General features: G+C 42.9%; 2 protein-coding genes across 12 annotated transcripts; one reads left to right on the top strand and one right to left on the bottom strand.

Moving 5' to 3' along the window:
- Nucleotides 1-2,702: 2,702 nt before the first annotated feature.
- Nucleotides 2,703-313,790, bottom strand: LOC129828755 (neurexin-1a-like). 11 transcript variants are annotated; one of them, XM_055889939.1, is made up of 20 exons: nucleotides 313,548-313,789; nucleotides 309,982-311,371; nucleotides 271,437-271,454; nucleotides 270,031-270,060; nucleotides 268,048-268,098; nucleotides 94,542-94,843; nucleotides 92,766-92,789; nucleotides 91,413-91,574; nucleotides 74,867-75,133; nucleotides 74,553-74,727; nucleotides 59,775-59,905; nucleotides 59,351-59,603; nucleotides 34,252-34,455; nucleotides 29,669-29,695; nucleotides 17,155-17,277; nucleotides 16,558-16,701; nucleotides 16,107-16,344; nucleotides 15,772-15,962; nucleotides 14,919-15,092; nucleotides 2,703-6,228 (listed from the first exon to the last, which is right to left on the bottom strand). In XM_055889939.1, the coding sequence occupies exons 2-20, from the start codon at nucleotides 310,694-310,696 to the stop codon at nucleotides 5,993-5,995; spliced, it is 3,465 nt and encodes a 1,154-aa protein (XP_055745914.1). In that variant the 5' UTR covers nucleotides 310,697-311,371; nucleotides 313,548-313,789; the 3' UTR covers nucleotides 2,703-5,992. The 11 variants fall into 11 exon arrangements, with proteins under 11 accessions (XP_055745914.1, XP_055745919.1, XP_055745913.1 ...); XM_055889944.1 differs by lacking the exon at nucleotides 268,048-268,098 and adding an exon at nucleotides 268,662-268,673 and having other exon boundaries at nucleotides 313,597-313,789; XM_055889938.1 differs by having other exon boundaries at nucleotides 313,597-313,789.
- An 88,320-nt stretch (nucleotides 313,791-402,110) lies between these two features.
- LOC129828460 (octapeptide-repeat protein T2-like) lies at nucleotides 402,111-408,789 on the top strand. Its single transcript, XM_055889495.1, has 2 exons — nucleotides 402,111-402,145; nucleotides 408,396-408,789. Exons 1-2 carry the CDS (start codon nucleotides 402,111-402,113, stop codon nucleotides 408,787-408,789), a joined length of 429 nt encoding a protein of 142 aa, XP_055745470.1.
- The last annotated feature ends 80,907 nt before the right edge of the window (nucleotides 408,790-489,696 follow it).

The raw sequence follows: 489,696 nt of genomic DNA, 5'->3' as shown, positions 1-489,696 counted from the left end.
GGATCTGTGTCTTTCGATTCGTGTATGCTGTGTATTTTTACGAAATGTTTGATGATTAGTAGTTAGGTAAACACGTTGCTCATTGTACATTATTCTAGTCCATTTGTGATGGTGGGTGCAATTGTAAACTATGCCATATACCTGAAATATGCACTTTTTTCTAACAAAACCTATCCCATACCATAAATATGTTATCAGACTGTCATCTAATGAGTTTTTTTGTTGGTTAGGGGCTATAAATATCTTAGTTTAGCCGAATTGGTGATGGCTACTGGTGTTGGTGGACAAATAAAAGATGGTGGATTATGCTAATGTGTTTTTAGGTAATAGATGTACATCTTTACATATTGTGTCTTCCCTGTAAAACATTTTAAAAATCGGAAATGTTGACTGGATTCATAAGATCTGTGTCTTTCATTAGCTGTATTGGACTTTAATGTGTGAAAGTTAAATATTTAAAAAAAAAATTTTTTTTGAATTTCGCGGCACTGGTTTTTCAGTGGGGGGGGGGGGGGTGCCGCTAGCGCCACGCTGATCCTAGACAGGTTAACATAGAGATTCTGGGGACATCAGAAAGTGGGGGGAAATGAACTATATTCTGGTAATCCGACCAACTGAACATATGCGGTGGTACTTAAGGTATATTATGTCAGTTCGGTTGCCCTCTGACACATTCTCATCAATGATAGAATGACATAAACTCTACTGTGGAAAGTCTAAACGTCAGAGGTATTGGATTCACATGGAATTGTTGTTTAATTCAAATGTTTGAATATGACATTATTTGTGAAGAGGTGAAATGTAATTTTAGCTTCCAAATGAGAGATCTGGGTTTTCATAAGTTTTCCTCTGTTCACAGTGGCCCGCCCCTGTGAAGAGGCATGGGTTATAAACTTTTCAGACACACCCCTCTCTCTCCACTATAAAAGCCATTGACAAGAATATAACTTTCTGTTCCGGGTACGCTAGGATGACGATCCGGTGTCAGAATGGTTCAGATAATAACTACAGAACTAAGCCAACAGCAGAATGGACTTTGGTTGTGAATGGTATGAACTTTGAACTCGTATTCACTACAGAAGGGATACCTCCTAGCCGGTGAGTTAGCAACAGCTGCTACAAACGTAGGTTAGGAAGGACAGTCAGAGTATCCCGTCTACTAAACACAACGTTACTCCAACGTATCCAGTGACTACCAGAGACATTCTTCAAAGGACGGAGGACTCGGGTTGGCGATACGGTCTTCCATCTACCACCAACCTACTGAAGCGCAGCTCAGAGTAAATATTTATTGCATTTTCCTTTTTCAAATGGGCGGTCATTTAGAATGCATAAGATACTGTATTTACGATAACACAGCTTTGCCTATGTTCCAGTCTCCCGCTCTTTCACTAAAACCCAGCCCCCCCCCCCTTTCCTTTGTGTAACAAGCTGTCATGTCTATTCCGCCTGCTAGGGACGTTTTCTTTATGACGGCACTTTGTAATCAAGTTGTGATTTAATTGTGTATGTGTGTTTCTGTGTGATTAGTTAGGTATTTAGTAAATAAATAATTAAACCCAATTTTGTATTGCTGATTCAACTTGTTAGCCAGGATTCTTGCAGATAATCAAGGATTTACAACTTTCAGATGAGACTGAATAAACTGACGATTAAGGTGACTGCTATGGATGTAAACTATTACTAAATCTTTAAGAGTTTATTCGAAAGATAACAGCTCTATAAATATTATTTTGTGGTGTCCCTCTCTAGTTAATTAATATTTACATGATTAGTTCAATCAGGTAATATTAATTACGGAGAAATTATTTTATAGAATAGCATGTCATAGCAATTAATCTGGCATAGTCAAAGACACGACACACACACACACACACACACACACACACACACACACACACACACACACACACACACACACACACACACACACACACACACACACACACACACACACACACACACACACACACGCACACACGCACACACACAGTGCTAAGGATAAAGAGGAATAGATGAATGAGGGGAGAGAAAGGGAGAGGGAAAGGAGAAAGAAATAGGGAGAGGGAGATGGAGAGGGTGAGAGAATGTGTTATAAAAGACTGAAATCGAGAGAGCAAGAGAACCAGAGGGCGAAAACAGGAGAGATGTACATTTTGTGTAAATTTGAATGACTGTCTGGGGTATAAATGTTTCACATCTCTTCTGACATGAGTATCCTTCTCGTGTGTTATCATGGTGGTCAGTGGAAGAGTGGAGGAGCGAAGGAGAGGGGCGCGCCAGCGCTGAAATCTATTAACGCTCTCTTCCCTGATAACAAAAGAGAGAAGCTTCTTATCTGGTTGGCAGCTGCATGGCAGGGAATATATTACCATCTATGCTGCCCTGCTCCTCCCTCATTTTTGTGTCATCTACAGTACAGCCCTAGCTCCATCCACAGAGTGTCCCCCCCACTCCTTCCCTCACTATTGTGTTGTCTTCCTCCCTCCATTCTCTCTCTCTCTCTCTCTCTCTCTCTCTCTCTCTCTCTCTCTCTCTCTCTCTCTCTCTCTCTCTCTCTCTCTCTCTCTCTCTCTCTCTCTCTCTCTCTCTCTCTCTCTCTCTCTCTCTCTCTCTCTCTCTCTCTCTCTCTCTCTCTCTCTCTCTCTCTCTCTCTCTCTCTCTCTCTCTCTCTCTCTCACTCACTCACTCACTCACTCACTCACTCACTCACTCACTCACTCACTAAAGTGCTGTTCAGCAGTTTCCTCCATTCTCCCATTACAGCGTAAACAACCACAGAGGAAATAATAACCACTGCACACTCTCCCCTTGTCCCTCGTGCATATTTTGCATAAGACAGCAGGCTATTTGGTAGAATTATTGCAAGCATTCCCACATTCTCCCAGTATTGCCGTCCCCTTCTCTCTAGGGCTTATCATTAATAAGACAGCATCCCCCCTTTCTCCTCATTCTCTAGTGATGCATTCCAAATATCACCCCATTCCCTATATAGTGCACTAGTTTTGAGAAACCCTGATGAAAAGTAGTGCACTAGGAAATAGGGTGCCATTTGAGATGCAGTAACAGTCTTTATTATGAGTAAGCACCTTCCCAAATGTCCATTCAGTCACGCCTCATAATACATGTTATGTTCTTTTGACATGTTGTGTAATGCCACATCAAATCTACTGGTGGGAGAAATGAAAGAGTGAAACAATCCAAAGCAGCAATGAGCTGCGTCCAGGCCACCAGGCCTCTATTGATTTGAGGTAAATTCCCGCTGAGTCCTCCAGGCCTCTATTGCTGTCAGGTAAATTCCTGCTGTGTCTTCCAGGCCTATATTGCTGTCAGGTAAATTCCTGCTTTGTCCAGGCCTATATTGCTGTCAGTTCAATTCCTGCTGTGTTTTCCAGGCCTCTATTGCTGTCAGGTAAAGTGCTGCACACAGTGGATAATAGCATTTTCCTTTTGTATTGCCAGAGTCCACAGTAATATAATAATTGCCAATGAGTTGTCAAACGCAGCATGTACAAGTATAGGACAGAAGTGTTCTCATTTATAGTGTCAGAGTCCACATGGAAAATAATAACTTCTAATGAAAACAGAGGGTGACAGTACTGGAGAAGAAAATGGTTTCCAATGTTCCAAATGGACTTGTTCATTGTTGCCACCATGACGATGACAACACTTACCTTTAGTCAACTCTTCTGGCACAATGGCTACTCAGTCAAGATACAATATATATGTAATTCAACGTATGGAACTCAATGTATGGAACTTGATGTATGCAACGTGGAATTTATAGCAAGCTTTTAGCGAAGGCAGACTTGAAGTGTGTTTTGCGTGGGTGTACAACAAAAGATGTCACAAAGGACAAAATACATTCCTATATAGGTTGCAGTATACATTACAGTATGCATGTAAGTACATATGCAGGATCTTCATTTAAAATATGTAGTGTTATAACATTTAAAAAGGCTTTCAACTTAGAAATTTCAGACTTGATTTTCCCTTATAAAAAATTTACCAACCCCTACAAACATGTCCATTAATTATAATCCACATAATAATGCACATTTCCTGATGCTGAATTATTATTTACCTGCTGTAGCAAACTGGCTCAAATTAAGATCCTACACCTGTATGGCTAAGATCCACCTCTCTTGGAGGGAGGCACAAATGTGTACAATATGTCACCAAGGACAGGAATAAGTTGAGGTAGTTCATTGAGTGTCTGTATCAATGACTCAATGGGGACAGACACGATTATGTAATGAAGTACATAGAAAGCAGCTAACATGTGTTCCAAATATCTGGTTCCGATGGGTGTGTTTTACTGTTAGTAATGACAGTTCTGTAACACTAAACATGTCTGCCAAATGACCATATGATTATACATGGACGTGTGTGTATACATACAGTACCTGGCAAAACTTAGGACACACCTACTCATTCAAGGGTTTTTCTATATTTTTACTATTTCCTACATTGTAAATGAATAACGAAGACATCAAACTATGAATGTAGTAACCAAAAAAGTGTGAAACAACACATCAAAATATATTTTATATTTGAGATTCTTCAAAGTAGCCACCCTTTGCCTTGATGACAGTGTTGTACAGTCTTGGCATTCTCTCAATCAGCTTCACCTGGAATGCTTTCCCAACAGTCTTGAAGGAGTTTCCACATATGCTGAGCATTTGTTGGCTGCTTTTTCTTCACTCTGCGGTCCAAGTCATCCCAAACCATCTCAATTGGTTTGAGGTCAAGTGATTGTGGAGGCCAGGTCATCTGATGCAGCAGTCCATCACTCTCCTTCTTGGTCAAATATCCCTTACACAGCCTGGAGGTGTGTTTTGGGTCATTGTCCTGTTGAAAAACAAATGATAGCCCCACCAAGCGCAAGATGGGATGGCATATCACCGCAGAGTGCTGTGGTAGCCATGCTGGTTAGGTGAGCCTTGAATTCTAAATAAATCACTGACAGTGTCACCAGCAAAGCACCCACACCGTCACACCTCTTCCTTCATACTTCATTGTGGGAACCACACATGCGGAGAGCATCTGTTCACCTACTCTGTGTTTCACAGATTTCCACTGTTCTAATGTCCATTGCTTGTGTTTCTTGGCCCAACCAAGTCTCTTCTTATTCTTAGTGTCCTTTAGTAGTTGTTTCTTTGCAGCAATTCGACCAAGAAGGCCTGATTCACGCAGTCTCCTCTGAACAGTTGATGTTGAGATGTGTTTGTTTCTTGAACTTTGTGAAGCATTTATTTGGGCTGCAATTCTGATGCTGGTAACTCTAATGAACTTAACCTCTGCAGCAGAGGTAACTCTGGGTCTTCCTTTTATGTGGCGGTCCTCATGAGAGCCAGTTTCATCATAGCGCTTGATGATTTTTGCGACGGCACTTGAAGAAACGTTGAAAATGTTCATGACATTTTCCGTATTGACTGACCTTCATGTCTTAAAGTAATGATGGACTGTTGTTTCTCTTTGCTTATTTGAGTTGTTCTTGTCATAATATGGACTTCGTCTTTTACCAAATAGGCCTATCTTCTGTATACCACCACTACCTTGTCACAACACAACTGATTGGCTCAAACCCATTAAGAATTCCAGAAATTCCAGAAATTAACGTTTAACAAGGCACACCTGTTAATTGAAATGCATTCCAGGTGACTACTTCATGAAGCTGGTTGAGAGAATGCAAAGAGTGTGCACAGCTGTCATCAAGGCAAAGGGTGGCTACTTTGAATAAAATATATTTTGATTTGTTTAACACTTTTTTAGTTACTACATGATTCTATATGTGTTATTTCATATAGAAAATAGTACATATAAAGAAAAACTCTGGAATGAGTAGGCATGTCCAAACTTTTGACTGGTACTGTACATAGGGGTAGATGTGTGTGCAATACAGATAGCTATACATTAGAAGCGTGTGTATAGGTGTGCAGTCACTTTGGATACAAGTGTCTGCTAAATGGACATATGATTATACTATTTATTAAGTAGATTGGGGTAAGGGTGTGTGTCGAAGAGTGTGTGAGCACATAGACAGGGGGGTACAGCTGTGTGTACAGTACACACAAACAGGGGGTAAGAATGTGATGTGTGTCTTACCGTCGTTGCAGAGTGGCCCTCCGAAAGAAGTCATGCTACAATCACAGCTGAACCCCTCCCACTGCTGCAGACACACACCCTGGTTTGCACACGAGTCCTCCTGGCACGTTGTACTGGGGCCTGGGCACAGGGAGGGAGGGGGAGTGGGAGGGGGGAGAGGGAAGTAAGGAAGGGGAGGGAGGGAGGGATTACTTAAAATATGTGATCAGATTTGACCAAATGTATGTGTATATATGTGATGAGAGAACTAAACACGTAAATACGATTAAAATCAAAATCCAACTTCATTATTGTAATCCATTTACCCACATATAGTATGAAACACATTTTACATACTGACAAATGACATACTGAGACAAACATACGTCTCTCTCTGTCCCTCTATCCCCCCTTCTCTCTCACTCTCTCTCGCTCCCTCACAAACTAACACTTTACACACGGAAAAACACACACACACACACACACACACACACACAGGAAGACAAACACATGTACTTATACAGAGACACGGAAAACACTCATTGAACAGTCAACCAGTGAGTTTTTTAAGACAGGTTTAAATAATATTTATGTTGCATTTACAGAGATTGTCTGTTGTTTTAGTGAGTTTTAAGGTATTCTTGCTTATTTATCCACATAGTTATTATGTTCTTACAACATCACCACTGTTTTTAGGAAAGAACCAACATTATTATGAAAGAAAGGGAAACCATAGCAACACATTTGATTGTTTCTTGAGTCAAAAAGAAAGAGCACCGCAGGTGAAATGTAGAAAAAGGAAGTAGCCGGTGTATCCTATCAGAAAAAGAGACAGAGGAACCATTCAGAGGTTTCGATCACTTCGTGAGGGATTACATATATGTTTCCGTTCATGCATTTTTATACAAGGCAAGAGAAATCTAACACAGAGAGTAATCTAAAATCAGAACTAAAGGCTCACGGAATTGGTCAGCTGCTGGATTAAGTTCTGGATCCATGCATGTTAATAGATGCTAAAACAAGGAGCGGCACCGGAACGAGGAGTTCCACCCTCTCCTTTGCAAGTTACGGGCTGAATGTTCCCTCCCCTTTCGAAATTGAGAAAGATGCTAACACCTGCGACATTGTGATTTCTCCAAATAACCAGTGATGAAAAAACCTTATACTGCTGCTTGTTAGCCTACACATCTCATTCCTTCCCGACAGATTCTACTGTACCAGTTATGGTTCAGTAGATCTGTCCACGAGAGAGTACACATAGGGTAGATAAAGTGGTAAGTAAAACAGGATCTGAGACAATCTGGGATCGGTCTCTTGTGGAGGGTCTAAAAACTTCAGTCGTCTTTAGTAATGCAAAAGAAAAGGTAAAGATCATCATCAGCAGCTATTAGCATTGAACAACAATGTCTCAGACACCGTTCTTAACCTCTGTCTGTCAATACTGTAGGTCTGTCTGTCTGTCTGTCTTTACCTCTGTCTGTCAATACTGTAGGTCTGTCTGTCTGTCTTTACCTGTCTGTCAATACTGTAGGTCTGTCTGTCTGTCTTTACCTCTGTCTGTCAATACTGTAGGTCTGTCTGTCTGTCTTTACCTCTGTCTGTCAATACTGTAGGTCTGTCTGTCTGTCTGTCTGTCTTTACCTCTGTCTGTCAATACTGTAGGTCTGTCTGTCTGTCTTTACCTCTGTCTGTCAATACTGTAGGTATGTCTGTCTGTCTTTACCTCTGTCTGTCAATACTGTAGGTCTGTCTGTCTGTCTTTACCTCTGTCTGTCAATACTGTAGGTCTGTCTGTCTGTCTTTACCTCTGTCTGTCAATACTGTAGGTCTGTCTGTCTGTCTTTACCTCTGTCTGTCAATACTGTAGGTCTGTCTGTCTGTCTGTCTTTACCTCTGTCTGTCAATACTGTAGGTCTGTCTGTCTCTCTTTACCTCTGTCTGTCAATACTGTAGGTCTGTCTGTCTGTCTTTACCTCTGTCTGTCAATACTGTAGGTCTGTATGTCTGTCTCTCTTTACCTCTGTCTGTATGTCCGTCCGTCCATCCGTCTTTCTATATGTCTGTACCACTGTCTGTATGCCTGTCTGTCTGTCTGTCTGTCTGTCTGTCTGTCTGTCTGTCTGTCTGTCTGTGTATACGTCTGTCTGTCTATACCTCTGTCTGCCTGTTTGTCTGTCTGCCTGTATGTCCGTCTGTTTGTCTATATGTATGTTTGCCTATATGTCTGTTTGTCTATATGGCTGTATGTCTGTCTATATGTCTGTACCACTGTCTGTATGTCTGACTGTTTGTCTATATGTCTGTTTGTCTATATGTCTGTTTGTCTGTTTGTCTATATGTCTGTTTGTCTATATGTCTGTTTGTCTATATGTCTGTTTGTCTATATGTCTGTATGTCTGTTTGTCTATATGTCTGTTTGTCTATATGTCTGTTTGTCTATATGTCTGTTTGTCTGTATGTCTGTTTGTCTATATGTCTATATGTCTGTATGTATGTGTGTCTATATGTCTGTTTGTCTATATGTATGTTTGTCTATATGTCTGTTTGTCTATATGTCTATATGTCTATATGTCTGTATGTCTGTGTGTCTATATGTATGTTTGCCTATATGTCATCTATCTGCCAGGCTGTCAGCCAGTCTGCTATGTAGTTTGTCAACCAGTCAGTCAGGCAGTCTGCCATGTCATCTGTCTGCCAGGCTGTTAGTTAGTCTGTTTTGTAGTCTGTCAGCCAGTCAGTCAGCCCCTCTGTAGGCTGTGTTAATGGGAGTGTTAATGCCAGTGGAATGACACAGGGTTAGTATGGATGTTAAACAGAGTTATGTAACATGGTTCAGTTTGTTATGCTGAGATTATGAATGAGATTATCTTGGACAATGATACATGTTGTTACAATGGTGAATTACAAATTATATATGACTATTAGTTAATTTACTACTACATATTTCAGTTCTCAAAAGTGTGAAGTTTATAACCGTTTACTTTGTCCCATAATGCTATTGTATAGTAGGCCGACAGTATGTTATTGCACATTTTTTGTCACTTTTATTAGTTTTAGTGGTTGTGGAAGTAGTGACTAGTTTTAATGATTAGTGTTCAGTTTAATTATGGTTATTTATTAATTGATTTATTCACTAAAAAATGGTTATTCTTATGAATCATACTTTGTGAATTAACACTTATGTACATGTCTTCATCCTACTGACCCATATACAACATCAATAAATACTGAATTAAACAAATATAGCATTGAAATAATAGTATTTACACTGATAAGAAAAGTACAATTTGACACAAACAACGGTTGCTATCTTACAAACATGAGGTAGCTACAGTAAGACCCCATCTATTTTGATTCAAAATTGCACAATCATATACATATTTGGTGCAATTCCATGCATACAGTGGGCAACATGTATATGTTGTTAGGAAGACTATGAGCCATGCAATAAAATAATGGTATATAAAATGTATACCATATGTGACCAAATAGACATGAGTGAGGTGAATACAATAAACTATAGTGAGTAGAACATACGTGACTGTGAGACGATAACAAGAGACCCATAGGCTGTCATACAAGATGGTGGTGGGGGTCCACTTCCAAATCGTCCCCTAGACCCTACGCTTTATGCACTTGTGGAAATCCGAGAGCATTTCATTGTTATAGGAAACTTGGTGAAACGTCCACCTAGCCTATCAGAGGGCAAGGTGGAGCTATTTATATGTTGCTTACATTTGTCAAATCCTCTCAGAGGTATAGGATCTAGGGGTCGGTTTAGGATTGGACAGGTGAGTGAGCCTTGTATTCCCTATGGGCCTGAAGCCCATTCCTTATGACATGGGAGTGATGTAACACCCTGAGTTGAGTTGGAGGGGTGAGGATGTGAAGAGAGATGGAAGTGGTGGTTGTGGAGGGGTGAGGATGTGAAGAGAGGTGAAAGTGGTGCTTGTGGAGGGGTGAGGATGTGAGGATGTGAAGAGAGGTGGGAGTGGTGCTTGTGGAGGGGTGAGGATGTGAAGACAGATGGAAGTGGTGCTTGTGGAGGGGTGAGGATGTGAGGATGTGAAGAGAGGTGGAAGTGGTGCTTGTGGAGGGGTGAGGATGTGAAGAGAGATGGAAGTGGTGCTTGTGGAGGGGTGAGGATGTGAAGAGAGATGGAAGTGGTGCTTGTGGAGGGGTGAGGATGTGAAGAGAGGTGGAAGTGGTGGTTGTGGAGGGGTGAGGATGTGAAGAGAGGTGGAGGTGGTGGTTCTGGAGGGGTGAGGATGTGAAGAGAGGTGAAGGTGGTGGTTCTGGAGGGGTGAGGATGTGAAGAGAGGTGGAAGTGGTGGTTGTGGAGGGGTGAGGATGTGAAGAGAGGTGGAAGTGGTGCTTGTGGAGGGGTGAGGATGTGAAGAGAGGTGGAAGTGGTGGTTCTGGAGGGGCGAGGATGTGAAGAGAGGTGGAAGTGGTGGTTGTGGAGGGGTGAGGATGTGAAGAGAGGTGGAGGTGGTGGTTCTGGAGGGGTGAGGATGTGAAGAGAGGTGGAAGTGGTGCTTGTGGAGGGTTGGGGGGTGTGAGGTGTTTGTAGACAGTTGGGGGGTGTGAGGGGTTTGTGAACGGTTGGGGCGGTCTGTATCAAACAAACAGAAGCTATCTACCTTGCAAGTCAGCTTTCATCAATGAAACTTGATCAAGTCAGCGAAACAATAAGGAAAGGAAAAGGCAGAATACACCAGATGTTAGTAAAGCACTGAAATGTTGTCAGAGATTCTGTATGAACAGAGAGAAACACATAGAGACAGGAGACGACAGAGAGACAAAGTAACAAACAAGTCAAGTAAGTCCTGTAGGGTGAAGCAGAAAGGAGAGAATGTGCTGAATGATTTAGCGAAACACTTTGGTCGAGAAATAGCCTTGAATGATTCAGAAATGTAAAAGAGAGGAGAATAAAAGCAAGATAATGTCTGGTCATTACAAGTGGAGACTTTTTAATGGTTCTTTGAGGTGAAGGAAGTGTACTTTTAGTAGACATACAATCACATGTTCGGTAATGTGTTATTGCTGTGGGTAATGTGTTATTGCTGTGGGTAATGTATTATTGCTATGGGTAATGTATTATTGCTATTGGTAATGTATTATTGCTATGTGATTGGATTGCTGTATATAGAAGTACCATGTATGTAGAATGTATATGTAAAGTGTGATATGTAAATTGTATGTATATGTAGCAAAAAAGCTGTAAAAACAAAACATATATGTGTGTGCTCCGAAGGGAGGTAGGGCTGGGGGAGGTTTAATATTAAAATAAAATACACAAAATAATAATACAAAAACTGTAAACATACTGTCCTTGTTTTATTTGTTTCTTTGCTTACCTATTGTTCACCTAACACATTTTTTGCACTATTGGTTAGAGCCTGTAAGTAAGCATTTCACTGTAAGGTCTACACCTGTTGTATTTGGCGCACGTGACAAATAAACTTTGATTTGATTTAGTCACTCAGTCACTCAGACCTACTCAGAGTTGTTCCACTATGTGTCTATTCCTATTGTGTATCTTCATTTGGAAGCTTGAATAACTGTATTATCCTGTACTCTGCTGCAGACAAGTATACCTGTTGGGTCTAATCCAGAATGCTGATTGGTTAAAACTGCATTCCAGCCAGTGTCTAGTCCACAAGTCACCACCGGCTAAATCTATAATGTTAAAATGCCTATTTACTCTGTTCCATCTGACTGTGCAATCCACTGTCTCATCAGCCCAGCCAGGCAATTTATAAACTTGATCTCCACTATAAAAAGAATCTAGACATTTTCTCACATTTCTTTTAGACAAGCATTTAATTTACAACAGCGGGAGATTTGTATAAACCTTGTTGTTTGTCTCTCCAACATTTGCAACATTGTTTCAATATTCTAATTTGATTTCCAGATGTCCCATAGTAATGAACGTGTCGGGAGTCGGGATGACAGACAGGAAGGCAGCATTTCTCTGCCTGTTGAAATCATGAATCAGCATAATTTTTATGGATATATGCAAAGAACTAGCATTAGAAAACAGGTCAAATGGAACGAAGTGCAGCTAGTTTGCAGTCTTTCCAGCTTCAGTTTGAAGTGAGTGTGTTAGCTGTGTTGTTGGCTAGATCCTCTGAACAAGCGTCCTGATGAGAGAACACATTTTCTACACCAGGCGAAATTGCGCATCCATAGCTCATTGCTATGGATGTATCCAAATAAATGTCACTAGAAAACAGATTAAACAAATGCAGCTACTTTGCTGTTATTCTGGCTGCACTGTTTGACGTGACTGTAAGTTAGTTAGCTGTAATTGGTTAGCTAGCAAGCAAGGGATAAGAACGTTGCCAGCCAGTATGGCAATGGAACATTTAGAACGAACAACTGGGTCGCGTCCATAGGCAAGGAACAAAAAGACTGAACAACTGGGTCGCGTCTCTGGCAACCGAACCAATAGAACGAACGACTAGCCGGCTTGGGAAGCAACCTTGGATTTGTGTCGGGACAATATCTTGTGGCAGGATGAAATAGTATAAATAAATTAATCAACATAACGTTTTGAATGAAAATATGTAAATCACTGCTTGAATATGTTCGTAACCCGGTTTGCCAACAACACCCGTTTCAATATAACCTCCGAACACCGGCTTCTCGGGTATTATCACTTAAGTATTATCCTGTACTCTGCTGCAAAATATTATAACTGTATTATCCTGTAATCTGCTGCAGAATATTATAACTGTATTATCCTGTAATCTGCTACAGAATATTATAACTGTTTTATCCTGTAATCTGCTACAGAATATTATAACTGTATTATCCTGTAATCTGCTACAGAATATTATAACTGTAGTATCCTGTAATCTGCTGCAGAATATTATAACTGTATTATCCTGTAATCTGCTACAGAATATTATAACTGTTTTATCCTGTAATCTACTACAGAATATTATAACTGTATTATCCTGTAATCTGCTACAGAATATTATAACTGTATTATCCTGTAATCTGCTACAGAATATTATAACTGTATTATCCTGTAATCTACTACAGAATATTATAACTGTATTATCCTGTAATCTGCTGCAGAATATTATAACTGTATTATCCTGTAATCTGCTACAGAATATTATAACTGTATTATCCTGTAATCTGCTACAGAATATTATAACTGTATTATCCTGTAATCTGCTACAGAATATTATAACTGTATTATCCTGTACTCTGCTGCAGAATATTATAACTGTATAATCCTTTATTATTATTATTATCTGCTGCAGAATATTATAACTGTACTATCCTGTATTATTATTATTATCTGCTGCAGTTCTGTGGAACAGTTTACTAAACTACCCGAGTTTACTGGGTACCAAAAAATTACGATGACGTTAAAACAGGGAGAAAAAAAATCTGTGTCATGGCATTGTCCTTACATACATAGAAAAATAGAACAGGGAAAGAGTGGAGGAGGATGATATTTTGAAATGTGAAATGAAAACCGAAGTGAGAAGGACGTTGACAAATACATCAAATATTGACTTTGTAAGTGGTGCAAACACAATGCTAACGCTGTGTCCCAAATGGCACCCTATTCCATATATAGTGTAATACATTTTACTAGAGCCTTATGGGGCCTGATCAAAAGTAGTGTACTACACAGGGGTTAGGGAGTTATTTGGAATGCAGTCGAAGGTCAAATTATATTCATTTATGCAACAAAATTCTCATCCATAATTCAAGAGGATTGCTTCTGGCAAACACTCAGACTAAGCATGCAAGGAACACAGTGTGTGTGTGTGTGTGTGTGTGTGTGTGTGTGTGTGTGTGTGTGTGTGTGTGTGTGTGTGTGTGTGTGTGCGTGTGCGTGTGCGTGTGCGTGTGCGTGTGCGTGTGTGTGTGGGGAGCAGGGCAGAGCAGAGCAGTGCAGTAGAATGGGATAACACTAACAATACAAATGTTGTTAGCGACAGTAATCTGATTATCCTGTAGCCAAAAGAATCCGAACTGACGAGGGTAGAGGGCTGGCAGCTTTTGAAGTATTCTAACATCCTACCAACATACTTGATGGATATTAACATGGTAAATGATGTGCCAAAGGGTGTTGATATTGTTGCTTCGGGGTGTGTTTGACACACCGTGTTTGTGTCTCTGTGTGTGTGTGTGGTGTGTGTGGCGGGGGGGGGGGGGGCAGACACCTGGACTGTGGACAAACAGGGAAAAGTGTTCACATCATTGAGAAGTAAATGAAAGGTCTGTTAATGAGTTAGGAGAGAGGCTGATGGGAAAGAGCATGAAGCCGTGAAGAAAGGCCAGAAGTAACAGCATCAGCGAAAGTGTGTTTCTGGTATGTGGAAAGAAAATGGTTCTTTCATAGGCACTTCAATTGAGAACGTTTGTTGATAGTATGACCATCGGTAGATTATCTACATCCAAATAATGTGTGACCAAAATGTATTCCTCTTTGGAAGGCTGGAGGATTTAGATGTTATCGTCTACGTTTCCTCAATTTGTAACCAGCAAAGATGCCTTGCAGAAGTCATCTTAGAGCAGAGATCACCGATGTCAAATCAAATTGGAAAAAAGCATCAAGTTGTTTGCTGTATATTAAAACCATGTGTGTTCCAGGGCACAGAAAATAAAAATAACTGAGAAGAAAACATTCACAATGTCACAGTAACAACAACTCCGATGTGATCAGAAACTTTGATTTGACTATGATTTGATTTGACTATTATCAAATCACTTATTGTTATCACTTAATTTCTACCCGGAACAGAAAGAAGAGGACGGCCCACCCTAGTGTGTGTGTGTGTGTGTGTATGTGTGTTTACCTTCACAGCCTCTCTCTATCTGACCCACACATGCAAGGGCATCCGACATCAGGTCCGGGAGGCGTCCGTTCAGGTCCACCGATGCTAGGCAACCCTGGAAGCCCTCCTTGGCGTGCACCAGCTTGGGAAGCTCCTTGTATGTCTCTTTGGCCACGCCACCAATATACAGGTCACCTGTGAAGGACAGGGTAGGAAAAAGATGAAGGATAGTGGCCTGTCAAGGAACCCAATCTCCAAGCAAGCAGCGGATAGGCAACAGTGGTGCTCTCTCATTGAAGCCTTATATTTTTCATAGGAATGAAGAGGATTAAGTAAGTATGAGGGGAATACGAATGGACAGGAATGGTTAATATATCACTGATGAGGTGATAACTGGTGTCTATAATACAACCAGCATTACTTCTACTAATCAGAATGACAAAGGTAAAGAACAGAAATATTGATCCGTTGCTGTTCAATAAAACACAGTAGACTCGTTTGGAATCACTGACCCCTGGTGGAGAGTAATAGCTACTGATATAATCTGTATACACTGTACAGTCACAGTGTTTCTAGTCTAGAACTGACAATATGCCTTAAGTGTGCATCTGTTCCCGGATATAAAAAATATATATATATAGTGATGGGCCTTGTGATACAGTAATTCCATTGATAGGATACCCCACAGTTCAATGTAACATTGATTTTACTCTCCTCTGATCTTCTTTGAAAGACATCCACTAGCGCTGTCAAACAGCAGACCAGTAACAGTCAACTGGCTCCTCTGAGACACTGTACCCCAACGCAATAACAATAGTGCCACCCTCCGTCAGAGTATGTTGAGAGCATAAACCCCCAGCCCCAGGCAGCCTACCCTTCAGGTCCAGGTTCTTGGCTCCCATGGTGGTCTGGGTGGTGATTTTGGTGTCGATCTTGACGGTGTGGAGGTTGTTAGTGTCTCGTGAGATCATGACGTTGTGCCAGTGGTTATCATTCAGGGGCTTGTTGGAGTTGCCCTTGATCAGGTGAGCTCCGTTCCCCAGGTCTGATACGTAGTGCAGGTAGCTGGGAAAAGGCATTCACATGAATAATGATGCAGACACACACTCGCGCACACCTGCGTAGACACGCACACACACTCCAAACACACACAACCCGCCCAATCCTTCAATATGAATGACTAAACTACAGTATGTCTTGACAACCTACCCCTTGACCAGCTCAACCACGATGAAGTCGTTTCCGTCCCCGCTGTTGAACAGTATGAGTCCATCTGACGAGGTGGTCTTGAACTGGAAGAACAGGTGCATAGAGTAGTAGGCCTGGAGAGTGGTCAGAGCCAAATAGCTCGACCGTGACTTGAACGTGACCGGGTCAGCAATGATGTTCTTGAAGCCGATCATGGCGTTGAGCTCGCAGTAGTCAATGTCACCGTTCTTACACAGGTCTATAGGAAAAATAGAATAGATCCTGTAAGTATATATTTTTTGTCTCACACACAACTCTGGGGTTAAGAGCACAACATTAGTAGTATTAATGATCCGACACAAGAAAACCTCCAGTAGCCAGTTCAGTCCCACTTTTTCCAACACCCAGCCCAGGACTTGGACCGTTGACCTTCCAGTTACTGGTCCACCTCCCTAACCTCTGGGCTACCTACCTATGTAGGCCATGCCGTTGAAGGAGAGGCTCTGGAGGTGGCCTATGAAGTTGGAAGGCACCATGGACATGAATCGTTTCTCCGTCACGATACCCGTCTCAATGTTGTGAAACTCCAACTGGGTGTGGTCACCTGCCATTTGACCTTTTGATTAACAGAAGGGAGGGTGAGAGGGGGGGGAGACATGGGTGGAGGGAGGTCATTCATGTCTTCAGCAAGACACATGCCACTCTCACCTCCTAATGGTCTGGAGTCACACTTGTCACTAGTAGAAAGGTACGTGAAACACAATGGGTTTATACACACAGGGCTGGCTTCCCAACACAGATTAAGACTAATCCTGTACTACAAAGCATGCTCAATGGAGAACATTCATTGAAATATCTTTCTAGTCCAAGACTAGTTTTAATCTTTGTCTGGGAAACTAGCCCCAAAATGATCGATTGCATATCAGACATTATGGACTAGATCCAACTTTGTCTGATCTAGTCCATTGTCAAACTGTGTGTCTTACCTACAAGAGGCCCAAGGACTGTCCTGAAAAGTATCACACTCATATAAAACATAGACATTGAATTAGAGAGAGGGAGGTTGTACCTTCTACAGGTTGAAGACCATCTACGGTGAGTTTCAAACTCTTTCCCCTCCTGAACACACGCACCGTGTGCCACTCGTTATCATTCAGGTTCTGACCAGCAAATATGGTCTCTGGACCCTTGCCTGTAGGACAGCCCAAACACTGGTTAACACACACACACCTCGAGATGGGGAGAAGAGACAGCAGAGTTAGTGCAGTGACAGGGTGTGTTTTGAAGGAGAGGGTGGGGGGTAGAGAGAGAGAGGACGGAGTAAAATAATACTAATAAAACAGAACATATTTAATGACCCACACAACACCACCTCAGGTTGTTTCTCACATCATTAGGTGTATCAACACCTCATCTACCTACATGTTGCTTATAGAAATATAATCGCAGAAATCACAGAACACTGTTTGGAATTGGATACCCATTTTAGTCATTGTTTTTCTATGAGTGTGCTATTAATAACAATGTCACTAGGTGGCAGTAAAGCTCCACCCCAATGCTGGCATGGCTTGGCAAGGCATAAGGGTAAGACACAGAGAAACAAACTCCATCTTGATTAGTTAACGGTAAATGGCATTTCAAACCTTATTCTGCTGTGTCTGACCTCAATAAAATGAATTGTAAATAATGATGTTGAGTAAAAAATAATAGTGATCACGAAAAACACCTCACTCAATCAGATGAATTGTAAATAATGATGTAGAGAAACAACAAAAAAATCATAACCATGAAGTAAACATTATTCAAGGTGCTAGTTTGAGCCCTGTAACTGAGGCAGGGAGGGAAGTGTATTGTCAAAGAATGGAAGCTAGGACCCGGACAGTCTGCTGCCAGGAGGAAATAAGGACTGTGATTTTTTTGAAGAGGGATTTACTAATGTCATAGCTGCCTTATTGGCTAACTGTGAAAAAAAAAGAAAACCGCCCAATGGTGTTACCAGAAAGAACCTTCCAGGTGATTCTCTAAAGAGGGACATCTAACTGAGTACATGACGTTATGGCTGATGGCGAGGCAACTGTGCCTTGAAAAACAAGTGATGTGTTAAAACAACTGGTGTTGCCAGCAAGCCTACCAGAGTTTTGGCATCCCATTCAATGCCTAAGTCTGATATGTTTACAACATAGTGACTAACTCACTATATAACTTTTTTAGTAATAATATTTTTTTTTAACTAACACTTGTGTCTTGTCTTTTCCTACTAGCACTGACTTTATTGATAGCTACTTTTTTGAGGAACAATGTACTTACTATGACTGTGATATGTGGTTGTCCCACCTAGCTATCTGAAGATGAATGCACTAACTGTAAGTCGCTCTGGATAAGTGTTTGCTAAATTAATAAAATGTAAATGTATGTAATGCTCATTTTTAAATATTGAGAGCTTCTGGTGAGTAGGACCTCCAATGTAGTTAGGGATATAGGGATATATATTGTTTTATATTTAAATATGTAGTTTGGACCAAGTGAAGACACTGCATTGCATTCCCACTTCATGAATTATGAATTAAAAACCATTAAGGATGAAAGACAGTTCCCGTAGTAGAATATGTCCTACTGAGGGCTGAGGAGAACAAAGCCTTATCTCCCCTAACACATCATCAGGAACCCAGTGAGGACACTGGACTACATCTTATGGCAAGTCAGGACATGTTACCAGATAATGGATGTGAAGAGAAAGGAAAATGTCTTTGTGACTATGTCTCATTTCCTTCATTTGAGAGTTTCAGAGAATATACACTAAATATATACACACACGAACACACACACACACACATATACACACACACTCACATGCACACACACACATGCACACACACACACACACACACACACACACACACACACACACACACACACACACACACACACACACACACACACACACACACACACACACACACACACACACACACACACACACACACACACACACACACACACACACACACACACACACACTCAGCATGTTCAAAGTCAGAGCTGGAATCACAGTCAGTGTATTTTAAATGATCTCCTTCCATCTGGCACAATATGAAACTCTCCTCTCCTCAACAGAAGACAATAAGATTGAATCAAACAGAAGACAATACGCTTGTACAGGATCAGAATCAGAGGCTGGAGTAGATCCAGTTGGAACACCGATCATTCAGTTTTCTCATAAAGCCACACTGTTTCAGATTCAGAAACATTTTAGTGTCTCAACATTGGGCAATTTGATGGTATGAGATATCTTACATGACCTTCGACCCAAGACTTTTACAGTGTGTCAACACACAAGGAACATCTATCCACCTGAAACGTCTCCCCCCCTCTTTTTCCTAAATGTTTTCTCTCCTCTTCCAATTGTCTTGGCCACAAGGACAGAGGAATGGAAGGCAAAGCTCAATCCATCCTTTCAAGTGCCCGAACTCCATCCCTCCATCCCATTATTTCATATATCGCTCCCTCTCCCCCTCTCCCTCACTCCTAATCCCATTCTCCAGGAGCCTGGTTTCCATCCTCCCCGGCCCTGGTGGGGTGTTTAGTGCTTACAAAGCAAAACGGCGCCTCTGAGATTGAGTATAATATCCTAGTGCTCCGGCTGCCTGTGATTTGCATACACATTGAGGCGTTCAGGCTTTGAAGATTGCAGAGAAAGAGGAAAGGAAATAAATAGCCGTAAAAGGGTTGACTGGGAGGAACCTGGTCCCCATTAGGGTTGTGCTGAATGGCGGGAACCCGGTAACCAAGATTTACTGGGATTTACCGCCCAAAACCACTCGCTTTTTCCCTGGATAAATAACTGCGAGAAACCGGTAAATTCGAAAAAATTATTTATATGAACAGAATGAACAGCATGGTGTAAAATGGAACTGTTTAATTATATGCAATGTCTAAATCTGGCTTCTCTACGGCCTCTGCCTGATGAACCAACTCTCAGAGTGGGGACAGACAGCCCATCTCAGTATGGAGCACAGTTCACAGTGCATGTAGACCTTTCATCTCATCATGGTAATGTTTTTTTCTTCTGACAGGTAGGCCTACATTTGCTGCGGCATAGCCTTTGATAAAGTAATATAAAGACCAAATGTGTATCTAATTTACCCATCTTCTTCTGGCTTTCGGGAGTCACCTTATTTTTTTATTGTAAAGATTCATGTATTTTTTATTGCAGCTGTACAGTGTTAAAACAGCCTACCACTCAGATATCATTGCTTTAAATCGTTGTTCGCAGTCTTTCTCTCTCTGCATAAACTCCCATTCTTATTGCATCCAAAATAGATAACCCTGTTCTAGATTGATATATAGCCCTTTATAGGCCTAGCCTACCTCTTTCAGGTAATACATTCAATGCTGTATTTACCTTATGCCTTATATTTAGCTAATTAAAGATGGGTTATGCATAATAAGCTTCTAACTTGTAGCCTCTGTCTCTTGCGCAATACCCACACACCTGTGCTCTGCTGGCCTCTCCTTAAAAAGGCTCCTTAGCTCTTGGAGTCCCATGCAGGAACAACTAGACACGATTAGCTTGCTGGACATAATTTTATTTGCATTTCTTATACCAGTAGACTATTCGAAGAGGGACGCAAGCTCTTTTTTGTTGAACGTTAAATACAGCAGCCAATAGAACTCACGGGTAGTTTGAAAGAAGGGCGAGCTCACGATGGTGTAAGGCTATAGCAGTTATTTATTCAGACCCATAATCATTAAATCTTCATGAAGAGAAGTGAAAGCTTTCTGCATCTAATTGTAGTCCTATATCATTCAAGAATGTCATTAGAACGATGAAAGTAAGGACAAGGAAACTGTTGAACGGGTGGAAGGAATGAAGCAACAATAGAGGGAGGAAGAGTTAGTAATAACACCAGGGGAAGTATTATGAAAGGTAGGCTATACAGTGTATGAGTCAGCCTACCAGTTATACAAAGAGGCCCTATTATATTTCAAAAATAAAATGTTCTAGCCTATACCGGTAACTTTGTAGGCAGCATGTGCTGCACCAGAATCGCAAGTTCTCATCTGCTGTATCATGGTTTGAACGATATGTGTAATTCCTGTCAATATAATACAGTTAAGTACAGTGGAGGCTGCTGAGGGGGGAACAGCTCATAATAATTGCTGGAAGGGAGTATAATGGATGGAATGGTATCAAACCAATGAAAACCATGTTACTCCATTCCAGCCATTATTATGAGCCGTTCTCCCCTCAGCAGCCTCCACTGATACAGTACAATGCAGTACAGTAATACAGTTCACAATCAAAAAGATTAGCCTACTGGAGCTAGTTACATTTATTTACCCAAGAGAGCATATAGCTATCTACATCTATGGGCTTTTATGTTTTTCTGTCGCGTGTAATGTGCAGTAGCCTATATCATGTATTTGGATAACGACACAATCATTTGGGCTTTTTTAGGCATGGGCTCATTCAATTTTGCTCATTCAAAAGCTCTAATCAAATCCAGACATATTTATATGATTTATAATGCTTTTGAATGACACATACGGTTTTGGAGGGAAATACCAGGTTACCTGGGAGAAAAGTGATTTATTCTCGGGATGTAACATTTTTTAAATACCGGGACAGTATACCGGGACAGTATTCTACCCTTACCCAGGAACCAAACAAAAAAAGCCAATCCGTGTGTGTGTGTGTGTCTGTGTGTGTGTGTATTTTTAGCTTGTCGTCAGTCAGCGCATGTTAACAGTGTTTAAGTTGAAGTGGCAGCGGTTTCTTCGGGCAGAGCTGAGGATGCCCGAGGGAAGGGAGCCGAAGACCCCTAATTGACAGTGATGTGTTTTTTGAGTCTGTGCTGTGTGTGTTTTTTCTTTGAGTCTGTTCTGAACATGTCATTCTTCCACAAAGCTGAACCAAGATGCCGAAAACTGACAACACTAATTAACGCAATAAATAATTAAGTGGTTTAAAAAATAATAAGGAGTGAAAAAATAATGACCTGGGAAAAAATGGAAAAACAATTCTTGGAAGTGGAACGGTTACTCTATCCAAGTAGAAGATGGTAAGTGTATGTAGCTAGAACAGAGTTTTAAAGCTGCATTGGTGTTTGGTGCTTTTCTTTTCAGGAATGTAAATTAAACATTTTCCTCAGAACCAATTAGGCTAGGTCTGAGTCGAAGCAAGGAGCCTCTTTCTCTCCTTCACTTTTTTCTTTACTTTATTCTTGAGGATGAACATCTACTTCCATTCGTGCATTCCCAAACGTTGGCATCACACAGTCATGTCTCACATCATTTCTGAATAATGTGTGCCAAACACAGGCACGCATGGCTTATTTCTGAAGTCAACGTGCCAGTCAACAGTGGTAGTGCCAAACGAGCTTCAGTGACTCTTGCTATTCAGGTGGAGATCATTTGCTCTAAGTGCCTCAGGCTGCGTTTACACAGGCAGCACAATTATGATATTTTGCAAATGATTGGTAAAATAATTTATCTGATTGTTGAAAAGACAAATACTTGGGCAAAAGATCAGAATTGGACTGCCTGTGTAAACACAGACTAGAGTTTTAAATCAAACTATGTTTACTTATAAAGCAGCAAACAGTCTCTTATCACATAACCATACAACGCTTCTGTTGTAGCTACACAAAACAAACACTGTGAAATATGTGTGCATCAATGAGAGAGAGAGAGAGAGAGAGAGAGAGAGAGAGAGAGAGAGAGAGAGAGAGAGAGAGAGAGAGAGAGAGAGAGAGAGAGAGAGAGAGAGAGAGAGAGAGGAGAGAGAGAGAGAGAGAGAGAGAGAGAGAGGAGAGAGAGAGAGAGAGAGAGAGAGAGAGAGAGAGAGAGAGAGAGAGAGAGAGAGAGAGAGAGAAAACAATAACTTTAAAGTGGCAATCAGCAGCTGAAACAATAACAAAACACCCCCGCCCCTGTTTTGGTAAAAAGCTGAGGGATGGGGCTGGCGAAATGTAACCACTCTCCAATTCATAGACTCATGGACACAGCTATGGATGCAAAGACTGACCATCCACGATTCTAGATTATAGTTTTAGCCATGTTTTGAAGTGTGTTTGTTTGTTTACATTTACTTTGTTAACAAACATTGGAGTAAAACAAGTTCATACTTTGGGTTCTGATGGGGTACGACAGTTGAACTAAGCTCATGAGTCATGTACAAGTTATATTTTTCAATCAATGGATCAATGGATACATATCATTCATTTATAAGACCAAAAACGGATGTAATAACTGCTGATTGCCGCTTTAAATGGTACAAAAAAATGATTTACTAAAGAATATATCTCCACTACCCAATTGATTTTCTGCTTATGTGTATGTATGTAAAATAAATCTTAGATTAGCTACCTACACAGAGACATGGCACTAGATCCTAGTGCTGTATTTGAAATAAAGACAATAAATGTACAGATTTGTTTAGTGATGGGAATGTATTGGTATGTACAAGAATACATATGTGTGGAAGGCACTACAGGTGTGTTTGATGTTTAATGTTTGCAGAGATTATACTGTAGTTGTGATTCCACATATTAGCATTGTGCTTAAGGACAGAAAGTGTATGGAATGTTGGAATGTTTACGATCAATTTGCATACACAATGTACACAATGGATGCAGAATTCTTAGTTGCATTAAATGCTATTTAGCATAGAGATAGGTCTTAAAAATCACCATTGGAATTGACGGGTATTGTTATAGAATAGCCTAACTGTTGTTGCAAACCATTTATAATGTGAATTATTTTTGATACCCCTATACACCCCTATGCAGGAATGTTTACCTATGCAGGAATGTTTACTAACTTCCTATGACACCAGCCTCCAGATATAAATTCATATGTACCCTATCAAATATTGCATCCATTCGTGTGACTCAACCGTACCCCCAGCCAGACTAAGAGGACTGGAGGCAGAATGGAAGAAGACAATCTGGATGGAGGAGACAGAGTTTACTATGTCATGTTGTTGGGAGTGTGTTTCTCCATAACAGCGGAGGAGAGTCAGTGTGATGGAAGTGAAGGTAAACCCTAGAGATGTAGTGTGTATGTAGCATGCAGTACGGAACACAGGAAAGGACGGCTCATCTTTTCTGACTCTTGAGGACTCTTCTTCCATCATTAATTCATCAATGTCCCTGAATTATAAATACAAGGACAAGGACAAGTTTCCTCCTAAAATATTGCAATGTAGCCTCTGTAGCTCCATACTCATATACTCCCCTTCTCTCTCTCTTTGTCTGTTCCTCCCTCCCTCTTTCCTATTCTCTCCATCACTATCTCTTTCCCTACCCTATCCATTTCTCAATCCCTCCCTCCCTCTCACCTCGCTCCCTTCCGCTACATCCCTTATTCCTTCCTTCCTTCCCTCCCTCCCTCCTTCCCTCCTGGCAGTCCTACTCGCTCCATCCCTTTCTCTCTGCTCTGTAAGGCAGGTTAATGAGAATAATAAAATCACACTCTGTATTTCCTCTTCACTTTGAAAAGCCTCATCAATTTACCAGGCGCCAAAATAGACTGAGGGAAGAAAGAATGAAAAGAAGAGAATGTCGAATGGAGAGAAAGGTGAAAATAAAATACAAGAAGAGAATGACAAACGGAGAGAAAGGTGAAAATAAAATACAAGAAGAGAATGACGAACGGAGAGAAAGGCCAAAAAAATAAAAAATAAATGGAAAACAAGAGAACGGGGAAAATCATCCGTGGCTAAAATACCTCTGTTTCCAAGCATGCGTTTTATATCAGTCTGTTTGAATTTAGGAGCGTCATCAAGGCTGGTAATTAGAGACAACAGAGTGTGAAAAATCACTGTTGACTGCCATGTTGGGGGCTCCTCATTAATACCAACCCCTCCCTCCCTCTCCTTCCTCTAGTCCTCCATGCATCCTCTGCCTTCTCCCTCCCTCTCCTTCCTCTATCCCTCCATGCATCCTCTGCCTTCTCCCTCCCTCTCCTTCCTCTGTCCCTCCATGCATCCTCTGCCTTCTCCCTCCCTCTCCTTCCTCTATCCCTCCATGCATCCTCTGTCTTCTCCCTCCCTCTCCTTCCTCTATCCCTCCATGCATCCTCTGTCTTCTCCCTCCCTCTCCTTCCTCTATCCCTCCATGCATCCTCTGCCTTCTCCCTCCCTCTCCTTCCTCTAGTCCTCCATGCATCCTCTGCCTTCTCCCTCCCTCTCCTTCCTCTATCCATCCATGCATCCTCTGCCATCTCCCTCACTCTCCTTCCTCTAGTCCTCCATGCATCCTCTGCCTTCTCCCTCCCTCTTCTTCCTCTATCCATCCATGCATCCTCTGCCTTCTCCATCCCTCTCCTTCCTCAATCCCTCCATGCATCCTCTGCCTTCTCCCTCCTTCTCCTTCCTCTAGTCCTCCATGCATCCTCTTCCTTCCCCCTCCCTCTCCTTCCTCTAGTCCTCCATGCATCCTCTGCCTTCCGCCTCCCTCTCCTTCCTCTAGTCCTCCATGCATCCTCTTCCTTCCCCCTCCCTCTCCTTCCTCTATCCCTCCATGCATCCTCTGCCTTCCACCTCCTTCTCCTTCCTCTATCCCTCCATGCATCCTCTGCCTTCTCCCTCCCTCTCCTTCCTCTATCCCTCCATGCATCCTCTGCCTTCTCCCTCCCTCTCCTTCCTCTAGTCCTCCATGCATCCTCTGCCTTCCGCCTCCCTCTCCTTCCTCTATCCCTCCATGCATCCTCTGCCTTCTCCCTCCCTCTCCTTCCTCTATCCCTCCATGCATCCTCTGCCTTCTCCCTCCCTCTCCTTCCTCTATCCCTCCATGCATCCTCTGCCTTCTCCCTCCCTCTCCTTCCTCTAGTCCTCCATGCATCCTCTGCCTTCCACCTCCTTCTCCTTCCTCTATCCCTCCATGCATCCTCTGCCTTCTCCCTCCCTCTCCTTCCTCTATCCCTCCATGCATCCTCTGCCTTCTCCCTCCCTCTCCTTCATCTATCCCTCCATGCATCCTCTGCCTTCTCCCTCCTTCTCCTTCCTCTATCCCTCCATGCATCCTCTGCCTTCTCCCTCCCTCTCCTTCCTCTAGTCCTCCATGCATCCTCTGCCTTCCGCCTCCCTCTCCTTCCTCTATCCCTCCATGCATCCTCTGCCTTCCACCTCCCTCTCCATCCTCTAGTCCTCCATGCATCATCTGCCTTCCCCCTCCCTCTCCTTCCTCTATCCCTCCATGCATCCTCTGCCTTCTCCCTCCCTCTCCTTCCTCTAGTCCTCCATGCATCATCTGCCTTCTCCCTCCCTCTCCTTCCTCTATCCCTCCATGCATCCTCTGCCTTCTCCCTCCCTCTCCTTCCTCTAGTCCTCCATGCATCCTCTGCCTTCTCCCTCCCTCTCCTTCCTCAATCCCTCCATGCATCCTCTGCCTTCTCCCTCCTTCTCCTTCCTCTAGTCCTCCATGCATCCTCTGCCTTCTCCCTCCCTCTCCTTCCTCTAGTCCTCCATGCATCCTCTGCCTTCTCCCTCCCTCTTCTTCCTCTAGTCCTCCATGCATCCTCTGCCTTCCACCTCCCTCTCCTTCCTCTAGTCCTCCATGCATCCTCTGCCTTCTCCCTCCCTCTCTTTCCTCTAGTCCTCCATGCATCCTCTGCCTTCTCCCTCCCTCTCCTTCCTCTATCCCTCCATGCATCCTCTGCCTTCACCCTCCCTCTTCTTCCTCTATCCCTCCATGCATCCTCTGCCTTCTCCCTCCCTCTCCTTCCTCTAGTCCTCCATGCATCCTCTGCCTTCTCCCTCCCTCTCCTTCCTCTATCCCTCCATGCATCCTCTGCCTTCCACCTCCCTCTCCTTCCTCTAGTCCTCCATGCATCCTCTGCCTTCTCCCTCCCTCTCCTTCCTCTAGTCCTCCATGCATCCTCTGCCTTCTCCCTCCTTCTCCTTCCTCTAGTCCTCCATGCATCCTCTGCCTTCTCCCTCCCTCTCCTTCCTCTATCCCTCCATGCATCCTCTGCCTTCCCCCTCCCTCTCCTTCCTCTAGTCCTCCATGCATCCTCTGCCTTCTCCCTCCCTCTCCTTCCTCTATCCCTCCATGCATCCTCTGCCTTCTCCCTCCCTCTTCTTCCTCTATCCCTCCATGCATCCCCTGCCTTCTCCCTCCCTCTCCTTCCTCTAGTCCTCCATGCATCCTCTGCCTTCTCCCTCCCTATCCTTCCTCTATCCCTCCATGCATCCTCTGCCTTCTCCCTCCCTCTTCTTCCTCTAGTCCTCCATGCATCCTCTGCCTTCTCCCTCCCTCTCCTTCCTCTATCCCTCCATGCATCCTCTGCCTTCCACCTCCCTCTCCTTCCTCTAGTCCTCCATGCATCCTCTGCCTTCTCCCTCCCTCTCCTTCCTCTATCCCTCCATGCATCCTCTGCCTTCCCCCTCCCTCTTCTTCCTCTAGTCCTCCATGCATCCTCTGCCTTTTCCCTCCCTCTCCTTCCTCTATCCCTCCATGCATCCTCTGCCTTCTCCCTCCCTCTCCTTCCTCTATCCCTCCATGCATCATCTGCCTTCTCCCTCCCTCTCCTTCCTCTACCCCTCCATGCATCCTCTGTCTTCCCCCTCCCTCTCCTTCCTCTGTCCCTCCATGCATCCTCTGCCTTCTCCCTCCCTCTTCTTCCTCTATCCCTCCATGCATCCTCTGCCTTCCACCTCCCTCTCCTTCCTCTAGTCCTCCATGCATCCTCTGCCTTCTCCCTCCCTCTCCTTCCTCTATCCCTCCATGCATCCTCTGCCTTCCCCCTCCCTCTTCTTCCTCTAGTCCTCCATGCATCCTCTTCCTTCTCCCTCCCTCTCCTTCCTCTACCCCTCTATGCATCCTCTGCCTTCCCCCTCCCTCTCCTTCCTCTAGTCCTCCATGCATCCTCTGCCTTCTCCCTCCCTCTCCTTCCTCTATCCCTCCATGCATCCTCTGCCTTCTCCCTCCCTCTCCTTCCTCTAGTCCTCCATGCATCCTCTGCCTTCTCCCTCCCTCTCCTTCCTCAATCCCTCCATGCATCCTCTGCCTTCTCCCTCCCTCTCCTTCCTCTAGTCCTCCATGCATCCTCTGCCTTCTCCCTCCCTCTCCTTCCTCTATCCCTCCATGCATCCTCTGCCTTCCACCTCCCTCTCCTTCCTCTAGTCCTCCATGCATCCTCTGCCTTCTCCCTCCCTCTCCTTCCTCTATCCCTCCATGCATCCTCTGCCTTCCGCCTCCCTCTCCTTCCTCTAGTCCTCCATGCATCCTCTTCCTTCTCCCTCCCTCTCCTTCCTCTATCCCTCCATGCATCCTCTGCCTTCCACCTCCCTCTCCTTCCTCTAGTCCTCCATGCATCCTCTGCCTTCTCCCTCCCTCTCCTTCCTCTATCCCTCCAAGCATCCTCTGCCTTCCCCCTCCCTCTTCTTCCTCTAGTCCTCCATGCATCCTCTTCCTTCTCCCTCCCTCTCCTTCCTCTACCCCTCCATGCATCCTCTGCCTTTTCCCTCCCTCTCCTTCCTCTATCCCTCCATGCATCCTCTGCCTTCTCCCTCCCTCTCCTTCCTCTATCCCTCCATGCATCCTCTGCCTTCCCCCTCCCTGTCCTTCCTCTAGTCCTCCATGCATCCTCTGCCTTCCCCCTCCCTCTCCTTCCTCTAGTCCTCCGTGCATCCTCTGCCTTCTCCCTCCCTCTCCTTCCTCAATCCCTCCATGCATCCTCTGCCTTCTCCCTCCTTCTCCTTCCTCTAGTCCTCCATGCATCCTCTGCCTTCTCCCTCCCTCTCCTTCCTCTAGTCCTCCATGCATCCTCTGCCTTCTCCCTCCCTCTCCTTCCTCTAGTCCTCCATGCATCCTCTGCCTTCTCCCTCCCTCTCCTTCCTCTATCCCTCCATGCATCCTCTGCCTTCTCCCTCCCTCTCCTTCCTCTAGTCCTCCATGCATCCTCTGCCTTCCCCCTCCCTCTTCTTCCTCTATCCCTCCATGCATCCCCTGCCTTCTCCCTCCCCTTCTCCAGCAGTCAGTATTCTGAAGGGCAGCAGATGCAGATTCACACTGCCTGACTGAGGCCCAGAACATACTATAATGCACAATCCAATATCTCACAATCCATTATCTCTGTATGCGATGCACTGGTCATTACTGGTCTATATCATACATAAAATGTATATCCAAGGTATAGGAAATTGATTGGAATCATAATGGTAATGTGATTTTTTTTGAATTCTGATTTTTTTACCATTAGCTGTTGGGGGAAGAAGAAGAAATATTGCACATCTTTGTCAAACTGGTCTGAAATCATAATGTAAAACATATGACATCTATATAGCTTGTACCTAAATAGTCTACTTTCTGGCACACACATTTAGATCACATACATGCAGGTCACACTTTAAACAAACAACAAAATGTAAGGCTTAATAAAACCTTCATAAACCCTTTTTAAGTTAAATTAAGGTTAAATAAAATGTAAAAAATAAAAAAGGCCTATATAGGTGTAGTTTGTGTAAAGAGGGATCTACATTCATGTATAAACAACATTGTGAATACAGATACAAGAGTAACAGTAAAATAGTATTAACAAAGGAGGTAGAGTATTAAATATGAGCAGTCTTTACTTACTGGTAGTACAGTTAATCTTGATACAGTCTAGATGGGGGAGAACAGATGAGATGTCAAATCCTTCACTGTGACAGCTGCAGACAATATTAAAACATCCCACCCCTCTGGGGACGACACACGGACCCACGGACCACACCATGATGCTCTCTACCACGGCCCTCTCCTCCTCCACACCTGGCTCAGGTAAAAGTTGCTGGGGTGTGGTAGGAAGACCATGGCAACTACTACTTTACAGTGCCAATCAAATGAGTTAGTTATATAGTTGTTTATGTCAGTAAAGGGCTTTTCACAGTGCTATATTGTGTGTGCTGAACCAGAAGGCCTTGACTGACCCACCTATATCACTCAATCAAAGTTTGAATATATAGTTTTAATGATTTGTAGATTAAAAATGTATTTCTACAGAAAAGTAACAAAACATTATTAACCTTTTAATTAAAAATGTCCTGGTAAAAGTCCCAAATAAAATGGTCTCCTTGACAGAGGAGTTGGTTATATTTTTACCTACGAGATCTGCAACAAGAGAGCATCGGAACATGGTCATGGTCGAGCTGGGCCACTTGGTAGCGATGATGGGTGGTCTAACATCTTAGATGTAGGATAGGACATTCAAAGACACCATGCCTCAATTTGACCACTGTCCAGTAGCCTTTCTTAATTAACCAATTCAAAGGATTCATACTGAATGTCAGGCATGATGCCATTGGTGACAGAGGCTTTTCTCACAGAACACCTTCACCGCTACTAGAAAGCTATTACTTGTAATGATTTCAAATTTTACCAACTACTACTACTACAACTACTACTACTACTATTATTATTATTATTATTATGTTGACCTACAACAACTACTACTACTACTACTACTACTACTACTACTACTACTATTATTATTATTATGTTGACCTACAACAAATACTATTATTATTATTATTATTATTATTATTATTATTATTATTATTATTATGTGGACCTACAGAAACTACTACACCTACTACTACTACTATTATTATTATTATATGGACCTACAACAGCAACTACTACTACTACTACTACAACTACTACTACTACTACTACTACTACTACTATTATTATTAATATTATGTGGACCTACAACTACTACTAATACTACTACTACTACTACTACTACTATTATTATTATTATTATTATTATTATTATTATTATTATTATTATTATGTGGACCTACAGCAACTACAACTACTAATACTACTACTACTACTACTACTACTATTATTATTATTATTATTATTATGTGGACCTACAGCAACTACAACTACTAATACTACTACTACTACTACTACTATTATTATTATTATTATTATTATTATGTGGACCTACAGCAACTACTAATACTACTACTACTACTACTACTACTACTACTATTATTAATAGTATGTGGACCTACAACAACTACTACTACTATTATTATTATTATAATTATGATTATTATGTGGACCTACAACTACTACTACTACTACTACTACTACTACTACTACTACTACTACTACTACTACTACTACTACTATTATTATTAATATTATGTGGACCTACAACTACTACTAATACTACTACTATTATTATTATTATTATTATTATTATTATTATTATTATTATTATTATTATTATTATTATTATTATTATTATTATGTGGACCTACAGCAACTACTAATACTACTACTATTATTATTATTATTATTATTGTATTTATTATTATTATTATTATTATTACCATTATATTATTATTATTATTATTATTATTATTATTAGTATTATTATTATTATTATGTGGACCTACAGCAACTACTACTACTACTACTACTACTATTATTAATAGTATGTGGACCTACAACAACTACTACTACTATTATTATTATTATAATTATGATTATTATGTGGACCTACAACTACTACTACTACTACTATTATTATTATAATTATGATTATTATGTGGACCTACAACTACTACTACTACTACTACTACTACTACTACTACTACTACTACTACTACTACTACTACTACTATTATTAATAGTATGTGGACCTACAACAACTACTACTACTATTATTATTATTATAATTATGATTATTATGTGGACCTACAACTTCTACTACTACTACTACTACTACTACTACTACTACTACTAGAACTACTACATGGACCTACAACTAATACTTGTACTAGCTACTACTACTAGTATACTAATACTGCTACTATTTCTAAACAACTACATATTGTTGCTGCTATCCAGCCTCTCTCTTTCTCTGACTATATACAGTGAGTCGGTGTTGTGCTGTGAGAAGAGAGAGCTGACCGGATCCAGACCCAGACATTCTACCCATGTGGCCCTGCCAGTCGTGTGTCGTCAACCACAGCAGAAAAGTGGTCGCAAACAGCCAAAGACCAACGCCAGCCAGCCCGCACAGGAAATGCTCTGCTTTTCAATGAAAGGGGGAAGTGAGGGAGGAGAGGGGAGAGAAAGAAGACAGAGGGAGGAGGGAGACCTAGCGATCTAAGGGCAAGTGAAACCAAGCAAAGAAAGTATTAAAATATGTCCAAAAGAAATCAAAAAAGAAAATGTAAACAAAAACATCTTGGCTGTCATCATCAGATCAGATTTCAGAAGACATCTATGGTAACCGAGGCAATGTGGGTTGTCAGCCCTGTAACCGTGGTGATGTGGGTTGTCAGCCCCCTGTCAGTGTGAGGCGCTGTCGCCCTGGGTGTCACGGCAAAAGGCTTCCCTGTGGTCGACAGACAGACAGAAAGTTCTGCCAATCCCATGCCCTCTCCTTTGCATGCACCGCTAAACGCCTCTGTTTAGAGAGCCCATTTATGTTTAACCGGCGGAAAGGAGAAAAAGATGGCTATCATTTCCCACAGCCATGCCCAGGTTGGGAGATATCTAACATTTCCAGAGGCGGATTCTCTCCGTTGCTCCATGAGAAGAGCAAATAGACACACACACACACACACGCACACACACACACACACTATCTATAGCACGCTGAGAACTGGGCACAGAGACAAAAGGCAAAGAGTATTATACAGCAATAAATATTAATATCAGAAGTTATATCTGTCGATTGTTTGTTTTTGCACTTTCATCACTCTATGAGCTACGCTCAGCCTCACATAAACAGCCGACTGGAGCCTTGTCCTAGGCAGGTAGCCCAGCTTGTGAAGAGCGTTGGGCCAGTAACCAAAACGTCACTGGTTCGTATCCCCAAGCTGACTAGGGTGAAACTACTGCCGATGTGCCCTTGAGCAATGCACTTAACCGTTATTGCTCATGCAAGTCGCTCTGGATAAGACTGTCTGCTGAATGACTAGAATGTAAATGAGCTCTGGGGAAGGTTCAACAGTCTGACATTGTTCTCTTCTTTAACTATTTTTATGACCCTGTCTTTTTTACCGATTGTTGTGCACTTTTTATTTGTATTCATCTACTTATTGTCTATTGATTAGCATTCTATTAATTAGCTTTGGCACTGTCCACATGACAAATACACTTTGATTTGATTTGTCAGTGATGTTTATAAGACTACTGAGACAGTAGAGGGACCATAGAGACATGTAATACAATAGAGTGGGTGATGTCAAAGACCTGTGTAGCTCTAGAATGTGCTGATAATGGCAGCCATTTTGGTCAGGTCTATTTATTTATATGGGAAGGACACTACTAGATATTAGACACCACCCTTACCACTGTTACAGAGCACAGACCTCAGACCTGTGAGTGTAGAATGCTGAGGGCTTTTCTCCACCAGGAGCTAAAAACTCTAAGTAAAGTAAGTATAGTCAGAGGGGACCTCAACGGGGCAGAGAAGGTACCAGTAATTAGGTTCCATATAAAACAGTGGCCAGAGCCAGCCAATATGGATAATAACAGGTATGGGGCTGACAGTATATTTGGCTTTTGGTGCTAATGGGAAGTATGGCTTATATTTGGCTAATGGTCTTGGCTATAGCAACGCCAAGGTCATAGGTTAAATTCCCACCAGGATCGCATAGACATACTAACAATGTATGCTCTCACTGCACAGTCACTTGGGGGTAGGGGTGGGGGTGGGGTAGGGTAGGGTGGGGTAGAGGTGGGGTAGGACAGAGAGCATTCCCTGCTGGGCAAAAACGACAGCGTGCTCATTTGGCAGTGAGCGGAGAGCCGCAGACTCTGGCCACTGAAGGGTTCTATACCATCCCCTTCTATTCAACATAATATACAGCATATCATATATATCATCAGCATATCCATAGCTAAGATGATAGAGAGTGAGTGTAACATAGATGTAAGATAGAGAAAATGTTTGTCTGTTTTCAGGATGACGAGGTTGCTAAATGTTATATCAAGTTTGTGAGTCATGAACCTATGTGAGTCATGAACCTATGTGAGTCAGGAACCTATGTGAGTCATGAACCTATGTGAGTCATGAACCTATCTGAGTCATGAACCTATGTGAGTCATCTTCAGCTATGTGTCTGTTGTGGTCATATCGTAGGCTATGTGCACCATGTGAGTTTTGTTGTGACTGTGTGGCGTGCGGCTACACCGTGTGGCGTTACCTAGGTTGACCGTCAGGCGGACGCGGCCGGTCTCCAGCTCCAGGCGCAACGTGTCGGCACTGTCACGTGACGTTGTGGCCATCAGCACGCCATATGCCCGTTGAGAACGGAACCGTAGCGACACGTCTTCCGCTTCTGTGTGCATCACCACCGGCAACTGGATCTTCATGAACTTACTGCCGTCATAACTCAGGATGGTCGCATCTGGGAGGAGGAACGGAGAGGGGGAAGAGATGGCAGGACAGCAAGGGGAGGTGAGGAGAGAGGGGGATGGGAAATGGAGGAGAGTAAAGGGGAGGAGAGAGGGTGATGGGGAGGAGAGCGGGGGAGAGGAGAGAGGGGGATGGGAAATGGAGGAGAGTAGGGGGGAGGAGAGGAGAGAGGGTGATGGGGAGGAGAGCGGGGGGAGAGGAAAGAGGGAGATGGGAAGGAGGGGAGAGTAGGGGGAGGAGAGCAGGGGGAGGAGAGGAGAGAGGGATGTAGATGAGAGCAAGGGGAAGAGGAGAGAAGGAGAAGAAAGAGGGAGGAGAGTAGTGGGAGAGGAGAGAGAGCGAGAAGAGTGATACATAAATATATTGTTGAGATATGAACATTTGCTATGTTATAAAATCAAAGTAAAGTAAGTCAGCTATCAATTCTACTTGAAAATAAACAGACTATTAACACAACATGGGTTATGTTTGTTGCTGCTTATACCAAGGGCCTTGGATCAAGAGCTCTCAGGCACAGTCCCAGATTCCCACCAACCAGTATATATTCATGTGTTTCGAAGTCCATGCTCATCCACCACATGTATTTGAAGGTGACAAGACCTTGACAATACATAAACAGTCTCAAAACCTCAAAGGCTCTTCAGACTGAAGAGATCCTCCTGGACCCATTTGGAGACACGGTTAGACAGCCTTACAGGATTTTGCAGTCAGAGCAAAACCACCACACCACCACTCTAATGGTCAATCAACCTTGAGACAAAAATGAAGATGGGGTATAAAGACAGGGAAATGACTATGTGTTGGGCTCAAGGATTTCAAATGAATTCAAATAGTATTTGAACACAGGCAGCTGTTTCCTCTACACACTAAAAACAAATGGTTCTATATAGTGCCAAATAAGGGTTATTTGACTTGTAACCACAGCAGAACCCTTTTTGAGGCTATACAGTATGGAACCTTTTTTTGAAGGTTCTATATTGACCCATGCTCATAAGGTTCTAAATGGAACCTGTATAGTGGTATAAATAACAGATTACTAAGGTTCTATAATGAACCATAAAAAAAAGCTATATTTAGCACCCAAAAAGCAGTCTGCTATGGTTACAACCCTTTTTGGAGCTATATTGAAGGATTTTTTGATGGTTCTTCATAAAACCTTTGTGGAGAATGGTTCTATAAAGAACATAGCCACGGGAAGTATTTTTTTTAACAAAAATTAATAGGAAAATAAATGATTTACAAATATATATAATAATAATAATATCACAAAAATAGTGCACTGGGCCTTTTACTAGTATTAGCGGACAGATATATAGACGTCTTTAGCACGGGCCCCAAAAAGCTTCAGCATCTCTACCTTGGCAAAAAAAAGTTATATAGTTAAGAACCATATCTTGCAGGATTCAATAGCTGGAATTGTAAGAGTTGTTGCCCTGTCCCTTTCTCTGCCATTGTCATTCGAATGCAATCCAGAAACAACAAAACCCAGTCCTCAATAATTTACATCAAAAGGTGCAAAGATATGGACAAAGACACTATACAAATTAAATATTTGTTTTGCTCAAATAACATGAAAACAACCACTTTTTGTGCAGTATTCATTTAACATCCTTACACACCACTTAATGTAAATGCGCATTACTGTACTGTACCTAGGCACCATGAAGAAAAACAATGCACAATACAGTAATTGAGAACATTGAGACATCAAGTGGTTTGTGATGATGTGTTGTGAGGATGTGGCTCAGTTGGTAGAGCATTGTTCTTGCAATGCTAAGGTTGTGGGTTTGATTCCCACAGGGGAGAAGTATATACCTGTATGCACTCACTGCTGTAAGTTGCTGTGGATAAGAGCGTCTACTTAAATGGAAAAGGAATGAATCGACCGTTTCAGTTTTCACATAGAAATAAGTTGCATTTGCAAAGTATTTCAAGAAACTGGAAAACAAATATCAAGCAAGTATTTTTATATTCCACAAGTATTATCAGATAAACTGTTTTGTACAGGTAATTATCAGACTCAAGTTACAAATGCTGGTAAACACTCCAATACATTTAGTTAAAAAAATATCCCGAAAGTAGTCCACCGGGCCTTTACTAGTCCAGTATTAGAGGACCGATATAGAGGTCTTCAGAGCAGGCAATTTGATTTATTCTGAATCAAGTGTGCTAGCTCTGGAACGACTGGGGGTCCATCATGAGAGAACTGAGAACTTCTGGCTTAGTCAACCGTTCTCAAGGCCATACGTGAGTCTTCCACAAGACACCATCAATGGCTATAGTCAAATATAACACGTAATAGCGTCACACAACAGATTAGATCAACTGGAACGACACTATCAGTCATGGTTGCACAAAAAGAACTGTACAAAAACCACACCCCAACATATTTGAATGAGCCGCTGCCCCTACATTTGAATAATTAATAGAGAAGAAAGAACCCTTTTTTGAATTGCAAAGAACCATTGAAGGGCTCAAAGGGTTAAATGGGTTTGTATGGTTCCACATAGTACCATCAACCTTCCCAATGAAACCCTTGAGGAACTCTCCTTGTTTAGTGTACAACGATGCTGGGCAGATTGTTTAACACTGAGGGAAGAGGGTGTAACAGCATTCCCAGTAACCAAACAAACTAGAACCCAATAACAAAACCATTAGTGCCTCAGAAAGACAGAGAGGGAGAGGTAAGGGATGAGAGGAGATAATAGGATGCCAATGTTACACACACACACACACAAACACACCACAGGTTCGTCGTCAAACACACCTCATGTCACATCCATCCCCCATGGGATGACTCCGCCGCTCCGACACAATCCCTCACCCAAATCCAATTTCTCCCTCCTCTCCTCCCCCTCGCCACCTCCCATCCTGGGGTACGCTTCAGGTGACAGGGACAGTGTGACAAATGAGGGCTCGCCGCTAAACTGTCTGTCTCCCGCCTGGCTGCTAAAGCAAAGTGTGTGTGTGTCTATGTGTGCGTGTGTGCATGGTGCATGCGTGCTTAATTTGTAGAACCGTGGTTCCGTGGGTAACGTTTGATAACTGGCCCAAAAGGCCCCCAAAAATTGTCAAAGACTCCAGTCACCCAAGTCATAGACTGTTCTCTCTGCTACAGCACGGCAAGCGGTACCGGAGCGCCAAGTCTTGGTCCAAGAGGCTCCTTTACAGCTTCTACCCCAAAACTGCTGAACAATTAATCAAATAGCCACCCAAACTATTTACATTGACACTCGCCCCCCTTTGTTTTTACACTGCTGCCACTCGCAGTTTATTAGCTATGCGTAAGTAAGTAAGCTCTTCACCTGTTGCATTCGGCGCATGTGACAAATAAAATCAGATTTGATTTGATTTAAAAAATATAATACGCCTACCTTCTGAACGGTTGGAGCTATTAGCGACTATAACCCATCCCTGAAAGATAAGACTCTCAGGAACACGTACGTGTTTCCATCTACAACACACCCAAGCTGAGCAGGACTAGTTAGAAGGGAGAGTGATGCATTTGCACAGAATCACTCTGGGAAATGAATTGATTCTCACAAAAGATCATACAAAGAGATTGTCATCATCCCTGATGTTTTTCTGGACCCTCTAATCCCTTTCTGATGCATTTAAATGACTCAAAAGAATATACTGCATTCACATTTGGTATTAGCCTACCTGATTTGAGATAATGGAAATAATGCCCGATTCATCAAATTATGTTTTACACATTTGTTTCTGATACCCCCAAGTCCTAAAATAGAAAATGACATAGCCTACTATTTACATGGACCATCAAGCTATCTTAAATATCATGAATGAATCAATTTGACTTTGTGACCTCAGAAATATTAGTAACAACCTCTGACATAGAGGGTATAAATGGGATAAAGATTGGGTATTATTACTGCTAGAAATGACCCATTACAACATGAACGCTGTTTGGATGGGCTAGTAAGTAAAATTAGGCAGTGTGTGGAAGTCTGCAAGGGCATATCATGCAGGTTTACTTTCCAATGGGATTGTTTATTATACTTAAATCGCAAATCTGATATTCTCTCCTTTTCGCACCACTTTACTAAATTGTCCTGATTCCCCTTTCTTGAAGTTAGACGCTATCTCTCACCTCAGCCAAAAAGATAGTCCTTTATCCTCTTCACCATGGTAACGATCTATCTCGCATTCACTTTGAGTCACTCCAGGAAGGTACAGAGAGAGAGAGAGATAAATAAAGAGGGGCGAGAGAAAGAGAAGGGAGAGAGAAGAGAGAGCGAGGCAGAAGGGAGAGAGAAGACAGAGAGAAAACGAGAGAGAGATAGAAAGAGGGGAGAGAGAAAGAGAAGAAAGAGAGAGAGATAATGAGAGAGAGAGAGCAAGAGGGGAGAAAGAACGATAAGGGAGAGAGAGAGGGAAAGAAGGGATAGAGAGGAGAGAGAGAGAGAGAGAGAGAGAGAGCAGAAGTTTCTGCAGTCACTCATCTCTGTCTGCTCACATCTCCTCTCTATCAGATATCTCTCTACATGGTACATGGTACCAGGTACAGGCCCTAACCATGTTTAAGTCAACATCCGTTTTCCTTCCTCACTCACACTTTTTTCCCTCATATGTCCTATTGTATTAGCTGTCCATATGACCTGTGAAATTGCCATGGCATTGCATTTATATTCATACATCTGTGGTACATTCTATTGAACTAGACCTGAATGAATATATCCTACTGTACATGTGACCATAATGACCACAGGTATTCTACTTTTCCTCTCTGTCTACGGCAAGCCACAGACAACAATCCAAATGATTAATGTGATGTTTACTTGTGTCGAGAATGCCTATGAGTTCTTTCACAATTACAGAGAATTGTAGAGTTACACAATGGTGCTCTGTATTCTAATACTGGGCCGTTGTCAGCCCTAGCTAGATAAAAACAAGTAATCACAATCTGAGTGAAATCAAAATCTGAATAAATTCATAAACATTGCATCTCATCCAGGGATTCGTCCCAAATGGCACCTTATTCCTTATACAGTGCACCATTGTTGATAGGTGCTGGTCAAAAGTAGTACACTAAATAGGGTGCCATTTGGGACACGGCATAGGACTCTGTCGTCTCTGTTGAGATGCGTATAACAGGCTGTCAGGCAGCTAGCAGCGTAAATAAGAAATTCTGAGAACGATGTGGAAATATGAAATCTGACATGTGAGAGCATCATTATCAAATGCAAAGTGGGCACCTGTCAAACATCCATTGTTGGAGCAGCACTCACTTCATTTTTAATGGCACACAACCATGTGTAATATCAAAATAAAGCAGGGGGATTGAAGCTGAAACGGAGCAAGTAGCGACCAACTCACTGTCTGCTTTAAGACAAGCAGAACCTGTTAAGGGGAGGAGAGGAAGAGGTGTGGAGGACAATATGGTAAGCATCTTTTCTCCCCGTTTTGTAAGTGTGTGTGTGTGTGTGTGTGTGTGTGTGTGTGTGTGTGTGTGTGTGTGTGTGTGTGTGTGTGTGTGTGTGTGTGTGTGTGTGTGTGTGTGTGTGTGTCACCTCACGCTCTCTTGATTTTCAGACGAAAACAAGGAGGACGCAACAACATCTAGCTAGGGGACAGACTGCTTTAGAGAAACAAATTAGTCAGTAATCTTAACAGGGGGGACATGGTTGAGGTACCTCTCCACCCTCTCCTCTCTCTCTTCCCTCTCTCTCATTTTCTCACCCTCTCTCCCTGCCACCCCCCCCCCCCCCATCTCTCTCCCTTCCTCCCTTGAGTGGAGGTTTGCAAGAGGGTGAGCCAAGTTGTCACCCGCATGTCAAAGCCACACCTATAGCACCACCAGGCCTGATCCACCCAATCCAATTCAACTATCGCCAAATTACAGTCGCCAAGGGGCTTTGGAGAAATGTATGTTCAACATTCATAACAAACAGCAAGAATTGGACCACAGGCATCATTCATTATTCAGCCTGCTTATGTCTCCAGTCTTTCTCCAGACCCCTGTCTCTGAATAGCTTATGTCTCCAGTCTTTCTCCAGACCCCTGTCTCTGAATATCTTATGTCTCCAGTCTTTCTCCAGACCCCTGTCTCTGAATATCTTATATCTCCAGTCTTTCTCCAGACCCCTGTCTCTGAATATCTTATGTCTCCAGCAGTAGCGGTGCATGGGTAAAATCACTGGGGAAGCCAAGCCCCCCCCCCCCCCCCCCCGCTACCGTGATATATATAGGCCTAAAGGAGACAATAAGGAGACACAGTGGCAGAATAAATTCAACCACACCTGTTTTATCACAAAACCGGTTAGCAACCTCTGTCCAGTGAAGTCCACAAAGCTGACATACAGCATGGTCAAGCAAGTTAATGTTTCTGACATTTTCAGACCACTAAACAACTATTGATTTAGAACCACACAGAGTTACCACAAGTCACAAAGAAAACAGGAGCTGGCCTCCCGGGTGGCGCAGTGGTCTAGAGCACTGCATCGCAGTGCTAGCTGCGCCACCAGAGTCTCTGGGACCGGGAGGTCCGTGGGGCGACGCACAATTGGCTCAGCGTCGTCCGGGTTAGGGAGGGTTTGGCCGGTAGGGATATCCTTGTCTCATCCGCTCCAGCGACTCCTGTGGCGGGCCGGGCGCAGTGCGCGCTAACCGAGGGGGGCGGGTGCACGGTGTTTCCTCCGACACATTGGTGTGGCTGGCTTGGAGGCGCGCTGTGTTAAGAAGCAGTGCGGCTTGGTTGGGTTGTGCTTCGGAGGACGCATGGCTTTCGACCTTCGTCTCTCCCGAGCCCGTACGGGAGTTGTAGCGATGAGACAAGATAGTAATTACTAGCGATTGGATACCACGAAAATTGCGGAGAAAAGGGGATAAAATGTATTTTAAAAATAAATAAAACAGGAGCTGCCTCCACTATTCCAGCACCATTTCAACTTCAACATTTCAACATCATCAAATCACCTCGGCTTAGTCTAATACAGTGACAACAAAAAGATAACAAAAACAATTTAGTCCAATCAACTTAAGCTAAATATGATTTGACTGTCCATGGTTTCTGTGTACGTCTGAGTGTGTGTGTCTGTGCGCGTTCGTGCAAGTAGAAAAACATGTTGAATCACCCTACTTGCAGAGAAACGCCAATTCCATCCTCCTCTCCTTCATGTCCTAGGTTACCTGGCTAAAATGCTTGCTCAATAGCCTAACTTCCATTCATGGGCAACGTTAGCTAGTTAACATTAGCCTTCTACATCTAGCTACATATTGAACTTCCATCCTCTCAGGCCAGGGGCACAACAATGTATTAATTAATGGTTGGATCAGAATTATCGTTATAATCATTGGCCAGTACGGAGAATTAAGTAAAAGCTCAAGTCCATATCCATATCTCTATCCGTAGCTAATTTAGGAAAGGGCCAATTTGAATTAGCTGGCTAGCTAGCCACCAGAGGACAACAACACAAGGAGATGAAACAATTCAAATTGTTCTGTCAATGACGTATGCTCTCAATGGGATTTGATAGGAGAGACGCCAAATCCAAGCTGGTTTCCCTTTACATTTTTTTTTTGGTGCGCCAGGACCATTCACAGTTTAGCTCGCTCAGTTTAGCTCAACTCTGATTGGTAATTATTTTATACATTTTTTTGTCAAGGGAGTCCAGATGCTTGCTGGCTTCCCTTGCTTTCAATGCTACGGGCGACAACAATTTCATACTGGTTTGGACCAGACAACATCAGATGGATGGCCAACACGCAGAGACACAGAGGGGGGCTGTTTGGCTCGCTCGGATTCTCCTGTGAGATACATTCAGCCTCTTATGAATTGAAGGAAAATTATGAAACACAGACGAAAAATTAATACATGTTATTTATTTATTTTAAATTGGGGGAGGGGGGTCAATTGTTTTAGGAAGCATGGCTTCCTTTGGCATCCATGAATACATGCCACTGGTCTCCATTCTCCAGTGTTTCTCCAGACCCCTGTCCTGTCTCTGGATGTCTTATGTCTCCATTCTCCAGTGTTTTTCCAGACCCCTGTCCTGTCTCTGAATGTCTTATGTCTCCATTCTCCAGTGGTTCTCCAGACCCCTGTCCTGTCTCTGAATGTCTTATGTCTCCATTCTCCAGTGGTTCTCCAGACCCCTGTCTCTGAATGTCTTATGTCTCCATTCTCCAGTGTTTCTCCAGATCCCTGTCTCTGAATATATTATGTCTCCATTCTCCAGTGTTTCTCCAGACCCCTGTCTCTGAATGTCTTATGTCTCCATTCTCCAGTGTTTCTCCAGACCCCTGTCTCGGAGTGTCTTATGTCTCCATTCTCCAGTGTTTCTCCAGACCCCTGTCTCTGAATATCTTATGTCTCCATTCTCCAGTGTTTCTCCAGACCCCTGTCTCTGAATATCTTGTCTCCATTCTCCAGTGCTTCTCCAGACCACTCAGTCTGAATATCTTAGTGTACACTACTGAGGAAGGAGGAAGTAGACAGACTGGCTGGTACATTTAGAGAAGATAGAAACAACTTGCCAACTTGGTGGAAAGATTGACAGAGAGAGGAGGAGAGAGAGAGGGGGGGAGAGATAGAGATATGCTGGTTCATTGGATTTTTTAAATCTATCATTATCAACAGATTGATGGAAACATGGAGAGACATGGAGAATATTGCCAGTTCCAAGGCCAGAGAGGTGGCTATTATCCTGTGCCAAAATCTAATGTGGCCCTCCCCCTGCCTGGAGCTGAGTCTGTAAAACAGCTTTATCTGAGCCCTGCTGCCTGTAGAAGACCACTGTCAGGATATGGCACTGTCAAGTCCACTCACTGTAGAGGAGACTACAATACACTGTCCAATCAACCACACACACAGACACACACACACCTTTAAGGAAAATGTTTTAATGAAGCAGACATCAATTTTATCATTCCCGGCCTGTACGCATCCCAAATGTCCTCCTGAACACATCCTAAATGTACTCCTGAACACATCCTAAATGTCCTCCTGAATGCATCCTAAATGTACTCCTGAACACATCCTAAATGTCCTCCTGAACACATCCCAAATGTCCTCCTGAACACATCCTAAATGTACTCCTGAATGCATCCCAAATGTCCTCCTGAACACATCCTAAATGTACTCCTGAACACATCCTAAATGTCCTCCTGAACACATCCCAAATGTCCTCCTGAATACATCCTAAATGTACTCCTGAACACATCCTAAATGTCCTTCTGAATGCATCCCAAATGGCCTCCTGAACACATCCTACATTTACTCCTGAACACATCCTAAATGTACTCCTGAACTCTTCCTTAATGTTCTCCTGAACACATCCCAAATGTCCTCCTGAACACATCCTAAATGTCCTCCTGAACTCTTCCTTAATGTTCTCCTGAACACATCCTAAATGTCCTCATGAACAATTTCTAAATGTCCTACTGAACACATCCTAAATGTACTCCTGAACACATCCTAAATGTCCTCCTGAATGCATCCTTAATGGCCTCCGGAAAACATCCTAAATGTCCCCCTGAACACATCATACATGTCCTCCTGAACATATCCCAAATGTCCCCCTGAACACATCCCAAATGTCCTCCTGAACACATCCTAAATGTCCTCCTGAACTCTTCCTTAATGTTCTCCTGAACACATCCTAAATGTCCTCATGAACAATTTCTAAATGTCCTACTGAACACATCCTAAATGTACTCCTGAACACATCCTAAATGTCCTCCTGAATGCATCCTTAATGGCCTCCGGAAAACATCCTAAATGTCCCCCTGAACACATCATACATGTCCTCCTGAACATATCCCAAATGTCCCCCTGAACACATCCTAAATGTCCTCCTGAACACATCATAAATGTCCTCCTGAACTAATCCTTAATGTTCTCCTGAACACATCCTAAATGTCCTCATGAACAATTTCTAAATGTCCTACTGAACACATCCTAAATTTACTCCTGAACAGACCCTAAATGTCCTCCTGAATGCATCCTTAATGGCCTCCGGAAAACATCCTAAATGTCCCCCTGAACACATCATACATGTCCTCCTGAACACATCCTAAATGACCTCCTGAACACATCCCAAATGTCCTCCTGAACGCAAGATAAATGTCCACTGAATACATCCTAAATGTCCTCCTGAACATATCCCAAATGTCCCCCTGAACAAATCCTAAATGCCCTCCTGAATGCATCCTAAATGCCCTCCTGAACACATCCTAATGCCCTCCTGAACACATCCTAAATGTCCCACTTAACACATCATACATGTCCTCCTGAATGCATCCTAAATGTTCTCATGAACACATCCTAAATGTCCTCCTGATTGCATCCTAAATGTCCTCCTGAACACATACTTAATATCCTCCTGAACACATCCTAAATGTCCACCTGAACACATCCTAAATGTCCTCCTGAATGCACCCGAAATGTCCTCCTGAATGGATCCAAAATGGCCCCCTGAACATATCCTAAATGTCTTCCTGAACACATCCTAAATGCCCTCCTGAACACATCCTAAATTTCCTCCTGAACACATCCTAAATGTCCACCTGAAAAAATACTAAATGTCCTCCTGAATGCACCCGAAATGTCCTCCTGAATGCATCCGAAATGTCCTCCTGAACACATCCTAAATGCCCTCCTGAACACATCCTAAATGTCCACCTGAACACATCCTAAATGCCCCCCTGAACACATTCTAAATGTCCTCCTGAACACATTCTAAATGTCCTCCTGAACACATCATAAATGCCCTCCTGAACACATCCTAAATGTCCTCCTGAACACATCCTAAATGTCCTCCTGAACGCATACTAAATGTCCCCCTGAACACATCCTAAATGTCCTCCTGAACACATCATAAATGTCCTCCTGAACTAATCCTTAATGTTCTCCTGAACACATCCTAAATGTCCTCATGAACAATTTCTAAATGTCCTACTGAACACATCCTAAATTTACTCCTGAACAGACCCTAAATGTCCTCCTGAATGCATCCTTAATGGCCTCCGGAAAACATCCTAAATGTCCCCCTGAACACATCATACATGTCCTCCTGAACACATCCTAAATGACCTCCTGAACACATCCCAAATGTCCTCCTGAACGCAAGATAAATGTCCACTGAATACATCCTAAATGTCCTCCTGAACATATCCCAAATGTCCCCCTGAACAAATCCTAAATGCCCTCCTGAATGCATCCTAAATGCCCTCCTGAACACATCCTAATGCCCTCCTGAACACATCCTAAATGTCCCACTTAACACATCATACATGTCCTCCTGAATGCATCCTAAATGTTCTCATGAACACATCCTAAATGTCCTCCTGATTGCATCCTAAATGTCCTCCTGAACACATACTTAATATCCTCCTGAACACATCCTAAATGTCCACCTGAACACATCCTAAATGTCCTCCTGAATGCACCCGAAATGTCCTCCTGAATGGATCCAAAATGGCCCCCTGAACATATCCTAAATGTCTTCCTGAACACATCCTAAATGCCCTCCTGAACACATCCTAAATTTCCTCCTGAACACATCCTAAATGTCCACCTGAAAAAATACTAAATGTCCTCCTGAATGCACCCGAAATGTCCTCCTGAATGCATCCGAAATGTCCTCCTGAACACATCCTAAATGCCCTCCTGAACACATCCTAAATGTCCACCTGAACACATCCTAAATGCCCCCCTGAACACATTCTAAATGTCCTCCTGAACACATTCTAAATGTCCTCCTGAACACATCATAAATGCCCTCCTGAACACATCCTAAATGTCCTCCTGAACACATCCTAAATGTCCTCCTGAACGCATACTAAATGTCCTCCTGAACACATCCTAAATGTCCTCCTGAACACACCCTAAATGTCCTCCTGAACTCATCCTTAATGTTCTCCTGAACACATCCTAAATGTCCTCATGAACAATTTCTAAATGTCCTACTGAACACATCCTAAATGTACTCCTGAACACATCCTTAATGTCCTCCGGAACACATCCTAAATGTCCTCCTGAAAACATCCTAAATGTCCTCCTGGATGCATTATGAATGTCCTCCTGAATGCATCCTAAATGTCCTCCTGAACTCATCCTAAATGTCCTCCTGAACACATCCTAAATGTCCTCCTGAATGCATCCTAAATGTCCTCCTGAATGCATCCTAAATGTCCTCCTGAAAACATCCTAAATGTCCTCCTGAATGCATCATAAATGTCCTCCTGAAAACATCATAAATGTCCTCCTGAACTCATCCTAAATGTCCTCCTGAACACATCCTAAATGTCCTCCTGAATGCATCCTAAATGTCCTCCTGAACACATCCTAAATGTCCTCCTGAATGCATCCTAAATGTCCTCCTGAATGCATCCTAAATGTACTCCTGAAAACATCCTAAATGTCCTCCTGAATGAATCCTAAATGTCCTCCTGAATGCATCCTAAATGTACTCCTGAAAACATCCTAAATGTCCTCCTGAATGCATCCTAAATGCCCTCCCCCTCATTGCTTCTCTCTCTAAACCATCCAGTTTCAGTTGGTAATTAGATATTGTCTTAAATATTGTTGTAGCGGAGAGAGAGCGGAGGGTGGAGGTGGGTGCCCAGATGGTAGGGAAGGGGCAGACTGTGTCTGTGTGCATTTGTGTGTTTGTGTGTGTCTGTATGTGTACCCATATGGTAGGCAAGGTGCAGTGCAGTACAGGCACATCTCATGGTGAATGACAGACTGGGTGGTGAATGCAGTGTGTGTGTCTTCTGCTATTCAAAGCTGGTCTCGTTGCGGCATCGCTCTTTGCTCGTTTTCCTTCCTCTTCTTCTCCCTCCTTTTCCTCTGCCTCTTTTCCCTTGTGTGTGTGTGTGTGTGTGTGTGTGTGTGTGTGTGTGTGTGTGTGTGTGTGTGTGTGTGTGTGTGTGTGTGTGTGTGTGTGCATCGCTCCTCCTCCCACACCATATGCAGTAGCTGTATTTAGCCACCGGGTGGTATGGTACACCATGCATGGAGATGTGAAGGCTAATTCTTCTGACAGCTCTTTCTGCCTGCTAGCTGCACACTGAAACACACACACACAGACACACATACAGACACATATACAGACACATATACCCACGTACGCACAGACATACATCATATGAGGTTGGTGGGACGGGCTCATAGTAATGGCTGGAACGGAATTGATGGAATTGTATCAAACTCAAACATTTCTTTAACTGCCTTTAGAAAGTAAAGAATCCCTTGTAAAACAGTCTATGTGGCATCGATATGAGTCAGAAACAGTTATTCTAAAACACCAGTCTCAACGTTAACAGTGAAGAGGCGACTCTGCGACTCTGCCCATCTTAATCTTTTCTTTTTATTGGCCAGTCTGAGATATGGCTTTTTCAGCATCCCGGAGTCGCCTCTTCACTGTTGACGTTGAGACTGGTGTTTTGCAGATGAAGCTGCCAGTTGAGGACTTGTGAGGCGCCTGTTTCTCAAACTAGACACTAATGTAAATGTCCTCTTGCTCAGTTGTGCACCGGGGCCTCCCACTCCTCATTCTATTCTGGTTAGAGCCAGTTTGCGCTTGTCTGTGAAGGGAGTAGTATACATCGTTGTACGAGATCTTCAGTTTCTTGGCAATTTCTCACATGGAATAGCCTTCATTTCTCAGAACAGGAATAGACTGACGAGTTTTAGAAGAAAGGTCTTTGTTTCTGGCCATTTTGAGTCAGTAGTCGAGCCTACAAATGCTGATGCTCCAGATACTCAACTAGTCAAAAGAAGGACAGTTGTATTGCTTCTTTAATCAGAACAACAGTTTTCAGCTGTGCTAACACAATTGCAGAAGGGTTTTCTCATAATCAATTATCCATTTAAAATTATAAACTTGGAGTAGCTAACACAACGTGCCATTGGAACACAGGAGTGATTGTTGATTGTAATGGGTCTCTGTACGTCTACTGTATGTAGATATGCCATAAAAAAATCTGCCATTTCCAGCTACAATAGTAATTTACAACATTAACAATGTCTACACTTTAACGTTTGTTCTCCTCCTCGTCTGAGGAGGAGCATGGATCGGACCAAAACGCAGCGAGGTATGAAGACATAATGATTTTAATAATAATAACGAAGACGAAAATACACTTGAACAAACTACAAAACAATAAACGACGTCAACAGACCTGGACATGAGAACTTACATAACACGAAGAACGCACGAACAGGAAAAAACTAAACAAACGAAACAGTCCCGTGTGGTACATACACAGACACGGAAGACAATCACCCACAAACAAACGGTGTGAACAGCCTACCTTAATATGGTTCTCAATCAGAGGAAACGTCAAACACCTGCCCCTGATTGAGAACCATATAAGGCTAATTAACCAATGAACCTAAACAAGAAACAAATAACATAGACTGCCCACCCAGCTCACGTCCTGACCAACTAAACAAAGATAAACAAAGGAAAAACAGGTCAGGAACGTGACAACACTATATTTCTGATCAATTTTATGTTATTTTAATGGACAAAAATGTGCTTTAAAAAAAAAATCAAGGACATTTCTAAGGGACCCCAAACTTTTGAACGATAGTGTATATATATTTATATTTTATTTATTTCATTATTATTTTTATGTACATAAGGAAAAATTATGTAAAAACTGAAATATAAAACCTTAACTGCCTTGATCAAGGCACACTTTTTCGGAGATAATTGATTGCTGATGTGCCTCCTGGCATTTGTGCTGTACACAGGTGTTGCTCCTCATGCCTGATTGCATTCACACACGTTGTGCCATCGTGCCATTGTGTGTATTTGTATGCTCTGATAAAGGTCTGGCGACCGTAGGATCAGCCTAATTAAATTAAAAATGGTGCACTGATCCTGAAGGTGCAGAAATTCCTTTTCATTTCAGTGTTACTCCTTATCTCCTGCACATCAGCAACGATCGGGTGTACAACAGATCCTTTCAAAATTCCATGTGTTTGATGCCATTAGTATGAGCTGTCCTCCCCTCAGCAGCCTCCTGTGTCACACACACACAAACACAGGCTCCAGTCTACAATCTGGAGACATCAAAACAGCTGGCAGTGTGCCAGGTTGGATCCTCCGTTCTGTCTGTCTGCACCACGGCTCCTACTCTCTAGCTAGACAGCTCTAACCGCCGACGCCAGTCACACACATGGCATAACACCAGAGATGGAGAGGGGGGAGGGGGAGAGCAGGAGGGAGAGAGGAAAAAAGGGTGTGAAGAGAGGGCAACAGAAAGAGAAGAAGGGGCCATATGAAGAGAGAAAAAGCTGAGGTGAAACACCAGACCAAATATATTTATAACTAACCCAAGATAGATCATCTGTGTCATTTTCAATGGGAGCAAAATAAGCATAGTGGGCAGAACATGCAAGGAGGTGGGCAGAGCCAAGCAACGAGCTAGCGAGATTCTATTTGCGCGTCCTAGCATGTATTTGCATATTTCCGTTAGGGAACAACTTCTCTGTGAAGTGTGCTTGAGCAATACCTAAATTCACCCTTACACTCCTTCTAAACAACACAGCATTTAGAGACTTTGGCAAAGGGTCTACAACATGTGTAACAGATGTAGTTTTGGGGGCAGAAAACTGTATTGAGATCGGATTTTCTTCAATGAGAAAATCATCAGAATGTCGGCCCAGTTCCAGAATGTCGGCCCAGTTCCAGAATGTCGGCCCAGTTCCAGAATGTCCGTCCAGTTCCAGAATGTCGGCCCAGTTCCAGAATGTCGGCCCAGTTCCAGAATGTCGGCCCAGTTCCAGAATGTCCGTCCAGTTCCAGAATGTCGGCCCAGTTCCAGAATGTCGGCCCAGTTCCAGAACGTCCGTCCAGTTCCAGAACGTCCGTCCAGTTCCAGAACGTCCGTCCAGTTCCAGAATGTCGGCCCAGTTCCAGAATGTCGGCCCAGTTCCAGAACGTCCGTCCAGTTCCAGAATGTCGGCCCAGTTCCAGAATGTCGGCCCAGTTCCAGAACGTCGGCCCAGTTCCAGAACGTCCGTCCAGTTCCAGAATGTCGGCCCAGTTCCAGAATGTCCGTCCAGTTCCAGAATGTCGGTCCAGTTCCAGAATGTCGTCCCAGTTCCAGAACGTCCATCCAGTTCCAGAATGTCCGTCCAGTTCCAGAATGTCCGTCCAGTTCCAGAATGTCGGCCCAGTTCCAGAATGTCGGCCCAGTTCCAGAATGTCCGTCCAGTTCCAGAATGGCGGCCCAGTTCCAGAATGTCGTCCCAGTTCCAGAACGTCCGTCCAGTTCCAGAATGTCGGCCCAGTTCCAGAACGTCCGTCCAGTTCCAGAATGTCGGCCCAGTTCCAGAATGTCGTCCCAGTTCCAGAATGTCGGCCCAGTTCCAGAATGTCGGCCCAGTTCCAGAATGTCGGCCCAGTTCCAGAATGTCGTCCCAGTTCCAGAACGTCCGTCCAGTTCCAGAATGTCGGCCCAGTTCCAGAATGTCGGTCCAGTTCCAGAATGTCGGTCCAGTTCCATCTCGCTGCATCTTCTCCCACTGCCAGCCACTGGGCTTTCTCTACTCATCATATTTTGTGGGGAGTGAAAATGCCAACCGGATGCTTCAGATTTACACATCCGGTGAAACATCTGGCTACTTGTTCTATCTGTGACCAGACTGAAGTGTAATCAGGGTTCAACATACACTGTAATGGAAAACTGTAATTTATATGGACACTTTAGGTATTATCAACAGTAAAAAAAAAATCAAAAATGTTTAATTGCAGCATACTGTAAATGATGGTGCTTTGTGGGAACATTACTGTATTGCGAATGGTACTGTAATTCCACCCCACAGAATACAGTACCGTACCATATCTTTAGAGCGCCAAAAACCTTTTGACCACTAGTGTGTGCATGGTATTGTTGTTATAGCATATTTTGAGGCATGCCTTGTAGACGGCTATATTTGGTGCACCCGTGAATCAGAATGCTGTACTAATTTAACTGTTAGATGCTTATAGAGCCCATTCAATTGAAACTGTATAGGGGACAGATTGGAGGGGCAGCAAGTATTGAACCTTAAATGGTTGCGCATTTTGCTATGTCCTTTTGGTTGTTGCCCTGTAGTCACTGCCAGTTTGGAAGCCTTTGTTAAAGCCTCTAGAAGTGCAAGTGATATCTAACACCAAATATTAATTCATATGCTCTAATGTGTAAACCTAGCAGTAAACCTGCTTGCACAAATCGCTTGTAATTACTGTAAAATACTGTGAAATACAAGCCCCACCCCTCAATGAATTTCATTCATTCAATAATTTAGATTACAGTAGCATTTACTTTTTTACAGTATAATAAAGTCCAATGTACAGTATTGTACTTTGTGTCATTAAATGGTATTTGCTTTGATACCGTATTTATATTACAGTAGCTGTACTGTAATATGAAAAACATAATTGTACTTGACACCGAGCTGCCTGTAAGCTACTGTTAAATTCACAGTAACCCCTTTACAGTGTACAGGTTTTCCATTAAGTCAATACAAAAGAGTACATATGAATACATATGAATCCAAGTGGGCTCACCTCTTTATCTTCATAACGTGGAAATGACTTGCATCCCTTATGCCCATATTCTCTTTCCCTTAATTCAATTCAATTTAAGGGCTTTATTGGCATGGGAAACATATGTTAACATTGCCAAAGCAAGTGTAGTAGATAATAAACAAAAGTGAAATAAACAATAAAAATGAAGAGTAAACATTACACTGACAGAAGTTACAAAAGAATAAAGACATTTCAAATGTAATATTATGTATATATACAGTGTTGTAACGATGTGCAAATGGTTAAAGTACAAAAGAGGAAATTAATTAACATAAATACGTGTTGTATTTACAATGGTGTTTGTTCTTCACTGGTTGCCCTTTTCTTGTGCAAACAGGTCACAAATCTTGCTGCTGTGATGGCACACTGTGGTTTTTCACGAAGTAGATATGGGAGTTTATCAAAATTGGGTATGTTTTTTTTAATTCTTTGTGGATCTGTGTAATCTGAGGGAAATATGTGTCTCTAATATGGTTATACATTTGGCAGGAGGTTAGGAAGTGCAGCTCCGTTTCCACCTCACTTTGTGGGCAGTGTGCACATAGCCTGTCTTCTCTTGAGAGCCAGGTCTGCCTATGGGGGCCTTTCTCAATAGCAAGACTATGCTCACTGAGTCTGTATATAGTCACATCTTTCCTTAAGTTTGGGTCAGTCACAGTGGTCAGGTATTCTGCCACTGTGTACTCTCTGTTTAGGGTCAGTCACAGTGGTCAGGTATTCTGCCACTGTGTACTCTCTGTTTAGGGTCAGTCACAGTGGTCAGGTATTCTGCCACTGTGTACTCTCTGTTTAGGGTCAGTCACAGTGGTCAGGTATTCTGCCAATGTGTACTCTCTGTTTAGGGTCAGTCACAGTGGTCAGGTATTCTGCCCCTGTCTACTCTCTGTTTAGGCCCAAATAGCATTCTAGCTTGCTCTTCCAATGTGTCAAGAAATTATATTTTGGTTTTCTCTTGATTTGTTTGGATCTAATTATGTTGCTGTCCTGGCTCATCTCCTTCTCTCTCCCTGCCTCCCTCCATTCCTCATTCCCAGTACTACCATTGACTAACCTCTCTCTACCTCTCTTTCTCTCTCCCTGCCTCCCTCCATTCCTCATTCCCAGTACTACCATTGACTAACCTCTCTCTACCTCTCTTTCTCTCTCCCTGCCTCCCTCCATTCCTCATTCCCAGTACTACCATTGACTAACCTCTCTCTACCTCTCTTTCTCTCTCCCTCCCTCACGTCCTACTGTGTGCCCTCCTTCTCTGTCAGCTCAGTAGCAGGGATGGGAAACATTAGACCCGTAGAGTGAGAGGCAAGGGGAGGAAATCATCAGACTGGGTACGTTCACAGCTCTCTCCTCTATGCTGTCTCCTCCCCTCTCTCTTCTCTCACTCCCTCCCTCCTTCCCCCTCACTCTCTCTGTTCTCTCTCTCTCACTTTCTCTTTTTGTTCTCCTATAACCACCACTGTCGCCAAAAAAGCTCCTGAATTATACATTTCTTAATATTTGTAATATTTCCTAATACTCCTACTGTCATTCACACTACCCTATTCACTGAAACTGAGAGAGAGAGTGAATGTCCTCTGCCTCTGAAGCCCACAGAGAACAGTGTGTGCATACCGTGTTACAGCTATGCCTGTTCCAACATGGATGTATACACCCGTGCTATTTGGTGACTATTTAGTAAAACAGTGCGTACGGATGTTATGTGGTAATAGTGGTGAACTATGCTGAAACAGTAACAGGCTGTGTAGGGCCTTACAGAATACATTTACAATACATACACATTCATGATGGTGCTATTTTCTTTACGATTCCATCTGCGTTTATTGCCCATTTCGTGGGTTTTCTTGTGAGATAATCCTAAACTGTTCAGCTATTTATGCAGTAGGGATGAGCAATTGCAGAATTGAGTGAAAAGAAGTGAAGTTGAACATCTGTTATTTGTCATTACATAACAAATATGTTGCTGTGTTTCAGATGAAACACCTGCATGTGTTTGAGGTGAAGGAAACAAATGGACAGAGTAAAATCACAAACTAAACTAAGTGACACTTGCTTCATAAAATACACATTTTCATCAGTTCCACCATGACTTCAGTAGCATTTATAAGATTCCCTATGAAAGATCCAAGATACTGTCTTAAAGGGATACTTTGGGATTTTGGCAACAAGGCCCTTTATCTACTTCCCCAGAGTCAGATGAACTCACTGATAGCATTTTATGTCTCTGTGTCCAGTATGAAGGAAGCTAGAGGTAGTTTTCCGAGGCAATGCTAACTAGCGTTAGCGCAATGACTGGAAGTCTATGGGTATCTACTAGCATGCCAGTACAAGGACACTACTGATGTAAAGTGTCTCTGTAAACAGACAGTCAAATTTGCTCCAGTGAACTGAGGAGGATGTTGATAGTCACAGCTTGTAGCTAATCAGCCTACTGCCAATCAGAGGGGTCAGGAGGTCAATGCTGGGCCGAAACAGGAAACACAGACGGATACACGCGCAGACACACACACACACACACACACACACACACACACACACACACACACACACATACACACATACACACACACACACACACACAGAGAGCCTCGGAGCAGTCAGAGTGCTGACTGGCCAAAACCAGGACAGTCACAGTGAGTGACCGACCATGCTGAACTCTGCTTACGCTTGACCACTTTAGCGTACAGTACAGTAGGCACTAATAGGTTACATCACAGCAACCTGAATCCATACTACCCAACTCATCTACAAATACAACATACAAATGGGACCTGTACAGTACAGTAGCTCATAAAACAAACTTACTTCTACAAAATCTACAAATATCTCACTTCTTCTTACATCTACAAATACAACAGGAAAAGTGGGACGGACTCCAACAAACTGGCTCCCAAAGAGAAAAGGACAATTTAACAGCCTTCCAAATCCCAGACTTTAAGTAGTGAAGGAGATTGGATATTTTTTAATGTTGTAGACAACTGGAGAATTAAAATGATGCATGATGCATCACGGAAGATGGAGGGAAAATATTATATCTGCTGTGTTTCTCAGGAGAAGTCGGGACGCAGATAGCACGGCAACACAATTATAATAAACAGAAACTGTATATGTGTGTGTGTGTGTGTGTGTGTGTGTGTGTGTGTGTGTGTGTGTGTGTGTGTGTGTGTGTGTGTGTGTGTGTGTGTGTGTCATAAACAGCAGCATTGGTCGATAAGGCATCCAGGCCAGTTTGGCATTAGAGCAACGCCTCCCCGTAAAAACAAGATGCAGCCGAGTGGGACAAGAGACAGCAGTATCTAATTACATGGTGACAGAATGAAACATACACACGCGTTCAGTCACGCATGCTTACAAACGCACGCACTTCACAAATGCATACAATATTTTGCAGACTAAATACATATTGGGTTCCAATGAAAAAGCAAGGTTATAATTTTGTCTTAATCGATGTTTAACTCGGTTGAAATGCCAAGTGATTGGAAATGAATTGCCAATATGAAATATGGTTATCTTAATTTTTATGACACAGAACACCAACACACAGTGCACTACAAATCTTTACGATAATTACATATACAGTACCAGTCAAAAGTTTGGATACACCTACTCATTCAAGGGTTTTTCTTTATTTTTACTATTTTCTACATTGTAGAATATTTATGAAGATATCAAAACGATGAAATAACACATATGGAATCATGTAGTAACCAAATCAACTTATATTTTAGATTCCTCAAAGTAGCCACCCTTTGCCTTGATGATAGCTTTGCACAGTCTTGGCATTTTCTCAACCAGCTTCACCTGGAATGCTTTTCCAACAGTCTTGAAGGAGTTCCTACATATGAGGAGCACTTGTTGGCTGCTTTTCCTTCACTCTGTGGTCCAACTCATCCCTAACCATCTCAATTGGGTTGAGGTCGGGTGATTGTGGAGGCCAGGTCATCTGATGCAGCACTCCATTACTCTCCTTCTTGGTCAAATAGCCCTTGCACAGCCTGGAGGTGTGTTGGGTCATTGTCCTGTTGAAAAACAAATGATAGTCCCACTAAGCGCAAACCAGATGAGATCGCTGCAGAATGCTGTGGTAGCCATGCTGGTTAGGTGTGCCTTGAATTCTAAATAAATCACTGAGTGTCACCAGCAAAGCACCCCCACACCATCACACCTCCTCCTCCATGCTTCACAGTGGGAACCACACATGCAGAGATCATCCGTTCACCTACACTGCGTCTCACAAAGACACGGCAGTTGGAACCAAAAATCGCAAATTTGGACTCATCAGACCAAAGGACAGATTTCCACAGGTCTAATGTCCATTGCTCGTGTTTCTTGGCCCGAAAAAGTCTCTTCTTATTATTGGTGTCTTTGCAGCAATTCGACAATGAAGGCCTGATTCACGCAGTCTACTCTGAACAGTTGATGTTGAGATGTGTCTGTTATTGAACTGTGTGAAGCATTTATTTGGGCTGCAATTTCTGAGGCTGGTAACTCTAATGAACTTATCCTCTGCAGCAGAGGTAACTCTGGGTCTTTCTTTCCTGTGGCAGTCCTCATGAGAGCCAATTTCATCATAGCGCTTGATGGTTTTTGCGACTGAACTTGAAAAACTTTCAACGTTTTTGAAATTTTCCGGATTGACTGATCTTCATGTCTTAAAGTAATGATGGACTGTCATTTCTCTTTGCTTATTTGAGCTGTTCTTGACATAATATGGACCAAATAGAGCTATCTTCTGTATACTACCCCTACCTCACAACACAACTGATTGGCTCAAAAGTATTAAAAAGGAAATACATTCCACAAATTAACTTTTAACAAGGCACACTTGTTAATTGAAATGCATTCCAGGTGACTACCTTATGAAGCTGGTTGAGAGAATGCCAAGAGTGTGCGAAGCTGTCATCAAGGCAAAGGGTGGCTACTTTGAAGAATCTCTAATATAAATTATATCTTGATTTGTTTAACACTTTTTTGGTTACTACAGTACATGATTCCATATGTGTTATTTCATAGTTTTGATGTCTTCACTATTATTCAACAATGTAGAAAATAGTAAAAATAAAGAAAAACCCTTGAATGAGTAGGTGTGTCCAAACTTTTGACTGGTAGTGTATGTCTTATTCACAGCAAAGGGGAATCCTTGGAGACTCTCAAACTCTCATTTTCTCTCTCTCCCTCTACCTACTAATAGTTCCCCTCCTCTCTATACCTCAGATAGGAGGGAGGAAGAGGAGGGAGAGAGATGATATTCCACTCGGAGTCCGGTCATGAGTGAGTGGTTTAATGAGCCAAATGGTTAGCAGGAGAAGACAGCCATTTTACAGTGCAGTTTAGGAGGCCTATACTTTCACTCACAGGAGGCTGCTGAGGGGAGGACGGCTCATAATAATGTCTGGAATGGAATAAATGGAATAGTATTAACCACATGGATACCACGTGTTTGGTGAATCTCAAACCATTCCACTGATTCTGTTCCAGCCATTACTATGAGCCCGTCCTCCCCAAATAAGGTGCCACCAACCTCCTTTGCCATCACTGTAGCTATGCCCCTCATTCCCCCATTCTCTCTCTCTCTCTCGCTCTCTGGCTCTCGCTCTATGTCTCTCGCTCTCTCTTTCCTCCACCTATTTTTCTTTCTTTCTTTTTTTTTTTCTTTCTTTCTTTCTTTCTTTCTTTCTTTCTTTCTTTCTTTCTTTCTTTCTGTGATGATGTGAACATATCCTCTCTTAAGCTTGATCATTTCCCCCTGGTTGTGCTAAATGTGTATTTTATGTGTTTATTTGTGTTTATGGCCCTATTTTCTACAACCATTTCATTTTAACCAGTTAATTGCCTTTCATTGAATGTGTGTGAGCAACATTTGAATGTCAGCACAGGTTGGCTAATTGCTAATTGTAGGCTCCTCCAAACTAATTGACCTAGTGAGCTACATGTGTTTAATGTTGGTGGGCGAGTGCCAGAGGCAGATAGAGATAAGGACAGACCAGTGAAGATGTTTATTTTATTCTTGGTCTTAGTCTTTTCATCCTTGTTTTTACTATTTTAACGTTGCCATGTTTTGTATTCATCTATTTATTGAAAATATATCTTCATATTTTTGAAGAAACTATTCCAGACTGTTAGTGAAAACCTTTTCATGTGAAGGGCATCAGTCAGCTGTTCTCTCTCTCTTCATCCTCATCCCCAACATATATATTTAGTATTCATATTCTGTTCTTAGCTTTCTTGGAGTTGGTAACTTATGCCCTGCTATTAAATAGTCTAACTGACAGGCTCCTCCTTCAGTACCATGCAGCCCAAAGTGTCCACTATACACACACAGGCACACAACGAAGCAGGGAGGTAGTGTCTCCTCTCTCTCCTTTGACAAAGCATCCCAAATCTGCAACGTGTGTAATGAACGGCTTAAAGCTCTTCTTTTTTAATGCACCCTTTGATGTCAATTATATTCACATTTCATTCTGATGCCCTCCTCCCCTCAATTCTCCTTTATTCACCACCACTAAGTCCCACACCTGCTTCTTTTTTCCTCCACAGGACAGTGCACAGCGGGGTAAAGTAAGGATAGTGAGAGAAGGGATCTACGTTCATAACCTGAATGTAAACTGACGTCCCGAGAGAAGTGTTCACACAACCACCAAACAACTTGGAGTCCAGCAGAATATAGAAATAAACACAGCCAGCAAACTAGTCAGCACTACAATACAGAGACCTTTCAACAAACTAGTCAGCACTACAATACAGAGACCTTTCAACAAACTAGTCAGCACTACAATACAGAGACCTTTCAACAAACTAGTCAGCACTACAATACAGAGACCTTTCAACAAACTAGTCAGCACTACAATACAGAGACCTTTCAACAAACTAGTCAGCACTACAATACAGAGACCTTTCAACAAACTAGTCAGCACTACAATACAGAGACCTTTCAACAAACTAGTCAGCACTACAATACAGAGACCTTTCAACAAACTAGTCAGCACTACAATACAGAGACCTTTCAACAAACTAGTCAGCACTACAATACAGAGACCTTTCAACAAACTAGTCAGTACTACAATACAGAGACCTTTCAACAAACTAGTCAGCACTACAATACAGAGACCTTTCAACAAACAAGACTTTATTTTTACACAAACATTGTCAGAACTGTGTAAACAATCTTGATCTTGATCTCAATCCCAACCTCCAGCAACTAACCAATCAACCAATCAATTTAAACACGGGATGTGTCTAACGTCTATCACAGGAGTCACAAAACTCTTTACCAATAGCCATTTATCAAAACCAGAAACAGATGAAATACAGAGCAAAACTGTTTAAAACCTGATGTCTTACCCCTCTCACAGGAGCGTCCCAGGTATCCCGTCCCTGAGCAGTCACAGACGTAACGGTTCCATCCCTCCCGGCAGACACCGTTATTCTGACAGGGGTTTGACAGGCACTGCTTGGGCGGCTCTTTAGAGCAGGATGGTTTGACTCCGGCAGCCTTCTGAACCTCGGCCATGCGGCGGACATCTTTACTCTGGCCATCGATGAACAGGTCCCGGATGCAGCCCACGTAGCCATAGTTCAGGAGAGCCGTCCACACCTGAAGAAGTGGATTAAACATTGGTTAATAAAATGACTAACAGAAATTAAAGTTCACAGACTTTTGCGTGATAATGTAACAGAAATGTATTGTTTGATCTTTCAGGAACTCAACCTAAACGGTTATATACGCCCCTTTACAATACTGAAATCCAATCCTATCGTAACGTACTTCTGTGGGGAAGACCAGGCCTAGTTTATTCTCTGGTAGTCCTCCCAGGTACAGGTTATCGTCCAGGTCCAGGATCTCACTCTCTCCTGGGGCCGTGTAGGCCTGGCGCTGGGTGTTGATGGAGATGGTACCTGGGTGGAGACGGGGAGAGAGTTGGTGTAAGAATTTTGGGAGGAGGAAGTGTTGGGGGATGGATTCAATTCCATTTCAATTCAGTTGATTCGTCATTATGGACAAGATGGATCCTGAATGTAACACACACATCAATCAATAAACAACTGTTAATATACTGTATGTTAATCACATATCAACAGAACGGAATGAAACTCCTACTACAGCTGCAAAAACACCAATAAAAACTAGATTCATGAATAAATGGTTCAATACAGATGGAGCAAGAAGTTTAATTACTGGGTTGGGATATTCTTCTTCTGGAATGAATGTTAAACATACCTGGCTTCAAATACTACTCAAAATATTTCAAATACTTTCGCTCTAGCCGGGTTTGCACTTTTTCGACTCTCCTATTAATTGCATTAAGCCAAGCGAACTCAATCAAGCCCAGATAAAGCATGTTTTATAGTATTTGAACCCAGTTCTGTGTCAGTCATATAGATGACTGCAAGCCGAGGCCAATTAGTCATCTGTGATCCCATAGAAGTAACTCTCCATTCTATTCTCCTTGTACTTCCCCCCATTGTAAATCTCCTTTATCTATACAGCAGCGGTCATAAAAGAATAACAGAGGGGGTAAAGAAAAGAGAGAAAAATGGGCGCCCCCTCACACCCTCTATCATTTTCAGAGCCGAACCAAACAACAAACAACAAACCCCATCTTGGCCATCTTTTCAGAGTGATTAACGAACTGAAGCTGGATTCTCTCGCTCCTCTCTCTCTCTCTCTCTCTCTCTCGCCCTCTCTCTCACTCTCATCCTCTTTCTCGCTCTCTCTCTCTCTCGCTCTCTCTCCATCTCCCTTTTGCATTATCCCCTTTCCTTCTCTCTGTTTCTCTCTCCCTCTCTTTCTCTCTCCTGTGTTCCCATCTGTCTCTCTCTCTCCAACACATAAACTTGGCGGAGAGAGTTAGTGAATTTCCCTCTCCTTGATTTATCACTCTCATTCAGCTTTAATTCTGGATGTGGAGCGCGGTAAACAACGGCGGACATGACTGGACTGTAAGGGAGGGAGGGAGAGGGGGGAGGGAGGGTGGGGTGGGGGGTGTGGAGGGAGGAGGGAGGGTTGGGGCAAAGAGAAAGCGAAAGTAGAGAGAATTGTGATGGAGAGGTAAGGATATTTGTCTTCTCATTGTAGTAATTCACTTTTTGATTGACAGATGCACGCTGTGGTAGATATCAACCAGCTAAGTTTTATGAGCTCAATGCCTTAGGGAAAACCACTGGACCGTTACGTGTGTGTGTGTGTGTGTGTGTGTGTGTGTGTGTGTGTGTGTGTGTGTGTGTGTGTGTGTGTGTGTGTGTGTGTGTGTGTGTGTGTGTGTGTGTGTGTGTGTGTGTGTGTGTGTGTGTGTGTGTGTGTGCGTACATGTGTGTGTATGTGCACGTGTGTACGTGCGTAACAGCATAGTGTTGATTTGTTCCTAATAGCCAGATTGTTTTGCTACTGAAACATGTCCCAAACCACACATGGATTTTCACTGGGGCTGGCCGGAGTTTTGGGGAAACAACACACCAGAATAGGGACTTATATTTCCTGAATGAACAAAAGGAAATAAGCAATGACAATCCAAAACAGTCTCTCATAGAGCTTTGGAGCTATCATCCATTTCCCCGCTGAGTCACTGTGCTGTTCCGACACCAATGTTAGCCAGCCCCACTGGCTGGGAGAAATATGTCCATTCCTATATTAGCTAGTAAGCTTAGCATCCATTTAATCCCTGATTTGTAATATGCTACAGTATGTCTCTCGGCTTTAGCCAAAGTGAGCAAGCTCCAGTCACAGCACCAGCTAAATTACCTAGGTATTACTTAGCATGCATTTGACCAGAATTGCTACAGACTGGTCCAATTTCTATTGCCAAGTTAAGCCAGCCTCAGCCCCACTATTAACTAGCATCAATTTACCTGAGTTGCTATGTTCTTTGCTACACAGACTGGTTCTCCTGTAGGTCTGCATCCAATGTGAGCCAGCCCCTGCCCCCAAGACCCTAGCAACTATTGCTTAAAAATAACCATCCAAAACAGTCACTCTATTATCTAGCTAGCATTTCTGGTGTGTTCTATATGCTACACCCTAAGCCCCAGCTAGCTACCCTCTCCATTACCTAGTGTCCATTTGCCAAGGTGACAGCTAAGGAGGCTGGTCTGCACAGTGATTAACCTCCACCCCCTAACACCTTCCAGCTCCTTCCACAGGCTCCCAACCCCAGGCATCTGTTTCCACAACATCCCCTCTGGCCGACCACACACACACACACACACAAACAAAAGGATGCTGGTCTGCACAGTGATTAACCTATTCCCTCTAACACCTTCCAGCTCCTTCCACATGGTCCCAACCTGGGCATCTGTTCCTAGAACCTCCCCTTTGACCGACCAAACACACACACACACACACACACACACACACACACACACACACACACACACACACACACACACACACACACACACACACACACACACACACACACACACCACCCCATCTCCCTCCCTCTAGCCACAGCTGGTGTGCTGCTACCTGCGACCGAGCTTCCAAGCCTCAGGCACTTGGCAGGGCCACCCGTCATGCAGCCAGACCTCCTCCCTTCATGTTAGGGGTAACGAGACCACTAACCACTACATCACACTCATTAACTGGGAAAGGGGAAGTTCATACTCTGGCACTCATGGATAACCCTGTGTGTGTGTGTGTGTGTGTGTGTGTGTGTGTGTGTGTGTGTGTGTGTGTGTGTGTGTGTGTGTGTGTGTGTGTGTGTGTGTGTGTGTGTGTGTGTGTGTGTGTTTGGTTTTACTACCCTTGAGGGGACCATAAGTCCTCACAAGGATAGTAAAACAAGGACATTTCGGACAAGACGTGACATTTCACCAGGGTTTAGGGTTAGGTTTAGGGTTAGGTTTAGGGTTAGGGGTTTAGGGGTTTAGGGTTTAGGGTTAGGGGTTAGGGGTTGGGGGTTTAGGGTTAGGTTTAGGGTTAGGGGTTTAGGGTTAGGGGTTTAGGGAAAAAAATATTTTGCATGGGAATCAATTGTTTGGTCCCCACAAGGATAGTAAAACAAACGTGCATGTGTGGTGGACTGTACATTTATGTTTTATATGATTTAGCAGACATTCTTATCCAAAGCCACTTACAGGAGGATTGGGGTTAAGTGCCTTGCTCAAGGACACATACAGATTTTTCAACTAGTCAGTTTGGGGATTCAAACCAGTGAGCTTTTGGTTACAGGCCCAACACTCTTATCCGCTAGGCTACCTGCTGCCCCGTCCCAACTTACCCTAACCCATCTGGACAAGAGGAATACCTGTAAAAATGCTGTTCATCAACTACAGCTCAGCATTTAACACCCTCCAAACTCATCATTAAGCTCGAGACCCTGGGTCTCGACCCCGCCCTGTGCAACTGGGTCCTGGACTTTCTGACGGGACGCCCCCAGGAGGTGAGGGTAGGAAACAACTTCTCCACCCCGCTGATCCTCAACACTGGGGCCCCACAAGTGGCAGCGCCTCTTCAACCTCAGGAGTCTGAAGAAATTTGGCTTGTTACCAAAACACTCACAAACTTTTACAGATGCACAATCGAGAGCATCCTGTCGGGCTATATCACAGCCTGTTATGGCAAGTGCTCCCGTAAGGCTCTCAAAAGGATAGTGAGGTCTGCACAACGCATCACCGGGAGCAAACTACCTGTCCTCCAGGACACCTGTCACGCCCTGACCATAGAGAGCCTGTTATTCTCTATGTTGGTTAGGTCGGGGTGTAACTAGGGTGGGTCATCTAGGTAATTATATATCTATGTTGGCCTGGTATGATTCCCAATCAGAGGCAGCTGTTTATCGTTGTCTCTGATTGGGGATCATATTTAGGCAACCATTTCCCCTTTGTGCTTTGTGGGATCTTGTCTAGGTATAGTTGCCTGTGAGCACTACTCTGAGCTTCACGTTTCGTTTGTTCGCTTTATTGTTTTTGTTATTTGAGTTTTCTCTCCCTAATAAAAAGGATGGAAACATACCACACTGCATTTTGGTCCACTCCTTATGACGATCGTGACAACACCTACACCACCCGATGTCACAGGAAGGCCAAAAAGATCATCAAGAACAACAACCACCCGAGCCACTGCCTGTTCACCCTGCTATCATCCAGAAGGTGAGGTCAGAACAGGTGCATCAAAGCTGGGACTGAGAGACTGAAAAACAGCTTCTATCTCAAGGCCATCAGACTGTTAAACAGCCATCACTAACATTGAGTGGCTGCTGCCAACATACTGACTCAAATCTCTAGCCACTTTAATAATAAAAAATTGGATGTAATAAATGTATCACTAGTCACTTTAAACAATGCCACTTTATATAATGTTTACATACCGTACATTACTCATCGCATATGTATATACTGTACTCTATACCATCTACTGCATCTTGCCTATGCCGTTCGGCCATCGCTCATTCATATATTTTTTTGTACATATTCTTATTCATTCCTTTGTTGTTGTGAAATTGTTAGATTACTTGTTAGATATTACTACATGGTCGGAACTAGAAGCACAAGCATTTCGCTACACTCACATTAACATCTGCTAACCATGTGTATGTGACCAATAACATTTGATTTGATTTGACAGTGTGGCTTGAGGGAAGTAAATTAACGTGTTCCAAATGGCACCATTTGCCAATAGGGTTCTGGTCAAAAGTAGTTCACTATGTATGAAATAGGGTGCCAATATGGAGCCAGTATCGGGATTCTCTACACAGCAGCATGTTGTCATTATCATTTTGTTCGTAGTTTTAAGAAATGATATTTGCTACATATCATCTTTCTCTCTGAGACAATATTTCTACCTCCGCCCTCTAGGTTCTTCTTTTGTCTTATCTGTCATCATCTTCTCCTCCCTCATTCTTTTTCTCTTTATGCAGCCATTATGTTCTTTATCTATCCTCCTATTCCTGCTCCGTCTCCTCCTCCCCTCATCTCTCTGCCTTTTACTAAGACGTTTGCCTCCCTCCATCCCTTTTCGCTATAAATAATTCCCAAGCAGTAGCTATAGGTAAATCTAACAGTGTTATCCTATTCATGTCATCGGCGTGTAGATATTACTAGCCACCGAAGGGGACTGTATAGTGCCATGTTGCCTTGTGACTTAAACATAGCTTGACTTTGTTTACACACTTACTTACAGAAATGTGACAGGTGACAACAGGAAAGGGAGCACCACTCAGAGAAGACGTCTGAAAGATGCTGACATCTCCCCTCTAATCTTCCACTTACATCCATTTAGTCAGACAAACTCGCAGTACACAGTAGACAACACACAATTCAGCGTTGTGCCCCCGTCAGATGGGCCTCTTTAAAAGTGGCGTATAATAAATTATACTTACAGATAGATCTACAGTTAGATATACAGTCACTCCATATGTATTCTAGTCGAGGCTCATCCGACATAACTACTGCTGTACTCACCTTTCCTCGTCATACTGTCTGTACACCCCTTGACTTTTTCCACGTGTTGTGTTACAAGGAGGGATTAAATTGATTTAATTGTCATTTTTTTTCTCAACGATCTACACAAAATACTCTAATGTCAAAGTGGAAGAAAAATCATAAAGTTTGTAAAAAATAAAACAAATATATCTTGATTATATAATGTAAGTATTTAACCCCCTGAGTCAATACATGTTAGAATATGTTTTGGCATGGATTACAGTTGTGAGTCTTTCTGGGTAAGTCTCTAAGAGCTTTGTCCACCTGGATTGGACAAAATTTGCACATTATTCTTTAAAAAAATCTTAAATCTCTGTCAAGTTGATTGTTGATCATTGCTAGACCGACATTTTCAAGTCTTGCCATAGATTTTCAAGCCAATTTAAGTCAAAACTGTAACTAGGCCACTGAGGAAGCTTCAATGTCATCTTACTAAGCAAATCCAGTGCAGATTTGGCCTTGTGTTTTAGGGTTATTGTCCTGCTAAAAGGTAAAATAATCTCCCAGTGTCTGATGGAAAGCAGACTGAACCAGGTTTTCCTCTAGGATTTTGCCTGTGGCTCCAATCCGTTTCTTTTTTATCCTGAAAAACTCCTCAGTCCTTAACGATTACAATCATACCCATAACATAATGCAGCCACCACTATGCTTGAAAATATGGAGAGTGGTACTCATTAATATGCTGCTTTGAATTTGCCTCAAGGTTATTGTCCTGCTGAAAGGTGAATTTGTCTCCCAGGGTCTGCTGGAAAGCAGACTGAACCAGGTTTTCCTCTAGGATTTTGCAATACCAAGCGGTGATGCAGCCAGTCAAGATGCTCTTAACGGTGAATCTGTAGAACTTTTTGAGAATCTCAAGGCCCATGACAAATCTTTTCAGCCTCCTGAGAGGAAGAAGCATTGTCATGCCCTCTTCACGATGGTGTTGATGTGTGTGGACCATGGTAGATGCTTAGTGATGTGGGCACCAAGGAACTTGAAGCACTCGACCTGTTCCACAACAGCCCCGTCGATGTGGATGGGGGCATGCTAGGCCTTCCATTTCCTGTAGTCCACGATCAGCTCCTTTGTCTTGCTGACGTTGAGGGAGAAGTTGTTGTCCTGGCACCACACTGCCAGCTCTTTGACATTCTCCTTTTAGGCTGTCCCATTGTATTCAGTGATCAGGCCTTCCACCATCATGTTGTCTGCAAACTTAATGATGGTGTTGGAGTCATGCGCTGCCACACAGTCATGGGTGAACAGAGAGTACAGGAGGGGACTACGCACGCATTTGGCATCCCAGTCTGTTAAGTCATGGCATCCCACAGTCTGTAGACAGATGCTACGATACTAGTTATGATACGATTGTCTGTTCACAAGAGATTAAAACATTTCTGATATTCTTGCTTGAATGGCAAACAATTGTACTGGTCGCCTACACATATTTTGCAGATGTTATCGCGGGTGTAGTGAAATGCTTATGTTCCTAGCTACACCAGTGAAGTAATACCTAACAATACAAAACTATACATGCAAATCCCAAAAATGTATAAGAAATATAGAAATATTAGAACGAGCAATGTCAGATTCTGGAATAGAAATACAGTGTAAGAAAACTGTCAATCATAATTCAGATGCATGTTTGGTCATGTTATTCATGGGACATTTTACCGCCCTATTCTCTTTTAGATTTTTTCCCAGCCGGGGTTACCGTCAGATGACTCCCCTGAAGTTTGTGTGTCGTAGAGCAGAGCAACCAACACCTTGTAGCTCTAACGGATCGGTCTGGACAGTCAGTTTATTGAGAAGATCTCTTTGAAATGAGGACGTCAGCGAGTTCAGACGACTCCCGTAAAGCTTGGAGATGTCGTAGAGCCAAAACGTGTTGTTAGTGAGAGTGTCATTTTAGGAGTTTGTAGCTCACACGGCTCGGGTTTTACAAACATTTTTGTGACGATTTTCTTGCCAGGTGTAACGGCTTTCTTCCTGACCAAAACGCAGCGCGGCTAGTGTTCAACATGTTTAATAAAGAATAATAACGTGAAACTACAAGCTACAAAACAATAAATGTGAAAACCGAAAACAGTCCTATCTGGTGCAGAACACAAAGACAGAAAACAATCACCCACAAACCAACAGTGCAAACAGCCGACCTTAATATGGTTCCCAATCAGAGACAATGCAAAACACCTGCCTCTGATTTTTTTTTTTTTTTTTTTTTTATTATTTTACCGTTATTTTACCAGGTAAGTTGACTGAGAACACGTTCTCATTTGCAGCAACGACCTGGGGAGTAGTTACAGGGGAGAGGAGGGGGATGAATGAGCCAATTGTAAACTGGGGATTATTAGGTGACCATGATGGTTTGAGGGCCAGATTGGGAATTTAGCCAGGACACCGGGGTTAACACCCCTACTCTTACGATAAGTGCCATGGGATCTTTAATGACCTCAGAGAGTCAGGACACCCGTTGATTGAGAACCATATTAGGCCAAACAACAAACCCAACATAGAAACACAAAACATAGACTACACCCACCCAGCTCACATCCTGACCAACTAAACAAAGACCAAACAAAGGAAATAAGGTCAGGAACGTGACACCCGGATCCTCTCCGTAGAAAAAGGCCGCTTTTGCAAGCCTCATGTTATGGAGTAGGCACAAACTTTATATCGGCAAAAGGAGGGGATTGAGCTGCAGCTAGTACAAGAAACATCAAGTCTCTAGCATAAACACACAGGGAGCTATTCAATATTCAAAATGACATCACCGTGTGACGTGTGTTAATTGACTCTAGGGTTTTTTACAGGGATAGTACACTCAAAAACGATATTTTAGTATGTTGTTCATTAGTCTACTGTTGACACAATCCCGTAAATAGTTTTCAAGAGCATTTACAGTAAAGAACAAAAATGGCTTTTTCTCGTCTCTCAAGTATTAGACTGTCAGGATCCATTTACGGACTCACACTGCTTCCAAATCCCCTTCCTCTCTCCCTTTCTCCCTAAGGAAGAGGATGGAAGGAATGAGGTAACACTTTCCGTGTGTGTGTGTGATTTGTGAGGAAGAGCATGGAAGGAATAAGGTTGCACTTTCCTTGAACTGTGTGTCATATAACAGTGTCTTAATAGGTGATAAACATGACGATAACAAAAATAATTTGTTACAGCTTAATGATGACTCACTCTCTCCTGGGAGTCTGTGTTTACTGGTGAATGTATTTACAGGTAGTATTATTTCAGATTATTATTTTTCTTTTTACACTTTCATTTGTTACGGAACTGTCAGGACGCACCTTTCAAGAAAAGTGTCACCAAAAGAGAGGCTGCATTCCAAATGGACTTCTGGGCCCTGGTTTAAAAGTAGTGCACTATATAGGGAAAAGAGTGGCCTTTTGGGACGCAGGCGAAGTTATCCTGAGGCTTTCAGATGGATCTCTCTGCATTTCCATACAGGATTTACCCCAGTGTTTTACCCAAAGGCTCAGGCTTTTCTATTTCCATCTACACGGCCGGCACCAATGTCTCACTGGGCCATGGATCCAGTGGACCTGCTCCAATATACCACGGCTAAAGGCTGTATCCAGGCACTCCGCGTTGTGCCGTGCATAAGAACAGCTCTTAGCCGTGGTATATTGGCCATATACCACACCCCCTTTACAGTCGAAAAGCAGCAAAAGTGCAGTAATAACATCATCCATAATTCACCGTTCTCATCATCCCTCTATGGCTATGGAGTGAAGCATGCACTGGCAATGGATGATGGAGCTACAGCTTTTCTGCTTCATCATAACAGTGTCATAATTGTCAGGATCAAAAGAAAGTCTGTGCAGTGAAGTCATCATTAATCCACCATTGTCGCCATCTCTCTGTAACACAAAACTCTAACTGAAGTAGCACCATGGCGACTGATCAAGGCGGAAGCCTTTATGGGCTGGCTGGGCTGCTTTTGTTGCACTGTTGTTGGTGAGAGACACGTTTCTGCGGTGTGTGAGTGTGTGCGTATTAATAAAACATGGGAACAGCCAGATGAAAATCCCAGCACGGTGCCATATGCAGCGTCGTGACTCACTCACTCTTGGGACCAACTGTGCTTTGTTGGATGGTGCCCTGTGGATTAATTTATTATTAAATTCTTCAAACATTACTTTCATTTGATTAATTATTGAAAGGTAGGGTCATTGCCAAATAAAGGGCTCTGGGGCGGGAGGGGGAAAAACTCTGCACTTTGACAACAGGCAGGGCTTGATAACTTGGCCCTAGATCTGTGTATGCCATCTTGTGACAATGGCCATAGGTGATGGAAAGACCGGGGAAGAAAGATCTGGGATCAGGCTTCGTGTTAAAGTGTTCGGCATGTTTTTTTATTTAACCAGGCAAGCCAGTTCAGAACAAATTCTAATTTACAATGACGACCTCCCCCGGCCAAACCTGGGCCAATTGTGCGCCACCCTATGGGACTCCCAATCACGGCCGGATGTGATGAGGTCTGGATTTGAACCAGGTACTGCAGCGATGCCTTACACTGAGATGCAGTGTCTTAGACCACTGCGCCACTCAGGAGCCCACATACCTTTAACTCTGTTCTAAGGACTGTACGATGTCTGTCTGAGTGTGTCTGAACGGGAAAAAGGTAGACAATAAGGAAGCGTGACTAGCATAGCAATAACATGAGACTGGCATCCAACTGGCATCCTTGTATCCACTTGATCAAGTCGCCGTCACAAACAGGAATAGTGGGGATATGTCTCTTGATATGTTTTAACTCTGAAGTTTTTTACTTTCTTCTCTAGCAGTGAAAAAAACATTTCCCAGTTTCTAGCCTCCAGGTTTGCTTGCTGTGTACAACAGAGGATGGTAATCAACACTCCTGTGGTAACAAACTCTATACTATTTAGTTCGAGAATGAAAAATATATATATATTATTTTTTTAGGCAAGAGTGCATATGAGGCCTAATCTTCAAAGGTTTGGTTTAGGATTAACAAAGCCTGACTTACTCTAATTACAAACACAGTATTACGTATTGCCCTAGCGACTGTGCCTGACTTAATATACACTATGAAAAAACAATTAAGTATGTGGGGTCCGCTTCAAATTACTGGATTTGGCTATTTAAGCCACACAAGTTTGCTGACAGGTGTATAACATTGAGCACACAGCCATTAAATCTCCATAGACAAACACTGGCAGTAGAATGGTCTTACTGAAGAGCTCAGTGTCTTTCAACGTGACACCGTCATAGGATACCACCTTTCCAACAAGTCAGCTCGTCAAAAGTCTGGCCTACTAGAGCTGTCCTGGTCAACTGTAATGCTGTTATTGTGAAGTGGAAAAGTCTAGGAGCAACAACGGCTCAACCAAGAAGTGGTGGGCCACACAAGCTCACAGAAATGGACCTCTGAGTGCTGAAGCACGTAGCACGTAAAAACCGTCTGTCCTCGGTTGCAACACTCACTACCCAGTTCCAAACTGCTTCTGGAAGCAATGTGAGCACAATAACTGTTCGTCAGGAGCTTCATGAAATGGTTTTCCATGGCCGAGCAGCAGCACACAAGGCTAAGATCACCATGCACAATGCCAAGCGTCGGGTGGAGTGGTGTAAAGCTTGCCACCATTGGACTATGGAGCAGTGGAAACGCCTTCTCTGGAGTGATGAATCACGCTTCACCATCTGGCAGTCCGATGGACGAATCTGGGTTTGGTGGATACTGGGAGAACGCTATCTGCCAAATTGCATAATGGTAACTGTAAAGTTGGGTGAAGAAGGAATAATGGTCTGGGGCTGTTTATCATGGTTCAGGCCCCTTAGTTCCAGTGAAGGGAAATCTTAACTCTACAGTATACAATGGCATTCTAGACAATTCTGTCCTTCCAACTTTGTGGCAACAGTTTGGGGAAGGCCCTTTCCTGTTTCAGCATGACAATGCCCCTGTGCACAAAAGTCCATACACAAATGGTTTGTCGAGATCGGTGTGGAAGAACTTAACTGGCCTTCAAAGAGCCCTGACCTCAACCCCATCGAACACCTTTGGGATGAATTGGAACGCCGACTTCGAGCCAGGTATAATCACTCAACATCAATGCCCGACCTCACTAATGCTGTTGTGGCTGAATGGAAGCAAGTCCCCGCAGCAATGTTACAATATCTAGTGGAAAGCCTTCCCAGAGGAACGGAGGCTGTTATAGCAGCAAACAGGGTACCAAGTCCATATGAATTCCCATGACTTTGGAATGAGATGTTCGATGACCAGGTGTCCACATACTTTTGGTCATGTAGTGTACATCCTCCCACATGAAAAATCCTACGCAATATTATGGTATAAATTCGAAAGTATTCACTGTAGTGTTTTTATAGACTAAAGTCTGCAAAAACAATACTGTAGTATTTACTGTAGTATAGTTTAAATAGAAAACTTTACTATACTGTAGTGAGGCTACAAAATGGCCCTGTGGGCCCTGGTTTAAAAGTATGAAAATATTTAGGGAATACGGTACCATTTGTTATTGCGGACTATACTATACTGTAGTATTTACTGTAGTGTTTTTGCTGACATTACTGTAGGATTTACTATGAAGTTGTATTATCTTTGTCATAGAAGTGTAGGCTTTATCCCTGAGATAACCTACTTGAGAAATACTAAAATAGCAAATTCTCCATAACCTGTAGGTAGGTAGGTCTGCGGTCTGAACGGAGAGTTCAGAGCTTCTGCTCTTTTCTATAACCTGTACGGAACACAATAGTCTATACTTGGTATGCATGTTTCTCACTTATGGGTGTATATGCAAATTAAATAAAGTAGTATTTAAGTAACAAAATAGTGTTTTTGTGGACATTACTGTAGTATTTACTAAGGTGTGTTTTTTCCGGATAATACCGTACTATTTAGTATAATTTTCTACAGTATACTACAACATTCTATAGAAAGTACTACACATGATCGAGGGATATTATAGTGTGTTGTATAGTATTCTACAGTATACTACAGTTTACTCAATAATTCTATAGTAAATACAGTATATTTAAAGTGAACTGTAGTGTTTTTTAATGTGGCACACACAATAAAATATGCATTAGGTACTTGCATGTGTGAAGACCGTGCAATGTGTGCAACTACATGTAAATACATTAAAGTACTTAATGTATGTGTTGTACACTTCACAAGGCTCACATCCTGCACACAACTCAGCATGGCAACACAGTTAAAAACGTATATTTTTAGATACCATGTAGCGTTTAAAAGAATACATTTAGTTGCAAAATGCCTTTTCTTTTTTTACTTTCACATTATCTATGAAATGCTAGGAAGTTTAAGGAGGTTTACATTTGAAAAAAACATAACTTTTCAATGTATGCTTATACTGTATGTGAAAGCTGCAATTCAGTATCTACATGGAAAACACATTCCCTAGCCACAGCTATTTTGAGAGTAGACTTCCACACCATAAGAGTAACCCTAGCCTCCCCTTCTCCTCCCCTATCTCCTCTCCTCTTTTCTCTCCTCTCCTCTCTCCTCTCCAATCTCCTCCTGAGTTTCCCAGCTAACACTGTCCAGACTTCAGATTTGAGGAGGGATTGTAGAAAAAACTTGATTTTGAAATTAGTGCTGAGCTCAGCGTAACACTGTGCAGTAACTGTCTCAGTCCAGAGAGAGAGAGACAGAGAGACAGAGAGAGAGACAGAGACAGACAGAGACAAAGAGAAAGAGAGAGAGACATAGAAAGAGAGACAGAGAGAAACAAAGAGAAAGAGAGAAAGAAAGAGAGCCAGAGAGAGGGAGAGCGAGAGAAAGAAAGAAACAGAAAGAGAAACAGAGAAGGAGAGACAGAGGGAGATAGAAAGGGATAGAGATGGAGAGAGAGAAATTAAGGAAGGAAGGAAAATAAATGGACAGAGTTTACGAGAGAGAGAGACAGAGAGAGAGAGACAGGGAGGGGAGGAGAGAGAGACAGAGAGAGACCTGTTCTCTCCCGTTTCCATGGAAACTCGGGCAGAGCGGAGAAGAAGGAAAAAGGAGGAAAAAAGAGAAGTGAGGCTTTGGAGAGTCACTGACAACAAGGAAAATTAATGTGTATGGAGGGAGGGAGGGAGGGAGGAAGGAAGGAAGGAAGGAAGGAAAGAAGGAAGGAAGGAAGGAAGGATGAAAGATACAGCTAAATAGAGGGATAATAGGGTAGCAAATCTAATTGTGATAACATGATACATCCAGTGGGTTTAGTCGCATGTCTCGACACAGTGCAACACTGTTGGTCTACCATGTCACAGGAGGAGTCAAATGATTGCTGTTGCTTTTGGTTCACACAACATAATTATTATGTGCCTGAAATGTTCGACAAAAAATGTTCTGCTAAAAGGTTTCTAAATTTCTCCTCCTTTCTCCTCCTCACCTCTACCCCCCCCCCCCCCCCCACACACACATACACACTTCTACCCTACTCCCTTCCTCTCCTCTCTGTGCTAGAGTAGTCAGTAACATGAACAAGGCCACAGCTGTGATGGTTCTGTAGTGAACTCTGACCTCCTACTCAATAGTGCATGCGTGTATGGATACGTGTGTGTGTGTGTAGCTGTATGGCTCTGTTCTGTGTGGCTTCATGGAGTATTGAAACAGTTAATGTAATTCCCACTAGTGGAGAAGGAGCAGTAAACATGGTTGGGGGGCGTATGTAATTTGCACCGTGACATTGCCAGGGCCTTGGCTGTGAACACACGCTAACAAATTGCTGCTTAGATAAGCAAATCAACAGGGATCAGAAAATGGTTTCACTGGGGGCTCGGAGGGGCTGTGTGTGTGTGTGTGTAACACTGGATGCTCTGAGAGGCACTGAGGACACAGTGGGAGAGAAGACAGAGAGGGATTGCCTTACTGGCATGATAATATGGTGACTGTTTGAGGTAATGTAGCTTAATTTATTCATCACTATTACAATGTCATCCATATTTGGAAGTCCCTCAGTTGACAGACGAAACTCGCTCAGCAGTCAGACGAAATGCTTTACGTTGTCAGACAGAAATCCTACTATGTCTACACGCAGTGGAAGAGAGGGCAGGAAACCTTTCGAGGATTAAAGACTCAAATCATGGCACCATGGCCTCCTCCAAAATCTGTCACACCAATAACAGCAAAATGAAATGTTATTACCTGATCGTCCATCCCGTTGGAAGTCTACGTGGTACCACTCCCCATCGTTGACCTTCTTGTTGACGGCCCTGGTCTTGGTGGTCCCTGACCCCATGTCCAGCAGTAGATACAAGTGGCCATCCAGCATCTCGATGGCAAAGAAGTCCACCTTCAGTGTCAGGGGGCTCTTGGAATCCTTGAATTAAATCCCATCATTCTTTATTTAAAGTGCATTTAAAATCACAACACACTTTACAGTCAAACATTTTCAAAAACAATCAGGAGGCAATAAAAGAGACAATAAAAGAGATAAAATAACATAATAGGGAAGTCACCTTGGGAGCCTGTTTGGGCTTTCCGTGGCTGAAGAGGAGAAGCCCGTTAGGCTCTGTGGTACGGAAGTCGAAGGAGATGGAGCCCGTCTTCTTGGCGTTCCACTTGTTGAGCGTGATGAAGGACCCAGGGGTCTCAAAGGTGATGGGGTCAAGGGTCGCCACGTTCTCGCATTTAAAAGCCACAATGCCGTGAACCTTCATTTTGGCATCACCTTGTTTGGCCATCCTGGAGAGCTCGAGTCTCACGTCGTTGTTTTTATAGACCACCTAGGTTGGTGCAGGGAGGAAAGTTAAACCATACAGTACAGGAAAGAGGAGGGAAAGAGGAGGAAAGTTAAATCATACAGTACAGGAAAGAGGAGGGAAAGAGGAGGAAGGGGAGGGAAGGTTAAATCCATACAGTACAGGAAAGAGAAGGGAAAGAGGAGGAAGGGGAGGAAAGTTAAATCATACAGTACAGGAAAGAGGAGGGAAAGAGGAGGAAGGGGAGGGAAGGTTAAATCCATACAGTACAGGAAAGAGGAGGGAAAGAGGAGGAAGGGGAGGAAAGTTAAATCATACAGTACAGGAAAGAGGAGGGAAAGAGGAGGAAGGGGAGGAAAGTTAAATCCATACAGTACAGGAAAGAGAAGGGAAAGAGGAGGAAGGGGAGGGAAGGTTAAATCCATACAGTACAGGAAAGAGGAGGGAAAGAGGAGGAAGGGGAGGGAAGGTTAAATCCATACAGTACAGGAAAGAGGAGGGAAAGAGGAGGAAGGGGAGGGAAGGTTAAATCCATACAGTACAGGAAAGAGGAGGGAAAGAGGAGGAAGGGGAGGAAAGTTAAATCATACAGTACAGGAAAGAGGAGGGAAAGAGGAGGAAGGGGAGGAAAGTTAAATCCATACAGTACAGGAAAGAGAAGGGAAAGAGGAGGAAGGGGAGGAAAGTTAAATCATACAGTACAGGAAAGAGAAGGGAAAGAGGAGGAAGGGGAGGAAAGTTAAATCCATACAGTACAGGAAAGAGAAGGGAAAGGGGAGGAAGGGGAGGAAAGTTAAATCCATACAGTACAGGAAAGAGGAGGGAAAGGGGAGGGAAGGTTAAATCCATACAGTACAGGAAAGAGGAGGGAAAGAGGAGGAAGGGGAGGAAAGTTAAATCCATACAGTACAGGAAAGAGGGAGGAAAGGGGAGGAAAGTTAAATCCGTACAGTACAGGAAAGAGGAGGGAAAGGGGAGGAAGGGGAGGAAAGTTAAATCCATACAGTACAGGAAAGAGGGAGGAAAGGGGAGGAAAGTTAAATCCGTACAGTACAGGAAAGAGGAGGGAAAGGGGAGGAAAGGTGAGGGAAGGTTAAATCTATACAGTACAGGAAATGGGAGGAAAGGGGAGGGAAGGTTAAATCCATACAGCACAGGAAAGGGGAGGGAAGGTTAAATCCATACAGTACAGGAAAGGGGAGGGAAGGTTAAATCCATACAGTACAGGAAAGAGGGTGCCATTTCGGACACAAGCAATGTTTGGAAGTGTATGACCGGAAATTGACACTTTTCTGTGAATAATGCACTACTTGCCAAAGGTAATGCACTTTAAAGTGTGCCATTTTGTATGCACCCCCTGTTTGGGAGTGTGTGTGTGTGTCAGAATTCTGTTTGCAGAACTCAAACCACCCCCTTAGCCAAGACATCACCTCAGTCTATCTACAAACACATAGCCTATTACTGTAGCTATACAATTAGCCGCTACACATTTACTCACATTAACTCACCACTGGGATAGAAAAATATAATTAAATACTCACAGAAGGAGACATTTTTGAAGTCTAAAGCAAATTTCCTGCTATTCTACACATTTTGCCATGACTTATGCCATGATAATATGATATCTGAGTGAACGTGATTATCAAAATCAATGGTGGCCACCTGGAAGTCAGGGCCCCTGTGGAAAAAATGACAGAGGTTTGGACCTCAGTGTCCTCATATGTAGTTACGGCCCTGGTAGGTAGGGATGTAGGTAGGTAGGGAGGTGTGTAGAGGTAGGGAGGTAAGTGTGTGGAGGTAGGTAGGTAGATAGGGAGGTGTGTGGAGGTAGGTAGGTAGGTAGGGAGGTGTGTAGAGGTAGGGAGGTAAGTGTGTGGAGGTAGGTAGGTAGATAGGGAGGTGTGTGGAGGTAGGTAGGTAGGGAGGTGGGAGGGAGGATGGGTGGGTGGTTGGGTGGGTATCTTGTGTGGAGGGAGGGAGGGAGGGAGGTGACTAAGTGTGTGTGAAGTGAGAGATGAGAGTAATGAGAGCTAACAGCTGTACACGATGCAGGTGTTGCAGTAAAAACGCTGATTAAGGCCTCAGCAGGAAACCTGATTAAAATATACCCTGCTGATGATGGATGTGCCTCTCACTACCAATCCACAAACATCTAAATTCATCAGGCTCCCACCCACACACGCATATGCGCACACGCATACACACACACACACACACACACACACACACACACATGCCATGCATTATCAGACTACACACTGACCTCAGAGACACAATGCACTCCACAGGAGCTGACAGCAGAGCTACAGAGTCTATGTCCCAAAATGCCACCTATTTCCTATGTAGTGCACTAATTTTAACAAGGGCCCATAGAGCTCTGGTCAAAAGTAATGCACTACATAGGGAATAGGGTATGATTTGGGACGTAAATCAGAACAACAGAGAGACAGCAGCTAGCCTAAAGCTGAATCAGCACTACTTTATTAAATACCAGGCTATAATGCCATTAAGAAGGAAATATCCACTTAACACTGATGACAAGCATCATCGTACAGTACCGTACTGCCCTGAATAAAATGTACCAATTGAACAATTGTCTCTACATGATAAGTTGTATGACGCTGTGTGTAGGTATCTGATAATATGTGCCAAGTTTTGTGGATACTGTCGATAAGAAAGTGGATAAGAAAGTTAGGCATGTTTTTTATGGGTACTGGTCAAAAGTAGTGCACTTTGTAGGAAACAGTGTGCCATTTGGGACACATAATAGTGTAGATGGCTCTCCTGATTGGACAGACTGCATTATCCACACATTATCTTTAAGCACCTTAGAGTCGATTAGGTTTTAGTGAGTATACACCGTTAGAAACGGGGAGAGCTGCCAAGACATGTTAGAAGAAGTGGTCATTATAACTGTGTTAATGACTTAATCTATAAGGGTTTCTGTAAATATACAGTACCTGTCAAAAGTTGACACACCTACACATTCCAGGGTATTTCTTCATTTTTACTATTTTCTACATTGTAGAATAATAGTGAAGACATCAACACTATGAAATAACAAATATGGAATCATGTAGTAACCAAACAAGTGTTAAACAAATCAAAATATATTTAATATTTGAGATTCTTCAAAGTAGCCACCCTTTGCCTTCATGTGGTAGTCACCTGGAATGCTTTACTATTGTAAAGGCAGTCAATGTTGTTCTCCTCCTCAAACGAGGAGGAGCATGGATAGGACCAAGATGCGGATTGAGGGAAATAAGCCATCTTTTAATGAAAACAGCAAAACAATACACTACAAAACTACAAAACAACAAATGAGACTAACCTTCAACTGTCCTGTGAGGACACAGGAACAAACACCCACAAAACACCAGTGAAACCCTGGCTGCCTTTGTATGACTCTCAATTAGAGACAAACAATACACACCTGTCTCTAATTGAGAATCATACCAGGCCGAACACAAAACCCCACATAGAAATACAAACATAGACAAACCCACCCAACTCACGCCCTGACCAACTAAAATGAATACAAAACAAAGGAAAACAGGTCAGGAACGTGACAGAACCCCCCCCTTAAGGTGCGAACTCCGGGCGCACCAGCAGAAAGTCTAGGGGAGGGTCTGGGTGGGCGTCTGTCCACGGTGGCGGCTCTGGCGCTGGTCGTGGTCCCCACCCCACCATAATCAATCCCCGCTTCTTTATCCCCCTCCCAATGACCACCCTCCCACTAACCCCACCTAAATGAAGGGGCAGCACCGGGATAAGGGGCAGCACCGGGATAAGGGGCAGCACCGGGACAAGGGGCAGCACCGGGACAAGGGGCAGCACCGGGACAAGGGGCAGCACCGGGACAAGGGGCAGCACCGGGACAAGGGGCAGCACCGGGACAAGGGGCAGCACCGGGACAAGGGGCAGCACCGGGACAAGGGGCAGCACCGGGACAAGGGGCAGCACCGGGACAAGGGGCAGCACCGGGACAAGGGGCAGCACCGGGACAAGGGGCAGCACCGGGATAAGGGGCAGCACCGGGACAAGGGGCAGCACCGGGATAAGGGGCGGCAGGTCCTGGCTGAGGGACTCCGGCAGGTCCTGGCTGAGGGACTCCGGCAGGTCCTGGCTGAGGGACTCCGGCAGGTCCTGGCTGAGGGACTCCGGCAGGTCCTGGCTGAGGGACTCCGGCAGGTCCTGGCTGAGGGACTCCGGCAGGTCCTGGCTGAGGGACTCCGGCAGGTCCTGGCTGAGGGACTCCGGCAGGTCCTGGCTGAGGGACTCCGGCAGGTCCGGGCTGAGGGACTCCAGCAGGTCCGGGCTGAGTGGCAGCTCCGGACTGTAGGGCAGCTCCGGACTGTAGGGCAGCTCCGGACTGTAGGGCAGCTCCGGACTGTAGGGCAGCTCCGGACTGTCGGGCGTCTCTGGCAGCTCCTGACTGGCGGGCGTCTCTGGCAGCTCCTGACTGGCGGGCGTCTCTGGCAGCTCCTGACTGGCGGACGTCTCTGGCAGCTCCTGACTGGCGGGCGTCTCTGGCAGCTCCTGACTGGCGGGCGTCTCTGGCAGCTCCTGACTGGCGGGCGTCTCTGGCAGCTCCTGACTGGCGGGCGTCTCTGGCAGCTCCTGACTGGCGGACGTCTCTGGCGGCTCCTGACTGGCGGGCGTCTCTGGCGGCTCCTGACTGGCGGGCGTCTCTGGCGGCTCCTGACTGGCGGGCGTCTCTGGCGGCTCCTGACTGACGGACGGCTCTAGCGGCTCCTGACTGACGGACGGCTCTACTGGCTCGGGACAGACGGGCGGCTCTACTGGCTCGTGGCAGACGGGCGGCTCTAATGGCTCGTGGCAGACGGGCGGCTCTAATGGCTCGTGGCAGACGGACGACTCAGATGGCGCTGGGCAGACGGACGGCTCAGACGGCGCTGGGCAGACGGACGGCTCAGACGGCGCTGGGCAGACGGACGGCTCAGACGGCGCTGGGCAGACGGATGGCTCAGACGGCGCTGGGCAGACGGATGGCTCAGACGGCGCTGGGCAGACAGATGGCTCAGACGGCGCTGGGCAGACAGATGGCTCAGACGGCGCTGGGCAGACAGATGGCTCAGACGGCGCTGGGCAGACAGATGGCTCAGACGGCGCTGGGCAGACAGATGGCTCAGACGGCGCTGGGCAGACAGATGGCTCAGACGGCGCTGGGCAGACAGATGGCTCAGACGGCGCTGGGCAGACAGATGGCTCAGACGGCGCTGGGCAGACAGATGGCTCAGACGGCGCTGGGCAGACAGATGGCTCAGACGGCGCTGGGCAGACAGATGGCTCAGACGGCGCTGGGCAGACAGATGGCTCAGACGGCGCTGGGCAGACAGATGGCTCAGACGGCGCTGGGCAGACAGATGGCTCAGACGGCGCTGGGCAGACAGATGGCTCAGACGGCGCTGGGCAGACAGATGGCTCAGACGGCGCTGGGCAGACAGATGGCTCAGACGGCGCTGGGCAGACAGATGGCTCAGACGGAGCTGGGCAGACGGGCCGTTCAGGCACCGCTGGGCAGACGGCAGACTCTGGCCGGCTGAGACGCACTATAGGCCTGGTGCGTGGTACCGGAACTGGAGGCACCGGGCCGTGGGCACGCACCTCAGAGCGAGTGCGGGGAACAGGAACTGGGCACACTGGACTCTCGTGGCGCACTCCAGGCCTGGTGCGTGGTACCGGAACTGGAGGCACCGGGCTGGAGACCCGCACCATAGGGAGAGTGCGTGGAAGAGGAACAGGGCTCTGGAGATGCACTGGAAGCCTGGTGCGTGGTGTAGGCACTGGTGGTACTGAGCTGGGGTGGGAAGGTGGCGCCGGATATACCGGACCGTGAAGGAGGACACGTGCTCTTGAGCACCGAGCCTCCCCAACCCTACCAGGTTGAATGGTCCCCGTAGCCCTGCCAGTGCGGCGAGGTGGAATAGCCCGCACTGGGCTATGCAGGCGAACCGGGGACACCACCTGTAAGGCTGGTGCCATGTACGCCGGCCCGAGGAGACGTACTGGAGACCAGATACGTTGGGCCGGCTTCATGGCACTCGGCTCGATGCCCAACCTAGCCCTCCCAGTGCGGCAAGGTGGAATAGCCCGCACTGGGCTAAGCACGCGTACTGGGGACACCGTGCGCTTTACCGCATAACACGGTGTCTGACCAGTACGACGCCCTCTTACTCCACGGCAAGCCCGGGGAGTTGGCTCAGGTATCCAACCCGGCTTCACCACACTCCCCTTTAGCCCCACCCCAAGAAATTTTTGGGTGAGCCTCTCAGGCTTCCAGCCGCTCTGCCTTGCTTTTGCCTCATAAAACCTCCTCTCCGCCTTTGCTGCCTCCAGCTCCGCTTTGGGGCGGCGACACTCCTCTGGTTCTGCCCAGGGTCCTTCTCCGTCCAGAATCTCCTCCCAAGTCCATTCCTCTTTTCCCCATTGCTGTAGTTCCTTCTCTCTCTCCTCAATCCGCTTGGTCCTGTTGTGGTGGGTGTTTCTGTAAAGGCAGTCAATGTTGTTCTCCTCCTCAAACGAGGAGGAGCATGGATAGGACCAAGATGCGGATTGAGGGAAATAAGCCATCTTTTAATGAAAACAGCAAAACAATACAAAACTACAAAACAACAAATGAGACTAACCTTCAACTGTCCTGTGAGGACACAGGAACAAACACCCACAAAACACCAGTGAAACCCTGGCTGCCTTTGTATGACTCTCAATTAGAGACAAACAATACACACCTGTCTCTAATTGAGAATCATACCAGGCCGAACACAAAACCCCACATAGAAATACAAACATAGACAAACCCACCCAACTCACGCCCTGACCAACTAAAATGAATACAAAACAAAGGAAAACAGGTCAGGAACGTGACAACTATTAACAGGTGTGCCTTGTTACAAGTTAATGTGTGTAATTTCTTTCCTTCTTACTGTAATATGTTTGAGCCAATCAGTTGTGTTGTGACAAGGTAGGTGTGGTATACAGAAGATAGACCTATTTGGTAAAATACCAAGTCCATATTATGGCTCGAACAGCTCCAAAAAAGCAAAATAATAAACACTATACTAGATTACACTACACTCAACTTAAACAAAGGGGTACAGTATACAGACATCTATCTGAATTGTCTGGATACCTTTTATATTTCTCACCTTCATGTCATCTTAAATCATTGTATCTCTTTCAAGAATCAAAAACAGTTTGAAGAGTGGGGCAGTGACATGAGGCAATATACACAGAACTGGATACAGATCATCTTATCCTTTCTAAGAAACGGTATCAATAAAAGCTTGATAAAAGGGCATTGAAAAATCTGTAACAGCGCCAGGTGCAATTTTCAAGCTGTGTTTAAAAATACGCCATGAAAATACACTCTTAGAAAAAAAGGTGCTAAGTAGAACCATTATAGGGTACTTCGGTTTGTCCCTATAGGGGAACCCTTTTTGGCTCTACCTAGAACCCTCTATGTAGGGTTCTTCATAGAACCCCGTGTATATGGTTTGACCTAGAACCCTCTATGACGGGTTCTACCAAGAACCATTTTATAATCTAAAGGTTCTTCCTAGAACCCCTCTATGTAGGGTTCTTCATAGAACCCCCTGTATATGGTTTGACCTAGAACACTCTATTAAGGGATCTAACAATAACCATTTTATCATCTAAACATTCTTCCTAGAACACACTATGAACGGTTCCACCAGCCTTACTAACCTTTAAAATGTAATTATTTGTGACAATACGCCCCATCAAATTAAGTATTTGGCTATTTCAGCCATGCAATCTCCATAGACAAACATTTGCAGTAGAATGGCCTTATTGAAGAGTTCAGTGACTTTCAACGTGGCACCGTCATAGGATTCCAATTTTACAAGTGGAAGTTGGCCAAATTTCTTCCCTGCTAGAGCTGTCCCTTTGTGTAGCATTAAATGTACACACAAAAACACACTTTAAAACATTATATTCTGAAATCACCCTGCAATAGATGATGCTTGGAAACATGATACAGTATATGGTTCGACTGTACAGTATGTAGAACCCTTCTTGCCTTCCAAAGGATTGTCAAAGAATCCTTTCTTCCAAAAAACTGTTCTTAGGAAGCTATAGAACCCTATCCCACTACAAAGAACCCTTTCAGAACTCTTTTTTTCTAAGAGTGTAGATGAAACCTATTTGGAAGGAAACAAAACCGATTTCACAATAATCTCTTCGCAGGAGTGTTAGAGAGGGTGGGAGGGGGGAGGGAGAGCGGGAGGGTGGGAGGTGGATGATATCTCTATAGAGGAGCTGAAGGGGTGAGAGAGAGAGAGAAAATAAAGGAGAATGGTACTGCACTAATTTGTCATCAGACTGGGGCCATGACATCTAGGCTATTACAGCACTGGTGTTTTGTCATCACAACAGAATAGTACAGCAGCAGCTAGAACTGGGACCTGCAGACATATTCTGAAACATGGCACATGAGATGGAGAGTGTGAATGTGTGACTGGTTGGTTGTGTGACTGTGTGTGTGCGCACTATGCCCAGGCACATGTCATCAATCAGAGTTGCTAAGGCAACTTGCTACTGCTTGATCACTGCTCATATGTCATATGTCATCATCCTGCAACCATTGCCTACAGATCAAGGCTCATATGTCATCTTCCTGCGACCATTGCCTACAGAACAGAGGTCATATGTCATCCTGGGACCACTGCCAACAGAACAGAGCTCACATGTCATCATCCTGGGACCACTGCCAACAGAACAGAGCTCACATGTCATCATCCTGGGACCAGTGCAAACAGAACAGAGCTCACATGTCATCATCCTGGGACCAGTGCAAACAGAACAGAGCTCACATGTCATCATCCTGGGACCAGTGCAAACAGAACAGAGCTCACATGTCATCATCCTGGGACCAGTGCAAACAGAAAAGAGCTCACATGTCATCATCCTGGGACCACTGCCTACAGAACAGAGCTCACATGTCATCATCCTGGGACCAGTGCCTACAGAACAGAGGTCATATGTCATCCTGGGACCACTGCCTACAGAACAGAGCTCACATGTCATCATCCTGGGACCAGTGCAAACAGAACAGAGCTCACATGTCATCATCCTGGGACCAGTGCCTACAGAACAGAGGTCATATGTCATCCTGGGACCACTGCCAACAGAACAGAGCTCACATGTCATCATCCTGGGACCAGTGCAAACAGAACAGAGCTCACATGTCATCATCCTCGGACCAGTGCCAACAGAACAGAGCGTACATGTCATCATCCTGGGACCACTGTCTACAGCATAGGGCTCATATTTCATGAACCTCAGACAACTGCTAACACACAGAGCAGAGCCAGGCTGAATTGACCTGAGTAGAGGCTTATGTTTACATGTTATCCAACAAACAAATCAAGATGCTGCAAAGAGGTTGTCACTCTGCTCAAAGGTCACAACATGGTACTATTGCCTACAGTAGGGCTATAACAAGACCTACCCACATGAAAAAGTACTATAGTGTATGCTATGCTAGGAATACTATAGTATTCACTGTAGTGTTTTTGTGGATTTGCGGAACGTAGTATTTGCTGTAGTGTACTGTAGTATTTACAGTTTACTATAGTATAAATGGGTCTTTCTATAAACTAGGGTAACAGTGAGTATGTCCAACGCTGGACAACTTGTTACAGCTGTTGATAAGTCATTGATAATAATCTGCAAATGTTTTTTATGTCATTGCATTAAGATATAAGGGGAAATCATAGCTATATTCAATAAAATTCACAAGTTGATTTAAAACCTATGTACCCTTTATCATGGTTGGTGTCTTGACGGATTTGTCCAAAATCTTGTGACATAAAACATAACATTTCTGTCCTTGCATTTATGGCAGTCTAAGTTGTCGTTTTATCATATATTAAACATGAATTAGTTAAATTAGACATTGAACTTGTAAACCCTGTAAGAATCCTGGATCTAGCTGTAGGACTGTTTTTTGTATAGAGATCTCAGAAAGAAATGCAGTGTAACATTTCTTGTATTCCTTATGTTACGGGGTGCAAACAATTTACATGGGCACACACAAATACAAAATGATGTACAGCATGCGAATGCAAAATTGAATGCTTCTAACCGAAAGAGTCCCCTTACCTTGATACTTAATACCTAAATCGAAACTGTCATTAACGTGGTTCTTCAATAACTTTGCATAATACTTGTTGGATGCGCATTTGCTGTCCAGCTGATTAGTTACGCCGTGATATTTTCACACATCATCATCCAGGAAGGAATTTTCTGAAGGACAGTCAAGTGGCGGACAGCATTTGTGATAGCACACGCAATACAACAACGGCCCAAGTGCTAGGAAAAAGGTGTTCGCGAGGAATGTCCAGAATATTTTGGTGTCTTATTCGTTATGCCGGCGAAGCGAGTTGTGCCTGGATGTTGGATCTAATATCCTTAGCGAATTGAATCGTTAGATTTAAAAGAGAAAGCATCAAGGTAATGAATTCATGTTTCATATGTTGTCGTGGACACAGTCAACTGTTCACAAGTGTATAGGACAGAAGCAACACCTAACGCTATTCCTATTAATTATTCTGGATATAATGACAAATAATGACATAGCCTAGTGGGCTTATTCACACTATGATCTGGTAATGATATAACATGACTAATACATTTTGTTTACCATGTTACACCTGCCATTTTAATGAACACAAGGGGCTTGAAGTAGCCTTCTTGGATTTGGAGCTCAGAAATGCAAGTACTGGAATAGGCCTACCTTGAAAATCAGACATTTCCTCAATTTGATGCTTGAAAGGTCCTTGTAATTATTGTAACCAATGTATAAGTTCTCCTGCTCCCTTATACTTATCTGTGATTTAGTTTTTGTGAGAAACGTGGCCACCTTCAATTGTTTCCCGCTGATTCAATTGAAGGGTGTTGTGCTACTCTGTTGAAGTATAACCATGTGTGGTTATTATGAGGACAACAACATCTAATGCTGCCTTCAACTTGGCTTTCCATACAAATCCTTCCATTAAAAAAGGAACCTGGTGCTTGGTCACTTTCTCATTATAAAAACAGTGATGGTGAGATTCAAATAGTGAGATTAATGCTGCTGCTATTCCTGGCTTTATTATGTGTGCCTGCGTCAGCCACATAGGCTACAGAAAAATCTCCATGCATCCAATTTATTTGTCAGACAATATTCTCACATATTTTAGAATGTAATAATAATTATAATATCAATGCATTGGCACTGCCCAAGAAATCATTATTGTTGTAGTGGTAATGGCCTACTTTTTGGACACTTTTTGCATGCTTTTGGTGGGAAGGGTTCTATATTAGGCCCTACATCTACAATTATATAAACTATACAATTGTATAACATTGATGTCCTTGAAAATTACAATTAAGTGCTTGAAAAAGTCCCTGAAAGTCCATGAATTTGACTTGTCAATATCTATATGAACCCTGATTAAAGGATGTATAATCCTAGTCCTATGTTGTTGTATAGCTGGAGTTATGAGACAATTTGCATATATTCACTTTTATTCCTCTAAGTACACAGGCAGAACTGCATGAAAATCCTTTTTATTTCTGTTTCAAATCATTTTGATATGTTGATCCCAATGTCACACATTGGTGCCATTATTTATAGAAATACCCAAATACTGTAGAAAAAAAGAGTAGTATATACTATAGTAATTACTGTAGTATGCTGTAGTATTTACTGCAGTTTTTTTGTGGACTGTAGTATTTACTGTAGTATTTACTGTAGTGTTTTTTCACATTGTAGTATGGTATACAGCAGCATTTACTGTAGTGTTTTTGGGGACATTACTGTAATATTTACAAGCATATATATATATATATATATATATATATATATATATATATATATATATATTTTTTTTTTTTTTTTACATAGAAGTGGGGAGATTTCTCCTTGAAGAAATCTACTGAAGAAATACAAAAACAGCTCATTTTCCATACCATGTAGGTCGGTAGGTAGGTAGGACTGGTTTCTGAACAGAGTCAAGAGGTTCTGCTTTCTCTATAACTTGCAGAGAATGGGCATGGGCAAGGTATATGCAAATTAAATACTGCAGTATTTACTATAGCTTACAAATGTCGTGTTTTTGCGGACTGTAGTGTTTTTGCTGACATTTCTGTAGTATTTACTACAGTGTTTTTTGTGTGGATAACGCTGTAGTATTTACTATAATATTCTACAGTACACTACAAAATGATATAGTAAGTACTACCCATTATGGGGCGGCAAGTAGCCTAGTGGTTAGAGCGTGGTACTAGTAACCAAGATCGAATCCCGAGCTGACAAGGTAAAAATCTGTCGTTCTGCCCCTGAACAACGCAGTTAACCCACTGTTCCTATGCTATTATAGTTAAATAAATAAATGATCAAGGGATACTACAGAGCATAGTATCCTACAAGCTGTAGTATTTTTTTAACACCATAGAAATATAATCTGTGCGTCTCCAGAATTAGAAATAGAGTTGTACTTCCATTGTCACTGTGCTCACAGCTGATACCACCTGGCACACATGGGACTATACTACATACTATACTATAATAAGGCCTGTTAGTTATGTTCAACTCCAGACTTTGTATGTGCCAGTTTAACTTAAACTAAACTGGCACATACACTGTACATAGATACAGGCCTGGTATAAGGCCTGGTAACAAGGAGGACTGAAGAATTAGGATGTGAGTTGATGTAACCCCACATCAATACACTTCTTTCATTTCTGCCAGACATATGTTATAAATACACACACAGTGCTTTCTGCCAGCGCCCCATTAGATGGCTTTAGGAAGAAAGGACTGGGATAAATGGGGACCCTCTCTGACTCTCTTCCACTGGGACACTTCATAGCAACTACAGGCCTTATTCATCATTGCCAACTGCCAACCCACTCCAGCCTTGATCGCAGCGCCAGAAATCCACAGAAGGTAGGATTTCTGTGGACATTTTGGCATGGAGGTGTATGAGAGTTGAATTTGGTAAACCAACAAAGTCATTGCTAATGAACTAGGTGAAGATGATTTGATCTAATAGAGGTTCCATGATGATTAGTTTATGGACGCAAGTGGCATTTCGGCAACTTTTCATAGAGATTGATAGACGACTCCTAATGTATATAACTATTTTAGCATAGAGGGCAGCTACCGCTCAGCCCAGTCAAAGCTCTTCTCTATCCCAGCACTCCAATTCCCTGAACAAGTCAGGACAGAGGAGTCCCTGCCCATATTCCGAAAATGTTTGAAACTCTACCTTTTTGAAGAGTATCTTAAACAACTCTCACAACGCTCCCGACGCGCCCCATTCCATTGTTAGAGCTGTCACTTGACTCTCTTGTCAATATAATAGACAATCTTGAGGGATGGCACCACAACATTGCTGATAAATGCCTTGATCTAACCCCAGAAAACCCCAAAAGACAGGAGGATTTCTGTGCCCCCATCTGGCGTGCTGGACTGACAGGACTAGGTGTGCAGTTAAAATCGCACCCTTTTACCTATTCCCTTCTCTCGTCAAAAGTAATGCATTATATAGGGAATAGAGTGCCATTTGGGAAACAGCCTATCAGACTGGAAGGAGGGTACCACCGACACAGGCCTAGATGGCTCTCTTTGTCTTCTCAGTAGCTCTATTGCTGCGTCCCAAATGGCACCATATTCCCTATATCGTGTCTTACTTTTGATCAGAACCCTATGGGAATAGGGTACCATTTGGGATGCGCCTCCATGTATCACCTCAGAGGCACTCCTCTAACGAAGACATGCATGCCCCTTAACGAGCTCTAGCTCCTAACGAGCTCCTAGCGCTAACGAGGTAGTGACGGAGCGTGGACATGTGGTCTACACCCTGACTGCTTATTAAGACTGTCGCCTCAGAACTTATCTGTTAGGTTCTGTGAGGACGAGATGCTCGGTTGGAGGTGAAGAGAGAAGTAGGTAAGAAATGTAGGGGGAGCAGAAGGGGAGAAATGTAGGACACCACACAAGGAACAGGAGGAGAGAGAGAGAGAGAGAGAGGAGAGGAGAGAGAGAGAGAGAGGAGAGAGAGAGAGAGAGAGAGGAGAGAGGGAGAGAGAGAGAGAGAGGAGAGAGAGAGAGAGAGAGAGAGAGAGGAGAGAGAGAGAGAGGAGAGAGAGGAGAGAGAGAGAGAGAGAGAGGAGAGAGAAGAGAGAGAGAGAGAGAGAGAGAGAGAGGAGAGAGAGAGAGAGAGAGAGAGAGAGAGAGAGAGAGAGAGAGAGAGAGAGAGAGAGAGAGAGAGAGAGAGAGAGAGAGTGAGAGGAGTGGGAGAGAGAGAGAGAGAGAGAGAGAGAGAGAAGAAGGAGAGAGAGAGAGAGAGAGAGAGAATACTTTTTTTGAAATTATAAGATACATGAAGGGAACCTTTTATTGCACTTCTTGGAAGATTTACTTGGTGTCTGCTGATGTTACAATGCATTTTTTGGGTCAGCATCCCCATTAAGTACCCACTGTAATATTTTGCAGAACATAACAGAATGGGAACATGGAAACACCTCCCTTTACCAGCGTGTTCCAGCATGTAGGACTACTGAATACCTTCTATTTGCTCTATATAATATATATATCATATAATATTATTGCGAAGCATCTTTTGAAACTACAGAGAACAATTGGATCTTGAATAGTCTGATCCTGATATGACAGGAACGTCTTTCTCAGCGTCTCTCTCTTTTGATTGTAGTGCATAAGTACAGTATACCATTTGTGTTCAGCAAAAGATTTTGTATCCAATTTAAAACCCCTGCTTTAGGTTCTGCAAACAGAATTGTCTTGGCAGGAGACCCCCCTCTGAGGTATGACAGTGAGGTGTACGGAATGTTGGAACGGATTGGGAACTGATTTAGACCTCTGACTTAGAACTTAATGGTTCCGCAAACAGAAGTCTCCTAGCCTCCTAAACTCTTAGCAGGATATTTCCTCTCCACCCCCTGAGGTATGTCAGTAAAGGCTATGGAGTGTTGAGTGCTGGGCTTTGTCCCAAATGGCACTCAATTCCATTTATAGTACACTCTGGTCATGAACTATTTAGGAAATAGGGTGCCATTTTGGGACGCATCCCTGGAACTGGTCATGGAAATTCACCTGGCAGAGCTGCATGAAACCTGGGGAGACTCCCACACAGAGGAGAAGGGGCTCTGGTGGGGTACAGTGGGGTGTGTGTTCGTGTGTGTGTGTGTGGGGGGGGTCAGGATTAGGAGAACGAGTGTTTGTTTAAAGGGTCACTCCAGGATTTTGGCAATAAGGCCCGTTATCTACTTCCCTAGAGTCAGATGAACTTCTGGATACCATTTGTACAGTATGTCTTTGTGTTCAGTGTTGGAGGTAGTTTTGCGAGCCAATGCTAATTAGAGTTAGCGCAGTGACTGAAAGTCTATGAGTATCTACTAGCATGCAACAGTCCCTTAGAGATGATTAAAATAAAGAAAAGTGTGTCTGGAAGAGCAAGGGCCTGTTCAGTACTCCTTGCGTGTACCCAGTGATGTACTGTACACCCCACACTCCCTTCCCTGAGAATAGTGCACAGTGTTTGATGTGATGCCCACTCCCTAACCTGAGAGTATTGCACAGCGTTTGATGTGATGCCCACTCCCTAACCTGAGAATAGTGCACAGTGTTTGATGTGATGCCCACTCCCTAACCTGAGAGTATTGCACAGTGTTTGATGTGATGCCCACTCCCTAACCTGAGAGTATTGCACAGTGTTTGATGTGATGCCCACTCCCTAACCTGAGAGTATTGCACAGTGTTTGATATGATGCCCACTCCCTAACCTGAGAATAAGCACAGTGTTTGATATGATGCCCACTCCCTAACCTGAGAGTATTGCACAGTGTTTGATATGATGCCCACTCCCTAACCTGAGAGTATTGCACAGTGTTTGATATGATGCCCACTCCCTAACCTGAGAATAAGCACAGTGTTTGATATGATGCCCACTCCCTAACCTGAGAGTATTGCACAGTGTTTGATATGATGCCCACTCCCTACCCTGAGAATAGTGCACAGCGTTTGATATGATGCCCACTCCCTAACCTGAGAGTATTGCACAGTGTTTGATATGATGCCCACTCCCTAACCTGAGAGTATTGCACAGTGTTTGATATGATGCCCACTCCCTAACCTGAGAATAAGCACAGTGTTTGATATGATGCCCACTCCCTAACCTGAGAGTAGTGCACAGTGTTTGATATGATGCCCACTCCTCTACCCTGAGAGTAAGCACAGCGTGTTGGTGTTTACCTCTTTCAGACAACCCATAAAGTTGTTGCTAACAGGTGATCCAGGCAGGTCAGCCGTGCTAGGACTCCCGCCAACATAGAAAAAGTCGTCGGAGCCTAGCATGGTGTAGTCTTCTTGAGTATACCCTGTGGTGGTCAGTATCCCATCCACGGATATAGTTACCTAGACAACAAAGCACAGGGAAAGGACACGCTATTCTCAGATAGCCTATCAGAGCTCTCAGTCCAGCGGCTTTCTGCCTCTGATATATAGTCTCTGAGTCTGTGATAGTATTGTTTTTCCTCTATAGATTTTTGGTAAAGATTATAGAAACCCATTTTCATGTCTGTTTTTTATTTTTTTCTTGTTTTTTTGTTTATTTTGTCCAGTTTAGGATTAGTAGTTTGAGATGTAGACTGCTAGCCCCCCAAGGAATTGATAAAGCTAGTTAGCTAGGAAGTTAGTTAGTTGCCCCAGACTAAGTGTGTTAGTAAGTTAGCCCCTACTGCAACTCAAAAGGAATTTCAGCAGACACAAAAATGGTGTTAGTAGAATGTTATCTAGGTTAGTTTCGCTAGGGTTACATATTAGTAAAAGTTAATAAGCAGTTTGTTTTCTAATAAAAAGAAAATAAAAGAACAGCGTGCGAGTGGGTTAGATATAGAAAGCAGCAAGCGAGTAGAAGCCACAACCACAGGTTTAGCGTTTAGCGTAATACACAAAAATTAGTTTTTTTCAGAAAGACAAAAGTAAGGTGTTTTTGTCTTTTCCTTTTGCATGTGAGCACACAAAAAGAAATGTTCCCCAAGATAGTGTTAGTTAATAGGTTAAGGAAAAATTGTTTTGGTCCGACACTTTGCGCTTGTGTCGGATGTATGCAGAAGCACAGGATTGGTGGATCGTGCAAAAAAAATTAAAAGCACCAATGACAACGACAGCTGGACTAGACGAGTGGTCGGGAAGTGTGAGCATGTGCAGCGTACAGCGCAGCATTCAGAATGCATGCCATGCAGAGTGAATGGGAAATAGAACACTGGCTGAGCCAATGAGCATCAGGCCAGCCAGGCAGGAGTCAGACATGGGTCCTCCTTTGTTAACCACTGCTTGATGCAAAAGGCTCGAAACGATGCTCCTAAAAACGTGATTGGACAGGAGACAGGAAGTAAAAATAACAGGAAGTGGTGAAAACCAACCAACGGATGAAAATATAGTAAAAATAAAAAGGTCAAAACGTAAGCAGAAAGAGTACCAACCGCAGTTCCCCTTTTTTTGTTAATGACGTCTACAGTAAGAAAAGATAGAAAAGAAACACACGGCAAACCCAAACTAAGAAACAATTAGAATGATATCTACCGAACAATGTAGTTTGTTTACCATAGCGTGTCCAATGCCTGAGTGCTTTGTGGAAAAGGGGGGAGAAAGGAAATTAAAAACTGTGAACAGAATAACGATAGTTACTCAAAAAAGAGATGATGGTTAACTACCAAAAGTTAGTACATTACTGAGTTTGTTGTTGTTGTTGTTAATAAACATTAAAAAAAGAGATTGGTTAGTAGTATGACACATTCCATGAATGACATGTTAGTTGTTGTTTTTCAAAGCATGTTAGTAACATAGAGTAAAAAAGGGCAAAATAAGTAATTTTTACAAGATAAAAAGCAGACTAAGAAAGACTAGCGAAAATGCCTCCACAAGTGGAAGTGAGCTAGCCAGCGTTGGATCGATTGGTGACTCCCTAGACCGGACTCGTAGACCGGACTGCCTGGGTAGGCATCAACAACCCCAACCCCCACCCCTCTGACACGGTATGATTGACAGACATCAAATGGTTCATAAGAGAGAATGCCTAAAGCGCATCAGTTGACCCTCTTTAACGAAAGTCTTTCAGATCTTTGGGTTCATTTGATACATTCTTTCATTATTAGGACCAGTTTAGGACCATGTTCATGATTTTCAAGACCCGTTACAGACCAAGATTCCGACCGATCCCATCCGTTGGGACGTCGGTGGTCAGGAACTCATCTTACATTACTTTACCTCCATTATGGTCTTATTGATGGACTTTAGGATCACTTTACTGTAATGAAACAAAGCAAAGACCCTGACACAGAATGAGAACGAGAATGGAGATTGGATTCCCCCATTGAGCATGCACTTTCATTATGCATTCTTAATGTTTTCACAAATAAATAACATTTTAACATTACTGAAATCATCTTAATATTTATATATATATTTTTTTTTTACTTTTTGTCAGTGTGGCGTTTCAAAACAAACAATCCACTACTATCTGAGCAGGAACACATCTAGAGAGAGCTAGTGTGTTGGTAGAATGCCGTACGAGAGATCCTCAATAAAACCAGTATATTCAACACTTCCAACTATATGTCATAAAGCAAACTGTGTTGCGTGTAAACTGTGTTGCTTTTATTTTTCTTAATTTAGCGTTTTCTCAATTTTTGGGGGGTGTAACAGTTGAGCATGTGTTGAGCAGCCAAAGACCCAGAGGTCAACAACAAAAAGGCTGATCCTCTAAAAGTAAATATATTATGTTCATTGTGGTCACAACTACAGTATAGAGGAATGGATGACTCAGATATCAGCAACTCTGAACAAAGTGGTACATCCCTGGGGCAAAGCTTCCTGCCATCCAGGACCTCTATACCAGGCGGTGTCAGAGGAAGTCCCTAAAAAAATTGTCAAAGACTCCAGCCACTGTAGTCAGAGACTGTTCACTCTGCTACAGCACGGCAAGCGGTACCGGAGCACCAAGTCTAGGACCAAGAGGCTTCTAAACAGCTTCTACCCTCAAGCCATAAGACTCCTGAACATCTAGTCACATGGCTACCCAGACTATTTGCATTGCCCCCATGTTTTTCATATGGTCTTTCCTCTATTGATGCCTCTGATATTCCATTATCATTATTTTTATTTGAAAAACTATCACTGGTCTAGATATGTCCCTGCTCAAATGCAGCACCGCATTCTTCATGTCTTACTACAGATCAAATCATTATTACGATCAATCGAAATACTTATTACAAAATGGGTCAAATTTATTTGATTGTAATAATCAAATTCAATCAAATTGGGCTCATCTAAATTTGTTTACTACTAATTCTCCATCGCAGTCACCCATTTTACTGTTACCTGACGTAGATTCCTTGTAACTTTGACATCATGCCAATCATTGTCATTGAATTTCCCATTGACAGGCTCCACCAGAGCTTCAAAGGCCCCAGACCCCAAATTAATGACCAGCGATACAGCTCCGTTTTTCAGGGCCAGGTTGACGTAGTCTGCAGACTTCCCCGTGTGAAGCATCAGACCGTTCCTCTGTAACGTCTTGAAGGACAGGGTGATCTCGTCGCTGCTGCTCTGGATCGGGTTCAAGGACAGGTCGTAGCAGAAGAACTCGGATCCCTTGAAGGTCGCCACGTAGTCTTCCTTTCCTATAAGAGGACACAAAGATAAAGAAGGATTAAGTTTTACATAGAGGAAGGGAGGGAAGAAGAGCAACTCCTACATTCCATATTGCTCGGCCTGCTTAGCTGTCCACCTAGCTGTTCAGAAGGTATAGGAAGATTTCAAAAAGGTTAGGTTATAACAGTTCACATTCAGTTTGGACTCGACTTGGGGTGATAAGATGGGATGATATGGACATTTACAAAGACTGCTCTCCTAAGGACTGGTTGTCCTGTACAGTACTTAACTGTGTACTTATATTCGATCCTCCAATGGGCTGCATTACTGAAAACCATGAAAAACCTTGTGACCTGGTACCCATGGTGCCCCAAAAATCAACATGAAGCCTTGTCTCAAAGCCTTACCTGTATCTCAGGTAGTGAGGACAAGGTAGTGTGGACAAGAAAGTGTACCAAGTTCAAGTTCACTGCGCATTTGGATTTTTTATGAATTTGCTGGAATTGTTTTACGTTCCTCAAACTCAAACATGATTAAACCAATCTGAAGGCAAGGATTATGTTACCAGAACCAATGGTTTGGTTTATGCTTCACACGTTGAAGAGGAAACCCTTCTAATGGTACATCATAGTACAATACAATATTCTCCAATGACACATCATAGTACAATACAATATTCTCCAATGATACATCATAGTACAATATAATATTCTCCAATGATACATCATTGTACAATACAAATATGCTCCAATGATACATCATAGTACAATACAAATATGTACCATTGCTGCTCAAATGTAAAACCTGAAAACCCCATAATTCCATTGGTAAAAAAGCCTTAATTGTTTACATTATCTGGCTCTACTGTGTTTGTGAATGGAAATTTAAGTAATTGTATAATGGAGGAGTATGTTTTCAGGGTATTACATTGTATTTATCCAGTCTTCTCTCTATTCATTAGCCTGAGTACAATTACACTTACTACAGAATGAGATGGGAGAGGGAGGGAGAGAGAAAGAGAGACAGAGACAGAGAGAAAATAGAGAGGGGGGTAGAAGAGACAGAGAGAGATATTTCTGTTCTTTGTCGGATTCACCAAAGCTCCATAAAATCAGTCCAATTAATTTAGCTGCTACTCATTTTCAAGCCAATAAACCCATTTGAAAGCTGGCGGTTCACGGTTATGTTTTAGCCATTTAGCCATTAACATTACATTCTCAGAGACAAGAGATGAACTAAAAGAAGCCCCCATCCTTAGTGGACCCAAGGAAGAACCTTAGTTGTTGCCAAGGTGTCAGCTAATGGGGATCCAAATAAAGTATAGTGCTCAACTCTTTGAAGGGGCAGTATTTGGGATAGCAAGCGTCAGGCAGGAGAGGGACAATGGTAGGTCAACCAATAAACAAGCTGTTTAAGAAGTGATCTGGGACCAGATAACAAGCTATTAAAATAACCATCCGACAATAAACCAACCACAACACAAATGAACCACAGTATTTATATACATATTACACACATAAACTATATATACATAAGTATGTGGACACCCCTTTCAAATTATTGGATTCTATTACTTCAGCCACACCCGTTGTTAACAGATGTATAAAATCGAGCACACAGCCATGCAATCTCCATAGACAAACATTGACAGAAGAATGGCCTTACAGAAGAGCTTAGTGACTTTCAATGTGGCACCGTCATAGGATTCCACCATTCCAACAAGTCAGTTTGTAAAATTTCTTCCCTGCTAGAGCTGCCCCGGTCAACTGTAAGTGCTGTAATTGTGAAGTGGAAACGTCTAGGAACAACAAAGGCTCAGCAACAAAGTGGTAGGCCACACTAGTTCACAGAACGGGACTGCCAAGTGCTGAAGCACATATCGCATAAAAATCTTCTGTCCTCGGTTGCAACACTCACTACCGAGTTCCAAACTGCCTCTGGAAGCAACATCAGCAGAAGAACTCTTCGTCTGGAGCTTCATGAAATGGGTTTCCATGGCCGAGCAGTCGCACATAAGCCTAACATCACCATGCGCAATGCCAAGTGTTGGCTGGTGTGTAATGTAATGAAATGTAAAGCTCGGACTCCGGAGTAGTAGAAATGTGTTCTGTGGAGTGATTACGCTTCACCATTTGGCAGTCTGAAGGACAAATCTGGGTTTTGCAGATGCCAGGAGAACTCTACCCGAATGCATAGCGCCTACTGTAAAGTTTGGTGGAGGAGGAATAATGGTCTGGAGCTGGTTTTCATGGTTCGGGCTAGGCCCCTTAGATCCAGGGAGGGAAATCTTAACGACACAGCATACAATGACAATCTAGATAATTCTGTGCTTCCAAGTTTGTAGCAACAGTTTGGGGAAGGCCAATTTCTGTTTCAGGATGAAAATGCCCCCATGCACAAGATGAGGCCCATACAGAAGTGTTTTGTCAAGATCCGTGTTGAAGAACATGACTGGCCTGCACAGAGCCCTGACTTCAACCCCACTGAAGACCTTTGGGATGAATTGGAACGCCGACTGCGAGCCAGGTCTAATCGGCCTAATGTCTAATCAGTGCCGATCTCACTAATGCTCTTGTGGCTGAATGGAAACAAGTCCCCGCAGCAATGTTCCAACATCTAGTGGAAAGTCTTCCCAGAAGAGTGGACGCTGTTATAGCAGCAAAGGGGGGACCAACTCAATATTGATGTCCATGATTTTGGAATGAGACGTTTGACAAGCAGGTGTCCACATACTTTTGGTCATGTAGTGTATTTTACACAGGTGCCCGCACACAAATACATAGGCTACAGACAGACAGACACACTCACCCGCACACCCGCTCACCTGCCCGCACATAAAGTGTCTCTCCGGAGCAATTTGTCAGGTTTTCAATCCCTCTTTAAAGGTACTATATTACTATATTATACGGCACCTCTGAGAACACTGCAAGTGGCCGTAATTCAGCCTGACTGGATCACCTCTCCTCTGCTCTCTCTTTAAGCCTCTCTCTACCCCTGAGCCTCCATCCTCCATCAGTATGAGTGAGTGACAGTAGTCCTCCCCACACTCACCCACCTGCATAGACACGCACGCACGCACGCACGCACGCACGCACGCACGCACGCACGCACACACACACACACGCACACACACACACACACACACACACACACACACACACACACACACACACACACACACACACACACACACACACACACACACATCCTTCTCCCCCTGTCAGTCCTGGACAACTTATCAGCCCCATCACTCCATGACCATTCATCTCCCCCCTCTCTCGCTCTCTCCTCATGCATTCCTCCCTCTGCTGCCTTTGGCTCAGACCTAACGATCAATACTGCTAAGCAGTGTGCTGTGATCTGAAGCACTGTGACTGTGACTGTGACTGTGACTGTGACTGCGTGCGTGTGCGAACACGTAATGTGAGGCCTACGTGTTCAGAGTGAGGTACAGTACAGCAAGGAGACCAGTTGAGGTCAAGCATTTGAAGGCACGCGAGTGCATGTGTTAAACAACATTCCTTACCCTGTGTGACATTACATTGTTGCTGCAGATCGGTTTGTGGAAATAAAGCTTCTTTCTTACAATCCTACTTCATTCTTCACAATAGAATGACATTGGAGTTAAGATGGTTGACCCGGAGAAGATCTTTCAACAGTTGAGTTCAAGGGAGTCATTTCTCTGAAACACACCCATTGTCATTTAGGCACCTCTGCATCTACAGTCACACAGCAAACTCCTCTGGAACCGGTTATTTCGGCATTTACAGTACCTGTACAATACCCTGTGGTGCCCTCTGATCACTGTCACAGTCACACACCAATTAACGTTTCTATTGACTGCTGACTTCCTCCACCCCTCCATCCATACTTTACCTACCTACCCTTACATCCATACTTTACCTACCCACCCCTCCATCCATACTTTACCTACCTACCCTTACATCCATACTTTACCTACCCACCCCTCCATCCATACTTTACCTACCCACCCCTCTGTCCATACTTTACCTACCCACCCCTCCGTCCATACTTTACCTACCCACCCCTCCGTCCATACTTTACCTACCCACCCCTCCATCCATACTTTACCTACCCACCCCGCCATCCATACTTTACCTACCCACCCCTCCATCCTTACTCAACCAACCCCCCCCCTCCATCCATACTTTACCTACCCCCCCTCCATCCATACTTTACCTACCCACCCCTCCATCCATACTTTACCTACCCACCCCTCCATCCATACTTTACCTACCCACCCCTCCATCCATACTTTACCTACCCACCCCTCCGTCCATAATTTACCTACCCACCCCTCCGTCCATAATTTACCTACCCACCCCTCCATCCATACTTTACCTACCCACCCCTCCATCCATACTTTACCTACCCACCCCCCCATCCATACTTTACCTACACACCCATCCATTCATCCTTTACCTACCCACCCCTCTGTCCATACTTTACCTACCCACCCCCCCATCCATACTTTACCTACCCACCCCTCCATCCTTACTTTACCTACCCACCCCTCTGTCCATACTTAACCTACCCAACCCTCCATCCATACTTAACCTACCCACCCCTCCATCCATACTTAACCTACCCACCCCTCCATCCATACTTTACCTACCCACCCCTCCATCCTTACTTTACCTACCCACCCCTCTGTCCATACTTAACCTACCCACCCCTCCATCCATACTTAACCTACCCACCCCTCCATCCATACTTAACCTACCCACCCCTCCATCCATACTTAACCTACCCACCCCTCCATCCATACTTTACTTACCCACCCCTCCATCCATACTTTACCTACCCACCCCCCCATCCATACTTTACCTACCCACCCCTCCATCCATACTTTACTTACCCACCCCTCCATCCATACTTTACCTACCCACCCCCCCATCCATACTTTACCTACACACCCATCCATTCATCCTTTACCTACCCACCCCTCTGTCCATACTTTACCTACCCACTCCTCCATACATACTTTACCTACCCACCCCTCTGTCCATACTTTACCTACCCACCCCCCAATCCATACTTTACCTACCCACCCCTCTGTCCATACTTTACCTACCCACTCCTCCATACATACTTTACCTACCCACCCCTCTGTCCATACTTTACCTACCCACCCCCCAATCCATACTTTACCTACCCACCCCTCCATCCATACTTTACCTACCCACCCCTCCATCCATACTTTACCTACCCACCCCTCCATCCAAACTTTACCTACCCCCCCTCCATCCATACTTTACCTACCCACCCCTCCATCCATACTCAACCTACCCCCCCCTCCATCCATACTTTACCTACCCACCCCTCCATCCAAACTTTACCTACCCCCCCTCCATCCATACTTTACCTACCCACCCCTCCATCCAAACTTTACCTACCCCCCCCTCCATCCATACTTTACCTACCCACCCCTCCATCCATACTCAACCTACCCCCCCCTCCATCCATACTTTACCTACCCACCCCTCCATCACCTACCCACCCCTCCATCCATACTTTACCTACCCACCCCTCCATCCATACATTACCTACCCACCCCTCCATCCACACATTACCTACCCACCCCTCCATCCATACTTTACCTACCCACCCCTCCATCCATACTTTACCTACCCACCCCTCCATCCATACTTTACCTACCCACCCCTCCATCCATACTTTACCTACCCACCCCTCCATCCAAACTTTACCTACCCCCCCCTCCATCCATACTTTACCTACCCACCCCTCCATCCATACTCAACCTACCCCCCCCTCCATCCATACTTTACCTACCCACCCCTCCAGCACCTACCCACCCCTCCATCCATACTTTACTTACCCACCCCTCCACCCATACTTTACCTACCCACCCCTCCATCCATACTTTACTTACCCACCCCTCTGTCCATACTTTACCTACCCACCCCTCCATCCATACTTTACCTACCCACCCCTCCATCCATACTTTACCTACCCACCCCTCCATCCATACTTTACCTACCCACCCCTCCATCCATACTTTACCTACCCACCCCTCCATCCATACTTTACCTACCCACCCCTCCATCCATACTTTACCTACCCACCCCTCCATCCATACTTTACCTACCCACCCCTCCATCCATACTTTACCTACCCACCCCTCTGTCCATACTTTACCTACCCACCCCCCCATCCATACTCAACCTACCCACCTCTCCATCCAAACTTTACTTACCCACCCCTCCATCCATACTTAACCTACCCACCCCTCCATCCATACTTTACCTACCCACCCCTCCATCCATACTCAACCTACCCCCCCTCCATCCATACTTTACCTACCCACCCCTCCATCACCTACCCACCCCTCCATCCATACTTTACCTACCCACCCCTCCATCCATACATTACCTACCCACCCCTCCATCCACACATTACCTACCCACCCCTCCATCCATACTTTACCTACCCACCCCTCCATCCATACTTTACCTACCCACCCCTCCATCCTTACTCAACCTACCACCCCCTCCATCCATACTTTACCTACCCACCCCTCCATCACCTACCCACCCCTCCATCCATACTTTACCTACCCACCCCTCCATCCATACATTACCTACCCACCCCTCCATCCACACATTACCTACCCACCCCTCCATCCATACTTTACCTACCCACCCCTCCATCCATACTTTACCTACCCACCCCTCCATCCTTACTCAACCTACCACCCCCTCCATCCATACTTTACCTACCCACCCCTCCATCCATACTTTACCTACCCACCCCGCCATCCATACTTTACCTACCCACCCCTCCATCCTTACTCAACCAACCCCCCCCTCCATCCATACTTTACCTACCCACCCCTCCATCCTTACTTTACCTACCCCCCCTCCATCCATACTTTACCTACCCCCCCTCCATCCATACTTTACCTACCCACCCCTCCATCACCTACCCACCCCTCCATCCATACTTTACCTACCCACCCCTCCATCCATACATTACCTACCCACCCCTCCATCCACACATTACCTACCCACCCCTCCATCCATACTTTACCTACCCACCCCTCCATCCATACTTTACCTACCCACCCCTCCATCCATACTTTACCTACCCACCCCTCCATCCATACTTTACCTACCCACCCCTCCATCCAAACTTTACCTACCCACCCCTCCATCCATACTTTACCTACCCACCCCTCCATCCATACTCAACCTACCCCCCCCTCCATCCATACTTTACCTACCCACCCCTCCATCACCTACCCACCCCTCCATCCATACTTTACTTACCCACCCCTCCACCCATACTTTACCTACCCACCCCTCCATCCATACTTTACTTACCCACCCCTCTGTCCATACTTTACCTACCCACCCCTCCATCCATACTTTACCTACCCACCCCTCCATCCATACTTTACCTACCCACCCCTCCATCCATACTTTACCTACCCACCCCTCCATCCATACTTTACCTACCCACCCCTCCATCCATACTTTACTTACCCACCCCTCCATCCATACTTTACCTACCCACCCCCCCATCCATACTTTACCTACCCACCCCCCCATCCATACTTTACTTACCCACCCCTCCATCCATACTTTACCTACCCACCCCTCCATCCATACTTTACCTACCCACCCCTCCATCCATACTTTACCTACCCACCCCTCCATCCATACTTTACCTACCCACCCCTCCATCCATACTTTACCTACCCACCCCTCCATCCATACTTTACCTACCCACCCCTCTGTCCATACTTTACCTACCCACCCCCCCATCCATACTCAACCTACCCACCTCTCCATCCAAACTTTACTTACCCACCCCTCCATCCATACTTAACCTACCCACCCCTCCATCCATACTTTACCTACCCACCCCTCCATCCATACTCAACCTACCCCCCCCTCCATCCATACTTTACCTACCCACCCCTCCATCACCTACCCACCCCTCCATCCATACTTTACCTACCCACCCCTCCATCCATACATTACCTACCCACCCCTCCATCCACACATTACCTACCCACCCCTCCATCCATACTTTACCTACCCACCCCTCCATCCATACTTTACCTACCCACCCCTCCATCCTTACTCAACCTACCACCCCCTCCATCCATACTTTACCTACCCACCCCTCCATCACCTACCCACCCCTCCATCCATACTTTACCTACCCACCCCTCCATCCATACATTACCTACCCACCCCTCCATCCACACATTACCTACCCACCCCTCCATCCATACTTTACCTACCCACCCCTCCATCCATACTTTACCTACCCACCCCTCCATCCTTACTCAACCTACCACCCCCTCCATCCATAGTTTACCTACCCACCCCTCCATCACCTACCCACCCCTCCATCCATACTTTACCTACCCACCCCTCCATCCATACATTACCTACCCACCCCTCCATCCATACTTTACCTACCCACCCCTCCATCCATACTTTACCTACCCACCCCGCCATCCATACTTTACCTACCCACCCCTCCATCCATACTTTACCTACCCACCCCTCCATCCATACTTTACCTACCCACCCCTCCATCCATACTTTACCTACCCACCCCTCCATCCTTACTTTACCTACCCACCCCTCCATCCTTACTCAACCTACCACCCCCTCCATCCATACTTTACCTACCCACCCCTCCATCACCTACCCACCCCTCTGTCCATACTTTACCTACCCACCCCTCCATCCATACTTTACTTACCCACCCCTCCATCCATACTTTACCTACCCACCCCTCCATCCTTACTCAACCTACCCCCCCCCCTCCATCCTTACTCAACCTACCCACCCCTCCATCCTTACTTTACCTACCCATCCCCCCATCCATACTTTACCTACCCACCCCTCCATCCATACTTTACCTACCCACCCCTCCATCCATACTTTACCTACCCACCCCTCCATCCATACTTTACCTACCCACCCCTCCATCCATACTTTACCTACCCACCCCTCCATCCATACTTTACCTACCCACCCCTCCATCAATACTTTACCTACCCACCCCTCCATCCATACTTTACCTACCCACCCCCCCATCCATACTTTACCTACCCACCCCTCCATCCATACTTTACCTACCCACCCCTCCATCCTTACTTTACCTACCCACCCCCCCATCCATACTTTACCTACCCACCCCTCCATCCATACTTTACCTACCCACCCCTCCATCCATACTTTACTTACCCACCCCTCTGTCCATACTTTACCTACCCACCCCTCCATCCATACTTTACCTACCCACCCCTCCATCCATACTTTACTTACCCACCCCTCCATCCATACCTTACCTACCCACCCCTCCATCCATACTTTACCTACCCACCCATCTGTCCATAATTTACCTACCCCCCCCCTCCATCCATACTTTACCTACCCACCCCCCCATCCATACTTTACCTACCCACCCCTCCATCCATACTTTACCTCCCCACCCCTCCATCCATACTTTACCTACCCACCCCTCCATCCATACTTTACCTACCCACCCCTCCATCCATACTTTACCTACCCACCCCCCCCATCCATACTTTACCTACCCACCCCTCCATCCATACTTTACCTCCCCACCCCTCCATCCATACTTTACCTACCCACCCCCCCATCCATACTTTACCTACACACCCATCCATTCATCCTTTACCTACCCACCCCTCTGTCCATACTTTACCTACCCACTCCTCCATACATACTTTACCTACCCACCCCTCTGTCCATACTTTACCTACCCACCCCCCCATCCATACTCAACCTACGCACCTCTCCATCCAAACTTTACTTACCCACCCCTCCATCCATACTTAACCTACCCACCCCTCCATCCATACTTTACCTACCCACCCCTCCATCCATACTCAACCTACCCCCCCCTCCATCCATACTTTACCTACCCACCCCTCCATCACCTACCCACCCCTCCATCCATACTTTACCTACCCACCCCTCCATCCATACTTTACTTACCCACCCCTCCATCCATACTTTACCTACCCACCCATCTGTCCATAATTTACCTACCCCCCCTCCATCCATACTTTACCTACCCACCCCTCCATCACCTACCCACCCCTCCATCCATACTTTACCTACCCACCCCTCCATCCATACTTTACCTACCCACCCCTCCGTCCATACTTTACCTACCCACCCCCCCATCCATACTTTACTTACCCACCCCTCTGTCCATACTTTACCTACCCACCCCTCCATCCATACTTTACCTACCCACCCCTCCATCCATACTTTACTTACCCACCCCTCTGTCCATACTTTACCTACCCACCCCTCCATCCATACTTTACCTACCCACCCCTCCATCCATACTTTACTTACCCACCCCTCCATCCATACTTTACCTACCCACCCCTCCATACATACTTTACTTACCCACCCCTCTGTCCATACTTTACCTACCCACCCCTCCATCCTTACTCAACCTACCACCCCCTCCATCCATACTTTACCTACCCACCCCTCCATCACCTACCCACCCCTCCATCCATACTTTACCTACCCACCCCTCCATCCATACATTACCTACCCACCCCTCCATCCACACATTACCTACCCACCCCTCCATCCATACTTTACCTACCCACCCCTCCATCCTTACTTTACCTACCCACCCCTCCATCCATACTTTACCTACCCACCCCTCCATCCTTACATTACCTACCCACCCCTCCATCCATACTTTACCTACCCACCCCACCATCCATACATTACCTACCCACCCCTCCATCCACACATTACCTACCCACCCCTCCATCCACACATTACCTACCCACCCCTCCATCCATACTTTACCTACCCACCCCTCCATCCATACTTTACTTACCCACCCCTCTGTCCACACTTTACCTACCCACCCCTCCATCCATACTTTACCTACCCACCCCTCCATCCATACTTTACTTACCCACCCCTCTGTCCATACTTTACCTACCCACCCCTCCATCCATACTTTACCTACCCACCCCTCCATCCATACTTTACTTACCCACCCCTCCATCCATACTTTACCTACCCACCCCTCCATCCATACTTTACTTACCCACCCCTCTGTCCATACTTTACCTACCCACCCCCCCATCCATACTCAACCTACCCACCTCTCCATCCAAACTTTACTTACCCACCCCTCCATCCATACTTAACCTACCCACCCCTCCATCCATACTTTACCTACCCACCCCTCCATCCATACTCAACCTACCCCCCCCTCCATCCATACTTTACCTACCCACCCCTCCATCACCTACCCACCCCTCCATCCATACTTTACCTACCCACCCCTCCATCCATACATTACCTACCCACCCCTCCATCCACACATTACCTACCCACCCCTCCATCCATACTTTACCTACCCACCCCTCCATCCATACTTTACCTACCCACCCCTCCATCCTTACTCAACCTACCACCCCCTCCATCCATACTTTACCTACCCACCCCTCCATCACCTACCCACCCCTCCATCCATACTTTACCTACCCACCCCTCCATCCACACATTACCTACCCACCCCTCCATCCACACATTACCTACCCACCCCTCCATCCATACTTTACCTACCCACCCCTCCATCCTTACTTTACCTACCCACCCCTCCATCCTTACTTTACTTACCCACCCCCCCATCCATACTTTACCTACCCACCCCTCTGTCCATACTTTACCTACCCACCCCTCCATCCATACTTTACCTACCCACCCCTCCATCCATACTTTACCTACCCACCCCTCCATCCTTACTTTACTTACCCACCCCTCCATCCATACTTTACTTACCCACCCCTCCATCCATACTTTACTTACCCACCCCTCTGTCCATACTTTACCTACCCACCCCTCCATCCTTACTTTACTTACCCACCCCTCCATCCATACTTTACCTACCCACCCCTCCATCCATACTTTACCTACCCACCCCTCCATCCATACTTTACCTACCCACCCCTCCATCCATACTTTACCTACCCACCCCTCCATCCATACTTTACCTACCCACCCCTCCATCCTTACTTTACTTACCCACCCCTCCATCCATACCTTACCTACCCACCCCTCCATCCATACTTTACTTACCCACCCCTCCATCACCTACCCACCCCTCCATCCATACTTTACCTACCCACCCCTCCATCACCTACCCACCCCTCCATCCATACTTTACCTACCCACCCCTCCATCCATACTTTACTTACCCACCCCTCCATCCATACTTTACCTACCCACCCCTCCATCCATACTTTACTTACCCACCCCTCCATCCATACTTTACCTACCCACCCCTCCATCCATACTTTACCTACCCACCCCTCCATCCATACTTTACTTACCCACCCCTCCATCCATACTTTACTTACCCACCCCCCCATCCATACTTTACCTACCCACCCCCCCATCCATACTTTACCTACCCACCCCTCCATCCATACTTTACTTACCCACCCCTCCATCCATACTTTACCTACCCACCCCTCCATCCATACTTTACTTACCCACCCCTCCATCCATACTTTACTTACCCACCCCACCATCCATACTTTACCTACCCACCCCTCCATCCATACTTTACTTACCCACCCCTCCATCCATACTTTACTTACCCACCCCTCCATCCATACTTTACCTACCCACCCCTATGCCCATACTTTACTTACCCACCCCTCCGTCCATACTTTACCTACCCACCCCTCCATCCATACTTTACCTACCCACCCCTCCATCCATACTTTACCTACCCACCCCTCCATCCATACTTTACTTACCCACCCCTCCATCCATACTTTACCTACCTACCCCTCCATCCATACTTTACCTACCCACCCCTCCATCCTTACTTTACTTACCCACCCCCCCATCCATACTTTACCTACCCACCCCTCCATCCATACTTTACCTACCCACCCCTCCATCCTTACTCAACCTACCCCCCCCCTCCATCCTTACTCAACCTACCCACCCCTCCATCCTTACTTTACCTACCCACCCCCCATCCATACTTTACCTACCCACCCCTCCATCCATACTTTACCTACCTACCCCTCCATCCATACTTTACCTACCCACCCCTCCATCCTTACTTTACTTACCCACCCCCCCATCCATACTTTACCTACCCACCCCTCCATCCATACTTTACTTACCCACCCCCCCATCCATACTTTACCTACCCACCCCTCCATCCATACTTTACTTACCCACCCCTCCATCCATACTTTACTTACCCACCCCTCCATCCATACTTTACCTACCCACCCCTCCATCCATTCTTTACCTACCCACCCCTCCATCCATACTTTACTTACCCACCCCTCCATCAGTACTTTACTTACCCACCCCCCCATCCATACTTTACCTACCCACCCCCCCATCCATACTTTACCTACCCACCCCTCCATCCATACTTTACTTACCCACCCCTCCATCCATACTTTACTTACCCACCCCCCCATCCATACTTTACCTACCCACCCCTCCATCCATACTTTACCTACCCACCCCTCCATCCATACTTTACTTACCCACCCCTCCATCCATACTTTACTTACCCACCCCTCCATCCATACTTTACCTACCCACCCCTATGCCCATACTTTACTTACCCACCCCTCTGTCCATACTTTACCTACCCACCCCTCCATCCATACTTTACCTACCCACCCCTTCATCCATACTTTACCTACCCACCCCTCCATCCATACTTTACTTACCCACCCCTCCATCCATACTTTACCTACCCACCCCTCCATCCATACTTTACTTACCCACCCATCCATCCATACCTTACCTACCCACCCCTCCAGCCATACTTTACTTACCCACCCCTCCATCACCTACCCACCCCTCCATCCATACTTTACCTACCCACCCCTCCATCACCTACCCACCCCTCCATCCATACTTTACCTACCCACCCCTCCATCCATACTTTACCTACCCACCCCTCCATCCATACTTTACTTACCCACCCCTCCATCCATACTTTACCTACCCACCCCTCCATCCATACTTTACTTACCCACCCCTCTGTCCATACTTTACCTACCCACCCCTCCATCCATACTTTACTTACCCACCCCTCCATCCATACTTTACTTACCCACCCCCCCATCCATACTTTACCTACCCACCCCTCCATCCATACTTTACTTACCCACCCCTCCATCCATACTTTACCTACCCACCCCTCCATCCATACTTTACTTACCCACCCCTCCATCCATACTTTACTTACCCACCCCCCCATCCATACTTTACCTACCCACCCCCCCATCCATACTTTACCTACCCACCCCTCCATCCATACTTTACTTACCCACCCCTCCATCCATACTTTACTTACCCACCCCTCCATCCATACTTTACTTACCCACCCCTCCATCCATACTTTACTTACCCACCCCCCCATCCATACTTTACCTACCCACCCCTCCATCCATACTTTACTTACCCACCCCTCCATCCATACTTTACTTACCCACCCCTCCATCCATACTTTACCTACCCACCCCTATGCCCATACTTTACTTACCCACCCCTCTGTCCATACTTTACCTACCCACCCCTCCATCCATACTTTACCTACCCACCCCTCCATCCATACTTTACTTACCCACCCCTCCATCCATACTTTACCTACCTACCCCTCCATCCATACTTTACCTACCCACCCCTCCATCCTTACTTTACTTACCCACCCCCCCATCCATACTTTACCTACCCACCCCTCCATCCATACTTTACCTACCCACCCCTCCATCCATACTTTACCTACCCACCCCTCCATCCTTACTCAACCTACCCCCCCCCCTCCATCCTTACTCAACCTACCCACCCCTCCATCCTTACTTTACCTACCCACCCCCCCATCCATACTTTACCTACCCACCCCTCCATCCATACTTTACCTACCTACCCCTCCATCCATACTTTACCTACCCACCCCTCCATCCTTACTTTACTTACCCACCCCCCCCATCCAAACTTTACCTACCCACCCCTCCATCCATACTTTACCTACCCACCCCTCCATCCTTACTCAACCTACCCCCCCCCTCCATCCTTACTCAACCTACCCACCCCTCCATCCTTAATTTACCTGCCCACCCCCCCATCCATACTTTACCTACCCACCCCTCCATCCATACTTTACCTACACACTCCTCCATCCATACTTGACTTACCCACCCCTCCATCCATACTTTACCTACCCACCCCTCCATCCATACTTTACCTACCCACCCCGCCATCCATACTTTACCTACCCACCCCGCCATCCATACTTTACCTACCCACCCCTCCATCCTTACTCAACCAACCCCCCCCTCCATCCATACTGTACCTACCCACCCCTCCATCCTTACTTTACCTACCCCCCTCCATCCTTACTCAACCTACCCCCCCCCCTCCATCCTTACTCAACCTACCCACCCCTCCATCCTTACTTTACCTACCCACCCCCCCATCCATACTTTACCTACCCACCCCTCCATCCATACTTTACCTACCTACCCCTCCATCCATACTTTACCTACCCACCCCTCCATCCTTACTTTACTTACCCACCCCCCCCATCCAAACTTTACCTACCCACCCCTCCATCCATACTTTACCTACCCACCCCTCCATCCTTACTCAACCTACCCCCCCCCTCCATCCTTACTCAACCTACCCACCCCTCCATCCTTAATTTACCTGCCCACCCCCCCATCCATACTTTACCTACCCACCCCTCCATCCATACTTTACCTACACACTCCTCCATCCATACTTGACTTACCCACCCCTCCATCCATACTTTACCTACCCACCCCTCCATCCATACTTTACCTACCCACCCCGCCATCCATACTTTACCTACCCACCCCGCCATCCATACTTTACCTACCCACCCCTCCATCCTTACTCAACCAACCCCCCCCTCCATCCATACTGTACCTACCCACCCCTCCATCCTTACTTTACCTACCCCCCTCCATCCATACTTTACCTACCCCCCCTCCATCCATACTTTACCTACCCACCCCTCCATCCATACTTTACCTACCCACCCCTCCATCCATACTTTACCTACCCACCCCTCCATCCATACTTTACCTACCCACCCCTCCATCCATACTTTACCTACCCACCCCTCCATCCATACTTTACCTACCCACCCCTCCATCCATACTTTACCTACCCACCCCTCCATCCATACTTTACCTACCCACCCCTCCATCCATACTTTACCTACCCACCCCTCCATCCATACTTTACCTACCCACCCCTCCATCCATACTTTACCTACCCACCCCTATGCGCATACTTTACCTACCTACCCCTCCATCCTTACTTTACCTACCCACCCCTCCATCCATACTTTACCTACCCACCCCTATGCCCATACTTTACCTACCCACCCCTCCATCCTTACTTTACCTACCCACCCCTCCATCCTTACTTTACCTACCCACCCCCCCATCCATACTTTACCTACCCATCCCTCCATCCATACTTTACCTACCCACCCCTCCATCCATTCTTTACCTTCCCACCCCCCATCCATACTTTATCTACCTACCCACCCATCCATACTTTACCCACCCACCCTCCAACCATACTTTACCTACCCACCCCTCCAACCATACCATACCTACCCACCCCCTCATCCATACTTTACCCACCCACCCACCCTCCATCCATACTTTACCTACCCACCCTTCCATCCATGATCACCTACCCATCCCTCCATCCATACTCAACCTACCCATTCTTCCATCGCTCCTTCCTCCACTGTCCATTCCTCCATCCCTTCACCTCTTCACCCCTCTACCTCTCCACCTCTCCACCCTCCCTCCTCTCCACCCTTCCACCTCTCCACCCCTCCACCCTCCCTCCTCTCCACCCTTCCTCCTCTCCACCTCTCCCTGAGTCATGTAGCTGAATTGGTCCAGGGAGTGTAAGAGTCAGCCTAGTCAGCTTACTCACCCCATCTTCCTTGAGAATCAAAGGTAAAAGTACAAGATATAAACAGACTGATACGTACGGTCCAAAAGGAAAGGTTCAAAATAACAACACACAGGTAGAAGGCTTCAAAAAGGTTATGTTATTGTTTTGAGTTAGTTGACTCAACATCTTATTCTACAGGATTATTTTATTTCACTATCTTGTTCAGTTCAATGAGCTACAAGGCTTCTCTCTCTCTCTCTCTACCCCTTCTCCCTCCTCCCTCCATCTCTCTCCCTCTCTCCTCCTCCCTCTCTTTCTCTTTATCTCTCTCTCCCTCTCCTTATCTCAATTTCCCTCTGCCTCCTCTCCCTGTCCCCCTCGTCTCTCTACCCCACCGTGCCCCTCCCCCTCTCCCTCCATTGCCCCTTCTCTCTCCCATCATCCTAATGATATCAATCCTTACTAATCTCATAACCCTGACACCTAGTGACCCACAAGCACACATTAATTCAATCACAACTGTCGCCTCTGACACCCAATGTGATGTCTACGTGTTCCGAGTGAAATAGAGTGAGTACAGCAGTCGAGGTCAAGCATTTGTAAAACACCCACATGCCACCGTCACCCTCTCCTTAGGTACTTTACGTTCATTGCCATGAGAATCTCTGAGATGTGACTAGGGATTGTGTCTCAAATGGCACCCTATTCCCTATATACAGTAGTGTACTACTTTTGACCAGGGCTCCCTAAATAGTTTGTCTGAAAGGTGACCCTATTCCTTATATAGTGCACTACTTTTGATCAGGACCCATGGTAAAAAATTGTCCACTACATAGGGAATAGGGTATAATTTCAGACAGACTAGCGTTTTATCATATTGATAAAGGCTAATCACTATCTAATAACCCGTATCATTGTAGGTAGCAGTCACTATTCTCATTATGAACGCTTGGTTGGATTAGATCTGAGCCCTGTCGTACGGTACGGAGCATAGCACATATATAGATTGGGCCGTGCTTGTAAAATGACCTGCTCTTCAGGTTCTATTAGGGGTACGAGAAGTGTAATAGGCTTGGTAGTGTAGTAAAGGAGCAGGACAATGCAAAATGGGCCAGCATTCAGTCACTCTGCTGATCAATTGAAAATCTACTGGGAAAGAAGAAATCTGTGAAAATCTACTGGGAAAGAAGAAATCTGTGAAAATCTACTGGGAAAGAAGAAATCTGTGAAAATCTACTGGGAAAGAAGACATCTGTGAAAATCTGTACAAGTCGCCCTTTAGTGAACGTGAAAGTTGGTAAGTGGCTGAAAATATCAAAATGGTCAAAACAAAACAGCAAGGAGAAGCCGTACTCAAACCTTTACACCACACACATATACAACAGACACACATATACAACACACACACATATACAACAGACACACATATACAACACACACACATATACAACAGACACACATATACACACACATACACAAACACACACATATACAACAGACACACATATACACACACATACACAAACACACACATATACAACAGACACACATATACACACACATACACAAACACACACACGCACACACACACATGCACACACACACACACACACACAAACACACACTCACTCATACACACAGCCATGCACATGCATATGCACACAGGCAATTTACCCTCTCTACCCCTCAGTTGGAGTAATATTCAATCATTCTGCTCCTTATTAATGTCTTAGAGACCCTTCTTAGAGAGCTGAAGCAGTACAGTGAATCTTCGTCACAGTATGTGTCTCTGTCTCTGCAGACTGGCACGGGAGGGAGTGTGTGTGTGTGTATGTGCGTGTCTGTATGTGTGTGCGGAGGAGGAAGATGGGATGGGGTACTTCTAAAGTCCTTCTTCTCAGTGAGACAACTCCCACTGTCTCTTATTTTTTTGTTTTGGGCTAAACTCACTGTGTATCTCTCTGTGTGGGGCTAAACTCACTGTGTATCTCTCTGTGTGGGGCTAAACTCACTGTGCATCTGTCTGTGTGATGCTAAACTCACTGTGTGTCTGTCTGTGTGGGGCTAAACTCACCGTGTATCTGTCTGTGTGGGGCTAAACTCACTGTGTATCTGTCTGTGTGGGGCTAAACTCACCGTGTATCTGTCTGTGTGGGGCTAAACTCAATGTTTGCCAAGCTAGAACAGCATGAGGTCTGACAGTACTCAGCAGGTAGTGACACATTAAGACCGCTCACATGCTCTACCATGTCAAGGTGATGCTGGATAGAAGACAGTCACTGAGAGGCATGGGGAGAGTTCTACCCATTTATTTATTTTACAGCTCTTCCACTTCAACCCTTCCTTCTCTCTCCCATCTCTCTCTCTTTCTGTTTCAATCTCTCTCTCTTTCTGTTTCAATCTCTCTCTTTCTGTTTCAATCTCTCTCTCTTTCTGTTTCAATCTCTCCCACTTTCTGTTTCAATCTCTCCCACTTTCTGTTTCAATCTCTCTCTCTTTCTGTTTCAATCTCTCTCTCTTTCTGTTTCAATCTCTCCCACTTTCTGTTTCAATCTCTCCCACTTTCTGTTTCAATCTCTCTCTCTTTCTGTTTCAATCTCTCTCTCTTGCTGTTTCAAACTCTCTCTCTCTCTCTCTCTCTCATTGCAGGACATAAACAATCAAGTCCCTTTTGAAAGGCTGTGATATATATGGGTAGTTAATTAAAACGTGTTAATTGTGCAGTTTGATAACAGCTTGTCATTCCTTCAAGGTCACGTCTGTGTTTATTCACATAACACTTTCATATACATTTAGAATAATCCTCAGGGAACATGGTTGAAGACTAGTTTTTCGCAGCATTACTAATTGTGTGTGTGTGAATAGACTATAAGTTGTCTCTCTCTGATCTCTCCTGCCAGTGGGCCTTGAGTGGCACCAATAGGCAGACAGCTGTAGGAGTGAGCCTGTTACATCCTCAGTCTAAACAGAGCTCTCTCTCATCCTGTCATGTTACAGAGCAGATCAGTGTCTTTGTCCGGGATATTTATTTAGGGACATTTGACCACTGTTCTCCATCATATAAAGTCTAGATATCAGTAATGTATACAGAAGTTGTTTGTTCCAAAACAAATATCCAAAGAATGTGAAAAGCAATTCATAGGATGTTGATAGAAAACAACAATTAGTCCCTTCCTGCATGGAGAGCTCTTTGATGCTCAGGTCATAATGTGATCAAATACGCTTCAAAAGGATGCTAGTGCTTCAGAGGAACTTCTCTCTGTCATAATGTAAGAGGCTTAGGCTGGCTTTACGACACTAACGTCCCTATCGTTTTAATAGGCTGTCAATCAGAGGAAGAACGAGAGAGAGAGGGAGCGAGAGAGAGCGAGGGTGAACTGCAAATGTCAGTCTAACACACACACACACACACACACTCACATTCAATCACTCGCTTACTCACTCAGTTCAGCCTGCTTCTTTGTAAAAAACTCAAACATCTCTCCTAAGAATTCATTCATAGCTTTAATAGCCAAATACTGCTCCAATGCAACCTTTAAAATCTGATGAAGCTGCGAGAGCTACTTTAAAATGCGTGGGCCTCTTTCTAGCAGCTAAACTCAGTGTGAACCCAGACAGAGTCAGTCTGGCACAAAGAGCTCTATCTGGGGGTCCATGCTTCTTACACAGGCAGGAAGAGCGAAGGAGGCAGGAGGAGGAAAATAAGGGAAGGGATTTGAAAAGGTACCATTAAAGTGTGACTTAAGGGAGAGGAGATATATGGAGCAGAGGAGAAATGTCTAACAGAGGAAGAGGAGGAGAGAGAGGGAGAGAGAGAGAGAGGGGGGGGGAGAATGTACTACAGGACAAAATACAAACCCTCCAACCCAAAAAGACCTGTGGTGTTGATGGTATCCTCAATGAAATGATAAAATATACAGACAACAAATTTAAATTGGCTATACTCTTTAACATCACCCTTAGCTCTGGCATCTTCCCCAATTTTTGCAAACAAGGACTGATCACCCCAATCCACAAAAGAGGAGACAAATTTGACCCCAATAGCTACCGTGGGCTACAAATCAACAGCAACCTTGGGAAAATAATCTGCATTATCATTAACAGTGTACTGAGCAAATGTCAAATTGGCTTTTTACCAAATTACCGTACGACAGACCACGTATTCACCCTGCATACCCTAATTGACAAACAAACAAACCAAAACAAAGGCTCAATTTGACTCAATTTGGCATGAGGGTATGCAATACAAATTGATGGAAAGTGGTGTTGATGGAAAAACATACAACATTGATGGAAAAACATACAACATTATAAAATTCATGTACACAAACAACAAGTGTGCAGTTAAAATTGGCAAAAAACAAACACATTTCTTTCCACAGGGCCGTGGCGTGAGACAGGGTTGCAGCTTAAGCCCCACCCTCTTCAACATATACAGTATATTAATGAATTGGTGAGGGCACTAGAACAGTCTGCAGCACCTGGCCTCACCCTACTAGAAGCTGAAGTCAAATGTCTACTGTTTCTTGATGATCTCGTGATTCTGTCCCCAACTAAAAAGGGCCTACAGCAGCTCCTAGATCTTCTGCACAGATTCTGTCAGACCTGGGCCCTGACAGTAAATTTCAGTAAGACAAAAATAATTTTACATTTTTTTACATTTACATTTTAGTCATTTAGCAGACGCTCTTATCCAGAGCGACTTACAGTAGAGTGCATACATTTTTTTACATTTTATATACTGAGACAAGGATATCCCTACCGGCCAAACCCTCCCTAACCCGGACGACGCTATGCCAATTGTGCGTCGCCCCACGGACCTCCCGGTTGCGGCCGGCTGTGACAGAGCCTGGGCGTGAACCCAGAGACTCTGGTGGCGCAGCTAGCACTGCGATCCAGTACCCTAGACCACTGCGCCGCCCGGGAGGCCGGTGGCGCAACAATAATGGTGTTCCAATAAAGGTCCAGTCGCCAGGACCACAAATACAAATTCCATCTAGACACCGTTGCCCTGAGCAAACAAAACACTTTACATACCTATTCATACTTAAACATCTGCACCACAGGTAACTTCCACAAAGCTGTGAATGAGCTGAGAGACAAGGCAAGAAGGGCCTTCTATGCCATCAAAAGGAACATCAAATTCGACATACCAATTAGGATCTGGCTAAAAATACTTGAATCAGTTATTCAACCCATTGCCCCATATGGTTGTGAGGTCTGGGGTCTGCTCACCAACCAATAATTCACAAAATGGGACAAACACCAAATTGACACTGCATGCAGAATTCTGCAAAAACATCCTCTGTGTACAACGTAAAACACCAAATAATGCATTCAGAGCAGAATTAGGCCGATACCTGCTAATTATCAAAATCCAGAAAAGAGCGGTTAAATTTTACAACCACCTAAAAGGAAGCGATTCCCAAACCTTCCATATCAAAGCCATCACTCGCAGAGAGGTGAACCTGGAGAAGAGTCCTCTAAAGCAAGCTGGTCATGGGGCTCTGTTCGCAAACACAAACAGACCCCACAAAGCCCCAGGACAACAGCACAATTAAACCCAAACAAATCATGAGAAAACAAAAAGATAATTACTTGACACATTGGATAGAATTAACAGAATAACTGAGCAAACTAGAATGATATTTGGCCTTAAACAGAGAGTACACAGTGGCAGAATACCTGACCACTGTGACTGACCCAAACTTAAGGAAAGCTTTGACTACAGTATGTAAAGACTCAGTGAGCATAGCCTTGCTATTGAGAAAGGCCACCATAGCCAGACCTGGCTCTCAAGTTAAGACAGGCTATGTGCACACTGCCCACAAAATGAGGTGGAAACTGACCTGCTCTTACTAACCTCTTGACTAATGTATGACCATATTAGAGACACATATTTCTCTCAGATTACACAGATCCACAAAGAATTCTATCAAAATTGGGCTTGTTTTAAACTCCCATATCTACTGGGTGAAATACGACAGTGTGCCATCACAGCAGCAATATTTGTGACCTGTTGCCAGAAGAAAAGGTCAACCAATGAAGAACAAACACCATTGTAAATACAACCACAACCAAATATTTATGTTTATGTCACGCCCTGGCCTTAGTATTCTTTGTTTTCTTTATTATTTTAGTTAGGTCAGGGTGTGACATGGGGAATGTTTATGTTTTGTTAGTTTTGGGTGTTTATATGGTAAAGGGGTTATGGGGTGTAGTATATGGGTTTGTGTTGAGTGTAGATGTCTAGCGTTGTCTATGTATGTTTAGTTGTCTAGGAGAGTCTATGGTTGCCTGAATGAGTTCCCAATTAGAGACAGCTGATTTCGGTTGTCTCTGATTGGGAGCCTTATTTAGGGTAGCCATAGGCTCTCATTGGTTGTGAGTAATTGTCTATGTAGAACGTTTGTAGCCTGTATGTATGTGCACAACGTTTGTAGCTTCACGGTCGTTTTGTTATTTTGTTAAAGTGTTTCGTGTTTATTGTTTGTCATCTTTTAAAATAAAAGAAGATGGCTTATTTTCCAACTGCTGCATTTTGGTCCGTCAATCCGCCACACGATCGTGACAGAATTACTCACCATAGGACCAAGCGGCATGGAAGGCGGCAACAGGACCTACCTACACAGGATTTCTGGAGATGGGAGGACGAATTGGAAGGAAAGGGACCTTGGGCTCAACCTGGAGAATATCGCCTCCCTCGTGAAGAGCTGGAGGCAGCGAAAGCCGAGAGGAGGCGATATGAGGAGGCAGCAAGGAAGCAAGGCTGGAGACCCGTGAGTAATACCCAAAAATTTCTTGGGGAGGGGCTCATGGGGAATGTGGCGAGTCCAGATGGGAGAACTGCGTCAACTTCCCGTGCTTCCTGTGCTTCCTCTAAGAGGGAACCTGAGCCAGTCGGGCTGAGATTGGAGGGGAGCAATGGGAATGATGCAGAGACGGTTAAGGATTTATTGGGGAGGTTGGAAGAGAGTGAAATGAGGGAGCTGCTGTGTTGGTGCGTGAGGCACAAGATCCACCCGACAGAGCGTGTGCGGGATGTGAGGTTACCTGAGTCAGCTCTACATGCTCGTCCTGATGTGCGTGCTAACCATCTGGAAAGGACAGTCCCACGAACCAGGCCTCCTGTACGCCTCCCTAGTCCTGCTCCCCGCATTAGCCCTGAGATGCGTGTTCCCAGTCCGGTACCACCAGTTCCGGCCCCACGCACTAGGCCTAATGTGCGTCCCCAGGGTCCAGTATGCCCTGTTCCTGCTCCCCGCACTAGCCCTGAGATGCGTGTCCCCAGCCCGGTGCCACCAGTTCCGGCACCACGCACTAGGCCTAATGTGCGCTCCCAGGGTCCAGTATGCCCTGTTCCTTCTCCCCGCACTAGCCCTGAGATGCGTGTCCCCAGCCCGGTGCCACCAGTCCCGGCACCACGCACCAGGCCTACAGTGCGCCTCAGCCGGCAGGAGTCTGCCGTCTGCACAGCAATGACTGAACTGCTCGTCTCCCCAGCGCCATCTGAGCCATCCGTCTCCCCAGCGCCATCTGAGCCATCCGTCTCCCCAGCGCCATCTGAGCCATCCGTCTGCCATGAGCCTGCAAAGCCGCCCGTCTGCCATGAGCCTGCAAAGCCGCCCGTCTGCTATGAGCCCACTGAGCCGTCCGCCAGACAGGAGCCGCTAGAGCCGTCCGCCAGACAGGAGCCGCTAGAGCCGCCAGCCAGACAGGAGCCGCTAGAGCCGCCAGCCAGACAGGAGCCGCTAGAGCCGTCAACCAGACAGGATCTGCCAGAGCCGCCAACCAGACAGGATCTGCCAGAGCCGCCAACCAGACAGGAGCAGCCAGATCAGTCAGCCAGCCATGAGCAGCCAGATCCGTCAGCCAGCCATGAGCAGCCAGATCCGTCAGCTAGCCATGAGCAGCCAGATCCGTCAGCTAGCCATGAGCAGCCAGATCCGTCAGCTAGCCATGAGCAGCCAGATCCGTCAGCTAGCCATGAGCAGCCAGATCCGTCAGCTAGCCATGAGCAGCCAGATCCGTCAGCTAGCCATGAGCAGCCAGATCCGTCAGCTAGCCATGAGCAGCCAGATCCGTCAGCTAGCCATGAGCAGCCAGATCCGTCAGCTAGCCATGAGCAGCCAGATCCGTCAGCTAGCCATGAGCAGCCAGATCCGTCAGCTAGCCATGAGCAGCCAGATCCGTCAGCTAGCCATGAGCAGCCAGATCCGTCAGCTAGCCATGAGCAGCCAGATCCGTCAGCTAGCCATGAGCAGCCAGATCCGTCAGCTAGCCATGAGCAGCCAGATCCGTCAGCCAGCCATGAGCAGCCAGATCCGTCAGCCAGCCATGAGCAGCCAGATCAGTCAGCCAGCCATGAGCAGCCAGATCAGTCAGCCAGCCATGAGCAGCCAGATCAGTCAGCCAGCCATGAGCAGCCAGATCAGTCAGCCAGCCATGAGCAGCCAGATCAGTCAGCCAGCCATGAGCAGCCAGATCTGTCTGCCAGCCATGGGCCGTCCCTCAGTCCGGAGCTGCAGTCCCTCAGTCCGGAGCTGCAGTCCCTCAGTCCGGAGCTGCCGTTCCTCAGTCCGGAGCTGCCATTCCTCAGTCCGGAGCTGCCATTCCTCAGTCCGGAGCTGCCATTCCTCAGTCCGGAGCTGCCATTCCTCAGTCCGGAGCTGCCCCTTACCCTGGTGCTGCCCCTTACCCTGGTGCTGCCCCTTACCCTGGTGCTGCCCCTTACCCTGGTGCTGCCCCTTACCCTGGTGCTGCCCCTGACCCTGGTACTGCCCCTGACCCTGGTACTGCCCCTGACCCTGGTACTGCCCCTTACCCTGGTACTGGCCCTTACCCTGGTACTGGCCCTTACCCTGGTACTGGCCCTTAGTCCGGAGCTGTCCCTTAATGCAATGGGATTAATGTGGAGAGGGGTCATTTTGAAGAAGCTAAGGAGGTGGTTAGGGACTGTGGTGAAGTGGGGACCACGACCAGAGCCGGAGCCGCCACCGTGGAGGGAAGCCCACCCAGACCCTCCCCTAGACTGTGTATGGTGCGCCCGGAGTTCGCGCCTCAAGGGGGGGGTTATGTCACGCCCTGGCCTTAGTATTCTTTGTTTTCTTTATTATTTTAGTTAGGTCAGGGTGTGACATGGGTAATGTTTATGTTTTGTTGGTTTTGGGTGTTTATTTGGTAAAGGGGTTATGGGGTGTAGTATATGGGTTTGTGTTGAGTGTAGATGTCTAGCGTTGTCTATGTATGTTTAGTTGTCTAGGAGAGTCTATGGTTGCCTGAATGAGTTCCCAATTAGAGACAGCTGATTTCGGTTGTCTCTGATTGGGAGCCTTATTTAGGGTAGCCATAGGCTCTCATTGGTTGTGAGTAATTGTCTATGTAGAACGTTTGTAGCCTGTATGTATGTGCACAACGTTTGTAGCTTCACGGTCGTTTTGTTATTTTGTTAAAGTGTTTCGTGTTTATTGTTTGTCATCTTTTAAAATAAAAGAAGATGGCTTATTTTCCAACTGCTGCATTTTGGTCCGTCAATCCGCCACACGATCGTGACAGATTAATTATTTTCCCTTTTCCCTTTCACTATTTGCACATTGTTACAACACTGTATATATATATATATATATATATATATATAATATGACATTTTATTCCTTTGGAACTTCTGTGAGTGTAATGTTTACTGTTAAATTTGTATTGTTTATTTAACTTTTGTTTATTATCTACTTCACTTGCTTTGGCAATGTTAACATATGTTTCCCATGCCAATTAAGCCCTTTAATTGAATTGAGAGAGAGAGAGAGGGATAGAAGTATGGAGGAGATAGGTGATGCCTGACGGGGACGGGGGGATGGGGGGCTGTTTTGCAGGGAGGAAGCAGTAAGTACATAGAGGAGTCTGTCTATCTGTCTCGAATAGAGAGAGAAGTGTCTTGTCATAGGATGAAGACACACATTATATTTTCTGTCATAATAGTACACTGTTAAAATGGAAAGACTCAAAACCCCTTGATTGTGTAGTAAAACCATAGTAGTGCACCTAAGTAGTGCACCTAACCTGAAATTGGTGTTTGGAGGGTGTTTGAAGGTAAAGCCAATATAAGTGTTATGATACACACAAAGTGTTTTAAAACAGAGCAGATGTACTCAAACACCCAAAATGTGTTTTCAATCTGAATATTAGTGTTTTTAAGAGCGTGTTGTGAAAACACTTTTTGGGGGTTCAGTGCATGTAAAAGACAGCATAAAAAAACTGAGTCTCTCATACATGGTTAAAGAAAATGCAAATGGTTCATAGCCTAAATATTGAATGATGACAAGGGCCTATGGATACTATTTTTGTGGAATTGTGATGTTTTGTGATGTTGTGAAGTTTTTCAATACTCCAGCAAAGTTCAGGTTTCAGGTCCTTCACATTGGTGGCAGCTCAATTGCCACTAGTTTCGGTTTTACGAAGCACTTCATTTTAACACTGTAATAATGTTTGAGATCCCTAGTCGTATTAGGCACCGCTTAGTGTTTTTCTCAATATTTGTACTTGTACTCGTTAGACACTCATTACATTTATGTAGTTCTGTCGTTGAGCTGTTCTTATCTATTAATGTTCTGTATTATGTCATGTTTCATGTTCTGTGTGGACCCCAGGAAGAGTAGCTGTGGCTTTCGAAACAGCTAATGGGGATCATAATAAAATACCAAATTAAAGAGACAATATTGAGATCTGTTTATTATGACAAATGTTGATGTGAAATTAGAATTCCTTTCAAAGATAAGTGTTGTTACGTTACAGTAGTGTCTTCCCCACAGAATTTATACCTGAAATAATGGATTATAAATTAAGGTAAATAATTGTTTCTATGAAATGTACTGAATGCACAGTTAACTGAAACGGTGTCAGAAATAATGGATTTTAATGAAGGTGTATAAGTTATTCACTAACTTAATTGTTTTATATCAACTGTAATACATGTGCTACAGTGCAGAGTAAATATAAATGCTAAATTAATCTATTTTACAATTCAAACCACATCTAAGAAACGAGTGGATTTAATTGTTGATATGAGTTCGTAATAAATGTCCTACGTTGTTAATATGTTCAAAATAGATGTGATTTACTGATTAGGTGTGCTGTTCTGGTGTGAATACTGGTGAATAAACTGATGAATAAAAAACAATGCATAGTTACAATTTTCAAATAAACCATTGCAAAATCCAAATGATCAGTTCAAGAGAAAACTAGTGCCATAGCTAGCAAAGCCAAAGGAAAAGCCCAATCCATCTTCCTGGCAGTTTTGGCTGGCTATCTGATCTCTCACTAATCTAGTACACACCCACTCTAACAAAGACGTGGCCAGTCAGTGTAAAGTCAGCAGCAGGATCCCACACAGTCTGTGGTCTCTCTGTAATTGGTCTACCCTCATCCAGGTGGCAAGGCAACCCTTCTCTGAAACCTCCCAGGAGCCCACAGTAACAACACAGACAATTGGAGAGGGATTGAAATGCCTTTTTCAAAAGGGACCAGGGTTCACACACATAGGCAAACGCACAAGGATATACTGTACATAGGTTTACACACATACATACACACACAAACACACACACACACACACACACACACACACACACACACACACACACACACACACACACACACACACACACACACACACACACATGCGCACAGAAAAATTCATTTTCTTGGATGCCCCCTTGATTCAAGGGGAGGACACAGCAATTATAATGAATTCAGGTGACATGGTTTACAAGATACTAACCCTTCTACCTTGAACCAAATATGTACAGTATATGCCAATAAAAAAATACCATCCAATCAACAATTTTTTTCAAGACGTAGAGTAATCAATCTCTGAATAAACATATAGTGCCATTTAAGCCAAGTCTTGGATGGAGGGAAGTGAGGAACACAAGGAAGAACAATCCACAGGAGGTACAATCCACAAATAACCATTGTCTTCCAAAAAGGGTTTTTCAGATCAAAATGGTTCTTGGTAGAACCCTATCCCTCCACAAAGAACCCTTTTGGAACATTTTTTTTAAAGAGTGTAATTAAGATGAAATATATGCCAGAGATAAAAAAAAAAGGAGTAATTTATAACTGGGAAGCCAGAGCTATTAAACTAGGTCTCTGTCCCAAGCATCCCTATTTCCTATGGAGCCCATAGGGCCCTGGTCAGACGTAGTGCACTATAAAGGGAATAGGGAGCCATTTAGGATGCAGCCAGGTCTTGTTGCGCGGGCGCTGCACCATTGCCCATGCAACTAGAACATTCCTTGTATAGAGAGCTTAACCAATAACCCCACAAAAGGAGCGACCTGAGGATTTGATGGTCCTGGCCCGAGACAGGACAGTCAATCTTCAGTCGATCCTGGGGAACCTCGCACCCATCAAACACAGGGAGGGGGAGAGAGTTACAGGTGCATCTGTCAAGACCGAGAGACAAAAAACAGCTTCTATTACCAGAAGCAGCCATCGCTAGCAGTCTACCAGGTGATACACACTCACAAAACACAAATACACACACACACACACACACACACACGAACACACCATCACACACACTCACACATTCACACACAGCCAAAGATATAGAAAAAGTCAACCACCGTGAACTTCTCGACACAGCTCATTCTAATATTTCTACTAATCTACATTGCATTTTAATTACACTGTTTATGCACACCACATATTATTTATTTATATACTGGATTCTTGACATAGCTCACTCTAATATACCATTCTTAGTATATCTTCCGTAAATTAATCCTGTGTACATTCGTATAGACTGCATTTGAAATACTCTATAGATTGCTTTTGGATTACTGTTACAGTTCTGTTTGGGTTGGTAATTAGATTCGTTCCAATATTTCTTAATTTTGTATTTATTATTATTTGTATTATTATTATTTGTGTACTTGATTGACAATTTACTGCATTGTTAGGAGTTAGTAACATAAGCATTTCGCTGCACCCACTATAACATCTGCTAAACTGTGTATGCGACCTATAAACTTCGATTTTATTTATGTTGATTTTGAGAGGGAAGGAAGAGGGAGGGAAGGATAGAGAGGAGGAGGGAGAGGAGGGCAGAGAGGGATGGAGGAAGAGGCAGAACCTCACTTCGATCAAACACAGGGAGAAAGTGGAGAAGGGGAGGGAGAGGAGGGCAGAGAGGCATGGGGGAAGAGGCAGAACCTCACTTCGATCAAACACAGGGAGAAAGTGGAGAAGGGGAGGGAGAGGAGGGCAGAGAGGGATGGAGGAAGAGGCAGAACCTCACTTCGATCAAACACAGGGAGAAAGTGGAGAAGGGGAGGGAGAGGAGGGCAGAGAGGCATGGGGGAAGAGGCAGAACCTCACTTCGATCAAACACAGGGAGAAAGTGGAGAAGGGGAGGGAGAGGAGGGCAGAGAGGGATGGAGGAAGAGGCAGAACCTCACTTCGATCAAACACAGGGAGAAAGTGGAGAAGGGGAGGGAGAGGAGGGCAGAGAGGCATGGGGGAAGAGGCAGAACCTCACTTCGATCAAACACAGGGAGAAAGTGGAGAAGGGGAGGGAGAGGAGGGCAGAGAGGGATGGAGGAAGAGGCAGAACCTCACTTCGATCAAACACAGGGAGAAAGTGGAGAAGGGGAGGGAGAGGAGGGCAGAGAGGCATGGGGGAAGAGGCAGAACCTCACTTCGATCAAACACAGGGAGAAAGTGGAGAAGGGGAGGGAGAGGAGGGCAGAGAGGCATGGGGGAAGGAGGGCAGCAAGATCACTCAAGGGTGACTTCCAAATTAGATGTCTATCCATTTCCTGAGGATGACGGAAAATGCCTTCAAAACTGGCCACTAGGGGCAACAGTGAGCGCTATCGAAACAGAACGATACTGAGCAGGAGGTTTCAACCCAGGGTGTCAAAAACACTTAGGAATTTGACGTTTGAAGAAATATGGATAAACATCTAATTCTGCCGTGAGACTGTAAGAGCTTGTTGAGGAAGGAGAGAAGAGGGAGGCAGAGACTTGCTTACTGCTCAGGCTGAAGCAGAAAAACAACAACTCAACAAGGTACTGAGCTAAATCTAACAGGACACTTCTCCTCTAGGTAAGGCAAGCTCCCCCAGGAAATATACACACACAGACACACACAGACACACACAGACACACACACACACACACACACACACACACACAGACACAGACACACACACACACACACACACACACACACGCACACGCACACGCACACGCACACGCACACGCACACGCACACACGTGTCCGCAAACTTTTCTCCAACTACAGCATTATCATTTGCTTTCATTCCTCAACAGAATCACAACAGCATTATTGTGAGGTGGGACTGCACTGATCTGAATACCAGGATGCTGCTCCAGACAATGTATATATTATCTACACTTGTCCCAGATCTGTTTGTGGTCATGCCAAACTTGCACACATTATCTAGGTGGGAGTTTGGCTGTTCCTTAAACATCCTGTGGATATGTCCCACACAGTGGCAAGATTCCCTATACAGTGCCTTGAGAAAGCATACCCCTTCACTTGATTCACATTTTGTTGTTACAGCCTAAATTCAAAATGGATAACATATTTTTTCATACATCTACACATAATACCAAGTGAAAACATGTTTTTAGATTTTTGAATTAAATGTATTAAAAATGAAATACAGAAATATCTAATTTACATAAGTATTCACACCCCTAAGTCAATAACCGTTAGAATCACCGTTGGCAGCAATTACAGCTGTGATTCTTTCTCGGTCAGTCTCTAAGAGCTGTGCACACCTGGATTGCAAAATATTTGCACATTATTAGATTTAAAATTCTTCAAGCTTTGTCAAGATGGTAGTTGATCATTGCTAGACAGACATTTTCAAGTCTTGCCATAGACATTAAAGCCGATTTAAGTCAAAACTGTAACTAGGCCACTCAGGAATATTCAATGTCATCTTGGTAAGCAACTGTGGCATATTTTAGGCCTTGTGTTTTAGGTTATTGTCCTGCTGAACGGTGAATTAATCTCCCATTGTCTGATTGGAGAGCCGACTGAACCAGGTTTTCCTCTAGGATTTTGCTTAGATCCATTACGTTTATTTTTTATCCTGAAAAACTCCCCAGTCCTTAATAATGATTATTAGCATGCCTGTGCTTAACTCCATTCCATGTATTTTTCATCATGAAATACTCAGCCACCACTATGCTTGAAATATATGGAGAGTGGTACTCAGTAATGTGTTGTATCGGATTTGCCCCAAACATAACACTTTGTTTTCAGGACAAAAAGTGAATTGCTTTGCCACATTCGCTGTACTAAACTTCCGGCGCCGACAGAGATGGACGCCTCGCTTTGCGTTCCTAGGAAACTATGCAGTATTTTTTTTTTTTACGTGTTATTTCTTACATTGGTACCTCAGGTAATCTTAGGTTTTATTACATACAGTCGGGAGGAACTATTGGATATAAGAGCAACGTCAACTCACCATCATTACGACCAGGAATACAACTTTCCCGAAGCGGATCCTCTGTTTTGCCAACCACCCAGGACAATGGATTGGATCCCAGCCGGTGAACCAAAACAACAACGTCGTAAAAGGGGCAGACGAAGCGGTCTTCTGGTCAGGCTTCGGAGACGGGCACATCGCGCTCCACTCCCTAGCATACTACTCGCCAATGTCCAGTCTCTTGACAACAAGGTTGATGAAATCCGAGCAAGGGTAGCATTCCAGAGAGACATAAGAGACTGTAACGTTCTTTGCTTCACGGAAACATGGCTCACTCGAGACATGCTATCAGAGTCGGTACAGCCAGCTGGTTTCTTCAAGCATCGCGCCGAAAGAAACAAGCATCTTTCTGGTAAGAAGAAGGGCAGGGGGGTATGCCTTATGATTAACGAGATGTGGTGTGATCATACAGGAACTCAAATCCTTCTGTTCACCTGACTTAGAATTCCTCACAATCAAATGTCGACCGCATTATCTACCAAGAGAATTCTCTTCGATTTTAATCACAGCCGTATATATTCCCCCCCAAGCAGACACATCGATGGCCCTGAATGAACTTCATTTGACTCTATGTACACTGGAAACCACATATCCTGAGGCTGCATTCATTGTAGCAGGGGATTTTAACAAGGCCAATCTGCAAACAAGACTCCCTAAATTCTATCAGCATATCGATTGTGCAACCAGGGCTGGTGAAAACCCTGGATCATTGTTATTCTAACTTCCACGACGCATATAAGGCCCTCCCCCCCCTCCCTTCGGGAAAAACTACATTTTGTTGCCTCCAGCCTATAGACAGAAACTAAAACAGGAAGCTGCCGTGCTCAGGTCTGTTCAACGCTGGTCCGACCAATCTGATTCCACGCTCAAGATTGCTTCGATCACGTGGACTAGGATATGTTCCGCATTGCGTCAAACAACAACATTGACGAATACGCTGATTCGGTGAGCGAGTTTATTAGCAAGTGCATCGGCAATGTCGTACCCACAGCAACTATTAAAACATTCCCAAACCAGAAACCGTGGATTGATGGCAGCATTTGCGCGAAACTGAATTCGCGAACCACTGCTTTTAATCAGGGCAAAGTGACTGGAAACATGACCGAATACAAACAGTGTAGCTATTCCCTCAGCAAGGCAATCAAACAAGCTAAGCGTCAGTATAGAGACAAGGTAGAGTCGCAATTCAACAAATAGAAAACCAGCCCCGTCGCGGACCAGGATGTCTTGTTCCCAGACTGACTAAACAACTGTTTTGCCCGCATTGAGGACAATACAGTGCCACTGACACGGCCCGCTACCAAAACCTGCGGGCTCTCCTTCACTGCAGCCGACGTGAGTAAAACATTTAAACGTGTTAACCCTCGCAAGGCTGCAGGCCCAGACGGCATCCCCAGCCGCATCCTCAGAGCATGCGCAGACCAGCTGGCTGGTGTGTTTACGGACATATTCAATCATGCCTTATCCCAGTCTGCTGTCCCAACATGCTTCAAGAGGGCCACAATTGTTCCTGTTCCCAAGAAAGCTAAGGTAACTGAGCTAAATGACTTCCGCCCCGTAGTACTCACTTCCGTCATCATGAATTGCTTTAAGAGACTAGTCAAGGACCATATCACCTCCACCCTACCTGACGCCCTAGGCCCACTCCAATTTGCTTACCGACCCAATAGGTGCACAGACAACGCAATCGCAACCACACTGCACCCTGCCCTAACCCATCTGGACAAGAGGAATATCTATGTGAGAATGCTGTTCATCGACTACAGCTCAGCATTTAACACCATAGTACCCTCCAAACTCGTCATCAAGCTCGAGACCCTGGGTCTCGACTAGAGGTCGACCGATTATGATTTTTCAACGCCGATACCGATGCCGATTATTGGATTCCCAAAAAAAGAGGATACCGATTAATCGGCCAATTTTTTAAATGTATTTGTAATAATGACAATTACAACAATACTGAATGAACACTTATTTTAACTTAACTTCACTAGGGTAGGGGGCAGCATTCGGAATTTTGGATGAAATGCATGCCCAAATTAAATTGCCTGTTTCTCGGGCCCAGAAGATATGGTATGCATATAACTGGTAGATTTGGATAGAAAACACTCTACAGTTTCAAAAACTGTTAACATAGTGTCTGTGAGTATAACAGAACTGATTTGGCAGGCGAAAACCTGAGAAAAATCCATTCAGGAAGTAGGTTTTTTTTGTTGGTTTTGTAGTTTTCTATCCAATGCCATTACAGTACCCATTGATTTAGGACTCAAATTGCAGTTTCTATGCCTTCCACTAGATGCCAACAGTCTTTAGAAATTGTTTCAGGCTTGTATTCTGAAAAATTAGGAAGTAAGAGCAGTCGGAATGAGTGGACCCTAAAGTGTCACAGAGCTTTTTCATGCGTGAGACCGAGAGAGTGCCTTTCTTGTTTACCTTTTAAATTGACAACGTTATTGTCCGGTTGAAATATTATCGATTATTTAGGATAAAAACAACCTGGGGATTGAATATAAACATCGTTTGATATGTTTCTATGAACTTAACGGATATAATTTGGATTTTTTTGTCTTCCTGTTTTGACTGCGTTTGAGCCTGTGGATTACTGAAGAAAACGCGCGAACAAAACAGAGGTTTTTGGATATAAAGAAACTTTATTGAACAAAAGGAACATTTATTGAGAAAATGAATGTCTGCTGAGTGCAACCATATGAAGATCATCAAAGGTAAGGGATTAATTTTATCTCTATTTCTGACTTGTGTAACTGTTCTACTTGGCTGGTTACTGTTTGTAATGATTTGTCTATTAGTCAAATAATAGTAAGGAATGCTTTCGCCGTAAAGCATTTTTTAAATCTGACACCGGGGTTGGATTCACAAGAAGTTAATCTTTCAACCTATGTAAAATATGTTTTGTTTTCTGAATTTTTATAATGATTATTTCTGTATTTGAATTTGGCGCCCAACAGTTTCACTGGCTGTTGAAGAGGTGGGACGCTACCGTCTCACGTGGCCAAGAGAGTTAATATAATTAATCAATAAAATCAATTTAGCCTCAAATAAATAATGAAACATGTTCAATTTGGTTAAAATAATGCAAAAACAAAGTGTTGGAGAAGAAAGTAAAAGTGCAATATGTGCCATGTAAAAAAGCTAACGTTTGTTTAAGTTCCTTGCTCAGAACATGAGAACATATGAAAGCTGGTGGTTCCTTTTAACATGAGTCTTCAATATTCCCAGGTAAGAAGTTTTAGGTTGTAGTTATTATAGGAATTATTGGACTATTTCTCTCTATACCATTTGTATTTCATATACCTTTGACTATTGGATGATCCTATAGAAGCTTTAGTATTGCCAGTGTAACAGTATAGCTTCCGTCCCTCTCCTCGCCCCTACCTGGGCTCGAACCAGGAACACATCGACAACAGCCACCCTCGAAGCACCGTTACCCATCGCTCCACAAAAGCCGCGGCCCTTGCAGAGCAAGGGGAACAACTACTCCAAGTCTCAGAGCGAGTGACGTCACCGATTGAAACGCTATTAGCGCACACCCCACTAACTAGCTAGCCATTTCACATCGGTTACACCAGCACGAAAGTGCTGTTTGAATGAATGCGTACGAGCCTGCTGCTGCCTACCATCGTTCAGTCAGACTGCTCTATCAAATATCAAATCATAGACTTAATTATAACATACAAAAATATGAGCCTTTGGTCATTAATATGGTTGAATCCGGAAACTATCATTTCGAAAACAAAACGTTTATTATTTCAGTGAAATACGGAACCGTTCCGTATTTTATCTAACAGGTGGCATCCATAAGTCTAAATATTCCTGTTACATTGCACAACCTTCAATGTTATGTCATAATTACGTAAAATTCTGGCAAATTAGTTTGCAACGAGCCAGGTGGCCCAAACTGTTGCATATACCCTGACTCTGCGTACAATGAACGCAGGAGAAGTGACACAATTTCACCTGATTAATATTGCCTGCTAACCTGGATTTCTTTTAGCTAAATATGCAGGTTTAAAAATATATACTTCTGTGTATTGATTTTAAGAAAGGCATTGATGTTTATGGTTAGGTACACGTTTCAGCAACGACAGTCCTTTTTCGCGAATGTGCACCACATCAATCATATGCAACGCAGGACACGCTAGATAAACTAGTAATATCATCAACCATGTGTAGTTAACTAGTGATTATGATTGATTGATTGTTTTTTATAAGATAAAAACAGGCAGGCTCCTCGTAACAGGCAGGCTCCTCGTGGAGTGCAATGTAAGGCAGGTGGTTAGAGCGTTGGACTAGTTAACCGTAAGGTTGCAAGATTGAATCCCCGAGCTGACAAGTAAAAAATCTGTCGTTCTGCCCCTGAACAAGGCAGTTAACCCACCGTTCCTAGGCCGTCATTGAAAATAAGAATGTGTTCTTAACTGACTTGCCTAGTTAAATAAAGGTGTAAAAAAAAAGAAAAACGGTCAAAACGGTGTCCAAAAATACCGATTTACGATTGTTATGAAAACTTTAAATCGGCCCTAATTAATCGGCCATTCCGATTAATCGGTCGACCTCTAGTCTCGACCTCTAGTCTCGACCTCGCCCTGTCTAACTGGGTACTGGACTTCCTGACGGGCCGCCCCCAGGTGGTGAGTGTAGGTAACAACATCTCCACTCCGCTGATCCTCAACACTGGGGCCCCACAAGGGTGCCTTCTGAGCCCTCTCCTGTACTCCCTGTTCACCCACGACTGCGTGGCCATGCACGCCTCCAACTCAATCATCAAGTTTGCAGACGACACTACAGTGGTAGGCTTGATTACCAACAACGACGAGACGGCCTACAGGGAGGAGGTGAGGGCCCTCGGAGTTTGGTGTCAGGAAAATAATCTCACACTCAACGTTAACAAACAAAGGAGATGATCGTGGACTTCAGGAAACAGCAGAGTACCCCCCTATCCACATCAACGGGACAGTAGTGGAGAGGGTAGTACGTTTTAAGTTCCTCGGCGTACACATCACGGACAAACTGAATTGGTCCACACACAGACAGTGTGGTGAAGAAGGCGCAGCAGCGCCTCTTCAACCTCAAGAGGCTGAAGAAATTCGGCTTGTCACCACTATACCATCTACTGCATCTTGCCATCTTGATGTAATACATGTATCACTAGCCACTTTAAACAATGCCACTTTTATATGTTTACATACACTACATTACTCATCTCATATGTATATACTGTACTCGATACCATCTACTGCATCTTGCCTATGCCGTTCTGTACCATCACTATTCTTCATTCCTTTACACTTGTGTGTATAAGGTAGTTGTTGTGAAATTGTTAGGTTAGATTACTCGTTGGTTATTACGTTATTGGTTATCAATTAGGTTTATATTGTGGAGTAATTCCAGTGTTGTTGATCCAACACATTTTCTCCTATCACCACCATTAAAACCTTTTCTCAATAGGGGGTGCTGTTGGGACTTTGTAATATTTACGTTCCCAAATTAAACTGCCTCGTACTCAATTCTTGCTCGTACAATATGCATAGTATTATTACTATTGGATAGAAAACACTCTCTAGTTTCTAAAACCGTTTGAATTATTTCTCTGAGTGAAACAGAACTCATTCTGCAGCACATTTCCTGTCAGGAAGTGAGATTTATGAAATCGAGGTCCCTGTTCTGAGGTCAGTTTATAAGTCCCCATGTAAGCTATGGGGCTACATGCACTGCATACACCTTCCTCTAGATGTCAGTAAGCGGTGAGAATTTGAATGGACTGGATTGCGCAATCTGGGCCACTATAAAGGCTCATGGAACGGAATTACCGTTCTTTTCAACGGGGCATCTGGCGCAAGGGGGACATCACAATGGCGTCCTGCAAAAGCTTTTGTTTTAGCAGTTCTATTTCTCCGGTCATGTTTTTATTCGTTATAGGTGTTAAAGACATCATAAGGTAGTTAATATAAACCGACTTATAGCAGTTTACATCAGTTTATTGCGATTTTCTGGGATTTCTTTGTGACGCGCTTTCACGAGTTGAACACCTCTCCAGTGGTTGGCTATCGTTAGCTGCTATTTCTACAGGAGAAGAGGACATCTTTCAACCAAAAGACGATTGTTCTGGAGAAAGGACACCTTGCCCAAGATTCTGATGGAAGCTCGGTGTCACGCCCTGGCCTTATTATTCTTTGTTTTCTTTATTATTTTAGTTAGGTCAGGGTGTGACATGGGGAATGTTTATGTTTTGTTGGTTTTGGGTGTTTATTTGGTAAAGGGGTTATGGGGTGTAGTAGATGGTTTTGTGTTGAGTGTATATGTCTAGAGTTGTCTATGTTGGTTAGTTATCTAGGAGAGTCTATGGTTACCTGAATGAGTTCCCAATTAGAGACAGCTGATTTCGGTTGTCTCTGATTGGGAGCCTTATTTAGGGTAGCCATAGGCTCTCATTGATTGTGGGTAATTGTCTATGTAAGAACGTTAGTAGCCTGTATGTTTGTGCACAACGTTTGTAGCTTCACGGTCGTTTTGTTGTTTTGTTGTTTTGTTAAAGTGTTTTTGTGTCGTGTTCATCTTCGTGTTATAATAAAAGAAGATGGCTTATTTTCCAAAAGCTGCATTTTGGTCCGTTAATCCGCCACACGATCGTGACAGAATTACCCACCATAGGACCAAGCAGCATGACCAGCGGCAACAGGAGCAATACAAGGATTTATGGACATGGGAGGAAATTTTAGACCGGGAGGTACCAGGAGAATATAACCGCCCCAAAGCTGAGCTGGAGGCAGCGAAAGCAGAGAGGCGGCGATATGAGGAGCTAGCTCGGAGGCAGGAAAAGGAACCTACAAAGGATCTGGGTTACACTACGTGGGAGGAGATCGACAGGTGGGCGATCAACCCAGGGAGAGTGCCGGAGCCCGCCTGGGATTCTCTGGCGCAGTGCGAGGAGGGATACCGGCGAATGGAGGCAGCACGACGAAGCGGTAGGAAGCCTGTGGGAAAACCCAAAAAATTTCTTTGGGGGGGGCTTAAAGGGAGAGTGGCGAAGTCAGGTAGGAAACCTGCGCCTACTCAGTGTAATTACCGTGGAGAGCGAGAGTACGGGCAGACACCGTGTTACGCAGTAGAGCGCACGGTGTCTCCTGTACGTGTGCATAGCCCGGTGCGGGTTATTCCACCTCCCCGCACTGGCAGGGCTAGATTGAGTATTGAGCCGGATGTCATGAAGCCGGCCCTACATATCTGGCCACCAGTGCGTCTCCTCGGGCCGGTTTACATGGCACCAGCCTTACGCATGGTGTCCCCGGTTCGCCTACATAGCCCGGTGCGGGTTATTCCACCTCCCCGCACTGGTCGGGCAACGGGGAGCATTCAACCAGGTAAGGTTGGTCAGGCTCAATGCTCAAGGGAGCCAATACGCCTGCACGGTCCGGTATTTCTGGCGCCACCTCCCCGCCCCAGTTCAGTGCCACCAGTGCCTACACCACGTAACAGGCTTCCAGTGTGTCTCCAGAGCCCTGTTCCTCCTCCACGCACTCGTCCTATGGTGCGTGTCTCCAGCCCGGTATCACCAATTCCGGCACCACGCACTAAGCCTCTTGTGCGTCTCCAGAGTCCTGTGCATCCTGTTGCTGCTCCCCGCATTAGCCCTGAGATGCGTGTCCCCAGTCCGGTACCACCAGTTCCGGCCCCACGTACTAGGCCTAATGTGCGTCCCCAGGGTCCAGTATGCCCTGTTCCTGCTCCCCGCACTAGCCCTGAGATGCGTGTCCCCAGCCCGGTGCCACCAGTCCCGGCACCACGCACCAGGCCTACAGTGCGCCTCAGCCGGCAGGAGTCTGCCGTCTGCACAGCAATGACTGAACTGCCCGTCTCCCCAGCGCCATCTGAGCCATCCGTCTCCCCAGCGCCATCTGAGCCATCCGTCTCCCCAGCGCCATCTGAGCCATCCGTCTGCAATGAGCCTGCAAAGCCGCCCGTCTGCCATGAGCCTGCAAAGCCGCCCGTCTGCCATGAGCCCACTGAGCCGTCCGCCAGACAGGAGCCGCTAGAGCCGCCAGCCAGACAGGAGCCGCTAGAGCCGTCCGTCAGACAGGATCTGCCAGAGCCGCCAACCAGACAGGATCTGCCAGAGCCGCCAACCAGACAGGATCTGCCAGAGCCGCCAACCAGACAGGAGCAGCCAGATCAGTCAGCCAGCCATGAGCAGCCAGATCCGTCAGCTAGCCATGAGCAGCCAGATCCGTCAGCTAGCCATGAGCAGCCAGATCCGTCAGCTAGCCATGAGCAGCCAGATCCGTCAGCCAGCCATGGGCCATCCCTCAGTCCGGAGCTGCAGTCCTTCAGTCCGGAGCTGCAGTCCCTCAGTCCGGAGCTGCCATTCTTCAGTCCGGAGCTGCCCCTTACCCTGGTGCTGCCCCTTACCCTGGTGCTGCCCCTTACCCTGGTACTGCCCCTTACCCTGGTACTGCCCCTGATCCTGGTACTGCCCCTTACCCTGGTACTGGACCTTAGTCCGGAGCTGTCCCTTAGTCCGGAACTGCCCCTTAATACAATGGGGTTAATGTGGAGGGGGGTCGTTTGGAGGAGGCCTAGGAGGTGGTTAGGTACTGTGGTGACGTGGGGACTACGACCAGAGCCGGAGCCGCCACCGTGGAGGGGAGCCCACCCAGACCCTCCCCTAGACTGTGTATGGTGCGCCCGGAGTTCGCGCCTCAAGGGGGGGGTTATGTCACGCCCTGGCCTTATTATTCTTTGTTTTCTTTATTATTTTAGTTAGGTCAGGGTGTGACATGGGGAATGTTTATGTTTTGTTGGTTTTGGGTGTTTATTTGGTAAAGGGGTTATGGGGTGTAGTAGATGGTTTTGTGTTGAGTGTATATGTCTAGAGTTGTCTATGTTGGTTAGTTATCTAGGAGAGTCTATGGTTACCTGAATGAGTTCCCAATTAGAGACAGCTGATTTCGGTTGTCTCTGATTGGGAGCCTTATTTAGGGTAGCCATAGCCGTAGCCATAGTAGCCTGTATGTTTGTGCACAACGTTTGTAGCTTCACGGTCGTTTTGTTGTTTTGTTGTTTTGTTAAAGTGTTTTTGTGTCGTGTTCATCTTCGTGTTATAATAAAAGAAGATGGCTTATTTTCCAAAAGCTACATTTTGGTCCGTTAATCCGCCACACGATCGTGACACTCGGCAAATAGTAAGCAATCTTTATGTTGTTAATTCGTATTTATGTTGACAAATGTCAAATAATAATTCCGCCATGAATTTCGGTGCGGTCTCGCTTTAGCGCACGCTGTATTGCGCAGTAACGTTAATTTTAAAAATCTAACACAGCGGTTGCATTAAGAACTAATGTATCTTTCATTTGCTGTCCAACCTGTATTTTTTTAGTCAAGTTTATGAATAGTTTTCGATTAGATTAGGTGCCTCTCCAAGATGGCGCCGGACAGATTGCTTGAAGTTTTAGCCACTAATCACATTGTATAACCACGATTTGTGCCGCTAAATATGCACATTTTCGAACAAACTCTATATGCATTGTGTAATATGATGTTATAGGACTGTCATCTGAAGAATTCTGAGAAGGTTAGTGAAAAAATTTATATATTTTGGTGGTTTATACGTTATCGCTATTTTTGGCTTGAATCAATGATGTTATGATGTTGGCTATTGTGGTAAGCAAATATAACGCTATATTGTGTTTTCGCTGTAAAACACTTAGAAAATCTGAAATATTGGCTGGATTCACAAGATCTGTGGATTTCATTTGCTGTACGCTGTGTATTTTTGAGAAATGTTTTATGATGAGTAATTAGGTAATACACAATGGTCTCTGTAGTTATCCTAGTTGCTTTGGTGAGAGTTGTGATGGTGGCTGCAATGGTAAACTATGATTTATACCTGAAATATGCACATTTTTCTAACAAAACATATGCTATACAATACATATGTTATCAGACTGTCATCTGAGGAAGTTGTTTCTTGGTTAGTAGCTATTTATATCTTTATTTGGTCAAAATTGTGATAGCTACCTATGCAGGAAAAAAATGGTGGACAAAAAAAGTTGTGTCTTTTGCTATCGTGGTTAGCTACTAGATTTACATATTGTGTCTTCCCTGTGAAACATTTTAAAATCAGAAATGATGGCTGGATTCACAATATGTGTATCTTTCATCTGGTGTCTTGGACTTGTGATTTATTGATATTTAGATGCTACTATTTACTTGTGACGCTATGCTAGGCTATGCTAGTCAGCTTTTTTACTGGTGGGGGTGCTCCCGGACCCGGGATTGGGAGGAAGTAGAAGTTAAACTCTGTTTTAAAGTCACCATTGTCCTCATGGTGAAATCCCTGAGCAGTTTCTTTCCTCTCCTGCAACTGAGTTAACAAGGACGCATGTGGCTTTGTAGATACAGGGTGTATTGATACACCATCCAAAGTTTAATTAATAACTTCACCATGTTCAAAGGGACATTTAATGTCTGGAAACCTCCCTAGTATTTGTGGTTAAATCTGTGTTTGAAATTCACTGCTCGACTAAGGGACCTTACAGATAATTGTATGTGTGGGGTAGAGAGATGAGGTAATCATTCAAAAAACATTTAAACACTATTATTGCACACAGTCCATGCAACTTATTATGTAACTTGTTAAGCACAACTTTACTGAACATTTTTAGGCTTGCTATAATAAATGGTTTGATTACTTATTGACTTATTGACTTACTTATTGGAAATCAATAAAAAAAAGAAAAAAAAGAATCATAATTCCACTTTGACATTATGGGGTATGTGTGTAGGCCAGTGACACAAAATCTACATTTAATGCATTTTAAATTCAGAATGTAACACCACAATTTTTTAAAAAGTCAAGGGGTGTGAATAGGGAGAAACATACGGGGAAACAGACTTTTTCCATATTGGCGGCTGGCACCATCAGACTACAGTGAACATTTCATCCCATGTAGGATCTGCACCTATTTTGCACAGTTCTGGGACAATATTGTGGAAACTGTCATCTTACTGAGGAATATACTGTATGTCTTTTCCTTTTCCACTCCTCAGCCTGGTCTTCGTGCCATCTCTGATTCACTGGCCAGGGCTACCCCCCCCCAGCAGGTCCGTCCCCAATCTCCTGTCGGTCTTCAAACAGGCACAGAAACGGCCGGACGTCCACGGCCACTCACCTTCCTCTAGCCATCGTCATTGATGGTGAGGCACAGCTCGGTTCCTGGAGCTAAAATCCTGTGCTACCCGGGGGATATCACAGGATTCCTTCAGTCTGTCCTACATCAGCAGCCAAGGGCTGCTGCTGTCGTATTGCATGTGAGATAAAATTATATCAAAAAGGGTAAATCAGAGATGATGAAACAGGATTTTATTGAGCTGATCAACACCCTGAAAGGCTCTGAAAGTAGTCAATTATCTCTGGTCCCGTGGCATCGCTAGGTCGTGGCAGCGAATGGTTCAGCAGGCTCTTAGCACTTCATATCTGGCTTAAAGACTACTACCACTCTATTGGCAAAACTTTTTTGGGACAATTGCGACACTTTTTGGAAACAGAGATGATGGACTCCACTCAAACCATCTAGGAGCCTGGACCCTCTCTTTACATTTCAAGGCCGCGTTAAGATATTTACTCAGAGACAGTTTAAGAACCACTCAGGTAATACATCTCATCCTTTCTAAGCGTTATCGTCGCACTGTTTTCTATACTGCCAGGGGTGTTGTCAGTTGTAATCTTGTGCTCATTAATTTGAACTCCACTCTTAGCTCTGCTATTGTTAGCACAAAATAGAAGACCATTGTGGTCTGCTCACCCAGTGCTATTAGTTGAAATGTGAAATGTTAATATTAAGTAGAGGGCTTGGGCTGACATACGATAGCAACCAACTCAGTTTCTAAAATTCCATCATTGGTTACTCTGAGAGTTCATCATATTCACTTTGGCTGATTCCAATTTCTACTCTTTCATCTATTACTAACAGAGATAGACCACATGGGGCAGTTATATGCAATCTTATAGCCATACCAACTATATCAACCATCAGACAGGGCCTGCAACCATCTATCGAATGTAAGTTGTTTGAGTCGGAGACTCCATGTGACTTTACAAATCGTAAAGTACTTGGGTTGATGTATCTGAACATTAGGAGCTTACTTCCTAAACTGGATTACATCAATATCTGGGCAATGCAGATTAATCTGGACATTCTGGTATTGACTGAAACTTGGATCTCTGAGGACATTCTGGACTCTGATATTAATATTGAGGATTATAATGTGATTAGAGCTGATAGACAGGGTAGAGGTGATGTATCTAACTGTCATAGGGGTCTACCGTTCTCCTTCGGCAAACTTTTGTGCACTCGAGGAGTTAACTAGTTTGTTGTCTTCGTTTACTAAATCAGAAGTTATTATCCTGGGTGACCTAAATTATGATTGGGAAATGCAAGCTTCAGACAATCTAAATGACATGTGTAATGATCTAAACCTAGCCCAGTTGGTGACTAAGCCTACACGGCCCAACCCTAAATATCCTTCAAAGTCAACTCTGATTGGTCTTATTTTAATGAATACACCAGAGAAATATGTTTCTACTTGTGTCTTCATCCAAGATATTAGTGACAATTACCCAGCTGTTTGTGTTAGAGATGTGACAATACAAAAATGTAAGCAATGTGTCATCACAAAGAAAAACTTTAAAAACTTCAGGGAATAGGCTTTTCACATGATCTTTATTTTAATGACCTTGATTTTATTTAAGCAATCCCTGAACCTGACTTAGCTTTCAGCCTTTCTGCAGATGTCTTCAATACTATTGTGGATAATCATGCTCACTTCAAAAATGTAAGGGTTAAAGGTAGGTTGAATGCCTGGTACACTCCAGAATTATCAGAAGTCATTCATAACATTTTATTGGTCACATACACAGGGCAAGGAACACAGGCTTAGACCCAAACTGGCAAGTTTTTAAGCAACTGAGGAATCCTTGTGTAAGACAAATCAGAAAGGCTAAATCTGATTATTATGGAACCGCTCTTTCGGATTGTAATAGAAACCTGGCTAAATTCTGGAAAACTGTCAAATCCCTGGAGGGTTTTACCTCCTCTCTGCCACAACAAAATAATTCAAATATCGGCCTCATTACAGAAAAAAATGCCATCATTGATGCATTTAATCACCACTGTATCTCTTTGAAATAACTAAGCCTATTCACAATGATATTGGGCTGGATGCTGATAGGGGAAATTTTCTGAATGATCAGAGAAATTATAGACAAAGCTTTTCTACTAGGCTATTCACAGAAAAATAAGTCCTGGATGCTTTGCTAGCAGTAGACAACAAGAAATCCACAGGGACTGATCCCAGTCTGCTTAAGTGTGCAGCGCCCATCATTGTTGGCTCAATAACCCACATCTTTATTTAACATTGTTATCAGGAAATGTTCCAAAATGTTGGAAATCAGCTCTTTTCCTGCCATTTCATAAGGACAGGGATAGTAGTGATCTTAATAACTATAGTCCCATTTCAAGGATTCCTTGTCTAGTTAATAATCTTGAATCCTTGGTAAATGTACAACTTTGCTCTTTTTTATCTGAGAAATGCATTTAGAATGTAAACCAATTAGGGTTTAGGCCTGGACATAGCAGTATTACATCAACCACTTTAGTTGTTAATGATCTTGTCAATGCTTTAGACACTACAATGAAATGTGCTGCTTTGTTTGTGAACCTGTCAAAAGCTTTTGATACTGTTGATCATGCTATTTAATTGAATACATTTTTCTTGATAGGCATGAGCTCTGATGCCTGTTCATGGTTTTATGACTATCTTAGTGACAGAACTCAGGCCATCGTAATTGATGGTACTAGGACCTGTTACTAGGACTGATATTAGTACCTGTTCTTTTCACAATTTACATAAATGCTGTTGCTTAATCTGGTAAATTGTTTAATTTCATCTGCAGTACCAGTCACAAGTTTGGGCACACCTACTCATTCAAGGGAACTCTTTCAAGACTGTTGAAAAAGCATTCCAGGTGAAGCTTTTTGAGAGAACGCCAAGTGTGCAAAGCAGTCATCAAGGCAAAGGGTGGCTAATTTGAAGAATCTCAAATATAAAATATATTTAGATTTGTTTAACACTTGTTTTGTTTACTACATGATTCCATATGTGCTATTTCATAGTGTTGATGTCTTCACTATTATTCTACAATGTAGAAAATAGTAAAAATAAAGAAAAACCCTGGAATGAGTAGGTGTGTCCAAACTTTTGACTGGTACTGTATATGTGGAGGATACTAGCATGCGCGCAATTGCCCCGAATGATGACCTGGCTGTGACAAGGCTACAGTCCGATTTAGCAGTTGTGCAGTAAGCCCTTACTGATGTAAAACTCTTATTTAATACGGGAAAAACGAAATACATGTTGTTTTCAAGTTCTCGTAAGATTGTCTCAGATGGATTATATATTTACTCATCGGATGTTTCTATAATCAAACGAGTCCGTGTATACAAATACCTTTGTATTTGGATTGACAATGATTTATCATGACTGAGCTTGTTAAGAAACTCATTATGGCCAAACAGTTCTATTTTTGTTTCATCAGACCAAAAAACATTTCTCCAAAAAGTACGATCTTTGTCCCCATGTGCAGTTGCAAACCGTAGTCTGGCTTTTTTTATGGCAGTTTTGGAGCAGTGGCTTCTTCCTTGCTGAGCGGCCTTTCAGGTTATGTCAATATAGTACTCGTTTTACTGTGGATATAGATACTTTTGTGCCTGTTCCCTCCAGCATCTTCACAAGGTCCTTTGCTGTTGTTCTGGGATTGATTTGCACTTTTCGCACCAAAGTACATTCATCTCTAGGAGACAGAACGCGTCTCCTTCCTGAGCGGTGTGACGGCTACGTGGTCCCATGGTGTTTATACTTGCATACTATTGTTTGTACAGATGAACGTGGTACCTTCAGGCGTTTGGAAATTGCTCCCAAGGATGAGGTCTTAGCTGATTTACTTCCTATAAGTGTTTTACATTTTACACTACCTTGTCATAGTATCTTCCACAAGGTAGCACAAACATTGGGAGAAAATCCTCAAAGCAATTTCTGAAATCACAGAATCACATTTTGATTTTAACATGATGTCAAGCAAAGAGGCACTGAGCTTGAAGTTAGGCCATGAAATACATCCACAGGTACACCTCCAATTGACTTTCGGGAATTTTCCAAGCTGTTTAAAGGCATAGTCAACTTAGTGTATGTAAACTTCTGACCCACTGGAATTGTGATACAGTGAATTATAAGTGAAATAATCTGTCTGTAAACAATTGTTGGAAAAATGACTAGTGTCATGCACGAAGTAGATAGTCCTAACCACAAAGTAGATGTCCTAACCGACTTGCCAAAACTATAGTTTGTTAACAAGAAATTTGTGGAGTGTTTGAAAAACGAGTTTTAATGATTCCAACCTAAGTGTATGTAAACTTCCAACTTCAACTGTAGGTGGATGTAAGAGAAGAACAAAGTTGTCTGTCTTCTAAAGGAGGATGGCTGAAGCTCACTTCTCCATCCCATGCACAGCAAACATGTAACAGATACTACCGACATTGCTAATCCTCATCTACATTTATCATTATTCCCCAATCAGCACTGAGCTACAAACGGCTAACACTGAGCATTTAGTCAACAATGTGACCCGATCGTTTGCTCCCAGAGTCCTGACAAGGAGTCAAGCGTTCCTTTGAGCATGGTGAGTTCTGGATCACAAGGGATTAGTCAACAATCGAAACCTTGAATCAATACATTTCATACCATAGCAGGCTATTAAAAAACAACAGGCCTAATCAACGATCTGGTGGATGGTGTCTTGGTTCCTAATGCTAAAATTAATGTATGACTTGTCTGGTACTGAGAGGGATGAAGACTCACTTATACGTTAGCGTCTTTGTAAATCTGCTTCGCCACCCTGCTTCATCAACGATTCAACCAATGTCAGAGAGAGCGAGAGCAAGAGAGAGCGAGAGAAAGAGAGAATGCTGTCCCAGGATAGTGTTGAGTGGAGAGGAGAGGAGGGAGGACGGGGAAGACAAGCAACCCAGACAGAAATCATCCTGAGACACACTCCTCAGTGTAATTAGCTACACGTTATCTGTCTGTGAAGTATTTCTCTGCGGTGAGGACATGCTTCAGCGCCTCTCAACTGACTTCACTCTGTGTCTGGGTGACTCGGCCATGTTAATACACTAGACTACAGTACGGGGGAGGAGTATCTACCAAATGTCAGGCCTTCCTGCTTTGTCTTTACACTCTCTTTCTCTCTCAAACACACACACATATGTACGCTCTTGCACACACGCAATCACGCACACACACACTGTGCCCCAGTAATTATAAAGCAGATCCAGCAGCCCAGATCCTCCCACTGTGTTGGAGATGAGAGGTAGCTTATGTGTGTGTGTGTGTGTGTGCGTGCGTGCGTGCGTGCGTGCGTGCGTTTGAGAGGTTCCTTTATGTACAGCCCGGCAACCTTGTCAAGGTCACTGCCCAAAGTGATAAGCTTGTTAAAATGCCAATGGGTCTGGATTTATTGGTATGACCCGCTGTCAGATATGAGGGTTAGATGCTATCATAAATATTACAAGACACCTGTTCTGCCAGAGCGATACAGAGTGATAGATGGTCAATGACCTTGTTATTACACTGTATGATATCACCACCACCATCGCATGACAATGTGCAAACACATTGCCGAACACTCCCTGTCTGTGTTGTGACAATGTTGAGTCATATCTGAGAAATTGAGGAATTCGAGGAGGAGGAGGAAAGAGAGAAAGGAGAGAGTATAGAGAGGAGGAGGGAGAAGATATAGAGAGGTGGAGGTGGAGGAGGACTACATATTTTCAAAAGGAGGAACCGCGCAAATGTTCTATATGCTTTACACAGCCTTGAGGACAAGAGGCAAGAGGGTTGATTTTAAAAACCTACTCAACCTACCCGTCACTCATTTCCTCCCTAATTCACAGTGACCTCTGAAACATTACAAACTATCCACGGCTACTCCGACATGCACTCAACTACTCTCAGACAGACAACCACAATGTCTGAGTCCCAAATGGCACCCCATTTCCAATTTAGTGCACCTCCTTTGACCAGGGCCCGAGGGCTGTTGTCAAGAGTACTGTATTGTGTACCAAATACAGTAGGGTGCCATTTGGTGGGGGGAGTTCCCTGTTTTGTATGTTATTTTGTCATTAATACGTGTCACATATCAGTTTGCTTTGCTTTGCTTTCTGTGGTGGTGAGGCAGCCAGTCGGAAAATATGGAGCGTGGGGGTTGGAAATGTTCTCTAGTTGTGTCGGGATTGGGTCAATGTTCTGTCACTCATGGGGACACTACGTCACCATCAAATCTAGAGCTCGAAATTTCAACCCCCTTGGGTGCTGCCATAGAGTTACATTAAAATTACGTCAAATCACATTATATCTACAGTAGCTTTGACTGGACTGATCATGTCAACATCATACTTTCAAAATCTGAGCTAGCAAGCTAGCAGTCATCATCATGAATCAAGTCGACAATCTCAAAATCAAATCAAATCAAACTGTATTTGTCACATGAGCCCGAATACAACAGGTGTAGACCTTACAGTGAAAAGAGAACTTGTTCTCAACTAGCCTACCTGGTTAAATAAAGGTGAAATAAATAAAAATGCTTACTTACAAGCCCTTACTTACAAACCAACAACGCAGTTTTAAGAAAAATATGTGTTAAGAAAGTACTGGCAAATACTTTTTAATCCTTGTCATATGAAGAGAAATAATGAAGAGAAATCATAGATAAAACATATCGGTGCTCATCGGCCATTGGATATAAATATTACACTACCGGGCATGATGACTCCTTGCTGTCCCCAGTCCACCTGGCCTTGCTGCTATTCCAGTTTCAGCTGTTCTGCCTGCGGTTATGGAACCCCTACCTGTCCCAGACCTGCTGTTTTCAACTCTTAATGATCGGCTATGAAAAGCCAACTGACATTTATTCCTGATTATTATTTGACCATGCTTGTCATTTATGAACATTTTGAAAATCTTGGCTCTGTCTAATTCTCTCCTTCTCTCTTTCTTTCTCTCTCTCGGAGGACCTGAGCCCTAGGACCATACGTCAGGACTACCGGGCATGATGACTCCTTGCTGTCCCCAGTCCACCTGGCCTTGCTGCTATTCCAGTTTCAACTGTTCTGCCTGCGGTTATGGAACCCCTACCTGTCCCAGACCTGCTGTTTTCAACTCTTAATGATCGGCTATGAAAAGCCAACTGACATTTATTCCTGATTATTATTTGACCATGCTTGTCATTTATGAACATTTTGAACATCTTGGTCATGTTCTGTTATAATCTCCACCCGGCACAGCCAGAAGAGGACTGGCCACCCCTCATAGCCTGGTTCCTCTCTAGGTTTCTTCCTAGGTTTTGGCCTTTCTAGGGAGTTTTTCCAAGCCACCGTGCCTCTACACCTGCATTGCTTGCTGTTTGGGGTTTTAGGCTGGGTTTCTGTACAGCACTTCGAGATATTAGCTGATGTACGAAGGGCTATATAAAATAAACTTGATTTGATTTGATTTGACAACAAGTAGGGAAATCGCAAATTCAACAATGAGTGGTTTGGAAGGAATTAGTGGCTAACTGCAAGCATTGCAAAGCAATCACTAGCCTGCTATTCAGTGGAGTGGCTGTGTGGTCCCAAGTCTGGGTTTAAGGGTCTCTTTAACTTCTTTGATATAGGGGGCAGCATTTTCACTTTTGGTTGAATTGCATGCCCATAGTGAACTGCCTCCTACTCTGTCCCAGATGCTAATATATGCATATCATTATTACTATTGGATAGAAAACACTCTGAAGTTTCTAAAACTGTTTGAATGATGTCTGTGAGTATAACAGAACTCATATGGCAGGCAAAAACCTGAGAAAAAATCCAAACAGGATGTGAAAATTCTGAGAGTGGTCGTTGTTAACTTCTTCAGGCTGCAGGGTGAATATTGAAAAAACTGGAAAATATGTGCACATTTTCAAACGGCCTCTTAAGAAATTTTTGATTTTACAATATGCATATATTTACTAATATTGGATAGATAACAGTCTATAGTTTCTAAAAACGTTTGAATTATTTCTCTAAGTGGAACAGAACTATTTTTACAGCCATTTTCCCAGCCGAATTGAGATTTCCAAAATGCGATGTGTCTCTTTAAGACCTTGTCTATACAAGGTCATGACACTTAGGACCGTAGAAACACGTCATACGCCTTCATCTGGGTGTAATGCGGAAGTGAGAGTTGAAAGGATTCGAATATCTCTTCCATGGACTGAATACCACATCTTCTTGTGAGACCTGCGCAGTTTAATTTTTTTTCCGGGCGCGAGGCAGAATCTGGACTCGGCTCCTGGAATCCGCTCGTTAAAGGTGAATATGACCTCTGCCTACGATATTATTTGATACATGTCACAAAATCATCCTAAAGTATGTTTTTTCAATATACTTTAATTATATTATTGCAATTTATTCTGGACTTCAGATGTCATGCGACGGAAGAATTTTTTGAAGAAAGACAGATTAGCGCCGCACGGCCGTTGTGCTTGCTAACCAAAGAGGGAAATATTTCGTTCTGGAACCCAACTAAAGACTTTACTGGACAATGGACCCCGTTACAACATTCTGATGGAAGATCAACAAAGATAAGGACCCAATTTGGGATGCTTTTTCATATATCTGTCGAACTGTGCTATGCTAGCGCTTGACTAGAATCAATGCTGCCGTATGCTAGCTAATGTTGTAAGCTAATATAACGATATATTGTGTTTTCGCTGTAAAACACTTCAAAAATCGGAAATATTGGCTCTATTCACACGATATTTGTCTTTCATTAGCTATCCACCATATGTTTTTCTGAAATGTTTTATGAGGTGTAATTAGTAGTTGACGTTGGTGTCTGTATTTTCTCTGGCTACTCCCGTCTGATTTCAGACTGTAGCTATGCTGTAGCAATGATGGGAGCAGTAATGTAAAACTGATTTATAGCTAAAATATGCACATTTAATGAACAAAACATAGATTTATTGTGTAACATGTTATAGGACTGTCATCTGAGGTAGTTTTTTCTAGGTTCTTTAGGTTGGTTTTAGGTTATTTAGGTTGGCTTGTGCATGCTACTTGAATCATAATTCATACATCATAATCATAACCATACGTGTCTGTCCACTTTTGTATTTGGTGGTGAGCTAACATAAATATATGTGGTGTTTTCTCTGTAAAACATTTAAAAAATCGGTCATGTTGGCTGGATTGACAAGATGTTTATCTTTCAAATGCTGTATTGGACTTGTTAATGTGTGAAAGTTAAATATTTTAAAAAAAATAGCTTTTGAATTTCGCGCCCTGCACATGAGCTGGATGTTGTCATATTTGTACCGACGTCGGGAGAGCCCGCCTAACAGGTAAAGTCATCGCCTATTCAATTCCCTGTAATATATAGATCTGTTTGCACTTCATACGCCTTCCACTAGATGTCAACAGTCAGTAGAACATGGAATGAAGCTTATGCTGTGTTGTGGGACCGGATGGAAGGGGAATGAGTGAGTGGTCTGGCAGATTGCCAGTTCTTGGTCACGCGCTTTCCTCATGTTGTCGCCTTGCGTTCCATTACTTACACAGACATGAAAGAATGCTTCGGTTGGAAAGTTATTGGATATAAATGATAACAACATCCTGAAGATTGATTCTCTACTAAGTTTGACCAGTTTATTCAACCTGGAATATAACTTTTTGAAATTTTCGTCCAACGTTTGCCTGCATCTGCGCGAGCGTTTGGACACGTGTACTATACATGCTAGCAAAATTAGCTAATTGGACATAAGTAATGGACTTTATCGAACAAAACAACGATTTATTGTGGAACTAGGATTCCTGGCACTGCATTCGGATGAAGATAATCAAAGGTAAGGGAATATTTATGATGTAATTTCGTATTTCTGTTGACTCCAACATGGCGGAGAAATGTTGTTAAATCTGAGCGCCGTCTCAGATTATTGCATGGTGTGCTTTTTACGTAAAGTTTTTTTTTAAATCTGACACAGTGGTTGCATTAAGAACAAGTGTATCTTTAATTATATGTAAAACATGTATCTTTCATCAAAGTTTATGATGAGTATTTCTGTTATTTGACGTGGCTCTCTGTAATTACTCCGGATATTTTGGAGGCATTTCTGAACATGGCGCCAATGTAAACCGAGATTTGTAGATATAAATATGCACATTATCGAACAAAACATAAATGTATTGTGTAACATGATGTCATATGAGTGTTCAAAGGTTAGTGATTAATTTTATCTCTATTTCTGTTTTTTGTTACTACTATCTTTTGCTGGGAAAATGGCTGTGTTTTTCTGTGGCTATGTACTGAGCTAACATAATTGTTTGGTGTGCTTTCCCCGTAAATCCTTTTTGAAATCAGACATGTTGGCTGGATTCACAACATGTGTAGCTTTAATTTGGTGTCTTTCATGTGTGATTTCATGAAAGATTGATTTTTATAGTAATATATTTGAATTTGGCGTGCTACATTTTTTCTGGATTTTGGCCAAGTGGGACGCTACCGTCCCACCTATCCTAGAGCAGTTAACAAGCTTAAAATGATAAACATTCAACATTGGGCATGATGTCAATCCAGCATGATTTCTGCCACACTCAAAACAACTGTTAACTTGGAACTGGGAAATCTGACTTCAGACAACTGGGAACGCTGAAAAAAACTCCAACTGGGAAAATACAACGATCATCCAACTCGGAATTGTAAGTCGGGAACTCGGGCCTACGACCTGAAGATCACTAACGTCCTCATGATTTGACCTTGTTTTTTTCCAGAGTTCCCAGTTTTCTTGAAAGCGCCATAAATCCGGATAATGCCAGACTTTGATGACAAAATTTGCAGACAAAGGAGCGCCACCTTCCTGTTCAAGTGAGCACAGCATAACAAGGCGAGTTCAAAAATGTATTGTATGCTGCTGCATAAATGATGTAATATGCCAAGGAGATAGTTATACTGTAGATAAGAAAGTAATACTAAGTGTATGTTGTGTAGTAAACTGTTAGTGGCCCATGTGCCTCACGCTAAGAATTTGTTCTATTTTCCCCTCTTAATTTTGCCTACTGTTCTGACTTGGTGGTGCACATGTAGCCTATAGCCTGTTTTAACCATCAGCTTAATATTCATTGAATACTGTAGGAGCTTTCATTGTCTGCTTATATGCCCCCTTTATTATTCCTACGGTTCTGACTTGGTGTACAGGGAGAACACTGTAAGAACGGCCTATATTCTGAGTTCTGTCGCTGTACATTTCAAAAGTGCTGAACAAATAGTTATATAGACTACGTCCGTCCTAGCTCGCTCATAAATGTCTTTATCGAAATTACGGATTGCCTCTTATCCGCTTGTCGTCCCCTTATGGCATAGTTTGTACATCTCAATTGTCAGTAGAAACCACATTTGTTTAAGCAAGTCAGCCATATCTGCTATGTTTTTTTTAAAGGCAGTAAATAAGGCTGAATGAACTGTTTTGCTGCCAGACAAGGCTCTGCTGACAGCTAGGTGTAGCAGTGGTAAGGAGTCACTCCATGGTGCTGAAAAGAAAGCTCTGCTGTTGGGACAGCTTTATGTAGTTTGTGGGCACCGTTTGTCACTATTATAGCGCAATTCTTGTACAGTTTAGTGTTGTGTTGTGGCTTTGCTGGCATGCATCCTCCACTGATAATAACTAACCATCTTGACCCACTCTTTCAGAAATATATTGTGTGGCTCAGTCGGTAGAGCATGGCACTTGCAGCGCCAGGGTTGTGGATTTGATTCCCACGGCCGACCAGTATGAAGAAAATATTAAAAGGTATGCACTCACTCTGGATAAAAGCATCTGCTAAATGATGCAAATTCAAAGAGAGCAATTAAATTAATATGCTTTTCACTGAACTGGCAGCCGAATAAAATGGTATTGTGATGATGCACAGTACCAGTACACTGTAATTCATCTCAAATGGCACCCTATTCCCTACAACCGGGCTCCTGGAGAGCTACCGTCCTGTAGGTATTTGCTCCTACACCTGATTCTAATAATTATCTGGTTGATAAGCTGAATTAGGATAGTTACAACTGGGGTTTGAGCAAAAACCCACAGGAGTGTAGCTCTCCAGGAACAGGGTTGGAGAGCCCTGCCCTACACCATATTATAGGCCCTGGTCAAAAGTAGTGCATTTTTATTTCCAGTTATTAAATAAAACAAAAATGACCTCATCAACCTTCTGGATGCAACCGTGATTGGAATATTTTATGGGCCCCAAAAAATTATTAAACAGAATATAATTTGGAGCATCATCATTTAATATGACGGTGTCAAGCCCTGACCTTAGTTCCTTTGTTATGTCTCTATTTTGGTTTGGTCAGGACGTGAGTTGGGGTGTGCATTCTATGTTTTTGTTCTATGTTCTATATTTCTATGTGTTTGGCCGAGTGTGGTTCTCAATCAGAGGCAGTTGTCTATCGTTGTCTCTGATTGAGAACCATACTTAGGTAGCCTCATCCCACCTGTGTTTTGTGGGTAGTTTTCTGTTGTGTGTCTGCACCAGCCAGAACTGTTTCGGTCGTTATCTTTGTTATTTTTGTTATTTCAGTGTTCATTTAATAAATATGGACACGTACCACACTGTACCTTGGTCCTCTCCTTCCAGCAGCCGTTACAGACGGTACTTCCACACTTTTTGTTGTTGTTGTTGTTGCAATCTTTAAGTGTTGATATGAAAAGAAAACTAGGCATAGCCCTTAAATAAATAACACATGATTTCACATGTGAAAAATCACATGATTTCACATTAAATTTCATATGTTAAATCATGTAAAAAAATGTGTAAGAACATGTTATGTCACATATTATCACATTAGCTTCACATAAGATCTTAATCATTTGAAAATGTGTGAAATTTATGTTTTTTCCATAAGGGTGGTTCTGTCATGGTCTGCCTCACAACAGGCATTCAATGGAATTGTATAATAATAACAATGATAATAATTTATTCAACTTATATAGTGCTTTTCAAAGAATCTCAAAGGGCTTCCAAGCACACAAAAAAGTCAACTAATTTAGAAAAACAACGTCACAACATCATGAGATGGACAGTCATTAGAAAGTTCATGGCTTAAATGGTCATATGAGGGAGTTGGTCAAACGGGGAGAGAAAGTCCACAGGCAGGCAGGAAGTGCGGTCTCATAAAGGTGTCTCGCTGTCTCTGTCTTTTCCATAGTAGAACTCAGTCAGATTAAGTTTGAGCTAAGCCACTGCCGTCCATGGATGCCGTAATAGGTACCTGCTCCTTCACTACTACCAAAATAAGCACCCAATTGGATGATGCTATGGCAGTTACGTGGCGCCAGAAAACACACCACATTTCAATAATAATTAAAGAGCAGCCTTGTAATTTTGTCCTCCCTACGATCCTCATCACTGCACACCTCTGCCATCTTGCTTTTGGCTTCTCTCCATCCTCAACCTCCAGCATTGATTGGCATTCGAATCAAAACAGCTAGCCAGCTAATGTTAGCTAGCTAGCCAAACAAACAAACAACTTGCCAGGTTCAGTCTTAACGCTGTGGTCGATTCTGATGATATTAATTAGTTATATAAATTGTTCATTCTTAAAACAAAAAGATTGTATGCAAAAAAAAGCCAAACAAATGAATTAATTACAAAAATATTTACAAAATGTACAGGAGCTCTCTGCTTAAGCTGCTGCTGGGGCACAATGGCAACTGTCATTCATCACGTATGTGATCTATGAGAAAGTTATAATTTTAGTGTCCCTTTAGAATAGTTGCACATTTAAGTGATCATCTAACTGTGTTATCATTTTAATGTCCTTTGAAATAATGTAACAAACGTGGTGTTGAAAATACTATTTACCGCTCCACCTAAGGGAGCTACCATAGGTTTCTTGGAGCCACAATATTTATACATGTAAGAGATGCTGAACAAAACCTGAGAATATCACATCTTATCCCCTTTTAAAATACTCCTGTAGGTTCTGTTTTTTCCTCCCTGTCTCATATGTACCACCGTTTAACATTTACACTGTTGCTCTCTCTCTTCTCTCTCTTCGCTCTCTTCTCTCTCCTCTCTCTCAAACACACTCACACATATACTCACTCTCTCTCTGTCTTTGCTCTTCTTTCTTTCTACACTGCTCCAGAGTTGACAGGGTGGGATAAGATTGCTCATTCACGCCTGCGTAATGTGTGCACTCTCAGGCACTCCTGTGCAAAATAGCTCGTTCAGGTGCAATGAAGTGGACCTGTTTTGCAGCTAGGTCTGCATACCAAATGGCACCCTATTTCATATATAGTACCCTATAGGCCCTGGTTAAAAGTAGTGTATTGTATAGGGAATAGGGTGCCATTTGTAAAAACAGCACATCTCAGTATCAGAAGTAAAAGTACAGCCAGACTGGCCTGCTACTGTTCCTTTTTAAACCTTTTAAACTGTTGACAGTAGTCCCACAACTGATCCAAATGGAATGAAACATTCAAATCACATGCCGTTATTCAAATGACATAAAATGTAAATTAATAATGTTATTATTTAGACATTATAACATTGGGATATGCATAGGCACATAAGGAACTCATACTCTTGCGTAAGCTTTATTAAAGCTACAAAAGTGTTAGCGCTTAATCTTAACATGTGTTGACAATACAACAGAACAGATTAAGCTGAATGACATTTACTCTCCAGGGTGGCCAAAAATAACTATCTGAACGCAGCGCCCCTAATAAGCCACACCTCCAGTCTTCTGATCTGACCCGGTGGATCATAGCTCAATAATCCAGCATCAACATCCCAACTTAAAGAAAACAATGGGTTGTTTGTGACCCAACTGGCTGGTTCAAACCCAATGTGTGTTCTCTCCAATATTTACCCAAATTGGGTTGTTTTTAAACCAGCATTTTAGAGTGCAGGCACGATCAATGAGCCTGTATCAAGTTCTCCTCGTAGGGGAGAGAAAACACCAGCTAAAACAGAATGTTTAATACATGCTGTGAAAAATCCATACTCTTTTAACTGGAGACACTCGAGCTGAAGGGTAGCGTCCCAAATGGCCCTTTTCCCATAGGGCTCTGGTCAAAAGTAGTGCACTATAAATGGAAATAGGTTTATATTTGGGACAGCCGCAGAGAGGGCTGAGGCTTCATAACATCAAAGGCTAAAGACCTGACTAACTTCATGCCTACAACCAGACTGGGGGATGTTAGCTATAATCTCTTGAAGCTTCAAATGTACTGTAGGTGATAGGAAATTCACACTCTCGCTGTTTCCCTCTTAAACTGGTGGTTTCAAGCAAACACCAGCATTCTTGAAAATAGCCTTAGAAAATAGCAAAATGGTTGTGCCAATCCTATGTAAGACTCTGAAAGAACTGACATGTAAATGTTCAATGTGTGTAATGTGTATGTTCTACATGCTTCAATCTATAGCTAGAGGACTCCAGATACTGTATCTCCAGGAGTGTTAAGTCATCTGTTGCTGTCTACTGTAGTACTGTCTTTTTGCTAGCTAGGGGCATCTACATTAAGTGCTGTCTTCCCAGCAGCCTACTTGGTGTGTGATCTGCTGACTGCTCATAACTTGCAGCTGATTGTTCACACATCAACCAGGATTAAGGAGCAGAGCAATATAGGAACTCCGGATGTTTATTCCCCCCGTCATTACATTTTTGGGGTATTTCATGAACTAATACTCACACTTGACTTCCCCCCCTACTAGCACTGACTTCCCCCCCTACTAGCACTGACTTTGTTGATAGCTACTTTATTGAGGAACAATATATTTCCTATGACTGTGATATGTGGTTGTCCCATCTAGCTATTTTAAGATGAATGCACTAACTGTAAGTCGATCTTGATAAGTGCATCTTCTAAGTGACTAAAATGTAAATGTCTGTTTTTATAATTTTACTGTAAGCCAGAGCGCCAAAGACAAATGACCATTATGTTGACAATAAAATGTTCTTATCTTAAATAGTGAATGAAATGGAATCAACACCCAAAGGTTATTATATTACATGTAGGAAGCCTTCCACCTCTCACTCTCCTCAATATAGTTTATGTTGTCTCACAGCCCATATGCTATCAACCCAACCATCTCCTGCCCCACACACACGCCCACACATACATGCCCACACATACACGCCCACAAAAACGCACACCCACACGCACGCCCACGCACACACATGCCCACGCACACACACGTTATATCAGGGACCCCAGCCATAGCTACAGAGGGGGGGTGATCCTCCGTCTACAGAAAAATGCTGACCCTAGGATGGAAAATAACTAACTCTGTCGTTTTACTGTTTCAGAAGTGTTTATGGACTGACTGACGCTAGTGCCAAGGTCCTCTTATAACGGTCAATCCGGCTGTCTCTCTGTTGTCAGCGGCCAATGAATGATGAGTGGGAGTTGGGCGGGGGCTTTTGTGACAGGGAGTCAAGGCTTTGGAGATTGGCTTGATGAAGATCAGATTCTATCAAGAGTAAAAATAGCAAAGAAAAGAGAGGGGAGGAAGAAAGTAAAGAAAAACAAAAAAAGTCCTGCATTTTGTCCCCCTAAAGCCTTCAAAATGGTGAAGAATGCTGCAGTGCATTTTATTCTCTCTCTCTCTCATTCTCTCTCTCTCTTTCTCTTTCCCAGTGACTGTGTTAATCAGAGTGCTGTGAATTGAAGGAGGAAATGTGAAAGTGACTTATCCAACACAGAACGCACAAATGTGTTTGTGTGTGTTTGTTTGTTTGTGTGTGTGTCCGTGTGTGTGTGTGCTCCAATTTTAGAGACTTTCTCTAGGGTCTGAAGTAAGTTTGCTACTTTTTCATTATTTTTGTATCCTCCCCTTAGCAGTGCCATATCAATGCACAATACCTGGCATCAAAGCTTGGCAGAGGAATGGAATGAAGGAGATGTAAGACTTTATGCAAGACTTAGGGCACCAGTCGACAGGAAGTTACAGTATAATTCAGTCAAAATGCAGTACCAGTCAAAAGTTTGGACACACCTACTCATTCAAGGGTTTTCTTTATTTTTACTATTTTCTACATTGTAGAATAATATTGAAGATATAAAAACTATGAAATAACACATATGGAATCATGTAGTAACCAAAAAAGTGTTAAACAAATCAAAATACATTTTATATTTCAGATTCTTCAAAGTAGCCACCCTTTGCCTTGATGACAGCTTTGCACAGCTTCATGAGCTAGTCACCTGGAATGCATTCGATTAACAGGTGTGATTGTTAAAAGTTAATTTGTGGAATTTCTTTCCTTCTTAATGCGTTTGAGCCAATCAGTTGTGTTGTGACAAGGTAGGGGTGGTATACAGAAGATAGCCCTATTTGGTAAAAGACCAAGTCCCTATTATGGTAAGAACAGCTCAAATATGTGACCCACCACCTGGATTCAGTCGTATGTAGCAACATTTGAATTTCAGTCCATCATTAAGGTCAGTCAATCTGGAAAATGTCAAGAACTTAGAAAGTTTCTTCATGTGCAGTCGCAAAAACAATGAAGCGCTCATGTGGACAGCCACAGGGTTACCTCTGCTGCAGAGAATTATTATACCTTTTACAATTTAACTAGGCAAGTCAGTTAAGAATAAATTCTTATTTACAATGACAGCTTAACGGGGAATAGTGGGTTAACTGCCTCATTCAGGGGCAGAACAACAGATTTTTACATTGTCAGCTCAGGTATTTGATCCAGCAACCTTTCAGTTACTGGCCCAACACTCTAACCACTAGGACACCTGCCGCCCCAAAATAAGTTAATCAGAGTTACCAGCCTCAGAAACTGAAGCCCAAATAAATGCTTCACAGAGCTCAAGTAACAGACACATCTCAACATCAACTGTTCAGAGGAGACTGCGTGAATCAGGCCTTCATGGTCAAATTGCTGCAAAGAAACCACTACTAAAGGACGCCAATAAGAAGAAGAGACTTGCTTGGGCCAAGAAACACGAGCAATGAACATTAGACTGTTGGAAATCTGTCCTTTGATCTGATGAGTCCAAATTTGAGATTTTTGGTTCCAACCGCCGTGTCTTTGTGAACGGAGTATGTGAACGGATTATCTCCGCATGTGTGGTTCCCAATATGAAGCATGGAGGAGGAGGTGTGATGGTGTGGGGGTGCTTTGCTGGTTACACTGTCAGTGATTTATTTAGAGTTCAAGGCACACTTAACCAGCATGGCTACCACAGCATTCTGCAGCGATGCGCCATCCCATCTGGTTTCGCTTAGTGGGACAATCATTTGTTTTTCAACAGGATAACGAAACAACACACCTTCAGGCTGTGTAAGGGCTATTTGACCAAGAGAGAGAGTAATAAAGTACTGCTTCAGATGACCTGGCCTCCACTGTCACCCTACCTCAAATCCAACTGAGATGGTTTGGGATGAGTTGGACCGCAGAGTGAAGGAAACACAGCCAACAAGTGCTCAGCATATGTGGGAACTCCTTCAAGAAAAGCATTCCAGGTGAAGCTGGTTGAGAGAATGCCAAGAGTGTGCAAAGCTGTCATCAAGGCAAACGGTGCCTACTTTGAACAATCGCAAATATATTTTGATTTGTTTAACACATTTTTGGTTACTACATGTTTCCATATGTGGAATTTCCTAGTTTTGATGTCTGGTTAATTTTGTCTGGTTAATTTTGGCAGAACCTAGTGCCCTGTACTTCACAGTAAAAACAAACCAAAAAACATACAGTGTATTTGGAATGTATTTATACCCCTTGACTTTTTCCACATTGTTACGTTACAGCCTTATTCTAAAATTGATTAAATCGTTTTTTCCCTTCATCAATCTACACACAATACACAATGATGACAAAGCAAAAACGAGTTTTATTTTTTGTGTGCAAATTTATAACATTTTTAAAACTGAAATATCAAGTATTCAGACCCTTTACTCAGTACTTTGTTGAAGCACCTTTGGCAGCGATTACAGCCTTGAGTCTTATTGTGTATGACGCTACAAGCTTGGCACACCTGTAAATGGGAAGTTTCTCCCATGATTTTCTGCAGATTTTCTCAAGGGGAGCGTCGCTGCACAGCTATTTTCAGGTCTCTCCAGAGATGTTTGATCAGGTTCAAGTCCGGGCTCTTGCTGTGCCACTCAAGGACATTCAGAGACTTGTTCCGAAGCCACTCCTGCATTGTCTTGGCTGTGTGATAGGGGTCGTTGTCCTGTTGGAAGGTGAACCTTCGCCCCAGTCTGAGGTCCTGAGCGCACTGGAGCAGGATTTCATCAAGGATGTCTCTGTACTTTGCTCCGTTCATCTTTCCCTCGATCCTGACTATTCTCCCAGTCGCTGCCCCTGAAAAGCATCCCCGCAGCATGATGCTGTCACCACCATGCTTCACTGTAGGGATGGTGCCAGTTTTCCTCAAGACGTGACGCTTGGCATTCAGGCCAAAGAGTTCAATCTCGTTTTCATTTGACCAGGGATTCTTCAAATCAAATTGTATTTGTCACATGCGCCGAATACAACAGGTGTAGACCTCACAGTGAAATACTTACTTACAAGCCCTTAACCAGAAATGACAATCTTACTTCTCATGGTCTGAGAGTCTTTAGGTGCCTTTTGGCTAACTCCAACCGGGCTGTCATGTGCCTTTTACTGAGGAGTGGCTTCCTTCTGGCCACTCTACAATAAATACCTGATTGGTAGAGGGCTGCAGAGATGGCTGTCCTTCTGGAAGGTTCTCCCAGCTCCACAGAGGAACTCTGGAGCTCTTTCAGAGTGACCATCGGGTTCTTGGTCACCTCCCTGACCAAGGCCCTCCTCCCCCGATTGCTCCCGCAATTGCAGAGTTTTGGTGGTTCCAAACTTCTTCCATTTTAGAATTATGGAGGCCACTGTGTTCTTGGGGACCTTCAATGCTGCAAAAAATATGTTGTACCCTTCCCCAGATCTGTGCCTCGACACAATCATGTCTCTGAGCTCTACGGACAATTCCTTCGACTTCATGGCTTGGTTTTTGCTCTGACATGCACTGTCAACTGTGTGACCTTATAAAGACGGTGTGTTTCTTTCCAAATCATGTCCTATCAACTGAATTTACCACAGGTGGACTCCAAACAAGTTGTAGAAACATCTCAAGGACGATCAATGGAAAGAGGATGCACCTGAGCTCAATTTCGAGTCTCATAGCAAAGGTTATGAATATTTATGTAAATAAAGTATTTCCGTTTTTTGTTTTTTTTATTAAAACAGTTTTTGCTTTGTCATTATGGGGTATTGGGTGTAGATCGATGAGAAAACATAAATAAATAAATAAAAACTTAGAATAAGGCTGTAATTTTACAAAATGTGGAAAAAGTCAATGGGCCTGAATACTTTCCTAATGCACTGTATTACCTCAGGACACTTCAAATTGTGCACACGCTTCTCAGTTACTATCTAAACCCATGACTCTACTAGTGGGACCCTTGAATATAGGTCCCTTGTGAAAGAGACACATTTGTAGGCCATGGTACTCGAACAGCAGTTTGGGTATTTCAACATTAATTAGAAGCACAGTGTTGGCTTTTCTATTCTTTACAGCTACACTCCTGATAGTAGGAATATGGCCTTTAGAGAAAGAGTGAGAGAGAGAGAGGGAGTGATAAAGGGGCAGAGAAAGTATGTAGAGAGGAAGAGAGAGAGAGCGTGAAAAAAGGGGGAGAGAGGAAAAGAGAAAGAGACTGATATTTAATCCCTTTTTATTTAACATCGTTAAACTACACGTCCCCTGCTACACATAAAACAGCATCTCTGAGGTTGCCACACAGCATTCCCATATGCAGGCCTATGATGTAAAGCTTGCATATTTGTATTTCACCAACTAGGTCTTTTAAAGAATATAAAATGAAACAAACACAGCATGAGAGAATTGCCCAATATGAATCACCCCAACTGAGCTGACTGTGTATGGTATGTAAAACAGGAAATGCCCAACAGCAATTCAGTGAAGCAGATCACTGGATCTGCATTTCACTGGGATGAAACCTGATGAAGGTCTATTGATACTGAAATGTTGGTAAAAATAGCAATTCAATCTGTGGAGCACTATACTGGAGTTTCTAAACAACATGGATGGGAGAGACCAATTTATAAATAATTACAGAGGATAAGCCGGAATCCTTGGCCATTCCCACATCCGATTCAGCCTGCCGACTGAGTCAAGAAACCAGCTGACGATGCAAAAAATATAATATAAAATATAATCTACCTGTGCAACTGATTTGGAAAAGTTCTTCTCTAGCACTTTCTTTACATAACTTGACTCTTAGAAAAAAGGGTTCCAAAAGGGTTCTTTGCAGAGGGATAGGGTTCTACCAAGAACCATTTTGATCTGAAAAAACATTTTTGGAAGACAAAGGTTCTTTGTAAGGCAAAGGGTTCTACCTAGAACCTTTAATATCCTAAGAACCGTTTTTGGAAGAAAGGGTTATTTGATGATTCTTTGGAAGGCAAGAATGAGTCTTTGGAAGAGAAGAAGGACTCTTTGGGAGGCAAGAAGGGTTTAACATAGAACTGTATATCATATTTCCCAGCATGCTCTATTGCAGGGTGATTTTCAGAATTGTTTGTTTTAATATGTGTTTTTGCATTGATTGGTTGATATATTGTATGCTGCACAAAGATCAAAAAAAATATACAGCATACTTTTGAACTAAACAAATCTATTAATAGTTGGACATATTTCACCCGTTACTGAGACGGTTGTTTAAGTTTAGATCATTGAGCTAGTATCAGTAACAAATTTTCTTGGACTCTGGTAGTCATTCTGAATGCAGGTTGCGAGTGATAAAAATTCCCAACTCTGGCTGTATTCCAATAGGATTTACACATCACTTCGCAAACCAGCATAATGTGAGGGGGGTTTCCTAACACCACTGTGTTAGGGAATAACTAGGCCCTCAATGAACGGCCTTATGAAACATGTAAACGTATTGTCATAAATAATTTAATTTGAAAGGTTAATACGGCTGATGGAACCTTCTATAGAGAGTTTGAGGAAGAATCTTTAGATGATAAAACGATTATAGTGGAACCCTTCATAGAGGCTTCTAGGAAGAACCATATATAGGGGGTTCTAGGAAGAACCCTTCATAGAGGGTTCTACGTAGAACCATATCCAGGGGGTTCTATGAAGAACCCTACATAGAGGGTTCTAGGTAAAACCATCTGCAAAGGTTCTACCTAGCACCAAAAAGGGTTCCCTATGGGGACAAACCAAGGAACCCTATACGATTCTACTCAACAACGGTACAGCCTACACTTAACACAGTGTAGGATGGACCTTGGCCCACCTAGGGTGTCAAACCTATCCGACCCATCTACCTATCCATCTATCCCGGGCACTCAGGCACTATGCCACCTGCCAAGCCTGGGCATCCCGTCTGTTTCCGCCATATGTCCCAATGTTCTGCCAAATCTCCACGGTCTGTTCCGCCTGCCACCGCAGAGAGAAATGCATTATGGGATAGCTGGGAGCGATGGGAGCTACCTCATTAAGGAGTGTGGAGCGTCACGGTAATGTAGGGAATGAGGGGGCTGCGGGAACTCGCACACACACAAACACTGCCGTGAGCACACACATACACACCGTAGGCACAGGGAACACACACGAACACACAGACACACACAGATATGAGGAACACACACACACCTCACCCCACTGTGTTCAGGGGAAATGGCGTGACTGAGTTTAATTGTGCTATTGCAATTCTGCAATAGCACAATTAAACTCAGTCACGCCATTCCTGTGCTCACAGTGGGGTGATGTGTGTGTTCCTTGTTTCTGTGTGTGTTCCCTGTGCCTACGGTGTGCGTGCGCTCATGGCAGTTTGTGTGACGGCTGTTCCTGTCCTGGGTAAAACATGTGAGCATCTACATACATACATCTCTTTCTCTCTCTCTCATTAACACATTAACACATTTCCAGTGTCAATGCTGCACACATAGTTTATGTGCCACGGTCTGCCCAATGCATCACCGGGGGCACACTGCATGCCCTCCAGGACACCAACAGCACCCAATGTCACAGGAAGGCCAAAAACATCATCAAGGACAACAACCACCCGAGTCACGGCCTGTTCACCCCTCTACCATCCAGAAGACGATGTCAGTACAGGTGCATCAAAGCTGGAACCGAAAGACTGAAAAACAGCTTCTATCTCAAGGCCATCAGACTGTTAAATAGCCATCACTAGCCGGCCTCCACCCAGTACCCTGCCCTGAATTTAGTCACTGTTACTAGCCGGCCTCCACCCAGTACCCTGCCCTGAATTTAGTCACTGTTACTAGCCGGCCTCCACCCAGTACCCTGCCCTGAATTTAGTCACTGTTACTAGCCGGCCTCCACCCAGTACCCTGCCCTGAATTTAGTCACTGTTACTAGCCGACCTCCACCCAGTACCCTGCCCTGAATTTAGTCACTGTCACTAGCCGGCCTCCACCCAGTACCCTGCCCTGAATTTAGTCACTGTTACTAGCCGGCCTCCACCCAGTACCCTGCCCTGAATTTAGTCACTGTTACTAGCCGACCTCCACCCAGTACCCTGCCCTGAATTTAGTCACTGTTACTAGCCGGCCTCCACCCAGTACCCTGCCCTAAATTTAGTCACTGTCACTAGCCGGCCTCCACCCAGTACCCTGCCCTAAATTTAGTCACTGTCACTAGCCGGCCTCCACCCAGTACCCTGCCCTGAATTTAGTCACTGTCACTAGCCGGCTACCACCCGGTTACGCAACCTTGCACCTTAGAGGCTGCTGCCCTATGTGCATAAACATGGAATCACTGCTCACTTTAATAATGCAACACTGGTCACTTTGATAATGTTCACATACCGTGTTACTAATTTCATATGTATATACTGTATTCTACTGTATTCTTGTCAATACCACTCCGACCTTGCTCGTCCTAATACTTATATATTTCTTAATTCCAATCTTTTACTTTTATATGAATCACCCCAACTGATCTGCTAAATATGTATGTGACCAATAAAATTTGATTTGATTTGTTTCAGCCATGCCACCCCTTTAATTTCCTTATCATTGCCCATTCATTGATTTTTTCAAATGACTAAAACTGAAAAACAGAAGAACTATACTATAAATAGAATTGGACAGATCTCACACACCGTGCCAACAAAGAAATAGTGAATCAGGTAACAACACGAAAATAGCATATGGGAATTGCATCAACAGTTGAACAACAAAAACAATACCCTCCTAAACACCTCTAAACATGTAACTGTCGCAATTTATACTTACAAAACCAAGTGAATGACAAGTAGACACACCAAAAAATAACACCACACTGCTATCTGTCAACACTACAGCAGGAGAGCCTTCATAAGCACCGTCATCTTCCCCTTCGGCGAATGGCGAGAGTAAAAACTGCAGGCTGATTGCTGTATAACAGCATATAATGAGTTTGAAAAGACACAGTTGATCTATAGTAAAGCGTAAGTCATACTATACTGCCAACAAGAACCACACAATACTGCCAAAGAGAACCATACTATACAGCCAACAAGAACCATACTGCCAACAAGAACCATACTATACTGCCAACCAGAACTATACTATACTGCCAACAAGAACCACATAAAACTGCCAACCAGAACCATACTATACTGCCAACAAGAACCACACAATAATGTCATCAAGAGCCAAACTATACTGCCATCCAGAACCATACTATACTGCCAACCAGAACTATACTGTACTGCCAACCAGAACTATACTGTACTGCCAACCAGAACTATACTGTACTGCCAACCAGAATCATACTGTACTGCCAACCAGAATCATACTGTAATGCCAACCAGAACCATACTATACTGCCAACCAGAACTATACTGTACTGCCAACCAGAACTATACTGTACTGCCAACCAGAATCATAATGTACTGCCAACCAGAATCATACTGTAATGCCAACCAGAACCATACTATACTGCCAACCAGAACTATACTGTACTGCCAACCAGAATCATACTGTACTGCCAACCAGAACTATACTGTACTGCCAACCAGAATCATACTGTACTGCCAACCAGAACCATACTATACTGCCAACCAGAATCATACTGTACTGCCAACCAGAATCATACTGTAATGCCAACCAGAACCATACTATACTGCCAACCAGAATCATACTGTACTGCCAACCAGAACCATACTATACTGCCAACCAGAATCATACTGTAATGCCAACCAGAACCATACTATACTGCCAACCAGAACCATACTGTACTGCCAACCAGAACCATACTATACTGCCAACCAGAACCATACTATACTGCCAACCAGAACCATACTGTACTGCCAACCAGAACCATACTGTACTGCCAACCAGAACCATACTGTACTGCAAACCAGAGCCATACTGTACTGCCAACCAGAACCATACTATACTGCCAACCAGAACCATACTGTACTGCCAACCAGAACCATACTGTACTGCCAACCAGAACCATACTATACTGCCAACCAGAACCATACTGTACTGCCAACCAGAACTATATTGTACTGCCAACCAGAACCATACTATACAGCCAACCAGAACCATACTACCAACAGGAACCATACTATACTGCCAACCAGAACCATACTGTACTGCAAACCAGAACCATACTGTACTGCCAACCAGAACCATACTATACAGCCAACCAGAACCATACTGCCAACCGGAACCATACTATACTGCCAACCAGAACCATACTGTACTGCAAACCAGAACCATACTGTACTGCCAACCAGAACCATACTATACTGCCAACCAGAATCATACTATACTGCCAACCAGAATCATACTGCCAACCAGAACCATACTGTGCTGACTTTAATATTGTATTTTCACATTGTCCTTTCAAGCAGGTTACAGCAACATTGGTAGATGTGTAACCAGGCCAGCCTGATTTGGTCGCGTTTGGCCTGGCTTGGCCCGGTTCGGCCCTGTATTGTGAATAAGTCATTAGACTGTAAGGATGCAGGATTAAAGGTACGCCTGTAGCATCTTGCCATGTGACAGAGGCGGTGGCAGTCCCCTGCAAACGTGGCCGAAAATGGACAGATGGAGTAGAGCTGCAGGGATGAAACTGGAGAGCTGTGCTGCCCTGCTCTACCGAAGGTTTCCAGCCAGTACAGAAACCACCATCCCCACCCTCTGACATACCGCCTCTCTCTCCTCTCACTGTCTCTGTAGTTTATTGTACCCTTGAGGAAACATTGCAATCCTCAGGGCTAAGAGTTAGGCGATTTTTATAGTATGATGGTTTTAGCTTCCTAGCTTTCCTTGTTCTATTCTTTACACATCATAGAGTTTATCCTCTCTCTCTCTTTTTTCCCACTCTCCCTTCCTCCCTTCCCTTCCTCTCCTCTGTCCCTCTGTCTGCTCAGAGTAAGAGGAGAGTTTAGCCTCCCTTTAATCTGATGTTCACTCAGGCACCCTGGTTCAGTCAACCATCTACCCAGGACCAGCCAGCCAGTCAACCATCCAGCCATCCAACCAGGGCCAGCCAGCCAGTCAGTCAGCCACCCAGAGCAGAGCCAGCCAGCAGGCCAGCCAGCCACCCAGAGCAGAGCCAGCCAGCCATGCATCACACCGGATTAAGCCCCAAATATTGGCACCATCTCAAAGGACCAGAGCCCTAGACTGGTCCTCGAGGCTCTCTCTGCCTTTTCCTGGCTGGGCTGGGGATAGAAGAGGAGCCCTACTGCCTAGGCACTAGGCACTAAACTCTGGCACAATCTCACATCAAAGCCACAGACTATCCCTGGCCTTCCAGGACCTCCAGGCTCACTCTCCCTTTTGCCTTTCCCTGACTGGGCTGATTCAGCTGAGGTACTACTCAGACTAAAAGAGACGTAAAAGAAGTAAAAGAGAAGAGAGAAGTAAAGGAGGAGCAAGAATCATTTGACCCTGAAGGAGGTCAGTGGTTTGAATGAGACTGAATTCAGTCTGTCCAGTCATCCACCCGTCTCATCTTACATTCTGATCTCGCTATCAATCTAGATAACGCCATCACTTTTTCTATTTCTCTCCCTAGCACTCTCAGACCGAATTCACTGTCTGGTAGTTATTGTATTTAGTGCCTGGAGAAAGTAGGAGAGAAGAGGAGAGGAGACAAAAGTGTTTCTGAAAAATCATTCATCTACACTCAATTGACTACAAGAGATGCATGTGACACAATGGCAATGAATCAATAAAGCTAGTTATTCACTGGGCTAAACCGTCAGTAAGCCACTGGCTGCTTTTCCCAAAATAGCACACTATGCCCTACATAGCGCACTACTTTTGACCAGGGCCCATAGGGAATGTATAGGGAATAGGGTGCCATTTGGGATGCAGACAGTTCTCAGAAAGAACTGTTCCCAGGAGAGAAAAGATGTAATGTTTCTGCATTGCAAAGGGAATCACATATCCAAAATGGCATTGAAATGGAATTACCCTACTACTACAAGGGGCTGTTTCACTACCTTACTTAGAAAAAAAGGTGCTATCTAGAACCTAAAAGGGTTCTTCAGGTGTCCCCATAACCCTTTTTGGTTCCAGGTGGAACCCTTTTGGTCTCCAGGTAGAACCCTTTTGAGTTTCATGTAGAACCATTTCCACAGAGCGTTCTACATGAAACCCAAAAGACTCCTACCTGTAACCAAAATGGGTTATACGTGGAGCCAAAAAGGGTTCTCCTACGGGGACAGCAGAAAAAACCTTTTGGAACCTTTTTTTTAAGAGTGTGCAGTGCTAGTTAGTTTGGAGGCATATCTTTTAATAAAATACTTAACTTTATATTCCTATGGCATGTGCTGCATGTGTGTCTGTGTATGTGCGTGCATTCATGTTTGCCTGCGTGTGTGACTGTGTTTGAGAGGCAATGACAAATAGCATGTGGAAATTATTGACAGCTGTCACTAGCTGCCCTTCATGAAACCAAAGGCAAACAGCAGTAGCTGTGATCACAGAAGGGCTACAGCACAGGCACCACCAAGGGCATGAATCATTCCACACACACACACACACACACACACACACACACACACACACACACACACACACACACACACACACACACACACACACACACACACACACACACACACACACACACACACACACACACACACACACACACAGCCACCACCAACAGCCACCAAGAGAAGTAATCCTCTGAGATACCCTGCCCTAATTTAGCCACCATTACACTATGCTTTACCTACACAGCAGCGGAGGTCAGTGGGAGGAGCTATAGGAGGACGGACTCATTGTAATGGCTGGAATGGAATAAATGGGACGGTATCAAAAACATCAAACATACGGAAACCACATGTTTGACTCTGTTCCATTTATTCCATTCCAGCCATTACAGTGAGTCCGTCCTCTTATAGCTCCTCCACCAGCCTCCACTGCTACATAGACCAATGTGTTAAAACAGGCAAAACAAGCCAATCCAAAGGTCTTCATAGGGGCCCAGAGGTACTTAGCTTGAGGAACTGGGACATTTGCCCCCGAGAGAACTCTGATAACACACACACTCTTTTTAGGGGCATTTTTCAGCAGTGACCAAGATTGTCCTTCCTTGGCAACCTCAGGGTGGCAGTCAGTCAGTGGAAGGGAGAGGGGTGAGTGACACCTAACCAATATGTAATGGCTCTTAAAGCCATAAATATGAGCCCTGAGACGACAGCACGGATCTATGGGGCCCATTAGCTTGATTCATTCCACTACAAAAGGAGGGGTTTCTGCAGGGTAAAGTCTGGGAGAGACAGGGGTTGAGAGGAGTTTGTCGGGGGATTGTGGAGTGGTTCCCTCACTGTATGTCCTGCAGATTGGCTGGCCTGAAACCATTTATCAGTGAATAAAAGCCCTAGGTTTTTTATTGTTTATACTGCAAGCTCTACATGTACAATGAGTGTACAAAACATTATGGACATGTTTCATGACATAGACTGGTTAGTGAATCCAGGTGAATCCAGGTGAAAGCTATGATCCCTTTTTGATGTCACTTGTCAAATCCACTTCAATCAGTGTAGATGAAGGGGAGGAGATGGGTTAAAGAAGCATTTTTTAAAGCCTTGAGACAATTGAGACCGCATGTGTGCCATTCAGAGGGAGAATGGGCAAGACAAAAGATTTAAGTGTCTTAAACGGGGTATGGTAGTACAGTAGGCACATTGATTTGTTTCAAGAACTGCAACGCTGCTGGGTTTTTCACACTCAACAGTTTCCCGTGTGTATCAAGAATGGTCCACTACTTAAAGGACATCCAGCCAACTTGACACAACTGTGAGAATCATTGGAGTCAACATGGGCCAGCATCCCTGTGGAACGCTTTGGACACCTTGTAGAGTCCATGTCCAGATTCATTGAGACTGTTCTAAGGGCAAAATTATTGTTTATGATTTTAAATAGTATTTGATCCCAGTTTTGGTGGCCACATGTCTGGACAAGCCCAAACTCATGTATCTGTTAATAACATGAACAAGTCCGGCCCAGAACAGGCCATTAAGACAAGGAGCCAGGACTTGGAGTGGCGCTGGCTACACTTTACGATAGACCTAGCTAATTTAAAGTGCATTCTGACACATATCAAATATTTATAGTTGCGTCCCTTGAATACAATTGACCTGCTTTTTTTCTTTGAGGCGAGTATGTTCTTTATGAGGACAAACATTTCTGCAGGAGACTAATGTATTAATATGACGGCAAGAAGTGGTGTGCAGGTCAGCTGTTTGTTCACCCGTCCGCAATTGCTAATAACCCATCCGCAACCACCCGATTATATGTGATAAAGATCTGAGGCCCGCACACGACCCTAACCCGCTAATATAGAACATGTGCTGTAGGCAGAGATGACGGGGAGTGGAGGATCGTTTTTGTTTATCATTTCTGACATTTTGTTGGCTATTTGTGAGTCAACTTATCTATTATTAGATACATGCAGCTTGTCTTTTGTCATTGTGTTGCCTTAGAAGACTAAGTAAACCCTTGCTCACTAGAGTAATGTCATAAATGAAATGAATGCTTCAATCCAGTTGACATTGGTAAAACAAATGCTGTCATCTCTGCATAAAGACATTTATGGACCGGAGAGATAATGCAATAACTCAGAAAAAAAAATGGAAAGATTCTCTGTGCAAATTGTCCAAACGACATCAGTTTGATCGGTTGTAAGGAACTGGAAAGCTGTGAAAACGACCCAGTTCGGTTTGGATGTTATGATGCTGACGAAAATAGGACCTCTACAGACGGTCCCTAACTGCGTATTCGCGTTCTCTCAAGATGCTTAAATAAATAAATCATATTTCTCCACACCGGTTCCCAATATATATTTGGTGTATCCTTTTACTGCAAGAAATGCTTAATTATGTGAGTGGCGCAGTGGTCTAAGGTACTGCATTGCAGTGTTAGCTGTGCCACTCTAGATTCTGGGTTCGAGTCCAGGCTCTGTTGCTGCCGGCCGTGACCAGGAGACCCATGGGGCGGCGTACAATTGGCCCAGCGTCATCCAGGTTAGGGGAGGGTTTGGCCGGCAGGGATGTCCTTGTCCCATCGCACACTAGCGACTACTACTGTGGCTGGCTGGGTGTAGTGCATGCTGACACGGTCGCCAGGTGGACAGTGTTTCCTCTGACACATTGGTGCGGCTGGCTTCTGGATTAAGTGGGCATTGTGTCAAGAAGCAGTGCGGCTCGGTTGGGTTGTGTTTCAGAGGACGCACGGCTCTCAACCATCGCCTCTCCCAAGTCTGTATGGGAGTTGCAGTGATGAGACAAGACTGTAACTACCAATTGGATACCATGAAAATGGGCCATTTTTTTTTTTTTTAAGAATAACAAATGCTTAATTCTGCAGGAGTTAATATTAAGGCTATGTGAGAAGTTATAGGCATACAATCAGGGTTCAGACTTCAGTTTCCATTTAACTCAACTAAACAGTAGGCTCCAGTTCCCCTGTGTGTCATACTGTAGGGCTAATTGAAGTACCGGTCTTGTGACAGTCGGAATTGTATAGCGCCTCACAATCATCACACATAACATTCACAGCCATCTTCCTCTTTTACCACTTCACTAAATCTAACGCAAACATGACTTTTCTGGCCTTCCCTTCTCTCTATTTTTAACTCTCCATTTCACATCTTTTCTCTTATTGAATGAAACTATGTCTTGTCCTTACTTTTGCCAGTTCCCTAAAGCATTTGGCGATTGGCGTGTTGGCTAATTGGTTATTTAACTAATTGGCATGTAGGCTATTTGGCGCGCCTACAGTTCAGCCCTGAAGCTTAGACTTAAGCACTAACACCAGGCAGCCTAACACAATTAAATAAAAACCTCAATGTAGCCTATAGATATAAATTACACAAGAATTATACATTCATGGATTTTTTTATGTATTATCTTCTCTTTATTCAACTGCCCTTCATCCATACAATATTTCATGACCCTAAACCCACCCGCCCTTCATCCACACAATATTTCATGACCCTAAACCCACCCGCCCTTCATCCATACAATATTTCATGACACTAAACCCACCCGCCCTTCATCCATACAATATTTCATGACACTAAACCCACCCGCCCTTCATCCACACAATATTTCATGACCCTAAACCCACCCGCCCTTCATCCATACAATATTTCATGCCACTAAACCCACCTGCCCTTCATCCACACAATATTTCATGACCCTAAACCCACCCGCCCTTCATCCATACAATATTTCATGACCCTAAACCCACCCGCCCTTCATCCATACAATATTTCATGACCCTAAACCCGCCCTTCATCCATACAATATTTCATGACCCTAAACCTGCCCTTCATCCACACAATATTTCATGACCCTAAACCCACCCGCCCTTCATCCATACAATATTTCATGACCCTAAACCCACCTGCCCTTCAACCATACAATATTTCATGACCCTAAACCCACCCGCCCTTCATCCATACATTATTTCATGACCCTAAACCCGCCCGCGGACATAAGCGTGGGGACTGCGGGTGTGTGGGGCCACTACAGCTGTTGGTTGATTGGGAAAGAAAGATAAATAGATAGAGAGATAATGTCTCTTAGCTACATCACACATGCACACAGGGATGGAGACACACAAATACACACACACGCACATGGTAAGAATACTGGGTGGTCGATAAATATTTCACTGTCTGTCCGCTAGACACCTAACTAACACATTTTGGCCATTACAACATTACGACACTCACACAGTGAATTATGTCTCTCCCTACTCCCTGTAGACACAGTGCATTATGTCTCTCCCTACTCCCTGTAGACACAGTGCATTATGTCTCTCCCTACTCCCTGTAGACAGTACATTATGTCTCCCTACTCCCTGTAGACACAGTGCATTATGTCTCTCCCTACTCCCTGTAGACACAGTGCATTATGTCTCCCTACTCCCTGTAGACACAGTACATTATGTCTCCCTACTCCCTGTAGACACAGTGCATTATGTCTCTCTACTCCCTGTAGACACAGTGCATTATGTCTCCCTACTCCCTGTAGACACAGTGCATTATGTCTCCCTACTCCCTGTAGACACAGTGCATTATGTCTCTCTACTCCCTGTAGACACAGTACATTATGTCTCCCTACTCCCTGTAGACACTGTACATTATGTCTCTCCCTACTCCCTGTAGACACAGTACATTATGTCTCCCTACTCCCTGTAGACAGTGCATTATGTCTCTCTACTCCCTGTAGACACAGTGCATTATGTCTCCCTACTCCCTGTAGACAGTGCATTATGTCTCCCTACTCCCTGTAGTCACAGTACATTATGTCTCCCTACTCCCTGTATACACAGTGCATTATGTCTCTCCCTACTCCCTGTAGACAGTGCATTATGTCTCCCTACTCCCTGTAGACACAGTGCATTATGTCTCCCTACTCCCTGTAGACAGTACATTATGTCTCTCCCTACTCCCTGTAGACACAGTACATTATGTCTCCCTACTCCCTGTAGACACAGTGCATTATGTCTCCCTACTCCCTGTAGACAGTACATTATGTCTCTCCCTACTCCCTGTAGACACAGTGCATTATGTCTCTCCCTCCTCCCTGTAGACACAGTGCATTATGTCTCACTACTCGCTGTAGACACAGTGCATTATGTCTCTCCCTACTCCCTGTAGACACAGTGCATTATGTCTCACTACTCGCTGTAGACACAGTGCATTATGTCTCTCCCTACTCCCTGTAGACACAGTGCATTATGTCTCTCCCTACTCCCTGTAGACACAGTGCATTATGTCTCTCCCTACTCCCTGTAGACACAGTGCATTATGTCTCTCCCTACTCCCTGTAGACACAGTGCATTATGTCTCCCTACTCCCTGTAGACACAGTACATTATGTCTCCCTACTCCCTGTAGACACAGTGCATTATGTCTCTCTACTCCCTGTAGACACAGTGCATTATGTCTCCCTACTCCCTGTAGACACAGTGCATTATGTCTCCCTACTCCCTGTAGACACAGTGCATTATGTCTCTCTACTCCCTGTAGAAACAGTACATTATGTCTCCCTAATCCCTGTAGACACTGTACATTATGTCTCTCCCTACTCCCTGTAGACACAGTACATTATGTCTCCCTACTCCCTGTAGACAGTGCATTATGTCTCTCTACTCCCTGTAGACACAGTGCATTATGTCTCCCTACTCCCTGTAGACAGTGCATTATGTCTCCCTACTCCCTGTAGTCACAGTACAATATGTCTCCCTACTCCCTGTATACACAGTGCATTATGTCTCTCCCTACTCCCTGTAGACAGTGCATTATGTCTCCCTACTCCCTGTAGACACAGTGCATTATGTCTCCCTACTCCCTGTAGACAGTACATTATGTCTCTCCCTACTCCCTGTAGACACAGTACATTATGTCTCCCTACTCCCTGTAGACACAGTGCATTATGTCTCACTACTCCCTGTAGACACAGTGCATTATGTCTCCCTACTCCCTGTAGACACAGTGCATTATGTCTCCTTACTCCATGTAGACAGTACATTATGTCTCTCCCTACTCCCTGTAGACACAGTACATTATGTCTCCCTACTCCCTGTAGACACAGTGCATTATGTCTCCCTACTCCCTGTAGACAGTGCATTATGTCTCCCTACTCCCTGTAGACACAGTGCATTATGTCTCTCCCTCCTCCCTGTAGACACAGTGCATTATGTCTCACTACTCCCTGTAGACACAGTGCATTATGTCTCCCTACTCCCTGTAGACACAGTGCATTATGTCTCTCCCTCCTCCCTGTAGACACAGTGCATTATGTCTCACTACTCCCTGTAGACACAGTGCATTATGTCTCCCTACTCCCTGTAGACACAGTGCATTATGTCTCCCTACTCCCTGTAGACAGTACATTATGTCTCTCCCTACTCCCTGTAGACACAGTGCATTATGTCTCTCCCTCCTCCCTGTAGACACAGTGCATTATGTCTCACTACTCCCTGTAGACACAGTGCATTATGTCTCTCCCTACTCCCTGTAGACACAGTGCATTATGTCTCACTACTCGCTGTAGACACAGTGCATTATGTCTCTCCCAACTCCCTGTAGACACAGTGCATTATGTCTCTCCCTACTCCCTGTAGACACAGTGCATTATGTCTCTCCCTACTCCCTGTAGACACAGTACATTATGTCTCCCTACTCCCTGTAGACACAGTGCATTATGTCTCACTACTCCCTGTAGACACAGTGCATTATGTCTCCCTACTCCCTGTAGACACAGTGCATTATGTCTCTCCCTACTCCCTGTAGACACAGTGCATTATGTCTCCCAACTCCCTGTAGACACAGTGCATTATGTCTCACTACTCCCTGTAGACACAGTACATTATGTCTCCCTACTCCCTGTAGACACAGTGCATTATGTCTCACTACTCCCTGTAGACACAGTGCATTATGTCTCCCTACTCCCTGTAGACACAGTGCATTATGTCTCTCCCTACTCCCTGTAGACACAGTGCATTATGTCTCCCAACTCCCTGTAGACACAGTGCATTATGTCTCACTACTCCCTGTAGACACAGTACATTATGTCTCCCTACTCCCTGTAGACAGTGCATTATGTCTCACTACTCCCTGTAGACACAGTGCATTATGTCTCCCTACTCCCTGTAGACACAGTGCATTATGTCTCACTACTCCCTGTAGACACAGTGCATTATGTCTCCCTACTCCCTGTAGACACAGTGCATTATGTCTCCCTACTCCCTGCAGACACAGTGCATTATGTCTCCCTACTCCCTGTAGACAGTGCATTATGCCTCCCTACTCCCTGTAGACACAGTGCATTATGTCTCCCAACTCCCTGTAGACACAGTGCATTATGTCTCTCCCTACTCCCTGTAGACACAGTGCATTATGTCTCCCTACTCCCTGTAGACACAGTGCATTATGTCTCTCCCTACTCCCTGTAGACAGTGCATTATGTCTCCCTACTCCCTGTAGACACAGTGCATTATGTCTCTCACTACTCCCTGTAGACACAGTGCATTATGTCTCTCCCTACTCCCTGTAGACACAGTGCATTATGTCTCCCTACTCCCTGTAGACACAGTGCATTATGTCTCTCCCTACTCCCTGTAGACAGTACATTATGTCTCCCTACTCCCTGTAGACACAGTGCATTATGTCTCTCTACTCCCTGTAGACACAGTGCATCATGTCTCTCACTACTCCCTGTAGACACAGTGCATTATGTCTCTCTACTCCCTGTAGACACAGTGCATCATGTCTCTCACTACTCCCTGTAGACACAGTGCATCATGTCTCTCACTACTCCCTGTAGACACAGTGCATTATGTCTCTCCCTACTCCCTGTAGACAGTGCATTATGTCTCCCTACTCCCTGTAGACACAGTGCATTATGTCTCTCCCTACTCCCTGTAGACACAGTGCATTATGTCTCCCTACTCCCTGTAGACACAGTGCATTATGTCTCTCTACTCCCTGTAGACACAGTGCATTATGTCTCTCCCTACTCCCTGTAGACACAGTGCATTATGTCTCCCAACTCCCTGTAGACACAGTGCATTATGTCTCACTACTCCCTGTAGACACAGTACATTATGTCTCCCTACTCCCTGTAGACAGTGCATTATGTCTCACTACTCCCTGTAGACACAGTGCATTATGTCTCCCTACTCCCTGTAGACACAGTGCATTATGTCTCACTACTCCCTGTAGACACAGTGCATTATGTCTCCCTACTCCCTGTAGACACAGTGCATTATGTCTCCCTACTCCCTGCAGACACAGTGCATTATGTCTCCCTACTCCCTGTAGACAGTGCATTATGCCTCCCTACTCCCTGTAGACACAGTGCATTATGTCTCCCAACTCCCTGTAGACACAGTGCATTATGTCTCTCCCTACTCCCTGTAGACACAGTGCATTATGTCTCCCTACTCCCTGTAGACACAGTGCATTATGTCTCTCCCTACTCCCTGTAGACAGTGCATTATGTCTCCCTACTCCCTGTAGACACAGTGCATTATGTCTCTCACTACTCCCTGTAGACACAGTGCATTATGTCTCTCCCTACTCCCTGTAGACACAGTGCATTATGTCTCCCTACTCCCTGTAGACACAGTGCATTATGTCTCTCCCTACTCCCTGTAGACAGTACATTATGTCTCCCTACTCCCTGTAGACACAGTGCATTATGTCTCTCTACTCCCTGTAGACACAGTGCATCATGTCTCTCACTACTCCCTGTAGACACAGTGCATTATGTCTCCCTACTCCCTGTAGACACAGTGCATTATGTCTCCCTACTCCCTGTAGACACAGTGCATTATGTCTCCCTACTCCCTGTAGACACAGTGCATTATGTCTCCCTACTCCCTGTAGACAGTACATTATGTCTCCCTACTCCCTGTAGACACAGTACATTATGTCTCCCTACTCCCTGTAGACACAGTGCATTATGTCTCTCCCTACTCCCTGTAGACACAGTGCATTATGTCTCCCTACTCCCTGTAGACACAGTGCATTATGTCTCTCCCTACTCCCTGTCGACACAGTACATTATGTCTCCCTACACCCTGTAGACAGTGCATTATGTCTCCCTACTCCCTGTAGACAGTGCATTATGTCTCCCTACTCCCTGTAGACAGTGCATTATGTCTCTCCCTACTCCCTGTAGACAGTGCATTATGTCTCCCTACTCCCTGTAGACAGTGCATTATGTCTCCCTACTCCCTGTAGACAGTGCATTATGTCTCCCTACTCCCTGTAGACAGTGCATTATGTCTCCCTACTCCCTGTAGACACAGTGCATTATGTCTCTCCCTACTCCCTGTAGACACAGTGCATTATGTCTCCCTACTCCCTGTAGACACAGTGCATTATGTCTCTCTACTCCCTGTACACACAGTGCATTATGTCTCCCTACTCCCTGTACACACAGTGCATTATGTCTCCCTACTCCCTGTAGACACAGTGCATTATGTCTCCCTACTCCCTGTAGACACAGTGCATTATGTCTCCCTACTCCCTGTAGACAGTACATTATGTCTCCCTACTCCCTGTAGACACTGTACATTATGTCTCTCCCTACTCCCTGCAGACACAGTACATTATGTCTCCCTACTCCCTGTAGACAGTGCATTATGTCTCTCTACTCCCTGTAGACACAGTGCATTATGTCTCCCTACTCCCTGTAGACAGTGCATTATGTCTCCCTACTCACTGTAGACAGTGCATTATGTCTCCCTACTCCCTGTAGACAGTGCATTATGTCTCCCTACTCCCTGTAGACACAGTGCATTATGTCTCCCTACTCCCTGTAGACACATTGCATTATGTCTCACTCCCTGTAGACTCAGTGCATTATGTCTCACTCCCTGTAGACACAGTGCATTATGTCTCCCTACTCCCTGTAGACACAGTGCATTATATCTCCCTACTCCCTGTAGACACAGTGCACTATGTCTCCCTACTCCCTGTAGACAGTACATTATGTCTCCCTACTCCCTGTAGACACAGTACATTATGTCTCCCTACTCTCTGTAGACACAGTGCATTATGTCTCTCCCTACTCCCTGTAGACACAGTGCATTATGTCTCCCTACTCCCTGTAGACACAGTGCATTATGTCTCTCCCTACTCCCTGTCGACACAGTACATTATGTCTCCCTACTCCCTGTAGACACAGTGCATTATGTCTCCCTACTCCCTGTAGACAGTACATTATGTCTCCCTACTCCCTGTAGACACTGTACATTATGTCTCTCCCTACTCCCTGCAGACACAGTACATTATGTCTCCCTACTCCCTGTAGACAGTGCATTATGTCTCTCTACTCCCTGTAGACACAGTGCATTATGTCTCCCTACTCCCTGTAGACAGTGCATTATGTCTCCCTACTCACTGTAGACAGTGCATTATGTCTCCCTACTCCCTGTAGACAGTGCATTATGTCTCCCTACTCCCTGTAGACACAGTGCATTATGTCTCCCTACTCCCTGTAGACACATTGCATTATGTCTCACTCCCTGTAGACTCAGTGCATTATGTCTCACTCCCTGTAGACAGTGCATTATGTCTCTCCCTACTACCTGTAGACACAGTACATTATGTCTCCCTACTCCCTGTAGACACAGTGCATTATGTCTCTCCCTACTCCCTGTAGACACAGTGCATTATGTCTCCCTACTCCCTGTAGACACAGTGCATTATGTCTCCCTACTCCCTGTAGACACAGTGCATTATGTCTCCCTACTCCTTGTAGACACAGTGCATTATGCCTCCCTACTCCCTGTAGACACAGTGCATTATGTCTCCCTACTCCCTGTAGACACAGTGCATTATGTCGCTCCCTACTCCCTGTAGACACAGTGCATTATGTCTCCCTACTCCCTGTAGACAGTGCATTATGTCTCCCTACTCCCTGTAGACACAGTGCATTATGTCTCCCTACACCCTGTAGACAGTGCATTATGTCTCCCTACTCCCTGTAGACAGTGCATTATGTCTCCCTACTCCCTGTAGACACAGTGCATTATGTCTCCCTACTCCCTGTAGACAAAGTGCATTATGTCTCTCCCTACTCCCTGTAGACACAGTGCATTATGTCTCTCCCTACTCCCTGTAGACACAGTGCATTATGTCTCTCTACTCCCTGTAGACACAGTGCATTATGTCTCCCTACTCCCTGTAGACACAGTGCATTATGTCTCCCTACTCCCTGTAGACACAGTGCATTATGTCTCTCCCTACTCCCTGTAGACACAGTGCATTATGTCTCTCCCTACTCCCTGTAGACACAGTGCATTATGTCTCTCCCTACTCCCTGTAGACACAGTGCATTATGTCTCTCTACTCCCTGTAGACACAGTGCATTATGTCTCCCTACTCCCTGTAGACACAGTGCATTATGTCTCTCCCTACTCCCTGTAGACACAGTGCATTATGTCTCCCTACTCCCTGTAGACACAGTGCATTATGTCTCTCCCTACTCCCTGTAGACACAGTGCATTATGTCTCTCCCTACTCCCTGTAGACACAGTGCATTATGTCTCTCCCTACTCCCTGTAGACACAGTGCATTATGTCTCTCCCTACTCCCTGTAGACACAGTGCATTATGTCTCCCTACTCCCTGTAGACAGTACATTATGTCTCTCCCTACTCCTTGTAGACACAGTGCATTATGTCTCACTACTCCCTGTAGACACAGTGCATTATGTCTCCCTACTCCCTGTAGACACAGTGCATTATGTCTCCCTACTCCCTGTAGACAGTGCATTATGTCTCCCTACTCCCTGTAGACAGTACATTATGTCTCTCTACTCCCTGTAGACACAGTGCATTATGTCTCCCTACTCCCTGTAGACAGTGCATTATGTCTCCCTACTCCCTGTAGACACAGTGCATTATGTCTCCCTACTCCCTGTAGACACAGTGCATTATGTCTCACTACTCCCTGTAGACACAGTGCATTATGTCTCCCTACTCCCTGTAGACACAGTGCATTATGTCTCCCTACTCCCTGTAGACACAGTGCATTATGTCTCTCTACTCCCTGTAGACAGTGCATTATGTCTCCCTACTCCCTGTAGACACAGTGCATTATGTCTCACTACTCCCTGTAGACACAGTGGATTATCTGTCTCCCTACTCCCTGTAGACACAGTGCATTATGTCTCCCTACTCCCTGTAGACAGTACATTATGTCTCCCTACTCCCTGTAGACACAGTGCGTTATGTCTCCCTACTCCCTGTAGACACAGTGCATTATGTCTCCCTACTCCCTGTAGACACAGTGCATTATGTCTCTCCCTACTCCCTTTAGACACAGTACATTATGTCTCTCCCTACTCCCTGTAGACAGTGCATTATGTCTCCCTACTCCCTGTAGACACAGTACATTATGTCTCCCTACTCCCTGTAGACACAGTGCATTATGTCTCCCTACTCCCTGTAGACACAGTGCATTATGTCTCCCTACTCCCTGTAGACACAGTACATTATGTCTCCCTACTCCCTGTAGACACAGTACATTATGTCTCCCTACTCCCTGTAGACAGTGCATTATGTCTCACTACTCCCTGTAGACACAGTGCATTATCTGTCTCTCTGCTCCCTGTAGACAGTGCATTATGTCTCTCTACTCCCTGTAGACAGTACATTATGTCTCCCTACTCCCTGTAGACAGTACATTATGTCTCCCTACTCCCTGTAGACACAGTGCATTATGTCTCTCTACTCCCTGTAGACAGTGCATTATGTCTCCCTACTCCCTGTAGACACAGTGCATTATGTCTCCCTACTCCCTGTAGACACAGTGCATTATGTCTCCCTACTCCCTGTAGACACAGTGCATTATGTCTCTCTACTCCCTGTAGACACAGTGCATTATGTCTCTCCCTACTCCCTGTAGACACAGTGCATTATGTCTCTCCCTACTCCCTGTAGACACAGTGCATTATGTCTCTCCCGACTCCCTGTAGACAGTGCATTATGCCTCCCTACTCCCTGTAGACAGTGCATTATGTCTCCCTACTCCCTGTAGACAGTGCATTATGCCTCCCTACTCCCTGTAGACACAGTGCATTATGTCTCTCCCTACTCCCTGTAGACACAGTGCATTATGTCTCCCTACTCCCTGTAGACACAGTGCATTATGTCTCCCTACTCCCTGTAGACACAGTGCATTATGTCTCCCTACTCCCTGTAGACACAGTGCATTATGTCTCCCTACTCCCTGTAGACAGTACATTATGTCTCCCTACTCCCTGTAGACACAGTACATTATGTCTCCCTACTCCCTGTAGACACAGTGCATTATGTCTCCCTACTCCCTGTAGACCCAGTGCATTATGTCTCTCCCTACTCCCTGTAGACAGTGCATTATGTCTCCCTACTCCCTGTAGACAGTGCATTATGTCTCCCTACTCCCTGTAGACACAGTGCATTATGTCTCCCTGCTCCCTGTAGACAGTGCATTATGTCTCCCTACTCCCTGTAGACAGTGCATTATGTCTCTCCCTACTCCCTGTAGACAGTGCATTATGTCTCCCTACACCCTGTAGACAGTGCATTATGTCTCCCTACTCCCTGTAGACAGTGCATTATGTCTCCCTACTCCCTGTAGACAGTGCATTATGTCTCCCTACTCCCTGTAGACAGTGCATTATGTCTCCCTACTCCCTGTAGACAGTACATTATGTCTCCCTACTCCCTGTAGACACAGTGCATTATGTCTCTCCCTACTCCCTGTAGACAGTGCATTATGTCTCCCTACTCCCTGTAGACACAGTGCATTATGTCTCACTACTCCCTGTAGACACAGTACATTATGTCTCTCCCTACTCCCTGTAGACACAGTGCATTATGTCTCTCCCTACTCCCTGTAGACACAGTGCATTATGTCTCTCCCTACTCCCTGTAGACACAGTGCATTATGTCTCCCTACTCCCTGTAGACACAGTGCATTATGTCTCTCCCTACTCCCTGTAGACAGTGCATTATGTCTCCCTACTCCCTGTAGACAAAGTGCATTATGTCTCCCTACTCCCTGTAGACACAGTGCATTATGTCTCTCCCTACTCCCTGTAGACACAGTGCATTATGTCTCTCCCTACTCCCTGTAGACACAGTGCATTATGTCTCTCCCTACTCCCTGTAGACACAGTGCATTATGTCTCTCCCTACTCCCTGTAGACACAGTGCATTATGTCTCCCTACTCCCTGTAGACAGTGCATTATGTCTCCCTACTCCCTGTAGACACAGTACATTATGTCTCTCCCAACTCCCTGTAGACACAGTGCATTATGTCTCTCCCTACTCCCTGTAGACACAGTGCATTATGTCTCCCTACTCCCTGTAGACACAGTACATTATGTCTCTCCCTACTCCCTGTAGACAGTGCATTATGTCTCCCTACTCCCTGTAGACACAGTGCATTATGTCTCCCTACTCCCTGTAGACAGTGCATTATGTCTCCCTACTCCCTGTAGACAGTGCATTATGCCTCCCTACTCCCTGTAGACAGTACATTATGTCTCTCTACTCCCTGTAGACACAGTGCATTATGTCTCCCTACTCCCTGTAGACAGTACATTATGTCTCTCTACTCCCTGTAGACACAGTGCATTATGTCTCCCTACTCCCTGTAGACACAGTGCATTATGTCTCCCTACTCCCTGTAGACACAGTGCATTATGTCTCCCTACTCCCTGTAGACACAGTGCATTATGTCTCCCTACTCCCTGTAGACACAGTGCATTATGTCTCCCTACTCCCTGTAGACAGAGTGCATTATCTGTCTCTCTGCTCCCTGTAGACAGAGATGACGTAACTGTAGGCTGACAGAAGTATTCCTCAGAATGGATATGATGATATGGTGATGGACTGAAGGGATGATCTAATCCCAACTCATATCTAACTGACCACACAGCTCCTTAGAGTTCAACCAGAGACAACATGATGATGTTAGTCTTTGTTGTGCCTCCTTACCCCTCCTGACCTCAAATTGTATTGCCACCCTCATCCACCCACTTTTATTCATTTCCATAGCCATGTCATTAGATTACACAACTGAATGTGCCATAGCTTTCCTAAATCAATCTCTTCCATTGTGGGCTTTGTGAACATGGATCTACTGCTAATGACTGGGGTGCTGTGGTCAGTTCTGTGGCAGACAGACAGTGGCGGCCAATTACACTGTGGATTAATGTTGTTGACAGAGCACTCATTCATACAAAAGGTAATGGCTGCCCAAGCTCTCCTTCCCTAGGTCCTCAGGAGAAGATATGCTTTCTCTCTGATGGCGTGCCAAGAAAATAAATTCCATCTCTATACTGCAGCAAGAGAGGGAGAGAGATCACAGGTGTGAAAGAGAGGGGAGGCAAGAAATAGAGAGAGGAGAGGAGAGATAAATTAGAAAGAGAGAGAGGAGAAGGATGAGAGAGAGAAGAGAGAGTGAGAAGAGAGGAAAAGGAGAGAGGAAAGAGGAGAAAAATATAGGAGCGAGAAGGGACAGTAGAGGGATGACAAAGCAATGAAAGGGTATTAAATTTCTTATGTTTAAGAAAAAATGTATCTCTAGTAGCCTATAAGACATTACATCTTCCTTAGAAACCAGTCCTTATTATTAGTCCTTATTATTAGAGTCCTGGTTCTTCTACAGACATATTAATCCCTCTCCTCTCCATGTTAAATATTGTAAAGCCATACATGGCCGACAAAAGGGAGACGATTAAGGTTTCCATCCTCCTACCCCCTCCTTCGGCATGCTGTCTGAGCCTCTCTCCCTCCCCCTCTCTCCTTTCCTCCCTCCAGCCCCAATGTCACCTGCGTCAGCCTAGCCCTGGCTCTCTCCACCCCACCATCCATCCTCCTTCCATCCCTCTACGCCTTAACATGCAGCTCAAGCCAGCCTACTGGCCCTACGGATCACAGCTCACTGTCACCACAGGGGAAAGGGCAGAGCAAGAGAGGGGTGGGAGAGGAAAAGGAGGAGAGAGAGAGTGGTGGAGGGAAAGAGAGGGAAAGAGAGGGGTGAGAGGGGTGGGAGAGAAGGAAAGAAAGAGGAAGTAGGGAAAGAGAAAGAAACAGAAAATGAAAGGTAGAGAAAGAGGAACAGAGAGAGAGTACAAGATGGCGAGAAAGAGGAACAGAGAGAATACAAGATGGCGAGAAAGAGGAACAGAGAGAATACAAGATGGCGAGAAAGAGGAACAGAGAGAATACAAGATGGAGAGAAAGAGGGACAGAGAGAATACAAGATGGCGAGAAAGAGGAACAGAGAGAATACAAGATGGAGAGAAAGAGGAACAGAGAGAATACAAGATGGCGAGAAAGAGGAACAGAGAGAATACAAGATGGAGAGAAAGAGGAACAGAGAGAATACGAGATGGAGAGAAAGAGGAACAGAGAGAATACAAGATGGAGAGAAAGAGGAACAGAGAGAATACAAGATGGAGAGAAAGAGGGGCAGAGAGAATACAAGATGGCGAGAAAGAGAGGCAGAGAGAATACAAGATGGAGAGAAAGAGGAACAGAGAGAATACAAGATGGAGAGAAAGAGGAACAGAGAGAATACAAGATGGAGAGAAAGAGGAACAGAGAGAATACAAGATGGCGAGAAAGAGGAACAGAGAGAATACAAGATGGAGAGAAAGAGGAACAGAGAGAATACAAGATGGAGAGAAAGAGGAACAGAGAGAATACAAGATGGAGAGAAAGAGGAACAGAGAGAATACAAGATGGAGAGAAAGAGGGGCAGAGAGAATACAAGATGGCGAGAAAGAGGGGCAGAGAGAATACAAGATGGAGAGAAAGAGGAACAGAGAGAATACAAGATGGAGAGAAAGAGGAACAGAGAGAATACAAGATGGAGAGAGAGGGAAGGAGAAAGAAAGAATGAAAAGGAGAGAGAGAGCAAGAGTTAGAGAGAAGGAGAGAGAGAGAGAGAGCGCGAAGGAGAGTGAGAGACAGAGAAAAAGAAAGAAAAAGACAAGGAAAGGCGCCAACAAAAGTGCAAAGTGCATCTCATAAAGTACAGTGTTGCTGACATCAACAGACAACTCCAGAGAGGGCTGTGATAGGCTAAAGATATACAGCATACCCCGTTGCCTGATAGGCTGTTGTCTGCCTGAGCCAAGGGTCCTGGCGACCCACAAGCAGCTAAAACAAACAGCTATGACCATCACAGTCTGCTGACAGGGAAGAAAATAGACTGAAAATCAAAATGGCCACAACCTGGGACCAGATCCCAATGACAGATCATGTCATAGTAGCTTATCACAAGAAATGGATGGCAATAGAACACTCTGTGACCATTGAAATACACTACATTACCAAAAGTATGTGGACACTTGCTCGTCCAACATCTCAGTCCAAAATCATGGACATTAATATGGTCCCTCCTTTGCTGCTATAACAGCCTCCACTCTTCTGGGAAGGCTTTCCACTAGATGTTGGAACATTGCTGCGGGGACTTGCTTCCATTCAGCCAAAAGAGAATTAGTGAGGTCGAGTAATGATATTGGGTGATTAGTTCTGGCTCGCAGTCGGCGTTCCAATTCATCCTAAAGGTGTTCGATGGGGTTGAAGTCAGGGCTCTGTGCAGGCCAGTCAAGTTCTTCCACACCAACCTCAACAAACCATTTCTCTATGGACCTGTATGATGAAACAGGAAAGGGCCTTCCCCAAACATAGAATCATCTATAATCTCATTGTATTATGTAGAGTTAAGATTTCCTTTCACTGGAAATAAGGGATCTAGCCCGAACCATGAAAAACAGCCTCCTCCACCAAACTTTACAGTTAGCACTATGAATTGAAAGTAACTGAGCTCTTCAGTAAGGCCAATCTACTGCCAATGTCTGTCTATGGGGACAGCATAGCTGTGTGCTCGATTTTATACACCTTTCAGCAATGGATGTGGCTGAAAGAGCCAAATCCACTCATTTGAAGGGGTGTCCACATACTTTTGTATGTATAGTGTACATTGAAATGGGCACACACACACACACACACACACACACACACACACACACACACACACACACACACACACACACACACACACACACACACACACACACACACACACACACACACACACACACACAGCCACACACACAGTACCAACTTTCAAAAATCCCCTGCACCTCATTTTAAAATTGTAAATCCTTCTCCATCTCCAAATGAAATGCATACTGATACACTTACACATAGTTGTACACACATTCTAGCCACCCCAGACGTAACTCTGTAAAAGCTACATTTCATTTTAATTCCTGAAGCCACCTCTAGCACCCAGTCTGTTCATTTTTTTTACAACCCATATTCTAATTTAGAAAGACTCTCTTTCCCTCTCTCGCTCGGCTACTAGCTGGCCATGTTCTCCAATAGCTTATCTTGTCACGGCCCTCAATTGCAGATAGTAAATGATGCTATGAATTTTATGTAGGCCTATAAACAGGACCTTTAAATTGGCAAGCTGTTTCTCCCTCTACTGTTGAATGATGATTGGGAGGCTAGGACCCTTTTACATTTTACACCCAGCGCTGAGACTTGCAATGTGATACTTGCTTGAGCTTGTAAACACACACATGCACGCACGCACGCACGCACACACACACACACACACACACACACACACACACACACACACACACACACATGCACAGACACAGACAAACAGACACGCGCACACAACCATACGCAAACACAGGGAACACACAGACAGACAGACAGACAGACAGGCAGACAGGCAGACAGACAGACAGACAGACAGACAGACAGACAGACAGACAGACAGACAGACAGACAGACAGACAGACAGACAGACAGACAGACAGACAGACAGATGGGAAGGAAGGAGATTCCTTTGCTGTATATATTCAAAATAAAATAAAATAACATTTTATTGGTCACATACACATGGTTAGCATATGTTAATGCGAGTGTAGCGAAATGCTTGTGCTTCTAATTCCAACAGTGCAGTAATATATTCCTATGTTTCCTCATATCATCTGCCGCTAGAGCATCACTTCCTCCAACTCTGCCCAAGCCAGTCAATAGTTTTTAGAGAACGCATGTCCTGAAAGGGAAGCTCCCGAGTGACACAGCAGTCTAAGGGACTGCATCTCAGGCCTAGAGGTGTCACTACAGACCCTGGTTTGATCCCGGGCAGTATCACAACCGGCCGTGATCAGCAGTCCCATAGGGCGGTGCACAACTGGCCTAGTGTCATCTGGGTTAGGGGAGAGTTTGGCCGGGGTAGGCCGTCATTGTAAAATAAGAATGTGTTCTTAACTGACTTGCCTAGTTAAATAAAGGTTCAATTTAAAAAAGGAGATGCAATCTGATACTTGCTCTGGCTTGTGGTGTAGTGTTTGAGCTTTGGTCCATGTATATGGCTGTTAGTTTGTGTGTCTGATGTTGGTGTAAAGCTCCAGAAAGGCTCATAGGCTGAACAAAATGACTCCAATGAATAAAGAGTGACTGGGATTTATGAATAAATTAGAGCAGACAGGCAGGCGGCAAGGAGGGAGCCAGGGATAGATAGATAGATAGACAGACAGAGACAGACAGATTGATGGACAGATAGATGAACCCTCGCCAATGGAAGGTAGAGAGCTGATTTGCACTTTGAATCCTTCAAATCCCTTCTGTCTCTCTCGGTCTGTCTGTCAGCTGATGGGGGGGAAAGTGCTGTGTCAGCATGATGCTGGAGGGGAGGAAAAGGGGAGGAAGAGCAGAGGGGAGAGAAGAGGGGGTTGTTTACGCCTGTTCACCCTGAGCCTTCTCCTCCACCTCCTCTATCTCTTCCTCTAGCTCTCTCTCTCCTTCCTTTTCCTCCTCTGTCTCGGCACTGTCTCTCAGAGTGAGACAGTTGGTTCCACTGTCTGTCACAGCAGTAACCAGCCCCATCAGACAGCCACTCAACTGTAGCAACCACATAGTCACAGTCACTCTGATTCTTACTGCAAATACTCCAACACCTACCAACTTTAACACAATCACATCGACTATTACAGCAAATACTCCAACCCTTACCAACTCTAACACACCATCCTCTAACTGCCTAAACACTCTGTTGCTACCTCTGTCCTGGATCCAGTGTGGCTCAGTTAGTAGAGTATGGCGCTTGCAATGTCCCGGTTTATGAGTTCGATTCTTACTGGGGACCAGTATGAAAATGTAAGCACTTGCTACTGTGAATTGATCTGGCTAAGAGTGTCTGCTAAATTATGTGAATGTAAAATGTACACACTTATACAATCAAGCTGTGACCAATGTCACTTCAGTACATCTGTTTCCTAACTCTACTCAGACAAATAACGGCACAGTAAATGTTCCCCGGGCACCGAAGATGTGGATGTTGATTAAGGCAGCCCCCCGCACCTCTCATTCAGAGGAGACACATTTCAGTTGAATATATTCAGTTGGACAACTGACTAGGTATCCCCCTTTCCTAAATACAATGCAGTTATGAGCTAGGTAACACTATCATTGTATTTCACCAGGCAGGAAGTTGTTGAAGGTTAATGGAACAATAGCAGAAGCCCTCAACTCATTTGGAAGGAGGGAAAAGTCAACCATTATATGATACTGAGAAATGGTTTAGGAAGCTAGAGGCAATTAAAACCAGGATGGTAATAGTGTGCGGGGGTTGGGGGGGGGGGGGGGGTTAAGTGTGTGTGTGTGTGTGTGTGTGTGTGTGTGTGTGTGTGTGTGTGTGTGTGTGTGTGTGTGTGTGTGTGTGTGTGTGTGTGTGTGTGTGTGTGTGTGTGTGTGTGTGTGTGTTCAGCTAATGCACTACTAATAGGCTAGTTCATGAGATCTCAGACCTTGCCGCTCTACTGTAGGAATGTGATTAGATTAGTAAAGGACTAATTCAAACTCCTCTTAGTACTCAACATCACCTGTGAGGTTGAGAGAGAGAAAGGCCCTTGACAAAAACATTTTTTCGGGGCCTTTCTCTCATTTTAGTTGAAACATTTAGTTTGTCCTTTGCAGTTTTAGATTATATTGACCTAAAACCAGACCAAGTTCATCTCACTCTGGTTGAAAGAATCTCATTCAATTGGTATGTTTACAGAGAGAAAAATGCTCTCATTTAAAACATCACTTTTCCTACATAACCTCACTAAGATCTGAACACCATTTCTCTCACTTTTGTTTCTAGCCGACTAGGTAAAAATCTGTCTGTGCCCATGTGCCCTTGAGCAAGGCACCTAACTCTAATCACTCCTATAAGTTTCTCTGGATAAGAGCGTCTGCTAAATGACAAAAATGTAAAATCTATCGCTTTTGTCACCCACACTGTACTCCTGTATTACCAATGGAGTGTTGTTCGAGCATTGGGAGGGGCAGGAAAGTGCTAACTAATAGCAGAGTTACAGCTATGGAGGAGGACAGACATTTTGAAGCCACAAGGACGGCTAATAAACAAATTAATGAATGCAGCCAGGAGGGCACCGTGTTCAAGGGGAAAGTGTGCGTGTGCATGTGTGCATTTGTGTGTTCTGTGTTGAAGGGGAATGGGTGGGAGCTTAATGAGTGGTTTAACATCAGGAGACAGAGCTGCAGGGCAACCACACAGCGAAGGAGCATCAGCCCTGTCACAACCTAACCTGGCAAGGGCTGTTTACTGCTACATCACCTGGCTATTTAAGAGTGCGTGTGGGTGTGTGTATGGGGGGGTGTCTAGCTGAGGTGTCTGGTGTATGGCTGTCTGCTTGGCTGCGTGGAGGAGAGGAGGAGAAGAGGAGTCAGTCTTTAGGTGGCTGGTACATGGATCTGACATGGCCCCTCAGGCAGCTCAGAGGAGGAGTGGAGACATGACACACACACACACACACACACACACAGAGTCCCCTGCCAGTGACATGTCATAAAGACTCATTAGGGCCATTGCCGTCGGCCATTCCAACCTCTCTGACAAGGTACCACTGGCACTAGGAAAGGGGGTTATGAAAAGACGGGAGGAGGTGAAGGATAGCAAAAAGAGAAGAATAAGAGAGATAAGCTTGTGGTTTATCTTCTGCGGGCGGTGGCTTGTTACAGGGAGATTCATTCAGTGAGAAGAGTTCGACTCTCACACACAAACACACACAATTCTCTCTGTGTGATTCTGTTGGCGTGCCACGGGATATGACAGGTGAGTGTTTCCACAGCGATGCCTCCCTGTTTGTGATACATGTAGGGCTGCTATTAGTAAGGAATGCCGTTCCACCTGGCTCAGGATCACTTCTGGGGTTATTTAAGCAATAACGCACGAGGGGTGTGGTATAAGTCCAATATACTATGGCTAAGGGCTGTTCTTACGCTCAACGCAATGCGGATTGTCTGGATACAGCCCTTAGCCGTGGTATATTGGCCTTATACCACAAACCCCTGAGGTGGCTTATTGCTATTATAAACTGCTTAAAAACGTAATTAGAGTAGTAAAATAAATGTTTTGTCATACCCGTGGTATACGGTCTGATATACTATGGCTGTCAGTCAATCAGCATTCAGGGCTCGAACCACCCAGTTTATAAATCTTTATAAATCATTGGTGGGGATAAAACTAAACTGACACAATTCCACTCCAAACACACACACACAAATGAATGTGCAAACACACACACGCAAGTCTGGAGGGTTGGAAAAGGCAGAAGGCATATTAATAATTCATTATGGAATAAGTATCTATGTATTGTATTGTATTGTAACAGACACACGTCTCAAGAGATTCTTAGTATTTATTCTCCATAACATAGTGCCAAGACGACCTCAATGAAGAACATGTCCTTGACCACCTTACCAACTGTTCTGATATTTGATATGTCTCTTCAATTACATTTCTCTTCTACTTCTATTTATGAAATAAACTTGAGTTTTCTTTAAGTGGTCTTCAAGTGCATTACGAACATTAGGTTAGCGCTCAGTTTGGTACTGACATAGATTTCCATTCTATCTGAATGTCTCTCTTGGACCTCTGGGGTTTTCTGCCGTCTCAACCTTTACACAGCTAAGACTGTGAAAGCTTTTATCTCTGTTTGCTCAGTATTGTGCTAGACTCTGTTCCCCAGAATACAGTAAATGGACTCCAGAGTGTGCGTGTGTGTGTGTGTGTGTGTGTGTGTGTGTGTGTGTGTGTGTGTGTGTGTGTGTGTGTGTGTGTGTGTGTGTGTGTGTGTGTGTGTGTGTGTGTGTGTGTGTGTGTGTGTGTGTGTGTGTGTGTGTGTGTGTGTGTGGTGTGCATGCGTGTATGTGTGTGCATGCGTCACAATATAAAATCACCAGCTGTCAGCCGCTAATTAAACCCAAGACAGGCACCTAAACATAATGTACTTGTGAAATAGGTTACCTCCCCGTTTGCTATCAGCCTTTTTTTTTTAACGAGAAACAAAATATTGTTTGGTGCCATATACAGTTAGGAGTGCAGCGCAGGCTAACAGGATAAACACATATCTGTACAAGCATACTATTCTATTGCGCACACAGAGAGACACACACACACACACACACACACACACACACACAAAAAAATGGTTTGGGAGCTCACAGCCAAGTTTTGAAATGTACAATATGACAGAGCAGGAGAAGCTCTGTTGTTCAAATGGGTTTACAAAGTCGTCAAGCAAAAGCAAAGCCTCTCATCAATTATTGTTCAATACCACATCTTCCTAGGGACTACAGAGCTAGTCAAATAAAATGTGAAGTGAACATACAATAGTTTACCAGACACAGATGAAGCCTAGTCAAGAAGTAAACAAATTTACTCAAAGGAGAATAATCCAGTTGATATATTTCTTTAGTCGAAGGCTTAATCTGTGTCCGGGAAACAGGCCATAGAGACCGCACGATCTGCAATATGTACAGATTACTGAAAAACAAATTGATAATTTTGCATTTAAATGAGTGAATAACGAAAGGCAGACGGATGCTTGAGAGTCTGTTGGTTTTCAAGCACACATTACATCTCACACCATGTCTCCTCAGAGGACCTTGTTGTCTAATCATCTCCCACATTACACCTTCTGCCCTGCGGGGTGATGTCACCTTCATCTCATATATAATTGTGTGTGTGTGTGTGGGTGTGTGTCTGACGGCAGACTGACACAGCTGTCCTGAGACAACGCACACACACACACACACACACACACACACACACACACACAAACACACACACACACACACACACACACACACACACACACACACACACACACACACACACACACACACACACACACACACACACACACACACACACACACACACACACAACCCTCAGGCTCCTAACCTGTTTTGATCCCACAGAAAGGATGGCATAGAAATTAACTTGTTTTATTGTGCCACTGATCTTTCAGGTGTCACCTTGAGTCATCATACAGGTTGGTTACCTTGAGTCACCATACAGGTTGGTCACCTTGAGTCATCATACAGGTTGGTTACCTTGAGTCATCATACAGATTGGTCACCTTGAGTCATCATACAGGTTGGTTACCTTGAGTCATCATACAGATTGGTTACCTGGAGTCATCATACAGGTTGGTTACCTTCAGTCATCATACAGGTTGGTTACCTTGAGTCATCATACAGGTTGGTTACCTTGAGTCATCATACAGATTGGTCACCTTGAGTCATCATACAGGTTGGTTACCTTGAGTCATCATACAGATTGGTTACCTGGAGTCACCATACAGGTTGGTCACCTTGAGTCATCATACAGGCTGGTTACCTTGAGTCATCATACAGATTGGTTACCTTGAGTCATCATACAGGTTGGTTACCTGGAGTCATCATACAGGTTGGTCACCTTGAGTCATCATACAGGTTGGTTACCTTGAGTCATCATACAGATTGGTTACCTTGAGTCATCATACAGGTTGGTTACCTGGAGTCACCATACAGGTTGGTCACCTTGAGTCATCATACAGGTTGGTTACCTGGAGTCATCATACAGGTTGGTTACCTGGAGTCACCATACAGGTTGGTCACCTTGAGTCATCATACAGGTTGGTTACCTTGAGTCATCATACAGATTGGTTACCTTGAGTCATCATACAGTTTGTTTACCTTGAGTCATCATACAGATTGGTTACCTTGAGTCATCATACAGGTTGGTTACCTGGAGTCATCATACAGGTTGGTTACCTTGAGTCATCATACAGGTTGGTTACCTGGAGTCATCATACAGATTGGTTACCTTGAGTCATCATACAGGTTGGTTACCTGGAGTCATCATACAGGTTGGTTACCTTGAGTCATCATACAGATTGGTTACCTGGAGTCACCATACAGGTTGGTCACCTTGAGTCATCATACAGGTTGGTTACCTGGAGTCATCATACAGGTTGGTTACCTGGAGTCACCATACAGGTTGGTTACCTGGAGTCATCATACAGGTTGGTTACCTGGAGTCACCATACAGGTTGGTTACCTGGAGTCACCATACAGGTTGGTTACCTGGAGTCACCATACAGGTTGGTTACCTGGAGTCACCATACAGGTTGGTTACCTGGAGTCATCATACAGGTTGGTTACCTGGAGTCATTATACAGGTTGGTTACCTGGAGTCATCATACCGGTTGGTTACCTGGAGTCATTATACAGGTTGGTTACCTGGAGTCATCATACAGGTTGGTTACCTGGAGTCACCATACAGGTTGGTTACCTGGAGTCACCATACAGGTTGGTTACCTGGAGTCATCATACAGGTTTGTTACCTGGAGTCACCATACAGGTTGGTTACCTGGAGTCATGATCCAGGTTGGTTACCTTGAGTCATCATACAGGTTGGTTACCTGGAGTCATCATACAGGTTGGTTACCTGGAGTCATCATACAGGTTGGTTACCTGGAGTCATCATACAGGTTGGTTACCTTGAGTCATCATACAGGTTGGTTACCTGGAGTCACCATGCAGGTTGGTTACCTGGAGTCACCATACAGGTTGGTTACCTGGAGTCATCATACAGGTTGGTTACCTGGAGTCACCATGCAGGTTGGTTACCTGGAGTCACCATACAGGTTGGTTACCTGGAGTCATCATACAGGTTGGTTACCTGGAGTCATCATACAGGTTGGTTACCTGGAGTCATTATACAGGTTGGTTACCTGGAGTCACCATACAGGTTGGTTACCTGGAGTCACCATACAGGTTGGTTACCTGGAGTCACCATACAGGTTGGTTACCTGGAGTCATCATACAGGTTTGTTACCTGGAGTCACCATACAGGTTGGTTACCTGGAGTCATGATCCAGGTTGGTTACCTTGAGTCATCATACAGGTTGGTTACCTGGAGTCATCATACAGGTTGGTTACCTGGAGTCATCATACAGGTTGGTTACCTGGAGTCATCATACAGGTTGGTTACCTTGAGTCATCATACAGGTTGGTTACCTGGAGTCACCATGCAGGTTGGTTACCTGGAGTCACCATACAGGTTGGTTACCTGGAGTCATCATACAGGTTGGTTACCTGGAGTCATCATACAGGTTGGTTACCTGGAGTCATTATACAGGTTGGTTACCTGGAGTCATTATACAGGTTGGTTACCTGGAGTCATCATACCGGTTGGTTACCTGGAGTCATTATACAGGTTGGTTACCTGGAGTCATCATACAGGTTGGTTACCTGGAGTCACCATACAGGTTGGTTACCTGGAGTCACCATACAGGTTGGTTACCTGGAGTCATTATACAGGTTGGTTACCTGGAGTCATTATACAGGTTGGTTACCTGGAGTCATCATACAGGTTGGTTACCTGGAGTCACCATACAGGTTGGTTACCTGGAGTCATTATACAGGTTGGTTACCTGGAGTCACCATACAGGTTGGTTACCTGGAGTCACCATACAGGTTGGTACCTGGAGTCATCATACAGGTTGGTTACCTGGAGTCATCATACAGGTTGGTTACCTTGAGTCACCATACAGGTTGGTTACCTGGAGTCACCATACAGGTTGGTTACCTGGAGTCATTATACAGGTTGGTTACCTGGAGTCACCATACAGGTTGGTTACCTGGAGTCACCATTCAGGTTGGTACCTGGAGTCATCATACAGGTTGGTTACCTGGAGTCATTATACAGGTTGGTTACCTGGAGTCACCATACCGAATCCCTGAAGCAATATACGGATCTAAACTGGTACGAATAGTTGATATGCTGACAGCTAGCTAACCTGTGGGATATTAATCCTGCGTTAACTGTGCAGTCGTGAGGCTAGCATCAGTGGCGAACACAGTGACACAGGTTATCCTTCCAGCTGCCTTGTTTCTGTTCTGTCCATCAGGGCACTTGCACTCTGAAGTCTAAAACCTTTCTGGAACAAGAAATACCTTTTCTGTTATGTAATCAACATGACCCAGATGTCTAAGCAGTTGACAGACGTTCCACAATTCCACAGAAGGTAGGTGTTTCATTTACTCTAAACTATCTTGCCAAATTCACACCCACACCTGTTTCATTTTAAACTTTCCTCTAGCCCATCATGCCAAATTCACACCCACACTCTTCCCATTACCAACTAACCTGCTGGGCCCCAACTGGTGTACGTGAATAATACCTGCCATCTTTCTATTTTAGATGTTTGTTCCTCTGTCTCCATCATTCCTACTCCCTTTTTCGTAGTCTCTTATAGCCTATCTCCATCCCCTCATCTCTTATACACTCACGCTATCACGCTATGCTCTAAGTGCCACCAGACTATGGTCTAAGCACCACCCCTGCTGCCATTACAGGAGTGTCAGGATCTCCTGGACAGCAGAGGGAGACCTTTCCTACCTTCTTCTCTCGGCTCTATATTTACATACCCAGTTTCCCATAGTCTCTATTTAAACCTCCCTCCATCACTCTATCTATCATCTATGCACTCTCATAGTGACTGAAAAAAATCCAATCGGTCCCAGTACCATGCTATTTTCTAAGAGAGACTTCTTCTCTTGGCTTCCTATTTAATTTCCCACTCGCTCTCTCTTCTCTCCCTGGGAATTATGCCATCCTGTCTCACCAGGGTACCCCACATAGAGACAGTGAGCTACACTATAGTTGGTCCATAGAGCCCAGGCAGATCACAGATGGAGCCCACACTGATTGTCTCACGATCTTCTGCCAAACGGGGAAGACAATATATTAGCTCTTCTTATTTCTTTCCTCTTATTTTTTCTCTCGTTTCCACCTTCCCCTCCTTCTCCCTTGTTCTCACAGCTTCCAGGTAGGGAGATGTGGTGTGAACATGATACCAAACACACACACGCACACACATAGCCACACACACACTGCATTTGGGGAAATTAATTTGGGTCACCCTTCGAAGGAGCTTTGTTTCTATGGCAACCACATGCAATAATGAATGTAGGCCCATCATCATGATGAAAGTATTTAGTCCCCCTCGCAAGGAGGAGGAGAAGGAAGAGGTGACTGGCTTTCAGAAAGATCTAATTGTTCATGAAGATTGGCTATGAGATACTAGAGCGAAGAAGGAGCCCGAACCCACACAGGCCCAAATAAGCTAATCCAGGGCTGTGTCTCACAACGTTACCAGCTGTCAAATCCTTGCTTCCTCCACCCATGTTTCCTCACTTCCTCTTAAAGCCTCTTGGAGGTCCAGGGCTGGAACCTTTGATCCTCTCCTCAAATTCACTTTACCAGGAAGCAAGGACGGAGGAAGCAAGCTAGTTTGACAACTAGTATATTTTCCAGACACAGACCAAATCTGCTACAGCTGGCTTGAAAAGAAGAGAAGGGAGAGACACTGTATATTTAGCTCTAGTGGCAGCAGAAGAAACTGCTAAGATGTTTCAGCCAGCCTGTCTGAGACATGGGACTGAGAGTACTAATTTGGCCTTGCTGACAACCCACTATTCAAGCTGTGGCAAACGGAGTGGAAAAGACAGTCGTGTGGAGACTGCCGGTCGATAAGGGACTACACACACAAAAACGCTCACACCCCTCTCCTCTAGATCAGGTTTCCACAGTGGTGGGGGTCTATCTAAAACACGGGAGTCCATTTAAAGGGACTAGTAAATCAGGTAAGGAGGAAGACAAGCTGTCTTGACAGTCAATGACAGTAATGGGGAGAATAGATGTTTTTACTGCCTCACTCCACTCAGGGCAGTGTCTCCTGGAAGGGTCACATTTGGATGGGTTGAAGGATTTTTTTATTTAACTTGGCAAGTCAGTTAAGAACAAATTCTTATTTACAATGACAGCCTACCCCAGACAATGCTGGACCAATAGTGCTCCACCCTATGGGACTCCCAATCACAGCCAGATTTGATATTTAGTGACACCTCTTGGCACTGAGATGCAGTACCTTAGACCACTATGCCACTCGGGAGCATACATTATTATGTGCAGGGGGTACCACTTGTTCATCTCCATACAGCTGGTGTCTGCTTTGAGCTTGGTGCCAGTTGATGAGTATCACTGTTTGAGTCCCTACTGTTTAAGTAGCAACAGTCATCAAAAGTGTTAAAAGGTTTTGAAGACAATTCTAATAAATGCAACAGCTGGACAATGAGCTGGACAATACTTGAAACTTTAGAATTCTTCAAATCCATCAGATATTTAATGAATTATAGCACACAGAACATTTTACTGGCATGGACAACATTTTTTTATGGAGTTCAGGAATTTCGGTGGGAATTCATTGTGAAATGTAACTTTTTTCTTAGAATGCACTCATACTGTATATACATTTTATAATGGCATCAGGTCTTTTTGTAACATTTTGTGTTAAAATAAAGCAAATTATATGTGTCTCATTTGCATAAATACACTGGGTGTATTTCATATATGAATTCATTAACATAAAGAGGTGGTACCAGTCTGTCTGCCTGTTAGCAGGTGTACTCTGTCTGTCACTTCAATAATGTTTGCATACTGTTTTACACATTTCATATGTATTCTAGTCAAGGCTCATCCTAAATAACTACTGCTGTACTCACCTTTCCTCTTCAGACAGTATATTGTCTATACTGTTTATACACACCACTATATACAGTACCTTCAGAAAGTATTCACACCCTTTGACTTGTTCCACATTTTGTTGTGTTACAGCCTGAATTTCAAATTGATTAAATATAGATTTATTTGTCACTGGCCTACACACAATTTCCCATAATGTCAAAGTGGAATGATCTTTTTCAAAAATCTTACAAATTAATTGAATCTTACGGCGGGAAGAAATTGCTGTTATAATGTTTATCTAGTGTATCTATGTATTTAACTAGTTACATAATGTACTAATGAGTCTTGCTCCATCTGCTAGAACCCTTCCCCTTTGACTACATGACTGACTCATGATTCTGGACTTACAGCCAAAGGGTGTTGTTCCATATCCTGTTATTTAGCAGTAGAAGGAACTAAGCTGTGAGAGACGAGCAAAACAAATGGTTTGGGTTCCTTTTAGAAACAGTGTTGAGACAATGAGCATAACAAGACCTCACCACAGGCCAACCGCAGTTTCTCAGTTCCATAGTCCTTTGACTGTACATTAGGGTCACCAACCAGTGCTTCCTCATGGATATTGTTCTGCCTGGTTGTCACTCCACCAAAAGGTACTATAATAAAAGCTGAGACCCAACTATTTTTCGTTCGGCTCTTAAACTACAAACATGTTGTTTGATTGTTGATCGCTCCAGAATTGCAATTCATATAATAAAATAAGTTGTTTGAAAAATGTACAGTCTCTCTTCCTTTCTGGTTAGAATTTCCACCACAAAATGAAAAGCTGAAATGTCTTGAGTCAATAAGTATTCAATCCCTTTGTTATGGCAAGCCTAAATAAGTTCAGGAGTAAAATGTGCTTAACAAGTCACATAATAATTGCATGGAATAATACTGTTTAACATGATTTGTGAATGACTACGTCATGTCTGTACCCCCACACATACAATTATATGTAAGGTCCTTCAGTCGATCAGTGAATTTCAAACACAGATTTAACCACAAAGACCAGGGAGGTTTTCCAATGCCTCGGAAAGAAGGGCACCTGCTGGTCGATGAAAAAAAAAATAGCAGACATTGAATATCCCTTTGAGCATGGTAAAGTTATTAAATACACTTTGGATGGTGTATCAATAAACCCAGTCAGTACAAAGATACATGAGTCCTTCCTAACTCAGTTGCTGGAGAGGAAGGAAACCGTTCACGAATTTCACAATGGGGCCAACGGTGACCTTAAAACAGTTACAGAGTTTAATGGCTGTGATAGGAGAAAACTGAGGATGGATAAACAACATTGTTGTTATTCCACAATACTAACCTACTTTCTGAAGGCACTGTATATATGTATTAATATTCCAGACTTTGACATTGCTCGTTGTAATATTTCTTAAGTTCTTTCTTTTTATTATTTTTATTTGTGTGTTTTGTTTTACATTGTTAGGTATACTGCACTGTTTGAGCTATAAACATAAGAATTTTGCTGCACACTGTCATGACGTTGCCCTGTTGGGGGAGGTTCATGAGCCCCCCCCATAAATACCTTTCCCCCTTTTTCTCTCCACCCTACAGAATTGACTCTTGGAAAGCCTTTTTGTTAACATAGAGAGAGTATTGTAATATCAAACGGTTGGGGAAAAGAACAATCTTTCTGTAATCCAACCAGTTGAAAGTATCAGTTGGTACTTAAAGAATATGATGTCAGATCAGTTGTCGTCTGAGATATTATTACTGATGATAGGATGACATAAACTGTATCTTGGAAAGTCTACACATTCTAATTATTAGATTCACATGGAATTGTTGTGCAATTTAAATGTTTAAATATGAAACTATTTGTGAAAAGATAAATGTAATTTTAGCTTCTAAATAAGAAAAACAATTCATAAGTGAACTAAGCTCACTCAGTGGCCCCACCCAAGTGAACAGGCACTGGTTGGTTACTATGATATATTCCCTTCTCTCCCCCACTACAAAAGCCCATTGACGAAAGTCAACCTCCTGTGTTCCCGATAACGTGAGGACTGCTGTCCGTACATTTAAAAGGGTTAATATCAACTACAGAACTAAGCCAACCTCAACGTGGAGGTGACGGTCGCCACGCTGGAAGGATGAATGTGACTACAACAGCCAGAATATAGCATGAGCTTATAAACTCAGCAAAAAAAGAAACGCCCCATTTTCAGGACCCTGACTTTCAAAGAAATTTCAGAAAAATCCAAATAACTTCACAGATCTTCATTGTAAAGGGTTTTAACACGGTTTCCCTTGCTTGTTCAATGAACCATAAACAATTTATGAACATGCACCTGTGGAATGGTTGTTAAGACACTAACAGCTTACAGACGGTAGGCAATTAAGGTCACAGTTATGAAAACTTAGGACACTAAAGTTTCTACTGACTTTCTACTGACTCTGAAAAACACCAAAAGAAAGATGCCCAGGGTCCCTGCTCATCTGCGTGAAAGTGCCTTAGGCATGCTGCAAGGAGGCATGAGGACTGCAGATATGGCCAGAGCAATAAATTGCAATGTCCGTACTGTGAGACGCCTAAGACAGTGCTACAGGGAGACAGGACGGACAGCTGATCGTCCTCGCAGTGGCAGACCACGTGTAACAACACCTGCACAGGATCTGTACATCCAAATATCACCCCTGCAGGACAGGTTCCGGATGGCAACAACAACTGCCCGAGTTACACCAGGAACGCACAATCCCTCCATCAGTGCTCAGACTGTACACAATTGTCTGAGAGAGGCTGAACTGAGGGCTTGTAGGCCTGTTGTAAGGCAGGTCCTCATCAGACATCACCTATGGGCAGAAACCCACCGTCGCTGGACCAGACAGGACTGGCAAAAAGTGCTCTTCACTGACGAGTCGCGGTTTTGTCTCACCAGGGGTGATGGTCGGATTCGCGTTTATCGATTTGGATCAATTTGGAGGTGGAGGGTCCATCATGGTCTGAGGCGCTGTGTCACAGCATCATCGGACTGAGCTTGTTGTCATTGCAGGCAATCTGAACGCTGTGCGTCACAGGGAAGACATCCTCCTCCCTCATATGGTACCCTTCCTGCAGGCTTATCCTGACATGACCCTACAGCATAATGCCACCAGCCATACTGCTCGTTCTGTGCGTGATTTACTGCAAGACAGGAATGTCAGTGTCCTGCCATGGCCAGAGAAGAGCCTGGATCTCAATTCCATTCAGCAAGTTTGGGACCTGTTGGATCGGAGGGTGAGGGCTAGGGCCATTCCCCCCAGAAATGTCCGGGAACTTGCAGGTGCCTTGGTGGAAGAGTGGGGTAACATCTCACAGCAAGAACTTGCAAATCTGGTGCAGTCCATGAGGAGAGATGCACTGCAGTACTTAATGTCTCAGTTGTTGAATCCTATTATGTTCATACAAATATTAGACATGTTGAGTTTAGTATGGCAACTTTGTATGAACTTTGAACTCTTAATAACCTTTTCTCAATAGGGGGTGATGTTTTCACTTTGTAAAAATTTTGTTCCCAAATTAAACTTCCTCGTACTCAGTTCTTGCTCGTACAATATGCATATTATTATTACTATTGGATAGAAAACACTCTCTAGTTTCTAAAACCGTTTGAATTATATCTGTGAGTAAAATAGAATTTTCCTGTGAGGAAGTGAGAAATCTGAAATCAGGCAGGCTGTTCTGGGGTCAGTTTATTAATTTGCATGTCTTCTATTGGTCGAGATGCACTGCATACGCCTTCCCCTAGATGTCAGCAAATAGTGAGAATTGGAATGGAGTTGCTAGGCAGATCTGAGGCCATATAAAGGGTCTGGGAACGTGGGGTCCAGTCTTTTCAACATTCGCCATGACGCAAGATAGACCTCAGGATTGCGTTCTGGAAAGCTCCCATTATAGGCCTTAGATATATCCGGCTCTGATTTTATTCGATATAGGTGTTAAAGACATCATAATGTTGTTATTTTAAACCGAGTTATATCAGTTTATATCAGTATTTTGCGATTTTCGGATATTTCTTAGTGCTGCGTTATAGTGAGTTGGACACGTCTTCGTCACATGGCTAATGTTTACTGCTAATTCCAAAGTTGAAGGCGACAATCTACAACCGAGCAACGATTCCTCTGGACAAAGGACAACTTGTCCAAGATTCGGATGGGAGCTCATCAAAAAGTAAGAAGTATTTATGATGTTAATTTGTTGTTCTGTTGAAAAATGTAAAACTACTGTTCCGCCATTAATTTCGGTGCGGCCTCGCTTTAACGCACGCTGTATGTCGTAGTAACGTTAATTTAAAAAATCTAACACAGCGATTGCATTAAGAACTAACGTATCTTTAATTTGCTGTCCAACCTGTATTTTTTAGTCAAGTTTAAATTTAGTTACTGATTAGATTAGGTGCCTCTCCCAAGATTTCTCCCGACATATTGTTGGCAGCTTGGCTACTATTCTCATTGTTTAACCACGATTTCTGCAGCTAAATATGCACATTTTCGAACAAACTCTATATGTATTGTGTAATATGATGTTATAGGACTGTCATCTGAAGAAGTTTGAGAAGGTTAGTGAAAAAATTATATATTTTGCTGGTTTATTCGTTATCGCTATTGTTGGCTTAAATCAATGCTGTTGTGTGGTTGGCTATTGTAGTAAGCTAATATAATGCTATATTGTGTTTTCGCTGTAAAACACTTAAAAAATCTGAAATATTGGCTGGATTCACAAGATCTTTGTCTTTCATTTGCTGTACGCTGTGTATTTTTCATAAATGATTTATGATGAGTATTTAGGTAATTCACGTTGGTCTCTGTAGTTATTCTAGTTGCTTTGGTGAGAGTTGTGATGGTGGCTGCAATGTAAAACTATGATTTATACCTGAAATATGCACATTTTTCTAACAAAACATATGCTATACAATAAATATGTTATCAGACTGTCATCTGATGAAGTTGTTTCTTGGTTAGTGACTATTTATATCTTTATTTGGTCGAAATTGTGATAGCTACCTATGCAGGATAAAAATGGTGGAAAAAAAAGTTGTGTCTTTTGCTATCGTGGTTAGCTAATAGAAATACCTATTGTGTCTTCCCTGTAAAACATTTTAAAAATCAGAAATGATGGCTGGATTCACAAGATGTGTATCTTTCATCTGGTGTCTTGGACTTGTGATTTAATGATATTTAGATGCTAGTATTTACTTGTGACGCTATGCTAGGCTACGCTAGTCAGCTTTTTTACTGATGGGGGTGCTCCCGGATCCGGGATTGTGACCAAGTAGAAGTTTTAATCACTAAAGAAGTGATGCATCCTTGACATCGAGTTATCAGCAGCAGATGTAAATGTGCTTGACCTAGGAAAAGACGGAAAATCTCTTCAGAACGTCAGGGTACTACATCGTATCCATTCTTCCACCAGACGACAGGGCACTACAACGTATCCGTTCTACCATATTCTTCAAAGGACAAGGGAGATCTCTGCTGGGCAATCCAGCCTTCCATCTTTGACCAATCTATCGAAGCACAGCTCAGAGTAAATATATTTCTTGCATTTTCCTTTTCCGAATGGGCTGTTATTTAGAATGCATAAGATTCTGTATTTACGATAGCATAGCTTCTTAAGGTCCGATAGAGACCCAATCCTTTTGTTCCTCAGTCTTCCCGCACTTTCATTCAAACCCAACCCCCTTTTCTTTGTGTAACCAGCCATCATATTGGTTTCACCCGCTAGCTTCTTATGGCTGCAAGGCAAAGTGTTGAGTAGCCAGTGAAATCGTGCCCATTTCAAACGGCCTCCTACTCAAATCTTGCTCGTACAATATGGATATTATTATTATTTTTGGATAGAAAACACTTTCTAGTTTCTAAAACAGTTGGAATTATTTCTCTGAGTGAAACAGAAGTCCTTCTGCAGCACTTTTCCTGACCAGGAAGTGAAATGTCAGAAATCGATGCTCTTTTCAACTTGATGCCTATACATGGTCTTGACACTTAGGAGTCTACTTACACTCTATACGCCTTCCAATTGGTGTAAAGAGGGTGTGAGAGAAGACATTTTTGTGCTCCTCTTGGTCTGTGGTGGGAAAAAAACTATTTCTTTGACGTGACCGTCCACTTCCGGTACTCTGAAGGAAGTGGGATTGACTTTTGTTTTGCTGCCTGAACGAAGGACTAACATCTCCGCCACAATTTTTTTTTGATACATGTGACCATATCATCGTAATGTATGTTTTTTCAATATAGTTTAATCAGATTATTGAAACTTTTTTCGGGAGTTTTGCCGTGTTCCGTCCTCTGACTGTGTTTACGTTGGAGAAATTTGTGCCACTCGGCTAGTGCCAATGCTAATTGAAGAGGGAAATTTGCCATTCTGAATCCAAACAACGACTCATCTGGACAGAGGACACCTTCTTCAACATTCTGATGAAAGATCAGCAAAAGTAAGACCCATTTTATGATGTTATTTCATATATCTATCGTGCATGTGAACTGGCCGTGGGCGCCCAATTATTTCTGTCTATTGTAGCTACGCTAATATAGCGATACATTTTGTTTTCGCTGTAAAACATTTACTAAATAGGAAATATTGTTTGGAATCACAAGATGCCTGTCTTTCAATTGCTGCAGACTATGTATTTTTCAGAAATGTTTTATGATGAGTAATTAGCTATTTGACATTGGTGTCTGTAAATATTATGGTTGCTTTCGGTGCAATTTCTGATGGTGGCTGCAATGTAAACTATGGTTTATACATGAAATATGCAAATTCTTCGAACAAAACATATGCTATACAATAAATATGTTATCAGACTGTCATCTGATGAATTTGTTTCTTGGTTAGTGGCTATTTATATCTTTATTTGGCCGAATTTGTGATAGCACCTTATGGAGTAAGAAACTGATGGAGTTAGTGTCTTTTGCTAACGTGGTTAGCTAATAGATTTACATATTTTGTCTTCCCTGTAAAACATTTTAAAAATCGGACATGTTGGCTTGATTCACAAGATGTGCACCTTTCATCTGGTGTCTTGGACTTGTTAATGTGTGAAAGTTAAATATTTAAAAAAAATATCTTTTGAATTTCGCGCCCTGCACTTTGAGCTGGATGTTGTCATAAGTGTACCGGTGTCGGGCTGCCCCCCTAACAGGCTAGGGACGTTTTCTTTTATGACATAATTAGTAATCTATGTATATGTAAATCTGTGTGATTATTTAGGCAAATAAATAATTCAACCAAATTGTGTATTGCTGATTCTACTTGTAAGCCAGGGTTTGTGAAGATAACCAAGAATTTACGACGTTCAGAAGAGACTAAATAAGGTGATGATTAAAAATGTACTGCTATTGATATAAAATATTACCAGGTCTTTAAGAGTTTATTCAGAAGACAACAGCTCCATAAGCATTCTTCCGTGGTGCCCCGACTTCCTAGTTAATTATAGATACATGATTATTTTAATCAAGTAATATTAATTACAGAGAATTGATTTGATAAAATAGCATGTCATATATCATTTAATCCATAGTAAAGACACGACAACCTGCAATAACATCTGCTAAATATAGCTAAATATGAGTACACAACCAATACAAATTTGATTGGATTTGTCTGTCTCTGAGCAGGGGTACTGTACTGCTGTAGGTGCTGTCTTTATTAGGTGACTAATCCCTGGCGTATCCAGTGTATTTAGTGGATATTAATTTCCCCCTGGGCTCTTATTAAAGAGCTGGCTGTCATGTTAATGACCCAATCTCCTGACACTCACACACACAAACAACACAGTCATCTTAATGACCCAATTCCCAACCTCGTGGCCTTGAAGGACCTCCCTCCCCATCGCATCTTGCGTATCTACAGGGAGTGTACACTCCATCTGTTCACAAGGACACACAACTGCAGGCACCCACCCACCCACCCAGCCACACACACACACACCCACACACACATCCACCCACCCACCCACACACACGCCCACCCACACACATAACAATAATATATCAAACTCATATCTATGGAAGTCTGCCAGGTGATTTGAAAGTGAAACAAGGCAACAGTAGTTTTGTAAATGATAGATCTCTGTGGCAAGACGTATCATTCACTCAAGTTTTATTAAAATCGGGCCAGTGTTTTCTGAGATATCGCATGGGTTAGCTGGACTCATATCCCTGAGCACTGAGTCAAACAGATCAAGAGATATAAACACGTGACAGTTATAGCGCCACTGTGTGGTCGATATGAATGTTCTTGCAAATTTTTAGTCTTGACAGTGTTTGTAACATTTGTACGAATTTGTGTTTCAATACGAATATCATTGACTGATTTATATGCATTTATGTGCCAGGCCACACCCACGTGAATGTTTATTGGTCAATAGCAGCCATGTTGTTTTAAGTACTAGTCTGGAAAATATTTTCTTGAGAGACCTTGGTCCGTAGATGCCACATATCAAGTTTCGTGCAGATCGGTCATTCGGTGCAGGAAGAGTAGCATTTATGTGTTTTTCACAACGTTTGAAATGGTGGAAAATCCATAATGGCGGACCCAGAAGCAAATTTGTTCATTGTGAGGAGAGAGATCTATGTATTGAATTTCATGACTTTAAGTTAAATGGGGTGAGGGACGTGAACTTTCAAAGTTTTCATTATCAATCTCTTGTTGCATTGCCACCATCTGGCCAATCAGTGTAATTTTGTAAATTCCGGATCTCAATGGCAAGATGCATCATTCACAGAAGTTTCGTCAAAATTGGGCCAGTGCTGTCTGAGATATCATGTATGACTAACGTGCGAAGGAACGCACGGACGGGCGGAGACATCCACAGTCCCCTCCATAATTTCATCCTGGGGGACAATGATAAAAATGTAATGATCTCTGTCTGTCTGTTGTCTTCGTGTACGTCTGTCTTTTCTTTGTCTGATATTTGTAAAATTGTAAGTCAAAAATGAAAGAGTATGAAAAGTAAGAGCATGAGTTACATTTGTTAGCCTGAAGAGGTGGAACGGAAGAGAGGGAGCGACAGAGAGAGAGAGGGTGAGTGGGTTTGTTTGGAATAAGGCCGCAGATGTACAACAATGTGACTCAAATGAGGAAACTGCTGCTCTCTTTCTTCCTTACTCAATGACTAATGAATGACCTCCAGACCCATTTGGCTATTATGTATTGCTCCAGATTAGTTTATTTCTACCCTTGAAGAAGCTAAAGTAGGATGTTGCCTTGGAGCAGAATGCTCCTCCATTTCCAAGCCAAAGAACATCAATAGGTCAACAAGATGTCAAGTGAAACATAAGCCAAGAGTTCAGGTGTGCCTTAGCGCTTCAGCAAACAAAGGAAAGTAAGGGTGCTCAACAACAATGACAAAAATCATGAGATTGACATCAGACACCTGTTCTCATCCTGTACAATGGATTAAAGTGAGCTAGTTGAGTGCTCCAACTCCTTTCTGTTTCGAATTATTCCTTATGGCTGTTTTTCTTGGTAAGCCCTCATGAAACGTAAGCCAAGATGACGTCCGCAATGGATTATGTCTCATTCATTCATTCATTCATGTCTCACTCATTGTGTATGTGGTGGAGATGGACTACACTGCAGTCGGATGGATCAGAAACACTGACCTACAAATCATCTTGCATTCCCAAGTAACTCACTGCAACCAAGACTAGCTACACTGTGCCTTGTCTTGCTCAAACTGATTCCTTCAGACACACTGATTGACATGCGGATCAGGTGGATACCTCACACCTGTGCTGTCAGCAGCACGTGCCAGGCGTGCCCGTCCCTTCTGGGGTAAACGTGAACCATAAACCACGGGGTGTTTAGTCAGAATCAGTCATTAAGCCATAACAAGAGGCCATGCCCTATGATGCTGCTCTGGCTTGCATCCCCAATTGTACCTTATTCCCTAGAGCACATAGGCCTCTGGTCAAAAGTAGTGCACTATGTAGGGAATAGGATACAATTTGTGAAGCAGCCTCTGGCCCACAGTATTGCATTCTAATCTGTCCGGTCAGTCTGTAGGGAGCCTAGACTACATTACATATAGCAGGATCATCCAGAAGGAGTCGTGTTCCAACATATCAAATCCATCAGGCACTGAGCTGAGCTTCATACTCTGGGAGTCACACAGGGAAGTCATTGGCTGTGTCCCCAAATGGCAGCGTATTCCCATATGGGCCCTGGTCAAAAGTAGTGTACTATAGGGAATATGGTGTCACTTGGGATGCAGTCAGGGACGTTACACTGTTAAGGCCAAACAACCACCCATCCCAGCGGGCCTAAGCTGGTAGAAATAATGTACATTGTAAAAAAAAATCTAGTTGTTTTAGCTAATTGTTATTAAGTAACTGGTTCCACAGCCTTTTTTACAGTAGTTTACTCAACTTTTCGGTCAGTTTTACCTGAACTTAGCATTCTTAAATTAATATTTGGTTATCTTCACTAGAAAAGGCTGTGGAGTTAGTTACACACACAGTGCTTGTGTCAGAAAATGTTTTGAACACTTCAATGCTGTTTTTTTCTTTATATTTGACATACATGATTACATTGTGCATGTTATACAGTAATTATTATTTAGCATGTCCTCACATGGGATTTGAACTCACAACCTTTTGATTCACTGTATTCTGATCTTCTCGCTACGCCACGATGGCAATTTGCAAATCATCTGACTATTCCCTCATCATTAATTTGATTTTAATTATTTCTGTAATTTTAAGGTTTTCTGTATGGTCTAATTTTGGTGAGGCATATTACTCTATTATACTACTACTCCTTAATTACTATGATAAATAAAATAGTTTTCCTTTAGTGTTCTTTTAACAGAGCTGAGAATTACTTTGAACTGCAAAGTGTAGCAATACAGGTGAATTCAGTTATTGACACAAACATGGTGGAGTAGCAGGGAAAATCGGTATGCCGTGAACCAAGAGATTGTGAGTTTGTGGTGAGGACATGTTGAATAATAATGACTGTATAAATGAATATGCACAATGTACTCATGAATTTCAATGTGTGACAAATATGTAAGTTGAAAACATTGTATATTAATAACACTGTGTGAGTAACTAGTTCCATGTCATGTTTTTAGTGAAGATGCCAAAATAACTATTTTTAGTTGAATATCAGACAAGTTGAGCAAACACATCATTTTAGGTTGACTGCATTTTCTCAACTTGAGCTAAGTTTTGGTCAACTAAAAATGTTAAAATTCAGTTAACACGAAAAGTTGAGTAAAACTAAAAAAGTCTGAGGAACCAGTTACCTAATAATAATTAGTTAAAAGAACGTTTTTATACAGTGACATTACAACAACATTATAACCAATTCTGGAGCAGATCAAAACAGGTTCTGGACCAATTCAAGTCAATGTACAAGTCCAAGCAGAGCACAACGTTTGGGAACGTTCAAATGGAAATACATTATATAAAGCCTCTCTGACATGTAGAATAGGGAGTCACGTCAGCTCTATTCATGACATTTCTATCTGAAAGGTTCCACAACGTTCACTTTGTTATGTAACTCTATTCTAGTGCTCTGTCCATCAAGGCCTCCTCATATTTTCCTTCTTGTCGTTAGCACTATGAAGAACATTTCAAGTCTAGCATCATCTAATGGTATTTTTCACTCTCACACCCTAACACTCTGGATTGGCTAGATGGATGAGGAAAGGAAGCTGTCTGGTATATGTCATTCAAAAAGATCAGAGTGCTATACTGAAACTCCAGATGCAAGTAAAAGAAGGTAGAGGGACAGGGGAGGAGGGAGGGCACGGACCATGTTAGAGAGAAGGGTTTATTTTGGTCTTCTCTCTGCTACATTATTCAGAGGTCTCATAGCAGGAAGTCAGAAAGATTTCAGCGTACTGGCTCGTCCATCTCCTTTCTTCTCCTCTCCCCTCCCGTCCTCTCCTTTCCTCTCCTCTCCCCTCCCGTCCTCTCCTTTCTTCTCCTCTCCCCTCCCGTCCTCTCCTCTCCTTTCCTCTCCCCTCCCGTCCTCTCCTTTCCTCTCCTCTCCCCTCCCGTCCTCTCCTTTCCTCTCCTCTCCTCTCCCCTCCCGTCCTCTCCTTTCCTCTCCCGTCCTCTTCTTTCCTCTCCTCTCCCCTCCCGTCCTCTCCTTTCGTCTCCTCTTTCTCCTCTACTCCTCTCTTCTCATCCCTTTCTCCTCTACGTCCCCCACATCTCCTCTCTTTACTCCTCTCTCCCTAATTACATAAATATTACTGCTTTCAGACCTAATTAAATGTTGTGACCTCACGCCCTGACCTTAGAGATCCTTTTTATGTCTCTATTTTGGTTGGTCAGGGCGTAAGTTTGGGTGGGCATTCTATTTCTGGTGTTCTATGTTGTCCTTGTCTTGTATTTCTATGTGTTTGGCCTGGTATGGTTCCCAATCAGATAAGAACCATACTTAGGTAGCCTGTTCCCACCTGTGTTTGTGGGTGGTTATTTTCTGTTTAGTGTTTGTGGCACCTTTCAGAACTGTTCGTTGGCTGTTTTGTTGTTTTTGTTCGCGTGTTCATCATTATTAAAAGTATTATGGATACGTACCACGCTGCACTTTGGTCCTCCTCTCCTTCTCCCGACGACGTTCGTTACAAGCGGAGCATGAGGTTGAAGCAATATACAGTTTGTGTTAGTTTCTTTCTACTTCCCCACTATCATACTATTACTGTAAATTGTCTTTTTAGGCATAGCAGTTAGATCTGAAACCTTGATAGAAGCAGAGAACAGTTGGTAGTTCAATCAATATCTGTTTGTATGCGGAGTGAACTTACATACTGTAGTGTTTAGCTAGCGGTATTCTATTATAATATTCAGTGCATTCAGAAAGGATTCAGAGACTTTACTTTTTCCACATCCTGTTACGTTACAGCCTTATTCTAAAATATATATTTTTCTCATCAATCTACACACAATGCCCCATAATGACAAAGCAAAAAAGGTTTTTAGAAATATTTGCTAATTTATTAAAAAAAAAAAATGTAAATATCACATTTACATAAGTATTCAGACCCTTTACTCAGTACTTTATTGAAGCATCTTTGGCAGCAATTACCACCTCGAGGCATCTTGGGTATAGCTTTACAAGCTTGGCATACCTGTATTTGGGGAGCTTGGCCCAAAAAACCCTTACAAACTTTTACAGATGCACAATTGAGAGCATAATGTTAGGATGTATCACTGCCTGGTACGGCAACTCCACCGCCCACAAGCGCAGGGCTCTCCAGAGTGTGGTGTGTCTGCCCAATGCATCACCGGGGGCAAACTACCTGCCCTCCAGGATACCCACAGCACCAGAATTTCACAGGAAGGCCAAAAAGATCATCAACCACACGACACACGGCCCGCTATCATCCAGAAGGCGAGGTCAGTACAGGTGCATCAAAGGTGGAAACGTGACACTGAAAAGCAGCTTCTATCTCAAGGCCATCAGACAGTTAAATAGCCATCACTAGCTGGCTTCCACCCAGTTAGGCAACCCTGCACCTTAGAGGCTGCTGCCCTATATACACAGACTTGGAATCACTGGCCACTTTAATAATGGAACACCTGTCACTTTAACAATGTTTAAATCATGTTTACAAACCACTTTATTAATCTCATATGTATACTGTATTCTATTCTACTGTATTTTAGTCAATGCCACTCCAACAATGCTCAATCTAATATTTATATACAGTATGTTTTAATTCCATTCTTTTACTTTTAGTTTTGTGTGTATTGTTGTGAATTGTTAGATACTACTGCAGTGTTGGAGCTAGGAACACAAGCATTTTGCCCGCAATACATCTGCTAAATATGTGTATGTGACCAATAACATTTTATTTGGATTTCTTATCTGCAGATCCTCTCAAGGTTTGTCAGGTTGGATGGGGAGCGTCGCTGCACAGCTATTTTTAGGTCTCTCCAGAGTTGTTCGCCCGGGTTCAAGTCTGGGCTCTGGCTGGACCACTCAAGGACATTCAGAGACTTGTCCCGAAGCCACTCCTGCATTGTCTTGACTGTGTGCTTAGGGTCGTTGTCCTGTTGGAAGGTGAACATTCACCCAGTTCTGAGGTCCTGAAAGCTCTGGAGCAGGTTTCCATCAAGGATGTCTCTGTACTTTGCTCCGTTCATCTTTCCCTCAATCCTGACTAGTCTCCCAGTCCCTACTGCTGAGAAACATCCCCACAGCATGATGGCCTGACGGACCACCCCCAGGTGGAAAGGGTAGGTAAAGACACACCTGCCACGCTGATCCTAAACACAGGGGCCCCTCAGGGGTGCTTGCTCAGTCCCTTCCTGTACTCACTGTTCACCCATAACTGCATGGTCAGGCACGACTCCAACACCATCATTAAGTTTGTCGACGACAAAACAGTGGTAGGCCTGATCACCGACAACGACGAGAGGTCAGAGACCTGGCCGTGTGGTGCCAGGATAACAACCTCTCCCTCAACGTGATCAAGACAAAGGAGAAGATTGTGAACTACAGGAAAAGTAGGAACGAGCACACCCCCATTCTCATCGACAGGGCTGCAGTGGAGCAGGTTGAGAGCTTCAAGTTCCTTGGTGTCCACATCACCAACAAACTATCATGGTCCAAACTAGAGGTCGACCGATTCATCAAAATGGCCGATTAATTAGGGCCGATTTCAAGTTTTCATAACAAAAGGAAATCGGTATTTTTTTTTACACCTTTATTTAACTAGGCAAGTCAGTTAAGAACACATTCTCATTTTCAATGACGGCCTAGGAACGGTGGGTTAACTGCCTTGTTCTTTTTCCCTTGTCAGCTCAGGAATTCAATCTTGCAACCTTACGGTTAACTAGTCCAACGCTCTAACCACCTGCCTTACATTGCACTCCACGAGGAGCCTGCCTGTTAAATCAAATCAAATCAAATCAAATTGTATTTGTCACATACCCATGGTTAGAAGATGTTAATGCGAGTGTAGCGAAATGCTTGTGCTTCTAGTTCAGACAATGCAGTAATAACCAACAAGTAATCTAACCTAACAATTCCACAACTACTACCTTACTACCTTACCTTACATAAAGATATATGAATGAGTGATGGTACAGAACGGCATAGGCAAGATGCAGTAGATGGTATAGAGTACAGTATATACATATGAGATGAGTAATGTAGGGTATGTAAACATAAAGTGGCATAGTTTAAAGTGGCTGGTGATACATGTATTACATAAAGATGGCAAGATGCAGTAGATGATATAGAGTACAGTATATACATATACATATGAGATGAGTAATGTAGGGTATGTAAACATTATATTAAGTGGCATGTTTAAAGTGGCTAGTGGTACATTTTTACATAATTTCCATCAATTCCCATTATTAAAGTGGCTGGAGTTGAGTCAGTATGTTGGCAGCGGCCACTAAATGTTAGTGGTGGCTGTTTAACAGTCTGATGGCCTTGAGATAGAAGCTGTTTTTCAGTCTCTCGGTCCCTGCTTTGATGCACCTGTACTGACCTCGCCTTCTGGATGATAGCGGGGTGAACAGGCAGTGGCTTGGGTGGTTGTTGTCCTTGATGATCTTTATGGCCTTCCTGTGACATCGGGTGGTGTAGGTGTCCTGGAGGGCAGGTAGTTTGCCCCCGGTGATGCGTTGTGCAGACCTCACTACCCTCTGGAGAGCCTTACGGTTGTGGGCGGAGCAGTTGCCGTACCAGGCGTTGATACAGCCCGACAGGATGCTCTCGATTGTGCATCTGTAGAAGTTTGTGAGTGCTTTTGGTGACAAGCCGAATTTCTTCAGCCTCCTGAGGTAGTTAACTTAACCTCCACTATTGTAAAGTGGCTGTTCCACTGGATGTCATAAGGTGAATGCACCAATTTGTAAGTCGCTCTGGATAAGAGCGTCTGCTAAATGACTTAAATGTTAACCAACAATGCTGTTTTAAGAAAAATAGGTGTTAATTAAAAAATATATAAGCAAAAAATTCAAATGAAAAATGATTAAAGAGCAGCAGTAAAATAACAGTAGCGAGGCTATATACAGGGGGTACCGGTATACAGTCAATGTGCGGGGGCACAGGTTAGTCGAGGTAATTGAGGTAATATGTACATGTAGGTAGAGTGACGAAGCATAGATAATAAACAGAGAGTAGCAGCAGCGTAAAAGAGGGGGTGGGGTGGGGTGGGGGGGACAATGCAAATAGTCTGGGTAGCCATTTTATTAGTAGTTCAGGAGTCTTATGACTTGGGGGTAGAAGATGTAGGCTCCACTTGCCGCGCGGTAGCAGGGAGAACAGTCAATGAGTAGGGTGGCTGGAGACGTTGACAATTTATAGTGCCTTCCTCTGACACCGCCTGGTATAGTGGTACTGGATGGCAGGAAGCTTGGCCCCAGTGATGTACTGGGCCATACACACTACCCTCTGTAGTGCCTTGCGGTCGGAGGCCGAGCTGTTGCCATACCAGGCAGTCTGTGTATTGATTTTAATAAAGGCATTGATGTTTATGGTTAGGGACAGTCGTGCAATGATTGTGCTTTTTTCGCAAATACGCTTTTGTTAAACCATCCTCCGTTTGGCGAAGTTGGCTGTCTTTGTTAGGAAGAAACAGTCTTCACACAATTCGCAACGAGCCAGGCGGTCCAAACTGCTGCATATACCCTGACTCTGTTGCAAGTGAAGTGACACATTTTCCCTAGTTAAAAGAAGTTCATGTTAGCAGGCAATATTAACTAAATATGCAGCTTTAAAAATATATACTTGTGTATTGATTTTAAGAAAGGCATTGATGTTTATGGTTAGGTACACCTTGGAGCAACGACAGGCCTTTTTTCACGTATGCGCACCGCATCGATTATATGCAACGCAGGACACGCTAGATAAACTAGTAATATCCTCAACCATGTGTAGTTAACTAGTGATTATGATTGATTGATTATTTTTTATAAGATTTTTTTATAAGATAAGTTTAATGCTAGCTAGCAACTTACCTTGGCTTCTTACTGCATTCGCGTAGTTAAGGTGTTGTAAGTAAGCTCTTCACTCTAAGGTCTACTACACCTGTTGTATTCGGTGCATGTGACAAATGAAATAGATTTTTGATTTGATTTGATTTGTGTAGCAAAATGCTTGTGTTCCTAGCTCCAACAGTGCAATATCTAACAATTCACAACAATACCCACAAATCTATGGAATTAAGAAATATATAAAATATTAGGACGAGCAATGTGGGAGTGGCATTGACTACAATACAATAGAATAGAATACAGTATATACATACAAAATGAGTAAAGCAGTATGTAAACATTATTAAAGTGACAACAAAAAACTGCAAAGTTGCTTAGGAGCTAGAAGCAGAGCTGCCATGTCTGTCGGCTCCATCTTACAAAGACCAGGGAGGTTTTCCAAAGCTTCGCAAAGAAGTGCATCTATTGGTAACAATGTAAAAAGCAGACATTGAATATCCCTTTGAGCATGGTGAAGTTATTAATTACAGTTTGGAAGATGTATGAATACACCAAGTCACTACAAAGATACAGGCGTCCTTACTCAGAGGAAAGGTTACTCAGTTGCCGGAGAGGAAGGAAACCGCTCAGGGATTTCACCATGGTGACTTTAAAACAGTTTCAGAGTTTAATGGCTGTGATAGGAGGAAACATTGTAGTTCCTCCACAATACTAACCTAATTGACAGAGGGAAAAGAAGGAAGCCTGTACAGAATGAAAGTATTCCAAAACATGCATCCTGTTTGCAACAAGGCACTAAAGTAATACTGCAAAACCACAAAGTAACAAAGCAATTCAAAGCAACAAAGCAATTCACTTTTTGTCCTGAATAAAAAGTGTTATGTTTGGTGAAAATCCAATACAACACATTACTGAGTACCACTCTCCATATATTTCAAGCCTGGTGGTGGCTGAGTATTTCATGATGAAAAATACATGGAATGGAGTTAAGCACAGGCAAAATCCCAGAGGAAAACCTGGTTCAGTCTGCTTTCCACTAGACACTGGGAGATGAATTCACCTTTCAGCAGTACAATAACCTTAAACACCAGTCCAAATCTACACTGTAGTTGCTTACCAACAAGGCAGTGAATGTTCCTGAGTGGCCGAGTTACAGTTTTGAAGTAAATCTACTTGAAAATCTATGGCCAGACCTGAAAATGGTTGACTAGCACCTTACCCAAAAGGCTCACGGCTGTAATCGTTGCCAAAGCTGCTTCTACAAAGTATTGACTCAGGGGTGTGAATATTTTTGTAAATTAGATATTTGCTAACATTTCTAAAAATCTGTTTTCACTTTGTCATTATGGGCTATAGTGTGTGATTTTTATTGTTATTTTATTCCATTTTGAATTCAGGCTGTAACAACAAAATGTGGAATAAGTCAAGGGGTATGAATACTTTCTGATGGCACTGTACACAGTATCTCATGGTTCAGATATTCAAATACAACTAAATTAAAATGGTAGATTTTCTGAATGAATCACCTAATTTACACAATTAAAGGAAAGCATTTCAGGCTCACTAGGATGAAACAACTTCCCAAATGATGTACAATTGAATAGCCGGCTGTAAAATAATGTAATTCTATAAAATATTTTGCTTTCATTGTTTCCTCTTGCAGTGTCAGGATAATACATGGAATCAGAGTAAAATGACCAAAAGGTACTGTTCATCACTTAGACATTCCCGATCCTTCCCAATCCTTTCCGGTCATTCCAGTTCATTATAAACACACACAGAAACATTCAACCCATTAAGAAGATGTATAATTCATGAGGAGTTTTACTACTCTGCTGGTTCAGTTCCCATAATTGTCCTGACATCTTTCTGCTATGATAGTGTGGTACAGGAAGTGCAAGGGGAAGCAGGATAAACATCATAAATAAACAACGAGATGTCATCAACATAAACATGGCCTAGAAAAGACAAGGTCCCGTGGTAGACTACAGGAATACATGTACAGATACACACACATACACTGAGTGTACAAAACATTAGGAACACTTTCCTAATATTAAGCTGCACTCCCTTTTGCCCTCAGAACAGCCACAATTCGTTGGGACATGACCTCTACAAGGTGTCAAAAGTGTTCCTCTGGGATGCTGGCCCATGTTGACTCATTTTACATTTTTTATTTGAGTAATTAGCAGACACTCTTATTCAGAGTGTCTAACAGTAGTGAGTGCATACATTTTTCTTGCTGCAATACCTCCCACAGTTGTGTTGAGTTGGCTGGATACCCTTTGGGTGCAGGACAAGGGAAAATGTTGAGTGTGAAAAACCCAGCAGCTTTAAAGTTGTGCCTGGCACCTACTACCATACCCTGTTCAATGGCACTTCAATATTTTGTCTTGCCCATTCACCCTCTGAATGGCACACATACACAATCCATGTCTCAAGGCTTAAAAATCCTTCTTTAACCTTTCTCCTCCCCTTCATCTACACTAATTGAAGTGGAATTAACAAGTGACATCAATAAGGGATCATAGCTTTCACCTGGATTCATCTTCTCAGTATACGTCATGGAAAGAGCAGGTGTTCCTAATGTTTTGTACACTCAGTGTACATACACACATGCATGACCCACACGTGAGCGACCACACACACACGCACACACACACACACACACACACACACACACACACACACACACACACACACACACACACACACACACACACACACACACACACACACACACACACACACACACACACACACAGTGCTCCTTTCCTTCTTTTACTGTTCTTTTTCTATTGATTTGCTGCTATGTTCACAGTTATGTGGTGAATTTTCAAAACACTTAGTACAACACTTGTAACGCAACAAGTCTCATATTCAAAACGCTTTATTGTGCATGAAATGTGTTTGAATACATCTTTCACTACACAACCATTGATCCAAAATAGAAGTTTACTGTGAAATACCATTAGAACACAACATCATAGTTCTCGATGTACTTATTTTAACAATCCAATAGCAAAAAATGCAAGATACAATACATGTTTCTGAATTGCCATTTGAATGTAGTATGCTACAGTACTGTAAATTACAGTACATTACACTGTTTTCAAATAGACTGAACATCACATTTCCATAATTTCTATCCCATGCGTGATCAAAGGTGTGATCATTGAATACATATTTCACAATCATTGATGCAAAACGTATTGTTAAGATATCATTACAACATAGGTGTACTGTAATCAAATGACAAAAAAAACAATAAAATAAATGTTTAGCAGGCACTAGTTTGCATCAAGCCTTTCTTGAGCATTTGGCCATAGCTTCTCATCGACATTGCAGTAAATGTCCTCATTGTTGATACACATGGGGAATAACCTTTTGGCATGGTGAATCCATAGGCCTGGATTGATGTTATTGCATGCCTCATCCATGGCATGAAGGAGAGTGGCACACTCAGAGGGATGGCAATCATACACCTTCCAACAGTAATGTCATCATGTATTGTATTGTACTTATGTATTGCAGCGGTCCTGTGCGTGGCTCAGTTCATAAAAGCAGCGCACTAGCAACACCAGAGTTGTGGGGTTGATTCCCACTGGCGTCACATACCAAAATGATTAAAGTTACTTTGGATAAAATCATCTGCTATGTAAATGGAATATATAACAGTATAAGAGTGCTGCATTGGCCAATGCAATTTTTGTAAAGCGGTGTGAAACCTCTCCATCAGAAAGACCCCATTAACTTAATTTTCTATACGTGTATACTGTATGAGGATGCATTAGCCTACATACATTACATCGCTGATCTTGTCAATATCAGATTGTTTTTAATTACTGTGAAGTAAAACCATAATAGTCATCACCATAATAATACATTCAATTACATATCATATTTTATGTTTCTACTTTACAGACATACATTTTCATGATGTAGTTCTCAGAATCTGTAGTAGACAAGCCAGCGTAAAATCTATAGGTTTACCAAACAGTTAAGTGATTATCGATTAAGAGCAGTTGGATTAAGTAATAGTAAAATGTATTTTAGAAAATTAGAAAAGAATCATATCAAAAGTAATGTGAGCATTGCATTGTGAAACAAAATTACTTTATATTAACATGTATTGCAACGTGAAACATGTATTTCTAGATGAAACGTGAAACATGTATTTCTAGATGAAACGTGAAACATGTATTTCTAGATGAAACGTGAAACATGTATTTCTAGATGAAACGTGAAACATGTATTTCTAGATGAAACGTGAAACATGTATTTCTAGATGAAACGTGAAACGTATTTCTAGATGAAACACTAAGTTTTGTGAAAAAGTGTCAGTATGGTTTTGTGTGTTGTACTTAGTCAATTGAAAATGTTCTTAGACTTTTGAAACAACTGCCTTTTTGATGATCTGTTTACTGTTTTGTACTAAGAGTTGTGAGAATGTACCACATACTTGTGAAAATTGCACCAAAGCGATTGAAAAATGTTTATTTAGTACTGCAAACTGTAGTATTTTTTCATGTGGGTATGTGGGGAGATTAGTCTATCTGTTTGCAGGGGGAGGTCTCAGGTAGAGGCCAGATAACAGGTTCACACACCAGTGCAACGCTACAGGAGAATATGGTGAGAATACATCATGCATGGCTCCAGACATGGTCACAGGTCTATGCAAACACAAACACACACACACACACACTCACACACACACACACACACACCGTGCCATCCTCCTGCTGCATCTGATACCTCAACTTGATCTAGATATCGTTGTAGCACAAGTAAACAAACGTAACTATTGCGTCACATACTGCTGATGGCATTTCTTTGTGTCATGGTATATTTTGACTGACTGTATCAAAATGCATTGCTTCTATTGTGGGTAATGTATACTCTGTTTCCCTCAGTCAGCAACAACAGTAGGCTGAGTGCCTTTAATATCCTCTCCCTGAAACCAGGAACACATGAAAGAGCTGGGGCAGCAGTTTCTAGGGACGTGTAGAGACAAACCACACCGTGATAGCTACCTCAATGTGCTACTCTCTCTACCTCAAGCAAGGATTTTTACATCTTTAATCATGCTATACAATGCATATAGAACAACACAGTATGTGCATATCTGGCAGTGATGGAGTCTTGAATAAGGCTGTGTTCTATCACTAGTAAAATGCCACTGTAACATGAATGAAGCTTCTGATTGTAAGATTGGCGAAATTAGGAAAATTATAGTGCTTGCTATAATATTGGAACCAAGAACCAAATTGGGCTCTAATAAGCTAGCCCCTCTATTTGCCAGTCTGTCACAGGAGACTTTACCTGCTATACCTAAATGCTGCTACTAGCTGTATTCTTGAATCATCTTAACTGAAAAGGACTATGGATATGGAGATGTATGTCTACTCAACTAAACTACATACAGTATGAGATATAACCTCCTGACCATATCATCATATGTATCTTAATCATGAGCAGCAAAGCTCACACGCCATCCACACATACTGTAAATATCCAGTTCCTCTGTTTTCACCGATGCCAAACCTTAATCCTCAACTTAACCAAACCCAAATTAAAGCCTGAATTGTTAATCAATCGGAATTAATACCTGAAGTTAACCCTAGAGTTGTTTCTGTATCCCACCTTAATTCTTAACTTAACCCAGTCAAAATGAATAGCTTAACTTAACCATAGAGTTGTTTCTGTATCCCACCTTAATTCTTACCTTAACCCAGTCAAAATGAATACCTTAACTTAACCATAGAGTTGTTTCTATGTGCTTAATATGCATAAATACAGGATGTTGCCACTAGGGCCAACAGTGAGCGCTATTACCATCAAGTAGGCTTGGGTCTGCTAGGGCGTTGTGGACGGAGGTGGTGGATGAACGTAATTCGCAAGCAACGGCTCAGAGGGTCACGTGTTCAATCTTAGTGATAGGTACTACTTTTTACAACTTCGAAATTTGACGTTTGCAGAAACGTTGAAAAATGTCTAGTTCTGCACTGAGACTGTGAGAGCTTGTTGCATTTGACAGATGTGCACATCAGCTATAACCACACACGTACATGCAAACTTCTGCTCCGCATCCTATTCTCTAGTTTCCCTTAGGCACATGGTGTGTAGAGCTAGATACATAATGTATAATAAGGTAATATAACAGTAACTTCACAGGAGATATGTTGCTCATTAGATAGTGGGACCCCAGGGGGACAAAATGGGATGGAATCCACACTGGTGAATCTCTATCCCCAGGACACACACATGCATACTTGCAAGTGCGCACACACACACACACACACACACGCACACAAACAAAGACGCATGCACACACACACACACGCACACAAACAAAGACGCATGCACGCACGCACGCACACACGCACACACACATACACACACACTTCTGTGACAGTCACCAGGGAGAGGAGAAACTATAGAGACACGCAGGAAACAAACAGCATAGCCAATCAGCTTTCAACACACACACACATCCCTCTGTAGTGAGCAACATAGTTTTTTTCCCCTCTCTATTCTCTCCATTAATGGAGAACAAAGCAGGGAAAACCTGGCTTTTAATGAGTACAGAGTGGAAACAAATAGGTTGTTAAGCCCATCAGGAAATAACAGGGATATACTGTTGTGTACTCTGCATGAACAGGAATTAGCTCACAAATCCACTCCTTGGCTCTGTTCTCTCTCTCTCTGTGCTCCACTCCAAAATAGACTAACATTCTCCTTACTGGTTCAGACTGTTTGTGAAGTTTGTAAAAAATGAATAATTTTATGTTTTATGATGGTGTTTCCAGGCTGCTTAAATTGCTTGGTATAAATAATGAACCCAAACTATCGTGTAAAAGCAAGGTTCAACCAGTAAATGTATATGACAGAGGGGGACTTCAAGAAACATATAGCTTACAGTGTATTTTGGCAACAGCCAAGAGTAAAACATCTGAAGTTACTCTCTACATAGACTATAGTATTTGAAAGGCTGCCAGAATGTGAAAAATTTGCCCTTAACAAAACCTATTCTATTTCCTCTACATGAAAATACTTATTTTTCTTTTTCCTCATTTATCATGTTATTGTTGTTTTATTTTCTATGCCAGCCACTTTGCCACCAATTCACAAGTAATATCTCAGAAGGTTATTTCAGCAGCTGCCCTGCCCAAGTATAAAAAACATTCATTTCATTATTTTCTTACTTTCCCTCTTTACCTGTGCGAGGTACGAGAGTAATACAGATGCTTGTAGTCGCCCCGAGAATTGGTTCGGTGAAAATCTAATTAAAAAGCTGTCCAGATTCTAATGTGAGTCCATAGCTAAAGGACAGATCAATCAGAATGTTTTTGTTGTTGTTTAAATAACTGCAGAAGTTCACCTTATTTACTAACAGTAGAGGTAGTCATTAAACTGTTTTACTAACAGCAGAGGTAGTCAGAAAACTGTTTTAGTAAGAGCAGAGGTAGTCAGTAAACTGTTTTAGTAAGAGCAGAGGTAGTCAGAAAACTGTTTTACTAACAGCAGTTGGTCAGTAAACTGTTTTACTAACAGTAGAGGTAGTCAGTAAACTGTTTTACTAACAGTAGAGGTAGTCAGAAAACTGTTTTACTAACAGCAGAGGTAGTCAGTAAACTGTTTTAGTAAGAGCAGAGGTAGTATGTAAACTGTTTTACTAACAGTAGAGGTAGTCAGAAAACTGTTTTACTAACAGCAGAGGTAGTCAGTAAACTGTTTTACTAACAGTAGAGGTAGTCAGAAAACTGTTTTACTAACAGCAGAGGTAGTCAGAAAACTGTTTTACTAACAGCAGAGGTAGTCAGTAAACTGTTTTACTAACAGTAGAGGTAGTCAGTAAACTGTTTTACTAACAGCAGAGGTAGTCAGAAAACTGTTTTAGTAAGAGCAGAGGTAGTCAGTAAACTGTTTTAGTAAGAGCAGAGGTAGTCAGAAAACTGTTTTACTAACAGCAGTTGGTCAGTAAACTGTTTTACTAACAGCAGAGGTAGTCAGAAAACTGTTTTAGTAAGAGCAGAGGTAGTCAGAAAACTGTTTTACTAACAGCAGTTGGTCAGTAAACTGTTTTACTAACAGCAGAGGTAGTCAGTAAACTGTTTTACTAACAGCAGAGGTAGTCAGTAAACTGTTTTAGTAAGAGCAGAGGTAGTCAGAAAACTGTTTTACTAACAGCAGTTGGTCAGTAAACTGTTTTACTAACAGCAGAGGTAGTCAGTAAACTGTTTTACTAACAGCAGAGGTAGTCAGAAAACTGTTTTACTAACAGCAGAGGTAGTCAGTAAACTGTTTTAGTAAGAGCAGAGGTAGTCAGTAAACTGTTTTACTAACAGCAGAGGTAGTCAGAAAACTGTTTTACTAACAGCAGAGGTAGTCAGTAAACTGTTTTACTAACAGCAGTTGGTCAGTAAACTGTTTTACTAACAGCAGAGGTAGTCAGTAAACTGTTTTACTAACAGCAGAGGTAGTCAGAAAACTGTTTTACTAACAGCAGAGGTAGTCAGTAAACTGTTTTACTAACAGCAGTTGGTCAGTAAACTGTTTTACTAACAGCAGTTGGTCAGTAAACTGTTTTACTAACAGCAGAGGTAGTCAGTAAACTGTTTTACTAACAGCAGAGGTAGTCAGTAAACTGTTTTACTAACAGCAGAGGAAGTCAGAAAACTGTTTTACTAACAGTAGAGGTAGTCAGTAAACTGTTTTACTAACAGCAGTTGGTCAGTAAACTGTTTTACAAACAGCAGAGGTAGTCAGTAAACTGTTTTACTAACAGCAGAGGTAGTCAGTAAACTGTTTTACTAACAGCAGAGGTAGTCAGTAAACTGTTTTACTAACAGCAGTTGGTCAGTAAACTGTTTTACTAACAGCAGAGGTAGTCAGTAAACTGTTTTAGTAAGAGCAGAGGTAGTCAGTAAACTGTTTTACTAACAGCAGAGGTAGTCAGAAAACTGTTTTACTAACAGCAGAGGTAGTCAGTAAACTGTTTTACTAACAGCAGTTGGTCAGTAAACTGTTTTACTAACAGCAGAGGTAGTCAGTAAACTGTTTTACTAACAGCAGAGGTAGTCAGAAAACTGTTTTACTAACAGCAGAGGTAGTCAGTAAACTGTTTTACTAACAGCAGTTGGTCAGTAAACTGTTTTACTAACAGCAGTTGGTCAGTAAACTGTTTTACTAACAGCAGAGGTAGTCAGTAAACTGTTTTACTAACAGCAGAGGTAGTCAGTAAACTGTTTTACTAACAGCAGAGGTAGTCAGAAAACTGTTTTACTAACAGTAGAGGTAGTCAGTAAACTGTTTTACTAACAGCAGTTGGTCAGTAAACTGTTTTACAAACAGCAGAGGTAGTCAGTAAACTGTTTTACTAACAGCAGAGGTAGTCAGTAAACTGTTTTACTAACAGCAGAGGTAGTCAGTAAACTGTTTTACTAACAGCAGTTGGTCAGTAAACTGTTTTACTAACAGCAGAGGTAGTCAGTAAACTGTTTTACTAACAGCAGAGGTAGTCAGTAAACTGTTTTACTAACAGCAGTTGGTCAGTAAACTGTTTTACTAACAGTAGTTGGTCAGTAAACTGTTTTACTAACAGTAGAGGTAGTCAGTAAACTGTTTTACTAACAGCAGAGGTAGTCAGTAAACTGTTTTACTAACAGCAGAGGTAGTCAGTAAACTGTTTTACTAACAGCAGAGGTAGTCAGTAAACTGTTTTACTAACAGCAGAGGTAGTCAGTAAACTGTTTTACTAACAGCAGAGGTAGTCAGAAAACTGTTTTACTAACAGCAGAGGTAGTCAGTAAACTGTTTTACTAACAGCAGAGGTAGTCAGTAAACTGTTTTACTAACAGCAGAGTTAGCCAGAAAACTGTTTTAGTGCTCGTCTTGGGCATAAAATGCACTTACATATTTGTTTTTTTGTATGTCTTAAAATGTAAAACTGACATCACAAACAATCACAAAAAAAGAAAACGGTTCTAGATTCAACTAAACGAGAAAAGCTGATATGCAACTCGATGTAGTCATTTGAGTAGTGGTTGGATGTCTAAATAATATCCAGAAATTACATCCACAATTTTTATCAACAATTTACCCAAGATCCCTGGCCCGCTATCTGCCAATATCATTAAAAAGGCAACCTAAATATCACCCTGTCCCTCCACTGTACTCGACCTCCATGGCACATTAATAAATTACAACTCTATTTCCAGCCCTTACATTTTTCATGGTCTGCCTATCGATCACCCTGAACAGATACTGTATATGAAAGAAAATGCAAAGTGACAAGGGGCGGAGAACACACACACACACACACACACACACACACACACACACACACACACACACACACACACACACACACACACACACACACACACACACACACACAGCTCATTACAGCTCATAGCTGTAAATGATCTGACACGACAGTTAATGGCAGCTAGCGCTACTCAGGGTCAGCCTTTATTAAGGCTTGGTCCTCATAGAAATCCACTCCATATGGAGATCGTTGTCAATGTACTTAAATAGGCCGTAACTCAGACGGGTGTCAGAGAGACAGAGAGACACAGACGCGTGCACACTCACACACAGGCGGGCGTCATAGACAGAGGTGTCATTCGGGATTCAGAAGAGTAGGATGTTAGAAAAAGAAAAAGGGAACAAGAAGAAAAAGTATGCAGAAAGGAGGGGAGGAGGAAAGCAGAGCATTGTCCCGCAACGCTCTGAAATAACGAGGGAGCCAGAGCTGACAGGAGAGTGGGAGTGTGGCTTCATGGGCATGTTGGCATTTGCATGGGTGGAAAAGGGAAGGAAGGAGAAAAAGAAAGAGAGAAATTACAGGAGGTGCAAGGCATCATGGAGGGAGGAGAAAGGGAAAGAGAAGGGAAAGAGAAGGGAAGAAGAAAAAGGAACGCAAAAAAAAAAGAGAGAAATGTCAAAGCTTCCCAGTGGCCTCCAGGCAGCAACACTTCGTCTGCCATGTGGGTCACAGCTTCTACCGCGCTCCATATCATACTGAGTGCACGCAAGCATGCACACACACACACCATGCACGATAAGGGCACGCATATGCACAAGCCCAAACACACCCAAACACACACACACACCGAGTGTCACACTGAGAGTCATACTAAGACCTAATGCTCACAGACATTTGAAAAATGTGTTTAATGTATCTTAAAAAATAGACCAAAATAGAGCAGAATCAATGTCGGTTACTGTCACTGTGAATATTATAAAGGCCACGTGATGAGTTAATGAAGTGTGAAAAATACCAAAAAAGGACAGTGCCGGACACATTCAGAGTTCAGAGGACATTGTGCTGGATGGATAGTTTCATCAGTTAGAAGGCCACAACATGACACGTTTGCCCCATAGACTTTGGTCAAAACTAGTGCACTGTAAAGGGAATTCAATAAGGTGCCATCACTCTTTTGTTCTTTATTTTCTATATGAATGGACAGGACCAGGTTTACCTGCTTTTACGAGGTGTATCTGTTTTATGGCGGTCCTATCTGGGGTCTCTAGGGAGTTGGGATTTATGGAGTTAGAGTGACCTCCCAATACTCTATGGTGGTTTTAATGGGTTGAAAGTCATGAATTACTACCCAATAAGCACACACACACAAACACACACACACACACAGGGATGCACACGCACAAACGCAGCAACTTGCACATATGCACACAAATATTATACAGAAACACACACACGCACGCACGCACGCACGCACGCACGCACGCACGCACGCACGCACGCACGCACGCACGCACGCACGCACGCACGCACGCACGCACGCACGCACGCACGCACACACACACACACACACACACACACACACACACACACACACACACACACACACACACACACACACACACACACACACACACACACACACACACACACACACACACACACACACACACACACACACACACACACACACACACACACACAAAGGGATGCACAAGTGCACGCACAATCGCAGGAGCGAGCACATGCACTCAACATTACACAGACACACACACACGCATGCGGCAAATGCAAGCACACACACACACAACAAATCTCCATCGATGGGTTGTTATCCATCTTGGGCCAAAAGCCACAAATAAACTTGTCATACTTCCACCCAATGTCTAACATGAGTTAGAGTCTAATTCACCAAGCCAAGGAATGTTCTTTGATAGCCTTGTAAAAATTGGATTTGAATTTACAAAATGCATAATATATGTGTAGGAGTTACTAGAATGTAGGACTTTTTCGGAATGACTTCATTCTAATTAGAAAGAGCAAGATAGAGAGAAATCTAAAAAGAGCAATAAATAGTTTGAGAGAGATAGACCCGCGGGGAAAATATATAGAGAGAAAAAAGCACAAGCCAAATCCAAAGTTTGTGTCCAAACAAGATCTGTAACCCCTTGATAAAACCAACAGCATCAAATCCCTGTCTGGTGATAGTCCTAATCCTGATAATGGAAGCAGCTGTCTCTCTGACGGCAGCACCATCGCTTTCACACAACCATTTCATACACAGCGATCTTATCCTATATCCTCATAGAGGCATAGCTCTAGTGCAAAGGCTTTTACCTGTGTGTGTGTGTGTTTGCTCTACAAAGGCTTTTTACCGATCATCCTTTCCAGTGGCATTCATCATCTCGCTCAAAAAGAGCAAAAGGGGATCTGGTTACACCCCTGTCTGCCTGTCTGTCTGTCTGTCTGTCTGTCTGTCTGTCTGTCTGTCTGTCTGTCTGTCTGTCTGTCTGTCTGTCTGTCTGTCTGTCTGTCTGCCTGCCTGCCTGCCTGCCTGCCTGCCTGCCTGCCTGCCTGCCTGCCTGCCTGCCTGCCTGTCTGTCTGTCTGTCTGTCTGTCTGTCTGTCTGTCTGTCTGCCTGCCTGCCTGACTACCTGTGATTCTGTGATAGCCTTCAGATCTCATTCCTCGGGTGACATTTGAACAGCATAACACAGTAAATGGGGAACCACAGATCAACTCCCACTTTTGTTTGTGTTCCTTTTAGAGCGGTTGCCATTTTGCTCAATTATGAAACATGAGATTGGCCCCTTGTTCGATGTAAAGTAGCGGTTATAAGATAGCTATTAGTAGGCAGAGAAAGAGAGAGAGAGTGAGAGTGGGGGGAGAGAGAGATGTAGAGAGAGAAAGAGAGACAGAGGGAAAGAGGGAGAGACAGCGAGATGGAGAGAGAGACTTCTTCACTTAACATTTGATTTGATTGCAGGCTGGCTGAATGAGCTAGAGGATCCAGATGTCTTACTCAGTGATTTACTCTGCCGACAAGAGGCCACAAATCAAGCCTTGTATTTATTCCCTCAAAAAAAGTTTAAAAAATATATATAATAATAATAATTGCAACATTTACTTGGAGCGAACTCTGCAAAGAGCACTGCTGTGTGATTTAAAAGTCATAGTCAATCGATCAATGACATAATAATACTCCTAGCAAAAATGTCTATCTTTAATTTACAATCTGTAGAAACTAGGAGAATAGAAAGGTTCAGAACTTTTGTGAAACATCACAGCACAGTTGAAATAACATATGGCAGCTAGAAATCCAAACTGGATGATGTTCAGAGATAGATGGAGGCGTTGAGGGGAGCTGAAGGCTGGGACTAAAAACAAACAAAAGATAACTAAATGTAAAATGTACTGTGTCCGTAACATGTATATAGTATGTATAAGTTGGGAGTAGAAGCCTAAGTGTTGTTGTCCATTAGTTTACTCCAATTAGGGGGTATATATATTTATAAACATATAGATATTGAGGATTGGAAAAGATGCAGACAATTACATTGATAGACGCCACAATTTGTCTGCAATATTAAAGCTGATCATAAATATATATATATACTTTTTTTTGACACATCCAGGACTCACAGACTCACATACTTACATTAGACTGGTTAGATTAGTCTGCCAGACAATGACCAAAGGTGTTGGAAAGACAGCACAGATAGATCTGGGACCAGGCTAGATTTACATGCATGCTGACCTGACCAATGAATGCATCAATATTTGGACATCTGGGCCACTCAATAACTCACAATAGAATAAAAAAGACATTTGTTGAGACAATCTGTCGAAGCAATATTGCTGAGCAATGATGCTGGCAACTGTTCAATAGTCGTTATTGTCTAAACTGAAAGCAATGAGATGATGATTAGCCTTGTTAATTAACAAGTCAATTACAATAGGAAAATGTTTTCTGAGCATAAAGTAGTACTATCCTTTCCAACATATCACTCTCTCCATTTTACCCAAACTTGTCATTTTACCCTGATCAATGTGCCAATCCTATCACTCTCTGCTGCTACCTACCCTTATTTGTCTTGGTCAACTTGTCCCTCTCCTCTTATCTCAGTACTCGGAGGCAGACTGGAGTGTACGGAGGCAGACTGGAGTGTGGCTCAGAGTGGATGGCCAGCGCCATGCTAACCCTGCCCGGGCCCTGTCCAGAGGGAGCTGGGGCTGAGTCTGGGCCTGAGTCTGGGGCTGAGTCTGGGCCTGAGTCTGGGGCTGAGTCTGGGACTGAGTCTGGGGCTGAGTCTGGGGCTGAGTCTGGGACTGAGTCTGGGCCTGAGTCTGGGCCTGAGTCTGGGCCTGAGTCTGGGTCTGATTCTGGGCCTGAGTCTGGGCCTAAGTCTGGGCCTGAGTCTGGGCCTAAGTCTGGGCCTGAGTCTGGGCCTGAGTCTGGGCCTGAGTCTGGGCCTGAGTCTGGGCCTGATTCTGGGCCTGAGTCTGGGCCTGAGTCTGGGCCTAAGTCTGGGCCTGAGTCTGGGCCTGAGTCTGGGCCTAAGTCTGGGCCTGAGTCTGGGCCTGAGTCTGGGCCGTCCGGAGGACCTGGACCTGGATACCACCCAGGTCTCTCTCTCTCAAATTTGTATTCTAATTCAAACTGCTTTATTGGCATGAAAAACATTGCGTCAATTCATTGTAACAAAATAATGAAGAATAATAACAAAGAACGGTATCATTTAAAAAAATTATAATAATCTCTCTCTCTCCTCATCCCTCTCTCTCTCCTCATCTCTCTCTCTCCCCTCATCTCTCTCTTTCTCCTCATCCCCCTCTCTCTCTCCTCATCCATCTCTCCCTCCTCATCCCTCTCTCTCCTCATCCCTCTCTCCCTCCTCATCCCTCTCTCCCTCCTCATCCCTCTCTCCCTCCTCATCCCTCTCTCTCCTCATCCCTCTCTCTTAACCGCCTCCATGGTAGTATGAAGTCTTATTTCTTTCTGTCATTGTCAGGAAACAGGAAGTCTCCATGATGCAGTGTGATTTATTTAACCAGGCCTATGAGCTGTTGTTCCCCCTCAATCAGTAAATGCAATCTCACCACGCTATCGCTATGGCCATTTGTCATTATTTAAACCCCTATTTGCCTCCAGAGGCACAGGCACCATGGGTCATTCACACGCACTCCCTCACGCACACACAGAGGCACACGCGCACACACACAAATGCACATGTACATACACACACGCACACACACAGACACACACATACGCGCTCGCCTCCCCTGCCAACAACAGTGGCCTTTAGGTCCTTCAGTAGGCTATTAGTAATGTTTTACACTTAAGTTGAATTAATAGCATATTGCAGAAAATATATCACAAACATAACAACAATTTATCTTGTTGTTGCTTCTCAAGTCCTATGTGGAGTGAGTCCGTGTACTTAATGATTCAGAATGTGGAAAATATATTGTAATGAATATTATTAAACCAGTTTGTGGCATATTTAGGTAATTATCATAGACTATTGTCTTTTTTAAAAATCTTATTCCCAATAGAATTAGCATGATTTAGCATACACTCTAATCCAGAGCATACTTTTTATTATTATAATTTTTTTCACACTGGTCCCCTGTGGGAATTGAACCCACAACCCTGGCATTGCAAGCTCCATGCTCTAGCATCTGAGCCACACGTCTCTAGCTCTCTCTTCATCATATCATAACTTCTGGGATGATGAAATTGTATTTCATGGGCCCTAAAATATCCCTGTTTACTACACCTTTTGAATCATTCAAATATATTTGAGCTAATTTACATAGTTTCAACAGTCTCTGTGAAATGTTCTGAGAAAATGGGTTATGATTTAGTCTTGGTATTTGCCATTTTGAGGAGAAGACAAGAGAGACAGCATTTAATTAAATACAACACTAATAATTCAATGTACACTGTCAATTTAGTCAACTTAAATGAATTCATTAAGCCCTAATCTATGGATTTCACATGACTGGGAATACAGATACGCATCTGTTGGTCACATAAAAAGGTAGGGGCGTGGATCAGAAAACCAGTCAGTATCTGGTGTGACCACCATTTCCCAAATGCAGAGCGACACATCTCCTTCGCATAGAGTTAATCCGGCTGTTGATTGTGGCCTGTGGAATGTTGTCCCACACCTTTTCAATGGCTGTGTGAAGTTGCTGGATATTGGCAGGAAACTGGAACACGATGTCATACACGTTGATCCAGGCGGCTTATGGTAGAGAAATTAACATTGCATTCTCTGGCAACAGCTCTGGTGGACATTCATGCAGTCAGCATGCCAATTGTACGCTCCCTTAACTTAAGGCATCTGTGGCATTTTGCTGTGTGACACATTTTAGAGTGGCCTTTTATTGTTCCCAGCACAATATGCACCTGTGTAATATTCATGCTGTTTAAATCATCTTCTTGATATGCCACACCTGTCAGATGGAAGGATTATCTTGGCAAAGGAGAAATGCTCACTAACAGGGATGTAAACACATTTGACAAACAGTCTGTGGGGGCGTGGTTTGGCACTCTCTCTCAGATCCACCCTGGCAGAGGCATGAGGCGGAGTGATACCTTCCAACCTGGCAGGCAGGCGGAGTCATACCTTCCAACCTGGCAGGGAGGAGGCATGAGGCGGAGTGATACCTTCCAACCTGGCAGGCAGGCTGAGTCATACCTTCCAACCTGGCAGGGAGGAGGCATGAGGCGGAGGGATACCTTCCAACCTGGCAGTGCCATAAGGAGGAGTGATACACCCCAACCTGGCAGCAGGGAAGAGACAGGTGGAGTGATACCTTCCAACCTGGCAGAGACATGAGGCAGAGTGATATATCCCAACTTAGCAAGGAGGAGGCTGAGTGATTTGGCTGAAGGCAATACTTCTCAGGGCTAATTACAGCACAGGGTTGCCAGGCAACAGTAGCAATCTAGGCCCTAGGGGCCAGAGGTGGCCAGAGTGAGAGAGTCCACTCTGAGCCAGCTAGCACCAGATGTTGGCTAAACCGCTCTGATGGCTCTCAGCCTTTCCCCCCAACTCCCAAACTGGAACCCTTTTTATGTGTTTCATTGTCACATACACTAGAATGGTACCGTCTAATGTGTTGCTTTACAGGGTCAGCCATATTAGTACAGCGCACCGGAGCAAATTTGAGTTAAGTACCTTGTTCAAGGGCACATTGACAGATTTTTCACCTTGTCGGCTCATTTATTTGGACCAGCGACCTTTAAGTTACTGACCCGATGCTCTAACCGCTAGGCTACACTCACATAGACACACACAGAGACGAAGGACAGACAAACCCCATCCAAACAGACAGACGGCCAACTGAGAGGCCTGTGTGACTTTAAATCATACGCAGACGCTATGATAATTCACTCCACTGCCACATCGCCCAGCCAGTGACCTTGAGCCTTAGAACACCGATCATTGAGCTACAGTCATCTACAGACTAAAATACCCCACTCTGTTTTATTTAAAACATCAGACCAACATTACATCATCATGCTAAATATCTCTATGGCCACGATCTATTTAGAATCAGACCAGTTGTGTCATCGTACTAAATGTGCCTGTCTATGGGCAATTAACTACTTGCATTCCAAACTATGTTTGACAACGGGTCTTTCCTTGGTCAAATAAAGACAAATAATATTGTTAGCCCAAAACAAATTGAAGCAAAAATAGACAAGGACAGGACAAGGTGACTGAGCTTACCTCCCTTTATATAACAGACCACTGGAAAAGGAGCAACAATAACGCTAAACACTATATGGAGATGTTTTATCTCACACCTTTCATTGAAGGCATGCCTCGGCAGGTGATACAGATCTGTTGTGTACCTCTATATCTCTATATACTGAAACCCCTGGGGTTAAAGGGCCTCAGTCCGTATAAGAAGTAAATACACTGATATACTGTATGCGCCATTAAAAACTAGCAGAGGACATAACCCATAGATTTAGAACTGAATAGATTTCTTTGTTCTTAGTCTATGATATAATGCTTATGCAACTGTCAGAGATGGGGCCTCTCTCTTGAAAACATTCTAGACACCCACATGATATAATTGCCTGACACAGTGCGTTCTGAAGTGTATTTCCTTATTAAACTGAACACTCCACTCTCCCAATGACATCCCAAAGACACCCACCCTGAGAGACAAGGGAGGTAGAGGAGTGAATGCATTCTCAGTTTAATTCCACCTCACCTCGTCTCCATCGCTGTCTCTCTCTCCCTCTCTCTCTCCATCTATCTCTCCCTCTCTCTCTCTCCATCTCTCTCTCTACGCCTCGTTTCAGACCTCTCTCTGAGTCCTTGCTATGGTAATTACTCGACTGTTGTTTCTTCTCATGACAGCATGGACCCACCCAACACATGTTTTCCTCCCTCTCTTCCTCCATTCCTCCCTCCCTCCTTCCCTCTCTTCGCTCTTTATCCCCCCTCCATCCCCTTCACCCATCAAACTCCTCAACACACACACGTCACCCAACACACACACACACACATCTCATCCCAGGGTGAATTATGTCCCTGGTAGAGCTGAAGAGTTACAGATTACCAGACTACCATCCCCAGGCTTTCTCTCTTTATAATTACACAAAAACACGCACACACATACACACGTGCACACACACACAACGAGGCGCCCTCTTCATAATTACCAGCCCTGTTAGTGCCGTGGGGACACCATGGGGCTAATTACCCAGAAAGAATCATATGTTTGTCAAGCCCCCTGTAAGCTAGTGTGTGTAAACTACCACCTTTTGTCACTGAGAGAGACTGTGTGTGTGTGTGTGTGTGTGTGTGTGTGTGTGTGTGTGTGTGTGTGTGTGTGTGTGTGTGTGTGTGTGTGTGTGTGTGTGTGTGTGTGTGTGTGTGTGTGTGTGTGTGTGTGTGTGTGTGTGTGTGTCTGTGTGTGTGTGTCTGTGTGTGTGTGCGGCTGTGTGTACGTGCGTGCGTGCGTGTGTGTGTAATCCACCATCTCCTGTCACTGTCAAGCAGCAACACAATGCCCTGCCTCCTTAATTACCTACGCACAGTTCACTCAACAGTTTGTTCTGGACAGTTTAATAGGGTGAGAGGAAAGGTGTGGTTGGTTTGATTAATGAGGAGAAGAAGTCCCTTTACAACATATCAAATAAATTAGATATCTTTCTCTTGATATTGGTAATAGATTAGTGACAATTTCATAGTGACATCGCGGAAATGGGAGTGTGTAGGTGGGAAATGGGAGTGTGTGTATGTGTGTGTGCGTGTGTGTGTGTGTGTGTTGTCAAGGTGGGTTAAATGACTGTACAGAGTCTTTTCTGATGGCCGGCCTAAATTGTTTCGCTCACTTATACACAAAACCAACACAAAATCCAGTGCACGCACACACACACAAACATCAGTATGCAACATGATTATAAAACTGCTCTCTTTTATTAACTTCTATCTTTTTTCTACACTTAAAACAGCAGTTTAATCCTTAAGAGTCTAAGCCATATTGCTATTAGCCCATAGAAACACATTGAATAACAGATTAATTCATGGAAAAACAGATAGTCAAAACATACATCAAAAGGAAGTTTGTTTTAAAGTGTCTGTCCTCTATCTGAGAGATAGAAGAAAGATCAGGACATTATTATGTTATTTATTTACCGAATGTAACTTGTTTTTTTGGCACTAAACTACCTCCATGTACAGCATATTTCCATTTAAAAAAAATCCCAGGTACCGGGCTACCTTAAGACGAGTCCCGTGATGCTGCAGCAAAACGGAGAACATCATCGTGTTTGTGAGTGTCTCATCTTTCCATAGAGTGGACATTTCTTTTTTGGCCAAACCGTTCGGACACTACAGACGTTTTCGTGAGAAGACCGATTTTCAGGATATCTCCTGGTATGACAAACACGCTGTAGCTCGCCCACCTTCCACCGCAGATGCGGAAGGCCGACATTGGCTGATGCGATGAATTAAGACGTAGCCCATGCAAAAAACAGATACTGTATCTCTAGCACAATGTGAACGACTTGAGATGCTGATGTCATGGCTCTCTTCCAACACCAACACCTGAATAATGTAGCATTGTTGGGAAAGAGCTCGTACAGTAAGTAAGCATTTCATGGTAATGTCTACACCTGTTGTATTCGGCGTGTGACAAATCTGTGTTTATTTTATTTGTCCACTCCCTCTTGTCCCCCCGCCCTTTGTTTTTCCACATCGTTCTCCTTCCTTCCCTCTTTCTTTCAGGCCCTTCCTCTCTCCATCTCCGACCCCCTTTCTTCCAACTTTTCTTACTGTCTCCTTCCTGTCTCGCTCCTTCCCTCCTTCTTCCCTATTTCTCTCCTAGGGAGTATATTAGCAGTCTCAGCTGCATCATTCCCCAAAGCGACATAAGAAGAAGAGAAGATACACACTGGTTCTGGAGTTTTAGGCCAGCCTCTTGGTCAGCTGGGACCAACTGGAGGCATAGGCCAGTCTTGTGGTCAACAGGGACCAACTGGCCGTAATTACTTCTGAGAAAAGACTACACTTGGTCCCTGCTGACCACGAGAGTAGCCTATAACTCTAGTTGGTCCCAGCTGACCACAAGGCTGTCCTATAACTCTAGTTGGTCCCAGCTGATCACAAGGCTGTCCTATAACTCTAGTTGGTCCCAGCTGACCACAAGGCTGTCCTATAACTCTAGTTGGTCCCAGCTGACCACAAGGCTGTCCTATAACTCTAGTTGGTCCCAGCTGACCACAAGGCTGTCCTATAACTCTAGTTGGTCCCAGCTGACCACAAGGCTGTCCTATAACTCTAGTTGGTCCCAGCTGACCACAAGGCTGTCCTATAACTCTAGTTGGTCCCAGCTGACCACAAGGCTGTCCTATAACTCTAGTTGGTCCCAGCTGACCACAAGGCTGTCCTATAACTCTAGTTGGTCCCAGCTGACCACAAGGCTGTCCTATAACTCTAGTTGGTCCCAGCTGACCACAAGGCTGTCCTATAACTCTAGTTGGTCCCAGCTGTCCAAGAGGCTGTCCTATAACTCTAGTTGGTCCCAGCTGATCACAAGGCTGTCCTATAACTCTAGTTGGTCCCAGCTGACCACAAGGCTGTCCTATAACTCTAGTTGGTCCCAGCTGACCACAAGGCTGTCCTATAACTCTAGTTGGTCCCAGCTGACCACAAGGCTGTCCTATAACTCTAGTTGGTCCCAGCTGACCACAAGGCTGTCCTATAACTCTAGTTGGTCCCAGCTGACCACAAGGCTGGCTTTTACCTCCCGATGTGCATACCGCCCCAACAGATCCACTGACAACGCAATCTCAATCGCAATCCACTCTCACACCTGGACAAGAGGAATACCTCTGTGAGGATGCTGTTCATCAACACCATAGTGCTCTCCGAGCTCGTCACCAAGCTCAGGACCCTGTAACTGAAGCTTTGAGTGTGTCAAGAACTGCAACGGTGCTGGGTTTTTCACGCTCAACAGTTTCCCGTGTGCAACAAGAATGGTCCACCACCCAAAGGACATCCAGCTAACTTGACACAACTGTGGGAAGCATTGGAGTCAACATGGGTCAGCATCCCTGTGGAATGCTTTCGGCACCTTGTAGAGTCCATTCCCTGACGATTGAGGCTTTTCTGAGGGCAAAAGGGGGTGTTACTCAATATCAGGAAGGTTTTGTACACTCATTGTATATTCTCCTATCACTCCTGATGTAGCCCATGCAAAAAAACAGATACTGTATCTCTAGCACAATGTGAACGACTTGAGGTGCTGCTGTCATGGCTCTCTTCCAACACCAACACCTGAATATTACGCTATAACACTCTAACACACTAACACTCTAACACTCTAACACTAACACTATAACACTCTAGCACTGACACTAACACTCTAACACTATAACACTAACACTATAACACTCTAGCACTGACACTAACACTCTAACACTATAACAATTACACTCTAACGCACTAACACTCTAACACTGACACTCTAACACTATACCAATTACACTCTAACGCACTAACACTGACACTCTAACACTATACCAATAACACTCTAACGCACTAAAACTCTAACACTGACACTAACACTCTAACAGTGACTCCAACACTCTAATACTGACACTAACACTCTAACACTCTAGTACTCATCCCGTACCTGTCAAGCAGATGTGATGTTCAGATGTACCGATCCTGTGCAAGTGTTGTTACACATGGTCTGCCACTGTGAGGACAGTCAGCTGCCCGTCCTGTCTCTCTGTAGCGCTGTCTTACGCGTCTCACAGTACAGACATTGCAATTTATTGCACTGGCCACATCTGCAGTCCTCATGCCTCCTTGCAGCATGCCCAAGGCACGTTTACGCAGATCAGCAGGGACCCTGGGCATCTTTCTTTTGGTGTTTTTTAGAGTCAGTAGAAAGGCCTCTTTAGTGTCCTGAGTTTTCATAACTGTGACCTTAATTGCCTACCGTCTGTAAGCTGTTAGTGACTTAATGACCGTTCCACAGGTGCATGTTCATTAATTGTTTATGGTTCATTGAACAAGCATGGGAAACAGTGTTTAAACCCTTTACAATGAAGATCTGTGAAGTTATTTGGATCTTTACGAAATATCTTTGAAAGACAGTGTCACGGCTGTTGAAAGATGAGAACCAAGGTGCAGCGTGGTGAGCGTACATGTTCCTTTATTAAACAAGACGCCGAACAAAAACAATAAACACTACAAAACCAAACCGTGAAACTCAAAGGCTATGTGCCCTAAACAAAGTCAACTTCCCACAATCACAGGTGGAAAAAGGGATACCTAAGTATGGTTCGCAATCAGAGACAACGATAGACAGCTGTCCCTGATTGAGAACCATACCTGGCCAAAACATAGAAACAGAAAATCATAGAAAAACAAAACATAGAATGCCCACCCCAAATCACACCCTGACCAAACCAAAAAGAGACATAAAAAGGATCTCTAAGGTCAGGGCGTCACAGACAGGGTCCTGAAAAATGGACGTTTCTATGTTTGCTGAGTTTATATACAGTACAAGTCAAAAGTTAGGACACACCTACTCATTCAAGGGTTTTTCTTTATTTGTACTATGTTCTACATTGTAGAATAATAGTGAAGACTTTAAAACTATGAAAGGACAAATGGAATCATGTAGTAATCAAACAAGTGTTGAACAAATGAAGATATATTTTAGATTATAGATTCTTCAAAGTAGCCACCCTTTGCCTTGATGACAGCTTTGCACACTCTTGACATTCTCTCAACCAGCTTCACCTGGAATGCTTTTCCAACAGTCTTGAAGGAGTTACCACATATGCTGAGAATTTGTTGGCTGCTTTTCCTTCACTCTGCATTCCAACTCATCCCAAACCATCTCAATTGGGTTGAGGTCGGGTGATTGTGCCAGGTCATCTGATGCAGCACTCCATCACTCTCCTTCCTGGTCAAATAGTTGGGCTGGAATAATACATTATGGCCTTTCTCTTGCATTTCAAAGACGATGGTACAAAAAAAATACGAAAGAAGGGTTAATCTTTTACCAGATCTATTCTGTTATATTCTCCTACATTCCTTTCACATTTCCACAAAGTTCAAAGTGTTTCGTTTCAATTGGTACCAAGAAAATGCATATCCTTGCTTCAGGGCCTGAGCTACAGGCAGTTAGATTTGGGTATGTCATTTTAGGCAAAAAAAGGGGCATATTCTTAAGAGGTTTTAAAGTAATGATGGACTGTCGTTTCTCTTTGCTTATTTGAGCTGTCCAATCCCTCTTTTCCCTCAATCCCTCATTACAAACCTCCTGAGTGACTGTGGTCCTTGTGGTTCACCCGACTGGTCATTAATAACGCTTGCTGCTCTGTTTTCGCCGCCTCGCCATCCTGAGCATCGCCTCTCCCTGTCACCCTGCTACAAATTAATTATTTTTATTTATCTCTGGAACCAAGGCCAGCCAGTACGAGGCACCCAGTGCCAGGCATGTGTCCCAAGTGGCACTCTATTCCCAATATATTGCACTATGTAGGGATGAGTGTGCCAGGTGTTGCCTGGAAAAAATCAAAAGGATGGATGTAGAATTATGGATGATGTGTTCCCATTGACAGGGCCATTTGTTTCGCATAGGCACGACTTGAGATAAAGTTCATAACAATCATTTTGATAACAAAACCCCTTTGTCAACGTCTTACATTTTTTACATCGCTTCACGTTTATGCCCCTCAGTATCTTGTGTTTTTGGTTTGTTGTTGTTTTTTAGGGAGAAGAGAGATAGTTGATTTATCTTCACATAGAGACAAGTCAATAAAACGCTATTTGGTATCAGATCTAAATCAGTGACTGCATGCAACATGTTTTCAATGACCAAGTGTCTGCAATGGCAGCTTCCACTGGCATTTAAGGACACAGGAAGACAAATAGAGCAACATTGTTCTTCCCAGACTTTTCCTGGTTGTACATTTTTCATTTGCTACATAGTTTTCCCATTCTTCAGCCCTTTCAGTCAAGATAGCCAAATGCAGACATTATAATATGTCTAATGATGAAAGCCACATTCACCCCCACAGACATGCCTGTCTCACCTAACTGTATCACTTCCATTTTTATCTTAATCTAAAATATAATCCAATACAATCTTATTAAACCAAATCTAATCTAATTTTAAAAGGTCAATCTGTTTACCACATAACATAACATTTTGCATGATGTTACATACATACGGCCATGGGGGAAGTACTTAAAAAATCCCCAGCCCTTCAACAGACAGAAGATGTCGTGCAACACTACAGCTCTGTGTCTATAACATGCTCTTCTGGACTTTGTTAAAGCACTGGACAATACAGTAGGGCATGTAGACCACTGAGTATAAGGACATCACCCCTTCTCTACACTGTACTATACATCACTGTGGGCGAGTACCTATATGCTGCCTCTGTCCCCGCCAGCCATCCAGACCAGTCCTTCAGACCCCATCTCAGGTCCCAAAGCACCGTCGTCTCTGGCACTCCCATCTAACCCCACCAGATCCAGTGACAGTGACAAATGGTTTTAATAGCCAAGGAATAGTTTGTCAGCACTCACAAAACCACCATGTTCGAAAGACGAATACTTTCCCCCTCTCAATAGGATCCGCAGGGTTTTGCGAGAGGGAGGGGATGTATGGAAAATCAGAATTGAAAATCCCTGTGTCAACATTTCATCTGCTGCTGGTTTTTAAACATAATAAAATCTTCTTCATAGTCTATTTATTCTGATGTCGCTTCGCTGAAAGAGATTTATGTGGTGCTGGGTTCAGTGCAGAGACCTTAGTGAGATGTCAATGTCTTCCTAGACTTGATAATACAGACTTCTGCTCCAGTCTATAGTGATGAAAAATAATAAATACAAAATAAAAATTGAATAATGGGATTAAAAATAAACAAGAGATAACTATTGCAAAATACATTGTGTCCGTAAAATGTGTATAGTATGTATAAACTGGAAGTAGAAGCCTAAGTATTGTTGTCCATTAGTTTACTCCAATAAGGGGAAGGGTGGTAGGGTTAAGGGGGTAAAAACGGAAAATATATCTACAAAATATATATGGGGGATTGGAAATGATGACGACAATTACATTGATGGAAGCTACAATCTATCTGCAGTATTAAAGCTGATCTACCACCCCCTAAAAAAATAAATAATAATATATACTTATTTTTTGTGCATATTCTACATCATTAATAATACATTAGAGTGTTTCTATGAAATGGCTTTTCTATAATACATCACAGAGCTATGTTTGGGCTTACAGTATGTATGATCTCTAATTCCATTCTACCTAAAAAACTATTCAACACAATTAATCATTATTATTATTAACCAGCTTCACTTTTGAAGCACCATTTAATTATGTTGTGAATTGGACTAAGTGGCAATGAAACTACCTTGCCAAAAACCCTCAGACAGCCACAGATAGCTCGCTCTAAAATAAGCATTTAGTTCAGTCTCAAATGGCACCCTATCCCCTATTTAGTGCAGTATGGGCCATGGTCAAAAAAAATCCACTGTAAAGGGAATAGGGTGCTGCTTGGGAAACAGACGTGTAATTTAACTACACCAAAGCAATTTAGCCCGTTCAGGCAAATGGAGAGATTGTCACTCACTATCACATAGAGCCAGCACGAGGCAGAGAGACAGCTTGACTACGCTAACATGCACGCATGCACGCATACACACCACTCCAATTGAGACAGAATGCTTCACATTTCAATTTCCCCAGCCCTGTTGCAATATTGTCTTCTCTAACTAATGGTTAATTTATTTCATGTTTCAGGGGCTTGTTTTGAGTGGATTGGAATTATTTTATCAATATCCTGCCTGCACTATGTACCCAAGGCCCTCTCTGGCTGCACTATGTACCATAGGCCCTAACTGCCTACACTATGTACCCACGGCCCTCTCTGCCTGCATGTTTGTCTGTCTGCTACTTATTTCTCTGCTACAAACAGATTTTAGAGGAGGAAGAGACAGAGAGAAAGAGTGAGAGAGAGACAGAGAGAGCGAGAGAGAGAGAGAGAGAGAGAGAGAGAGACAGAGAGAGAGAGAGACAGAGAGAGAGAGAGACAGAGAGAGAGAGACAGAGAGAGAGAGAGAGAGAGAGAGAGAGAGAGAGAGAGAGAGAGAGAGAGAGAGAGAGAGAGAGAGACAGAGAGAGAGAGACAGAGAGAGAGAGACAGAGAGAGAGAGAGACAGAGAGAGAGAGAGACAGAGAGAGAGAGAGACAGAGAGAGAGAGAGACAGAGAGAGAGAGAGAGAGAGAAGAGAGAGAGAGAGAGAGAGAGACAGAGAGAGAGAGACAGAGAGAGAGAGAGACAGAGAGAGAGAGAGAGAGAGAGAGAGAGAGAGAGAGGAGAAGAGACAGAGAGAGAGAGAGAGAGAGAGAGAGAGAGAGAGAGAGAGAGAGAGAGAGAGACTCCCTTACTTAACCTGGGGAATTGCAATAGCATGGCTGGCATTATAAAACAGTTGCCCTGAAATGTTTCTGGCTTATTCTAGGAAAATAACTTTGATGATATTCTGAGTTTAAATCGATTACACTTCAAGCTATTTGACATAGACAGCCAACAATTGTTGTGTTCTGAGTATTGTAGTTTTATAATCATTTGATTGTATTATTAATCCAATTATCTAATATGTATGTCCTTTTGTAACATATTAAACCTCTTATTAGACTATAACATATGTATTTGGGTCCGTACTATCTCTATGTATTATTGTACAAATTGCATTGTTAGTACGGGGTAGATGTTGTTGTCGTTACAGTGTTGTTCTGCTACTGATAATCGTGCAGAGCCCCTTTCTAGCCTCTCCAGGGAGACAAGACAGAACTGTAGGCAGCTACCTAGCTCAAGGAAAGAAACAAGGCTTGTTATAACACGTAATGATGTGTGAGGGATCCAGAGAGCCCTTCCCATCTGCAGGGATGCGTCCCAAATTGCACCCTATTCCCTGCATAGTGCACTACTTTTGACCAGAGACCTATGGGTAGTGCACTATGCAGGGAATAGGATGCCAATTCGAACACATTCCAGACCTATTTTTGTACTTGACACTGCCTGAAAAATGGCAACAACATAGCCGGCTAAATGATACATGTTTTAAAGGTGAACATATCGTTTGTATACATATAGCGTTCAGTAATGTATATATCTGAAAGATAATCAATGTTGAATTTGCCCCATGTCGGATAAATAACATATTTTGAATTGGATATGATGAATATATATTTTCAAATAATCCTTAGATAAAAAAAAACAATTTCAATCCAAAGCCAAGGTTGCAGTCAGACAATGGTAATACATGTTTCAGTAGGATCTACTACAGGACATCTAGCATTTTAATGTGTTACTGTACTGGCATACCAATCATTAAGTATTCAAGACATGCTGAACAATTCAATAGCTTCATCTGTTAGATCAATAATCAATAATCTTTTAGGTAGAATACTACACTCTACAGTAAATTTCCACATCTTGTTTGGTCTAGCAGTTCAGTGTGCTACTTTTGCACTAAAAACCTAGAAATCTGTTGTCCGGATAGAAAGAACAGGGAACTATTGGATCAGCTTTCACCACAATACCACAGCTAGCCACACGACGAGGGAAGGAAGGACCATTCTCCACAGTACCATAGCCAGCCACACGACGAGGGAAGGAAGGACCATTCTCCACAGTACCATAGCTAGCCACACGTCGAGGGAAGGAAAGACCATTCTCCACAGTACCATAGCTAGCCACACGACGAGGGAAGGAAGGACCATTCTCCACAGTACCATAGCTAGCCACACGACGAGGGAAGGAAGGACCATTCTTCACAGTACCATAGCCAGCCACACGACGAGGGAAGGAAGGACCATTCTCCACAGTACCATAGCTAGCCACACGACGAGGGAAGGAAGGATCATTCTCCACAGTACCATAGCTAGCCACACGACGAGGGAAGGAAGGACCATTCTCCACAGTACCATAGCTAGCCACACGACGAGGGAAGGAAGGACCATTCTCCACAGTACCATAGCTAGCCACACGTCGAGGGAAGGAAAGACCATTCTCCACAGTACCATAGCTAGCCACACGACGAGGGAAGGAAGGACCATTCTCCACAGTACCATAGCTAGCCACATGACGAGGGAAGGAAGGACCATTCTCCACAGTACCATAGCTAGCCACACGACGAGGGAAGGAAGGATCATTCTCCACAGTACCATAGCTAGCCACACGACGAGGGAAGGAGGGACCATTCTCCACAGAACCATAGCTAGCCACACGATGAGGGAAGGAAGGACCATTCTCCACAGTACCATAGCTAGCCACACGACGAGGGAAGGACGGACCATTATCCACAGTACCATAGCTAGCCACACGACGAGGGAAGGAAGGACCATTCTCCACAGTACCATAGCTAGCCACACGACGAGGGAAGGAAGGATCATTCTCCACAGTACCATAGCTAGCCACACGACGAGGGAAGGAAGGACCATTCTCCACAGTACCATAGCTAGCCACACGACGAGGGAAGGAAGGACCATTCTCCACAGTACCATAGCTAGCCACACGACGAGGGAAGGAAGGATCATTCTCCACAGTACCATAGCTAGCCACACGACGAGGGAAGGAAGGACCATTCTCCACAGTACCATAGCTAGCCACACGACGAAGGAAGGAAGGACAATTCTCCACAGTACCATAGCTAGCCACACGATGAGGGAAGGAAGGACCATTCTGCACAGTACCATAGCTAGCCACACGACGAGGGAAGGAAGCACCATTCTCCACAGTACCATAGCTAGCCACACGACGAGGGAAGGAAGGACCATTCTCCACAGTACCATAGCTAGCCACACAACGAGGGAAGGAAGGACCATTCTGCACAGTACCATAGCTAGCCACACGACGAGGGAAGGAAGGACCATTCTCCACAGTACCATAGCTAGCCACACAACGAGGGAAGGAAGGACCATTGACCACAGTACCATAGCTAGCCACACGACGAGGGAAGGAAGGACCATTCTCCACAGTACCATAGCCAGCCACATGACGAGGGAAGGAAGGACCATTCTCCACAGTACCATAGCTAGCCACACGACGAGGGAAGGAAGGACCATTCTCCACAGTACCATAGCCAGCCACATGACGAGGGAAGGAAGGACCATTCTCCACAGTACCATAGCTAGCCACACGACGAGGGAAGGAAGGACCATTCTCCACAGTACCATAGCTAGCCACACGACGAGGGAAGGAAGAACAATTCTCCACAGTACCATAGCTAGCAACACGACGAGGGAAGGAAGGATCATTCTCCACAGTACCATAGCTAGCCACATGACGAGGGAAGGAAGGACCATTCTCCACAGTACCATAGCTAGCCACACGACGAGGGAAGGAAGGATCATTCTCCACAGTACCATAGCTAGCCACACGACGAGGAAAGAAGGAAGGACCATTCTCCACAGTACCATAGCCAGCCACACGACGAGGGAAGGAAGGACCATTCTGCACAGTACCATAGCTAGCCACACGACGAGGGAAGGAAGGATCATTCTCCACAGTACCATAGCTAGCCACACGACGAGGGAAGGAAGGACCATTCTACACAGTACCATAGCTAGCCACACAACGAGGGAAGGAAGGACCATTCTCCACAGAACCATAGCTAGCCACACGACGAGGGAAGGAAGGACCATTCTCCACAGTACCATAGCTAGCCACATGACGAGGGAAGGAAGGACCATTCTCCACAGTACCATAGCTAGCCACACGACGAGGGAAAGAAGGACCATTCTCCACAGTACCATAGCTAGCCACACGACGAGGGAAGGAAGGACCATTCTCCACAGTACCATAGCTAGCCACACGACGAGGGAAGGAAGGACCATTCTCCACAGTACCATAGCTAGCCACACAATGAGGGAAGGAAGGACCATTCTCCACAGTACCATAGCTAGCCACACGACGAGGGAAGGAAGGATCATTCTCCATCTCTAGCTCTTGTTCACGTCGAGCTCCCACTTCTTTAGGGTTTAACCTCTTTTCAATCAAACAAAGAGTCTGCAGCATATAGGTGAAGCAGAGTGTATGGACCCACCGGGACCTCTATTACTGCCCTGCATGATATTAGTGACATTTCCCCTCCTGTCTCAGTCTGTAGGGACAAAGGGGTCAGTGACGCAGCTGTGTAAATGACAGCGGCTGGGTTGAAGGCAGGCTGACAGATTGTCTGACCTGAGATCAAATAGTATTTGAATTCTTTCAAATATTTTTAGCATTTGCTTTAGCCTGTCTGCACTGAACTGCAGGTGGGTGGGGTTGGCAGTTTTGGGACCTTTCTATCAATTAAATTGCGCCAGGCAAGCATAATCAAGTAGCGATAAATGAATTGAAATGATTTGAAATAGTATTCCAACCCAGGTTTTGCTGGCTGGTATGATGGTGTGACAGTGGATCAAGAATCACAGACAGTCTCAATTAAAATATTACATGCAACACTCAGTCACACAATAACATACTCTGTGTTGCTACCATGACGACCTTGTCTTTCATGCTCCTCACAGAGGTGTGACAGTAATGTGATTTGATTAGCATTAGCTAATGATTAGCATTAGTGAATTGCAGCTGGAAACTATAGAGACATATTCATGTTGGAGATCAAATTCTATAACACTAGCACTAGAATGAGAGAAAGCATTGGACTCAATTTGCTATGTAATTATCAACTATTGGCAGCTGGAGAGTGGAGACTAAAATGAGTGACACATTCATGTTGAAAATCAAAACAGTTTTTTTCCCCCCTATAATTACAGAGAGAAAATACAGAGCAGAGATATACTGTAGGCCTAATGGAGACTGTTTAATATAAATGGTTTAAGCACAAGGCTTTTATCAAGACCGGTCCCTGGTAAGAAACTGACTAGCCCTGAAGTCATTAGTCCACATTAGTCCATGTCACACTGATCAGGGTGTAGTGGAAACCAGTGTTGATGATTGTGACTGGCTGCCTGTCTGCTTGAAGAACAGCGTGGCATGTCAGTCTACATCAGGGTCCTCTGAGCTTTGTCTGATACTGCGACCTTTATCCGCTCACTGTAGTATAGCAGACTAGAATCCTCACTGGAACAGGCAATATTCAGTGTTCATTTAATGCTAGTACTCTGGAAATTCGCATGTAAAATTCATTAAAAGTATTAATTCATTGTGTACCAGACGTCTTATGATGTCTCAAATGTCTTATGAATATCAGGGCATCGTATAAAAATTACCATCTGTGATGAATGTTGTGTAGTGAATAATCGGCTTTAGAAATTTACTGACAACGCCACAATATCTAGATTTGCGTATGCACATTACATATACACCATACATGGACTGTAGCCTGCTGTTCCCATCTTAGCTACTTTACTAAAGGCAGACTATCCCCAGAATCCATAATCCTCACCTCCATCGTCCACAGGGATGACCTATGTCCCAGGAGGAGGAGCCTAGCTGGAGCAACCCCATTATATTAACACAGGGCACGGAACACACGGAACACAGAACAGGGACTATGGAGCCCTTTGACAGTTTTGTTATATGACCTTCATCAGAGCTCTGGGACGTAACAGCACCAAGGGAATTGTGGCCTTTTGGAGGTAATATATTTAGAGTTCATAACTGTATTTTCCCATAGGCACAACAGGCAGAGGAGTTAAGGCTTCTAGCCTGGAATTCTCATAACGAACAAAAGGTTTATCTGTTTCATTCCAGGCATGCATGAACTACAGTGGTCGTTACGAAAGGGATCTTTCCACAGGAGGGAAATACCAGGGGAGAAGTATGGCGTAATGTATCGATGCACGTATTTAAAACTGAGCTTTATGGACAAAAGTAATGCTCTCTGTCACAAATAAAGTTTAATTGGTTTTGTGTTGCCACGTTTCAATACAGACTTTACATCTGTGATTTCATCCACAGTGTAAGATCCTTAACCAGATAAGACAAAAAAGTCACGTTCCAATTCAGGCCAACTTTACTTTCAAAAAGGCCAGAAATATAGAAAGAAATAAAAAAGCAACTATGCATTCATTCTACAGTCAGGGTATTTCAGTGAATTTGTGAGTCAGTGTTCTCTCAGTCAAGCCATTATTAGACTTCACCCACAAAAAAATACCATGGCAACAGACATACATAATAGTTCCCTTCTTTAATTTAGGCAAAACAATGAGACAGCATCATCCTATCATCTCTCTCCTGTCTCCTTATAAATTGGACACGTAAAAAAATGAGGGAATTTTATTACTCTAAAATAAAATTGATTAGAAAACATCTTCCTTATAATAATAACACCATATAAATGCATCGCCTACTTTCTTAGTCTCGGGTGACATTTATGGTAATGCATCCCACATGGCACCCTATTACCTACATAGTGCACTACCCCATAGAGCTCTGGTCAAAAGTAATGCACTATATTGGGAATAGGTTGTTATTTGGGATGCAGCCATGCACCTCTAAATGAATAAGATATACAGATAATTGTCTCTATTGTGCTGATTCCCCTGTGTAATTTAACTCATTACCAGGTTCATTCATCTTTTTCATCTCTGGAATTGTAATAGGTATATTTTTTATAGGTATATTTTCTTTAGGTATATTTTTTTACAGACCAGCAGCATTGAGATCTCCAAGTACAATTAAACTAGGTGATCTTTGGCCTGTATTTCTATATCTCACTTCTATTAGCGAAGAGTCAGAGACTGCACTCTGTAATATCCAGTGAGATGAGAACATGGCAACAGAAGTGAAAGTTGGAATGGAATTAATCAGACAGTTTTCATACTAAACTAAAATAACTTGGCTTGCATGTTGTTATCATCCTATGTCCTATGGTGAATAAAATTAATGATTGTAATATGATTTACATGATGATATTCAAAACATATACTCCTATTATAACCTGAGGTCAGAATAGCCCTGCCTAAATATTTTGGAACTAATATCTGGTTGCTTCCCATGCTAAAAAGCCATTGTCCTTTCCCACAAAACACAGGCTCTCTCCATATCAAAGATTCATTCACACCACATTAAATACACTGCTAGCAGTGTTGTTCATAAGCTCATAACAATGCCATTAGGTTGATTCTCTATTAGCATGCAAACACGCAACTACGCTTGTGTGATTGACACGGAACAGCACAATGATTCCACCAGTGTATTATAGTTAGCTACAGTACAGCCAGAGTCATTGTGGTTCATGGGCAAGGAAGGAGAGTAGAGGTGTCTGCAGGCCTGTTTCCACACACTCACACGCACGAACACACACACACACACACTCTGTGTCCCTGTGACCTGTCAATGGCAGGCTGGGCTAATGAGTGCCTCCACGTCTCCCAGCCAGCCGGACAGCCTCTCTCCATCTCTCTCACCCTCCCTCTCCCCTCCCTCTCTCTCTATCTGTCTGACCTATGAGGTGTCGCTGTGGGCGAGCTCAAAGCCAAGCGCCCGTGAAGCTAACCTTGGTTTTTTAATTCCACTCTCTCCTCCTCCCCGTCGCTATGTCCAGTGTGTGTGTGTATCTTCATCCACCTCATTATAACTGGGAGGTTATGTGAACTTATGTCAGTAAGCAGTGTCTTCTCTTCTGCCACAACAGGGCTGCATGATGCCAGCAGGAAATGTCTCTTAGTAACACTTGCATATCACAGTATGTTATTCAATGTTAACATAGCCCACAAGGTCCTCTATGTGATCTCCATCACATACCATTATACCACACCCACTGGTTCTATAGGACTTGTTCCAATATCTTACATAACATAACACTCATTCATATTGTTCAATTTGTTAGAACATTGTAAACACTTGCAGAACATCTCTTTAAACCGACACAAATATTGTAACCTTCTCCACACGTCCTGGGATGTGACGCCTATGTAGGCTGTAATAATATTTTTGTGGATGATTATATTTGTCCTATTTCACACATGTACATCTGTGTATCATATGCATGTGTGAATTGCATATCCCAAATCTCCATGAGACACCCTTGGAGAGTGGAGTCACAGCCAGGGTCTGCCATTATCAAAGGCAACCCTAGGATTAAGGACCTTCCTCAAGGGCTCGGGAATTCAAACTCGCAACCTTTCGGTAACTGACCCAACACTCTAACCACTAGGCTACCTGCCGCACTTATGTGAGGCCTGAGCTGAGGCTTCAAAACTAGGCTATATTAAGAACCCTTGCTGACAGAGAATGACAGGAATAGGGAATAGAATACAAACACACAAATACTGTTTAGACCATCGACCAGACACTCATGGAGACATGGGAAACATATGTTAACATTGCCAAACAAGATAATGAACTAGATAATAAACAAAAGTGAAATAAACAATAAAAATGTACAGTAAAAATTACTCACAAAAGTTCCAAAAGAATAAAGACTCTCTGTTTAGAGCCAAATATCATTCTAGTTTGCTCAGTTTTTTGTTATGTCTTTCCAATGTGTCAAGTAATTATCTTTTGTTTTCTCATGATTTGTTTGGGTTTGATTGTGTTCTCCAGGTTTATCTCTCTGTAGGTGATGGCTTTGTTGTGCAAAGTTTGGGAATCACTTCCTTTTAGGTGGTTGTGGAATTGAACGGCTCTTTTCTGGATTTTTATAATTAGCAGATATTGGCCTAATTCTGCTCTACATGCATTATTTGGTGTTTTATGTTGTACACGGAGGATATTCTTGGTTGGTGAGCGGACCCCAGACCTCACAACCATAAAGAGCAATGGGTTCTATAACTGATTCAAGTATTTTTAGCCAGCTCCTATTTGGTATGTAGAATTGTATGTTGTTTTTGATAACATAGAAGGCCCTTCTTGCCTTGTCGCTCAGATAATTCACAGCTTTGTAGAAGTTACCTGTGGCACTGATGTTTAGGCCGAGGCATGTATAGTTTTTTGTGTACTCTATGGCAAAGGTGTCTAGATGGAATTTGTATTTGTGGTCCTGGCACCTGGACCTTTTTTGGAACACCATTATTTTTGTCTTACTAATATTTACTGTCAGGGACCAGGTCTGATAGAATCTGTGCAGAAGATCTAGGTGCTGCTGTAGGCCCTCCTTGGTTGGGGACAGAAGCACCAGATCATCAGCAAATAGTAGACATTTGACTTCAAATTCTCTCTCTCTCTCTCGTTCTATTTCAAATCCCTTTCTCTGCACAATGACTGTGGGTGATGCCATGTTCAGAAGAAGTTCATGCAGGGGAATAAGAGAAATTGCCAAGAGGAAGATAAAGAAAGCTTCTGCAGTGGGTGAAAAGCACAATGTTGTCCCTTAGTTACACAGATGTGGTAGAGGAGAGGAGAAAAAAATGATGCTTCAAAAGCGAGGAGGCTTTAACTGTTAATCCTATATTTCATTCAAATGATTTTTTTCCTTTTCTACTTCAGGCAAATGGGTAAATATTGTATAACATTAAATCTTTGCCTCAGGGTATTCTCCACACACGACACCCACATTGCTAAAAAAGCAGAACGACGCTCTCAGAACTGCAATAATTGCGTCTAAATGACACCCTATTCCCTCTATAGTGAACAACTTTTTTACCAGGGACCACATAGCTCTGGTCAAAACTAGTGCACTATATAGGGAATAGGGTGCCATTTGGGATACACAATATGTGTCCTCGGTAGTAGTATCTGAGTATAACACACAGAAAAATCCCATAACAACCATACTGTAGCCTCAATACCAAGGCCTCCCTCACAGGAATTTGTGGCGTCTAGCTCAAATAAAACAGGGGAAAACAGAGAGCAGAAAATGAGAACGATTTTGCGACGAAAACAAACAAATTATTTTATCAGTCATCCTGTTGGTCATACTACCCCCCCCCCCCCCCCCGCCACTGTCTTCCAAATGGTACCCCATTCCCTACAGAGTGCACTATGAGCTCTGGTAAAAAGTAATGCACTATATAAAGAAATAGGGTGCCATTTGGGACGCACTAGTGTCACATTTCGCCACACCGTGATTCTTGACACTTTTAATCCGAGTCAGAGAGGCATCAGTCTCTTCCCCACCACTGTATGTCTATCTGCATCCCAAATGGTACCCTATTCCCTATATAGTGCACCACTTCTGACCAGGGAACATAGGAACGCAGGCTTTGCCTGTCACTGTCGTAAACAGACACATTGTCTGTGACTAAAGATGGGACGAGGCTATTTATAAAAGCAGGGATGGGATGATATCTGTACGCAACCAAAGAGGTTAACAGGGATATGGTTTATTATGACAACACCAAGTGCTTAATTGTCTAGGTTGGGCTCTGCATCAAGAGGGGTGTGTGTGTGTGTGTGTGTGTGTGTGTGTGTGTGTGTGTGTGTGTGTGTGTGTGTGTGTGTGTGTGTGTGTGTGTGTGTGTGTGTGTGTGTGTGTGTGTGTGTGTGTGTGTGTGTGTGTGTGTGTGTGTGTGTGTGTGTGTGTGTGTGAGTCATATGCATGAAAATATGAGTCATGGCCTTCATGTTTTGAACTTCGTGTTTTGAAATAATGTATAGTTAGTGTTCTGTTATGCAATGCATGATTCATGCGGTATGCATGATTTTTGAAGGTATGGAGATTTCAGCTGAAAGAGGAAGCTGACAATAGAGAGAGGATGGTGGAAAAATATGGAAAAAGAAGAAGGGGAAAGAGGGAGAGAGAAATAGAGAGACAGAGAGAGAGAGAGAGAGAGAGAGAGACAGAGAGAGAGAGAGAGAGGGAGAGAGAGAGAGAGAGACAGAGAGAGAGAGAGAGAGACAGAGAGAGAGAGAGAGAGACAGAGACAGAGACAGAGACAGAGAGAGAGAGAGAGAGAGAGAGAGAGAGAGAGAGAGAGAGAGAGAGAGAGAGAGAGAGAGAGAGAGACAGAGAGAGAGAGACAGAGAGAGAGAGACAGAGACAGAGACAGAGACAGAGACAGAGAGAGAGAGAGAGAGAGAGAGAGAGAGAGAGAGAGAGAGAGAGAGAGAGAGAGAGAGAGAGAGAGAGAGAGAGAGAGAGAGAGAGAGAGAGAGAGAGAGAGAGAGAGAGACAGAGACAGAGACAGAGAGACAGAGACAGAGACAGAGACAGAGAGAGAGAGAGAGAGAGAGAGAGAGAGAGAGAGAGGGAGAGAGAGAGAGAGAGAGAGAGAGAGAGAGAGAGAGATTATGAGTGCCCCTTTAAAAATACTTGTTTTGTCCCTCAGTAAATCAAATCAAATCACATTTTTGTTATCACGTGCGCCGAATACAACCGGTGTAGACCTTACAGTGAAATGCTTACTTACAGGCTCTAACCAATAGTGCAAAAAAGGTATTACATGAACAATAGGTAAGTAAAGAAATAAAAACAACAGTAAAAAGACAGTGGAAAACAGTAGCAAGGCTACATGCAGACACCGGTTAGTCAGGCTGATTGAGGTAGTATGTACATGTAGATATGGTTAAAGTGACTATGCATATATGATGAACAGAGAGTAGCAGTAGTGTAAAAGAGGGGTTGGCGGGTGGTGGGTGGCGGGACACTATGCAGATAGCCTGGTTAGCCAATGTGCGGGAGCACTGGTTGGTTTGGGCCAATTGAGGTAGTATGTACATATGTACATAGATGTATAGTTAAAGTGACTGTGCATATATGATAAACAGAGAGTAGCAGCAGTGTAAAAGAGGGGTTGGGGGGAGGCACACAATGCAAATAGCCCGGGTAGCCATTTGATTACCTGTTCAGGAGTCTTATGGCTTGGGGGTAAAAACTGTTGAGAAGCCTTTTTGCCCTAGACTTGGCACTCCGGTACCGCTTGCCATGCGGTAGTAGAGAGAACAGTCTATGACTGGGGTGGCTGGGGTCTTTGACAATTTTTAGGGCCTTCCTCTGACACCGCCTGGTGTAGAGGTCCTGGATGGCAGGCAGCTTAGTCCCCGTGATGTACTGGGCTGTACGCACTACCCTCTGTAGTGCCTTGCGGTCGGAGGCCGAGCAATTGCCGTACCAGGCAGTGATGCAACCGGTCAGGATGCTCTCGATGTTGCAGCTGTAGAACCTTTTGACGATCTCAGGACCCATGCCAAATCTTTTTTGTTTCCTGAGGGGGAATAGGCTTTGTCGTGCCCTCTTCACGACTGTCTTGGTGTGTTTGGACCATTCTAGTTTGTTGGTGATGTGGACACCAAGGAACTTGAAGCTCTCAACCTGCTCCACTACAGCCCCGTCGATGAGAATGGGGCGTACTCGGTCCTACTTTTCCTGTAGTCCACAATCATCTTCTTGGTCTTGGTTTTGTTGAGGGATAGGTTGTTATTCTGGCACCACCCGGCCAGGTTTCTGACCTCATCCCTATAGGCTGTCTCGTCGTTGTCGGTGATCAGGCCGACCACTGTTGTGTCATCAGCAAGCTTAATGATGGTGTTGGAGTCGTGCCTGGCCATGCAGTCGTGGGTGAACAGGGAGTACAGGACGGGACTGAGCATGCACCCCTGAGGGGGGCTCCAGTGTTGAGGATCAGCGTGGCAGATGTGTTGCTACCTTCCCTCACCACCTGGAGGCGGCCCGTCAGGAAGTTCAGGATCCAGTTGCTGAGGGAGGTGCTTAGTCCCAGGATCCTTAGCTTAGTGATGAGCTTTGAGGGTACCATGGTGTTGAACGCTGAGCTGCAGTCAATGAATAGCATTCTCACATAATGAGAATAATGAGAGTAATGCACTATATAAGGGAATAGGGTGCCATTTGGGACGCACTAGTGTCACATTTCGCCACACTGTGATTCATGACACTTTTAACCCGAGTCAGAGAGGCATCAGTCTCTCCCCTACCACTGTATGTCTATCTGCATCCCAAATGGTACCCTATTCCCTATATAGTGCACCACTTCTGACCAGGGAACATAGGAACGCAGGCTTTGCCTGTCACTGTCGTAAACAGACACTTTGTCTGTGACTAAAGATGGGACGAGGCTATTTATAAAAGCAGGGATGGGATGATATCTGTACGCAACCAAAGAGGTTAACAGAGATATGTTTTATTATGACAACACCAAGTGCTTAATTGTCTAGGTTGGGCCCTGCACCAAGATGGGAGTGTGTGTGTGTGCGTGCGTGCGCATAAGGATCTGTGTGAATGTCCATGCGCGCGTGTACACCTCTTTGAGGGTGTATGTACGCCTCCTGAGACAAATTGTCGCTAGCCAGGTGGATATTCCAGGGCAGGGAGGATTTGAAATTGCCTATTCTATTTTCTCACAGGGAGCCTTGCCATTTCGCTGCATGCCTCATTGCAAGCAAATGCACTTTCTTGGCCTTTACAAAAAAATAAAAATCCTGAGGAAATGGTTTCAGCGTACAGATCTCAATACCAATATCAATGTCTAACTACTAATGTCTAACTACTAATGTCTAACTAATAACGTCTAACTACTAACGTCTAACTACTAATGTCTAACTACTATCCAAACAACTGTTTACATGATTATGCTATTCAAATTATAGTTTGAAATGAATCTGAAATTATAATGACAGGATAAAACCCCTTGAGATGCCCTCGATTTTCAAGGCGTCATGTGTCATGTGTTTGAATTGAATTATAGCATTGAACTGGCAAGAGGAAAGAGAGCAACAAAAATATTCCTAAAAGCATGATTGGCACCTCTGCCTTGCGATTACTTGTAGCAAATCTTTGTTTGTTTTCTTCCTACTGCTCAGTATGTCTTATATGGCACAGTGAACCGCCAGGCCAAGAGTCATAGGCAGGCTGATAAATATGTATTACTATTCCACTCTGAGTCATTCAGCATGAAATTACTCTCATACTCTACACTCATACTCTCTTATTTTCCTCTCTCTCTCTCCGAGATCTCTCTCCCTAAATCCTCATCTCTCTCTCTCTCTCCAAGATCTCTCCATTATTCTCTCCAAGATCTCTCTTTTTTTATCTCTCCAAGATCTCTCTTTTTTTATCTCTCCAAGATCTCTCTTATTTTATCTCTCCGAGATCTCTCTTATTTTATCTCTCCGAGATCTCTCTTCTTTTCTCTCTCTGAGATCTCTCTTCTTTTATCTCTCTGAGATCTCTCCTCTTTTCTCTCTCTGAGATCTCTCTTCTTTTTTCTCTCTGAGATCTCTTCTTTTTTCTCTCCGAGATCTCACTTCTTTTATCTCTTCGAGATCTCTCTCTCTCCTTATCCAGTTCAAATAAATAAGGCTGTCGTCATACTGTATAAGCAGGCTTTGCGGGCAAAAATGTAACTAGAACAAAAATCACAGACTGTCTCTTTGCAAGCAATTCCTCTCAGTCATCAACTACAGCAGTAATTAAAGCCACTGAAGAGTGATGTTAAACATCACTAATGCAAGCCAAACCACACGCTGCAGAATGAAAATGGATCCTACAGTGGTATACATGTTGTTTGATTACAAATATCCAATTGACAACATCAAAGTTAGTATGCTATTTCACCCACCAAAAAATAAAACCGGCTGAAGGTGCATTCCAACAGTGTTTATGGTATCATTCCAGTCGCCGAAGGATCATGAAATAAGACGTTGTAATGTACATACTAAAAAATACCAGACTGTAGTTTTTCTTTACAGTCAAGGAACTATTGTAACAATCGGAAAGCCAGAAAGAAGGGAAGAGAAGAAAGGAGAACATTTTAAATAAATAAATGAAGAGACATGCAGACAGGATGGAGGGTGGATGATGGATTCTTATCCCATCCCTGTGTCTCTCTTTTATCAGTTTTCTGCTCAGATTCTTCATTCATTCCTTTATTTTCAGGCCAGTCCCACATGAGCGTCACAAATGGCACCCTGTTCCAATAGGGCTCTGGTCAAAAGTAGTGCACTATATAGGGGATAGGGTGCCATTTGGGATGCAGACCAGCCATCGATCAGGATTATTGATCCACACCAGATCTCCTTCCACCCCTAGCTAGGGAGAGCCAGCAGAGCCGCTCTCATAACGATCCAACTCCAACCCTTTATTTATTTTGACCTCTCTCTCTCTCTCTCTTGGAGGAGAATAATTTACCTGAGCGTCATCGCCTTACAATACATATATTTTAAAAAGGGGAGTCATTCAAACTTTGTGAAGAAAATTCTGTAGGGATAATCCCACCCTGAGCATTATGGAAGTTTGGCTGGAGTTAAAATGGAGCTAATTTAGCTAGTGCCGGTCTTAAGCTTCACAAGGGTGTGTGTGTGGATATGGATATTAATTATAAGATAAAGAGATCTTGACAATCTGATCGAGGCTGTCATATGTGAACAGCAAAAATAAAAAATGATCAGAGACCATAATGCTACTATCGGATCTATGCCTTGTTGAGTTGTAGAGGGGTACTACAGCCTGAATGCCTCACACAATCAAAGACTGATCAAGTTGTAGCTACAAATAAAAAAAGACAAAAACACACAATACTATATTGAATAACATCTAAGTAAAGGAAACAAAAAGGGGTTTCACATTAAAAGGACAGACAAAGATGGCTGTGAGAGCTTCGACAATCGACACAAAGCTATATACTGATAGCTATCCCCCCTTTCTCTCCCTCTTTCTCTCCCTCTCCCTTTCTCTCCCCCTTTATTTCTGTCTCTCCCATGTAATTGTATTCGCCTTCGACTACTAATTACACTTCCCTCATCACTTACCTCTCTTCCTCTTTGTCACTTCCCTCTCAACTCTCTCTGTCGCTTGTCTGTTTTCCACTATGTCTGCCTCCCCATGCCTGCCACCCATCTCCCCCTGCATTCCCTTCAGTGGCAGAAGCTGTGGTAATGTCTGTTTTCCTCTGCCTCCTCTCTGCCTAACCCTGCCTCCTCTCTGCCTCCCTCTGCCTCCCCCTGCCTCCTCTGCCTCCCCCTGCCTCCCCCTGCCTCCCCATGCCTCCTCTCAGCCTCCCCCTGCCTCCTCTCAGCCTCCCCCTGCCTCCTCTCTGCCTCCCCTCAGCCTCCCCCTGCCTCCTCTCTGCCTCCCCCTGCCTCCTCTCTGCCTCCCCATGCCTCCTCTCAGCCTCCCCCTGCCTCCTCTCTGCCTCCTCTCTGCCTCCCCCTGCCTCCTCTCAGCCTCCCCCTGCCTCCCCCTGCCTCCTCTCTGCCTCCCCCTGTCTCCTATCTGCCTTCTCTAAGCAGCAGAAGCGGTAATATTACTAATCTGTGGAGGTTGAGTGCCGATTTGTCAATCCACCGTGTCAGCCACACAAATCTCTCTACAGGTAATTACAGGGCCCTTTCTCTTTCAGCACCACTCCAAGAGTCAGTATTACATCCCTCTCTCCTTTTCTCTCCTCTCTCGCTCTCTCCCTCCCTTTCACTCTCCGTCTCTCTCTCTCTCTCGCTCTCTCTCTCTCAGCACTCCAGGATAGTCTTCCCTCTTCCCATCTCAACTGCAGTGTTTAACACCACCTCTGAATCCACCACTGTGACCTATCAAATAAAAATGCCTTGTTTGAGAGAAACACTGCTCTGGTTATGGAGCCTGCCTGGGCCAGGTAGTGGGAAGGCAGACATCAAATTGCTCAGACCTTACTTTCCTTCAGCATCTCTGGGACTCATGGGACTCACAGGGTTCAGCAGCACTAATGGCATCACACCTATCACACTTACAGTGGTCAAAATAAAGTCACATACTTCAACCAGTTGGGGAAAGGCCAGTTTGTAATCAAACACATCTCACAATGTATTGTGTAAAACCCCCAAATTATTCTCTATTACAGATCTCCGTCACATTAAGAAGATAAGAGAGGATGAGAGAGAGAATGAGCGAGAGAGAGCATGGGGAGAAAGAGGGAGGGAGATTTGGGGGGGGGGGTGAGAGAGGTAGATGGAAAGGTGAGAGGGAAAAATTATGAATCTTCAAAACAAAAGTGGCGAGTGGCAGGAAATGCATTCTACCTCAAGCTGAGCTATACCCCAAACGTAATGCACTCCTGTACATATGGAATAGGGTGCCATTTTGGAAGCAGCTGCGAGATTAACTGGCCTTTCTGCTTTTCTGCCGCCCTCTGCTTCCTGCTAACGTCAGAATACATGTGAGACCCTCCTGAAGGTACAGAGACAAACAGTATAAAACACCCACACACACAATCTTACTGAAATCTACTTAAACCTCATATTTTATTTTGACAACAGGTATAATATCTTAGATGTAGTTTTACTATTTTATGAAGCTAACCATATGTGTCAAATACAACGCATATCATTAAAATATATTTTTTTAAATCGTAGAATTTTAAAAAGTGATATCAAGTCCAGTGTTTCTCCTAGGATTGGCGTGGTCTAACTCAACATTTTAGATTCCCTCCTCTTCACTGCAGACACATTTGCTGGTGTTTTATAGCTAGTTATCTGAAATTCTACATACTTCCTGCAATTCTACACATTTTGCCATGGGGATAGGGAAAACATTTTACAGTTGTAAAGCTAATTTCCTGCAATTCTACACATTTTGCCTTGGCTTACATTGTGTTCTTATGCTATCTGAATGTCTCAAACATAACAAAATCAATGCGGGTATAAGCCATGACATTTTGGGTATTTAAGATTCCCCCTGACTGTCTAGTTTTTATTTTGGTGATTATTTTAGTTCTCAAAGATGATCTTATTTAAAATTCATATAGTTCCATTTACATACTTTATATCTGGTTTAAGTCATTTAAGTTTACACTAAAAACGTTTTATCATCCTGAAAATTATTTTCTTTGAATGGTGGCAACAATTTAGCGGCAATGATTTAGCAGTGGCAGCGCTCCCATCACTGCTAAATGAATATAGAAGAAACACTGAAGTCTTATGAAAGAATACATCCAAATCAGATATTGATATCTCAGTTAACCTTAACGAGATCTGATCTATTGGATGTTTTCCTTTGAAAGGGTTAAAACTTTGAGATTGATTGTTATGCATTGAGAGGCTGGGGCAGGGTTCTCAGAGTACTGTCCACTGACAGACTTTCAGGTTTCAAATATGAAAGTACAAAGGAGAGAGTAGTTGTCAATTCAGCTCATGTGGCATGGCAACGTGTTACCTGTCAGATTGAGAGCACAGCAACACCTTTGACGAGTGGCATGTTGACATGCTAGTTCGCATAATCCCTCCAGAACACAGAAGACTAGTTGTGGATGTAGAGCTCCACCACTGTGCAAGAGAGAGCTTCATGTGTTCTTCATACACACATGGGTAAATTCAGAAAAAAATTTGGCTTATAGAATCCATTGTGTGTGTCTCTGACATTGATCACTTGGGGGAATACAGTTTCAAAGTGTCAAGACCACTGCTGTTTTCAGCCAGAGCACTAAAAACAAACACACTTCAGAGGCAAACTCTCCAGTTTCCACATTGCATGCACTTTTGCACACTGTATCCTCTTCGACCTTAATAAGAAAAGGCAAGCCAAGGAAAATATAAAGTGAGGTTTAAGGATTCTTCTGAGAGCATACAACTACCGCAACAAGGACCTTCAAGAAGAAAGGGGATTTGAACGCATACTTAAACCAAGCAATGGTCCTTGATGACAAGTGTAATCCTCACCAGCAAGCCGCTGTGCAGAACCATATCATTGAGGCAAAGCTTTCAAACAACGTTCACAGTACTCGAGTCCCAAATGACACACTATTCCCATTTAGTGCACTTCTTTTGACCAGGTCGCCTAGGGCTCTTGTCAAATGTAGTGCACTACATAGGGAATAGGGTGCCATTTGGGACACCACCAGTAAAAGGTTGACGGTTTTTGTTAAATCACTTGAACGGATTTTGACTCAAATGGACAGGCCAACTGAAAGGTTATAACTGCTAAATGCCTTTACTACAACAATGTGATTGTGAATATTCTGAAATATATAGTCAGTTACTGTTTAGTAGTTTCTGTATCCCATTTCATGTTCTCATGAACTGCATCAAATGTAAGGCTGGTAGCAAGAAAGACACATAATATAGAGGTTGGCAAAGTACACCGTTCCTATTTTCTCCATTTAGGTTCATGTTGAGAAGCCGGTTCGGTAGAAGACATTCCATGTGTGGCATATTGGAGATAGAAGGTTATAGGTTATAATTCCAGGAGGCATAGAGTCTTAAGCAACCATTCTAAAGCAACATTCCCTACCAGAGCTACACATCACATTGCATACCAGCATTTCATTCCTCTCCATAGCCACATACACTGAGTGTACAAATCTGCTCTTGCCATGACATAGACTGATGAATGCAGGTGAAAGCTATGATCCCTGGAGCGGCAGGTAGCTTAGAGGGTAAGCGGTGAGCGCGTTGGGCCAGTAACTGAAAGGTCTTTGTTGTGAAACCCTGCACCCTTAGGTAAAAGAATCTGCCAATGTTCCCTTGAGCAAGGCACTTAAACCTAATTGCTCCTGTAAGTCGGGGGGGGATGCAAGTCAATATTAGGAAGGTGCTCCTAATGTTTTGTACACTCAGTGTAGATCACATCGATACTAGAGTCCCTCAACATACCACTTTCTCTCTCACTACAGTCAAGGCTTGCCTTTGAAAACAAGTTGTGAGTCTTTAGATTAAAAAAAAGATAAATCCAAAACAAAATAATTCTCTGTGTTGTTCAGGTTTCTATCTCTTTGTTCAGAATCCATTACATTGGCTGCCAGGCTCAAGAAACATCCACAAGTTAAATCTTATCTACACCTGGCAACATGGTCTCATTAGAATACGTCAAAATAGTGAAATTGTAGTTACAGTATGACACAGATGTAGAGTTTGCTACAGAAGGAAATAATCCTGCAGAAACAAGAAACCTGAATTATTATGTGGATTATAATTAATGGAAGTTATTCAATCAATGTGATTTGGATTTTAAAAAGTCATCAACGTAAACAAATGTAGTATTTTTTTCACCCGATGTTTTACCTAAATCAAATGGCAGTGTGATTTCACTTTGAATTCATTTTAGCTGACAACTCAACCAAGTGTAAATCAAAACTAGACGTTGAACTGAAGTCTGTGCCCAGTATGATGGCTATGCCCCGATAGGACGACAATACCCCCATCCACAGGGTATGAGTGGTCACTGAATGGTTAAGCATGAAAACCATGTAAACCATATGCCATGGCCGTCTCAGTCACCAGATCTCAACCAAACTGAACACTTATGGGAGATTCTGGAGTGGTGTCTGAGACAGTGTTTTCCACCACCATCAACAAAACACCAAATTATGGATTTTTTTATGGAAGGATGGTGTCACATCCCTCCAATCGAGTTCCAGACACTTGTAGAATCTATGTCAAGGTACATTGAAGCTGTTCTGGCTCGTGGCACAACACCCTATTCAGACACTTTATGTTTCCTTTCTTTTGTCAGTTACCTGTATGTGACAGGTAACTGGGCCTGTCATGTACAGGTAACTGGGCCTGTCACGTACAGGTAACTGGGCCTGTCACGTACAGGTAACTGGGCCTGTCACGTACAGGTAACTGGGCCTGTCACGTACAGGTAACTGGGCCTGTCACGTACAGGTAACTGGGCCTGTCACGTACAGGTAACTGGGCCTGTCACGTACAGGTAACTGGGCCTGTCACGTACAGGTAACTGGGCCTGTCACGTACAGGTAACTGGGCCTGTCACGTAAAGGTAACTGGGCCTGTCACGTAAAGGTAACTGGGCCTGTCACGTACAGGTAACTGGGCCTGTCACGTACAGGTAACTGGGCCTGTCACGTACAGGTAACTGGGCCTGTCACGTACAGGTAACTGGGCCTGTCACGTACAGGTAACTGGGCCTGTCACGTACAGGTAACTGGGCCTGTTACGTACAGGTAACTGGGCCTGTCACATACAGGTAACTGCTAGAAATAAGCAGGCCCAACAAAGACACCCAACGTTTAAAATGTAATTTCCTTGATACAACCCAGTCATTCTTGGCACCGACAGAGAAATCAATCTCTGAGGATTTACCTTTCATAATTAAAGAGAGGACATTTCCATTTTCAGAAAAAAACTCTCAAAAGCAATTAGACTAAAAAGTATACTAATTTAGCAAAAGGCCCAGTAATACCTGTAAGCCTGTTATGTGTGCGAGCCTGGTCTGTCTGCCTGCCGTTTTTTTAAGCTTCACATGGCACTTGGCTGTGATGACAGCTTTTAAATACACTGTCTGTTGGCTGTAGGTGTGCCAGTGGTATTATGACTTATCCTCTTCTCTAGGCTGCGTTCCAATTTGTACTCTATTCTGTATATAGTGCAACACCTTTGATCAGGGTGCCATTTGGGACACAGGTAATGGAAATGAGATTCTCTGATTCTGAGACTCCAAGTGTAGCTTCACCAACACAGGAATCTTAATATATGTACATATTTATCTCACAAAGGACCTCAACATCTCAACAATCTATCAAGCTAAACCACAGTACCAGAGAGTGCAGGAGAAACAAGGGTTGGAGTAATAGGACATTCTCAGAAGCTTTACAAAGTACATTATTACAATGACCATTATAACTGCTAAAGTACCTGAACTGATAATAAAAATGTTGTACCAGTGGCATCTATTTAGATAAAACCAGATGTAAAAGCTGGATCTCTACAGTCACTACCCTGCTGTATTGTAGCAGCAATTATATCTGGATCTACAAGGACCTTAACCTTTTACACTCGTGGGAATTGGCCTATACTATATGGATAGGGCTTTATTGAAATGTTTCTTGCAGAAGAAATATGAAAAGCACAATTAACCATGGCAGCAATTGAAAGGGAACCGTTTGGAGATAATGGAGGAAATATTAGACAAATGGCGAGTACACAACAGTTAATGTAAACTGTCATGGTCAAAACATAAAGAATCAATGGTTGTAAAGATGGGGAGAGATCTGGCCGTGATAAAGAGTTTTTTTTTACAACAAACTCCACAAAGAAAGTCCTGCAGGTTATAGTTTTATCTATAATTTATCAATAATTATCAATAATTATTGCCCAGTCATATGGTCAAGTGCTGAAAAGAAGGACCTAGTTAAGCTGCAGCTGGCCCAGAACAGAGTGGCACATCTTGCTCTTCACTGTAATCAGGGAGCTAATATCAGTACTATGCATGTCAGTCTCTCTTGGCTAAGAGTTGAGGAAAGACTGACTGCATCACTTCTTGTGTTTATAAGAAAAAATGATTTGTTGAAAATTCCAAATTGTTTGCATAGTCAACTTTCACACAGCATTGACACACACAATTACCCAACCAGACATGCCACTAGGTGTCTTTTAACAGTCCCAGTAAAACATTCTAGGAAACCTACAGTATTATACAGAGCCCTGATTGCATGAAACTCATAAATGAACAGCAAACCTGGTTTTAAAAAACAGATAAAGCAACACCTCCCGGCAGAACGCCTCTCCCCTATTTGACCTACTTGTTGTGTGTACTGTATGTACTGACATGTATGTGGAACTGATGAATGCACACACACATACTACGTCAATGTTTTAAGTATGTCAATTGTAAAGTATTTTGTCTGTAATGTCTTTTTCGGTATGTGTTGGACCCCAGTAAGACTAGCTGTCGCCATTGGCGTCGGCTAATGGGCAGCTTAATCAAATCAAAAGACTGAATCCAAACATTACACTGTTCATTTTATGTGCATTTTGCATTTGCTGTACTTGTTGTACCACATTTGTTGATAACGAAATCTGTGAGGTAGGTGCCACATAAGACGAAACAATTACAAGGGTTTGAGTGAGAGGACTAACTGGTGTCTCCAAGTGGCCACACCTCTCCAAAGTGTGCACAGATCCTAAGCAATTTCAATGCATTTTTATGACTTTTTTTAGCTCTCATTACTGTGCCGTTGAGGAACTAGAACAAGCACACTTGTAGTTGATTTATTTTGAACACAACACTGCATCCCCGACGTCACACAATTACTGTTGCTTTTTACGCAATCTAAAAATGCTTCATTATAAATCGCAATCTGGGTCAGGTGGGCATGATTTGAAAGCTTGTTCTATTGCCAACATGACTAGCTAAGTTATAAAATACAATCTTACAGTGCTAGCCTTTCACAAGGCAATTCAGAGAAACAGATGGCAAACAGAAAGGAGTCATGAGTGCATTCAGGTGTGCTTGCCCCGGCATATTTTCTTCACAATAAAGATACAGTTGAAGTTGGAAGTTTACAAACCCTTAGGTTGAAGTCATTAAAACTAATTTTTCAACCACTCCACAAATTTCTTGTTAACAAACTATAGTTTTGGCAAGCCGGTTAGGACATCTACTTTGTGCATGACACAAGTAATTTTTCCAACAATTGTTTATGGCCTGCAAGCCGAAGAAGACCATCCCAACTGTGAAGCACGGGGATGGCAGCATCATATTGTGGGGCTGCTTTGCTGCAGGAGGGACTGGTGCCCTTCACAAATAGATGGCATCATGAGGGAGGAAAATGATGTGGATATATTGAAGTAACATCTCAAGACATCAGAGAGGAAGTTAAAGATTGGTCGCAAATGGGTCTTCCAAATGGACAATGACCCCAAGCATACTTCCAAAGTTGTGGCAAAATGGCTTAAGGACAACAAGGTCAAGGTATTGGAGTGGCTATCACAAAGCCCTGACCTCAATCCTATAGAAAATGTGTGGGCAGAACAGAAAAAGCGTGTGCAAGCAAGGAGGCCTACAAACCTGACTCAGTTACACCAGCTCTGTCAGGAGGAATGGGCCAAAATTCACCAAACTTATTGTGGGAAGCTTGTGGAAGGCTTCCCGAAATGTTTGACCCAAGTTAAACAATTTAAAGGCAATGCTACCAAATACTAATTGAGTGTATGTAAACTTCTGACCCACTGGGAATGTGATGAAAGAAATGAAAGCTGAAATAAATCATTCTCTCTACTATTATTCTGACATTTCACATTCTTAAAATAAAGTGGTGATCCTAACTGACCTAAGACAGGGAATTTTTACTGGGATTAAATGTCAAGAATTGTGAAAAACTGAGTTTAAATGTATTTGGCTAAGGTGTATGTACATTTTGAATTCAACTGTACATATTTAGGCATAACCATTACAAAGGGTCAGAAGTCTAGAAGCTTTTTTAGAGTCCTAATAACCAAGGCTGAAGGTATCTCTAGGCTAACATATGGCGCTCTATCTTTATATCTTAACAGTAAAATAAGCAAGGAGATAAACTTCCCACTTCCACTGTACATAGGCCTATTCTGTTCAGAACAACCCACTATGTCAGTGTGTAACTGTAAATTAAACATAGTGATCATAAACATTGACACTCTATACAACATGAGTTTTATGATTTGGAAATGTGAAGTTCACATTTGGACTCACGGGTGTTTGGCTTGCTGTATGACATCACAGTGGTATTTATTATAATCCTCAACGTCTCATATTTCAAAATACATAGTCATCTTAAATTAATTTACTCAGACAACAAAAAATGTGCACATTTTGCCCAATTAGCGGGAGGGATAGGAGCCACTTCTTGTTGCACGCGGTGCTCAAGTTCAGAACGGCTGTTAGTCAAAACCCATACAGAGGTGTGAAGCGCAGAGCCAGAGCTCTGACATCATGTATAGTATGTTACTGTACAGCACGACGTTCCAATTTAGGAGCTTATTAGTGCCCAAATTTGCCATTTTCAACCCGTATACGGGTACGAGTGTAAAGGGCTACCAAATCTAAGTAGAAAACCAACACCAGTAAGTAAAGGAGAAACAAGAGTGGATAAATCAGACATTCTCAGAAGTTTTAGAAGCTGGTGAAAGTTCATTAATAGGGCTTAAATGTTGTGCAAACATTTTGTACTAGTGTAATCAGATGTGATAAAACAAGATGTATAAGGGCTGGATCTTTCCAGCCTCATAACCCTGTACTGTAGCAGTGTTCCTACGCCTGTTTCACACCCTATAGGAGACAGAGGACATACTGCATGGTGAAGGACCGGAATTAGACTCAGTATGTTGTTAGTTTTCTGCTACATCAACACTTCTCTCTATTTCTCCCCCCGTGGCTTGCCTTCTGCCACTTCCAGGCTGGAACGGTGTGTATCCCAGATAAAACCCTATGCCCTATACATTCCCTATGTGATCTAGTCAGAATTTGTGGATTTAGGGAATCTGGTACCATTTAGGGCTGGGCGATATATTGAATTAAAACATTTATGTTTTTGCACGATATTCCAAATGCCTGTATCGCAGAATTTCATTTTTATTTATGTCCGCTTGTTCTCATGTTGTCTTTTTGGTCTCGTCTCGTTTGCTCCTTCTGTACTGAGCACCCTCCCATTTACACCAGCTATCTGTATATAATGATGTCATGTCTCCACACTAAAAATGGGAGTCGTTGTCCCAAAGGCAGAAAGGCAGGCAACAAGCTTAGGTTCAAAATAAGCGCAGAGATACGCACTGGGCTTATTTTGGACAGATTTTGTCGAGAGTGAAACCTCTTGCTTCATCTTTTTCTCCCAAGCCTCTCCCCCTACCACTCACGAAAACAAAGATGAGAGATCACTTCTTCCTGACGTTTTCAACTCGCTATTTGCATGAGGTTTGTGCCAACAAAATCGGTCGTATGGACACCGAAACAGATGGAAACATTATTTTACTGTAACAAAGGAGAATATAACCTTTCGAACCATACCCTGTTTATGTTTCAACTCCTCAAATTTCGAGCAGAGCAGACACTACTAAAATGGATGTACCAATGAACATTCATTCTGGAATATGAATGCTCATTTTTTTGTGCGCGCATTACAGTACCACGTATAGCTAGCAGCATTTTATTCAAATAAAGATTGTTATACTATACTGTTATACTACTATTATACTGTTTAGTCTGTGTTTTATAAATGTGCAATGAGTATAAAACAATTTTATAAGGAATTGGCAACTCGTTCTCATTCTGAGAACTAAGGTAGGCCACTTAATTTCAACATGTGAACAAAGTGGACAGACTAGCATGCTGTTCAAACAGTTGGAGACGGACAGATGGTTGTGTTCAGAACAATTCAACTGTTTTGCCATGTTAGCTGATTTCAGAGTTTGTGGAATTATACCTAGATCATATTTGGCTAAACTTTAAATATAAACTGGCTACTAACTAGCACGTGGGCTTGTGTTTGAGAGATTGTTTATGAGACCGGTGTTAATTTACTATAATGCCTGCTATATTATTAGTGAATGTGCATTATGCATGGTTCTGGTTCAATTTGTAACAAAAATGACATTTTAATAGACAGACATGAAAGCCAGATCAGTGATTATTGCAACAACAACAACAAAAAGCAGGTACAACTATTTTGATAAAAAATTAAATGATAAGTGGGGGCTTATGGTTTTGGATGGCATATATTCAGGCTAGTTATACTTTCACAATTGATTACTGTTTTAAATGCAGTGTACTTTAACTTTAATTGTACAACAAAGCTTATTTCCATAAAAATAAAAAATAAATTAAGATATATCATGAATCGCCCATAAGTTTGAAAAAAATTAGATATCAGTTTCAGGCCATATCGCCCAGCCCTAGTGCTATTTGGAACTCAGTGGTGGTGGCATCGGCAGTTGGCACGCAATATGCTGCCAAAGGACAGTGTCCTGAGAGCTGTTACAGTACATTTCAGTGACGACTAGTGTCCAGCTAGCCATGCGTATAGCCCACAGTACATGTCAAACCCTGATGATTTCGGAAACATACTGTACATCCATAGAGCTACACTATGCTTCTTGACTCGTTGGCTTAAAATGACATAACCTGAATAGATTTTCTATATCTGCATAAAGGTATCAAGATGCCAAGGTGTTGGTCTTACAAACATGTAATGGCGTGTGTATCATTATCACGTTAAAAACACAATTGAAACCCCTTCGACTTGGTTCATGTAAGAAAGATTGTGCTATTACAACCAGACTTGAGCATTGAAAATTGTATCCCATCCCTGGTACAGCTCCTCAAACTTTCGAAGTACCATTTCATTCAATTTGTACAGGCAAGAGGGATTCCAATCTTGCAGGAGAAATAAAATGTAGAACAGAATGTGTGCAAGAAATGTCAGAAATGCTCATTTGACCTATTCAATATCCAGAGAAAGATCAAGACACGATGGGTGGCGAATCACCCAACCTCTATGAATTGGCACACAACCTGAACCACCATTACCAAATAAGACCAAGTAAATAGCACTTACCTTAGTGAAGTGTAGTAGATCTTTGCACTGTTGCCCTCAGGTCCGAGTGATTAAAAGCAAGTAAAAAAGGTGTACTCTGTGTGTGTTTTAGGATCTAAATCATGTATCTAAATGTAAAATGGCAGTGACAAATATTTATGTACTGCAGGTAATGGATGGATCCCAATAACAGATATCAGAAAATGGTTGCATTCCTCCTACAGTGCAGGAGGGAAATGGTTCCTCATACATTTTATGAATTTATACTATATTTAGTTGTGTCTGCAGATATTGTGTAGACTTACCTGTACAAACAAATTTCAATGACTTTCACTGTATCATGCTAATTTATTTTCACAAACACATCCCTTACCTGGCTTACTTAGACAGAAATGCTACAGTATTACAGGTGATAATATGAGAATAATTAATTGAGAATGCAAATGGAACACTGGAATGGAATTTCACAGTCTTTTCTACAGTGTCAATGTCATTTTGTTAAACTAATTTCAGTCTTACATAGAGATACAGTATCACTACAGATACTCGTAACTCATAAATGATCATTCCCGTTTTACCCCACATGTACATTTTCTCACACACAACCTACATGCTGCTGGGACATCGACATTGTCTTTCATTGACGACTGAAGCCCCCAGGCATGTCACATAACATAATATAACATAATACATATGGATGAAACAAACAAATCAAATGGACTTTTACTTTAGATCTGCTTGTCTTGGTGTGATCTGTTAAGGAATCTAATTAACAAATCAAAGCTGTTTACCTGGAATGCTCAGTAGGGACCTTCGAAGCCAACCTTCTCCTTCCCTTCGCCCTGGGTAGGAGAGGCAAACGGGAAGAGATCAGAGGTCCACTTACCCTCTGAGGAGAGCGGCACAGCAGCACAGCCAGCCAGGATAAGATGCTGCCCAGCCCATGGGGTGCCCAGCCCATTGCCCGCTGCCCACGACACTCTGGTTGGTCAGACACTGGGGCCAGATATAGCCTTCCCCCCACCACACCACACTACCCACCAATACGTTGAACAAGATAAATCATTACCGGTGGGAAGGGCTGCACTGGCATCAGGTACCAGCAGTGTAGAGTGGACATCACATGTCCCCCCTTTATGAATGTCATTATGGTTTTCATGCATCAAGCAGAAATGAAACAATCCACTCCTCATAGAAAGGTGTGAGCGGACCGCAAAGTAAGAGCAGCAACCTACCTTAGGTACCGTGACACACATACATTTTATATAGTAGCAACATAAAACAATTAAATAATACCAATGGACTTTATATACTTAATGAAATCAGCATATAAGGCCACAACAGACAGCAGACTTGACAGTCGTATGAGTACATTGAGTTTGAGTAAAAAAAGAGAGGTGAGTACCTTTACTTTTACCTATGATATTTGATGGAATGTTCCATGGTAGAAAGTAGTTTCCAGACAAAAGAGGAGAAGAAGAGGGAGAGAGAAAGGAAAGACAGACACCCATAAGTGTCATAGTCATATGGACAGACAGGGAAGAACACAGAGTGCGTGCATCTCAAATGGAACCCTATTTCATATAGGGCCCTGGTCAAAAGTATAGGACTATATAGGGAATAGGGTGCCATTTGAGATGCAGCCAGAGAAAACACAGAGAGAGGCACGATGGGGTAAATATAATATCTGAGATGAGGTGAGAGATTGATGGAATGCTGGTGTGGGTATGAGGTTAAGGAGGGGTTGAGGGGGCAAGGCACATGTGAGCAATATTTTATTTCCTGCCTTATGGTGCATGCTGGGAAATGAGCATCATCCAGACTGGCATGGAGAATATGAGGGAGAGGATGTGTCCTAAATGGCATCCTATTCCTCATGTAGTCCACAACTTTTGACCAGGGGGCCCTGGTCAAAAGTAGTGCACTGAATAGGGAATAGGGTGCCATTTGGGATGCTGGCAGAGATTGCCTTGAAAATGGAGAGAGGTTGTCAATCATCTAGCTTGCTCACTGTGGCTCACTGACTGGCAGCTAACGCATTCAAGCAGCAAGGATAATATAGAGGGGTGTCTGATGTAGCATTTCAGTTACCTAGAGTAGAGTTTTCCAAACTCGGTCCTGGGGCCACTCCCTGGGTGCACGTTTAGTTTTTTACCCTAGCACTACACAGCTGATTCAAATAACCAACTCATCGTCAAGCTTTGATTATTTGAGTCAGCTGTGTAGTGCTAGAGCAAAAACCAAAACGTGTACTCAGGGAAGGCCCCAAGACCGAGTTTGGAAAACCCTGACTTAATTGTACATCACAATTATGCATTATCTTCAGCATGTTATGTTTGATTTTGATGATATGATGAAATTGCCAGCTGAATGAGAATGAAGATGGGTTTGAAACATACTCGCAAGAAACGTAGGCCAGAAATTAAAGCAATTTGGTCGAGAAAAAATGAAGAAAACGGATGTGCTGATTTGAGGCGATGAGTCGAGGGAAGTGGGATGAAGACAAAAACGTGTGAAAAGTAAAATACAAAAGACAGCAAAGAAAGAAAAAGAACAGCCAGGATGAACAAACCAAACCAAGTCATTCACTGTTGCAAAGCAGCTGAAATGTATGACAGACCAGATCTGAAAAGCAGTTTTAATAGCCCTGAGTACCCCCAGCCAGCAGCAAGAGAACGAGAAGCAGCGAAAGAAGTCTTTGTATCGACCACAAAGGGAGAGGGGGCGGAGGGGGGATAATGGAGGCAAGAGTGGAAAAGGAACCGGACCCATACCTTGGTCGCCCATCATCAAGTGCGCCAGACCTTAAAGGGAAACAAGAGCACAGTCAGCAGAGACAGGGGATCACGGGTGAGGCTAAGGCTGCTTCCCAAATGGCATCCTATTCTCTTTATAGTGCACTACTTTTGGCCAGAGCCAGTGCACTTTAAAGGGAATAGGGTTCACTTGGGACGCTACCTAGGTCAAAGTGACACTCAGGCATCTGTGTCTGGTAGATGCCTGTGGTATTTTGGGAGGTGTTGGGGAGTTGGGGTAAGGGAGAAGGGGGACGGAGAGAGAGGAAGGGGTATAGTCAGACGAGGTTGGGTTAGGGTGATGAGCATGTTTTCAACCGAGAGAGGTTGCAATGCATCATCAGTCAGACTTACTAGAGTTAAATTAACAGTAATGATTGGAAGTTAGTCGAGGTTCCATTTGTCCAAGAGGGGGATCCTTTGAGAATGCTCAACCCAGTCCACCTACTATACCTACCAACCCCCAAAACAATAGCCTGACTCCACGATTTAACAAGGTTTTGAGATGTGAATCTCAGTCATTGGATCGACAATTCTCTCCAATCAGTTTCAAAGATCCAAACTGAGTATTTGCATGATAATATTGTCAGAAAAATAGATAGACATTTGATTGGGCAGGGTCGGGTCATTTTCCCCTCCTTCATGCAAAGATTTAAGACACTATTGCAAATAAATACATTATTTGGCCTTAAATTCAGAGTTTGTTCTGTAAAGTTTTATCCAGTTGTTCACTCTGAAACTATTTCCTCCTTGTAAATGGGAACAGACTATTGCATACTTCCCGCAGTTTGCAGAAACCATCAAATGTTTGTTCTATCTCTTCCAAACCATTAACTTATGTAATGTAGTGCATCAACAATAACCTGCAGAATCATTTTTTCAAACCAGTGGGAGAGCCAAGGCCCAGTTTGATAGTATAGTAGTAGCTTAAATACTTACCCACTTCTTAACATACATAGCTCAACTTTTGCCAGAACTTTCACTGATATTCATTGATATGTATCTATGAGAGATTTCAAGAATAATAGCAACTGCAATACAGCAGCAATTTAAGAGACTTTTCCACAATTTCTCATCAGGATGGTGATAATCAGTGTAGTTAATAACAGATAACCTTTCCAGTCCATAATTGCACTATCCCAAACCACACGTCTCTCCTGAACCAATCGCCTAGCACATGCTGCAAAAACATCTACCCAGAACTGCAAATGAGAAAAGATATAGAGCCAACTTACCATTTCAGTAGCACATTTTAACAACTTTTCCCCATAACAAACATGAGGAGTAATTTAAGCCATGAAAACCAAAACATGGTTTTAGTGAGTTAAATCATGGTGCAAAGATGATAAAACCATCATAAAGAAAAGAGAAAGTAGAATACCTACCTTCAACATGGTTGTCTTCTGCAAGCGGACGGACAGGCGGAAGGAGAGAGAGGAAAAGGAAGACACTCGTTAAGCAGCATGCAGACTGGTACAGGGCCGTTGCATGTCGTAACCATGCAAGGCATCACACATCACATGCAAAGTGCCCACGTTGTACTGTATTGACAACCTCTGCAGAGGAAAGGTCTTGGTGCTGCAGAGGCCTACTATCTCTTAGCTGTTCAACACAACTGGCTGTGTTTCAATGCTGCAGAGGACTTCTAAACTGTCAAATTTCTGTTCAACTATTTTCTGTTCAACTATCTGTTTTGGGTTTTTAGAAAAGCTCTATAAAAATCCCATGTATTATTATTAACATGACATTAAATTATACTTTCAGTATTTGATCATATGCCTACCTGGGATACAGGACACGGCTTTATTTGTAAGAACTATAATTTGTAAGAATTTATTTGTAAGAACTGTTAAGATAGAGTGGATCGCTATGCCCCCTCTGGATAGCATTGTTTGCTTTGTTGTTAGCTTGTCTGCTAGCTTGTTGTTAGCTTGTCTGCTAGTTTGTTGTTAGCTTGTCTGAGATCTTGGCTGCTAGCTTGTTTTCTAGCTTGTTGTTAGCTTGTCTGCTAGTTTGTTGTTAGCTTGTCTCTTAGCTTATTAGCTTGTCTGTTAGCTTGGCTGCTAGTTTGTCATTAGCTTGTCTCTTAGCTTGTTGAGCTTGTCTGGTTAGCTTGTCTGCCATGTGCCAACTCTGCATGTACTCTTTCAATCCCATTTACTAGACTGTCTACTGCAACAAAAGAATGGTTATAGGAGTACATTCAACTGAGAGAAAACAAAGTGAGTTAGCAAATGTATTGGCGAAAGCTAGAAAAGGGTATAAAATAAGGTGTAAAGTGGTGTAGACCAATTAAAAGAGGTTGTGAATAGGGCACATGCAGTGTTCAGTAACAGTGAAAGGGGGAGATATGTATTTTAAGTTTTTTATTAAATTGAACTTTTATTTAACAAGGCAAGTCAGTTAAGAACAAATTATTATTTACAATGACAGTCTACCACGGCCAAACCCGAATGACGCTGGGCCAATTGTGCACCGCCTACCCTATGGGACTCCCAAATACAGCTGGATGTGATACAGCCTGGAATCAAACCAGGGACTGTAGTGACGCCTCTTGCACTGAGATGCAGTGCCTTAGACTGCTGTGCCACTCGGGAGCAGTGTCTGTCAGCTGATGTATATTTATGTATGCATGTATGTACACTACCGGTCAAAAGTTTTAGAACACCTACTCATTCAAGAGTTTTTCTTTATTTGTACTATTTTCTACATTGTAGAATAATATTGAAGACATCAAAACTATGAAATAACACATATGGAATCATGTAGTAACCAAAAAATTGTTAAACAAATCCAAATATATTTGAGATTTGAGATTTTTCAAATAGCCATCCTTTCGCTTGATGACAGCTTTACACACTCTTGGCATTCTCTCAACAAGCTTCACCTGGAATGCTTTTCCAACAGTCTCGAAGGAGTTCCCACATATGCTGAGCACTTGTTGGCTGCTATTCCTTCACTCTGCGGTCCGACTCTTCCCAAACCATCTCAATTTGGTTGGCTCAGAGGATTGTGGAGGCCAGGTCATCTGATGCAGCACTCCATCACTCTCCTTCTTGGTAAAATAGCCCTTACAAAGCCTGGAGGTGTGCTGGGTCATTGTCCTTTTGAAAAACAAATGATAGTCCCACTAAGCCCAAACAAGATGGGATGGCGTATCGCTGCAGAGTGCTGTGGTAGCCATGCTGGTTAAGTGTGCCTTGAATTCTAAATAAGTCACAGATTGTCACCAGCAAAGCACCTCCAAACCATAACACCTCCTCCTCCATGCTTTAGGGTGGGAAATACACATGCGGAGATCATCAGTTCACCCACACCGCGTCTCACAAAGACACGGTGATTGGAACGAAAAATCTCTAATTTGGACTCCAGACCAAAGGACAAATTTCCACCAGTCTAATGTCCATTGCTCGTGTTTCTTGGCCCAAGCAAGTCCTTTCTTATTATTGGTGTCCTTTAGTAGTGGTTTCTTTGCAGCAATTTGACCATAAAGGCCTGATTCACACAGTCTCCTCTGAACAGTTGATGTTGAGATGTGTCTGTTACCTGAGCTCTGTGAAGCATTTATGTGGGCTGCAGTTTCTGAGGCTGTTAACTCTAATGAACTTATCCTCTGCAGCAGAGGTAACTCCGGATCTTCCATTCCTTTGGCGGTCCTCATGAGAGCCAGTTTCATCATAGCGCTTGATGGTTTTTGCGACAGCACTTGAAGACATTTTTCGTATTGACTGACCTTCATGTCTTAAAGTTATGATGGACTGTTGTTTATCTTTGCTTATATGAGCTGTTGTTGGCATAACTAACTAATTAACTAATTAGCTCAAATGCATTAAGAAGGAAAGAAATTCCACAAATTAACTTTTAAGAAGGCACTACTGTTAATTGAAATGCATTCCAGGTGACTACCTCATGAAGCTGGTTGAGAGAATGCCGAGAGTATGCAAAGCTGTCATCAAGGCAATGGGTGGCTTTTTGAAGAATCACAAATATAAAATATATTTTGATTTGTTTAACACTTTTTTGGTTACTACATGACTCCACATGTGTTATTTCATAGTTTTGATGTCTTCACTATTATTCAACAATGTAGAAAATAGTAAAAATAAAGAAAAACCCTTGAATGAGTAGGTGTTCTAAAACGTTTGACCGGTAGTGTATGTACTCTATGTATATATACACACATATACACACACATACACATATATATATAGTCAAATCAATATTTCATTATTAACATTTCAATATTTATTTTAAGTATGAACTGAAAATTAGCAAATGCAATAATACATTTTTTTGCCACGTGAATGAGGACTGCTGAAAAGGAGAGAGAGAGTGTGATGGGGAAATCATGCCTATTTCTGGACTTTCACAAAAGGGCAGAGAGAGGGTTGAGTCGCATCAGGTCTGGGCCCATATCAACAAAGCATCTCAGAGCAAGAGTGCAGATCTAGGATCAGTTTAAGCGTTTAAATCATAATGACAAAGATTCTATGGACAGATCCCAGATCAGCACTCATAAATAATTAGTAGTGAGCAGAGATTAAGTGCTAAAAGGGGACATCACCTCACAGTCAAAGTGAAATTCGTGACATGGTGATAAGGAATACACAGTAAAATTAATGTGAGGTCTATCAACACTATCAGAGACTGACAAAGTTGTCATGTCTGTTGCCAAAATGATGGCAAACTAGGTGCCCAGCATGTCATGCCATTGCATCTAGTGGGGAACATTACATTTGGAGGAAGTATGTGTTACAATAAAGCATGCAATAAACATTGAAAGGTTGAGAGGATGTAAAGGCCTCCTAAAACAGAACAACACATTGGTCAGTCAACATTTCTCATCAACATTTAGTTATATAAATATTATAAGTGTTCAATTAGTAAATAAGTGAAACTGCTGGCTGTTACAGATAACAGACGTATATTTCAATTCAGAAGGTCGACTGTAGAAATATTGATACATGAACTTTACAGAAGGGAACACTGATTGGTTTTTACACTAGTTAAAACCATTTGCATTACATCTGTAATATGTTTTATTCTGATTTATCAATTTAAAGGAGAAATCGTGAGTCATGAGAATGCAAACTTTTAAGATTAGATAAATAATGACATGCAATTTGATTATATAGCTTTAGATGTATATAAGTGAATATAAGCTATGCGATAACTATAGAATGAGTAATTTCTTCGTCTGAAAGTACCATGTCATCATGTAGGTATACCTACACATTGGATGTTGGGCCACACAGCATAGCTCCTAGCTCCCATCAGATGAAACAAGTATCCTACCTCTCCTCAATGGTTTCAGGCCCCGATTCAAGCGATTTATTGACCAAGAGACTTACCAGCATATCAGCTCCCCTTCCAAATCAGACACCATGCACCACAACCAACCAACCAATAAAAGTGTGAGAGCAACAGCATTTTGTGAACAAAATAGGATGCAAGTACTGTAATAATGAGGACTTGGTACTAATGTTATGGTACTAAAAGGAACTGTTTGTAATTTCTTCAACGGTAAGCTACATATACAGTACCGGTACATCTCTGTCGGCATGGTTGGAATGGGCATATAAGGAAATATCGGGCACTTTGTTCATAGCCTTGGGAAGTAGGGGGGCTGACGGTGCTGCAGCACCCCCTGAAAAATCGAATTGAAAAAAAAAATATTTCACTAAAGTAGTGCACTGGGCCTTTACTATTCTGTATTAGCGGACCACCTATCAGCAAAATAAATCACAGCACCCCCACACCCAAACTACTTCCCGCGGCTATGACTTTGTTCACAAAAGGATAGCTTGATGATGAGAAGCACGCTTCCTATTCAAAAAACATTCTGGGGTGGCAACAAGCTGTGAGCTGGTATGGTGATGTGACAACAGTAGCGATGAGGAGAAAAGTAAGAGAGCAGGGGCGGTTTGCTGATATATCTATACCTTAAAGAACAGCTCTTAGTTATCATGCCACAGGAACACAAAAACACTTCAAACATTTGAGAGTGTTCTCTGTATTGTGGCTGTATTTTGACAAAGATAATTGTTATATTTTTAACTATGAATGTGTCATTTTAATAAAAATGGGGTTTAGATGCACAATCTGTCCAATGATTTTATCACCATTTTATTACTCTGTTTCTAGTGTTTCTCTTATATTAGTCATTTCAAAATAAGAATATCACATCCAATGAAATCTGCTTTACCGTAATTTAAGCTTGAAAAAATGTATGTTATTTCTTTTATCCAGCCGTGTAGTTCTATACACTCTGATAAAAATCTATACATCCATCAAACAAATAGAAAAGCAGGGTCAACGATAGGGGAAAAAATCTCCATGGCAACATCTAAGACCATCCAAGAAGTAAAAGCCAAGACAGATAACCTTCATTCAGATTTCTACACAGAATGACTTGACTAAAGCCAAGAGTAGTTCAAATTATGTTTCTACACTACCCAGCTACGTACGTTCAAACCATGTTGAACTGAAATTGATCTTAAAATGATCAATTCATACATGTAGTTTTATTTCCTGACCTAAACTGTTGCACATGCATTGCCTTTATATCCTATGTTAACTGTACTATCTGAATGTGCCATATGAAGACAAATAAAAAAAGACTAAGACAAAATGTAACTTTCATCTTACAACCTCTCCTCAAACTAGGGTTCATGACAGATGTCACCATGACACACAACAGGACACTATCCTTACCAAATCTACCCATACAACTATTTTATTGACACATATATAAGTTTAGTGTAGTACCTTTCTAACAGTGATTCAACTAGGGTTCATGTTATGACAGATACCATTTACACCAAACCCCCACCTGTCCATCACACACAGACACACAACACACACACACACACACATAAATAATAATATAATAATTACTTTTGGGGATTACGTAGATTACATTTTCGATTACATTTAGTTACATTTAACTGGTTTTAAGACACACACACACACACACACACACACACACACACACACACACACACACACACACACACACACACACACACACACACACACCACTTTCTCCCTTCCCAAATCTCCCCAGCTGGTTGATAATCCTGGCAGAGGAATAAACCTGCCTAATCCCCTTGACGAAGCAGCGATCCCACTACCATTGTGCTGCTAATACCACACAACAATACAATGCACTTCACTCCACTTAGCTCCACTCCCATGCAGAAAACACTATATACATATTGGTATATGACATAGTGCCATGTAGAGCCCATGATTATAGTCAAACCGCCAGCTTGTACACAGCTAGTACACATACAGTACACATACAGTACACATAGCCGAAAACCGAGCATAACATTGCCTCTCTAGTTATAGGTATACTACTCAATTCATCTGCATACAACATCTGTATCCAATATTACAATATTACTCTTATTTAGCCTGTACACATACAGTACATTTCCACACACAGCCTGCATTCAAGACCATCTGGATTCAATAGCAGTAGCATAGAGTAGCATCTAACCACCTCCCACCTCCCAACACATACAGCTTTAACATTTAACCTCCCACCTTAACTGTGGAGAAATCCACCTCCCATACAGTCAACACATACAGCTTTAACATTTAACTTCTCACCTTAACTGTGGAGAAATCCACCTCCCATACAGTCAACACATACAGCTTTAACATTTAACCTCCCACCTTAACTGTGGAGAAATATACCTCCCATACAGTCAACACATACAGCTTTAACATTGAACCTCCCACCTTAACTGTGGAGAAATATACCTCCCATACAGTCAACACATACAGCTTTAACATTGAACCTCCCACCTTAACTGTGGAGAAATCCACCTCCCATACAGTCAACACATACAGCTTTAACATTGAATCTCTCACATTGATGTCTCTCTCCTCTCACTGTGGCATTAAAACAGCGAAGTCTGACTCTGATTAGCATAGAAGTGACAAGGGCAGCGGAGAAAAGATGCCAAGATAATAAATTGTGGGTGGCTGCTACCAGAGGCCATGGGTGCTTCCCAAATGGCACCCTATTCCCTACACAATGCCCTACTTTTGACCAGAGACCTCTGATCAAAAGTAATGCACTACAGAAATAATGTGCCATTTGGGACTCAGCCCCCTAACTGATGTACTGTACTGTACTATAATGTACTGTAATGTACTGTAGAATCAGAGAGAGCAACACAAGACAGATACAACACATTTCCCACTGGGCACAGAAGTCAGTTCAACAACTAGTTTTCAGTTACTTTTGGTTGAGTTGTCAACTAACGTGAATTCAATGTGAAATTAACAAAAAATGTCACCATGTCATTGGATTTAGGTTAAAAGAGTGTGTGTGTGTGTGTGTGTGTGTGTGTGTGTGTGTGTGTGTGTGTGTGTGTGTGTGTGTGTGTGTGTGTGTGTGTGTGTGTGTTTGTGTCTGTGTGTGTGTGCGTGCGTTGGAGGGAGAAGGGTATGCCATTTGTTTTCACATTATAAAACATGTGTGCCACTCATTGTACTGCAGACTGAGTTACTATGAAGGGCTGAGTTACTATGAAGGACTGAGTTACTATGAAGGGCTGAGTTACTATGAAGGGCTGAGTTACTATGAAGGGCTGAGTTACTATGAAGGGCTGAGTTACTATGAAGGGCTGAGTTACTATGAAGGACTGAGTTACTATGAAGGGCTGAGTTACTATGAAGGGCTGAGTTACTATGAAGGGCTGAGTTACTATGAAGGGCTGAGTTACTATGAAGGACTGAGTTACTATGAATGACTGAGTTACTATGAAGGACTGAGTTACTATGAAGGACTGAGTTACTATGAAGGACTGAGTTACTTATATCATACTGGAGCATCAAACTCTACTTCATTCACCAACTGTCAAATGTAATCGGTTTGAGTTACTATCATCAAAATTCTTAGCTCTGTGAATCTCCCTCTGGATTTCTGTGTAGCCTAATATTTTGGAGAGAATTAAAAGCTAAGCATTGATACGTTTATGACCAAAGAAAGGGTCTAGGCCTGGCAACTCCTAACTTTGAACACCACTTAGGCAAATTCAGAAGAGTGTTTCTCCCTACACTTTATCACATTGAGATAGTCAAGGTTATCTGTACTCAGTGGTGTAAAAAGTACACAACTGTCATATTTGAGTAAAAGTAAAGATAACTTAATAGAAAATGACTCAAATAAAAGTGAAAGTCAGCCAGTAAAATACTACTTGTGTAAAAGTCTAAAAGTATTGGGGTTTAAATATACTTAAGTATCAAAAGTAAATGTATAAGTTATTTCAAATTCCTTGTATTAAGCAAACCAGACTGCACCATTTTCATTTTTCATTTACAGATAGCCAGCGGCACACTCCAACACTTAGACATAATTTACAAATGAAGCATTTGTTTTTAGTGAGTCCGATAGATCAGAGGCAGTAGGGATGACCAGAGATGTTCTCTTGATAAGTGTGTGCATTGGACCCTTGTCCTGTCTTGCTAAGCATTCAAAATAACGAGTACTTTTGAGTGTTACAGAAAATGTATGGAGTAAAAAGTACATTATTTTCTTTAGGAATGTACTGTAAAAGTAAACGTAGTCAAAAATATAAATAGTAAAGTACATTATGCCCAAAAAAACTACTTAAGTAGTACTTAAGTAGTAATTTTACTTAAGTACTTTCCACAACTGTCTGTAGGCGCTGCTCTGTAATGTTTGCCAGTGTTGGAAATGCTCAAGGTGAGGCTGGCCAGATTCTGGTAGACCACACCTGTGCCAACTAAGTTATTTTGGCAGGAATACTGGCTTAAACCTATTGTTTTTCTTTTATATTCCTTCAGTGTTGTGTTTGTTTTGTCAGTTTAGTTGCCAACCTACATTTTAGAGCTCCTATCAGTGGTGTGTATTCATGGATGCCAAGGGAAGCCAGGCTTTCCCAAATATTTGACTAATAAAAAGAAAAATGTATCTTTCGTCTCTCTCTGTGTTTACAACATTTTCCGGCAATTTGTAAGTGGCTGAATCTCACTGGAGAAATAATCCAAGCGAGGGGAACAGCACCCCTCTGTCTCAGTATGCGTAGCCCATGTATCAGATGCTGTCTGGACCAAAATAGTATGTAACATGTTGCCGCCGTAGCATTTGATTGATTGATGCCAGCAAGCATTTGGCCTTCCTTGATAAAAAATAAATAATAATAATTAGCCAGTCAGCATTGAACTGAGCTCAACTGCGGGTTGTCCTGGTGCAGCAAAACACCCCCCAAGTGATGCCAGTTTGGATTTGGCTTCACACCATTCAAATCACTTCCTAAGCAAAATTTCATTTTCAGAAAAACTTGTCAGTTTCTGGTCTGCTTGTGTTGATGTCCTGCAATAGCTAGCTTGCTAAATCGTCCCTTTCCTAAGCTATGGATAGAGATGGGGATTTAGACTTGTGGTTTCGATTTAATTCTCTGTACAAGCTAATGATTATGACGGCAATTCTGATCTAACCATAAATAATATGTTGTGCCACTGGCCTGAGACAATTGAAGTTCAATATGTAGCCTAGTAGGCTCACGTTAACTAGCTAGCTAACTTAGCTGGTTCGTTGTTGCCCATGCGAGGAAGTTAGGCTAGCAAGCATTTTAGCTAGGTAGGCTATGACAACAAAAAACAAAAGTGTACTGTATGACAGACACATTGACTGTTTTGCCAACATGAAAGAGAGGAGGATGGCATTGGCGTTCAACTAGTCTACAAGTAGGGTGAGTCAAAAAAATGTTTTTTTACCTGCACACACAAACAATATTTTGCTATATTAATTGGACTAAATTGTATTGGTATCTTTAAGTTTGTTTTCAGTGTATTAAACTAAGCATATAAATAGCCTTGTGGATTTAATGATGTTTAAAATGTTAAGTTGAAGTGGTGCTGGAATAACAGAGGCAGGGCTCCTGTCGTCTTTGTGCTGACTTGAGGTAACTCTGTTGTTCTAAATCAGTAGTTTTTTTGTAAACTGTCGAAAACATTAACTTGCTTGACCATGCTGCAGGTGATATAACTGTTTGTTACATGCAATATTTGCTTTGTGGATTTCCCCGTACTCTCCGGCTTTGTGATGAAACAAACTAATGTGTAGTTGAATTTATTACGCCACTGTGTGACTGTAGTCTTTTTGTTGTCATGGTCTTATTGTATATCATGGTGGCGTATGAATGGGTTACAGATCAAACAACACAATTATCACAACATAGGTTGTAAAATGGATTATTAACTGTCTTGACTTGGCTTTCTCAGTGACTTGGGGTGGCAGGTAGCCTAGTGGTTAAGAGCGTTGCTTCAGTAACCGAAAGGTTGCTGATTTTAATCCCTGAGCCGACTAGGTCAAAAAATATGTCGATGTGCCGTTGAACAAGTCACCTAACCACAATTGCTCCTGTAAGTCACTCTGGATAAGAGCGTCTGCTAAAATGACAAAAAATAATTATAATTATACACACACACCGCTACTGCCGCCTATAATTTAATAACACCTGCTAATTTAATTACAACATTTCCCCCAGCTACGTCATGCCCTGAGACACGTTGCCCGTTTCACAGAACTAGCATAGTGCATATTTTCCCATTTTCGTTATGAAGACAATTCTCTACAACGTGGAAATAATATAACAGAGCTTTCAAATTCAGTGCCACGGCTGCCGCCTGTGCCTATCATGATGACATGTTGAGAATGAAGCAGGCTTAATTTGCTGTCTAATAACGCAGTCACAATGATTAAGAAATCAATTGGCCCACCTTCTCTCTGTGTACTTTCAAAGATCAACTTACATTTTTAACATAGTTTAAACTGAGTTAATTACTCTTAAACTCTTAAAGGTAGACTATGAACGTGTTATAATCAAATGTATGTGTGAGTACTGCATAGGTGTAATAGATGGTATTATATAGATACATCTGACAAACGTTCTCATCGAGCATGGTTTAATTGTTTCAGTTCAAATAGACATAGCTCTTCTTGACTGATTAAATCGATGGAGTAGATCAGCTTTACTATTCCAGGCAGATTGTGGATTCTATCATTGTAATTGTCTGCATAATTTCCAAACCCCATATATATATATATATTTATATATAATATATTTCTATATAATATATTTATATATATATATATATTTATATATAATATATATTTATATATAATATATATATAATATATATATATTAATATATATATATATTATATATATATATATATATTATATATAAATATATATTATATATAAATATATATATATATATATATATATATATATATATGGGGTTTGGAAATTATGCAGACAATTACAATGATAGAATCCATATATTTATATATAATATATATATATATATATATATATATATATATATATATATATATATTATATAAATATATATTATATATAAATATATAAATATATATATATAAATATATAAATATATATATATATATATATATATATATATATATATATATATATATGGGGTTTGGAAATTATGCAGACAATTACAATGATAGAATCCATATATTTATATATATTTATATACACACAAACACACTACCGGACAAAAGTTTTAGGACACCTACTCATACAAGTGTTTTTCTTAATTTTTTACTATTTTCTACATTGTAGAATAATAGTGAAGACATCAAAACTATGAAATAACACATATGGAATCATGTAGTAACTAAAAGAGTGTTAAACAAATCCAAATATATATTATATTTGAGATTCTTCAAATAGCCATGCTGGTGAAGTGTGCCTTGAATTCTAAATAAATCCCCTGTACCTGTACCCCCTGTATATATCCTCGTTATTGTCATTTTATTGTGTTACCTTTTGATTTGATTTATTTATTTTCACTTTAGTTTATTTTGTAAATATTTTCTTAACTCTATTTCTTGAACTGCTTTGTTGGTTAAGGGCTTGTAAGTAAGCAGTTCACGGTCTATACCTGTTGTATTTGGCACATGTGACAAATTGAATTTGATTCGATTTTTGATAATACATTGCAAATCTCTACTGCAAAGAATTCTTCCACCCACATATACCTTATATGGCCTACGCCCCACTACTTTCTAGCCACCAACTTTTCTGATCCACGAACAAAGTAGCAGAAAACCTGAAACAAACCACAGATGATTTAAGGGGGAAAAATAGAAGTGACTTAACAGTCTCAAAGGTCAATGCCACCCATTCTACCGATTCAGAGAAAATGAACGGATCAATGTGTTGTTAAATTACAATTTAGGCCAAATCAAGAGTAATGAGAGTGTGTAGCTCATCGCTCAGCTGTGCAGTCTGGTCTGATCTCCACACACACACACACACACACACACACACACACACACACACACACACACACACACACACACACACACACACACACACACACACACACACACACACACACACACTAATGCATCACACAAGACCAGAGGAGGGTTATAGTGGCATGTCTTACGGCCATCACCATATTCCTCATTATCCTCCACAGACCACAGTTAGTGGTGAGAGAGAAAGAGGGGGATATGGATCGGAGGAGAAAGTGAGTGAGAGAGAGAGAGGAAGACAAAGAGAGACCGACAGACAGAAAGAAAGCAAGAGCAGTTAGTGAGAGAGCAAGAGAGTGAAAAAGGGAGTGGGGTAATGGAAGGATAAAGAGAAAAGGAAAGCATGAGAGAGAGAGAGAGAGAGAGAGAGAGAAATAGACAGAAAGAGAGAGAGAGAGAGAGAGAGAGAGAGAGAAAGAGAGAGGGGGGAGAAAGAGAGAAAGAGAGAAGGGGGGAGAAAGAGAGAGAGAGCGAGAGAAAGAGAGAGGGGGGGAAAAGAGAGAGATAGCGAGAGAAAGAGAGAGGGGGGGAGAAAGAGAGAGAGAGCGAGAGAAAGAGAGAGGGGGGGAGAAAGAGAGAGAGAGAGAAAGAGAGAGGGGGGAAGAAAGAGAGAGAGAGAGAGAGAAAGAGAGAGGGGGGAGAAAGAGAGATAGAGAGAGAGAGGGGGGGGGGGGAGAAAGAGAGAGGGGGGGGAGAAAGAGAGAAAGAGAGAGAGAAAGAAGTAAAGGATGGGGGCCAAGTGACCAGCCGCTCTTGATAGAAATCGATAAGACCCGCAGCCAGCTGCAGCTGGAAGCTCATGGCACGGTGCAGGGTTGCAGGGTTACATCCCAAATGGCACCCTATCCCAACCTCTATTGAGTGAACACTATGGGATTTGGCCAAAAGTAGTGCACTATATAGGGAATAGGTTGCCATTTGGGACACACACATTTTTGCACTCACCAGCTTAGTCTGCTGGAACTTTAATGCATTCAGACCAAGCACAATTTCGGCTTTATGTAGCTTATCATTAGCCCATTTGTCATCCCTCTATTGATCTGATGCTGAGCTAGCATGGCTAGATAGCTATCATATGGGTGCATTGAAATCTTAGCTAGCATGGCTAAGTAACAAGTTGAGAGAGGGTTTACTGTGGCTATCCAGTAGCCCAGTGGTGGATTTAGGTATATGCGACATGGGCAGCCGCCCAGGGCGACATCTTCCCAGAGGTGGCACAGGGCGCCCACCCAAATTTTTGGGGGAAATGGTGACATTTGCGCGATCGGTTTTCTATCGCCCATTTGCACGTCACGTGTGTGGGACTGTGGGTCAATTAACCTTGTCGGAGTGGGCGCCCTGATTCTAGTTTGTGAGCAGGGCAGGCTACTGCCTAGCTCACAAGTACGAGATGGGGAGGGGGGGGTTGACCTCAGGTCTCCCCACTGGAAGTCCGTGGTAGGGGGAGTGGGGGAATCTATCAAATAGAGGACCTCTAACTTTGTACAGTACTAATGCAATTAGTAAAATCCGTCACACTACGAAATGCTACCAAATAAACCGCAATTCATTCATAATACTGTGAATATATAGTTTCACAGACATATTGTTGCATTTTTTTCACCCAGGGAGCCTTACAAGCTAGAACCACCACTGCAGTACCCTATTCCTCTGTTGTACAATTGTTACATTGCAAAATGTTGATTTTATGGCATCCCTCTGGCTGCAACAAGAGACGGAAAGGCTCTAAAAAATACACTACATCAATGGGAAACTGAAAATCCTCAGTGGAAATAGTAACAGCAGTTCTACATGTACCATGTACATGTACCAACAGCCGCATGATACATTTCCTGCTGACAGCTTCTCCAATTCCAAAACATACATGATACTCCCTACTGAATACCGCCAGTACGTATGTAGCCACAAACTTGCTACTGCTTAAGTAGCTATGGCAGTATAGCCTCTCAATCCCCATTCCCAATACACTGTGATTATATATTGTATAGTGTACTGCTAGCTTTGCCAGTATCTGGATTTAAATCCCCACTACACTGTTCTACTTTAATACAGTTGATACGTGGACAATGAGAGCCCATACGCCTGTCTGGCTTTTTCCACGAAGACGTCCTTTACTCCTTTATCTGCTACGGTCCAGACAGAGGGAATAGTGGGAAGAACCAGACGCACAGAAGAACTCTCTATTCTTTGACATCTTGTGGGTCGTCCGACCGCCTGCCTGATCCAATGGGATAATCATAAGCAGACTAGCTTACAGTTCTAATAACCTTAATCCGAGGGATTGACAATATCTGCGATAGTACTACAGATGTGGAGTTACATCTTGCTTTTTGCCATGCCACAGATAATAGTCTAAACACTGATGTGATGTTGCCTTGTTGCAATGCTATTAAGGACACAATACAAGATAGAGTATCGTACATTTGGCTATTTCAGCATATTTCAAAGATATCATAAAACACAAGCTATAAATAATTTGCAGCATGCTGTTCATGAAATTAGAGCAACTGGCTTGTCTCTTTTTAAACCACTCAGCCTAATTCATACAATATGATCTTACCATTTGAGGTTCTTCATTAATAGTCTTGTAATTCCACTAGCAGAAATGTAGCCCTAGGAGTATAGTCATTATTGCAATACGCAAGGAGAAATTACCACATATCAGTTGGATGCCAATGACTACGGGAAAAAGGGAATTTCATCATGGGTACAGTGTAAATGATCCTTGCTGTAAAAATGACAGACTCAGTTTGAGTCCCACCCTTCCTCCTTCTTCTATCATTATAACTACTGATTGTTCTTATAGTGGGCCTGCTGCGTCTACGATAAAATGCTGTGTTTACTCTTTCACTGCATACAGTACTCCAACACTCGGTCATCTTGAGTGGCTTCCAACCAGCAGCATCAAAGAGCAACGTATTTTTCTGAAACCCAAGAGACACCACACACACACACACACACACACACACACACACACACACACACACACACACACACACACACACACACACACACACAGCCTGGGATCTAGCTTTCCTCCTCCTCTTTGTAAAGGATCTCTTTCCTCAGTCTCTCATTATGTGGAGTTCAATCCAATCAGATTCAGATTGCTAGATATAATTATACATGGCTAACAGAGTGAAATTAGTCAATTTTGTTAAACATATGGCTACAAACTGACTAATTATTTGAAAGTTTGTTCGTAGGTGTATAATTTTTTGGACATTGACACAGCAAGTCATGCTTTAAAAGGGTGATTTGCTGCTACAGCTATCCATGCAGTTTACGCTGAGGTGCTGTCCACGGTGCTGAAACTCATGTGGTGGCTAGTTCAATATGTTTTAAATATGACACATGTGCATGTTGCAAACTATAATTTGATTCAACCATTCATAATTTTAACAAAGGAATGAAATGTGTACATGTTGTCTTACATATGCTATTTCTGCATGTTACAATACCGAAATCAAACAGTGTAGCTATTCTCTCCGCAAGGCAATCAAACAAGCTAAGTCCCAGTATAGAGACAAAGTAGAGTCGCAATTCAACAGCTCAGACACAAGAGGTATGTGGCAGGGTCTACAGTCAGTCACGGATTACAAATAGAAAACCAGACCCAGACCCAGGATGTCTTGCTCCCAGACAGGCTAAATAACTTTTTTGCTGCAGCCGAGTTGAGTAAAACATTTAAACGTGTTAACCCTCGCAAGGCTGCAGGCCTAGACGGCATTCCCAGCCGCGTCCTCAGAGCATACGCAGACCAGCTGGCTGGTGTTTTTAAGGACATATTAAAGCTTTTCCTTATTCCAGTCTGCTGTTCCCACATGCTTCAAGAGGGCCACCATTGTTCCTGTTCCCAAGAAAGCTAAGGTAACTGAGCTAAACGACTACCGCCCCGTAGCACTCACTTCCGTCATCATGAAGTGCTTTGAGAGACTAGTCAAGGACCATATCACCTCCACCCTACCTGACACCCTAGACCCACTCCAATTTGCTTACCGACCCAATAGGTCCACAGACGACGCAATCGCAACCACACTGCACACTGCCCTAACCCATCTGGACAAGAGGAATACCTATGTGAGAATGCTGTTCATCGACTACAGCTCAGCATTTAACACCATAGTACCCTCCAAACTCGTCATCAAGCTCGAGACCCTGGGTCTCGACCCCGCCCTGTGCAACTGGGTCCTGGACTTCCTGACGGGCCACCCCCAGGTGGTGAGGGTAGGTAACAACATCTCCACCCCGCTGATCCTCAACACCGGGGCCCCACAAGGGTGCGTTCTGAGCCCTCTCCTGTACTCCCTGTTCACCCACGACTGCGTGGCCATGCACGCCTCCAACTCAATCATCAAGTTTGCGGACGACACTACAGTGGTAGGCTTGATTACCAACAACGACGAGATAGCCTACAGGGAGGAGGTGAGGGCCCTCGGAGTGTGGTGTCAGGAAAATAACCTCACACTCAACGTCAACAAAACAAAGGAGATGATTGTGGACTTCAGGAAACAGCAGAGGGAGCACCCCCCTATCCACATCGACGGGACAGTAGTGGAGAAGGTGGAAAGTTTTAAGTTCCTCGTGTACACATCACGGACAAACTGAATTGGTCCACCCACACAGACAGCGTTGTGAAGAAGGCGCAGCAGCGCCTCTTCAACCTCATGAGGCTGAAGAAATTCGGCTTGTCACCAAAAGCACTCACAAACTTCTACAGATGCACAATCGAGAGCATCCTGTCGGGCTGTATCACCGCCTGGTACGGCAACTGCTCCGCCCACAACCGTAAGGCTCTCCAGAGGGTCCACAACCGTAAGGCTCTCCAGAGGGTAGTGAGGTCTGCACTCACAACGCATCACCGGGGGCAAACTACCTGCCCTCCAGGACACCCACACCACCCGATGTCACAGGAAGGCCATAAAGATCATCAAGGACAACAACCACTCAAGCCACTGCCTGTTCACCCCGCTATCATCCAGAAGGCGAGGTCAGTACAGGTGCATCAAAGCAGGGACCGAGAGACTGAAAAACAGCTTCTATCTCAAGGCCATCAGACTGTTAAACAGCCACCACTAACATTTAGTGGCCGCTGCCAACATACTGACTCAACTCCAGCCACTTTAATAATGGGAATTGATGGAAATTATGTAAAAATTTACCACTAGCCACTCTAAACAATGCCACTTAATATAATGTTTACATACCCTACATTACTCATCTCATATGTATATGTATATACTGTACTCTATATCATCTACTGCATCTTGCCATCTTTATGTAATACATGTATCACTAGCCACTTTATGTTTACATACCCTACATTACTCATCTCATATGTATATACTGTACTCTATACCATCTACTGCATCTTGCTTATGCCGTTCTGTACCATCACTCATTCATTATTCTTTATGTACATATTCTTTATCCCTTTACACTTGTGTGTATAAGGTAGTAGTTGTGGAATTGTTAGGTTAGATTACTTGTTGGTTATTACTGCATTGTCGGAACTAGAAGCACAAGCATTTCGCTACACTCGCATTAACATCTGCTAACCATAACATTTGATTTGATTTGATTACATAAGGCTTACATGAGAAGATGCATCCATCACAAACAACATAGTGTATAGCGAATGGTTTGTGTATTGATGGTTGTAAGGGTGGTTACGGGTAAGACAACCCGCTCATGAAAAAGCGTTGTCAACGAGCTTCACACACACACACAAACTCTCTCTCTCTCTCTCTCACTTTCTCTTTCTGACAGTCAAGTGCAGTTGTATTTAATAAAACAAGGCAAAAAAATCCTCAGGGAAAATCCCTCTAATCTTTTCAATCCAATATCCTGTAGTCTGTGGGATGGCGATATTTGTTCCACAGCGATATTTGTCCATGCTGACATCATGACTTCACGCAGTAGCTGCAGATTGGAAAGGCGGTACATTCATGCTGCGAACAGCCAGTTCCATCTCATCTCAAAGATGCTCTTTTTGGTTGAAGTCTGTGGACTGCGCTGGCAACTCAAATACACTGAACTCGTGGTCATATACGAGGCAATGTTTTTCCTCTCCTCAATTGTCCAGTGTTGGTGATTGCGTGCCCACTGGAGCCGCTTCTTCTTGTTTTTAGCTGATAGGAGTGGAACCCGGTATGGTGGTCTGCTGCAATAACCCGTCTGTGAAAAGGATCGACGAGTTGTGCGTTCCGAGATACCGTTCGGCACACTACTGTTGTACCGCACCGTTATTTGTGTGTTTGTGGCCTGTATGTTAGCTTGCATGATTTTTGCCAGTCTCCTTCGACCTCTCTCATCAACAAGCTGTTTTTGCCCCCAGGACTGCCGCTGACTGGATGTGTTTTGTTTGTTGCACCATTCTCTGTAAACCCTAGACACTGTCGTGCGTGAAAAGCCCGGCTGTGTGTGAGATACTGTATCTGGTGCACCTGGCACCGACGATCATTCCACGCTCAAAGTCACTTAGGTCACTAGTTTTGCCCATTATAACATTTAATCGAACAGTAACTGAAAGCCTCAATGCCTGTCTGCCTGTCACGATCGTTGGAAGCATACTCGGACCAACGTGCAGCGTGATCTGGGTTCCACATCTTTATTTATTTAAAGTAAGTGACCCACATAACAAAACAATAAAGAATAACGAAACGTGACGACAATGGAGTGCTGACATACAACTACACATAAACAATATCTCACAAAACACAGGTGGAAAAATGCTACTTAAATATGATCCCCAATTAGAGACAACGATAGCAGCTGCCTCTAATTGGGAATCATACCAAACACCAACATAGAAAACAAAACTAAAACCCCACATAGAAAATATAAACTAGACTAACCCCCCAGTCACGCCCTGACCTACTCCACCATAGAAAATAAGGACTCTCTATGGTCAGGACGTGACACTGCCTGCTTTATAAAGCAAGCCGCGGTCGCATGACTCACTGCATGAAGGAGCGATCCATCTTTTTGTAGCATTCAACAAAAGTGATGTATCATACAGTTATTTTTATTTTATTTTTTATTTTATTTCACCTTTATTTAACCAGGTAGGCTAGTTGAGAACAAGTTCTCATTTACAACTGCGACCGGGCCAAGATAAAGCATAGCAGTGTGAACGGACAACAACACAGAGTTACACATGGAGTAAACAATAAACAAGTCAATAACACAGTAGGAAAAAAAACTAAATTTGTAAAGGCAGTCATTGTTGTTCTCCCCCTTAGACGAGGAGGAGCATGGATAGGACCAAGATGCGGATTGAGGGAAATAAGCCATCTTTTAATGACAACAGCAAAACAAGACACTACAAAACAACAAATGTGACTAACCTTCAACCGTCCTGTGAGGACACAGGAACAAACACCCACAAAACCCCAGTGAAACCCTGGCTGCCTTAGTATGACTCTCAATTAGAGACAAACGATACACACCTGTCTCTAATTGAGAATCATACCAGGCCGAACACAAAAACCAACCTAGAAATACAAAACATAGACTGCCCACCCAAAACACACGCCCTGACCAAAAACACATACAAAAACAACATAAAACAGGTCAGGACCGTTACAAAATTAGTCTATATACATTGTGTGCAAAAGGAATGAGGTAGGCAATAAATAGGCCATAGGAGCGAATAATTACAATTTAGCAGATTAACACTGGAGTGATAAATCATCAGATGATTATGTGATAGTAGAGATACTGGTGTGCAAAGAGCAGAAAAGTAAATAAATAAAAACAGTATGGGGATGAGGTAGGTAAATTGGGTGGGCTATTTACAGATGGACTATGTACAGCTGCAGCGATCGGTTAGCTGCTCAGATAGCAGATGTTTAAAGTTGGTGAGGGAAATAAAAGTCTCCAACTTCAGCGATTTTTGCAATTCGTTCCAGCCACAGGCAGCAGAGAACTGAAAGGACAGGCGGCCAAATGAGGTGTTAATTGAATACAGTGGCTTGTGAAAGTATTCACCTCCTTGGCATTTTTCCTATTTTGTTGCCTTACAACCTGGAATTAAAATAGATTTTTCGGGGGGGGGGGGGATTGCATCATTTGATATACACAATATGCCTATCACTTTTAAGATACAAAATATTTTTTTATTGTGAAACAAACAAGAAATAAGACAAAAAAACTGAAAACTTGAGCGTGCATAACTATTCACCCCCCCAAAGTCAATACTTTGTAGAGCCACCTTTAGCAGCAATTACAGCTGCAAGTCTCTTGGGGTATGTCTCTATAATATTGCACATCTAGCCAATGGGATTTTTGCCCATTCTTCAAGGCAAAACTGCTCCAGCTCCTTCAAGTTGCAGCAATCTTTAAGTCATACCACAGATTTTCAATTGGATAGAGGTCTGGGATTTGTCTAGGCCATTCCAAGACAAACTGTTCGATAAAGTCCCTCTTTAAACCCCAAAAAGTCAGTTTAGTTGGCGCCATTGATTTACGTAATCCACTCGTTCAACATGCATACAAACAAATCCAGAAAGTTAAAGGTAAAGTTCATCCAAGCAAGTCAAAGGATGTTTCTAATTAATCCTCAGGTACGCTAATTTCTAAATAATCTATAACATTTAAGACGGAGAATAGTATTTTCAATAGGGAAATTAAATAACCAAGCACGCGAACCTCATTCACGCGCGCAACAAGACTACCTTTCTAATGAGGGAAACCTTGGATAAACTACTTGTTCGTTTTTCCAGAAACAAGCCTGAAACCCTGTCTAAAGACTGTTGACATCTAGTGGAAGACATAGGAACTGCAATCTGGGTCCTATCTATTTGTTTTTGCATTGAAATGACCTGTGACCTCAAAAAAACATTTTCCGGGATGGATTTTCCTCTGGTTTTCGCCTGCCATATCAGTTCTGTTTTACTCACAGACATTATTTTAACCGTTTAAGAAACTTTAGAGTGTTTTCTATCCAATGCTACCAGTTATATGCATATCCTAGCATCTGAGCCTGAGTAACAGGCAGTTTACTTTGGGCAAGTCAGTCATCCGAACTTCCGAACACTGCCCCCTAGCCTTAAGAGCTTTTAAACCACTCGAGTGTTGCTTTAGCAGTATGCTTAGGGTCATTGTCCTCCTGGAAGGTGAACCTCCGTCCTAGTCTCATATCTCTGGAAGACTGAAACAGGTTTCCTTCAATAATATTCCTGTTTTTAACGCCATCCATCATTCCATCAATTCTGCCCAGTTTCCCAGTCCCTGCCTATGAAAAACATCTCAACAGCATGATGCTGCCACCACCATGTTTCACTGTGGGGATGGTGGTCTCTGGGTGAAGGGAGGTGTTGGGTTTGCGCCAGACATAACATTTTCCTTGATGGCCAAAAAGCTACATTTTAGTCTCATCTAACCAGAGTACATTCTTCCATATGTTTGGGGAGTCTCCCATATGCCCTTTGACGAACACCAAACGTGTTTGCTTATTTTTTTCTTTAAGCAATGGCTTTTTTCTGGCCACTCTCCCGTAAAGCCCAGCTCTGTGGAGTGTACGGCTTAAAGTGGTCCTATGGACAGATACTCCAATATGGGTCCCAATCTAGGTTGCCTAGATTGGTTCTCAATTAGAGGCAGCTGTTTATCGTTGTCTCTGATAGGGAACCATATTTAGGCAGCCATATTCCGTTGGGTATTTCGTGGGGTATTGTCTATGTATTGGTTGCTTGTGTCTGCACTTTATATATATAGCTTCACGTTCGTTTTGTTGTTTTGATTAGTTTGTTTAAGTGTTCTTCGTTTCGTGTTAAATAAATAGAAGAATGTATTCGTATCACGCTGCGCCTTGGTCCTTCTCTCTTCCTCCATACGACGAACGTGACACTCTGGGGCCTTTCAGAACGTGTGTACATATTCTGAGATCATGTAACAGATCATGTGACACTTAGATTGCACACAGGTGTACTTTATTTAACTAATTATGTGACTTCTGAAGGTAATAGGTTGCACCAGATCTTATTTAGGGGCTTCATAGCAAAGGGGGTGAATACATATGCACGCACCACTTTTCCGTTTTTTTTATTTTTATATGTAATTTTTTTCATTTAACTTCACCAATTTGGACTATTTTGTGTATGTCCATTACATGAAATCCCCCAAAAATCCATTTGAATTACAGGTTGTAATTCAATAAAATAGGAAAAATGCCAAAGGGGGTGAATAATTTTGCAAGGCAATGTAGCTACTATACAATTCAAATACAAATATAAACACTAGAAAGAGCTCTCCTCATTTAAAATGGGCAGTACGCAGACAAAGCCTCCCAAATGGCACCCTATTCCCTATATAGTGTACTACTGTTAACCAGAGCCCTATTAGCCCTGGTCAAAAGTAGTGCACTATAAAGGGATCAGGGTGCTAATAGGGATGCAGAAAACAATACAGCAGTGGGATGTTGTTTGATGTTTTGTTGTTCTACTTTCACCCGGCCTGTTTAATGATAAGCAAACGTACGATGACAAACACATTGATTCTATTTCATTATGAGGGAATGTGGAGTAGTCCAAGCATGCATCCCAAATGGCACCGTATTCCCTTTATAGTGCACTACATATGGGCCTTGGTCAAAAGTGGTGCGCTATAAAGGGAATAGTAGTGTACCGTTTGGGACACACACTAGTGTCCATGTGATTTCTCTAATGAACGATGAAAGGGCTAAATCTGAGAACTTATCGTTCGGGCAGGATACAGACCAGTGCATTTAAATAATTGTTCCGCAGACCGACCAAACAAAAGAGATTTGTGTGTGTGTGTGTGTGTGTGTGTGTTTCTGTGACGCAGTTTAGCCAAATCCTGTAATCCTTTCATCTGATCAAAGTAATAGAAAAGCTTTTAAATTATTTAACAGAAAGGTACAAATTTATGATTTCTAAATACTAGCCAATTGTGGAGACAATGTCTTTTCTGTAATGTGAACGTACAAGGAAACGATCTCCCGAGGCTTCTTGTTAGAAGCATGAAGCACAGTAGAAGGCAGACTTCACTGCTAGATCAGTGTTCCATTAGCCTGGAATTCAAACTAATCCATTTGATTTTGTGACATAGTGCAGCCGTTCAATCCCCCATTCCGCCAGTCACTTTCTCTCCTGTATCCCTCTCCTTTATCTCCCCATTTCCTATTCTGATTTATATTATCTCTGTCATTGCAAAACTTTAATTTACACAAAAACGTATATTTACAGTGAAACAATGGTGTAACGGAGATTATCAGTTTGGGATCAAGGCAAAAGTTCCCTTTCCCTCAGTCACAGCTCTATTTCTTGATGAAAGTGATATAAAGCCACATTATGTAATACATTTTGAGAACATACGGCCCTTTGGACATAAATGGGACCCCAAAAATTCACCATCATTGATGATAGCTAGCAGTGTAATGTACAAAAATAGCCTCTGTTTGGCCAAGAATAATTTGGCACAGACAGTCTATTCTAACTCCCCTCCCTCCCTTTCACTCTCCTTTCAAGCCCCGACTGGATTTAATCCATCTATGCACTATAGTCAAGAGGTGCTTCCCTCTTTGGGACAAAAGCATTTGTCAAAATGTAAATCTGTCCAAAAAAAATCACTTCACAAAGCACCTTGGAAACCACTATTTGCTAACAGCCCTCTTAAGCTAACACTACCATCTGTTTAGCTAACAGTAGCATCTGTTTTGCTAACAGTACCATATCTTTATCTAACAATACCATCTCTTTATCTAACAGTACCATCTCTTTATCTAATAGTACCATCTCACATTTAGCTAACAGTACCATCTCACATTTAGCTAACAGTACCATCTCATGTTTAGCTAACAGTACCATCTTACGTTTCGCTAACAGTACCATCTCATGTTTAGCTAACAGTACCATCTTACGTTTCGCTAACAGTACCATCTGATTAGCTAATAGACCATCTGTTTTGTTAACAGTACCATCTGTTTAGTGATTTTGTGACACATTTCAATTTTATTGCAGAGGTGTTGTTGAATGACCTTGTCTTTCTGTGAGAATTATATGAAGCTAGCCCATCAAAATGTAACATTCTGTTTTTCTAAATGGTACTGTTAGCTAAACAGATGTTCTAGTTGTCCTCTGGTCCATTTGATATGTTTACGAATTCCAATTCATAGAATATGTTACGAATTTGTAGGTGCTTAAGATCCCGGACTGCATCTTTAATAGACAGTTGTGCTTTGCCAGTGATGGTTTAGCAGCATATATGTACGTTGGATTAAATATATTTTCACTGAAACATTGTTTTCCCACACAATGCTTTCTCAGGCTGATGATCCAACAGATATATTTGCTTATAAATCGATCTGTGGACATTGTAGACCGAAATGGCTTCCATTGAGCGATAGCCCTGGTTTCCACGGACACAGTAGTATACTTTTTTAGCCTGTGTGCTGTAGGATGTTAAATCTGAAACCACTTGAAGCTGGGATGTACCTACTAGCATTTCATTCGCTCTTCCTTATTGTCCATCAACTCCTGGCTGAACTCCACATCACAGCCACTGACAAAGCACATGCCTGCATTCCTTACATTGTAGCGCAGCAGGATAAAGTGTTTTCATCACTGTAGCACATTCAGAGATTGTATAATAATTCATAGATTTTAAACAAAAACACTTTCTGTTTGTCATAGATAGACAACATTAATATGAGACGAAAGGCGACTTCCAACCGAGTCCAGGAAGCCAAGCTAGAGCTCTGTGTGACGTTCACAGCGATGGGGGCAGACGTTTTGATCAAGATAGACCTTTAGAAAATATGCACATTTTCTCTAACACTAAATATACAAATATGTGTTTTATAGTTAGAAGGAAGTTGAAATCTTAGTCATTTTTAAATTTGTAATTTGATTATACTATATTTGTAAACTAGGAAATACATCATATCAAATATAGCATATTCTATCATATTTGTACTGTGTACTTGTATCCTCAAAGTGACTGCACCTCAACAATTTATAACTATTTTTACCAGAACGGTGAGATGTTAATCTTTCTTGGAGTATGCATCATTACTAGTTATTGTTTATGGCCCTGTCATGATAAATAATAACTTTTGGGGATTACGTAGATTACATTTTCAATTACATTTAACTGGTTTTAACACACACACACACACACACACACACACACACACACACACACACACACACACACACACACACACACACACACACACACACACACACACACACACACACACACACACACACACACACACACACACACACACACACACACACCTCCTTCCCCCCAATCTGTGTCATGTTATGAAACAGAGACAATGACAGCCTAATGATGGTATTAGTTGATGTACAAGAGACTAGCTTGGGTTGTCATCACACTTTTTCTAGTAAGTGTAAAACTGTCAATTACATAATAATCCATGCCTTCTGGGAATGCTATACGGTCCAAAAGTTATGGGTGGAGTTAGAAAGTTGGATGTCAGAAGTATTACTATGTAAATTTCCTGTTAATCTGTCTGTCTGCATATTTCAAGACACGGCATATGAGGGTGCTGTGAGATACCCGATGGGTTGTAGTATACTTTCTCGTAAATCCGTTTGAAAAAACTGGATATCAACCAATCCTCTATCGTTAACACAATTGAAAGGTCAAATGCTTTATTATCTAAATGTTAAAAGTGTGTGGGCGACGGAGAGAAACAAAATGGTGCAGTTTGAGGACATGTGGCAGAGAGCGATGCGGGCGCTGGAGATGGGGTTGTGAGCAGGTGGATCTGGGCAGGTGTGATGTCATTGATGTCTCTGTGTGTTTGTATGCTGCTGGTATGTGTATGTTGTGTATTGTTAGATTATTATTTATTTTTTTATATGCCTTTTTCAGATTCTTTATAGCTGACATCATGGATGGCGTGACACATTTTAATTTTATTGCAGAGGTGTTGTTTCATATAGACCTGGTCCGAGTGAGGGAGGCATCAGAAAATATATTTTTCAGCTACTTTATTAACCGGAGCAGATAAAGCGTGAAAGGAGGGAGAGAGGCGGGGCTCTGGCAGGCGGGGCTCTAATAGGCCGTACTGTGAGTGAATGACACAGGGAGCAGGATGGACGGATGGGAAGACGAAAAACAGCAACCAACCTAACCGACTCGCTTATTTCTCATCAAATACGATTACGTTAAGCCAGCTAACGTTAGCTAGCTAGGTTAATTGAGGCTTCAGTGCATGCGCTTTCTCATTCTACAGTTACAAATAACAACAACCAATCAGAATATTAAGTAGCAGACTACCTGTCGGCTCTTGGTCGTTGCAGCCTATCCTTCTCCTCTAACTTTTAATTCAGTCATTTTAATTTCATTAACCATTTATTAAATATCTCCTAACTTTTGCCACACACTGAGGCTCTATGACTGTAGCCTACTGCCGCTTTGATGACTTATGATTGGCCAACAACAACAACATGCTCCACTCTTGTGTAAAGCAAGAGCAACAGCATAAATTATAACATTTTCTCTCTATACTTTTTATTTTACCTTTATTTAACTTGGCAAGTCAGTTACGAACAAATTCTTATTTACAATGACGGCCTACACCGGCCAAACCTGGACGATGCTGGGCCAATTGTGTGCCGTAGTGACGCCTCTAGCACTGAGATGCAGTGCATTAGAACGCTGCGCCACTCGGGAGCCTATTACAACTGTAGCGTTCAGATTTGTACGACCCCTTCTGGACAATTACACATATACAAGCCCTGTGACAGTCATATCACATCCGACCCAGACCTGTGACATTATTTAGAATTCTAGATCCAGACCTTCTCCGGTCCCGGATCGGGTTTCGGGTAGTCGGGTACAGGTGGATCCGTGAAGACCTCTACCCTGCTGTGAATATTACAACAGGCTTTTACTGTGATTGCTTGTTGACTGTTGAGAACAGTGGAGAGAGAGACAGAGAGCGGGAGAGAGAGAGAGAAGCATGGTCTAGGTCTAGGATTTCACCCACTTCATCAGTACTACATTTGTATCATTTCCTTTCTAAACAATTGATTGATATGAAATATGAAATGTTTACTGTGATGTAAATATTTTGACCTAAATGATATACTTCCTCTGTTTCCTTAAAATGCATTGATGCATTAGGTCTCTCTCGTGAAAGAGGTCTAGATAAATAAAGGCTATATAAAGGCTATATAAAATATACACTATCGTTCAAAAGTTTGGGGTCACTTAGAAATGTCCTTGTTTTTGAAAGAAAAGCAACATTTTTGTCCATTAAAATAACATCAAGTTGATCAGAAATAAAGTGTAGACATTGTTAATGTTGCAAATGACTATTGTAGCTGGAAACGGCTGATTATTAATGGAATATCTACATAGCCGTAAAGAGGCCCATTATCAGCAACCATCACTCCTGTGTTCCAATGGCACGTTGTGTTAGCTAATCCAAGTTTATAATTTTAAAAGGCTAATTGATCATTAGAAAACCCTTTTGCAATTATGTTAGCACAGCTGAATATTGTTGTGCTGATTAAAAGAAGAAATAAAACTGTCCTTCTTTAGACTAGTTGAGTATCTGGAGCATCAGCAATTGTGGGTTCGATTACAAGCTCAAAATGGCCAGACACAAAGAACTTTCTTCTGAAACTCGTGAGTGTATTATTGTTCTGAAAAATTAAGGCTACTCCATGCGAGAAACTGAAGATCTCTTATAACGCTGTTACTCCCTTCACAGAACAGCGCAAACTGGCTCTAACCAGAATAGAAAGAGGAGTGGGAGGCCCCGGTGCACAACTGAGCAAGAGCACAAGTCCATTAGAGTGTCTAGTTTGAGCAACAGACAAGTCCTCAACTGGCAGCTTCATTAAATAGTACCCGCAAAACACCAGTCTCAACATCAACAGTGAAGAGGCGACTCCAGGATGCTGGCCTTCTAGGCAGAGTTGCAAAGAAAAATCTATATCTCATGCCAATGAAAAGAAAATATTAAGATGGGCAAAATAACACAGACAATGGACAGAGGAAGATTGGAAAAAAGTGTTATGGACAGACGACTCTATGTTTGAGCTGTTCGGATCACAAAGAAGAACATTCGTGAGACATAGAAAAAATGAAAAGATGCTAGAGGAGTGCTTGACGCCATCTGTCAAGCATGGTGGCGGCAATGTGATGATCTAGGGGTGCTTTGGTGGTGGTAAAGTGGGAGATTTGTACAGGGTAAAAGGGATCTTGAAGAAGGAAGGCAGTCACTCCATTTTACAACGCCATGCCATACCCTGTGGACAGTGCTTAATTGGAGCCAAATCCCTCCTACAACAGGACAATGACACAAAGCACAGCTCGAAACTATGCAATCACTATTTAGGGAAGAAGCAGTCAGCTGGTATTCTGTCTATAATGGAGTGGCTGGCACAGTCACCGGATCTCAAACCTATTAAGCTGTTGTGGGAAAAGCTTGACCTTTTGGTACGTAAGAAGGGCAAATCAAGCCAATCCAACTTGTGAGAGGTGCTTCGGGAAGCATGGGGTGAAATCTCTTCAGATTACCTCAACAAATTGACAACTAGAATGCCAAAAGTCTGCAAGGCTGTAATTGCTGCAAATGGAGAATTCTTTGAACATGGCAAAGTTTGAAGGACACAATTATTATTTCAATTAGAAATCATTATTTATAACCTTGTCAATGTCTTGACTAGAGGTCGACCGATTAATCGGAATGGCCGATTAATTAGGGCCGATATCAAGTTTTCATAGCAATCGGAAATCGGTATTTTTGGACACCGATTTGGCCGATTTAAAAAAATATATATATATTATTTTTTTACACCTTTGTTTAATCTTTCTTTAACTAGGCAAGTCAGTTAATCTACTTCATCACAATCCCGGATCCGGGAGCACCCCCATCAGTAAAAAAAGCTGACTAGCATAGCCTAGCATAGCGTCACAAGTAAATACTAGCATCTAAATATCATTAAATCACAAGTCCAAGACACCAGATGAAAGATACACATCTTGTGAGTCCAGCCATCATTTATGATTTTTAAAATGTTTTACAGGGAAGACACAATATGTAAATCTATTAGCTAACCACGATAGCAAAAGACACAACTTTTTTTTCCACCATTTTTTTCCTGCATAGGTAACTATCACAATTTCGACCAAATAAAGATATAAATAGCCACTAACCAAGAAACAACTTCATCAGATGACAGTCTGATAACATATTTATTGTATATCATATGTTTTGTTAGAAAAATGTGCATATTTCAGGTATAAATCATAATTTACCATTGCAGCCACCATCACAACTCTCACCAAAGCAACTAGAATAACTACAGAGACCAACGTGAATTACCTAAATACTCATCATAAATCATTTATGAAAAATACACAGCGTACAGCAAATGAAAGACAAAGATCTTGTGAATCCAGCCAATATTTCAGATTTTTTAAGTGTTTTACAGCGAAAACACAATATAGCATTATATTAGCTTACTACAATAGCCAACCACACAACAGCATTGATTCAAGCCAACAATAGCGATAACGAATAAACCAGCAAAAGATATTAATTTTTTCACTAACCTTCTCAAACTTCTTCAGATGACAGTCCTATAACATCATATTACACAATACATATAGAGTCTGTTCGAAAATGTGCATATTTAGCGGCACAAATCGTGGTTATACAATGAGAATAGTAGCCAAGCTGCCAACAATATGTCGGGAGAAATCTTGGGAGAGGCACCTAATCTAATCAGTAACTAAATTTAAACTTGACTAAAAAATACAGGTTGGACAGCAAATGAAAGATACATTAGTTCTTAATGCAAACGCTGTGTTAGATTTTTAAAATTAACGTTACTACAACATACAGCGTGCGTTAAAGCGAGACCGCACCGAAATTAATGGCGGAATATGAGTTTTACATTTTTCAACAGAACAACGAATTAACATCATAAATAGTTCTTACTTTTTGATGAGCTCCCATCAGAATCTTAGGCAAATTGTCCTTTTTCCAAAAGAATCGTTGCTCGGTTGTAGATTGTTGCCTTCAACGTTGGAATTAGCAGTAAACATTAGCCATGTGGGCCAGACGTGCCCAACTCCCTAGAACGCAGCACAAATAAATACCCGAAAATCGCAATATACTGATATAAACTGATATAACTCGGTTTAAAATAACAACATTATGATGTCTTTAACACCTATATCGAATAAAATCAGAGACGGATATATCTAAGGGCTATAATGGGAGCTTTCTAGAACGCCATCCTGAGGTCTGTCTTGCGTCATGACGAAGAGAAGAAAGGGAGGACCCCACGTTGCCAGCCCATTTATAAGGCCTCAGATCTGCCTAGCAACTCCATTTCAATACTCACTATTCGCTGACATCCAGGGGAAGGCGTATGCAGTGCATCTCAACCAATAGAAGACATGCAAATTAATAAACCGACCTCAGAACAGCCTGCAGATTTCAGATTTCTCACCTCCTCATAGGAAAATTGCTCCAACTCGAGTTCTGTTTTACTCACAGATATAATTCAAACGGTTTTAGAAACTAGAGAGTGTTTTTTATCCAATAGTAATAATAATATGCATATTGTACGAGCAAGAATTGAGTACGAGGCAGTTTAATTTGGGAACGAAATTATTACAAAGTGCAAACAGCACCCCCTATTGAGAAAAGGTTATTTTCAATGACGGCTTATGAACGGTGGGTTAACTGCCTCGTTCAGGGGAAGAACGACAGATTTTTACCTTGTCAGCTCGGGGAATTCAATCTTCCAACCTTACAGTTAACTAGTCCAACGCTCTAACCACCTGATTACATTGCACTCAACGAGGAGCCTGACTGTTACGCGAATGCAGTAAGCCAAGGTAAGTTGCTAGCTAGCATTAAACTTATCTTATATAAAACAATCAATCAATCATAATCACTAGTTAACTACACATGGTTGATGATATTACTATTTTATCTAGCGTGTCCTGCGTTGCATATTATCGATGCGGTGCGTATCGTTGCTCCAATGAGAACCTAACCATAAACATCAATGCCTTTCTTAAAATCAATACACATAAGTATATATTTTTAAACATGCATATTTAGCTAAAAGAAATCCAGGTTAGCAGGTCATATTAACCAGGTGAAATTGTGTCACTTTTCTTGCATTCATTGCACGCAGAGTCGGTGTATATGCAACAGTTTGGGCCGCCTAATTTGCCAGAATGTTACGTAATTATGACATAACATTGAAGGTTGTGCAATGTAACAGGGATATTTAGATTTATGGATGCAATCCCTTAGATAAAATACGGAACGGTTCCGTATTTCACTGAAAGAATAAACGTCTTGTTTTTGAGATGATAGTTTCCGGATTCGACAATATTAATGACCTAAGGCTCGTATTTCTGTGTGTTATTATGTTATAATTAAGTCTATGATTTGATAGAGCAGTCTGACTGAGCGATGGTAGGCACCAGCAGGCTCATAAGCATTCATTCAAACAGCACTTTAGTGCGTTTTGCCAGCAGCTCTGCTGTTTATGATTTCAAGCCTATCAACTCCTGAGATGAGGCTGGTGTAACTGATGTGAAATGGCTAGCTAGTTAGCGGGGTGCGCGCTAATAGCGTTTCAAACGTCACTCGCTCTGAGACTTGGAGTGGTTGTTCCCATTGCTCTGCAAGGGCCGCGGCTTTTGTGGAGCGATGGGTAACGCTGCTTCGAGGGTGGCTGTTGTCGTTGTGTTCCTGGTTCAAGCCCAGCTGGGAGCGAGCAGAGGGACGGAAGCTATACTGTTACACTGGCAATACTGAAGTGCCTATAAGAACATCCAATAGTCAAAGGTTAAGGAAATACAATTGGTATAGGGAGAAATAGTCCTATAAATACTATAATAACTACAACCTAAAACTTCTTACCAGGGAATATTGAAGACTCATGTTAAAAGGAACCACCAGCTTTCATATGTTCTCATGTTCTGAGCAAGGAACTTAAACGTTAGCTTTCTTACATGGCACATACTGCACTTTAACTTTCTTCTCCAACACTTTGTTTTTGCATTATTTAAACCAAATTGAACATGTTTCATTATTTATTTGAGGCTAAATTGATTTTATTGATTAATTATTTTAGTTAAAATAAGTGTTCATTCAGTATTGTTGTAATTGTCATTAAATATCGTCCGATTAATCGGTATCGGCTTTTTTGGTCCTCCAACAAACGGTATTGGTATCAGCGTTGAAAAATCATAATCGGTCAACCTCTAGTCTTGACTACATTTCCTATTCATTTTGCTCCTCATGTCATGTATATTTTCATGGAAAACAAGGAAATTTCTAAGCGACCCCAAACTTTTGAATGGTAGTGTATATACTGTACATGAAAGTAATGTATGGAGGATAAAAGTAAATTACGTTTACACACATTTTTTGTGTGTAGTATTTTCACACATATACTGTAGCTCTAAATGTCATGTTAGCATATACACTGCCTGCCACCATCATCATCTTGATAATTGTTTGGCCTTTTAACACCTTGTTTACCACATACATCTTTGTTAATTAGAGTATTTTTACAGCATTATTTGTCTTGACAAGTTGTTGATAGCCAACTACTTTTTTGCCAAAGTCACATGGACTAAATATAGACACAGACAGCTACTCCACCCGCCTCCTTCTTCCTTCTCTCTCTCCCAAACCCCGCCCCACTTCTTTTTTCTGTTCCCCCTCTCCTATCCTCCCTTTTCTTTATCCTCTTTCCCTCCCCTCTCCTCTCCCCTTTACTGTCTCCAACTCCTCTCTTCACTGTAGGGAAGTACGTCACCACACCTCGGTTGGACAGAATTGGGTTACCACGTGGACAAGCTGCTGTGCTACTTCAGAAAGAAAGCCCAAACCACAGCATACTGTCTGCCAGAATGAATAACTGCAGAGGAAAGATTTCATTGTGGCACAACATGTTGTAGGCAACCTTAAAACAGATTGCATTATGCTAATATGACATTGCATTATGTTAATATGACATGGCAAATGATCAGTCTTTTCTCCTATGAAAGGTCAATGGTTTGTGCACGATCCCAAAAAGCCGTGAAAGCTGTGTATTTTTTTCAGACAGTCAGTATTATGGCCATGTGCTATCCTTATGGATTTCAATATAATGAAGTACAGTTTCTGCCTATAGTATATCACATCCTATCAATGAGGTAGCTAACCAAAATTATAAGTGTACCCAATCTTACGAAAACCTAGAGTTTATGGCCCCAAAGAGACAGCAAACCAAGATTTGGGTTGAGCTTCAAACTTGCTCCTCAATACCACCATCAACCATCGTCCACTCCATCGTACTACCAGCGTCCATCCCACCATCAAAATCAGGATTAGTTTAGATCATGAATCATAAATCCCTCAGATCTACCAAAGACAGCTGAGTCTGTGTGCAGTCAAAAACACGATTTCCTTTGTTTTATATATATTTCCACACTATGAGGTTGGAATTATACTGTGAAATTGTGAAAAATATGATAACGTCCTTTTAGTGTAAGAGCTGTTTAAAAAGACTGCCTGAAATTTCCGCCTGTCGTGGTGGAATGGAGTTTTGGCCTTCCATGGTGACATCACCAGGCGGTAAATTGGTTAATAGACCAATAAGAAATAGAGTTCCAAACGTCTCTGCCAATAACAGCTGTTTTCAGTGTTCCCCTCCTCACTCAGACCACTCCCAGACAGCCTTAGCAAAATTCTACTTTGAGAAATGTCTCTTTGCTAAGAAGCATTTTTTTTTAAACTATTTTAATTGAAAACAATAAAAGTATGGTACTTAATTGTTACAAAGAAAGGATTTGATAGTAACATAACAACAGCTGCATTGGCCCTTTCAGATTGGCTGCCTGGTTGAGTTCCTTTAGGCCCAAAGCAGCCATTTTTCTCATAATATCAAATCAAATTAAAATTGTCAAAAAGAAACAAAAATAGCTTCTTAGTAAATAACAATTTCTTGAGCAAGAATATTTCTAGGAATTCTGGAAGTGGTCTGAGTGGGGAGGAGAATATGGAAAACGAGTTGTTATATTGGCAGAGAAGTTTGGAACTCTTTTCTTTTGGTCTATTAAATCATTTAACCAACAAGATCTCCTGGTTTTACCAATTTGACTTCAGATTCGAACGTTTATCCACGTTTCTTCAAACGTCAAATTTCGAAGTGTTTTTGACACCGTGGCTTGACTCCTCCTTCTCAAAACCCATTGGAGGAGAACGTCAGGGGAGAGGGACCTCTGGCTTTCTCATCCAATTGGTTTTGAGAAGGAGGCAAGGAGAGAGGAGAGAGGACGGGAGGAATTTGTAATTGAGATTCTCCCATTTTCTATTTCTATGGTTTCATACCTCTGACGGTACATCATGACATTTGGATAGCTCAAGAAAGAATAGCTGCCTGGTGTCTATATGTTCGTACTCAGCAGAGGGAGAAATGGAGAAAGGAAGATGGTTCCTCTCAGGACAGTGGCAGCCATGATCCGTTCTCACTGTATTCTCACTCTGTCTTCCTCTCCCCTCACCAGGATTATTATTCTCCCGACATCTGACATGCAGGAGGCCGGGCACACACACACACACACACACACACACACACACACACACACACACACACACACACACACACACACACACACACACACACACACACACACACACACACACACACACACACACACACACACACACCAGGCTTACCACACACGGCACAGTACCTCACTGTGTTCTGCACATGCATGAACAATAGAGCAATTGCAGAATACTAGGGTCAAGCCTAGTGAGGCAGTGTCTTTACACACCAAAGCATAGAGGGACACACACACACACACAATGGTATGGAAAACACAGTGAGGTGTTAAGGTAACATAGATTTGTAGGTCATTTTAGTCATTCATCATCTGTCATGCAATGTATATATGTATATACAGTGGGGAGAACAAGTATTTGATACACTGCAGATTTTGCAGGTTTTCCTACTTACAAAGCATGTAGAGGTCTGTAATTCTTATCATAGGTACACTTCAACTGTGAGAGACGGAATCTAAAACAAAAATCCAGAAAATCACATTGTATGATTTTTAAGTAATTCATTTGCATTTTATTGCATGACATAAGTATTTGATACATCAAAAAAGCAGAACTTAATATTTGGTACAGAAACCTTTGTTTGCAATTACAGAGATCATACATTTCCTGTAGTTCTTGACCAGGTTTGCACACACTGCAGCAGGGATTTTGGCCCACTCCTCCATACAGACCTTCTCCAGATCCTTCAGGTTTCGGGGCTGTCGCTGGGCAATACGGAATTTCAGCTCCCTCCAAAGATTTTCTATTGGGTTCAGGTCTGGAGACTGGCAAGGCCACTCCAGGACCTTGAGATGCGTCTTACAGAGCCACTCCTTAGTTGCCCTGGCTGTGTGTTTGGGGTCGTTGTCATGCTGGAAGACCCAGCCACAACCCATCTTCAATGCTCTTACTGAGGGAAGGAGGTTGTTTACCAAGATCTCGCGAAACATGGCCCCATCCATCCTCCCCTCAATACGGTGCAGTCATCCTGTCCCCTTTGCAGAAAAGCATCCCCAAAGAATGATGTTTCCACCTCCATGCTTCCCAGTTGGGAAGGTGTTCTTGGGGTTGTACTCACCCTTCTTCTTCCTCCAAACACGGCGAGTGGAGTTTAGACCAAAAAGCTCTATTTTTGTCTCATCAGACCACATGACCTTCTCCCATTCCTCCTCTGGATCATCCAGATGGTCATTGGCAAACTTCAGACGGGCCTGGACATGCGCTGGCTTGAGCAGGGGGACCTTGCGTGCGCTGCAGGATTTTAATCCATGACGGCGTAGTGTGTTACTAATGGTTTTCTTTGAGACTGTGGTCCCAGCTCTCTTCAGGTCATTGACCAGGTCCTGCCGTGTAGTTCTGGGATGATCCCTCACCTTCCTCATGATCATTGATGCCCCACGAGGTGAGATCTTGCATGGAGCCCCAGACCGAGGGTGATTGACCATCATCTTGAACTTCTTCCATTTTCTAATAATTGCGCCAACAGTTGTTGCCTTCTCACCAAGCTGCTTGCCTATTGTCCTGTAGCCCATCCCAGCCTTGTGCAGGTCTACACTCTTATCCCTGATGTCCTTACACAGCTCTCTGGTCTTGGCCATTGTGGAGAGGTTGGAGTCTGTTTGAGTGTGTGGACAGGTGTCTTTTATACAGGTAACAAGTTCAAACAGGTGCAGTTAATACAGGTAATGAGTGGAGAACAGGCGGGCTTATTAAAGAAAAACTAACAGGTCTGTGAGAGACGGAATTCTTACTGGTTGGTAGGTGATCAAATACTTATGTCATGCAATAAAATGCAAATGAATTACTTAAAAATCATACAATGTGAATTTCTGGGGTTTTGTTTTAGATTCCGTCTCTCACAGTTGAAGTGTACTATGATAAAAAATTACAGACCTCTACATGCTTTATAAGTAGGAAAACCTGCAAAATCGGCAGTGTATCAAATACTTGTTCTCCCCACTGTATATGAAACGTTCTACTGTAGAATACATCATCATGGGAGTATCAGCATAAACCATCTCCCAAAACCAATAGAGGAGTCTTCCAAAGTTACGTCTGAGAGAAGGTTACTGTTTGGGTTCCCATCCTGTGACTGCTATTCCAGACATATTCTAAATGAGACCATGTTGGCTACTAAGGAGCTACATGCACAAGACAATCAAATGTACGAAATTGTCTATATCATAATGGGAGCATCAGCAGTATTAAAAAAAAAACATTTAACCTTCATTTACCTAGGCAAGTCAGTTAAAAATAAATTCTTATTTACAATGACGGCCTACCGGGGAACAGTGGTTTAACTGCCTTGTTCAGGGGCAGAAAACAGATTTTTACCTTGTCAGCTCAGGGACTCAATTCAGCAACCTTTCAGTTACTGGCCCAATGCTCTAACCACTAGGCTACCTGCCGCCCCTGTGCCCCTGAACCAAAGGAGCCCCTAAATGATGTTTCCTATTTGTATTTCCACCCTGTGAGAGGCTGCTCTCGTCAGGGCTAATACTCCTCTTAGGCTACACTCCTCCAGGAGTCAGTTTCATATTTATGTTCAAGCCCACATAATAAGTACCACCATTGGAATACAGTGTCTGCTCTGAGAATAATTGAAGAGAAGAATATAACTAATGTGGCATGAAGTAGCAGGTGTCTCACTGCAGGGGAATACAGAAATGAAGATTAGGTGTCAGTCCCTATGGGCCCTGGTTAAAAGTAGTGCGCTATGGAAGGAATAGGGTGCCATTTGGGATGTAACCAAGAGATAATGTTGTCTTTACTTCATCAACAAAGCCATTAGCAATGCAACGAGGAAATGACAAACAATGATAGGAAATAGACAGAGCATGTCCAAACAGTAACACCTTCTCAAATGGAATCATTGAAAAGATTCACATTTCCAACATCTGCCTTCAAATCACAGAAGAATATGGTCCAACATTGCACCAACATCTATAGGCCAAGATCTAGCCATAAGAGCACATGAGCAATGTTAGAAGTCCACTATCTTCTCTGAAATGCTAACCTTGAAATCAAGCAAAATGTCACCAAGAAAAGGTTTCTGGTGTATTTCACATTTCTTAAATATACTTAATTTGGAATGCTTAGATGATGCTATTGTAACCACTCATCAAAGATCGATAGAGCAAGATTGAGTTGGAAGAAATGAATACAGGTGGCAGGGCCTCTAGTCTTGGCTACATGATGTTATGGAATACACAGTATACTGCATACAGCACAGGAAGTGGTGGCACCTTAATTGTGGAGGACGGGCTTGTGGGAATGGCAGTAGCAGAATAGGTGGAATGGTATCAAACATGGTGTCTAGGTGTTTGATGTCATTCCATTTGCTCCGTTCCAGCCATTATTATGAGCCATTCTCCCCTCAGCAGCCTCCTGTTGCATACAGTTACTGCAAATATTCTACACATATGTGCCTATTGTAGTTGCTCCATATATTTTCTTTGCATGTGTATGTGGAAATCACTTCCTTCATCTTCTTCCAAATACGTATCGTTTTTAATGACTGGAAACTTTCAGAAGGAGGTAAAGCCATTGGAGATGAAGAAACGTCATAGGTCAACCATTCCCTGGTGACCTCTTCCAGGTAAAGGCAAGACACCTTAGAGAATGAGGAACACCTGCACGTTGGGCTAATGAGCCCTTGCAGGAGCTCAACCACTCATTAACAACCTTACAAACAACTATGACAACATATGTTAAAAAATTGTTGTATAATGATTAACCTATTTTGCACTGGAGGGTAGTTTACTTGAAATTCTTGAATTGGCCTACTAGATAAGGCCTAAAGACCTATCGGGCCTACAGGCCTGTTGGGCTATCCTGGTCTAGAGGAAGAGAATATGTGCATTTTCTGTAAACTGTTGGACTACTAATACCGCTTGAAATGATGGAAAACGATAAATAATCATGTCGTCTTGTTGTTTAGATAAAGGGGAGCTGTTGGATATTGTTAGTAAGACAGACAACGGCCCAAAAGAGAATCCAGATATCTTACCTTCGCTGCAGTCTTTGCCCTGGTAGTCGGTCTGCGAGCAGTCGCACGTGGGTTCATCGTTAATGACATTGCAGACCCCTCCATTTAAACACATGTTGGCTGCTGCACCACAGAGGTCGTTAATGACCCCCGCGCTGTTTAAAAGCGCCGATTCCGTATTGTTGACCTTTATGTCCGTTATCCATCCGGTAAAAGGTACATGGTCCTTGACCACAGCTGATGTTAACCTTAAAGCCACAGATCGTAATTCCGGTGGTATTCCCCCAAGAAACAAGTGGCTGAAGACAGTCATATCCCTTCTTTTCGACTTCACTTCGACCCACTTCACTTCATTGTCCACCATTAGCGTTGTGTTTTTAAAGTTTCTCCATATTGTCACAGCATGCCACTGGCTGTCATTGACCGCTGTGTTGGTTAGAACCGTTGCAGGCTCAGCGCAGAAGATGGAGAATCGAAGACTGAGTTTACCGTTGTGTATTAGGAGTTCTAAAAAGTCGCAGAATCCCTCGTCATCGAAGTACACTAACAGCCCGTGGGAACTCTTAGTTTTCATGTTGAAGCTCATTTCACTCTCACAACATGCATTCCACATTGGAAACCTGGCCCACTGGCCCTCTGCGCCTGTAAACTCCATAGTAGCCCCCATGTCTACCATACAGCACAAGAGAAGGCCTACCCATATTAGATGGGCGCCATGCCGCATTGCAAGAACCATGATGTGACCGAATTGTTCTTTAGGTCTAGGCTACAATACCGCTGAGTCAGATTTCAGACGGAATTGTCTTTTATCAAGCTAGATGAAGTTAGGGGTAAATGTGATGTAATACGCTGACTTACCACTAAGAATTGTGTATGTGAACTGACACATTGTAAACCTAAATTAATTATTTTGTTGTCATAGCCTACCAGCAAGCTACACTAGTCTCCCGAAGAAAATACCATATTTTAATTTAGGACCACTTTCTGTCGCGCCTAAATCCCAATTTCTCAGTCCTATATATTTGTATTTATTCTGTCAATATCTTCTGTCTCTCTATTAGTTTTTTTCTATAATCCAGATTTTCTTCCAAAAACAGGCAATGGTGATTCAGAATCCAATTTCCATCAGGCCTTTTATTTTTCTTGATTTTTGAATGTTTCTTATTTTCGGTGCCAGGCAGCTAGAGCGCACCAGTCGGTTCTACTGCTGTAGAAACGGCGTCAATAACCATCCTATTCACACCAGCGAGAAGTGGCGGGCATCCAGAGTCATTGCTTTTGGCTTCTCACCCTGCATCCTCCGCCAAACAGAACGATTGTTATTGTTTGATTGATTATCGCATGGAGCTTTTCTTTTTTTCCCAAGGCCAGTCTCTGATCCAAAAAGCTTACAACATAATGAGAAGACGATCTGTAAAAGAAAAGCAAAATAAGAACGGACAGTTCATTTTGTTTTAGAATCATTTTGTCTATCAATTTGTCATATCATGTTAGCCATCTTACATAATTATGATATATTCAGTAGAGGATGAATGGAGACGCCAAGGAATTGTGGGGAGCTGCGGTGGCGTGCCGATTGAAAGCACAGGAATCTCGGGATCTAGACTCAGTATTGCCAGGTAAATTATGTATGTTTTGGTTGCAAAGAGAGCACATTCGCTCACACCTGCACGTCCTTATGTGTTCTATATCAATGGAAGATGTATTCTGTCTCAAAGGGTAGCCTACGTCGTTAGCGCGGATACGTTTTCTTTGCGCACACACATTCTTTGCGCACAACGCGGTCGCCTGTCCAACAAATGTCAGGGAAACTTAACATAAGTAAGCATTTCATTATTAGTCTACATCTGTTGTTTGCGAAGAATGTGATGAATAACATTTGATTCGATTCGATTTTCATGTAGGCTATGTATATATGAATGTTTCACTGCAATTAGAAGCAACTTTCTCAAAGCAAATCTAAGCAGCTCACAATTACATAGACATCAACTAGCAATAGTCACCACCACTAGGCCTACATCATTTAATTCAATTACATCTAGAGAGATCGTTTAGAATTGTAAATAGCTTATTCGAAAAAGTCGATCAAAAATGTCTACAGCAGTAGCCTGTCTTATGTAACACACTTCTTTCTCCCCATAGCTATCCCAGGGGGGAGCGGATACTTTTACCTTCCCCTATCAACCCTAATAGCCCGCCACAGGTGACGATATTATACGCCTCACAAAATGCTCCGCATCCAAGCAGCAGCATCCACAATCCTCTCAGCACAGGGACGTTCCATGAACTCTCTCTATACATAAGTAGATCGCATTCTAAATGTTGTGTTAGATAGGATAAGTGTTTTTGTTATTCCAGAGAATCTGCATGTAATGAAACTGCTGGAATATTGTTTGTAGGTTTCCTCGTTATTTCATATTTTGTTTAACTCAGACATTCCAGTAGAATTATTAGACAAGCGCATGAATTCAGAATTTTCAAAGGGGACGAGTTGCCTACCAGACCTCGGTTCAAATACCATGTTAACTATTTAAGTTACTTTCACATACATTTCGAAGGAAGTATTTGCACACGTTCACAAAGTAGTTGCCTACATTTGGAAAGTATTGGCATGCACGGCATGTATTTTTTTTATAGGAAATTACTTGAAAACAGGGATAGAGTACTTTCAAATACTTAAAATCGAAGTTGTTGAATTCGGCCACATTGTTTGAAAATACGAAAATACACAGGAAATAAGTAGCCTATGTAGAACACGCATACTTAAATACGCATGTATTTGAACCCAGGTCTGGACAGGACAGACAGAAAATGACCTTTCAATCAAACCTAAACGAAAATCATTCCATCCAAATAAGCTATACAGTTTGCTAGAAGCCATAATAGACGGGGGATCTGGGACTGGAAATGAGTTACAGAGATTCAACCCATATCAAGTCAAATGTACCATAATATAATGACAGAATGGCATGAAGACAAACATGAGATTCCACAGCTGGCCCCATTACACTGGCTGTCTTACTCTCAACACATCAGATGATATTAAATTGACCCGTGCCTTCTACAGCAAACAAATTTAGCATATAAACGTGTTTTTATAAGGCACTTGACAACATCCCTTAAATATTGCTAACAATAATTAAATAAAATCTGCGGGTGACACAGTTCCAAACGATTATGCATGTTTTATGATTTTTCATCAGCTATTCCGTTGCCCGTCTAGTAGCTGAACCTAACTAGAGAGAAATGAAAGCATACATGGAAAATACAAGGTCTCTTTTTACCTGCATCTAGAATCTGATCATGCATGGATATCCAGGACCGACCCAAATCAGAACCCAAGTCCTCGTTTTCCTTACCAAAGTATTGGAGGACCATCTCTTGTTTCGAACACCACCTTTAATCTTATTTAGGCTACCCCCCAAATAACATCACCATGCAGTGATCTCCGACTCAAACTACCCCAACAGATCCACACTAAAAACCCTCAGCCTCACACTATTTTAGAAAACTGTGAATCACCGCATCATTGATCATCAGAGACCGAAAAAATAAATGAGTTATCTCTCATATGTTCTAAAACTTACCAACACCTTTATAACGATTGAAAGAAGTCAACTCATAACGGTACTTTACCTAGGTTATTCCTCCTTTTCGATCTTCAGAAAACGAAACAAATTTAGATAAACAGAGTCCCGGGAAAATCCTGTAATTTTGGTGAGGGAAAAACGGTGCAAACGGTGCAATCTGCCTCCCTGCTGCGCTCTGCAACAGACTGTCAGAAGGCAGAGACAGCGAGCGGATCACGTGTCTCTCTCTCTCTCTGTGTAGCTGAATGGCTGCCGCCTACTGGAGAGGGGAGGGGCCGAATGCTGCAGCACCTTGGACAGCGCCGTGCGCCGCTGCGCAGGTTGACGTTTATTGTCACGAATCTTGTGCTGGAGGCAGAACTGAGCGATTTCCGTAGATGGGGTAGCTGCAAATTCAAAATTGTCTGTATCATGAAAACAAAAATGTGCTTTTTGGTCTTAATTTAAGGTTATGGTTAGGCATTAGGGTTAGCAGTGTGGTTACGTTTAGGGGTACGGTTAGGGTTAGGTTTCAAATGAAATTGTATGACTTTGTGGTTGTGCCAGCTAGTGACCATTCTGCAGAGCTGCCTCCAGGGCAAGATTCATGACAGTACATGACAACCTGCCGCCGCTGCTGCCGAACGAACAGAATACATATTCATCCACACTCACCAACCGTCGCCTCGGCAGACCTACGTGAAGTCACATTTCGTTACAAATAATACACGAATAATATATCGATGAATTAGAGAGACAGGTGGGAAAAAAGAAGGGTGCGGTGCAGGGAAAATTAGTATTCTGTCGGCAACGGGGGTGGAAAACGGAAGAGGGAGAGGGGAGAGAGAAGCGATGCAACGTAACAGCATCAGGCTGCGCAGCGAAGTGATGTGGCGACGTTTGAGGCCGGCAGGGAGTTCTCTTGATAATGGGATTTTTCTTACCATGAACACATTCTTTTAGTTGAAGTAGTGTAAGCTAAACAACATTATTGATTCCCTCGGGTAAATGTAACACAGCGAATTAAAGTGGACACTGTCGTTTAGCAAGTCTTATAAAAAGCAGGCCAACAAGAGCATATTGCCTACTGTTCTGTAAAATGATCAGCTCTTGCTTGTTATAGCTTAAATTAATACTACAGTTAAGGGATATGATCATAATAGCCTACTTTGGGAGTGGTGATATTTGAAAATGTTTGATATGATAAAGGCTAATTAACAATATAAAACATTGAACCATTAGGCCTTCTTAATGTTTCCATTTCTCTGTTTGTTATAGTTTGGCAAACGACCCAGCTCCACAGTTAATCGTCTCATTCCAACCCTCATTCAGAACATATCCTCATGACCAATGAGTGAGTCCGGTATTTCATGGCATAAATAAAAGCCAAATAGCGGTCCTGGCGCTAACATTTGACCCACTGAGGGACCCTCACTATAACTATTCTAGATTGGTGTCTGAAGGCATCGCGATCCAATCAATCGTTCGATTCAACAGGGATGGACGAACTAAATGGATTTGATGTGACCATTGACCCCGCCCGCGCTGTTCTAAAACGTGATCACAGCAAGATGATTGCATTGTTGTCAAAGGCAATATAATTGAAAGTTACAGAGATAATCCGTTTCATTTAAAGTATTTTAAAGTGTACTCTCTTCACACTGTTCCTTTTTCCAATTCAATAGTACTGGAACATTGTGCCTTTGCTGTGTGTGTAATAATAAAAAATATTATAATAATAATAATAACTTATGTTTGTGTCTGTGTGTATGTATGTTATTGCTATGAAGGCATGGTCATGGTTAATGTTTGGCTACAGACAAGGCAGTGAGAAAATTCATGATCAAAGGAGATGAAACAGACTAAGAAAATCTTAATGGGAAATAGTAATCCCCCCCACATGTAATGTGTCCTTTTAAGTATGTACAGATCATTTAGTCTGGATCTAGATTTAGTGCACTACTTTTGATCAGGGCCCATAGGGCTCTGGTTAAAAGTAGTGCACTGTGCAGGGAAAGGGGTGGTACTTGGGAAGCGTTCATACTGTTTAAGAATACAGTTCTGACTCAGAAAGGGTGTTGGTAGGACAAGGGCTTTTCACAATAATATCATATTTTTTTAACTTTCAAAGCTTTTTGTATTTAGCCACTATGCCGAGAGTGAACACAGAGTTCATGAACACAGAGTTAGTGAACACAGAGATAGGGCACTTTATATTAATGTTGGGCTTCAGATTTCCTCTCTATAGGCTCATACAAGGATTAGACAGTCAGTGCTGTTCCATGTCAGAGAAGCTGACTTTGCTTCTTCTTTAATGGTTATAAGAATTAACTGTGCTATGCACTCCTGCATACTTTGACTCTATACATTAATATTGTATAGCTACTCATGTGTGGATACAAAGACATTGATTTTGTGCACTTGATTTGTCAAGAGTGATAGTGCACTGGAGCTAGTCATGATGTAGAAAAACACAGTGCAACAATGCTTCCGGTTCCTTCAGGACCAGCAGTAACTCAAGTACACTTGGTTCAGGCGCATGGACAGGGCACCAATGGTAACTCCAGTAGACCAGCATATAGTCTAGTCTGGTTCCAAATGTAGTGCACTACTTTTGATCAGGGCCCATAGTGCACTAAGCAAGGAAAAGAGTGTTATTTGGGATGTACTCATACTTTTAAAGGAAACCGTTCTGACTCAGAAAGGGTGTTGAAAGGACAAGGTCTTTCCCCATTAATATATTATACTCCACCGTTCAAAAGTTTGGGGTCACTTAGAAATGTCCTTGTTTTTGAAAGAAAAACACATTTTATATCCATTAAAATAACATCAAATTTATCAGAAATACAGTGTAGGCATTGTTAATGTTGTAAATGACTGTTGTAGCTGGAAATGGCTGATTTTTAATGGCATATCCTCGTAGGACTACAGAGGCCTATTACCAGCAACCATCACTCCTGTGTTCCAATGGCACATTGTGTTAGCTAGTCTAAGTTTATTGTTTGGTTTCCATGTGCCATATATGTTTCAATTGTGCTGTGATGTTTTAAAACATTTTTGAATCTTTCTAATTGTGTATTATCCACAGATTGTGAGATAAAGATGAAAATCTTTCCTACAAGTATTGTTATATTACTTATTGACTGGCTATGGCTTTCCAGATCGCCCAACACTGCTATTTCTAAGGTTCATTTTAATGCATGTTGTGATTTTTTTTAACCATTCCTGAACCTGTGACCAGAAACAAGCTACATAGGGGCAATACCAGAATAAGTGATCTATTGATTCTGTCTCTTCGCAACACAATCTACAGAGCTGAGGTTGTTGTCTGCCCGATATACAGTATATAGCATTCTGTTGGTGGCAAGAATTTGATATAATAATTTAAATTGAAAAACTCTAAGTGTTGAGTCAAGTGTAGTTTTTTGTATCAGTACATAAACCATGTGCCATGGAATTTGTGCATCGAAAATCTCCTCCCATTTATTTTGCAGCATGTCAACATTTTTGTCCTCAGATGAAACTGGTATATTTTACCAATATACCAATTCCTTTCAGCCAATTTGTATCTTTAATATATGGCAGGCAAACAAGTTCCCTACATTCTCCCTTTTCCACTTGCCTCCTCCATTTTTGTGGTAGTGCTGAAATCAGTTGGTTGTAAATTTGGATTGAGCAGATATTCCCATATATTTTCGATAACTGCGTATGTGATTTAACTCCTCCATTTTTATTCCTAAAATCATTAATAAATATAATACACTTTCTTTATCCATAAAGAATGTTTTTTTTATGAATCAATATATTTGAGTTTAACCATAACATTTGTTATAATATTTTTTCTATTTTTTTTCTGGAGGATAAAACTGAAATTGTAACCAGCTTTGTATGGCTTGTTTAATAAAGGCTGATACTTTAAACAAAATGTAATTTTCAATTAGTCGGAAATGAGAAGTTGTAATCTGTATGAAGGCAAAAAAGCCATTTTTGAACAAAGGATGAGCTTTTCTTAATAATCTACTGGAGAACCATTTTGGGTTTAGGTATAACTTATGTATGAGTGGAACTTTTAGGTCGAGTTTTAAAGCTTTAATATTTAATAATTTTAGCCCCCCAAACTCACATTCATTATATACATAGGCACGTTTCATTTTGTTTGGCTTAGCATTCCAAATAAAACTTTTTTTTTTGTTCATATGATTTTAAAAACTATTAATCTAGAGTAGGCAATGCCATTAGTAAGTAACTATACTGTGATAGGACCAAATAGATAATACACGTTATTTTGACATAAATAGACAATTATTTACCTCCATAGTTGCAATATCTTATGTATTTTTGCTAACATTCAACTGAAATGAATTGTGGTAAGTTCATTTATATTTTTGAGATTTGAATACTAAGTATGTCTACTTCACTATCCGCCCATTTTATTGGTAAACTACAAGGTATTGTAGTTTTTAACGATCCAATAAGTAAATGGTACACTTGTCATAATTAGGTTTTAATCCAGAGAAAAGTGATCAAGATATTCAAATTCAATGAGACTGTGCAGGGATCCAGATTGTGGACTTAAGAAAAAATTAGTCATCAGCATACAATGACACTCTTGTTTTTATCCCCTGGATTTCTAACCCCTTGATGTTCTTGTTGGATCTAATTTTAATAGCTAGCATTTCAATGGCCATAATAAATAGATATGGAGACAACGGATAGCCTTGCTTAAAAGCTCAATACTTTCTGAGAAGTAACCATTGTTCACTATTTTACATCTGGGGTTGCTGTACATGACTTTAACCCAGTGCTCCTCAATTATTTTCTGTTACGTCCCCCCTAGGAAGAAGTAAACATTTTGCACCCCCCAACTCTCCGCCGCGACTGTAAATAGTATCATTTGTCTATACAATTGTTATGAGTACACCTCTGCATAACATTGTATCCTTATTAACATTAAAGAAAACTAAAAAGAAAGAAATATAGATCAACTTACAACAAAGAATAACTTTATTAACATTGTTTTTTAGTCTGTAACAGAAAAGACTTAAAGTGCATCGATTTCCCTGAAATTAAAATAAAAAAAAATCAAGCCTTATTTAAACTGTAAACATTATTTTACCATTTGATACTGAAAAATTGAATTAAATATAATCAATAAATAATAATAAATTCAAATTGATCAGCAACATTAACTCAGGGGCACAATATATTAAACACTTTGACCTATAAAACAAAAATGAATAAAACAATTTGTGATGATTGTGAATCAAAATGAGGAGGTCATAGTTTTTATTTTTGCAGCACTCGCGTCATCCAGCATGACAGAGACCATGTCTAATGCTGCAGGTAGTATCAGCTCCTCTGCTATGGAGTGGGGTTTTTTGCACTGAGCAATTTGGTACTCCACCTTATATGATGCTAACAGTGCTCGCTGGTTTACTGAAGTAGCATTCACAAAGCGGGACGATTTTTAGACACAGTAAACATACCGGTCTTTCCTCGTCTCCCACCGTAGTCACAGTGAAGCCAAGCGCTACATGCGCATCGTCATATTTCCTCGTCTTAGCTTTCGGGAGACTTACGTTTGTCTCATTATCTCCGTCTCTCTCCGCCTTTCTTTTCATCCATGTTAAATATTTTTCCATGGTGTCTCTTAAGGGTTTGTTATCTGCACTTCATATCTCCTGCTCTGTGCTGTGTGCTCTTGTTCGGTGCAAAAAAAAATACTCCCTGCGGCAAAAAAAAGCTTGTTCCCCGGGGTCACAAGCGCCCCCCCTGGCATCGCTCCGAGCCCCCCAGGGGGTGCTCCCCACTATTTGAGAAGGCCTGCTTTAACCCATTGTTTTAGAAATTCAACAAAATTAAAGTATTCCAGGCATATATATTTAAATTCTAATCGTACTTTATCAAACACCTTTTCAAAATCTGCTATGAAGACCAGACCTGGTATCTTCAATGTTTCATAATGTTCAATTGTTTCAAATAATTGTCTTATATTATCTGTGATACATCCTGTTGAGGACAGAGGGCGCTGTTTTCACTTTGGGGGAATATCGTGCCCAATTTAAACGGCCTCGTACTCAATTCTTGCTCGTACAATATGCATATTATTATTACTATTGGATAGAAAACACTCTCTAGTTTCTAAAACCGTTTGAATTATATCTGTGAGTAAAACAGAACTCCTTTTGCAGTAAACTTCCTGACAGGAAGTGGAAAATCTGAAATCGATGCACTCTTCTAGGGGCTGCCTATTACAGTTTTTTTCAATTGTTTAAGCACAATTTTGAAAACAGGGCCCGGTTTTTCAAAACACTACACACAATTAGCACAACCCTACACCAAAGTAGCACAACACTTCAGATCATTTGCAAAATGGAACACTTTTGTCAAAACTATACACGACTTCATAAAAATAATATTTTGTTACCATACGAAACACACACATTTCATATGACTTCAATCTTTGAACCAGTTACACACTGCTGTTGCTAACCTAAAACACTTTTAGCAAGTCTAATTGTCAGTGATTAGAGTAGTGTAAATGAAGTACACAGAGAAAGTGCAACTATACAAACACTACACAAGACCAATGCTGCAGACTGAGGAAAATATAATTTATTTCTCTCCATATACCCAAATCAGTCAACATGTCAACATGGAGAATCACAACAAAACATTTTCATGCTACTACAGTAGTGTGCATAACACTGTTAGCTCAGCAAACAACAGACAAACTTAAAATACTGTATCCAGTACAGGTTACAATTACAGTAAATAACAACAACAACAAACATAAAAAATAATCAGAAAAAAACGTACAATATTGTACAGAAAATACTACAGTAAACATACTATACATTATCTCTTCGCCTAGCTGGATCTGGCCAGAGAATTTCATCAACATCACAAGCAATATCGTCATTAGCAAGACAACGCGGGAAGAACCGTCTTGAATGTTGAATCCATCCTTGCACAGCTGCGCCGTCGACTTGGTCACAGGCGTCCTCCATGGCCTGAATGAGGGGTACCTGAGCCTGGGGCTGGAGATCGTAAACCTTCCACCGCCATGCAGAGAAAAACTCTTCGATAGGGTTTAGAAACAGAGAGTATGGTGGAAGGTATAGTACTGTCAACTGTGGATGGTGTTGAAACCAGTTCTGGACCAAAGCAGAGCGGTGTAATGACGCATTGTCCCAGAAGACTGTGTATTGCATCTGGTGCATTTCATTACCTACTGTGACGATGTGGTGCAATCGGTCCAAAAATGCGAGAATGTGAGGTGTCTTGTAAGGGCCCATTTTGGCATGACGGAGGACAACCCCATGCTGTGAAATGGCAACGCAAAGGGTGATGTTACCCCCACGTTGCCCTGGGACATTGATTATAGCCCTGTGGCCAATGATATTTCTGCCTCGCCTTCTTGCTTTTGTGAGGTTGAACCCTGCCTCATCAGTATACAGTATATGAATTCATGCAGGATTTCCTCAGCATCCATCTGCAAAACTCCCTGAAATACAGTGAAAGACAAGATTGTGTAGTTCAGGATAGGTCTAGAATACAGTCAATGTAAAAAAGTAATGTGTGCAGTATGCAACATCACAGTGCTAAAGTGAACAATACAAACCTCCACATACTCATGCCGCAGCCGTTTGACCCTCTCTGAATTCCGCTCAAAAGGCACTCGATAAAGTTGTTTCATTTGAACCTGATGTCTTTTCAGGATGCGTGCCAGTGTTGACTGAGAGACCTGATGGACATTATTGAAAATGGCATGGTCACCGATAATGTTGGCTTGTAGTTCTCTGAGCCTGATAGCATTATTGGCCAAAACCATGTCTATTATCTCTCTCTCTTGTTCTTCCGTGAATATGGGCCCCCTTCCTCCTTGTCGTTCCCGACCCTCAATCCTATGTAGAGAATAATACATGTAACTTACTGTACAATGTCACAGGAAGGGGTATCACAAGTGCGGATATGGTGCATACAATAAGCGGCTGATTACTATAACTATAGACAGATCTTCTTTTACCTGTTTTCCTGTCGAAAAGTGACATTATGACAGATGCCACTGTATATCTGCTAAGATTTGGCTGAACTCTCAGTCCAGCCTCCCTCAGCGTCAATCCGTGGTTCACAACATGGTCCACTAGTGTTGCACGAATGTCATTTGATAAGTTTGGTCCTCTTCTTCTTTGTGCACATTCTCCTCCTGCTTCAGGTCTTCCTCGACCTCTGACTCTGACTCGGCCTCTGCCTCGGCCTCTGCCTCTTCCTCTACCTCCTTCTCTGTGGACTCCTCCTCTCACCCTCACTCTTCTTCTGACTCCTTCCATTTTGGTTGAAGGCAGGTGAACCTACCTCCTGCATTTTTATAGTGCTTAAACCTGATTGGTGTGTCTACAATTTCGCAATCTTGTGTTTGTGCACCTGATGGCTGTGTTTAACAGATTGGCTCATAGGTGTGGTAATTTGACAGTCAGTGCTTTTGAATAGCAAGGAAGTGACATCATGATATACTTCTGTGTCTGATGTATACAAGTGTGTTTAGTGTTTTGCAAATCACTGTGTGTAATGTTTTGCACATAGTGTGAAGCTGACAATGTGCTTACAGTTGTGCAAATCTAGCATTGTGTTTTGCTCCTTGAGTGTAAGGTTAAATCGAGAGGGAAAAAGGCCGTTCTAAATCCAAACAACGATTGTTCCCGACAAAGGACCCCTTGTACAACATTCTGATGAAAGATCAGCAAAAGTAGGACCCATTTTATGATGCTATTTCATATATCTGTCGAACATGTTGTGCTAGTCGTTTGCACCCAGCTTTTGGGTACTCTCTCGCTATACCTAAGCTGGATGTCGTAATGAAGTTATTTTTAGAATTCTAACACGGAGATTGCATTAAGAACTAGTGTATCTATCATTTCCTATACAACATGTATTTTTTAGTTATGTTTATGAATAGTCATTTGGTCAGAATATGTGTTTCAGAAAAAGTGTCAGAAAAATATCCGGACGTTGTGGGAAAAATATGCTACGTTAGCACAATTGTATAACCACTGATTTCAGCTCTAAATATGCACATTTTCAAACAAAACATAAGTGTATGTATAACCTGATGTTATAGGACTGTCATCTGATGAAGCTTATCAAGGTTAGTCAAAAATTATATATCTTTTGCTGGTTTGTCACGATCGCTAACTTTTACTACTGGGGAATGGCTTGTGTTTCTGGCTATTGTGGTAAGCTAATATAATGCTATATTGTGTTTTCGCTGTAAAACACTTAAGAAATCGGAAATATTGGCTGGAATCACAAGATGCCTGTTTCATTTGCTGTACACCATGTATTTTTCAGAAATGTTTTATGATGAGTATTTAGGTATTTGACGTTGGTGTCTGTAATTATTATGGCTGCTTTCGGTGCAATTTCTGATTGTAGCTACAATATAAACTATGATTTATACCTGAAATATGCAAATTTTTCGAACAAAACATAGATTTATTGAATAACATGTTATAAGACTGTCATCTGATGAAGTTCTTTGTTGGTTAGTTTGGTTGGTTCTTGGTTAGTTAGGTTGGCTTTGTGCATGCTACCTGTGCTGTGAAAAATGTCTGTCCTTTTTTGTATTTGGTGGTGAGCTAACATAAATATACGTGCTTTTTTCGCTGTAAAACATTTTAAAAATCGGACATGTTGGCTGGATTCACAAGATGTGTACCTTTCATTTGCTGTATTGGACTTGTTAATGTGTGAAAGTTAAATATTTAAAAAAAATATAACTTTTGAATTTCGCGCTCTGCCTTTTCAGTGGAATGTATGAGGAGTTCCGCTGGCGGAACGCCAGAGTCAGGCATATTTATTTAAATTCTAATGGTACTTTATCAAACACCTTTTCAAAATCTGCTATGAAGACCAGACCTGGTACCTTCAATGTTTCATCATGTTCAATTGTTTCAAGTAATTGTCTTATATTATCTGTGATATATCGTCCATATAAAAAACCTGTCTAATCAGAATGAACAATATCTCATATAACCTTTTTTATTCTATATGCTATGCATTTCGCCAGGATTTTCGCATCACAACATTGAAGTGTTAGAGGCATCCAGTTTTTAAATGGACTGGATCTTTATACTTACCACCTGGGTCCTGTGTAAGTGGTAATAAAATCAGACCTTCTTGTTGAGTACCTGAAAGTCTACCATTTGTATAAGAGTAATTAAAACATGCTAATAATGGATCTTTGAGTACATCAAATAAGGTCTGAAATACCTCTACTGGTATAACGTCAAGCCCTGGTGTTTTTCCAGACTGAAAAGGTTTTATTTCCTCAAAAACTTCCTCTTCTGTAGGTTGTCCTTCAAACCAGTCTTTCTGTAAATTTGTAAATTTTACATTATTATTATCAATATTAGGAAAGAAATCCTTACAGTTAATATCATTCAGTGGAAATGGAGGAGACTGAAAAGAAAACATATGCTTAAAATGTTTTGCTTCCTCTTTCAAAATATCGATAACTCCATCATTTGTAACGACTTTCTGTAAATTCTTTTGAAGATTCAAGGAAAATGTTGTGCATTTTTCCCCATTTTCTATCCAATTCACTATTTTTGTAATACATTACACTTGATCGTTCTTGAATAAGTACCTCCGTTTATTTTTGTTTTTCCTCTAACCTATTTTGTGCCTCTATAGTACAGTTTTCATTACCATCTACTTGCGCTGTTACATCCTCTATTTCCTTTATCAGTCTCATCTCTTTTGACCTAAACTGCTTTTGTTTTAATGATGCGTATTGCATTGAATGGCCTCTAAACGTACATTTGAAAGTTTTCCATACAATAAGGGGATTCAATTATGAATTATTTTGCCTTAGTTAAGAACAAATTGTCATCCAATAGGCTTTGATTAAATTTCCAATATGCCTGTCCATGGGTAAATTCTGTAGGAGTTAAATGGAGGCCAATTAGATGGTGGTCCGATCAAATTTGGTCACCTATTAATACTTTTTAAAGCTTTTGATGCCAACAAGAACGAGACAAGGAAGTAATCAAGACGGCTATCTTGATTAAGCCTCCTCCAAGTATATCTCACTAGGTCAGGGTTTTTCAACCTCCATATATCCACTAGTTCAAATTTATCCATGATCTTTGTAATCTCCTTAAGAGCATGAGGATGATAGTTTGTAGAATTATTTCCTTTACGATCCCTTGAGGTACTTAAAACCGTATTGTAATTTCCCACCATAATAATAGATTATTTCGTTGCTGTGAGCTCAATAGATTATTAAATATACACTGCTCAAAAAAATAAAGGGAACACTTAAACAACACAATGTAACTCCAAGTCAATCACACTTCTGTGAAATCAAACTGTCCACTTAGGAAGCAACACTGATTGACAATAAATTTCACATGCTGTTGTGCAAATGGAATAGACAAAAGGTGGAAATTATAGGCAATTAGCAAGACACCCCCAATAAAGGAGTGATTCTGCAGGTGGTGATCACAGACCACTTCTCAGTTCCTATGCTTCCTGGCTGATGTTTTGGTCACTTTTGAATGCTGGCGGTGCTTTCACTCTAGTGCTAGCATGAGACGGAGTCTACAACCCACACAAGTGGCTCAGGTAGTGCAGCTCATCCAGGATGGCACATCAATGCGAGCTGTGGCAAGAAGGTTTGCTGTGTCTGTCAGCGTAGTGTCCAGAGCATGGAGGCGCTACCAGGAGACAGGCCAGTACATCAGGAGACGTGGAGTAGGCCGTAGGAGGGCAACAACCCAGCACCAGGACCGCTACCTCCGCCTTTGTGCAAGGAGGAGCACTGCCAGAGACCTGCAAAATGACCTCCAGCAGGCCACAAATGTGCATGTGTCAGCATATGGTCTCACAAGGGGTCTGAGGATCTCATCTCGGTACCTAATGGCAGTCAGGCTACCTCTGGTGAGCACATGGAGGGCTGTGCAGCCCCACAAAGAAATGCCACCCCACACCATGACTGACCAACCGCCAAACCGGTCAAGCTGGAGGATGTTGCAGGCAGCAGAACGTTATCCACGGTGTCTCCAGACTCTGTCACGTCTGTTCAGAGTGAACCTGCTTTCATCTGTGAAGGGCGCCAGGGGTGAATTTGCCAATCTTGGTGTTGTCTGGCAAATGCCAAACGTTCTGCACGGTGTTGGGCTGTAAGCACAACCCCCACCTGTGGACATCGGGCCCTCATACCACCCTCATGGAGTCTGTTTCTGACCGTTTGAGCAGACACATGCACATTTGTGGCCTGCTGGAGGTCATTTTGCAGGGCTCTGGCAGTGCTCCTCCTTGCACAAAGGCGGCGGTAGCAGTCCTGGTGCTGGGTTGTTGCCCTCCTACGGCCTCCTCCACGTCTCTGGACACTACGCTGACAGACACAGCAAACCTTCTTGCCACAGCTCGCATTGATGTGCCATCCTGGATGAGCTGCACTACCTGAGCCTCTTGTGTGGGTTGTAGACTCCGTCTCATGCTACCACTAGAGTGAAAGCACCGCCAGCATTCAAAAGTGACCAAAACATCAGCCAGGAAGCATAGGAACTGAGAAGTGGTCTATGGTCACCACCTGCAGAACCACTCCTTTATTGGGGGTGTCTTGCTAATTGCCTATAATTTCCACCTTTTGTCTATTCCATTTGCACAACAGCATGTGAAATTTATTGTCAATCAGTGTTGCTTCCTAAGTGGACAGTTTGATTTCACAGAAGTGTGATTGACTTGGAGTTACATTGTGTTGTTTAACTTCTTATGGCTGCAGGGTGAATATTGAAAAAACTGGAAAATATGTGCACATTTTCAAACGGCCTCTTAAGAAATTTTTGATCTTACAATATGCATATATTTACTACTATTGGATAGAAAACAGTCCCTAGTTTCTAAAAACGTTTGAATTATTTCTCTAAGTTGAACAGAACAATTTTTACAGCCAATTTCCTATCCGGAGTTGAGATTCCAAAATGCGATGTCTCTCTTTAAGACCTTGTCTATAAAAGGTCATGTCACTTAGGACCGTAGAAACACGTCATACGCCTTCATCTGGGTGTAATGCGGAAGTGAGAGAAGAAAGGAGTTGAATATCTCTTCCAGGGGCTGAACACAACACCTTCTTGTGAGACCTGCGCACTTCAAAATAAATTCTGGTCACGAAGTTGAATCTGGACTCGGCTCCTGCACGACGCTCGTTAAAGGTGAATATGATCTCTGGCTGCGATATTATTTGATACATGTCACAAAATCATCCTAAAGTATGTTTTTTCAATATACTTTAATTATATTATTGAAATTTATTCTGGACTTTAGACGTGATGCTTTGGAAGAATTGTTTGAAGGAGAGGTTAGCGCCGCACGGCCATTGTGCTTGCTAAACCAAGAGGGAAATATTTCGTTCTGGAACCCAACTAAAGACTGTACTGGACAATGGACCCCGTTACAACATTCTGATGGAATATCAACAAAGATAAGGACCCAATTTGGGATGCTTTTTCATATATCTGTCGAACTGTGCTACGCTAGCGCTTGACTAGAATCAATGCTGCCGTATGCTAACTAATGTTGTAAGCTAATATAACGATATATTGTGTTTTCGCTGTAAAACACTTCAAAAATCGGAAATATTGGCTCTATTCACACGATCTTTGTCTTTCATTAGCTATCCACCATATGTTTTTCTGAAATGTTTTATGAGATGTAATTAGTAGTTGACGTTGGTGTCTATATTTTCTCTGGCTACTCCCGTGCGATTTCAGACTGTAGCTATGATGTAGCTATGATGGGAGCAGTAATGTAAAACTGATTTATAGCTAAAATATGCACATTTTATGAACAAAACATAGATTTATTGTGTAACATGTTATAGGACTGTCATCTGAGGTAGTTTTTTCTAGGTTGTTTAGGTTGGTTCTAGGTTAGTTAGGTTGGCTTGTGCATGCTACTTGAATCATACTTGTGCTGCTGCTACATGTCTCCACTTTTTTATTTGGTGGTGAGCTAACATAAATATATGTGGTGTTTTCTCTGTAAAACATTTAAAAAGTCGGACATGTTGGCTGGATTGACAAGATGTTTATCTTTCAAATGCTGTATTGGACTTGTTAATGTGTGAAAGTTAAATATTTTTAAAAACTAGCTTTTGAATTTCGCGCCCTGCACATGAGCTGAATGTTGTCATAAGTGTACCGGTGTCGGGCTGCCCCCGTAGTGTTCCCTTTATTTTTTTGAGTAGTGTATTTTAGAAAAAGTTTGGATCATTATTATTTGGCCCATATAGAGGAATTAGCCAGATTTGTTTTTGGTCCAATAGCGTATTTAAAATAATCCATCTTCCTTGCAGATCTGTTTGCACAGTTTGCCTAATCAGATCAAAATTGGTATTAATTAGTATAATCACCCCTTTTGAGTTTCTTTGATCACAAAAATATATTTCTCCCTCCCAGTCCCTTTTCCACCCAACCTCATCTATATTTGTAGAATGAGTTTCCGTAAACAATAGCTATTATATTCTTTCTCTTTTAGCCATGTAAAAATGTATCTTCTTTTTTATGATCTGCTAAGCCATTACAACTATAACTTGCTATTCTTATTTCCCAGCTTACCATAATGATACCCAAGTTTCAATTATACTTACTACAATCAATATTTGAAAACTTTCCATTAAAAAGAACCATGATGATTAATTATGTGTCCATATAGCTTTACCATAATCATTTGCACTGTTAAGCATACTGTAGCTGCAACTTTGTAAACCTCAAATTGTCCTAATATTCCACCCACTAATACACCAGTCTCAACCTCAACAGTGAAGAGGTGACTTCGGGATGCTGGCCTTCTAGGCAGAGTTCCTCTGTCCAGTGTCTGTGTTATTTTTCCCAACTTAATATTTTATTTTTATTGGCCAGTCTGAGATATGGCTTTTTCTTTGCAACTCTGCCTAGAAGGCCAGAATCCCGGAGTCGCCTCTTCACTGTTGATGTTAACACTGATGTTTTGCGGGTACTATTTAATGAAGCTGCCAGTTGAGGACTTGTGAGTCGTCTGTTTCTCAAACTAAACACTCTAATGTACTTGTCCTCTTGCTCAGTTGGGCACCGGGGCCTCCCACTCCTCTTTCTATTCTGGTTAGAGCCAGTTTGCGCTATTCTGTGAAGGGAGTAATACGCAGCATAGTATGAGATCTTCAGTTTCTTGGCAATTTCTCGAATAGCCTTCATTTCTCAGAACAATAATAGACTGACGAGTTCCAGACGAAAGTTATTTGTTTCTGGATATTTTGAGCTTGTGATTGAATCCACAAATTCTCCAGATACTCAACTAGACTAAAGGCCAGTTTATTGATTCTTTAATCCAAACAACAGTTTTCAGCTGTGCTAATATAATTGCAAAAGGGTTTACTAATGATCAATTAGCCTTTTAAAAAGATTAACTTGGATTAGTTAACACAACATGCCATTGGAACACAGGAGTGATGGTTGCTGAAAATGGGCCTCTGTACGCCTATGTAGATATTCCATTAAAAATCAATCCTTTCCAGCTACAATAGGGTGATGAAATAGGGTGCAGGCCAGGTAGCAGGCTGTTAGCCAGCCTGCCAGCTTAGTGGAGTCTGCCACTAGCACAGTCAGTGTAGTCAGCTCAGCTATCACCATTAAGACCGTGTCTGTGCCTCGACCTAGGTTGGGCAAAACTAAACATGGCAGTGTTCGCCTTAGCAATCTCACAAGAATAAAGACCTCGTCCATTCCTGCCATTATTGAAAGAGATTGTGATACCTCACATTTCAAAATAGGGCTACTTAATGTTAGATCCCTCACTTCAAAGGCAGTTATAGTCAATGAACTAATCACTGATCATAATCTTGACGTGATTGGCCTGACTGAAACATGGCTTAAGCCAGATGAATTTACTGTGTTAAATGAGGCCTCATCTCCTGGTTACACTAGTGACCATATCCCCCGTGCATTCTGCAAAGGCGGAGGTGTTGCTAACATTTGCGATAGCAAATTTCAATTTACAAAACAAGAACAACGTTTTCGTCTTTTGAGCTTCTAGTCATGAAATCTTTGCAGCCTACCGGTACTCAATCACTTTTTATAGCTACTGTTTACAGTATATATACATATACATATACAGCGTTCCTCACTGAGTTCACTGAATTCCTATCGGACCTTGTAGTCATAGCAGATAATATTCACATTTTTGGTGATTTTAATATTCACATGGAAAAGTCCACAGACCCACTCCAAAAGGCTTTCGTAGCCATCATCGACTCAGTGGGTTTTGTCCAACATGTCTCTGGACCTACTCACTGTCACAGTCATACTTTGGACCTAGTTTTGTCCCATGGAATAAATGTTGTGGATCTTAATGTTTTTACTCATAGTCCTGGACTATCGGACCACCATTTTATTACGTTTGCAATCGCAACAAATAATCTGCTCAGACCCCAACCAAGGAGCATCAAAAGTCGTGCAATAAATTCTCAGACAACCCAAAGATTCCTTGATGCCCTTCCAGAGTCCCTCTGCCTACCCAAGGACGTCAGAGGACAAAAATCAGTTAACCACCTAACTGAGGAACTCAATTTAACCTTGCGCAATACCCTAGATGCAGTTGCACCCCTAAAAACTAAAAACATTTGTCATAAGAAACTAGCTCCCTGGTATACAGAAAATACCTGAGCTCTGAAGCAAGCTTCCAGAAAATTGGAACGGAAATGGCGCCACACCAAACTGGAAGTCTTCCGACTAGCTTGGAAAGACAGTACCGTGCAGTATCGAAGAGCCCTCACTGCAGCTCGATCATCCTACTTTTCCAACTTAATTGAGGAAAATAAGAACAATCCGAAATTTATTTTTGATACTGTCGCTAAGCTAACTTAAAACCAGCATTCCCCAAGAGAAGCAGCAGTCCCCATGAGAGGCTTTCACTTCAGCAGTAATAGATTCATGACCTTCTTTAGGGAAAAGATCATGATCATTAGAAAGCAAATTACGGACTTTCAATCTGCGTATTCCTCCAAAGCTCCTCCAAAGTCTTCCAAAGTCTGCACAACTCTGCCAGGACCTAGGATCAAAAGAGACACTCAAGTGTTTTAGTACTATATCTCTTGACACAATGATGAAAATAATCATGGCTTCTAAACCTTCAAGCTGCATACTGGACCCTATTCCAACTAAACTACTGAAAGAGCTGCTTCCTGTGCTTTGCCCTCCTATGTTGAACATAATAAACGTCTCTCTATCCACCGGATGTGTACCAAACTCACTAAAAGAGGCAGTAATAAAGCCTCTCTTGAAAAGGCCAAACCTTGACCCAGAAAATATAAAAAACTATCGGCCTATAACAAATCTTCCATTCCTGTTGCACAGCAACACACTGACTTCCTGAAGACAAACAATGTATACGAAATGCTTCAGTCTGGTTTTAGACCCCATCATAGCACTGAGACTGCACTTGTGAAGGTGGTAAATTACCTTTTAATGGCGTCAGACCGAGGCTCTGCATCTGTCCTCGTGCTACTAGACCTTAGTGCTGCCTTTGACACCATCGATCACCACATTCTTTTGGAGAGACTGGAAACCCAAATTGTTCTACACGGACAAGTTCTGGCCTGGTTTAGATCTTACCTGTCAGAAAGATATCAGTTTGTCTCGGTGAATGGTTTGTCCTCTGACAAATCAACTGTACATTTCGGTGTTCCTCAAGGTTCCGTTTTAGGACCACTATTGTTTTCACTATATATTTTACCTCTTTGGGATGTTATTCGAAAACATAATGTTAACTTTCACTGCTATGCGGATGACACACAGCTGTACATTTCAATGAAACATGGTGAAGCCCCAAAATTGCCCTCGCTAGAAGCCTGTGTTTCAGACATAAGGAAGTGGATGGCTGAAAACTTTCTACTTTTAAACTCGGACAAAACAGAGATGCTTGTTCTCGGTCCCAAGAAACAAAGAGATCTTCTGTTAAATCTGACAATTAATCTTGATGGTTGTAAAGTCGTCTCAAACAAAACTGTGAAGGACCTCGGCGTTACTCTGGACCCTGATCTCTTTTTTGATGAACATATCAAGACTGTCTCAAGGACAGCTTTTTTCCATCTACGTATCACGGCAAAAATCTGAAACTTTCTGTCTATAATTTTTTCTGGTAAATTTTTGTAGGCTTTTGTTACTTTTATGTTAGACTACTGCAATGCTCTACTTTCCTGGCTACCTGGATAAAGCACTAAATACACTTCAGTTAGTGCTAAATACGGCTCCTAGAATCCTGACTAGAACCAAAACATTTGATCATATTACTCCAGTGCTAGCCTCCATACACTGGCTTCCTGTTAAGGCAAGGGCTGATTTCAAGGTTTTACTGCTAACCTACAAAGCATTACATGGGCTTGCTCCTACCTATCTTTCCGATTTGGTCCTGCCGTACATACCTACACGTACGCTATGGTCACAAGATGCAGGCCTCCTAATTGTCCCTAGAATATCTAAGCAAACAGCTGGAGGCAGGCTTTCTCCTATAGAGATCCATTTTTATGGAATGGTCTGCCTACCCATGTGAGAGACGCAGACTCGTTTTCAACCTTTAAGTCTTTACTGAAGACTCATCTTGTCACGTTCCTGACCTATTTCTGTTAGTTTGTTGTATGTGTTAGTTGGTCAGGACGTGAGTTTGGGTGGGCATTCTATGTTGTCTGTTTCTATGTTGGTTTAGGGTTGCCTGGTATGGCTCTTAATTAGAGGCAGGTGTTTGGCGCTCCTCTAATTGAGAGTCATATTTAGGTAGGTTGTTTCACAGTGTTTGGTGTGGGTGGTTGTCTCCTGTGTCAGTATTTGTCGCACCATACGGGACTGTTCGGTTTGTTTTGTACGTCGTCATTTTGTGTAGTCTATTTTCCTGTTCGTGAGTTCTGCGTTGTATGTGAGTTCGCATGTCCAGGTTTGTCTACTCCGTTTTGTTGTTTTGTTAGGTTATAGTGAAGTTCGTGTTTTTCGTCTTTTCTGTAAATAAATATGTCAACTTCAGAAGCTGCGTTTTGGTTCAATCCATGCTCCTCCTCTTCGGATGAAGAGGAGGAGGACTACCGTTACACATCTCTTCAGTGGGTCATATGATTGAGTGTAGTTTGGCCCAGGAGTGTGAAGGTGAACGGAAAGGATCTGGAGCAACGAACCGCCCTTATTGTCTATGCCTGGCCAGTTCCCTTCTCGCCACTGGGATTCTCTGCCTCTAACCCTATTACAGGGGCTGAGTCACTGGTTTACTGGTGCTCTTCCATGCCGTCCCTAGGAGGGGTGCGTCACTTGAGTGGGTTGAGTCACTGACGTGATCTGCCTATCTGGGTTGGCAGGGGTTGTGCCGTGGCGGAGATCTTTGTGGGCTATACTCGGCCTTGTCTCAGGATGGTAAGTTGGTGGTTGAAGATATGCCTCTAGTGGTGTGGGGGCTGTGCTTTGGCAAAGTGGGTGGGGTTATATCCTGCCTGTTTGGCCCTGTCCGGGGGTATCATCGGATGGGGCCACAGTGTCTTCTGACCCCTCCTTTCTCAGCCTCCAGTATTTATGCTGCAGTAGTTTATGTGTCAGGGGGCTTGGGTCAGTCTGTTATATCTGGAGTACTTCTCCTGTCTTATCCGGTGTCCTGTGTGAATTTAAGTATGCTCTCTCTAATTCTCTCTTTCTTTCTTTCTTTCTCTCTTTCTTTCTTTCTCTCTCTCGGAGGACCTGAGCCCTAGGACCATGCCTCAGGACTACCTGGCATGATGACTCCTTGCTGTCCCCAGTCCAACTGGCCGTGCTGCTGCTCCAGTTTTAACTGTTCTGCCTGCGGCTATGGAAACCTGACCTGTTCACCGGACGTGCTACCTGTCCCAGACCTGCTGTTTTCAACTCTCTAGAGACAGCAGGAGCGGTAGAGATACTCTTAATGATCGGCTATGAAAAGCCAACTGACATTTACTCCTGACTTGTGATCACTACTGTGATTATTATTATTTGACCATGCTGGTCATTTATGAACATTTGAACGTCTTGGTCCTGTTCTGTTATAATCTCCACCCGTCACAGCCAGAAGAGGGCTGGCCACCCCTCGTAGCCTGGTTCCTCTCTAAGTTTCTTCCTAGGTTTTGGCCTTTCTAGGTAGTTTTTCCTAGCCACCGTGCTTCTACACCTGCATTGCTTGCTGTTTGGGGTTTTAGGCTGGGTTTCTGTACAGCACTTTGAGATATCAACTGATGTAAGAAGGGCTATATATCTAAATTTGATTTGATTTGAATAGTCGTTTACAACATTAACAATGTCTACACTGTATTTCTGATCAATTTGATGTTATTTTAATGAACAAAAAATGTGTGACCCAAAACTTTTGAACGGTATATATACGGTGTATATATATATATTTTTTGTACCTTCAGGTCACCAGCAGTAACTCCAGTAAACAGTACAGGACCATGGACAGGGAACCAGCAGCAACTCCAGTAAACAGTACAGGACCATGGACAGGGAACCAGCTGTAACCAGTAAACAGTACAGGACCATGGACAGGGAACCAGCAGCAACTCCAGTAAACAGTACAGGACCATGGACAGGGAACCAGCTGTAACCAGTAAACAGTACAGGACCATGGACAGGGAACCAGCTGTAATTCCAGTAAACAGTACAGGACCATGGACAGGGAACCAGCTGTCCAGTAAACAGTACAGGTCCATGGACAGGGAACCAGCTGTAATTCCAGTAAACAGTACAGGACCATGGACAGGGAACCAGCTGTCCAGTAAACAGTACAGGACCATGGACAGGGAACCAGCTGTAACTCCAGTAAACAGTACAGGACCATGGACAGGGAACCAGCTGTAACTCCAGTAAACAGTACAGGACCATGGACAGGGAACCAGCTGTAACCAGTAAACAGTACAGGACCATGGACAGGGAACCAGCTGTCCAGTAAACAGTACAGGACCATGGACAGGGAACCAGCTGTAACCAGTAAACAGTACAGGACCATGGACAGGGAACCAGCTGTAACCAGTAAACAGTACAGGACCATGGACAGGGAACCAGCTGTAACCAGTAAACAGTACAGGTCCATGGACAGGGAACCAGCTGTAATTCCAGTAAACAGTACAGGACCATGGACAGGGAACCAGCTGTAAACAGTAAACAGTACAGGACCATGGACAGGGAACCAGCTGTAACCAGTAAACAGTACAGGACCATGGACAGGGAACCAGCAGCAACTCCAGTAAACAGTACAGGACCATGGACAGGGAACCAGCTGTAACCAGTAAACAGTACAGGACCATGGACAGGGAACCAGCTGTAACCAGTAAACAGTACAGGACCATGGACAGGGAACCAGCTGTAACCAGTAAACAGTACAGGACCATGGACAGGGAACCAGCTGTAACCAGTAAACAGTACAGGACCATGGACAGGGAACCAGCTGTAACTCAGAACAGCCCAGTTTTTCAAAAGTTATCTATCCGGATTTCGCCTATCGGATAGGATTAAATGCATAGAAATAGAACGTATACAATAGAGTCTCCATTCAAGTCAAGTATTTGTCCGTTCTATGATTTATATTTCAATGCATATAATCCTATCCGATAGGTAAAATAACTTGAGAAAGACTGTGCCCAGAGCCCTGTACTATGAGTCAGGTTGTAGAATTAGAATCCCTCCCTCTCCCAAAGAATGTGTCATCATCCATTTCATTCTCAGGACCATATTTGAGGAAGACTAATTCAATATTTCATTAATTACATGTTATTTAGTGTTGGAAATAGTATTATCCAAACACACATTATCCAAACACATGGTAAATGGCCAATATACCACAGCTAAGGGCTGCATCCAGGCACTCCACTTTGTGTCGTGCAGAGAACAGCCCTTATCCCTCGTATATTGGCCATATATCACACCCCCTCTGGCCTTATTGCTTAAGTATCGCAGAACCTAATATATAACATTCAAGAATAAACTCAACACCAGGTGGACAGTCAAATGAATGCAATAAGGGGGGACAGAAGGGCGAGAGATCATGGGAAGAGCAGTGTGCAGGTCTTCTTGTCTATCTATCATCAAATTATTCCCACGCAATTGAAATGAATGTCCACACTGTCTGTGCGAGGCCGAGGTTAATCCGCATGGTCACAAGTTGTAGGACCACCTTAAAGATATAGCTTGTAAAGTACAGAAGCCTATGAAGATAATTTTGTTGTAGTAGTAGGACCACCTTAAAGATATAGCTTGTAAAGTACAGACGCCTACGAAGGCCATTATGTTACAGCTGCTTATATCAGAAATGCAAGCAGTAAGAGAGCAGCTGGCGTCAAGGTTACTAGTTAGCTAGACCCAGATACACACTGGATGAAGCCTGGGACAAGAGAGTCAACTGGCCTTTATGGCAGACGTAGGTACAATATAGGAATGTTGATGGGTGGGAGAACTTGGTAAAATTATCAACAGCTTAAATAGCTCAATATGAGCGTATTAAATGTTCTTAAACAAGAATCAATGCACTTGAATGCAATACAGTAGTTTAACTACAATGGCTTTGTGTTGAATGACTTTGGGCCAGAGAATCCTAACATGTTTATGTTGTGTAAATCTCCCATTGAAATCTCACCCTGAAAGTGTAAATTATCATCTCAGGCAAAAGATGATTATCTCCGACCTGGTGTCTGTATCTGTGTGTGTGTGTCTATCTATCTGTGTGTGTGTGTGTGTGTACTGTATTGTGCTGTGTACTGTGGAGACAACACACCCTGCATGCATGTTATGCCTGGCTGGGGAAGATCCATTGACATTGCATTGTGTTTGTGTAGCTGAAAGAGAAGCAGCGTAGCATCTTATCAACTCTCCCATATTGCTGCTTTCTATAAACTGTGACAGGATGAGCGATGCACAAATCAGATGGGACTGAGATCCCTCATCGGCTGCTGCCCAGGCTCATCCCTCATACAGCTTGCTATCACACACAAATGCATACACACACACACACACACTCGCGCACACGCACGCGCACACGCACACGCACACGCACATGCACACATGCAGACACAGGCAAGGAAACCTTCTTCCTCGATTGCTCAGTTCGGCCGGGTGGACAGCTCTTGGAAGAGTCTTGGTGGTTCCAAACTTCTTCAATTTAAGAATGATGGAGGCTACTGTGTTCTTGGAGACCTTCAATGTTGCAGACTTGTTTTGGTACCCTACCCCAGATCTGTGCCTCAACACAATCCTGTGTCGGAGCTCTACGGACAATTCCTTTGACCTCATGGCTTGGTTTTTGCCCTGACCTGCTCTGTCAACTGTGGGACCTTATATAGACAGGTGTGTGCCTTTCCAAATCACTGGAAATAGGATGCACCAGAGCAAAATTTTGAGTCTCATAGCAAAGGGTCTGAATACTTATGTAAAGAAGGTATTTCTGTTTTTAATTTTTAATAAATTGGCAAAAATAGAAACCTGTTTTTGCCTGGTCATTATGGGGTATTGTGTGTAGATTGCTGAGGAAATAGTTTTATTTAATCCATTTCAGAATAAGGCTGTAACAAAGTCGAGGGGTCTGAATACTTTCCGAATGCACTGTATGCACGAGTGTGCCATAGCCCATAGTAAAGGCATTAGAGATTTCCTTCAGCGGAGAGGGGGTCCATTTCACACCTCTCCAATAGAATCACTCACAACATTCAGAGGGTCTTTGGAAGTGTGGTTTGCAATGTGTGTGTGCTTGTGTGTCTGTGTGTGTTTATGTGTGTGTCGTGGTAAGCTGGGTTCAAGAGGTTGAGGTTGATTTAAATGATGGGATGTTTGGTGTGATGAAGCTTCGAGACAGACAGACAGACATCATAGTGTATATTTGCATAAAATGGCCTTTGTTCAATGACTGATCTTTGTGTTATAGTTGATGTCAACTCCTTTCATCTCTGTCTCTCTGCAGTGGACAGATGGTGTTGGAGGTGCTGGAGGATCCTGCCAGCAGTGTCTGTCTGTACCCAACTTATCTGACCCTGGGTGAGGAGGGAGTGAGGGAGGGGTAGAGGAGGGAAGGGAAGGAAAGAAAGGGGGAGGGGAGGGGAGGTGATGAGATGGGAGGAGAGGGAAACAGATGGGAGGAGATGAGAGGGTAAGGAAGAGAAGTGGAGGGGAGGAAAGGGGAGGAAAGGGGAGAGGAGAGGAGATGAAAGGGAGGGGATGGGAGGAGAGGGGAGGGGAGGGGAGGAAAGGGGAGGAGAGGAGAGGAGAGATGAGGAGAGGAGAGGAGAGGATAGGAGAGGAGAAGAGAGGAGAAGAGAGGAGAAGAGAGGAGAAGAGAGGAGAAGAGAGGAGAGGAGAGGAGAGGGGAGGGGAGGGGAGGAGGGGGAGGAATGGAGGAGAATGGAGGGAAGGGGAGGAGAGGGGAGGGGTAGAGAGAGGAGGGGAGGAAAGGAGAAGAGGAGTAAAAACACCTCTCATCCTACCATAGAAGGGGAGGGAGGGAGGCGAGGGATGGGGAGGGACAGCACCAAACCTAGCTCAGCAAAATGCCTCTACACTGTTTGGTCAGCTTGTCAAACAGAGGCTTCACCAACAGACCTTATGAAATGGTTTGATTTTGTAGGCTCCATCTCAAATGGCACCCTATTCCATACATAGGGAATAGGGTGCAATTTGAGATGGAACCTTAGTATCAATTTCTCCTCCACCCAGCCACTCAGCCAGCTGGGATAGTTTTTCTATTGCTCTCCCCATTGTGAACTTCTGTCTCGTCTAGATTAGAACTGATTGGATTTAGGGAATCTGCATCATTACAGTTATTAGATTAAAAGAGAGAGAAGAGGAGTTTGCAAACTCTGAGATTTAATACAGGGAAATTAATGAAATTGGGTAGTAGTGTGTGTGTGATGTGGGTAGTAGTGTTTGAGGGGGGTAGTAGTGCGTGTGGGGGTAGTCATGTATGTTTGGGGGTGGTAATAGTGCGTGTGGGGGTAGTCATGTGTGTTTGGGGGTGGTAATAGCGTGTGTCTGGGGGGTACCAGTGTGAGTGTGTGTGGGGGGGGGTTAGTAGTGTGTGGGGGGGTAGTTGTGTGTGTGGGGGTGTAGTAGTGTATGTGGGGGGGGGGGGGGGGTAGTAGTGTGTGTGGGGGGTAGTAGTGTGTGGGTGGATAGTAGTGTGTGCGGGGGTAGTAGTGTGTGTGTGTGGGGGGGTAGTAGTGTGTGTGTGTGGGGGGTAGTAGTGTGTGGGGGGGGGTAGTAGTGTGTGTGAGTGTGTAAGTAGAGTGTGGGGGTTAGTAGTGTGTGTGGGGGGTAGTAGTGTGTGTGTGTGGGGGGTAGTAGTGTGTGGGGGGGTAGTAGTGTGTGGGGGGGTAGTAGTGTGTGTGAGTGTGTAAGTAGAGTGTGGGGGTTAGTAGTGTGTGTGGGGGGTAGTAGTGTCTGTTGGGGGGTAGTAGTGTGTGTGGGGGGTAGTAGTGTCTGTTGGGGGGTAGTAGTGTGTGTGGGGGTAGCAGTGTGTGGGTGTGTAAGTAGAGTGTGGAGGCTAGTAGAGTGTGTGTGTGATGGGGTAATAGAGTGTGTGTTTGGGGGGGTATTAGTGTGTTTAATATGGGTGGGTTGTAAAGTGTGTGTGTGGGGGGGTAGTAGAGTTTGCGTGTTGGGGATAGTAGTTTGTATGTGTGGGGGGGTAGTAGTGTGTGGGTGGGGGGGTAGTAGTATGTGTGTGTGGTGGTAGTGTGTGTGTGTGTGTGGGGGGTAGTAGTGTGTGGGTGGGGGGTAGAAGTATGTGTGTGTGGTGGTGGTAGTGTGTGTGTGTGTGGGGGGGTAGTAGTGTGTGGGGGGGTAGTAGTAGTGTGTGTTTGGGGGGTAGAAGTATGTGTGTGTGGTGGTAGTGAGTGTGGAGGGTAGTAGTGTGTGTGTGTAGGGGGGGTAGTAGTGTGTGGGGGGGTAGTAGTACGTATGTGTGGTGGTAGTGTGTTTGTGTGTGGGGGGGGGTAGTAGTGTGTGGGGGGGTAGTAGTGTGTGTGTGTGGTGGTAGTGTGTTTGTGTGGGGGGGTAGTAGTGTGTGGGGGGGTAGTAATGTGTGTGTGTGTGTGGGGTGGGTAGTAGTGCATGTTCTGTTTTTTTGGGGGGGGGATACTAGTGTGCGCGAGTGCCTTCCTGTGTGTGTGCATGTGCACGATTCCTGTGCCCCTCCTCATGCCTGTGTGTACATATATGCCTGCCTGCCTGTGTCTGTTTATAGAGTGTGTGTGTTTGTGTTTGTTATCCTGTGTATATGTCAGTGTGTAACAAAATGATACTGGCCATATGTATTTATGTGTGTATTTACATAACCAGTAAAAAGTTTAGACACTCCTACTCATTCAAAGACATCAAAACTAACACATACTTTATGGAATCATGTAGTCACCAGAAAAGTGTTAAACAAATACAAATATATTTTATATTTGAGATTCTTCAAAGTATCCACCCTTTGTCATGATGACAGCTTTGCACGCTCTTGGCATTCTCTCAACCAGCTTCATGAGGTAGTCACTTAGAATGCTTTACTATTAACAGGTGTTCCTTGTTAATTTGTGGAATTTCTTTCCTTCTTAATGCGTTGAGCCAATCAGTTGTGTTGTGACAAGGTAGCGGGATATACAGAAGATAGACATATTTGGTAAAAGACCAAGTCGATATTATGGCAAGAAAAGCTCAAATAAGCAACAAGAAACGACAGTCCATCATTTCTTTAAGACATGAAGGTCAGTCAATCCAGAACATTTCAAACACTTTTTTTTGTTACTAAATGATTCCATATGTGTTATTTCATAGTTTTGATGTCTTCACTATTAATCTACAATGTAGAAAATGGGCAAAATAAAGAAAAACCCTGGAATGACTAGGTGTGTCCAGACTTTTGACTGGCACCGTATGTATTGTATTAGTAGCCTCGATGGTCCTACTGATGGTATTGAATCGTATATACAGTAATGATCGAAGCGAGGACATATAGAAAAGGAATTTGTCCCCCCTGCTAACACAAGATCTGGACCATGGGAATATATTTACTCAAACGATGTTTGACGTCAAAGTATGTTCCAAACACAGTAGAGTCTGACATTTTCAGTTTGTGAAATGTTTTGATTTTAGCAGATGCTCTTATCCAGAGTGACTTACAGGAGCAACTAGGGATAAATGCCTTGTTCAAGGGAACATTGATAGATTCTTCACCGAGTTGGCTCAGAACCAACAACCTTTCAGTTACTGGCCCAATGCACTTAACCTCTAGGCTACCAGTCTCCCATGATGATAGTCATAGCTACTTAAACAGATAGTTAGGCAATTGTCATCATGCGGACACTTGTTTTTGTAGACTCTTATTATTTGATTGTCTGAATTATTTGATTAATGACATCCAATTATAAACCAGATGAATACTCAATAGTGGATATGTCATCTATTAGGGCGGAGCACAATTGGCCCAGCGTCGTCCGGGTTTGGCCAGTGTAAGCCGTCATTGTAAATAAGAATATGTTCTTAACTGACTTGCCTAGTTAAATGAAGGTTAAAATAAACATTTCATTCTCGCTTTCTACAGTATCCCTATGGGTCTACTAAGTACCAGATGTGTAGTTGAGATGTGTATGTCTCCCAAGCCTAACGCCAAGTATCCTATCTATTCTGTCTCTGTGATTATCGGGTACATGTAGGTAGTAGCAGCCTCTGTAGTGAGGGTCCTACGTCAGTCCCTTAGAATGTGTTGTTGAACAGTGAACATATGTATGTCTCCCAAGCCAGATGCCAAATAGCCTACACATCATGTCTCTGTGTTAGAGGGGAAGGTAGCATCCTTTAGGGTTCCTCTACCTGTTCTGGCTCCACATGTAGATACTGGCAGCAGCCTCTGCAGCTAATACAGGTCCTTTGTCTGTGAGTGTCCCCTTGAATGTTTTTTCAGACAGAACAGTGAACACCACATTTACATGGAAGGGTCTCTGTATCTATATATTATTATTTAAAATGAATCCTTTTCCATTTCCATCCATCCAAGCAAGGCAAGGCTTCTCTGGTGGGGCATGTTCCCCCATGAACTATCCCTTTCGATGGACATGTTCCCCCAATGATGAACCCTCATATCCTCCCCATAGCCATCCAGGCCATGCAATGACAGCTGCTGTCCTTCGATTCCTCTTGACCTATTTCCATTTATCTTTCCTCTTTAGGCCAGTCTAGTGGTCCCAGCAGACTCCCCTCCCACAACAGGAGAAATACCTCTGAGATTGAAGACACAGGCAAGTGAAGACAGAGACACACACACACGCACACGCACGCAAGCATGCATGCAAGCATGCACGCACGCATACACATACACATACACATACACATACACATACACACACACACACACACACACACACACACACACACACACACACACACACACACACACACACACACACACACTGGGTCAGTAGATCAGGGGAAATCATCTAAGGGAATATAATGTGCTCACTCTCAGAAACAAGAAAGATTGGTTCCCCCTATTCTCTCTCTTTCACTCTCTGTGCTATTCATGAGAGTCTCCCAAATGGCACCCTTTTCCCATAGGGCCCTGGTGAAAAGTAGTGCACTAAATAAGGAATAGGGAACAATTTGGGACAGATCCTTGGATGTGAGTTGTTGCCTTGTGGGACTCTCTCACCATTACATGTAATGCAAGGACCTAACTTATAGAGTTGAAGTCGGAAGTTTACATACACCTTAGCCAAATACATTTAAACTCAGTTTTTCACAATTCCTGACATTCAATCCTAGTAAAAAGTCCCTTTCTTAGGTCAGTTAGGATCACCTCCTGACAGAGCTGGTGTAACTGAGTCAGGTTTGTAGGCCTCCTTGCTCGCACATGCTTTTTCCGTTCCACAAATGTTCTATAGCAGGGGTGTCAAACTCATTCCACGGAGGGCCTAGTGTCTGCAGGGTTTGGTTTTTCCTTTCAATAAAGCCCTAGACAACCAGGTGTGGGGAGTTCCTAACTAATTAGTGATGTTAATTCATCAATCAAGTACAAGGGAGGAGCGAAAACCCGCAGACACTCGGCCCCCCGTGGAATGAGTTTGACACCTGTGTTCTATAGGATTGACGTCAGGGCTTTGTGATGGCCACTCCAATACCTTGACTTTGTTGTCCTTAAGCCATTTTGCCACAACTTTGGAAGTATGCTTGGGGTCATTGTATATTTGGAAGACCCATTTGCGACCAAGATTTAACTTCCTGACTGATGTCTTGAGATGTTGCGTCAATATATCCACATCATTTTCCTCCTCATGATGTCATCTATTTTGTGAAGTGCACCAGACCCTCCTGCAGCAAAGCACCACCACAACATGATGCTGCCACCCCCGTACTTCACGGTTGGAATGGTGTTCTTCAGCTTGCAAGCCTCCCCCTTTTTCCTCGAAACAATATGATGGTCATTATGGCCAAAGAGTTAACTTTTTTTGTTTCATCAGACCAGGGGACAATTCTCCAAAAGGTACGATCTTTGTCCCCATGTGCATTTGCAAACCATAGTCTGGCTTTTTTATGGCGGTTTTGGAGCAATGGCTTCTTCCTTGCTGAGCAGCCTTTCAGGTTATGTCGATATAGGACTCATTTTACTGTGGATAAAGATACTTTTGTACCGGTTTCATCCAGCATCTTCACAAGGTATAAGCCAGCAGCATACCACCCTGCATACCACTGCTGGCTTGCTTCTGAAGCTAAGCAGGGTTGGTCCTGGTCAGTCCCTGGATGGGAGACCAGATGCTGCTGGAAGTGGTGTTGGAGGGCCAGTAGGAGGCACTCTTTCCTCTGGTCTAAAAAATATCCCAATGCCCCAGGGCAGTGATTGGGGACACTGCCCTGTGTAGGGTGCCGTCTTTCGGATGGGACGTTAAACGGGTGTCCTGACTCTCTGAGGTCATTAAAGATCCCATGGCACTTATCGTAAAAGTAGGGGGTTAACCCCGGTGTCCTGGCTAAATTCCCAATCTGGCCCTCAAACCATCATGGTCACCTGATAATCCCCAGTTTACAATTGGCTCATTCATCCCCCTCCTCTCCCCTGTAACTATTCCCCAGGTCGTTGCTGCAATTGAGAATGTGTTCTCAGTCAACTTACCTGGTAAAATAATGGTAAAATAAAAAAAATAAAAAAAAATAGGTCCTTTGCTGTTGTTCTGGGATTGATTTGCACTTTTCACACCAAAGTACGTTCATCTCTAGGAGACAGAACTCGTCTCCTTCCTGAGTGGTATGATGGCTGTGTGGTTCCATGGTGTTTATACTTTACTATTGTTTGTACAGATGAACGTGGTACCTTCAGGCGTTTGGATATTGCTTCCAAGGATGAACCAGACCTGTGAAGGTCTACAATTTTGTTTCTGAGGTCTTGGCTGATTTCTTTATATTTTCCCATGATGTCAAGCAAAGAGGCACTGAGTTTGAAGGTAGGCCTTGACATACATCCACAGGTACACCTCCAATTAACTAAAATAAACCATGACATCATTTTCTGGAATTTTCCAAGCTGTTTAAAGGCATAGTCAACTTAGTGTATGTAAACTTCTGACCCACTGGAATTGTGATACAGTGAATTATAAGTGAAATACTCTGTCTGTAAACAATTGTTGGAAAAATTACTTGTGTCATGCACAAAGTAGATGTCCTAAACGACTTGCCAAAACTATAGTTTGTTAACAAGAAATTTGTGGAGTGGTTGAAAAACAAGTTTTAATGACTCTAACCTAAGTGAATATAAACTTCTGACTTCATCTGTGTGTGTGTGTGTATGTGTGTGTGTGTGTGTGTAGTTGGGCTTCTCAGTCTTAATGAATAATGTATTTATTATTATTTATTTTTTTACCCCATATTCATGGTATCCAATTGGTAGTTACAGTCTTGTCTCATTGCTGCACCTCCCATTCCAAGTCGGCAGAGGCGAAGGTTGAGAGCTCTGCGTCGTCCGAAACAACCCAACCAAACCAAACCGGACTGCTTCTTGACACGATGACTACTTAACCCGGAAGCCAGTCACACCAATGTGTCTGAGGAAACACTGTACACCAGGCGACCGTTTTAGCGTGAACTGCGCCCAGCCCGGCACAGGAGTCGCTAGTGTGAGATGGGACAAGAACATCCCTGCCGGCCAAACCCTCCCCTAACCCAGACGACGCTGGGCCAATTGTGTGCCGCCCCATGGGTCTCCCGGTCGCGGTCGGCTGCAACAGAGCCTGGACTCGAACCCAGAATCTCTAGTGGCACAGCTAACACTGCGATGCACTGCCTTAGACCTCTGTGCCCCTCGGGACACCTTGAATAATGTATTTTAAACATGAATCCTGGTTGGTATTAAGTCTTACCTTGATCTTGGTAATGGCATGCAGGAAACACACAATATATGCCATTCAGACAAGCTGGACCCATCCTTACGGGCAGTGTCTGAAATGGCACCCTGTTCCATAGAACAGGTGTGTGTGTGTGTGTGTGTGTGTGTGTGTGTGTGTGTGTGTGTGTGTGTGTGTGTGTGTGTGTGTGTGTGTGTGTGTGTGTGTGTGTGTGTGTGTGTGTGTGTGTGTGTGTGTGTGTGTGTGTGTGTGTGTGTGTGTGTGTGTGTGTGTACGTGTCAACATGAATGGATACTGTTTACAAATGAAATGTGTTTAGCTTGAATTGCTCAGCTTCAGTGCGCTATGCAGAGTGGCAAAAGCTGTTAATTCAGAAGGCACTGAATATGCATTGTATTGTACAATGGAGAAGACCATTTTATAAAATTGAGAAAAGTACTGTTTACTTGAAACCAACATCTTGAGTTAAAGTACACAATGCGGCTCTCTCCCTTTCAGCGATGCGTAGGCGACATTACAATGGAGCTATGCCAGAGAGACATGTCAGGAAAATAGCCTTGATATGTATCATGGCAACCTTTTGTTGCTATGTAGTTATGTAATACAGCTGTTTATGTAAGGAATGTGTAAAGACTAAAGAAAACATTGAACACACAGTGGTAAATACTGCACACTGTATACAGTAATTGCACTTGTGTGTGTGTGTGTGTGTGTGTGTGTGTGTGTGTGTGTGTGTGTGTGTGTGTGTGTGTGTGTGTGTGTGTGTGTGTGTGTGTGTGTGTGTGTGTGTGTGTGTGTGTGTGTGCACATGCATGAGTGTGTTTATGCTTGTGTGTGCGCATTCTGGCGTGGGTACAAGCTTGTATCTGTGTGTGTGTATGCGTGTGTGTATCTGTGTGTGTGCCAAGCAGCCATCCTGTATGGGTGATGAATGACTATCAGGGTTTACTGTTCAGGCTCTTATAGATTTCTTGTCTTTCACTTCATTAAACAGTTTGATCAAGGGTTTTCCAGCAGAGTAGGGCTGTGTCCCAAACGGCATCTTTCTCCCTATTTAGTGCGTTATACTGTATAGAGAAAAGACCAGAGAAGGACGGGTGAGTTTGGGTGAATAATGTGAGGGGGGGGGGGGAAATGTGAGGGGATTTGAAAAGAAAGCGGAGGGAAGGAGAGAGGAAAGAAAGAAAGAAAGACAGAAAGGAAGGAAGGAAGGAAGGAAGGAAGGAAGGAAGGAAGGAAGGAAGGGAGAGGCGAGAGATCAAGTGAGAGACAGAGGAGGGGGGTTGGATTCAAGATACAGTTTTGTGGCCATTCATTTATCAAGTAGCACAAAGCAGTTTAGAGCACAGCAGTGTGTTTGGAGCAGTGACCCATGGGAGAATCTAATCAGTCCCTCATCTGGCCTAAAGGCACACGCCACTCAACCACTCTTACTTCCTGTAGTGCTGTGTTGGAGGAAACAAAACACATAAAACTTTGAACGTCCCCTAAATGATGGCCAAAACTTAGCATGACAGCCTGAAAAGGATTTCTTTGAAATGTCTGAAAATTGATAATTGAAAACAACAATAGCACATTGAAAAGTAACCTGACAACCTCTCTGTTATAATAACGTTACACTTACAGTACCAGTCAACAGTTTGGACACACCTCCTCATTCAAGGGTTTTTCTTTACTATAACTATTTTCTACATTGTAAAATAATAGTGAAGACATCAAAACTATGAAATAACACATATGGAATCATGTAGTAACCAAAAAAGTGTTAAACAAATCAAAATCTATTTTACATTTGAGATATTTCAAAGTAGCCACCCTTTGCCTTGATGTATGTGTTTTCAGGTACTCAGAACCAAATATTAAAATGAATTAATCAAAGCACACAGAGATACACCATAGTATGTATTATTATGTCTCAAACAGTGAACTACTAGATGAATTATCTCACTGAAGGAGGAATTTAATCAAATCAAATAGCAACCATATAACCTAGCACTACAGACCAGATGATGGCTGCATCCCAAATTGCACCCTATTCCCTATATAGTGCAGTATTTTTGACCAGGGCCCATAGAGAGCCATTTGGGACGCAGACAATGTGGTTGGATTTTTATGACGATCTAATTATATAAACAGTGATGTTTTATTTGTCATAACTTAGTGGGCCACTGCTTCCAAATAAAGTACTTTGATATCAGTCTGAGTGCTTGAGTGTGGCGCCAGAGTGGAGAAAAATCCTCAATGGAGAACTGTGTCAATGGAGAACTGTGTCCTTGTTACTGCAAGGAGAGAGATATATTTGAACTTCAGACATTAAGGAAACATGTACAGTATGTTCATAAATGTCTCACAAAAAAATGACACACACACACTTTGGTTTTTGATGAATAGTACTTGTCAGAGTTTGTGCAATGTAAGAACTAAATTGTGAACATACATATAGCAAGTAACAATGAAACTTGAAATGGACACACACACAATTCCAAAGTATCTCCTATTCACATCCCATTATTTCCTAAATAATATAAAGTAGTCTTGTTTTCCTTCGTGACACTGAAGTTTATACTCCTAATTTATCACTGCTCCTCTATTTACGGGCCACTTTCACCGTATTGAGATCAACAGGGCAATGATGAATGCGGTGTAGACTATCCCGACCAGCCTGGCTTCTGTGGAATTTAATCCATTTCAACTCTGGCGCCGTTTCAAATGGCACCTTATACCCTATTTCGTGCACTACCTTTGACCAGGGCCAATAGGGCTTGGGTCAAAAGTGGTGCACTGTATAGAAAATAGGATGTCATTTGAGACGCAGCCTCTGTGATTCCCTAAACTGTTCCTTTAAGGCCCAAGCAATCCCCTGACCTGAGAAGGAAATTGCTTTTCCCATTTTGTGAACCTGACAAAGAAAGGATTTGAAGTGCTCCCCATGTCACACACATTAAAGGTTCATTTTGTGTGAAGGAAAGTGTGCGTGTGCATGTGCGTGTGCGTGTGTGTAGACTTGTGTGTGTGGACAGTAACTAGGCAATGTGACAGAGCTTCAAAATACAGCTTGTTTTTTTCCCACCGTAGTTGAACGCGACTGTATGTCGCTGTGGATAAGAGCGTCTGCTAAATTATTAAATGACTAAAATGTAAAATGTCCTCAGAGATGTCATCCTCCACAGGCTCGGAACATAATGTGATCATATGGAAAGCAAGTGTTTCCCATATCTGCAGGGATAATCTTTTTTTTACTGGTAATGAAATTCACACACATGGAGATGCAGACTTACTGTACACACACACACACACACACACACACACACACACACACACACACACACACACACACACACACACACACACACACACACACACACACACACACACACACACACACACACACACACACACACACACACACACTAGGAACGGCAGCAGAGTTGAGATAGGATGCAGATCTGTTTTCAGTCTGGTGGTATACTATAGTGATACTAGATACAACCTGAATCATCAGCACAAATATGAGAACAAGAATGAGTCTTCCCTAGTTGTGGGTCAGCCTGTTTAAGTTGTTGGTCTGCTTGTTGAGAAAGACAGCTGAAAGCTGGCTGTTGTGCCCTTGAGCAAGGCACTAAACCCCTCACAATTGCTCTCTACCCAGGGGCGCTGCACTGCTGCTGACCTTGTGTCCGTCAACGTGTGTGTGTGTGTGTGTGTGTGTGTGTGTGTGTGTGTGTGTGTGTGTGTGTGTGTGTGTGTGTGTGTGTGTGTGTGTGTGTGTGTGTGTGTGTGTATCTGGGGGTGTCGGGTTAAGTGTGTCGGGTTAAATGTCCCTTCTAACTTTAAAGTAGGATTTTATAGTATTCTATTCTACACATACAGTACATCTGCCAAGCATGAACACGTGCAGTACGATACACGCTTGGAGATACTGTACTTGCCAAGTTGCTCCATTCACAAGTGTACTACTGAAAGCCTCACATTTTTTTTAACCACCGCTCAGGAACTGCCCTGCAAACAATAATGAGTCATTAGGACGTCCCTGGGACATCACGAAATGGTCACCTAATGTGTCATGGTACCCTGGAGATTTTGTCTAATTCTCGGTTGGTCCCAGGTATTTCCCGGATGTCCCTAATGATGTTTTTAGGACGTTCTTTGGACGTTATGTCATGGTCCCCTGGAGGTTCTGTCTAGTCCCGGTTTGTCCCGGGGATGTCCCTGAGGACATTTGTAGGACTTTCTTGGGATGTTGTGGCATGGTTCCATGGAGGTTTATGTCTTCGGGATGTCACCTGATGGCCACATAGAAACGTTCTCCCCACCCAAAAAGTGTTCTTACCCAGGACACGCACACCCTAGTTTCATTATACATCACCTCTTGTTACTGTTGCCAAGCTCATCCAGGCCATGATTGGTGGACCACTGCTCCAGTCAGAGAGCTTTTTCTTTTGGCAATGCAAGAAAGACCCACACACAGATGTTTAACTTCTATAGTTGACACACGATTACATTATCTATGTTTATTCAAACATAATTTTTTATGAAAAATGTCCTCACCTGGGATTTGAACTCACAACCTCTTGGTTGACAGCATTTTGATCTTCCTGCTTTGCCACCGTGACTGCATGAATGATGGATTTCACCTGTAAACCTGTTCCTACACTTCGCACCTCAAAGTAAATCTCAGCTCTGTTAAAAATACACTGAATAAAAGCTTTTATATTTATCATAGTGTGTCAGGAGTAACATTAAACACAATAATATGCCGCATCAAATTCTACAGACTTTGGGGTGCAACGGAAATATCCCCCTACCCAGACTCCCAGGTGGGGTCATATTGAAAAGGCAGTACTAGGTGATCATGTCACATATTGTCATTGATTAAAGATGTGTACACTAGTTAAGCTGAACTGCATACGATGTGACAGACCGGGAACTAGACAAAACCTCCAGGGGACCTTGACCCAACATCTCAAGAACGTTCAGGGACCTTTGGGAATGTCCTAAAGTCATTAAAAAGGTCCCCCAGAGAACGTTCCCTTGGGACCATCACGCAACTTCCTATGGACTAGTAAAATGAAAGTCCTAAAATGAAAGTCCTAATAAGGTCCTCAGTGACGTCCTGGGAATGTACATAGAACTAGACAATGTCCCTCCGAGAACGATCCTTTGGGACCATCATACAACATTCTTAGAACGCTCTCAGAACCTCAGTGGGATAACGTTGCACTGAAACCCATAAAGGACCTAATGGGAACATTGCTGCATGTCCTCAGGACGTCTCCTGTTTGCTGCGTGGTAGTCTCCAACCATGAATAAGTTAACAGGATACTGACAACCTCTCCCACACAATAGAGTAGAACCTGTTGCGTTATAATCGATATGGACCACTATCAGATCTAATGGACTGCAATTGAAAATGAAAAGACAGTTATAGGATGTGTCCCAAATGGCATACAATTCCCTACATAGTGCATTACTTTTGGCCAGAGCCCCATAGGCCCTGGTCAAAAGGTAATAGAGTGTCATTTGGGACACAGACATAGTTATACGACAGGCTCCTGCACTGAGGCTTTTTATACAGTACTTCTATGTGAGTTATCAGTTTTAAATCTTTAAATTATTTTTTAAATCTTATTAACACTTTGTTCTAGCTAGCTATTTGTGTAGGTAGCTATCAAGTAAACACAATGATATAGTAACTTGTTGACTTAACTCTAGAATGCATACTTCAAGTGTTTTAGTACTAGTCTGTAATCTCAGGACTTAACCTGAGTTTTACACTTTTATGTAGGTACCTAAGACTACTTTCAAATCATTCACTTATTCCCATAAAGTACATTTTCCAGTGTTGAATCCATTAAGTGCTCTTATGCTTACTGTACTGTATATCGAGGGTTCCCTTCCCTCCTGCATCTCCAATGAGTGTTTGAGATAGTGTCCTTCTAAGAAGCAGTGATGTTGCCTGGAATAGCCTTCGATCTCTGCAGGGAAGCATTTGAAATCCGGCAGGCATGAGCCGAGGCATACATGCCTTAGGCCATATTTTCCTAATTAGGTAGCATGGTCCCCTTGGGGTTCTCCAGGAATGGAATGGCCCTCCACTCTCCTTGACTAAGCTGCCTCTCCTAGAAGGTTCCAGGAACTGTTGTCTAGGGAGCATCCTCTGCCTACTGCCCCTCCTTCTACCTCTCTCCTCTGCCTTTCTGTGTCTATGCCTCTATTCTCTCCCTGTCTCTACCTCTATCCCTCTGCCTCTATTCTCTCTCTGTCTCTAGCGCTATCCATCTGTCTCTGTCAACCTCTGCCTTTATCATCTACCTTCCCCTATAGTCCACCTCTATCATCTACCTTCCCTTATAGTCCACCTCTATCATCTACCTTCCCCTATAGTCCACCTCTATCATCTACCTTCCCTTATAGTCCAGCTCTATCATCTACCTTCCCTTATAGTCCACCTCTATCATCTACCTTCCCTTATAGTCCACCTCTATCATCTACCTTCCCTTATAGTCCACCTCTATCATCTACCTTCCCTTATAGTCCAGCTCTATCATCTACCTTCCCTTATAGTCCACCTCTATCATCTACCTTCCCTTATAGTCCAGCTCTATCATCTACCTTCCCTTATAGTCCACCTCTATCATCTACCTTCCCTTATAGTCCAGCTCTATCATCTACCTTCCCTTATAGTCCACCTCTATCATCTACCTTCCCTTATAGTCCAGCTCTATCATCTACCCTCCCTTATAGTCCACCTCTATCATCTACCTTCCCTTATAGTCCAGCTCTATCATCTACCTTCCCTTATAGTCCAGCTCTATCATCTACCTTCCCTTATAGTCCACCTCTATCATCTACCTTCCCTTATAGTCCACCTCTATCATCTACCTTCCCTTATAGTCCACCTCTATCATCTACCTTCCCTTATAGTCCAGCTCTATCATCTACCCTCCCTTATAGTCCACCTCTATCATCTACCTTCCCCTATAGTCCACCTCTATCATCTACCTTCCCTTATAGTCCAGCTCTATCATCTACCCTCCTTTATAGTCCACCTCTACCATCTACCTTCCCCTATAGTCCACCTCTATCATCTACCTTTCTGCCTCTCTCTGTTCTCCAGTGCCTCTCTGCTGTCTGCTGCCTGCTGCCTGCCTGCTATCTGCTGCCTGCTGCCTCTCTGCTGCCTTTCTGCTGCTTCACTGCTGCCTGCCTGCTGCCTTTCTGCTGCCTCTCTGCTGCCTTTCTGCTGCTTCACTGCTGCCTGCCTGCTGCCTGCCTGCTGCCTTTCTGCTGCCTTTCTGCTGCCTTTCTGCTGCCTTTCTGCTGCCTGCCTGCTGCCTTTCTGCTGCCTTTCTGCTGCCTTTCTGCTGCCTGTCTGCTGCCTTTCTGCTGCCTTTCTGCTGCCTTTCTGCTGCTTCACTGCTGCCTGCCTGCTGCCTGCCTGCTGCCTTTCTGCTGCCTTTCTGCTGCCTTTCTGCTGCCTTTCTGCTGCTTCACTGCTGCCTTTCTGCTGCCTTTCTGCTGCCTTTCTGCTGCCTTTCTGCTGCCTGCCTGCTGCCTTTCTGCTGCCTTTATGCTGCCTTTCTGCTGCCTTTCTGCTGCCTTTCTGCTGCCTTTCTGCTGCCTTTCTGCTGCCTCTCACATCTAAACAGCCTTTACAAGAGCCATATATCAAGCTACTCTACATATATGTATGTATATGTATATATATATTTTTTTTAAGTGGTACGTCTGTTGTATATCTGGGATAATACAATATATGGACAACATGTACCCCCCACATTGACCGTATATAGCCTTGTTATTGTTATTTTATTGTGTTACTTTTTATTTTTAACTTTAGTTTATTTTGTCAATATTTTCTTAACTTATTTATTTAACTACATTGTTGGTTATGGGCTTGTAAGTAAGCATTTCACTGTAAGGTCTACACCAGTTGTATATCCCGCACATGTCACAAATAAAATTTGATTCGATTTTTTGATTTGACATGTTCATATTCACAAGACACTGGATGAAAAATATGTACCGTATGTCACACAACTTTTTACATTGCTACAAACAGCTAGCCTGGTACTAGATCTAGTTGTGCTTGTCATTGGTTGTCAGACAGATCAGGAACCAGGCTAACCATTTTATTTTTTCACTTAATCTTTATTTAACTAGGCAAGTCAGTTGAGAAGAAATTGTTATTTGCAATGATAGCCTAATAATGAGTTGAAGTAAATGTAAGCAGGGTAAAGTGAAGTGACCTGGAAATGGTTGGTCTCTGACACTCCTATGGGAGAGCAAGGCCAAGCAGATCCAATGGATAGACATCATCATGTTGTCCAGCTCCTGTTATTATGTTGGATGTGCATGTTATTACTTTGGATGTACACACACACACACACACACACACACACACACACACACACACACACACACACACACACACACACACACACACACACACACACACACACATACTCATATGCACTCAGAAACAAACGCACACTCACAACCACACACTGAACACTAATAGGGTTGCATGACTGTTTATTCCAAGTAGCACAAAGCTTTGATTGAAGACATGGGATGCGTCCCAAACGGCACCCTATTCCCTATTTAGTGCACTACTTTTTTACCAGGGCTCATAGGGCTCAAAAGTAGTGCACTATATAGGGAATAGAGTGCAATTTAGGACAAAAACAATTCCCTGTTAAAAAGGGCCCTTTGGCTACAATGTTGTTGTGTTTGACCCCTTTTCTGTCTTTTTCTCTCCTTTTTTGGTTTTCCTTTATTTACTCCTTTGTTCATTTGGCCCAAATCTTCTCTTCCTCCCTCGCTTCCCCCGCTTCCCTCGCTTCCCTCACTTCCCTCGCTTTCCTCACTTATCTTCCTCCCTTGCTTCCCTCGCTTCCCTCACTTCCAGCCAGTGACACAATTACAATGAGATGATGGTGATTTCTATGTTATCTGAATATTACTCTATTGTATGTAGTTGTTGTATGTAGTAATCCCGTTGATTATCAACAGGATAGTATAGACTAAGCTAGTGTGTGTTCAATGTCAGTGGTTCCAGTGTTATACATTAATAGGCTTGTGAATAGTACACTTAGATGGTTACAACAGTAGAGGGGAAACATCCAGCACACTCAGTCCCCCCATTTTGAATACATGATCTAAAGTACTTTATCACTCTTGTGCCACTCTTGCCCAGTCCTTTAGTTTTGTAGTTTTGTGGGGGAATAATGCTGGATTTTGTTTTTTAAACCATTGATTGGTTGCTAGAATGCACTTGCTAAACCAAGATTCCGGCCTGGCATATGTTAAATGTAAATGACTTCTCAGATTTTAAATTTGTCAAATCAGGTAAAGCACTTGAACATGGGTGGGGGCTTGTATCCACTTGTCTTCCAACGATTTTACATCTCTTATCAGAAACCAAACAACTCCCCCCTGGCCTCTGTTCTCATTCTGCTGACTTAGGCTACACAGGAGCACCAAATCCACTTCGAACACTGCTTTATCACTCCCCTTCCATTGATTAGTTGGTACTTTTCAGTTAGTGCATTCCGACTGAGCCAACAGCAAGAGAGGAAGGACATACAGTAGTGTCATTTCAGAAAGGCAAGTAACACAATCCTCAACAAGATGACCACAACACAGCCAATTTTCAGCTCTAATAACCCAGGTCTAAAGAAGTAATGAAGATAATAAAGAGCAGTGAAGAAGACTAGAGCAAAAAGTCACATTCAGCAAAATGTAAACATTATTGGCGCCACATACTCACTTTTGGCGGTATGAAGCAAAGTTATGGTAACTAGCAAAACATATATAGTATATATAAACTTACTTACTGTAAATATATATCTATTTGTTTACTGCTAACTTGGCTAAGTGGGGGTGAAACAGATCACATATTAACAATGAATTATCTACCCCACCTTCTCTTTTTGCTAGAAACCGCAACACTGTGTCATGCCTCTGAAGTGGCTCCAGTAATGGTGTTTTTGAAATATCCACTTTCCAAGCTTATTGGTTGTGACGATACTGTTCAGTTATTCATTATTTCGACCCCTTTGGTTTAAGTTCATACTCACCCAATTATTTATCTACTTTTCTGTCATCTCATAGACCCATGGTATAGAAGAGATGCAATGCAAGCACCTTCTGTCCAAGGTCAGTCAGGGTGGGCCGTGCCCAGAGACCGCTGTCTGCAGTGCGGTGGGCCAATTAACCAAACAGACTGTGTGGCCAATAGACCCTGGATTTAGTGCTGTCGCTAGTTCTTATCATCTCACACTTCTTTTCTGTTCAGGATTAATGGGTAAATTTATTTTACACGCCTCAGTAACCCAATGCATTAGCACAGAGACTTAACAAAAAATATTTATCTCTCTGTTGTAACCACTGTCTCTCTCTCTATCTCGCTCCCTCTGTTTTCTTTCTCTCTCTGTTCCCTCTCTCTTCTGTAGCTGGGCAGCCAGGGCCAGTAAAGCACTAACTAATGATGTAGAGAGGAAGTGAGCAGAGAAGAGGGGGGACTTCTTCAGTGGTTTAAAGTATTTAAGTAAAAATGCTTTAAAGTATTACTTAAGTAGTTTCTGGGGGTATCTGTACTTTACTATTTATATTTTTTTGAGAACTTTTACTTTTACTCCACTACATCAAGAGAACATCCCTGTTCATCCCTACTGCATCTGATCTGGCGGACTCACTAACAGAGAACACCCCTTGTTCATTCCTACTGCATCTGATCTGGCGGACTCACTAAACAGAGAACATCCCTGTTCATCCCTACTGCATCTGATCTGGCGGACTCACTAAACACAAATGCTTCGTTTTTTTAATGATGTCTGAGTGTTGGAGTGTGCCCCTTGCGTAAAATAGTAAAACAAGAAAATTGTGCCAAATGTTTTGCTTAATATAAGGAAGCTAAAGTTATTTATACTTTTACTTTGATACTTAATATATTTTAGTAAATTACATGAACTCAAGTAGTACATTACTGGGTGACTTAAATTTTTACTGAAGTCCTTTTCGATTTAGGTATCTTTACTTTTACACCAACCCCTGGACTTTGGTTGGTTGGTGCAGTCAATATTTATTGTGAGTACACTTCTAGCGAGAGGACATGCAAAGGGCAATCAGTGGGAGAAATAGGTTAGACAACATGCTGAAAATGATTAGGGCCAACTGACGAGGAAAGACGAAAACAATAGCCCTGTAATGTATTCCAGCATTGTGATTTCTCTGAATTTCTTCTCTGTCATAAAATAGATTGACAGAGTGGGTGAACCAGTGGGAGCCACAGTGAGCCACTTGGAAATTACAGTCTTAACATTAAAATAGGAAACAATTTCCACTCTAATATTTCTGGTATTTTAATGGTAGGCTAAATGGCGGAGCTAACTAGCTTTCAGAAGAGAAGGGGAGAGATTGAGGATGGCAACAATTAAAAGAGCGAAACAGCTGACAGTGTAAGGCTGCCTGCCACCCTTCTGGCCCTGACAGGAGAGAGGGATCAGGCAGAGACACAGTTGTCTCCTTCCTCCATACTTTCTTCTGCATGCTGGGAAGTGGAGGAGAGGAGGGGAACGCCCCCGTAGCAGCTCTGCTCCTTGGCTTTGTCAAACTGCCAACCAGGGCAAAGGCAGGCAGGAAGGAACACACTTCATTAACCAATCTGATGGCAGATGTCAGGCATGGCTTTTTGCTCAAAGCGCACACATGCACTCACTCACGCACTCACGCATGCTGGCACGCACGCTGCACGAACGCTGCACGCACACACACACACACACACACACACACACACACACACACACACACACACACACACACACACACACACACACACACACACACACACACACACACACACACACACACACACACACACACACACACACACACACACACACACACACAAAGCCCTGCCTCACACACACACACACACACAAACACAGAAAGCCTTAAAAAGCAGCCTGACTTTTTGCTCCAAGCGCACATTTGATTCCAGTGAATGGTCACGTCAGTCCCCCTGCCAGGTTAATTTCCTTTGGAGTGTGAGCTCGTGAAGTGTGTGGTTGAGCCAATCAAAGTTAATGACCTGAGAAACCATGGCCCTTATTTATCAGCCTCCTTTACTTAGGCTGTTTCATCACCACCTCGTCTGTCTTCACACCTCACAGACACCTCCATCAAACACACACACACACGCAAGCTTGCACACAAACACAGACGCACTAGCACATGTAACTACCTATACATAGATCAATGGGAGAAATGTACAAATCTCTCTTTTATTGATTATTGATTAATTGATGGATAAACTGAGCTTGGTGAACGACAACGCTTGTTTACACTAATGGTACAATGTGTTAGCCATCCCATGTCTCACAACCATTGTCTCATTTGTCTTATAGCAGGTCATTACTTGGTGCTAAACTATTGATGCAACCGTAATCGCTCATGGACAGATACACGTAACATAAATGGCAGTAGCTACTGTTGACAGATTGTGGGATGCGATGACTAACGAGGAACTTTCTTCCGGTACGCTGATGATTTTTCCTCAATGTTCATTTGGACAAATCATGATTTCGCAGGTGCTCACATTTTTCGAATTTCAGAGGGGGAGGGGAGATTTGGCTCACAGACTTGAAACTGGCTGAGAGTTTCCTTTAAGAGTGGTGAAGACTTCGCTACTCTTTTCTAACATGTCTCACCCCCAGAACTCAATCGAGCATCTGACGAATTACGTGAGACTTTAGTTCTGTGTGTCCTAGATTAATAATGCACCAGAATTGACAAGCATCTAACTAAGACCGATGTTGCCATAAAGCAGTAATCACAGTGACCCATAGAACAACGCGGCGACATGTTGTGTAACTCTTTCTACATATCACACAATTTAAGTGCCTCAAAGGACAGTTTAATGCTTTTCATTAGCAAGGCATTGGCTCTTTTATTGTGTTAATAAGCTATCTCGTTTTAGTTGAACAGGCACACACATGGCCATTCTAATCCCCCACCCTCACTCTCTCTCTCTCTCTCTCTCTCTCTCTCTCTCTCTCTCTCTCTCTCTCTCTCTCTCTCTCTCTCTCTCTCTCTCTCTCTCTCTCTCTCTCTCTCTCTCTCTCTCTCTCTCTCTCTCTCTATTTTCATTCCTTTCTCTCTCTCTCTCTCTCCCTCTGTCTCTCTCTCTCTCTCTCTCCCTCTCTCTCTCTCTCTCTCTCTCTCTCTCTCTCTCTCTCTCTCTCTCTCGCTCTCTCTCTCTCTCTCTCTTTCTCTCTCTCCACACAAGGCCATTCTAATTCTCTTTTCTACACTTTTTTTTATTGCAATTGGTGAATCCTGTAGTGGATAATGAGTTTTACCTCTGATGCCAGCATGGTGGAAAGATTCAGATGTACCTAGTCCCCTGTTACTGTTGTAACCTTTTCTCTCCGTTTCTCTGTTTTCATTCTACATCTCTCTCATTCTCCCTCTCTGTCTCTCTTGGAGCTATATCGTTACAAACCCCCATTCGATGACAGCTTGTCTATACTAAACACTATAGTTGTTTTTGGCAAGATCAACATGTTTTCTCACTGTGCCAGGAGAAATAATAAATGAACAGACATCGTCACTCTACATGACTTAAGTCAGTCAAACATGTCAGATCTACGTGACAACATGAGATCCATCCATCCATGCTAGACTTTCAGTCATTGCGCTAACGCTAGTTAGCAATGGTGCCAGAAACTACCTTCAACGTCCTTCAAACTCACACAGAGATATACTTCTTTTTTAAATTAATGAGTACATTTGACTCTTGATAAATAGAAAAAAAATGCTTAATTGCCAACATGTCGCACTATCCCTTTAAATACTATTGGTAATGAAGGTCAACTGATAGTGTTATCCATATGACCCCGTCAACAAAGCGTGTCTGTTATTTTACTTTAATAACGATGGGGTCCACCTTAGTGAACATTGAGTCCATTGAAGCCCAAGGTCACAGAACTAAGACATGTTGTATATTACACTGCCTTCAGAAAGTAGTCACACCCCTTGACTTATTCCTCATCTTTTGTGTTTCAGCCTGAATTCAAAATCCATTCAATCATTTTTTATCTCCCCCATCTACACACAATACCACATAATGACAAAGTGAAAACATGTTTTTAGGAAACTTTTACAGCGATTACAGCTGTGAGCCTTTCTGGGTAAGTCTCTAAGAGCTTAGCACAAACGGATTATACAATATTTGCACTATATTCTTTTAAAAATTCATCAAGCTCTGTCAAGTTGGTTGTTGATCATCGCTAGACAACCATTTTCAAGTCTTGCCGTAGATTTACAAGCTTCAGTAAAAACTGTAACTATGCCAATCAGGAACATTTAATGTTGTCTTCGTGAGCAACTCCAGTGCATATTTGGCTTTGTGTTTTAGGTTAATATCCTGCTGAAAGGTGAATTTGTCTAACATTGTCTGTTGGAAAGAAGAATGAACCAGGTTTTCCTCTAGAATTTTGCCCGTGCTAAGCTCTATTCCGTTTATTTTTATACTACAAAACTCCCTAGTCCTTGCCAATGACAAGCATACCCATGATGCAGCAACCACCATGCTTAAAATTATAAAGAGTGGTACTCAGTGACGTGCTGTGTTGGATTTGCCCAAACATAACACTTTGTATTCAGGACATAAAGTTAATTTATTTGACACATTCTTTTGAAGTTTTACTTTAATGCCTTCTTGCAAACAAGATGTATGTTTTGGAAAATGTGTATTCTTTACTGGCTTCCTTCTTTTACCTCTGTCATTTAGGATAGTATTGCGGAGTAACTACAATGTTGTTGATCCATCATCAGTTTGGCCTCATGGGGAAATCCCTGAACGGTTTCCTTCCTCTCTGGCAACTGAGTTAGGACGGACGGCTGTAGCTATGTTGTGACTAGGTATATTGATACACCATCCAAAGTGTACTTAACAACTTCAGCATGCTCAAAGGGATATTCAATGTCTCTTTTTTTACCCATCTACTAATAGGTGCCCTTCTTTGCCAGGCATTGTGGTTGAATCTCTGCTTGAAATTCACTGCTCGACTGAGGGACCTTAAAGATAAGTGGGGTACAGAGATGAGGTAGTCATTCAAAAATCATGTTAAACACTATTTCTGCACACAGAGTATAGCTTCGATAGACTTATAATATGGCTTAGATAGACTCTTTTGATAATATTCTGTAGTTAACATTTTTATTCAGGACAGAGAGGAGAGAGAAGGGAGAGTTGGGGAAAAATAGAAAAAAAAGGATAAGAGACAGATGAGGAATGCAAATGTTTGCTGCTCCATTCAGTCCCTCCCTCTACTCCTCCATACCCTATATACATCCCTCCCAGCCTCTACTCCTCCATACCCCATATAAATCCCTCCCAGCCTCTACTCCTCCATACCCTATATACATCCCTCCCTCCCTCTACTCCTCCATACCCTATATACATCCCTCCCTCTATTCCTCCATACCCTATACACATCCCTCCCAGCCTCTATTCCTCCATACCCTATATACATCCCTCCCTCTACTCCTCCATACCCTATATACATCCCTCCCTCTATTCCTCCATACCCTATATACATCCCTCCCTCTATTCCTCCATACCCTATATACATCCCTCCCAGCCTCTATTCCTCCATACCCTATATACATCCCTCCCTCTACTCCTCCATACCCTATATACATCCCTCCCTCTACTCCTCCATACCCTATATACATCCCTCCCTCCCTCCCTCTACACCTCCATACCCTATATACATCCCTCCCTCCCTCTATTCCTCCATACCCTATATACATCCCTCCCTCCCTCTATTCCTCCATACCCTATATACATCCCTCCCTCCCTCTACTCCTCCATACCCTATATACATCCCTCCCACCCTCTATTCCTCCATACCCTATATACATCCCTCCCTCCCTCTATTCCTCCATACCCTATATACATCCCTCCCTCCCTCTATTCCTCCATACCCTATATACATCCCTCCCTCCCTCTATTCCTCCATACCCTATATACATCCCTCCCTCCCACCCTCTATTCCTCCATACCCTATATACATCCCTCCCTCCCTCTACTCCTCCATACCCTATATACATCCCTCCCACCCTCTATTCCTCCATACCCTATATACATCCCTCCCTCCCTCTACTCCTCCATACCCTATATACATCCCTCCCACCCTCTATTCCTCCATACCCTATATACATCCCTCCCTCCCTCTATTCCTCCATACCCTATATACATCCCTCCCTCCCTCTATTCCTCTATACCCTATATACATCCCTCTCTCCCTCTACTCCTCCATACCCTATATACATCCCTCCCTCCCTCTCTTCCTCCATACCCTATATACATCCCTCCCTCCCTCTATTCCTCCATACCCTATATACATCCCTCCCTCCCTCTATTCCTCCATACCCTATATACATCCCTCCCACCCTCTCTTCCTCCATACCCTATATACATCCCTCCCTCCCTCTATTCCTCCATACCCTATATACATCCCTCCCACCCTCTATTCCTCCATACCCTATATACATCCCTCCCTCCCACCCTCTATTCCTCCATACCCTATATACATCCCTCCCTCCCTATATTCCTCCATACCCTATATACATCCCTCCCACCCAATGTCTATAATAAAAGGGATTGGTCCACTGAAGAAAATGTGTGCGTATCCTTCCTTCTTAAATATTCAGTTTCTCATTATTTTAATCAAGACTTGGTGATAATGAGTGTCTGTCAAACAGTGGGCAGAGAGAGAGAGGGGGGGAGGGGAGTTACAGGGAGGGAGAGAGGGAGTGGGAGTGTAAGGGAAAGAGGGAGGGTGAGAGAAAGGGAGAGAGAGAGAGAGAAAGAGAGAGAGAGAAAGAGAGAGAGAGAAAGAGAGAGAGAGAGAGAGAGAGAGAGAGAAAGAGAGAGAGAGAGAGAGAGCTGTCAAATAGTGGGCTGAAATAATTAATACTTGTGTGATGGAAAGAGGGGGACAAAAAAAATACTGATATCACTTAATTTGAAGCCTGGAGGTATAATGATTGATTGCAGTAGTACGAGCTGCATGCTTATGGCGAGACTTACAATGCCGTAAAACAGCATCATAATGCATTATACCATTATCATTTATGTATAGTGTTTCCAAAATATCTCAGCAAGCTTGACACACACACCAACACACAGGGGAAAGTAGAGGGCTAAAATGGACAGACGTCAGACAGACATATCAGAGAATAACGGTTAGAAGAGAGAAGTGAAGAGAAGAGAGGAGAGGATAAAGGAGAGAGGATAGACGAGAAAGGAGAGGGGAGAATAGAGGCTAGATGAAAAGCGGAGAAGAGAGAAGATAATAATATGATGATAGAGGAGAATGTAGTGGAGAGAAGAGAGTAGAGGAGAGAATATAGGAGATAATTGGACTAGTTACCAAAAGGTAGCAAGATGTGGAGAGGAGAGAGGAGAGAGGAGAGAGGAAAGGAGAGGAGAGGAGTAAGGACACAGGAGAGGAGATAATAGAGGCTAGAGGAGCAATGAGAAGAGAGAGGAGAGAATAGAGCAGAGAGGAAAGTAGATGATGGAAAATAGAAGAGAAAGGAGTTGCGAGAGGAGATAGAGGAGAGGAGATGAGAGAGGAGAGGAGAGGAAAAGAGACGAGGCGAGAGGAGAGGAGTGAGAATAGAGTATAGTAGAGTAGAGTAGAGGAGAGGAGAGTGTAGAGAGGAGAGAGGAGAGGAGAGAGGAAACAGGAGAGGAGATGAGATGATAGATGAGAAAGATGTGGAAAAAGGTGAGGAGAGAGAATTGGAGAGAATAGAGGCTAGAGGAGGAATGAGAAGAGAGAGGATATAATAGAGGAGAGAGGAGATGACATAGGAGAGAAGTGAGGAGAGGAGAGAGGAGAGGAGAGGATGAGTGGAGAGAGGAGAGGAGAGAGGATAGGAGAGACTAGAAGTGAGGAGCGGAGAGAGGAGAAAAGAGAGGAGAGAGGATAGTGGACAGGAGAGGAGAGGAGGAAACATGAGAGGAGTGGATAGAGCATAGCATAAGAAAGGAGAAATGAGAGGGGAGGAAAGGAAAGGAGAGTGGTGAAGAAATGGTGGTGGGAAAGAAGAGGAGAGAATATAGGAAACAGGAGAGGACACAGAAGAAGAGTGGATAGAGAAGAGGGGTGGATAGAGAAGCAGAGGGAGGAGAGGAGAGAGGAGAGGGCGGAGGAGAGGATAGAGGAGAGGAGAGAGCAGACAATCGAGGAGAGAGTAGAGTTGAGATAGGAGAACAGAAAGGAGAGGAGAGGATGAGAGGAGAGGAGGGGATAGAGAAGAAAATAGAGGAGATGATAGAGGAGAGGAGATTAGATAAGAGAGGAATGGATAGATGAGAGGACAGAGGAGAGGCAGACTCTCTTTTTGATGGACAGGTGGATACAGCGGCTGACTACCTACAATTCTGTCTGGTGACACCTACAATATTCCAGCCTTGACAGAAGCTAGCACTGATTGTGTGTAGATACCCTTCTGGATTTATAGAGGTGCATGTTGTTCCCTGAGCCACTGTAACCGATTGGGTCTAAAACCCTGGACTCCTGCTTGCCACAAGATTGTTTTAGCCCGCCGGGCTACACCTTAGGCATTAGCTAATCGAAATTTGTAGGTCTCAGCTAAAGTTATTAATTGGTTGGTTAACAAACCAACCACCTCAGTCACATGAGCTACTCTTATGTGTTCGTATGGGTTACATTTAATGTCCCTGTGCTAACCACTTCTGTTCCATAGAGACCCATTGTGAACAGGAAGAGATTTATTCTACATGGTTGAGACAGTAGTAAGGCACTTGCACACCAGCCAGGTCATCTGTGATACAAGTCAGTATTCGACATCCATCTACGATTTTGTATTTCTATGTTTTGGCCGGGTATGGTTCTCAATCAGGGACAGCTGTCTATCGTTGTCTCTGATTGGGAACCATACTTAGGTAGCCCTTTCCCTCCTTTCAGTGTGGGAAATTGTCTTTGTTTGTCTTAGCCTTAAGCTTCACGGTTGTTTTTGTATTGTTTATTGTTTTTGTCGGCGTCATCCTAATAAAGAGGAATATGTACGCTCACAACGCTGCCCTTTGGTCTACTTCCTGTGACGGCCGTAACAGAACTTCCCACTACCAAGGGACCAAGCAGCGTGGTGAAAGGGACTCCTGGACATGGGAGGAGATCCTGGATGGTAAGGGACCCTGGAGGCAGGCTGGGGAGTATCGCCGTCCAAGGGATGAACTGGAGGCAGCTAAGGGAGAGCGGCGGCGATATGAGGAGGCAAGTCAGAGAAGCAGGCACGAGAGGCAGCCCCCAAATGTATTTTTTGGGGAGGCACACGGGGCGTTTGGCGGAGTCAGGTTATAGACCTGAGCCAACTCCCCGTGCTTACCGTGGGGAGCATGTGACTGGTCAGGTACCGTGTTATGGGGTGATGCGCACGTTGTCTCGAGTGAGCATTCACAGTCCGGTCTGCTCTGTGCCAGCATCCCGCATTTGCACGTTGGAAGTGGGCATCCAGCCAGAACGGGTTGTGCCAGCTCTGCGCTCGAGTCCTCCAGTGCGCCTCCACGGCCCAGTGTATCCGGTGCCAGCGCCAAGAACCAAGCCTCCAGTATGTTTCCCCAGCCTGGTGAGTCCTGTGCCTGCTGCCAGAACCAGGCCTCCTGTATGTCTCCCCAGCCTGGTGAGTCCTGTGCCTGCTACCAGAACCAGGCCTCCTGTATGTCTCCCCAGCCTGGTGAGCCCTGTGGCAGCTCCACATACCAGACTGCCCATACGTCTCCTCACTCCAGTGATGATCCATGGCAAGAAGCCTCCACTGATGATCCATGGCACGAAGCCTCCAGTGATGATCCATGGCAAGAAGCCTCCAGTGATGATCCGTGGCAAGAAGCCTCCAGTGATGATCCGTGGCAAGAAGCCTCCAGTGATGATCCATGGCAAGAAGCCTCCAGTGATGATCCATGGCACGAAGCCTCCAGTGAGGAGTCATGGCACAAAGCCTCCCACGACGGCCTCCAGTCCGGAGCCTCCCGCGACGGTCTCCAGTCCGGAGCCTCCAGCGACGGTCCCCAATCTGGAGCCTCCAGCGACGGTCTTCAGTCCGGAGACTCCAGCCACGGTTTCCAGTCCGGAGCCTCCAGTGACGGTCTCCAGTCCGGAGCCTCCAGCGACGGTCTCCAGTCCGTAGCCTCCAGCGACGGTCCCCAGTCCGGGGCCCGCAACGAGGATTCCCAGTCCGGGGCCCGCAACGAGGGTTCCCAGTCCGGGGCTCGCGACGAGGGTGCCCAGTCCGGGGCTCGCGACGAGGGTGCCCAGTCCGGGGCCCGCAACGAGGGTTCCCAGTCCGGGGCCCGCAACGAGGGTGCCCAGTCCGGGGTCCGCAGCGAGGGTGCCTATTCCGGGGCCCGCAGCGAGGGTGCCCAGTCCTGGTCCCGCAACGAGGGTTCCCAGTCCGGGGACCGCACCGAGGGTGGGGTGAGCCAGTGGTGGAGCGGGGTCTGCGTCCCGCACCAGAGCCGCCACCGCGGATAGATGCCCACCCAGACCCTTCCCCATAGGTTTAGGTGTTCAGCCTTTTTATGCCTCTATTTGGTTTGGTCAGGGTGTGATTTGGGGTGGGAATTCTATGTTTTTGTTTTCTATGATTTTGTATTTCTATGTTTTGGCCGGGTATGGTTCTCAATCAGGGACAGCTGTCTATCGTTGTTTCTGATTGGGAACCATACTTAGGTAGCCCTTTCCGTCCTTTCAGTGTGGGAAGTTGTCTTTGTTTGTCTTAGCCTTAAGCTTCACGGTTGTTTTTGTATTGTTTATTGTTTTTGTCGGCGTCATCCTAATAAAGAGGAATATGTACGCTTACCACGCTGCGCTTTGGTCTACTTCCCGTGACGGCCGTGACAGCCTGGGTGGTCCAGTTAGCCCCGCCCCAACTCAAATGCGTCACAGGTGGAATGTGTTGGCGGTACACGTTCTCTGCATCTAGGTGGAAGTACACCCTCTGTGTGTGTACTCTGCAGTTAGTTATCAGGAGTCCTGGATCATCGCAGGGAATGATTCTCGTAGGGGGTCCACTCGTGATTACATCTGGTGGGTTGGTTTTGACCAGAGCGCAGTGTCAGGATCAGCCAAAATAACTTAATACTATAGAAACGCATAATCAGAGATATTGTTTGATTATTTCAGTTATTTGCTTTTGTGAACGAAAATGTTTTGACAACAATTTTTCTGAAGTGGTTCTCCATAGGCCCATCATACATTCCATTCCTCCACAGTGAGAGGACAAAGGGATTTTGTCCGCTACCTTAAGATTTACAATGGGCGTGAGGTGTCATAAAACCTTCCACTTCCATACATCTCGATCTCTCCCCCTCTGGCGGGTGTGAGAGATGTCTCTTGTAGGAGTGTGGTCCACGGTAACCTGAGCCAAACAGGCCAGTCATGACGCCTCAATTAGCTGAAATAGCCCAGTCAAGTATGTCTTTAATGTGAGGACACTAATGACGTGCCAAGGTTAAAGAGAGGAGTCAAGTTTGATTTTGGATACCTGTCTTTAATGTTGGTAATGAGATTGGGGATGGGATCATGGGAGAGGTATTTGACACACACACACACACACACACACACACACACACACACACACACACACACACACACACACACACACACACACACACACACACACACACACACACACACACACACACACACACACACACACACCACATGTTATTCTATCCTCATGGGGACCTAATATTTATTTCCACTAAAAATCCTATTTTCGCTAATTCCTAACCCTTAACCTAACCCTAAACCTTATCCTTCTCGTAACCTTAACCCCAACCCTAACCTTAACCCATAACCCGAACCCAAACCCCAAACCTAACTCCTAACCCTAAACCTAACCACTAAGCTCTTACCCTAACCCTAATTGTAATCGAAACCATAAACCTAACCCTGAGCTTAAAATGGTATTTGTCGTCATGGGGACATGGGAAATATCCCCATGAGGGACACTTTTCCATGTTTTAAGGTCCCCACAAGGATAGAAGAACCAACCCACACACACAAACACACTGGCTCAAATGCTGCAGCACTGAATTAGGTGACAACAAGATCTTGTTTGTGGTTTATTGTTTTAGACAAGCATAATATGTGGTTTTATGTAAATGAGGCAACAACAACTATTTGAAAATACACGTGGGTATGTCAGTAATTTCAGCCAGGTCACCCGTGATACAAGTCAGTATTCGATGTCAATCCATGTCTGAGGATGTCGGAAGATGACATGGAAACCCCCCTCTACGGGCAACAGTGAGCGCTGTTACCTTTAAGTAGGTTTGGGTTTTGCTAGAGAATTGTGGATAGTGATGGTGATGGGTGATGGCTGATGGGTGTAAGCATCTTGTACTAAAGGTTGCATGTTTGAATCCAGCAAAAGAAAGTCCTTTTGAGATTTCTGTTTTAAGCCTATCCTTAACCGTTACCTTATTTTAAGATGTTGTGCCTAAACTTAACCCGAACCTTACAAATGTGCAGTGAATGCCTAAACTTAACCCGAACCTTACAAATGTGCAGTGAATGCCTAAACTTAACCTTAAACACGTTGAAATTTGACGTTTGGAACAACTTCAAAATTGTATGTTTGAGAGAAATGGATGTATGTCTAATTCTGACCTGAGTCTATGAGAGCTAGTTGAGTAATTTATGCAAACACGTGTACATGTGCATACACGAGAGAGAGAGGGAGAGCTGCAATAGAAGGCGATGTATGGGGAAATGTACTGTAGGAAGACACAGAGAAACATTTGACCTGTAACCCATCTTTCCATTCTTCCATCCTCTTTAACATGAAGGGAGATGGAGATGTGTTCCAGGAAGACAGAGTGAGTGGAGAGGGAGGAAAAGAGAAGAGATGGATGGGTAGAAGATAATTCAATCCATCAACTGTAGCCATATCCTTAAACAACCCCTTAAACAACCCCACTTCTGGACAAACACACACAAATGCATGCACACACACACACACACACACACACACACACACACACACACGCATGCATGCACGCACACATACACACACACACACAAACACACACACACAGTGTGTGTCAGTCAGAGGTCTAGGCACCCATGTTTCCACGGCGGTCACTAGACCGAGCCACGTCAGACATGGTATCAGGACCTAGTGAGGCTAAACTCTGTCCAGACACTGCCACTCTGGTATCAGAACCTAGTGAGGCTAAACTCTGTCCAGACACTGCCACTCTGGTATCAGAACCTAGTGAAGCTAAACTCTGTCCAGACACTGCCACTCTGGTATCAGAACCTAGTGAGAATAAACTCTGTCCAGACACTGCCACTCTGGTATCAGAACCTAGTGAGAATAAACTCTGTCCAGACACTGCCACTCTGGTATCAGAACCTAGTGAGAATAAACTCTGTCCAGACACTGCCACTCTGGTATCAGAACCTAGTGAAGCTAAACTCTGTCCAGACACTGCCACTCTGGTATCAGAACCTGGTGAGAATAAACTCTGTCCAGACACTGCCACTCTGGTATCAGAACCTAGTGAGAATAAACTCTGTCCAGACACTGCCACTCTGGTATCAGAACCTAGTGAAGCTAAACTCTGTCCAGACACTGCCACTCTGGTATCAGAACCTAGTGAGAATAAACTCTGTCCAGACACTGCCACTCTGGTATCAGAACCTAGTGAGAATAAACTCTGTCCAGACACTGCCACTCTGGTATCAGAACCTAGTGAAGCTAAACTCTGTCCAGACACTGCCACTCTGGTATCAGAACCTAGTGAGAATAAACTCTGTCCAGACACTGCCACTCTGGTATCAGAACCTAGTGAGGCTAAACTCTGTCCAGACACTGCCACTCTGGTATCAGAACCTAGTGAGAATAAACTCTGTCCAGACACTGCCACTCTGGTATCAGAACCTAGTGAAGCTAAACTCTGTCCAGACACTGCCACTCTGGTATCAGAACCTAGTGAGAATAAACTCTGTCCAGACACTGCCACTCTGGTATCAGAACCTAGTGAAGCTAAACTCTGTCCAGACACTGCCACTCTGGTATCAGAACCTGGTGAGAATAAACTCTGTCCAGACACTGCCACTCTGGTATCAGAACCTAGTGAGAATAAACTCTGTCCAGACACTGCCACTCTGGTATCAGAACCTAGTGAAGCTAAACTCTGTCCAGACACTGCCACTCTGGTATCAGAACCTAGTGAGAATAAACTCTGTCCAGACACTGCCACTCTGGTATCAGAACCTAGTGAGAATAAACTCTGTCCAGACACTGCCACTCTGGTATCAGAACCTAGTGAAGCTAAACTCTGTCCAGACACTGCCACTCTGGTATCAGAACCTAGTGAGAATAAACTCTGTCCAGACACTGCCACTCTGGTATCAGAACCTAGTGAGGCTAAACTCTGTCCAGACACTGCCACTCTGGTATCAGAACCTAGTGAGAATAAACTCTGTCCAGACACTGCCACTCTGGTATCAGAACCTAGTGAAGCTAAACTCTGTCCAGACACTGCCACTCTGGTATCAGAACCTAGTGAGGCTAAACTCTGTCCAGACACTGCCACTCTGGTATCTGAACCTAGTGAGAAAAAACTCTGTCCAGACACTGCCACTCTGGTATCAGAACCTAGTGAAGCTAAGCACTCTTTACACTGTGGAATTGACAGCTTGTTGCTGTTTTTCTTGTTGTGACAGAACTGAAAAAGACGTGGTAAAGCAGTCATTGAACACTGATCTTAATATGGTAGTAATGGTTGAATCAAGCAAGCTTTCATTTCTGGATCTAAAACATTTCTAGGAATAAGGAAAGGCATGATGAAACAGCCTCCAATAGATGCATTCTGTTGGAAAGGAACTTAGTCGAAAAACCTGTTGAGAATATATCAAGCATTTAAATCACCATAGAACAGATTCTCAGAACGTACCGTTTAGTCTTGCTCTTGGCACCAACACACACAGCACCCCTGTCGTCCATGATGATGTGCTCTTTCTGCCAGGGGAGGCGACAGTCAGGTCCATGAGAGAGAAATAAAATGACTAAAATGCCAGCCCTGTTTTGGGAGATAAAAACACACTCTGATATTCATGTGAGTTCAGGTGGTTGGAGAATGGTGAGGAATATGAAAAAGCCCTCCACCTTCGCCTCCAGTTGACTGAATGCAATCCCAGCTCTACCAGGTCTACCTGATTATCATCCCCATCCATACACAGATGGATGTCAGATATTGGAGTGGAACGTATCAGAGCAGTTGGGGGTGCCAATTCAAATCAATCTCTCAGAGCACGCTTTACTACTATAACCATTGGCACCTGTGCTTGTATTCTTTTATGGGGGGAAAATACAATATATGAGATAAAATATTCATTGTATTTTGACAGCTTTTGTGAGGGTTATCTTTATTTGATTCAATACATTATTTGGCCTCTAATCATGAAAATAAACTCCAGGGCATTACACTTAAGGAAATATTCTGCTTGATTTTCCCAGAAAGATGTCTTATTCAATTTCCCAGAAACAGTCTGGTTTCTTCGTCTTTCATATCTTCATGTGTGATTTAATTATGCTCTGATCAGGTAAAGGGCAGTGCCAGTGCCACTCTCCTTAGCCAGGTTTCTCTCTCTCTCTTGCTGTCTCCCTCTCTCTCTCAAATCAATTCAATTCAAAGAGGCTTTATTGACATGGGAAACGTGTTTACATTGCCAAAGCAAGTGAAAAAACTATCAACAAAACTATTCAAATTTAACATTAAATGATAATGTTTTTAAAAAGAGAAAGATATTTCAAGAGATATTATCAGCTATACACATTGTTTTGGCAATGTGCCAGAACTTGTAGTGTGAATAGTAGAGGAAGATAAATATTGGTGGTATTTACAATGTTCTGCGGCTGTGATTACACACTGAGGTATTTCGCCTAACAGATATGGGAGTATATTAATGTTTGATTTGTTTTCAAAATCTATGCGGGTCTGTGTGATCTGTGGGAAATATGTATCTCTAATGTGGTCATACATTTGTCAGGAGGTCAGGAAGTGCAGCTCAGTTTCCACCTCATTTTGTGGGCAGTGTGCACATAGCCTGTCTTCTCTCGTGAGTCAGGTCTGCCTATGGCGGCCTCTCTCAGTAGCAAGACTATGCTCACTGAGTCTTTCCATAGTCAAGGATTTTCTTTATTTTGTGTCAGTCACAGTGGTAAGGTATTCTGCCACTGTGTATTCTCTGTTTAGAGCCAGATAGCATTCCAGTTTGCTCTGTTTTGTTGGTTGAATCTTTCCAGTGTGTCATATAGTTCACTTTTAGCTTTCTCATGATTTGGTTGGGTCTAATTATGGTGCTGTCCTGTGGCTCTGTAGGGTCTGTTTGTTTTTGTGAACAGAGTCCCAGAACCAGCTGGCTGAGGGGACACTTCTCTAGGTTCATCTCTCTATAGGTGAGGGCTTTGTGGTGGAATGTGTGGGCATCGTTACCTTTTAGGAGGTTGTGGAATTTAACAGCTCTTTTCTGGATTTTGATAACTTGCCGGTATTCCCCTAATTCTGCTCTGCATGGATTATTTGGGGTTTTGCGTTCTACACAAAGCATATTTTGCAAAGTCTCAATTGGGTGTTTGTCCCATTAGATTAATTATTGGTTAGTTAGTGGACCCCAGACCTCACAACCAAAGAGGGCAATGGGTCCTATAACAGATTTAAATAATTTTAGCCAGATCCTAATGAGTTTTATGTTCCTTAATTTGGCATAGAAGGCCCTTCTTGCCTTATCTCTTAGATTGTTAACAGCATTGTGGAAGTTAACTGTGGTTTTGATGTTTAGACAGAGGCAGAGGCAGGTATAGTTATTTGAGTGCTCTAGGGCAACGGTGTCTAGATATCATTTGTATTTGTGGTCCTGGCTACTGGACCTTTTTGGAACACCATTATTTATGTCATAATTAGATTTACCGTCAGGGCCCAAGTCAGACAGAATCTGTGCAGACGATCTAAGTGCTGCTGTAGGCCCTCCTTGGTTGGGGACAGAAGCACCAGATAATCTGAAAACAGTAGACATTTGACTTCAGAGTCCAGTAGGTTGAGGCCGGGCGCTGCAGACTGTTCTAGTGCACTTGTCAATTCATTGATATGTAAACTGTAGGCCCTCCTTGGTTGGGGACAAAAGCACCAGATAAGCAGAAAACAGTTGACATTTGAGGGGGAGAAAGATTAAAGAAGGATGTTTAAGCCTTGAGACAATTGAGACATGGATTGTGCATGTGTGCCATTCACAGGGTGAATGTGCCTTTGAACTGCGTATGATAGTAGGTGTCAGGCACACAAGTTTGAGTTTGTCAAGAACTGTAACGCTGCTGGGTTTTTCAGACTCAACAGTTTCCAGTGTGTATCAAGAACCAAGAATAACTGTGTATCAACACAGTTATGGAACAATATGGGGATGAGGTAGTTGGGTGTGTTATTTACAGATGGGCTGTGTACAGGTACAGTGATCAATAAGCTGCTCTGACAGCTGATGCTTAAAGTTTGAGAGGGAGATATAAGTCTCCAGCTTCAGTGATTTTTGCAATTCGTTCCAGTCATTGGCACCAGAGAACTGGAAGGAAAGGCAGCCAATAGAGGTGTTGGCTTTGGGCATGACCAGTGAAACATACCTGCTGGAGCGAGTGCTATGGGTGGGTGTTGCAATGGCGACCAGTGAGCTGAGATAAGGTGGGGCTTTACCTAGCCAAGGCTTATAGATGACCTGGAGCCAGTGGGTTTGGTGACGAATATGTAGCGAGGGCCAGCCAACGAGAGCATACAGGTCACAGGGGTGGGTAGTATATGGGGCTTTGGTGACAAAACGGATGGCACTGTGATAGACAACATCCAGTTTGCTGAGTAGAGTGTTGGAGGCTGTTTTGTAAATGACATCGCCCGAAGTCAAGGATCGGTAGGATAATCAGTTTTACGAGGGTATGTTTGGCAGCGTGATTGAAGGAGGCTTTGTTGCGAAATAGGAAGCCAAGTAGGTGCCAGGGATCCCAGGTTGAGCGTGTCAATAACTGCAATGCTGCTGGGTTTTTCAGGCTCAACAGTTTCCTGTGAGTGTATCAATAATGGTCCACCATCCAAAGGACATCCAGCCAATTTGACACAACTATGGGAAGCATTGAAGTCAACATGGGCCAGCATCACTGTGAAATGCTTTGACACCTTGAAGAGTTCATTCCCTGACGAAATGAGGCTGTTCTGAGGGCAAAAGGGGGTACAACTCAATATTTGGATGTTGTTCCTAATGTTTTGTACATTCAATCAATCAATCAATCTATCTATCTATCTATCTATCTATCTATCTATCTATCTATCTATCTATCTATCTATCTATTTCTTTCATTATTCAGTGTGTATATTAAGTCAGTGCTGACATGGGCTCCTTCTTCATGGCCCAACAGATAACACAGTTATGAATGTTGTCTGGTTACAAAAGAAATAAAGAGGATTATGAGATAAAAGTAGAGGGAAAAGCATGAAGTCTTTAACCTGTGAAGGTTGAATCATAAGAGACTGTATGTGTTTGGCATACAGTTCCATGGAATATGATGTGATTGGTTTAGATCAGGGGTGGGCAATTCCAGTTCTCAAGGGCCTGATTGGTGTCACAGTTTTGCCCCAGCCCCAGCTAACACACCTGACTCCAATAATCACCTAATCATGATCTTCAGTTTAGAATGCAATGTGATTAATCAGCGTTGTTTGCTAGGGATGGAGAAAAAGTGTGACACCAATCAGGCCCCTGAGTTCCCACCCCTGGTTTTGATAAAGGTACATGTTGATAATACACCCTATCATGAAACACCACAAACCTTATTGGGAGATTTTGATCTATTTCATGTATACTGAACAAAAATATGCTGAGGAGTATTTCTGTCTGTAAAAATAAAAATAATTCTAATTGGCTGGGCCTCTCACCCCAGTGGATGGACCTGTCTCACAACTGGGTGGGCCTATGCCCTCCCAGGCCCACCCATGGCTGTGTCCAGTCATGTGAAATCAATACATTAGGGCCTAATTAATATATTTCAATTGACAGCTTTCCTTCTATGAACTGTAACTCAGTAAAATATTAGAAACTGTTGCATGTTGCATTTATATTTTTGTTCAGTGGATACTATCGGCACGTCCCAAATGTAACCCTATTCCGCATATAGTGCATTACTTTTGACCAGGGCCCATAGGGTGCCGTTTGAGACGCAAACTCTGATTCACAGGTGGAGGATTTTTAGCCAATGTCTCATTTCAAATAAAATGCTAACAAAAAGCAAAGGAAAAAAAGGAAGAAAAGGAATTGCTCTAAGATAATATTTGGTTTGACAACCGTGTCACTAACCAAGGTGAAAATCCTTGAAGAAATGTCAGGGAACATGCTTGATTGATAGTGTGTGAGTAACACCATGATCCTTTTTTAAAGGGTAACATCTTCATTCTATTTACCAAACCCATAATACACACACACACGCAAGCAAGCACACACACACTCACACATGCACACACACACACATACAGAGAGACACACACACACACACACACACACACATCCACACAGACACACATACATGTACTTTGGAGATGGTGGAGGTAGAAAAACATTTGTACATTTATCCAACGTGAAATCTATTTCTATTTTGTAGCGTTCTAACTGTTTCTAATGGTTTCCAATGGTTTCTAACTGTTTCTAATGGTTTCTAACTGTTTCTAATGGTTTCTAACTGTTTCTAATGGTTTCTAATGGTTTCTAACTGTTTCTAATGGTTTCTAATGGTTTCTAATGGTTTCTCGATTGTAGCTGAAAGTGATTTACAGCAGAAGAAAAAATAACTCTGTACTCCATGTGCGGATATTTCAAAGATATCACCAGATAAAGAACTAAGACTCTTATGAGCATTTTTCAAAGTATTACCACTGGGAACTTGTATTATCAGTACAGGTAAAATCATCTGTCATCTGTAAGCTATATAATAGTCAGTAAAACAGCATTACTATTATTACATATAATAATGTTAATCTTTTTAGTTATTTTTTATTGTCACACAGCGGATAGGTACAGTGAAATGTGTTGTTTTACAAGGTCAGCCATGGTAGTATGGCACCCCTGGACAAAATGAGGGTTAAGCGCTCAAGAGCACATAGATAGATTATTCATGTTGTTGGCTCAGGTATTCGTACCGGCAACCTTTCGGTTACTCAGGGTGACAGGTAGCCTTGCGGTTAAGAGCGTTGGGCCAGTAACCGGAAGGGTGCTGGTTTGAATCCCAGAGCTGGCAAGGTAAACAAATCTGCTGTTCTGCCCTTGAGCAAGGCAGTTAACCCCAACAACTATTTCATGGGCACTGTCGATGTCGATTAATTAAAGCCCCCTGCATTTCTCTGATTGACAGGTGTTGGGTTAAATACAAAAGACACATTTCAGTTGAGCAACTGATCAGTTATCCCTTGGCTACCTGCCGCCCTTAATATACAGTATATAAATGTCTTCTGAACTGTCTCACACCATATTGTTATTTTGCTATGCAAGGAGAAGGAGGCATGTGTCCAGCATAACATTTGGTCCAGACAGATCACCCATGATACAAGTCAGTATTCGACTAACCGGCGCCCCCGCACATTGACTCCGAACTGGTACCCCCTGCATATAGCCTCGCTATTGTTATTTTAGTCCCCGCGATATGCAACTTTTCAGGGAAGTCAGGAACCAATACACGCAGTCAGTCAGGAAAGCAAAGGCTAGCTTTTTCAAACAGAAATTGGAATCCTGTAGCTCTAAATCCCAAAAGTTTTGGGACACTGTAAAGTCCATGGAGAATAAGAGCACCTCCTCCCAGCTACCCACTGCACTGAGGCTAGGTCACCAACACTGTCACCACCGATAAATCCATGATAATCAAGAATTTTAATAAGCATTTCTCTACGACTGGCCATGCTTTCCTCCTGGCAACCCCAACCCCAGCCAACAGCTCCGCACCCCCCGCAGCTACTTGCCCAAGCCTCCGCAGCTTCTCCTTCACCCAAATCCAGATAGCAGATGTTCTGAAAGAGCTGCAAAGCATGGACCCGTACAAATCAACTGGGCTAGACAATCTGGACCCTCTCTTTCTAAAATTATCCGCCACCATTGTTGCAACCTCTATTACCAGTCTGCTCGACCTCTCTTTCGTATCGTCCATGATCCATAAAGATTGGAAAGCTGCCGAGGTCATCCCCCTCTTCCAAGGAGATGACACTCTAGACCCAAACTGTTATAGACCTATATCCATCCTGCAATGCCTATCTAAAGTCTTTGCCAAGTTAGTAAACATATCACTGACCATTTCGAATCTGACCTTACCTTCTCCGCTGTGCAATCCGGTTTCTAGCTGGTCACGGGTGCACCTCAGCCACGCTCAAGGTACTAAACGATATCATAACCACCATCGATAAAATACAGTACTGTGCAGCCGTCTTCATCGACCTGGCCAAGGCTATCGACTCTGTCAATCACCGTATTCTTATCGGCACACTCAACAGCCTTGGTTTCCCAAATGACTGCCTCGCCTGGTTCACCAACTACTTCTCAGACAGAGTTCAGTGTGTCAAATTGGAGGCCTGTTGTCCGGACCTCTGGCAGTCTCTATGGGGGTGCCACAGGGTTCAAATCTCGGGCCGCCTCTCTTCTTTGTACATATCAACGATGCCGTTCTTGCTACGGGTGATTCCCTGATCCACTTCTACGCAGACGACACCATTCTGTATACATCTGGCCCTTCTTTGGACACTGTGTTAACTAACCTCCAAACGAGCTTCAACGCCAGACAACACTCCTTCCGTGGACTCCAACTGCTCATAAACGCTAGTAAAACCAAATGCATGCATTCAACCGTTCACTGCCCGCACCCGCCCACCCGACTAGCATCACTACTCTGGACGGTTCTGACTTAGAATATGTGGACAACTACAAATACCTAGGTGTCTGGCTAGACTGTAAACTCTCCTTCCAGACTCATATTTAACATCTCCAAAATTAAATCTAGAATCTGCTTCCTATTTTGCAACAAAGCCTCCTTCACTCACGCCGCCAAACATATCCTCGTAAAACTGACTATCCTACCGATCCTCGACTTTGGCGATGTAATTTACAAAATAGCTTCCAAAACTCAACTCAGCAAACTGGATGCAGTCTATCACAGTGTCATCCTTTTTGTCACCAAAGCCCCTTATACCACCCACCACTCCGACCTGTATGCTCTAGTTGGCTGGCCCTCGCTACATATTCGTTGCCAGACACACTGGCTCCAGGTCATCTATAAGTCTATGCTAGGTAAAGCTCCGCCTTATCTCAGCTCACTGGTCAAGATAACAACACCCACCCGTAGCATGCGCTCCAGCAGGTATATCTCACTGGTCATCCCCAAAGCCAACACCTACTTTGGCCGCCTTTCCTTTCAGTTCTCTGCTGCCAATGACTGGAACGAATTGCAAAAATCGCTGAAGCTGAAGACTTATATTTCCCTAACTAACTTTAAACATCAGCTATCCGAGCAGCTAGCCGATCGCTGCAGCTGTACATAGCCTATCTGTAAATAGCCCACCCAATCTACCTACCTCATCCCCATATTGTTTTTATTCACGTTTCTGCTCTTTAGCACACTAGTATTTGTACTTGCACATCACCATCTGCTCATCTATCACTCCAGTGTTAATTGCTAAATTGTAATTACTTCGCTCTTATGGCCTATTTATTGCCTTACCTCCTCACGCCATTTGCACACACTGTATATAGACTTTCTTTTTTTCTATTGTGTTATTGACTGTATGCTTGTTTATTCCATGTGTAACTCTGTATTGTTGTTTGTGTCGCACTGCTTTGCTTCATCTTGGCCAGGTCACAGTTGTAAATGAGAACTTGTTCTCAACTAGCCTACCTGGTTAAAAAAAGGTGAAATGTATTTTTTTTTTAATGATTGCTGCTGTTGAATTATTTGTTAGTTTTATTACATTTTTTTACTTAACACTTTTTTTCGTAAAACTTCTTAAACCATTATTGGGGGCTTGTAAGCAAGCATTTCCCTGTAAGGTCTACCACACCTGTTGTATTTGGCGCATGTGACAAATTACATTTGATTTGATTTGATCCATGTCTGGTGGTGTAGAAACTGGCCACTAGGGGGTAACAATGAGCGCTAATACTGTCAATCAGGTTTCAGTTTTGCTAGGACATTGTGGACGGGGATGGAGGATGGGGGATGGGGAACTGGGAACTGGGAACCGGGAACGGGGAACGAGAAGGGGGATTGGGAATGGGGTGGGGAATGGGGGATTAGGATGATAGTAAGCATCTGCCTCTGATTCTAAAGGTTTCAAGTTTGAATCCAGCAATAAAAAGTTGTTTTTGAGATTTTGGTTAAAATGCCCATCCCAACCTTTACCTAAACCATTCGGAGTTAATGCCTACCTAACCTTAAGATTTCGAAATTAATGGCTAAATTTAACCATGAACACTTTGAAAATCTACGGTTTTCAGCATTTTAAAAATGTGACATTTTAAAAATATGGAAGAATGTCTAATTCTGATGTGAGACCACTGGCGACCTGTCAGTCAAGGCAGCTGGGTCAGAGCCAAACCTGTTTTGAGCCCCACCTGTTAAGCAAAAAAAAAATATATATACACTACCGTTCAAAAAATCGGGGTCATTTAGAAAGGTCCTTGTTTTTTAAAGAAAGGCACATTGTTGTTCATTACAATAACATCAAATTGATCAGAAATACAGTGTAAACATTGTTCATTTTGAAAATGACTATTGTAGCTGGAAACGGCAGATTTTTGGGGGAATATCTACATACAGTGAGGAGAACAAGTATTTGATACACTGCCGATTTTGCAGGTTTTCCTACTTACAAAGCGTGTAGAGGTCTGTAATTTTTATCATAGGAACACTTCAACTGTGAGAGACGGAATCTAAAACCAAAATCCAGAAAATCACATTGTATGATTTTTAAGTAATTTATTTGCATTTTATTGCATGACATAAGTATTTGATCACCTACCAACCAGTAAGAATTCCGGCTCTCACAGACCTGTTAGCTTTTCTTTAAGAAGCCCTCCTGTTCTCCACTCATTACCTGTATTAACTGCACCTGTTTGAAGAGGACGCAAAAAAATGCCTGCCTGCATCAATGCCTGGCATGCGGCCTCCGACCGCAAGGCACTACAGAGGGTAGTGTGTATGGGCCAAGCATCCTGACATCCAGGACCTCTATACCAGGTGGTCAGAGGAAGGCCCTAAAATTGTCAACGACTCCAACCACTCTAGTTATGGACTGTTCTCTCTGCTACCGCATGGCAAACGGTACCGGAGCACCAAGTCTAGGTCCAAGTGGCTTCTAAACAGCTTCTACCCCCAAGCCATAAGACTCCTGAACATCTCATCAAAGGGATACCCATACTATTTGTATTGCCCCCCCCCCCTTTTACGCTGCTGCTACTCTCTGTTTATGATCTATTTATAGTTACTTTAATAACTGTACCTACATGTACATATTACCTCAATTACTTCGACTAACTGGTGCCCCCGCACATTGACTCTGTACTGGTACCCCCTGTAGATATCCTCGCTTTTGTTATTTTACTGCTGCTCTTTAGTATTTGTAACTTTTATTTATTTATTTTGGTATTTTTCTTAAAACTGCATTGTTGGTTAAATTAAGGGCTTGTAAGTAAGCATTTCACTGTAAGGTCTACACCTGTTGTGCATGTGACAAATACATTTGATTTGATTTAGTCGGCTGTTAGTAGCCCATGTGCCTCACCCTCATAATTTGGTCCATTTTCCCCCTCATAATTAAGTTTACTGTTCTGACTTGGTGGCTCACATGTTGCCTATAGCCTGTATTAGAGAAATGTAATCATTGAATATTGTTAGACCTTTCATTGCCTGCTTATATACCCCCCTTTATTTATCCTACGGTTCTGACTTGGTGTACATGGAGAATAATGAAAGAACAGCCCATGTACTGAATTCTGTTCCTGTACATTGCAAATGTGTTGAACAAATAGTTACAGTGCATTTGGAAAATAATTCAGAACTGCTTGATTTTTTCCACATTTTGTTACGTTACTCTAAAATGTATTAAAATATATATATATATTCTCAATCTACACCCAAACCCCCATAATGACAAAGCAAAAACAGTTTTTTTTTTTTTTACATTTGTGTATATTCATTAAAAAATTAAAACTGAAATATTACATTTACATAAGTATTTAGACCTTTTACTCAATGCTTTGTTGAAGCACCTTTGGCAGTGAATACAGCCACAAGACTTGCTCGGTATAACACTACAAGCTTGGCACACCTGTATTTGGGGTGTTTCTCCCATTCTTCTCTGCAGATCTTCTCAAACTCTGTCAGGTACGATGGGGAGTGTCGCTGCACAGCTATTTTCAGGTCTCTCCAGTGATGTTCAATCGGGTTCAAGTCCTGGCTCTTGCTGGGACACTAAAGGACATTCAGAGACCTGTCCTGAAACCCCCCCTTCATTGTCTTTGGGTCATTGTCCTTTTAAAAGGTGAACCTTCACCCCATTCTGAGGTCCTGAAGGCTCTGGAGCAGGTTTTCATCAAGGGTCGTTCTGTACTTTGCTCCGTTCATCTTTCTCTCGATCCTGACTAGTCTCCCAGTTCCTGCATCTGAATCATGTTTCTCATGGTCTGAGAGTCCTTTAGGTGCCTTTTGGCTAACTCCAAGCGGGCTGTCTGGCCACCATAAAGGCTTGATGGTTGTCCTTCTGGAAGGTTCTGCCATCTCCATAGATGAACTCTGGAGCTCTGTCAGAGTGACCATCGGGTTCTTCCCTGACCAAAGCCCTTCTCCTTCCTGATTGCTCAGTGTGCCAGGCGGCCAGCTCTAGGAAGAGTCTTTGTGGTTCCAAACTTTTTCCATATATGAGTGATGTAGGCCGCTGTGTTCTCGCAGACCTTCAATGCTGCAGAAATGTTTTGGTACCGCTCCCCAATCTGTGCCTTGACACAATCCTATTTAGAAACTCTACGTACAATTCCTTTGACCTCATGGCTTGGTTTTTGCTCTGACATCCACTGTCAACTGTGGGACCTTATAGAAACAGGTGTGTGCCTTTCCAAATAATTTCCAATCAATTGAATTTACCACAAGTGGACTCCAATCAAGTTGTAGAAACATATCAAGGATGATCAATTGAAACAGGATGCACCTGAGCTCAATTTAGAATCTCATAGCACAGGGTCTGAATATGTAAATCCACATCACATATTTATGTTTATTATTTTAAATAAATGTGCAAAAATCTCTAAAAACCTGTTTTCGCCTTGTCATTATGGGGTATTGTGTGTATATGAGGAAGACAACGTTTTAATCCATTTTAGAATAAGGCTATAATACTTTCCGAATAAGGCTGAAAACTTTCAGAATGCACTGTATATTGACTATGTCCGTCCTAGCTCACTCAAAAATGTCTTCATCAAAATTACGGATTGCCTCTTATCCTCTTGTCCGGTTTTACCAAAGTTTGTACATTTTAATTGTCAGTAGAAACCACATTTGTTTAAGCAAGTCAGCCATATCTGCAATTATCTTTTTTTAAAGGCATAGATGAGGTTGAATTAACTGTTTTGCTGCCAGACAAGGCTCCGCTGATAGCCAGGTGTAGCAGTGGTAAGGTGTTGGGACTTCTGTTGGGACTCTGCTGTTAGGACAGCTCTATGTAGGCCCTAACAGTTTGTGGGCACCGTTTGTCATCGTTACAGTTCAAATCATGTATTTTTTAGTGTTGTGTTGTGTTGTGTAGTGACTTTGCTGACAAGCATCCCATTTTTTATTTATTTTTGCCCCACCAAGATTTAGCTTGTCGATGTGGTCACCCTCATACAGTTTACAAAACACACATGGAATGCTTATTCACATTGATGGCAACATCTTTAAAAAATAAAATAAATAAAAAACAGATAGAGGGAGGGAGTGGGCATGGTGATGGAGGGATGTGGATTGCTATTGATCCTCTTTTTCAATGATTTCCTCCTTGTCTTTTTTGTGTGTCAGGGGACAGAAAAGAAAGCAAGGTAGACGGAGTAGTGGCTGTGGTGGACGTCTCTTTCTGAATGTGAATTGGCTGAGCGCTTGTCACTGGGGCACCGCAATGGATAATGACTGCTGAGTGCTAATGCTGCTGGTGTGTTCTAGACTCGACACGTATACACACACACATCCATGCATAAACATGCACACATACACAGTGTTGCAGCTCCATCCAGACTGTATGCTAAGGGGGTCTCTCTCTCTCTCTCTCTCTCTCTCTCTCTCTCTCTCTCTCTCTCTCTCTCTCTCTCTCTCTCTCTCTCTCTCTCTCTCTCTCTCTCTCTCTCTCTCTCTCTCTCTCTCTCTCTCTCTCTCTCTCTCTCTCTCTCTCTCTCTCTCTCTCTCTCTCTCTCTCTCTCTCTCTCTCTCTCTCTCTCTCTCTCTCTCTCTCTCTCTCTCTCATAGCTGATGTGTGCTGGCAGGTTACAGGGGTTCAATTGCCACCACTTAATGAGACTCTGGAATTATTGAATTCCCGTCCGCTTGCTGTGAGACACACAACAAGTGTCCCAAAAGGCACCCTATTTCCTATTTAGTGCACTACTTCTGACCAGGGCCCATACAGCTCTGGTAAAAAAAGTTGTGTACTATGTAGGGAATAGGGTGTCATTTGCGATGCAGACACAGAGACAGACATGTTGGCTCAGTCTAAAAGCTTACAGAAAAGCTTCCTAAATTCCCATCTTCATGTATGTAATGTAGACAGATAGTGCCGGGTCTCTAAACAGAACCATCCATTTATATTCCATAACTCTTACATTGCATTTTCGCACATTTATTCTTTTTTATCCGGATATCTTGACTGCAAAAACTAAATCAATATGTGAGATAGTGTTTATCGTTATTTTTATCATCTAACTAGTAGTGTTTCTACATTACATTTCAGTGTAATTTAGCAGACGTACTTTCTTACTTCAGTCATTTAGCAGACGTACTTTCTTACTTATGTATTTTTGTACTGTTGATGTATTGGTCTTGCAGCAAAAAGCTATTATGATTCATATAAGACCTATTTCAGTATCATAAAAAATGTAGAAATGCACATCCAATATCTAAATATTTCAGAGGAGTGTCCCATGGTACTCTCGTAGACCAAAAAAAGTCACTATCTAGAACCTAAAAAGGTTCTTCGTCTGGTCCCATAGGAGAACACTTTTGGGTCCAGATAAAACCCTTTTCGGTTCCATGTAAAACCCTTTCACAGAGGGTTCTACATGGAACCTAAAAGGGTTCTACTTGGAACCATAAAGGGGTCTCCTATGAGGACTGCTGAATGACAATTTTTTCTAAGAGTGTAGGCTACATACCATATTCCCTCTGTGTCTTGTTTCTTTTAAGGCAAAGATGAAGATCTGTGTACGAAGGCATGATGTCCCTCATGTAGTGGCTTGTTTTCTGGTTCTGTGGCTTCTTCAGTCTCCAGGCTGCAGCTGGTGCCATCACAAAGTCCTCAAGGCCTTAATCCAAGGGGGGACAAAGTACGGCCTGCAAAACATTATTATATATATTTTTTAATTGCCCTTTTTTCTCCCTAATTTCATGGTATCCAATTGGTAGTTACAGTCTTGTCCCATCGGTGCAACTCCCGCACAGAATCGGGAGAGGCGAAGGCCTAGAGCCGTGCGTCCACCGAAACACAACCCAGCTAAGCTGCACTGCTTCTTGACACAATGCCCGCTAAACCCGGAAGCCAGCCACACCAATGTGTCAGAGGAAACACTATACACCTGACGACCGTGTCAGCATGCATGTGGCCAGCCCGCCACAGGAGTCACTACAGCACGATGGGACATTGAAATCTTGGCCTGCACAACCCTCTCCTAACCTGGACGACGCTGGGCCAATTGTGCGCCGCCTCATGGGTCTCCCAGTCACGGCCAGCTGTGACACAGCCTGGGGTCTGTAGTGACGCCTCAAGCACTGTGATGCAGGGCCTTAGACCGCTGTGCCACTCGAAAGGCCACTGCAAATTAATTTAATAAACAATTGGTTCCCAAAAAAATGCGTCCCTCCATTGAATTTCAAAATCCCGATGTGGCCCTCGAGCCAAAAAGTTTGCCCACCCCTGCCTTAATTGGTATCTGTTCCGCTGATGAAATACACAGGAGTCTGCAGGTAGAGAAGGTTGTGGTTTGGACCTTCAATTCCAAGTCTGACACTCTACTCCTCTTTTGATTACTGGAGGGATTCTGCTGGTGGTATATCATCAGGCTTAGGTTCTCAAGGCATCCCAGCAGACACTACAGTCGTTGCACTGTGACCGTATTATTTAGCATAAGAACAACACATGAGTGATAGAGCTGAAACCAGGAATAGTGTGGAGAAACCAATGTACATTTTAGCCTGGCAAATTATTGTTCCCTAGCCCACTGTGTTATTTGATTTCAATCATAGTTTGGCACTTGAAAAAAAACATTAATATTTCACAAGGAGGCTTTGATTGAAGAAAAGGCTCAGAGGATACTATCGACACACACGCTGACATCACCGACTTACCGGGAAAATCAATGATTGTATTTGAATGACTATGCACTCCATCTCACTAAGATCTAAATAGAACAATGAAACAGTGAAAAATGTATTACATTTCATGCCCATGGCTGGAAGGAAAAACACGTGCAGTGATCACTGGCAGTGCACACACAAACACACATGCACACACACACACACACACGCACACGCACACGCACACGCACACGCACACACACACACACACACACACACACACACACACACACACACACACACACACACACACACACACACACACACACACACACACACACACACACTCTCTCTATAAGGTGAAATAACTGCACACATCATTCACCACTTCCTGTTTAGCACACTGATTCTTATAGTGGCCTCTCTCCAGGCTCCTATTATGCTGCTTTACTATAACCCTTGTTATATAAACCTTGTTATTGTTTTGGTCACATACAGTACACATATTCAGCAGAGGTTATTGAGGGTGTAGCTAAATGCTTGTGTTCCTAGCTCTGACCGTGCTGTAGTACTGTATCAAACAATTTACAACAATACACACAAAACAAAATTAAATATATATATCACAAATGGAATTAAGAAATATATAAATATTAGGACGAGCAATGTCGAAGTGGCATAAACTAGAATACAGTAGAATACAGTATATACTGTACATATGAAATGAGTAAAACATTATGTAAACATTATTAAAGTGACTAACTAGTGTTCCATTATTCAAGTGATCAGTAATTCCATGTCTATGTGTATAGGTGCAGGCTTGAGTTAACGGGTGGTAGCCAGCTAGTGATGGTTATTTCATAGTCTGATGTCATTGAAATAGAAGCTGTTTTTCAGTCTCTCGTTCCCAGCTTTGATGCACCTGTACTGACCACGCCTTCTGGATGATAGTGGGGTGAACAGGCCGTGGCTCGGGTGGTTGATGTCCTTGATGATCTTTTTGGCCTTCCTGTGACATCGGGGGCTGTAGGTGTCCTGGAGGGCAGGCAGTGTTTCCCCGGTGATGCATTGGGCAGACCGCACCATTCTCTAGAGAGCCTTGCGGTTGTGGGCAGTGCAGTTAATGTAACAGGTGGTGATACAGCCTGACAGGATGCTCTCAATTGTGCATCTGTAAGTTTGTGAGGGTCTTAGGGCCCAAGCCAAGTTGCACCTTCTTCACCACACTGTCTGTGGGGGTGGACCATTTCAGATTGTCAGTGATGTGCACGCCGAGCAACTTGAACTTTTCACCTTCTCCATTGCTGTCCCGTCGATGTGGATAGGGGTGTGCTCCCTCTGCTGCTGTCCCGTCGATGTGGATAGGGGTGTGCTCCCTCTGCTGTCTCCTGAATCCTTCAATCAGCTCCTTGCTTTGTTGGCGTTGAGGGAGAGGTTATTTTCCTGGCACCACTCCGCCAGGGCCCTCACCTCTTCCATGTAGACTCTCATCATTGTACTGTTGTGTCGTCTGCAAACTTGATGATTGCGTTGGAGGTGTGCGTGGCCATGCAGTCATGGGTGAACAGGGAGTACAGGAGAGGGCTGAGCGCCCTTGTGTGGCCCCTGTGTTGAGGATCAGCGTAACGCAGGTATTTTTTCCTACCCTCACCACCTGGGGGCGGCCCATCAGGAAGTCCAGGATCCAGTTGCACATGGCGGGATTAAGATCCAGGGCCCCGAGCTTAATGATGAGCTTGGAGGGTACTATGGTGTTGATGGCTGAACAGTAGTCAATTAACAGAATTCTTACATAGGTATTCCTCTTATCCAGATGGGATATGGCAGTGTGCAGTGTGATGGTGATTGCATCATGATCCTTAAATAGCCTCTCAAAACACCTCATGATGATGGATGTGAGTGCTACGGGGTGATAGTAATTTAGTTCAGTTACCTTTGCTTTCTTGGGTACAGGAACAATGGTGGACATCTTGAAGCAGGTGGGGACAGCAGACTGGGATATGAAGAGATTGAATATGTCCGTAAACACTCCAGCCAGCTGGTCTGCGCATGTTCTGAAGACGCAGCTAGGGATGCCGTCCGGGCTGCTTAAAATAAACCCTTAATCCACCATTAATAACAAGAAATTAATGTGGAAAATGTTTCAGTTCTGATGTTATTTAAACAAATACCCATAACGTTTCATGAAAGAGCTATGGCAAATGTGTTATTGTATGGTAGATTGAGTTCATGATCCATATATTTGATTCTATAGGTTGTAATTAACTGCCTAATATATCGGCATGCTTCAGAGGAAAATAAGTAAGAAGGGAGGGGAAATGAAAGGGGGAAGGGAAAGGGGATGAGAGAAGGGAAGGGCGAAAGGGAGAAAGAACTGACTCCATTTGCTTGGTTGTGTTATTATATCACTACAGATACTGGGCTTCTGAGTGGTGCAGCACTGCATCTCAGTGCTAGAGGTGTCACTACAGACCCTGGTTCAATCCTGGAGTGTATCACAACCAGCTGTGATTGGGAGTTGTGATTGGGAGTCCCATCAGGACAGCTGTGATTGGGAGTCCCATCAAACCCTCCCATTGGGGACTTTTTGACTGGGGTAGGCAATCATTGTAAAATATGATTTTGTTCTTAACAGACTTAATAGTAGTGAGAAATGAAAGGAAATTTAAAGTGGAAACGTTCAAAAAGAGGAGAAACAGATAATTCCAGTCGAAAAGCTTGCACTTCATTGGTGAGGTTGAGGTTTTTGTGTATGACAGCAGAGAATTTAACAGCCACTGTGAATGCCATGCATCATGTCTGGGAGAAACCTGGCACCATCCCTACGGTGAGGAATGGTGGTGGCAGCATCATGGTGTTGGGCTTTTTTTCAGCTGCAGGGACTAGAAGACTAATCAGGATCGAGGGAAAGATGAACGGAGCAAAGTACAGAGAGATCCTTGATTAAAACCTGCACCAGAGCTATCAGGACCTCAGACTGGGGTCAAGGTCCACCTTCCAAAAGGACAACAAACCTAAGCACATGCCAAGACAACACAGGAGTAGATTCGGGACAAGTCTTTGAATGTCCTTCAGTTGCCCAAGCCAGAGCTCAGACTTGAACCCGATTTGAACATCACTGGAGAGACCTGAAAAAACTGTGCAGCGACGCTCCCCATCCAACCTGACAGAGATTGAGAGGATTTTCAGAGAAGAATAGGAGAAACTCTCCAAATAAAGGTGTGCCAAGCTTGTAGCATCATACCCAAGAAGACACAAGGCTGTAATCGCTGCCAAAAGCGCTTCAACAAAGTACTGAGTAAAGGGTCTGATAACTTATGTAAATGTGATATTTCAGTTTTTTTTATTTTATAAATTTGTATAAATTATAAAACCCTTTTTTTGCTTTGTCATTATGGGGTTTTGCATGTAGATTGATGAGGGGAAAAAACAATTGAATACATTTTTGAATAGTAACGTAACAAAATGTGGAAAAAGTGAAGTGGTCTGAATTCTTTCCAAAGGCACTGTATAGAGACCACAGGAACACAGGTTCATACAGCACAGGAGGTTGGTGGCACCTTAATTGGAGAGAACTGTCTCGTGGTAATTACTGGAGCAGAATCAGTGGAATGGTCTCAAATACAGTACATCAAACACATGGTTTCCAGGTGTTTGATGCCATTCCATTTGCTCTGTTCCGGCCATTATTATGAGCCGTTCTCCCCTCATCAGCCTCCACTGATAGAGATTGTGTAGTGCCAAAAATAAGGGATTAAATACATGTAAAAAAAAAAAAATATATATATATATATATATATATATATAATCCTGATCTTTCCTGTATCTCTCAGATACTTCAGAAGAAGCTTTCTTTTTTCTTGGGGTATAAAAATATTTTGAAGATAAATACACAACGCAGAGGACGAGAGGACAATAATTAATGATCAATAGGGAATTATCAATGGAAATAGTTGTTTTTCAGTTCAACATCTGTTTAGAATCTGTGGAATGTCAGTCCTGAACTCAGAGCTACGTGTGCCATGTTCCCATTGGTCTGAATTGTCTGTATATTGAGTCTGGAGCAGGATATTTGTTATTTGGCCATTGGCCCAGTTGTACTGCAAGGACTTCTGATTGGTCAACCCCAGGCTAGGGTGGGGGGTTATACATGACATCCTGTTGCTTTGTTTTGTGGAGAAAAACTAAGGACAGGGAAGACTGAACATCTACTTCTCAGCATAACATCTACTGTATGATTTGTCCTTTTCAAATAAATAGATTTTTCTCCCCCTGATTTGCTTTGGGGTCTGTGTTAATGAAGAATAACATCAACTGCTAACAGGGGACCATCGGTTGCTCCTTGTGTTGAATCTGTTATTCATTCTGTTTCATCAAATAATTTATACGATTTTGTTTATAGTTCAAGGGGTCTTAAAATTCTACATCAAATTACAGAATGATCCTTGCCCTTATTAAAGCAACCCCCCCCCCCCCCCCCCCCCCCCCTCTCTCGCTGGGAGCCCAAATCTCCCAAAAAGGGCATTGGATAGGCTGAATAAATGCATATCACCTGGATGGGATGGTATTCCTCCTGAGGTCTATGAAAAATATTGGAATCAGTTAGGACCACCATTGTTCAAAATTATTAATACAGCCTTTCATTTGGGAGATGTGAATACAGCACAAATGTTGTATTTTATTTAAAAAAGGTAAGGATGCCACCCAGTGTTCTCACTATCGCCCCCTAGCTTTGATAAACACGGATATTAAACTGTTTTCCGAAATGTTGTCTTTCAGTCTCAAGACTTACCCTATTTCGTCCACACGGACCAAAGCGGGTTTGAAAACCTCTGTTGACTATTACATACAACACCTTAAATGCTTCATCAGAAACAACAGCTTCTTGGGCTGTTTTATCTCTCGATGGAGAAAAAGCTTTCGATAGACCAAAATGGTCATACCTCTGGTCTGTCTTGGGAATCGAATCTAATGTAATTAATATGATCTCTTAATCTCAAGTTGTACAATTCATCTAACCAAATCAGCCCTACTGCCTCTCAAGACCCTCAGGGAGGACTCCATCTCTACTTACAGAATAAAGTTGGCCATTTTAAATATTTGTGAGGAGATGTATTTCATACCTTTAACATAACTTTCAAACAAATTCAGTAGATGGAATAATATCCCAGTTGCTTTAACGGCAGAATATCTATTGTCCAAAGGAATATATTGCCTTGGCTGAAATTCTGCAGTTCAACACTTCCCATGTCTCCCCCTTCTGGCTATTGGGATCAAATTCATAGTGCGGTTTAAAAATGTATATGGCAAGGTAAACGATCCCGGATAAAATTAACAAATTTACAAAGAGGGAAAGACGTAGGAGGAATATCTGTCTTAAACTTTGAATTGTATTTCCAGGCAGTAGCATTTCGCCCCAATCCTAAATCAGACATAATTCTTCTGCCCCCTGGCTGAGTATAGAGAGAAATATGGTCTCTCCTAATGCCGTGGAAGAGAAAGTATTAACTGATATATCCCTTAAACAATGCTTTGGTCTTGTTATTGCCCACACACTTCTATTTGGCAGGGTGGGAAACATGGGTTCTGGGTGGGGAGGGAGAATGCGGGCGAGTGGATGAGGACTGAGCGGGGAATGGATTGAGGTTATCTTTGATTGTTTTTGTACCTGTAACCTCTCCTCTGAAAAAAATTACAAAACTAAATAAAAGGTTGCCCGCCCCCCCAAAAACAATTTTGCCCCTAAAAATGTATCACAACACGCAGGTTAAAATATCAAAACAAACTCTGAACCAATGACATTAATTTGGGGACAGGTCGAAAAGCATTAAACATGTATGGCAATTTAGCCAGTTAGCTTGCACTTGCTAGCTAATTTGTCCTATTTAGCTTGCTTGCTGTTGCTAGCGAATTTGTCCTGGGATATATACTTTGAGTTGTTTTTTACCTGAAAGGCACAAGCTCCTCTACTCCTCTACAATTAATCTACACTTAAAACGGTCAACTGAATCATTTCTAGTCATCTCTCCTCCTTCCAGGCTTTTTCATCTTTGAACATATATGGTGATTGGCATCTAAACTTTCATGGTATTACTACACCGACCAGCAACACAGTTCGTCTTTCAATCACCCACGTGGGTATAACCAATGAGGAGATGGCACGTGGGTACCTGCTTCTATAAATCAATGAGGAGATGGGAGAGGCAGGACTTGCAACGCGATCTGCGTCAGAAATAGGAATGACTTCTATTTTAGCCCTTGGCAACGCAGACGCTCGTTGATGCTCGCAAGCAGTGTGGGTGCAATAATTGAATAACATAGATTCCTAAATTTATTTTGCAACGCTAGCGCATGCAACACGAGTGGTGTGGTCAGCCTGTAATGGTCACTTTATGGACGCTGTAGTCTACTTCTTATCCTATGCCTATATATTGAGCTACAGTAGGTCGGGGCAAGACATTGTGTTTTTTCCCCCTAGTGCTAACGACCCTGTTAAAAATCTGGTATGTGGTTCTCGGAAACAGCCAGATGGCTCATGACTAGAGGCAGGGAGTGTGTTGTGTATCTCCAATCAAGGTAATTTGCGAATTGTCATCGCCATTGGTGTTATTTTGGCTTATATGTCATGATAGGGAGATTTGAATTTAACATTGAGCTTCAACCAAAGCCTACTATTATCGCTCCGACCGGCTTTTGTGTTTTGTTGGGCTGGCTGAGGAAGGTGAGATCTGTAGCATGACATGGCAGCTTTTCTATCACTGCTCCACTGGTCTGAGTCGGCTTGCCAGGAGGGGGAAACGGGGGGGATGACCCCAGATATCTCTCCAGATGTCTCTATGTACTGTACCTCATCTCACTGTAGGCCACCTCATCCTCTTTCCTACTATCTGCTTTATAGTCCAAGTCACTGTAAGAGGTAGCCACATTTCACTGTCAGACAGGACACAACTCAAACTGTTGAGAAAAAAAATGGTTAGCTACATGTTACATGTAATGTTACATGTTACATGTAAACAGCAACTCTGTTGTGCAGTGTTTGCGAGCATCAGAAAAACTCACTAGTTTCTCTAACATCCATAATACATTCCAGTACACTCCTTCTCCTGTCTTCTTGACATTTGAATCCAAATGTGTGCTGATCAACAGTACCAAACTAACATATTTGCCATGTGTTTGATATATGTCAACAACTCTACAGTGCAAGGCCATTCCACATAGGCTCCTGGCCTGACTGTTGACACACACACACACACACACACACACACACACACACACACACACACACACACACACACACACACACACACACACACACACACACACACACACACACACACACACACACACACACACACACACTCTCTCTCTAGAAGGTGAAATAACTGCACACATCATTCACCACTTCCTGTTTAGCACACTGCATCTTATAGTGGCCTCTCTCCAGGCCCCTATTATGCTGCTTTACTATAACCCTTTACAATCATTTAAACTATTAACTGTAGGTTTTTGACCTGCACTAGCTCAAACAAACTTCAGGCTTTGTAGTGTAATCCATTACATGTAATCTGATATATAATACATTTTTAAAAATTATTTTTCACTTTTTTTCTTCTTCCTGTAATCAGTTACGTTACCAGCAAAACTATTGTAATCAGATTACAGATACTTTTGGAAAACTAGATGATTACTTCTTGGATAATTTTTTTATTCTGAAAAGATGTTTGCGAAAAAATACATTGACACCTTTCAGTTTTTTCAATGACATTCAATTCAGCATTAAAAAAAGCCACAATTTAAGTTTGTTCCACCTGAGACCACAAGTCAGAGACCACTAAATAACACACCAAATTAGTTTGATAGATCTTTTCTGTAGTCTTCTAATGCCTAAGGGGACAGTAATCCAAAAGTTACTCAAAGTAATTAGATTACGTTACTTTCGGTAATCCAAAAATTATATTACTGATTTACAATTTTGGACAGGTAACTAGTAACTGTAACCGATTACATTTAGAAAATAACCTACTCAAAATAATTTATGATCAGTAGGTCTTCGTCATTCAGATGATCAACGATCCAACGATGTTTTGAATTTCATCCTTTCTTTAGAACTTCCCAGTGGATTAGGATGGGCCTTCGACCACCGACTACCAACCACCCTTAAAGAGCCGAGGAGATTACTCAATTTTATCTGTTCCTTAGACGCTTTCCCCAGCTCTCTCCTCATCTCCACCAAATCCTGGAGCATGTTGCACTAACCTATCGTCTGGATTACTATAATCTCCCAGCTAGAGCCATTGATCCCAATCCAGCTGGAACCACAAGCTCCTAGCAACGATATAGAGGACTAGCATCATTGCTACATGTTGTACTACACCCCATCCAATTATGATTCCCGGGCACTTGGAATTCAGCCGTGGTTATTCTTCAACAGAGAGTGTTGTTGCCATGCAAGTCCTTATAAACTGGAACCAAAATGTGTCTACCAAGGACCAGCATCATTGTGATACTGAAAACAAAGACAGTGTGACTAGGAACCCAATCTCAATATGCTTCCACTTGGGATGTAACCATGGCTGTTCTTTGAATAGTCGTTTTCTTTGGTGCAAGTTGTCATAAGGTACAGCTCTGTGGATAGAGGGTCACAATATCCACATGCTATACATACAGTTGCTGAATTGTTACAAATTTGGGATGGCTGATTCAATAGTTTTTTCAGAGGCACTGTAAGAGGAATCATCCCAGGAATCATTATGGTTTGGTTTCAAAATGTAATAAAACATTTAATACCAGAAAATATTTTTATAAGGACAGGTAGCATAGCTTCTTGGTACCTGCTGTATGTTGAGGGCTGTGGTGGTGATAGTCCTCCCTTCTCCTCCTCTCCCCTCCTCTTATTCTCTCCTCTCACCTCTCCCCAACTCCGTTAGTTTCCCCTCCCCTCCCCTCCCCTCCCCTCCCCTCCCCTCCCCTCCCCTCCCCTCCCCTCTCTACTCCTCTTCTATCCTTTCTTTTCCTCTCCATTCCCCTCTTCTCTCCCCTCCTCTCCTCTCCACTCCCCTCCTCTACTATTTTCTGCTCTTCTTTCCTCTCTTTCCCCTCCCCTTGCCTCCCCTCCTATCCCCTCCCCTCCCCTCCTCTCCACACCTACTTTCCTTTCCCCGCTCTTCTCCTCTCCTTTCCTATCCTACAGGAGTGTGGTGTCAGGAAAATAACCTCACACTCAACATCAACAAAACAAAGGAGATGATAGTGGACTTCAGGAAACAGCAGAGGGAGCACCCCCCCCCCCCCCCTATCGACATCGACGGGACAGTAGTGGAGAGGGTAGAAAGTTTTAAGTTCCTCGGCGTACACATCGCGGAAAAACTGAATTGGTCCAACCACACAGACAGCGTGGTGAAGAAGGCGCAGCAGTGCCTCTTCAACCTCCGGAGGCTTGTCACCGAAAACTTGTCACCGAAAACACTCACAAACTTTTACAGATGCACAATCGAGAGCATCTTGTTGGGCTATATCACCGTCTGGTACGACAACTGCTCCGCCCACAACCGTAAGGCTCTCCAGAGGGGGGTGAGGTCTGCACAACGCATCGCAGAGGGCAAACTACCTGCCCTCCAGGACACCTACACCACCCGATGTCACAGGAAGGACATAAAGATCATCAAGGACAACAACCACCCGAGCCACTGCCTGTTCACCCCACTATCATCCAGAAGGCAAGGTCAGTACAGGTGCATCAAAGCTGGGACCAAGAGACTGAAAAACAGCTTCTATCTCAAGGCCATCAGACTGTTAAACAGCCACCACTAACATTTAGTGGCCGCTGCCATACATGTAAAAACAAATGTATCACTAGCCACTTTAAACAATGCCAGTTAATATAATGTTTATTACCCTACATTACGCATCTCATATGTATATATTGTACTCTATACCACCTACTGCATCTTGCCATTTTTATGTAATACATGTATCACTAGCCACTTTAAACAATGCCACTTAATATAATGTTTATATACCCTACATTACTCATCTCATATGTATATACTGTACTCTATACCACCTACTGCATCTTGCCATCTTTATGTAATACATGTATCACTAGCCACTTTAAACAATGCCACTTTTATATGTTGACATAACCTACATTACTCATCTCATATGTATATAATGTACTCAATACCATCTACTGTATCTTGCCTATGCCGTTCTGTACCATCACTCATTCATATATCTTTATGTACATATTCTTCATCCCTTTACACTTGTGTGTATAAGGTAGCTGTTGTGAAATTGTTAGGTTAGATTACTAGTTGGTTATTACTGCATTGTCGGAACTAGAAGCACAAGCATTTCGCTACACTCGCATTAACATCTGCTAACCATGTGTATGTGACAAATACAATTTGATTTGATTTGATCCCCTCTCCACTCCCCTCTCTTTCCCACCCCTTTCCTATCTTCTCCTCTCCCGTCACCTCTCCTCTCTTTCCTCTCCTTTCCTTTCCTGTCATTCCTCTCTTGTCCTTTTCTGTTGTTTCCTCTCCTTCCCTCTCATTTCCTTTCCTCTCCTCTCCTCTCATTTCCTCTCCTCTCTTTCTTGGTACCTACTATATTTTATGACTATGGTGATAACACTGCACTCTTAGAAAAAAAAGATGCTATCTAGAACCTAAAAGGGTTCCTTGGCTGTCCCTATAGGAGAAGTCTTCGTAGAATCTTTTTTGGATCAGGGTAGTACCCTTTTGGGTTCCATGTAGAACCATCTCCACAGATGAACCCTTTCCACAGAGGGTTCTACATGGAACCTAAACGGGTTCTACCAGGAATCAAAAAGGGTTCTCCTATGGGGACAGCTGAAGAACCCTTTTGGAACCTTTTAATCTAAGAGTGTGCGCTATGTCTGTGCATGAGGAAGTCTACGTATTAGCTCCAGTACAATCCAGCACTTTAACAATTCAAATTAAATAAGTATCTTCACGCTCCAAGTCTTTTATCTGCCCTAATAAACCCGCTGCACAGATAGATAGCTAAGGTCTAGCTAATAGCTGCAGATTAATATATTCAGTTATTTATTTGTGTTTTGCTAAAGCTGATGTGATTATCTAATTTGAATTTATTAGCTTCTGTTTTGTCGTGTAATGTTTTAACATGGTTACAGCTCAAGTAGATTCACATAAATGTCCAGCAAAATAATTTAGCTTAATGAATGAATCAGTTTATTAGAATATCAAATGTATTCATTATCTCTGTTTCAAATGTTTGTGATGAACAAATACTGAAGCTCTTTCAGTGTACCATAATAGATTATAAATGTGGATACATGTAAAAAATATATAATGATGTATTTTAGGTGATAGATTTTCCTTTCAATCATAATACATTGTTTACTATAATCAGCTGAATATCTCCAATCCCTCCATACATACAGTAACAGCACTAAATATATTTTAATGTGAAATAAAGATGTTTGGTGACGCAGCTGTTGACGTCATTCGAGTCATTTTAGTGGAGTGAGAATATGCATTATTCATAGTAACCATGGAAATGCTTAGAGCTCCAGTGAGTAAACTCAGATATAATTGTAGCTATAAAGCTTTAATATGGCGATCAGGAAGGACACAAAATATCTTGAATGATGTGAGGCATCCAAAATTGAAATAGAGATGAGTGAAGTACATGAGGTGCAATAGTCAGGGACTTCCTCTAACCCTCACTGGTGCTGTCCAATGTGCTTAAAGCTACCAAGAATGTAAGCTACGTTCCAATTCTCCTTCCTTTTCCAGAAGTGTGTACATTTACACTCCCCGTCTTGGGATTGGTGTACTCATTGGCTGGATAGAGTTCCCACCCGTGTTAAATCCATGCAAGAAAATGTGGTGAGAAAGGTGGAAAATTGTGATGCAGACTGTGTCTTTCAGGATCATGGAGCTTTCAGTGGAGAATAGAACAACAGACCATGTTCAATCCACCTCACATTCCTAGATTTCAAATCCTCAGATAGTCCAAAGATATCGCAATGGTTAACTTACCTCAGCTTCACCTTACCAGCATATGCTCAACAAACAGTGCCAGTACAGGTAGGTCTCCCTTGAGAAAGAGGGAGGTTCATGGCTATCGTTACATGTTGTAACATTCCCAATGTAGTCTGGAAACAGCAACCATTGTTGTATTCATTTATTTGTTCTTAATGTCTTAGAAAGACAGACTGTGTATGAAATCTGAGAATAATAACCAGTCCTTTATATTCAATAGTGCCCGCCAAGGTACCAGATTCATTGCCAGAGCTAAGCAATGTCCCAAAGGGCAACATATTCCCTACATACTGCACTACTTTTGACCAGCGCCCATACTATTGCACTATGTAGGAAATAGGATGCCATTTGGGAGGCAGGCATTGTCTATGTCTTCCTCCATATGTCCAGCCTAGCCACTGGAAACCGTCAATTTATTTTAAGTAATGGTCAACACTAGCTCGAAGAGAATGGATGTTGTGTTGGTTAGTTACAGCACTAAAAGCCTCACTACATCCTCAATAGCTATTTGGCTAATCCCTGTTAAAATTAATTTCTCAGCCCGTCAAGTTCCATTAATTTCAGTTAGTTTACTGTAGTGTGGAAAATAGAAAAAATGTATTATTAATCCTATTGCCGTGCGTCTGGGGTGATGCACAGCCAACCTTTAGCGATGGCAGCATCATCTGAAAGTATGGGGATGCCATGGGAAGTCCAAGTGGTCCCACATTCTGAATACGGGTCAGATGGCAACAGTCAGTCCAGGAGTCTATGGGGGAGAGAACCCACACAGCATTTGAGCACAGATACAGCAGGTTGGGATAAGTAAACGGCCTGGCTGGGGGTGATGTTGATCAGAGTTGCGGTCTAGTCCATTTCAATTCAGTCTATTCAGGAAGTAAACTGAAATTCCATTTCCAATTGTCCTCATATTTATTTGAAATGTAGTTGACCCCAATCCTGATGGGGATTGAATAGTATTTGGGGGGGAGTTGCAGGAGTTCCAGGTCAGTAGAGAGAAGAAGAAGAGGGGCAGAGATGACTAACAGAGCGGGATGATTGTGGAAGAAGCGATGGGGATGGATTAAGTGTCTTTTGGGGGAAGTAGCAGTTCTAGGTTTAGTGGAAGGAAGGTGAGTGGCTCATTTGGCTGAATGCCCAGCGGCCTCTCCTCTCCTCCCGATCCATGCTTCTAGAGGGTTGTTGTTGCCTTGGGAGAAGCAGTAGTAGTGGGTGAAACAAGCATGGCTCAGAGGAAAAGGAAATATCAAAGGAGAAAAAAAAGAGATCGTCAGATGATAGTAGTCTAACCCATCATGAATGAACTGAATACAGACAAAGCCCATCGCATAAAACAAGTGAAATGACAGTAGCCTGACTCATCATTATGATCTGAATACAGGAGTGCAGCTGACACATCAGCCTTACACAAAGCTCAGTTCTGCAAAAAGCGAATTAGTGTATTTTATTTTGCTAATGTATTTCCTATTGACCTCCTGTAAGCCTCCATTAGGATCCAACATTAGCTGAATGGAGGCCGGTAGTTACTGTGACTACAGCTGAGATTGTTTTATCGGATACTGAATGGGTACATCCCAAATGGCACCGTAGTCCATGTGTAGTGCACTACTTTAGGGCTATATAGGGCCCTGGTCAAAAGTAGAGCACTATATAGGTCATAGACTGTCATTTGGGACTCATGCATAGGCTACTGTATGTGTCCATTTCCAGCCCTCATTCATACCTATCTGAGTAAGAGTTAAGGGGATGTATTACTCCTTTTACTGGCATCAATTGGAGAATGGATAAATGACTATATTGGCTATTCTCAAGGCTGCTATGACTTGCAGTATATACTGTAAAGCAGGTATTCCCAAACTGGGATACGCGCAATGCCGTCGGGGCAACGCCAAATAAAAACGTGATTCACATTTCTTTTTTAAATTGGAACAAAATAAATAAATAAATATATATATACTCTCACATGCTGTATATATATATATATGTATATATATATACAGCATGTGAGAGTGGATTCTCGGCCGTCACTAGCATGAAAACTAAATACAGGCACAGCCTGTGTCTGGAAAATGATTTAAGACTGAGACTCTCCAATACAGTCCAACTGTCACGAATTGACTGGGGAATGGAAGATGGGTGTGACCGCAGAAACCTGCCCACATCCTGGTTTACTCGCTCCACCTGCCCATTACTCTCGGGGTGGAAACCCGAGGTCAAGCTGACCGAGACCCCCAGTCTCTCCATAAACGTCCTCCAAACTCTGGACGTGAATTGGGGACCCCGATCAGAAGCGATGTCCTCAGGCACCCCGTAGTGCCGGAAGACATGGGTAAACAGGGCCTCCGCAGTCTGCAGGGCCGTAGGGAGACCGGGCAACGGGATGAGACGGCAGGACTTAGAAAACCGATCCACAACAACCAGGATCGTCGTACTTCCCTGGGACGGGGGAAGTCCACCGACAAGTGTGACCACGGCCGTTGTGGAACGGGGAGGGGCTGTAACTTCCCTCTAGGCAAGTGTCGAGGAGCCTTGCTCTGAGCGCACACCGAGCAGGAGGAGACATAAGATCTCACGTCCTTAGCCAACGTGGGCCACCAGTACCTCCCCCTAAGGCTCCGCACTGTCCTCTCGATGCCAGGATGACCCGAGGAGGGTAGAGTATGAGCCCAACGAATTAATTTATCACGGACCCCCCTCGGTACGTACTGAGCACCTGCTGGACACTGAGGGGGGGCAGGTTCTAACCGTGATGCCCTCTCTATCTCCACGTCCACCTCCCATACTACCGGTGCCAAGAGACACGAAGGTGGAATGATGGGGGTCGGCTCGACGGACCGCTCCTCGGTATCATAGAGGCGGGACAGCGCGTCGGCGTTAGTGTTTTGGGAGCCTGGCCGGTACGAGATGGTGAAGCGAAACCGGGTAAAGAACATGGCCCATCTAGCCTGACGCGGATTCATTCTCCTCGTTGCCCGAATATACTCGAGATTACGATGGTCAGTCCAGATGAGAAATGGGTGCTTAGCCCCCTCAAGCCAATGTCTCCACACCTTCTCCACACCTTCAGAGCCTTGACTACAGCTAACAACTCCCGGTCCCCCATGTCATAGTTTCGCTCCGCCGGACCGAGCGTCCTCGAAAAAAAAGCACAAGGGTGGAGCTTTGGTGGCGCGCCCGAGCGCTGGGACAGCACGGCCCCTACCCCAGCCTCGGACGCGTCCACCTCCACTATGAACACTAAAGAGGGTCCGGATGCGCCAACACGGGCGCATTGGTGAACAGCTCCTTCAGACGACTGAACGCTCTGCCCGCCTCTGCTGACCAACGCAAGTGCGCCGGTCCTCCCTTCAGCAGTGAGGTAATGGGAGCAGCCACCTGACCAAAACCCCGGCTAAACCTCCAGTAGTAATTGGCAAACCCTAAAAACCGCTGCACCTCTTTCACCGTGGTCGGAGTCGGCCAATTACGCACGGCTGTAACGCGGTCACACTCCATTACCACCCCAGAGGTGGAAATACGATAACCCAGGAAGGAAACGGCCTGTTTGAAGAACACATATTTCTCGGCCTTGACCTACAGGTCATGCTCCAGCAGTCGCCCAAGTACCTTACGCACCAGAGACACGTGCGCCGCGCGTGTGGCAGAATAGATCAGGATGTCATCAATGTACACTACCACTCCCTGCCCGTACAGGTCTCGGAGAATCTCATCTACGAAGGATTGGAAGATGGCTGGAGCATTTTCCAACCCATATGGCATGACGAGGTACTCATAATTGCCAGATGTAGTACTAAATGCGGTTTTCCACTCTTCTCCTCCCCGGATACGCACCAGATTATACGCACTCCTCAGGTCCAGTTTTGTGAAGAAGCGCGCCCCGTGAAATGATTCCACCGACGTAGCGATGAGAGGTAGTGGGTAACTAAACCCCACTGTGATAGAATTTAGACCTCGATAATCAATGCACGGACGCAGACCTCCCTCCTTCTACTCCACTAAAAAGAAGCTTGAGGAGACAGGTGATGTGGAGGGCCGAATGTACCCCTGTCCCAGCGATTCAGCGACATATGTCTCCATAGCCACTGTCTCCTCCTGGGACAATGGGTACACGTGACTCCTAGGAAGTGCAGCGTTCTCCAGGAGGTTTATCGCGCAGTCCCTTCGACGATGGGGTGGTAATTGGGTCGCCTTCCTCTTACTGAAAGCGATAGCCAAATCGGCATATTCAGAGGGAATGCGCACGGTGGAGACCTGGACTCTCCACCGTAGTTGCACCAACGGAAACTCCTATACACCTGCCTGAACACTCCTCTGACCACCCTCTAAGAGCCCCCTGTCGCCATGAAATCACCGGGTTGTGATGAGCTAGCCAGGGAATTCCCAACACCACTGGAAACGCAGGTGAATCGATAAGGAATAGACTAATCCGCTCCTTATGACCACCCTGCGATACCATGTCCAGTGGCACCGTGGCCTCCCTGACCACTCCTGACCCTAATGGTCGGCTATCTAAGGAGTTTACGGGGAAAGGTAGGTCTAACGACATCAGGGGAATCCCTAGCATTAATGCGAGCCCACGATCCATTAATTTCCCAGCTGCGCCTGAATTGACTAGCGCCTTATGCTGTAGAGAGGGAGAAAACCTATTTTCCTGGGTTAACACAAACATATGACCGACAGGAAGCTCTGGGTGAGTCTGGTGCTGAGTAGTCCTCCGCCTGCCCGCCTGACTCCCAGAGGAGCTCCTCCAGCACCGGTCGGCCGTGTGTCCTCGCCGACCACAACTGGTGCAGGAGGAAACTCCTCCTCCGGTCCCCCTCGATGCAGCCCCTCCTAACTCCATGGGGATGGGAGCAGGAGGGCCTGAGGGTGGAAACAACAGGGCCTGTTCCGGACGCCCACGGGCAGCCAAAGTTCATCCAAGGTGAAGGTGTTGTCCCGACGCGCTAGCTCCCTGCGTACGTCCTCCCTGAGGCTACATTGGTAGTGGTCCATCAAAGCCCTGTCGTTCCACCCCGCTCCTGCGGCCAAGGTCCGGAACTCCAGGGCAAAGTCCTGCAAGCTCCTTGTCTCCTGTCGCAGGTGGAACAGCAGTTCACCCGCCACCCGACCCTCTGGTAGGTGATCGAACACAGCTCGGAATCGGCGGATGAACTCGGGGTAGTGATCCCTCGATGAGTCTGGGTCATTCCACACTGTGTTAGCCCACTCCAGGGCTCGTCTCGTCAGACAGGAGACAAGGACGCTCACGCTCTCCTCCCCGGAGGGAGTAGGACGGACGGTCGCCAGGTATAATTCCAGTTGGAGGAGGAACCCCTGACACCCAGCCGCCGTCCCATCATACTCCCTGGGGAGCGCCAGACGCAGGGCACCGGAGCCGGATGCTGAAGCAGGGGTAGGTGGTGCTGGTGGAGGGGGCGCTGGAGATGAGGTGGGAAGGCCACTCCTCTCCCATCGGTCCATCCTCTCCATCATCAGATCCATTGCCGATCCTATTCGGTGGAGAATGGTGGTGTGATGGAGGACCCTCTCCTCCATCGATGGGAGAGGAGGTACGGCTGCTCCTGCTGATTCCATGATTCAGGTGTGGGATTCTGTCACAAATTGACTGGGTGTGTGAGGTAAGAATCAGGCACAGAGAGCAGAGAGTTCCAAAGGGAAAAGTGCACTTTAATCTGGCACCAAAATACAATACCCAAAACACAGGGCGCGAAAATACTGACCAACCCAAAACCCAGGGTACACGGTCCGGAGCACTAACCAACCCAACGACACAACACGTAACACAAAATTAATCCCGCACAAAACAAGGGCGGGTTTACTAGGCTTAAATAAGGAAGCCCATCAGGAAAACACAATTAGACATAGGTGCAACTAATAAGACAAAACAAACAGAAAAAGGAAAAGGGATCAGTGGCGGCTAGTAGGCCGGTGACGACGACCGCCGAGCACCGCCCGAACAGGCAGGGGAGCCAACTTTGGCGGGAGTCGTGACACCAACATTGCAGAGTTAAGTGCATCCTTTCAAGCACACCCTTCTCATTAACCTGTGGTTAATTAGTTATTCACAATTTTCAATGAACAAATATGGTTTTATATGTAAGATGGTAAAATAAAGAGCAACATTATTGATTATTATTATATTATTATTTGCGCCCTGGTCCTATCTTTGTCGCTTCCCTCGAGTCGGGTTGTGTTGAATACGTTTAATAAATGTATCGTATAGTGTGTGTGTGGCAGGCTTACAATGATGTCAAAAAACAACATTTGAGAGTGTGCTGACCCTGGTGCTAGAGGGGGTAAGCAGCTGGAGGTTGAATGTTTGAAGGGGTAAGGGACTAAAAAAGTGTGGGAACCACTGCTAAAGGATTAGTGAAGCTTATGCACTGAGTGTACAACACATTAGGAATACCATCCTAATATTGAGTGGCTCCCCCTTTCACCCTCAGAACAGCCTCAATTTTTCAGGACAAGGAGTGTATAAGGTGTCGAAAGCGTTCCACAGGAATGCTGGCCCATGTTGACTCCAATGCTTCCCACAGTTGTGTCAAGTTGGCTGGATGTCCTCTGGGTGGTGGACCATTCTTGATACAGACGGGAAACTGTCGAGTGTGAAAAACCTAGCAGCATTGCAGTTCTTGAAACACTCAAACAGGTGCGCCTGGCACCTAATACCATACCCCGTTCAAAGGTACATACACCTATTGTCTTGCCCATTCGCCCTCAGAATGGCACACATGCACAATCCATGTTTCAATTGTCTTAGGGCTTAATAATCATTATTTAAACTGTTTTTTCAACTTCATCTACACTGATTGAAGTGGATTTAACAAGTGACATCAATAAGGGATCATCGCCTTCACCTGGATCCACCTCGTCAGTCTATGTCATGGAACAAGCAGGAGTTCCTAATGTTTTGTACACCCAGTGTATGTTGCGCTTATGAACACTGAAGTGTTATTTTGTTGTTAATTTAAATACAATTGGACCATTATAATGTAATGTATCTCAGAAGCAAAATATATCTTGAAGACAATTAACAAATGTCCTTGTTTCTGTCTTGACTAGTCCAACCAGTCTCATGTTGAAGATGAAGACTTTATTTATTATAACATTTCTTAATCACCGTGTCTCTAACACTTTCTCCTGATCACACATAACGTTTCTTAATCACTGTGTCTCTAACACTTTCTCCTGATCACACATAACGTTTCTTATTAATCACTGTGTCTCTAACACTTTCTCCTGATCACACATAACGTTTCTTAATCACTGTGTCTCTAACACTTTCTCCTGATCACACATAACGTTTCTTAATCACTGTGTCTCTAACACTTTCTCCTGATCACACATAACGTTTCTTATTAATCACTGTGTCTCTAACACTTTCTCCTGATCACACATAACGTTTCTTAATCACTGTGTCTCTAACACTTTCTCCTGATCACACATAACGTTTCTTAATCACTGTGTCTCTAACACTTTCTCCTGATCACACATAACGTTTCTTATTAATCACTGTGTCTCTAACACTTTCTCCTGATCACACATGACGTTTCTTAATCACTGTGTCTCTAACACTTTCTCCTGATCACACATAACGTTTCTTATTAATCACTGTGTCTCTAACACTTTCTCCTGATCACACATAACGTTTCTTATTAATCACTGTGTCTCTAACACTTTCTCCTGATCACACATAACGTTTCTTAATCACTGTGTCTCTAACACTTTCTCCTGATCACACATAACGTTTCTTATTAAGCACTGTGTCTCTAACACTTTCTCCTGATCACACATGACGTTTCTTAATCACTGTGTCTCTAACACTTTCTCCTGATCACACATAACGTTTCTTATTAATCACTGTGTCTCTAACACTTTCTCCTGATCACACATAACGTTTCTTATTAAGCACTGTGTCTCTAACACTTTCTCCTGATCACACATGACGTTTCTTAATCACTGTGTCTCTAACACTTTCTCCTGATCACACATAACGTTTCTTATTAAGCACTGTGTCTCTAACACTTTCTCCTGATCACACATAACGTTTCCCAATCACTGTGTCTCTAACATGTCCTCATGAATATAACGTTTCTCAAACACTTTCTCCTGATCGCTTATAACTCTGACACAGACATCAAGTCCAAGTCCTGTCAACTCTGAACAAATGACAATGAAGATGGAAGTGAAACTGTATTTGACAAACATACTCAAGGCTATCCACTCCCTATGTACTACCATTGGAATGTGCACCAAGGCTCACACACACACATGCACACATGCACACGCGTGCACACACACACACCCTCACACACGCAGACGCACACTCACACACACACACACACAGGCCAAAGTTGCACTATGCCACATATCAAACCCACTCCTCACATGGGGCCGCAGTTTGACTGCATAGTGATGTGGATAACGCTGAAGATAACACTCCTAGATGACATTACTGTGTCCCTACTGTGTCACTGGGAATTATTCTGCTCTTGTTTTTACTGAAACACACAGTAGAGGCAGTGATGATGGTCATTATGAATAATCTAGTCTCCAACAACCTCTGTCTGTCTGCTCTTCACCACATGATCCGTCTCTCTCTCTCTCTCTCTCACTTTCTCCCTCTCTCCTTCTTCCTCTACCTCTCCCCCTACCCCCCTCTATCTTTACCTCTCTCACTTTTTCCCTCTCCCTCTTTTTCCTTCTCTCTCTCTCTCTCTCTCTCTCTCTCTCTCTCTCTCTCTCTCTCTCTCTCTCTCTCTCTCTCTCTCTCTCTCTCTCTCTCTCTCTCTCTCTCTCTCTCTCTCTCTCTCTCTCTCTCTCTCTCTCTCTCTCTCTTTCTCTTTCTCGCTAACATCATCATTTGCTTCTCATCTGTGTTCTTTGTTCGCTGGCTTTCTGGCTGGCAGTGTTTCAAGACGCTCGTCACTGTGAATCATCGTTAATATTATGCATCATCTTCCTCCTCTTCTTTCTCCTCTTCACTCCCCTCCCTCTCTGCTTGCTGTGGCGAGGGACTGACTCTCATCCTCCTTCTCCACCTCCTACTCAATCTTACCTCCCTCTCTACTTGGCAGTGGAGTGAGCAAGTGACTCCATCTTTGTTTTTGGCACTGTGGGGTGAGCTGAGAGCATGGGGTGCTAACTAATTATAGGCAGGCAAACTTCAACAGGCTCCTCTCTCAGTATCAATGACCTTTATCAGTCAGCACACTGGGATTCACATTGTCAGGCAAACACACACATACACACACACATACACACACAGACTGACAGATTCCCCAGGAAGCTGTGCTCAGCGCTAGTTGAGTCAGAGATAAACCATCAAACAACAGACTCGTTAGGTTGCAGAAGACACATCACATCCTATCGTCACGGTGATCAGGTGTTTCTACACAATACCGGGACCACCAGTCATCTTATTGTGCTCCAAAAGGGATCTACCTAGAACCAAAAAGGGTTCTACATGGAACCAAAAGGGGTTCTTCAAGGAGTTCTTGAAGGGGACAGCTGAAGGGGGACAGCTGAAGACCGTTATTGGGTCTAGACAGCACCTTTTTTCTAAGAGTGTAGCCTTCCCTCATCTCTTCCATTCCCCATCTCTCTACCCTCATCTATCTCTGTCCCATCTCTCTCCCCTAATCTCATCCATTCCCCATCTCTCCTCTCATCTCTCCCATTCCCAATCTCTATACCCCATCCCCCCAACTCTCTCCCCTAATCTCATCCATTCCCCATCTCTCTACCCCATCTCTCTCTTCCCTCATCTCTCTCCCCTCCCTCATCTCTCTCCTCTCATCTCTCTCTCCACTTATCACTCTCTGCCCTCATGCCTCCCTCAGTCATCCCCATTCCTCATTAGCCAGTCTGAATCATTCCTTCTCATTGCAGCATTCAGCATCTGCCTTAAAAAGATCAACACATTACACAGACATGCACCATGTTTGCTTGCTTTGTACTGTTCATTTCACTACCACGGCTATGTATGTTCAAACTGCAGGAGGATAGGGGATTATCCCCAAATGGAAACCTATTCCCTAATAGTGCACTACGTTTGAATAGAGCCAAAAGACAAAAGGCATTTGGGACACATCAAGAGTTAAATTAGTTATTTTCTTTAATGATGAAGGTCACATTCTAAGTTAATTAAAAATGTTCTGTTGAAAAAAATTATGGCAAATAGGATAAGTAGAAATATGTGTCCCAAAATGTCACCCTATTCCCTATGTAATACACTATCTATGGACCCTGGTGAAAAGTAGTGCACTACATAGGGAATAATGTGCTGTTTGGGACAGAGACCAAGAGTAATATAGTTTAATGAGCTCCCTGGTGAAACCACATAAGTCATAGTTTCAGATGTCAAAAATGCACATGTGTACATGTCTATTACAGTGAGGATGGTGACATTTCAATTGCACTATGCACTTTCAGTTATTGTTAATAGAACGGTAGTTGTGTCCTGTTTTTCTAGCTTTCTGACAACTGTCAGGCAGTAAAATTATCAAGCTAACACACAAAGACTCATGTGCTCACTCACAGAAACACACACACACACACAATTCTATGGTGAAAAAGTGATAATCATATTCTAGTGACCTGACACTTGTAGATATGGAACGAGCATGATCCATGTTGGGGTCAATCAGAAAACATGCTGATGACTAACATACAATAGAATAGATCACTAGATCAGTTGGAAGACAACTAGCTCGAACATTCTAAGTCAAAACAAATATTCCAGAAATATCTAGTACGCTGATATAAAATAGTGTCATCATCATATCACATTTATGGACTGTATGTTTGCAGAGTCTATGGAAAGACTTTTGTCCCAATTCAACACATATCTTGGTAAACCCGAGGCAGTTAGATTTTACATGACAGACCCCTTATAAGAATCCATCTGCCTCACACAGCAACAAGTCTCTGTCAGTACTTCTACAGTGTAAAAGCACATTGGTAAAAACAGTTCTGTCCATGGGAATACACATGGCAGTACACAGAACACAACACTTAGTCCAGTCCTCTATTCCTTCCTCTGTCCCTTCTCTGAGGAGTTCCATGTTCATTCTGATTCCACAGACTAGACTTGTCATGAGAGGGTTGAGGGTTGAAAAATGTTTCTCTTCTTCCAAGCCCATTAGCTGTAGTCGTGTGTGTGTGTGTGCGTGTGCGTGTGCGTGTGCGTGTGCGTGTGTGTGTGTGTGTGTGTGTGTGTGTGTGTGTGTGTGTGTGTGTGTGTGTGGAGAGGACATAGAGTGACCATAATTGTCCTCTCAGCGGCCCTGGAGTATACAGTATGCTAATGCACTTCTGCTGTACATGGAGGGGACTAATGGGGGAGGTGGGGGCTGAGAGAACGAGGAGAAGAGGCTGGCAGGGGTCTTCTTAAGGTCTGCCATCTTGTCCCTACATAGTGCACTACTTTTGACCAAAGCCCTGTAGGGAGGCCTGGTGAAAAGTAGTGTGATATATAGGGAATAGCGTGCCATTTGGGATACAACCAAGGTTTGCCATCTTGTCTCCCTAGAGGGCGAGTGTAAGTACAGAGACGGGGGTGAGAGGTGGGTGGGAGGTAAGGGGTGAGAAGGGAGTTAAAGGGGTCTATAGCCACCTGCTGTGGACCTTCACTTCCTCCTGAATCGATTCCCCTGTCCAGCGTGTAATTAGGCTCCTCGACAAGAGACAGAAAGTGGTTATGTGGGAGAGAAGGATGGAGTGAAGGAGGAGTGGAGAGAGGAAGGGAAGAGAAGGGGGGTTAGAGTTCTGTCTTTCTTTCTCTTTGTTGTGTAGGAGGAGTCAAGACACAGTAGTTGAGAAGAATCGAGACACAGGAGTTGAGAAGAGTCGAGGCACAGGAGTTGAGAAGGGTCGAGACACAGGATTTGAGAAGAGTCGAGGCAAAGGAGTTGAGAAGAGTCGAGGCACAGGAGTTGAGAAGAGTCGAGACACAGGAGTTGAGAAGAGTCGAGGCAAAGGAGTTGAGAAGAGTCGAGGCACAGGAGTTGAGAAGGGTCGAGACACAGGAGTTGAGAAGGGTCGAGACACAGGAGTTGAGAAGGCTCGAGACACAGGAGTTGAGAAGAGTCGAGGCACAGGAGTTGAGAAGGGTCGAGACGCAGGAGTTGAGAAGGCTCGAGGCACAGGAGTTGAGAAGGGTCGAGACACAGGAGTTGAGAAAAAATGAGCCACAGGAGTTGAGAAAAAATGAGACACAGGAGTTGAGAAGGGTCGAGACACAGGAGATGAGAAAAAACGAGACACAGGAGGCCTTAGCCTGTTTCACAAAAACCTTGCTGTTCTTATCCCCTCAGTAGCAGCCATAGGGGTTATGAGGGTGATTGAAAGAAAGATGACTAGGAGGAGAGAGAGTGAGTAAGAGAGAGAGAGAGAAAAAGAGAGAGCGAGCGAGAGGGGGGAATGAGTAAGAGAAATAGAGAGAGAGAGCAAGAGAGAGAGAAGGAGGGAGGGAGGGAGGGAGGGAGGGGTATGAAAGAGAGGAGATCAGGGAAAGGATAGAGGAGAGGGGAGAGCTGGGCTCTTGAGAAGCATTTACAGCAAATGTCACTTTGGCTGTCTTGCTGTGTTGTCCCAATTTGTCTTGTCAAACAAAGCAGCCCTTTTGCAGGTGATGAAGCTGTGGATCATAATTAGTTTGTAATTACCAGAGGACAAAGAGGAAACATACAAAAATTAGGCTTAGTCTTAAGCTGATTTAATAAAAATGTGTCTCAATCTCAGATGAATTTAATTCTGAAGAACCGTTCCTATTGTTTGGATGCCTGGCTGAAGGTTCTGGAAGTGACATGATTATAACTCTATATACTGTACATCTTAATGACATAATAGCAGCACTACACGTACACAAAATAATAATCATCAGTTATTATAATAGCACTTTTAATTTCATTCAGAATCTTACAGCATGCAGAACAAAATATATCATGACTAGGCCTGAACTACAACACTACACCAGATTGAAATTCAATCGAGTACAGGCTTCACTGAATGAACTACAGAGACAAAACACGAATATGAGATTCTATTTATTAGATTGGGGAATGGCGTCATCTCCGAGGGGTGATCCTCAGGAGCCAGATGATGTGATGGCAGGTGAGGAGGTGGAGGTCTCTGGTAACATTTGCTGTAACACAGCAAGAGAGAGAACATGGTAAGCTGACATATACATCCCAGGATGTGTGTCCACTGGTGGAGAGAGGAAGGGGATTATTACTGTCCCATACGATATCCAACCAGCTGGGTGGAGTTGCGTTATTGTGCCGTGATCAAAGGCTATAAGGTGAATGACATTCTAATAGTATAAGAGGAGGAGCGACTTGACGGTATGCTGAGGATGATAACATTTGTAAACACCAACATATACATTCCAACTATGCCCATAGAAGAGGAAGCAATGTGAATTATATTGTGCTTACGGAATGAAGTTCAAATTGAGCTAGCCATTTAGACCTACTGATAGAACAATCGTATCTACATAAGGGTTTATACACTTATCTCAATGATACATGCACTAGTTATCATCCTTCACATTTTAATACTAAGATGATCAAACCCCAAATTGAAAACTTGTGTGTGTGTGTGTGTGTGTGTGTGTGTGTGTGTGTGTGTGTGTGTGTGTGTGTGTGTGTGTGTGTGTGTGTGTGTGTGTGTGTGTGTGGGCATATATAATGAGCAAAAATATAAACGCATCATGCAACAATTTCAAAGTTTTTACTGAGTTACAGTTCATATAAGGAAATAAGTACATTTTAATTAATTAATTAGGCCCTAATCTATGGATTTCACGACTGGGCAGGGGGGCAGCCATCCATGGGCCTTGGAGGGCATAGGCCCACCCACTTGGCAGCTAGGCCCACCCACTGGGGAGCCAGGCCCAGCTAATCAGCATTAGTTTTTCCCCACAAAAGTGCTTTATTACAGACAGAAAGACTTCAGTAAAAGTTAGATTTATTTTCACATCAAGGGCCCCAGTCTCTTTCCCTGAGAAAAACATCTAGGCAAAATCCTTTAAAACATAGGACTTGATGTCTGACTATCTATTATTAAAACACCTTTTTGATTGATCTCAACCTCACTGCTTCAGGCAAAGTAACCACAACAACACACGAGTATGTTTGAGTTGGGACCCCCATAAAGTTGGGACACCAAACTCTAAATCTCAGGGCATTTAATTCCAATGACCACTTCTATGACTGTACAGTACTCAATCTGTATGGATGATCTGTTGGGATATAGTTTTAATGTCTTCAGTGTATTACTCCTGCTCCCCTCCTCAATTTATAATGTGTGATCTGCAAGCTGTTTAAATTATGCATTGATACATGAGATACGTTCAGACCTTCGGATTCTGCCCAAAAATTGGACTAATTCACAAATAGTGTGGGGTGAGAAAATAGAATGTAAAAATTCGAAGAATCTTGTATAATTAATGAATGCAGTTTCAAGAACGTACAGTGCCTTCGGAAAGTATTCACACCCCTTGACTTCGTCCACATTTTGTTGTGTTACAGACTGTATTTAAAATGTATTACATTTATAGTTTTTTACACTGCCCTACACACAATACCCTGTAATGTCAAAGTGGAATGATATTTTTCAACTTGTTTACAAATTAATTAAACATTTAAAACGGAAATATCTTGAGTCAATAAGTATTGAACCCCTTTGTTATGGCAAGCCTAAATAAGTTCAGGAGTAAACATGTGCTTAACAAGTCACATAGTACGTAGCACGGACTCACTCTGTATGCAATAATAGTGTTTAACAGGATTTTTGAATGACTACTTCATCTCTTTACCCAACACATACAATTGTCTGTAAGGTCCTTCAGTCAAGCAGTTCATTTCAAACACAGACTCAACCATAAAGAACAGGGAGGTTTTCCAATGCCTCGCAAAGAAGGACGCCTATTGGATTAGCTATTTATATTATTTGTTTTTTGAAACCAGGTTTGCTGTTCACTTGCACTATATAAGATGGAAGGGACTTCTACTGTACATTTCCTTGAATATGTTCTGGACCTGGGGACTGTGTCCTGCAGTGCTGTGTGTAAGTTGACTATGCAAACAGTTTGGAATTTCCAACACATTTATGTTTCTTATGGGATAGTATTAATAGATAGTACTAATATTATCCCTCTGATTACAATGAAGATCAATACGTGTTGCTCTGTTCTGGGCCAGCCGCAGCTTAACTTTTTATGGCTGCAGGGGCAGTATTGAGTAGCCAGATAAAAGGTGCCCATTTCAAACGGCCTCGTACTCAATTCTTGCTTGTACAATATGCATATTATTATTACTATTGGATAGAAAACACTCTCTAGTTTCTAAAACCGTTTGAATTATATCTGTGAGTCAAACAGAACTCATTTGGCACAAACTTCCTGACCAGGAAGTGGAAAGTCTGAAATCGATGCTCTGTTCTACTTCCTGCCTATACATGGGCATGATACGTATTAGTATACGTGCACTTCATACACCTTCCCCTGGATGTCAAGAGGCGGTGAGAGAAGAAATTTCGTGTTTATCTTGGTCTGAAGTGGAATACAAGCTCTTTGTATAACGTGTCCGCCCATTTCCTGTTTTCTGGAGAGCGCGAAAGGGGACTTGGATTTGCCTTCTGTTTAGCTGCCGTTATAGGCGACTAATATCTCCGGCTTTGATTTTATTTGATACATGTGACCATATCATCGTAAAGTATGTTTTTTCAATATAGTTTCATCAGATTATTGAAATTTTCGGGAGTTTTGCCGTGTTCCGTTCTCTTCCGTTTGTTGACATGGAGAGCTTCGAGCCACTTGGCAAGTGCGCTTGCTATTTCAAGAGGGAAAATGACCGTTCTAAATCCAAACAACGATTGTTCTTGACAAAGGACACCTTGTCCAACATTCTGATGGAAGATCACCAAAAGTAAGAAACATTTTATGATGCTATTTCATATATCTGTCGTGCATGTGAACTAGTTGCCGGCGCCCAACTTTGGGGTACTCAGCTATACCGAAGCTGGATGTGGTAATGAAGTTATTTTTTAGAATTCTAACACTGCGATTTCATTAAGAACTAATGGATCTATCATTTCCTATACAACATGTATTTTTTAGTTATGTTTATGAATAGCTATTTGGTCAGAATATTTGTGTCAGAAAACGTGTCAGAAAAATATTGTTGCTGTTTAGACGTTGTGAAAAAAGTAGCTAAGATAGCAACATGTATAACCACTGATTTCAGCTCTAAATATGCACATTTTCGAACAAAACATAAGTGTATGTATAACCTGATGTTATAGGACTGTCATCTGATAAAGAAGATCAAGGTTAGTCAAAAATTATATATCCTTTGCTGGTTTGTTACGATCGCTAACTTTTACTGCTGGGAAATGGCTTGTCTTTCTGGCTATTGTGGTAAGCTAATATAACGCTATGTTGGGTTTTCGCTGTAAAACACTTAATAAATCGGAAATATTGGCTGGAATCACAAGATGCCTGTCTTTCATTTGCTGTACACTATGTATTTTTCAGAAATGTTTTATGATGAGTAATTAGGTATTTGACGTTGGTGTCTGTAATTATTCTGTCTGCTTTCGGTGCAATTTCTGATTGTAGCTGCAATGTAAACTATGATTTATACCTGAAATATGCACATTTTTCGAACAAAACATAGATTTATTGTATAACATGTTATAAGACTGTCATTTGATGAAGTTGTTTGTTGGTTAGTTTGGTTGGTTCTTGGTTAGTTAGGTTGGCTTTGTGCATGCTACCTGTGCTGTGAAAAATGTCTGTCCATTTTTTGTATTTGGTGGTGAGCTAACATAAATATACGTGCTGTTTTCGCTGTAAAACATTTTAAAAATTGGACATGTTGGCTGGATTCACAAGATGTGTACCTTTCATTTGCTGTATTGGACTTGTTAATGTATGAAAGTTAAATATTTAAAAAAATATATATATTGAATTTTGCGCCCTGCACTTGAGCTGGCTGTTGTCATAAGTGTACCGACGTCGGGCTTGCAGCTATAAGAAGTTAACTAGGTCTTTCTTGCAGCTCTTGACCATATGACTGGACAATAATCAAGATAAAATACAACTAGAGCCTGCAAGACTTTCTTTGTGCAGTGTGGTGTCAAAAAAGCAGAGCATCTCTACATTACAGACAGACCTCTCCCCTTCTTTACAACCACTAAATCTATATGTTTCAACCATGACAGTTTACAATCTAAGGTAACACCAAGTAATTTAGTCTCGTCAACTCGTCAAAAGCTACACCATTCATCACCAGATTCAGCTGAGGTCTAGAACTTAAGGAATTTTTTGTACCAAATTCCATGCTCTTAGTTTTAGAGATGTTCAGGACCAGTTTATTACTGACCACCCATTCCAAAACAGATTGCAACTCTTCATTAAGGGTTTCAGTGACTTCATTAGCTGTGGTTACATATGTGTATATGGTTTAATCATCAGCATACATGGACAAATATGTTTAATGCCAGTGGCAGGTCATTGGTAAAAATAGAAAATAGTAGAGGGCCTAGAGAGCTGCCCTGCGGTATACCACACTTTACATGTTTGACATTAGAGGAGCTTCTTAATTAAAGAACATCCTCTGAGTTGTATTGGATGTATAGCTCTGAATCCACGATATGTCAGAGGTTGAAAAGCCACAACACAACATACATTTTCTCAACAACAGGTTATAGTCAATAATATCAAAGGCTTCAATGTTATCTAACAGTCCAGCTCCCACAATCTTCTTATTATCAATTTCTTTCAACCAGTCATCAGGCATTTGTGTCAGTGCAGTGCATGTGGAGTGCCCTTCTCTTTAAGCATGCTGAAAGTCTGTTGTTAATTTTTTTACAGAAAAATAGCATTGTATTTGGTCAAACATAATTTTTTACAACAGTTTGCTAAGAGCTGGCAGCAAGCTGATAGGTCTGCTGTTAGAACCAGTAAAGATCGCTTTACCACTCTTGGGTGTCGGAATGACTTTGGTTTCCCTCCAGGACTGAGGACAAAGACATTTAGGCTCAGATTAAAGATATTACAGATATGAGTGGCTATAGTCAGTTATCATTCCCAGTAGCTTTCCATCTAAGTTGTTAATGCCATGTTTGCCATTTTTCATAAATAACTATCATTTTTCCACCTCTCCCACACTAACTTAACTTCTTGCGACTATAGGGGGTGCTGTTTCAAATTAGCATAATTGTCTCTACAGATGAAACGGCTTCCTACTCAATTCTTGATCGTACAATATGCATATTATTGTTATTATTGGATAGAAAACACTATCTAGTTTCTATAGCCGTTTGAATTATGTCTCTGAGTGGAACAGAACTCTTTCTACAGCAAAATCCATGACAGGTTTTGCGAAGGTCTGAGAGCGAAGCTCTGATCTCAGTTCAGTTTAAAGGGGTGTGTATATCCTATGGAACGACACGAACTGCACCCGCCTTCCCCTGGATGTCAGTAACCAATGAGAAGTGGAATGGGCTTCCTGCGTAGCTCTCAGAGGTTATAAAACACCAAGGAGTGAGGTACGCCATCTTTTCGACATTGAACTTTACGCAGAGAGAGACCCCGGGATGCCATTTTCGAACGCTTAGTAATGAACTTGAGATATATCAGTCTGTAATTTAATTTGATATAGGTGTTAGAAACATCATAACGAAGCTATTTGAAACCGAGTTATATCAGATTATGCGAGTATATTGCTATTTTTCGGAATTTCCTCAGTATTGCGTAATGAGGATTTGGACACGTTAGCTAATGTTAGCAATTGTTAGCTATAGTTAGCTGCTATATCAGAAGTTGAATGCAACGTTTTACAACCAAGCAACGATTCTTTTGGACAAAAGTACCACTTGGCCAAGATTCCGATGGAAGCTCGTCGAAAAGTAAGAGCTATTTATGATGTTATTCCATTTTTATGTGGAAAAATGTAAACTCAATAACGGTAAATAGTGACAACGTTATTGCGGCACTAGTCTGTCTGTAACGCACACTGTATGTCTAGTAACGTTAATTTTAAAAATCTAACTTAGCGGTTGCAGTAATAACTAATGCATCTTTCATTTCATGGCCAACCTGTATTTTTTTTGTCAAGTTTATGAATAGTTTTTGATAAAAATAGTTGTATTATCATGATGCTGCCGGGCAGATTGCTTGAGTAGTTGGACAGTATTTCCATTGTGTAAGCACGATTTGTGCCGCTAAATATGCACATTTTCGATCAAACTGTATATGTATGTTGTAATGTGATGTTACAGGAGTGTCATCTGAAGAATTCTGAGAAGGTTAGTGAAAAAATTAATATATTTTGGCGATGTTTACGTTATCGCTCTCTTTGGCTAGAATCAATGCTCTGGTAACGTTTGCATATGTGGTATGCTAATATAACGATTTATTGTGTTTTCGCTGTAAGACACTTAGAAAATCTGAAATATTGTCTGTATTCACAGGATCTGTGTCTTTCGATTAGTGTATGCTGTGTATTTTTACGAAATGTTTGATGATTAGTAAGTAGGTAAACACGTTGCTCTATGTAGTTATTCTAGTCCATTTGTGACGGTGGGTGCAATTGTAACCTATGACATCTACCTGAAATATGCACATTTTTCTAACAAAACCTATCCTATACCATAAATATGTTATCAGACTGTCATCTGAGGAGGTTTTTTCTTGGTTAGTGGCTATCAATATCTTAGTTTAGCCGAATTGGTGATAGCTACTGGTGTTGAGAGAAAATGGTGGACAAGAAAAATGGTGATTTTTGCTAACGTGTTTAGCTAATAGATTTACATATTGTGTCTTCCCTGTAAAACATTTTAAAAATCTGAAATGGTGGCTTTATTCACAGGATCTGTATCTTTCATTAGGTGTCTTGGACTTGTGATTTAATGATATTTAGATGCTACTATTTCATTGTGACGCTATGCTAGTGATGCTAATCAGTGCGGGGGGGGGGGGGGGGGGGGGGGTGCTCCCGGACCCGGGGTAGAGGCTCCTGAAAGGTTAAGAGGTTAATGTACAGGTTGGAGTCCTTGGTGCCAAATGGATTTGCAAAGTGCCTACCTACACAGAATAAAGCGACAGAACATGGAATAGATGTTTTTGTTGTACAGTTGCCGTTTCCACGTCATTTTGTTTTCCTATCCCCATACACCCCTAAAACCATTGGTACTGCTGCTACTGTCACAAACAGCTTTAGTATATGAACTATCTCACCAGCTTTGTAGCTTTTTAGTACAGAGCATGGACACTCCGTTCTGAGTGAGCTTTTACCATGACTGTGTGATGAAGCAACTCTATACTCACTAAGTGGCATTCTCTCACTCTAGAATGTTCTTCTTCCCAGCTTTTTCATGTGTGTGTTAATTAAGGGATACAGCAAAGCTTTTTACACATAAAATGGCCTTTCTCTATAGGGAGAAGGGGAGAGGGTGGAGAAGAGGATAAAGGAAACTGAATAAAACAAACAGGGAGATAGGGAGAGGGGGAAAATTGAAAGAAACAAATAAGGTTAGTAACTGAATGAAACAGCTCTGAGTTGAGAAAATAGAGGCGCCGTGGGGAGGATAGACACGGATATACAGTATGGTATCTGGGATATGGGTTGAACTCTTTCGCTGACTCAACAGTGTAGACCTAAAGGATAGTGTTAGGGTTAGGGCTTGCACAGTTAACTGATGATGCATGCATACCGTACCCATGTAGATATATAATATATACCTTGGTGAATTGTAGCCTAGTGTTTAGAGCATAGGGCCAGTAACTGAAAGGTCACTGGTTCAAATACCTGTGTCGACAAGCCATCTGTTGAAGTGCCCTTGAGCAAGGCACTTGAACCTAATTTGGCTCCAGGGGTGCCGTACTACTATGGCTGACCCGGTAAAGCAACCCATTTCACTGCATCTATCTGGTGTGTGACAATAAACCATTTATTTTTCTTATTTTTTTCTCAGACGTGTCCAGAGAAAGATATTATTTGATGGGTTGCATTTTGCGTCACAATCTTGTTATGAAGATTCTCTTGATCATTATTAACTAACTGAAGATTCTCTTGATCATTGTTTTCCAACTGAAGATTCTCTTGATCATTGTTTACCAACTGAAGATTCTCTTGATCATTGTTTACCAACTGAAGATTCTCTTGATCATTGTTTACCAACTGAAGATTCTCTTGATCATTGTTTACCAACTGAAGATTCTCTTGATCTTTGTTTATCAACTGAAGATTCTCTTGATCATTGTTTAGCAACTGAAGATTCTACTTGGAGCGAATAAAGACTTTGTCTAAAGTGCATTATAGTAACTTAGAAATACGATGACATTTCAAATGGAGGCAGATAATAAATAGGAAAACCTTTTGTCACCATTGTGATGTTGCCAGATTGACTTTAGATGGAGTTTAACTTTACTAGCTAAGATTGAGGGGAAAGCACCAGATTTTAGCTTGGTAACGTTAGCATTGATGGCTATTTTTTGACAAACTTTGCTAGGTAATGGAAACATTGCTATCTCTCTAAAGTAAATTTGATGACATCATTATTATGGCAAAGTTGTTTCCTACTAAATATTTGCCTATTTGAGAAATATCATCGTATTTGAGCAATATCATTTCCGTTTGCCCCGCAGTATTCTTAAAGTGTGAATTTTGCAGTAAAACTGTATTCATTTTCAAATATTAGTTTGGTGATCCCTTTCTGTAGTACCCAAGACTAATTTTCTTTAAATGTCAGCATCTCAAGAAAAATATGGCAAAAAATACGACTTTGACAAAATCCGGCCTACAAGACCCAGTGTGGCTCTGTCTGGGGGCGCTGAACTTAACATTCTCGAGGCCATCAAGCTACTACACTCAGAGATAGTTGAAATGAAAACGGAGGTAGTTGCTATGATTGAGGCCCGTATACAGGAGGTTTCTTATACTTTCAATGGATATTTAACTAAACTGTGGAATGAGAAGGTGCCTGTTATGACAACACTCAAAACAACAGAGTTGCACACAGTGACGATTGCAGTGCTGGAGACCTCTGCTACCATTGCGTCCGACCTGACTACCTCTCTGGAGGCTGATGTGAATAGCCTGGCTGTGGATCTGAAAAAGGTGCAGGAGAGCTGTGTGAGCTTAGGGGGATTTTCTTGCTGCAATAACCTGAGACTGGTATCGGTCCCAGAGTCAGCGGAAATGTCTTGAGCCACAGATTTCATCTCCGGGCTGCTGAAGGATGTTCTCTCCATGGATGAGAAGCTCCTGATTGATCATGCCCATGGTCACTGCACCCAAAGCCCCGAGACGGTGAGAGGCCCCGTGACATCATTCTTCAAGTGCACTTTTTCCATGAGAAGATGGAGATTCTCAAACGAGCCAGCAATAGCACTGAACTTTCAAGGACAGAGCTTCTCTATCTACCAAGACTTACTTCCCCACTGTGTCCAGGCAGCGTGCAGCTTTCAGGCAGGCCAAACGACTGCTAAGGGACTATGCAGGTGTGAAGTACGGCCTGTGATTCCCGACCCGCCTGTGGCTTTCTGATGATGGAAGAAACTGGGTATACAAAATATTTTACAAATTATCGCACAATATCTGTACTACCATGTTTGTCTAAAATCCTAAATTGGTGTATAAGATAATATGGAAACATTTAAATCAACACTGTATTTTATAAATTATGAGCACCAATATGTTTTTGAGAAAAACTACTCCACAGTTGTGGCTCTTTTGCAGCTTGTGGATAAAATCTTTAAAGCGCTTAACAACAATGAATATGTTCTTGGCATCCTTTTAGATTTATCCAAAGTGATTGACCCGGTTGATCATGAAATATAACTTTCTAAATTGCATTATCATGGTGTTCATGATTATACACTACCGTTCAAAAGTTTGGGGTCACTTAAAAATGTCCTTTTTTAAAAAGAAAAGCAAGGTTTTTTGCCATTAAAATAACATCAAATTGATCAGAAATACAGTGTAGACATTGTTCAAGTTGAAATTACTATTGTAGCTGGAAATGGCTGATTTTCTATGGAATATCTACATAGACGTACAGAGGCCCATTATCAGCAAACATCCCTCCTGTGTTCCAATGGCACGTTGGGTTAGCTAATCCATGTTTATCTTCATAAAAGGCAAATTAATCATTAGAAAACCCTTTTGCAATCATGTTAGCACAGCTGAAAACGGTTGTCCTGGTAAAATAATCAATACAACTGGCCTTCCTTAGACTAGTTGAGTATCTGGAGTATCAGCATTTGTGGGTTCGATTACAGGCTCAAAATGGCCAGAAACAAAGTACTTTCTTCTGAAACTCGTCAGTCTCTTCTTGTTCTGAGAAATGAAGGCTATTCAATGCGAGAAATTGCCAAGAAACTGAAGATCTCTTACAACGCTGTGTACAGTCGTGGCCAAAAGGTTTGAGAATGACACAAATATTAATTTTCACAAAGTTTGCTGCTTCAGTGTCTTTAGATATTTTTGTCAGTTACTATGGAATACTGAAGTATAATTACAAGCATTTCATAAGTGTCAAAGGCTTTTATTGACAATTACATGAAGTTGATGCAAAGAGTCAATATTTGCAGTGTTGACCCTTCTTTTTCAAGACCTCTGCAATCCGCCCTGGCATGCTTTCAATGCATAATTTTATTGCATAATCAATGCTTGGAGTTTGTCAGAATTTGTGGGTTTTTGTCTTCTCCGGATAAGCTTTTTTCCGGATGCCCCAAACAATCGGAATGGAGATTTGTCAGAGAAAATTACTTTACCCCAGTCCTCAGCAGTCCAATCCCTGTACCTTTTGCAGAATATCTGTCTGTCCCTGACGTTTTTCCTGTAGAGAAGTGGCTTCTTTGCTGCCCTTCTTGACACCAGGCCATCCTCCAAAAGTCTTCACCTCACTGTGCATGCAGATACACTCACACCTGCCTGCTGCCATTACTGAGCAAGCTCTGTACTGGTGGTGCCCCGATCCCGCAGCCGAATCAACTTTAGGAGACGGTCCAGCTTGCTGGACTTTCTTGGGTGCCCTGAAGCCTTCTTCACAACAATTGAACCGCTCTCCTTGAAGTTCTTGATGATCCGATAAATTGTTGATTTAGGTACAATCTTACTGGCAGCAATATCCTTGCCTGTGAAGCCCTTTTTGTGCAAAGCAGTGATGACGGCATGTGTTTCCTTGCAGGTATTCATGATTGACAGAGGAAGAACAATGAGTCCAAGCACCACCCTCCTCTTGAAGCTTCCAGCCTGTTATTTGAACTCAATCAGCATGACAGAGTGATCTCCAGCCTTGTCCTCGTCAACACCTGTGTTAACGAGAGAATCACTGACATGATGTCAGCTGGTCCTTTTGTGGCAGGGCTGAAATGCAGAGGAAATGTTTTTGGGGGATTCAGGTCATTTGCATGTCAAAGAGAGACATTGCAATTAATTGAAATTCATCTGAACCTTCTTCATAACATTCTGGAGTATATGCAAATTGCCATCATACAAACTGAGGCAGCAGACTTTGTGAAAATTAATATTTGCGTCATTCTCAAAACTTTTGGCCACGACTGTACTACTCCAATGACAGAACAGCGCAAACTGGCCCTAACCAGAATATAAAGAGGAGTGGGAGGCCCCGGTGCACAACTGAGGAAGAGGACAAGTACATTAGAGTGTCTAGTTTGAGAAACATACCTTTTACAAGTCCTCAACTGGCAGCTTCATTAAATAGTACCAGCAAACACCAGTCTCAACGTCAACAGTGAAGAGGCGACTCCGGGATTCTGGCCAAAGAAGAAGAGGGAGATAAGAATGATGAGTCAGAGAGAGACACAACGTGAGGGAGCACGAGAGCAGTTCGTCCCTGCTAGCTGATCCACAGCCACTGTTAGCTGCACTGTTAGCACGGCACTCATACCTCTCCCTCTGATTTAAGCCAGTCACCTGTTGAAGAACCAAGGCGCCCTCTTCTTCGGCGTTATCCAGCCACAAAAGTTGGACAGCAGGATCTCTACTTCAATCGTAGATGGTATGAGGATTACAAATGGCTGGAATATTCTATTTCAAAGGACCATGCTTTCTGCTTCGCATGCCGCCACTTTCAACGTCCAGGAAACCATGGTGGAGAGAAGGCAGTATTTACCAACGATGGCTACCAGAACTGGAAGAAGGCAACAAGTTCATTCAAGGCACACAATGCTAGTGTGGAGCATAAATATGCAATGACAGCGTGGAATGAGTGGACTATTTAGAACGAGTCTGGCTCAACAATATGCAATGCTCTAAGTGATGGACATTCGAAAATAGTTTGAGAGAACAGAGAGTATATGAGAGCAGTTGTGGAGTCATTGCATTACACCGCATATCAGGGACTTTCACAGAGAGGAGACATAGAAAACTAAATGGATGTCAACCAGGGAAACTTCCTTGAACTTTTACAGGTCATAGGCAAATTCGACAAAACAGTTGCACAGAAAATCTCAGATAATCGTAGAAATGCTAAGTACATGTATCATGATATACAGAATGAAATACTGGGCAAACTCTCGACTCAGCAACCTTGCCTGCCTGTCCATACACACAGAAAGAACCAAGGCCCTGGATGTCCAGAAGATTATAGACTAATTTGCACTGAACCACAACAACTGATGCATCATCCTTCTATAAAACAACACTTGGTGAGTAACTGAAAGGCCTTTAATTTATTGACAGAGTGAGCCTGTCCAGTGGTGGGAACATGATTCAAACGCGCTGATGTGGACGGAACAAGAAGACGCATACATATTGTCAGCCAGTCGGCCTACAAGTATTATTACAATAGAAAAATAATGGCTAAGATTGTGATGATAGCCAGCTCGTTTTACACCACGTGTGCACAGTTGACAGGCAGAGGGTAAATGCACTTCTCATTGTGGCTGCACTCTAGATATTATTCCTTTCATTTCTGATGTTGTGATATACATTTAATCCGTAACACTATAACCAATGCACAGCAGGACATATGTATATGGTCGGCCTACAAGTTATTTGTTTGCAATAGAAATATAATCACTAAGATTGTGATGATAGCCAGTTCGTTTTACATATGTGTGCACAGTTAACAGGCATGGGGTAAATGCACTTCTCATTGTGGCTGCACTTGGAAATGATTAATTTCATTTTTGACGTTGTGATAGCCATTTCATCCGAAACATTATTACCAATGCACAGTTGTCTGATTATGCATATGGAATAAATGCACCCGCAAGTATTGGTCAAGCCTAGCACCGTGCCTGAGTCACATCCACTAGATTCCTCGGAGTTCTAATTGATGAAAAGTTGTCCTGGAAATAACATATACAATTTCTCTGTTGCAAAGTAATGAAATCTGTTGGAATCAGCAGCAAGATTAGTGGGTTGATTCTTCAGGCTTGCTTCCTAACTCTATACTATAGCCTAATTTACCCATATCTCATTTACTGTAATATTGTCTAGGCAGTACATACACCTCCTACCTACACAAATTTCTCAAACTAAATACATTTGCAAGACTAGCCACCTCCTCTAATTACTTGGCTCCATCTGCACCTTTGTTTAATGACTCCAACCTAAGTGTATGTAAACTTCTGACTTCAACTGTAAGTATTCCAACTCTTTGCTATGTGACTCAAAATTGATTTCAGATACATCCTGTTTCTACTTTTTGATTGTAGTCCACTTGTGGCAAATTCAATTGATTGGACATGATTTGGAAAGGCACACACCTGTCTATAGAAGGTCCCACAGTTGACAGTGCATGTCAGGCCAAAAACCAAGCCATGAGGTCAAAGGATTTGTCTGTAGAGCTCCGACACAGAATTGTGTCTAGGCACAGATCTGGGGAAGGTTACCAAAACATTTCTGCAGCATTGCAGCATTACAGCATCCCCAAGAACACACTGGCCTCCATCGTTCTAAAATGGAAGAAGTTTATAACCACCAAGACTCTTCCTAGAGCTGGCCACCCGGCCAAACTGAGCAATCGGGGGAGAAGGGCCTTTGTAAGGGCGGTGACCAAGAACCTGATGGTCACTTTGAAGGTGCTCTAGAGTTCCTCTGTGAAGATAGGATAACCTTCCAAAAGGACAACCATCTCTCCAGCACTCCATCAATCAGGCCTTTATGGTAGAGTGGCCAGACAGAAGCCACTCCTCAGTAAAAGACACGTGACAGCCCGATTGGAGTTTGCCAAAAGGCCCCTAAAGACTCTCAGACCATGAGAAACAAGATACCCTGGTCTGATGGTCTGATTGGTCAGATTTTTAGCCTGAATGCCAAGTGTCATGTCTGGAGGAAATCTAGCACCATCCCTACGGTGAAGCATGGTGGTTGCAGTATCACGCTGTGGGGATGTTTTACAGAGGCAGAGACTGGGAAACTAGTCAGGTTTGAGGGAAAGATGAACAGAGCAATATACAGAGATATCCTTGATGAAAACCTGCTCCAAAGAGTTCAGTACCTCCGGCTGGGGGTGAAGGTTCGCCTTTTAACAGGACAACGACGCTAAGCACACAGCCAAAACAACGTAGGATTGGCTTTGGGACTCTGAATGTCCTTGAAGGGCCCAGCCAGAGCCAGGACTTGGACTTGAATGAACATTTTTGGAGAGACCTGAAAATAGCTGTGCAGCAACACTTCCCTTCCAACATGACAGAGCTTGAGAGGATCTGCAGAGAAGAATGGGAGAAACTCCCCACATACAGGTGTGCCAAGCTTGTAGCCTCATACCCAAGAAGACTCAAGGCTGTAATGGCTGCCAAAGGAGCTTCAACAAAGTACTGAGTAAAGGGTCTGAATACTTATGTACTTATGATATTTCCGTTTTTATTTTATATACATTTGCAAAAAAAAGAAAATATTTTGTTTTGTTATTGTGGGGTATTGTGTGTAGATTGTTGAGGAACATTTTGAATAGGCTGTAATGTAACAAAATGTGTGAAAAATAAAAGGGTCTGAATACTTTCCCGAATGCACTGTACATTCCTCTCAAGTTCTTGGCTCTTTCCAGAACAACTACCTTGTCATTGAACCTCAGGAACTTGACCACTATCGGCCTGGGTCTGTCACATGGGCCGGTGGTGGGTTTTCGAGTCCTATTGGCATGTTCCACCTCAACCTTCCTGTGGTCCATCTTCAGTTTCTCCGATATCATTTCCCTCACTTTGTCCCTAGCCTCTAGAAATTCTGAAATTCCGTCAACAACCATGTTGTTCTGCCTTGATTTTACCTCGAGATAATCTGATTTCTCCGTCATTGTTATCATGGATTTACATACAGAACTGATGTCCTCTCTCAATGACTTATGGATTGCTGTCATCTTGTAGAACTGCAATTCTTCAGGTCCTGGACGTCTCTGGTCAGGTCGAGACAGGGCAGGTTGCAGGGAAGATTGAAAATAACAACAATCAGCAGTGATTGAGACAGCCACAGGTCTGGGACAAATCGTGGTCCAAGTCATAATGGCTAACCACGTTGCAAGCTGCATTCAAGCCCTCAATAAAACCCTGCTAACTTGATAGGCACCTAGCTAGCAGCTAGGCTAGCTGATACGCCAAGCAGCTCCTCAGACCATGCCTTGTTCGGAAGGATCACTGGACAGATAGTAGCGGTCCCAGCAACTGATACCATCCATGTCGAGGGATCTAAACTCAAAAGGTATCTAGCTAGTAACCAAACATTTTCAATAGACTTTCAAACCTTTCCAAAGTAAGAAAACTTTCCAAATCAAACTGACTTCTCCCTGTTTCCGCATTCCTCATAGCCTGGCGCACAATTGTCCCAGCATCGTCCAGATTAGGGTTTGGCCGGGGTAGGTCGTAATTGTAAATAAGAATTTGTACTTAACTGACTTGCCTAGTTAAATTAAGGTTAAATAAAAAATTAAAATAAATGAAGATGCATAAAAATAAAATAAAAAAGCGGACATCGACTATGTTCTTTGAGGATGGAGAAGTTATTAATTACAATTTGGATACACCCAGTAACTACAAAGATACAGGAGTCCTTCCTAAGTTGCTGGAGAGGAGGGAAACCGCTCAGGGATTTCACCATGAGGCCAATGGTGACTTTAAACAGTTAAAGAGTTTAATGGCTGTGATAGGAGAAAACTGAGGATGGATGAACGACATTATAGATTCTCCAAAATACTAACCTAATTGCCAGAAAGAAAAGAAGGAAGCATGTACACAATACAAATATTCCAAAACATGCATCCAGTTACCAACAAGATACCACAGTAATACTGCAAAAAATGTGGCAAAGCAATTGACTTTTTGTTCTGAATAAAAGTGTTATGTTTGGTGCAAATCCAATAACACATTACTGAAAAACACATTACTGAGTACCACTCCCCATATTCTCTGGCTGCATCGTGTTATAGGTATGCTTGTAACCATTCAGTATCACGTTTCAGGGAAGACCCAGATGCAGACAGTGTCGAAGTAACAAAAGTTTATTACTAGAATAGGGGGCAGGCAAACGACAGGTCAAGGGCAGGCAGAGGTCAGTAATCTAGATTTACTTAACAGCTTCTACTCCCAAGCCATAAGACTGCTGAACAATTAATCAAATGGCCACCGGACTATTACATTGAACCCCCCATTTGTTTTGTACACTGCTGCTACTCACTGTTTATTATCTATGGATAGTCACTTCACCCCTACCTACATGTACTAATTTCCGCGACGCATATAAGGCCCTCCCCCGCCCCCCTTTCGGAAAAGCTGACCACGACTCCATTTTGTTGATTCCAGCCTACAAACAGAAACTAAAACAACAAGCTCCCGCGCTCAGGTCTGTTCAACGCTGGTCCGACCAATCTGATTCCACGCTTCAAGACTGCTTCGATCACGCGGATTGGAATATGTTCCGCATTGCGTCCAACAACAATATTGACGAATATGCTGACTCGGTGAGCGAGTTCATTAGGAAGTGCATTGACGATGTCGTACCCACAGCAACGATTAAAACATTCCCAAACCAGAAACCGTGGATTGACGGCAGCATTCGCATGAAACTGAAAGCGCGAACCACTGCTTTTAACCAGGGCAAGGTGACCGGAAGAATGACCGAATACAAACAGTGTAGCTATTCTCTCCGCAAGGCAATCAAACAGGCTAAGTCCCAGTACAGAGACAAAATCGAGTCGCAATTCAACAGCTCAGACACAAGAGGTATGTGGCAGGGTCTACAGTCAATCACGGATTACAAAAAGAAAACCAGCCCCGTCGCGGACCAGGATGTCTTGCTCCCAGACAGGCTAAACAACTTTTTTGCCCGCTTTGAGGACAATACAGTGCCACTGACACGGCCCCCTACCAAAACCTGCGGGCTCTCCTTCACTGCAGCCGAGGTGAGTAAAACATTTAAACGTGTTAACCCTCGCAAGGCTGCAGGCCCAGACGGCATTCCCAGCCGCGTCCTCAGAGCATGCGCAGACCAGCTGGCTGGTGTGTTTACGGACATATTCAATCAATCCTTATCCCAGTCTGCTGTTCCCACATGCTTCAAGAGGGCCACCATTGTTCCTGTTCCCAAGAAAGCTAAGGTAACTGAGCTAAACGACTACCGCCCCGTAGCACTCACTTCCGTCATCATGAAGTGCTTTGAGAGACTAGTCAAGGACCATATCACCTCCACCCTACCGGACACCCTAGACCCACTCCAATTTGCTTACCGACCCAATAGGTCCACAGACGACGCAATCGCAACCACACTGCACACTGCCCTAACCCATCTGGACAAGAGGAATACCCATGTGAGAATGCTGTTCATCGATTACAGCTCAGCATTTAACACCATAGTACCCTCCAAACTCGTCATCAAGCTCGAGACCCTGGGTCTCGACCCCGCCCTGTGCAACTGGGTCCTGGACTTCCTGACGGGCCGCCCCCAGGTGGTGAGGGTAGGTAACAACATCTCCACCCCGCTGATCCTCAACACTGGGGCCCCACAAGGGTGCGTTCTGAGCCCTCTCCTGTACTCCCTGTTCACCCACAACTGCATGGCCATGCACGCCTCCAACTCAATCATCAAGTTTGCGGATGACACTACAGTGGTAGGCTTGATTACCAACAACGACGAGACGGCCTACAGGGAGGAGGTGAGGGCCCTCGGAGTGTGGTGTCAGGAAAATAACCTCACACTCAACGTCAACAAAACAAAGGTGATGATTGTGGACTTCAGGAAACAGCAGAGGGAGCACCCCCCTATCCACATCGACGGGTCAGTAGTGGAGAAGGTGGAAAGTTTTAAGTTCCTCGGTGTATACATCACGGACAAACTGAATTAGTTCACCCACACAGACAGCGTCGTGAAGAAGGCGCAGCAGCGCCTCTTCAACCTCAGGAGGCTGAAGAAATTCGGCTTGTCACCAAAAGCACTCACAAACTTCTACAGATGCACAATCGAGAGCATCCTGTCGGGCTGCATCACCGCCTGGTACGGCAACTGCTCCGCCCACAACCGTAAGGCTCTCCAGAGGGTAGTGAGGTCTGCAGAACGCATCACCGGGGGAAAACTACCTGCCCTCCAGGACACCTACACCACCCGAAGTCACAGGAAGGCCATAAAGATCATCAAGGACAACAACCACCCAAGCCACTGCCTGTTCACCCCGCTATCATCCAGAAGGCGAGGTCAGTACAGGTGCATCAAAGCAGGGACCGAGAGACTGAAAAACAGCTTCTATCTCAAGGCCATCAGACTGTTAAACAGCCACCACTAACATTTAGCGGCCGCTGCCAACATACTGAATCAACTCCAGCCACTTTAAAAATGGGAATTGATGGAAATTATGTAAAAATGTACCACTAGCCACTTTAAACAATGCCACTTAATATAATGTTTACATACCCTACATTACCCATCTCATATGTATATACTGTACTCTATATCATCTACTGCATCTTGCCATCTTTATGTAATACATGTACCACTAGCCACTTTAAACTATGCCACTTTATGTTTGCATACCCTACAGTACTCATCTCATATGTATATACCGTACTCTATACCATCTACTGCATCTTGCCTATGCCGTTCTGTACCACCACTCATTCATATATCTTATGTACATATTCTTAACCCTTTACACTTGTGTGTGTATAAGGTAGTAGTTGTGGAATTGTTAGGTTAGATTACTTGTTGGTTATTACTGCATTGTCGGAACTAGAAGCACAAGCATTTCGCTACACTCGCATTAACATCTGCTAACCATGTGTATGTGACTAATAAAATTTGATTTGATTTGATTTGATTTGTTGTTATGTTATTGTGTTACTTTTATGTTTATATTATTTTATAGTTCAGTTAATTTGGTAAATATTTTCTTAAATCTTCTTGAACTGCACTGTTGGTTAAGGGCTTGTAAGTAAGCATTTCACGGTAAGGTCTACACTTGTTGTATTCGGCACATGACACATACAGTTTGATTTGACTTGATTTAAGATCAGAGTCCAAAAGCTACGTAACGGCAGGCAGTCTCAGGGTCAGCGCAGGCAGAGGTCAATAATCCATTGTGGTGTGACGAGGTACAGAACAGCAGGCAGGCTCAGGCCAGGCAGAATTGTCAAAACGGGGAAAACTAGAAACAACCAGGAGCAAGGAGATAACCACTGGTAGGCTTGACGAGCAAAACGAACTGGCAACAGACAAACAGAGAACACAGGTATAAATACACTGGGGATAATGGGGAAGATGGCCAACACCTGGAGGGGGTGGAGACAAGCACAAAGACAGGTGAAACAGATCAGGGTGTGACAATTAAGGACTGGGGAGTTTTTGAGGATAACCAAAGAAATGGAATGGAGCTAAGCAAAGGCAAAATCCTAGAGGAAAACCTGGTTCAGTCTGCTTTCCACCAGACAGTGGGAGATGAATTCACCTTTCAGCAGGACATAACCTAAAACACAAAGCCAAATCTACACTGGAGTTGCTTTCAAAGAGGACAGTGAATGTTCCTGAGTGGCCGAGTTACAGTTTAGACTTAAATCTGTTTGAAAATCAGTGGCAAGACTTGAACATTTTTGTCTAGGAATGATCAACGACCAATTTCACAGAGCTTGAAAAGAATAATGGGCAAATATTGTACAATCCAGGTGTACAAAGCTCTTAGTAACTTATCCAGAAAGACTCACAGCTGTAATTGCTGCCAAAAGTGATTCTAACATGTATTGACTCAGGGATGTAAATACTTATGTAAATGAGATGTTTCTGTATTTCATTTTCAATCAATTTGCACACATTTTTTTGTAGATGTTTTCACTTTGTTATTGTGTGTAGATTGGGGGGGGAAAATATATTTAATACTTTTTTAATTCAGCCTATAACACAAGAAAATATGGAATAAGTCAAGGGGTATGAAAACTTTCTGAAGGCACTGTACTTTAATTTATAGACTGCACGTCCACTAGTGGAGAGTTCACACGAGATACTATACCTGCCTTTCTTCAGTACTCAGGTATGCATGCATCACATTCCTATTCATGGATGGCAAATCCGTCATGCAATAACATCATGCTATTGTGTTTTGATTTTATACAGTTTTACGGACATTACACACATTTAGACAACACAATATAAACAATATAAATAATATGCCCAACTTGTTCTCTATAGCTGTAGCTCTAACAAATGTCCTAGTCTGGAGATAGCGGAAGAAGTGTGATTGGGGGTGGTTGAACTTTTCCTGTAGCTGAGCAAAAGAGGCAAACGTATCATTGAAGAATAATTGGCTTAGTGAGGAGAGGCCTAGTGAGTGCCAGATGCCAAAAGACCAATCATTTAAAGATGGAGGAAATAACATGTTCTGATTGATTGGACCTGACAGAGAAAAGCCTCTAAGGGACCAGTCGAAATTTACACAATTATTACCCGGAGGAAAAATGAGGGAGGGTCATGCTTCTTCAATTTCACTCAGGAGGAGGGTTTAGTATATCTGTATATATATATATATATATATATATATATATATATACAGTATATATATATTTTTTTTTATCCAGTGGAGGGTCATATAATTTGTTATCGATTAAATGTCATCATTTGTCAGCATTTTGGAATTTATGTATTGAATTAGACTATTTATAACTTTGGTGTACAACCCGGCTCTCCATCTCTAAACTGTCATGAGAGTCTGTATCAATTGAAGGCATATTCAGACCATCAAAGAACAAATCAATCAACAAAGGCTCTAGAGGAGATTCAGAGGTGTATAGCACAGAATACAATTTTTGAATTGATCATTGATCTCTTTATGCATAACTGTGGTAGTACCAGACAGGGTCCTTATTTGTGGGAGTAGACATGAGGCCTCAGATTTACGGATCTGATGTGCAAGGAGATTACTTGCCTTATCGCCTTGCTTATACACTGTATCAGGCTCGTAAGAGTTATTGTTCAGCTTGTCTGGTAGAGAGCTTTTGAAAGTCAGATTGGAGTAGCTGCCGTTCTTTATATAGATCAGATGAAGGATCTGTAGCTTACTTTTCATTTAATGTAGCTATGGATTCGCTCAGGTTTCAAAGCCGCTAAGAACGAGCTTTGTTTTTGTTGGCTGTATAAGAAATAATTTGTCCAAATAAGTATGCTTTGGGGGACTCCCATATGGAAGAGCAGGACATACCTGGAGTATGAGGCCTTCTGTGTGGCGCAGCGGTCTAAGACACTGCATTGCAGTGTTGTGGCGTCACTACAGCCTGGGGCCCAGCCCACCACCAGGAGTCGCTAGAGCGTGATGAGCCAAGTAAATCCCCCCAACCGGCTGTGATTGGGAGTCCCATAGGTCGGTGCACAATTGGCCCAGCGTTGTCCAGGTTAGGGGGGGTTTTACTTTGCTCATCGCGCTCTAGTGACTCCTGGTGGTGGGCCGGGCACCTGCAGACTGACGTCGGTTGTCAGTTGAAAGGTGTTTCCACACATTGGTGCAGCAGGTTTGGCGGGTCGTGCTTTGGAGGACGCATAACTTGACATTCACCTCTCGCGAGCCCGTTTGGGAGTTGCAGCGTAGAGACAAGATCGTAATCACAAAATTGGGGAGAAAAAGGGGGTATAAGTAAAAATATATATATATTACATTTCTAGGAACAAGGTGATTTCAGAAGAAATGAACTTGACAAACTCCTTATCTGAGAGTAAAAAACGCCATTGGTAATGCATAGGAGGTTGCTGGGGGAAGCTCTAGCTCAAAAACTAATGAATGGTCAGATATAACAACACACTCATACTGTAAGTTCAGTTCTGGAGGTTAGGAAGAAGTTTTTTGTCCAAAAATAAGTAATGAATGTGGGAGTATGTTTAATAATGAACATGAGAAAAAAAGGAATACTGTCTATCTGTAGGGTGTAGGAAACGCCAAGTAGGGCACATTTCGATGGGCCAATAGTTTTTCGTGAAGACTTTTCAAGAACTGGGGAAATTGTACAGTTGAAATCACCCCTAAAATCATTGAATGGGAATCTAAATTGGGTATTGCAGGTAAAAAGTTAGAAATTAAACTTGTGTCATCCAAATTAGGGGCCAAATAAACTAGCCAAAACATGAGGGGTAGAAAACAGTTTACCAGTTACTATGACTTATCTTCCATTAGGATTTGCAATAACCTCATAAGCTACTATGAAAGTTAGACTGGAACAATTGACCAACCCAGTCCTTGCGAATCCGAAAGTGTTCACATGTCCTCAATGGAGTCTCCTGTACAAACGCAAAATATGCATTCAAACCCTTGAAATGTGTCAGCACTCTATTACGTTTCACAGGGTTGTTAGCCCCTTCGATGTTCCACGAAATTTACTTGATGGTATTATTTAGGCCACCCTGAGAACCCCCGTCATACACCCCTGTCATTAGAGCACAGAGTGAAAAAGCAATGAATACCCAAAAAACCCAGGATAACTTGTCTCAGAGTAATAATGTACGGTGTAAGATACTTGGAAAAATAAACTGTAAAGATGAAAGAATGACAATGTTTGAAGTAAACAATTCAACCTGCCTCCTCCCCCCATCCCAGACAATACCTCCCAAACGAGGTGCAAGCCTAAACAGAACATGTGTTCTTCGCGCAGTATGTCTGTGAAAGCGCAGTGTTAAATTCAAACCTCCGTGTTAGTGAATCAAGCAGCAAAAAAATGTAACAAATTAAAAGTGCAAACAAAATTTAAAATGAGAAAAGTATCACTTGTACATGTATAAAATGGTATCCTCAGTTTTATAAAGGGTATTGAAAGAGAGAAACTACATCCAATGTATCAAGGCTTTTAGCTAAAAACCTCTCATTTAAAGTAAGCAAACTGTAGTAAAACAAAAAAATAAATATTGTTGGACGATGTGAAAATGTGCAGCCACAAGACCACAATTTGGAATTTCAGAAAACTAAAACTTTTTTAAAAACCAACAGATTCACAAAATATAAATATAACATGACATTCAAGAGCAATATGGCAACTTAATAAATACTGAACACTTCTCATACAACTCAAGTCAAAATAGCTCGAATAGAAAAACAAAAACGTACCAAATAAATACATGAATAAAATAATTTTAGGTCAATGAGACAATATGAAAACAAACTCATTAGGTCAATGAGACAGCATGTAAACAAAGGAATTTCAGAAACCTTTAATAAAAGGAAATAAAGGGTGACTGAATGCATGTAAGTCAAGCAAACTAGATGATCAACATATTAGTTAACATCAAATAAGCCTGAGTGTGTTCGCCTACTTCTGAACTATACAGAAATAGTATAGATATAACTAAACATAGTTATACCACAGGTAGGCTACTTACTTGCTATCCAAAGTTAGCAAGCCACATCTGCTGATCTACGAACAAGTTCAATACTTCTTGGTGTGGCGTTGAATGTAAACCATATCCTCTTCCGGAGGGTCAATAGTGTAGGTTTCTTTAGGATTTAGGTTTTATTGATTTGCACTAAAGAAAAGAAGTGAAAGACAAAACAGTAGAGGTTATTTTTAAATTACAGTGTGCAGGGGAGGTTGGAAGCACAAAAGGTCTTATATGAAAACCACACCACAAATATAAGTACAATAAAAAGTTGCTTCAATCAGTTAAAAAAAGCATATTAATTATAATTGTACATGATATACTCAGTTTACAAGAAAAAACGTGTTTGTTTATGTGTGTGTGTGAGAGAGTTAGGCTACATGGAGAGATGTATTGGGCAGTTTAGTTCATCAGACTGACCACCAGTCTTCGCTTGAAGTTATTGAGGGATAATGAGGTTTTTGCAATGTGGAGATAAGAATTTCAAAGTATGGTACCTCTGTATCTGATAGAGAATTGACTATGTCAGGTGCGGCATTGTGGAGGGTGAAGGTTATCACAGTGTCTTGTGTTATATAGATGGACTTCAGAATGTATCTGGAAAAAGCCGTTGAAGGGTTTGGGTAAACTATCTGGGAGGAATGAGTATTTGTAGATTTAAGGGCATAACTGGCATGCATTAATGTCATATTTAGACAATATTGTTATGCTGATGGAGGACCCAAAAGCGACGTAATAGAAACAGAGTCTTTATTCCAGTCTTAGACAAAAACGATACTCCTGATATATCTAAGGTAAAAAACAAAACAGGAAAACTGAAATCCTCTCGTCAGTAGAGATGAACGACTGGAGACGCGACCATTAGACACCTGCTCACATGTAGCATCTGATGAAGGCAAAAACACGACAGGGCGGAACAAGGACACAGAACAGCAAACATCAAACAAGAATCCGACAAAGACAGAAGCAGAAAACAGAGGGAGAAATAGGGACTCAAATCAGAGGGCAAAATAGGGGACAGGTGTGAAAGAGTAAATGAGGTCGTTAGGAGAAAGAGAAACAGCTGGGAGCAGGAACGGAAGATAGAGAGAGAGAGCGGGAGAGGGAGAGAGGGAGGAGGAGAGAGAGGAATAGAAAGAGGGAAAGAACCTAATAAGACCAGCAGAGGGAAGCACAGGGACAAGACATGAAGATCAAAGACAAAACATGACAGTACCCCCCCACTCACCAAGCGCCTCCTGGCGCACTCGAGGAGGAACCCTGGCGGCGACGAAGGAAATCATCAATCAACGAACGGTCCAGCACGTCCCGAGATGGAACCCAACTCCTCTCCTCAGGACCGAAACCCTCCCCATCCACTAAGTACTGTTGACCACGTCCCTGAGAACGCATGTCCATGATCCTCCGTTCCTTGTAAATAGGTGCGCCCTCGACAAGGACGGGAGGGGGGGAGGGAAGACGAACGGGGGCGCGAAGAAAAGGCTTGACACAAGAGACATGGAAGACAGGGTGGACGCGACGAAGATGTCGCGGAAGAAGCAGTCGCACAGCGACTGGATTAACGACCTGAGAGACACGAAACGGACCAATGAACCGCGGAGTCAACTTGCGAGAAACTGTCGTAAAGGAAAGGTTACGAGTGGAAAGCCACACTCTCTGACCGCGACAATACCTAGGACTCTTAATCCTACGTTTATTGGCGGCTCTCACAGTCCTCCCCGCAGACGAAGGCAGACCGGTACTAAAGTCTAAGGCGATCTGAGACCATGGTCGAGAAGGACTGGGAAGCGGTCTAAGACGACCGGCATGAGGAGAGTTACCTGACTTAGTCTGCGCGCAGTCCGGACAAGCAGCCACGAAACGGCGCGTGTCCCGCTCCTGAGTAGGCCACCAAAACCGCTGGCGAATAGAAGCAAGCGTACCCCGAACGCCGGGGTGACCAGCTAACTTGGCAGAATGAGCCCACTGAAGAACAGCCAGACGAATAGAGACAGGAACGAACAGAAGGTTACTAGGACAAGCGCGCGGCGACGCAGTGTGAGTGAGAGCTTGCTTTACCTGTCTCTCAATTCCCCAGACAGTCAACCCGACAACACGCCCTTCAGGGAGAATCCCCTCGGGTTCCGATGGCGACAATCGATGAGAAAAGTAAGCGCAGGGATGGACCTTATCGTCAGACTGGAAGCGCTGGGACAGAATGGCTCCCACGCCCACCTCTGAAGCGTCAACCTCGACAATGAATTGTTTAGTGACGTCAGGAGTAACAAGGATAGGGGCGGATGTAACACGCTTCTTGAGGAGATCAAAAGCTCCCTGGGCGGAACCAGACCACTTAAAGCAAGACTTGACAGAAGTCAGAGCTGTGAGAGGAGCAGCCACTTGACCGAAATTACGAATGAAACGCCGATAGAAATTAGCGAAACCGAGAAAGCGCTGTAACTCGACACGTGACTTAGGAACAGGCCAATCGCTGACATCCTGGACCTTAGCGGGATCCATCTGAATGCCTTCAGCAGACAGATAATCATCGAGAGCCTTACGTTCGGAAGCCGACAGAGAGAATAATCTACCCCGAGGAGAAGTGGTCCCCGGATGGAGATCAATACAACAATCATACGACCGGTGAGGAGGAAGAGAGTTGGCTCTGGACCGACTGAAGACCGTGCGCAGATCATGATGTTCCTCCGGCACTCCTGTCACATCACCAGGCTCCTCCTGAGTAGAGGGGACAGAAGAAACAGGAGGAATAGCAGACATTAAACACTTCACATGACAAGAAACGTTCCAGGATAGGATAGAATTACTAGACCAATTAATAGAAGGATTATGACATACTATCCAGGGATGACCCAAAACAACAGGTGTAACAGGTGAACAAAAAATCAAAAAAGAAATGGTCTCACTGTGGTTACCAGATACTGTGAGGGTTAAAGGTAGTGTCTCATATCTGATACTGGGGAGAGAACTACCATCTAAGGCGAACATGGTTGTGATCCTCCCTAACTCTCTGAGAGGAATGTCATGTTTCCGAGCCCATGCTTCGTCCATAAAACAACCCTCAGCCCCAGAGTCTATCAAGGCACTGCAGGAAGCAGCCGACCCAGTCCAGCGTAGATGGACCGACAAGGCAGTACAGGAACTTGATGGAGAGACCTGAGTAGTAGCGCTCACCAGTAGCCCTCCGCTTACTGATGATCTCTGACCTTTAACTGGACATGACATGACAAAATGTCCAGCAGAACCGCAATAGAAGCAAAGGTGGTTGGTGATTCTCCGTTCCCTCTCCTTAGTCGAGATGTGAACACCTCCCAGCTGCATGGGCTCAGTCTCTGAGCCGATGGAAGGAGATGGTCGAGATGCGGAGAAGGGAAGCCCCGCTGACGCGAGCTCTCTTCCCCGAGCTCGGTGACGAAGATCTACCCGTCGTTCTATGCGGATGGCGAGTGCAATCAACGAGTCCACGCTGGAAGGAACCTCCCGGGAGAGAATCTCATCCTTAACCTCAGCGTGGAGTCCCTCCAGAAAACGAGCGAGCAACGCCGGCTCGTTCCAGTCACTGGATGCAGCAAGAGTACGAAACTCTATAGAGTAATCCGTTATGGATCGATCACCTTGACATAGGGAAGCCAGACCCCTGGAAGCCTCCTTCCCAAAAACTGAACGATCAAAGACCCGTATCATCTCCTCCTTAAAGTTCTGATAAACGTCAGAACACTCAGCCCTTGCCTCCCAGATAGCTGTGCCCCACTCCCGAGCCCGCCCAGTAAGGAGTGATATGACGTAAGCGATCCGAGCTCTCTCTCCAGAGTATGTGTTGGGCTGGAGAGAGAACACAATATCACACTGGGTGAGAAAGGAGCGACACTCAGTGGGCTGTCCAGAGTAACATGGTGGATTATTAACCCTGGGTTCCGGAGACTCGGAAGACCAGGAAGTAGCTTGTGGTACGAGACGAAGACTCTGAAACTGTCCTGAGAGATCGGAAACCTGAGCGGCCAGGGTCTCAACGGCCTGACGAGCAGCAGACAATTCCTGCTCGTGTCTGCCGAGCATTGCTCCCTGGAACTTGACGGTAGTGTAGAGAGAATCCGTAGTCGCTGGGTCCATTCTTGGTCGGATTCTTCTGTTATGCTGATGAAGGAGGACCCAAAAGCGACGTAATAGAAACAGAGTCTTTATTCCAGTCTTAGACAAAAACGATACTCCTGATATATCTAAGGTAAAAAACAAAACAGGAAAACTGAAATCCTCTCGTCAGTAGAGATGAACGACTGGAGACGCGACCACTAGACACCTGCTCACATGCAGCATCTGATGAAGGCAAAAACACGACAGGGCGGAACAAGGACACAGAACAGCAAACATCAAACAAGAATCCGACAAAGACAGAAGCAGAAAACAGAGGGAGAAATAGGGACTCAAATCAGAGGGCAAAATAGGGGACAGGTGTGAAAGAGTAAATGAGGTCGTTAGGAGAAAGAGAAACAGCTGGGAGCAGGAACGGAACGATAGAGAGAGAGAGCGGGAGAGGGAGGAGGAGAGAGAGGAATAGAAAGAGGGAAAGAACCTAATAAGACCAGCAGAGGGAAGCACAGGGACAAGACATGAAGATCAAAGACAAAACATGACAAATATATTGAGTTTCTTAAAACCTGTCTAGGACAGGGGTGCCGCTAGCGCCACTCCTCCCACATTCCACTGAAAAGGCAGAGCGCGAAATTCAAAAAAAAAATATTTTTTAAATATTTAACTTTCACACATTAACAAGTCCAATACAGCTAATGAAAGATACAGATCGTGTGAATCCAGCCAACATGTCCGATTTTTAAAATGTTTTACAGGGAAGACACAATATGTAAATCTATTAGCTAAACATGTTAGCAAAAGACACCATTTTTCTTTGTCCACCATTTTCTCTCAACACCAGTAGCTATTCACCAATTCGGCTAAACTAAGATATTGATAGCCACTAACCAAGAAAAAACCTCATCAGATGACAGTCTGATAACATATTTATGGTATAGGATAGGTTTTGTTAGAAAAATGTGCATATTTCAGGTAGATATCATAGTTTACAATTGCACCCACCGTCACAAATCGACTAGAATGAATACATAGAGCAACGTGTATTACCTAATTACTAATCATAAAACATTTCGTAAAAATACACAGCATACACTAATCGAAAGACACAGATCCTGTGAATACAGACAATATTTCAGATTTTCTAAGTGTCTTACAGCGAAAACACAATAAATCGTTATATTAGCATACCACATGTGCAAACATTACCAGAGCATTGATTCTAGCCAAAGAGAGCGATAACGTCAACATCGCCAAAATATATTAATTTTTTCACTAACCTTCTCAGAATTCTTCAGATGACACTCCTGTAACATCATATTACAACATACAAATAGAGTTTGTTCGAAAATGTGCATATTTAGCCACCAAAATCATGGTTAGACAATGACAAAAGTTGCCCAGCTGGTCAGAAAATGTCGTGCGACATATTAGACAGTGATCTAGTCGTATACATAAATACTCATAAACGTGACTAAAAAATATAGGGTGGACAGCGATTGATAGACAATTTAATTCTTAATACAATCGCTGATTTACATTTTTTAAATTATCCTTACTTTTCAATATAGTTTGCGCCAAGCGAAGCTACATCTAACAAAATGGCGGCATAAGCGATTAACATTTTTCGACAGAAACACGATTTATCATAATAAATTGTTCTTACTTTGAGCTGTTCTTCCATCAGAATCTTGGGCAATGAATCCTTTCTTGGGTCTAATCGTCTTTTGGTCGAAAGCTGTCCTCTTCCCATGTGGAAATGCCCACTGCGTTCGGCATGAACTGGAAACGTGCCCAGAGGTTGAAAGTGTCTCAGAAATAAATGTCCCAAAATCGCACTAAACGGATATAAATTGCTATAAAACGGTTTAAATTAACTACCTTATGATGTCTTTAACACCTATTACAAGTAAAAACATGACCGGAGAAATATTACTGGCTACACTAAAGCTTGGAAAAAGAGCAGGTCTGTGTCCACCGTGTGTCCGGCGCAGCTGGAAAAGAGTTATTACCTACACGTTGATCTGTTTTATAGAGGCTGTGATTGCGCAATCGACTCCATTCAAAGCGTCATCACGTAAAGACATCCAGGGGAAGACGTAAGCAGTGTTTGTATCCCCATAGCATTCACAGGGACCTTTAAACTGACTCCAGATCAGGGGCCAAGATGTGTGAAATCTGACTCCATGTCAGGGAAATTGCTGTAGAATGAGTTCTGTTCCACTCAGAGACAAAATTTCAACGGCTATAGAAACTAGAGACTGTTTTCTATCCAATAATAATAATAATATGCATATTGTACGAGCAAGAATTGAGTAGGAAGCCGTTTAAAAATTACACGATTTCCAGAAAAAGTGACAACAGCACCCCCTATCCTAATGAGGCTGCAGGGGGCGTATTGAGTAGCCAGATAAAATGTGCCCATTTCAAACGGCGTCGTACTCAATTCTTGCTCGTACAATATGCATATTATTATTACAATTGGATAGAAAACACTCTCTAGTTTCTAAAACCGTTTGAATTATTTCTCTGAGTGAAACAGAACTCCTTCTGCAGCACTTTCCTGACCAGGAAGTGAAATGTCAGAAATCGATGCTCTGTTCAACTGCATGCCTATACATGGGTGTGATACGTAAGAGTCTACATACACTTCCTACGCCTTCCCCTGGTTGTCAAGATGCGGTGAGAGAAGAAATTTCGTGTCTATCTTGGTCTGAGGTGGAATAAAAGGTCTTTGTTTGACGTGACCGTCCATATCCTGTTTCTGGAGCGCCCGAAAAAGCTGGTGCGAGCAAGGAGGTCTACAAACCTGACTCAGTTACATCAGCTCTGTCAGGAGGAATGGGCCAAAATTCACCCAACTTATTGTTGGAAGCTTGTGGAAGGCTTCCCAAAATGTTTGACCCAAGTTAAACAATTTAAAGACAATGCTACCAAATACTAATTGAGTGTATGTTAACTTCTGACCCACTGGGAATGTGATGAAAGAAATAAAAGCTGAAATAAATTATTCTCTCTACTATTATTCTGATATTTCAAAATCTTAAAATAAATTGGTGATTCTAACTGACCTAAAACAGGGCACTTTTACTAGGATTAAATGTCAGGAATTGTGAAAAACTGAGTTTAAATGTATTTGGCTAAGGTGTATGTAAACTTCCGACATCAACTGCATGTAAATAAGGTATGTGTTTTTTATTTGTAATAGATTTGCAAAAATATCTATAAACCTTTTTTCGCTTTGCCGGTATGGGTTACTGTGTGTAGATTGAGGTGGAAAAAAGTTATTTAATCCATTTTAGAATAAGGCTGTAACTTAACAAAATGTGTATAAAGTAAAGGGTTCTGAATACTTTCCAAATGCACTGTATGTGATTAATCTCCACAAAATGAAATAGAAACTGCATAATGAAGCCAAGATCAATGATATAAAGAATTATGTGAAACAAAAATTGACTACTTCAATTTATGGGCAGAAAGACAAATTCAACTCCATCTGTCGTCAAATCAGATGGGTTATTCGTCACAAAACCATTTGATGTTGCCAATTATTTTAACAATTACTTCATTGGCAATGACGGCAAACTTAGGCAGAAAATGCCAACAATCACCATTGACCATCATACACATGCATTCAAAAATGTAGTTTTTTTTTTGTTAACCTCTACCGAGCACCTACCCCGGATCCGGGAGCACCCCCCACCCCCCCGCACACTGATTAGCATCGCTAGCATAGCGTCACAATTAAATAGTAGCATCTAAATATCATTAAATCACAAGTCCAAGACACCTAATGAAAGATACAGATCCTGTGAATAAAGCCACCATTTCAGATTTTTTAAATGTTTTACAGGGAAGACACAATATGTAAATCTATTAGCTAAACACGTTAGACAAAATCACCATTTTTCTTGTCCACCATTTTCTCTCAACACCAGTAGCTATCACCAATTTGGCTAAACTAAGACATTGATAGCCACTAACCAAGAAAAAACCTCCTCAGATGACAGTCTGATAACATATTTATGGTATAGGATAGGTTTTGTTAGAAAAATGTGCATATTTCAGGTAGATGTCATAGGTTACAATTGCACCCACCGTCACAAATGGACTAGAATAACTACATAGAGCAACGTGTTTACCTACTTACTAATCATCAAACATTTCCTAAAAATACTCAGCATACACTAATCGAAAGACACAGATCCTGTGAATACAGACAATATTTCAGATTTTCTAAGTGTCTTACAGCAAAAACACAATAAATCGTTATATTAGCATACCACATGTGCAAACATTACCAGAGCATTGATTCTAGCCAAAGAGAGCGATAACGTCAACATCGCCAAAATATATTAATTTTTTCACTAACCTTCTCAGAATTCTTCAGATGACACTCCTGTAACATCATATTACAACATACAAATAGAGTTTGTTCGAAAATGTGCATATTTAGCCACCAAAATCATGGTTAGACAAAGACAAAAGTTGCCCAGATGGTCAGAAAATGTCGTGCGACATATTAGACAGTGATCTAGTCGTATACATAAATACTCATAAACGTGACTAAAAAATATAGGGTGGACAGCGATTGATAGACAATTTAATTCTTAATACAATCGCTGATTTACATTTTTTAAATTATCCTTACTTTTCAATACAATTTGCGCCAAGCGAAGCTACATCTAACAAAATGGCGGCATAAGCGATTAACATTTTTCGACAGAAACACGATTTATCATAATAAATTGTTCTTACTTTGAGCTGTTCTTCCATCAGAATCTTGGGCAATGAATCCTTTCTTGGGTCTAATCGTCTTTTGGTCGAAAGCTGTCCTCTTCCCATGTGGAAATGCCCACTGCGTTCGGCATGAACTGGAAACGTGCCCAGAGATTCACAGTGTCTCAGAAATAAATGTCCCAAAATCGCACTAAACGGATATAAATTGCTATAAAACGGTTTAAATTAACTACCTTATGATGTTTTTAACTCCTATAACAAGTAGAAACATGACCGGAGAAATATAACTTGCTACACTAATGCTTGGAAAAAGAGCAGGGTCGGTGTCCACCGTGCGTCTGACGCAGCTGGAAAGGAGTGCCTACCTACACGTGTTTTTGTTTTATAGGGGCTGTGATTGCGCAATCGATACCATTCAAATCGTCATCACGTAAAGGCATCCAGGGGAAGACGTAAGCAGTGTCTGTATACTCATAGCAATAACAGTGGCCTTTTAACTGACTCCAGCTCAGAGGCCAAAATGTGTGAAATCTGACTCCATGTCAGGGAAATTGCTGTAGAATGAGTTCTGTTCCACTCAGAGACAAAATTTCAACGGCTATAGAAACTAGAGACTGTTTTCTATCCAATAATAATAATAATATGCATATTGTGCGATCAAGAATTTAGTAGGAAGCCGTTTAAAAAATTACACGATTTCCATAAATAGTGACAACAGCACCCCCTAGCCTCAACAGGTTTAAAGTACTTTACTTCCTCTTTCAAAATATCATTTGGTGAATCATGCGTGACTCCATCATTTGTAACAAGTTTTAATATATATTTTTTGGTTACATTTCTATATTGATGATTGAAAAAGAATATGGTGCATTTTTCCCCATATTTCATCCAGTTCGCTTTATTTTTATAATATATTACACTGGATCTTTCTTGAATAAGTTCCTCCATTTCTTTTTGTTTTTCCTCTAACTTATTCTGTGCCTCTATAGTACCGTTTTTATTGCTATCTAACTGTACTGTTAGTCCTTCAATTTCCTTTGTTAATATGGACTCTTTTGATCTAAATTGCTTTTGTTTTATAGATGAGTACTGAATTGCATTGCCTCTAAAGGCACACTTAAAAGTGTCCCATACAATACGGGGATCTGCTGTACCTATGTTATGTCTCGAAAAGTCAGTCATAAATTATTCTGTCCTAGTTCTAAACAATTTATCATCTAGTAGGCTTTGATTAAATTTCCAATATCCTCGCCCACGTGGAGATTTGGTAAGAGTAATATATATGGCAATTATGTGATGATCCGACCGCATTCTGTCCCCTATCAACTCTTTTTAAACTTTTGGTGCCAGAGAGAATGGTATAAGAAAGTAGTCAAGACGACTAGCTTGATTAAGCCTCCGCCATGTACAGTGGGGCAAAAGAGTATTTAGTCAGCCACCAATTGTGCATGAGAGAAACCTGTAATTTTCATCATAGGTATACTTCAACTATGACAGACAAAATGAGATTTTTTTTTCTCCAGAAAATCACATTGTAGGATTTTTTATGAATTTATTTGCAAATTATGGTGGAAAATAAGTATTTGGTTACCTACAAACAAGCAAGATTTCTGGCTCTCACAGACCTGTAACTTCTTCTTTAAGAGGCTCCTCTGTCCTCCACTCGTTACCTGTATTAATGGCAGGTAAAAAAAAAAAATTACAGACCTCTACATGCTTTGTAAGTAGGAAAACCTGCAAAATCGGCAGTGTATCAAATACTTGTCCTCCCCACTGTAGGTATGTGTATGTATATATGTGTATATGTATGCATACGTGTATGGATATGTATATTTACCCAAAGAATATGGGTGATTGGAAATGATGCAGACAATTACATTGGAAGCAACATTCTTTCTGCAATATTTAGCTGATCCACCCCTTTTAAAAAAAACAAAAAAAAACATTGTTTCTGAATGACATCACCAAGAGGTAAAATATTTAGTGAAAACAATAGAGATCCTGAAACGGAACCTTGAGGAACACTGAAATTTACAGTTGATTTGTCAGAGGACAAACCATCCACAGAGACAAACTGATATCTTTCTGACAGATAAGATCTAAACCAGGCCAGAACTTGACGTGTAGACCAATTTGGGTTTCCAATCTCTCCAAAAGAATGTAGTGATCGATGGTATCAAAAGCAGCTCTAAGTTCTAGGAGCAGGAGGACAGATGCAGAGCCTTGGTCTGACTCCATTAAGAGGTAATTTACCACCTTCACGAGTGCAGTCTCAGTGATATGATATGGTCTAAAACCAGACTTAAGCGTTTTGTATACATTATTAGTCTTGAGGAAGGCAGTGAGTTGCTGCGCAACAGCTTTTTCTAAAATGTTTGAGAGGAATGGAAGATTTGATACAAACCTTTAGTTTTTTATATTTTCTGCATCAAGGTTTGGCTTTTTCAACAGAGCCTTTATTACTGCCACTTTTAGTGAGTTTGGTACACGCCGTTTATTATGTTCAACATGGGAGGGCCAAGCACAGGAAGCAGCTCTTTCAGCAGTTTAGTTGGAGTACTCAAAGCATACGTGGACCAACTGACGAGTGTCTTCACTGACATTTTCTACATCTCCCTGACTGAGTCTGTAATATCTACATGTTTCAAGCAGACCACCATAGTCCCTGCGCCCAAGGAAGAGAAGGTAACCTGCCTAAATGATTACCGCCCCGTAGCATTCATGTTGGTAGCCATGAAGTGCTTTGAAAATAAGGTCATGGTTCACATCAACAGTATCATCCCGGATACCGTAGACCCACTCCAATTCGCATACTGCCCAAACAGATCCATAGATGACGCAATCTCAATCTCACTCCACACTGCCCTTTCCCACCTGGACAAAAGGAACACCTGTGTGAGAATGCTGTTCAGTGACTACAGCTCAGCATTCAACACCATAGTGCCCATGAAGCTCATCACTAAGCTAAGGACCCTGGGACTAACCACCTCCCTCTGCAACTGGATCCTGGACTTCCTGACGGGTGGCCCCAGGTGGTAAAGGTAGGCAACAAAACATCTTCCTCGCTGATCCTCAACACTGGGGCCCCTCAGGGCTGCGTGCTTAGTCCCCTCCTGTACTCCCTGTTCAACCACGACTATGTGGCTAAACATGACTCCAACACCATCATTAAGTTTGCTGACAACACAACAGTGGTAGGCCTGATTACTGACAACGATAAGACAGCCTATAGGTTGGAGGTCAGAGACCTGGCAGTGTGGTGCCAGGACAACAACCTCTCCTTCAATGTGAGCAAGACAAAGGAGCTGATTGTGGACTACAGGAAAAGGTGCTCCGAAACAGGCCCCCATTAACATCAATGGGGCTGTAGTGGAGCGGGTCGAGAGTTTCAAGTTCCTTGGTGTCGACAACACAAACAAACTTTCATGGTCCAAACACACCAAGACAGTTGTGAAGAGGGCATGACAACACATTTTCCCCCTCGGGAGACTGAAAAGATTCTACAGCTGAAAAATGTTCTACAGCTGCACCATCGAGAGCATCCGTTAGCATCATCGCCTTATATGGCAACTGCTCGGCATCTGACCGTAAGGCACTACAGAGGGTAATGCGTATGGCCCAGTACATCACTGGGGCCAAGCTTCCTGACCTCCAGGACCTATATACTAGGTGGTGTCAGAGGAAAGCGCAAGAATTTGTCAAAGACTCCAGTCACCCAAGTCATAGACTGTTCTCTCTGCTACCGCACGGCAAGTGGTACCGGAGTGCCAAGTCTAGGACTAAAGGCTCCTTAACAGCTTCTACCTCCGAGCCATAAGACTGCTGAACAATGAATCAAATGGCCACCCAGACTATTTACATTGACTCCCCACCCCCACATCTGTTTTTACACCGCTGCTACTCGCTGTTTATAATCGATGTCACTTTACCCCTACCTACATGTAGAAATTACCTAACCTATACCCCCACACACTTACTCGTTACCTTTACCCCCTGTATACAGCCTTGTTATTGTAATTTTATTGTGTTACTGTGTTTTATTGTGTTTTTATAATTTTTTACTTTAGTTAATTTGGTAAATATTTTCTCAACTCTTTCTTGAACTGCATTGTTGGTTAAGGGCTCGTAAGTAAGCTTTTCACGGTAAAGTGTTGTATTCGGTGCATGTGGCATATAAAGTTGGATTTGATGTTTGCATAAACCGGTACCGGTTACCTTCAGCCGAGTCCCATGACACTTGTGGGGGTTGTAGAGCAGAAATGAGACCACAATCGTGCTTGTGAGAGTTTCCCCTTTCCATAGAGAAGTCATAATAGTTTGGCCCTACTGACGTATTTGTGAGAAGTTCGGTATTCTGGATGTCTCATGGTCTGACAAACACCGCTCTAGCTGTGCCACCTTTCTCCACAGATGCAGAAGTACGATATATGCGGATGGGTGGATTGAGACGCATCCAATGCAAAAAACAGATCTCTGTAGATTAAATGGAGGGATTTTGATGAGGATTTATTTATTATGTCAATCTAAGGTGTTATTAATGCGGCATACTCCAATAAAGATTAAAATCTTTCCTTTCTGGCAAAAGTTATTATAAATTGCTGAGTGATAGTCACTTTGTAGGATACAAGCTCAAGTACCCTGTACATATATTCAACAAAACGGTATGAATAAGGCTTGAAATTACTTATATATTTTCTAAATATAGTATAATACATTTATAAAATGACTAGCTTTAAGAATTCACCTTCCCTGTAACTGTAAAATCCATATTTGCATATTTAGTGTTAGAGAAAATGTGCATATTTTTAAAAGGTTTCTCTTGATAAAAACATCTCCCACATCACCTTGAATGTCTCACAGAGCTCTAGCTTGGCTTCCTGAACTCGTTAAGAACTCGAACACACACATATTAATATTGTCCATCTATGAAAAAAATGATTTGTTTTGTTGTTTAATTTTTGTTGTTGTTGTTGATTACTAGCTATACATTGTACTCTGAATGTGCTACAGCAACGAAATCACTCTCTCCAAATGCGTTACGTTATAAGGATTCCAGGAATTTGTTTTGTTAGTGACTGTGACGAAGGATTCAGCTAGGAATTAATGGACAGTCGGAAGAGCGAATCAAATGGTAGGAGGGACATCCCAACCTCTATTGGTGTCAGATTTCACATCCTGCTTCACACAGGCAGAAGAGACTTACTCCTGTGTTTGTGTGAATCAGGGCTACCACTCAATGTAAGCCATTTTAATCTACGTTGTCCACATATCGGTTTAACCACGCTGGTCTCCAAGACGGGACATTACATCTAAGAGGTTTAAAATAAGATGTTTAAAGCACAAAAACAAAGGAAACAGCAATTGAACACCATATGCAGTAAAAAATCAAATGCCTATTCCTTTGTTGTCAGTTCATTCAGTGTATGTAATCCCCCAGCCACTCCATGTGGCACCAACAGCTCTAACCTGTATTTTAGTAAAGTAGTTTGAGGCACACAGTTCACAGAGAGAGTCGTTATCTCTGAAAGGCTGTCCATTCTCAGCCCATAGTGTGAATAGCCTTCAGAGCTGCACCTGCATCACACTCCTCCACAGAGAGGATGAAAGTGATCTTACAGTACCAAACATATTTGTACACTAGTGAGTAGACCACTTACTTGATACTTAGCAGAATAGATATTCGGTCTGCAATGTAGACTGCAGTGTACATATTTGTTTAATAAAAGTATAGATGTGTTGGAGGATTTTCACTCAAATCGAATAATTTATATTAGGTTTCTCTAGGAAGGGTTATATAGACACAGAGACGTTTTCATGTGACGTTTGGTCTGATATTTTCAGAGATCAGTCAAGTAGCTTTCACCGCTGGCGCACACGCACACATACGCACATACACAGACATGCAAACACACACACACAGACACACACACGCCGACAGATATGGCAGCTCTGCTTCTATCTCATAAGCAACAGTATTTTTTGCAGTATTTTGTTTTTTTATTATTATTTCTTTCATTGTTAGCCCAGGATTTTTTGTGTGTCATTATATATAGCCGTAAATAACTTTTGGATATCAGAGCGGCGGTAACTCACCAGCATTACAACCGGGAATACAACTTTCCCGAATTTGATCCTTTGTTTGTACCCCCCAGGGCAATTGAACTTATTCCAGAGGTTGCTCCAAAACGCCGCCGGTGGAGAAGAGTTATTCGGAGTGGACTTCTAATCCGACTCAGGAGGCATGCACACAATCCACCAATTCCGAGCATATTATTTGCTAATGTTCAGTCTCCGGATAATAAAGTAGAGGTACTTAAGGCAAGGATCTCCTTCCAGAGAGAATTCAGCTTTTGTAAAATACTCTGTTTCACGGATACATGGCTCTCTCGGGATATACTGTACCCATCCATAGAGCCATCTGGGTTCTCAGTACATCGCGCAGACAGGAATAAAGAACTCTCCTTGAAAGAGAATGGTGGGGGTGTACAGTTGATGTCGAAAGTTTACATACAATTTAGCAAAATACATTTAATCTCAGTTTTTCACCATTCCTGACATTTAATCCTAGTAAAAATTCCCTGTTTTAGGTCAGTTGGGATCAACACTTTATTTTAAGAATGTGAAATGTCAGAATAATATTAGAGAGAATGATTTATTTCAGCTTTTATTTCTTTCATCACATTGGGTCAGAAGTTTACATACACTCAATTAGTATTTGGTAACATTGCCATTAAATTGTTTAACTTGGGTCAAACATTTCGAGAAGCCTTCCACAAGCTTCCTATAATAAGTTGGGTGAATTTTCCCCCATTCCCTCTTTCAGACTGGTGTAACTGAGTCAGTTTTGTAGGCCTCCTTGCTCGCACACGCTTTTTCAGTTCTGCCCACAAATTTTCTATAGGATTGAGGTCAGGGCTTTGTGATGGCCACTCCAATACCTTGACTTTGATGTCCTTAAGCCATTTTGCCACAACTTTGGAAGTATGCTTGGAGTCATTGTCCATTTGGAAGAACCATTGCAATCAAGCTTTAACTTCCTGACTGATGTCCTGAGATGTTGCTTCAATATATCCACATAATTGTCTTTCCTTTTGCTGCAATTACTCAAACCAAACCCTTCCTGAAGTTGTTGATCAGTCTCTCACATTGCTGTGGAGAAATTTTGTCCCACTCTTCCATGCAAAACTGCTTTAACTCAGCGACATTTGTGGGTTTTCAAGCAGGAACTGCTCATTTCAAGTCTTGCCACAACATCCCAATTGGGATTAGGTCTGGATTTTGATTAGGCCATTCCAAAACTTCAAAGTTTTGCTTTAAAGACAATTTCATGTAGAATTAAATGTGTTTTTGCATCATTGTCTTGCTGCATAACCCAGCTGTGCCTCAGCTTCAGCTCACAAATGGATGGCCTGACATTGGCCCATCACACTACTACCACCCTGCTTGACCGTTGGTTCTTACTGTGGAAGGCAGTATTTGGTTTTTGCCTGACATCATGAGACCCATGTCGTTCAAAAAGTTTTAAACGTCTTGATGATCATACAGGTGCTTCCAGGTGTTTTTTGGCAAACTTCAGTCAACTTTTTGGACAACATGGGTCCCATTATGCCTACATGCATTATTTAAACAAAAGAATGCATAAGAGAAATGGACACAACTAGACAGGGAAACTGAGACAAAGAAGACAGCTGATGCTACAAAGGACAAGGACACCAAGGAGCACAGCTGTCAACAGAAAGCCTTCCTAAAAAGACCCTAAGGCATTCAAAGAAGTGAAATGATAGTGCAGGGACCAAATGTTTCTCTGTGGCCAACGTGAGTAAGTCATTTAAGTGTGTTAATCCTCGCAAGGCTGTCAGCCTAGACAAAATCCCAAGCCGCGTCCTCGGAGCATGTGCAGACCAGCTGGCTGGAGTGTTTACGGACATATTCAATCTCTCCATATCCCAGTCTGTTGTCCCCACTTGCTTCAAGATGTCCACCATTGCTGCTGTACCCAAGAAAGCGAAAGTAACTAAAGTAAATGACTATCACCACGTAGCACTCACTTCTCTCATCATGAAGTGCTTTGAGAAGCTAGTTAATGACCATATCAACGCCACCTTACCCGACACCCTAGACACACTACAATTTGCATATATCGCCCAAACAGATCCACGTACGAAGCAATCGCCATTGCACTGCTCACTGCCCTCCCCCATCTGGACAAGAGGAATACCTATGTAAGAATGTTGTTCATCAACAGCCTTCAACACCAAAGTGACCTCCAAGCTCATCACTAAGCTCATGGCCCTGGGTCTGAACCCCTCCTTGTGCAATTGGGTCTTGTAATTCCAGACGGGCTGACCCCAAGTTGTGAAGGTAGGCAACAGCACCCCCTGATTCTCAACATGGGGGACCCACAGGGGTGCGTGCTCAGCCCCCCCTGTTACTCAGTGTTCACCCATTACTTCCTGTCCACCCACGTCTCAAGTTTGATGACAACACAACAGTGGTAGGCCTGATTACGAACAACGATGAGCTGATCATAGACTACAGGAGACAGCAGAGAGAGCACTCCCCCATCGACATAGACTGGACCACAGTTGAGAGGGTCAAAAGCACACGACTAACAACTTGAAATTGTCCCTTCACACAAACAGAAGAAGGCTGAAAAATGTTGGCTTGGCCCCTAAGACACTCACAAACTTCTACAGATGCACCACTGCGAGCATCATATCGGGCTGTATCACAACCTGGTATGTCAATTTCACCATCCGCAGCCGCAGGTCTCTCCAAAGGGTGGTGCGGTCAGCCTATCACATCACAGGGGGAACACAACCTGCCATCCAGGACATCTACAGCACCTGATGTCCCAGGAAGGCCAGGAAGATCATCAATGACCTCAGCCAACCGAGCCATGGCCTGTTCACCCAGCTACCAACTTAAAGGTGGAGACAGTCACCACCACTAAACAGTCACCACTAGCCGGCCTCTGCCCAGTACCCTGGCCTGAACCTTAATCACTGTTCTAGCTGGCTAACACCCAATACTTTATCCTACACCTTAGAGACTGTTGTTCTATGTACATAGTCATGGGTTATGTATGTATTTCTATTTTTTTTAATGTATGTATTACTGCACTGTTGGAGCTAGAAACACAAGCATTTCGCTGCGCCTGCAATAACATCTGCAAATCTGTGTATGCGATCAAATACATTTGATTTGATTTAAAGAGAACGTTCTTTAGGCCTGTTTTTAAGGAGCCAGAGTCTGTGGTGCCTTCAGCTGGTCCAGGATGTCATTCCAGAGGCTGGGGGCAGTCGAGCTGAAAGCCCGATCCCCCAAGGAGAGGAGCTTGGTCCTGGGGGCGTGGAGGAGCAGGCTATTGCTTGACCTGAGGGTGCAGGTGGGGTTATGGAGGGAGAGCAATTTTTTAGATAAGGAGGGACATTGCTTCGAATACACAGGAAACTCAGCAGGAAGGTTTTGAATTCAATCCGGATCAAGACGGGGAGCCAGTGCAGACATGCCAGGATGGGGGTGATGTGATGGTGTTTCCTCACTCTTATCAGGATCATGGTAGTACTGTTCTGTATCTATTGAAACTTCTGGAGACTATTGCTGATGTATCCCGATGATTACATTATACACTGGTGGTCTTTGTTATGTATTTTTCACACCCTGCATCATGCTATATTATAAATATGCGTGATACAATAACCACTTTAAGCAGAGTGATATGTGAACATAGTGAAACAACAGAGGTCTTTGTTCATATGAAATGATGATGATAGTGAAGATTATTTAGCGTTATATAGGGAATACATTGCCATTTGGAAAACAGTCCAAGTTTCATGTTAGATTCCTACCCATATATCTTTAAATGGAAACCTTGAACAGTCTGCCTTTGGTGTCTCTTTATCTCTTTGCGTATCTCCCTGACTCTCATCTCTGATGTCGAGTCTTCGTGTTGTAGACTGCCTGCATGTTTTAGGATAGTCTTGGGATTACCTACAATACTATATTGGAAAGAGAATGCCAAAGCAAAATCCTCTGTGACTCCAAATAGCATCCCTTTCTTCAGTTCAGTTGGTGAAATGGAAATACAGTAGAACTATGCAGATGAGGGAACACCCCCCCTGTAGAATCTCATTAGATGATAGACAAAATATAAATTCATTGCATTATTTGATCCACGTAGGGACCAGTATCCTCTTCATCCTCAGCTAAAAGGAATGTATAATTGATGTTGAAGGCCTAAGATAAATGTTTAAACCAGCATGATACTGTATGCCTTTTTGAGAGTTGTGAATGCAGCATATTTCCTCCCCTACTAGCTGGTTCATGTTCATGCTGCTCTATCTTTGTCTTAGTAAATTATGCCCCATGGAGAGGTCAGGCGCACACACACACGCACACACACACACACACACACACACACACACACACACACACACACACACACACACACACACACACACACACACACACACACACACACACACACACACACACACACACACACACACACACACACACACACACAGGAAACTGTTATTTATGATAGTGCCGACTGTCTGAAGGGTTGTTTTTGGAGAAAGTAGTTTGTTTGGAGTTGTTCTTGTGGACACAATATGAACAATGATATACTTTACCATATTATTGAGATACTACAATATACACTTTATGACACAACAGATGATCATATAAACATAATTTTTTGTTTGTGTACGATAACTTTTGACATGGAATAAGTTTCCATCTAAATATTGAACATGTTTTTTTTAGGTAAATTGTTTTCCGTCTTTGTACCTTACGTTTTCATAATTTAGCAGACACACTTATCCAGAACTGGTGCATACATTTTCTTACTGCCCCCCCCCCCCCGTGGGAATCAAACACACAACCCTGACATTACAAGCACCATGCTCTACCAACTGAGCCACTCCAGACCTTTACACCATATAAACTCTCTTGTCATGAGTAATTTGCCAGTGGTTCTCTTGTATTTTCACTCTCAACAGGATCATGCCAGTTTTGTTTAATGATTGTGCGATGATTAATCAATTCAACAACTTGAATGCAGTGGTAACTTAGTTGTGGATCTGTTAGTATCTGCCAAATGGTTCTGTGTTTTCGTATTAAGGGTCAATCTTTTCTCCAGCTCATTAAAACGTGTAGTTACTGTAGGTAAGGGGCTGTATTCAATCTGTATCACAGAAGTGTAGCAGACAATCCTCTTTATAGCTCCAATGAAATTTAAAGGCAGTGTTCCCGCGTTTGCGAAGATTTCACAGTAAACGCTGCATATGTCGACTCAAACGGAAATTACCTTTACATTTTAGCGCGGAACTTTTGCGTTTCTTCCGTGACACGGATTGAATAAAGTCCAAGGTCACCGTTTTTTCTTAACATTTCCGTAATTTAAAAGATAATTGGAACATTATTGAGAACCCCTGGCACCTGCTTGGAGAAACTTGTCACATTTACCATATTAGAACCTGTTTAACACTAGAACCGCTAAATCAGTCATTTGGACAGTTCATAAATAAAAAACTGTATTACTCTGCCATTTTTTTAAGTAACATTAGAACACAAATAATTATATATTTCAAATAACACAATATAATTTTGATTAGTTTATGTTACTGTAGGCTATATAGATATAAAAAGAAAAAACGATGTATTCCTAGAGTGCCTTTGTTACAACTGTGAAACAGAAAGCATATGTGTTGGAACGCGGTAACTGCATCTTTTTATAACTAAAATAATAACAATACCCCAATCACCAATGATGAAAACATCAGTAGCCTAAACATCCTTATAAGCGCCAAGCGTGCTTTATAAATAGTGAAAATCAGCACAAATGCACGAATGGCATTATAATTAATATTGGCGATATGACAGCAGTAAAACATTGCCAATTATTGTCAGCTTGTGCTTACATGGTATGCGTCTTCAGGCAATGGCTTCAGATGGAGCATGTCGACGTCACATAAACAATGGCTTCAGATGGAGCATGTCGACGTCACATAAACAATGGCTTCAGATGGAGCATGTCGACGTCACATAAGCAAAGAAAGCTGCTGAATGCATTGCTGATGTTGTTTATTGCTTGAGGTGTAGGGTCTTCTCTCTGTGATTACATTTTGTGCTGATAATTGGCCCATAGCATTTTCACCAGCTTCCTCTATCCCAAATGGTTGATTCACAATGTACTCAGAATAGGCCAGAGTAGACTGATAAGAATACTTGGAATTGGTGGACTCATACAGGGTACATACCATTTTGAGATTATAATTAGAATAGAATGCCCTGCCCTGTTTTTCATTCACAATTGGTGATTGCATAATTATGCATCGTTCGCTTTCCCTCACTCATCAACTCACCCATTCTCCCCCATCATATATTTACTTCATTTATTTAATCTGTTATATGTGTGAAATTAGTTTAGTTATAGTTTAGGTTTAGTTTTGAGGCAATTATCGGGGTGAAAATCAACTGGAGAACCTTCAACTATCAGGAGAAGGAGCAGAGCAGGCCCTACTGCCTGAAGAAGGAGGGGCAACAGGGGAAAACCATTCCAAAAATGACATGCCCTCCCAAAACTGGTTACCCAGTTCTGTTTGTGATATTAAGATTCTATCAATGACAGTGTGTAACATAGACTTATTTAGGAAAGGTCAAGGATGGAGGGGGGGCATGACTTTAAACCTCTCTAGGGTGCGTGGGACGGTAGCATCCCACCTGGCCAACATCCAGTGAAATTGCAGAATGCGAAATTCAAACTACAGAATTGAAAATATTTAACATTCTTGAAAGTACACATGCAATATTTCAAATTAAAGCTTGACTTCTTGTTAATCCACCAATGGTGTCAGATTTCAAAAAGGCTTTACAGCGAAAGCAAACCATGCGATTGTCTGAGGACAGCACCCCATGAAACAAACACAGCAATCATATTTCATCCCACCAGGCGTGACACAAAACTCAGAAATAACGATGTAATTCATGCCTTACCTTTGAAGACCTTCTTCCTTTGGCACTCCATTATGTCCCATAAACATCACAAATGGTCCTTTTGTTCGATTATTTCCCTCTTTATATCTCCAAAATGTCAATTTATTTGGCGCGTTTGATCCAGAAAAACACTGGTTCCAACTCGCGCAACGTGACTACAAAATACCTAATAAGTTACCTGTAATCTTTGTACAAACATTTCAAACAACTTTCCTAATACAACTTTAGGTATTTTTTTTATGTAAATAATCAATCAAATTTGAGACGGGATAAACTGCGTTCAATACAGGACGAAAACAAAGTGGAGCGAGCTTTCAGGTCACGCGCTCCAACCACAACAGTACACTAGACTCGACCCTCGTTCTGAACAGGGCTACTTCTTCATTTCTCAAAGGAAAAACATCAATTTCTAAAGGCTGTTGACATCTTAGAAATCTAGATCTCCAGAGAAAACTCATTGAAAAGAGAGTGACCTCAAAAAAAAATATATCCTGGATGGTTGGTCCTCGGGGTTTCGCCTTCCAAATAAGTTCTGTTATACTTACAGACATCATTCAAACAGTTTTAGAAACTTCAGAGTGTTTTCTATCAAATACTACCAATATATATGCATATCCTAGCTTCTAGGCCTGAGTAGCAGGCAGTTTTCTTTGAGCACCTCAGTCATCCAAACTTCCGAATACTGCCCCCTACCCCGAAGAAGTTAAAACTTCTTAGGGATCAAATCCCTTTAGCAGGATCGATTTGACAACATCCGGTGAAATTGCAGAGTGCCAAATTCAAACTACAGAAATATAAATATTTAACATTCAGAAAAATACAAGTGTAATACATCAAAATGAAGCTTAACTTCTTGTTAATCCAGCCGCGGTGTCAGATTTTTTTTTTAAAAAGCCGCGGTGTCAGATTTTTGCTTTACGGCGAAAACTCACCATGCAATTATCTGAGGACTGCGCCCCGCATACAAAAACATGAAACCCATTTTTCAACCAGGCAGTTGCGACACGAAAGTCAGAAATAGCGATATAATATATGTCTTACCTTTGAAGATCTTTGTAACGTCCTGACCAGAGTTCTTATGTGTTTTGCTTGTTTAGTGTTGGTCAGGACGTGAGCTGGGTGGGAATTCTATGTTGTGTGTCTAGTTCGTCTGTTTCTGTGTTCAGCCTAATATGGTTCTCAATCAGAGACAGCTGTCAATCGTTGTCCCTGATTGAAAATCATATATAGGTGGCTTGTTTTGTGTTAGGGATTGTGGGTGGTTGTTTCCTGTCTCTGTGTTTGTGGTCTGCACCAGATAGACCTGTTTCGGTGTGCCACATTTTGTTATTTTGTTCGTTGTAAGTGTTCACTGTTTTCGTTTAATTAAACATGTTGAGCACTGGCTACGCTGCGTGTTGGTCCGATCCCTGTTTCACCCCCTCTTCTAGTGAAGAAAGGGAAGGCTGCCGTTACAATCTTCTTCTGTTGGCACTCCAAAAGGTCCCAGTTACATTACAAATGGTCCTTTTGTTCGATAAAGTCCTTCTTTATATCCATAAAAACTCAGTTTAGCTGGCGCACTTCAGTCAATAATCCACCCGTTTCCCTCCATCAAAATGCATACAAAATGAATCCCAAACGTTACTAATAAACTTTTCCAAACAAGTCAAACAACGTTTATAATCAAACCTTAGGTACCCTAATACGTAAATAAACGATACAATTTAAGCTGGAGAATCGTTATTGTCTTTACTGGAGATAAACAAAAAGAACGCGCTCTCGTCCATGCGCATGGAAAACACTACAGCCAAAATTGGAGCCACCTAGAAAAAGTACAATTTCTGGCTAATTAAAAAAAAAACAGCATGAAACTCTTTCTAAAGACTGTTGACATCTAGTGGAAGTCCTAGGAACTGCAGTTTGGGAGGATTCGCCTTATAATAAAAGTGACAGCCACTGAAATCCGTGATAGGCTGAATTTTTTTGAGGGGGGGAATGCTTTGTCCTCAGTATTTCGCCTGCCATATCAGTTTTGTTATACTCATAGACATTTTGTTAACAGTTTTAGAAACTTTAGAGTGTTTTCTATCTAAATCTACCAATTATATGCATATCCTAGCTTATGGGCATGAGTGACAGACAGTTTACGTTGGGCACGCTTTTCATCATTACCTGGAAGTCAATGCTGAAACCAATGTCTCTTTTCCAGAGCCCTGTATAGCACAACAATACACATCAATAAACATAAAAAACTACAAATTCATATACACAACAAAATACTATATTATACAATATAGAATTAATTTTTTTTTGTGTATTGCTGTGTATAATATAATATTACTATACAAAAAGCATAATGATAAAAACCAGATACTTTCTTCAGTTAAAAGGTTCCCTAACAACCATCTGAAATGCCTTGGAGGCACCAATTTCTCAAATTTTAAAGTGTATTGTAGATCACTCCACGTCTAAAGTGCTAGGAAATTAAAGGTTTATTTACCTAACTCTAGGCACCAAAGAGTCTCCAGAGAAAACCATCCCTGTGAACGGGTTTTATAACTTGTCATTTTATATCTTAACAGTGATGTTACGTAAGTTGGAAGTTTGTGGAGCAGGACATTGTAAACAAAAAGAGTGTAATGTTGTGATCTATGTGACTTCAAAGAGGTCCAGCCAAACCTTTGGTAAAGAATACGGTGATGCGTAATAAAACTGTCTTGTGCGATAAATGAAGGGCGCTGTGAAAAAAGGCATCCAAGGGTTAAGGAGTAAAGACAGATGCACTTGATAAATCAGTATCATCAAAAATCAAAACAGGTAGAAAGGATGACTGTACAATCTGCATCCTGCTGAATAGAGAGAGACTATATCTGTTTTTCTATAAAAAAACAACAACACTTTGCATCTTAGTTTCTTGACAAGGACAGTTGTGTGTTTTTTAAATGATAAATCATTGTCAATGCCTTCTAGGCAGAGTTCCTCTGTCCAGTTTCTGTGTTCTTTTGCCCATCTTAATCTTTTATTTTTATTAGCCAGTCTGAGATATGGCTTTTCTTTGCAACTCTGCCTAGAAGGCCAGCATACAGGAGTCGCCTCCTCACTGTTGATGTTGACACGTATTTTGCAGGTACTATTAAATGAAGCTGCCAGTTGAGGACTTGTGAGGCGTCTGTTTCTCTAACTAGACACTCTAATGTACTTGTCCTCTTGCTCAGTTGTGCACCAGGGCCTCCCACTCTTCTTTATATTCTGGTTAGAGCCAGTTGGCGCTGTTCTGTGAAGGGAATAGTACACAGCGTTGTACGAGATCTTCAGTTTCTTGGCAATTTCTCGCATGGAATAGCCTTCATTTCTCAGAACAAGAATAGAATGACGAGTTTCAGAAGAAAGTTCTTTGTTTCTGGCAATTTGGAGCCTGTGATCGAACCCACAAATGCTGATGCTCCAGATACTCAACTAGTCTAAAGAAGACCAGTTTTGTTGCTTCTTTAAGCAGGACAACAGTTTGTGCTAACCTAATTGCAGAATGGTTTTCTAATGATCAATTAGCCTTTTAAAATGATAAACTTGGATTAGCTGACAACGTGCCATTGGGACACAGGATTGATGGTTGCTGATAATGGGCCTCTGTACGCCTATGTAGATGTTAAATATAACATCTGTCGCTTCCAGCTACAATAATCATTTACAACAGGAACAATGTCTACACTGTATTTCTGATCAATTCTATGTTATTTTAATGGACAAAAACTTGGCTTTTCTTTCAACAACAAGGACATTTCTTAGTGACCCCAAACCTTTGAAAGGTAGTGTATATAAATAGTGAAAAGAACAGGTCCTAGTATCGACCCCTGCGGAACACCATTATGTACGTCAATAAATTAACCCCATCAATCAAAATGTTATAGCAGCACATTTCATTGTAGTGTCTAAAGCATTGACAAGATCATTACCAACTAAAGTGGTTGATGTAATACTGCTATGCCCAGTCCTAAACCCTGATTGGTTTACATTCAAAATGCATTTCTCAAATTAAAAATAGTATAGTTGTACATTTACCAAGGATTCAATAATATTAGCTAGACAAGGAATCCTTGAAATGGGACTATAGTTATTAAGATCACTACTATCCCTGTCCTTATGGAGTGGCAGCACAAGAGTTGATTTCCATACTTTTTAAATATTTCCTGATAACAAGGTTTAATAAAACATGTGGGTTATTGAGCCAATAATTATGGGGGCTGCACACTTAAGCAGAATGGGATCTAATTGGTCAGCCCCATGGATTTATTGTTGTGTATTACTAGCAAACCATTCAGGACTTATTTTTCTTAAAATACCCTAAAATAATAGCTTTGACTATAATTTCACTTATCATTCAGCAAGTTTTCCCTATTAGCATCCAGCCCAATGTCATTGTGAATAGATTTAGAAGTTATTTTAAAGAGAAAACCTAGTGAAATAAAATAGTGATTAAATGCATCAATGATGGCATTTTCTTCCATAATGAGTCCAGTGTCTCAATTAATTTGTTGTGGGCAATAGGAGGAAGTAGAACCCTTCAGGGATTTGTCAGTTTTCCACAATTTAGCCGGGTTCCCATTACAATCTGAAAGAGAGATTATACACTGCTCAAAAAAATAAAGGGAACACTTAAACAACACAATGTAACTCCAAGTCAATCACACTTCTGTGAAATCAAACTGTCCACTTAGGAAGCAACACTGATTGACAATAAATTTCACATGCTGTTGTGCAAATGGAATAGACGAAAGGTGGAAATTATAGGCAATTAGTAAGACACCCCCAAAAAAGGAATGGTACTGCAGGTGGTGACCACAGACCACTTCTCAGTTCCTATGCTTCCTGGCTGATGTTTTGGTCACTTTTGAATGCTGGCGGTGCTTTCACTCTAGTGGTAGGATGAGACGGAGTCTACAACCCACGCAAGTGGCTCAGGTAGTGCAGTTCATCCAGGATGGCACATCAATGCGAGCTGTGGCAAAAAGGTTTGCTGTGTCTGTCAGCGTAGTGTCCAGAGCATGGAGGCGCTACCAGAAGACAGGCCAGTACATCAGGAGACGTGGAGGAGGCCGTAGAAGGGCAACAACCCAGGAGCAGGACCGCTCCCTCCGCCTTTGTGCAAGGAGGTGCACTGCCAGAGCCCTGCAAAATGACCTCCAGCAGGCCACAAATGTGCATGTGTCTGCTCAAACGTTTGGCATTTGCCAGAGAACACCAAGATTGGCAAATTCGCCACTGGCGCCCTGTGCTCTTCACAGATGAAAGCAGGTTAACACTGAGCACATGAGCACATGTGACAGACGTGACAGAGTCTGGAGACGCCGTGGAGAACGTTCTGCTGCCTGCAACATCCTCCAGCATGACCGGTTTGGCGGTGGGTCAGTCATGGTGTGGGGTGGCATTTCTTTGTGCGGCCGCACAGCCCCACATTTGTGGCCTGCTGGAGGTCATTTTGCAGGGCTCTTGCAGTGCACCTCCTTGCACAAAGGCGGAGGTAGCAGTCCCGCTGCTGGGTTGTTGCCCTCCTACGGCCTCCTCCACGTCTCCTGATGTACTGGCCTGTCTTCTGGTAGCGCCTCCATGCTCTGGACACTACGCTGACAGACACAGCAAACCTTTTTGCCACAGCTCGCATTGATGTGCCATCCTGGATGAACTGCACTACCTGAGCCACTTGTGTGGGTTGTAGACTCAGTCTCATGCTACCACTAGAGTGAAAGCACCGCCAGCATTCAAAAGTGACCAAAACATCAGCCAGGAAGCATAGGAACTGAGAAGTGGTCTGTGGTCACCACCTGCAGAACCATTCCTATTTTGGGGGTGTCTTACTAATTGCCTATAATTTCCACAATTTGTCTATTCCATTTGCACAACAGCATGTGAAATTTATTGTCAATCAGTGTTGCTTCCTAAGTGGACAGTTTGATTTCACAGAAGTGTGATTGACTTGGAGTTACATTGTGTTGTTTAAGTGTTCCCTTTTTTTTTGAGCAGTGTATAATAATCAGATTCAGCCTGCCTGATTTGCTTTACACAAAGATGCCTCAGTTGCTTAAAAGCTTGCCAATCTGGGCCCAGACTTGTGTTCCTGGCCTTGACCCAAGCATCATCTCTTTTATGAATGACTTCTGATAATTCTGGAGTGTATCAGGCAGTTGATCTCCCTTTAACTCTTCATTTTTTAAAGGAGCATGATTATCCATGACAACAGTTAAATTGAGCCAAGCCTACGTCTATTATAGATCTTCCACATCATTACATCATGATTGGGATGAATGAATTACACCAAATAATGACAAAGAGCTGAGAGAGTTCCCTATATCATTTGACCAGGGCCCATAAATCGCTGGTCAAATGTAGCAGACTACGCAGAGAATAGGGTTCCATTTGGGTCTCAGATATGGTTGGAAATTCCAGGAAGACTTGTCAATGGAACAATAAAGTGTTAAATGTTATTCCGTGGGACAAATTTAATTCCCTAATCGATGGGGAGGGGGGAGAAAAGATGAGAGTGGTTGCTTCTAATCAATTGTTTATACGTAAATGCTCTTTTTGGCTCCTCTTCTGCTTAGTGCATTCACAACTTCTCTTATCTCAGTTGTCGTCAGATAAGAGAGAGAGAGCGAGAGAGAAAGAGTGTGTGCGCGCGTGGATGTCTAAATGTGTGTCTGTGTTTTCTGATAAATGCCAGAAAGCAGAGCAGAAGCCAGAGAAATAGAGAATGAGGAAGAGAAAGAGGGCAACATAGAGAATACGTACTTGAATGTTTGGAGAAAAAAGACACGTATGTCGGCAAACATCAAATCAAAGTGTTTTGGTCGCGTACACAGATTTGCAGATGTTATCACAGGTGCAGCAAAATGATTGTGTTTCTAACTCCAACTGTGCAATAATACCAAGCAATACAAAACAACACACACATAATGCAAACAAGATGAAATGCAAAAAATAAATATCAGAACGAGCCGGAATATAAATATATACAGTTTAAGTCATAAGTTTACATACATCTTAACCAAATACATTTGAACTCAGTTTTTCACATTTCCTGACATTTAATCCTAGTAAAAATGTCCTGTCTTAGGTCAGTTAGGATCAACACTTTAATTTAAGAATGTGAAATGTCAGAATAATAGTAGAGAGAATGATTTATTTCAGCTTTTATTTCTTTCATCACATTCCCAGTGGGTCAGAAGTTTACATACACTCAATTAGTATTTGGTAGCATTGCCTTTAAAGTGTTTAACTTGTGTTAAACATTTCGGGTAGCCTTCCACAAGCTTCTCACAATAAATTGGGTGAATTTTGGCCAATTCCTCCTGAAGAGCTGGTGTAACTAAGTCAGGGTTGTAGGCCTCCTTGTTCGCACACGCTTTTCAGTTCCGCCCACAAATTTTCTATAGGACTGAGGTCAGGGCTTTGTGATGGCCACTTCTGTCACGCCCTGGCCTTAGTTATCTCTGTTTTGTTTATTATTTCAGTTAGGTCAGAGTGTGTCATGGGGGCTGTATGTGTTTTTTATTGTCTTGGGGTTTTGTATGTTTTTGGGGCAGTGTCTAGTCTAGGTGTATGTATGTCTATGGTTGCCTAGATTGGTTCTCAATTAGAGACAGCTGTCTATCGTTGTTTCTGATTGGGAACCATATTTAGGCAGCCATATTCATTAGGTAGTTTGTGCGTGATTGTCTATATGTAAGATGCCTGTGTCTGCACTTATTGTAATTATAGCTTCACGTTTGTTGTTTTTGCATAGTTTGTTTAAGTGTTCTTCATCTTCGTTATAATAAATAGAAGATGTATTGCTATCACGCTGCGCCTTGGTCCTCTCTTCATCCAAACGACGAACGTGACAGAATCACCCACCAAACAAGGACCAAGCAACGTGAAAGGGAGGAACGGAGATGATATAAAGGTAACGAGCAGCAGCGGCAGTAGCAGCAGCAGCGAAGTCAGGATTTATGGACATGGGAACAGAATCTGGACTACACTACTTGGGAGGAGATAGACAGGTGGGCGATCGACCCAGGGAGAGTGCGGAGCCCGCCTGGGATTCTCTGGAGCAGTGTGAGGAGGGATACCAGCGTATGGAGGCAGCACAGCGGCGCGGTGGGAAGCCCGAGAGGCAGCCCTAAAAATTTATTGGGGGGTAGCTCTCGGGAAGTGTGGCGAAGGCAGATAGGAGACCTGCGCCAACTCCCCGTGCTTACCATGGAGAGCGAGAGTACGGGCAGACACCGTGTTATGCGGAAGAGCTCATGGTGTCTCCTGTACGTTTGCATAGCCCGGTGCAGTACATCCCAGCTACTCGTATCGGCCGGGCTAGAGTGGGCATCGAGCCAGGTGTCATGAAGCCGGCTCAAATCAGCTGGTCTCCAGTGCGTCTCCTTGGGCCGGTGTACATGGCACCAGCCTTACGCATGGTGTTCCCGGTTCGCCAGCACAGCCCAGTGAGGGCTATTCCACCTCGCCGCACTGGCCTGGCTACGGGAAGCATTCAACCAGGTAAGGTTGGGCAGGCTCGGTGCTCAAGAGCTCCAGTACGCCTTCACGGTCCGGTCTATCCGGTGCCACCGCCTCGCCACAGCCCGGTACCACCAGTTCCGGCACCACGCACCAAGCCTACTGTGCGTCTCCAAGGTCCAGTATGCCCTGTTACTGCTCCCCGCACTAGCCTTGAGGTAAGTGTCCTTAGCCCGGTACCACCAGTTCCAGCACCACGCACCAGGCCTACTGCGCGAATCAGCAGGCCAGAGTCTGCCATCTGCCCAGCACCGCCTGCGCTGCCCGTCTGCCCAGCGCCGTCTGAGCTGTCTGTCTGCCCAGCGCCGTCTGAGCTGCCCGTCTGCCCAGCACCGTCTGAGCCACCCGTCTGTCCTGAGCCGTCACAGCCGCCCGTCTGTCCTGAGCTGTCAGAGCCGCCCGTCTGTCCTGAGCCATCAAAGCCGCCCGTCTGTCATGAGCCGCTAGAGCCGTCCGTCAGTCAGGAGCCGCTAAAGCCGCCAGTCAGTCAGGAGCCGCCAGAGCCGCCCGCCAGTTTGATGCCGCCAGAGCCGCCAGTCAGAAGCCGCCAGAGCCGCCTGCCAGTCAGGAGCCGCCAGAGCCGCCCGCCAGTCAGGAGCTGCCAGAGCCGCCCGCCAGTCAGGAGCTGCCAGAGCCGCCCGCCAGTCAGGAGCTGCCAGAGCCGCCCGCCAGTCAGGAGCTGCCAGAGCCGCCCGCCAGTCCGGAGCCGCCCCTCAGTCCGGAGCCGCCCCTCAGTCCGGAGCCGCCCCTCAGTCCGGAGCCGCCCCTCAGTCCGGAGCCGCCCCTCAGTCCGGAGCCGCCCCTCAGTCCGGAGCCGCCCCTCAGTCCGGAGCTGCACCTCAGTCCAGTGGAGCCCTCTAGGATGGTCTTCAGTCCGGGACTCGCTGTAAGAGTTCCAGCTCCAGAGGCGCCACCAAAGCGGGTATTGACTATGGTGGAGTGGGGTCCACCTCCACGCACCCGAGCCGCCGCCGTAAGAAGGCCCACCCGGACCCTCCCCTTCTGTGTCAGGTTTTGCGGCCGGAGTCCGCACCTTTGGGGGGGGGGAGGGGTACTGTCACGCCCTGGCCTTAGTTATCTTTGTTTTCTTTATTATTTTAGTTAGGTCAGGGTGTGACATGGGGATGTTTGTGTTTTGTATTGTCTAGGGGTTTTGTATGTTTTTGGGGCAGTGTCTAGTCTAGGTGTATGTATGTCTATGGTTGCCTAGATTGGTTCTCAATTAGAGACAGCTGTCTATCGTTGTCTCTGACTGGGAGCCATATTTAGGCAGCCATATTCATTGGGTAGTTGGTGGGTGATTGTCTATATATAAGTTGCCTGTGTCTGCACTTATTGTAATTATAGCTTCACGTTCGTTTGTTGTTTTTGTATAGTTTGTTTAAGTGTTCTTTGTCTTCGTTATAATAAATAGAAGATGTATTGTTATCATGCTGCGCCTTGGTCCTCTCTTCATCCAAACGACGAACGTGACAACTCCCATACCTTGCATTTGTTTTCCTTAAGCCATTTTTCCACAGCTTTGGAAGTATGCTTGGGGTCATTGTCCATTTGGAAGACCCATTTGCGACAAAGCCTTCCTGACTGATGTCTTGAGATGTTGCTTCAATATAGCCACATACTTTTCCATCCTCATGATGCCATCTAGTTTGTGAAGTGCACCAGTCCCTCCTGCAGCAAATCACCCCCACAACATGATGCTGCCACCCCCGTGCTTCATGGTTGGGATGGGGTTCTTCGGCTTGCAAGCCTCCTCCTTTTTCCTTCAAGCACAATGATGGTCATCATGACCAAACAGTTCTATTTTTGTTTCCTCAGTCCAGAGGACATTTCTCTCCTTCCTGAGTCTCCTTCCTGAGTGGTATGACGGCTGCGTGGTCCCATGGTGTTTATACCTGCGTACTATTGTTTGTACAGATGAATGTGGTACCTTCAGGCATTTGGAAATTGCTCACAAGGAGGAACCAGACTTGTGGAGGTCTACAATTTTTACCTGAGGTATTGGTTGATTTCTTTTGATTTTCCCATCATGTCAAGCAAAGAGGCACTGAGTTTGAAGGCAGGCCTTGAAATACATCCACAGGTACACCTCCAATTGACTCAAATGATGTCAATTGGCACATCAGAAGCTTCTAAAGCCATGATATCATTTTCTGGAATTTTCCAAGTTATTTAAAAGCACAGTCAACTTAATGTATGTAAACTTCTGACCCACTGGAATTGTGATACAGAGACTTATAAGTGAAATAATAATGTTTGTAACAATTTTGGGGAAAATTACTTGTGTCATGCACACAGTAATGTCCTAACCGACTTGCCAAAACTATAGTTTGTTAACAAGAAATTTGTGGATTGGTTGAAAAAACAGATTTAATGACTCCAACCTAAGTGTATGTAAACTTCCGACTTCAATTGTATGATGGTGTGTATTTACAGAATATGAATAGAAAAGGTGTACAGCAGTAGTTATATAGACTAATCCATGACTAGAATACAGTATATTCATATAAAGTGGGCAAAACATTATGTAAACATTGTTAAAGTGACTAGTGTTCCATTATTAAAGTGACCACTGTTCAATATCTCTATGCACATAGGGCAGCAGACTCTAAGGTGTACAGTAGAGTACCGGATGGTAGCCGGCAAGTAACTGTGACCCAGGTTCAGGACAGGGTACTGGGTGGAGGCCAGCTAGTGGAAACTGTTTAACAGTCTGATGACCTGGCGATAGAAGCTGTTTTTCAGTCTCTGTCCCAGCTTTGCTGCACATGTGCGGTCTCTGCCATCTAGATGGTAGCAGGGTGAACAGGCTGTGGCTTGGGTAACTAAGCTCCTTGATGATTTTCTTGGTCTTCCTGTGACACCAGGAGCTGTAGATGTCCTGGAGGGCAGGCAGTGTGCCTGCAGTGATGTGTCATCACCCTCTAGAGAGCCCTGCAGTTGCGGACAGTGCAATTTACGTACCAGGTGGTGATACAGCCCGACAGAATGCTCTCAATGGTGCATCTGCAGAAGTTTGTAAGGGTCTTCGAGGCCAAACCGAATCTCTTCAGCCACCCGAACTTGAAGAGGCTCCTCCTTCACCACACTGTCTGTGTGAAGGGAACATTTCAGGTCGTCAGTGATGTGCACGCTGAGAACATAAAGCTTTTGACCCTCTCCACTGTAGCCCCATTGATGTCGATGAGGGCGTGCTCTCCCTGCTGTCTCCTGTAGTCCACGATCATCTCCTTAGTTTTGTTGGCGTTGGGGGAGAGGTTATTTTCCTGGCACAACTGCGCCAGGGCTCTCGCCTCCTCCCTGTAGGCTGTCTCGTCATTGTTGGAAATCATGCCTACCACTGTTTTTTCATCAGCAAACTTGATGACTGAGTTGGAGATGTGAGTGGCCACAAAGTCATGGGTGAACAGGGAGTACAGGAGGGGGCTGAGCAAGCTTCCCTTTTGGGCCCCCTTGTTGAGGATCAGCATGGCAGAGGTGTTGTTGCCTACCTTCACCACTTGGGGTCTACCAGTCAGAAACTCCACGACTCAGTTTTACAGAAAGAGGGGTTCAGACTCAGGGCCCTGAGCTTAGTGATACGCCTGGAGGGCATTATGGTGTTGAAGGCTGAGTTGTAGTTGATGAAGAGCATTCTTACATAGGTATTTATCTTGTCTTGGTGGGATAGGGCAGTGTGCAGTACAATGGCGATTGTGTTGTCCATGGATCTCTTGGGGCGGTATGCAAATTGTAGTCTATGTTGGGTAAGGTGGAGGTGATATAGTCCTTATCCAGCACTTCATCCAGCACTTCATGATGACTGAACTGAGTGCTACGGGGTGATAGTCAGTTAACTTTGTTTTTTTGGGGAACAGTGATAATGCTGGACATCTTGAAGCAAGTGGGGACAACAGACTGGGATAGGGAGAGATTAAATATGTCCGTAAACACTCATAGCCATCTGGTCTGCACATGCTTTTAAGAGGGGTTGTCCACAGAGAACGAGAGCACACAGTCCTCATGAGTGGCGGCTCAATATTGTTTTCCTTGAAGCGAGCAAAGAAGTTGTTTAGCTTGTCCAGGAGAGAGGCATCGGTGTCCGAGATGTGCCTGGCTTTCCCTTTATAATCTGGGATTGTCTGGCGTCCCTGCCACATACGTATCGTGTCTGAGCCTTTGAATTGTGACTCCACTTTGTCCCTGTACTGTCATTTTGCCTCTAGTAGTCTGTTTGTACACATCTATGTTTCCAGTCAGCTTGCCATAGTTATATGCAGTGGTTCGCGCTTTCAGTTTTGTGAGAATACTGCCATCTGTCCACATTTTATGATTTGGATTTCTAATCATCTCAATTATTCAAAAAGTTGTAATTGTCTGTCGGAACGACTTCCTCTATGCACTCCTGATGCATTCCTGAAGAACACAGTCACAGAGTCAGTGTATACGTCAATCATTTTCTCAGAAGCAACCCGGGAACATTTCCCAGTCGGCATGATCAAAACGATCTTGATGCATAGATTCGGATTGGTCAGACCTACATTGAACAGGTGCTTCCTGCTTACGTTTCTGCCTATAGATGGGGAAGAGCAAAATGGAGGTGTGAACTGATTCGCATAAGCGAAGGCAGGGGAGGGCCTAGCCGTCCTGGAAGGGAGAGTAGCAATGATCCTGAGTATGTGATGCGCATGTAGCACAGGAGATGTGTTGATAGATTTTGGTAGCGTTTTCCCCCCAGATTTCCTTTATTAATGTCCCCAGCGACAATAAATGTGGCCTCAGGATATACGGTTTCCAGTTTGCACATAGTCCAGTGTAGTTCCCTGAGAGCCGTCGCAGTTTAAGCTTGTGGGGAATATACATGGTAATGACGATGACCGAAGAAAATACATTTGAGATGTAATGCGGTTGGCATTTGATCGTGAGGTATTCCAGACTGAGAGAACAAAAAGACTTGAGTTCCTGTACGTTACCACAATCACACCATGCATTGTTAATAATTACACTAACCCCTCCGCCATTCTTTTTCCTGATGAGTTCTTTCTTCCTGTCCGTGCAATAGACAGAGAACACCGCTGGCTGAATGGATGGGGACAATATATCCGGAGAGAGCTATGATTATTTTACAGTCCCTGATATCTCTCTGGAAGGAGAACCTCGCCCTGAACTCATCTACGGTTTTGTCCAGATGCTGAATTTTAGAAAGTAATATACTCGGAAGCGGTGGATGGTATGCACGCTGCTTGAGTCTGACTAGGGCCTTACTTATTCTTCCTCTTCTTCAGTGTCCGCGTTTTGGTGCAGCCCCTGTGATGAATAGAGCTGCCTCGGGATGTTCAAACAAAGGATACAGGTCACGGAAGTTACATTTTTGCTTGAATTTCTGGTGAGTGACCGGCGATCTAATATCCAAAAGTTATTTTCTTCTGTAGGTAATAATACAAGAAACGTTCTAAGCAAATACTGTAAAAAAATAACACAAAAATTCTACAAAGTTGACTAGGAGTTATAAACAGGACGAGCGTGTCTGTCGGCACCATCTTGCGGGTCTACCCCTGAGGCTACATTTATATTGGTAGAATAAATACAGTATGTGAATACGAGACTGTTGGACCAATTATCCATTAATGTAAATGCGATATGGAAGGAAATACGAGTGTCACGATCGTCTTCATACTGTGAGAGAGTGGACCAAGGCGCAGCGTGATATAAATACATCTTCTTTATTTGAAGATGAACACGAACACAAAACTAAACAAAAACAACAAACGACCGTGAAGCTACAAACAAAAGTGCATACACAAGCTACTAACGACAAACATAGACAATTACCCATAACCTACCTAATGCCTATGGCTGCCTTAAATATGGCTCCCAATCAGAGACAACGATAGACAGCTGTCTCTGATTGAGAACCATTCCAGGCAACCATAGACTTACCTAAACACCTACACTGAACACAACCCCATATACTCTACAAAAACTCCCTAGACAATAGAACCACCCAAGACGAGACAAACACACACAAACATCCCCCATGTCACACCCTGACCTAACTAAAATAATACAGAAAACAAAGATAACTAAGGCCAGGGCGTGACAACGAGTCCATATGAAAACAATACTTCAGTCTCATTTAATTTACATTTTTCACCCCATCGACAAAAACACCAGCAATGCTTGCATGGTATGATCTCATGTTTATTTTAGACATGACCTTTCCATGGTATTAGAATAGTCATTTTCCTACACTGATGCCCTTATCTCATTTGAAATAATGACTTGCATTCCTGTGTCTGCATTCAAAATGGCTTCCTATCCCCTATATAGTGCACTACTTTTGACCAGGGCCAATATGGCTCTGTTTAAAAGTAGTGCACCATATGGGATGTATCCTTCTGTGACATTTAACTAATTTATCACTCAGTCATTTACAGGGAGAGGGCCCTAATATGTTAACTTATGCCCTCTACCAAGGGTACGTAGATGTCATTAACCTTTACAATGTAACTACAGGTCTGCATTGCAATTCTGGCAAGCTAGTGAGTTGGCTTTATCAATTATTCTGTATTTTATTCACCACTGTATCTGGAAAAGATTGGGACAGTCAACCATTTTTATCCTTTTTTATCCCAAAAATATTAAGTGAGAATAAACTGTATCTCTTCAAGCACCTTAAAATAAGTTGACTAAAGGGAACAGCAATGTCTCTCCAGCCATCTTCTCTAAAAGGTAATATTCAGTTTGATAATTATATTTCCCTCTATCTATTCATAGGGAGACATGCATAACAGCTTAAGACAAAAAAATGGTGAGAATGTTAACCAGTGTCAAATCTAAAGGGTGTCTTGGGAACACAGCCAAAGCCACCCACCTAGGGACTTTACATTCATGCCCAATTCCATCATAGCTTATTCACTATTTGCCCATAGAAATGAACAGATCATCAATGCTAATAGTGGGGAGATTGAAATTGAGCAGAAAAGCAAATAAAGTGACAGAGTGCTGATATAAACAGAAAAGATCACAAGGAAGAAGAACGGAGGGGGAGGTAGAGCAGAGGGGAGAAGAGAGAGAGAGGAAGCAAGGGAAGGAGGGTGGGGGTGTGTGAAAAGGGGAAAGGGGAGATTGAGCGAGCGGTCTGTGTCAAATAACAAATAGCAGCAGCATCAGAAGACACATTGATCCAGGCTAATAAACAGAATGAATCAACCCCCCCCCCCCCCCAACCCTCCACTCCTCCAAAAAATAGTTACCAAAAAAGGATGCAAGGTTTTCTATAGGTTTGGGAATAAATCAAATAGTATAATCAAATGGAGAGCACGAGAGAGAGAGAGGGAGAGAGGGGGAGAGAGGGGGAGAGAGATAGAGAGTGTGTGTGAGAGAGGGGGGAGCTGTGTTGGGCGGTATCATCAATCTCCTGGTGCTAGAGATCTGAGACCAGCGTTAAGGTTTTCTCCTCTCAGTATATCACCAGGGAAATCTATCTAGCTAATGATGCCACATGAGGATGAAAGCAATGTGCCTGAAGATGAAAACCAGTGTTTCACCCAAACAGAAGAGAATGTCGACATTAAAGCAATATCACAAAATGCATCATGATGAATCGTCACTCTAAATGAAACGTTGATAAGTTGCATAATAAGATGTAATACAGGTGTTAGTATTATTATCCTCGTTGAACAGAGTATCCTATATTCCCTAGAGAAATACTGCTAATACGGGAGGCCATCTAAGCAAAATTAAGATGTTATGAATATGGCGATTTGATCTATGCAATCAATCAAAATCAATTTCCCCTTGTCACACAACCCAAACATGTCTCTGGCTACAAGCAGTAAGTCATTGAGAGGGAATTTCTGGTTTTGATTTTACCATAATCCTACAGTGCACTGTTAGTCATAGAGACAGCGTGTCAAGGTCAGAAAAATTGCAAATAAGAAGGAAAATTCCATCTACTGGGCGATATACTGTAGTCTGCCTCCCAAATGGTAGCCTATTCCCTACATAGGGCAATAGTTTTGACCAGATCCCTAATGGCCCTGGTCACAATGTGGTGCACTATATAGGGAATAGGGTCATTTGGGATACTGCTATAGCCTCCTCTCACTTACTATCTTTTCTATGCTTCACATGGATATTTCAGGGAGATGCATGTCCTTGGTCCATGCAGCACAGTAGTGTACTGTATTAATTTAGTGGCTGAAGGAAAGGCCTGCTCAAGACGGATGTGAAAGACCAAAGACGCTCTGAGAGACAAACCAAGAAGTTCAATCAGAGATCTCTATATAATGACGAAATACTCATGTCTCCACCCTAACAATGGGAGACGTTGTCCCAATGGCGGGAAGGCAGGCGATAAACTTAGGTCCAAAATATGTTAGATTATTTTGGAAATATTTTGGAAATATTTTGAGTGAAACCTCTCTCTTCCCTGCTTCCTCTCTGCTTCAATATAAACCATCTTCTTCTTTACCTAAAGGAACAAATGACATATGGCTGCCACTGAAACATGACCTTGAACAACACCCACAATACCCTAAAAACACTTTTGACTGAATTCACAGAGCATCTGACAGTTTTGGAGCTAATCTGGGATCCGTTTCTTACTTTATAAAGCACAATGGTTGAGATGATATGGACAAGATCAGCACTCCTGCACTAAAACTCTCTAAGTGCCTTTAGATAGTATTCACATCACACCCTTTGACTTGTTCCACATTTTGTTGTGTTATAGCCTTAATTAAACATTTATTAATAAATGTTTATTTTTCTGTCACTGGTCTACACACAATACCACATAATGTCAAGAGGAAATATATATTAATTTTTTTACAAATTAATAAAAAACAAATATCTGAAATGTCCTGAGTCAATAAGTATTCAAACCCTTAGTTATGGCATGCCTAAATAAGCTCAGGAGAGCAAATGTGCTGAACGAGTCACGTAATAGGTTGCATGGACTCACTGTGTGCAATAATAGTGATTAACACTATTTTTGAATGACTATCTCATCTCTGTACCACACATATACACTTATCTTTATGGTCCCTCAGGTAAGAAGTGCATTTCAAACACGGATTTAAATACAAAGACTAGAGAGGAGGGAAACCGCTCAGGGATTTCACCATGAGGCCAATGATAACTTTAAAACAGTTATAGAGTTTGATGGCTGTGATAGGAGAAAACTGAGGATGGATCAACAACATTGTAGTTACTCCACGATACTAACTTAATTGACAGAAGGAAAAGAAGGAAGCCTGTACCGAATAACAATATTCCAAAACATGCATTCTGTTTCCAACAAGACACTAAAGTAATACCGCAAAAAATGTGTCAAAGTAATTCACTTTTTGTTTGGGGCAAATCTGGTACAACACATTACTGAGTACCACGCTCCATATTTTCAAGCATAGTTCTGGCTGCATCATGTTATGGGTATGCTAAGCACAGGCAAAATCCAAGAGGAAAACCTGGTTCAGTCTGCTTTCCACCAGATACTGGAAGATGACTTAATCTTTCAGGACAATAACCTAAAACTCAAGGCCAAAGAGCTAAACTGACCAAGACATACTTCCAACAACAACACATAAAACCCAACATAATTATGCCCCAAAACAATGAAAATGTCTCTCTACCAGTTGCATTTCTAGGTGAGCGTTGATGCCGCCCTGTGATAAGCAGTGCCCACTTTGTCAAAGGCAGGGGCGCAAAATATTTCACTTGTCCATTCCCAGCGCTCCTCTGCGGGGTGCTGTTGGAGAGACGCATAGATGTGGTGCTCCACCAACGTTCCGTCAAAAAAATAATCTAACATAAATCATGTAGTAAATAAAGGATATGGTAGAAAGAGTATGTGGCCTTTTTGGTAGCCTACAGGCTGGAGATAAAATGGATGACAATGTAATGTGACGGACACTTTTTACATCATGCAGTCTCCAATCAAATAGCAAATAGCTTAAGCTAAATGGTGCCCAATCCCCCAAAGATGTCCTGTCATGTTAACAAACAACATATCCTAAAAAAGGACAGGTCAAAGTAAAATGGACAATATGCAATGAACAGTCACAGCTGTTGTCCAGGAGTTTCACCCCATTCTCGTGATCAGTGGTTTCTAGTTTGTATCTGTCAATTCTTGACAAGCTGATCATAGCGAAAAAAAAAACACTTCTGCATTTTCCACTGTGTAAACACATTGCAAATAGGCTCACGATAAAGTTGGATAGCTGATATTCATAGCATAAATAGCCAAATTGATTAGTCACAGGAATCAGGACTAATAAAGCCAATGCAACGTCCTGTTTTACAAATGGTGGGGCTATCACATGGATGAGCATTCATAAAATCCCGTTGCGTGCCGACATGGTCGGCAACATCCCAGTAAGCACGAGCCAACATCTTTTGGATGTCTTTTTTTTGGTCTTGTCCAGAGCGGATGTCTTTTTTTGATGTTTTACAAATGGTAGGCTTAACACATACAGTGGGGCAAAAAAGTATTTAGTCAGCCACCAATTGTGCAAGTTCTCCCACTTAAAAAGATGAGAGAGGCCTGTAATTTTCATCATAGGTACACTTCAACTATGACAGACAAAATGAGAATTTTTTTTCTCCAGAAAATCACATTGTAGGATTTTTTATGAATTTATTTGCAAATTATGGTGGAAAATAAGTATTTGGTCAAATAACAAAAGTTTATCTCAATACTGTTATATACCCTTTGTTGGCAATGACAGAGGTCAAACGTTTTCTGTAAGTCTTCACAAGGTTTTCACACACTCTTGCTGGTATTTTGGCCCATTCCTCCATGCAGATCTCCTCTAGAGCAGTGATGTTTTGGGGCTGTTGCTGGGCAACACGGACTTTCAACTCCCTCCAAAGATTTTCTATGGGGTTGAGATCTGGAGACTGGCTAGGCCACTCCAGGACCTAAAAATGCTTCTTACAAGGCCACTCCTTCGTTGCCCGGGTGGTGTGTTCAGGATCATTGTGATGCTGAAAGACCCAGCCACGTTTCATCTTCAATGCCCTTGTAGATGGAAGGGCATTCAAAATCTCACGATACATGGCCCCATTCATTCTTTCCTTTACACGGATCAGTCGTCCTGGTCCCTTTGTAGAAAAACAGCCCCAAAGCATGATGTTTCCACCCCCATGCTTCACAGTAGGTATGGTGTTCTTTGGATGCAACTCAGCATTCTTTGTCCTCCAAACACGACGAGTTGAGTTTTTACCAAAAAGTTATATTTTGGTTTCATCTGACCATATGACATTCTCCCAATCTTCTTCTGGATCATCCAAATGCTCTCTAGCAAATTTCAGACGGGCCTGGACATGTACTGGCTTAAGCAAGGGGACACGTCTCGCACTGCAGGATTTGAGTCCCTGGCGGCGTAGTGTGTTACTGATGGTAGGCTTTGTTACTTTGGTCCCAGCTCTCTGCAGGTCATTCAGTAGGTCCCCCCGTGTGGTTCTGGGATTTTTGCTCATCGTTCTTGTGATCATTTGGTTCTGGGATTTTTGCTCACCGTTCTTGTGATCATTGACCCCACGGGGTGAGATCTTGCATGGAGCCCCAGATCGAGGGAGATTATCAGTGGTCTTGTATGTCTTCCATTTCCTAATAATTTCTCCCACAGTTGATTTCTTCAAACCAAGCTGCTTACCTGATGCAGATTCAGTCTTCCCAGCCTGGTGCAGGTCTACAATTTTGTTTTGTTTCTGGTGTCCTTTGACAGCTCTTTGGTCTTGGCCATAGTGGAGTTTGGAGTGTGACTGTTTGAGGTTGTGGACAGGTGTCTTTTATACTGATGACAAGTTCAAACAGGTGCCATTAATACAGGTAACGAGTGGAGGACAGAGGAGCCTCTTAAAGAAGAAGTTACAGCTCTGTGAGAGCCAGAAATCTTGCTTGTTTGTAGGTGACCGAATACTTATTTTCCACCATAATTTGCAAATAAATTAATAGAAAATCTGACATTGTGATTTTCTGAATTTTTTTTTCTCATTTTGTCTGTCATAGTTGAAGTGTACCTATGATGAAAATTACAGGCCTCTCTCATCTTTTTAAGTGGGAGAACTTGCACAATTGGTGGTTGACTAAATACTTTTTTGCCCCACTGTAGATGGGCGTTCATAAAATAACATTCAGGCAACACTGTAGGCTACTCCTCAGGAAGCAAGGACCGACGCCGACGCCTTTTGGACGTCTTTTTTTGGTTCAGTCCAGACCGGGCCTTGATTTCCACATCCACGGACATTGGTTTTTGGTCTTGTCTGGACCTGCCTTGATTTAGCCCAAACATAGACGTCTAGAAATTACGTCTTTAAAACTTTCATTCAGAACCATACTTTCAATGTCTGGAAAAGATACCTTTTCAACATCCTGGAAAATATGTATTTTAAACTTACCAAAAATAGATATGTTCACGTTTCATTCAGAACCTAAATTGAACCTAACTTCAATATCTGGAAAATATGTATTTTAAGGGTCTTTTCAACGTCACTGCTTACTGGGACTATTCTGGTTTTGCGGGAGCAGCATTTTTTGGTCTCTCTTAGGCAGAAAGGCAAGGACAGGCCTACCATCTACTGCATCTTGCCTATGCCGTTCTGTACCATCACTCATTCATATATCTTTATGTACAAATTCTTTATCCCTTTACACTTGTGTGTATAAGGTAGTAGTTGTGGAATTGTTAGGTTAGATTACTCGTTGGTTATTACTGCGTTGTCGGAACTAGAAGCACAAGCATTTCGCTACACTCGCATTAACATCTGCTAACCATGTGTATGTGACAAATACGATTTGATTTGATTTGAATAGCATGCAATTGCTAAATCACTCCATATTTCTTTCGGCAAAATTTGTTATTATACATGATCCAGGGATCCAGTGTTTTTTTTAAATGATCTGAATCATTTATCCTGGGAGTCTCAGTCCCAATTGCCCAAAGAATAATACATTGCCTTGCAAAAGCATTGACCCCCCTTGGCATTTTTCCTATTTTGTTGCATGACAACCTGTAATTTAAATAGATTTTTATTTGGATTTCATGCAATGGACATACACAGAATAGGCCAAATTGATGAAGTTAAATGCAAAAAATAACGTGTTTCAAAAAATAAATACAAAATAAAAATGGAAAAGTGATGTGTGCATATGTATTCACCCTCTTTGCTATGAAGCCCCTAAATAAGATCTGGTGCATCCAATTACATTCAGAAGTCACATAACTAGTTAAATAAGGTTCACCTGTGTGGATTCTAAGTGTCACATGATCTGTCACATGATCTTAGTATATATACACCTGTCCTGAAAGGCCCCAGAGTCTGCAACACCACTAAGCAAGGGGCACCACCAAGCAAGCGGCACCATGAAGAACAAGGAGCTCTCCAAACAAGTCAGGGACAAAGTTGTGGAGAAGTACAGATCAGGGTTGGGTTATAAAAAAATATCCTTTGAACATCCCACAGATCACCATTAAATCCATTATAAAAAAATTGAAAGAATATGGCAACACAACAAAACCAAAACTCACGGACCAGGCAAGGAGGGCATTAATCAGAGAGGCGACAAAGAGACCATAGATAACCCTGAAGGAGCTGTAAAGCGCCACAGCGGAGATTGGAGTATCTGTCCATAGGACCACTTTAAGCTGTACACTCCACAGAGCTGGGCTATAGAGAATAGTGTCCAGAAAAAAGCCATTGCTTAAAGAAAAAATAAGCAAACATGTTTGGTGTTCACCAAAAGGCATGTGGGAGACTCCCCAAACATGAAAGAAGGTACTCTGGTTGGATGAGACAAAAATGTAGCTTTTTGGTCATCAAGGAAAACACTATGCCTGGCGCAATCCCAACACCTCTCATCACCCCGAGAACATCATCCCCACAGTGAAGCATGGTGGTGACAGCATCATGCTGTGTGTAACTGGTCAGAATTGAAGGAATGATGGATGGCGCTAAATACAGGGAAATTTTTGAAGGAAACCTGTTTCAGTCTTTGAGACTCGGACGGAGGTTCACCATCCAACAGGACAATGACCCTAAGCATACTGCTGAAGCAACACTTGAGTGGTTTAACCTGTTTTGCGTGCAAGCCCGACGTCGGTACATTTATGACAACAGCCACTTCAAGTGCAGGGCGCGAAATTCAAAAAATATATATTTTTTTAATATTTAACTTTCACACATTAACAAGTCCAATACAGCATATGAAAGGTACACATCTCGTGAATCCAGCCAACATGTCCGATTTTTTAAATGTTTTACAAGGAAGACAAAATATGTAAATCTATTAGCTAACCACGTTAGCAAAAGACTCCACTTTTATTACTCCATCAGTTTTTGACTCCATCAGTAGCTATCACAAATTCGGCCAAATAAAGATATAAATAGCCACTAACCAAGAAACAACCTCCTCAGATGACAGTCTGATAACATATTTATTGTGTAGCATATGTTTTTTTCGAAAAATGTGCATATTTCAGATATAAATCATAGTTTACATTGCAGCTACATTCAGAAATTGCACCGAAAGCAGCCATAATATTTACAGACAACAACGTCAAATACCTAATTACTCATCAAAAAACATTTCTGAAAAATACATAATGTACAGCAAATGAAAGACAGACATCCTGTGATGCCAGACAATATTTCCGATTTATTAAGTGTTTTACAGCGAAAACAAAATGTAGCATTATATTAGCTTAGCACAATAGCCAGAAACACTTGGGCGCCGGCGACTACGACAGATATATGAAATAACATCATAAATTGGGTCTTACTTTTGCTGATCTTTCATCAGATTGTTGAACGTGTCCTTTGTCCAGATGAGTCGTTGTTTGGATTCAGAATGGCAACTTTCTCTCTCCATTTAGCAAGCGCGCTAGCCGGGTTGCACGGATCTCTCCATGTAAACAAACGCAAGAGAACGGAACACGGCAAAACTCCCGAAAAAATTTCAATAATCTGATGAAACTATATTGAAAAAACATACTTTACGATGATATGGTGACATGTATCAAATAAAATCAAAGCCGGGAATAATAGTCGCCTATAACGTCAGCAAAACAAAAGGCAACCCCACTGTCCAAATTGCGTTCTTCAGAGTACCAGAAATGGGGTACACGTCATTCTAAGAGGATTTATTCCATCCCAGATCGAGATATTCACCTCATTTCTTCTCTCACAGCCTTCTTGACACCCAGAGGAAGGTGTATGACGTGCATGTATACTAATAGCTCTTGTGCCCATTTATAGGCAGGAAGAGGAAGAGAGCATCAATTTCAGACTTTGAACTTCCGGGTCAGGAAAAGGGCTGCAGAATGAGTTCTGTTTCACTCAGAGAAATAATTCAAACGGTTTTAGAAACTAGAGAGTGTTTTCTATCCAATAGTAATAATAATATGCATATTGTACGAGCAAGAATTGAGTACGAGGCCGTTTGAAATGGACACATTTTATCAGGCTACTCAATACTGCCCCTTGCAGCCATAAGAAGTTAAGGGGAAACATTTACATGTCTTAGCATGGCCTAGTCAAAGCCCAGACCTCAATCCAATTGAGAATCTGTGGTATGATTTAAAGATTGCTGTACACCAGCGGAACACATCCAACTTGAAGGAGTTGGAGCAGTTTTGCCTTTGAAGAATGGACAAAAATCCCAATTTGCTAGATGTGCCAAGCTTATAGAGATAGGCATGTTGTGTAAATCAAATGATACAAACCCCCCCAAAAAATCTATTTTAATTTCAGGTTGTATGGAAACAAAATAGGAAAAATGTCAAGGGGGTGAATACTTTCGCAAGCCACTGTAAAAACAGCACATACAATATATTGCATACCACCAGAGCAGTCACACAACACCCTTCTAAACTTTTAATCACAAGGGCCCAAAAGGTATTTCCCTGCATATTGGTTTTTGTGTGCGATCCATACGTATCCAATTTGAGGAAAAACCCAACAAAAGATTTTTTGTTCCTGCATATTGATCAAGGGAACAGAATGTAAACAGATCAATTTCATCATGACAGAGCATCAATTATGTCCATATCTCTCCACAGGTATACTCTCACTGGGCCTGGGGTTCTCTGCAGCCATTAGACACACACACGCAAAAAACACCCCCACCCCCACACACACTCACACATACAGACACGCACAGACACACAGCCAAGCCAGCCATCATTACCATAATAACAACAGTAATGGCCTCATCTCAGAGGCAGATGGGAACAGGAGAGAGACACTTTGGAATATGTTGAATATGACATAGCCACTTGTGTTGAAAATCAGGCAACTCACTTTGTAATGAACGTTCCTATGTTGAGGGGAATGGGTTAATTGGCTGCTAGACCCTCTGAGAGATAGATAGAGAGAGAGAGAAAGAGAGCGATTTTTTTTATTTTCCTAATGTTTATTGGTAATTAACATTTACAAAAGTGATAAATAAGGCTGTAAGCTATGAGCTATAGGAGTGCAGAGCAGAGCTAAGGAGATGTTGTTCTCCCTTCGCTTTGACTCCTGAGGGATAAAGCAAATCTAAATATATGAAATATAAAAGCTGTGTATCTTTAGAGAAGTGAGAGGAATGGGTTTGTTTATGTGGTAGTGAACACTAACACAAACGTATACACAGCAGAGCTACACAGGAGCGTAAAACCAGAATTTGCTCTTCCACTTCTGTTTGGGTGCCTATTTAAGTGGCAACTCTGACTTCTAGCTGTAGGATAATGATGTGATTGGCATTGATGCTCAACACCTGGAGAGTTGTATGAGAGATGTAATGATTCCGAATCTCCATATCCTCTCCAGACCAATAAGAAATTCCCAATGTTGTAATTAAACAAATCTAACAGTTGTGTCGGTGCACAAGCCTAATTCTAAATGTGTACATTACAGAATATTCTGCTGTGACATTAAGCATTGGAATAGCACATTCACTATCTTTGAAAATTGCTTTTAACTATAGCAGCGTCTGGTGCAAGAAGATGCATATTGCAGTGTACCAACAGTATATGTGCCTATGTTCTATACATTCTCTCCCTGGTGTCCCTTTGAAATCAATTGCCTACTATATGAGCAGTTCCTGTACAGGGGAAGAAAGCCTGAATGGTAGAGAGAAGATGCAAGTTAAAGTGAAGTTAATGTCTCTAGTTTGTTTGTGAAAAGACACTGTGTGCTGGAATTGCTGTCTTAATTACGCATAAAAACCAACTCCTAAGCTCTCCCTGCGATATGCTGGGTGATGCCCCATGGGACCTGGATATATGAGGAAATAATGAAAATGAAATGGGATGTGTTGTAACCCCGGGATGAGGCAGACAGGCACAGCAGGCAGGATCCATCTTAGCCTCACTATAGCAAAGCAAATCTATATAATGTGTGTGTGGGGGGGTAGGGGGCTGTGGGGGGGGGGGGGGGGGGGGGGGGGCATCAGTGTGTGTGTGTGTGTGTGTGTGTGTGTGTGTGTGTGTGTGTGTGTGTGTGTGTGTGTGTGTGTGTGTGTGTGTGTGTGTGTGTGGTTCTATGTAGGAGAAACAAATAGATGCATTCCTTTTTCCAGAGAAAAATAAAAGGGAAAATAGGGATTAGCTGCATTTTACCCCTGAGTCATCAGGCTTCAATGGCATTACCAATCATTATGACATTCACAAATTGATTTAACCTGCCTTGTTGGCTGTTTAATGAGAGCCGGCTGATTGATGCCAAATAGCTAATTAAATCAAGCCATTGATTCACCTCTTTTAAATGTTACACTTATTGCTATGGTGTCATTGAGTATTTCCTAGATACAGTTTAAACCCTTGAAATGGATGTTTTTCCTCTTGAAACATTATAATTTATTCATAATGTTTCATTACACTGTCCGGGGGGGAGCAGGCAGCTGACTAGTGGTGGATTTTCAGCAGCCTGATGGTCTGGGGGTAGATGGAAGCAGGGAAGCAGGGAAGCAGGGAGAACAGGCCATGACTCGGGTGGCTGAGGTCCCTGATTATCTTCTTGGCCCTGGAGGGCAGGCAGTGTGCACCCAATGGTGCGTTCGGCTGAGCGTACCACCCTATGTAGCGCCATGTGGTCTAAGGCAATGGAGTTGCCGAGTGTATGAAGCAATGAAATAAGCAAACTGAGTAAGACGTTTTCTTTAAACACTAGAAAAAAACACTGGAAAAAGTATAAACCTGCATTGTCTTGTAGGAGCTCGAGACGAGGCACCCTCCATCGGCGCCATCTTAGCCAGCTTCTTTGTAATTGGTGTGATTGGCCAAAGATCTATTTTCTTGTTATCTTACCATAGCACCGGTTTCAATCTACCAGTTCCAATCCAAGTGCCAATCCTGCCAAACCAAACTCCCGGCGGTGCTCGGTCAGGCGACATGAAAATAAAGCTTTTTGACCACACACACCAGTAGTGGGTTTAGCATTGAAAAACAGAGCATGTATAGAAAAAGGTGGTGGATCTTTGATGTTTTGGGGCTATTTTGCTTCCCCTGTTTCTTGGTCCCTTGTTAAGGTCAAAGGTGTCATGAACTTTACCCAGTAGCAGGATATTTTTGCCAAAAACCTGGTGGCCTCTGCCAGGTGGCTGACACTTGACCACAAGTTGATGTTCCAGCAAGACAATAACACTAAGAACTAATCAAAACCCACAAAGGAATGCTTAATTGACCACAAAATCAACATTTTTCAACGGCCATCTCAGTCTCCAGACTTGAACCTGTGGTTTGATATGAAGAGGGCAGTCCATAAGAGACGACGAAGGCTATCAAGGATCTGAAGGGTTGGTGGAAAATCCCTCCCAACGTGTTCTCCAATCTCATAGAAAAAGGCTCAGTGAAAACAGGATGCCCTATCTTTTTTACATGTTTTTATTACTAGTTAAACAAAGTCTCTTTCTCTGAGCAATTATATTAGTATAAAATAATATCATTTCCCAAAATGTTTTGAGTTTACATTATAGCTCAATATTGGTATTATTTTTTTGTACACATTATTATTTGCTCACCTTTATCAAGAGTGACAATAATTATGAACCTGACTGTATACACAGCTCCATCTGTTAGCTAGCCACATGGCTTTGGCCCCACATCCTCCACCTATCCCACACCTTCCCCACTCTGCTGCCCAGTTCCGTTCCTCAGAGCTGGGCTTGGGCAGCCACAGTTTCCCTCTTCCACCAAACTATGTGGACACAATACTTCCCCTCTTGTGCGGCTGAGAAGCTCAAGGATCTCTGGTGATTGAAGAGCTCATTGATGACTGCCAACTCTTGAAGAGGTATAATCTGGGCTACATCTGTCCACCTGGCAGGCTTTCATTTTCTGGGGGGAGGGGGGGATGAAAGCAGTGTGGTGAGTGGGGGGGGGGGGGGGGGAGGGGGTAAAAGCCCGGTGGGGAATGGTTTTGAAAATGTCTGACACTTTGCAACACCATGCTAGTGCTCTGATTCTCTAAACACCCTCTCCTCTCCTCTCCTCTCCTCTCCTCTCCAATCCTCTCCTCTCCTCTCCTCTCCTCTCCTCTCCTCTCCATTTCTCATCCTGGGAGTGTGAATTAACAGAGCTCTTAGCTTGTGGAAAGAGAGAATAGGGTTTTTTCTTCCTTTTTTAACACATTCTCTTTATTCTGTACGGTGGGGGGGAGGGGAGGGGGGTGAATAATGACAATACTGAGCCTCATTATCAGCTTTTGTTGTTTGTTAGATTTTCATTTTTGTGCCTCCAACTCCAATACACACCTACCCACAGGCGTAAACGCACACACACACAAATGTACTCACGTATGCACATGCACAGTCATGCATGCACACACACACACACACACACACACACACACACACACACACACACACACACACACACACACACACACACAGACACACAGACACACACAGACACACACAGACACACACAGACACGCACAGTACATAAGCAGATGCGGAACTGTCGTAACCATTGGAATGCACCTCCTGTGAGAGTGTCAAATTGCTGACATGGCTGAGGGATCAGCATAACTGGAAATAAACATAGCACAATACACTCTCTCTCTCTCTCTCTCTCACACACACACACACAAACACACACACACACACACACACACACACACACACACACACACACACACACACACACACACACACACACACACACACACACACGAAACAATACACACAGTATAATGATGTAGGGTGGCATCAGAGGATATCTGTTGACTAAAAGCTGCTCTCCAGGGTCACCAATGAGAACATTATGATGCTAGATAGTTAGTGGCTACTGACTGAGGGAAATTGTGTTGCTAACTAGCTGAATTTAAACTCCATTCTGCAGAGCTGTGACAATACCGGTATCGTAATATTTTTTCCATAGCCACAATTATAACAAGAAGCAGACCAAACTTTTTTGGTTCTTTACAAACTACTGTATGTAAAATATTGTGTGCTATAGCTTGGAAAATAAATAAATGTGACTCTAGAAAAAACAAAATTATGTTTGTTTCCAACATTAGGTATGTTTCCCTAAAGAAGATAAATCCGCTTTGTGTTTTGTTTCCTTGCCACGATACTAACAAGTATCGCAATACTGGTATCGTCTCCACGCTACTATTCTGTGTAATGTTTCATACTTGAGACTACCAAACAAACTAGCAAATTTACAATAATTTTCTCTCTATGTTTTAGTCAAGTGTCATTTTAGAATTGTCTGCACAGAGGTGTGAGATTAAAGTGGTAAAAATATGAGATTAAAGTGGTAAAAATTCTTACTTAGACTCATATACGTACATTGATTGGTATATTAGCCAGCAAAGATCTTAGTTATTGTAACATCACCTCACATTCTAATTATCAATATCAAGACTATCATGACACTTTTCCATCTAATACGAAAATGGTGGGTGCAAATTACTGTTTGTTTTCAAGATGAGAAACAATGTTTGCTGAAATATATAATGCAAATGTAATCAATGTTTAAAAGTGGTGTTTTGGTTTTCAATTACTTTTTTCAGCTGAGGAGAAGATTGGTACATCTGTGTCTCTTCTATCAGTAGCTAAATCGGAATGCATACATTATTAGAACACCTGGGAGCCTTGTGGAGTTAAACCATAGGGATTCATTCAAATCAATGCAATATTAGAACATTGTCTTCCCATAGTCAAACAACCCTGGGTGCATATCCTTAAGAGTCTCAGAGCAGGAGCTCATGTAGGGTCCGTTTTTCTTACATCGAGAGATGGAACCTGATCCTAGATCAGCACTCCTACTCTGAGATGCTTTGTGAATACAAGCCCTGGGCTATTGTCCACTTCATATCACATTATTAGACTATTCAACACTATTAGCACTATAATTTACCTACTGCTCTGCTGCCCAATCCCTTTGGGCATTAGTATTCATATTCCAACCAGAGGAAATGTAGGGTATTTATCTCCATGGAAGAAGTATGGGTTATATTCATGCCAGAGGAGGGATATTTAAGGGGTTCAGACGTAGATCCCTGTGCACTAGCCGAAGCCCTGTATCCTTCCCCAAAGGCTCTATATTAACCTAATGCTGATAATTCCTGACTCCTGGAAGGAGAGAGGAGAGAAGACCAGTGCATTTGAATATTCCCCCTCCTTTCTTCCCTCACTCCCCCCTCCCATCCCCAGCCCTCCAGATATAATTGGCTCCCTCTCTCCCTCAATCCATCTCTCCCTCTCTCCTTTATCGAATATTTCATCACCTTGTAGTGCTGGCTGGAAAAATGGTGTAGCAGGGAGGCAAAATGGTGGTTGTGGTGTAATCAAACCTATTCTAATGGCTCTGCGGATCAGGAACATTTATGTTGTGTTTTTATTGCCCTGAGGCAGAAAGGGAACAGCTAATCAAGGTGCCTGGTGTTAGGACAGGCTTACTCTTAAAGGTGATAACTTTTACTGTAGTCTAGGGAACCACAATGAAAGCACACTGTGCTGACTGACAAGAGTATTTGGCTAAGATATTATCAATCTTTTCAAGGCACTAAGTTGTATGTAGAATACAGGGAAACATTTTGTGGTAGAGTATGAACATATAAACAATAATCTATACGATCTAAGCTAATCACTCAATGATTCATGTCTCTCCCATTGAGAAGAAGCGTGTTCAAGTGATTTGTAGTTGTGTCCAGAGTATAGTATAGTATTATATCAAATTGCATATATTATAGTATATTAAACGGCCTTGCCTTGCACATGTACATACATGCAGTACCAGTCAAACGTTTGGACACGCCTACTCATTCAACGGTTTTTCTAACCAAAAAAGTGTTAAACAAATCAAAAAATATTTTATTTTTGAGATTCTCCAAAGTAGCCTCCCTTTGCCTTGATGACAGCTTTGCACACTCTTGGCATTCTCTCAACCAGCTTCAACTGGAATGCTTTTCCAACAGTCTTCAAGGAGTTCATACATAAGCTGAGCAATTGGGTTGAGGTCGGGTGATTATGGAGGCCAGGTCATCTAATGCAGCACTCCATCACTCTCCTTCTTGGTCAAATAGCCCTTACACAGCCTGTAGGTGTGTTGGGTCATTGTCCTGTTTTATAAACAAATGATAGTCCCACTAAGCGCAAACAAGATGAGATGGGGTATCGCTACAGAATGCTGCGGTAGCCATGCTGGTTAAGTGTGCCTTGAATTCTAAATAAATCACAGACAGTGTCACAAGCAAATCATCCCCACACATCAAACCTCCTCCTCCATGCTTCACGGTGGGAACCACACATGCGGAGATCATCTGTTCGTCTACTCTGCGTTTCCCAAAGACACAGCGGTTCGAAGCAAAATCTCAAATTTGGACCAAAGAACAGATTTCCACCGGTCTAATGTCCATTGTCGTGTTTCTTGGCCCAAGCAAGTCTTATTTTCTTATTGGTGTCCTTTAGTAGTGGTTTCTTTGCAGTAATTTGACCATGAAGGTCTGAGTCTCCTCTTATCATTTGATGTTGAGCTTCAGATTGACTGACCTTCATGTCTTAAAGTACCGTAATAATGGACTGTCATTTCTCTTTGCTTATTTGAGCTGTTCTTGCCATGATACGGACTTGGTCTTTTACCAAATATGGCTATCTTCTGTATACCACCCCTACCTTGTCACAAACAACTGATTGGCTCAAACGCATTAAGAAGGAAAGAAATTCCACAAATGAACTTTTAACAAGGCACACCTGTTCATTGAAATGCATTCCAGGTCACTACCGCATGAAGCTGGTTGAGAGAATGCTAAGAGTGTGTAAAGCTGTCATCAAGACAAAGGGAGGCTACTTTGGAAAATCTCAAATATAAAATATATTTTGATTTGTTGATTAATACTTTTGTGGTTACTACATGATTCCATATGTGTTATTTCATAGTTTTGAAGTCTTCATTATTATTATACAATGTTGAAAAAGGTAAAAAATGAAGAAAAACCCTTGAATGACTGGTGTCCAAACTTTTGACTAGTACTATACATCTCTATAATATGACTGTATGCATTTACTCAAACATTAGTGGCGTCCCCGGCGCCAAAAAGTTTGAGAACCCCTGGTCTAGCGGTCATAACATTTGCCCTTTCTACCCCAGCGCTGGGAGTAGAAGAGACCTAAATGAATCATATAATTTCAGTTGGTAAGTGAGCTACTGTTTGACAGATGACAAAACAAGTGAGATGGAGCAATACAAATCAAATCAAAGAGAAAGAAATCAGAACTGACTTATTCTGTAATCTATTACAAAATATATAACTCCAAATTATGGTGAAAGAGTTACATGCATGTCTAATACCGGTAAATACATTATTGTGTTGAAACTAAGACGTGAGTGAGTGAGTGAGTTAGTCAGAAGGAAGGATAGAGTACTGATGGAAAAGATAACTTCTATCTCCATAGATTAGATCATATATACCCAGACGACGGCATTAACATTCAACAGACAAACCTACAGTATATCAAGGTGTAGGCTAGAGATACATTCTTATAATGAGATTGCCTTCCTAGCACAGAGCCAGCAGCGTATTTGCAAAGTAATCAAAAGTGGCATTTTGATGGGAATTAGCATATTATACTTCTTGGCCTAATTCTGTTAGTCATTTTGACATGCCATTGATCATTTAATAACATCAATATTAAGGACTTTCAGAGCAGCTGGAAGGAAGTTAGTGCTAGATCACATCACGCTAATCAGATACAGAGCTGTGAGCCATAGCAGAATTATCTTATTCTGCTTTCACTGAGAGAAGCAACCATTCTGATGGGCAGAGTTTCAGACTTCACTCAAAATGTAAATTGACTTGACGGGTATCAGGACATTATCCTAAATAACAATTGAAAAACTGCCATTTTGATAGACAATTCGAGAGCTTGGGACTATAGGGTTCTTTTCGCAAAAAGATGATTCTGAGATAATTGGCTTTAAAGTTCTAAACCCTCATTGATTTGAATGGTGAAAACAACTTTAATCGTGTATTATTTTGAACTTAACAACATGAATTGGGGGAATTTGGACTACTTTCTAGGTAGAGAACATTGAACAGAACAAGGCTACGTCAATAACAACATTTTGACAAAAATGCAGATAGTCCCAAACTCAAAAATATGCATGGCTTGACAATGATTATCCTATACAGTGTGTTTTCTGCCATATATAGGTCATTTTTTAAGTGTATGTGTTGGGGCATGTGTAAAGTAATAGTTAGGGACGTTAGTAGGCCTAACAGCTGTTAGTAACAACTATTGGGTTATTCAAACATATTCTGGGTAATTTGAAGAACAAGTTACTCGTTGACCACAATTGGACAAGTCTTCTATTCACATACGCGCAAAGGGAAAAGAACTGCAAAAGGAAAAAGATAGATTACCCAGAAGGATAATCCTAACAGCTATTATGGTGACCAAACATTCACAAGCAAATGTATTTGCACAACTAGTTGAAGACTATAGTGCCCATGTGATAGAAAAGGTGAAATGAGCATAAGGCTCTACAGGGAAAAGCATGGAGCACACATGAAGGTAATAGTAACATTATAGTAATTATATTAGGAACATTTACTAGAAATTGAACACTATTGGACATGTCAAGTACACGACAACAAGGTGCAAGGAGTATGGGGCTGTAAAAGGAGAATGATAGATTACACAGGAAGGTAATATCATATGGCCCTGTTTTGTCTGGTGGCTGGCTGCTATCAGTAGCTGCCAGTTGGATAATTGCTGCTCTGGCCCTGCAGTACTCTTTCACATCCTCCTGACAGGCCAATACAAACAATGGACAGTTGGAGAGAATGGAGTTGGCTGTTGGCTGCACTTCTGGGTCTAGCTTTAGGTCTGAGTCTAGCTACAAGGCTAACAGCTAATAGTCAGGTATCACTACCCAATCCAAGCTATAGATGACTGGGGAGAAGAGAGTTGGCTACAGGTCTGAGGCTACAAGGCTTAAGGTGACTAATAGTCAGCCAGCTAGCAGAGCACAATCGATAACAGGGTGATGTAATGTGTACTTTGAATGTTTTGCAGAATTCCTGATATATACTGTATGCGGTACACAGGAATCCATATTAGTTGAGGTATTATGTATCATTATGGGAGTGAGAGGTAGTCATGTATTAGTAGGTATTAGGTATTAGTGTGTATTAGTGTGAGCAAGCAAAGGGAGTTTGCCATATCATAAAACCGACTACATCTTTTTTCTTAATTAATTAACTGTGATTACTCATTTCAGTTTGATGGTGCAGTCCTTCAATCCGTAGTGTTACCCACCATTCCTTTGCTATGGTGTGATGAATGGCATTAAACAGCAACACATTTCCCATCAGTTTCCTCACACAATGTACAGCATAGCTTGGTAGCCATAGGGTTAGGTCAGGGGTTGGTATCAGATCCTGCAGTATACTATGTGCATCCAACCAATAAAGTGTGTGTGTGTGTGTGTGTGTGTGTGTGTGTGTGTGTGTGTGTGTGTGTG

Source organism: Salvelinus fontinalis, chromosome 30 (genome assembly GCF_029448725.1).
Source record: "Salvelinus fontinalis isolate EN_2023a chromosome 30, ASM2944872v1, whole genome shotgun sequence".
Classification (NCBI taxonomy): Eukaryota; Metazoa; Chordata; class Actinopteri; order Salmoniformes; family Salmonidae; genus Salvelinus; species Salvelinus fontinalis.
Note: the sequence above shows the minus strand (reverse complement) of the source record. Positions and strands in the feature narration are given on the sequence as shown.

Bases quoted from the DNA above. Each gene is read 5' to 3' on its own strand.
- LOC129828755 (XM_055889939.1), bottom strand. From the start codon at position 310,696: ATGGTTCTTGCAATGCGGCATGGCGCCCATCTAATATGGGTAGGCCTT. The intron at 15,093-15,771 runs GTAGGCTGCCTG...TGTCCTTCACAG, and splicing joins CAAGAACCTGGACCTGAAGG to GTGACCTGTATATTGGTGGC. The intron at 6,229-14,918 runs GTAAACACACAT...CCCTGTGCCCAG, and splicing joins GATAGAGAGAGGCTGTGAAG to GCCCCAGTACAACGTGCCAG.
- LOC129828460 (XM_055889495.1), top strand. From the start codon at position 402,111: ATGGAGGACCCTCTCCTCCATCGATGGGAGAGGAG. The intron at 402,146-408,395 runs GTACGGCTGCTC...TTTGTTGTGTAG, and splicing joins CTCCATCGATGGGAGAGGAG to GAGGAGTCAAGACACAGTAG.